We start from the raw sequence: 451,244 nt of genomic DNA, 5'->3' as shown, positions 1-451,244 counted from the left end.
TGAGGGGAAGCCGGGAATGGGGGAAGGTGACGGGAGCCCGGGGCCTCAAAGCGCGCCTGGAGCCGGGACAAAGCTCTCCCGAGATATTCCACCGGTTTTATTTGCTTTCAAGTCCAGTTTCACACGGGAATGTCCTTACGGGAATTGCGGAATCATGGAATTGTTGAGTTCTGCAAAGCCCTCAGAGATGCCCGAGTCCAAGACCAGCACTGCCCCGTGTCCCTGTGAAAAACGAGGTTCACATAATTTTTATAGGATTGAAAAGTTTAATAAAAAAGACAATTAGGAGATAAAAATGAAGTAAAATATACAGATACAGCCGGGTGTCTCTGCATTCACCTCACTAACAAAGGATTGTCCCTTAAAAACAGAACCCTGCTACATATCCATAAATTCTCACACATATCCATAAATTCTCATACATATCCATAAATTCTCATACATATTCATACACTCTCATACATATTCATACATTTTTCTTAGGCTCTTTGGTGTTCTTCTGTTTAGTTTTCTCTTCTCCCCTTCCCAATAAATCAATCTTCTTGGTGCCATCAAGATTTACATTCCCTGATACCAGAAATGCAATAAATTCCTCCCCCAGAGTTCTGGTCACTGCTGTCTTCATCTGGATAAGAGAGTTTACAAAAGGAAAAAGAAAGTGTCTCCAGCTCTTTTTCAGTCTTTGGGTTATACAAACAAAAGTAGTTTTTGTTTTAATGCTATGCCATAGCCTAACATATATGTATTATACCACTATTTCTCAGTTTCATCAATAACAGAAATAAAGAAAACTGTATTAATACAACAAAAAATTCCATTCTTATACACATAACATTCATTTTAATATTTACAAAAAGCCAACAATGTAATGTGTATCTATAACAGTCCCCAAGTGCCACATCCACAGGGCTTTGAATGGAGCAATGGGATCTCCACCCCTGCCCTGGGCAGCTGGGCCAGGCCTGGAGAGCCCTTTCCAGGGGGAATATTCCCAATATCCCACCCAAACCTCCCCTTGAGGCCCTTCCCTCTTGTCCTGTCAGCAGAGCCCGACCCCTCCTGGCTCCAACCTTCTTCCAGGGAATTGCAGGGAGCCAGGAGGTGCCCCCTGAGCCGCCTCTTCTCCAGGATGAGCCCCTCCAGCTCCCTCAAGATGGTTTGGGAAGCTGAAAACCCCAAAGTCAACGCCCTGTGCTGCAGCGTCCTGGGGAACCTCCTGCTGCCAAAAGCAGCACCAGCCATGGCGGGAGCAGCCCTTGTTACAGATATATTTTATAGTGTTGGCTTTTGCAAATATTAAAATGAATGTTATATGTGTAAGATTAGAAAATTTTGTTGTATTAATATAGTTTCCTTTATTTTTGTTATTGATAAAACTTAGAAATAGTGGTATACTGCATTTATGTTAGGCTATGGCATAGTATTAAAATAAAAACTGCTTTTGTTTGTATAACCCAAAGACTGAAAAAAAATATAGCTAAAGACCCCCTGCATTTATAAACTCTCTTATCCAGATGAAGACAGCAGTGACCAGAACTCTGGGGGAGGAATTTATTGCATTTCTGGTATCAGGGAATGTAAATCTCAATGGCACCAAGATTGATTTATTGGGAAGGGGGCAAGAGAAAACTAAACAGAAGAACCCCAAAGAGCCTAAGAAGAATGTCTGGATATGTATGAGAATTTATGGATATGTAGCAGGGTTCTGTTTTTAAGGGACAATCCTTTGTCAGTGAGGTGAATGCAGAGACACCCAGCTGTATCTGTATATTTTACCTTATTTTTATCTCCTAATTGTCTTTTTTATTAAACTTTTAAATCCTATAAAAATTATGTGAACCTCATTTTTCACAGCCCCCATTTGGGCATCCCAGATTTTCCATGTGCCGCCCCCATTTCCATGGAAAACTGGGAAAGGGAATGAATCCGCGGTGCTCGGTTTGCTGGAATTTGTTGGAGCTTCCCTCTGTTCCTATAACAGCACCTGCCCCCTGGATGGGCACTGGAGAACATCCCAGAAATCACCTTTTCCTTGTAATGATCCAATTCCAGAGGCTGAAAAAGCTGCTGGGAATTCAGGCCAGGCTGGATTTCCCAAGAAAACGCTTCCACAGGACTGGAACCGAACCTTTCTTTGTCCTTCCTTATACCCAGCCCTCCACCCAACCCTCCCATGGCACAACTTGAGGCTGTTCCCTCTCATCCCTGTTCCCTGGGAGTGTTGACAAATATACAAAATTTAAATTTTCTTTATTTCATTTCTCAAGTCGGGCTCAGTTTGTCCTTGCCTTGGGGAAGGGAATTAGTGGAGGTTTATTTTGAGGGTATTGTTCCACTCTGTGAGGCTTGATAACATCTTGACAGACTTGGGAATAGCCCAAAAAACACCAAAAAAATTAATGAGCGTCAACAAACATCAGCGAACATCTAACCCCAGAGATGCCCCCTGGTCTGGAAAAGGCTGATAAATTAATCAGTTAATGAGGAACTAATTAACATCAGAGACAAAGAAATCCCGGTCAGGTAAGAAACCAAATTCTGAGAACTCTGTAATTTGGGACCAACGAGCATTGAACCAATGGATTTTTATGGGTTTTGGACTGGATAATGTTTGGGGAAAATGGATTAAAACTCACCTGTCATGGAATGATTTTTGCTGCACCCCTGGGCCATGTGTAGGTGAAATAATTTCTGTTGCTCATCCCAGCCAGAAATAAAGAAATGCCTTGATTCTCTAACACTAAGAATGTTGTCCGAGGGTTTTTGGTTTTCCCGTAGTTGCGGTGACAGGAGCACAGCCTGGTCGGTTTTCAAACATGGATTTAACCCTTCCAGGGTTAATCCAAGCCATTCCAGGATTTCAGGATCCCATGCTCACTTTTCCTTCTTTCCTCCTTTGCGCCACACAGCTCCTCCCCTTTCCCACTGCTTTTCTCCAAAGCCTCTCAATCAATTCCAGCTCACAGCAGGTCCCACATTCCCAGTTTTACCTCCCCTGATCCACCTCTGCCACGTTTCTCCTCCTGATGCCCCCAGGACTGGGGGAGATTGAGTGTTGTGCCTCAGGGAATCCAATCCCAGTTTCCCCCCGGGAGTCAGGGCTTCCCCACCTCCCTCAAGTTATCGATCTGGATGACGATGGGCCAGATGCTCTTTTCTTGGGAGAACCCCTGGAGCTCAAACTTCTGGCACATGGAGTCCAATATGTACCTGACCGCCCCCAGCACATCCCGGAACACGCCCTGGAGCGACATCCCCCGGGATTTCCGGGGTTCCACGCGCCCTCCAAGCTCCCAGCTGGCACCAGGATCCTCCAGAGGCTTCGCTCCCTCCCTTGCCCCTGCAGCCAGGATTAGGGCAGGGGGTGAAGCCCCAGTTCCTGAAACCCCCATCGGGGCACACGGCGTGTCCGATGCCACCCCCTCGGCGTTCCTGGCGTTCTGGAGCTCGCGCGGTGCGGCTGCATCCGTCGGAGGATGAACCCCAGGGTTCCTCCCCTGCGCCGCGCCGCGGCAGCCGGAGCAGCCTCTCCTCCAGTAGGGCCGGTAGCCGCGCAGGATCTCCCTGGCTCTCCGGAGCGTCCTGCCGCAGCGGGATCGCCGCCGCGCCAGCCGACGACGCACGGCCCATGCGGTGCCGGCCCCGCGGCTCCTCCAGGTGCAGCGCTGCCAGCAGTAGTTGTGTTCCCGCAGGGAGCAGAGCTGGTGCACGTAGGCCATTCCCGGCTTGCTCCCAAGGGAGTAGCTGTGGTCCTTCGCCACCGCCGCTCTCAGGTCCTCCACCCTCAGCTCGCAGGTTCCCGGGAGAAGCGTCGCCTCTCCCAAGGTGTGTCCGTGGTTTTGGGCGTTTCTGTGATTCCCCTCCCCAGGGTCATCCCACAGCTGTTCCCAAAGATCCAGGCTCTGCTGTTCCGTCAGGGAATGAAGGAATGTTGCACTCTGGGTTAGGTCTTCCGTGGGTTCAGGTTCATCCTCCACCTCCTCCTTCACAAGCCATGCCTGGGTTTGACTCCCGACTCCACTGTCCGTTTCCGACGGGAATTCGCTCCTTCCCTCTTGACAGCCAAACTCCTTCTGGAATCCCCTGTCCTGGAGACACCACAGCGTGCTCCATCCTGCTGGGAGAGAGTGGGAAGCAGTTGGATCCTTCCTGGCTGGAGCAGGGCGAGGAACATCCCATCTTCCTGGTCTGGGACTGCCCGGGCTCCACATCCCAACCTCTGCCAGACACCAGGAGAACCAAGCAGTGGGAGAAGCCCTGGGAGTGGCCCAGGGATGGGGCTGGAGCAGGAGGGAGCAGGACTCACCTGGACACGAGGTTTCCAGCCCCTGGTATCCGCTGGCTCCGGGCCACCAGTCACAGGAAGGCTCCTCCAGCCAGCTCCCAGTGTGTCCTGCAGGGAAAACAGCAGATGTCACCAGCCAGGCCGGGAATTCTGACTCTCCACAGCCACGGGAATGAAGGAAGAACCCCGTCTTTGTCCCCACCAGGAATCCTGATTTCTCCACAGCCACGGGGACAGAGCAGGGAGCCCTGACCCCATCCTGGATGCAGATTCCATCCAGGGTCGGGATGTTGCTGCTCACCTGGGGGTGGGCAGATCCACGGCTCTTCCCCACGCTCCAGCCGGTGCAGGACGTCGGGTTTGGGGCCTGGATAACCTGGGAATGGGACAGAGGGCGTTAGACTGTCCCTGATCATGGGAAAACCAAGGACTGGGACACCCCAGCTGTGCCTCATCGTGCATGGAGACACCTCTGGGATGTGGGAAAAGTGAGGGAGAAACTGGAGCAGCTGCCAGAGAGGGATTTATTCCCGGGAATAAGTGTGGGAAGCAGCTCCCAGTTCCACTGACAGGTTTTCCCAGCGAGGGAACGTCTCTTGCTCATTCAGGGGTGGGACATCCCACCATGATCCCTGATTTTAGGGATTTCCAGGGGTGCTCAAACCCTGGAATCCTGATCAGCCCCTACAAGGGAAAACTCCTCACGGGAAGGGCTGTCCAGGCCTGGAGGGATTGGAAAGCCGTGTGGACGCGGCACTTGGAGACGTGGATTAGTGGTGGCCTTGGCAGCGCTGGGGAACACTTGGACTTGATGGTCTCCAAGGCTTTTCCAACCTCAGCCATTTTGGGATTGCGGCATTCAGTGCTCTGGAAGCCGCTGGGGTGGAATCTGAGGGAATCCCTGCCTGGAGCAATTCCCAGGATTACCCAGAGAGGTCAGGAGCTCGTAGGTGTCCGACACGACGTCCCGGTAGAGCTGCCGCCGCCGCTCCGGGAGCGCGTCCCACTCGGCCCGGCTCAGGAACACCATCACATCCTCAAAGGTCACCGGCTCCTGCCGCGGGATCAGGAATCACAGCTTCCCTCAAGGATCACACCCTCCCTCCCAACAGGAGCCTTTCCCAGCCCAGTGGAGCTCCCAGGATGCGAGGCCATGGATGGGACAGTCCCAGGAATGTTGTTCCCCACCGGGGATCTGCGAGAGGACTCCAGCGCCAAACACGGATGGGTTTTACCGGGAGCGCTCCGTGGTGGGACTGGGACAGTCCAGGACCCCAGGTCAGCTGGAGCTGGGCACATGGGAGATCCCAACAGCTCCCTGTGACCCCCAGGGCCCATCCCAGGAAATCCCTTGGGAGCGATCCCAGTGGGGATGGGGAAACAGGGAGGCAGAGAGAGGGAGGAGAGGAGCGTGAGGGGGAAATTTGGGGGGTTTGGGGGGATATTGGGGGGATGGAATGGGCATTTTTAGGGGCTGATGGGGATTTTGGGAGTGATGGGGATTTTGGGGGGTGATGGGGTGGGGTGGGGGGTGATAGGGGATCTTCAGGGGAGAATTTCATGGGAGTGGGGGGCAATGGATGGAGTGATGGGGTGGGGTCGGGGCTGTGACGGGGATGGTCTGGGGGTGATTTGGGTTGTCGGGGTGGGGCTGGGGGGGTGAGGGGGCGCTGCGGGATCCCCTCGGACCAGGGGGGCACCGGACATCGAGGGCCCGGGCGGCAGCGAGTGCGGCCCGGGGCTCTCCCCGCCAGCGCCCGCCTCCTACCTGCGCCTGCCCGGCCATGGCGGCCGCGGGGCCCCGGGGGTGTCAGGGGGATCCCGGGGGGGGGATCCCGAGGAGATCCCGGAGCGTCCCGCGGCCTCTCCCGCACGCGCTTCCGGTACAGGCCACGCCCACACCGGAAGCGCCGCCATGGCGGACCCGGAAGTGTCGCGCCGGAAGCTGCGCGGTGACCCCGGCACGTGCGGGCCCGGTTCCGGTTCCGGTGCCGGGGGTTCGGTTCCGGGGGGTTCGGGCCCGGCGGGAATGGGGGATGCGGAGCTGCCACGGGCGGCCGCGGCCCGGGGGGCAGCCCTTGCCAGCAGGGGAATCCCAGTGCCGGTGTCCCCGTGTCCCTGCGGCCGTTCCCTCCGGGCCTGTCCCGTCCCTGCCAGCACAGCCAGGCCCCGCTCCCGTCCCCTTTGACCTCCTGAGGCCTTGATTCTCCCCAAATCCCAAATTTAGCAGGAGAATCCGAAGGTTTTCCACCACAGATGAGCTCAGATCTAATCCCGACTCCCGGTTTTTCCGTGGCCTTTCCGAGGCCGGAGCTCCCGTTCCCCGCTGCGCTCCCTGCGGCTCCTGGATAATTCTCCTCTAGGTTTTCCTTCTTTTCCTGGATAAATTTCCCCACGATTCTGCATCTCCTGTGTGCAGCTTCTCCATGATTCCCTTCCCACCACCCCCGTGCAGGTGATCTCCCATCCATCCCCTGGAATTCCCTATGGAATTCCCTATGGAATTCCTCTGTCCTGCCCGGAGCCTTCACAGCTGCGCCACCAAAAACCAGAAATTTGGAATTAATCAAATTCCATCACATCCTAGGGATCCTCAGGAGTGGCCAGCACTAATTGCTCATCACTGCACGGACACAGCGACTCTGGTTTGGTTTCACAACAATCCCAGGACCTGGAATTGTGGAGGTTTTTGGAGCAGCAGAAGCAGGATCTGGAATTGTTGTTGATAGAACACCAGATCCTTTAATTCCCTCTGCTCCAGGATTCCGGGACTCCACGAGAGGGGTGCAGGAAGAGCCCCAAGCCAGAGTTTTGGGGTGAAGTTTCCTCCAGCTCATCCCTTATCCAGAACTGGCCCTTTCCTCCGCTGTCTCGTTAAGGACTTTTGGATTTGGGTTCTTTTTCCCTTTGAGCTGAAGATTGATGAGAGGGAGGCAGTTTTCTCTTGTTCGGTCTCAGTTGTTTATTCTTTTCTTATCAGCATTACAAGGTACAAGGAGCTGTGTGCACTATGATAGAAAAGAGGTAAAATGGCTCACAAAGATCCTCTTCAAGGTCTTTTTTATGTCCATTTACCCAATTAACAGATGCCAACTCAATTATTTCTCTTAGTGACCCAATGACCCAACACCTGTGTGCTGCACTGAGGCATTCTCTATCCAATCACCCACTACCACCCAAAAACCCCCAGGAGAGGAACATGAAGAAGAAAGAGAAAGGACAAGAGACAACACCCTAAATCCTCCATCTTGTCTTTTGCTCTCTAAACTACCTTAAACTCTAAACCTCAACCCATTCACCCAGTGACTCAAGGAACTTTCTAATTCACACATTTACATTTTCAATCTTTTCTACCTAACTCTAACCGTTGTCTCCGTGGTGCTGTGTGAAACTCGCTGCTTTCTTGGCTGTCAGAGTTAAGCATTACAGATAAAGGTATAGACCTTGCATCTCTGACCTCAACACTCCGCCCGTGTCCGGCACCTCCCGCCCTGCTGGCGGCTCCGGGGTCACGGCGGTGACCGCGGGGCCGAGGTCCAGGCAGGGCAGGGACAGCGCTGGGGACAGCGGTGGGGACAGCGGTGGGGACAGTGGTGGGGACAGCCGAGAGACAGCGCTGGGGACAGCGGTGGGGACAGCATGAGGCTCTGCCTGCTCTGTGTCCTCACCGCCGCCCTGGCCGTGGCCACAGCGGCCGGAGCCGGAGCTGACCGCGGCCACTCCGGGATGGCGGCACCGGGGAGAGAGGTGGGTGGCGGATGGAGAGGGGTAAAACCGGGAATAACGGGAATGTGGGGAATGACAGAGCTCGGTACAGCCCCAGCTCCTGCCCGAGAGTCCGCAATAAATCCCGGGACGCGGCTTTTCCAGTCTGCCCGTCCCTGCGGGAATGGGCTCGGCATTCCCGGGCCGCATTCCCAGCGCTCCGGGAGATCCCGATCCATCCCTTCCCCCCGCAGGGCCGGCGGCGGCCGCACAGACCCTGCTCCGGCTGCTTCTCCGTGCTGAGCGAGGTGAGCCGGGATGCGGGAATGCGGGAATTTGGGAATTCGGGAATGCGGGAATTCGGGAATGCGGGAATTCGGGGAAAGTGGCTCCCACAGCCGCGTCTGTCCCGCAGGAGTCGCAGTCGATGCCCTGGAATTCCCGTGAGGAGGATGCGGCTCAGCCGGGCAGGCGGGCACGGAACGGGAGGGGACTGGAGGTACCGGGGCGAGCCCTGGAGCTGCCCGGGAATGGGGATGGAGAGCGGGACGGGACGGGACGGGACGGGACGGGACGGGACGAGACGGGACGGGACGGGACGAGACGGGACGGGATGGGACGGGATGGGACGGGATGGGACGGGATGGGACGGGATGGGATGGGATGGGATGGGATATGGGATGGGATGGGATGGGATATGGGATGGGATGGGATATGGGATGGGATGGGATCTCTCTCTCCCGGGGCTCCGTGTGAGGCCGCGCTCGCTCCCGCAGGGCAGAGCCCGGAGGGAGAGCCCGGAGCCGGCCCAGCCCGCGGGACACCCCGGGCACATCCCGCTGCTGTGACAGGTGACAGCGGAGCCCCGGCAGGACCCCAGGCTCGGTGGGGACCCCCCGGCAGCCCCCGAGGAGCCTTGCAGGAGTCACCGAGGGGCCGAGAGCGCGGCGGGAGCGATGCCGGAGCCTGGGAACGCTGCTGGGCACGGGGAGCAGCCCCAAGCCGGGACAGAGCTCAGCCGGCCGCCCCCTGCTCTGAGCTGAGCCCCCCGCCCTTCCCACCCCCCAAAATCCTTCTGGGGCAGCTGCCCCCCCAAATAAAGCTGGCACACCAGAGGGAGCGGATGCGTTTGGGGACACACGCAGGGTGGGTGGGAGTGGGGGGACACCGGGGGTCTGAGCCAAGCCGTGGGGTGTCTGCACAGGGGAATTGCGGGGGGACCCCAGGGACCGTGGGGCTGGGGGACCCTCCAGGGCTGCTGATCCTGGAGGACCCTCAGGAATGTCAGTTCAGAGTATGGGAAGTCCCCCAGAATGCTGGAGCACTGGGAGACCCCCAGGAATGGGAGGTGGGGCTGGAGGACCCTCCCCAGCCATGCCGGTCCTGGGGAACCCTCAGGGCTCCCAGTTCAGGGGAATGGCGGATCCCCAGGAATGCGGGATCGCAGGGATGGGGAGATCCTGCAGGAATGCTGGCCCCAGGAGAGGTGGGGCTGGTCCTGGGGGTCCCGCAGGGCTCCCACTTCAGGGCCCGGGGTGTCCGGGGGTGTCCGGGGGGTGTCCGGGGGTGTCCAGGGGGTGTCCGGGGGTGTCCGGGGGGTGCCCTGGGGGTGTCCGGGGGTGTCCAGGGGGTGTCCAGGGGGTGTCCGGGCGGTGTCCGGGGGTCCAGCCGTGGTGCCCCCCGACATTTGGCCCCGCCCCTCAATGGTCCCGCCCCCGTTGTGGCCCCGCCCCTTACCGTGACCCCGCCTCCCCAGGCCCCGCCCCCCGCCCGCCGGCGCTTGGTCCTCCTGTCCGCCAGGGGGCGCCGCTTCCTGCGCGGTGCCGCTCTGGCAGACGGCGCCCCCTGTGGGCCCGGTGGCGGCGCGGGGCCCGGGGCGGCGGTGGCGGCCGCGGCCATGTCCCGCCGGGGGCCCGCGCAGGTCAGGGCCCGCCCGGGCACCGCGGCACGGGCCGGGATGCGGCACGGGACACGGGACGGGGCGGGAAACAGCGGTGCTGGGTCAGGGGCGTGCGGGGTCCCACGGGAGAAGCGGGACTGGGGGTCAGGGGGGTCCCTCAGGGTCCGGGGCATGTGGGGAGGGAGGTGGCGTGGGGTGGTCCCTGGGGGGTGACAGCTCGGGGGTGTCCGGGAGAGCTGGGTCTGGGGCACTGAGGGTGCCTCACCGGGGTGAGGGGCTGAGGGAACCGCCGGGGGTGCTGGTTCTGGGAGTCGGGGGTGTCCCTCTGGATCCTGGGAATGGATGACAGCTCAGGAGGACGGGGGATGCCCAGGAATGCCAGTTCGTAGGGATGAAGGGGTCTCCCAGGGATGCTGGTCCTGCCAGAGGTGGAACTGGGGAGCCCCTCGAAGGTGCTGTCCTGGGGATTCCCCCGGGGTCCCTGTTTAGGAGGTCTCCCTTTGGTCCTTGGGAAGGGATGGGGGACGCGGGTGTGGCAGCCAGGCTCTGGCAGATCCCTGCGGAATTGGGGTCTGGGGGAATCCCTCGGGGCTACCGGCGGTTCCTGAGCGGGTCCCCATTCCCAGAGCACCCTTTGGCCCAGCCCCTGAGCCTGGATCCCTGCAGGTGTCGGGCAGCCCCCGGCAGAAGGCTGTGCCGGGCACGGCCCCGTCGGAGCTGCAGGAGCTGCGGAGCCGCACGGAACGCGCGGAGCGGCGGCTCCTGGCCTGCGAGAACCTGGTCGGGGAGCTGGGCAGCGGCCTGGCCGCCCTGGGCACCCTCCTGCAGGGCTACGAGCAGCTGCAGCAGCGCCTGCTCAACCTGGAGAACCTCCTCAAGAACAGGAACTTCTGGATCCTGCGGCTGCCCCCCGCCACCGGAGGGGAGATCCCCAAGGTAGCGTTGGCCGTTTCCCAGGAATCCTGAGGGGCTGTGGAAGGGTTGGGGGCTGAGCTCCTGCGTGTCCCCAGGGTGGGGCTGGATGTCTCCGAGCCACATGTGGTTCCAGGGGAGTTCCCTGTGATTCCAGGTGCCGCTGACCTTCGATGATATCTCGGTGTATTTCAACGAGCTGGAGTGGGAGAGGCTGGAGCGCTGGCAGAAGGATCTGTACAGGGCCGTGATGAGGGGCAACTACGAGACCTTGGTGTCCCTGGGTAAGGCCTGGGGAGCTGTAGCTCGTGGAGTCATGGAGTAGCCTGGGTTTGGAAGGCTGTGAGGTGGTGAGGTCCTGGCACAGGTTGCCCACATCCCTGGAAGTGTCCAAGGCCAGCTTGGATGGGGCTTGGAGCAACCTGGGATAGTGGAACGTGTCCCTGACTTCCAGTAGAGGGAAATGTTCCAGCCACAGCATTTCCCTCATTTGGGATTTTAGTTCATGTTCTGCTGGTTAAGATCCTCTCTGCCTCAGGTGCATCTGTGCTTGGGGCTGGAAGTGTTTGGAGTAGGGATGAGGTGTTTGTGTCTCTGCCAGGACTGGGATAGGGGACAAGGGGACACTGTTGGGATGTGCCAGGCTAAAGACACAGCCAAATCCTAATCAAGCCCCCATCCTGTGCCCCACCACCAGACTACGCCGTGTCCAAGCCCGATATCCTGTCCCAGATGGAGAGGGATGAAGAGCTCAGTGACAAAGAGGGTCAGGAGCCACCATGGACACGGACTGGGGACAGTCAGGAGCCCCCGGGGGCAGCAGAGGCAGATGAGGCTCCAGGAGATGAAACCCCCATGGAAGCTGCCCCAGGTGGGTGCCAGGAGCAGGTGGCAGTTCCTGGAGATCTCCCCTTCGTTAGGAAGGAAGTGCTCAGTCCATGGATTAAAGCACCCCGGAGCACCGTGAATCTTCATTCCAAGAGGAATGGTTGTGCCTGGCTGGATAAATCCCATGGAGAAAAGCAGTTAAAGCCTGCAGGAGGGTGTGGAGCAGTGGGAAAGGCCTCCTGTAAGACTGGGGCTTCCAGAGACATTCCTGCCTGCTGTGGAGGTACAGGAAACACGCTGGGAAGTGAGGAACTAGGAGCTGAGGTGGGAGGAGGAGGCTGGAGCTGCTCTGCTCATCCTGAGGCATGGATTTTGAGTGGGAGGGCTGGGCAGGAAGGTGGGAGGTGTGGGAAAGGGACAGACAGACCCAAACAGAACTGGGAGCAGTGGAGATGTGGAAAGAGCCGTGGCCAAGGGCTCCTTCCTGCAGGATTGAGGAGCTGGGAAGGTTAAAGGCACCCCAGGAGAAGCTGGGCAGGTGCTGTCCTGTGGGAAAACTCACCTGGAGCCCAGGTGGGAGTTTGGGGCTTGGAGGAGAAGAAAAGGGACGCAGAGGGACATCTCCTTTGGGGTTCATGCTCTGTTACTCAGAGCTTCTCTCCTGGGTGGGTCCTGCCATGGGGCCAAGGAGGTGGCTCTGCCCTTGGGGTTGGAGGTGCTTTTGACTTTGCTGGGGCTGGGAGAGGGGACAAGGGCCACTTTGGGAATCTGGCAGGATAAAGGTGCAGCCAAATCCTAATAAAGCCCCTGTTCCCTGCCCCAGGAGCAGACGGTGCCAAGTCCAAGCCCAACAGCATCGAGAAGGATAAAGAACCCAGCAACAAAAAGGGTCTGGAGCCCTCATGGATGCAGAATGGGGACAGCCAGAAAACCCCACAGATACAGGCTGGGGACAGCCAGGAAATCCCAGAGATTTGGAACAGCCCAAAGTTCTCATGGACACGGAGTGGGAACAGCCACAAAACCCCACAGATACAGAATGGGGACAGCCAGGAAATCCCAGAGACACAGATTGGGAACAGCCCAAAATCCCCACGGACGCGGAGTGGGAACAGCCCAAAGTCCCCACAGACACAGACTGGGGACAATCAGAACTCCCCACAAACACAGACTGGGGACAGCCCAAAGTCCTCTTGGACACGGAGTGGGAACAGCCAGAAAACCCCACAGATACAGACTGGGGACAGCCCAAAGTCCCCATGGACACGGAGTGGGAACAGCCAGAAAACCCCACAGATACAGACTGGGGACAGCCAGAAAACCTCATGGACACGGAGTGGAAACAGCCAGAAAATCCCACAGACAGAGACTGGGGACAGCCAGAACTCCCCACAGACACAGACTGGGGACAGCCCAAAGTCCTCTTGGACACGGAGTGGGAACAGCCCAAAGTCCCCAAGGGCACAGATTGGGAACAGCCCGAAGTCCCCCCAGACACAGAGTGAGAACAGCCTGAAACCCCCCTGGACACAGATTGGGAACAGCCCAAAATCCCCCCAGACACAGAATGAGAACAGTCCAAAATCCCCCCAGACACAGAATGAGAACAGTCCAAAGTCCCCACGGACACAGATTGGGAACAGCCCAAAGTCCCCCCAAACAGAGAGTGAGAACAGCCCAAAGTCCCCATGGACACAGAGTGGGAACAGCCCAAAGTCCCCACAGGCACGCCCTGGGGACAGCCAGGCACTGCCTCAGACACCGACTGGGGACAGTCACAACCCCCTCCAGACAGATGTCCCCAACAATCAGAAGCCCCCACAGACTCCAGAAGAGATGGAGCAGCAGGAAGAGGCTTCGGGAGAGAATCCCATGCCCATGGAAGCTGGCCCAGGTGAGTTCCAGGGGTGCCAGGGGGGATGTGCTTCCCCTTCCCCAGCTCTCTGGGGCTCTGGCTGTGCTCAGGGCAGAGGGCATGGCCCTGGTGCTTGGAGAGGCATTGCCAGGGATCCTTGGGATGTTGTCACGGGAGAGTGGAAGAGAGAGGCTCTGGACATGTGGAGCCTGTGGAGATGGTGGGGTGGGGCTGCTCCGTGAGGTGATGGCAGGTGGCACCTTGGTGTCCTTCCTCCCTGCCCTCCCTCTGCTTTTGGCCCATGTGTGGCTTCAGTCCAGTTCTCCTGACACCTCCCAGCCTTTCCATACAATTGTTAGGGTTGGAAAAGCCCTCTGAGATTGTTGGGTCCAGCTGTCCCCCAGCACTGCCAAGGCCATGTCCCCAGGTGCCACATTCAGAGAGCTTTTAAATCCCTGCAGGAACAGGGACTGCACCACTGCCTGTTCCAGGGCTGGACAGCCTTTTCCAGAAAGAACTTTCCCGATGGCTGATCCACATCCTGGCTCTTGAGCCGCAGCTTTCTCCAGCTTGTCCACACTCTCCCAGCCCCCTTTGGTTCATAATGCTGGAGCGGGGACCTGGGAGGGCTCCATGGGTCTTTCAAATCCCTGTTCCCTGCAAACAGAACTCCCCATCCTGATGATGAACGTGATGTCCCTGGGGGAACATCAGCCAGAGGAGGACCCGGAGATGGAGGAGGACCCGGCAGAGCCTGACACTGGTGAGTCACCCAGTGCTGGGGACACAGGGCCTGGCAGGCAGTGGGAAGCAGCTTGATGGGCTTGAAAAAGGGAGGGAAAATGAAGTTTTAGGGGTTCCTTTTATTTTTTCCTGCAACATCTGGTGGGTTTAGAGGTGCCACTCGTGCCACTGGTCCCAATGGCACCCACAGAAGGTTCAGCCTGGGACCCCTCCAGGGATGGGCACTCCATCCCTGCCCTGCGCTGTGCCAGGGCTGGACAACCCTTTTGGGGAAGAAATTTTCCCAATATCCAACTTGAACATCCCCTGGCCCAGCCTGAGGCCATTCTCTCCTGTCCCTGTTCCCTGGGAGCAGAACCCGACCCCCCCCCAGCTGTCCCCTCCTGCCAGGGACTTGTGCAGAGCCAGAAATTCCCCCTGAGCCTCCTTTGCTCCAGGCTGAGCCCCTTTCCCAGCTCCCTCAGGAATTCTCCAGCCCATTCCCAGCTCTGTTCCCTTCCCCGGACACGCTCCAGCCCCTCAATGCCCTTCTTGTCGCGAGGGGCGCAGAGCTGCCCCCAGGATTGGAGGTGCCCCAGGAAGGGGCCCTGGCCCTGTGTCACACCAGTGCTGGCACCAACACGGTGTCTCTGTTCCAGAGGAAGCCTCATCCATGGAAGATGAAACACCGTGCGAAGAGGCTTCTCCCGAAGACATCAAGGTGAAGGAGGAGGAGCCTGAGCTGCTGGCAGAGGAATCCACCCTGTCTCCCGGCTCAGAGATCCACAAGTGTCCCAAAAACGAGCTGGTGAAATCCAAGAGCAAGAAGAAGCCGAACAGGTGCGAGGCCAGCAACCTCCTGATGGGCAACTGCCGGCGCGGGTACGTGCGGGAATGGTCCCATCCCTGCACGGAGTGCGGGAAGCGCTTCCGCCTCAAGATCAACCTCATCATCCACCAGCGCAGCCACGCCAAGGAGGGGCCCTACGAGTGCCCCGTGTGCGAGATCGGCTTCAGCAACAAACGGCACCTGGACCTTCACCGCAGCATCCACGTCAAGGACAGAGCCTTCGGGGCCAAGGTCTGGGGCAACGTGCACCCCGAGCTGCGCATCCGCCCGCGCAGGGACCCGTGCGGCGGCGCCCACGCTGTGGGAGCCTGGCTGGGCCAGCCCAAGGAGGAGCCGGACAGGGAGGGCCCGGCCGGCTCCGGGATGGCGCGGCCGCCCGATTCTAGGCTGAAGTGCCCCTACTGCAAGAAGTTCCTGTCGTGCTCCATGTCGCTGCGGCGGCACCTCCAGACGCACGCGCGGGAACGGCCCTACTGCTGCAGCTCCTGCAATAAGTGCTTCACCCGCAGCAATCACCTCCTGCGCCACAAGAAGATCCACGAGCGGGCTCTGGCTGCGCTCCAGGGGGAGGCCAACACCCAGCCCCCCGCTGCTGTCCCGGCATCCCCGCAGCACCGGGCTCCCGAGGAGAGGAGCCTTTCCCAAGGGAACGGGAGCCCTGAGGCTGCAAAAGCGAGCCTGCCCAACGTGCTGCTGTTGGGAGCGACACCGGGGCTCCCCGGGAAAGGCTCCCCGCTCCCTGACTGCCTCGGGAAAGCTGTGCAGCCCGTGGTCCAGCTGGGACTGAGGGCAGTGGCTTCAGGGATGACAGAGAAATGACCCCGGGACAGATCTGAACATTGCGTGTCCCTGGAGAGAAGCTGAGGGTTTGTTGGGTTTGTACCTGCTGGGACACCGGGAGTGGGAATCTGCTGCGTTTTAGGAGCTTCCTGGGTTGTAGAAAGAATGGGAAGCTTGGAGACCACAACAGAGAGAAAATTGCAGAAGCCTCCAGTGATCCATAATGCTTCACCATGCCACTGACTTGTTCCTGTTGGCCGATGCTTGGAATTTTCCCAAGCTGACCTTGCTGGGAGATGACCAGGTGAACCCTGGTCAAACAGGAGCAGAGTTTTCACATTCCTTGATGTTGGACCTGACCCTTTGTGTTTGGGAACACAGCTGAAGAGGGCAGGTAGAAGGGAATGGAGCTGGCAGCATTCCCGAGCAGCCCTTTGTTCCATGGACCAAATGTCCTGACTGAGGAGGGACTGGCCAGATGGAGAGTGACATCTGAGACCCCACCGTGTCCTGGCCACCCTTGCCACCCGCCACCCTGGGGAGGAGATCAGCCAACATCCCCTCCAGCAGGTTGGGAACGCTGGAGCTTTGCACTGGAAGATCCATAGGAAAAACCAAACCCTGGCATATTCCAGGGATCCCGGCAGGTCCATCAGGGAGGCCTCAGGCACCCTCAGGACCATCCTGCTTGTGATTTTAGGCATCCCTGAGGAGTCAGCCAGCCCCACGCAGCAGCAGCACCTCTGATCCTCATGGATCCACCTGCACAGAGCAGCCCCTCGGCTCTGGAGGAAACTCCCACTCTCCCAACCGCAGCTCGTCCCCTTTTGCCCAAAATCCCAACGAATCCTACAGGAAAACAGTTCTGCAGCTACCTCAGTCAGGGAGAGGGGGACCTGCCTGGAGGCAGCCAGTGGAAGCCAGGCCAGTGGAAGCCAGTGGAAGCCAGAGCAGTGGCCGTGGCCAGAGCCCCACGTGCATCCCGCCCGGAGACATCGCCACACCTGGAGCAGCTGCTGGGACTCTTGCATTTAGTTTTCAAATTTTTTTTGTTGTTTTCTTTTGAGTTGTTTGATGGAATTATTTGATATCCTGAGGTCTCTGTCCCTCTCTGAGCAGTGAGCACTGATAGGCTTTTCCCATCTTTTATTCTGAGGCGTGGTGGTGCTGCTGTGGGGAGCTTTGGGAGCTGAGGGAACACCTGTGCCACATCCAGCTGTGATCCTCAGCCACTTCATGGGACAGACAGCAGCATCCGAGCTGCTCCATGGGAATACACCACATCCCCCTGCTCCTCTGGGCTGGTGTCTCACAATTCCTGCCCCTGGGATTGCAGTGTGGAGCATTCCCAAACTGCAGCAGGAGCCGGGAGGGGTGGTTGATGCCTTGTGGAGCTGTGGCCATGGGTCTGGCAGTGAGCCAGTGGCTGGTTATCACTGCCCAGGCAGAGCTCCCAGCACTCCCCAGCTGATCCCAGGGGCACGGCTGAGCTGCTGTGCTGATGGGTGAACCCCCAGGCCAGCAGAAGGGCCAGCAGCCCCAACCTGGCATTTCTGAATCTGCTGTGACCGGGAGCAGCGTTTGCTACGACATTCCTGATCCCTTTCTCAGGCTGTGGAATCAATAAAGTATTTGTTTCTATGTCCAGCTGCTTTGGGGGCTGTGTGGGTGCCTGTGGGCACAGAACTGGCATCAGCCAGGACAGCTCTCAGCAGGAGGGTTTTGGGAGTCACTGCTGGCAGCTCCAGAGCCCTCAGGCCACTGAGAGAGTTGTGGAATCCCAGCCAGGAAGGATAAGTGGCCAAGGGGAGCAGGGAAGGACAGGGGATGGCATGGGTCACCATGGGTGGGGTGTGTCCCTCAGCACTGCCAGGGAGTCCCGATGTGCCCTAGGGAGAATCCTGTGGGGGATTCCTGCGGGACTGCTCCACATTCCCATCTCACACATTCCCAGCAGGTAGCACTGCATTCCTCCCCTGATGGCACCGTCCCTGTTGAGCCAGGGATGTCAACCCCCAGCCTGCCCCGGAGCACAACAGGAGAACAGTTCACTCAGTCTTTTATCTGATTCTCTTCCTGCCACCCAGCCCCACAGCCTTCCAGGGCTATCAATTGCCCCCAGGCCATGACCACTCCCAGGCCCCGTCCCTTCGTTGTAGTGGTCAAACAACCCGAGTTCCACCGAGTTCCACACAGCCGCTCCTCTGCTGAATCCACGGGGTGGCGGCTCCAGCTGCTCACCCTCCTCTGCTGCCTCGTGGTCAGTCCCATCCCACCCTGGGCCCTTCCCGGCTGAGCACAGCAGGCTCCCTCCTCCTCCTCCTCCTCCTCTCCTCCTCCTCAGACCCAGGTGCCACCACAAGTCCCACAGCATCGTGAACAAAGTCCTGGTGCTGCCACAAGTCCCAGCCGCCCGGTGTGTCCCACGCTGGAAGAACCACTGTCCCTTCTCCAGCCCTCCAGCTACCGATTATCCTGGCTCAGAGCCTCGCAGGGCTCCAGCTCCGGCTCGTGTCCCGGCAAGCTGCCGGCCGGAGAGGTGGCCACGGCGTGCACCTTCTGGTGGTGGTTCAGAGATTGCCGGTGCCGGAAGCTCTTGGTGCAGCCGTGGCACTGGAAGGGTCGCTGCTGGGTGTGCCGGCGCTGGTGCTCCTCCAGCGACGCTTTCTGGGGGAAGCTCTCGGCGCATTCAATGCAGCGGTAGAGCCGCTCCCCGGTGGCGCCGGCCCGCGCCGGCCGGCCCGGCCACGCGCTGCGGAGCTGCGGGCCGTGGATGCGCTGGTGCTTCTGCAGGTGGTGCTTCTGCACAAAGCCCTTGCCGCAGGCAGGACAGCGGTACGGCCGCTCCCCGGTGTGGATGCGGTAGTGCTTGTTGAGGTTGGACTTCTCGTTGAAGCTCTTGCCGCAGGCCGGGCACTGGAAGGGCCGCTCGCCCGTGTGCAGGCGCTGGTGCCGCAGCAGCGCGGCGTGGTGGGCCAGGCTCTTCCCGCAGGACGTGCAGATGAAGGAGCCGTTGCTCTTCCTCTCCCGGCTCTGCTGCCGCGCCAGGAGGTTCCGTGTCAGCCGGACGCTCTTCCAGCCCGGCGGCAGCGCCCGGGGATCGTCCTGGGGACTCTGCTGCTCCCAGCCGGGCTGCGGCGAGGCCACCTCGGCCGCGGGGTCTTCTCCCAGCGGCACTCCCTGGCCAAGGGCGAACGGCTGCTCCGTGCCTGCGCCCAGGGCGTGCTCCGTGGGGAAGGGCAGGCCCGGGGCTGGGTGAGCCTCCACCGGCACCACCACCGGCTTGAATTCCCCCAGGCAGAATTCCCCCAAACCCGCTCCGGCCGCCTTGGGCCCGGCCACGCCGTGGCTCTCCCAGGAAACCGGCTGCTCCTGGCTGAGAGGAACCTCCTCGTCCAGCCTGACCGCAGGCACCATCGGCAGTGCCAGCAGCTCAGCTCCGTCCTCCTGCGGCTGCTGCTCCTCTGTCTTGATGACGATCATCTCACCTGTGGAGACAACACAGTTCATTCCCAGGAAGGGAAGTTCTCCCGTGCCTGCAGCTCCAGAGTGGGAGGGGGAGCAGAGGTGGGAGGAAGGGGCAAAGAGCAAAAGGGAGCAGGAAAGGGTTCTCAGGAGGAGATGAGGTGAAGGGGGCAGCTTGTTGGACCTCAGGGGCATCATGGAATTAGTGAGGTTTGCAAAGCCCTCCAAGATCATTAGGTCCAATCATAAACCAAGCACTGCCAAGGCCACCACTGACCCGTGTCCCCAAGTGCCACATTCACACAGTTTTTAAATCATTCCAGGAATGGAGACTTCACCACTGCCCTGAGCATGCTGGGCTCAATGGACACTATGGACTGAGAATACAATCCTCACAAAAAAACCAAACCAGAGGAAATGTGAAGGCAACACTGAGGTGCAGAATCCTTCACCTTGGAAAGAATCCCACCAGGAATGGCAGAGTTTAAGTGGGTGAATCCAGGGAAAAGGATCAAAGCAAAGCCTCCCCGAAGCAAGAGGGAGCATCCACCCACAGGTACCCAGCTCCAGAGCCACCCTCACCAAGCCTTGCCCCAGGTTTTCCCATTTTCCATCCTTAAGAACTCTGCCCAGTCTGGGTGGGTTGTCAGTGCCCACCCTCAGCCCACTCACTGTCACCAAGCTGTCCTGGCACTGCTCCCTTCTCTGGCAGCCCGAGGCTCCCTGGATCCTCCCTGTCCTCGGCTGGTGGCAGCAGTGAAGGTTTGGAACCAGCATCCTCGGACCCTGGGAAGGAGGGAGCAATGGGATGAACTGCTGACAGTGGGGACCAGACAAAGCAGGGTCCTGGAATTCCAGGACATCTGATCACACTGGCATTGTGAACCAGGCACATGATTTTTTGCTTATCCCAAAAAGTGCCTGATGGACACTCAAACTCTAAAATTTCAGCCCAAAATTAATGAGTACTAAAATGTAGGACTGTCTGCAGCAAACCCCTGCAGGGTGATCCATGTACAGCCCATATCCCAGGAAAAAACAGTGCAGGAACACCAGCTGCAGGACATGTCACCTGGAATCCCCCCATGTTCCAGGTGGGGAGGGTTTGGAAGATGCATCAGCCTGGGGATGACGATACTTCTGACATGATCTGAGTGATCCTCACCGAGAGGGACCATGGCCTCGTAATTCCCCTTCCTGGCGATCCCACGGAGCTCCCGGCTGTCCAGACTCCCCAGCTCCTGCTCTGGCAGAGCGGCCGCCTCACCCTCACCCGCCGCCGGCACCTGGAAGTACAGGAGGCTCCACCTGGGGCTCCCCACTGAACTCCTCCCTGAGCCCCAGGAGATCCCTGGGGGTCTGGAGCTCCTTTGGACAGAGCCATGTCACAGGGGACATTCCCAGACATCCCAGTGAGGCTCAGCTGTTCCTCCCCAGCCCAGGGGCAGATTCCCAGATCCCAGCACCAGGTGAGCAGTGACCCCTCAGGTGGGAGCAGGACAGGTGGCACCATCCCACATCTCCCCAGCAGGGCCCAACATGGCTGAAACCCTTTGGGCGGGTGTTCTGCTGCCCCTCTTCCCTGGGGACAGGGACAAGCACCAGAGGAGCCGTGTCCATCTGTCTCCATGCAGCTCCTGAGAGCCAACAGCACATCCCACATGCTCATCTGGGGCACTTTCCCATTGCTTTGGGCACATCTCTGTCACATGTGGCCTGTCCCTATCACCCTGGGCACAGCCCTGTGAGCTGGGAGCACATCCCTGTCCATCTCTGGCACATTCCCATTAGCTGGGGCTTGTCCCCGTTTGTCACCGCTGCCATGTCCCTGTTACCTGGGACATACCCCATTACCTACACCCCATCCCTGTTCCCTGGGACCCATCCTCATCACCATGGGCTCATCCCCATCCCCGCTAGCCGGAGTTTGTCCCTGTCACCGCTGGCATGTCCCCGTCCCCATACCTCACAGCTTGTCCCTGCCACCGTGGGCTCAGCCCGATCCCCATTCCCTGGCGCTGCTTCCCGTTCCCCGGCTCGCATCCTCGTCCCCATCCGGTCACCGTGTGGGCCCTTCGCGGTTCCCTGGGCCCCGACCCCGTCGCGGTTACCTGTGTCCGCTCCCGGCCGGTGCCGGTGCCGGTGCCGGTGCCGGTGGAGGCGCGGGCGGCCCCGCAGCGGCAGCGGCGGAGCTGGCGCTGGATGCGGCGGAGGCGGCGGGAGTTGTCCCTGAGGAGCGCGGCCAGCCGGGCCCCGCCGGCCCTCACCGTGCGCTCCAGCCCCGCCACGCGCCGCTCCAGCCGCTCCAGCCGCCGCTCCGCCGCCTCCACGCTCCGCTCCAGCCGCCGCTCCGCCGCCGCCACCGCCGCCAGCGACAGCCCCGCCGCGGCCGCCCCGCCGGGGCCCGCTCCGGGATCGGGGCCCGCGCCCTGCCAGGCCTCGGAAGCCCACTCGGGGTCCTGCTGCGAGAGAAAGAGGGCGGTGAGAGGCGGCCGGGCCCGGGGCCCCGCCGGGGGTGCGGGAGGGCCGGTGCCGGGGGCCCCGCCGGTACCTGCGCGCGGCCCCACCGGGCCATGGCCGCCCCTCAGCGCCGCCGCCACAGCGCCCCCTGGCGGCCCGCGCCGCCCGCGCCGCCCCGCCCGCGCCGCCGCACCGAGACCCCGGGAACGGGAACGGGAACGGGAACAGCCTGGGAACAGCCCGGGAACGGGAACGGGAACAGCCCGGGAACGGGAACAGGAACAGCCTGGGAACGGGAACAGCCTGGGAACGGGAACGGGAACAGCCCGGGAACGGGAACGGGAACGGGAACAGCCCGGGAACGGGAACGGGAACAGCCCCGGCCCGGCACAGCCCGGGAACGGGAACAGCCCGGGAACAGCCCGGGAACGGGCACAGCCCGGGAACAGCCCGGGAACGGGAACGGGCACAGCCCGGGAATAGCCCGGGAACGGGAACAGCCCGGGAACAGCCCGGGAACGGGAACGGGAATGGGAACAGCCCGGGAACGGGAACGGGAACAGCCCCGGCCCGGCACAGCCCGGGAACGGGAACAGCCCGGGAACAGCCCGGGAACGGGCACAGCCCGGGAACGGGAACGGGCACAGCCCGGGAACAGCCCGGGAACGGGAACAGCCCCGGAACAGTCCGGGAACGGGAACGGGCACAGCCCGGGAACAGCCCGGGAACGGGAACAGCCCGGGAATGGGAACAGCCCGGGAATGGGAACAGCCCGGGAAAAGCCCCGGCCTGGCACAGCCCGGGAACAGCCCGGGAACGGGAACGGGAACAGCCCGGGAATGGGAACAGCCCGGGAATGGGAACAGCCCGGGAACAGCCCCAGCCCCGGCACAGCCCGGGAACAGCCCGGGAATGGGAACGGGAACAGCCCGGGAACGGGAACAACCCGGGAATGGGAACAGCCCGGGAAAAGCCCCGGCCTGGCACAGCCCGGGAACAGCCCGGGAATGGGAACAGCCCGGGAACAGCGCCGGAACAGCCCGGGAACGGGAACAGCCCGGGAACAGCCCCAGCCCCGGCACAGCCCGGGAACAGCCCCATCCCAGCCCCGGGAACAGCCCGGGAACAGCCCCATCCCAGCCCCGGGAACAGCCCCAGCCCCGGCACAGCCCGGGTGCAGCCCCATCCCAGCCTGGGCACAGCTCCAGCCCGAGCACAGCCCGGGAACAGCCCCAGCCCCACCCTGGGCACAGCCCCATCACAGCCCCAGCCCCATCCCATCCCAGAATGGATCAGGTTGGAAGGGACCACAGTGGCTTGTCTGGTCTCACCTCCCTGCTCTATCAGGGTTATCCCAGAGCACAGGGCACAGGATTGTGTCCAGACCATTCTGGAATATCTCCAGTGAGGGAGGCTCCACACCCTCTCTGGACAATTTGTTCCAGGGCTCAGTCACTGCACAAGGAAGAATTTCTTCTCCCTGTCCAGGTGGAGCTTCCTGGGCATGTTCCCGCCTGTTCCTCTTGTTCTGTTGCTGGGTCCCACAGCAAAGAGCCAGGCTCTATCAGTCCCATCCCATCCTATCTCCATCCCCGTCCCATTCTGTCACATCCCACCCCATCCCAATCCCATCCCTGTGTCCATCCCGGTCCCATCCACCCCCATCCCACCCACCCATATCCCCTCTCACCCCTATCCCACTCTACCCCTATTCCATCCCCATCCATCCCCACCCCTGCATGAGAACCACATCAAATCCCCAGTGCCCAGCATCCCCCAATGCCATTCCCAGAGACCCATCCAGACCCCCAATCCCACCCCATCCCCATCTCAGACTGGGACTGCAGCCCCCCAGCAGCAGGTGACTCTCCCCACCCAGCGTTCCGTTCTCTCTTCCATCACTCCAGCCCACGGATCCCATTCCTGGTGCCACCCACCCAGCCAGACCCAGCAGGACCTTCCCGGAGCCCCCTCAAGGAATCCACGTTCACCATCCTGGTTTCTACAGCATCTATTGGCACTCTCCAGAAAAGGGACCCACTCCCAGTGTCCCACCTGCCCCACCAGGGCTTGGGAACAAGGAACCCCCCTCACACAGGCCAGGAAGGTGCCCCCCATCCCCACGCCAGGGCAGAGGAGACAGAAAATGTTGTTGATGCTCCAGCCTTCATCTGGAGAGGGAGAGAGGGGAGAAGGTCTGACAGTGGCTTCCAGTCCCCAGCAAGTCACTTCAAGATCCAGTAGCAGCATTACATGCCTGGGAGTCACTTCAAGGTCCTGTAGCAGCATTTCGTTCCTGGGAGGTCAGCTCAAGGTTCAACAGCAGCAACTTATTCCTGAGAGGACACCTTAAAGTCCATCAGCAGCATCCCATTCTTCACTTCCAGATCAGACAGCAGCCTCCTGTCCTAGGGAGGTCAACTCATAGTCCACCAGCAGCACCCTGTGTCCAGGAGCTCACCTCAAAGTCCATCAGCAGCATCCTGGGTGGTCACCTCAAGTCTCTGGGAGGTCACCTCAAGTTTCAGCAGCACCATCCCATCCCTGGGAGTACACCCTGAGGTCCAACAGCTGCCTCCCGCTCCCAGGAGGACACCTCAAGGTCCGACAGCAGCGCCCCAGCCCTGGGGGGTCACGTCCTGGTTTCCCACCCCGTCTCCTGCTGCGGGTGCCGCCACCATGGGCACCGGGTCAGCACAGGTGAACTGTTCCTGCCGCCTGTGGATCCTCTGGTGAGCCTTGAGGTGGGAGAACCTCTTGAAGGTCTTCTGGCAGATGCCACACTGGTGGGGCCGGACACCCATGTGCGTCCAGTGCTGCCGGACAAAGTCCGAGACCCAGGTGAAGCTGCGGTTGCAGCAGGGACACAGGATGAGGTGGTGGCCGGAGTGCCGGCGCTGGTGCACCGTCAGGAAGACCTGGCTGGAGAAGGTTTCCAGGCACTCGTTGCATGTGTACATCATTTTTCCAGAGGACAGCGAGCACCTGGCAGGGCCAGGCTCCTGCCACACGGTGCCACAGTCCCTGCCCGGGGCTTGGGGCTGGGAGGACGGGCACAGGGTCTGGCTGGGACACTCCTCCGGCTTCGAGGCCTGGCAGGTGCCATTGGCTGCCCAGGTTTGGGGCAGGAATGCCGGGCACAGCCCTTGGTTCGGAAACGCCTTCGCATCCGAGGGCTGGCAGGTGCCATTGGGTGCCCAGGCTGGGGGCTGGGATGTTGGACACTGGGATGTTGGGCACGGCCCCTGGCTGGGACACACCTTCGCATCCGAGGGCTGGCAAGTCCCGTTGGCTGCCCAGGCTTGGGGTTGGGATGGCCCCTGGCTGGGACACACCTTTGTATTCGAGGGCTGGCAGGAGCCATTGGGTGCCCAGGCTTGGGGTTGGGATGTTGGGCACGGCGTCCCCTGGCTGGGACACGCCTTTGCATCCAAGGGCTGGCATGAGCCATTAGGTGCCCAGTTTTGGGGCTGGGATGTTGGGCACTGGGATGCTGGGCACGGCCCTTGGCTGGGACACACCTTTGCATCTGAGGGCTGGCAGGAGCCATTGGGTGCCCATTTTTGGGGCTGGGACGTTGGGCACGGCCCCTGGCTGGGGCACACCTTTGCATCTGAGGGCTGGCAGGTGCCATTGACTGCCCAGGCACGGAGGTGCCGCCTGATTTTCTTCTTGGACATGAACTTGCGGTCACAGTGGACGCAGACATAGGGCACCCAGTTGGTGTGGCCACGCTGGTGGATCAGGAGGTTGATCTTCAGCAGGAAGGTTTTCCTGCAGATGGGGCAGGAGTAAAACTCCCGGGCGGCATTTCGCTGACAGGCCGCCGGCCGGCCCACGCAGGAATCCTTCTTTGGCTCCCCAGGGCTGGGATCTGCCTGTTCTGTCGTTCTGTGGACATCTGGTGTCACCTTCTCTCCTGGTTCTTCAGGAATGTTGGCCACCAGATCTTGGCCGGTATTCCCTGAATCTTTCACAGTCTCCTTTTCTGGACCCTCATCCTCTTCAGGACCCTTAGAGGGTGTTTTGGGCATTGATGGCTTCTCTGCAGCAACCTTCTCCTGCGGCACCTCCATTGGGATCCCCGCCTCAGCATCTCCTGGGAATTTTTGACAATCCAAACATCACTTTTCCATGTGGTTTTAAGGCATGAACAGCAAAGGGCTTTGCTCCCACCCTCCCTCACTTTCCGCCCTGGTCCCAGCTAGCACAAATCCCAGCCCAGCTCTCCTCTCCCAGCTCAGTCTCTGGACTGTGTAAAAACCAGGAACAGCCACAACCTATCCCTGTAGACACCCCAAGAGCAGCCTGAGGTGGAAAACATCACCCAGGGGGACAGAGGACTCTGACAACCACTCTGGGGCTTGTCTGGGCAGATGTGCCAAGCCATGACTTATCCCAAACGGTTTCAGGGCTGGTAACAGGATTTGCTACCCTTTCCTGGAATCCCTGAGCCTGGAGAGACCCCCTCAAACTACTGGCCCCACCAAGGAGGGATAAAGGTTCTGTCCCAGTACCTGCTGCAGGGGGAGAACAGTTCTGACCCACGGCTTCCTGACAGGGCACGGAGAGAGGGCGGGGAGGGGACAGCTGGCTGAGATCCGCCAGGACAGCAGCGGCTTCCAGAGGGACGGGTGCTGTGAGGGCAAGAGCAGTGATGAAGGTGGGTGAGGAACAGCCAGGACCCCTCACAGCAGCAGCAGGATTTGCCAGGCACTCACGTTTGCCGCAGTTCTCTGTGACCACTGGGCTCCTGCTTTCCTCCATCAGCTTCCCGCTTTCCTCTGCCAGGTTCCCGCTTTCCTCTGCCAGGTTCCCGCTTTCCTCTGCCAGGTTCCCGCTTTCCTCTGCCAGGTTCCCGCTTTCCTCTGCCAGGTTCCCGCTTTCCTCTGCCAGGTTCCTGCTTTCCTTTGCCGGGCTCCTGTTTTCCTCTGCTGGCCTCCTGTTTTCCTCTGCTGGGTTCCTGTTTTCCTCTGCTGGGCTCCTGTTTTCCTCTGCCGGGCTCCTGTTTTCCTCTGCCGGGCTCCTGTTTTCCTCTGCCGGGCTCCTGTTTTCCTCTGCTGGGCTCCTGTTTTCCTCTGCTGGGCTCCTGTTTTCCTCTGCTGGGCTCCTGCTTTCCTCTGCTGGGCTCCTGCTTTCCTCCACCAGGTTCTTGCTTTCCTCTGCCACATTCCCACTTTCCTCTGGCTCCCTGCAGCCCCTCTGCATTGTCTCTGTCTCCAGCAGTGTGTCATCACTGGTGCAGTTCTGTCGGGTCGGCTCTGCAAAGGATGAGGAAATTTGGATTTTCTCCACCAGCCAGTGGAGAGCTCCAAGGAACCAGTGCAGGATCCCATTCCATAGGGTGTCAGGATCCCTCCCACCCAGCCCCCCGCTGGGGCAGGAGCTCCCACACATCCTAGCAGGTGTTCCCTCACAGCTGACACCTCCCAATCCCTGGAACTGTCCCAGCTTGGACAGGGCTTGGAGCAACCTGCGCTAGTGGAAGGTGTTGCTGCCCATGGCAGGGGCTTGGAAAGAGATGAGCTTTAAGACTCCTTCCAACCCAAACCCAAAATTCTGGGATTCATGGTCCCAGTGAGCAGCAAGAAGCTCCTGGCACAGAAGAAACCCAGTGTCACCCACCTACAGCCAGCTCTGGGGACACCTCTGCTGCCTCTGGCTCCGATTCTGGCGGCGTGCTCAGCTCTTCTCTTTCCAGCTGTAATAACAGCTCAGGCTTGGACAGGGCACAGTCTGGGCAAGAGCAAGACAGATGTCAGGGACATGATGGGACAGGGACTCTGCACCCACAGCTGGGCAACAGAGAGTCCCACCCCAGGAAACTTCATCTCCAACTGGCACCACGACGGAAGTTACGGAAACAGACAGGAAAACAGCAGACAGAGCTGACAGGGGAATATGGAAAGCAGCCTTTGATAGTCCCCTGAGAACAACAAAAAAATCCATCCTTGCTCTGCCCCTGCTACAGAATTCCCTGTTCTCCCAGAAATTCACCTTGCAGATAGGAAAATACCCTGAATGATGGGAAGGGAATTGTGAGGCTCCTGACTGTATGTTTGCCCAGAGCTTGAGGGCTGTGCTGAGGGACCACCTCGAATCCTGGGGGCAATTCCGGGCCCCTCATGCCAAGGAAGACATTGAGGGGCTGGAACATGTCCTGGAAAGTGAACAGACCTGAGGAACAGAGCACCAGGAGCTGGAGCAAAGGAGGCTCAGGGGGGACCTTCTGGCTCTGCACAGCTCCCTGACAGGAGGGTGTAGCCAGGAGGGAATCAGGATCTGCTTCCAGGGAAGAGGACAACAGGAAACAGCTTCAAGGGGAGGTTCAGACTGGACTTCAGGGAAAATTCTCATGGAAGGGGGTTTCCCAGGCAAAGAATTTTGGAGGTTACAACCCAGGAAGATGCATCACCAATAAGGTACCTGTTCTCCATGAGGAAAAAACACCAAGCACTTACTACCCTGTCCTGCATGTTCCTGCCACGCTCCAACTGCTGCCAGAGGGGACAGGGAGAGGAGAGGATTATTTCAGAGCTGGAGAGTCCAGTGAAAGGCAAAGAGGCAGAGAAATGACCCCAAGAGAGCTCCCTGGGGCTGCCAAACCGGCGCAAACGCAGCCTACACAGGGACACCAGCATCTCGTAGTTGCCTTCCATGACGCTCCGGTACATTTCCTTCTGTCCCTCGTCCAGGCTTGCCCACTCCTGCCGGCTGAACCGCACTGCCACATCCTCGAACAGCACCGGGTCCTGCAGCACCACCTGGCATGTGGGACAGGGCAGCTCCCACGAACAACTCCCAGACCCTCGGACCCACCCAGCCCTTCAATAGCTCCAAAAGGCCCCATACGGCGGCTTATTCCCAGCCTCCTAAACCAGCCTGCTCCCAGCAGCCCACTGCAGTCATCCCCAGTCTCCTGAAACCCACCGCAGCTCCCGGATCCCCAGGAGCCCAATGGATTCATCCCCACAGTTTCCTGAAACCCACTGCTGCCCCCTGAGGAGCCACTCGAACAGCTCCCGGCCAGCCGGGAACCCCCTGGATTCCCATCCCGTCTCCTGAAACCCACCGCAGCCCCCTAAGGAGCCCCCCAAAACCGCTCCCAGCCCTCGAGAGCCCCACGAGCGATCCCCAGGCTCCCTCCCAGACGCAAACCATCCTTCCAACAGCCCCATAAGCCACCCCCAGGCTCCCCCCTCAAGCCGCTAAGTGCTCCCCCAACCTCACTCCCAACCCCCAGCCCCGCAATGGCCCCATGAGCGACTCCCCCATCCCTCTCCCAGCCCTCCTCGCCGCCCATCAGTCACACCCGTCCGGGGTCCCCCCGCTTCGCCCATGGCGGTGCTCACCCCGTGGAGCCGCAGGGCCGCCAGGGGCCGGTCCCGGAGCGCCGCCTCCGCCCGCTCCATCCTCCGCTCCAGCGCCTCGAGGCGAGCCCGGAGCTCCGCCATGGCCCCGCAGCGCTGCGGCCGGGCCGGGCCCGCACGGAACACACCGCCGGAGGGGCGGCACCCAGCTCCCGGAGCGGGGCTTGGATGGACGGATGAATGGATGGAGGGGCGGGGGGATGGGCTGGGAGGGCTGTACCGAGCTCCCGGAGGGGCGGCTTGGATGGACGGATGGATGGAGGGGCGGTGGGATGGGTTGGGAGGGCGGTACCGAGCGCCCGGAGGGGCGGCTTGGATGGACAGATGGATGGATGGATCGGTGGGATGGGTTTGGAGGGCGGTACCGAGCGCCCGGAGGGGGGCTTGGATGGACGGATGGATGGAGCGGTGGGATAGGTTGGGAAGCGGCTGAGTGGCAGCTCCCGGAGGGTCGGGGTCAGTGGCACGGGGTGTGGCTGCAGGACCGGGCTCTGCTGGTATTGTTTGCCTGGTTAATCACTGGCCTGGCTGAGGGGGTCGATGCCTCCTCTGAGGGATCAAAGCTGGGGGGAGCGGCCGATCCCTCCGAGGGCTGTGTGGCCCTTCAGAGGGACCTCGGCAGGTTGGAGAGATGGGCAAAGAGGAAATTTCTGGAATTCAACAAGGGCAAGCCCAGGTGCTGCACCTGGGGAGGAATAACCCCAGGTATCTACACAGGCTGGGGGTGACCTGCTGGAGCAGCTCTGTCAGAAGGAACTGGGAGTCCTGGGTGACAATGAGCTGTCCCTGAGCCAGCAGAGTGTCCTGGGGACAAGAGGCCAGTGGGATCCTGGGGTGCATTGGGAAGAGCATTCCCAACAGGTCGGGGGGGGATCCTGCCCCTGTGCCCAGCCCTGGGAGGCTCTGGAGTGCTGTGTCCAGCCCTGGCTCCTCAGCACAGCAGGGACAGGAGCTCCTGGAGCTCAGGAAGGGTCTGGAGCACCTCCGTGCCCAGGAAAGGCTGAGGGAGCTGGGGCTGCTCAGCCTGGAGAGGAGACACAGCTGAGAGGGACCCACAGCCCTGGCTGTCCCAGGCTGTCCCTGGTTGTCCCTGGCTGTCCCTGAGTGTCCCTGGCTGTCCCAGGCTGTCCCTGGTTGTCCCTGGCTGTCCCTGAGTGTCCCTGGCTGTCCCAGGCTGTCCCTGGCTGTCCCTGGCTGTCCCTGGTTGTCCCTGGCTGTCCCTGAGTGTCCCAGGTTGTCCCTGGTTGTCCCTGGCTGTCCCTGAGTGTCCCTGGCTGTCCCTGGGTGCAGGGAGGATCAGAGCAGGGCCAGGTTCTGCTCCAGGCCCAGCAATGGCACCAGAGGAACGGGCAGGGACCGATCCCAGGAATTCCCCCGGCACAGGAGGCAGAACTTGTGCCCTGGGCAGTGCCCAGCCCTGAGCAGAGCCCAGAGAGGCTGTGGAGTCTCCCTGAGCGGGGATATTCCAGAATTATCGGGATGTCATCCTGAGCCCTGTGCTCTGGGATGGCCCTGCTGGAGCACGGAGGTGCCACCAGGTGCCCACTGTGCTCCCTTCCATTCTGGGATTCTGGGATTCTGTGTCCCGCGGGGAAGCGCCGCTGCGGTGGAACCCCTGGGTGGGTGGGTGGGGGGTGTTCAGCCCCTTTCCGGTGATTGACAGCTGTCAATCACTGCGGGGGCTGCCGGCCGGCGGGGGCCGCTGTGGCGGCGGCGGAAGAGGAGGAGGAAGAGGAAGCGGCGCTTCTTGGCGGCAAGGGGAGGCGGCGACCGGGCAGGGCAGGAGCGGCGGGGAGCGAGGGCCACTCCGAGCCGGGAGCTCCAGCTCTCCGCTGCGGGAGGCACGGGAAGGAGCGGGCCGGCCCCGGTGTGCGGCGGCCGGAGCGGGGCTGTGGTGTCCCGCTGTGTCCCTTGGGCAGCCCCGGTGCCTGTCCCGGCTCTCCCGGTGCGGGGATGGAGCTGGCGGGCGGCAGCACCATCTCGCTCTGGACCGTGGTGGCGGCCGTGCAGGCGCTGGAGCGCAGCGTGGCCGCACACGCGTCTCGCCTCTTCAGCCTGGAACACCGGGCCGGCAACAGCGAGAAGAAACACCTGGACTGCGAGAAAATGGTCGGGGAGTTCGGGAACCAGCTGGAGAGCAAGTGTGCGGCGCTGGGCACCCTCATCCAGGAGTACGGGCGGCTCCAGCGGCGCCTGGAGAACATGGAGAACCTCCTGAAGAACAGGAATCTCTGGATCCTGCGGCTGCCCCCCGGCGTGGAGGTCCCCAAGGTAATGGATGGGTCTTTAAGGGGTCTGGAGGGAAGGGGACAGTGCAAAGGCTCCTCTGCTCCTCGCCTTTCGCCATGGAAATCATTCCACGATCGCTGCCAAGATTTCTTCTGTCGCCTGTCGTGCGAAGGCACTAAGCAGGAAGTGATGGCTCCTGTGTATCGTTAATATTCAGCCGGTTTTCCCTACAAAAGGATGGGCTGTCACGTTTTTACCAACAGCGGGAAGTTCTTCCTCATTCTGAGGTCCCCAATGGGATCAGGCTCCAGGGAGAAGTAAGAATATTGAGAAATACACAATTCATCTCCCAAAGTTTAGCAAAGATCCAAACTTTATTCAGTGTCCAGAGAATGCCCCAAGGCAGGAATTTTCTTTCCCTGACGCCTGGTAGCAGGGATAAGTAGGGAGTAGGATTCTCTGTGTTCCAGGAGCCGTGCTGAGTGTCACTTTTGGGATTGCAGGCCCCGACTGTGGCGTTGGAAAACGATGCCAGTGGCTTTTCCTCTCAGGAGTGGGAGAACCTGGAGGAGTGGCAGAGGGAGCTGTATGGAAAGGTGCTGACAGGGAAAAGAGAAGCCCCGGTCCTGCTGGGTGAGTGTTGCTGTTGGGTCAGTTATCAGCACTTTCTGGTTAGGGAATCTTTCCCAGATGTGGGAAGCAGATTTGTGGGAACGCAGTGGGGCCGCTGCCTGTGTTTGAGGACTCTCTGTGCTGCCCAGCCACGTGTTGTAGCTGATGGAGCTGGTTTGGGGAGCGCAGCTGGGTGTGTTCCTCCCTGTGGATGCAGCACGGAGACATTCCTTCCTCTGTTCCTTGTCAGACGATGTCATCTCCGAACCTGCCCTCCTCTCCCGGCTCCAGGGAGGAGAAGCACCCTGCAGTGAGGAGGAGGCGGCTCCCAGAGAGATCCCAGCAGAACCAGGTGCTGGCAAGGGATGAATTAAAGCTTTTATCCTGGGGGTGAGGGTCGTGTGGTGCTGGCATCAGACAGAGGCTGGCACAAGGTGATGGTCCTGCTAAGAAGCGGAGCTTCTTAGATCTCAAAAGGAGAAGGTTCAGGGGGAGTAACAAAGATAAAAACAAAGTAACAAAGATAAACAAGGATAAAAAAATGTAGCAGGTTTGATTTTTAGGATTACAAGTCAGGAAGAAATTCTGGATGGTGAGGCCCTGGCACAGGTTGTCCTGTGGCTGCCCCTGGATCCATGGAAGTGTCCAAGACCAGGCTGGATGGGGCTTGGAGCAATCTGGGATAGTGGAAGGTGTCGCTGCCCATGGCAGAGGGTGGAACAAGATTAACCCAAACCCTGCTGGGGTTGTGTGATCTGATTCCCTGATTCCTGTCGTTGGCAGAGGCTCTGCTGTTTGAACTCAACGTGAGCAGCTGGGACAGCAGAGAAGCGCAGGAAAACCAGGAGGGAAGAGCAGGCCTGGCTGAACCTGGCCATGGTGAGTGTTGTGGAAGGACCTGGGCTTGAGGGTGTGGAGGACCCTCTGGAATTGGGGGGGACAGGGGGAATCACTTCCCTGCAGGCAGAGCAGAGCTCCCAGAAGCAGGAATGGGAGTATTGGAGAGGTTGTGTGTGGCAGCAGGGTGGGTGGGGGAGCACAAACTTCCTGGGGCAGCAAAGGAGGAGTCCAGTGGGACTGCCATAACCAGTAAAGGAGTTTCCTCTTTCCCAGTAAAGGAGTTGCCTCTTTTCCTCAGCAGACTGCAGCATTCCAGAGCCCAGCTTTGCTGTCACTGTGAAGCAGGAAGAGGAGGAAGAGCCGTATGCAAAGGAAAAGGCCACCATGGAGGGCGTGGAGTTTTCTGAGCTTGCTGTGGGTGAGTTCTGAGATATCCCAAGCGTTCTGTTCTGCTGGAAATGGGGAATCCCTGCCATTCCTGCTGTGGGACACTGCATGCTGAGGTGTGGGGGCTCAGGAGGGGCAGTGGGGACAGAGCAGGAGCCATGCTGAGCTGGGCAGGAAGCCTGGGGAGAGTTCTGTTGTTGGGAAGGTGAATGTGCTGGGAGGATGAGGCAGTGCAGGTGAGGAGACTGCCATACCTGGAATGAATCCCTTGGAATACTAAGCATCATTAAGCTGAGAACAATTCAGGACAGGGAACTTGTTTCTGTCTATTTGAAAAATGCTGATTAAATTTGCAGCAGTAAAGACTTGATTTTTAATAAAAATAACATTAAGCCTGTGAAGTTCTAAATGCTTTCTTTCAATCTTTCTTATTTTTCAAATCCTTTTACTTGCTGTAAATGGTAGTTTTTAGTATTGTACCTTATGGAAGGAGAGACAGAAGTTGACCTCAAATCAAAACAAAATACATGGGGTTCAATTGTTTTTAATTTTGTTTCAATACTGTGGTGGAACCTGAGCAGGAGGGTGATTCTCCTGTGTGCATCCAAGATCCAAACAGGCCTGAAGTGTAAAAATGTCTAAAATTACGGTGTAAGTAAGCTCACAATACAATTCTCACCCAGATCAGGTCAATCCTACAGCCAGCAAAACATTTTCAGTGTTGTGGTCATGATGTGTTGAGTCCAGGAAGAGAAAAAAGTGGTTAGTTTGTGGTTTGTTTTGAGGGTTTTTTTTATTTCACTTGTGTTTTGACAGCAGCTGTTTGTTCTGGAACACAAGTTCAGTGGGGTTGTTGCCCTCCAGGGTTCCCATCAGTGCTGTCACAAGAATGGTAAAATATTGCAATTTATAGAGAGATTGAGACCCAAATATAGAGGGTGGAGAGAATTTGAAAGTAAACAGAATTAACCAATCAAAACACCTAAATAATAATGACCTCATTATTATTTAGGTAACACAGAAATCGGCTTCCCATAGAAAAGTTTCTCCTTTCTGGTTTAGCATAAAATTTGGAGTTTCAGCCAGAATGCTCAGTTGTAAAGAGCATTTTTACCTTGTTCTTATCCAAGAATCCATGGGTTCTGTGGTCTGTCAGATGGTTTGAATGGAATTGTTCCCTCTCAAGGAAATCCATGAAATCAACAGTTCATCTCACATCAAAATTTCATGGAGACATCAAATCTCTTGACTCAATGGTGTCATGACAATGGAACTGTGGGGGTTCCTGCTGCATTTCATCTTCTCGTGAATTTAATCACTGGATACGGAAACCAGTCACAATCTGCTTGGTCAGATCTCACTCAGGAACAAATGAGTTTCAAATTCTCCCTAAAATTTCAGCTGATTTGCTGCTTTAGTACAGAAAGAGAGAAAATTACACTCTGTGTTTTGGTCCGGTTAGAACTTGGATCAAAACATTTTATAGCTTCAATTTTTTTTAATAGTCATAGAATAGTGGAAGTTGGCACTGCCCCTGTCAGGAGGTGGCACTGGATGAGCTTTAAGGTCCCACCCAAACCATTCCAGGATTCCATAAGAGCAGGATGTATTCTGGGATGAAGAAGCAGAGTTGTGGCCCCGTGAAGCAGTAGAGGTTTGCAATTCCCTTGTGACCAGAATGTCCTCAGTTCTATTTGGGGTCATCTCAGCAGCACTCCTGGATTATTCTACAAACAACCTGAGGTGCCCTTTCTGGGCTGTTTCTGTATTTTACATGTTCCATGTTTTATCACTTTTTGAAGCTGCTTTTGATATCAGAGATGACACAGTATTTTAGAGTCAGTCACAGTTTCTCTGTCCCAGCCCAGCTCTCCTAAATTTCAGAGACAAATACATGTATTTGTATCAAATCTCTGAGCTATTTTGGGATTTCTTTGTTGTTTGAATTGCAAAAATAGAACCCTGAATTTAAGACAAAATGTAAAGTGACACAGAAAGGCATTGCTAGTTCAGGACTGAGAGAAGGAATAGAGATTGTCTCTGTGCACAGGCAGAGTGATGCTTGCAGGAATCACATAATCATGGAATTCTTGAAGTTGAGAAAGGCCTCTGACTTTCAAGTCCAACCATTTCTCAGCACTGCTAAGGCACCACTAACCCATATCCCCAAGTACCTGGGGCTTTTCCCTAAGTGCCATGGCTTTTAAATCCCTTCAGGGATGGGGATTCCGCCACTGCCCAGGGCACCCTATGCTGGGGCTGGGCAGCCCTTTCCAGGAAGGAATTTTCCCAAATTCCCACCTAAATGGATAGGGATCACAATCCCTCACAGCTCTGAAAGAATCCACAAGAATCCACAGCTCTGAGAGGATCCCTCATCCTTCACTGCTTTGAGGGGCCCCAGTTTCCTCATGGCTCTGAGAGGATCCCCAATCCCTCATGGTTCTGAGAGGATTCCCAATGACTCACAGCCCTGAGAGGATCCCAAATCCCTCATGACTCTTGAGAGGATCCCCAATCTTTCATGGCTCTGAGAGGATCCCAAATCCCTCATGGTTCTGAGAGGATCCCAAATCCCCTCACAGCTCAGATGGGATCCTGATCCCTCACAGCTCTAAGAGGGCCCCTGACGTCTCATGGCTGTGAGAGGATCCCAAATCCCTCATGGCTCTAGCTTGAATCCACTCCCTCACTGCTTGGAGGGAATTAGTTCTCATGGCTCTGAGAGGACCCTGTTTCCCTCATGGTTCTGGGTGGACCCTGATCCCTCACAGCTCTGAGGGAATTGACCCTCATGGATCAGGGAGGACCCTGTTCCCCTGTTCCCTCATGGCTCCGAGGGGGACCCTGTTCCCTCATGGCTTTGAGGGGGATCCTGTTCCCTCATGGCTCTGGATGGACCCCGATCCCTCACAGCTCTGAGGGGATTTGCCCTCATGGATCAGAGAGGACCCCGATTCCTCACAGCTCTGAGGGATTTGGCCCTCATGGATTGGAGAGTACCCTGTTCCTCATGGCTCTGGGTGGACCTCGATCCCTCACAGCTCTGAGGATCCTGTTCCTCATGGCTCTGGGTGGACCCCGATCCCTCACAGCTCTGAGGACCCTGTTCCCTCATGGTTCTGGGTGGACCCTGATCCCTCATGGCTCCAAGGAGGATCCTGTTCCCTCATGGTTCTGGATGGACCCCGATTCCTCACAGCTCTGAAGGAATTTGCCCTCATGGATTGGAGAGGACCCTGATCCCTCACAGCTCTGAGGGAATTGACCCTCATGGATCAGGGAGGACCCTGTTCCCCTGTTCCCTCATGGCTCCGAGGGGGATCCTGTTCCTTCATGGACCTGGATGGACCCCGATCCCTCACAGCTCTGAAGGAATTTGCCCTCATGGATTGGAGAGGACCCTGATCCCTCACAGCTCTGAGGGAATTGACCCTCATGGATCAGGGAGGACCCTGTTCCCCTGTTCCCTCATGGCTCCGAGGGGGATCCTGTTCCCTCATGGACCTGGATGGACCCCGATTCCTCACAGCTCTGAGGGTTTTGGCCCTCATGGATTGGAGAGTACCCTGTTCCCTCATGGCTCTGGGTGGACCTTGATCCCTCACAGCTCTGAGGATCCTGTTCCCTCATGGCTCTGGGTGGACCCCGATCCCTCACAGCTCTGAAGATCCTGTTCCTCATGGCTCTGGGTGGACCCCGATCTCTCACAGCTCTGAGGATCCTGTTCCTCATGGCTCTGGGTGGACCCCGATCCCTCACAGCTCTGAAGATCCTGTTCCCTCATGGCTCTGGGTGGACCCTGATCCCTCACAGCTCTGATTTCATGGAGTGCTGTGGGTCAAGGTGCAGGTGCACATGAAGCCAGGATGCCTTAAGGGTGTCCGGGCAGTGAAGGAGCCCCATGGTGCCCCCCGGCCGCCCCTCAGCCGCCTCTCCCCACAGGGCCGGATGCCGCCGGACACAACACAGCCCCGGCAGAGGGCGGGAACCGGCTGAGTGCCCGGAGCTGCGAGGACCGGGATGTGAGAGGGAATCCCGAGGAGACCGGCACTGGTGAGTGGTGTCAGGGTAGGAGAGGGATGTGGGACAGCGAGCACCTGCCATGTTTTGGGGACATCTGGGGTGTGGAGAAAAGGAGGCTCAGGGGGACCTTCTGGCTCTGCACAACTCCCCGACAGGAGGGGACTGCTGAGGGGGTTGGGTTCTGCTCACAGGGAACAGGGACAGGAGGAGAGGGAACGGCCTCAGGCTGGGCCAGGGGAGGCTCAGTTGAAAATTGTGAATATTCCTTCCCCAAAAAGGCTGTCCAGCCTTGGCCCAGCTGCCCAGGGCAGGGGTAGAGTCCCCATTGCTGGAGGGGTTTAAAAGCCCTGTGGATGTGGCACCTGGAGACCCCCCAGTGCTGGGCAATGGCTGGACTCAATGACCTTAAAAAAGGTCAACAACCCCAACAATTCTATGACCAGCATCTCTCCAAGGCACTTATTGTGCTGAGTTTGATCTTCCTGCTGCTGCTGTCAGGCATTCCATCCCCACCAGCCTTTCCAGGACGCTCCATCACACCCTTCTTTTCCCTTGTCACAAAAACGAATCCAGAAACACCCAGAGATTTATGTCAAAAGAGGAGACAGAGGAGTCCTTTTACTCTATTAGAATAAAGGGAGAGGCCATGGGGCATTCCCCTGGGGTCTCTCAAATTTTTGGAGGGCGCAGCTTCATTTTAATCCTAATTTCCTGGCTGCATGTCCCTTCTCTCTTTCCCCATAGGCTGAGGTACTTGAGAGGTACAGATTTCCTGGAATTCCTGATACCCAAGATTCCCCCCTCATGTAAACCCCCCTCTTATGGTGTTTCCCCAGAGTCCCTTTCATCTTTCACTCAATCAGTGGAATCCATCCCATTGTTTCTGTTATCTCTCAGTGATAGATCTTTCATCTTATCAGCAGAACCACAGTTTGTTTGTAAAGACAAGCCCGTCATTCCTCTCACCCTCTCCTCAGAAATCCCCCAGTCCCTTTGGCCAGGTCTGCACTGTAAAGGTGCAAAACACTGGCCCATCTCCTTTGCTTTATTTATTCCACATTTCATGACTTACTCTCTAAAAATTCTCTTCTCAGAGAAGAGAAAATTCTCTTCATCAGAGTGTTTCTCTGATGGGTGAGAAGTGGTGTGTGACTGAGAAGGATTAAAAAAAAAACAGCAGAACTCCAGGGGCACCAAGATAGAAACAAAACTCAAGGACAAGAGTTCAAGTGGTTCTGGCCTCTCCATGGACAACGTGTTTTCACTTGCATGAAAGTTTGTGCATTTCTAAGACTCAAACATCTGCTGAGGGTTTTGTAACCAAGATTTCAGGTCTGTTAAAGAGGCCTTGGTCAGCAAGAACTAGAACTGGAGCGAGGTTCTCTCTGGAATGTGAGCTAGAACAGAGCAGATCTGCCTGGGCTGGGCTGACAGTTGGAATTAATTTTATATGCTGTTAAAATAAAACTGGTTCCTGTTAACAGAAGACAGCATAATCCAGATTAAGCAAGAGGAAGGGTTGTGCACTGCAGATCAGGAGGAGGAGGCTGCAGAAGTTCCAGGAGAGCCCTGCCCAGGTGAGTAACTACATACCTCAGAGGGAAAATGAAACAGAGGGATGAAATTCCAGGTTGTGTGAGGATTTTCCTCCCAACCTCTTTTCATGTATTCTAAATCTTGAAGAAGTTTTGAGCAGACTTGCCAGCAGACCTGACAGGCGAGGGCTGGTGTTGCCCCTTCCCCTTCCCACAGACATTTTGGTGTTTGTGGCTGCATGGCTGGTTTTTATCCAAGTGTGGATTAGGAGACATTTCATCCTCCTCTAAATTCCTTCAGGTTGCCTTTTCCCTCCTCCCTTCCCTTCCGGGCTTTTCCTGGGTAAGACTCCTCTGAAAGGCTGCAGAGCCCAGGGCTTCTTTGCCCTTTCATTTGGAACCTCTTTGTTTTACAAATCAGCTGCTCTGCTTTGCAGATTTTCCTCACTCTTTACAAAGGTAGTGGTGCTGTTTGGCTCCACTGGAACTGTACTTGGCTTCCCGTGTTTGTATGCAGCTGGCATTTTTAGACCTTTCCAACAGGTTTCCTTAAGAAACTGGGTTTAGGGGAGCTGGATTTGGGATAACAACCTCCAAACAAAGCCCAGACCAGAGCAGGTTTTCAGCCTTGTGAAATCCTGAGTTTAGGTAGGTATGATACACTTCTCCTGGACTTTCTCCCTTCACAGAGCGAGGATTTTATGAGCCTGAGGCATCCAGTCAGACCAGGAAAGGCAGCGAGGTGGATGCCAGGGAGCTGCCAGGCACTGAGGGTGAGGACCTCCCGAGAGATCCTGACACAGGTGAGGATCTGCCAACAACTCCACTGCAGGAATTACCCCTTAATGGCTCTTCCTGTTGTGTCTCCCCTGATGCTTTGTTACCGTTGTGCATTCCCAAATTATCCAGGCTTTGTGCCTTCCCCCGGTGTTTCTCAGTTGTGTAAATTTTTCCCAATGAACAGGATTTCAGACTTATGCAACGGATATTTCATCCTGGATTAAACAAGAGGAGGAGCCACCCTGCTCTGAGCAACAGCACTTGGAGAAAGAGGAAATCTCTGCAGATCCAAGTATAGGTCAGTAATGAATTTCAGCTGGGATTTTGGGGACAGTAAATCCAGTTTTGAGTATTTTTTAATACTGTATGAAACATCACAACCTTACGGTGTTAACCATGAGAGAACTGGGACAAACCTCAGTCTGCTGGTTAATATTTGGTCACAAAAGTTTTGGTTTCTGTCAGCTGAAGAGGCTCCTTCCCCCTTGAGCCAGCCAAAAGCTGTCAGAGGCACTGCCTTGGGCTTGTGTTGAGGCAAGCCCAGAGCTGTGCTCAGGCTTTGTGGATCGAGTTTGGGCTGCTTTTACCTGGATAAAAACCTGCCTGAGGGCTGGGCCCACACAGTGCTGGGCAAGGGAGTGGCATCAGCTGGTGGCCAGTCACCAGGGATGTCCCCAGAGCTCAGTACTGGGGCCATTCTGTTTGATGTGGATGAGGGGATGGAAGGCACCCTCAGTCCTTTTTACGGCCAGGATTCCCTGACCTGAAGACAAATTTCTCACTTCCCATGCAGTCAGTTCTTCCAGGCCTTTCTGGAAATGGTTTGGAAGTTTTGGGGATTTTTGATGGTCTTGATCCACTCTCTGTAATCCATTCCCATTTCTTGACCTCATTCCTGCCTTTGCTCTGTGTTGTGATTGTCTCCAGGAGCTACAAGAAGCACGTTTGTCCCAGAAATTGCTGCCATGGCCCCTCCTTCTCCAGCTAAATCTTGTTCTTTCTCATGGCTCCATGGCCATCCAGTTATCAGTTTGGGACACACATTCCTTTATTTTCTGTGAATTGGGAGCTCAGTGGGCTCAAAGTCCCAAGCACTTTGGAGCACAGTTTATAGGGTCACCAGAAAGTGGGCTTGAATCACAGTGATTTTCCATCCTGGCTGCGCTTCGAGTCAGTGACTTTCTTTGAAAGTTCCAGAACAAAAATATTATTCCACTTGGGTTCTTACTCAGGCAAGAAAAATAGGTTTCCGAGGCTGTTCATTAAAAACCAGGTGCTTGTTAAGCAGCACGAGTTCCTGGGAGCAGAGAGTGCTTCTGAAAAAGCTCAGGAGGGGAGGTTGAGGTTGGAAATCAGGGAAAGGTTCTTCCCCCAGAGGGTGGTTGGGCACCAAAGAGGCTCCCCGGGGAATGGGCACGGCCCAAGGCTGCCAGAGCTCAGGGAGGGTTTGGACAACGCTCTCAGGCACGGGGTGGGATTGTTGGGGTGTCCATGCAGGGTTGGGCTCCATCCTTGTGGGTGTCTCCCAGCTCAGGAGATCCCATAGCTCTGTGACTTGCTGAGCTGGCTGCAGGGCCCTGCTTGGCCTCTGCTCCTGGAGATGCTCAGGGGAGTGTCTGGAGAGCAGCTGGGAGCACTGAGGTGGGACAGTTATCTGAGTTATCTGATAGTTAACTGAGTTATCACTCTGTTATCTGAGTGAGAGGCTGAATCTGAGACCACAGCAGTGATTTTTTTTTTATGTAGATTTTAAAAAATGCAGTTGAAAAAAGTCCTTTTGTTTTCCTGGAAATTTTGTTTCAGTAGATGCTGGTACTTCATTTCCCCCTCAGTATTAAAGATGGGGCTTTGGGCTGGGAGGGACATTCCTAAGGGCACTTCTGAATTAAAAATCTCTGAAATCTCTGTTTCAGATGAAAATTTGAGGAGAGACCATCCAGCAGAATGTTTAGAGAGCAAGACCTGTGACTTGGAGGTACCAGGAAGGCCGGGAGAGGGGTTTCCCAGAGATCCCAGCCATGGAGTGACATGGGACAGCCAGTGGAATTCAGAAATTATGGGAGCAGCCACCACAGGGAATGGGAACAGCCTTGGAGGTGATGCTCAGTACGATTTCTTTCGTGCTCAGGGAAAGAGCCTGGAAAAGCAGCCATGTGTGTACAAGTGTGAGAGAAACTGCCCACAGCAGGAGCAGCCTCAGGCTCCACAGGGAGAAGGGGAGATGTTTCCAGGCCCCAGGTGTGAGAGGATGTTCCCTCTGCTGCACCCACACCCGGGAGAGACGGGGATGGGCCTGGGAGAGACGGGAATGGGCCTGGGAGCTGCTGCCACCTCCTTCGAGGGGCCAGGCTTTGAGTGTGGAGAGAATCCCTCGGGCACAGGCAGGCAGGACAGCCTGAGCACAGAGGAACCTGCTGAGAACGAGGAGAGCTTCCCCACGGACACATCAGGATCCAGCCCCTGCTGGGAGCCACCCCTGGCCCGGGGCAGCCCTGCCCAGCAGCAGAGCCAGGGCCGGGGTAAATCCTACATTTGCAGCGACTGTGGGAAAAACTTTGTTTGCCATTCATGGCTCGTTAGGCACCAGACAAGTCACACAGGAGAGAGACCCTACAAGTGCTCCAAGTGTGACAAAACCTACAGGAGGAAGGATTACCTCCTGAACCACCAGCGCAGGCACACGGGAGAGAGGCTTTTCCAGTGTTCTCTCTGCAGCAAAAGATTTGTGCTCAAGAGGAGCCTGCTGAAGCATCAGGAAGGGCACATGCAGGACACCCACATGTCGCTGGTCAGCTGGCCCTGCAGGAACATCAGGGACTCTGTGATGCATTCTGTATAGGACATCCCCCACAGCCCCCTCGGTGTCCCCTCGCTGGGCCAGGGTGGCACCCCCAGCTCTGTGCCAGACCCTGCTGGCAGGAGGAGGCTGTGGTGCAGCCATTCCAGGAAAAAGAAGGTGGCTGGGGGTTATTTTCCGTGTTAGACAGCATTCACCAGTGCCTGTGGATTTGGGGAGGTGAAGTCTGGAGGTGCTGCTGGCTGTGAGTCCATGTGGGAAGAGAAACCGCGTTGACATTGAACGATTTGTGGCGTGTGTGACAAAGAAGAGTTGTCTGAACAGAGAGAATTATCCAAAATGTTATCCCAGGAGTCTGGAGTCCTTGGACTGGGCTGGGAACAAGTGAATTAAAGGTATTAATTGTCCATTAAAGGAGTGAGAGGTGTCAGGAAGCACCCACTTGGGTGAGATGCTTTGGGAAAGGAAATGCTGTCCCCGTGGCTGGAGGAGGAAGCCTCTTTCTTCTGTGGCAAACAGAAAGAAAGCTGCAGAGCCTGGGAAGCAGCTTATTCCCACTGGTAAATCCTGGAGCTCCTCGCTGCTGAACCCCAAGGGAGAATTCCTGGAGGGTGAGATCTTTCCTGGGAGTTGTAAAATGGCCGGGTGAGCCTGGAATATGGTTTAAATTCTGCATAGCCTTAAAGCTGTGTTGCATTTCTTTTCCCACATTGTTCATGATCTTCTGTGTTTGTTCAATTTTCCAAATCCTGGGAAAGCAGAACATGGAGATGCTGCAGAAACCTGGCAAACACAGAGTTAATGAGCTGCTGAGTCCCAAACGCTGATAACAGGATCATGGAGAGGAGGCCATGTGGAGGTAGAGTAGCTCTGCTTCTCGAGCCTCCTCCCTCAGTTCTGTGTGTCCCACTCCCAAGGGGAAAGAAGGTTTGTAGATGCCCGTGGTCAAAATGGTGTCAGAAGAATCCGAAAAAGCTCACCAAGTTTTAATAGCAAATTCCACTCTCAGCATGGGAATTGGTATTTTTGCCCTTATCTTCTTGTAAAAGAAAAGAGGGAGAAGAGAGGGAGATCAGAGGGACAAAGGGGAGGACATCACCAGTCCTGACAGCATCCGGGATCCCAGAAGTGCCCCTGTGAGCCTTGGATCACCCTTTTACAGCCACGTTTTCCACACCCTGGAGCTACTTCTTTTCACTTTTGATGCAAAAAAGTCAGCAGACGCAGTCCATCCCTCTGGATCATTTTAGAAATGGATCAGGGGTTCTCTGGTGGTTTTGATTCCCCCAAGATTGATCACCTTTGTTGGACACTCCATGCTCTGTGCTGTGCATGCTGTGCTTACCCCAAGAGCCAGAGCCAAGGGTGTTTGTCCCAGAAAAGAGCTGTCCCAGTTTGGGACTCTATTTGCTTTAGCAGAATGCAGGGAAAGAGAATTATTTGAGATTTTAGACAGGAAAAAGCTTGGTAGAGATAAACAAGACCCCAAAGAGAAAATGAAAGGGAGGAAAAGAGGTGAATTACTGCTGTCAGTGACAACTGAGCAGCTGCAGCAAGAGTTAAGGAAGAAAAAGAGGAAGACAAGCCCAAAACTGGAAAAATCAAAGGGGCTGAAAATACCAGAGGGTCCCTCTCTGCAGCCTCAAGCCCCAAGCTTGTCCCTTGTCAGCCAGGTTTGGGACACAGCAGCACTTTAACTCCTTGATGCCCAGGCTGCTGCACCCACAGCTCTTACTGGGGCCAACTCAGCTGCAACTCCAGATGTTCCCTTTCCTGCCAGGAATTTGCCATTGTGGTGCTTTAATTTGAAATCAAGGAGTGCAGGTGCTGCGTGGAGTCTCCCTGCACTGTAGCCTTTGGAATTCTTTTGGGGTTAAGGTTGGCAGATTCCTGCTTCTCACCCAGGAGCCATAAATTAATCTGAGCAGTTTAGCACAGGAGCATTTGCTCCAGGGATTTTAACTCTTTGTCCTCCGGGTTCTACACCAGCATCCTGCTATGTTAATATTGGATATTGTGCTCCCGTGTCTATTAAAAATTTTTATTAATAAAGTTTATAAATTTATAATTTTTTTTATTAATTGACAAGATCCAACTGGAATGTAAATGTCCAGGCCATTATTCTGGCTGCATGGGTAAGATTCCATTTGCTGGATGTGTGGCTGTTAAGGAAATTTCCAGGATCCACTGTGGAATCAGAGCTGAGCATCACCTGAGCTGGGACCGGCTCCTGATCCCACAGTTTCACACTCACACAGGTTTCCTCACAAACTCCATCCCAGATTTCCCCCAGCAGAGCCTCGGGCAGCTGGATCCTTACAACAATTTCACCTTGATACAACGACAAGGGTAACAGCTCAAGGTGGTGCCTCCAGAGGGGGATCCCAAACAAAGGAATTCCACCCCCTCCCCCGACTTTTCTCCCCTCTCAGTCTTAGTGGGATGATCGGCTCCTGCTGTGTTCCTCACTGCGCCTTTTGTTATGGAAAATCGGGCAGTTCCCGGCCCCCGGCCTCGGGCTCCGGATTGTCCCCTGTCCCCAGGATGCTCCTGCAAATCCACCCGGCTCAGATGGAACGGGATCGTTTGCCATGGGCCATGATCCGCTCCACCCCCGAGCTCCAGGAGATTCTGCGGGTGTTGGAGGAGGTAAGGAATGACCTTTCCCTGCCTCTCACCATCACCCCGAGTTTCCATCCCGTTCTAATCTGTGCAGTTGTGGCAGCCAGGGCTCCGAGGAGTTATGGCGCTGCTGCGTCCCAAACACCGATAAGGAGCGGGATAGAACAGGATGTGGCTGGAGAAGGGGGGCACGGCAGATTCCAGCTCCTCCTAGGGACTCGGAGATACAGCAAACTCAGGAGAAGGACAGCGGGGAAATCTGCAGAGCATCGAGATCACCACAATCCCCTCAAAGCCCTCCGACCCAATTCCAGAAAGCTCCAGCAGCAGGATTGCGCACTCTCCATCATTTACATGGGAGGTGGGAAACCTGATCCCACCTGGGCGGGGAAAACTTTACCCATAAGAAGGTGCCCCCATCAGCATCCTCGGGACCCTGCACACCCTGGATACCCGGGATCGGCGCTGGAGCCAGGGCTGGTGATGTTCCCTGACTCTCCCCTCCTTTCTTTAACTCTTTAATCTATTGCTAGAAGATAAGGGGCTAAATCATCGCAATTTTCATGCCAAGCCTATCACTTACTAATCAAACTTCGTAGCTCTTTTGGGAGCCTCCGGCGTTTGTCGCTCTTTTTGGATCCCGGGCATCTCCACGCCTGAGGAACTTCTCTTTGGAGAGGAACACGGTTAAACATCCTCCTTCAGAGACCTTTTTGCTCGTGTTCAGGTTTTGTTAAACATCCTCCTTCGGAGACCTTTTTGCTCGTGTTCAGGTTCTGTTAAACATCTTCCTTCAGAGACCTTTTTGCTCGTGTTCAGGTTCTGTTAAACATCTTCCTTCAGAGACCTTTTTGCTCGTGTTCAGGTTCTGTTAAACATCTTCCTTCAGAGACCTTTTTGCTCGTGTTCAGGGTTTCTCACGGGACTGAGTCGGACGTGTCGTGGCCTTGTAAGGACACGATTTATTCCTTTTACTAATAAGAGTCTGGATTTGTCACCTGTCACTTTGTCGGGGGAAAAAATAATGAAACGGAGGTGTCTGAGTCAGGGAAGAGCCTTTTTGAGGTCAGAGCTTCTTTTCCTTAAAGGAAACTGCCTTAAGGGACCTTTTCTGCGTGCGTGTTTCTGCTTCAGTTTTGTCCGGATGTTTGATTCTTTGGCTGGGAATTTCAGGGGTTTTAATTAAAATTGTCAAATGCCACGGGTCGTTTTGCAGCGGGAGGGGAAGGAAGGAGCGAGGCTGAAGCCAGAGGGGAACTCAGCGGCTGCCACCCCCCAAATCCCAGGTTTCGAGGCATCTTTACATCGGGAAGAAACGGGCGGGGAGGCGGGGGCCGGTCCCGGGGTTCGGTGAGGGGATCCCAGGGCTCCGGTGCCGACCCACCGCCGGTGCTCGGTGAGGGGATCCCAGGGCTCCGGTCCCGACCTGCGGCCGGTGCTCGGTGAGGGGATCCCAGGGCTCCGGTCCCGACCTGCGGCCGGTGCTCGGTGAGGGAGTTTCGGGGCTCGGTGGAAGCTCCCGCGGTTTCCGCCCCGCCACCGTTGCCATGACAACGAGTGGACGCGGCTCCAAATCCCCGCCTCCCTTCCCGTCTCATCCAATCAGCGCCCTGATTTCCTCGCGCGCTGACCAATGGGGATGGGCGTCCCTCCCGCCCGCTCCTCGTGGAGGCCGCCGCGCGCCGGGGGGGGGGGTGGGCGGAGCCGGCGGGCCAATGGCGTGAGGGAAATGCCAAGGGCTGAGTTTTGGTTGGCTGCTGCTGCTCGGCGCCGTCTATGATTGGCTGCTACGGCTCGGCGCGGCCTGTGATTGGCTGGTGCGGCTCGGCGCGGCTGAGGGGGAGGAAGATGGCGGCGCGGCATGGCGAGGAGTGAGGGGCGCCGGGGGTCTCGTGGCGCTTTCTCGGCTGCAGAGCCGTGTCCGACCTCGCCCTGCGGCGGCTTCCCTAGGGCCCTGGCCCCCGGCACCAGTGGCTGGGCTGGCACGGTTTGTGTTGAAAGGGATGTGGAAGCTCATCCAGTGACACCACCTGCCGTGGAAGGGACACCTCCCACTGTCCCAGGGTGCTCCAAACCCCATCCAACCCGGCCTTGGACACTGCCAGGGATCCAGGCCACAGCTGCCCCGAGAATTCCATCCCAGGGAGGAATTTCTTCCCAAATTTCAGAGGAAGCTGGGACGATTTGAGCAGGTTCCTCTTATAATCTCCTCTGCTCATCCCGTGTCCATCACCGATGGATGGGGAGTGTGGAACTCCAGTCCCTTTGACCACTGCAAGGTCCTGGAATCATGGAATGCTTTGGGAAGGGGCCTTAAAGCCCATCCAGTGCCAGCCCTGCCATGGCAGGGACATTCCCACTGTCCCAGGCTGCTCCAAACCCCATCCAGCCTGGCCTTGGACACTGCCAGGGATCCAGGGGCAGCCACAGCTGCTCTGGGAATTCCATCCCAGCCAGGAACTCCTTCCCAATATCCCATCCAAGCAGTGGGAGCCATTCCCAGTGTCCTGTCCCTCCATCCCTTGTCCCCAGTCCCTCTCCAGCTCTCCTGGAGCCCCTTCAGGCCCTGCAAGGGGCTCTGAGCTCTCCCTGGAGCTTCTCCTCTCCAGGGGAACATTCCCAGCTCTCCCAGCCTGGCTCCAGAGGGGCTCCAGCCCTGGAGCAGCTCCGGGGCCTCCTCTGGACTCTTCCCTCCCTGTGCTGGGGACCTGGGCACACTTGGGCCCCAAGGATGTGTCCCAAACTCCCAGAACAAGCTCGTTCAAACAGGATGCGGTTGGAGAAAGGAGGAACATGAAGCTGGGGCAGCACCTCCTGGGGCTGCTTCCCTTCTGCTCCATGGAGATAAGGGCAGTAGGAAAAGGCAGGGCAGGAATGGAGTCAGGAAAGGGGCACAGAGTGTCAGCCAAAGATTGATCCAGGAGAGGTGGCTGAAGAGCCCCAAAACCCCTTTCCAGAAAGCTCTGGGAGAAGGGACTGTGCATCCTCACTCATTTACATGAAAAAGGAGAAACCTAATTCCAGGGGGAAAATGTGCCCTCAGGATGGGATCAGTGCTGGAGCCAGGTTTGGTGATCTCCTCCCCTCTCCCATCTGATCTCCCTCTCTCTCTTCCCTCTTTTCTTTAATTTTATTTCTCTTATTACCAGAAGATAAAGGGAAAAATACCGATTTCCATGCTGAGTGTTTAATTTAATAATCAAGCTCTGTGAGCTTTTTTTGGACCTTCTGATCCTTGGTCCTTTTTAACCACGGGCATCCTCAAAACTCGGGACCTCCTTCTTTTCGGAGCAGGATCCCTGGATGGTTTATTCCCTTTTTCAGTGTTCCTGTCCAAAGGAATTCAGTTCCTCTCTGAATGACACCCCTGAGACTCTCCTCTGATATAATGGGGGAGCCCTTGGCACATCCCAAACTTTCATTTTTTGGGAATTATTTGTCTCTCAGCCCTGTGCTGTGTGCTGGATAACCTTTGGAGCTCGGCATCCCTCGTGGACACACAAATGAAGCCCATGGCTGTGTGCATACCATAGGGGATAATTAAATGTAAATCTGCATATTCAGAGGGCATTAAGCTGATTTTAAGGCTTTTTTTCCCTTTCAGATCGTTGATTTGAGGCAGCTGGGACAGAACTGGCTCCTCTCTGTGGGAAATTCCGTCCCATGTTTCACTCAGCCACCTCAGCTCCTCCTCTTTGCCACAACCATGGGGGTTTTGGAGAAATTTAGACCTGTTTGGGACTGTGTTTGATTAGGAATTCCCTAAACTTTCTCCCTGGTGTGTTTTTTGGGGGTTTTTCCCCCGTTCCTGCTGCGTGACCATGGTTTGTTGCGCGGCCCTGAACTGCCGGAACGCCACGAGCGGGGCCTACAAGAACAGCTCGGTCAGTTTTTATCGATTCCCCCTCCAAAACAAACCCCTCCTGAGACAGTGGATCCAAAACATGGGCAGGGACATGGAGACCCCCTCCAAATACCAGTGCCTGTGCTCGGAGCATTTCCAGGAGAGCTCCTTCAAGACGGATCCTCTGAAAATCTGCAAGAAACGGCGCCTGCTGAAGGAAGCTGTTCCCAACAAATTCATCCTGGGGGAAGATGGGACCTGGCTCGTGGGGACCCCACAGGGTTTTGGTGACGCGATGACGAGCAGCAAAACCCGAAAACGGATCCGGAATTCCGAGCCCCGTAGGGTAATTGATGGGTTGGATAGTGGGAATAAATTAAATTAAAGGGAGATTTGCATGTAAAGCCTTGGAAGCAGCTTGGGAAAATATCCCTTAGAGGGTTTAATTAATAACAATAATATTGTTATTCCCTAATAATAAGGTTTCATTACCAGGGAGGAGCTTTCCCAGCCAGTGTGACAGATCATGGCACTGCCTCAGGGTTTATTTAAAACACTAAATTACTTTATTTTTCATTGAAGGAAGAACCACATTCCCTGAGGGGGCTGGGCATGGATGCTGACCACAGATATCTGGTTTTATGACTAATTTCTGACCCAGTTGTTGGAGCAAATCATTGTTCTGGCTGAGTCACATCGCTTTAAAGCCTTTTCTCTCGTTCTGGATTAACAGTAGAAGGTTCTTATGTAAAATCCTTCATTAATATGCTGCTAACACACAGCACAGACATGGCTGGGAGGTGCCCACGTGTTCAAACTGTTGGGATAAGAGGGTTTTCAGGGATCCACAGCTCCCCTGACTGTGGAACATTTTGCTTTTTAGGTCCCTGGGATGTTTCCTCAGTGGCCACGTCTGCAGGATTGGCAGAATGAATTTTATAAGCTGCTGCTGAAGGAGAAGTATGGATCTTTGATCACACTGGGAAAAGGTCAGTTTTCCCTCTCCCAAGGGACACACGCTGGGTCTGGCCAGGCTCTTGTCACTCCTCAAATCCTGGGATTTTTAGAGAATCCATCTTTAGGTGCTTGTGAATCTTTATGAGAGACAAGAAGCTCCATTATTTTCCTTTAAAATGTTGAAGGACAGTTTAGGATCCCAGGGAATGCAGCTGCCAACAAAAACAAAGAGCAAGGAGTGGAAAAAGTTTGGATACAGGAGCTGCAGTGACACACGGGCTCATTAATCCTGTACCCTCATTAATTACAGTGAAGTTGTGTTTTCCTCATCCCCAGACCCTGGTGTATGTCTGGGTTTGGGATTCACTGAAGAGAATTGAACTATTTTGATGCAGAAATAGTGAAATAACTTCAATGAGGCCCAGAAAATGAAGAAATCTCATTACTTAGCTTTAAATGCCCAACTATATGTTTGCTTGAAGTCACTGATATTTTAAATCTGAAGCTGTGAGTCCTCCCTGGCTCCTCAGCATTCAGGGGATTCCTTGGATTGGTTCCTAGAAGAACCTGCTGAAGTTGGGGGCATTGCACGAGGAGGAATTGGCTGGGAAAAGGACAGGACTGAACCATAAAAACCCAGCACCAGGCAGCTGAATTTGGGGTGAAGGCTCAAATCAGAGATTTTCCACTTTTCAACATTCAATCTTCAACCTTCTGGGTGTAATTTATGGAATAATCTATAAAAGTTGGAGCACAAATCCTGTTCACAAATCCCAGACACCCTTTTAGACACCAGGGCAGCTGCTGCTGCTCCCTCCTCACTGGATCTTTTCCTGGAATAACAGAGATGCTCTTCAGAGAGTGGATGATGCAGGGATTTGCTGGAAAATCATCAGGGGGAAATATCAATGGCCACCATTCCCATGTTCTTCCTGGTCCTTGTTCAGACTGTCCTGTTCCCAAAAGCCATATCCCAGCAGGAGGAGTGGCGTGGGTCAAGGATCTGCAGGATTTGGAGGGAAGGAAAACTCCTGCCAGCCTCAGCAGAGGTGTGTGGTGTTGTGAGGATTCACTGGCAGCACCTGAAATTGGTAGGATTGGAGGGATGGGGGATTCCACCTCATCCCTGCTGGTTTTTGGGGTTTTTTTTAACCAAAATTTAAGGGTTTTGTCCAGAAACAGTGAATGGGGAATTGTTCTTTGGAGATTTGTGTTCTGTCACATCAAATACAGGGAATATTTGGAATCTCCTCGTTCCAGGCCACGGTGATGCCACGATCCAGGCTGCAGGAGGCACACAACTGCACGGATCATCCTCGGGAGCATCCCGAGCCCTGCACCAGGCAGAAACATCGGGGAACCGCCACAATCCGGCCAGAAATCCCCTGGGAATGGGGAGTGGGAGCAGCATCGTGGCAGGGCAGGAGCTGGATGAGTTCAGGAGGTTCCTGCAGTACCACCAGGGCCAGCCCGAGGAGGCGGCGGTGCCGTGGTTTATCTGCGCCGAGTGCGGGAGGAGCTTTGCCCGCCACGGGTACCTGCTGCGCCACCAGCGCACCCACGCCCCTCCGAGGGGAAACCCACCCTCCACACCCACCTCGGGATGTGTTCCCACATCATCCACCTGCCACAAACCTGCCTGGGGGAAAGCTTTGCACTCAGCTGCCAAAAATCCTGCTCTGCTCACAGGAGGGGGTTTATAGTCCTGCGTGGATTTGGGTGGAGTTTGGAAATAAGGCGGTTTTTGTGATTCGATTCGCTGCTGGCCTAATGGTCATTGGTTAGGAGCTGGATCATCCCTGTTATTCTTACCATGCTCCTCCTTGGAGCAGGAGTTGGATAAGGCAGCGTTGGCTGTACCACAAAGGGAGTTAAAAAAACCTGGTGCACCAAGCAACACGTGCTGGAGAGCATCCAGAGTAGCACAGAGAAACACTGCAAGTTTTCAGGGATGAAAAATGAAGATTTGGGAACAGGATTGTAGGATGATGTTTGAGGTGACAGATTCTGGGCATTATTTCCCCACTTTTGCTGCTTTCCCTTTACTGTACCTGCAGAACTAACTCTATTTTTGGGTTCTGTTTTTTTATTGACCCCATGTTTTCCTGTGGGGTGAGGTGCTGCTTTGGTTTGTGAAATTCTGGGGGGAAAAACCCATGGATACATTCTCAATGTGTGTACAGTGTGTCAGTGATGTTTCTCTGGGAAGTGGAAATGCAGCAGGGAGAAGGGAGAGGAGAGGAGGGGTGGCCTGTGGAGGCAGCACATGCAGATTTTGTGTTTTCTCCCCACGTGCTGGTGGTTTTCAGCATTTTTGAATATTCCAGTTGAGTGCCAAGAGGGAAAATGTGTTGCCTCCAGTTGGAGGGGTGTCCTCAGTTACAGACTCCATCTGGAATGAAGTCTCTGGGCTCAGCAGCCCCTGAGGAGCAGCAGAGAACACGCAGCTGGTGCTGTGCTGGAGTGCCACAAATTCTGAGCAGGACTGGGAAAACACACGTGGCCCCAAAGCATCCTGCCCCACCCCAGGTACGGGAATAATGTCCCAAAAACATTTTGGCACTGGCTTCTCGTTGTTTCCTTCTCATAAGTGAAGTCCTGGGGTTGGCTTTGCTTTTATTCCTCATAGAATCCCAGATTGGATTGGAAGGGATGTTAAAGCTCATCCCATCCCACCCCTGCCATGGCAGGGACACCTCCCACTGTCCCAGAGTTATCCAAACCCCATCCAGCCTGGCCTTGGGCACTGCCAGGGATCCAGGGGCAGCCACAGCTGCTCTGGGAATTCCATCCCAGCCAGGAATTCCTTCCCAATATCCCATCCAAGCAGTGGGAGCCATTCCCTGTGTCCTGTCCCTCCATCCCTTGTCCCCAGTCCCTCTCCAGACTGGGATGTTCCAGTGTGGGATTTACAGCCTGGACATCCTGCACTGCTCCCAGCCCCTCACTCCTGAGGGGGCAGAGCTGCTGTGTCAGACCCAGATTTAACTCCCCAAGCAGGTGCCATCCTGGGGATCAAAGCGTCTCCCAGGAGGAACTGACATTCCCAGGGAAGTATCACCTGCGTGGTAAGAGATGTTTGGAAAATGTTGGGAATAAACCAAGCAAACCCTGTCTGTGGTGGCAGGAGGTGAATCCTGAGATGGAGAAACCTCAGAGGCTGAGGGAGCTGGGAAAGGGCTCAGCCTGGAGCAAAGGAGGCTCAGGGGGAATTTCTGGCTCTGCACAACTCCCTGCCAGGAGGGGACAGCCAGGGAGGGGCTCTGCTCCCAGGGAACAGGAAAATTCCAAATGGCCTCATATTTGGATTGGATATTGGCAAAAACGTCTTCATGAAAAAGGCTCAGCCCTGGGGCTGTGGGGCAGGGCTGGGGTGTCGCAGCTGGGGGACAAGGAGCGATGACAGGGAGGGAAATGCTCTGGGACCCGGGAACCCTTCTTGTCCCACTGCCCTCCCTTCCCCGGGGCCACTCCCTGTCCAGCCCAGGTGAGCCCCTGACGTGGCCCATCCATATGGATCCTGGAACACCGAGGCACTGGAGAGCTTTTCCCGGGATAATGCCAGGAAGGTGGGACTGTAACGCTTTTTCTCTGGCCTGGCAGCAGCCCCAGCCCCAGCACTGTTAAAAGGAAAGGTCCCAGGGTCAGGATGAGCACACGGGGTGGTTCCCAAACCCAGGATGTCCCCCAGACTCCGGCCAGCACGGGGGTCCTGCCGTGGGTGCTCACGTCCTCTCCCCGCACGGCTCCTGGCCCTCGGTGCCACCCAAATCGGTGTTCCCTGCACCCAAATCCATCACGGCGTCACCCGCGCTCGTGTCACCGCCTGATGCCGATGCAGAGACCGGTGCCGGTGGCAGAGGCGATGCCAATTCCCGCAGTGGTGCCGGTGGCAGTGCCGGTGCACCGGTGCCACTGAGGGTGCCGGTGCCAGTGCCCACGGCCGTGGAGGAGCCCCTGCCGGTGCCAGCGGGCTGTGGCGGTGCGGGCGGCAGAGCGGCCGGTGCCGGTGCGGGTGCTGGTGCCGGCCCGGTGGCGGTGGCGGGGCCGCGCCGGTGGCGGAGCCGCTGCCGGTGCCGGTAGGCGGCAGTGCTCGGCGCTCCGCGCTGCCGCCGCTCCCCGCCCGCTGCCGCCCAGCCCGGAGGAGGCGGATGCGATTCCCCGGCTGCCCGTGGCTGCTCGGCGGGGCGGCGGGGCCCGGCCCGTGCGCAGGCACCGACAGCGGCCCCGGCCCCGCTCCCGGCCCCGCTCCCGGCCCGGCCCCGCTCCGCGCTCGCCGCCGCCGCCGCCCGGCCCCAACCCCAGCCCCAGTCCCGGCCGCGGCCGCCGGGGCCCGGCCCAGCTCCGCGGGGCCATGGCCGAGTGGGCGCCCGCCCAGGTAAGCGCGGCCCGGGGCACCGGCACCGGACACCGGCCGCAGGCGGAGCCGCCCCGCCCGCCCCGCTCCCGCCGCCGCCCGGCCCGGCCCGCGCGCCCCGGCCGGGACCCTCCGGCACCGCCAGCCCGCGGGGCCCCGCCGCCCCCGGGCACCAGAGCCGCGCTGCCCCGGGGCTGTGGCTGAGCAGCCCTGCCCCGGGATGTCCCTGCGTCCCCGGGATGCGCCGGGCAGCGCCGAGCCGGGATGTCCACGTGCCCTCGGGATGCCCCGGGGTGCCCCGGGATGTCCCCAGAGACGCGACCCGCGATGGCCCCAGCGCTCCCGGGATGCCCCGCTGACCCGGGATGCCCGTGTGTTCCCAGCGTGTCCTCAGACACCTCTGCCCCGGGAGAGCTCCGTGCCCCCAGGATGCCCCAGGCTGCCCCGGGATGCTCCGAGCAGGCTTCAGCCCAGGGATGCCCCAGGCACCTCTGTCCTGGCATGTCCCTTTATGTCCCCAAGGTGTCCCTGGACACCTCTGGTCCACACTTGCCCTGGCTGCTCCCTGCCCACCCAGCCCCATCCTCCTCCTGGCCCGGGCAGAACCAGGAATGGCTCCCAAGGGATTGGGGTGACAAGTTGGGAGGGGTCACCATGGTGACCTGCCTAGTTCTGGCAGGCGTTCCCTGGGGACAGGGATGGGCACTGACCCCACGGCCACCCTGGACTGCCACTCCCTGTCCCCTCAGGCCGGTGGGCATCGCACACAGGGCTCCCCTGCAGTTCTGGGGCTGCTGGTGGCCAAAAGCCCTGGAAATGGGGAACAGAGGCTCCAGGGGGTGACCGTGGGCCTCCTCCCACGCGTGCCCTCACCGTGGCCCAGGTGCAGGAGTGGAACATGGAGGCCCCTCACCTGATGCCGCTGCAGCCGCCGCTGCTGCCGGAGCGGGCGCACGTGCGGGAGGCGCAGCTCCACTCCGCAGAGGCCTCGCTCTGGACCGTGGTGGCCACGGTGCAGGCCATGGAGAGGAAGATCGACCTCCTGGCCACCCGCCTGCTCAGCCTGGAGGGCCGCTCCGGCACCGCCGAGAAGAAGCTCCTGGACTGCGAGAAGACTGCCATGGAATTTGGGAACCAGCTGGAGAGCAAGTGGGCCGTGCTGGGCACCCTCATCCAGGAGTACGGGCTGCTCCAGAGGCGCCTGGAGAACGTGGAGAACCTCCTGAAGAACAGGAACTTCTGGGTGCTGCGGCTGCCCCCCGGCCCCCGGGGCGAGGTCCCCAAGGTAGAGTGTCCCAGGGGGCTGCAGGACAGTGGGGGGAGCCTCGGTTTCCCTGGGCAGCGGGCACGGCTGAGCCGCGGGGTCTTGTCCCCACAGGTACCAGTGACATTTGTTGACATCGCCGTCTACTTCTCAGCGGAGGAGTGGAAGAACCTGGAGGAGTGGCAGAAAGAGCTGTACAACAACCTGGTGAAGGAGAACTATGAGGCTTTGCTGTCCCTGGGTAAATGTCCCTTTTCCACCTCTCCTGGCAGCGTGGAGCGATGGCCGTGTCCCCTCAGTGGGACCCCAACGTGGGTCGGTGGTGGCACTCGCTGTGTTCTGGGACCACCCATGGCAGAAGGAACGCTCCATGGCTCATGCTGTGTGTGGGGACAGGGTGACACACCGTGCCGTGCCAGTGCTGCCCAGGGGACCGGAGAGGGTCCGTGTCCCCAGGACCTGAGTGTCCTCACTACCTCCAGCATGGAGGTGTCGTGGGATTCAGGCGTGTTCTCACGCCAGGTCCTGGCAGCCTGATGTGTCCCCAGAGTGACCCCTGAAGCCTGGGTGACAGGGAGGGGGTGACAGGGAGGGGTGACACAGGTCTGTCCCTGGCAGATGGGGCCCTCTCCAGAAGCGAGGCACAGCCCCGCAGCGAGCGCGGGGACGGACCCTGTGTCCCTGAGCAGCGGGAGCTGGAGCAGAGGGAGCTGCCACCGGACGCCTGCGCGGGTGAGGCACCACGGGAGGACCCGTCCCCACTGTCCCCAGTGTCTCCATCTCGCCTTCCCCCACCCTCCTCACCCCAGGGACGCCCCTTCCCCAACAGTCCCATCCCTGCTGGGCCCAGTTCTCCAGCTGTGACTGGGAACTGCCATGAGTGACCCCAGAAAATCCATGATTTGTGCTGGAGATCTCCATCACTGGGAGATCCGCGTGTCCCCTGCTGCCACCACGATGTGTCAGAGCCCACTGCCACAGTCACCCAGCCCCATCAGCCATGGCCCTGTTGTCACCTGTCCCCAATGGGCTCTGCCACAGTCATCTGTTCCCAGGTGCCTGTCCCCAAGGGCCATCTCAGGGTCACCCGTCCCCAAGGGCCATCTCAGGGTCACCCGTCCCCAAGGGCTGTCCCACAGCCACCTGTCCCCACAGCTCCCTGGGGGTGTTGGATGTCCATAACTGCTGTGGGATGGGGATGTCCCCTGAGGGAGTCCAGGGGTCACACCCTGCACGTTGTGCTGGCCGTGGGTCGCTCCGTGTGGCTCCATCCCGGCCCCGGCCAAGTCTCTCCTTGTGAACAGAGTCGCTGATCTCCACCTCCGACATCCTGTCCCGGATCAAGCAGGAGGTGGCGTTTGTGGGGGAGCAGCAGTTCCCGGAGGAGCGGGGGATGCCACCAGACCCCTGTGCAGGTGAGCCCGGGGCTGAGGCTGCACCCACCGGAGCCGTTCCCTCCCCGGCCTCCCGGGACCGGCCGTGGCTGAGTCCCCGTCCCGGTCCCTGTCCCTCCCTGCAGGCGCGGACGCCCTGATCACCGCGCACGACTTCTTGTCGTGGATCAAGCAGGAGGAAGAGCCCTGTGTCCGGGAGCCCTGGGAGCTGCCCGAGAGGGAGATGCTGCCCCCGGGCCCTGGTCCTGGTGAGCGATCCCCACCATGGGGCTGGGGTGGGGAGAGCCCCCTCCCAGGACGAGCTGTGACCTGGGGACATCCCCAGTGTCCCCGGTAGGACTGACCAGTCTCTCTGTCCCCCGCAGCCAGCGAGGGGCTGCTGGTGAAGACGGAGGAGCGGTGCCCCCACGCCGAGCCCCCCGAGGAGGTGGGCTTGCCGGGCAGCTCCGGGGAGCTGCTCTTCCCCGCCACGGGCTTCGGGACCCCCGAGGGACAGGCGGCGGTGCCAGCGGCGGTGCCTCTGCCGGCGCAGCACAGACTGGGCAAAGCTCCGGGCCCCGAGCCGGGCCCGGGGGCCGATACCGGGGCCGTCCCCGCGGCGCCGCCCGGCCCCGCCGAGGAGCGGCCGCACGGCTGCGCCGAGTGCGGGAAGAGCTTCAGCGGCAAGAAAAGCCTGCGGATCCACCAGCGCAGCCACGCGGCCGAGCGGCCCTACCCGTGCGCCGAGTGCGGCAAGAGCTTCAATTGCCACTCGGGGCTGGTGCGGCACCAGATGATCCATCGCGGCGAGCGGCCCTACAAGTGCTCCGAGTGCGGCAAGTGCTACAGCCGCAAGGAACACCTGCAGAACCACCAGCGGCTGCACACCGGGGAGCGCCCCTTCGCCTGCGCCCAGTGCGGCAAGAGCTTCATCCGCAAGCAGAACCTGCTCAAGCACCAGCGCATCCACACCGGGGAGCGCCCGTACCAGTGCCCCGCCTGCGGCCGCAGCTTCCGCTACAAGGAATCGCTCAAGGATCACCAGCGGGTGCACGGAGCCGAGGCGGGGCCGCCGCCGCTGCCCCCGCCCGGGATCCTCCCCCCCGGGGATTAGGGGCCGCCCCGCCGCGGACTGGCACCTCCCGGGACGGGGACAGCCACCGGCCACGCAGCTTCCGACCAAATCGAGGTGCCCGGCCGGGGCGGGGGGCACGCGGGGAGCCCCGGTTGGGGGACGAGCCCCCAGGTCCCCCGCCACGGACGGACGCTTCACCCCCCAGCGCTCCCCCCACGGACAATGTCGCCGCACGGGGTGGGGGGCAGCCCCCTCGCCGTGTCCCCCCGCGCCACCCCCCGCCTGCCGCTCTGTCCCCTCGCCCCCGCTGCTTATTTTTACTGCCCCCCTCCCCGCGCCGTCCCGCTGTACAGTGCTTGGGGTGTAGTTTTGTATGGACGAAGCGATACGGAATAAAGTCGTGCTGGGCTGCAGAGCCGTCAGCACCCCCGCCGTGGGTCCCCCGTGCTCTGTGGCCGCGCTCCCGCCCCCTCCCCGGGGCCCTGCGCTGCGGGAAGGCAGCGGCAGCAGCCTGGGAAAGTGGGAATGTCGTGGTGGGACACGGGGTAGCGCTGTGGCTCCGGGGGTGTGGGGGCTCAGGAGGTCCCTGTGTCACCGGCTGAGGTGGCCTCGTGCTGCTGGGGCTGTGTGGAGACCCCCACTCCTGTCACCGACCCATCCCTGGGTCCTTCCTGTCCCCTGTCCTTGACCCATCCCCGGCTCCCTCTGACCCCTGATTTGGGGATAGGAGTTATTTCACACCATTTTTTCCCACAGCCATGTGAACCCAGAGCCCTTCCTCAGGCACCCCAGGGTCCCCAAGCTGGCCGTCACCATCCTCCTGGGAGGCCACGACCAGAGCTGGGTGACCATACAAATGCCACAGCTCCTGCTGCCCCACTGTCCCCTCCCTGGGGGCTGCACCCTCCTGTCCCAGCCCACCGGGGGGGCAGGAGCTGCCACCGAGCAGGAGGTGGCTCTCAGGGAGCCCTGGATGCTGGACGAGGGGACAGGGGACACAGCACAGAGGGTTCAGCAGTGCTGTCACCCTGATGTGGGCTGGAGATGGACGGGGGAGACAGAAGGTGCAGTGCTGGGGTGCTCTGGGGACCCTGCACCATCCATGGGGACCTTGGACATTCCCTGGGGACCCTGCACCATCCATGGGGACCTTGGACATTCCCTGGGGACCCTGCACCATCCATGGGGACCTTGGACATTCCCTGGGGACCCTGCACCTTCCATAGGGACCCCAAGCACTGCTGGGGACATTGCACCTTGTCCGGGGACCCCAAATGCTGCTGGGACCTTGGACACCTCCTGGGAATCCTGCACACACCCTGGGGACACTGCACGATGTTTGGGGACCCTGCATGATGCCAGGGACCCTCCACACACCCTGGGGACACTGGACACTGCAGGGGACACTCCCTCGGGACACTCCTGGAACCTGTCAGGCTGCCTGAGCCCTGCACATTCCTGGGGATGCTCGAACTCGCTGGGGACACTGCACACTGCCTGGGGACCCCAAACACTTTTGGGTAGGAAACCAAAGATGTGCATGCCCTCACCCCTCTCCAGATCTGCCGGTTCCAAGCATGGACAGCACAGCTCCTGCTCCCCAGCCCTGATCCTGGGGTGCTGGGCGGCCCCAAAGGAATGGGGTGAAGCTCGTTTGTCCCATGGCCTTGTCCCCGTTCAGGGCTGCAGAGCCACGGGCCAAACGACCCCCTTGGCCCAGCTCCCGCCCCCACACAGAGATCACACACAAAACCGTAACTTCTGGGGTTTTTTGGAGGTGTTTTTTTTTTTTTAACAGAAGTTTTATGGTTATATGCAAATTAGATCATTAAATGATTTGCATAAAATGTTCGCACGTCAGCGACTAAGTGTTTCTAACTCCCACCCCCCGACAGGTAGTAAATCCTACTGGACTAGCGCCGTCACGCCGCGCCGTCACACGCGTCCCCCGCGGGCACGGCGGCGTCACCTCGGGGCTCTCCCGCGCTTCACATGCGCAGGGACACGCGGGGACACGCGGGGACACCTGCCCGGAGCGCTCCGAGCCCGCGGCAGGTGGGGCCAGCGCCGGCACCCGCATCCTCTGTCCCTTCCCGCGGGGATCCGTCGGGTGCCGCCCGCCTCACCGCACGCCGTCCCCCCGGGGCGGCCGCGGGCACTCCGTGTCCGTGGCGGAGCGGCTCCCGCCCGTCCCTAGCTGTTGGTGAGGAAGAGGCGTCTGTGTCGGGAAGCGGAGCCGCGCGGCCGCCCGCGGCGCCGGCCCCGGCCGCGGTTGCCGAAGGGGCTCCGGCTGGGCACGGCGGTGTCAGCCCAGCCGGCGCTCCCGGCCGGCGGCTCGGGGAAGCCGGGCTCGGCTTTGGGCTGCTCGAGGAGCGGGCTGGGGTCGCGGCGGGGCTCGGGGGGCGGCGGGGCCGGGCTCTGGCGGGCGCCGGCGCGCTCCTGGCGCAGGTAGCGCAGCTCGTCGCGGATGTCCGTGAGGACGCCGAGCAGGCGGAACTGCAGCTCCCGGTCGCGCGCCCGCTCCTCGCGCTGGGTGGCCCGTTCCTCCTGCCACATGGCCAGCTCCTGGTGGTACAGCTGGTCCCACTGCTCCTCCAGGTCGAGCAGGTGATGGATGCTAGTCCTCCAGCTCTCGCGGCGGTCCTCGCGCAGGCGGGAGCAGCCCAGCCCGCGGCCGGGGCCGGCGGAGGCCGGAGCGTCTCCCGGCGGGGAGGCCGAGGAGGGCAGCGATTCCTCGGTCAGGGCGCCGTGCAGCGGGGAGCGCGCCGGGGGCTCCTCCTCCGCTGGAGCCTTCTCCCAGGTGGGCCCCATCAGTACCCTGGGCAAGGCGCCCATCTCCGGGCCCGGGCCCCCCGCCTGCTCCTCGGGATGCGCCGAGTCGAGGCCGCGGCCCAGGGCGGGCAGGTCGGACACCCCCTCGTGCCCCCAGTCCGAGTGAGCGTCCGCGGGGTTCAGAGAGTCCTCGGGCAGGGAAGTGACGGAGCCCTGGGAGCTGCACCGGCGGATCAGCATGGCCTGGCGGGACAGCTTCATGTCCTCCTCCGCTGCCATGGGGGCCTCGGGCCCCGGCTGCATCCCCGCGGCCCCGCCGTGGCCCCTCTCCACCTCCCGGCCTTCCCGTTCCTCCTCCTCGGACATGGAGGCGTAGGAGACCAGGGACTCGTTTCGCAGGGATGGGGAGATGGCCGACGCGTCTGGAGTGCGCAGCTCCTGTCCCGACTCGGCTGGGAGAGAAGAGAAACCTTCGGTGAGCCACAGCACTGCCCTGGCCCCAGGCCCTCCCAGCACATGGATCCCAGTGGATCCCCATCCTGATCCAGCAGATCCCCATCCTGACCCAGCAGATCCCCATCCTGACCCAGCAGATCCCCATCCTGATCCAGCAGATCCCCATCCTGACCCAGCAGATTTCCATCCTGACCCAGCAGATCCCCATCCTGACCCAGCAGATTTCCATCCTGACCCAGCAGATCCCCATCCTGACCCAGCAGATCTCCATCCTGAGTCAGAGGATCTCCATCCTGACCCAGCAGATCCCCATCCTGACCCAGCAGATTTCCATCCTGACCCAGCAGATCCCCATCCTGACCCAGCAGATTTCCATCCTGACCCAGTGGATCCCCATCCTGACCCAGCAGATCTCCATCCTGAGTCAGAGGATCTCCATCCTGACCCAGAGGATCTCCATCCTGACCCAGCAGATCCCCATCCTGAGTCAGAGGATCTCCATCCTAACTCTACTCCCAGAAAATCCCCGTCCAGAACCCAACTGCCACCGGATCTTCAACCAAACCCTGCTGCCAGAGGACCTCCATCCAGACCCCACACTTCCCATCCTGACCCACTGGATCTCCATCCGAGCCCCGCTCCCAGTGGATCTCCATCCAGACCCAGTTCCCAGCCAGTCTCCCTCCCAGCCCATCTCCATCCCACTCCCAGCCCGTGCTGGTCCCGCCGTACCGGAGCCGCCCTGCCCCTCTCCTCGGCCGTACTCGCAGCCTCCGGCGGGGTCGGGGCTCTGTCCCGGCAGGCGCGGCACGGCCGAGCCCTCCACGTCGGGCAGGGCCGAGGGCTGCCCGTTGGTGTCGATGTAGATGCTGGGGTGGCTCACACCGGGCTGCAGGTGCATGAAGGGCTGCTTGGACGCTCCAGGGAAGAACAGATCTGTGGGACACGGAGGATGCGGCCTCAGCTGCCGGGGACACGGCGACCCCATCGCTCTGCCTCACCCACCCCAGCAGCACCCTGAGCCCCCGGGGGGCTGACACCTCCCAGTGCCAGGGAATCATGGGGATGGGGAATAACCTGAGCTGGGAGGGACCCACAGGGATCACTGATCCAGCTCCTGGCCCTGCACCCCAATAATCCCAGCCTGTGCATCCCTGAGGGATGTCCTGGAGCTCTGGCAGGGCTGGAGCTGTGCCCATTCCCTGGGGAGCCTGGGCAGTGCCTCAGCAGCCTCTGGGGAAGAACCTTTCCCTGATTTCCAGCCTGACCCTCCCCTGGCACAGCCTCATGCCATCACACAGGATTTGTTCCTTCAGCCTAGAGCCCCGTGCTTGGCACACGACCGGTGTCTGGATCACAGAGAGCCTACTCTGGGCCACTTGGACTGAGCCTATGATGCCCCCCCAGTGAAACCAGACAGGCCACTTTGGGATCAAACAGCATCAAATCAAAGAAAAGAGGAAAAAACAACAAAAAAGACCCACTCCTGCAAAGCTTGAGGTGTTCCTACCAATCCTGTTATCTGGCACAGTTTTCCCAGAGCAGCTGTGGCTGCCCCTGGATCCCTGGCAGTGCCCAAGGCCAGGCTGGATGGGGTTTGGAGCAGCTGGGACAGTGGGAGGTGTCCCTGCCATGGCAGAGGTGGAACAGGATAAGCTTTAAGATCCCTTCCAACTCAAACCGCTCTGGGCTTTCTACAACTCCCTGATCCCAGGTTATTCCCACGGAGGATTTCTAACCCCAGCACACGCAGTTCCCTACCCCAGAGGGTGGCACTTGGGCACAACGGGACCGCGGCTCTGGTGGACACCACAATCCCAACGCAAAGCCCAGAGTCTCATTCCGCAATCCACAACAGCCAGCTCAGAACGCCAGCGTGGCCGGACATCCCTCGGGGAGTGCTCCACCGCCACTGACCTGGGTCCAGGATGATTTCGGGCTCCGAGTCGTGGCTGGCCTGCAGGAAGGTGGAAGCCACCATCTTCTCCAGGGGCGTGAGGCGAGGCTTGTGGAGCGGCCCCCCGGCGCGGTTCATGGGCAGGTGCTTCTTGGAGGTGATTTTCTTCTTGACGTCCAGCCGCAGGTCGCGCCACTTGTGCTTGAGGTCGTCGATGGAGCGCTCGGTGTAGCCCAGGAAGTTGACGCGGCTTTGGATTTGGGTCCAGAGCTGCTTCCGCCGCACGGGGTGAGCCCGCAGGGCCTCGGACCCGTACAGGGCGCTGAAATGCCGGACCACATTCCAGACCAGCGTCTCGGTCTCGTCATTGGAGAAGTTGGCTTTCCTCTTCCGGCCAGACGCTGGCATCGCCTGCGAGGCTGCGGCAGAGGTGGAAGGGGCACAATTGAACCTCGGTCCCCACTCCTCTCTGTCAGCTCCTGGGGGGAACATGGGGCTGCGGGAGCCCGAGGGAGCCGCGGAGGAGGGAGCCGAAGCAAGAGCCCCGGAGGCATCCATGGCAGGGGAGGCTTGGGCCGGGGAGGATCTAAAGAGCCGCTTCGGCACAGCACGCGGCATGGGCGCACCGCATCGCCTCGCCCGGCTCGAGGGCACCTGGGAGGGGAGAAAAGGAAAGGGCAGCGGTGGCTGGTGGCAGCGCGGGGGGACGGCGAGGGCCCCCCGGCTCTCTCCAGCCAGAGGCACCCGGGAGCCCCCAGGCAGCGGCCACGGGAGGGGCTGTGGGGAGCGCCTCGGGAACGGCACCGCGGGGCCCCGGAGCTGCCTGAGGGTGCCGAGGAGCAACTCAGGGCCAGGCTGAGGGTGATGGGGCACCTCAAGGCCACGGCAAGGGGCTCACGGCAACGCTGGCCATGATGGGGAAAGTTTTGGGTGTGATGAGCACTTCAGGTTCCCAGCCAGGGCCTCGGGGCCACGGTGCTGACCATGACCCGAAGGACAGTTCCACGGCCCTTGGCCACGGTGAGCACCTCAAGGCCATGGCAAAGACCCTGGCCTAGAGGCAGGCCTTGGCAAGGGTCTTGGCTGTGGTGAGAACATCAAGAGCCCAGCGAGCGCCCTGAGCTCCCGCTGAGGATCTTGGGGTCATGGTGAAAGCCATGGCCACAGTGAGAGCCCCAAGGCCATGGCAAAGGCATCACAGCAGGCCTCAGCCATGGTGAGCAGCTCAAGATCGCAGCGACACCCTGGCACCAGGACAGTGACCAAGGCCATGGCACGTGCTGCAAGGCCATAATGAAGACCTTGGCGAAGGCCTTGGCCATGATGAGCACCTGAAGAGCCCAGAGAGGACCTCGACACCACAGAGAAGACCTTGACTACGGTGAGCAGCCCAAGCTCCCGGCGAGGACCTTGCGGATGCAGCAAAGACCTCGGCCACGGTGCACACCTGGGGCTCCCAGTGAGCACCCCGGGGCCACGGCAAAGACCTCGGCCATGCTAAACACCGTGACCACGGCGACCACCCCAAACTCCTCGTGAGGAACTTGGGACCACGTCAAAAACCCTGGCCGTAGCAAGAGCTCCGAGGCCACGGTGAAGCCCTCGGCCAGGGCGCACACCTGCACCAGGTGTGCACACCTCAAACTCCCACGAGGACCACGGGACCACAGTACAGACCACGGCGCCCACCCCAACCTCCCATCGCGCCCTCAGCCCCCAGCAAGCCCCGGGAGCAGCGCACCAGCCCCGCTGGGAGCCCGCAGCCCCGAGGTGTCTCTGCCGCCCCGAGCCTGCCCCGAGCCCCCTCCCCATCCCCGGGGCCCCCCGGCAGCGCCCACACCCGCGGCCTCGGGGCGCCGGCTGCGGGTCCCGGGGGGGCTGCGCGCTGCCCTCCCCCGGCTTTGTTCGCGCTCCTCTGACCGGGGACAAAGCGGCCGGGCCGGGGCCTGCCCCGCGGACCCCCCCCCATTCGGGATCCCGCTGCGGGCGGGTGCCCGGGGCAGGCACCGGGCGCGGCCCCGCGGCTCCCCCCGGCCCGCCGGCCCCTCCCGGCCCCGGGGCAGCGCTTACCTGCGCCGGGAGGGGCGTGCGGGGCGCGGGGGGCGCGGAGCGGGGCCCCGGCGGCGGCGGGAGGGGGGGCTCAGGTCCGGCGGCGGGTAATGGCTCCCGCCTCGGCGGAACTCGCCTTCATTTCCTCCGAGCGCCGGCGCGGGCCCTGCGCGACACCGCCCGCGGGCCCCCCCTGGCGGCACCGCCGCGAAACGGCGGGGGCGGCACCGCGCACCGCAACTGCCCTGCGGGACGGACAGCGGGACGGACAGCGGGACGGACAGCGGGAGGGACAGCGGGACGGACAGCGGGAGGGACAGCGGGAGGGACAGCGGGACGGACAGCGGGAGGGACAGCGGGAGGGACAGCGGGAGGGACAGCGGGACGGACAGCGGGACGGACAGCGGGAGGGACAGCGGGAGGGACAGCGGGACGGACAGCGGGACGGACAGCGGGACGGACAGCGGGAGGGACAGCGGGACGGACAGCGGGAGGGACAGCGGGACGGACAGCGGGACGGACAGCGGGAGGGACAGCGGGACGGACAGCGGGACGGACAGCGGGACGGACAGCGGGAGGGACAGCGGGAGGGACAGCGGGACGGACAGCGGGAGGGACAGCGGGAGGGACAGCGGGAGGGACAGCGGGACGGACAGCGGGAGGGACAGCGGGAGGGACAGCGGGACGGACAGCGGGAGGGACAGCGGGACGGACAGCGGGACGGACAGCGGGAGGGACAGCGAGAGGGACAGCGGGAGGGACAGCGAGAGGGACAGCGGGACGGACAGCGGGACGGACAGCGGGACGGACAGCGGGAGGGACAGCGGGACGGACAGCGGGACGGACAGCGGGACGGACAGCGGGAGGGACAGCGGGACGGACAGCGGGACGGACAGCGGGAGGGACAGCGGGACGGACAGCGGGACGGACAGCGGGAGGGACAGCGGGACGGACAGCGGGACGGACAGCGGGACGGACAGCGGGAGGGACAGCGGGACGGACAGCGGGACGGACAGCGGGAGGGACAGCGGGAGGGACAGCGGGACGGACAGCGGGAGGGACAGCGGGAGGGACAGCGGGACGGACAGCGGGACGGACAGCGGGAGGGACAGCGGGACGGACAGCGGGACGGACAGCGGGAGGGACAGCGGGACGGACAGCGGGACGGACAGCGGGAGGGACAGCGGGACGGACAGCGGGAGGGACAGCCCACCCCACCGCGACGGGACAGCCCACCGGGACGGGACAGCCCACCGGGACATCCTACCGGGATATTCTACCGGAACGGGACAGCCCACCAGGACAGCCCATCGGAACGGGACAGCCCACCGGGACAGCCCACCGGCACATCTCACTGGGACATCCCACCAGAACGGGACATCCCACCGGAACATCCCACCGGGGCAGAACCGCCCTGCATTCCGCCCCGAGGGGACGGCGGCTGTCGCTGTACACTGCAGCTGTATCCCCGTGGGGCTCCCCGGGGTTATAATCCCTGTATCCCACTCCCGAGGATGCTGCGGGTGCCCCCGTGGGGATCCCGTTATGCCCCCCATCTCTGCACCCCCGTGAAGGTGAATCCCACGGGGGTCCCACCCCGTGCTCACCACGTACCCCCGTGACGGTGTGTCCCCGTGGGGACCCCCCAGTGCCTCCCGGGTCCCTGCGTCCCCCCACTTCCCCAGCCGTGCTTGTGCATCCCTGTGGGGGTCCCGCCTGCTGAACCTCGTGCCTGCATCCCCTGCATTTCCCCTCCTCCCGTGGGTGCTTCGTGCCCACCCCTCACCATGTATCCACGCGGGGATCCCCCTGTGGCCTCCATCCCTGGAGCCCCGGGCCTGTGGGGACACCTCTGTCCCAGCCTGGTGGCCTCCAGCTGGCCCTGACTCTGTAGCCAGAGGGTCATCCCCATACCCCACCCCGCCTCAGGGACCCCGGTGTGGGGCACAGTGTACACGGGGGGCTGTGCAGGGGACCCCAGGGTGCCACCAAGGGTGGCACAGGCAGGACAGGGTGCTCAGCCAGGTCCTCACTGCCCGCAGGTGCTGCCATGGCCGTACCCGAGTGGGGATGGCACAGCTCGGGGTGGCTGTGGGAGCCACGGTGTTCCCAAAGATTGGGAGAGGGGATTTGGGGTGGCCCCACTGCTCCCAGCAACCCCGGAGAGCTCTGTCCCGCTCACAGCACAAATGACAGTAGAATAAAACCACCCGTGCTCCGCTTTGCTGAATTCCAGCTTTTTAATGCCTGTAACAATCCTCTGGGCACCACGTGGTGACAGCAGCCGGTGGCACCCGATTCCCCCATGGGGAGGAGCTGCTGTCCCCGGCACCACCCACATCCCCCCCGGCAGTCACAACCATCCCACTCAGGGCAAACCCCCACCGGCAGCAGCTCCACATCGATTCCTGCTGGCTGCAACAGCCACCCTCTGGGAGAAGGTTCTGGCAGCAGGTTTGTGTCCCCAGCACTGTCACCGCCCCGTGGGTGACACCCAGAGCGCGGCGGCTCCACGGCCCCCACGCACGGTGATCCCACGGGGCCATACAGACCCACGGCAAAGCCCACGGCACAAGCGCAGGGAAAAGCGGCCGGGCCGGGCCGGGGACGGCCCCAATGAGCACCGGCCCTTCGAGCGGCTCCGGGCCCGCACAGCCGCCCGGTCACTGCTTGGGAGGGGCGTCCCCGAGGGAGGCTCGCCCCGCGCTGGCCGACACCATGTGCACCGCGTCCTCCAGCTCGTAGAAAGCCTGGAAGAGGTCCGGAGAGGTGGCCTGGCACTCCAGGTACCGCCGCAGCGTAGCCAGGCTCCTCCAGACCTCCCGCTCCGAGGGGCAGGGCGGCACGGCCGCCAGCTCGCCCGCGTCCTCGCCCTCCGCCGTGCCCTCGTCCCCGTCCGCCTCCACCGGGTCCCCGTCGCGCTGCAGCTGCTGCCGGCCGAGCAGGCCGGGTGCCGAGGTGAGGGACACGGCCTCGGCGCTGGCGTCGGGGGTGAAGCCGGCGGCGCGGAAGCAGCTGGCGATGAGCCCCGGGTGAACGTCGCCCCAGGCTTGCGCCAGCATGTGCAGCACATCCAGCAGGCTGGGCTGCCCCGCGCCGCGCTCCGCCGGCAGCCACCGCAGCAACCGGCGCCGGTAATGACTCTTGAGGTCGCCGGCGATGCCGCGGTCCAGGGGCTGGGCCAGGGCGGTGGCCGGCGGGACGAAGACCATCCTGACGTTGGACAGCTGGAGGTAGGGGTGCGCCTCGTGCTTGGCCAGGAGGAGCAGGACGCTCTTGCCCTGCCGCCGCATCCCCTCGTTGAACTCCCGCAGCCACTCGGCGAAGAGCGGGGCGGTCAGGCCGGCCAGGCTGCCGGCGCGGTAGCTCCAGGGCATCTGCTCCAGGTTGACGCCCCGCAGGCAGCGTGGCCGGGGGCTGTCCCCCACCGCCCGCAGCGGCACCTTCTCCGAGCCGCTGGCGTTGGCGCAGAGCAGCAGCGTCAGCCGCTCGCCGGGGCTCTCGCCCTTGCCGGGGTCACCGGCCGGGAGCGGCACCGCGGTTTCCCCGCAGGCGAAGATCTCGGCGGGGGCGTAGCTGCGGAGGAGCCCGGGCAGCACCGCGCCGGCCCAGTGCTCCGCCGTGGGCTGCTCCGCGTCCCCTTTCTCTGCCGGTGGCTTCTTGCCGGCGAGGCCGTGGCGAGCGCCCAGGCGAGCCAGCCAGCCACCGCCGGGCTCGGGCTCGGGCCGGACCAGGTGCCTGGCCCTGAGCTGCAGCAGCGGGCGGCCCACGGGCAGATCGGCGGAGCGGGCACCCTCCACCCAGCGCAGCAGCGCGGCCTCCAGCGCCGCGTCCTTGCCCTCCCGCTTGCGCTTGCGCTCGGGGTCGCCGTTGCGGTGCCACTCGCTCAGGATGCGCTCCCTGTTCTTGATGATGCGGCAGATCTGGGGCTGCGACACCCCGAAGCGCTTGGCCAGCTCGCTCTGCGATACCTTGGGGCCCTCCAGCATCTCCAGCACGCGCACCTTCTCGGTCAGCGACAGCTCCTTCCGCTCCTTCCGCGGCGCTGCCGTCGCTCCCTCCACCGCGCCCGGGGAGCGCCCGGTGCAGGGGCCCGGCCGGTGGGGGCTGCCCGTGGCCCCCAGTCCCCCCGGTTCGGCCAGGCCTCTTCCGCAGCGGCCGCAGGCGTAGCCGAGCTCCGTGCCGTGCCCCAGCCGGTGCCGCACCAGGTCCGGCTTCTGCCCCATGCCTCGGCCGCACTCGGCACAATCCAGCGGCCGCTCCCCGGGCCGGCAGCGGCGGCTCTCGAAGGCGGGCGGTGCGGCGATGAGCCCCCCGTTACCGGCACCGGGATTCGGCTCCGGCTCGAGGACGCCGCAGTAGCTGCAGCCCCGTTCCCGCAGCGGGACGAGGAAGTCGGCGGGGCCGGTGTGGCGAGCCGGGGGGGAGCGGGCCGGTGGGGACACTCCATCCTCGGTCTTCACCTCCCTCACCTGCCAGTCCCCTGCGGAGACAGGAGAGCGTTGGGGAGTGGCCGCCTCACCGGGAATCCCCCGGGACCGAGTCCCCGGTTCGGCAGGATCCGACCCGTTGCCTGATTCCTGTTCCTGGTCCCGTCTGGCCACGATCCCGCCCGTGCCCGTGTCCCGCTCACCCTGGGAGGGGCCGGCGGGTGCCGCATGTGCCCGGGGGCTCTGGTGCTCCCCGTAAGGCCCCGCCGCCGCCCCCTCGTCCCCTCGCTCCACCTCGGCCAGGATGTCGGGTTTGGTGATGGCGTAACCTGTCACAGAGACAACAGGAGGGACGGCCGGTGATGCCACCGCCGATGCCAACGGAGATGCCACCAGTGATGGCATCGGTCACTACAGGCCGGTGTTGGCTGCCCGTGGTGATGGGTCCAGGCAGCCGCTGTGGTCCCGTGGTGACCCCAGAGCCACCCCGTGACCTCCCGCTGCCGGCACCAACCCGATGAGTGCCGGTCTCGCTCACGGCCAGGCCACGACCGGCAGTGCCAGGACCGGTTCCGGGATGGCCGCGGTACCTCACCCAGGTCGACGGGATGCTGGCGATCCTCCTTCATGGCACCGGCACCGTCCCGGTCCTCGGGAAACGCGGCGACAGCTGCTCCCGGTGCTGCTCCCGCCGAGGCCTCAGCAGCGCGACGGATGGCGCTGACCGAGCGATGCCGCGCGGGGATGACGGCGCGCGGCCGGGCGGCGGGACGCGGCGTCGGCGGTGCCCGTGGGGGCGGTGGCGGGGCCGCCGAGCCCCGGTGGGCCTCGGTGGCGATGCCGCACCTGTCCCCGTCCCCTCCCGCCCGCCCGTTCCCTCCCGCCCGGCGCCGCCGCCGCCCCCGCCTCGCGCGGCCCCGCCACCGGCGGCGGGAGCGCGCGCGATGCTGGCCCCGCCCCCTCAGCGCTCCGCCCCCTCATTGGCTGAGCCACCGCCCAATGGGCGCGCGGTCCGCCCCGCCGCCGGGGGGCGCTGTGGCTCCGGGCGCCGCCGCCGCCGCTCCCAGCGCGCCCCGCGCCCTCGGCATGGCCGCTCCGCCCCGCCGCTGCTGAGCCGCCGCCGCCGCCCGGCCCCGCCGCCGCCCGCCCGCGCCGCCGCCCCGCACCGCCCGCGCCGCCCCCCGCGCCATGGCCGACTGGGCCCCCGCTGAGGTAAGCGCCACCGCCGCCCCCCGCCTCCCCCGCCGGCCGCCGCCCCCCGGCCCGGCCCCGCGTCCCGCCCCCCCCCCCCCTCCGCTCTCTGCGGGCGCGCTCACCGCCGCGCGTTCTCCTCTCAGGAGCTGGAGTGCATGATGGAGCCCCAGGAGCTGGGCCTGGAACAGCCGCTGGCCGCCCCCGAGCAGGGCCCCGGCGGCGAGGCCGAGCTGCCGGCCGCCGAGATCTCCCTCACGCTGGTCACCGAGATCCAGGCCGTGGACAGGAAGGTGGACACCCAGGCAGCCCAGCTGATGAACCTGGAGGGCAGGATGAGGATGGCGGAGACGAAGCTGATCGGCTGCGAGAAGACGGCGGTGGAATTCGGGAACCAGCTGGAGAGCAAGTGGACGGCGCTGGGCACCCTCATCCAGGAGTACGGGCAGCTGCAGAAGCGCCTGGAGAACATGGAGAACCTCCTGAAGAACAGGAACTTCTGGATCCTGCGGCTGCCCCCGGGGGCAAAAGGGGAAGTCCCCAAGGTAATGGTTTGCTGCTCCCCGCTGCAAAATGGGGCTGTTCTGCACAAATGCTGGGCTCAGAACCCTGTGCCCTGTGCTCACAGCCCCATATCCTGTGCTCACAGCCACATATCATGAACTCACAGCCCCATGCCCTGTACAGCCCCATCTCCTGTGCACTGACAGCACTATCCCTGCTCTGACAGCCCCATATCCTGCTCTGGCAGCCCCATATCCTGCTCTGGCAGCCCCATATCCTGCTCTGGCAGCCCCATATCCTGCACTGGCAGCCCCATATCCTGCTCTGACTGTCATTTATCCTGCTCTGACTGTCCCTTATCCTGCTCTGACAATCCCATATCCTGCTCTGGCAGCCCCATCCCTGCACTGGCAGCCCCATATCCTGCTCTGGCAGCCCCATATCCTGCACTGGCAGCCCCATATCCTGCTCTGTCATTTATCCTGCTCTGACTGTCCCTTATCCTGCTCTGACAATCCCATATCCTGCTCTGGCAGCCCCATCTCCTGTGCACTCACTGCTGCATCTCCTGGGCAGCTACAGCCCCATCCCTGCACTGACAGCCTGATCCCTGCACTGACAGCCTGATCCCTGCACTGACAGCCTGATCCCTGCACTCACAGCCTGATCCCTGCACTCACAGCCTGATCCCTACACTCACAGCCCCATTTTGGGGCAGTACAGTGCTGAGAGCAGTTCATGGCTCCTCCCCATCACTGTCTTCCCTTCAGCACCCAGAAGCACCGGCACAGGTCTTGCTGTGTTGATTTCACTGCTCATGCACATGTGGTCTGGGAGGGATGTCACAAATTCCTGTGTTTGGATCATGTGGAATTTTGTGGCTCAGCCCCGTGTAACTGGGAAGGTTTAGGAACATCCCCAGTGGCTGTTCAGAGGTGATGAGCAGCAGAATTGTGTCAAAAAGGAGGTGAAAAGGAGTCTGTGCAGGGAGCATAGCCTTTGATAGGAGGAGGCTGAGCAGGGGGAGGTGACAGACGGGTGACAGGGGAAATCCCTGTCACGTCCCTTGAGGGATGAGACACATGGAAAGGGGCAGATGTTCCTGCCTGGGACTGTCCTGCATGACACTTGAGGAGTTTGAGCAAGAAAACAATGAGAAAAGATCCCCAGGTGTTTTCTTAAATGAGAAACAAACCTCATGGTGCTGCTCCTTGCAGGTCCCCGTGGCCTTCAACGACGCCTCGTTTAACTTCTCTGAGGAGGAGTGGAAGAGCCTCAACGAGTGGCAGAAGGAGCTCTACAGGCACATCATGAAGGGCAACTATGAGGCCGTCATCTCCATGGGTAACGATGGGCCAGGGGTTGCCCTCAGCCTCCTGGCACAGAGTTTTCCTGGGAACTGGTGGATGGAAGCAGCGCTGGGTCCTGCAGGATCAGGGAGGGGGTGGTGAGCTTTGGAGAGGTGTAACACAGCCCTGGCAGTGAGCTCAGCTCTCACAGCCACACTGAGGGTGGAAGGATGTCATGAGTGTCACCGCAGGGACGGTGGCTCCCTGATGCTCCCTGCAGCCTGACGAGTGCTGGGATTGTGAGGAGGAGGAGGAGGGGAAGTGAGAGGACCTTCAATCCAAGCAAAGCTGGGGAAGAGGGAAGCTCCTTTGTCACGCCAAGGTCCACAGATCCACTGCACTGGGTGCCTCAGCCCGCTGGCTGCTGAGAGCAGCACAGGGTGCCCTGTGCCCTGCCTCTGAGGTTCCTTCCAGCCCTTTCCATGGGGAGTTGTGCAGACTTCCCTTTCCTCTCCCATGAGGGAGAAGTGATGTTTGCCTGGATGCTCTGTCCAACCCCAGGGATCGAGTCTTGCTCGGGTGCTGCGGGATCTGCTGGGGCAGAGCTGGGGAGAAGCAGCAGCTGAGGGCCAGCTCTGCCTCCTGCTTTCCCCTCAGCAGCTCAGGGCAGTGCATTCCCAGCTAAAGGAACGCGTTCCGCTCGCTCCTGCCAGTCCTGGCCACGGGAATGCTCTCTGGGGAACACGTTGCCTTCACAACATGTTCCAGAAATGACCTTGCCTTGGCTGGACCGGGGGTGGGAGCGTAGACACCGTCCCTGGTAGCCAGACGCTTCCCTGTGCCGAGTCCAGGCTCATCTGCCTCCCTGCCATCCAGCTCTGCCCAATCCAAGCCTTTCCTGCTTTGTTTTTTCCCCATTTATTTCTTTGAACAGAGGTTTCCTGCGGTCCCTGTGTGTCAGGGAGAAAGGTGAAGGGTAACCATGGCCCCCATTCTCCTGTTTCCAAACCAATCCCCGCTCCTGAGGCGTGGGAACGCAGCTGTCCTGCTGCAGGGGATCTGGGGATCTCTGAGCCTGGGGCTTGGAGAAATGTATCTGTGCTTCATCCCAAGGTTTCCCTTCAGAAATGAGGTTTAGGGCTTGGCTCCTGTGTAAGACAAACGGATCCACCAGAGCAGAGGTGGAATTTAACCCCCAGGGCCTCCCACATGTCTGGGAAGTGAAGTTTTCTGCTCTCCACTCGAGGAGAGATGGTGATTGTCCCCTTTCCCCCACCAAAATCCACGAGCAGCCCGTGACACGGACGAGTAGGACGGAGCGGTCCTGGCTGGAGGGAACCGCACGGGGAGGGCAGTGCTGGCAGCTCTGGTGCTGCCCCCGAGCTGAAGTCCCCATTGTAATGGATCCGCGGACCTTAGCGGAGAGGAGAAGACAGGAGAGCCTGCAGGTAAGCCTGGGTGCCTTTTCTTACTGTGCTCCTCACGCTGCAGGCTGGGAGGTGCTCCTCACCTGAGCAGAGCGTGCTCCTGCATCCAGGGCCCACGCAAGGTGAGCGGGGCAGAGGGCTGAGAGCAGCTTCCTGAGCCTCTCTCGTTCATTTCCCAGCAAAGGAAGGTCGGTGGGCAAAGGCTGCAGAGTTGCTCTCCCTCCAGGGCAGGGGAAACATCCTCATCCTCTTTTTACATACAGACGCTGCCATTTCCAAGCCTGAGCTGCTGACACGGATTGAGCAGGGGGAGGATCCCAACGCTGAGGATCAGGAGGACTCCGAGGGAGGAGAGACACCCACGGACCCCAGCACTGGTGAGCCACAAGGTTCCTGGGACTGGGGGGGAGGCAGATGTGGGGCTGTTCTGTTTTCTCAGCTCTCTCCTCAGGTACAGGGAGACTTTGCTTTCCAGCTTGTCTCCCACCTGGTGTGTCCATCCCTCCTGGAATCCTCTAAAGCAGCTGGAAGGTTGGAGTGTAACTTCTGCTCTTTTCTCGTTCACAGAGTTTTTCTTCCCTGGGCCCGATGACAGCTCGTGGGGTAAATATGAAGAGACTCTGGCTGAAAGCCACGAAGGCTCTGAGGAAGAGGAGGGCATGGAGGTCCCTGGTACATGTGAGTGCACTGAGCTGCTTTGGGAAGTGTCCCTTGCCTAGATATGCTTTTGGCTTCCCAGCCTCATTCCCAGGAGCAGCTCAGCTTTTCTGGATGGTGCTTTTTCCAGAATTTCAGGAAGTTGCTTTGAGTCACAGTTTATACCATGGGACATCCTTCAGCCTCAGGCACTGTACAAGCCCATGAGGAAAAGAAGTTTTATTCCCTTTTCCTGTTTTTTTTTGACCTTTATCCTAAACCACAAGTTTTTAAAGAGCTGTCCTACTTCAGGAACCCTCTTTTTTCCTCTGGCTACCTATCTATAGCTAGATTTTATACATATAATATTACATTACAGTATAATTGAAGGCAGGAAGTTGCTGGAGTGTGTCCAGAGAAGGAAGTGGAGCTGGGGAAGGGTCTGGAACACGAGGATCAGCTGAGGGAGATGGGAAAGGGACTCAGCCTGCAGAAAAGGAGGCTCAGGGGGAATTTCTGGCTCTGCACAGCTCCCTGACAGGAGGGGACAGCCGGGGGGGTCGGGCTCTGCTCCCAGGGAACAGGGACAGGAGGAGAGGGGATGGATGCAGGTTGTGCCAGGGGTGGCTCAGGGTGAAAAATCAGGAAAATCTCTTCCCCAAAAGGGGCTGTTACACATTGGGACTGCCCAGGGCACTGGTGGAGTTCTCATCCCTGGAGGGATGTAACATCCATGTGGATGTGGCCCTTGGGGACATGGTCAGGGGTGACCTTGGCAGTGCTGGGGGATGGTTGGACTCAGTGATTACCGAGGCCTTTTCCAACCTCAACAATTCTGAGATTCCAAGTCAAATCCCTTTGGCCTCATCTGTATCCCAGGACAGAGTAGGTGCTCCCAGCTGGACTCGCAGCCCCGTCAGTGCCAGGCTCTGAGCTGGGTGTGCGCAGCAGAAACCACCCGGTGTCCCAAGGGACCTGTGTAAATAACAGCCCAGTCTTGCTTCCCCAAATGACACGAGTGTCTCTGCTCTGCCAGACGAACAGCCGTGTGATGAGGAGGGCTCCGAGAGCCTGGAGCTTTCCAGGTCCTTGACAGGAAAGTGGGAAGAGGTTTTCTCCAGCCCGGAGGAAGAGATGCAGTCAAGCAGCAAGAGCCAGAGCGGGCCGGCCCCGCCGCAGCGAACGGCCACGGGGAACGGGCTGAGGCGCTCGGTGCGCCGCGGGAGAGACTTGGCCAGGAAGGATCCCGAGGAGGCGGCGGCCGACAAGGGGCCCTACATCTGCTGCGAGTGTGGGGAGAGCTTCCTGGACAAGCAGCTCTTCGCCACCCACCAGAAGGCGCACGCCAGCGAGGAGGCCTGCACGTCCCTGGAGCGCGGCGAGAGCTTCCGGCAGAAATCCAAAGCCAAGGGCCAGGGTCCCTCCCGCTCCAAAGCGTCCAAGCGCCCCGACGGAGAGAAGAGCTCGGGATTCAAGTACGGCTTTGTCAGGCACCAGGTGAACAACATGGTGGAGAGGCCCTACACCTGCTCCCAGTGCAAGGAGAGCTTCAGCCTGGAAGTGAGTCTGATCCTGCACCAGAAGCTGCACACGGGGAAGGGCGACGGGCCGCTGACGTGCACCTACTGCGGGAAGGACTTCCGAGACCTCTCCAAAGCCATCCGCCACCAGCGCATCCACACCGGGGAGAGGCCCTACCAGTGCACCGAGTGCGGGAAGAGCTTCATCCGGCGGGACCACCTGCTCAAGCACTGGCGGGTGCACACCGGGGAGACCCCCTACCAGTGCCCCGTCTGCGGGAAGCATTTCCGCTACAAAGAGTCCCTGAATTGCCACCAGAAAATCCACTCCCGCAACCCGCGGCCCGGCGAGGATTCCCAGCACAACCTGGGCTCGGCGGGCACCCAAACCGACCATTTCTGCGTGAAAAAAGAGACTAAGCAGTAGCCGTGGTGGGGCCGGGGCAGGAGGGCTCGCGGTGACCGTGACGGTCTGGCAGGTGGACGTGCAGCATGATGGCAGGTGACTTGTATCGCAGCTAATCCATGTGGTCATGCTACGAAGCCCGCTTTGGTGAAGCATCCAAGGAATTCCTCTTAAAGACTCTGCTCGGCCGGCCCAGGCAGCTCTGGGACCCCGCGGGGTTCCGTGGCACTTCCACCGCGGCGCAGGCCCCGTGCTCGCTGTTCCCTACGCAGGGTTGGATTCTGCCCGTAGAGAATAATCCCGAGCCATTCTCTGGGGTCCGTATTTAGCAGGTGTTCCCCCACCTATCTTTGTGCATATTCAGGAGTGACAAGCTTTCGCTTTCTTTTTTCCACTCGTTTCACTGCAAGGCTGGAAGCGCGAGGAGGGAGGGAGGGAAGGAAGGCGCCGTTCCCAGCCGGCCGCCCGCTCCCGCTGCGTCGCCGTGTCCCGAAAAGGCTGCGAGGCCAGGACTGGGATGAAGACAAGAAAGGCGAGGCAGAGAGGTGGTCAGGGCACGACGCGGGATTTGTGGAAGGCGGAAAAGCGGAGAGGAGAGCGTGGCAAAGAGCGGGGTGAGATAAAGCAGGTGCAGGAGAAGGGGCTGAGGACATTGGAGCAGGAGGAGACGGGAAGGGCAGCGTTTGGAGGCGTGCTGGGGTCACTCACAGCAGGAGGACACGTCTCCGTTCTTTTGAAGGGTGTCACTGGCACCAGCCGGGCTCTGGTTCCCCTCTGGCCCGAGGGAACGGCGCCGCTGGGCCGACACACGGACTCCTGACAATGAAGGTGACTTTATTATTATTTTTTAACTGGTTTGGTCTCACTCAGGTAAGTCAGACGAGTGAAAGCAGCTTCTCCTAACCCCTGTAAAGAGCTGTTTGGTTTTTAGTTAACCTAGAAGTAGTCTGTTATTATTATTAATTATTATTATTATTATTATTAATTATGATGATGATAATACTACAAAGAAAGGTGTGACACTATATTTCACAGTTGCTCTAAAACACTTCCATGTATGCGATAACTGCCCGGAGTTTTCCAGCTGTTTGTGTAAATATTGGATGACTTCTGGAGCTGTTGGTGTTGTTCTGAGGTGGCTGTACGTGGTGTCTCTTCGCTCTGTATCGTCAGCTGCTGGTTCGTGACTGTGTTTTGTAATAACTTTTGTAAAGTCTGTCAATACAGTGTTTCCATTCTGAATTCTGTGTCAGCCCCTACCTGCAGCTCCCTCATCCTGCTCCTGGATGTTCCTCAGGAGCTTTTTCCAGGCAATTGTGGAACAGGTGAACAGCACAAGCTGAGCTGAGCTGGAGAGCCAGGCCTGTCAAACGAGGCTGCTTGGGGATGCTGCATCTGGGATTTGTGGTTTTAACTTTGCTGCTGCCATTTGTGCAGCCTGTGCCACACGCAGACGGGGCTGTGGACAGCCGAGGAATCCCTGGATCTGTGGTGGGATGGAGCTGGGACATCCCATGCTCGGGATGAGGGAGAGGGAGAAGCACTGATGGCTGTGGCCACCTTGGAGCTGGGATCATGGAATCAAAGAATGGCCTGGGTTGGAAGGAGCCTCACAGCTGGTGCCACACACTCGGTGTTTTTTCCTTCCAGGCTCCCTCAGCCCAACATTCCCCAGGCTTTTCCCTGCCAGAGCTCAGGACACGGAGACATTTCCCTCTCCCCACCAGAGACCCCCACCCCAAGCTCCAGTGAGGCCCAGGGGTTGTTCCAGCCTGGGACCTGGTGTATGAGGAGCAGCCCATGGTCAGAGCCACCATTGGGATGAGGCACTTGGGGTCCACAGGGACCGGGGGGTGCCAGAGTCTCTCAGCCACCCCAATCCTTGCTGGGAGCCTGGGGAGATGGAACGAGTGACCCCAGTGAATCCCCTGAGGTCTGAATGACCCCAGTGAATTCCCCAAGGTCTGAGTGACCCCAGTGAATCCCCCGAGGTCTGAATTACCCTGGTGAATCCCCCGAGGTCTGAATGACCCCAGTGAATCCCCCCCAGGCTCTGAGTGACCCTGGTGAATCCCCTCACATTCTGAGTGACCCTGGTGAATCCCCCAGGCTCTGAGTGACCTCAGTGAATCCCCCCCAAGGTCTGAGTGACCTTGGTGAATCCCCCAAGGTCTGAGTGACCCTGGTGAATCCCCTCACACTCTAGAGCCACTCCATGGAATGGGGCTGAGCCATGTGGGTATGGAGATGCTGGAGATGGTGGGGAGAAGAGGGAAAAGAGCTCAGGGAAGGAGCATCCTGTGGGATCCAGGCTGGGGAGAGCAGGTGCTCAGAAGGTGAGGCTGAACAGAGCTCTGAGCACACAGGGACACCGTGAGGACACAGGAGTGTCCATCTGTGGTCACACATGTGCTCTGTGTGTGTCCACATGGTCACAGGTCACAGACACTCCACGGACATGGCTCTATCCCAATCCTGCTCAGTCCACTCCTGGGAATAAATTCACCTGGTGATCCACAGCCATCTCCATAGGGACAGCGTGGGGTCTCCCACAGCCAGAGTCAGGTCTCCCTCTGCCAGGAGCTGCACTGGGATGTACAAACCCCAGGAGGGACCTCCCTCCATTCCAGAGCTGCTCCTGGTGTCCCCTCCCAATGGATCAGCTCTGGAGAGGGGCTGTGGATCCCTGGGACAGCCCAAGAGGGGCCTGGACAGGGGACACTTAATTGGAGGTCCCCACCTTCTGTCACATCCCTCTCCCCCCCAAGCCCAGGTGACCCATCCCACTTGTCCTCTCCCTTCTTCCACAAACCCACAACCTCCCTTTTCCCACAAACCAAAGGGTTTCCTGCCCTTCCCTGTGCTCCTGCTTTCCCCCCAAGGTGTGCGAGGGCTGTGCCTCCGCAGGGATGGGACTGGGGAGACAAGATGGGTTGGGATGGGATGGGATGAGCTGGAACAGGATGGGATGGGATAGGGTAGGACACAGTGGGACAGGATGGATGGGATGGGATGGGATGGGATGGGATGGGATGGGATGGGATGGGATGGGATGGGATGGGATGGGATGGGATGGGATGGGATGGGATGGGATGGGATGGGATGGGATGCGATGGGATGCGATGGGATGCGATGGGATGCGATGGGATGCGATGGGATGCGATGGGATGCGATGGGATGGGATGCGATGGGATGCGATGGGATGCGATGCTGGGGTCGGGTCCGGCGGGGAGGCCGTGGGAGGGGAGGGGTCGCTCCGTTTCCACGGCGCCGCCGCCCCCGGCCGCCATTTCCGAGCCCGCAGGGATGGGCGGGGGGACCCGACGGGCGGGGCCGGGGGAGCCGCCCCGGAGCCTCCACAGAAACCCCCCGGTCCCTCCCCTGCCCTCCCCATGTCGCACCGAGTCTCTCCCACTTGCCCCTCTCTCTCGCCCCAGCCAAACCAACACCTCCCGTCCCCCTGCACCGCACCCCGGGGCCTTCCCCGTTACTCCTCGGTCCCGCTAGCCCCCCCGTCTCTCCGCTGCCAGCCCAGCTCCTCGGGCAATGCCCCGAGTGCTCCCAGCCCCGTCAGTTCGCCGGTCTCTCGGTGCCCGCAGTCGGCGGCGGAGCGGGCACCGGGCGGTGCCGCGGGGGGGCCCCGACGGGGCGGGGCGGTGATGCCGTCGGCCCGCCAGGGGGCGCTGTTCGGCGCGCGCCCGCCCCGCTCCGCCCCGCTCGGCGCGCGGTCCGGCGGCGGCAGCGCCCCCTGGCGGCGCGGCGGGGCAGCGGCGCGGCCGGAGCGCCGGACCCGGACCCGGACCCGGAGCCGCGCTCGGTGTCGGAGCCGCCGCCGCCCCCGCCCCGCCGCCTCCGCCCGCTAGGCCCGCGCCGCCCCCGCCCCGCCCCCGCCGCGCCGCGCCGCCGCCCCGCCGCGCCGCCCCGCGCCCAGCCCGATGCCCGGCGGCGGGCGGAGGTGAAGCAGCGAGCGGGCGCTGGATCCTCCCGGCCGCGGCCCCCGGGGCCCCGGGCACGGAACAAAGGGCCATGGCCGAGGGGGCCCCCGCTCAGGTAAAGGGCGCCCGCCCGCCGCCGGGCCGAGCCCGGCGCGCACCGCCCGCCCGCGGCTCGCGGGCCGCACGTCGGGGCTGCCGGGCCGCGCCGTCGGGGCCGCGGCGGGCGGGGGGGGCGGCGGGCGGCGGGCGCTGTCAGCGCGGGGGCCGCGGCCGCCTCCCGGGGGAGCGGGCGGGGACGGGACGGGCGGCCCCGGGGGGGCGGCGGCGCCGCGCCGAGCCCGCCCGGGCCTCCGCGGCCGGCGGCGCCCGCGCTGCCGTCGGGGCCGGGCCTGCCCGGCCGCCGCGCCCCCCCCGCGCCGCCGCCGGGCCCTGCGGCCCCCCGGGACGGACCCGCCGCCGGCCCCCCCTTCCCGTGTCACCGCCCGGTCCCCATGGCGACGGGGCGCCCGCGGCCCCCCGGGTGTCCCCTCGCCGTGCCCATGGCAACGGGGCTCGGGCGGCCCGTGTCACCCCGCGCCCCCCCCCTCCCGTGTCACCTCCCGGCCCCGCGCTGTCACCTCCCCCCGCCCCCCCCGCCGCGGCGGGTCCTGCCCGTCCCGTGGGACCGGCACGGGGCCGGTATAAGCGGCTTAGCGGGGACACGGGGACGTCCCCGCCGCCCCGGGGAGCGCTGGGCCCTGCAGCGGCCCCCCCCGCGGGGTCCGCATGGCCCCGGGGATGTTCCCATCGCCCCGGGCGGTCCCTGTCACACCGGACGGGAGGGGCTCTATCACACCGGGAGGGTCCCTATTCCCCCCCGGGGGGGATCCCCCGCCCTGACCCCTCGCCCTTGTGTCCGCAGGCGCCGGAGCCGGTGCGGCCGCCGCGCTGCCCCTCGCCCCTCCGGCCAGCGGCCGGCCCCGAGCGCACCTCGGAGCGGGAGACGCAGACGGCAGAGCTGTCCCTGACCGTGGTGGCGGCCGTGCAGGCGGTGGAGCGGAAGGTGGATTCCCACTCCACCCGCCTGCTCGACCTGGAGGGTCGGACGGGGATGGCGGAGAAGAAGCTGATCGACTGTGAGAAGACGGCGGCGGAGCTGGGGAACCAGCTGGAGAGCAAGTGCGCGGCGCTGGGCACCCTCATCCAGGAGTACGGGCTGCTCCAGCGGCGCCTGGAGAACATGGAGAACCTCCTGAAGAACAGGAACTTCTGGATCCTACGGCTGCCCCCAGGCAGGAAGGGGGAAGTCCCCAAGGTAACGGTGTCCAGGGGTGCGGGAGCCGGGCACTGCACCCGAAATGCTCCCGGAGGGCAGGACTGGGGTGGGTGAGCAGGGACAGCCCCTGCACAGGTGAGTCTCTCCACTGCAGCTGCTCATTGCAGCTTCCCAGCTCATCCCCTGCTGGGACTAAAATATGGTAGGACAGAGGCCTGGGAGGACATCCTGGTACTCAGGCCAGAGGTTTCAGTTCTGCTCCACTGCGCTGCACAGCCCCGGGGGCGTTGACTCTTTTTTTGTTCGTTTTTTTTGCCACCATTTGAAAAAGCCCTGCAGATTTTGTGATTCTTTTGTTTTGACCACCTTGACGCTGCAGAGTCTCCCAGGCTGGGGAAGGAGCAAGTGGGAGCTGCTGCTGCAGGGAAGGGGAAGCTTTGGGATTCAGGAAGGCAGATGAGCTCCATAGGCTTAGCTGAGCTCTGGAAAGAGCCCACCATCAATATTCAGCTCCTACTTGAATTTCACAACCTTCCTGCTAAAAGAGTGTGTGCAAACGAGACTGTGTAAGACATGGGAAAGGGAGCATCTCTGGAGAGAGCAGAGAGGATCAGGAGAAGGTGGGTTCAGACCTGACACCCCATTAGTGTGGTTGGGGGACAGAACTGGAGTGCTGCGTTGCCTCTGAAGACCTCCGCTCCATCACGGCACAATTTGCACATCCTCAATTTATCCTTAGGAATTATTCCTTGGCTAACAAGCTGGGAAGCTGCAGATGGTGAGCACACAGTAACCAGGGATAATGGGGAGCCCTGTGGGCCTGGGTAGAGTTTTCCCTGGACTTCTGGGGTAATTGAATCCGGGAGTTACGTCAGCTCATCAATAGGGATGAGTCCAGCCCAGCTCCTGGGTTTTGTCTCCTTTATGGTCTCCCAAGCCTGATCACTCTGCAGAGAGCAGGGACTCAGAGGAGGAGCTTGGGGTCCTTTGGGGAAATCCCAGTCTGCATTCATCACTAAGAACCATCCATTTGGTTAAGTCCTTCATTCCCAAAGAAATACCTGCTCAGGAGATGTTTTAAATGTAAAAATGTAATGTTTTAAATGTAAAAAGCAGCTCATTGATGGCGTGGAAGGAGCTGAAGCCTGGCTGTGTGCAGGCTCCTGCTTGAACCCGCTGTTGGAATTGCAGGTGCCGGTGACCTTTGATGACGTGTCCGTCTATTTCAATGACAAGGAATGGGAGAAGCTGGAGGAGTGGCAGAAGGAGCTGTACAAGAATGTGATGAAGGGGAACTACGAGTCTCTGATCTCCCTGGGTAAATACGGGGGGTCCTCGCCCTGCTGAGGGACAGGAGGCTCCTTCTGGCTCCTCCTTGGAGATCCCCCTCTGATGAGACCCAAATGTCCCAAACACAGGAGGATGTTTTTAGTCTGGGTTTATTCCAGCTCATGCTGTGGTGGTGTTCTGCCTGGGTGAGGGATGCCCTGTGGGCAGGTGGGCTGGAGTCCTCCCAAACCTCTTCCAGCCATAGTTATGCCATCAAAAACCACCTCCTTCCCCATGGCTGTTGGGAGGGCTGCCCTGCATCTTCTGGGTCTGCAGTGGGTACCAGCCCACACACCCTTTTAGAGGATTTTGCACGTGTGGATGTTCCTGAGCGTCCTGGGAAGAGGTGGAAGGCAATGTTTGATTCCCAGTGCAGTAACCCCTCTCTCCCACCCCTCTGTCTCTCAACAGACTATGCAATTTCCAAACCTGGTGTTTTGTCTCAGATCGAGCAAGGGGAGGAATCACGGGGCAGGAATGAGCAGGACCTGGAGGAGAGTGAGATCATTACTGATGCCACGGCAGGTGAGGCGGCACCTTGGCACCAGGGCAGCCCTGGGTTGTGTTCCCAGGAGCTGCTCATCCCAAGGCTGAAGCAGATGTTGCTGGGAGCTGTGGCTGGTGTGGTTGATCATGTGAAGCCTTGCCTAGGATAAATTTGGCTGGTTGGAGGTTTGATGTCCAGGTACAGCTCAACATAGAAACCAGGACAAGCAGAGCCTGGAGAGTTGGGCACTGGGAACCCTTCCCAGCAAGGGAAGCATCTGCAACCAGACCAGGTCCTCAGGGAACCGGTGTGCCCAGCAAGGAAGGAGAATTGGGTCCCATTGGGAGAGCCCATCCACCCAGAAAATCCTCTCCACCCTCTTTTTGTGTGGATGGTGCCTGGGTTTGGAGCATCCTCCTGGGAAGGGAAGCCTGGTCCCATGCTGTGTGCTGAGGGGCAAGACTGGGCTGGAAATGGGGTACCAGTGACCCTGAGTCCCAGAGCAACTCCTGTGCTGTGATAAGAGGCTGATAAGGAGATAAGAAAGTGGCCTGAAAGAGATGGTGTCACCTCCACTCATCATTCCTGATTTCAGGCTGTGGATGTGGGGTCACACCAACACCCTACTTGTGCTTTCCATCACAAGGATCTTGAAATTAAATTGAGGCCCGTGGGAAGAGGAAAATCACGGGCCCACGTGGAGCTGCAGCTGGGGGACGTGGGGCGGCTGAGCAGTGCTCTGCTGTGGCACCCAAGCTGGGTGGAGCGAGTTCCCTGTGCCTGCAGAGCATCCTGGGCTGGAGCTGGGAGTGTGGCAGGGATGGGTGAAGGGCAGGGGCTGAAGGGAGAGCAGAAGAGGCCGAGCAGATGAAACGCTCAGCGGGATCAGAAGCTGGAGCCGGCAGGGATTGCTGGGAGCAGGTCCTTTGTCCTGGCTCCTGGGAGTGATGGTGAGTGGGAATCTCTCGTTGCTGCAGCTGGAATAAGGGTTGTGATCAAAACGGAGGAGCTCCTTCCTGAAGACAGCCCTGAGAACCCCGAGCTGCACGGGATGTCGGGGCAGTCCGAGGGCAGCTTCCAGAGCCCGGATGAGGAGGCAGCTTGTGAGAGCCCCTACGGCTCCGTGTCCCCACCCAGGGACCTCCCGGGCACCAGCCTGGGGGACTCATCTGAGTATGGAGCCGACTTCAACGAGATCCAGAGGGTCATCGTTCACCACGGGAGCTGCACAGGTGAGACGCTGGGGACACGGCTCTGCACACGTGACAGGAGGTCTGGGGGGCTGTGGTGGGTTAGGAAAAGGTGGGGAAGGGGTTGGAGGTAAATCCCCCCCAGAACCAGCACCAGAAGGAAAGTTTCTGGCTGCAGCAGCTTCCAAGAGTGGCTCTGGTCAGCCCTTGAGCTTGGAGGAGGAGGCAGCACATCCATGGTGGACACAGAACGTGGTCTCTGAAGGCTCCTGTCCAGCTAAGGAGCAGAGCGAGCACTGGGCCAGCCTGGGAAAAGCCGTGGAGAGCAAGGGAAGATGTGTCTCAGGCAGTGTTCTGTGAGAGCCCTGCTCCCAAAATCCAGCTGTGGCAGAGGGCAGGATGTTGGTGAGAGGTGTGGGGGAGTGGATGGTTACACACTGGACACTGCTGGGGCAATGTGGATGGTCCTACAGGTTGCCAAGCGTGGGAATTGCTTGGGGCAGCTCCACAGGATAGCGAAGAATGTGGCTGGAGCTCTGTGGTTTGCGAGCTGCCAGGAGGGAAGGGGAAGGATGAGGTGATTTGTGGAGAGATGAGATGATGGCACCAAGTGTTTCATGTGTAGGATTCTGCCAGTGGAGTGGCAGATACAGGCCAAGTCCTACAGATGTGCTGTCAGGGTGGGGATGGGAGAGCATGGAGAGGAGAGCTTGGGAACGATGGGTTCCGTCCTCCTGACGGCTTTGTGGTGGTGTTACACAAACCAAGGCACAGAGAGTTGGGCTCTTGAGGGCCTCAACTCCGTCTTGTGGGTCCTGTGGTCTGCTCAAGGCTTTGTGAGGGAAACCAGCCAAGCCACCAGTGGGGCTGGAGCTGATCCTTGTCCGAGAGCTGCTGCTTCTGCAGGGTGTGGGGCCTGGCTGGTGGGGCTGAGTGGGAGCTGTGGCCATGCTGGTCAGGATGGGGGCTGAGCTACAGGTCCATAGAGGGGGCAGGGAGAAGGAACTGGGTTTTCCCTTCCCTCGGAGGGAAGAGGGCCATGGCTTTGACACATCCACTCCCATCCATTTCCTTTTCTTGGGGATGCTCTTCCTGGGAGAGCATTTAGGCCTGGCCTGCAGTCCAGCATGGGGTGACATGAGGGATGCTCTGTGGGCCATTCCTGGGGCTGTGCTGGACACAGGTCCTGCCGTGTGTCCCTGGGATGGCTGCTCTCACCAAACAAAATCCCCAGCTCACTTTTGGCCTCGGTGACACGAAGAGGGGCCTGGCCTGCTGCCATCCATCCTGCTGCCATCCATCCTGCTGCCATTCCATCCCACTGCTGGGTGCTCTGGGAAGGAGAGGGGTGGGTCTCTCTCCACGCCACATCGCGGCGAGGCTGAGGGAAGGGCATGGTCCCCTGTGGGCTGTGCTGTCCCCGGAGCAGAGCCAGCAGCCCGGTGCCGTTTCTGCCGAGCGGTGCCGTAGCCCAGTGAAACGGCGGCACATGGAGCTGCTCTGAGATTACTCAGCCACCTGAGCCCTGGCGAACCCACGGCGCTTTTATCCCCCACATCCTGCAGCAGCACGAAGTTGGCAAACCTTTTGGCAGGCAGTCGGAGCGCACCCATCAGAGGAGCCTGATTGGGGGTGGTTTGTCTGAACTCCTTGTTCAGGGGGCACACGGCCCATCCCAGTGCTCTGGGCTGCAGCTGTCTCATGTCGGGGTGCTCGGGCAGAGCAGGCAGGCACAAACAGCTGTGGGAGCCCATGCAGATGTTTCTGTAGCAGCCAGGGGTGTAGGAGGCTGCCCCGTCCAAAACACTGACCCTAACGCTGTTCAATTTTCCCCCTCAGAGGATGGGATTGTGATCAAGACGGAGGAAGAGGAGGAGGAGGAGGATGACCCCGACACGCTGGAGCCGTGTGCCATGTTCTCGGGCCGGAGCGAGCCGCCGGCGTTCCCCAGCCACGAGGCCGGGCTGGGCTGCGAGGCGCAGTGCAGCTCCAAGGCGCAGCCCCGCAGCCTGGCCGCCCGCGTCAGGAAACCGTCGGCCTGCGAGAGGGACTCCGGGGACATGAAGCCGGCCAGCGGCCAGCAGCGGAACCGGACGCGGGAGAGACCCTACATCTGCCCCGAGTGCGGGAAGAGCTTCATGCTCAAGATCAACTTCATGATCCACCAGCGCAACCACCTCAAGGAAGGGCCCTACGAGTGCCACGAGTGCGACCTCAGCTTCCGCAACAAGCAGCAGTTCCTGCTGCACCAGCGCAGCCACACGCGCCGCGGCGTGGGGGTCCCGCGGCGCCCCGAGCACGGCCTCAAGCCCCCGGCGCGGCCCCCGCCCCCGGGGAAGCCCTACAAGTGCTCCGAGTGCGAGAGCAGCTTCAGCCACAAGTCGAGCCTCAGCAAGCACCAGATCACCCACGTCGGGGAGCGGCCCTTCACCTGCGGCGAGTGCCGGAGGAGCTTCCGCCTGCAGATCAGCCTGCTCATGCACCAGAGGATCCACGCCGGCAAGAACGAGATGGCCTTCCTGTGCCCCCAGTGCGGCAAGAACTTCACCCGGCCCTCCCACCTGCTGCGGCACCAGCGGACTCACACCGGCGAGCGGCCCTACCAGTGCAGCCAGTGCGAGAAGACCTTCAGCGAGAAGTCCAAGCTCACCAACCATTACCGCATCCACACGCGGGAGCGCCCGCACGCCTGCGCCGTCTGCGGGAAGGGTTTCATCCGCAAGCACCACCTCCTGGAGCACCAGCGCATCCACACGGGCGAACGGCCCTACCACTGCACCGAGTGCGGCAAGAACTTCACGCAGAAGCATCACCTCCTGGAGCACCAGCGGGCGCACACCGGCGAGCGGCCCTACCCCTGCACCGAGTGCACCAAGTGCTTCCGCTACAAGCAGTCGCTCAAGTACCACCTGAGGACGCACATGGGAGAGTGAGGGGCTGCCGAGGCTTCCTCTCCCTCCCTCCCTCCATCCCTCCCTTCCTACTCGTCCTCCTTCTCCTCCACTGATCTCTCCCACCCTCCCTCCATCCATCCCCCCCCACCCCGGCTCAGGGCATGGACATCAAGGAAGCTTTGTGTGGTAGCGCCGCTGGTCTGGTGGAGACTCGGCTGATTGGAAATAAATTAATGAATTAAAGCAAGCAACGCGCGGCAAAATTAAAAGATTATATATATATAAAATTAACAGAAGCAGCTGATTTAGGGGGAATCCTCACCAACAAGCAAACCACCGACAAAAGAAACCTGTACACAGGGTGTTTTGCCAGAGTAGGACTCGTAACTGCTTTTTAAATCTACTGTTTGGTTTTTTTTAATAAATGTGGAGGAACTTTTATTTGATAAGCAACCTTAGGATGGGCAAGATTTTATTTTTCGTTTTGGTTTTTTTGTTTGTTTGTTTCTTCTTGGTTGTTTTTTTTTTTTTTTGTTAACTGCTCTGTAGGCTGATTCTGGCACAGTCACTTTTTGTCCAGGAGCTCTGTGGAGGCGCTGCCCGTCCGGGCTGGATGCGACAGGAGGAGCTCCAGCCGGGGGGAGGTGAGTAATTAACAGATGCAGCTGATGAGGAAGTTCTGCGTGTGTCTAGATTGGAAACGCTGATAGGTGCCTGCCCGGCTCGCGGGGCTGTGATGCACTCCTGAATTATACAATAGAATAAAATTCTAGTTGCAGTAAAAGATCCTTTTTCTGGTAGGACCCCTCCGCAAGGCTCCTCCAAACACTCGTTCCTAGTTCAGTCCTGCCACCGGGGGCATTGGGGTGCTGTGGGTGTGCCCATGGGGTGCTGTGGGGTCTCCAGGAACAGAGCAAAGCCTTGTTGTGTTTACCTGCTCTGCTGTCCTTGAGCTGCTGCTGGTGGCATTGTTCACATGCTCCTCAATGGCAGGAGAGGCAGAATTCCTGCCCAGGCGAGGAGCAGCTCCAGGATGGCTCCAAGGAAAGACCTCCCCGTCCCTGGGCACCTCCTGCCAGGGTGGGTGGGACATGATCCATCTGTTGGTCTGAGCCCCTGTTTGTACCAGCTCGGTTCCTGGTGATCCGAGCTGTCACCTGGCTGGGTGAGATCCATCCAAAGGGCTGGGCTGGGGCTGGGGTGGTGGCACCAGCTGGGCTGGGGTGGTGGCACCAGCTGAGGCTCCAGTGGTGACACCAGCTGGGTTGGGGTGGTGGCATCAGCTCCTCAGAGCACACCAGGCTCCATCCCGGTGCTGTCAGATCTCGTGTTGGACAGTGGCATCAATAAAGAGCGATGATGGGAGAAGTTGTTGGGACCTGTTAATGGCTTTGCAGAACCAGTCCTCATCCAGGACTTTCCTGGTGTGTGAACCCCTCCTAAGTTGGGATTTATGGCCTCTTCTGTGCTAGGAAGTGCCAGAGGGCAGCGCAGCCACGTGGAGCTGCTGAGAGCCGTCAGCTGGTCACCGCTGTGGGTGGGAGCATTTTGGGGCTGCCAGGACAGGCTCCTGCCAAGGTTCCTGCCTTCCCACTGCTGGGGTTGTGCCTGCAACTCCCTGGAAGAAGTTTGAGGTTTCAGGTCAGGGTGTGATGTCTGACAGGAGTTGACACTTCCACCTCTGGAAGTTGGCCAGGTTGGACAAGGCTTTGAGCAACCTGAGATAGTGTTCCTGCCCTTCCAGGGAAGTGGAACAAGATGAGCTTTGAGGTCCCTTTCCACCCAAACCATTCTGGGATTCCATGAGAAGTGCTGTGGTGGGGCTGATGTCCTGGCAGGGAGGTGTGGGAGCAAGAGGGGAGGGCCTGGCTGCAGCCCTGTGTCCCTCAGCATCCCTGCATCCCCCTCACCAGGACTAAATACAATTATGGAGAAGAAGGAAATGAAAAGCAGAACTGATTCTGCTACTCAGCGGCTCATGTCCGTCACACTGGCAGCGACACAGACCTGGCAGAATCCTTTTTTCTTCCTAAAAATAGATGAATTCAGCTTTTTATTGGCAAAAAAGAAGCTGAGGTGCCTGGCTGTCCCCCGCAGTGCCAGGACCTCGGTGTGGCCAGGCTGGCAATGCCCGTGCTCTGCTCTGTGTCGCTGGGCCCCACACAGCAACTCCTGCCCCTTGTGCTGCTCCTCACCCAGCACACACGGATCTAACAGCCTCAGTCGCTGGACACTGCCAGGATTTAACAACATCCTGGTGACCTTGAGCAGCTCAAATGTCACCGATCCGTCTGCAGAGACAGCTCCCGTGCCAGTGGGACAACACGGCCATCGTAGCCCTGAGTGCAGGTGGCAGTGACTCTGAAAACCACAGTGGTGGCAATTAAGAGCATTGTCCCATGGTGGGACACTTAACTTGACAGCTCCTGTCCTGCAGCTTGGGCTGGTGACACCCAGCCTTCCCTGGCCTGGGGTGCTGGAAGAACTGGACACAGATGTACCCAGACAGCAGCTCCAGGAACAGGGGATGAGCAGGAGCCACTGCTGTCCCCACCTGGGTATGAATGAGCAGTGTACCCCCGGGCAGCACCCCACAGGCTCCAGATGAGTGGGGACATCAGGCTGTCACCCCGGGGTGCTGCAGGGACAGTGGGCAGGGGGCTGGAAGCACGACCTGGGAGCCACCGGGGCAGGGAAGCTGGCAGTGGGGTGGCAGGGATGCTCAGCAGGGCACGGCCATGGCAGTCACTGCCTGCAGAGGGATTCGTTCGACTGCTTTGTGGTGCCCCCGAAAACACTCCTTGGGCCCCGGCTGGCAGCACGTGAGGATGGAGGAGGAGCAGAACAGACGGCTGAATACGGGGACTTGGTTTTGGGCACCCAGCACCCTCCGGCACTGAGCCCACGGCAGCAGCACAGAAGGGACAATCTGGAGCCGCAGCAGGCAGAGAAACACGAGGCAGCTCGAGGGGCTCTGCTTCCTTAAGCGCTGCTGCTGCTGCTGCTGCTGCTGCTCTCCGGGTGTTTTGGAGCTGGGGTGAGAGTGAAGGAGACGCTGGGAGAGGCAGCCATGCGGTGCGGGGATGGAGGCTGGAGCCTTCCTGCCCGGGAGCAGCCGGGGCTTGGGGGGATTTCAGGCGAGCGGGCCGGGGCCGGCAGCGCAGGGCGGCAGCACGGGATTACCCTCGGCTCCCGCACGGCGCAGCTGCCGCCCCGACACAATCCCTTAAAACTGCATTAACCACTGCATTAACCCAGCCCGGGTGGCCGGGGAGCGGCTCCGGCGAGAGCCAGGCCCCGGGAAGGATCCCAGTGCAAGGCCTGGGGAAGGGATTCCCGACCCGCCGCCAGGGCCGAGCCAGGGCGAAGCTCCCGGACGCGTTCCAGGTTATTAATGACTGAATTAATTTAAGCCGAGCATCCGCGGGCGCTGGCAGCACCGTGCCCCGGGGGAAGGCTGGGATGAAGGCTCGCACCCTCTCCCCAGCCCTCCCCTGCTGCTGCATCGCCGCTCGCGTGGGCTGCCCACGGGCACGCCTGTGCAGCCACGGGCACACACAGCGAGCCCCGAGCCCCTGTCCCACCTCGGGGTTTTCCTTCTCCTTCCTCCCCTGCTTGCACACACGGACACGCGTGTGTGTGTTCTGAGATCCAGGCACAGGAATATGCACAGGGAGAGACGGGGTCGCTCCCACGCGTACACACACACCCCCAGAGGCACACACACACACGTGTGTGATGTGTGACACGGATGTACCCTGGCGCACACACACGTGTGTGTAATAACACGGATATGCACACTCACACTCTTACACACCCAGCAGCGCCGCCCCATCCCGTCTGTTGCCGTCTGTTACCATCCGGCGCTGCCACGGCTCAAGATGTGCTGGCTCCGGGCGAGCAGCCGGCTGCCGACACCACCTGCCCGTCGTGCCCGGGGCCGTGCGGGCACAGCCCGTGCTGGGGCCCCGCCGCCTGCCCGGGCCCGCCGGGGGTGGCGGAGCGGCCGCGGTGCCCCAGCACGGAGAGCTCCTGGTGCTGTTGGAGCCCTGCAGCGCCGAGCCCAGCACCGCCGGCACCGAGACCGCCCGGGAGCTCCGTGTATGGGGCGGCCGCAGGGCTGGGTGTCTTCGCTGCCCGGGGTGGGGTGGCCGAGGGGCACAGATCGGGCTCGGCCACGGGTTGGGATCGACTCCACGCACGGGCAGGGTCCCCTCTGGGTACAGGTTAGTGTCCTGTCTGGGCACACGTCTGGGGTCTGCTGTGGGCGTGAGCTGCTCTGGGTACGGGTCTGGGTCCCCACCATGCATGGGTGGGTCTCCTCTGAGCACGGTCTGGACTTCTCTCAGGGCACTGCTCTGGTTTCACTCCACACACAGGTTAGGGTGTGTCCCCTAGGATTTGGGCCACGGATTTGGGGCCTCACCCAGCTGCTACCCTGTCTGGAGTTTGGGGTCCCCATCTGTGGGCTGGGGTCCTGTATCCCACCCTGCTGGGGCTGCTGGTTCTCCCATCGCCTGGCCCAGCCCACCCAAGAGCCCAAGTGCCTCTCACTGCTCACCCCTCTGTGTCCCCTTGTGCCCCAGATGTCCCCAGCCAGGGTTTCTGCCCCGCAATGTGGGCTGGGGTCTCAGCTCACTGCAACACAGGAGATAACTCAGAGCATGAGGAGTTTTTTAATACTCCAGCAAATTTATGGAGCATGTCTGAGTAACTGCTACTGTCACTGCAAACCTCTTCCCAGAAATCCCACTTCCAATGTCGAAAGTTGTTTTTTCTTATTAAATAAAAATTTTAAAAAAACAAACCCAAACCGCAAACTCCAGGGATTCTACATGAAGTTATTCCAGAAATGTTTCTGGCCATAAGAGCTGTGGATGGGGCTCTCCCCAGCCTGACTAAAGTGAGTTTGGAGAGGTGTGTGCTGTCTCTGAGCTCAAAACCCACTCCCAGGCACTCAGGGGTCCCTCCTAGTGACTCCCCAGACTGGGATTGTCCCCACAGGAGTTGTTTGGTGACATCATCTCCCTCCTGTGAATGTCACTCCAAAATTACCAGAAATGCTTTTTTTTAATCCCTGCCCTAGGAGACACTCCAGAGCAACCTGCTTTTTCTACAAAAACAGAAGGAAAATTTGAAGCTCAAAGAAGACCCAAAAAGACCTGCTGGTGTGTGATCCTCTCCATGCCCCACACTGCTCACCCACCTGGCTCCCCAGGAATGTCCCATCTTTCCCTTTCCCCATATATACTTACCTCCTAATCCATGACAACGTTCTTTTCTCTCTCCCTCTCTATCCATCTCATATGGCCTCCTTGGGCTCAACAACATCCAGACTCTCTCTCTCCGTTCTTTCCACTTGTGCTGTACAAAACCTCTGCTCCCCTTGTGTGTGATCCTTGTCCCCTCTCTGCAGCAGCCGTGTCCCTGTGGAGGCAGCTGGAGGCTGGCTGGGCTCAGGGCCTCTGTGCGGTGCCTTGCAGGTGACGGTGATGTTGGAGTTGCAGCAGGTGCCCGAGACCTTTGAGGAGCTGCAGCAGTTCCTGAAGGAGCAGGAGAAGATCCTGCTGGCCCAGCTCAAGCAGGTGTCCCAGGAGCTTGTCAAGAAGAGGTACAAATACAACTCCAAGGTTTGGGAGAGGGAGTCACTGCTGGACACGGTGATTGTGTGGATTGAGGAGAAGCAGGACCAGCCGGTGGTCGAGTTCCTCATGGTGGGGCTGCATCCCCCACTGGGTGCTGTGACCCCTGGGGGGCTGGGACACCCACCTGGCACCCTCTGCAGCCCGAGGGCCACGCTGTGACACCGTGCTGTGCCCGCTGTGGGTCAGAGCCCTGAGGGAAGGGAGGGTTGGGGTGAGGTGTGGGGTGACCCCCAGCCCCCTTAACCTCCACTGTAGCTCCTTGCCCCTCAGCAGTGCCAGATCTCACCTGTGTTTTCTCTCTTCCAGATGCTGGCAAAATCCTGAGCAGGTATGAAACAGGCTTGGTGTCCCTCTCCTCCTGCACAGCTCCTTTGGGCAGAGGTGTGGGAGCGCTGCAGGAGCCAGGAGGGAGGCGGTTTGCCCTGCTGAGTATTTGGGATTTCATGTGATGTTCCCAGGAACCAGAGGCCACTGCACCCCTCCTAAAGATGGGGTTCCTGTGCTGATAGCTGGGACACAGCTGCTCTGGGTTCTGTGGCTGCAGAGATTTCCCTGTTTCCTTCCTGGGCCTGGCTGGTGGCTGGGCTCAGAGCTCCTCTCCCTTTTGTTCCCCTCAGCTGTGAGGCAGCCCCAATCCCAGAGCTGGTTTCCCTGGAGCTGCAGAGGAGCATTGAGAGTGTCTCTGAGATGAGCCAGCTGGTTGTGGACATGGTGGTCAAATTCAAAGGTAAAACTCTGCTGGCTCTGTGTTGTGCTTCCCCTGGGCTTGGCTGGCAGCAGGAAATCCTCACTGCTTGGTGCCTCTGCCTGGGGCTCTGGAGCAAAATGCCTGCTCCAGATGGGAACCATCCCCAAGGTGGGCTTTGCTGGAGCCTGGAGCTCCACATCTGGCTTGCTGTCCTGATGGGGAGCAGGAAAGGTGCCACAGGAGAGACACTCAGGCATCTTCCTTTCCTTCCAGTGAACCTGCAGAGCGAGATAGACAAGGAAAGGGTAAGTGTCTGGAGCTGATGAGCACGAGTGAGGGGGAAAACCTTTCCAGGATGAGTTTCCTCATATTCTTGGTGCAGAGATTGGCTCACACCACATGTAAACCCAGCATCTGTCTAGAACTGAGTCCTATTGTTTTCACTAGGCCTGCTATAAAAATCCAGGTCTGTCCTCGTGCCAGGCAGCACCAGGGACGCTGTCCTGCGACACCAGGCAAGGGCCAGGACAGCAGAAGGCTGTGTCAGGCTGTGCCCAGTTAAGCAGAGGGGCTGTACATGTTTTTAGCTGGCATTTAGGCATGATCAGAAGTATTTTTGCAGGTGCTTGGGGCCCACATGATGCAGCATCGCTAGGCTGAGGTCTGGCCGGCACCATTTGTGCTGAGGCTGCCTTCCATTCCCAGTTTTTGGGGTGACGCATCTGAGCACAGGACAGTCGTGCCTCAGTTTCCCTCCCGCAGTCCCGGAAGCAGTGGGTTTAGCAGAGGGTCTGGGATGGTGACACTGCACAGTGACACCTGTGTGGCCTTGTGGGATGGCCACGGGATGGCAGCAGAACATCCCTGACGGATGGGCAGCTCCGGCTCTGCAGTGAGCTTGCCTGCTTGCTCGGCAGAGCAGCGTCCCGAGCTGGGTGAGCACTTGTCACAGGAGCAGGGACTGGCCTGGCCCTCTCCTGCCCTGCAGCAGTGCCTCCTCACACCCACGGGATACACTGCTCCCACAGGCAGCAATAGCCAGCAGATCTGGGAGCAGATTTAGCAAAGCCCATCGTGTCTGTCCCCTGAATGTGAGGAAACTGCCTGGCTCAGTCCTGCCTCAGGGAGTATCTTTTCACCAACGTGGGGACAGTAAGGGTCCTGCATCCCATGCCCCCCCTGTGCTCCCAGGACACATCCCAGTCCCATGGTGCAGGGTGGAGAGGTGCTGGTTCTCAGCAGGCACAGACTGATGTTTCTGTCATCAATTAGAGAAGGTGACGCTGGACCCAGAGATGGGGGGCCCTCACCTGAGCCTCTCACAGGACCACAAAACATCCGGTTCAGAGGTGGAAAACAAAACCTCCCTGACATCTCCAAGAGCTTCATGGGCAGCCCCAGGGTCCTGGGCTCCCAGGGGTTCATGTCTGGGAGGCATTACTGGGAGGTGGAGGTTGGGAAACAGAATGTCTGGGCCCTGGGGGTGGCCCTGGAGTCCGTGCTGAGAAAGGAGTCGTACATCATGCCCAGATCTGAGAAGATCTGGGCCCTGAAACTGGACTGGGAGGGCCAGTACAAAATAAACTGCATGCCCCCTGACCTGCTCAGAGACTCAGGATCCACCTGCACTACAAAGCGGGCCGAGTGACCTTCTACAACACAGAAAACATGACGCAGATCTTGAAGTTTGAGGCCACCTTCACTGAGAAAGTCTTCCCATATTTTTGTCTCTATTCAGCAGAAACCCAGATCTGGCTGTGTGACTGATGGGGTCAGATGGCTGCTGGGCCCCTGCAGGGGAGCTGAGCAGGGAGGAGGTGTGGGAATGACATGGCATCACGCTGCACACTCACTGCAGCTCTGCCTGGGCTGGATCCCCTCTCCAGTTTCCTGCATCTCCTCCTGCTATGTCCTTTGGAGCATTAAAGAAGTGCTGTCCTGCCTGGGGGTGTCTACGTGCAGGTATCCTGGCTAGATCCCATGGTGATGGTGTCCTACCTCTCCCTGCGGGCACTGAGGCCATAGAATAACCAGGAGGGAGGGGGGAAGAGGCTCTGGTTTACCATGGCAGCCTTTGGCAGCAGTGCATGGCTTGTTGCAGCCGTGCTGGAGCTGGAGGATGCAGCCACCCAGCACACAGCCAGGCTGGAGCAACGAGCTGATAATAGTGGTGATAAATGCTCAATTGTAAAAAGGCAAATGTTCAGGGAGGGAGTGTGGGAGTGAGGGCATACCTGGAAGAGCAGCTGGAGCCGGGGGTGTGACGGGGATCGCTGAGATCCGGGATGCTCAGGGAAGGAACAAACACCTCGGTTCTTATCCAGGAACCGGGAGCATTGTGTGACTAGCGGGTGGCAGGGCCCAGGCAGAGGGACACGGGTTGTGGGTCGTGTCCTGGAGATCCTCTGGATCCAAAGTGATCAGCTGGAGACAGCAGCCTCCAGAACCACCGGAGAGACATGGCACAGCATCTGCCAGGGACCGGACACCAGATCTCTGCCAGCCCTGAGCTGAGGAGAAGCTGCGTGTCCTAAAGAGTTTATGTGGAGTACAAGTGGGGGACTGCCAAGTCTCTTTCTCCTGCTCGTCGCTCCATGAACCCCATCCTGGTGTCACAGGGACGTGCACTTCCTTATTTCCCCATCCGTTCACCGAACACCCCATAAAGTGGCATAAAAGAAATTATGTGGACAGGGCTCTTTATCACAGAGAGGCCGTGTTACCTGCTGAGTATTTTTCCTTCATCTTCCCCATTTTCTCCTCACGCCCAGGCTAAAGGGAGCCTGGAAACATGGCGGCAAAGCGGCGCAGCTGTGAGGCGGGAACTACATTCCCCAGCATGCAATGCAGGGAGCGATAACGCGGCGGGCCCGCTAGGAATGCTGGGAAATGTAGTCCCCCCCGCGCTGGCGCGCATTCCCTCCACCCCGGTTTTCTCGCATTCCTATTGGTCCAGAGAGACGTCAAACAACCGCAGTGGGCGGGGCCTGGCCGCAGCCCCGCCGTTCCTACTGGCCGGGGCGCGCGCGGTGGGAGGGGAGGTTTGAAAAAAAACAACCCGCCCCCCGCGGGACGCCGCGCGCTGATTGGCTGAGCCGCGGTTTGGCGCCAGCTTCGGAGCGGGCGACGGGCACCGGTTGGGGTCAAAACGCTGCGGCGGCCGCGCTGACGGCAGAAGACGGGACGGCTGTGCTGAGTTCCTATTCCTACTCCAATGGAGCCCACCCCGAGCGCTTCCCACCGCCGTCGCCTTCTGCTTCTCTCGCCGGCGTCCCCCGCCTCGCCTGCGGTGGTTAAGGCGCTCTTTCAGGATGAGCTCTCGCCTGTCTCCGATCTCCGCCTGACCATGGAGCAGCTGGGGCGCGGGTGAGTTGGGGCGCGGGGCCCTGCGAGCGCTGGGCCCGGGCACCCCCCTTTTTCTTGCCTCTGTCGTGACACCTCCTCCCCCCCCAAAAAAAGCGAGGTTTGGAGGGTTTATCCCCCGCTTCTAACTCCCTTACCACAGGAGCCCCTTCCTCCTCTCCCCCACCCCTACAAGCCCTCCCGGGCACTTTGTCCCTCTCCTGGGCGTTTTGCCCCTCTCCAGGACGTTTTCTTCCCCCTGCTGGACCCGAAGCGAGGCCTAGGGACGCTCTCCCATATATAAAAAACACCAAGGCCTCCACGAGTCATTTTCTTTTGCTTCCATCCACCCCCGTAATTCCCTCCCGCGCAGTGAAGCCTTATGGAATTCCCGCCTCCCCCCCCCCCAAATAAAAAAGCCCCCCAAGCCCCAGGGATGTCTTTTAACATCCCCCCCTTCCCCAGGCCCTCCGGAATGTCTTTACTCCCTCCTCGGCGCTGCAAGGTTTCAGGAGCTCATTTCCTTCCCTGTCGCCGCTCCTTGCACAAGTCAGGCCTCGGGGTGCTCATCTGCCCTCACCCCAAAAACAGTGAGGCCTCGTGGATCCCACCTTTTCCTTTCCCCCCACCCGCCAATGGAGGCTTTGGGGGTCTCTTCACCCTCTTTTCTCCCCAGGAATGGGGCACTGAGACTCATCCTTTCTCTCTCTCCCCACACCTCCAGCCGAGGCCTGCAGCCCCTCTTCTCCCAGCCCTTCCCCCAAAAACGAGGCCTCCCGGAGCTCTTTATTCTCCCCACACCCATCCGTGAGGCCTCGCTTTTATCCCTCCCACCCTGCAAACTTCCCGGACTCCCTTAGGGTCCCCCACCCCTTTGCTGATGCCTCCCCTCTGTTCTCTCCCCCATCCCACATGGATCCATGCTCTGGGACGCTTTCCCCTTCTCCTGGTTCTGCTCTGGGCATCCACCTCCCTCCTGAGCCCTTCCCTGCGATTCCTTTTCTCCTACAAATACCTTTGTGTCCCTTCCATGTCCTTCCTTCCTTCCCTGTTCCTGCACCCTCCTCCTCCTCCTCCTCTCTGTCTCCCAAGTGCCAGGTGCTGCAGGCTCTGGGCTCTCCTGTTCCAGCTGCTCCATTTTCCTGCTCTCTTAACTCCTCTAATCCCATTATTCCCACAGTTTCTCCCTTTTGTGGCTCCTGTTTTGTCCTGGCCCACTCAAGTCTCAATGACCCTCCTGGGTTTTGTTTGTTGATTTTTCTGTCATTCTCATTTTTGCAACCACCTGCTTTATGGTTTTTCCCTCCTTAAGATTCCTGGGATTCCTGCAAACCATTGGCAGTGCCCCCCTGGAAATTACTCAACCCTTTGATTTTGTTACCCTGGCTACATTTTTTTTTGTTTTTTTAATTAACCACGTTGATGAGCCTCACTCAAGTAGCTTTTCTCTTATATGTGTGGTGCTCCATATGATTTTCTTTTCTCTCAGCACTGAGGTTTAGCAGATAAAACAAACTTTTGGAAGTAACTATTTATCAAAATGGGTTTGAATTGAAAGTTTGGCAATTTTCTCTATGCAAAACTTGAATTAAAGGAGTGGCTGCCAAACAGAGGGTTGCAGTTCCAGAAAGGATAATTGGGCTCTGATAGAAATCCAGGTGATGCCCACCTGTGCTGTACCTACCTGCAGTGTTGTATTTCTTCCTTTTAAAGTAAATCCCAAATTTCCTTTCCAGGCAGCATGAAAACCTGGACCAAGACGTGGGAACCAGAAATGGATTACACAGATTGGCGTCTTCAGAGTCCACAGACTCAGGTAGGGATTCCCCAATTAATAAATAATGCTTAGGAGCTGGAAATGCACTTTTGGCATGGTCAAAAGTTTGGAGAGAGAACCATCCCTGCTTGCAGCTCTCTCTCATTCCTGTGCTCTTGGAAGGAAGGAAGGAGGTGGAAAATCCCTCAGGAAGCCTCTGCAGCTCATGGTTTGGGCTGTGCATGGGTTTTTCTTTTATTTTTTTGCTTTAATTGTCCTGGAGACTGTGAGCAGCAGGGAGGGAAAGCAAGTCCTCACTGTGTTTTCTCTCTTTAAACCCAACCTGTGCCAGTGAGTGGCTCTGTCCTGTGTTTTCCTCTTACCAGGGGCTGGTTGATGATCTGAAACCCCTCAGTTCTGGGAGGATTTTCTGTTTTTCACACGACATGTTTTATCAGTGAAGATGAAATAAGCTCTCACCCCATAACTTGTAGATTCACTCTGGATTTATGCCCCATTTTGAGGGCACTTTCAGTCTAAAAAAAGAACTTTATGAAGTGCTAAAGCACGAGTACAGCTCACAAACCACAGAGCAGGGCAGAGCAACCAGCCTTGCTAAATCCTCGCTTTCTGTGGCTCCTCAGGAATCCCTGTTGGAGTGACTTTGGATTTTGTGCTTCTGAAGTGCTTCCTGTTAATTCCAGGACATTCAGAAGGGCCTTTTGACTGCCTCTTTTTTGGAAAGAGCCCAAAATTTATTTGTAGGAAGAGGTGTAACTAAAACCATGGCTTTTTGGTTCTTTTTTTTAAAAAAACCCTAAAGGAATTGTTTATTAAAAAGTTGTTTATTAAAGTGTGTGTGGTGGATAAACAGAGTATTCCATGCTGAGTACCAACACTCTGTTCCATGTGACAGCCCAGGCAGGGCTTGGAGGGCCTTTTTTAATTATTCCTGAATTCCCCAAGCACTGACACTTGATCCACAGCCAAACCCCACGGTGGGGAGTGGCTCTAACTCTTATTTATTCTGCAGCGAGGTGAGGCTGCAGATGGGACTTTGCACATGAATTTCCTGTGTCTTTCTGTGGGAATCTGTAGCAGTGTGTGCTAATCCCTGGATATGAATCAGTGGGAAATCTCCTCTGCAGGTTTGGCTTTGGATTCTCCCAGCCCCACGTCCTCGCACGACACCATGGAGGACACGTGAGTACCCCTGTGTTAAACCTGCCTCGTTAACAAACCTGGGCTAATGAGGCCTGCTGAGGGTTTTCCTCTGCTGGTACATTCCAGCTGTGCCTCTCCATGTGCCCCACAGCTGGAATGCCAGGACTGGCCCTGTCCCTGCCCAGGGCTGGCTCTGAGCAGAGCCTTGTGCCAGCCACATGGCACTGGCACCTCCCTGCAGGCTGGGGCTGCACCAGGGTCTAGCTAACTTGCATTTTTTAATATTTGATTTAAGTCTGTGCCTTAAGAACCACAGAATCCTTGAATTTGGGAAAGACCTCTAAGACCTTCAACTCTGACCTTTGATCTTTTGATTTTAGGTTTGAGAAAGCGATCAAATCCAGCAGGCTGAAGTAAGTATAATTGTATTTTAAATTCTTCCTTGGTGTCTCTCGTAGATTATGGAATTGGGGGGTCATTTCTATTAATTTCTATTCATGTCACTGCCTTTTAAAGCAAAATGTTGAAATAAATTTTGGTTTTTTTTCATTGTAGCCTTCGAATACCTTTCAGAAGAATCCATTCCCTGCCAGTAAGTGAGAGTGGGACTGATGTTTTATACATGTTAAAGGATTTGGCATGGTTTTGGTTGAATACATTTAGTTGAACACTAGTTAATTTTTTTGGCTTCAAGACCAGCTGCTGGGGTGCTTAATGTCAAAATTGCAGTTTGTAAATTCCCAATCTCACTTAATTTAGTGTGAAATTTCCGTGATGTGGCTCCATCACTGGTGGATGCATTTTGGTCCCTGTACCAAGATGTGAGCAGAGGATTCCTGCACAGGGTGTACAAAAACTGTAGTCAGACACTTTCCAGTCTTTATTAACCCCTTCAGTGTTTGAAATGTGCTTGTGCAAGGACTGATGCACAGTCCTGAACTGTCTTCTCTGTGTTGTAGCAAAGCCTGCTGGGCTCCAGCCCTGCTCTGAAGAGAAACCACTCTGACTCTCTGGACACTGATGCTTTCCAGCCTTTGGAGCAGGATGAAAATAAGGAGAATGTAAGTGCCTGTGTTGATCCAGTGGGAGGGGAGGGACTGCTGGATTAGCACATCCCTGCACAAGGAATGTGATGGGAAGGGCTTCAATTACTCCCTGCCAGGCTGTTTTTCAGGCACAACCACCTTTAGCTCAGTTTTTCTGAAGGGAACTTGCAGCTCTGATTAGAGTGGCTGCAAGCTGTTGGGAGGTTAATAAAAATTGGGAAGACTCTGCCCAGTTCTGCCTTTGTGCCACTGACCCTGACTCCTTTCTGGCTGTGGCAAAGGAAAAATCTCTTCCTGCTGCCTGCTCTGGACAAAAGCTGCCTCCAGAAGGTGTTTGGGGGGGTCACCCCCTTGCTTCCCACTGCTGCCCTGGGGAGCCCTGGTTCCTCTTGGGTTCAGTGTCCTGGGTCTGCCCTGGCTGCTGGGAATCCTCTGGGGGATGAGGTGTCAGGACACAGCCTTGGCTGCCTCCAAGAGTGATTTATTCTGCTGAAAATTGACTCACTAGCCCTGAAGCCTGTAGGTGATGCCAAGAGCATAAATGCTGGATTATGTTAGATGAAACACTCCTGTAACATCTTTAATTTGAAAACATTCACCTTCAAACTATTCCTGTTGGCAGCAGGGAGCTTAAATCCAAAATGTCAGGCAGCTTAAAAAAATTGAAAAGATAAAAGGATCCAAGCAACTTAACACAGTTTGTAATTTTGGTAAAATGATCATTTTGCTTTTTTTTTTTTATTTCAGGAATCATTTGAGTTTAAGAAGCCAACCAAACCAGCTTCTCGTGGCTCCCGTGATGGAAGGGGTGTTCATGGAGCAAGGCAGAATTCATCTCCAGCTCAGGTAGTTTGTTCTTTTCAACTAATTCTCACCTAATTCTCTGGGATCAAAATAACTATATCAGGGTTCTGAAGTGGTGTTGTCAGCCAGCTGCCAAAAAGAAGGGCTTACTTATCTGCCAGATAAGAAAATTCTTCTCACCTTTGGCTCATGAGAAATTTGAAACATTGTTCTGGGTAAGATGGGCCAGCACAGAGCTGAGGTTCTGCTCAATCACTGAAAGGAGTGTGGACATTGATGTGGGATTGAAATGATCAGCAAAGCTGATACTTAATGTTCAGGCAGATGCACTTGGAACAACAAACCCAATTGTGTAAATGCAGCTCGATTTTGTGTCCAGATGTGACATCCTGGGAGGAAATTTACCTTATTCACAGCCCATTGTTTAGAAAAAGCAACTGAAAAATCATTGTACAGAAACAGAGCTGGGGGCCCAGGTCTTGTCTCTGCTCCCTGGCTCCAGCAGCCCTTCATCCTCCCCATTCCTGCCCGTGCTGCAGCTCAGGGTTGGGAATAACCACGGTGTTCCCTGTGGTGCAGAGAGCCAGGGCAGCCCCTCGGTGGCTACAGCACCCTGCAGGGAACAGAGGGAATGCTGTTAAAACTCCCTCTGTCTCCTCTCAGCTGCCCATGGGGGAAACAGCCTCGGGGGAGCAGGAGAACTCCAGGGCAGCCTTCCTGCAGCAGCATTCCCTGCCCTCCTCGGAGAGCGAGGATGATGATGGTTTCCTGGAGCTGCTGGATGACCAGGACTTGAAGGTGTGTGCAGAGGGAATGAGGTGGAGATTCCCAAATCAGCTCTGCCTGATGTGTCTGGTGTGCTCTGGCTGCTCAAACTGCATCACGCTGAGTTTTTGGGAATCACAGAATCCCAGACTGGCATTGGAAGTCTGGGTTGAAGGTGACCTTAAAGCCTGTCCAGTTCCAACCCCCTGCCTTGGGCAGGGACATCTCCCACAAGGGGATTGATTAGTTCTCATCATCTTTTTAAACACACTCTGGGGTGTGTTATAAGTGCTCCTTCCTAGTGCAGCTAGTGGGATTTGTTTGGGGTGTGAACAAGTGAATTATTTTTAGTTTAAGAACTGAGGGAATTATTTGAACAGCTGGCATCTTTAGAGACTTGCTAAAAAAGTCAGAGGTGATGATTGCTTTGAGCCACTTAACTACAGGATTGTTTCCAAGAGAATTTGAAGTGCCTAAAAGCTCTGGAAGCTCATCTTTGTTAATCAATCAATGAATTGATAAACTCACCTTCTCCAGCCTGGCTCAGCTCAGTTCCATTATTTCCTTAAGAACTGGACTGATAATGGAGATAATGGCCTGAAGCTGCTCCAGCAGCTGAATCCAGCTGGAGTCTTTGCCTCAGCCATGTAGTTGCAGTGTTTCCTGTGGTGAGATGGATGAGCATGAGCTTCCCTCTCTTCCCAGAACGACGAGGAGATGCCCTCGGACGTGTCCAGTCTCTGGACAGCACCGCTGGTCATGAGGAGAGCGGACAGTCGGGTGAGTGTCCCCACACAGGCACAGGGACTGCCAGGCAGCTGGGACAAGTGCCACCACTGTCTCCTGTGTCCCTGAGAACAGCAGAACAAGCCCTGCAGAATTCCTTTATCTCTGGAGCAGTTCACCTGGCAGATTTTGTCAGTGTGGAACAATTGGCGTTCATAGGCATAAAAATTCTTCTTGCATTTCATAAATATGAGAAGATCTTGACTTCCCTTATCAGAATCTTGGCATATCTGGAATTCACTGTGCACAGACTCACCTGGCGTGCTGTAACCTGATCCTCTGATAACAGACCCGGGAAGGAACTCCAGCAGAAAGCTCCTTAATCTTCTGATAAATTGGCTGCTAATTGGTGTGGAGCATTTTGCTGCCTCTTTATCTTGCTTCTGGTGCTCCAAGCTCCCCTAGTAACAAGTATTACTGGAAATGTAAAGCCTGGATAATTCAGATTAACAGCCCCCTGTTGCTGTGCAGTGGTGGTGCTTTAAATAGGGCCAAGTTTGGGATAATCTGCAAGCCTGAGTCGTGTTTATTTGTTGGACAACTCAACTCCTCCCTCGTAGGCCAAGCGGTGCCGGTTGTTCGGCTCTTCGTCCATGTCAAGCATTGCAGGAAGAACCACCCAGAAAAGGCAGGAGAGATCCCAGGAGGAGAATTCTCCAGGGAAAAGCAAGAAGAGGAAAAGCCTGCCTGAAACTTCCAAGGACTCGACGGTTGGTGGCTCAGCATCCAGATTGTGCCAGAGAATTGATGGGGGAGTTGAAATCTGGTTGGGATTGTTGGGGCAGCAGTTCCACAGTGCTGAGCCTGAGCTTTGCCCTGGGCAGGGAAGCTGAGGGGGCAATTCAGGGCTTGGGAGTGCACTGTCAGCTGTGGGAAACAGGGAATGGGATGTGTTCAGCACTCATGGATCTCTGTGTCCTGCAGAGTCTGAAGCTGGTGAGGACCCAGCCCTCCACAGCAGAGATCGAGAGCATTTTGGACAGTGACCAGAGAGACCTTATCGGGGACTTCTCCAAGGTAATTCCAGAGATTCCATGGCTGAGTGGTGGATCAAGTGTTTTAAGGGCCTCTCGTGGTGGGGATGTCTCAAACCTGCCCAGAAAAACACTTCCCTTTATAGAGGCTTTTCTGTTCCCTCATAAACCTGCCTTGCTTCTTTGGACTTGATCTTGGAGGTCTTTTCCAACCTGAACAATTCTTTGATATTCAAACAACCAGGAGAGGCTGTTGGTGAGAAGGGGGTGTCCCAGGTTGGACACAAAGTGATCCATTTGTGGTTGAAGCCCTATAAAATCCCTCTAGTGTAGGAGCCAAAAACTAAATTCTGTGCCTGATTTTAGCATTCTTAGGAGTTTTGACTCCTGCAGAGATTCTGGCCAGCAGAGTGTCTGTTAGAGAGTGAACTGCTGGATGCTGTGCTGTCACCCATGTGACTCACAGCTGGAATTTTCTCAATCCTGTCTCTTTCAGAGTTATTTATTTGCCACTGTCGATGGGAAACATCAAGATTTAAAATACATCGACTCAGAAATGGTGAGTGCTCCAAGGGAGCTAGAAAAATTCTTTAGTGGGGGTTGGGGAACAACACAAAAATGGCTTCAAACAACTGAACTCTGGTTTTCATGGTCTTTTTTTCTCAGATGGTGTCTGTGCTGACTGGGAAGTTTGAGAGCTTCATCAAGCAGTTTGTGATAATTGACTGTAGATACCCCTATGAGTACGAAGGGGGACACATCAAGGTATGTTGGCTCCATAAGAGCAGTGCAGGTGGTCTGGAGCTGCTGCAGCCTGGGGTCACTTGGATCCCTGGGGGGTTGATTTTTATCCAAGGCCCTGTGGATATGTTATTCCTGAGAGGCCCCTCTGGGATCCTGTCACGCTCACTCACTGCTGGGTTTGGACATGGAGCTCACGTGTGGGTCACGAGGTGACCACTGCCTCGAGAGAGGGGACATTCTGCTCTCTGTGGCCCTCAGGGTGACAGAGCTTCCAGAGGAAGATGGGACACTCATATCTCAGGAAGCTAAAATTGGAATGTTAAACTTCATTTCAATGTCAGACTTCAAAGAACAAATGGCTGTGTAAAACAACCAGGAACAGGTCACCCAGAAATGTTGTGGTGCTGGAGCTCCTCCTCCTAGGAGGGCCTGGAGGGGCTCCAGGAGAGCTGGAGAGGGACTGGGGACAAGGGATGGAGGGACAGGACACAGGGAATGGCTCCCACTGCTTGGATGGGATATTGGGAAGGAATTCCTGGCTGAGGAATCCCACAGAGCCAATTCCAGACTGACTGTGGTGTCCTGGTGGAGTTGTGAGAGGGTTCCAGAGCTCCTCCAGCAAACCCAGATGAGGAATTTACTCCCAAGGAAGTTGGATGAGTTTGTGGCTGTTCCACTCACTGCTCACACTCCACCCTTCCAGGGTGCCATAAACCTCCACATGGAAGAGGAGGTGGAAAATTTCCTGCTGAAGAAGCCGATCCAGCCGTCGGAGAACAAGCGGGTCATCGTGGTGTTCCACTGCGAGTTCTCCTCGGAGCGGGGCCCTCGCATGTGAGTTCCTCTCCTGGCTCAGGAATTCCTGCAGCACTGGGAGCAGAGGGGCTGGGGTGGCTCCAGCTGCTGTGCACATGGTGGTTGTCACCTCTGACAGGTTTTGGCACAGCCTGAGGTGTGAGAAGGTGTGCTGGACCTGGGCTGGAGCACTGAGATGTTCAGAGAGGAAAGGAAAAGCCTCTGAACTGTGAATGTGGGGCTCCTGAGCCTCTCCCTGACAGGCAGCTCAGCTCCACCATCGAGGCATGGGGGATTTGGGGTGCAGGTTGGGGAGTTACTGGTTGGATATGGGATCTAACATGGGATTTTCCCTGCTGCAGGTGCCGGTTTGTGAGGGAGCAGGACAGGCTGAGCAATGAGTACCCCAACCTGCACTACCCAGAGCTCTACGTGCTCAAGGGAGGCTACAAGGATTTCTTCTCGAGGTGCCAGGTGAGTAACGTGGATTCCTCATCCCTGGAAGTGCCCAAGGGCAGGTGGGATGGGGCTTGGAGCAGCCTGGGTTAGTGGAAGGTGTCTCTGCCCATGGTAGGGGGTGATACAAGATCCTTTAGGTCTCTCCAACCCAAGCCTTTCTGTGGTCTCTTTCACACTCAGAGGAGAAAGAACAGATGAATAATATTAATTTATTCTTACTCAAACTTCTCTTTGGGGCAGACTTTCTGGTTTGGCTGGGGGGCTTTTCCTCCTCTCTCTCTCTCAGTGGGCTGTTCCCAGAGCAGCTCAGCCTGTTCCATGTCTCAGAGCTGTCTTCCTGCCATAGCTGAAGGGCTTTTCCACTTGTCTCAAGAGGAAAACAGAAGTGGTTTCTGCCCCTTTAGAACAAGCTGTCACTCACAGAAGGGATTTCAGCCTGCTCAGAGCAGGGGAGAAGACAAGGCTTGACAGTAATTGCTGGATAATAAATGGAAACCTGAGCTCTTGTACAGTCCTAAACCAGCAAAATTGAAAACCTGAGCTTGGAGTTTGCAGCCTCTAATTGAGACAAGGAAACTAAAACAGCCCCCAGCTCTTCCCAGCATTTCAAGGGTGGGATTTTTCCTGTCACTTTCTCCTGCTCCTGCAGCATTTCCATGGTCCCAGCGCTCCTGGGATGTGTTCTGCTGCTCTGACACAAACCAGCCTCAGGCTCTCAGTCATCCCATGGGAGATGGGAGATACCTGGCCTGTCCCTGGCCAGCTGGATGGGGCTGTCAGCTCCTTCCCTGTGGGGTGTTGGCTCTCCCAGCCCTCGGGGTTTTGGCTCTCCCTTTGATCTGCTGGCTCCCCTGGGCTGAGGGACACCCGGGGTTTGGGCTGTCCCCATGGGTTTTGGGTTGTCCTGAGGACGGGCACCTCAAGGTGGCAGCACGGGACAGCCAAGGGCGGCTCCCTGGGAGCCGGAGCTGTCCCGAGGCACAAGGATCAGGGAATGCTGTGAGCAGGAGGGGACCCGCAGCAATCTTTGTTCCCTGTGATGGACCACGGCCTTGGCCTGATCAGCACCCTGAGCTGGAACATCCTTCCAGTCCTTCCAAGGTGAGCTCTAAACCAGCTCAGCCTGTGTGTTGTTGTCTGCCAGGAAATTTGGGATGAGAGCCCTGCACACAAAGCCCTTGTTTTGATGGCTGTAACCTGAATATCCCCGGGCTTTGTGTGTCTGCCACGGAGCTCCTGCCTGGAGCGGGGGTCTGGCCCTGTTTGTTCCAGTGGCTGCTGGTGCTGGGATCCCCACCCTGGTGACACTGAGGTGACCCCAGCTCCTGTTTCCCCAGAGCTTCTGTGAGCCCCAGAGCTACCGCCCCATGCACCACAAGGACTTCAAGGAGGACCTGAAGAGGTTCCGCACCAAGAGCCGGACCTGGGCCGGGGAGAAGAGCAAGAGGGAGATGTACAGTCGGCTCAAGAAGCTCTGAGGCCTGCAGGGACCTGCAAGGACTGCCCAGCCTGGGGGCTGCAGTGGGACAGCCACGTGTTCCTGTGCTCCCACTCCCCTGGGCCATCTCCTCCCTGGGATCACCTGGACCTTGGCCCCGTGAGCCGGACACCGGCTGGGAGCTGCCTTGGGATTCTTTTGGTTACGTTGCTTCGTGAAAATGTTGTGGCTTCTTGTGTTGTGTGACACCCCCAGAGCACCCAGGGAGGGTGGGGACAGCCCTGTGGGGCTGGGCTGGGTGGTGTCAGCACTGCCAGGGAATTGTAGTGCCTGTTAATTTTTAAATGCTTAATTTTATTTAAATACAGTCAAATGAAGCCAATACCGCTGCGGTTGGATCATCTGGATTGTACTTAAACCTTGTTTCTGCTGCAGGGTGACCTGCTGGGGGGGGATTGGGGGTGTCTTTGTTTTTCTCAGCTGCGGTTTTGGTTCTGTGTAGCATTGTGGGGAAGGAAAATGGGAAATATCCTGTGATGGCTCGGGATTCCCACCCGGGCAAGCACTCTGGGAAGCCTTGGGAGTCCATCCAAGGGGAACCTGCTTATTGTTCATAAACACCACGTTCACCTCGTTTACTTACTGCAGGGTATTTCATTTCTGTGTGTGTTGGTTCTGGAGGAGTTGGTGTTTCAGTGGAGGGAGAGTTTTTGGGAGCTGAGGGGGTTCAGCAATGGGGTGACCCCAGGATTCTCAGCGGTGTCGCTGCTGCCTCTGAGCCTGAGTTGTTCTCCTTATCCTGAAACGTTGCCAGGGCAGATCCTGGCTGTGAGGGATCCCAGAAGCTGCTCTGACACCGCTTCCCTGGGGGTGGCTGTGGCCAATTCTCCATCTGCCAGGGAAGGCAGGAGGTGGCATTAATCTGTGAGGGAAGCAGAACTTCCTCGGCTGTGTTGGACCCCCCAGCTGAGGAAGCTCTCAAGTCCCAAACTGCTTTGCTGCTGGTTTTGGCGTCACTTTAGCCCCAGCTCTTAAATCCATCTTCCTCACACCAACTTCCAGCTGAAAACTGGTGCTCCTGGGAAGCTCCACGTGCCTGGGAACTTCCTGGTTCACTCTGTTGTATCCATGTCAAAAAATACTGAAATGGAGGTGCCTTATGTGGAATTTTAACTTGCTTTTTTTTGGAAACCTATTTCTTAAAACCTGCTGTTAATCCTTTTGCTCCCAAGAGGATTAAACTTGGAATTCTTTCTTGTTTAAAAAAAAAAAAAAATCGGAATTTTGTTTTCCCTCAAAGATGAATCCCTTGACTGGGGAGATGATGAAATGTTAAATCAGAAGTGATGGTTATAAGTTTACCCCATTGCCTTGGGAGGGGTTGAGCTCTGGGAAGGGGATGTGGGGTGGAGAAAAGCCAGGGGCAGTGACCTGAGTGCCCCAAACTTGCCCTTTGGTGCAGCCCCAGGGGCCCAGCACCAGCTCAGCACCACAGGGGCCAGGCAGGAGCTCTCAGTCCCGCTCTGCCATCCACAGCCGCTCCATGGGAATGGTTTAACTCCTCCTCTGTGTCCAGAGAAAGCAGATGGAGACCGGCCTGGGTCAGGATGCTCCTTTCCAAGGTCACTCAGCTGGAGCAAAACCACTGCAGCGCTCCCTGGTTTACAGCTACACTTCCCCTAAAGCTGCTCTGTGTCCCACAGTCCCTGGGAGCTGGCTGTGGGGTGAGTGGCTGTGTCCCACACTCCATGGGAGCCGGCTGTGGGGTGAGTGGCTGTGTCCCAGTCCCTGGGAGCCGGCTGTGGGGTGAGTGGCTGTGTCCCCCAGTCCCTGGGAGCCGGCTGTGGGGTGAGTGGCTGTGTCCCAGAGTCCCTGGGAGCCGGCTGTGGGGTGAGTGGCTGTGTCCCACAATCCATGGGAGCCGGCTGTGGGGTGAGTGGCTGTGTCCCACAGTCCCTGGGAGCCGGCTGTGGGGTGAGTGGCTGTGTCCCACACTCCATGGGAGCTGGCTGTGGGGTGAGTGGCTGTGTCCCCCAGTCCATGGGAGCCGGCTGTGGGGTGAGTGGCTGTGTCCCAGTCCCTGGGAGCTGGCTGTGGGGTGAGTGGCTGTGTCCCAGTCCATGGGAGCCAGCTGTGGGGTGAGTGGCTGTGTCCCAGTCCCTGGGAGCCGGCTGTGGGGTGAGTGGCTGTGCCCCCCAGTCCCTGGGAGCCAGCTGTGGGGTGAGTGGCTATGTCCCAGCAGTGCTGGGGAGGAGCCCTGCTCAGGTATTGGGAATGGCTGAAACCCCAGAGGGTGCAAATGAGACCCCCCAGTCCCACCCACAGTTCCGTGTGATTACACCTCTACCATCTCAAAACAGAGAGATTGCTGTGGGCACAGGGAATAAAGTCCTAAAACTCCAAACTCTTGACCACCCCTCCTTGCAGCAGGACACGGATGAGCCGCTTGCTGTGGCAGAACCCCAGGCTTGTGCTTGCTGCTTCTAGGATAAACTTCCAGAGCAGCTGTGGCTGCCCCTGGAGCCCTGGAAGTGCCCAAGCCCAGGTTTGAGAGGGCTTGGAGCAGCCTGGGATCTGAGGAGGTGTCCCTGCCATGGGCAGGCACAGGGTGAGTGTTAAGGTCCCTTGAACCCAAACTATTCTGGGATTCCAGGATTGGGGCTGCAGCCACCTACCTGAGTGTCAGAGCTGTGTGTTCCCCTCACTCCATCCATGCTGTGCTTTGGGCTGAGGTTTCTGCTCTGTGCTGGAGTTTTTCCCAGGGGGGCACCTGAGGGGGGCTGTTGTGTCGAGGATGTGACCAGCAGGTGGCCAACAATGGGGTCAGATTTAAAAGCTTTAAAATACAGCACGATGCCTCCAAAGCCACGGGAGGCCCAAGCAGAGAACGGGGTGGGGTTTCTTTCCCCCTTCCCTCCATCTGTCACCCTGAAAACTGATACTGAAAGCAGCTTAAACCCTCATCAGCCTCACCACTCAGCTCCTGAGTGCTGCAGAGCTCGGTGTTTCCTCCCATACCGTGTTACCTCTGTGGCATAAAGGACTCTCCTGCTCTGTCTTTGGGGCTAATAAAGGCCAAACAGCTGCCCTGCTGTGCCAACAGCTCCTGGAGCCCTTGGATTCCCTTGGGAACAGGCAGTGGCTGTAGGACATCCCTCCAGTGCTGCCTCAGTGGCCTTCAGGCTCCCTTAAAAGGTGATTTTAGCCACCACCAGGCAATTCCCTGGTTTTAAATCCTTTTGCATCTTTAAAAAAAAAACCACTTTCTGTCTTTGTCTTTCTGCCTCTGTTTTCCTTGTGTAGCAGCTCTTCTGAGGCCTCTTGGAGCCTGTTCCCACATCCCTGCTCCTTTCCCATGTCCCTGCTCCTGTCCTGCACGTGCCCAGCCCCTGTGCATCCCAAACTTGGAATTTTCTGTAGTTATTTGGCCAGTGAGGCTGCCCCAGCTGGGGCTCTGCTGGGCCAGCAGGGATTAGCCCAGCTGGAGGCAGGAGCAGAGTGAGAACCAGGAGAGGGCAAAGCAGGATCTCTGCAGGGTCTGAGCGCTGCTGCTTTGGGCTGAAGCAGAGGTTCAAATCAGGTAAAATTCACTAAAATTCCCCAACAAGCCAAGCTCCTGCAGGATTGCAAGTGTACCAGGCAGGGGCTGGGAGAGCCCTCTCTCCCCGAGGCTGAGGGGTTTGGCAGGGAGAAGGCACAGAAGGAATTGCCTCGGATGAAATCTTGGCTGTACCTCGGTGAGTCGATTGTCTCCTGAGGGGGATTCACGTGGCTTTGCAAAGCAGAGCTTTGTTAAGAAAATCATCGGCTTCTTGTCCTGGCAGTGGCTTTTAGTGTGGCTAAGCTGGCCCCTGCAGAGCTGTTGCTGTGTGGGCAGCAGTGCTCCAAAATTCCTGGATGTGTTGGTACCAGGATGGGGCCAGGCTGCCAGCTGGGTTTGGGTGGGATTGGGGCTGTTTGGTGGCTCCCACAGGGCCACTCCCGGGACTCCATCACAGCCCAGAGCCCCTGCACTGGCTTCTCCCTCACGCTGTCACCGCGCAGGGCGAGGGGCCGGTCCCAGCTCCCTGCAGCTCCCCGGGGATCCTCGGGCAGTCGCTGCCGGGAGCAGAGAGCCGAGGCTGCCAGGAGGGTGGAAGGTCCTTGTTAGAGGGCACCAAATGCAGGCAAAGCTGGCAAGGAAGCTAATCTGCCGCTGTGGAGCCCAGCGCGGGCGGGCCGCGGGCCGGGGCCGGCCCTGTCCCGGTGCTGTGAGGGGAGGCCCGTGCTGGGCCCCGCCGTGCCCTGAGGGGCCGGGCAGCCGCGGCCTTGGGGATCTGCACCCCAAAGCCGGGATATGGGAGCGGCACCGGGCATTGCTCAGTGTAAAGGAATGATGGGTTCTCCTCAGGAAAACAGGCTTTGCTCAGCCCCTGCCTCCGGATCCACCGGTGCCACCAGCAACAGAGGGAGCGGCCCTGGCAGGGCTCCCCTCACCCAGCTGGGTGTGGGGGCCGCCACAGGTCCTATCCAGCCTTGTCACCTCCTGCCACGCACGGACCACTCTCCCCGGTGTTTGAAAGCCCTCAGGCATCCTTGGAGAGGGAATGGCGCTGAGATACCCGGGCAGCGAGGTACCTGAGATACCCTGGTTGTGGGGTTTATCTGCTTTGGGCTCGGGTAGCCCAGGGCTGTGTGTGCTGCTCTGCCCCGCCTCAGACACGGTTGTTGTGGTGGATGAGCTCTCCACCCTCACTGGGGCTCAAGGCTGGAGCGAGGAGCTGTGAAAAGGGAGAACATCAAAAGCAGAAAGTGGAAAGAAGCCAAGAGGAACGTGGCCAAGTGCCCTTTCCTTCTTTCTGTTTCGCTCCATGTGGAAAATCCCCCAGCCTGTGGCACATCCCTGTGCCAGACATGGCCACGGCTCTGCCACCACGGGAATGGGAACGGCCCCAAACGCGGCTCGGGCCCGGGGAACGCAGGGAGGCTGAGATGGGGACAGGGGAGAGGAGCTCCTGATGGAGCCAGCATGGAACTCCACTGTGGGATTGTCCACATGGGCTGGCTTCTGCCAGGTGAGACCCTGCTGGGGTGTGCTTGGTGGTGGAGGGGCTCTGGGAGTCTCCACTGAAGGAACGAAGCAGGGTGGGGAAGGAGATCAGTGGGTGCAAACACCCCACAGGCAACCCCTGCCAGGTGCCAGGGGAAGGCACATCCTCAGCTCTGTGGTGCCCATCCCTGGGACCTCCTCACCGGGATTCCTGCCCCAGGCAGCTCTGGAAACCTCACAAGGGAATCCCAGGGCTGGCAGCCAGGGTCACTTGGCAGCTGCCCCAGGGGTGACCCTGGGCTCTGTGACACCCAGTATGGATCAGCAGAGGCTCCCCAAGGAGCCTGTCTGGGCGCAGGCTCCCCGAGCCAGGAGGTGGCTGTGCCCTGGCCTGAGAGGGCAGAGGAGGTTTTGGGTTGTGCCCTGGGAAGAGCCCCAGGCAGGCCCAGTCCTGGCTGTGGGTGACACTGCCAATGCCATAATTAGCAGGTGCCAGTGCTGCTGGGGTTTGTCCCCGATTCAGCCCTGATTCCTCCTCCCACCATCCTCCTTCTCCCGGGGCTGGGCAGTCCCGGAGGCACAGCTGGGCCCACGCAGGTCCCCAGTTCTGCCACCACCTATTGCAGCCCTTGGCATGCAGGCTGAGGGGCAGAGCTGGGCTTTGGGAAGCAGAGCTGTGTTTTGGGAAGCAGAGGTGTTCTTTGGGAAGCAGAGGTGTCCTTTGGGAAGCTGAGCTGTGTTTTGGGAAGCAGAGCTGTTCTTTGGAAAGCAGAGGTGTCCTTTGGGAAGCAGAGGTGTTCTTTGGGAAGCTGAGTTGTGTTTTGGGAAGCAGAGCTGTGTTTTGGGAAGCAGAGGTGTTCTTTGGGAAGCAGAGCTCTGTTTTAGGAAGCAGAGCTGTGTTTTGGGAAGCAGAGGTGTTCTTTGAGAAGCAGAGCTGTGTTTTGGGAAGCAGAGGTGTTCTTTGGGAAGCAGAGCTGTGTTTTGGGAAGCAGAGGTTTTCTTTGGGAAGCAGAGCTGTTCTTTGGGAAGCAGGCTCAGGAGCAGAGCTGTGTTTTGGGAAGCAGAGCTGTTCTTTGGGAAGCAGGCTCAGGAGCAGAGCTGTATTTTGGGAAGCAGAGCTGTTCTTTGGGAAGCAGGCTCAGGAGCAGAGCTGTATTTTGGGAAGCAGAGCTGTTCTTTGGGAAGCAGAGCTGTGTTTTGGGAAGCAGGCTCAGGAGCAGAGCTGTTTTGGGAAGCAGAGCTGTGCTTTGGGAAGCAGGATGACAAAGGATTCAAACCCACTGAACCAGTTTGGCGAGTGCTGAGGTCCATGGGGGAATGTTGTGCTCACGGGAACTTTCCCAGCATCACCAGGGTCCCAGGAAATGTGGGGTCTGCCCCGGCAGAGCGAGCACAAGTGAATTTGGGGCTGTGTTCCCCTGGGTGCAGAGCCGGTGTTTTGTGTGTGGAGGGGATGAATTTGGTCCTGGACATTTTCCTGTCAGAGCAGGAGTGGTGCCACAACTCCACACTGGGAACAACTGGTCACATCACCAATCCTCAGCCCCTCGGCTGCCCCTCTCCCCTCCATCCAGTGTGGCTGGAATTGGGTAAGGAATTTGAGCATCCATCTCCTGGAGCGAGTCCAGAGGGGGCCACCAAGGTGATCGGAGGGACAAGGAAAGGGGGGGAGAATTGGGATTGCTCAGCCTGGAAAAGAGAGGCTTTGAGATGATTTCACTGAGACCTTCCAGTGCCTGAAGGAGCTACAAGAAAGAGGAGGAGGGACTTTGGGAGAGGGTCTGGAGTGGCAGGATAAGGGGGAATGGCGTTTTCCAGGCCAAACAGCCCTGTTCTCCCCTCCTGTCTCCAAAAGAGAGCTGCTCTCCTCGCCTCCAGCATGTCCCGCTGGGAAGCAGCAGGATCTGCTCTTCCCTGGGCAGGGGAGCAGAGCTCACCGGGCAGAGCCATCCCTTGGCATCCCTCTGCCTGGCACTGCCAGCGTGTCCCTGGGCAGCAGAGCGAGCCCCAGCCCGGCCGTGCCCCGGGGTACGTGCACACACACAGCCCCGCGCTGCAGCTGTGCACAGACGGCTCTGGATCCTGCCGAGGCTGTTTATTCCCATTCCCAGCTGCTCCCAGCTGACCCTGGGGCTGCCTGTGGTGCTGCTGGAGTTGTTCACAGTGTGGTTTTTGTCAGGAGCTGTGACCCAGGAGCGCTCTGCACCAGCGGCCGGAGCTTTGGGGTCCCTCTGCACTCCCTGCTGCTCTGCAGCCAGGGCCCGTTCCCCCCGTACCCCAAATTCCCATCGGGCAGGATCCGATCCATCGTTCCAAGGCAGCTCCCGTGCCGTGTGCGGGGCTGGGAGGCGAGCAGGGAAGCGGGATGGATATTCCCTGGAGCAGCAGCAGCTGTTTGCACAGAGAACGTGTGGCCGTGGCCTAGGAGACCGTGTCCTGCCTGGAGAGCTGACAGAGGGAATAAAGACGTGCGGATGCCGCGGACAAAGGAGCGATTGTTGGGCCGAGGCTCGGGAGGAGCGAGGCTGCTCGAAGCGTCTCTGGGCGCTGCCGAACAGCAGCTGGAGCCCGTGGAAAACAATTCCCGATGCCCCTCTGGGCACTGGGAGCCGCCGGGCAGCTGGGACCTGCTCGGGGCACGGAGCCCGCCTGGCACCGGGTACCGGCAGCTGCTGCCATGGGCCGAGGAGCAGCCTCGGGGAGCAGCCAGCAGCGCCCCGCAGGAAAACGCTCCGGGAATTTCCGCGTGGGTTTTGCTGGATGCCGGCAGCGCTGCTGGCTCCGGGAGATGGGGAGCAGCGCTCGTCCTGTCCCCGTCCTGTCCCGGGGTGGGCACCGCGGGAGGCTCGGGGCGATCCCCCCGGAGCCTGGGGGGCACAGGGGGCTGAGGGACAGGGTCCTTCCCCTGCAGGGCTGATGAGAGCGGCCGGGAGCTCCGCATCCCTCCGGAGCGCCGGCCCGGTACCGCCTGGTACCGCCCGGTACAGCTCGGTACTGCCCGGTACCGCCCGGTACAGCCCGGTACTGCCCGGTGCTGTCCGGTACATCCCGGTACCGCCTGGTACCGCCCGGTACAGCCCGGTACAGCCCGGTACAGCTCGGTACTGCCCGGTACAGCCCGGTACAGCCCGGTACTACCCGGTACAGCGCGGTAGTGCCCGGTACCGCCCGGTACCGCCCGGTACTGCTCGGTACTGCCCGGTACAGCCCGGTACTGCTCGGTACTGCCCGGTACAGCCCGGTACTGCTCGGTACTGCCCGGTACAGCCCGGTACAGCTCGGTACCGCCCGGTACTGCTCGGTACTGCCCGGTACTGCTCGGTACAGCCCGGTACAGCCCGGTACTGCCCGGTACTGCCCGGTACTGCCCGGTACAGCCCGGTACTGCTCGGTACAGCCCGGTACAGCCCGGTACTGCTCGGTACAGCCCGGTACCGCCCGGTAGTGCCCGGTACAGCCCGGTACAGCTCGGTACTGCCCGGTACAGTCCGGTACCGCCCGGTACTACCCGGTACTGCCCGGTACCGCCCGGTACAGTCCGGTACTGCCCGGTACTGCCCGGTACAGCTCGGTACTGCCCGGTACTGCTCGGTACCGCCCGGTACTGCTCGGTACCGCCCGGTACAGCCCGGTACAGCCCGGTACTGCCCGGTACAGCCCGGTACTGCCCGGTACTGTCCAGTACTGCCCGGTACTTCCCGGTACCGCCCGGTACCGCCCGGTACATCCCGGTACTGCTCGATATTGACCGGTATCGCCCGGTACTGCCCGGTACAGCCTGGTAGAGCCCGGTACTGCCCGGTACCGCCCCGTACAGCACGGTAGTGCCTGGTACAGCCCGGTACAGCCCGGTGCTGTCCGGTACTGTCCGGTACTGCCCGGTACCGCCCGGTACTGTCCGGTACTGCTCGGTACTGTCCTGTACTGCCCGGTACAGCCCGGTGCTGCCTGCTACCGCCCGGTAGAGCCCGGTACTGCCTGGTACCACCTGGTACTGCCCGGTACCGAGCGGTACAGCCCGGTAGTGCCCGGTACCGCCCGGGGACCTTGCGGCAGCAACACGGGGCTTGGCCGGGGCACGGAGCGTGTGAGCCTCCCCTGGAGCGACACTCACCGACACAGTGACACACAGTGACACACGGACACACTGCCACACACACTAATACACTCACTGACACCCTGACACACTCACTGACACACTGACACACTGACCGACACACTGACACACTCACTGATACACACACTGACACACTGACCGACACACTGACACACTGACACACTCACTGACACACTGACCGACACACTGACACACACACTGACACACACAGTGACACACTGACACACTCACTGACACACTGACACACACAGTGACACACTCACTGACACCCTGACACACTCACTGACACACTCACTGACACACTGACACACACTGACACACACAGTGACACACTGACACACTCACTGACACACTGACACACTGACCGACACACTGACACACTCACTGACACACTGACACACTGACCGACACACTGACACACTCACTGACACACTCACTGACACACTGACCGACACACTGACACACACACTGACACACACAGTGACACACTGACACACACAGTGACACACTGATACACTCACTGACACACTGACACACACAGTGACACACTGATACACTCACTGACACACTGACACACTCACTGACACACTGACACACTGACACACTGACCGACACACTGACACACACAGTGACACACACAGTGACACACTGACCGACACACTGACACACACACTGACACACTGATACACTCACTGACACACTGACACACACACTGACACACACAGTGACACACTGACACACACACTGACACACTGACACACACAGTGACACACTGACACACTCACTGACACACACAGTGACACACACAGTGACACACTGACACACTCACTGACACACCCACTGGCACAGTCACTCACACACTGACACACACAATGAGACACTGCGACACCCAGACACTCACTGACTCACTGGCACACACACACACACACACACACACACACACACACACATTCACACATTCACACACGCGCCCCCCCACACACACTCACACTGACAAACACACACTCACACACACTCACACTCTCACTCACACACACTCACACTCAGTCTCACTCTCACTCACAGTCACACTCACTCTCACTCTCTCACTCTCACTCTCTCACACACTCACTCATTCACTCTCCCACGCTCACTCACTCTCACATTCACTCTCACTCACACTCACTCTCTCACTCTCACTCACTCTCACTCTCACTCTCACTCACACACTCACTCTCACTCTCACACACTCTCACACACTCACACACTCACACTCTCACACTCACACTCTTACTCTCACTCTCACACTCACTCTCACTCTCACTCACTCACTCTCACTCTCACTCTCTCACTCTCACTCTCTCACTCTCTCACTCTCACTCTCACACTCTTACTCTCACTCTCACTCATTCACACTCTCACTCCCACTCTCAGCCCCGGCTCTGTCCCAGCCCATCTCCCGGAGCTCTGTCCGTGCTGCCGCGGCCCCGGAGCTGCCCCGAGCCTGGCGGAGCTCAGCCGGGACCCGCCGGTGTCCCGGGCATTTCCTGCCCCTGGAGCGGGGCTGGATGTGACTGCCCGGGGCTGCTGCTCACCTTCCCATCCCCCTGCCCCGGGGATTGCGGCAGGAGAGAGCCCGAGGAAAACGGGGGTTTGGTAACAGCCCTTGAGACAGCTCCGAACCGAGGAGGAGCTTCCCTGCCTTGCTGAGCACTGATGGCAAAACTGGGCTCGGGACGCTTTTCCTTCCTCCTGGAAGTGATGAGATCCCTGCCAGGCCCTTTCTCCTCCTTCACCACGGGACTGCCAGAATAGTCTCCTCTTGCTGCGGGATGATGTTGCCATTGACAGAAGTATGCAGACACCCACCCACTCATAAATAACTCGGTTATTGCCAAACCAGGATCTGTGGGGAGCGTTCTCCTCTCCCCAGCAGCCCAGGCCCTGCCTCTGCAGCAGATCCTGGGGCAGCCCAGCTCTCTGGGGCTGAATTTCAGCTCAGTCACAGGGTCAGGGTGCTGAGAGCAGCCAGTGAAAGACATTTTAATCGGCCCAGGAGGAGAAGCTGTTCCTGCAGAAAGGAACAGAACAGTTCAGCATTTCACAGGGCTGTTCAGTCTTGTAACACTTCAAACAGCCCAGGGGACACGAGGATTTCCCATCTTCTCCCCCCACCACAATCAGTGCCCTGAGGCACTTCCATGTTTCATCAGGCTTCCTGTGAGAAGAAATTCGATATTCAGATAACAGCAGGCAAGATTTGTAGCAGTGGGATTATTTCAGCACGTGATCCTGTGTGGGGTTTATATGCCAGCATGGACAAACTGGGCTGAAGGTGCTTTTTGGCAACCCCTGAGAGTTTCTCCCACAAGTAAATCATGGAATATCCTGAGTTGGAAAGGAGCACAAGGACCATGGAGTCCAGCTCCTGAATGAGGGATGCTCAAGGTGGGGACAGGAGGTGCAGGATGAAAGGCCTGGTGTTTTTAGAAGTCTGGGATTTGGCAGCATCCTAAATCCCTTCACCCCCAGCCCCAGAGCTCCTGTGGCACACAGCACTGCTCCAGCCAGGAGCTGCTACAGCCACCCACAGAGAGCAACATCACCTACACATCTCCACACCCTGGCAGGAGATAAGTTTTGAGATCCCTTCCAACCCACACCATCCTGGGATTCTGGGATTCTGTGAAGAAACAATAGCAGCAATCCCTCCTGCCCGTGGTTATAGAGATGTATATGCACAAAATGCGGATTTTACTGCTGTCTCTTTGTTTAGCAGCTTTAAGTGCTGCAGAATTAATGGTTTGGAAAGATTAGAACCAGAGGAACCGCTGTGGGGCTCAGCTGAAGCTGCTCCCCCCAGGGGCTGTGGTGAAGCTCTGCACAACATCATGGTGCCATCTCAGGACTTTGATTCCTTTTCCTCCACTGGCCTGGCAGAAAAGGAAATATTTTATTCTAATGAACATCAGTGTTTGAAAATATGCTGATTGTTTTCAGCTCGGTTTTCAGTGATGAATGAACAGCAGCAAACAGCCAAGCCCCCCATCCGTGCCTTTTTTGGGGTTGAGCAGTCGCTCGTGGATGCTCCAACCCTCCCTAAGAACAGCTTTCCTTTTCCTGAGCTGTTCTTGCAGTTTGGGCCCGATTTTCCTCTCTGAATAGAGCCTGTCTGTTGTCAGCTGCCAGAGAACAGATTATCTCCCTGCTCTCCGTGCTGGAGTGTCCTGGCTGGGAAACCCTGAGGGATTACCACGGGATAATTTGGTAATAAATAGCCATATTTGTAATATTTGGTTACAAATCACATCCTAATGCGATTTAATAATGGGGCGTGTTTACCACGCAGACAAAAAAATTCCTCTTTCTTCACAAACCCTCCAGGATTTCTTCTCTTTTAATCTAATCCTAGAGAAACCTTGGACACAATCCTTACCCCAATGATCTTTCAGCTGCCAAATTCTGCTGTTGGTTCTCTTCTCTCAGAGCAAAGCCCGACTTGGCAGCAGCTCACGGAGAGTTTGCTGCAGGACCTTGTCAGCAGAACCATCAGCAAAGGAAAAAGTTATTTATTTTGCCTGCAAGGCACCATCCCTGCAGTGAAAGGAGAGGATTGGGAAGCTGCAGGGGCTCCTGTGGTCCCAGTTCCTGGGATCTCCCCAGCTCCAGCCCTTCCTGTCAGCTCTGCTGCTCCACGGAGGATCTGGAGGGGTTATGCTGGAATTTCAGTTTCTAAACAAGTAAGGAAAGTTTCTTTCAGTGTTTCTTTGTTTTATCAGTCTCCCATTTCATGGCAAATGTTTAAAGGTGGTGAGGAAGAGCAAGGCCTTGCTCCTCTGGCCCAGCCAGAGGATGAAAAATAACCTCTGCTGAAACACCTGAGTGTGTTTGTGGAGGCAGCGAGTCTGGGCTTTAATTAACACAGGGCAGTGCAGCCATAATTACACTCACGGCTTTTTGCAGTGAAGAGGGAACTCAGGGGCGCTGCTGCCCTTCTGTCACCTCTCCCTTGAGCCCACGGCCTTGGTCACATCCCAGAGCTCCTGGAAGAGCCTGTCCAGCAGTTCTCCAGACAGGCCCTGCTTCAATTCCCCTTTTTCTCCCCTCCTGTGGGTGTGCAGCTCCTCTGGAGGAGACAGGGCTGTCAGGGGCTGTTGGAGCAGAGCAGGGCTCCAGGCTCACTGCTGGGATCAGCTGGGATCAGCCCTGGAGGTGCCACAGGGACACAGAGGGACACCGAGCCCACAGCCATGGGAATGGGGCAGCTCTGCCCTGGGGGACACACGGAGCAGGGAGGGGAGTCCTGGTGCTCCGTGGGTGATGCTGAGGGAGGGGATTCTGTCCCTTTGCCCCCAGGGCCAACAGCACAGAGACCTGGAGCTGCTGGAGAGCCCAGAGGAGGCCCCGGAGCTGCTCCAGGGCTGGAGCCAGGCTGGGAGAGCTGGGAATGTTCCCCTGGAGAGGAGAAGCTCCAGGGAGAGCTCAGAGCCCCTTGCAGGGCCTGAAGGGGCTCCAGGAGAGCTGGAGAGGGACTGGGGACAAGGGATGGAGGGACAGGACACAGGGAATGGCTCCCACTGCTTGGATGGGATATTGGGAAGGAATTCCTGGCTGGGATGGAATTCCCAGAGCAGCTGTGGCTGCCCCTGGATCCCTGGCAGTGCCCAAGGCCAGGCTGGATGGGGTTTGGAGCAGCCTGGGACAGTGGGAGGTGTCCCTGCCATGGCAGGGGTGGCACTGGATGATCCTGAAGGTCCCTTCAGCCCAAACCATTCTGGGGAGGAGAGGTTGGGAGCAGCAGTGCTGGGAGGCTGCAGAGCTCAGTCTCAAGCTCTGGTGGGACACACCAAGCACAGGCTCATTCCTCTGCTTTCCCCATCCCACTTTTGTCCCCATGTGAGAACCTTTGAGCTGCTCCCCTGATTTAACAAGCTCTGTTGCAAACCTGCACTCATCCATTAACGCTCAGGCTGTTCTTAGTCCATCCCCTCTTTAATAACTCTCTCACCAGTGCTTATTTGGGATGACTGTGGGAAGGTTTTGAAACCAGATACAGGCTTGGCAAACACTCATTATGGCTGTGGCTCATCTTCTTAACCCAGAAATTGCATCTTCCCCCAGTGCCCCAAATCTGCTTCCATTTGCTGAAGCAGCAATTTGACATTGAAGTAATTTGGGTTTTTTCAGCAGTTTCACATTTGACTTCTCAGGTTTCCTGAGGAATTTGTTACAGATTTAATGTTTAATCATGCTCTGGTAGGGTGACAGCTCGAGTTTAGCAAAAATGCTGCTAAATGTTCAGATCTGGAATAATTTAATTCCAAAGCAGATGCTTTCCCAAAGGAATGGATTTATTTAGATACTAATTTTAGGGAAATGCTTGGGCTGGTTACAACCAGCCCTACTCTGTCAGCATGTAAAGCTCTGTGCAGCACGTTCCTGACACTTGTGACAAACTGATTATCCCTAATTCTCCCTTCCAAAGACTCTGTGGCCAAGGAGAGGAGACAACAGCCATGGGAGCCTGTTCTCAGAGGAGGGAGAATTAATTCACTGACTTTGAAAACTGCTCTGAGGCCAACTCTGACAGAAGTCATCCATTAACAAAAAAAGGCAGCGATGTCCACATGGGATACAACTTCAAGCAGATTCCCTTTCCAGAACTCCCTCTGCACTGAGAGATTAAAAGGTTCTTTGCTCCCTGAAATCAAGAATTATGAAGGTTTCCAAGTGCTCTCCTGGCAGGATGTGGAGGCTGTCCCAGCCTCGTCTGGGTTCACGTGGGGTTTATAGAAGCCACGAGCGCAGTTTGCAGGGTTTTCAGCTCAGATTTTAGCTGACATTTTTTATCAGTGATTTACTAGTGGGCCTGGAAAGAACTGCACACAGCAAAGCTACTCCCACAGGGAGGAGAACTCCAGCAGCTCTTCCACGGGCTGTGGATGCTCCTCTTGGAAGGAATGGCCTGAAGGTCACCCTCAGGGATGTGCTGAGACACCTTAAATGCCTTGTCCCATCTGGCTGGGCACTAAATGACCCCACAGCTTCCCAAACTCCCTGTTGCCTCTACAGTTTCTCCTGTTACCTCAGTTTCAGGTTGAAGGTGCCCTCAGCGAGCCTGTGGCTCGTGGGTGTTGAGCAAGCCCAGGGCTTGGGCCAGTTGAGGAGCAGATTTGCTCAGAGACCTCACCGGGTGTTTCATTACGATGTGCAACGACCTTTGGGGATGGGCTTTCATTTGGGAAAGGATCTTGGAGTCATTCAGGCTCCCCAGCCATCATCTCCCCCACTTTCACGTGGCATCTTGATGTCCTGAGGGTTTGCTTGTCTGTCGCCAACGCCTTCATCTCTCCCTGCCATGAGTTAATTGCCACCGAGCTCTCTGATCTTCACGACTCTCTTGTCATCTTCCCCACTCCTTCTCCAGGAGCCTTTTCCCAAGCTTGCTCTGCCTGTGTGATTCCCTGTTCAATCACTGATGCTGGCACTGAACACCTCTATTTATAGCACTTATTTCTTTATCACTGCCTTTGTGTGGCATTTCGTGCCCTTCGTTTTCCCAGCTGCCACAAACCTTCTTCAAATCTCATAATTCAGGAGTAGTTTGGACAAGGGGGGGCTTTGATTCCTTCAGAGTTTGTTTTTTTCCACTTAAAATCAGTTTTTAATACAGACACCACTTCACAGCCGAGTGCTGCTATTAGGGATTCATTCAGTTTACCAAAAACTTGAAAATAACTGAATTGGGCTGTTTGGTTGCCTGGATCCTTGGCTGGTGAATGCTTCCAATTATAATCAATTCATAGAGGTGGGGGGGTGTCTACATTTCCCTTAATTCTTTCCTGTCTGCTGCCCTGCTGTTTTCTGTGATAAATCCTTGTGGCTGCAAAAATTAAAATGCCAAGATAATACTTAAGATCAGCTGCCAACAGCCTCCTTTGCTGGGCCCTAAGATCTTCCTGCTCTCCCCCAAAGCCTGTTTTATCTCTCCAAAGGCTGGAAAGAAGCTGTCTCTCAGTCTTTTTGCTTCTGCCATTGCTCAGACTTTCTAGTTTTCTGCCTTTTTTGAATTTCATAGCCTGCCAAGATTTTTTTTTTTTTCCCCTTTGGATTATCATTATTTTCCATGTTTTGTATGAAGGAGTTGTATTCCTATTCCGAGCATTCGCTTCCCCCTCCGCCCCCTTCCTTAAAGCCACTCCTTTTTGGGAGATGAATGAGAATTATAATGGGAATTCTCCCTCGTAGTACTGAGAGCTGCTGTCATTTTCCCCAGCTCTTGTGGCTTTTAATTCAAGAGCAGAAAGAGAAATCATGGCAGTTTGTGGCCTTTCAGCACAAGCTTTGGAAATTACTGGCGTTTTTTTTCTCCCTGCAACGATGGAATTTCACAATTCAGGTCTCCAGGTCTGTTGTGGAGTCCCAAGGGATGAAATTGCCCTCTAGAGCCTGTGTTTACATTGTCTCTTCCAGAAAGCTCGGCTTTAACAACATGGTGATTAAATTAGATGACAGATTGAGTTTCATCCTTCGGCATTTCCAGGGAACTTTTAATTCCACCATCAGCCACCCTGTGGTTCAGCTCTGCTGCAGCTTGTGCTGCACTTTCTCTGTGCTCCTTGGGACCAGTTTCTGCAGCCACAGCCTCATCCCTGCTGTCCCTTCCTTCTTGTCCTTTCTCCAGCTTTGGATGTGAGACAATTCCTCAGAGTTCCCCTCTCTGCCCCAGCCTCAGGGATGAGTCAATTCATTCTGCTCTGCTTTGGCAGCCAGGGCTTGGGAGAGAGGCAGGAAACTTTTCCAAGCCTGAAAAACCTTCCTGGTGAGGGGATTGGTGTGGAAGGTTCCCGTTCCAGGGCTGTGGAGCCGTGTGGGATTCGTTACCTGGTGCTGGGAGCTGCCAGCCCAGCCCAGCACGAGCAGCTGGGGCTGAGGGGCTGCCAGGGACAGGAACCAGCTCTGGCTCCTCAGGTGAGTCCAGAGGAGGCCACAGAGCTGCTCCGAGGGCTGGGTCCCTCTGCCCATGGCAGGGGTGGAACAGGATCATCCTCAAGGTCCCTTCCCAGCCAAACCAGGAATTCTCTACTCAAGCAGAGCTCTGCCCTTGCTGCTAAGGTGACACTGCCTTTAATCTACACAGAGACCTTGCTCCTAGCCTGAAAAGGTGTTTTTCATGCAATTTTCCTGTGCAGCTCATATTTAAAGCTGCAGCATCTGCATGAAAGCCACACACCCTTTATTTGCATGCCTGAAGTGCTGAGCGTGCAGGACGGGCCCGGCAGTGGCTGCACGGCTCAGGATGAGCAGCACACGTGTCCTTCCCAGCACACATGTCCTTCACAGGGTGCATGCAAATGGCCTGGCTGCCCAAACTGAAAATAAACATCAGAAAATGTCCTGGGAATTCTTCAGGCAGCCAAAGCCATCTTCATGGCAAGGGGAACTTCATGAGAGTCAGGTTTCTAAAGTGGCATTTCCAAAATCAGACTTGGGTACTACTGTGCATAGAGTGTCCTGACCTCTGGCCAGGCTGGCAGCAAGAGGAACAAGGTGTTAGAGATTTAAGGGAAGGGAGATGAAGAGTAATGGAAGTATTGGAACAGGGATGAGCAATGCAGGAAATGCATGGAGGTGGAACAGTCTTTCCAAAGACAATTCCCACAGCACACTGTGAGGAGATTCAGGAGAGTTCACCAAAAGCAGGAGGGCACCTGTGGAAGGGAGAAGAGCACGTGGTGAGACACTGAGACATCAGCCACCTCAGGAGAGGTCAGAAATGATGTGATGGAACCAGAGCAAATGCTGAATGGGAAGATTGGGAAGGGAAGATGCAGCAGAAAACCTCCATTCTTTTTTCTGTTGTAATGTGCAAACAGAGGAATTAGAAGGCAGGACCACTACCCTCTGTAAATTACAGCCACGAGAAAGTGCTGTCCCTGGCTTAGGAGGACTCAGGAAGGGAGTGGTCTCAGGATTGCTTAGAGTACTCCTAAAGAGTGGTGTGAAAAGTGTGTGCTCTGAAAAGTGCTGTCCCAGAGCTCCAAGCAGCACAGGAGGAGACTCAGCGTGAGGAGATCACCCCTGTTTGGTCTGTGCCTGGCACAGCACAGCTGGCACAGCTGGCTCCAGACACAAGGTCCCACACCAGCCTTTCACAATTCCCTTGTTTTAGCCCAGCAGGTCTCACAGCAGAGGCCTGGAAATCCTCTGGACCCCGTGTCCTTCACGTCAGCCCCCTCGGGCCTCTCCTCCCAGCCTGCAGGTGAGTGGTCAGAACTTTCCCCTTTGCTGCTCTCTGCACCTCATCTTGTACCTGCTCCCCCTAAGAAGAAATGAAACCAGCCCAGATCCCTGCCCCTGACACACTGTCCTTGTCAGTGAAGGGTATGACTTGCACAAAACTTCTTGCAGACCCTCAGGCCCGATGGAGAGGGCTCTTTGCAGATGCTTTTCCCCAGAACAGTCGTCTTCTGTCTCATCAGGCAGCTTTTGTCAGTCCTGGTTACACGCTCTGTCTAGTTTGGGCTGGGAGCTCCTCAGGGCCCAAAGACCTCTCACCCTCTCCTGTCCCCCAAGTGTCCTGTGCACCAGAAGCAGGACAGGAATAGCAAATCACCATCAAAGTGATCAGGAGTCATTTGGGAGCAGTGTGTTTCGCACAGCAAGGAAGGAAACATCCGTGGCTGCACCAGGGAGAGCGGCACCGAGTGGAGAATGTCACAATCCCCTCTGTCCCCACTTGGGAGTTTGAGGAGAATAATTTGATTGAAAGGCAAATCCTTTAATCTGCAGATATAAATCAGCAGAGTGGCAGAATTGCTTAGGATGGAACATATCATATAGGGCATGTCCTGTATGTCTTTTCCCTTTAAACAACCACGGGCCCTCCAGCTGTTAACCTATTTATAAAAGGTAACTTAAGGCTAAGCGCAAACTCCTGAGGACATTTCATTCTGTCATTACAGCACAGATTTTTCTGCCTCAGAATAATTGAGCTTGGTTTATGAAGGCCCAGGCTAGGGAAGAGATCAGCTCTGCTACTAAAAGCCCTCTCCAGAGGAGGAGGATGAAGCATTCCAGAAGGCCAGGCTGCTTCCAAGGACGAGGCTCTGCTTGGAGAAAGAACGATGCAAATGTCAGCTACTGCATCCTGACAAGCCCCTGCAGGTTCTCCTCTTCCCACATGTGAAATGCCAAGCTCCTGCTCCTGTGCTGTGTGTGGGAAGTGTCCCAGGTCACTCGCAGCAGGACCTGTGGTGCAGGACAGCAGCAGGAGCTGTGTTTTCTGGGAGCTCTTGGCAATGGAAATCCCTGCCCCAGCCTCAGTGCAGCCCCCAGCCACCTTCCTCCTCCTCCTCCTCCATGGCCCCACATGAGGTTACAGCTGACGGAGAGATCCCAGATCAGGAGATCACGGGGTGTGCCAGCTGCAAGGCAAATCCCATGACCAGTCAGAGAGCCTTGACAGGTCTCTGGGATGGCAGGGATCCCTGGCCGAAATTCCATGCCTTCCATTGTGCTGGTGACAGCTTTGATGAGCAGAACAGCCCTGTCTGGCTGGCAAATGTGACCCACAATGCTTTTGCTGTCTCCAGAGCAGCGTCCTGCCTCATTGAGGAGTTACCTTCCCCTTGCGTCCCTGATCCATGATAGGGGAATGATGAGACATTTGTTTTGTAAGAGTATTCAAATTCTCCAAGCTACTTACAGACATTCACTTTCAAAAGTGAATGAGGTGAAATTTCCTGAAAAGGAGAGTCTGTGGGTGCTGCTTCAAGTGTGGAGGCAATTCCCTGCTCCACTCAAACCCTTTCCAGATCTGCTTCATGAGTTTTTCTCCTTGACAAAGTTTGGGTTCATTACTTACTGACTGCACTGCTGGGCATTCATTTTTGGACATGACCCCTGCATGGGCTCTGCTGCCTGTCTGGAATGAGTGAGGGATGTGAGGAGTGACAGCTCAGCCCCTGGCAGCACCACTTTCCTGGAGCCCAGACAGACCCCAGAGCCAGGACAGACCCCGGAGCCTGGACAGACCCCGGAGCCTGGACAGACCCTGGAGCGTGGACAGACCCTGGACAGACCCCAGAGCCCAGACAGACCTCAAGAGCCTGGACAGACCCTGGAGCCTGGACAGACCCCGCAGTGCCCTCCTGGGCACCCACATCCCGTGCTTTGAGCATGGAATGATGAACTCCTGCCAAACAGGCAGGAAAGCTGCCCAGGTCGTTACTGCTTATCTCCACCGCTTGTGCTGTCAGTGCCCTGGGACGGGCCGTGTCACCCAGCGTCCTTCATTTGCAGCGCTCCCATCAAAGCGGTGACGAACGAGCGTTCCCCACACTGAGCTTTCCCTTTCCAGCTCTCCCGCAGGTGACTCACCCAGTGCAGGTCAGGCCCACGCTGAGAGCAGCCCCGCTGCTGCCTGCCCTGCCTGCCCTGCTGGGCTAATGGGACTGGCCACGAGTGACTCCTTAGGGAGATGAGCTGGGCCCTTTCCCTTTTCCACAGCCACTTTCCCTGTCTGGCTTGATGACAGGGCAGAGCCATTGCCTAAACACCTTCTCTCCTGCCACCAACCCCACCAAACAAAATTCCCCCCTCTGCAGGGACGAGGACAGACACACCTGTGGCGTCTCACAGATTTTGTCCGCCTTACACTGAGGACATTGGCTCATGCTGCCCTCCCTTCCAGGCCACATGGAGATGGAGAGGACTTGGAGTCTGGAAAAGCAAGTGGAGAAATAGGTTATTTTCTTTAGAGGGACAAACAAAGATAAAGGAGATGCTTTGAATTTTTGCAGAGGTGAAGTATGTGGGGAGGCAACAAACGGAGTGTGGCCTGAGGTTGCTCCCAGGAAGCAGAGAACAGACATCAGATTTTAAATCAAACCAAGGAAGTTTCATATTAAACAGTGCCCTTGGAAGCTGTGCTAAGCTTGGGTGGAATTCCTTCCTTCCTTCCTTCCTTCCTTCCTTCCTTCCTTCCTTCCTTCCTTCCTTCCTTCCTTCCTTCCTTCCTTCCTTCCTTCCTTCCTTCCTTCCTTCCTTCCTTCCTTCCTTCCTTCCTTCCTTCCTTCCTTCCTTCCTTCCTTCCTTCCTTCCTTCCTTCCTTCCTTCCTTCCTTCCTTCCTCCCTCCCTCCCTCCCTCCCTCCCTCCCTTCCTCCCCACAGTTGCCTGCTGCAGTTTATACCTTACAACAGGCACACCTGTGGCATTACAGGGCTCTACCTGCTCTGCTTTATGATTTCAGGTGTACCTGGCTGGGATTTGGGCGAGGTGTCAGAGCTGTCATGTGACAAGGAGAAGCCTGGGCACACCATCCTTAATCCACCAAAGGTTTGCTCCTGTGTGATCGCTGTGCAGCGAAGGGCTCTCAGGTTTTTCTTCTGGGGAATAAATTCTAGGCTGGGAATTTAGAAGGAATGATCAAGAAGCTCTTTTTGAAGCCAAAAGCAGTCAGCCCAGTGGTAAGACATGCACTGATGTAACCCATTGCTTTTTGTTGTATTACTGAGCCTGTTGCAGAGACACAAAAAGCACTGTCCTGCTCTAGGACCAGTGCACACCCTGTCTCGACACAACAGAAAGGCTCCAGAGGGGGAGAGAGGTGGTTTCCTAAGGAGAGAGAGGCATCTTTAAGTGTCTGATGATCAGGGTAGGCTGGGACAGTCCTGAAATTCAAACCGCTGCCCGACCCTCCCAAATAAAGCCATCAGGATGCTATTTTATCTTGGAGCTTAAAAATAGCCCACGGTACAAGCAGTTGTTATGGATCTGCCTTTCACCAGGACACGGGATTTCCCCTTAGCAGCTCTGGCCCTGGAAAGGTACCGAGGCTTGGGAGGCTGGGACAGGGGTGGGCAGAAGGTGCAGCTTAACCCTGCCTGGATGGGGTGTGCCCCCTCCCACACCTCATGCCAAGGGTGTTTCCTCCCTCCAGTGACCAGACACGAGACACACCTATTTTTGTTTTAATTTAGTCACCATGCTTTGATTTTCTTATCTGGCAGGCCAGCGTGTCCCATATTTTCATGATTTAGTAGCTCTGCAGCTCCCTCTGGGCAGATGGGTGACACAGAGCCCTTGGGGACATGCAGGAGCCTTGCTGTCAACAGACAGGGGATGATGTCCCTCCCTCCCTGCTCCCAAAATACTCTGTAATGGTTTGTCTGTGAGGAATGAGGCTGGATGTTCCTCCTGCGGGGCTGCTGTCACCTCACCAACCCAATGTCCCCTCACGCTCGTCTCAGGGAGTTTCAGCCACAGGAAATGGTTTCACTGAGGGCAAACTGAGGTTACAGTGATGGTGGATGAGGGAACAGTGACTGGTGTCACCCACCTGGACTTGTGCAAGATGTTCAGCTCAGGAGATCTTTGTCAGGGATGTTATGGATGGAGCTCTCGGTGGATAAGGAAGGGGCTGGACAGTCACACTCAGACTTGTGGTCACTGGCTCGGTGTCCAAGTGCTGAGCAGTGACGAGAGGGACGCTCAGGGGTCGGGGAGTTCCAGCACCTAAAGGGACTCCAGGAGAGCTGGAGAGGGACTTTGGACAAGGGATGGAGGGACAGGATACAGGGAATGTCTGTAAACTGAAGGAGGGTAGATTTAGAATGTTTGTTGGGGAGAAATTCTTGGCTGTGAGAGTGAGGAGGCCCTGGCACAGGTGCCCAGAGCGGCTATGGCTGCTCCTGGATCCCTGGCAGTGCCCAAGGCCAGGCTGGACAAAGCTTGGAGCACCTGGGGCAGCAGAACATGTCCTGTCCATGGCAGGGATGATCCTTAAGGTCCATTCCAACCCAAGCCAGTCTGTGATTCCACAGCTGTGCCTGCTGTAAAAACATGTCCTTTCATCCCTCACCGTCCTGCCATCTACACTTCATCCCTTTATCCTGTTTTCCTGCTCTCCTCCTGCCCTCCTGCCTGCACAGAGAGCTGCCTTTCTGGGCCAGAAGGGCCACGGAGGATTAAGAGCAGCAGCACGAGTGGTCCCTGCTGTTCGGCCACCTGGAGGGGTGGCTGGGCGCTCCATCTGTCCCTGGGCACTGCTTTATCACCAGACTCCTTCCAGCTCCTTCACAGCCACGAGTTCCGTGCCACACAGGCGTGCACACGCTCGCAGGGTTTCTCCCCCCCTTTAAATATCGCCCTTTTCTGCCTCACCTCAGCTTTCCCAAAGCATGGGATCTCCTTCATCCCCTAAGCCTCGTCCCTTCGGCCGCGTCTCCTCAACCCCTGTCTCCCCTCAGACCCGTTCCCTCAGCTCCTCTCTCCCCTCAACCTCCATCTCCCCTCAGCCCCATCCCCTCAGCTCCTTCCTCTCCTCAGCCCCTCTCCCCTCAGCCTCTGTCTCCCCTCAGCTCCTTTCTCCCCTCAACCTCCATCTCCCCTCAGCCCCATCCCCTCAGCTCCTTCCTCCCCTCAGCCCCTCTCTCCCCTCAGCCCCTCTCTGCCCTCTCCCCTCAGCTCCTTCCTCTCCTCAGACCCCCTCTCTCCTCAGACCCCCTCTCCCCTCAACCCCCGTCTCCCCTCAGCCCCCCTCTCCCCTCAACCTCCGTCTCCCCTCAGCCCCTTCCTCCCCTCAGCCCCCCTCTCCCCTCAGTCGTGTCCCCCCAGCCCAGCCCCCGCCCTCCATCGCCGCCCTTTGGCCCCGCCCCCGATCCCACCCCCTCCTCTGACCCCGCCCCCGTCCCCGCCCCGCGCCGCACCCAACCGCGCTGCCCGTTCACCGCAGCGCCTCCTCCGCCCCGCGCGGCCGCGCGCCGCCCGCGCTCGCTCTGATTGGTCGGTGCCGGGCGCGGCGCGGCGCTGATTGGGCCGGCCGGCGCTGGCCCCGCCCCCCGGCCAGCAGGATAGTGCGCTCGGCGCGCGGCCAGCGCGGCTCCCCTCCCCGCTCCTCCTCCCGCCGGGCCCGCAGGGGACAGCGACACTCGCCAGGCGCCTCCGTCCCGGCGCTGCCCCGCGCCCCCGCCGCTCGGTAAGGCCGCGGGGAGGGGGCTGCGCCCGGGGACGGGGAGCGGGGACACCGCGGTGCGGGCGCGGCGCCCTCCGACACGGCGGAGGGGGCGGCCCGGGCCGAGCGGGGGCTCCGGCCGAGCCGGTGTCCGGGGGGCCGGGGCCGGGCCGGGCCGGGAGGTGGCGGCGGCCGCGGGGCGCGGGAGCCGCGCAGGGAGCGGCCGCAGCATCCCCGAGCATCTCCCGGGGGAGCCGGCGGAGGCAGCGGGCGCTGCCGGGCGCGGCTTTGTTGCTCGGGGCAGGGGCTGGGTGGGTCCGCGGCTCTGAGGGGGCTCCCGGCGTTCCCCGGCCTTGCTCCCGCAGGGTCCCTTCGGGTCCGGCCTCCCCGGACACGGCCACCCGCGGCTTTCGCTCAAGGGCCGCGCAGCCTTTCCGCACTTCTCCTTGGGACGGCTCGAAACTTTTCGTGCCGCCTTTTCTTCCTTCCCCGCTCCGCTTCCTTCGGCTCCCTCGTATTCCCGGCTTTATAAGGACGGCAGCGGGCTCGCAGCGGGATGAGGATGAGCATGGGCAGAGCTCGGCTCGGAGCGCTGGGTGTGGCGAGCAGGGGATGCGCCAGGCTCCAGGCCTCTGCTCAGTCATCGCAGCACAGCCCAGCCACAAATGCGGGCCCGCTTTCGGGATGAGCAAACTCCTCTCGCACAGCACGGCCGGGCTGTAAGGTACAACAATTAAACAAGAGTTCGTCATGCAGGGTTGATGTTAAGTTTAAGCTCAAGGCGGTGAAGTTTTGGGTTCTGCAGATGCTGTTCTGCTGCCAAAAGCTGCTTCTAAGTGGATCGTGGTAGTATGAGTATTGTATGCTCTCCCTCTCTTAGGGGGGAGTGTTAAAAGCCTGGTCTGTGAACATACTGAACCTGAATTTCGATGTTTAGTTCTCTTTTCTTTACGTGGTTCTTGATCCCTCTTACTTGGTTGTTCCCTCGCTTATTTCCTTCCCCCGATTCCTATATGGGTTGAGCAGATTAACCCGTAGATTTTAGAGTTTTTAAAAAAGTTTTTTATTTACTTTTAAGGCTGGAATAATCTATTCAGTGAACCATGTTCTTCCCAGTTTACAATTCCAGCTGAAAGGCTTCTTGAATAATACAACAGCCATCCAAGTCCTGCTCAGCGTTTCAGTGTGGAGTAACAAGCCTTGCTCAGGGCCTCCTCCTGCTCTGCGTGTGATGCTGCTGCAGCTTCATTTTGTAAACTGAAGACAGGGCTGCACTGGAGTTTTACAACTCTAAAGCCTCTTTTCTCCTTGCCAGGGCCTGATGTCCCATCTGGTATTGTGTCTATAAGGTGCAGTTGCAGCTTGATGAACTCCTCCTTTATTTGAGGAAGAGAAATTGTAACTCAGAATTATTCAGGTTGACAATACAGTTATGATAAAGGTGACTGGACAGGCCATGGGTTTTTGTTTGTTTTTCTTTGTGAGAACCGATGACATTTCTGATTATCCTTCCAGATGCATTTTTGGAAGGAGGATTCATGGGCTCTTTTAAAGTTTTTAATTTTTTATTCTTTTGTGCCTTCTTGCATCAGAAGAGATGGGCTTTTTCAGTGTGAAAAAGAGCTTAACTTACTTGCTGTTGCAAGAGCAGCAATATCCTGTGTCTTTTGTTTTGTTTGGTAATAATTACATGTTAGTGACAAATAATAAGCTTGAAGGCAGAATAGCTGATCTGTTTGTGACTGTGATTGTTGACTCTGAAGCTGAAGGCCGTGGATATTATTAAATCTGTTTTTATGTGTCTCTACAGAAATGACATCAGAGAAAGATCAGATAATACAAAGAAGTGTCAGTGGTTTGAAGATGCCAGCCTGGGGAGTTCAGCTAGAGCCTGGTGTTGCCATGGGTACAGTTTGTGGGTCACCCCTGGTTCCCCCGAGCCCTCAGCTGATATTAGGAGAGGATTATGTCACTCCTGTCCTTAAAGAACAAACGGGGAGGCTGCTGGAGGGTGCTTATGGCAGCGGATCCTGACTTTAGCAGCTTGTTCCTCCAAAGCCAGGGCTGTGCCAGGCACTGTCCCCACCTGGCCACTGGTCCCAGGCGGGTTCCCAGCATGAGGGGACACCGTGGGGCACCAGGGCTGTGCTCTGCTGGCTGCAGCACCTCACCCTGGCACCAGATCTGCTGTAACAACTTGTCTAGTTTGTCTGTGGGGAGCTTTGAAGGTTGTGAGCGCTGGTAAATGATCAGTGCAGCTCTGTTTGGGTGAGCACTGGGGTGGATAATCACAGCACAGGCTCCCACACACTGCTGGAACCAACCTGGGCTTACTCTGGGAGCAGGGTGTGCTGGTAAATGTCATTTACAGGTGGAAGTACTAATTCTGAAGTACTGGGGTTCAGTGCTCTCGTTTGTTCCCTCCCAGGGACAGCAGGCAGTTTGAGTCAAGGTTTTAATTAGCAGAGGATTGCCTAAACTGTTCTGTGATGATATTAAACACCCCCTCACCTCCAACAGCGAGAACAGAAGCAAACTGGGGTTTTGGAGGGTCAGAAGGTGAGGCTGAGTGGAGGCTGGGGCAGGACTGGATTTCCAGCCTTAAGCTCGTTATGTGAAGTCTGATGAGTGCTCAGTTGAACCAAATGAATTACGTATTCCTGCTGGTAAAAGGGCTGACACAGCTGTAATTTCAGCGAATGGAGCTGTAATTATATTTGAGGTCCCAACCCCTGTAGTATTTTAGTGGTTGCCTCTCTTCCCTGGAAATAAATGAATCTGAGCCATTCAGTCAGAGCTCTGAGTTCTTGCAGAGTTCAGGTCTGGTTTGTTCCACTGCATGTTCTTGTTCTCATCTACCTCAGGCTTAAACTCACCTGCTGGTTGCTGAGCCAGTGATGTCTCCATCACTCAGTACTCAGAGTGTTTTTTGTCTCTCTGCTTCCAAATTCTGACCCACACCAAACTTATGACTCAGGGAACCACTGGTCAGACAGGGTTTAGGCCTGTCAGGGTGAATTCAAGCTAATTGCAATTCAAATGAAAGTGATGGTTACTTGAAAGCGAAATAATGTGTGACTATACCTTGATTTGGTCCAGAAAAACCCCAAATAATTTATTTTGCTAGGCCAGACATAGATAGGAAGATAAAATTCCAGTCTCCTCCGCTGAGAATGAAGAGTTCAGGGCGTGTTACTCATCGTGTTGTTGCGAGTCAGATTGCAGACTACAAAATTATAATTTGTGTAGGTACTTGTGGAGTTTCAAAGGCAAATTGGAGTTGCTGATAGTGCTCTGAAAGGCAGAGTTATTTCCTGGAACTTCAAGTTTGTGCTTCCTGTCCCAAATAAAAAGACAAATCTCTTGCTTAGTCAAATGTCTGTGTTCACAGCTTCCTCGTGCTGTAACATCAATTGAACAGATTATTTCTGTGCTGGCTTTTTTTCTCCTCCTTGAAGGCAAATGAAATTATAGTCAGCTGTAGATCAGAGAAACCAGGGGTCTGTTATTACAGCACATGGGAGGGTGGCAGAGAGCTCAGACCTTGAGCTGCCAGCTCTCCACAGAGTTCATCTCCAGAGGAAAGGGTGGATGTCCTTTGGAGCAGGTTCTTGGGAGATGGTGGAAAAGCTGGGCTGGGCAGAGCAGGTAGGACTCCTGCATCCCATGGGGGGATGTCTCCTCCTACAGCTCAGAAACCAATTCCATGGCTTAGTGTTCTGCACATGGGAAGGAATTTCTCGTGGGAAGAAAAGGTCAGTGAAATCAGTTGCTGTAGATGTTATGCAGATTTTAACTTGGTAATGAGAAGAATGAAATACTTGTGGCTCACACTGGTGCCCTGTGTTGCTCATGGGGAGGCTTCTTAATATTATGTTAGAAATGTTTAAATATTTAAATTTATTTAAAATTATTGGGAAATCTGACTCTGAAGGATTACGAACAGGCATCGGTGTGATGCTCTAGCACTCTTAAAAATGACATCAGGACTGTGTTGAGGATTTGTCCCAAGCAAGATCAGTCTGAGTTACTCATTTTTGTTTGTTGCTGCAAGAGCCCATATTTTGGAATGCTGGAGAAGCAAAACTTTTTGTAGTTGTTGCTGTAGAAAACACGGGAGACACTGAGTTAATGGGAAGTGTAGGTTACTCCCTGGATAAAAATGGCTGCACATGTAAATGATGGTGTATTCCAGCTCCATAATGCACTTTGTTCCCTGGAAATGTCTGCTGCAAGGTGGGAAAGTGCTGGGTTATTTATTCTGGAGACAGGAAGGGAAGGGGATGATTTCTTTCCTGGCTCTTAGAAAAGGCTGCTCCTTGCTGCTCTTTTAATCCTTCCCTTATTTCACTCCCAGCCTCTCGGAACTTTTCTCGGGTAGAGTGGCAACTGCTGAATTGGTAGTTCCTCCGGGGAGTAGCAAGATAGCAGCACTGAGATAAAGCTCTCAGTGTCCCTGTGATTTGAACAAAACTGGCAAACAAGAACAATAGTTGTAGTTGCATTATCGAGGGAGGTTTGTGTAACGCAGTAGGCCCTGGATTAACTTTCCTTTGCCAAGGTTGGATTTCCAGCCTCTTGGAGCTGTAACTCCCCTTATGAAGAGAGTTGAGCCCAGCCAAACACCGTGCTGGGGGCTGTCCCCTGCCCCAAATGAGTGTTGGAAGAGTGGCTGTGTGGGTGGGAGGAAGGTTGAAAGCACTAGGTGTATCCCTGAGGAGGTGACGTGACACTCGCGGTGTAACTGCGGATTAACGTGGGATGAGTTTGCCCCGGCTGCGTGCTGGCTATCAGGCTACTCCGAGGAGCTGCAGGAGGCTTCTGGGAGAAGTATGCAGTTAATCACATCCATTAGCATGATTAAAATCCTGATTAGCCTGTGTCACTCACTCCCATTTTCCTCCTACACCTCGCCCCTTTTTATCCGGGGCGTTTGCAAGTACGAGCAGCAGCGAGGCTGGGAATCGTAGATGGATCCCAGGATTCTGGGCTTTGTGCTGGAACAAAGCTCCTCAGAAAGCTCCCCAGCTGCTGGCTGAACAGAACATCTGGAAAATCAGCCCTTCACAGCTGGAGGAGCCTCAGCAGGACTGTGGAGAAGCCAGTTGAGAATGGAGCAGGCTCGTCTTGCTCGTGTCCCATATCTGGTGTGTCCTAAGGCTGGGATTTGAACATCTCCATCCCTGTGTGCTCAGGAGCCCCCTGTGCTGGTGACACCTTGGGGCAGGGCTCCTCTGGCCTCCAACAACCAGAGCTGCATGGGCTGGAGAACAAGTCCAGGGCTGGGATGATAGAGAAAGACAAGGCTGAAATTGAGGTTAGGGAAACTGCAGATCAGCTGCTTGGATTTTGACTAGAAGTAGGAAAAAAACAAACAAAAAAAATTAGATAATTATGTAAATTCCTGTGTGCAAAAACTCTCTTTTTTAAAAACTTCAGTGGCTGGGGAGATACTGCGATTCAGGCTGGACCTTTTTGGAAAAGCAAACGTCTCTGAGCATTAGGTCATACACTTCCAACACATTCCCGCCTGGGAGTGAGTCATTGTCTTTTGTAAAATTGTATTAGAGCTACATCATCCCCGAAAGCTGTTTTTCAGCTGAATTTAGGGTGTTGACACTTGCTCTAAACAAAGTAAAACTATGGGAGCATTTATCAGAGCAATTTCAAAGTGTGTTTACATATTCTGGAGTTGTGACTCCTGAAGTGCCAGAGCTCAGTTCATTCTTGTGAGTGGAAATCCTCAGCTCTCACACTGAGGATGGGGCAAATACCTCCAGGTAACTTAAATGATGTTTGTGAAGTGCTTAAAATCCTCTGGAAGGAGCAGAGAAACACCCAGGTGCTTTTACCTGCACTCATTTCTCCTGCCTCCCACTCGATTCTTGCAGGGACTGTGGTGTGTTGCCTCTTGGCTGGAGATACTCTGGCAGTTTGTCCTTCCAGGAGTTGATACTGAGGGTTTGTTTCCATATTATGACTTTATTTTCCCTAACAAAACTTGTTTGAGGTCCCAGCCCTCCTCCACTTCATGCTTTCTATCAGTTTGTTGTGGCAGAAGTTCAGTGCAGTGAAATGGGGCGGTGAGAAATGGGTCGGTGCTCAGGTGGGATTTCTACAATTAATTTTAGAAGCTGCATCAATTCTGTTAAAAGGGAAGTAGAAACAGCTGCTTGGAGCAGGGGATGCCCAGCACTCCTCACACTGCCTTTGCTGGGGAAACTGATGGGGAAATGCTCTCAGTGGGGTGAGGAAGAGCTTGGGGTGAGGAATCCTTGGCTGGCTCTCATTGGAAAGGCTCAGGCTGCCAGGCACAGCTGGATCCCAGAATGATTTGGGTTGGAAGGAGATCCCCCAGGGCAGGGTGAGCTGCAGCAGGTGACACAGGGATGTGTCCAGAGACTCCAGGTCCCCCTGGGCAGCTGTTCCAGGCTCTTCCTCCTGCCCAGCTCCAACTTGCTGCCTTCTGCTCTGTGACCTGGCTCTGGCACTGCTGTCAGCACTGGCTCATCTCCACAGAGCTCATCTCCAGAGGAAAGGGTGGGTGTCCTTTGGAGCAGGTTCTTGGGATGGTGGAAAAGCTGGGCAGGGCAGGAAGGACCCCTGCATCCCGTGGGGGGATTTCTCCCACAGTCTCCCCTCATGTGGGAGATGCTCCAGCCCCCAAATCCAAATTCAGTGTCGCTGTGTTTGCTGTTCACTCCATTTCAGCTCCTCAGAAAGGGAAGCTGAGTGCAGACAGCAGTGAGGAGAGGGCAGGAATTAAACCCTTTGAACTGCTGTGAGCAGGATGCAAATGGAAATCTGAACGTTGTGCTTCTCTGACAGTTTTCTGTAATCCCCTCTGGGAAGCCCTGGGCATTTTTAAGCACATGATTCTCAGAAGTTGAGCTGGGCCTGGGTTTCAGGCAGACTGAGAGGATGAGGTTGGCTCTGCTGGAAGGTGGTCCCTGGGTTAGGCTGAAGGCCCCATGGCCTGGGAGATGCTCCTGGTGGTGACATCTACCAGGGACAGCTTCCCCTGTGGCTGGGTGCAGCTTGGTCCACACTAGAGGAGAAAATCAGCAATGACGTGAAATCAGCAGCGATGTTGGATGTGAAATGCTGTTGGAAATACTGAGGAAAACCCAATTGTAAACAACAGATTAAAGGAAGTGTTTTTAAACGTGGTTGTTGGTGCTGATTGTAGCAATTCCAAGTGCTTGATTTCTGCCTGTACCCTCATTGCTCTCTGCACCCAGGTTCCCTTTCTGGTGCACTGAAATGGTGTTAACACAACAACACTGAATTTGGAATGTTAATTTTTCCTAGAATCCCAGAATGGTGTGGGTTGAAAGATCATCTCATTCCAGCCCTTGCCTTGGACAGGGACACCTTCACTATCCCAGGGTGCTCCAATCCCCATCCAGCCTGGCCTGGGACACTTCCAGGAATGGGGGATTTTGGTGTTGTTGAAGGGGTGGATTCCTCATGGTGGCTTTTTTGTGTTTAACCTCCAAATTTCAGCCACTGTTGCAGCTTTATTAAGTGCAGTGCCTTGTTAAAATTGCTCCTTTGCTTATCTGCACTGGTTTTAAGAAGGTTTTGTGCTGTCCATAGATACTTTCACTGCTGTTAATTAGGTAATGGGAAATTTCTAAACTGGGAGAGCAAAGACAAAAATCCCCAAGCAGCTCCAGCAGAGGCTCTGCAGACAGGGGAGTTGAAGAATGAGACAAAGAACTGAGTCACCCTCTCTTCCTTCCTTTGGGCTCTTGTGGTGGGAGTGAATCGTTTCTGTTTTAAGTCATAAATCGGAGCAATTAGCAAAAGGGTTCTGGATGTTCATGGGTGGATCATTCCAACTTCTCACTTAGCAGGAGCTGTGGATTTAAATAAGCAGCAGTAAATGCAATAGCTGGGGTGATGGCCTGCTGCTGGATTCCCAGTGGGATGTTTGGGATGCACAGCCTCAGAAGTGTTGGATCCAGAGCTCTGAGAGCAGCCCCAGCCCTGGATCCAGCACGGGAAGGAGCTGGAGCTGCTGGAGAGATCCAGAGGAGAACCAGGATGATCCCAGGGATGGAGCAGCTCAGCTGGGAGAGCTGGGAATGTTCAGCCTGGAGAGGAGAAGCTTTGGGGTGACCTCAGTGTGGCCTTGCAGGGCCTGAAGGGGCTCCAGGAGAGCTGGAGAGGGACTGGGGACAAGGGATGGAGGGACAGGACACAGGGAATGGCTCCCACTGGTTGGATGGGATATTGGGAAGGAATTCCTGGCTGGGATGGAATTCCCAGAGCAGCTGTGGCTGCCCCTGGATCCCTGGCAGTGCCCAAGGCCAGCCTGGACATTGGGGCTTGGATAACCCTGGGACATTGGGAGATGTCCCTGCCATGGCAGGGGTGGCACTTCCAGCCCAAACCATCCCAGAGCAGCTCTGGATTCTGGGAACATTTGCTCAGTTCAGCAGCTCTGGGTGATTTGAGTATCTGCTCCTGCCCAGGTCTGCAGGATGTGACTCCCAGAGTGGAAATTGGTTCCACCTCCATGGGCACAGCTGTGCAGGACAGTGGGACACTCCCTCAGCACATCCCTGAGGCTGAGCCCTGCATTAAATCCTTTTGGGTTTAAATCCCCACACAGTGTACATGTCCTGTAACACCACCCTGATGGGGGCTGTGGGTGCCTCAAGCCACGTTTGATAACACAAATTTGCATTTATATATGAAACTACAGTGTATGTATTCCACAGGGTTAATTTTTCCAGGATATCTTCATGCTTAAAGCATACATATTATTTTTCCTTAGGCTGTATTTTAACCTATTTAAGCATTTATGACATGAGAATTAAAGGATATTTCCATCTCGTGTTCTGAGGGCTGGATTTTCTTTAACTGTTGTGGTTTTTTTTAGGTAAAATGTACTTTTTCTTTTTTTTTTTGCATTGGGATTTGGACAGAGCATGTAGGGCAATAGGATCAAGTGTCACATTGGGATTACATATTTGTCCTGAAGTGACCCTCTTAGGAGCTTGCATGGGTGTAATTGGTGAATGACTGGATTTATAGGGATGTATATCTGCATTAGCACTGGTTTGATGTGACTCGAGCTGATCTGCTTTTGCTCCAAACTATTTTCAGCTTGGGCAATTCACTTTTAAGGAGAGATGCTATAATTTGCTTGTATTTTCCCTTAAAAGCAGTGGTGCTTTTACCAGGATTTAACAGCTCTAAATATGAATGTAGAGCAGTGTTGCATGGCATTATCTGGCTGAAACCCAAATTTATCCCAAAAGCTGCACATTTGAGACCTCTGGGTGTTAATGGTGTGGAAAAAACCTTTACCATTATCAACTTTCCAAAATTCTTTCACTGCATCAGTCATTGTCTGGTTCTTAAAACTGTAAAAACTCTTTCACTCGTGGGGTTCTGTATCATTTTGGTGTATTGTGTCCCTTAGCTGACAGCTTCTGTGGGATTTCCTTCTCCTGGAAAGAATTAAGGTGAATTTGGAGGTGTTGGGGAACATGAAGGAAAGTGCTGGCAGCTCCAAGCTGCAGGAAGTTTTGGAAGGTTCCAGGTGAGAACACCTTTCCTCGTGGGCTCTGCTGGGCAGGGACAGCCCTGCCCTGCTCTGGGGTCCCTTCAGGTTGTGAAAAATGAGGTTCACATATTTTTTAATAAAATTTAGAAGTTTAATAGACAATTAGGAGATAAAAATAAAATATACAGGTACAGCCAGGTGTCTCTGCATTCACCTTACTAACAAAGGATTGTCCCTTAAAAACAGAATCCTACTACATATCCATAAATTCTCATACATATTCAGACATTCTTAATTTTTTTTATGTTCCTTTGCTTAGTTTTTACCTTGCCTCCTTCCCAATGGATCAATCTTCTTGGTGTCACTGAGTTTTATATCCTCTGATAAATGCAATAAATCCTTCTCTTGGAGGTCTTCACTTATAACAAGGTGCTGCTGGATGAGTGCAAAGCCTTCAGCTCTAAAACATCCATTTTCACTTTTTCCTTCCTTGTCCTGAGCTGTGTTTGTGCCACAGCTTTCCCTGTGCTCCCCCTTTCCTGCTGCTCTGCCCTCTCTCCAAAACTCCCCCCTGCTTTTTTTCTCCTATATTTGTTTTCTCAGATCCTGTTTAAGGCCAGCTGAATTTGTTCAGTGTAGGGTGGGTTTCTTTTTTTGCTACAAAGACATTTTTAAAAGGCTGTTGGAGGGGTGATGGGAGCACAGAATTTAACACACTGCTCCCAGAAATCCTGACTCTGGCTGGCATCAGCTGATGGTGTCTTGTTTAAACATACCACAGACCTGATGTTTTTTCCCCTTGGGGTTTGACTTCCTGTGATAAAAGGAGATTCCCTTTTAAAGCAGAGCTCCGTGGTTATATAATGAGAGAAGGAAATACTCCAAAAGTGACACTGGGAGAATAGAGAAGTTATTTTAGTGACTGACTGTTAGACAGGAGAATAGAAAACTTGCTCAGGAGGGCAATGGTAACTCGAGTCTCCTTGGGAAGGTGAGAGGAACACATTTAAGGAATTAAGTGTGGGAGTGACCAGGGCAGAGCAGTGGAAGGAAGGTTCTGGTGAAGACAGAGCTGTCCAGTGCACGTCTAAGATTCCTCTTGGAGGATTTAACTCCTCCCAAACTGTTTTTTTCTCCTCCACAAGCTGCTCCCCAGCACCAGAAGTCTCCAAGTCTGAGCCTCCGAGGGCTGTGCTGGCTTTGGCTGTTGGATTTGAAGCCATGAGTAGAAGAAACATGAATTTGTGCATGTGGCTTTATCTCTGTGTGTCCCCAGCAATACCAGACCAGGGAATGAATTAATTCCCCCCTTTCCCCTTTCCCCTTTCCCCTTTCCCCTTTCCCCTTTCCCCTTTCCCCTTTCCCCTTTCCCCTTTCCCCTTTCCCCTTTCCCCTTTCCCCTTTCCCCTTTCCCCTTTCCCCTTTCCCCTTTCCCCTTTCCCCTTTCCCCTTTCCCCTTTCCCCTTTCCCCTTTCCCCTTTCCCCTTTCCCCTTTCCCCTTTCCCCTTTCCCCTTTCCCCTTTCCCCACTGTTGGTGGGGTAAAAAAGGAAGTTTCCAAAGCACTTTGCTGTTCCTCAGCTGGGGTTTTTGGGAGTCAGGGATACAAATTCCCAGGGAATCCAGCTACATTCTGGCAGGGAGTCACTGAACTCGCTGAGCTTTCCTAATTCCTGCCCTTGGAGTTCAAACCCAGCACTTCACAAACCCCACACTCCCTCCAGACACTGCTCCTGCAAGTCTGAGCTCCCTGTGGGTTTAAAATGGAATCTTGATTTCCCTGGGCTGGGATGTGCCTACAGAAACAGGGAAAATGCCCACGATTCATCAAAATTAATCTGTTTTTCTGGCTAGTCTGGGGTATGTTTATTTTTTCTAGTATGTAATTTATCTGTAGAATAATTTTTCAGCAGGCAGATATGCTGACTGTGCCTGTTAGGTTTCCCCAGTGAAATTCCCTGGCAAGCTTCACTTCTTCCAGGATCATTTTGAGGTGCTGATGTAATCAAAGGGTTGAATGTGAACTCAACGAGAAATTATGTAGTGCAAAGTTTGCTCTTAAAATCCAGGAAGAATTCAAGTGTGTTATTTTTGTGTATTTTTAGTGTAGCTATTTGTGCTATTCAGTAACTTTGCTGGTTGTTTAATTAAGAGATGTCAGTTTATTGCCTGAGGAGGGGGGGAAAGCAGGATGGACGGTTACAGATCCTTAACACCTCATCAAAATTTCAGTGGGAGTTATTTTTTCAGCTCTATTTGAATAATTAAACATTGTGCCGAACTAATTTTGCAAATGTGTGTGGGGGGGGAGCACAAGGAGTAATGAAAATAGTTAATCTAAATTGAAATGCATCAGAGCATCCTGGTTATACAAGTGTAACACCCTGCTTTATTCTAAATAGTTGTATTACTTAAAAAAGACTTCCTAACTTATAAACTGTGGTGTGAAATAGAAACATAGATTGGGAAATGATCCTCTGAAAGACAGAAGTGAAACAGGGGGGCTCTGGTGATGAATATCTTGTTTAACACAGATCACCTTGAGCAGTATAATTTTCCATACTGAATTTTTAACCCTTCCTTCAAAGCAAGGAAACTTCCAAACTGCCTCAGAGGACCTGCATTTTTGTCCTTAAATTAGTTTAGTTTTCAAATGAATGATTGTAGAATCTCATTATTTATGAAACAGAAGCTTTGGATTAAGCTCAGATGTTCCTTTATTAGAGAATTCCAACTACAAAGGGAGGCTGGGCATCCACCAGCTGCACTCACTGACTGATAACAGGCTTTTCAAAGTAGTTTTCTTTCAGCAATCCTGTTAATGCTTTCAATTCAAGCCTAAACTTTTTTTTTGTGGGATTAGGGGTAAGAAGGAAAAAAAAAAAGCTAAATCAGAGGAATAAATGGAAATAATTCAGCATGAAGAGCGGAGCAGGAGGGTGAGGTGAGTCAGTGATTGTGATGTGGAAGTCAGCAGGACACTGTTGCAATTTACAGCATATTAAATCAGAATGTGGGAACTGTGACAACAGATCAGGCAACAGGTTCATGGACGTGGGTTTGTGCAGGGCAGGTTTGGTTTCTGTTTTGTCCTTTTTTCATCCCTTTGGTTTTTAGCTCTTGGGTGGTGGGGAAGTGTGGGCAGTGTCCCCATGGCTCCTTGTTTGTGCTGCAGCCTCTGAGAGCTCTGTGTGGGCTTCAGATCACAGAATCCACATGGGCTGGGTGGTAAAGATGGTCCAGCTCCACCCCTGCCCTCTCCTGGAGCCCCTTCAGGCCCTGCAAGGGGCTCTGAGCTCTCCCTGGAGCTTCTCCTCTCCAGGGGAACATTCCCAGCTCTCCCAGCCTGGCTCCAGAGGGGCTCCAGCCCTGGAGCAGCTCCAGGGCCTCCTCTGGATCTCTCCAGGTCCCTCCTGAGCTGTTGGATCCAGGGCTGGAGCAGCTCCAGGACCTCTTCTGGATCTCTCAGGATCTCTCCAGGTCCCTCCTGAGCTGTTGGATCCAGGGCTGGAGCAACTCCAGGACCTCCTCTGGATCTCTCCAGGTCCCTCCTGAGCTGTTGGATCCAAGGCTGGAGCAACTCCAGGACCTCTTCTGGATCTCTCCAGGTTCCTCCTGAGCTGTTGGATCCAAGGCTGGGGCAGCTCTGCAGGTGTGGAATCACCTGAGGGTGCAGAGGGACAGAATTCCCCATTTCCTGGGCTGGGATTGGCACAGGGGGTCTGTGACCAGGCAATGTTGAGCTTCTCATCCCCCAGCACCCCTCAGCCCTTCCCCCAGAGCTGTTCTCCATCCCTTCATTCCCAGCCTGGATTTGTGCTGACGTTGTTCAGGTGCAGGACCTTGCCCTGCTGAGCTTGGCACAGCCCCACCTCTCCAGGCTGGCCAGGTCCCTGTGGGTGCCCCATCCCTTCCCTCCAGCTGGGACAGCACCCACAGCTCCGTGCCACCAGCAGGGTGCCCATGCTGCCCCAGTCCCAGCTGTTTCATTTGATTTTTTCAGAGTCTTTCCATCTTTGAAGCAGAAAATGCCTTTCCCTCCTCAAAGCCAAGCGCTCTGTGCTGAGGAAATAAAGCTAAAATCTCAATACTGACAAGTACAAAACATTATCTGTGCCTGGCACTGCCACCTTTGTCCTCTCAGCACAAGGTTTCACACCTGCAGCTCTCACTGAACACTCCTCCCCCTGCTTATCTCTTGTGAGGGTTTTGCTGTTGAGCTCTCAAACTGCAGGAGCTGAGATTTCTAGCTGAAATATTTTATATTGTGCTTTTCAGAAGCAGAATATCAAAAAAAGGGGTTGTATCATCTACTAAACAGGGATGTAAGCTGTGTTTTATTTATCAGTTATTTATTTATTAGTTTATTTATTAGTATTATTTATTTATTAGTATCAGTATTTATTTATTATCAGTTTTATGGAACTGAGATGTTAAGGTTTTTAATCTGGGAGTTGTACGTGGATTGTTGTCTCTCAGCAAGGTTTTACTAAATTCTGTTATTCTGTTAATTTATTTTTTAAACATTCTTTTGAAAAAAAATAAAAATAAATGAGTGTTTTAAGATGCTCACCGGGTTGACCAGATTCAAGGCTTTTACTCTCACATGTCCTTTGTGTAAATTCTGGGTTAATTAAGTGACTCATTTATTCAGTCTGGCTGAGGCTGCAGAGGCCAAGGAAGCAGCACATGATGGGGTGAAGGAAAAAACAAACCCAGCATAGGCTGAAACTCTTTGAGGCATCTGAGCTTCCTTCTGGAAAGTGAATAGGGAATAGGCAGCCTGGGAGATCTGCAGGATTGGGCATTTCACAGAACATAATCAGAGGTTTTTTTGATTGCTGAACACTGCAGGGTTTTTGGTTTGTGTCCCCTTCATTCCTGAGGCCTGGCTGTTAATGAATGTCCCTGTGCTGTGGCAAATCTGAATTCTGCATTTCAGCTGGCATAGGGAAGGGTTAGATGGGATATTGGGAAGGAATTCCTGGCTGGGATGGAATTCCCAGAGCAGCTGGGGCTGCCCCTGGATCCCTGGCAGTGCCCAAGGCTGGGCTGGATGGGGTTTGGATAACCCTGGGACAGTGGGAGGTGTGATTGGGATGATCCCTAATGTCCCTTCCAACCCAAAACAGTCTGGAATTAGTCTGAACAGTCTGAATTTTGTTTTATTCCAGAAAGTTTCTTTTATGAAACACAGAAGCAATTCCTGACACAGAAGTCAAAACCTGAAATGCCTGATTAGGAAGGGGATGGACAGACCTGAAAGTAGAACCTGAGGATATTTCTTCTTTCAAACACCAAAGAGAAAATAAAGAACCCAAAGTAAAAGCCCCTCCCCAACCCCTCCAGAATTCATCCCCTCATGATTCTAATAATTTGCCTAAAGAATTTAAAAATGTCTTATAAATATTCTAAATCTAAAGAGGTAGAAGTGTAAGAGAAAGAGAGGGGAAGTCCTGAACATTTTCTGAGTAATAAAGTGGATCTTTCTGTAAAACATCTTTACTAATTAATCCAAAAACGAAGCAAACTGAACTACAGCAACTTGAAACAAAAAGCTTTTTGATGGAGTTTGCTGCTGGGAATGAGCTCATCCTGGTGCCCAACTGGGCACTGTGCAGGGCTGGAGCTGTTTGCTGATCCCAGTGTGGGCTGTGGGGTCGTGCTGGGGGAACTGGGAGTGTTGGGCCATCCCACCCCCAGCTTCTCGTAAGATCAGCAAGAATTTGGACTGTGGGTTTGCTGTATTTATTTTTCTGGGAATTGAATTGATTTTAGGTCCATCAAGAGAGCTGGAGAGGGACTCTTGATGAAGGGCTTGGAGTGCCAGGACAAGGAGGAACAGCTTTAAACTGAAGGAGGGTAGATTTGAATTGTTTACTGGGAGAGATTCTTGGCTGGGAGGGTGGGCAGGTCCTGGCACAAGTGCCCAGAGCAGCTTTGGGTGTCCCTGGATCCCTGGAAGTGCCCAAGGCCAGGCTGGACAGGGCTGGGAGCACTTGGGACAGTGGGAGATGTCCCTGCCATGGCAGCAGGGGTGGATTGGGATGATCCTTAAGGTCCCTCCAAGCCAAACCTCTCCAGTGAAAAGTAACAGAAGAGTGAAGAAATGTGGTTCCAATCTTCATTGAGAAACATCTCTTAGGTCTTGAGGTGGAGCCAAGCCAGTTGGAAATGAAAAATCATGTAAAAATCAGGCTCTTGGCTTCATAATTTTAAGTTATTCCTTTTAAAACATAACATGGTGATTCAGTGTGCCTTCTGTGCTTTCTACCTGTTTCTAAAATGATGGAATTGTTGCTTTAAAAGAAGCAATTGATTGGGAAAACTACTTGTAGTAAGGGCAAACCCTGAATATTCAACTTGTGAAATGCTTGTGGGGGTTGACACTGGGATCTTGCTGAGTGGGAATTCAGTGATGTGCCAGAAACACGGAGTTTGCTTCATTCTAAGTCAGCTTGAAACACCAGAAGTTGTATTATTCATTGTTCTTTCAGTTTCTCACCCTGATAAGCTGCTTTTGTTGTCCTTGGAGGCACTGGGAGCCTCATGCTGGTTCCAGTTTAAATTGCAATGTCTGTGTGGAGGGGAGGCCGGAAGGTTTGGAGTCTGCTGGAACTCCAATACAAATCTTTTATTTCTGCCAACTAAAGAAATGCTGAGACCCGTGAAAATAACAGAACTGCACATGAGACAGTGTGTTAGACTCATCTCCCTTGGCTTTGGAATTTGTCTTTAAAATGATGGAGAATGGATTAGAGTTTGAGGTGTAACAGCTCCTACACGTGAGCACAGCAGGAGAGACTGAATCCATCGTGGTGGGGCTGACTCAGGAATCCCCAGTTCCTGGGAGCTCTGGAGCAGAGTTTGGCACAGTTTTTGTTTCCTCAGTGGCTGCCAGATGTGGTGTACAGGCAGTGTCACTGCATTCCCAGCTCCTGGGAGTATTCCCAGCTCCTTGGGAGTATTCCTTGAGTAGTGAATGAAGTGTTGGGACAGAGCAGCAGTGAGGGAGCTTTGCTGGATCTTGGAATCCCAGAGTGGTTTGGGCTGGAAGGGAATTTAGGGATCATCCAGTGCCATCCCTGCCATGGCAGGGACACTCCCACTGTCCCAGGCTGCTCCAGCCCGGCCTTGGGCACTGCCAGGGATCCAGGGGCAGCCCCAGCTGCTCTGGGAATTCCCTCCCAGGCAGGAATTCCTTCCCAATATCCCATCCAAGCACTGGGAGCCATTCCCTGTGTCCTGTCCCTCCATCCCTTGTCCCCAGTCCCTCTCCAGCTCTCCTGGAGCCCCTTCAGGCCCTGCAAGGGGCTCTGAGCTCTCCCTGGAGCTTCTCCTCTCCAGGGGAACATTCCCAGCTCTCCCAGCCTGGCTCCAGAGCAGAGGGGCTCCAGCCCTGGAGCAGCTCTGGGGTCTCCTCTGGATCTCTCCAGGTTCCTCCTGAGCTGTTGGATCCAGGGCTGGAGCAGCTCTGCAGGTGGATCTCAAACCTCTCCACATCCCATGGCCTCAGCACTCCTGGTTTCCTTTGGAGCTGGATGAATGTCTGGTGGCAGGAATGTGTCTGTGGCTCGGCCAGGAACAGGTGAAAGTGTTCATGGACATATGAACAGCTGGGCTTTGCTTTTTTTTTTCCCCCTTAATGAGTCTGAGCTGAACAGTTTTAAGTCCAGATTAAAAGCTGGATGGTATAATTATTTTTTAATTGGTCTTTGCAGTAAGAACCTGTGCATTAAACCACAGAACTTTCTGAATTCCAGTTGCTGTGAGAAATAGAAATTAGGTGGATTAAGTATAATGCTGGAAATTCATTTTACAGGTATCTCTGAAGGATTTTAATTCAGTCATAATTCAGTATTTATTAATGCAGCTTTTGATTTCTGAAGGCGTTATTTGAGGGTTTGGAGCGGCGAGTCTGCGCTGATTTATTTGGTTGTGGTGTGAAGTAACACACGTTGTACTGGTTCCAATCTTGATGAGGAAACTGCTGCTGGTCCTGCTGCATTTTCAGAGCAGGAATCACTTTCCTTGATAAGCACAGAACAAGGATCAGAGAAAAACACTTGCAGCAGCTCCCTGGGCTTAGGCTGTCACTGCTCTGATAACACAGGCAGGGTGAGAGCTGCTCCTCTGCTTTCCCAGGATAAGAAGGTTTGTGGGGATGGAATCTTTGAGGATGCTGAATCTTTCCTTTCTGTTTTTATTTTCCCTGTAGTTCTTATCCAGCTCATTGTTTGTTTACTGTGACTGAACCTTCAAAAATGCAGCAAAGTAGAAGTGCACAGCTCTCAGGGGGGACCTTCTCTCTTTACAGCTACTTGAGAACTTGAGAGGAGGTTGTAGTGAACAAGGGACAGGAGAGGGAATGGCCTCAGCCTGGGCCAGGGGGGGACAGCAGCAGGAATTTCCCCATGGAAAGGGGGCTCAGGCCTTGGAAGTGCCCAGGGAGGTTTGGAATGTCCATCCCTGGAAGTGTCCAGGGAATTCCTGGAGGAGGCACTCGGGGCTCTGGGCTGGGGACAAGGTGAGGATTGGGAACTGGGTGACCTTGGAGATCTTTCCCAATCTGAATTCTGGGATTCTCGTGCCCTCCTCTCCTGGGGCTGCTCCTGCCATGACTTTCACCAGAAATCCATTTAAAAAGCTGTGTGAAGTGCTGTTGAGCAGCTCCCTGCAGGTTTGGGGAGGGGGTGACAGTGGCAGCCCCTGGTGTGTTTGGGGTCTGGGTGTGCCCAGCTCCTCATTCCCCTTTGCTGTCTCAGATCTTGTAGTAATTTCCTCCTGGCTTCTGGTTTTACACAGCTGTCTGCACCTTGTTGTAACCTGTCAGCAGCTGATGGTGGCTACTCAGACTCCAGCCCAGTTTTTCACGCTGAATTGAACAAATCTGTTTTTTCAGGCAGTTGCATAAGGGGAAGTGACTGCTCATCTTCTGTTCCAGTTATTTTTTGTTGGCTTTAGAAACTTTTTTCTTTAGAAACCTTCATTCCTCTACTGCAGTTGTAAATAAACATCTGAAGGATCTATCAGGTGATTTTAGGGCTGGCCACTGTTGCCTTGAATTTGCTAAGAAGTGACACTGCTTAAAAATCCCTAAAAGCCACAGTTTTGATGCAGAATAAATGAATATGTTCCAGCTAAGTGCAAGAATTTATCCACAAGATGGCTTTGAGTCTTACTCTGACTGGTTGGTTTTCCAATAAAATTAACAAAGGGAAACTTACCCCTTATAAATGGACTTTTTTTTTTGCTGGTGGGTTTGTCTTTCAATCTGAGTCTGAAAAGCTTGGGTAAGGTGAGTGTCTTTATGCCTTGGAAATGTGATCAGTGAGCTAAGAAGCGAAGAACTAAATGTTAATGACCTTAACCCTATCTAGCTGCACTGCCCTGACCTTTATCTGCCATCTCCCCTTTCCCCAGGTACAGGTATCACTTTCTGCTTGCACCTCCCAGAACAAATCCGCTCTGATTTATCTGCAAATCTGAAATAACAGGAGAATGTTGGTTTTCTCTGGTTCTCCTGCACCCTGGTAGTGCCCAAATTCTTCTTTTCTGGGGTGGAGAGAGTTTGGTTGTGCTGAGGATCGCTCAGAGCTGACCTAACAAAGCTCTGCCTAAGCTGAGGTGCGAGTTCTGTCAGGTGTTGGGCACTGCTCACACACAGGGGAGGTCAAGTCATGCTTTGAGGCTTCTCCTGAATTTGCCAGGAGAATCTGGAATGTTCCATGAGTGACTTTGCCCAGCTGGAATCACAGTGGGGTCCTGATAAAGTCAGTGTGTAATCAGGAGTTTAATATTTTAGTAGTTTTGGTATCTCAGGACGCAGATATTGCTTCATTCTTGCAAATCTGGCCTTTTCCACATAAAACTTTCAGGTAACAAATCCTCTGAAAACTGGAATATGCTCATATTTTGAATGGATTTGGTTTGAATTGATTCTGACTCCATGTTGTCTGCAATGATTTTGAGTTCATTAACTTTTATAGCAGAGGATGCCCTCTAGTCTAGAACACAATATAAAAGATGTAGAAGGACTTCAGCTAGGAGCCTGGAAAGATGGGACATGGGGAAGTGGTTCAGAGTGAGAGAGAGTAGGTTTAAATTGGATTTTGGGAAGGAATTCCTGGCTGGGAGGATGGCACAGGGAGCCCAGAGCAGCTGTGGCTGTCCCTGGATCCCTGGCAGTGCCCAAGGCCAGGCTGGATGGAGCTGGGAGCAGCAGTGGGAAGTGTCCCTGGAATTCTGATTCTATGGTTTATGTATTTTGACACTAAACAAAGCATCTCCTCTCTGTGCTGCTGACCAGCCCTGGCTACTGGAAAAGCTTTTTAGTGGAAGAAGGAGGGGAAGGAAAACCCAACCCGAGCACACCCCAGTGCCAGGGTTGTCTCACAGTGCTCATTACCCTGCAGTGCAGGCTCAGGTTGTCCCCTGCTACAGCAGCACAGCCAGGAGCTGTAATTCCTCACTGTGCAGGCTCCAAATCAGCAAAATTGGAAATATTCAGCTGTCAGACAGTGGGTCACGTAAGGCCTGGCCAGTTTTGCCTCTGTCCTCAGCAGAGGAATCTGAGGATTTGGATGGATCCTGGCATGGGCAGGAGCTTGGGGAGGTTCTTGTGTGTAAAGAAAGGAGGAGAGTTGTTGTTTGGTGTAGCTCACAAATGTTTCAGATGTGCAAGGGGCAGCTGGTTCAGTAGCAGGAGGTTCCAGAAAACAAGCAGGGAAGCTCAGTGATTTCTAACCCTGCAGCAGCAGCAGCGGTCCTGTGTCTGCACAGGGTGTAAATGCCTTTTTTACCTTCCTCCTCCTGATCCACATCCATGGTTTTGCTCTTGTGAATTCACAGGGGAATCAGCTGATGGTTGAGACTTTAAACCTGCTGTATTTGTGCAGTGGAAAATATTGTTTGGTTTTTAATGTGTTCCTCAAACACTGCTTGTGTTGCTGTCTGGCATCAATGAAAAGACAAAAGTTGTAATCCTTTTGCTTAAAAAGAGCGAGGAAGCATCTGCTGTATCATCATTGTCCCAAAATTGATATGGAAAAGGCAACAGCAAAATCCTAGAATCCCAGATTGGAAAGGATTTATGTCTCATCCCATCTCCCTGTGCCATGGCAGGGGCACCTTCCACCATCCCAGGCGGCTCCAAACCCTGTCCAGCCTGGCCTTGGGCACTGCCAGGGATCCAGGGGCAGCCCCAGCTGCTCTGGGCACCTCTGCCAGGACCTTCCCAACCCTCCCAGCCAGGAATTCCTTCCCAATATCCCAAAATCCAATCCTACTCTCTGCGAGCTCATAAAAAAACCACCACTGAGCAGAGGAGATGTGAGTTTGCTGAGGGGTGGATTCATCTTACAGTGTTCATCACCTTTGGTGGGAAAGGTTGTTGGGGACATGAGGAATGCCTGGATTATGTTCCTGCACATCTGAAACACTTCCCCTGAAATACACATCTTATTAAAGCTATAACATATATTTTCAGAGCTTTTAATCCAGTGTCCTGCTCCTGCTGCCAGCCTGTATTCTGTTGAGCTTCAGTATTTTTTTTTCCTTCAAAGCATCCATGCAAAATCTACTGCAATAATAAGTTTCCAATCTGAAAAGCCAGGAATTAAATAAATCCAATTGTACTTTTAGTTCAAGACTGGGGCACTTGTGAGTTGGGGTGAAGCAGCACAGATCAGTGGGACACAGGGACATTGGAAAATGCTCTTCACAAGCACCAAGCAAAGCTCAACTCCAAGAGCACCCAGTGATCTCTGCATGGATCCTTTCCCATCAAATCCTTGTTAGGTGGTTTTTAGGTGCTCAGTGAGGTCCATGAGCTGTCCCTGAGACCTGCAGCTCCCTGCCCACCCACACATCCCCATGGGATAATCCCCTCCATCCTCCAGGACAGGGCCACAGGAGGAGGTTGTGACCTGGTGTAGGTGAGGAGATATTAATGGGCAGCTCGGGCACTTCAGTTATGAAACCTGGCAGGCATCAGCCTTGGAAACATAAGGAGATTTCAGTCTCATGAATTTTCGTGCTTTCTTACAATAAAATGTCAAGAGATGGATGGGAATTCTCCTGGAGCTGTTTGGCTTTGAAGCTGTGGCAGCCTGCCACTGCCACATCTTCCCAAGGAGATGGGAAATGCAAACTTCTCTCCTGTTTGCCCACAGTAGGGCCTGAGCTGGCACTGCAGACAGCATTCCTTAATCTGCTGTAATTTGGTAAAATCACTGCTGGTGCCTGCAGTTTCCTTCTTGGTTTTCCTTTTCCAAAGCTGAGGAGAGACAATGTTTTGTAGTTCCAGTAGGATTAGGGAGTTCTCCATTCTGGGTATGTTTGATACAGAATCATGGAATGGGTTGGGTTGGAAGGGATCATCCCATTCCAAACCCTCTGTCATGGCAGGGACACCTTCCACCATCCCAGGCTGTTCCAAGCCCCATCCAGCCTGCCCTGGGACACTTCCAGGGATCCAGGGACAGCCCCAGCTGCTCTGGGCACCTCTGCCAGGACCTGCCCAACCCTCCCAGCCAGGAATTCCTTCCCAATATCCCATAAAAATCTCTCCTCTTTCAGTTTAAAACCATCACCTCTTGTTCTATCTCCATCTTCTCCCTCTGCCTCACACCTAAGCCCCCTTTAGCTGCAGGCAGGACACAGCTCCATGTTCTGGTTTTGGATGTCTGTAGCACTGCTGACCATTCCATGGACCATTAGATCTGCACATGAAGGGTTTGTGATGGGTGAGAGTGGAATGAAACACGGGGGCTGTTCTGGAAGCATCTGCAGCCCTGGCAGAGGAGCCGTGTGCTGCTCCTGCTGCTCAGGGCATGGTGTGCAGCGAGGAACAGAAAAATCCTTCTTGTGGACATGTTGAACAACCTGTTACACCAAGCTGAGAAGCTTTCTAAGAGACTTTTGGAAAAAAAAACAGCAAAAAGGTTAATTTTTTTAAAAGACACTGAGAGATAATGCCTTGCAAATGTTTGTTCCAGTTGTGGGCTGGGGAGGTTTTGTGCTGCTTTGCTCTTGTGTAGTGGCAGGTGAATTTCTGGAGCTCCCAGGAAGCTGGGCTGATGGGAATATAAAAAAATGTTCAGTGAGAGCTGCTCACAGCTTGGTGTCTCTGGCCACCCTTGTGCTGCTGAGTTCTTTGATGTTTGGTGAATTCTGGTAGTGCTGGGATGTTTTATTTCAGGAGATTTCCTCTTGTAGCCTTTGATTCTGGGTAAAAGTCCTCTCCCACACACTGGTGGGTGCTGTCTGTTATAGATACATTTTATATTGTTGGCTTTTTGCAAATATTAAAATGAATGTTATGTGTATAAGAATGAGAAATTTTGTTGTATTAATATAGTTTTATTTATTTCTGTTATTGATGAAATTTAGAAATAGTAGTATAATACATATATGTTAGGCTATGGCATAGTATTAAAATTAAAAACTGCTTTTGTTTGTATAAGCCAAAGACTGAGAAGAAAAAAAAAATAACTAGAGAACTCCTGCATTTGTAAATTATCTTATCCTGATGAAGCCAGCAGTGACCAGAGCTCTGGGAGAGGAATTTATTGCATTTCTGGTATCAGAGAATGTAAATTTCGATGGTGCCAAGAAGATTGATCTATTGGGAAGGGGGCAAGAGAAAACTAAACAGAAGAACCCCAAAGATCCTAAACAGAATGTCTGAATATGTGTGAGAATTTATGGATATGTAGCAGGGTTCTGTTTTTAAGGGACAATCCTTTGTTAGTAAGGTGAATGCAGAGACACCCAGCCCTATCTGTATACTTTATTTTTTTCTCCTAATTGTTTTTCTATTAAACTTTTAAATTCTATAAAAATTATGTGAACCTTGTTTTTCACATGTCCCAGAGCTGCCACAGGCCAGGATCATTTTCAGATCTGTCTGCTCGTAGCAGCCCTGGTGTGGAGAGCAGGATTTTATACGTGAGAAGGTTCCTGGTCACTTTTAACTCAACTGTGATATTGAGGAGCTCCTTCCTGGTGCAGGAAAACATCTCAGGAAGGCCATCAGTCAGCTTAGAGCCTCTCATTAGTGGCCAAATGACATTTGGCTCATGAAAGCTGCTGCTTCTCCTTGTTGCCATCAAAGAGTTCATTAATGTTCCCCCAGCTAAGGCAGGGCGGGCACTGGAGGAGCTCCAGCCCTGAATGATGATTTCATAGTTCAAGGCTTGACTCTGTTCTTACTGTTCCTTGTATAACTGTATAGAACTGAGCCTTTCTGCATCTCAAATCAATAAAAATGCTGTTTCTGGCCTATAGGATCCCAAAAGATGCAGGCTGGGTAATGCTGGCAGAAGATGGGTGTGGGGATGTGCTTTGACAAATAGAGCAGATGACAGGAGTCACAGTGGATCTGTATTGATTAGACAGAATAGTAGGAAGAATTCCTGAATTCTTAAACCATCTATTTTTAGATGTAATTCGTCTGGGCTGAAGGCTTTCTGTTCCCTGAATTGTTCCAAAAATAAATATTTCAGGAGAGGATTAAACTTGAATGTGAAAGACAGTGTTTTTTATGCATCAGTGTTCATGGAAGGAGCCGGTCAGAAATCACTGTTCTCCTTAAATTTGCATGCTTTGAATCCAAATTAAAGCTGCTTTCACCAAAACTACTCATCCACGGGAGTCTCGAGGTGCTGGTGAGAATGCAACTGTGAGAGCTAATTTTAGCTAATTCAGTCCTGTGAGCAGCAGAGTCCTTCAGCTGTGAAAAGAGACACTTCACTCTTGCTTAAATCACTTTCTTTTTTTATTGAGCTGCTGCTGAACAGGGACAGGCTTTGCTGATTCTCACCAAGGACAATTTCTGCCTTGGGTTTTGGTGCCAGGTTTCTTTTTGGTGTGAATCTGGATGTTAAGGTTGTTTTGTTTTGACACTTGAGAAAAATCTTTGAATCTTTCTACGCATCTTTGGTGTCAAAGTCAGCCTTCCCTGGGTGTTTCCAGGCTCCTGTCACGTAAAGTTTGTGTAACATAGTCTCTCTTGGGAGGGCTCTGGCTTCTGGAACTTTCTATCCCAGGTGAGTGCAGCCCTTGTGCTCCCCAGCCTTCCAGAGCCTTTTGGGAAGGTCCTTGGCTGGTCCTTGACACCGACACTGTGGCAACCCATGAGTCACTCCTCCAACTTCCCAGAGTCATTGCACGTTGTTTCTTTCTTTCAAATTGTTCCTGACATCCCAAAATCCGTGGTGCTATAAAAACAACCCCGCTTGTGCAGCTGCTTATTTCCTGTCTGATCCTATGAACCTCACTGGGTTTTAACTTTGTCAACCTGAATCGCTGCCCAAGACTCTCGTTTTAAAGTCTGTCCCCTCTAATAAGGATGAAATGTGGATGCTGCCAAAGAGAGTCTGCTTGCTTTGCAGTGGAATTCCTTCATTCTTCATTCTTCTTGTGCTACCTGGGACCGGGGAGGTTCATCCCCTTCTCCAGGCTGGAGGATTTGCGTGACTGCCGTGGAATTCTGACTTGCTGTTCATGAATATTTCCCTAGAAAATGATTTCACTCTTCAAGTGCAGTGGAAGTACATCCTGTGTTTTGAAGACTCTTTAAATTATTAGTCTAACTTAACTTCTCTTGGGAGAAGCTCCACTCAAAAGCCTGGAATTAAAAGTAGAAGCAGTCTCTTTCAAATCCTACAATCATTTGTGTTGGAAAAGATCTCCAAGGCCATCGAGTCCAGTCATTCCTTGACCACCTCCAGCTCAGAGCCTCCTTGGGCAGCATCTTCCAAGGCCTGAGCATCCTTTCCATGGGGAAATTCCTCTTGGTGTCCACCCTGAGCCTCCCCTGGCGCAGCCTGAGGCCGTTCCCTCTTCTCCTGTCCCTGTTCCCTGGGAGCAGATCCCAAATCCCCCTGGCTGTCCCCTCCTGGCAGGGAATTCCAGAGAGGGAAAAGATCCCTTGGGATCCTCCTTTGCTCCAGCCTGAGCCCCTTCCCAGCTCCCTCAGGAATTCTCCAGCCCCTTCCCAGCTCCCTCAGGAATTCTCCAGCCCCTTCCCAGCTCCTCCAGGAATTCTCCAGCCCCTTCCCAGCTCCCTCAGGAATTCTCCAGCCCCTTCCCAGCTCCCTCAGGAATTCTCCAGCCCCTTCCCAGCTCCCTCAGGAATTCTCCAGCCCCTTTCCCAGCTCCCTCAGGAATTCTCCAGCCCCTTTCCCAGCTCCCTCATCCATTTCTCCTGGGATTTACTGTCAGCTTTATCCAGATGCCTTGTGCCAGTGTGAGAGCAGGACTTTGATGCTGAACAAAAGTTCATTGAGTGTTTGGCAGTGGTGCCCATGAAGGAAAAAAGTCCATCATACATTTATGGATAAACTCTTGATTTAGGATCTCAGTGAGTTCAGGAACAGGCAAGGAGACAACGTGTAGGGGGTTGTGGCCATAAAGGTAATTTTCCTTCCCATGGCAGGGGTTGAAATGAGATCCTGAAGGTCCCTTCCACCCCAAACCATTCTGCAATTCCTTGTCAGGTTGTTGTAGTTATTGCTCTGGGAAGAGGCAGGGATGGAAATCTGAGCTGCCCAATCTGGATTTCATGGCCACTGTGTATATTTAGCTCAGGGCTCACCAGCTTTTGCCTTTGGAGCTCGGCATCCGACACCCTGGGACCGCTTTATGTGCGGAATGTTGGAGCTGGGATGGGCAACGCCCCTCTTGGCTTCTCCTATCAAGTGATCTTCATGCCCTGTATGTGTTGGAGACACACTGGGAGTGTTGGGAGCTATTTAAAGGGAGCTGTTTATCCAGAGTTTTGGAAACCAAGCCTGAAGGGTGACAGAACAGGAAACTCAAAAGGTTGAGGGGCTTTTTCCTGCAAGGCACGGGAACCAATCCTGAATTTGGGATGGGAAACCAGAAAGTGCTGCTTGTTCAGGGAATTTAAGGGAGCTGATATGGGTTATTCTGATACAGGGAATGGCACATTCTTTCTTTCTGTTATAAACTCAGTGGCACTGAAGTGCATTCCACCAGGCTGGAGTCGCTGGGATAATCCAGAGCATTGCCCTCTCCTGGCATCGTGCTCAGGGACAACCTCTGGGCACACAGAAAATCCTGGGTGCTTGGAACTGGGGACTGGCAATGATGATAATTTGGTGAGGTGGATGTGGGCAGCCACTGGCTTACATCCATTTTTTGGGTGGGTTACCAAGATGAACTCAATGTTTTTCCTCAGGATTAAGCAGAGCTGGGAGTTCATCCTCCAAAAGGCTGCCTCTGGAAACTGCTTGAGATGAGTAGAGATGCTACTAAAAGTAGTAAAAACCTTCAAAATCACAAAAACCCGAAGGGAATTGGTAATGTGTTGCCCTAAAATATGGCTGTGATTTTGGAATTTCTCTGAATACCCATTGCATTACAGATGGGGGGTGTTTGGGTGAGACTGGGAGTAGTCAGTCCAGGGGATTGTGTTTCTGGGAGGGGAATCTCTGAAGCTGGAATGTTCTGTACTAAGGGGATGAGGAGCTGAGGTGTTAGAGACACAGAGTGTCTGGTACCTGGCTCTGACATCCAAGAAAACACTGAATTTCATATAACACCCTAAAAACAACTGTTAAATCAAAAAAACTAAGAGTGCAAGTGTGTAAATTAGAGAGTTTTCTCTAAGTCACTAGGTGAAAAAGTTCAAGTTTAGAGTTTAAACTAGTTTAGAGAGCAGAAGATGGAAGATTTAGGGTGTCTCTGTCTTTTTTCTTCATCTTCTTCTAGAGGTTTTTGAGTAATAGTAAGTGATTAAATAAAGAATGCCACAGTGCAGCACACAGGTGTAAGGTCATTAATACACTAAGAAAAAATAATTTATGTGTCTATTGTTAATTGAGTGAAAATAAGTATAAAAATAAAAGAATTGTGTATTTTGAGGCCATTTTGTACCATTTGAGCCATTTTAAGCCAGGCAATAGTGAATTGAACTTGAGCAGAAAGTCTAGGGAAGACCTGCCAATAATACATATTCATTATTCTTGATAATATAATTAATTCTGCTTGATAATATATTAATAAACATGAGAAACAAGAATCTAATGAACTTTTAGAATATCCTTCCTGACACAGAACTAAAATGAGCAAAACTCCCTGTGAGGGAATATCTCAGAAGAACTCAGCCCTGAAAAGACCTGCAAGGCTTCTGCAACTCAGAGTCTTCCTTGTTTGTCGAATTTATCTTGTGATAAATTATTCCTAATTTATTCCTATTCCTAATTTATTTTATGAGGAGACAGGGTGAAGTATCTCAGATTATTTTTAAACCCAATACATAAGAAATCTTTGCAGCAACACCGTAAATTTCAGCAGATCTGTTGGTGTGGGGTAAGAAGCACAAATATTTAACACTTGTGCTTGTCAGTGAGAACTCCCCTTAACTTAAAGAGCATCAATTTTACAATGGGGGCACAGTACAGGAATTCTGCCCTTCAGGGGTTATTTAGAGAGCAAGCAGAGGTGCAGCTTTACCAAGGAAAAAGTTGGTTTGCCCAGACCTAGAACCTGTGGTGGATTTTATCTTACAGTTCCCAGGCTGACCCAGCACCGCCCATTTGAACTGGAGCAGTGCTAAATCTTCTCATTTTCTTCAATTCTGCCCAAAAAGAGAGGTCTCTGGGTTGTTTCTCTTAACAAATAAGGTAAAGTTTTAGTGGTTTCTGTGCAAAGAGATTGGAATCTGATGTGTGAGAGTGGATCACAGCAAGAGCTGTGGGATGGACGCCAGGGGAGCAGCCGGTGGGGCTGTGATGCCTTGGGAAGTGATGTGGGTGTTCTCCAGTGGGAAGGAGCTGGAGAGGAGGACCCTGATGGCCCAGTTCATCCCAGTATGGCTCATCTGCGAGCAAAGATGTGGGGAAAGGAGGTGTGGGTGTGCTGGGTGTTAGCAGGGTCCCTCTGTGGGGAAGGGGAGCAGCAGTGGTACCACACAAGAGCTGCCACCGAGCACCTCGTGCAGCTGAATCCTGCTCCAGAGATTCCTCCAGTCCTTAATTCATGTGCTGCCTCCCTTTCCCAGCCCTTCTGAAGGGAGCAGGGCTCTTCTGGAAGGCTTTTCTCATTCCTGAGTGCTTCACTGCTTTGCTGAAGCTATGATGACACTTTTCACTGGGCTGATTCCTCATTTAGCTGAAAGCTCTGGCATTTTACTTCCCTGGAACACGAAATGTCCATCTGTGGGGAGAGGAACACAGATTAGTGTTGGTGTGTGACTGCTGAGCAGGTCCTGAGATGATATTTTCCTGTGAGATTGGCTTGATGACTTGCAGTGGTGGAGAACAAGTTGGACATTTATTTCTCAGCGTGGATTGAAATACTTGAAGTCCATGACTCCATTTATGTTCTCTTCTGCAAGGGGGCTATAAGGAGTAATTAATGGAATAGTATCTTTTTTTTTAAACAATTCACAATTAAGAAACATTATCAACAGAATGTAAAATAATGGGTAGAAGAATTTGGAATGGGACACCCAGGTGAGGAGGTGGTTCCCTGGTAAATCTGGTGGGAGAAGCTGCACTGGAATCAGGGAAAAGCAGGGAGAAGAGCTGGAGCAGATAAGGGTGGGCTCATGACTGGGCTGTGGCTGTCACAGGTGGCTGGGCAGGTGTGACAGGGACTGACAGGGGCCCTGTGAGCTCTTAAGCCATTCACTGAGCACCTGAAATGCTGCTTAGGGCAGGGATGTCCTGATCAGCCTGGATTAATTCAGCTGTAATGCTGTGTTTGGGAAAACCTATTAAAGTGTGTAAGGAGGGAAAAGTCACTCACAGTTTTCATGGAACAACCCAGACCAGCTGAGCAAGTGTGGGTGGGAAACAACAATCACAGGGTGGTTGGAACGTGGGGGGACCTCTGGAGATCCCCCAGGGCAGGGTGAGCTGCAGCAGGTGACACAGGGATGTGTCCACACAGGGACACTCCAGGCTCCCCTGGGCAGCTGTTCCAGGCTCTTCCTCCTGCTCAGCTGCAGCTGCTGCCTTCTGCTCTGTGGCCACTGCTCCTTGGCTCCTGGCTCTGGGCAGGGTGTGGCCCCTTCTCCTGGCCCAGCTGGAGAGATTTGTGTGGATGGATGGGATCCCCTCTGAGCCTTTCCCTTCTCCAGACTGGCCAGGCCCAGCTCCCGCAGTCTCTGCTCACCAGAGACGCTCCAGAGCCCTCAACATCTCTGTGGCCTCTGCTGGAGCCTCTCCTGCAGCTCCTGGTCCTGAGGAGCCCAGAGCTGGACACCAGATTCCAGCTGTGCCTCAGCAGAGCTGAGTAGAGGGGCAGGATCCCCTCCCTCAATCCTGATCCAGCAACAGTGACATCTTACTCCTGTTGAGGAGGCAATGCTAGGAAAAGCTGCCTGGATCACTGGAAAAGGACTGCAGCCAAATCTCCCAAGTTTTAGTTAATTCTGAGTAACACCACTCATGTCCCAGCATCCCTAATTTGCCATCCTGTAATCACAATTCCTTCTGTTTTGTGTCTTGCAGATAAGCAGTTTCTGAGGACTGAAGTACCTGCCCAGGGAACACCTGCTTGTGAGGTAGGAACTGATTTTCTAATGAGCCAGCAGTGGATGTTTAATTCAGCAGCAGAGGTTTGGTACAGCTGTGTGTGCACACCAGAACAGCTGGGCTGGGAGCTGCAGCCACCATGCAGAGACCTGAAATGAGACTTGTGCCACTGGGAACACGTCTGGAATGCACCCACCTTTCCATTCTGTTCTGTTCAGCCTTCCAAGTACTGCTCTTTTTACATCCTTCCAGTTCCAATCCTTCCAGGCAGAATCATGGGAAAGGTTGGGCTGAAGGGACCTTCAGGATCATCCCATTCCCATCCCTGCCATGGCAGGGACACCTCCCACCATCCGAGGCTGCTCCAAACCCCATCCAGCCTGGCCTTGGGCACTGCCAGGGATCCAGGGGCAGCCACAGCTGCTCTGGGAATTCCATCCCAGCCAGGAATTCCTTCCCAATATCCCATCCAAGCAGTGGGAGCCATTCCCTGTGTCCTGTCCCTCCATCCCTTGTCCCCAGTCCCTCTCCAGCTCTCCTGGAGCCCCTTCAGGCCCTGCAAGGGGCTCTGAGCTCTCCCTGGAGCTTCTCCTCTCCAGGGGAACATTCCCAGCTCTCCCAGCCTGGCTCCAGAGCAGAGGGGCTCCAGCCTTTCAGGTATTTATTAAAGTTTCAGACGTTCCTGGAGTTCTGTTTGGGATTAGAGGGTTGGTGTGGAATTCCAGGCTTTTCCTTTCTGTGCCCTCAGACCTTCTTTCTTTGCCTTTTCTGCTTTAAAGGGCTCACATCTCGTTTAACTTGGTCACTCAAATCTTCTTTTTATCAGAGTAAGAGGACTACAAAAGATTAAAATGGGTAAACTAGGCTAAGAAAAACAAGTCTGATTTGATTTGTTAGGAATTGGATCATCCAAGCAGCGGATCATCCAAGTTTTTTATCCTAGCTGTCCTTTGGGGAAGGCACAACAAAGCTCCAGTTCACTGGAATCTGCCATCAGGTCTGCAGTTGTGATGTTGGAGGTGCAGGTGCTCACCTAATGTGGTTTGGGGAAGGAATTACAGTTTATTCTTGATTTTTGTGTGGACTGAGAGACCCAGGTGTCTCCTGCAGAGCAGTTTGGAATTGTTCTTAAATGCTGGTTGTGTCTTGAAGTCCTGAGAGGAATATCTGCTGTTTTCTTTGCTGTTTGATGCATCCTTTTCCTGTAAAAGAGGCCTGAGCTGTCAGTGGCAGTGCTGGTGCCCCTTGGCTGGCAGGAGTGCAGAGGAGTCACACTGATGGAGCTCGTAACACCTTGATTTAACATCCCCATCTTTATCCACTGTGATCTCCTGGAACTGCCTGCAGGCATCAGGAGTCTCCTAAAACTCAGTTATGGGATAAAACTGTTCCTCAGGTGCCTTTTTTTTTTCCTCAGTGTCCTTAAACGGCAGACACAGAGAGAACACAGTAGGTGCAGAGTCCTTTATTTTCAGTGGGGCTGATGCTCCTGGTCACGGTGGGACTGGAAGGGGCTCCTGTGTCACTGTTCCTGGGGTGACTGGAAGCTGCTCCCTGTTCCTGAGGTGTCTGGAAGCTGCTCCCTGCTCCTTGGGGTGACTGGAAGCTGCTCCCTATTCCTGAGGTGTCTGGAAGCTGCTCCCCATTCCTGGGGTGACTGGAAGCTGCTCCCCATTCCTGGGGTGACTGGAAGCTGCTCCCCGTTCCTGAGGGGGCTGGAAGCTGCTCCCCATTCCTGGGGTGACTGGAAGCTGCTCCCCATTCCTGGGGTGACTGGAAGCTGCTCCCCATTCCTGGGGTGACTGGAAGCTGCTCCCCATTCCTGGGGTGACTGGAAGCTGCAGCCATGGCTGTGTCCAGGCTCCCTGGGGCACTCCCAGCTCCTCCTGAGGCTGTGGCCACCGGCCAAACCATCTTAAGTCGTTGTCTCAAAGGCACTTGAAGAGAAGCCAAGGAAGATGGCTTATCTCCCCTGGGTGGGATGGAGGGGGGCCATGCCCAGAGTGCCCCACGTGCTCGTCCCCGTGGCCCCAGAGGTCACAGGAGGTCGGATGTCACCTCCTCCTCAGGGAGAAGCCGGACAGGGAAGGTGACAGAGGAACGGGAGAGCTTTGAGTTTCCTTCCTGCATCTGCCAGTCTTGAGTGGATTTTATTTTTCCTCTTTTCTGCCTCTCTTGGCTTGGCCCAGGGTGGTCTGAAGGTCTCCCAGGCTTCTGGGATGTCTGGACTCGATTCAGGCTTCATGGAATATCTCCAGTTGGAAGAGACCCTTAGGGATCATCAAGTCCCAACTGCCTGCTCCTCATAGAACCACCTAAAACTAAAAATCCCATGACTGAGAATGTTCTCCAGGCACCCCCAAATCTCTGAGAAGTTGTGTTGTACCTCCCAGCTTGTCTAGGGAGGTGACTTTGCCGTTAGGATTTTCCTCCGTGCGTTTCTCCCTTGTACAAACCCAGGAGTTCCAGGCACTCATGTACCTCTCCACATTGGTTGTTCCACGGTTTCAGGACATGCAAACCAAGCAGGTGTTTCCCACAGACTGCATTGAGCAGCTAAAGTGCTTCCTGGAGTGATTTATCTGGGAATGTTTAATCCAGGCTCATTGAGGATGAATAAAGGCAGCTTCCTCCCCCACATCCTCTGGGCAGCTGGGAGAGGAGGAGGAAGGAGGAAGCCTCGCTGGGATTGGGGCACTGGCTGCTCCTGGTTGGTTTGAGCTGGCTGAGGAACATCTTGGGTTCTCTACAAACCTCAACCTGTTCTTTCAGACTGACCCTCAGTTCTTCCTGCTCATTCCATTCTGAGCTCTTCCAGCCAAGCCCAGGGGAATGTTTGCTCATTCCTCTTAAAATGCTGACACTGACCATGCTTGTGGCATCTTCCTTTGGCTCCATGTGTACAGGTGGGGAGAAAACACTTCTGAAAATGTTACCTGCTGGATAAATTTCTATTTTGCTGTGTAATGGCTCTAAGTGAGAAGAAACACCCACAAACTCACATCTTCAGGGTCACTTTTATTGGGGGTGAGGCCCTGGCACAGGTGCCCAGAGCAGCTGGGGCTGTCCCTGGATCCCTGGCAGTGCCCAAGGCCAGGCTGGACAGGTTTTGGAGCACCCTGGGACAGTGGAAGGTGTCCCTGTCATGGCAGAGGTGGCTCTGGATGGGCTTCAAAGTCCCTTCAACCCAAACCTTTCAGGGATTTGAGGATTCAGAGTCACTTTACCACTTAAGGTTATACTTTCTTAAAGTGATATGAGAAGCACCCTTAATTAAAATCAAAAAGTTTTGTTTGTTTTTCTACACTGAATAATTATTTATTTAGTCTCCTCTTTTTCCTCTTTTGGAATTGCTGTGTCCAAGGGCACCTCAGTGTGGCACTGGATGCTGCAGCTGTACCTGTGATAAGAAAGTGAATCATTCTCTAAGGAAACCACCTCACCGTGCCTGATAACGCTGCAGGGACACCTGGAATGTCTTTTATTGCTCCTTCTTTCATCAAATCTCAGCTTTTGTTTTTTAACCAAAGCCTTGTTTTCCAGGCACCCTTGAATGTGTTTGTTATCAGGAGCACGGAAATGTAAATACAATGGTGGTTGGGCTGCAGCAGCTCCTCCCTTCCTCCCCCTGCCTTCCTGCGTGCACTTGGGGAGGGGGAGCTGCTCTTCTGCACTAATTCATTTCAGAAAGGACTGTTCTTCCCCCTGCTGCCACCCCATCAGATTTCAGAGAGACACAATTCTCTCCTTGACACCAAGAACTAGCACAAGGCCTCGTGCTGTGGCTCCTCTTGGCATTTCCCCAAGCTCCTGCCTACCAGCACATCCCATTTTTTAACTAGATAAGCCACACAGGCACTGTTCTGCTTGAACTAAGGCTGCATTCTCCTGCTTGCAACATTTCAGCTCATTTCCTAGAAGAAAAACAAAAAATCAGAGCCTTCAGCAGCCTGAGTCTCCCAGCCTAGGGTTTGCAGCTGTTTTTGAGAGCTGCTGCCCAAGTGAGGTTGGCCACTGGGAGCTAATGTTGGTTGATCTCTCAGTCAGCAGGAATTTTGTCATTAAAACCAGGTCAGGATAACAGAAAGGCTCCAATGCAGAATTTGTTCTTTGGCCTCACTCAGGAGGAATTGGGTTCAGCTGTTGGATGTGAGCAGTCACTTGGCCTCACTCTGTGCCTGTCATCTGCTTTTTTTACTGAGTCTGCCATGAACTTTGTACGGCAGGAACAACTTTCTAAGGGCAGAGTTGTTTCTCTTCAGTTACCAGGCCTTTCTTGCCCCAGCAAATGTCCCTGATGTGTCTGTACCACACTCTGGCTGCTCCTGTCACTGCCCAGGAGTTCAGTGATGCTCTCCTGGCCCTGGGCCAGCTGTGGGGCTGAAGCAGCTCAAGAAAAATCCCCGGGATCCTCTCTAAGAATAAACATCACGTGAGAGCAGGAGGGTCCCCCTGCTTGGGGAGAATTAACATGTCCTCTTGGGAAGGAATAACAGCAGCAGCTTAAGGGCTGGGCTGGTTTCCCTCTGGCTGAAGGGATAAGCTGCAAGGCCACAGAGGGGCTGGCCTGGAGCTGCAGCTTTCCTTGCTGCAGAGTGTGACAGGGTGCTTTCAGAGCCTGCTGGCTTCATAAATCAAGTCCCCTTTTGAAGGAGGTGGAAATGCTGTGGTCTGGTGGAGCTCCCTCCAGCTGAAATCCTGCTGGCTGTGCCACTGACCACGTTTTCAGGCTCTTCCCTGGAGCTGTGTCTTGGCTGTCCCTCCCCTGGGAGGTGCAGGGCTGCTGTAGGAGGTGCTGGTGCTGCCTGGTGGCTCCTGGTCTGGCGCTGGCACCGAGGGATGCTGAGCTACTTCATCATCCCAGGAATTCCCTGGCCCAGGGGGAAGATCTCTGCACCAACACAGAGCTGGGAATTACTCCATGGTCCCTCAGAGCATCCCAGGTTCTCCCTGGGGAGGTTTGGGGTCACTCACTGGACCTTTCCCTGCCCCACACCTCATTCTGAAGCTCAGTTATCCATCCCCCTGTCCATGGGAGCTGTGCCATCACCACCAGGAGTGTCCCCTTGGATCACAGGCAGGCAGTTCTTGCTTCCAACAAATCCTTTCCTGAGCTGTTGTAGCCAAAGGGTTCAGCTCTGCTTGCAGAGGGGCCCAAGTGTGATCAGTGCTTTTAAAGCTAAAGGTTTCTACCTTGGTTTAAAAGGATTTCAGAGTTTTGCCTTTCTCACCTGTGTGTAGGCACAAATATCCCTACTTAGAAGTAATTCCTATTAACGTGGAGCATGTTTAATCTCTCTTACATCTATTGTGGAGTTGCCTCAAGACAAACAAAATCCACACGTGGAATTGCCAAAGGTGGTGCCAAAAAGGCCCTTTCTGAGCATCTTCTGCTGACACACAAATGTGTAAAGGCAGTCTGGGATGTCTCAGGGCAGGGGTAAGGAACAGGGATATCCCAGAGCAGTCAGGAACAGGCTCCACAACTTGGAGCCTTCCAGGTGTATTCTGCTCCCCCCCTAAATGTGAATTTCTGAGCACCTGAGTGACCTCCCCAGATAAAGAGGGGCTTTTGTTGCTGGCCTGGAAATGCTGTGGATGGAGCAGGGAGGTGCTCGTGTGTGTGCAAGGGCACATCCCTGGGGAGCAGCTCCCCAGCATTTGCTTTTCCTTGTTAAACATCTGCCTCCACGAGGCTTTGTTGTGGTTTCCAAAGTGTCTGTCCCATGTCCAGGTTCCTCTGGGGGCATTTTTAGGAGTTGGCAAAAGCCACGATCCTCAGAGGCAGCTGAAGAGTCCATAAAGTCCCTCACTTGCTGTAGCCACGATCTTGCAGAATTTACAAATAGCTAAAACTCACTTCTTGGTATAAAAATGCTTTGTTTCATTCTTCCAAAACTTTTTTGACTTTCCAGTAGTGTATGAAAGCTTTAAAATATTGTTTTTGTCTTGACAATTTCCCTTGGAAAAGCATTGCCAGGTTTGCTGTTCCACTCCTCTGGAACACCCAGCTGAGTTGCCATGAATGAAAACAATTCTCCACTCAACTTTCTCATGTGGAAGCTTCCAGTCCTGTGTCCTGATGGGCAGGTTCTGGTGCTCTGTAATTATCTTGTCAGGAGAAGGGCTTATTTTAATTAAAAGTGAAGCAGCTGCTCTGCTGCAGTCACTGACACAACTGGAATTATTCATGCAGGGAAAGGAGTGGAGCCTGTGTGGAAGTGGAGTGGCTGGAAGCAGAGATGGTGTCCAAGCTGTGCCTGATCTCCAGATTAATTTAAGAATTCATCCTCTCTGGCCTTGCTTTCCCTCCTACGCTCTCAGACGTGTATATACACATATTTATTTATTATTATATATACATGAGGCAAAACTGGGAGTTAATGAAGGTGCTGAGGGCCTGCACTGTGGTACTCAAAACTATAATTAGGCTGGACTAAACCTCTGAATTTTTTTTCTCACAGCATGACTTGAACTCATTCTCGTCCCTGGGTTTGTCCTTCCAGTGTTTGTGCTGTACAGTTTTCATCCTCTCTTAGAAATTAACACCCAGATTCTCATGTGAGAACAAAAACTGTTGTTCTGGGAGATACATTCATAAGAGAAACATGGAATAGGGGGAGTTCAGAGGAGCTGGCACGAGGGCTCGGGGTCTGAGGTGAGTTTTTGTAGTGAAATTTGTCCCTTTTTGTGCGCTCAGGCTGCGGCGGCGAGAGGAGGGAGGAGGTAAAGATGAGAATTGTTGGGTGATCCACCCTGTCAGTGATGTGCCACCCTTCCCTCTGTGCCAGGAGAAGGATCTCTCTGGGCAGAGCCTGGTGTTTTGGGCTGCTCTGGGCCGGAGCTGGGATCTGGTGCTATTAAAGGAAAGCAGCTGACGGGAGCAGCTGCTGGGGCTGGGGCTCAGCCCAGCATCCTCCAGAGAAAGTGCTTTGCAAACAGCCCTTTCCTCCCTGCCCCCCTTTTCCTTCCCTGTGCCAGGAGAGGAGAGGAGACTCTTCCCCCATGATTGATGAAATTCTCCTTTTTTGGTGCTGCCTCTCCCAGGACGCGGCACACGAAATCCCCATTGCTGCGTGCACCAAAAACCTGCTGGGCTCTGGGAGCTGCCTTTGCAGAGCTGCTCATTTTGGAGCTAAAACTCCCAGGTCTGGGCAGAAGGTGGGCAGACTCTCATTCTTCCTTAGATAAATATTTGTGGGGTTTGGAGCCCTTTTTAGGTCTCTCACTTCAGTGCTCATAGGCCTGTGCAGAGCTCGACACTTGAAAGTCCCTCACAGTTATTATCTATGAACTCATCTTCCATGTGGCTTTTTTGAAGGCCAGCCAAGAGCATTAATCCCCACCTTCTAGAGTCCCTAATCCCTGCTGGGGCTTAGAGGAAAGTTATTCTCGTCCTCCCAGTGAAGCTGCTCTGGCAGAGCATCTCTCTCTCTGTAACTTAAGGCAAGTTTATTAATGTGACTTTTTATCAGCTTGGAAAGGGTACAGCTCCGGATGGAGCAATCCAACTTGGACAGTCTTACCCCATCCTGCTGAGTGCTTAATGGCACTGAGAGATTGCCCAAAGGGAGGGAATCCTGCAGGAGGTTGGTGTGCTCTTATCTCAGCCATAATTACCAACAGTGAAACGCTCTTTGCGGGCACGAGTAGGTGCCACGGATCTTTTTTTGGGAATGGGTGCAGCTCCAATGGAATCAGGGCTGCTGGGATGATTTTTGCAGTTGTATCACTCTTCCTTTCCTCAGCCTGACATTCCTAAAGCCTCCCAGCTCTGGTTTTCATCCAGTTGTGGCTGTGCTGGCGTCCAGCCCTCTTCCCTCCGTGAGCCTCCCCCTTCCCACCGTCCCTCCTCGCTCCAGGTCTGCTCCAGTTCCAGGGACGCTTCTCTGAACGCTCCAGGCTGCCTCAGGTGGGCTTCCTTCCTTCTCTTGTCCTTCCAGGGATTAGGACAGGAGGGAACTCAGAACAATTTTGCCTTCAGCTCACGGCTGTCAGCTCTGATGATCAGCCTGGTGTCAGTGAAGGGTTTGGGGGGGGGCTCAGGGCCCTGTCCTGGAGCTGAGCAGTCCCCAGGGAAATTGCAAAACAGCCCTCAGGCTTTTGGACAAGTGCAGCCTAATTCCCAGGAATGTGGCAGGGCTGCTCTCTGGTGTGTCTGGAGTTTTGTGTCTCAGTTCTGGGGGCAGAGTGTGGCTCTCCAGAGCCTGAGAGCTGTGGAGTGCCCTGATAAAACAGGCTCGTGCTTCAATCTCCTCGCCCTGAGCAGAGAGTCCAGAAGGGAACTGCTGGAGAACCTGCAGGTGAGAGGCTGAAATGAGAATGTGCAGAGCTCTCAGTGCAGCTGAACACGGAGCTGAGATCATCCAGGGGATCTGTGCCGTGGAAATGCTGAGCTCCAGAGCCTGGCTGGGAGTGCTGGGGCTGCTCCTGCATCCCTGGCAGTGCCCAGGGCCAGGCTGGACAGGGCTTGGAGCAGCCTGGGATGGTGGAAGGTGTCCCTGCCATGGCAGGGGTGGCTCTGGAGGATCTTTAAGATCCCTCCAAGCCATGCTCTGATCCCATTCCATGGTAGCAGGTAGCTGCACACACGTGTGTGTGTGTACTTAGACATGCTCAAACAGGAATTCTCCCCGGTTCTCCTGCATTTGGATATTCCTTCTGCCTTGATCTTTGACACAGATCTGGCTCCAGCTAATTACTTTTATTTTACATAAGTGCAGAATGTAGATTTTATTTTTAAACTGCTTTTACTGAGTTGAAAATAATGTTAATCAAGGACATGTAATATTCATGTTACCCGCCACTGGAATTCCTCGAAGTCCTGAAGGACTGGTATTTATTTCTCTGTTCCCTTTCCTCTGCTAATACCAACCCTGGCCACAGTGATCCCTCTGTGTGGAGACCTGGAACCTTCTGTAATAGCTGGGAATGATGGAATCAGCCCTCTCCTCTGCAGGCAGCTGTGCTGGGAGAGAGGGAAACGTTCAGTGGGATGTGATGGGATGTGATGGGATGTGATGGGATGTGATGGCAGCAGGGCCAGTGCCAGCATCACCAGAGACCTCTCTCTGGTGAGATCCATTCCTGTGTGGAATTACAGCCAGGACAATCCCTGGAGTGCCCCAGGTCCTGTTAAACCATTCTGGCTGGGGCACAGGTTGTGTTTGGAGTGAGCAGTGCAGAGCCTTCAGCTCCTCTTGGAAATGCTCCTTGTGGGGCAGGTGTGTGGGGCTGCTCCAGCCTCGCTGGGAAAAGGCTGAATTCCTTGGAAAACTGGAGTCTTGCAGCTCCAGTGCAGTTTTTGTGGCTGTTGGGAGCTTTTCCTTGGTGCAGTGCATGGATTGTGTGACGTTCCTCGGATGCACTCTGCACTTTCAGAGTCTTTAAGGTTGAAAAAGACTCCCAGGATCATCGAATCCAACCTCTGACTGACACCCCCACATCAACCAAACCAGATTTAACTCAAGTGAGGCACCCTGGTTGCTGTTGCCTCCCCTGGATGCCCTTCTGGTCCTGCACTTTCCTTAAAGTTCCTTTATACTAAAGAAAAAATGTTCCTTTTTTTTTTTGTTGTTGAATCAAAAATAATTTTAATATTAATGAATATCCACATCTAAAAAGAGCAGGTGGAAATAGAGCTGGGAAATGCTGGCCTGGCAGCCTTCAGGCCACCTGCAGAATGGCTTTGGAGCTGACAGTGAGTAGGAGCTGCACACGTGGAGAGAGGAGCTTGTTTTACAAGTTGCCTTTGGCTAGTGTGGGATTTCTGCCTGCTTATCCTTGGAGATTTCATCATTCCATCAAGGGGAAACTCTCCAAGCCACGAGTGGCTGCGAGGCAGGAAGAAAACAAAAGTTTTATGGAATCTCCAGAAATGAAGGGAATCTTTTTAACATTCCCAACGAGGCAGGAATGCTGGGAGACTCATCTGCTCCTGGCTCTGTTAATTCATGTGGCATCTGAATAATTGACGATGGGGAAGGCACGGCTCGTTGGCTTTATCAGTGCTTTCCTAAGGGAAATGGAGCTGATGAAAATGTTTCTGATTATGGAGCAGAAATCATCATTAAGAACTCAACTGCAGCAAGTTGGGTTTATTTGCAGTACCAATAACAACAAAATCAATGCTTGAAACAGAGAAATGGCTCATTCCCCAAGGAATGAAACCCTACCATGGATGGACAGCCTTGAGGAGCCTCAGATCTCCCTGCTCATGGCAGCCCAGCAGTCAGAGGCTGAGGGAGAGGTTGTTCTGACCCCAGAAGTGGAAGGAGGGAGATGCCAGACATGGGAGAGGAAGTGGCTGGGGACAGACAGTGACAGGAGGAAGCTGAAGTTCTGCCTTGGCTTTGGGATCCTGTCAGAACTTCACTAAACCCATCTGAAGTGAGAGCTTCAAAGTTCCTGATTATTGTCTGCTGTGTGGGTGAAGGGGGTGTGGAAGTGACTGAGATCTGCATGAAGCCTTCAGAGCTATTTCATGGTTACAGTCCTGGAATCCCAGACTGGTTTGGGTTGGAAAGAACCTCAAACCTCACCCAGTGCCACCCCTGCCATGGCAGGGACACTCCCACTGTCCCAGCTCCATCCAGGCTGGCCTTGGGCACTGCCAGGGATCCAGGAACAGCCACAGCTGCTCTGGGAATTCCATCCCAGCCAGGAATTCCTTCCCAATATCCCATCCAAGCAGTGGGAGCCATTCCCTGTGTCCTGTCCCTCCATCCCTTGTCCCCAGTCCCTCTCCAGCTCTCCTGGAGCCCCTTCAGGCCCTGGAAAGGAGAATCTGGGATTCCTGAGTGGAAATACCCATGTTGTCCTTGTGTTCCCTTGTGGAGGCAATAGAAGCAATGTTTTCCCTTTACTTGTGCATTTCTGGTTTCTGGAGCAGCTTGGAGGTTCTGGGGCTGACTGAATTTATTCTGAGTAATTAAAGTGAACCAGAAGGCTCAGGGAGTTTGTGCTGAGAAGGGAAACAACTCTACAAATGCTTTGTCTGTTTTAGGAGCCCAAGATTAAAATCATCAAATGCCCCAAATCTGCCTCCTTTGCACCCAAAGCTGCTCTCTTTGTCCCCAGATCTGCTCCTCTGCACCCAAACCTGCTCTCTTGGTCCCCAAATCTGCTCCTCTGTACCCAAATCTGCTCTCTTTGTCCCCAAATCTGCTCCTCTGTACCCAAATCTGCTCTCTTTGTCCCCAAATCTGCTCCTCTGCACCCAAAGCTGCTCTCTTTGTCCCCAAATCTGCCTCCTCTGCTCCTGCCCTGTCTCTTGTCCCTCACACAATCATTTAAGCCCTATAAATAATAGCTGGAAAATCTCTTGCTGTGTTTATGGATTGTCAAAAGGAGAATGTGACTCTCCCTGAAACCCTCATTTGCTGGAAGCCCAAATGTGCACTAGAAATCAGGAATATTCGCTGTGCTGCCTCCCTGTCTGCTCTCCCAGGAGCTCTGAGGAAGCTGCCAGCTCACTCTGGTCTCAACAACACCTCCAAGCTGAAATTTGGTTTGATTTTGCTGTGGAAATATCTGGAATCTCCTAATTAATCCAGGTTTGATGATGCCATTGGGTGCTCGGGCTGGTCCAGCAGGTCTGGAGCATCCCAAAGATCTGGACACACCTTTCCTCTGCCAGGGGGTGGTACCTGCACATCAGGGAGTCCTTGGGGAGCTGATTCCTGAATTCCAGAATTCCATTCTGCAATCCAGGTCACCCTTTCTGAGGCTGCTTTCTCCAGCAGTTGAGCCAAGTGTGATTTTAGGGGATTTTGGAAGGATTTTATTAAAGATCTCTCAGTTTCCATCTCTAAGAAGCTCCTGGTGATCTGTGGGATTTTCCTGTGGCTCCAGAAACAGCCCTAAAGCAGAGCTCTTGCTGTTTTTAACTTTAAAACAATAAAGAAGTGAATCCCATCGGTTTAGATTGTGCCAAAAAAAAAAAAAAAAAATTCTAAAAAATTCAGTTGGGTCACAGATTTTTGTGCCCAGCCATGGAATGTAAGGAATGTCAGCGCTCCTTTGGGAAGCATGGATGCAGAAATCTTTCCATGGATTCCAGGGCTCTGGGAAGGAGGATGACTTAGCAGATCTCTGCTCTCCTGTTTCCTCACGCCTCAGCAGCCACGGCTGAAGGCTCCCAACAGCTCCAGCTAAGAAAAGCAACCTGACTTAGCCAGGAGAAATGGGAATTATGACCGAGCTGTCCCTGTTTCTCCCAGCCAGGCATTTCATTTGGGATGGAGTTAGGAGCTAATTTTAAAGGAGCAAGTGGATCTGATGGGATAATGGATGTGCTTCTCATAAATCTGGGCATCAGAGTCTCCTTTAAGCCAGGAAAAGTGAGGAAGTGTAACTTGGCTGTTCCTCCTGGATGGGAGTGGGTTTCTCCTCCCTCCCTGGCAGGATGGAGCTGGCAGAGCTGCTCTGGGACTCTGGGGCACTGTCCCTGCAGGGCTGGGAGTGTCTGTGTGTCCTTCCCTGGCACAAGCAGCATTCCCAGAAATGCAAAAGCAGCATTCCCTCAGCCAGAAATGCCAGGTGGGCAAGGCAGGGTCCTGCACTGAGGGTGGTTCTGTTGGGACAATGTCCAGCTTTCATCCCTGTGACCTCTCTCCTCTTCCTCTGTCTTCAGACAAGACTCCAGATCTGGGTCAGACCGATCATAACCTGAAACTCCTGGAGGCAGGAACACAGCAGAGCAGTCAGGGAAGCTGCAAAATGGAAGCACAAAGTTCAGGAAATAAATTCCACTCTTCCCTGGATGGGAAACTGGAGGCTGTGGCTCGTGCAGGTTTTGATTTGCCTCCTTTTCCAGAGGGTGGTGGGTGGGATGGTGGCTCTGGGAAGTTGTTCCAGGGGTCACTTGAAGTAAAACCTGGGTGAGGAAATTGCTGAAGAGAAGTTCTCGACACCTTGGGAAGTTGGTGATGCCCCTGGATCCCTGGCAGTGCCCAGGGCCAGGGCTGGGAGCACCTTGGGACAGTGGGAGGTGTCCCTGCCATGGCAGGGGTGGCACTGGGTGGGCTTTGAGTCCTTTCCACCCAAACTCTTCTGGGACATTTCCAGGGATGGGGCAGCTGGGGCTAAAAAAATCCAGTGAATAGTTGGAACTCTTTGGAATAACCAGGATGGAGGGTCTGTGATGTGGGTGAGGGATGAAAATAACCCTGCTGCATCTTTCAGATTAGCTGAGGAGAGATGGATTTTATTGATCCCAACAAACAGGTTACTCACTGAGTACACAGAGATTCTGAGCCTGGAGAGGAACAGATGGAGCAAACCCTGAGTGTAACAGATCAGCTGTGCCTGGAACAGGAGAGATCTAAACAATCCTCCTGAGTAAAAATAATGTGTGACTTAAAGGAACATGATTGATGTGCTTTGGGGGAATTTGAAGATTTCCTGGAATGTGTCACTACAGGAAAGCCCTTGTCCTTGGCTGCAGTGCAGCTGTGGCACTGCTCCCTGCTCCTTCCACACCTTTCCTTGGAGCAAACTCCTCCCTTTGGTGTTGCCAGGGAGGGCTGGGCTGTCCTTGGAGGCTGTTCTGGACTCAAACCCAGAGTTGGTGTCACCCCAGGGCTGCTCCACTCTCTGCCAAATTTAACAAACACCAGGACCTTGACAGCTGTTCCACTGCTGAAGAATTCCTGAGAATCCCTGAATCCCTCAGGCTGGAAAAGCCCACTGAGCCCCACCTTGTCCCCAGCCCCAAGCACTGAGTGCCATGGCCAGGAATTCCTTGGACACCTCCAGGGATGGGGACTCCAAACCTCCCTGGGCAATTCCAGTGCCTTTCCAGGAAGGAATTTCAGTGCATTTTTAAACCTCTGCCTTCAGAAATCTCTGTCACTCCTCAGTTTCTCCCTTTCATCCCAAGGTGAATGTCAGAATTCATCTTCCCTGTGCTCTGTTGAGCTCTGATCTCAGAGCTGTGGAGGCAGGGGATTAAGGTACATCTTGCTGAGGATTCTTTTTGCTTCCCAGCCAGCTCTGTTCTGTATGAATGGAAATGGGGTAGGAAGCATTTGTCTCTCTGAGCTGCTCAGCACATGAAAATGCTCCAGGATTTGCTCTTTACCCTTGGGCACAATCCCTGCACTATCCTCATTTTCCTCTTGCCTTTGTTAGCAGACAAGCCCTGGCAACCTGGGAATTGGTGTCCTTTAACAGCAGAGAGGGAAAAGGAGGAATTCCCAGGGGTGTTGTGGCTGTCCTTGGAGCCCACCTGGGCTGAGGAGGGATCCCTGCAGTTTGTGCCGGGTGCTCCTGCGTGTCTGAGGCACCAGTGCTGTATTTAAAATGCCTTTTCTTAGTTACACTGGTTTATTTTTGCACATTGTTTCTACATTCCCTATTTAGCTAAATATGGACAAGGAAATATCCTGCTGATAAGGCTGCATAGCCTCATTATTATTTTTCCCCAGAAAGTAGATCACTCCAGTGTCCTAATTCCTGTGTAGGCCTGAAATAGCAGCACTGGCAGTGCCACAAAGCCCCCAAATGCCATTTATTTTATATTTTATATTTTATATTTTATGGCAGCTATTCCATGGAGTGCAGCCACTCCATGTCAGAATCTGCTCCCAGGGAACAGGGACAAGAGGAAACAGCTCCAGCTGGCCCAGGGGAGGTTCAGGTGGAAATTTGGAATATTCCTTCCCCAAAAAGCCTCTCCAGGCCTGGCCCAGCTGCCCAGGGCAGGGGTTCAGTCCCCATTGGTGAAGGAATTTAAAATCCCTGAGGATGTGGCACTTGGGGACACGGTCAGGGGTGGCCTTGGCAGTGCTCAGGGATGGCTGGACTGGATGGACTCAGAGGATTTTTCCAGCCTCAGTCACTCTGTGCTCACGATGCAGCTTGTTGAGAAACTAAATATTGTTTTTCTTTCTGATGCTAAATGACATTTTCAGAAGAAGATGATTAAGTGTTCATCACTGCACATTGAGACTCACTGACCTAAAGCCATCGGTTCACTTGGGAGTTGATGGAGGATGTGCCTGAAAAATTGGCTCTTTCTGAGCCCCATTTGTTCCTTGAAGGAAACTGCTCAGTGCAGGGATTAAACTTTTGGAAATGCCTTCCCTGGCTGGTGCTCCCTGCAGGGTGATGCAGCCAGTTGTGTGCACATCTGGATGATGGTTTGTCTTCAAATAATCAGAAACCTCATTGATAAGACTCTTTCATTTAAATACAAAATGTTTTTGTTTTTTTTTACTGACCATAATTCATTCAATTGTGACCCTGCACTGGGGGTGAAGAGCTCCAAACTTTTCACCTCTGGATTTCCAAGCTGCCATTCAGGGTTTTTATCTAAAGCACCAAAAACTGCAGTTGCTGCCTGAAGTGTGGTCTGCCTGCAAGCCTGACCTTTTATTGTTCAAAGAATCAAAAAAGAAGAGCTTGAAGTGAATTATTTTCCATAACAGAGTTGCCTGGAAGGACAGAAACAGCACAAGCAGTGGGACACCATTGTTCCTGAGGAATGTGAGGCTGGAGCCTGTAGGTATGTGGTGACCCTGCAGTGCTGACACAGAATTTCCTGGAGTTCAAGGAGTAGGAGCCTTTGTTTTTTTGGGAACAAGAGGATCTGTGTTCTGGCACTTGGGTCACACACAAGTGTCCCTTGTGTCCCTCGGGCTGCAGCTCTGTGGCAGCAGCTCCTGCTTTTCCTTGGGAGCCAGGCTGGGAGAGCTGGGAATGTTCACCTGCAGCAGGGAAAATCCAGGGAGAGCTCAGAGCCCCTTCCAGGATCTCGAGGGGCTCCAGGAGAGCTGGACAGGGACGGTTTTTATTGGCTCCTGTTCCCAAGAATAACTTCCAAAGGTTTTGAGGTGAAAAACTGAAGAATTGGTGATGGCCTGAAGGTTGGAGATGAGTCAGTTCAGGTGCATTTTTTTCAGCTTGGTGCCAGGAATTAAATTAAACACAGAGATGCAAATCAGGGAGGGATAACTGGTGATTACTCCTCTGTTTCCAGTTCATACCTACGTGGGCACTTTGCTGTATTTTTTTTTTTTCATGTAAACATTATTAAAACGTCACTTTCCCTCCCAAATCCCAGGGCTGGAGGGGGTTTGCTGGGATTAGCAAGGTTTGCTGAGGACATGAGCACGCTGCAGGACCCTCTGGGAGGGATCAGGAGCAGCACTGAAGTATACATCAGAGATTATGTAAAATCCTAATCTCCATAGGGGAGCCTGGGTGGAGTCAAGCCCAGCACTAAATTCTCTTGCGTCATTTATCTGAGGGGTGTAATTAACTCCAGATCTGGGGCAGGGCAGGAGTCAATGGCACACCATGGCCATCCTGGCCAGCTACTGGGCCTTTACTTTTCACATTTTTTTTTTTATTTAAGGTTCTGCTAAAAGACCCCGTGAGATGGAACATTCAGCTAAACCCGCTTTAGCTGATCCCGGTTTATTTCTGTTTAGAAACATCTGGGAATTACTGAGCACCCAAGGTTTCCCGTGGTGTAAAGGCTCAGCCCCAAAGTGAAGTGTTATAAATGTATATCATATTATTGGCCTTTCACAAATATTATAATAAATATATATAAGATTAGAAAATTTTGTTGTGTTTCCTTTATTTCTGTTATTGCTGAAACTTAGAAATAGTGGTGTAATACATATATGTTAGGCTGTAACATGATATTAAACTCCTTTTTGTTTATATAACCCAGAGACTAAAAAAGAAAATAGTCAGAGACCCCCCTGCATCCTAAGATTATCTTGTCCAGATGAAGACAAGCAATCCTCCAAGCCCTCCAAAGGAAAAATTTATAGCTCCTGTTACTGGAGGACAAAAGACCCAGTGACACCAAGAAGATTGATCTGTTGGGAAGGGGGGAAAGGAAAAACTAAACAGAAGAACACCAAAAACCCTAAATAGAATGTCTGAATATGTATGAGAATTTATGGATATGTGTGAGAATTTATGGATATGTATGAGAATTTATGGATATGTAGCAGGGTTCTGTTTTTAAGGGACAATCCTTTGTTAGTAAGGTGAATGCAGAGACACCCAGCTGTATCTGTATACTTTATTTTTATCTCCTAATTATCTTTTTATTAAACTCCTAAATTCCATAAAAAATACACAAACCTCGTTTTTCACAGAAGGAAATGGAGAGATCTCTGCTGAAATGTCTCCTTGTCTCCCTGGTGCTCAGGCATGGCTGACCTGGACCACAACCTGAGCCTGGCCGACGCGCTGACGGAGCCGCCCCACGACGTCGAGGACGAGGTCAAACGGGATTTCATCGCCACCCTGGAGGCCGAGAAATTCGATGACGTGGTTGGAGAGACGGTGGATAAGACAGACTATGTGCCACTGCTGGATGATGAGGATGATGCAAAGCCTGGGAGCCAGGAACCCAAAAGCAAAAGCCACGTGGATGGAATTCCCGTGGAACGTAAGTGTCCCAAAAACTCAGATATCAGGGAATGCCTGCACTCACCGTGATGCTGCTGAGACAGGAATTCCTCTGGTGCTTTGTTTCAAACAAAGATCAAACCCTCTTTGTTGTTTTACATTAATGTTTGAGGCTGGGGGCTTTTGGGGCTCTCAGAGAAAGGAGCAAATTTTGTGGTTGCCATGCTCCACAAGCAGTGTCCCAAAATAGCAGAGCTGTGCAAGGTGCCACCACTCCAGGGATGGCAAATCCAAGGAAGAAAGGTGGATGGTGAGGTCAGCAGAAGGGAATCTTCATCATCTGTCTGGGAGCCTCACTCCAAATGTTTAACAGCTAAATCCCATGGTTCTGATCCAAGGTTTTATTTATTTGTGTTTCTTTTGGATGTGCATGGTACCAAAACGTGCTGTTGAACACTTTTCCAGCCCAGCTGATATTTAGAATCATGGAATCATTAAGGTTGGAAAAGATCTTTGAGATCATCAAACCCAGCAGCTCCCCCAGCACTGCCAAGGCCACCCCTGACCATGTCCCCAAGTGCCACATCCACAGGGATTTAAATCCCTCCAACAACTCCACCCCTGCCCTGAGCAGCTGGGCCAGGCCTGGAGGGGCTTTTTGGGGAAGGAATTTTCCCAATTTCCAATTGAAACTGCCCTGGCCCAGCCTGAGGCTGTTCCTTCTCCTGCTGTCGCTGTTCCCCGGCTGTCCCCTCCTGGCAGGGAGTTGTGCAGAGCCAGAAATTCCCCCTGAGCCTCCTTTCCTCCAGGCTGAGCCCCTTCCCAGCTCCCTCAGGAATTCTCCAGCCCCTTCCCATCTCCCTCAGGAATTCTCCAGCCCCTTCCCAGCTCCCTCAGGAATTCTCCAGCCCCTTCCCAGCTCCCTCAGGAATTCTCCAGCCCCTTTCCCAGCTCCCTCAGGAATTCTCCAGCCCCTTCCCAGCTCCCTCAGGAATTCTCCAGCCCCTTCCCAGCTCCCTCAGCAATTCTCCAGCCCTTCCCCAAGTCCCTCAGGAATTCTCCAGTCCCTTCCCCAAGTCCCTCAGGAATTCTCCAGTCCCTTTCCCACCTCCCTCAGCTGCCTCAGACCCTTCCCCAGGTTCCCTTTCCCCTCAGGGTCTTTCCTGGACCTGGGAACACCAGAACTGCCCCAGGAGTTTGAGGTGGAACATCACCAATTTATTTGTGTTAAAAGTGTTATCAAAAATTCTTTAGGAAAAGGAGAGTTTTAAACAGATGCTTTCCTGTATGAAAGGGAAAAGAGTAAAGTTTGGGGGTCATCCATTGAGATTTTTTCCCAGGGAGGAATTGAAATTATTGCTCCCTTTGCTTGTGTGCTGTTCCCTCCCTGCCCAAGTGGGAATTGTTACCTGGGAGCAGCAGTGCCTTGATGATTTTATTTGTTTTGTGGCCTTGATCTGTGCTGTGTAGAAGAGGAAACCCTTGGTAACCTGATGACTTCCTTCAGAAGAAGTTTTTGCCTTAATCCTGCTGCTCATCAGTGTTGAGGAAGGTGAGGTGTGATTCCTCAGAATAAACAGAACCTCCAGGAGCACAGCATGGGGAATTCTGCTCTGTTTCAGGCATTTATTTGCTTTGTTTAGAAGTGCATGGGGCGCCTTGTGAAACAGGAGATGCAACTTGGACTTTTCCATGCTGACACAGTTATTAAATGGCACCAAACGAGCAGGAAGGATGGGAATGGACAAAGAGATTATTATAAAACTTGGAGCTTTGGCCAGTTCAGATGTGCATTATTTATTTCATTTCCATTTTAGCACTGCAGAAGCAGAGAAAAACAAGGACTTGTTAACACCTTGTATATGATTTGAGGATATTTTAAAGCAATCCTTTGTTGTGGGAGCTGCAGATCCTAAACCCTCTCAGCACCAGGATTTCTCAGTGCTAAAATCATTACACAATATTGGTTTAAAATACAAATCCCTTAAGTGTGTCCTCCCAGCCATGTATCCTTGGACACTGCTATCCCAACTCATTATTTCACATCACTCCAGGATCCTGGGCTGGGGGTAATGAGGCCTCGTGGGTTTGCTCAGTTATTAAAACTCTCTGTGAGAGAAAGGCTGGCTCCTGTGGGCAGAGCTCAGGCAGAAATTCTGGGGGGGAAAAAGCAGAATTCCAGGAGGAATTCCTTCATGGAAAGGATTGTTAAACTCTGGCAGGGGCTGCCCAGGGAGGTTTGGAGTGTCCATCCCTGGAGGTGCCCAAGGAATTCCTGGAGGTGGCACTCAGAGCTCTGGGCTGGGGACAAGGTGGGAGCTGGGAATCCATGGGCTGGGAGGGATTTTCCAGCCCCAGGAATTCAGGGATTCTGGGATCTCCTGGCTTTTCCAGCCCCAGGAATTCAGGGATTGTGGAATCTCCTGGCTTTTCCAGCCCCAGGAATTCAGGGATTCTGGGATCTCCTGGCTTTTCCAGCCCCAGGAATTCAGGGATTGTGGGATCTCCTGGCTTTTCCAGCCCCAGGGATTCTGGGATCTCCTGGCTTTTCCAGCCCCAGGAATTCAGGGATTCTGGGATCTCCTGGCTTTTCCAGCCCCAGGAATTCAGGGATTCTGGGATCTCCTGGCTTTTCCAGCCCCCTCCTCTCCCCTCTCTGCACATCCCATCATGGGGCTGCTCGAGCAGAGCTCATTTCCCTCCTATGTGGCAAGGGGGAGATGCAGTTCCTTATTCTTGCTTTGGAGATTGGTTTTCCCCTTTTTTGGGAGATCTGGAGAGCAGTCAGGAGCATTATCTGAATCTTTGGCAAGATACAAATGAGATCCTACGTGAGGAGATGGAGAAGTTGCCCTGAGTGGAGTTGTTCAGCTTTCCCACCTTGTCCCTACAGGAAAGCACTGAAGCCTAAAACAGGCCAGGATTAGGATTTGGTCCTGGAATGTTTCATTTCTCTAACTTGTTTTTTCTATTTTTTCCACGGAATTTATTTAATATTTATCACTGTTTAAAAAGATAGTAAAGCTGAATGAGCTTCATTTATTGAGGTTCCAGAATAAATGAGGGCTGGGTGAGATTTCCAGGGTCCTGAGGGGGTCTTGGTGGTGTTGTTCCATGTTTGAGTGTAACATCGAGTTTTTGGGGAACAGCAGCAAGAGTTCCACACTCCTGGATCCAAACAGCCTGGCTTTCCTGAGGGAGAGGAGCAGCCTGCAGAGCTCAGGCTTTTCAGCCTCCACTTGTTCATTTATTTATGTTAAAAGGCACAAATGTGTTCTGACATCTCGGTCTGTGCTCCTGAGATTGTCTTTCCCCGGTCAGAGGAGGCTTAATCCTCCATCCTGTCAGGCTTTAGCTGCTCCAGCTCTGCTCCAGGGTTTTCCTTCAGGTTTTTTTCCTAAACCCAGGAGCCAGATTAGGCGAGTTTAAAGTGGAGCTGGGCTCCAGCATGGGGCTGGGTGGGTGCAGAGGGGTGGAGAGCAGGGATGTGTGATGAGCAGTCTTTTGCTCACCTACAAATCTGTCCTAGAATAAAGCTTTAATAATGGTTAACTTACAAAATATCAGGGAGAAATGGCTTTACTGTTCCTCACACCTGGCTGGACATGGTAAATTGGCAAATTCTGGGATAATCCTCTGATGGCTTTGTGGGCCTTCCATGACAGCAAGGGATGGCAGCAGCAGTTCCCTTCAGCTGCTCGTGATGGGGTGAAGGTGAAGAGGAAAGGATTTTAGGTGGGAGCACATTCCAGAGGAAAGGAAAACATTGGGGGTTAATCAGTTGCAGCAGAGCTCGTGGGGAATGTTTTAGTTGAAGTCAGGACAAGGAATTGTGATCCTGGTGAGGAATTGTGTGAGCTGGTGAGGAATTGTGTGAGCTGGTGAGGAATTGTGTTCCTGGTGAGGAATTGTGTGAGCTGGTGAGGAATTGTGATCCTGGTGAGGAATTGTGTGAGCTGGTGAGGAATTGTGAGGAATTGTGATCCTGGTGGGAATTGTGTTCCTGGTGGGAATTGTGCTCCAGGTGAGGAATTGTGTTCCTGGTGAGGAGTTGTGATCCTGGTGGGAATTGTGTTCCTGGTGGGAATTGTGTTCCTGGTGGGAATTGTGCTTCAGGTGAGGAATTGTGTTCCTGATAGGGAATTGTGATCCTGGTGGGAATTGTGTCCCTGGTGAGGAATTGTGATCCTGGTGAGGATTTGTGATCCTGATGGGGAATTGTGTCCCTGGTGAGGAATTGTATGATCTGGTGAGGAATTGTGTGTTCTGGTGAGGAATTGTGTTCCTGATTAGGAATTGTGTTCCTGGTGGGAATTGTGTTCCTGATAGGGATTTGTGTTCCTGGTGAGGAATTGTGTTCCTGGTGGGAATTGTGATCCTGGTGAGGAATTGTGTCCCTGGTGAGGAATTGTGTTCCTGGTGAGGAGTTGTGATCCTGGTGAGGAATTGTGATCCTGGTGGGAATTGTGTTCTGATAGGGAATTGTGTTCCTGGTGGGGATTTGTGTCCCTGGTGGGAATTGTGTTCCTGGTGGGAATTGTGATCCTGGTGGGGAATGTGAACACAGACCAAAGGGCAGGTCTGTGTTGATGGAACGTGGTGGCCTTGTGCTCAGTCCCTGTGTTTTGCCTTCTTGCACTGCTCACAAACTCCTTGGTGAGTTTAACCTTGAATCCAGGTTTTTTGGGGGGGATTGTCCTGATCCAGGCTGGGATGGAGTCAGTTTTCTCCATGGTGCCTGTGTTTGGAGCTGGGTGTGAGAATGGGAGCACAGTTTGGTTGTTCCTGAGCCCTGCCCACTCTGGATCCAGGAGTTTTTGCTTTCCCAGCTCAGGCAGGGAGCAGCTGTTGGGGGGTGTGGGGCATGGCCAGGAGAGCTGATCCCACCTGGCCCGAGGGACATCCCCCAGTACAGAACATCCTGCCCAGTACAAACTGGGGCAGCTGGCTGGGAGCTGCTGGGCACGGGTCAGTGCCTGCTACCCAGGGCTTTGGGCATCACAGCTTCCTCTTGGGTTTTATTCATAGAATCAGGGAATTGCTGAGGTTGGAAAAGCCCTCAGAGCCCATCGAGCCCACCTGTCCCCAGCACTGAGCGTGTCCCCAAGTGCCACATCCACAGGGATTTGAAATCCCTCCAGCAATGGGGACTGAATCCCTGTCCTGGGCAGCTGGGCCAGGCCTGGAGAGGCTTTTTGGGGAAGGAATATTCCCAATTTCCAACTGAGCCTCCCCTGGCCCAGCCTGAGGCCGTTCCCTCTCCTCCTGTCCCTGTTCCCTGTGAGCAGAACCCGACCCCCCAGGTGTCCCCTCCTGTCAGGGACTTGTGCAGAGCCAGAAATTCCCCTTGAACCTCCTTTTCTCCAGGCTGAGCAATCCCCCTCTCTCTTTTCATTATTCTGTAATTCTATTTCATTTCATTTCATTCATTTTATTCCCCTGCATTCCGCTCCACACAGGGCTGGGGCAGGCTTGGGTGGCTCCCAGGGCCCCATTCCCATGGGATCAGGGAATGATCCCATTCCCTGCAGGACTCCAGCCCGAGGGATGAGGTTGCTTTAATTGAATCATTCTCTCCAGTGGCTCTGGGGCTGCAGGTGACACCACGAGATGGCTCTGCCTGGACACTGCTGTGCTCCCTCCCCGCAGCTCCAGAGCTGAAACCCGAGCCCAAACCACTTCTCCCTTTGCTCTTCCCTCCCTTCCCAACACGAGGAATAAATGCCTTTCTTGGAGCAGGATTTGCTTTAGCCAAAGGGAATTCAGACACTTGGTTAGGCATGAAAGTGGAGATGGAGAATGTTCCACACACCTCAGAGTTTGAGAGGGATTGAAGATTAATCAACAGGTGATGATATTTGTGTTTTTGTCTCAGATGAGATGTTAAACCTTTTCCCCCTCAGAGTCTGTCCAGCCCCATTCCTGCCCCACATTTGTTACATCACAGAATCCCAGACTGGTTTGGGCTGGAAGGGACCTGAAATCTCATCCTGTTCCACCCCTGCCATGGCAGGGACACCTCCCACCATCCCAGGCTGCTCCAAACCCCATCCAGCCTGGCCTTGGGCACTGCCAGGGATCCAGGGGCAGCCCCAGCTGCTCTGGGAATTCCATCCCAGCCAGGAATTCCTTCCCAATATCCCATCCAAGCAGTGGGAGCCATTCCCTGTGTCCTGTCCCTCCATCCCTTGTCCCCAGTCCCTCTCCAGCTCTCCTGGAGCCCCTTCAGGCCCTGCAAGGGGCTCTGAGCTCTCCCTGGAGCTTCTCCTCTCCAGGGGAACATTCCCAGCTCTCCCAGCCTGGCTCCAGCCCTGGAGCAGCTTTGGGGACTCCTCTGGATCTCTCCAGCAGCTCCAGGTCCCTGTGCTGTTGGCCCTGGGGCAGCTCTGCAGGTGATTTTGAGGCAGAATATTCAATTGAATGAGTGGAAGGAGATGAACCCCCTTGTTTAAGAGTCATCAGCTGCTTCAAACTCTGTCCAGCAGCACTTCTGCTCACGTTTCCCCCTCGAATAGCAGCGTGTGATGAAACCCACCAGAGGACTCCTGACCCCCAGCAGCCACCCCAGGAGCTGCCCAGAGCCCTCTGTACCCTCAGCTGGGCCATCCCTGCTCAGAGCAGGCTCAGGTGCCGTGCTGGGGACGTGCTGGCCGTGGTGGTGTCCCCTGTGTGTTCCCTCTGGGATTAGGGGGGGTTACGTTGGCACTGCCCATTTGCTCCAGATTATCGGTTTAGCGAGCGCTGCCTTAAATTTGTTTATATAAAAACAATCCTTTGATCCACGAGCCAGATGCAAATACTATCTTGTGATTCTGATGAGGATTAGGTAGTTACAACATCTTGACATGGTTTTGGGTTTATGCAATTTAGAATATGAGGGGAGGAGCCCTGGCCCTGGGCAGGTTGCTGGGTGCTTTCACACTGGGGCTTCAGCAAACCCAACTCAGATTGATTTGCTCCAAAGGCACTGACCTTCAGAGACTTAAAAATAACAACCACTCGTGCTGGCTGGAGTTGGTGTGATTTGACCTGATTTTTCTGGAAGCTTGTCTTGCCAAAAATCTAAAATTGTAAAGGGAACCATTTTACTTGCTCTGCATCCTTCCCAAGGAGAGCCGTGGCATTTCTGATCCTTCTGCTCCTTTGGGAACCCACTTTGGAGGGGTTCAGCCACATTTGTGGTCTAGTCCTAGTTTAATGCATCAATAATGGTGGTGGCATCAGAGTCAGAGAGTCACTGAGGCTGGAAAAGCCCTCCAGGATCCTCCAGGATCATCAAATCCACCCTGTGTCTAATCCCCACCTTGTCCCAGCCCAGAGCCCTGAGTGCCTCCTTCAGGTGTTCCTGGGACACCTCCAGGGATGGGCACTCCAAACCTCCCTGGACAGCCCCTGCCAAGGCCTGAGCCCCCTTTCCATGGGGAAATTCCTGCTGCTGTCCAGAACATCAGGAGCAGACTGAAACATCCCAGCAGCTCAAGGTGTAATCCCAGCCTGTGCAAGCTGTAAGGAGCAGCTCTGAGAGAAATGAAAGCAGGATGTGATCCTGGAGGGAATCTTGGGGCTGTCTTCTGCAGGGCCAGGAGCTGGACTTGGATAATCCTCGTGGGTTCCTTCCCACTCAGGAGATTCCGTGGTTCTACAGGACTTAAGGAATTGTGTGGCTCCTGCCCCTGGGGGTTCAGCAGGAGCTGTGCAGCTCCTCAGGGATGTCACTGCAGGAGCCTGGTACTCCCTGTGTGCTTTGAGCTGTGACTCAGGGCTGTACAAACCACACTGACCCCGATTTCAGGGCATCCAGGGACTGCCAGGACCTCCCCCAGTTACTGCTCCACACACCAGCCCATGTCCAGCCCTGCAGCTGGAGCTGGGTGTGGAACTGCTGAGGAGCAGCTCCAGGGATCCCTGTGCTATTCCCAGCTCCTCCAGGAGGATGTAGGGGTGTGTTTTGCTATAAACTACCAAGTTGATGGGGAATTTTTGTAAAACACCAAGATGAACCATTGATGTGGCTGGAAAGACTTTTCCTTTTGCTGAGGGCTGGATTCAGCCCTGAGGGACCCTGGTTACGTGACTCTGTTATAAAACTGAGGCTCAGGGAGGGCCAGCAGCAGCTCCAGGTGACTGAGTGTGTGTCTCTTCAGGAGAAACCTTTATTATTTATAAAATGAACATTTCCCCACTGTCAGCAGAGCTGAGGGCCCAGGGAGGAGCTGCTGTCGGGGCTGGTGCTGCTTGTTCTGCTTCACCAGAACTGCTCAGGGTCATAAAGTCACAGAGTCCAGACTGGTTTGGGGTGGAGGGAACCTTAAGGATCATCCAGAGCCATCCCTGCCATGGCAGGGACACTTTCCACCGGCCCAGGCTGCTCCAAACCAAATCCAGCCTGGCCTTGGGCACTGCCAGGGGGCAGCCACAGCTGCTCTGGGCACCTGAGCAACAACCTCATTGTATCAAACTTCTTTTATCTAATCTTAAATGAAACCTCCAACAGCTTCAAGCTGTTCCCCCTTGTCCACTGCTGCAAATTTCAGTGTGTAAATCCTGGTGCTGGTTATAATTTTAGCTGGCAATGTCAGAGCAAGATGGACTCGATGTCACAGTGATCAGGATTTTCTGTGCTGGTTTTTGGAGTTGATTTCCCACCCTGACCACCCTCCTCTCAGTCTCCCCTGATGCCTGCTTTAACAATTTGTGATGTTTCAGCAGGAATTTCCCCATGGAAAAGGGGCTCAGGCCTTGGCAGGGGCTGCCCAGGGAGGTTTGGAGTGCCCATCCCATCCCTGGAGGTGTCCCAGGAACACCTGGAGAAGGAGGCACTCAGAGCTCTGGGCTGGGACAAGGTGGGCATTGGGCACAGGGTGGATTTGATGATCCCAGAGGGCTTTTCCAACCTCAGTGATCCTGGGATTCTGTGAGTGTTCTCTCAAGGCTGGAATTGATCATTCCTTTTGTTAGTTTTAGGATCACCTGGGTGGCAAGGTGGGGATCAATCAAAGCTGGGGCTCCATCTTGGAGCTCTTTCCCCAACCTCAATAATTCTGTTGTTTCACAGTGTTGTTTTCAAGCTCTGGATTAAGATTCCTTCCATCCATGTTAACCCTTCCTTTGATTTCTTGCAGATTCTTCAGCCTCTGGGCCGATGGTGGTGGAGAACGGCGACCACGGGCTGCAGGGTCACGGCACAGGTACGTCCTGTTTGTCCCTCAGCACCGGGGCCACATCCCTCTGCTCTGGAGTCCCCAATCCTCCCAGGGGGCTGGGGTGGCTTTAATGGGCTGTCAAAGAATTTCCAACAAAATAAGAGCTTCACTTTCTTGGGAGTTTAAAGAGCTTCTTTGGATAAAAGCTCGATCTGAGGATGTGCTGTTCTTTATCCATGGTCAGTGCCGGGAAGGCAGCTGATCAAAATGGGTTTGTAGAGAGCCCATAACATCCAGAGGTGAGCTGTCCCCTGTCCTGTGACTCCCCCTGAGACCCACTGTGGTGTTTTCCCACGTCCCCCATCCTTTGGAACAGTTTTTATTCACTGCCATGACCCAGCTGTGTCCTTCCACCCCAACCTCCCCTTCCGTGGACACGTCCCCACACCTGCCCCAGCAGTGGCACCGAGCCTTTGGAACCTTTTCCCAGTGCATCAGGGTAGTTTTGACTGCCAGAAGTTTGTGATGGAACTGGATCAATATTTCAGACTTGTGCAGAACCTGGAAAAGAATTGACCTTTTTCCAGTCAGGCTGAAGTGCTGAGGCTGCTCCTCTCTGAGGCACAGTTCATAGTGAACACTGAGCCTTTCTGACTGGGAATTGGGGTTCCTACCAAATTCCAGCCCATCTGATCCCTTCTGCCATCTGATCCCTTTGCCTGTGGCACCTCTCTTCTCTTGGGGAGGGAATATTCCAGGGTTAGTTGTCACCCTGGCCTGGGTAAGGTCTTCATTTGGTGTCCCTTGTGATGATCTCCAGGTCATGGCTGAGTTTGGGTGCTCCCAGGGTTATCCCTCCTAATCCACAGGTGCAGCCCAAGTTAAAAACCAGTTCAGGAAAACATTTGGGAGATGGGGATGAATTAAAACACCTCTTTGCTATAATTCTCTTTAGAATTTTAGAGTTTGGTTTAGTTTTATGTCCTTAGTGAGGATGGGAATAGAAAAATTGATCTTCGTGCTTCATTTGCCGTTGGAAATCCGGTCAAAAGGAAGTTGTGCATCTTTTATAATTCAGTATAAACTGAAATTAAGAACACTTCTGAACCTTCCTAAGGATATTTCCTCCTTCTTCTTTAATACTTATAGCTAAAAGAGCTAGAAATGCAATCTAGCAATCTGCAATGGTCTGAATAATTAAAGGCATCAGGAATTCTGTATTGAACTTCTGGCTTGTATTTAAAAAATTCTTTGTTATTTGCCTCACTCTTGCTTTGTGGAGGTTTAACTCTTCACACTAAATGTTAACAACTTTGATCAAAGATACTTTTATGTGTCTGGAGCTTTTTAATTTATTAATAAATTCCCTCTTTGTGGGGTAGAGTTGATTTTATTTTTTTCCTCTTGTTCAAGTCTGTCTAAAAGTGACATCAAAGTGGCAGAGCAGCGTGTCAGGATGAGGAGCCGTGGCCATCAAGTTAATGAGGTTTGCCAGAGTTAACAGAAGATTTACATGACACAATTCCTTCATTTCTCTTTCTCTACCCCTTTCCTTGTGGAATTCTTGCAATATCCGTGGTTCTCCACGGGAGAGAAGGGAGAAAAGCTGGATTTCCATCCAACTGATGCTCTCTGGGAGCACCTGCACCAGGGGATGGCCTTGAGCAGTGCCACGTTCAGGAGGTGCTGCTGCCTAAATCCCACACCCCTGGCCCTAAAGCACCTCCAGTTTGGGGGTTTTGTTTCCAGCAGGATCCATTCCCTGAAATGGATCCATTTCCCATTTGAAAGCTGAGATGATTCTTAGGGATGTGGAATGTGAACCCAGTGCAGAGAAATGGAGCAGCCAGGAGAGGACTGAGGAAGGTGATGCTCAGACAAACCAGCTTTTTGCTACAAAAACCAGTGTTAAAAGCTACAGAGAGAGCTTTAAAAAGCAGAAGTGGGTTTAAGTTGATTCTGAAACAGACTCCAAGGAACAGGGGTGGTTGAGCTATTTGCAAATCCACACGTGGATCTCTCCGGGCTGGAGCTCAGGAAGCACTGCTGGATGGTTTTCTTCACTCATCAGATGAAACAAGGTGATGATTGACCTTGTTTTATTACGTGCAGCATTGTCTGCAGCCACGTGGGCTTGGGATGGGTCAGGACCGAGCTCCTGGCACTCCTTGGCAGCGGTGCCCGCTCCCAGACACCCTGAGCGCGGCAGATGGCAGCGACCCAAACCTCTGCAGCTCGGGGCCAAACCCTCCATCAAGTGCTGAATTCTTTTCATCTGGCAGTGCTGTGTTCAAAGCACTGCTGCAGGGCTGTGTTTGGGCCAGGATTTCAGACAGGGAGACCCTGGCAGCTCCTGCGAGTCCTTGGCAGCGCTGAGCCCGACGTGAGCGTCGCTGTCTGGCCCTCTGGGGTTTGTTGTTGGGAATTGGAGAGCTGCAGAGGGGAGATCTGGCTTTGGGTGCTGGGCACATCCCATGGAAGGCTCGCTGTTAATCCTGTTCTTCCTTAAAAGGATAAATGGAGAGGCTGGAGCAGCGTTCCAGGGGAATTCGGTGCTGGTTTGCAATCCCTGCTGGGAGGAGGTGCTCACCTCCACGAGGCAAAGGTTAGGGATTGCTTAGTCAAACCAAGGTTTAGAACCAAAAATTAACGTGTAATTTGCAATTTGCAACTCTTTTATTTAGGCAGGATATTTGCCTAGAGTTCAAAGGAAATATAAATTTTAAAATAAAACCCAATGAAATTTCTGGAAAGCAATCCATCCAGGACGATCTCGTGGTTGATCTGGATGCCTCTTGCCCAAGATGCTGGCAGGTGAGAAGTTCCCTAGGGAAATATCCCTGCTGGATGCTCACACTTCCCCTGGCTGGGGGACTTCTGTCACCCAGGACTGGCAGGGATATTTTGTTTTCAGTGTAAATTATGGGTGCTGAGGTGCTGCTCTCTGTGCCTGTCCCTGGTGGTGACAGCCCAGTGTGGGATGTGGCTCCTGTGGTGGCTGCTGGCAGGTCCCCAGCCAGCCCTGAGAGCAGAACTGGTGTGTGTGTGTGTGTGTGTGTCTAACCTGGCTTCTGGCAAATCTCCTGGCTGCACTAATGAAGTGTTTGGTGTTGTGCAGTGCTGCCTCCATGGTGATGTTTACTAATGACTTGCGCTTTCTTGCCCCCTTCCCCATCCCCTTTCCCTCTCCTTCTTCTTCTCCTCTCTTCTATTTTCTCCTCCTAGAAGCCTAGACTGTCTCCTAACACTGGGGCTGCCACTGACGCGAGACCAGTGTCCTTTTCTACCTGCCATTACACTTCTAAAACCTGCAGCATTTTACAGAGCTCTTGCTTTACCTCCTTGGACTTGGCTGTAGAAGAAGCCAAAGGTGGCTCCATCCTGCTCCTCCTCCCTGTGCTCTGCAGTGCTTGTTGAAACCTTCCTCTCTCTGTGTAAGCACCAAAGTGCGCCCTCCTTTTTCAACTGCACTATGCCAATGGGTTTGAAATCACCACCTCAGCTCCATTTTTAGTTTGATCACCTTTAAATTTGATTTCTCTCCGTTTTCATGGTGCTCCATAAGAGAAGGTTTGAAATTTCCATAAGTGGATGGGGTCCACCGTGACTGCAGCTCCCTTCCCCTTCTCCCCACGCTCAGCACAGCCTTTTGGAGAAGCTGCCTTCATCCTTGCTGCTTTCAAACCCTCTCACAGGAGGTTCTGATCTGTAACAATGTTGTTTTCTTCCAAACCCCTGGGCTCAGATCATTTTAGCACTTTGCAGACTCCAGAAGCAGATTAGGGAAAACCAAATTTCCTGAGGTATGGGTGGATCAGCTCTGGTGTCTGAGGGGTGGATTTTGGGGTCCAAGCTCTTGCCATAACTGGGAGTGTGAAAGAAAACAGCCAGCCCCAAATTCCTGCCTTAGGGGGTGGCTTTGCTGTCATACTCCTTCCCAAAAACCTTAGAAGTAAGAAGGAAAATTGCCTTTTTTTTTTTTTAACTTCACACTTCTGGCTTCCTGTGGGGAATGACAGCCTTGGCTGGAATTTTACCTGCCATGAGAAATAATCTGTCCCTGCTAAAACTGAGGGAAACAAAAGGACTGAGTTGTGAAATTGTACTGAAATAATCCTGACAATTTCCAGCAGCACCAGAAGGAGCCAGGCCTGTACAGGAGTCCAGAGGGATTCCCATGGCTCCACAGAGGTACAGAGCTTCCCAAAGACAAAAGTGCTCATTTTCCCATCAACAGATGAAACAAAACATGAAAGGAGGAGATGATTAGAGAGACAATGCTGTATTTTACCTGGGACAGGCTCAGCTTTGGGAGGTGAGGGGCTGTTTTGGGCGAGGAGAATCGTGCTCTGGAGCTCAGGGTACTCGGATGGAAACACCTGATGGAAAGGATTTAGCTGAACCCAAACGTAATCTGAGGCTGAACTACCCAAAATGAGCCTGCTGAGAGCTTCACTTGCCTAAAAATGGGATTTTCCTGCTGTGGGGGGAGTGCCTGGCACCCACTGCAGCGCTCGGCGTTCTCGGGATATCGTGCCCGTGCTGTGCCAGGGCCAGCAGGGCTGTGCCAGGGCCACACCAGGGCTGTGCCAGGGCCACCAGGGCTGTGCCAGGGCCACACCAGGGCTGTGCCAGGGCCACCAGGGCTGTGCCAGGGCCACACCAGGGCTGTGCCAGGGCCACCAGGGCTGTGCCAGGGCCACACCAGGGCTGTGCCAGGGCCACCAGGGCCACCAGGGCCACACCAGGGCTGTGCCAGGGCCACAAGGGCCACACCAGGGCTGTGCCAGGGCCACAAGGGCCACACCAGGGCTGCTTTGGGCACGTCCCCAGCAGCTCCAGCCCTGCCTGCTTTTGTTGTTTGTTCCTGTGAGAGCTCCCTGCTCCAGGCCAGTCCTGGACCTGGCCCTTCTCTCCCCAGTTTGGTGCCCATTTAACCCCTTGTGCCCCGCTCGAGGCTTCCTTAGGAGCTGGTGTCCCTGTGGTGCCGCTTCCAAAGCCTGGTGGCTTCTCAACACGTCCACAGTTGTTGTTTCTGGGAAAACTTCACGTCCTGGAGGCTCCCAGCTCCCCAAACTGGGCTCTTTCTTCCCAACCCCATCAACTCACAGCATCCTTCAGGCTGGGGAAGGCATCTGAGATCAAGTCCAACCTGAGTCCACCTCTCCTTTGGGGTTTTGGTGTCTGTGGCCATAAAAGGAGATTCTTGCATTCTTGGCTTTCTTTTCAAAGACCTTTTCATAGCTATTTTTTTTTTTTTAATGTGATTTTGAAGTGAGGCAGCATCACTTTAACTTGGCTCCTCAGTTATTCTTTCTCACCCTTTGCCTTAAGTGGGCTTAACTCTTGTGCCCTAGAAATAGAGAATAAATAATATAAGACTGAGAGGTATTTTCAGATTGAATTGTGGGAAGTTTCAGGTTACCTGAATATGAAAGTTTGCCAAGGCAACAATGCTTTAAAGCCTTGGTTAGAGTAGCCAAAGTGAGGTGGGCAGAGGAGTTTGGGGACAGCTGCCCGTGCTGGGACCCCCAGGGCTGCAAACATGGATCATCCATCCCATGGCACCCCCACATCTCACCCCATGTGTGCACCCCTGCTGATCTGAGCTGGAGCTGAGCTGGGTGTTCCCAGGGGAGCTCCCAGCTCTGGATGTGCCGGGCTGGGAGGAGGATCCAGAGGGGATTTAGGGGATGGGGGTCAGTGCAGAGTGCAGGATCCTTTGTTCCTCCTGGAGAACACTCAGATATCCCCCTGTGTGTGTCCTGCTGCAGCCCCACGAGCAGGGAGGCCCCAGGAGTGTTCCCTGCTCAGGTTTCCTGCTCTCCTCCTGCCCTTGGAGGTGATGCTGTGCCTTTCCTGTGCTCTAACATCCCTGTGCTTCCACCACTCCTGTCTGCTGTCACTCCTGATGCTCAGTTATCAATTCCAATGCTCTGTATGATGTGAAGCTGTAACTGCTCTGGAATAAATCTCCCTAATAAACGTCTCAAACTAACCCCTCCCGAGTTGTTCTGTGGTGAGAATCTCCGGGCTGATTCCTGCAGGGAATGTGCTGGATCAGCTGCTCTGCTGGTGCCACTGGCAGGGGGAAATGGCTGGAACCCACATCCAGAGGGCAGAGGTGGGAAAAGCTGTCCCTGAAGGAGCAGGATGTGCAGAGTGGGGGACTCCATCCCCCCACAGCATCCTTGGAGGGACAGGGATGTCCAGGATGGAGCACTCGGTGCCTGAGGTCACACTTGGCTCTGTGTCCGAGCACAGCAGTGACCAGTGGCTGCTCAGGGGTGGGACCAGCCCTGTCCAGCCCCTCTGGGGACTTTGCTGGTGGCACCGAGCTCTGGGTGCTGTCCCAGAAGGGATGGGGCACCCACAGGGACCTGGCTGATGCCTAAAGAGGCTCCTGGAGCAGAGTTAAAGGAATAATAAATCAGGGATTTATTAAAAAACCCTTCACAGGATGCACCTTGGGCAGTGCAAGAGCCCAGCCCTGGCTCCACCCAAGAGTCCACCTGGCTCAGGAGGTTTCACACTTTTAAAAGTTTTGGCCCATTTCCATTTTGGGGTGAATTGTGCAATTCCAGCCTCAGGTGATGCAGTCCCATCCTCCCAGATTGCTCCATCAATTCACTGCTTTTTGGGTTGTGCTTTTTGGGGCCTGGAGCTGCAGCTGTGTCCTTGGTTCTGGGGCTGGGAAAGGATTGTTGTGTGTGCCTGAGCAGTGGGAGAACTTTTTAACACTTTATGTGAAATTCAGAGTTAGGTACCAATGCAGTACAGAATCTGGAAAATGTAAAAGTGAAAACTTAAGGCATCAGGCCAGGCTGGAGAGGAGGAGGGATTGTGCCAGCCTCAGCAGGGCAAGGTCCTGCACCTGGGCTGGGACAATCCCAAGCACAAATCCAGGCTGGGAATGAAGGGATGGAGAGCCCTGAGTGGGAGAAAAACATCAAAAAGCCCCAACAAAACCATCCCCAAATCAGTTTATTCTCTGTAGCATTTTGTAAATAGGACACCTACAGTGTGCTCTTCTAATTAGAGCTTTTCTACTGTGCCTTTCCTCTTTTACCTGTGTATTTCCCTCTTGGTGCAAGTTTTTATTTACAGAGGTTTTTGTCCTTGCTGGGCTTGAGGCTCCTCAGAGGGGGCTGCATCCAGCCGTGCTCACTGCCGGGGAGTTCACGCTTCCCGTGGCTCCAGTCTAAAAACAGCAGCCAAGTGAATAATTCAGCAGCTTTGCTGAGTTCCCTCCGTGCCTCAGAGGGTTTGTGTGAGTCTCCCTGAGCTTTGGGGTGGTTGTTTTTATGGGGAAGGTGATGTGACAGCTGGGGGGGCTCTGTTCCTGGCTCTGCTGAGGAACCTGGGGGCACAGAGGTCCTTCCAGGGAATGTGGAGCTTCCCCAGCTCCTGGGGGATGAGAGGATTTTCCTGCAGGTCCTGGTGCTCTTTCAGATGAGGAATTTTTGGCTTCCTACAGCTCAGGAGCTGAGCAGCTGCACAATCTCAGCTCCTGAGCTACTCCTGAGCAGTTCAAAGAGCTTAAAGACATTTCCCAGGTGTTGAAGTGCTGATAAACCCTGGGAATAACAGGCAGGGAGCCCAGAGCAGCTGGGGCTGCCCCTGGATCGCTGGAAATGCCCAAGGCCGGGTTGGACATTGGGGCTTGGAGGACCTGGGACAGTGGGAGGTGTCCCTGCCATGGCAGGGGTGGGATGGGATGAGCTCAAGATCCTTTCCAGCCCAAACCATCCTGGAGCTGTGTGACCCTGTGGATGTGGAGGAGCAGAGCTGTGGGATGAGGGATGGAGAAGTTGGGGTGTTGGGATGCAGGTTTTCCAGCATTTCCAGCCCTGGGAATGCACTGGGAGCTCCTCTGGTGGCTGCCAGGAAAAAGAGGGAACTTTTCTGACTACAAAATGCTGTTTTCATGCTGGGTCTCTCTCAGATGCTGCTTCCCCACCAACCTGCTGCTTGGCTTTGTTTTTTTTTTGTTTCAGACTTTGTTTCAGAGGTGGGATGTCCCTGACTTGGCTCACTGAATAGGAAATTAAAAGGATTATAATGAAGTCATACATATGTTGAGAAGTCTATTAAAAGCTTAACAGGGAGGCTTAGTGAGGTTTAAAAACTGGGAATACAAACCCTTTCTGTTTTGCAGCGTGCTCAGGAGTTGTTCTAGCAAGGATCTGACAGCTGGGTGAATTAATGGGGTCCTCCAAGGCTTGAATTTCCTGAGCAAGTAGCTGGGACTTAAAATATTCAAGCCATGAACTCTGGAGCTTGGATTTAATGTGCTATTAGTGCACTTAAAGCACTTTGTGTGGGGAGGTGCTGCAGATCTGCAGGCTGGGACCTCCTGGAAACCGTGAACCCTTTTCTCTGCCCATCCTTTCAGCTCATCAGCCTTTCCAAAAAAACAATTTGTCCTTTCTCAGAACCGTGTTTCTGTGGAACTGGGAGTTTCTGGGCACATAATGAGACAGCCTTTTTAAACTCTTGATGTTTTCAGGAGATTTTGAGGCAGGTAAGAGAGAGCCAGAGGCTCAGTGCTGCAGGCAAGGAGCTGACTCTCGCTGCTCCTCTTCCAGAGAGCTGCTGTTACCCAATTTACCTTTAATTTGTCTCTCTGGAACTTAACTACAGCTTTAAAAGATACTTTTTCCCCCTTCTTTGCTTAAAACAACATCATGTTTATTCCTTTGCTTATGGGGAGTTTTTGCAGGGATCCTTCAGCTGAAATATAGAGAATTTCTGTGAGAGCCTTGTCAAAGGAAAATAAACAGCAGCACTGTAAAAGACACAAAAAATTAAGCTTAATCTAAACAATTTGTCATCACCTTTTTTTGCTAGGTGGGTTTCATTGTTTGGCTTCACAATAGGAGTTAATCTCTGCCACTCCATCACTTGGGTAAATATTTGTCTTGGAGCTGTAGCCTCACCCTGGGATGGGCAGGGAATGGGCAGGGAATGAACTCCTGGTGCTCCAGTTGTGTCCCATCCACAGGGCTGCAGGAGCTGCTGGGTCCCATTTGTGAAAAACGAGGTTCACATCATTTTTATAGAATTTAAAAGTTTAATAAAAAGACAATTAGGAGATAAAAAAGTAAAGTAAAATATACAGATACAGCCGGGTGTCTCTGCATTCACCTTACTGACAAAGGATTGTCCCTTAAAAACAGAACCCTGCTACATATCCATAAATTCTCACACATATTCAGACATTCTTCTTAGGATCTTTGGTGTTCTTCTGTTTAGTTTTCTCTTGCTCCCTTCCCAATAAATCAATCTTCTTGGTGCCATCGAGTTTTACATTCCCTGATACCAGAAATGCAATAAATTCCACCCCCAGAGTTCTGGTCACTGCTGTCTTCATCTGGATAAGAGAGTTTACAAATGCAGGGGTTTCTCTAGTTATTTTTATTTTTGTTTTTCAGTCTTTGGGTTATACAAACAAAAGCAGTTTTTATTTTAATACTATGCCATAGATTAACATATATGCATTATACCACTATTTCTAAGTTTTATCAATAACAGAAATAAAGAAAACTCTATTAATACAACAAAATTTTCCAATCTTATACACGTAAAATTCATTTTAATATTTTCAAAAAGCCAACAATGTAATGTATCTATAACACATTCCCAGCCTCAGCACCCTGGCAAGGTGAGGCTGTGCCTGGGGTGCTGCTCCAACCTGGGCTCCCCTCCCCACCAGGCTCTCCCTTTTTCAACTTCCCCACCTTTTATTCCTCCTCTAAACCTGGGGTTCTGCTGGAAGGGAGGGATTTCCTGGGGCTTTATCCTGCTTACAAAACCTTGGGGAAGCGTGCTGGGATGGCAGAGTGGCTTTGAGAGGTCGTGTGACACGGGCTAAATCTGAACCTGGGGATAGGAAACTTCCCTAATCCTGCCTCTGCTTGTGGCTCCCTCCGAGGCCTGAGCTCTTTAATCTTCTTCCAGTTCAGTCCCATCACTGCAAATAGGGTAAGGCTGATTATATTGTGCATTTTATCTTTTCTAGCTGCACCCCAGCTGTTGTTATCGAGCGTTCTCGTTTCGGGGTGGGTTGGCTCCGGGGTAATCTTGGATTAGTGGGACCTTTTTCCTGGAAAAAAGGAAATTTTATAGTTAAGGAACGTACTGGATGCTGTGAAACTGCTCAGGAGCTCTTTGGTGGTTGGGGCTGAGAGCAAATCTACACCTTGGAGCAGCTTTGGAGTAGCTGAGCCGAGGGAAACTCTGCAGTGCTGAGCAGGGCTGTGGTTCCTCCCCTTTAAACTCCCTCCCTGGAGAGAGGTTTGAACAAATCCAGCTCTCTCAGTCCTGCATGAGTCCCTGAAATATAAATTACATTTATCCTCAGCAGCAATCTCCCCTTTTTGCTGCTGTTCTGCTGCAATTTCTGCAGCTGGTTTCTATCTCTGACCCGTGAAACACCAAATTGGTGTGTCTGAAACGCTCTGGTTTTTGGCAAGTGGCAAAACCTTCCTGAATTCCTGCTGAGGAGCAGAACAGGAAAGCTTTGCTGCTTTCTTGAGCTATAAAACTGCAATAATGTGTGAGAGATGCTCAGGATCCTCTCCTGGCCCAGGGAAGCTGTGCCTGGTCCCTTTGGAACAGTCTCCTCTCCCGTGGGATAATGCTGCAAGCCAGGCTCACCCTGCCCTTGGAAACGCTGGAAAATGCTGTGTTGGGTGTTTTTTCTAAGTATTGGCTCCAGTTTTTGTGTTTGGTGTGGGTTTGGCAGAGCTGCTCCCTCCTCAGCTGGAGCTGCCGAGGTGGGGTTGGGGTTTCTGTGTGCTGGAGGATGAGGCTTTCCCATAAACCTGTCCCTTCATTTGGGCAGCAGTGGAAGGACAGAGAAGCTCTTTCCTGCAGGTGACCAGGCAGGATCCCTGTTTCTCTTGGCATTAATCAATGCCTGCTAAATAGTGCAGGATTAACAACTCCCTTGGGAACAGTTCTGGAACTGTTTCTGTGGACAATTGATGCTGGAGGCACCTCTGGAATTAGAAGTGACTTGGCAAGGCACAAAAATGACAGGAGACTGCAGGACATGAACAAAACACAGTTCACCACCCCCCAAAAAATATCTGGGAGGGATGTTTGATTTTGTTCTGTCACGTAACTTAGGATGCTCTTTAACCTCCTTCCTTTCAGTGAGAGCTCACAGCATTGACTGAATCAGGGAATTGTGGAGGTTGGAAAAGAGCTCCAAGGTCACAGAGTCCCAGCTGGGCCTGATGCCCAAATTGTCCCCAGCTCAGAGCCCTGAGTGTCACCTCCAGGTGTTCCGTGGGCACTTCCAGGGATGGGCACTGCAAACCTCCCTGGGCACTTCCAAGGCCTGGCCACCCTTTCCATGGGGAAATTCCTGCTGCTGTCCCCCCTGAGCCTCCCCTGGGGCCGTTCCCTCTCCTCCTGTCCCTGTTCCTGGCAGCAGAACCCAACCCCACCTGGTGTCCCCTCCTGCCAGGGAGCTGTGGAGCTGCAGAGGTTTGACCTGTCTCCTCTCAAAGAGAATTTCCTGTGCTTCTCTGTGACAAGTTCAATCTGTGCAGGACCAGGAGTTGGCCTTTGATGACCCTCATGGGTCCCTTCCAGCTCAGGATATTCTGGACTCTGTGAAATTGTGTTTTCCATCCCCTCCTGAAAAACCAGACTGGCCAAACTCCCTGTCTGTCCCTGTTCTTCCTGAGCTCCTGGGGATTCAGCAGTGATTTGGATTTCAGAGGGTTGGGAGCTCCCTCACACACGACTGAAAGGCTGAAAAGCGACATTTCATCCTTCTGGAGTCCTTTTTTAGCTGTGCAGATGAAAGTTTGCCACGTTGGATGGTTATTTCCCAGCTCCAGGAGGAAAACTGGCACTTCCCAGTGCTCATGGTGAGGAGAGCTCAGGTTTCCTGAGCCAAAATTCCAATTGTTGCTTCCCAAGCTGGCAGGGGGAGCAGCAGGAGGAGGCTGTGGCAGAGTTTGGTGCAGAACACTCCTGGCTCAGGCTGCAGGGGCACTGTGACATTCCCTGTTAATGGGATTTGGCACAGGAGATGGGATGGAGGGGGCTGGATGCCACCAGCTCTGCCTTAATTGGAGCCCAGCTTCTTGTGCTTCCAAAACTCCCATCCCAGGGCTGGGGAATGGGATCTGCCAAGAGAAATGATAAAATGGGAATATCCTGGATCCTGGAAACCCAGGGATCACCAGACTCCAGGCTGGTTCTGGTCACTGGGCAGCGTCATCTGTTCCTCCAGCACAGGTAACAGAAATTGGGCTGCTCTGTTGAGTCCTGAGATGTGCAGGAAGAATATTTTATATTTCCTATTTTTCAAAAAATACTTTCTCTTTTAACTTCATCAGAACTTTTTGATTTCTAGGATTAAAAGTGAAAACATTAAGCAAAGGTTATTTTTGGATCCTTCACACTCTAATAACTGGTTATGTTCCTCCAGGAAGAGAATTCCCCTTTTGACATTGCCTTGCCACTTGTCACTTAGCCAAGTCTTTATTTACCTTTGTGTCATTTCCTTGTGTCTCCACTTTCCCTAACATTTCCTCTGGCTACAGATAAAAATAATTTGCTTTCAGCTTTGTCAAGCCTTCCATGTTCCATCTCCTACATTAACACTCTCCTGTTTCCCAGTAGTGCAAACAACTCTTTCAAAATGTCACTTATGGGTAGTTTTGTAATATTTTAAGGGTTCTATGTCTCAATCTTACAACCAAAATTACTGATTCTGCTTAAAAGAAGAAAAGAAAAAAAGATCTTCAGTTTTGTGTGTATCACTGACAGTTTCAGGAAGTTTTCTGCAGCTCTTTATTCTACTAAAGACAATCTCAGATTCAATAGGAATGGAAACCTGATAATCATAGAAAGATCCAAATTAGAGTTGCCCCATTTTGTAGGTGAGAGTTGAGGAAGATGAGATTTACCTGGCCAGACTTTCAGCTAAAAACACATAAATATTTGTATAAATGAGTTGATGAGTGCTTTCAACTGGCAGTTGTGCTTTTTGTGGTGATTTTAGAATTGCTGCTCACAGGGGTCACATCAGATTTTTACCTTCTGAGTCTTGTGCTGCTTTTCTGTCTCAGAGGTGTCTCCAGTCCTGCTAAAATCAGGTTCCAGCATTAAACCTCGGTGAATTGAAGACAACCAGAGCAAGAGCAGATTCAGCAGGGCCTGAAGGGGCTCCAGGAGAGCTGGAGAGGGACTGGGGACAAGGGATGGAGGAACAGGACACAGGGAATGGTTGGATGGGATATTGGGAAGGAATTCCTGGCTGGGATGGAATTCCCAGAGCAGCTGTGGCTGCCCCTGGATCCCTGGCAGTGCCCAAGGCCAGGCTGGATGGGTTTGGAGCATCCTTGGGATGGTGGAGGTGTGATCCTGAAGGTCCCTCCATCCCCAAACCTCTCAGGGTTCCTCTTCTCAATGCTCCTCTCCTTGGTGGCCAATTCCAATCTCAAGCCTCACCCTGGAGAACCTGGAGGTTGGGAATGGAGGATTTCATCCCTTTTGGAGTCACCCACAGCTTTCCTGTGCCCAGAGCCTTCCTGCAGCCTCCTGGGACCCTTGGTGTGCCCTGCTGTGCTGTCCCCAAGCCCTGGGAGCTGTCTGGGCTGGCAGGGCAGAGCCGATCCCTGCAGGGCCGGGAGCAGCTCCAGAGCCGGAGCCTGGAAACGTCGTCCCTCGTCACCGTCAGCCCGCGGCCCGGCCCGGCTGTCAGCTCCATCTGGGTGAGACAGCTCAGTGCTCAGCACCATCTCACCAACAATCCCAGCCTTCTCCTTCCATCCCTGGCCTCTTCATCCCATTCCAGGTGAGCTGCTCCCTCAGCTGCCGGGTGCAGCCTCTCAGGGCTCCTCCGCAGCTTTATTTCTGAGGTTTTGCAGAGGAAAATGAAAATTGGTGGGGTTTATTTCATAACATCAGTAACTCCTCAGTGAGGAATTAAAGAATTCCTAGAAAACTGGCTGCCTCTCTGCAGGGCTGTAAATTAGAATGATTTCAAAAGAGCACAGACAGCGTGTCATCTTCCTCATTCTCAAGCAGAAGCTGCCTGAATAAACATTAATAGAATTGTAGATTCTTCTGGTATTATGTAAATGGCTTCATGCTTTGATGTCCCTCGTGTCATTAGTTTGACACTAGCTGGAATTAATGGCCATAAAACTCTATTACAAACGTGGCAGAGAGATTTCTCCTGACTGCTTCTGATTCCTCCCGTGAGCTCGCTGCCTCTGCCACGGGATTGGGGAAGCTGAAAGTAGGTCAGGGAGATGTGTGTGAACAGGGGCTGCTGGAATCACAGCCACAAACAAACAGCACTCGAGTGCTGAAGGGAAATTTGCTATTTTAAGCCCTTATTTCCATTATCACCATCTCATTCTGCACAACAAGCATGTGGGGGGGAGCTTCGGGGCCGTGCACCCACAGATGGGATCCGGGAAGGAGGAGAAAAAATACACAAGAGTATATAGAGATACATGGATGTGTGTATTTATATGTTTAAAGGGTGACAGTAAATACTGTCACTTCTGAATGGCTCCTCTCCATCTCATGTGAGGCAGAGGGAAAGTGCCAAAAGATTGTAGGTCAAAAGAAATGAAACATTTCACATCCAAGCAGCAACCAGATGTTGGAATTGCAGGCTGGAATTGCTGGTACTGTGTGGTGGAACGTGGGGCAGGATTACAGGGATGTTTTCCAGAGTTCCCACACTCCTTACATATTTATAATCCAGTCCTCATCCTCACAGGGGCTTCCTCACTGGCAGCTCTTGGGGACGAGTGTTGGCTCCCAACCTGATCTAAAGAGTTGGGATGTTTTGGACCTGGAGAAGGGTTAATCATGGAGCTGCTGCATGGTTCCCCTTAGGACAGCTGGATGAGAAAAGGTGGGAAACAAGGAATATGATGGAATTGGCTATTTTTAGGCAGCAAAAACGTGAGCAGGAAGGAGAAAAAGGCAATAAACATAATCTCATCTTGGCAGTCAGGGGTGGCAGGAGTTAAACCTGTAGGGAAGGTAAAGTGCTGAAAAACGAATGGAGGGAAGTGGTTTGTATGGATAGGAAGGGCATTCACAGACCATTTCCAAGGAGGTTGTGCCAAATGCTTTTAAGAGTCTGGGAAAAAAGGAGGAAATTAATAAAAAATGGAGGTGAGGACTTAGAGCTGGAGAGATTTAAGAAGTCCCCAGATTATGGTGCACAGTGATTTACAAGCACTGAAGTGCAGGAGTCCAGAGAAGAGGATTTCCATTTTATCACAGATAAGGATGGAAGAAAACTGTTAAATGGAGATGGAGATGGAAAGTGGTGCACAAGAGGCTGCAGGGTTCAGCCCTTTGCCTGCTTCAGTTTTGGTTTTTATCATTTGATAAGGGTGAGAGCACAGGCTCCCTCCAGGCCAGGGACCAGGACCCTGAGGAGCTCCAGAATGGGGATGAGCATTCCCAGGTGATGGAGAGGGCACCACCCTGGGCTAGGGGTGTGAAGCATTATTAACTTTCATTTTCATTAAAAGATACCAGAACAAGTGATGACACAAGCAGAAAGAAGCAGCTGGAGTGATAAAAGTGTGAGGAGGCAGCAGACGAGGTGTAACTACAACATGGTGCAGCGAGGATGTTTTCTTCATGTGTTTTATTTGCTGTAAGTTTTGAGAAAAGTCAGAGTTTTGTGCCCTCCTCACCTTGAGAAGTGTTTTAGTGGATCAGGTGAGCTGGTGTGTGGACCTTGTTCTTCTTCATGGTTCTGTAAATATTGACTCTCAAAGGAACACACTTGGAGCTCGTGATCCCCAGCAGAGACTGGAAGTGCTGCTTTTATTTAGTTTTGTGTTCTTCTCTGGGCCTGATTGCATTGAAAAAAAAATAAAAAGGGAAGGTTTGAGGTACCAGATCATCATCATCAGTGGGAAGCAGGGGAATTTTGGGAATTTTGCTGACTTTTTATTCCTCAGGTATTTTTTTTTTTAATCCACTCTGTGGCTTTTGGATTTCCTGGGAGCAGGAGGCACTTTGCAAGTCCCAGTCCAGCGTGCAGATGCAGCAGATGCTGCTTTGGCTGCTTTTCTGTGTTTGTGGTGTCCTGAACCCTCTGTAGGTGTTGGCATCGGCCCAGGCTGCAGCTCAGGGCTCCCTGAACCGTGTCTGGTACCAACCCAAGATCTTGGCTGGCCTGGAGGGTATTCCTGGGCTTTGTGCTGAGCAAGAGGAGAGTGACAGAACCATGGAATGGTGTGGGTGGGAAGGGACCATGGGACACCCTCCCCTAGCCCAGGTTGCTCCAAGCCCTGTCCATCCTGGCCATGGCCACTTGCAGGGAGTGGAATCCAGAGCCTGTGGCATCCTGTGCTGCTGAGCCCCAGGAGTCCCCACACACCTGGAGGTACCAGAGCACATTCTGCAGCTCCCAGCTCCATTACAGGAGGTACCTGAGCACATTCTGCAGCTCCCAGCTCCATTACAGGAGGTACCAGAGCACATTCTGCAGCTCCCAGCTCCATTACAGGAGGTACCAGAGCACATTCTGCAGCTCCCAGCTCCATTACAGGAGGTACCAGAGCACATTCTGCAGCTCCCAGCTCCATTACAGGAGGTAGCAGAGCACATTCTGCAGCTCCCAGCTCCATTACAGCTGTTCCTGCTCTCCTCCCAAGCTCTCAGGTTCCTTGTCTGGGTCTGGTGTGTCTCTGCTCATCCCTCCCCCCTTCTCCAGAGGCACAGATCTGTGTCCCTGACCTAGAGACTGCTTCACTTTTCCTGGGGGAACTTCCAGACCCCTCCAGGGTGCAATTCCTGTGTCCCTGTGAGAGGTTTGAGCACCAGGCTCAGCAGTGACCTTTGAATCCTCCTGCTGATCCCTTCGTGCTGCCCCACGGAGCTGCTCAGAACAGAGCTTTGAACCTCAGCATTCCCTGAATCAGGATAAAGCTGTTTAAATTTGGTAACAGTCCTTTCAGGGGAAATAGCATTTCCCTGCTGGGAAGGAGGGCTGACAGCACTGCAGGTCATGGCTCCTCTGCAGACTGCACTGTCACTGCTGGCAGGGGACACAGGGGACACGCCGTCCCTGGCTGGGCTGGCACCCCCCCAAAAACGCCTTGGAGCTCCTTCCAGGCTGCTCTGGAAGTCAGGAGCCTCCTGTAGTGCATCAAAGAAACACAGCTGGCTGGGAGATTCCATGGAAGTGCAGGTGATCCTTGTTTTTCCCTCAGGATCTTTGTCCCTGTGTGTCCATGGCTGTGACATCTCCGTGCTCGGGAGCTGTGGCTGGGGCAGGCAGGAGGAGGCTGCAGCTGCTGCTCACAGCTCAGCCTGGAGAAAAGGAGCCTCAGGAGGGACTTTCTGGTTCTCCAAAACTCCCTGGCAGGAGGGGACAGCCATGGGGTCAGGCTCTGCTGCCAGGAACAGGGACAGGAGGAGAGGGAACGGCCTCAGGGGGGACATCAGCAGGAATTTCCCCATGGAAAGGGAGCTCAGGCCTTGGAAGTGCCCAGGGAGGTTTGGAGTGCCCATCCCTGGAGGTGTCCCAGGAACACCTGGAGGTGACACTCAGGGCTCTGGGCTGGGGACAAGGTGGGGATTGGGCACAGCTGGGACTCTGGCCTTGGAGCTCTTTTCCAGCCTGGATGATTCCAAGATTCTGGGATCTCTGGGGCTCTCCCCGTGCCAGCACAGCAGGGTTTGGACAGGCCTCCTGTGCCCACATTATGATTCTTTTGCCTCAGAGTTGATGTTATTTCAGCTTCAGGCATGTCAGGCAGGGTGCCCAGAGACCTTCCCATGGACTCTCCTCAGTTCTGAGGAGGATTCAGGGCCAGGGAAGGGGGCAGGGATTGAGCTGGCCCAGCCCTGCCCAGGGTTTGTGTTCTCTGTGTCACCTGCACCTCACCTGGGGCCTGCTCAGAGCCTTTGGGGGGATTTTACCTGGCTGTGGATTGAAACATTCCCTGCCAGGGATGTGTACAGGGCTCATGGCTTTAGGAAGAAACCCAAGTGAAACAGGAGAAGTGTCTAAGTTGTACCACTTGGCTGAGAAAAAAACAAAAAGTCCAAGCAGGGACACCTCCCACCGTCCCAGGCTGCTCCAAACCCTTCCAGGCTGGCCTTGGGCACTGCCAGGGATCCAGGGGCAGCCCCAGCTGCTCTGGGAATTCCATCCCAGCCAGGAATTCCTTCCCAATATCCCATCCAAGCAGTGGCAGCCATTCCCTGTGTCCTGTCCCTCCATCCCTTGTCCCCAGTCCCTCCCCAGCTCTCAACACCTGGTTTTATTTCCAATACCATTGGAATAAGCCTTTAGTGAGTGTTTTGTTTAAGAGCAGAGCTCCAGGTGCCCTTGTTAATAAAAGATGGGTCTGTTGAGGCTGGTTCTGGGTGAGAAGTCTGCAGAGGTGGGAGCTGTGCTGTCCCCTGGAGCTGTGCTGAGGATTCCTCACTCCCTGGGCACTGACATTCCCAGGGGGAAGAGAGGTGGGAGACAGGAGCTCTGTGCACCTCCATGGTTCCACCTCCCAGGAAAATCCCCTCTGGGAAGGAGAAATAAGGAAGGGAAAACAGCTGGACAGGAAACTGTAGCAACTGCATTTATTTTTTTTTTTTTCCCTTGCAGATTTTTTTTACAAGGCAGAACATGAACCTTGTGTTGAACTTTGAAGTTACTGACTTGGCATCTCTGAAGTTTGGAGATACCAGTTGTGACAGACTCTTAGCATTCAGGATTATGTAACCTCATGGAATTTCAGAGGGAAAGCAGTAAAACCCTTCTGGAACTGTCAGCACCCTCTGAAATGCCCTGCAGTTTATTGAGGGACTTTAATAGATTCCTGATCTTCCCATCCAGCTCAGTGGTGGAATTTAATTTGCTTCTCATTGCAGGGACTCGAGAGTGCCAGGGCAAGGGGGAATGGCTCCCAGTGCCAGAGGGCAGGGATGGGTGGGATACTGGGAGGGAATTCCTGGCTGGGACAGAATTCCCAGAGCAGCTGGGGCTGCCCCTGGATCCCTGGAAGTGTCCCAGGCCCAGGAGCAGCCTGGGACAGTGGGAGGTTGGAATGAGATGAGCTTTAAGGTCCCATCCAGCCCAAATCATTCTGATCTTCTGTGAAATTATTTTGTGTCATCTCAGCCAGATCTGGGCTCAGCACTGGCTCCTGGGAGTTAAACTTCTCTCTTCTGCAAGGACAGAAATGTCTTTTCTCCAAAAGGCTGGATCTGTGGAGCCTCTGCCACCTTGAGCTCATCTCAGCTGGGCTTGGGCTTAGGCAGGGCTGGATCCTGCAGAGCCTCTCTGGCCCAGCTGCCCAGTGTGCAGCCCCCTCAGATTTTAGCTCTCAGTAAAATGGAATTGCTGCATTTCACTGACAAGAGGAAAGGGAGGAGAAACCAGCTTTGACAGCTCTGCTCTGGGTGAATTTGTCCTCCATCAAGGCTTTAGATATTCATTAAATGCAAAAACTTCTTGGGATCTTGAGCTCTCATCCCCTTGGATAAAAATGTACAACCTTCCTTTGGGTGGCTGGGTGACATCTTTTTCCATGTAGTTCTGTCTGTGCTTATCCCTTAGATTCTGGGGATTAGTGAAGCTTGACTGCAAAACTCACTCATGGGGATTCTCAGACCCTTCACTCTGAGCTGAACTAGACAATATTTTATTTTACAAAATTATCAGACTGATAATAAAGCATTGAGGAGATTTTCCTGCAGGATGCTCCATGTTTGCTCCAAAGCCAACAGGCACAAAGAGAGCCTGAGCATCTTTTCAGGTGAAACTTTTGCCTCCCTTACCCAAAATAATGTCTGGAAATAACGTCCTGAGCAAAGGAAGGAGATCCTGGAATGTCTTGGCTGCCTGTGGGGATTTTTAGCTGATGTTCCAGGTAGATCCCATCCTGTACAGCAGCAGATGGAAGGGCTGTGTGCCTGGAAATGAGACAGGACATGCAGGTAAATTCCCTCAGATGGGAATCAGAAATTGCTCCTTAATAAATGTCCTGAGCATGGGCAGGTCCTCACACAGGCACCAGGTGCTCCCAGACCAGACTGAACCTCCTGGGGAATCCTTAAAACATCCAGTCTGGGAAGGAAAGGCTCCAGGGAGACCTTGGGCTCTCCAGGAGAGCTGGAGAGGGACTGGGGACAAGGGATGGAGGGACAGGACACAGGGAATGGCTCCCAGTGCTTGGATGGGATATTGGGAAGGAATTCCTGGCTGGGATGGAATTCCCAGAGCAGCTGTGGCTGCCCCTGGATCCCTGGCAGTGCCCAAGGCCAGGCTGGATGGGTTTGGATCCACCTGGGACAGTGGGAGGTGTCCCTGCCATGGCAGGGGTGGCTCTGGGTGGCTTCAGGGTCCTTTCCAACCCAAACCATTCCATGACTCTGATTCTGAAGCTCCTTTTTAAGGCTGTGGATCCCACACCCTGCAGAGGGGGATGTGTGTTCACATCCCTGGGAATCTTTTGGCATGGCTGATCAAACTGCTGCTCTCTCTGGGGATTCCAGCAAGGCCAACTCTGCCTCTGTGTGAGGAGACCAAATTCCCTTTGGGATGCAGGAATGAAGCTCCCAAGCTTTCCCTTTCCCAGTTTTCCCTGCTGGGTGCTGGCAGGGCCCTCTCCTGGCTGCTCACTCACTCATTTTGAAGATCTTTAACCCTGAGCTGGAGCTCTGGCCGGTGACCTCTCAAGATTAGCATCTCCTGCCTCACAAAGGCTTGAGCTCATAATCCTCTCCTCAGAGAGCTTCCCATTCCCCTGGGATGTGCCAGCAGCTCCAGGAGCTGCTCCTGTCCCCCACCAGTGCCTCCAGGAGCATTTTGGCTGCTTTAACTGGGAACTGGTTGATGTGACCGTGCTGAGCTTTGCAGAGAGATGATCAAACAAACAATGGGACTCTGTCAGCAGCTCTGCTAAATGTTCCACCCTCATCCCACCCTGGATCACTGCAGGGAAGGTGCCACTTGCATGGGATCCTTGTTTTTACTGTCAGGAGCCAGTTTGGTTTGTAAGTACGTTGTTATTGGTGGTTTTTTTCCCTTTGAGCAAGACTTTGTGAGCTCTAATCCTACGTTGGTTTATATTATCAGGGCTCCTAACCGGATTTTCAGCTATCAGCCAGCTTTAATACTTGCTAAAATTGCTTTGCAGGTTTGGGATCTGTCAGATTTGTGTTTTGTGTGCAGTGCTTTATCTGCTGCCGATGCACAATTCCCAGGCACTGCCAGCACTGGGCCTTGGATGAGTTTGGATTCTCCTTTTTGTGGTCCTGGGTGGGTTTTGTTGGTAGGTCAGAGGCAGAACGTGAGCTTTGGGTTTGGAACTGAAAAATCCTCTTTTGCCAGTCCTCAGGAAATCTGAGATCACATTTTATATTCCAGGTTTGATAAGGGGAAACTGAATATTGGGATGGGCTGGGGGTGACAAATAAGCTGGAAGTGGAAATTTATGGCAAAGAGCTCGGAAAACATTTTGGGAATGATGGAGGGGTTTTGCTGGTGGTGGTTTGATCCAGAAATCTTTGTTGTCCTGGCTTGGCCCTGCTCCTGCATCCCTCCTTGCTCTGGATTCCTGCCTTCTCTGACTTCTTCATTTGCATCTGTTGTGAAAATATTGTGTGAAGAACATTCCAGTCTTGGGTTTCCATTGGGAAGGATTTGGCAGAGGCAGCTCCCAACTGCTGCTGCTGCAGGATCTGGGGCTTTGCTGCAGCTCAGGGCTTCCAAACACCCACAGAATTTTGCTCAACTCTGTTTCATCTGATGTCAAATGGAAATATTTCCCATCACAATTCCTTTTTTCCTTTTGTCTCTCTCTGCTCCCTCCTTCCCCAGCCCCAGTTGTGGTTCCCTGCTCAATTCAGAGGCATGAACACAACCTGGCTCCTAAAAAAAACCCAAAAAATGGAGTTTTTTTCCCCAGATTTACCTTTTTGACCCTAATTTTATGTTCTTCCCTGTGAAATCTTGCATAGTGGCAATATGCCAGTGTATTTTTAGTGCTAACAAATAGATTTGTTTGAAATATTTAGAGTTCAAGCTCTCCATCAGCCTCAGCATGGTCCAACCATCATTCTGTTAATGTCATAATACCATAAAATCATCTTTCAAGAAGTTCTTGAATGTTTTTAACTGCTCCCAGGCTCTTCCTCACACTGTCAAGGACTTTCAGTGTCTTCTAATTTTATTTTTTTTTTGCTTTAAATAGTTTTATAGACACGCAAATGACAGGCTCCTGTCTAGAGGAATTTACAGTGGAATCTAATTAAATCCCTGGCTGTTCTGTACCACAAATAATGGTAAATAAAAATAATGTCCCTTGACACATCTCAGTGGCACTTTATCTCCAAAGCACTTGGCAAAGCTAAATAAAACATTACCAAAAATGCACTACAGGATCAAATAAAACAATAATAAAATCTTTTCTGGTGAAGTGCTCAGGTTTTTAGCTGCTCCAGGCTCAGAAGTTTTGGGGGATTGGTGACTCCCCTGTCCCCCTGTCCTTGAGAAACCCTCCTGAAGTCAGCAATGGCAAAGGCAGCCATTTAAAATAAAATAAATAAGAATAAAATCTGAAATAATATAAAATAAGTAGGAATAAAAGCCGAAATAAGATAAAATAAATAAGAATAAATAAGAATAAAAGCTGAAATAAGATAAAAAAAATAAGAATAAAAGCTGAAATAAGATAAAATAAATATAAATAAATAAGAATAAAAGCTGAAATAAAATAAATAAGAATAAATAAGAATAAAAGCTGAAAGGCACTGGCAGAAAAGCAGAATCCCCACTGCTCTGGAAGTAAAATTGATATTATTTGTATTAATCATTGCATATACTCATTTATATGTGTGTGTGTGTGTATAGAAATAAAAGTATGTATAGAATAATGTACAATATATAATTTACATATATTTATAAATGTATAAAATTATTGTGTATAATATTAAACACATGAAAAAATATAATATAATATAATATAATATAATATAATATAATATAATATAATATAATATAATATAATATAATATAATATAATATAATATAATATAATATAATATAATATAATATAATATAATATAATATAATATAATATAATATAATATAATATAATATATAATAATATAAATGAAAACATAAAATATTCTATAAAGTATATATAATGTATATATGATATATATAATAATTATAATGTATCTGCTATATAATATATATGCTATATATTTATATCTTACATTTATTTATAGCATATATAACATAAGTTATCCAATATGTTCTATAGTTATAGAATGTATTATTTAAATTGTTGTTTAAAATATTATTAAATATTTATATGATTAATTTTATTATTATTAATTAGAAGTAATAATTAATATTTACCCCTAATCAGAGGTTTGGACATGTTTCAAACTCCAAGGAATCCCCTCCTGCTCCTCTGAACCCAAATTCTGAGCAAATTGTTGAACCCACTGATGATTTGTACCGGTGACCTTTCCTTGTTTTAAGGTGTAAAACAAACTCCAAGCCCCACAAAATCTATTATTACTATTATTATTATTATTATTATTATTATTATTATTATTATTATTATTATTATTATTATTATTATTATTATTACTATTACTATTATATTTATATCTCTGCCCACCTTGCTGTGAGCTCTCAGCCCACCTGACACCTCCAGATTGTTGATTTTACAGACCAGGGTTGTGTTTTTAGTGAATTCTTTCCTTCTGTGCCTTAACATTGGGGTTGTTTTTATTAACTGCAGTTTTGCACTGTATTAAGGGTTACATCCAGGCATATTTTGTGATGAATTTCATCTCCTGAGCTCCAGGCTTGCAGGTATTGTCAGCCCAAGTGAAGGTAAAAATACTAAAATAAAGAGATTGGCAGAGAGCAGAGAATTGGGGATGAGAGGAGGAGTCACTGTAAATATTTCTGTTTTTTTCCAGAAGAAACTGGAACCACTTTAAAACTCTAATGTTGTCCTCAGAAAAGTTGGCAAATTCAGGCCTCCTTAAAACTGAAATAAAGCTAGAAGTGGTTTTAATTTTGAACCTTCCCACTGAGTTTGTCCTGTTTAAAGCCTCAGGACTCAGGGTTTTGTTCCTTTTGTACAACTGGAGGCTTTGGACCAGGACAGCACTGCCATGTGAGCCTGTTCTTGATTTTCCATGTGCATCAGGACACAGAAATCCCAATTATTGTGTGTCTTGTATTTGGAGAGCTGGGTCAAGCCAGTAAAAAATGAAGAAAAAATGAAGAAAAAATGAAGAAAAATGAAGAAAAAATGAATAAAAAATGAATAAAAAATGAATAAAAAATGAATATTGTGGTCTCTGGTTTAGCTGCCAGTCCCTGTTACCTGGGGATGTCACATCCCAATGTACAACCATCCACTGGAAATATTTCAGTGTTTGACTGGGTTGTTTTCCTCTCCCATGTCAGTGTTCCCAGGAGAAATCATGGATGAGAAGATGTCCTACAAAGAGTTCCTGGACCGCAACGACTCGTGGTCAGCAGAGGAGAGGGAGCTGTGCTTCAAACCCATGGACATGGCTGGTAGGATGGCTCAGGAGCCTGGAGCATCCCTGATTTTGGGATGCACCTCTTGGAATTCCTGGCTCCATTCCTGGCTCCATCCCTGCAGGGAATTCTGCTCTCCTGCCCTGGACAGCCTCTGGATTCCTGGAGCTCGGGGCTGGGAGCAGCTCAGGGGGAATTTCTGGCTCTGATCCCAGGGAACAGGGACAGGAGGAGAGGGAACAGCCTCAGGCTGGGCCAGGGGAGGCTCAGGGTGGAAATTGGGAAAATTCCTTCATTACAGAGTGGTTGAGTGCTGCCCCAGGGCAGTGCTGGAATCCCCATCCCTGGGAGTGTCCCAAACCCAAGCAGACACAACATTTTGTGATGAGTTTTGGGGGTATTTGGTCAAAGCTTGGAGTCAATGATCTTGGAGGACTTTTCCAAGCCTTACAATTCTGGGATTCGATGGCCAGAGCGGTTTCTGGGGGACTCCCAGAGCTGAAGTGCTGGGAGCACTGTGGTTTCAGAACAAACCTGGCCAGGTCTGTCCCCAGGCAGTGCTGTCCCTCTGTCCCATCCTGGCACTGCTGACACTCCTGAGAATGAGCTGCACCCTGTGTAACCCAGCCCTGCAGGCAGCTTCACCTTCACCCAACAGCCTCCCTTCCATTTCCTCTTCTTTCCTCTTATTTCCTCCAAAATTTCAAAAAATTTCATTTTTTGAAATTCCATTGCTTGCTGGCCCTCAGAAATGTGTGTCCTGCCCAGATTATCCCAGGCAATCAACCTCAAAAGATACAGGATGGAATTTCTATTTTTAATATGTTTTTGAGTACTGCAGGCCTGCTTTGTGTGTGATTTTCTTACTGCCTGAATCTCTCTCTGTAAGGGATTCTGTGAAGAGCTGATGGGTTTTTACAAGGATGAGAAATGGTTCATGGAAGAGCTGCAGGTTCCTTGGGTTTTCCCTCCTGTTGCTGTGTGGGTGCAGGAATGGGACATTGATATAATTCTGTTCAAGAGCCACGTGTCAAATGTGTTAATTAGGAACAATTTAAATACCTGGCCCATCACCCAGTGTTCTTTTGGCCTGAATAATAGGAATATTTGAGTTTATTTGTTGCATGAAACCACATTTCTTTAGGTTTTATGTCTCTGGAGTGTCTTGCACACCTGTACAGGCACCACATAAAATTCAGGATCCCCTGTGTTGCTCTTCCAGTTGGATATAAATGAGATTCTGCTTAGAATTCCCATAATGGAGCAGAGGGATCAGAAGGCACAGAGCAGCTTTAAGGACTTGTCAACAGGAGAAAAATGGGGACATCAGACTCAGAGAAATCTGTGGGTTTATTCAATATTTGTATATCAAATATTTCAATATTCCACTTTCCAAAAAGTGGGAGGACGATTTCCCTCCCAAGGAGAAGATTCTGTGGCCAGTGGTGTAAAGGATCTCCTGATCACCATTCCTGTAATTCCTTGGGGAAATTTCAGCTCTCCCACTTCTCCCCTTTTCCCTCCAGTGCAGAAATCTGAGTTTCCCATTTTTTCCAGATCATCCAACTGCTGAGCAAAGAGGGAACATCAGCAGGATCTCTTTTAGTTTTAAATTGGTTTCAGTCATGATCTTTTTTTTTTTTGTTTGTTTGTTTTTCCTTGTTTTTTGGGGGTTGGTTTTTAATTGGAAAGGAGGCAGTTGTTCAGGCTTGGCAATCCTGTTCTAAACAGCTTGAAATCAAAATACTCTGCACGTTGCTCCAAGGCAAAATGTTGTCTTGGCATCTCAAATAATCTGACAGGTTTATAAAGGAATTGACTCAGCTCACCTGATCTTGACATCCCAGCACAGTGTGGGCATGGGAACAGCTCAGGCTGGGCTGTCAGGGATGAAAATGAGCCACAGCCCTCAACCAAATCCCTCTGCACTGGGTTTAACCGGAGGAAATCCGAGTGTCTGGAAGTAGGGTGTTCCTCTGGAGAGGAGAAGCTCCAGGGAGAGCTCAGAGCCCCTTGCAGGGCCTGAGGGGGCTCCAGGAGAGCTGGAGAGGGACTGGGGACAAGGGATGGAGGGACAGGACACAGGGAATGGCTCCCAGGGCCAGAGGAATGGGGTGACAGGGACCTTAAAGCCCACCCAGTGCCACCCCTGAATGGCAGGGACACCCCCCAGGTTGCTCCAAACCCTGTCCAGCCTGGCCTTGGGCACTTCCAGGGATGGGACAGTCTGCCTGGGATACTGGGAGATGTTTCCATTCCCCAGTAACTTGGTTAAAATACCAGTTCATCAGCCCAGTTCATACTGGGACGCAGTTCCTGGCTGGGAGAGCTCAGAGCTCGCACACCTTTCCCTGCTCTGGGCTGAGCTGAGCCCTGCTCCTGACACAGATCCATGGGATGTGTCCATCAGGGCAGAAGGACACAGTTCCTGCAGGAACAGCCATGCTCCACTTTCCCCAAAAATCACCCTGAGCAGCTGAGGGTTACTGCTGGCTGTAAATTCTGATCCCAAGGGGTTTGCTCCTGGGGAAGAATCCCAAAAGCAGCTTTTCCTTGCAAGTGCAGCGTTGGGATTTGGTGAATCTTGTTGCAATCCTTGTCCCCTGGGTGTGACCCTGCCTGGTTGTGTCTCTGGCAGAGCCTTTCAGCCTCCACAGAGGGGAGAACCTTCCAGACTTGTCCTTCCCCACGGACATGAGGAACGTGCCGCTGTTCCCAGGCCACGCCGATGCTGCCAGGGACATCCTTGGTGAGCTCCTCCTGCTCCTCCCCACCTCTCTGGTGTGGAGTTTTCTCTCTTGCTTTCCATCTACTGAAAATTAAGGTTGGAAATTCACTTTTTTTCCCCTGTTGTTGTTTTAATGGCTAAACCCCAGATACTCGGGAGCTTTTTCTGCAAAGTGTAGGATTTCAGCTCCTGGATTATTATATTAATATTGGATTATTAAGGGATTACCAGCAGGAATTCATGGGAACAGAAGCAGAAAGCCAAAGGAAATAATTTGCCTGTGTTTGCTCTCTTACACCTTGTCCAAAAGTTCTATTAAACACAGAATTTCTGGTTTGTGAAGCAGAACTAACATTTGATGCAGATTTATCTCAACTGCTGCTGAGCAGAACAGTCCAAGTGTGGCAGGACTTGAAATTTAGGAGAGGAATCATCAGGGCTGGTGATTAACTGAAGTTTTTTTATTTCCTTAGCTCCACATGGATCCATGATGGGACCTGAACAACCTTTCCTGGGGTCCCTGTATTCCCCTGCAGAGGCTCTGGACCCATCAGCCTTCATCGGCCTCGAGTCAGGCACAGAATTCCTGCCAGGAAAAGCAGGTGAGAAGCAAATGTTTTCTCTTACTGGCTGGGTTTGGAGGGTTTGCAGCTGGAGAATCCCACTTTACAGGTCCTAAAGAGTCTTGGTGGGGAATTGATTCATAAAATGAGCCAAGACTGGAAAGTTTTCTCTTGGCATGGACAGCTGCTGGTTCAGGGGGAATGTTGTGGGGTGAGGCTTTGGCACAAGTGCCCAGAGCAGCTGGGGCTGCCCCTGGATCCCTGGCAGTGCCCAGTGCCAGGCTGGACACTGGGGCTGGAGCTCCTGGGGCAGGGGAAGGTGTCCCTGCCATGGCATGGGGGCACTGGGTGGGTTTAAGGTCCCTTCCAGCCCAAACCATCCTGGGATTCTGCGTTAGGGGATCACAGGATTGTTCACAGGTTGGAACTTTTCCAACCCCCTGCTTAGGCAGGGCTACCCAGAGCCACTTGCCCAGAGGAACTGAGGAAAGAAACTCCTCTTTTGGCTCCTGGGGTCAGTGCTGGGTGTAACTCAGCATTTCACTCCCAATAATTGTGGAAGAGCAGCATGTTCTGGTACCTCTCATAGAGGGAATGTAAAACTTCCCTGAGGATGAACTCCCAAAACAGCAGAGTCAAGATCTTCCACTGGGAAAGGCCCTGTGGGATCAGGGCTGGGCTCAGAGTGTTTGTTCCCCACAGCACCTGAAGAATACTGGATGGGAGCTCAGCAGGACATGAAGGGACCAGATACCTCTTTCTTTGTTGAGCCACCAGGTAAAAAAGTTTTGAGCTGATCTGCAGGAAGAGTTGGTAGAGAGCTCCTGAGCAGCAGAACCAGCTCCTCTCCTTGTCTGGCTCCTCAAGGGACACTTGACCTGACCGAGGGGAGCGCTGCTTGTGCTGCTCACAGCAGTGCAGAATGGAAATGCATCTTTGAGGAGTGGGAATGGCTTTAAACTGAAAGAGAGCAGGGATGGATGGGATATTGGGCAGGAATTGTTCCCTGGGAGGGTGGGGAGACCCTGGCACAGGTGCCCAGAGCAGCTGGGGCTGCCCCTGGATCCCTGGCAGTGCCCAAAGCCAGGCTGGATGAGGCTTGGATCACCCTGGGATGGTGGAAGTTGTCCCATGGCAGGAGGGGGATTGAGTGATCCTTAAAATCCCTTCCTACCCAAACCTTTCTGGGATTTTACAATTACCTTTAAATTCTGGGCACAGTTAAATCTTTGAAGCTCCACTGGGACGTGATCCCATTGGGAATTTGTGTGTATTACAAAACTTGATCCATAATGGGATCTTTATTTCCACGAGGAAGCTGAGAACAGTTTCACCCTGCTCATGGGTAGGAAGCGTTTCTGGAGCTGGGGGTGGCACTGGGGGATGTTTGTAACACAACATTCCCCAACTCTGCCACTTCTCCTGGGATTCCAGAGTTTTCCTGGGATTCCAGAGTTTTCCTGGGCGCTGCACAAACGATTTTCCAGAGAGTGGGCAATAAAAGCTGATTTTCTCAGGGATGCTGAGGGGGAGCTCCCAGGCACCACCCCATGGGTGTCCCCCACATCCCAGCCTCTCCAGATGTTCATTCCAGCTGTTCCTGTTGCAGTGCCCCCCTCAGCCACAGAGGCCATCAGGACGAGCCTGCCCGAGAGCCCCACGGCAGCAGCAGCCCCTGGGAATGTTCCTGCTGCAGCCTCAGCATTCCCAGGAGAGGCTGCAGCCACCGATGGACCAAAGGGCTCCACGCCAGGTAAATCAATCCCTGCATCCCTGGAAAACCTGGGATTGCCTCTCCTGGGGAAGGGGGTGAACAGATCCTGCAGCTGTGGGGACACCCCAGGGGGAAGCAGCAAATCTGCTCACTTGTGTCCCAGCCCATGGTTCCCAGCCACCTCCAAATTTTATCTGCAGGACAATCCTGAGGACGTGGTTGTGGCACAGTGAGGGAATGGTTCAGGTTGGAAAAGCCCTCTGAGGTCACCAGATCACTTCCCCAGCACAGATCTATTCACAAATACCTTTAAACCTCTCCTTTTAAAAGATTTTCTTGGAAAAACACCATTTTAACATATTTATACTCCCAGTATAAATATATATATATATATGTAACATATTTATACTATAATATATATATAAAACATATTTATACTACAATATATATATATAACATATTTATACTATAATATATATAACAAATTTATACTATAATATATATATAAAACATATTTATACTATTATATATATATATTTTTATATATATATATATATGTAACATATTTATACTCCCAGTGCCAGTTGTTGTCCAGTTTCCCAATTCTTTATCCCACTCATTTCCATCATTATCCAGGGAACATCCATACTGTTTTTAATATCTATTTATTTACAGTCTTATTCGTGTGCAAAATCAAAATCTTTGCATTTTCTTTTAGAGAAAATCATGATATCACTTAAAAACCCCACAACAAAGTCAAACCCAAGTGAGGGTTGGTGCATGATGGATCCTTTTGGTTTGGTTCACTAAAATATTTGTTATATCTAAATGGATCCTTAATGTACCATTTTAAAAGGGACTTTTTCCATTTTTCTGTTTCTTTCTGACTTCAGTTTAAGTATCTAATTTAGATTTCATACATTTTCCATTGGTTGGGGAGGATATTTTTAGATGTGACTCAAAAAATCAGTAGAAATGTTATTTTTTTGGTGATCAGCAATAGATGGGAGATGTTGAGGGCACTGAGCTGCAGGACACAGAGGGTGGGCAGAGCTTGGGGCTGTCGAGATGAGCTGCAGAAGAAAGATCCAGTGCTTCTGGCACTGATCATTTGGAAAAGCTTCCCTCTGGACAGCTGAAACATTAAACAAAAGCTGACTGAAAAACCTCCTTTGAGGGGATTTTAGGCAAAGAGGAGCTTAAATGCAGAGGTTTGATTGTGCTCTGAAGTGACAAATGTTGGTTTGGAGCTACCAGCTCAGTGTTAGGAGATACTGTGTGAAAAATGAACGAGGCCAGTTTGAGGGAATAGAGGGAATGTGGGATTTGTGGCAGGATTTTGTGTCAGGAGCACAAACCAAACCCCCAGCAGGAGCACAAATCGTGTTTAGGATGAAGTGTGTAGCTTTGGAGTGTGTCAGGACTTCCTGCTCTTGGAAAAGCCGCTGGGCTCTCACAGGTGATTCCACATTCTGTGTGTCCTGCAGCAGAGGGAAAAGCAGGGAAGCTTTCCCAGGGAAGCTGCCCCATCCCTTGGAAGTGTCCCAGGCCAGGTTGGAGCAGCCTGGAATAGTGGGAGATGTCCCTGCCCAGGAGAAGGGAGTGGAACTGGAGCTGGGACATCTTTAAGGAGCCCCCCAGCTCAAACCATCCCAGCACTCTGCACAATCCTCTCGCTGTGGCTCCTGTCTGGGCCCTGCTGGAATGTGCTCCTGGCAGAGGATCCAGCAGCTCTGGCCCTGTGCCAGCTGTGTGGCATCAGGGAGGTTGGGAGCAGAATCCATCCATCCATCCATCCATCCATCCATCCATCCATCCATCCATCCATCCATCCATCCATCCATCATCCATCATCCATCCATCATCCATCATCCATCATCCATCATCCATCATCCATCCATCCATCCATCATCCATCCATCATCCATCCATCCATCCATCCATCCATCCATCCATCCATCCATCATCCATCCATCATCCATCATCCATCCATCCATCATCCATCCATCATCCATCCATCCATCCATCCATCCATCATCCATCCATCCATCATCCATCATCCATCATCCATCATCCATCCATCCATCCATCCATCATCCATCCATCATCCATCCATCATCCATCATCCATCCATCATCCATCCATCATCCATCATCCATCCATCCATCCATCATCCATCCATCATCCATCATCCATCCGTCCATCATCCATCCATCATCCATCCATCCATCCATCATCCATCCATCCATCCATCCATCCATCATCCATCATCCATCCATCATCCATCATCCATCCATCCATCCATCCATCATCCATCCATCATCCATCATCCATCCATCATCCATCCATCCATCATCCATCCATCCATCATCCATCCATCATCCATCCATCATCCATCCATCCATCCATCCATCCATCCATCATCCATCCATCATCCATCCATCATCCATCATCCATCCATCATCCATCCATCCATCATCCATCCATCCATCATCCATCCATCATCCATCCATCCATCCATCCATCCATCCATCATCCATCCATCATCCATCCATCCATCCATCATCCATCATCCATCCATCCATCATCCATCCATCCATCCATCCATCCATCATCCATCCATCCATCCATCCATCATCCATCCATCCATCATCCATCCATCCATCCATCCATCCATCCATCCATCATCCATCCATCATCCATCATCCATCCATCATCCATCCATCATCCATCCATCCATCCATCCATCATCCATCCATCCATCATCCATCCATCCATCATCCATCCATCCATCCATCATCCATCCATCCATCCATCCATCCATCCATCCATCCATCCATCATCCATCCATCCATCCATCATCCATCCATCCATCCATCATCCATCCATCATCCATCATCCATCCATCATCCATCCATCATCCATCCATCCATCCATCCATCCATCCATCCATCCATCCATCATCCATCCATCATCCATCCATCCATCCATCATCCATCCATCCATCATCCATCATCCATCCATCCATCATCCATCCATCATCCATCCATCATCCATCCATCATCCATCCATCCATCATCCATCCATCATCCATCCATCCATCCATCATCCATCCATCCATCCATCCATCCATCCATCCACCATCATCCATCATCCATCATCCATCCATCATCCATCCATCATCCATCCATCCATCCATCCATCATCCATCCATCCATCCATCCATCCATCCATCCATCCATCCATCCATCATCCATCCATCATCCATCATCCATCCATCATCCATCATCCATCCATCATCCATCCATCCATCATCCATCCATCCATCCATCCATCATCCATCCATCCATCCATCCATCATCCATCCATCCATCCATCCATCATCCAACCATCATCCATCCATCCATCATCCATCATCCATCCATCCATCATCCATCCATCATCCATCCATCCATCATCCATCATCCATCCATCCATCCATCATCCATCCATCATCCATCCATCCATCATCCATCCATCCATCCATCATCCATCCATCCATCCATCCATCATCCATCCATCATCCATCCATCATCCATCCATCATCCATCCATCCATCCATCCATCCATCCATCATCCATCATCCATCCATCATCCATCCATCCATCCATCCATCATCCATCCATCCATCCATCCATCCATCATCCATCCATCATCCATCCATCCATCATCCATCCATCATCCATCCATCCATCATCCATCCATCATCCATCCATCCATCCATCCATCCATCCATCCATCCATCCATCATCCATCATCCATCCATCATCCATCCATCATCCATCCATCATCCATCCATCCATCCATCCATCCATCCATCCATCCATCATCCATCCATCATCCATCATCCATCCATCCATCCATCCATCCATCATCCATCATCCATCATCCATCCATCCATCCATCCATCCATCCATCCATCCATCATCCATCCATCATCCATCCATCATCCATCATCCATCATCCATCCATCATCCATCATCCATCCATCATCCATCCATCCATCCATCCATCATCCATCCATCCATCCATCCATCATCCATCATCCATCCATCATCCATCCATCCATCCATCCATCCATCCATCATCCATCCATCATCCATCCATCCATCCATCCATCCATCATCCATCATCCATCCATCATCCATCATCCATCCATCCATCATCCATCCATCATCCATCATCCATCCATCCATCATCCATCCATCCATCCATCCATCCATCCATCCATCCATCATCCATCATCCATCCATCCATCATCCATCCATCCATCCATCCATCATCCATCCATCCATCATCCATCCATCCATCATCCATCCATCATCCATCATCCATCATCCATCCATCATCCATCCATCATCCATCATCCATCATCCATCATCCGTCATCCATCCATCATCCATCCATCCATCCATCCATCCATCCATCCTTGGCTGCAGATGGGAGCCCCACTGCAGTTGGGATGTGCAGGGAATGTGGGGCTGTGGCAGGAAAAGCTCTTGGATGCGTCCAGGAGCGGATAAAGACCGGGGTGCAATGCTGGCAGGGGGAGGAAGAGGTGCTGGAAGCCAAGAGGGAGCGAGGCCTGTGTGTTCCCCAGGCATAAAGCAGCAGGTCAGGGGTTTCCATGGTGCTTTTCCCTGATCCCTGGTGTTCCCGGGCAGGTGCAGCCTCTGTTCCTGCCGCCGACGCCGCGTCGCTCCCCGCAGAGAAAGCTGGAGCTGTCCCTGCTGCAGACACCAAACCTCCCCCAGCTCCAGGGGCTGCAGCTCCTGCAGCAGCTGCCAACCCTTTCCAGGCCACGGATTTGGGCTTTTCTCCTGCACCTGAAGCCAACCCTCCCAAAGGCGTCAATGACATCTCCACCCCGGCAGCAGATGCTGGATCCCACCATGGCCTGGAACTGGGGTTTGCCCCAGCAGCAGGTGTGGAGTCCCACCATGCCATGGACTTGGGATTTGCTCCAGCAGCAGGTATGGAACCTCACCAAGCCACAGATTTGGGATTTGCTCCAGCAGCAGGTGTGGAGTCCCATCAGACCATGGATTTGGGATTTGCTCCAGCAGCAGGTGTAGAACCTCACCACGCCATGGATTTGGGATTTGCTCCAGCAGCAGATGTGGAACCTCACCACGCCATGGATTTGGGATTTGCTCCATCAGCAGATGTGGAACCTCACCATGACATGGATTTGGGATTTGCCCCAGCAGCAGATGTGGAACCTCACCATGCCATGGATTTTGCCCCAGCAGCAGATGTGGAACCTCACCATGCCATGGATTTTGCTCCAGCAGCAGATATCAAAGCTCAGCACACCGTGGGCCCTGAGCTTGGCCTGGCAGCAGATGCAGAGTTTGCCCCAGCAGCAGAAGCCAACCATCAGCACAGCCTGGATTCTGGGTTTGCTCCTGCAGCTCCAGCCAAGCCTGTCCCTGCTGTGGACACTGAGAATGTGTCAGTGGAGGCTCAGCCTGGCCCTGCAGGGGCTGCTGAGGCTGCCCTTCAGCAGGACAAGTCTCCTGCAGGTGAGTGAGTGTTCCCAAATCCCACAATCCCAGTTGGAAAAGGCCCCTGGGGTCATGGAGCCCAGCGTTGATTTGGCTCCTTGAGGAGAGCTCAGCTCTGCTCTGAGGATGCACAGAAAACCCTTCATGGGGATTCCTCACTTGTAAAACATAAAACTAAAGGTTTTTAATGATGTTTTGATTTTCATTGGCCATTCTTAGCGGTGCTGAGTGCTCCAAGGACAGCCACAGAGAGGTGTTGGCTCGTCCCTGCTGGTGCTTGGCTTTGTGTCACCACCACCCTCAGCTCTCACCAAAATCTCCCAAATCCTGCAGGACACAGAGCTGACAAACAGAGCTGCTTGAAAACAATTTCTGAAAAGGCTAAAAGGCTTAGTTGATAATTTTAGGACCTTTCTTTGGGATGGCTGTAGGTGTTGAAGTGCTGGGAAGGGCGTGTTTGGTTTTCCATGTGCAAGGTTTGCTGTGCTACGTGGATTTCTCCAGGGTCACCACCCCTCTGGAGAGAAAAACTGCTCTCCAAAATGATATTTATATTTATATTATTATTTATATTTATATTATTTATATTTATATTCATATTCATATTCATATTCATATTCGTATTTATTCTATATCTATATCTCTATATCTCTATATCTATATCTATATTTTATATTATTTTATATTATTATTAATAATATTTATATTTATTTTATATTTATATTTATATTTATATTTATATTTATATTTATATTTATATTATATTTATATTTATATTTATATTTATTTTATATTTATATTACTAAAACACAGCAAATAGTCCTGGGCAGAGGCAGCAGATTGGTTGTGGATGGGGTTGGAGTGAGATTTTTTTTCTTATCTTCTAACACTCTTTAGTTTAACAACGAGGATAAATTTCAGGAGAGAAGTTTCAACAAAAAAACCTCACTAGAATGTAATGACTGAGAGATCCAGGTGGGTGAATGAAAGAGGAAGTGCAGGACAATGCAGGAAGGTAGAAAGATCCTAAAAATCAGGTTTTGAAAGTGAGGAAACCCTTGCAGAAAATAAAAAATTAAGTGAGGGAGTAATTTTTATCTTATTTAATCTGATCCGAATTTTAAAAATTTTTGCTCTTTACCTTTCATTTGCAGAAGCACCAGCAAAGGTGGAAGCAGAACCCAAAGTCCCAGAAGTTTGTGTGGATCAGTCAGAGAAGATGAAGGACAGAAAACCCCCTCCAAGCCCTCTGGACGAGCACCTTCCCGGGAAAAGCAGCCACCAGCCGGAGGCAGCAGGTGGGAAAAGGAGCCAGAGCAGAGCTCTGCCCCACACAGACAGAGCACAGACACCAAACTCAGTCTCCAGCAGGATTTTAGTGTGTTTGCCATTCACACAACTTGTCCTTTTCTTCCTCGTGCACAGTTGTTGGACCAATGTCTGTCGTCGTTTTGCTTTCCATTTAAAATTGAAATAAAATTAATTACGGGGAGAACTGCTCTCCCATGTAATTATGGCTCACAAATTAAAGCTGGCTCTAATTATGCAGTGAGGAATGTTGTGGTGGCTGTGTGGATGTATTGTAAGGTACAGATGAATACAAGATGATCAGGATTAGCCAGGGACTCCAGGCTGATAATGGAGCTCGTTCTGGATTTGAATTCCCAGCAGGAAGCTGGGATCGTCTGAATTGGGTTGATTACAAAGAGGAAAAAACCCAAACAAACCCTCACCCTGTGCTTAAGCCCTGAAACAGCCCCTGCTTGGTGTTCTACCCCCATCTTAGCATGTGCAGAATAGAAAATTGCTGCTGGAATGGGATTGTGAGGAGATGAGCCAGCCTTGCCTCATAAACTCCATTCCTGTTGAGCACAGAATTGACCCCTCTGCAAGGGCTGGGGTTCAGCTACAGGCTGCCTGTACTCCTGAGACCTGAAGCTTTCTGTTCCTGTCTTTCATGTTCCAGCTGAAGCAAAAGGAGCATTAGAAAATAAAGACCTTCCAGAAAAATCTGCTCCTGCTGAGGATGGTGAGGCACGAAAGGAGGAGGCTGAGCACAACCACGTCCAACACGCAGAACCTCAGGAAGGGAAAACCCTGCAGGAGCCCACAGGTAGGATATAAATGATAATACAAAAAAAAATCACTCCATTTCCTCATGGAAAGCTCCTCTGGGAACTCTTCACCCTCTGCTCCTGGCTCTGGGGCCACCTGGGCAAGCAGGAATGTCTTGGTGTGGCTCTCAGCGTTCCTGGTGCTGGGCTCACCCTTCCCTCGCATCCCTGCCCTCTCCAAGGCTCTTTTCCCTCCATATTCCAACTAAAAGCCCAAATCTGTGTGCTCTGAGTGCTTTTTCACTGGGGCTGGCTCACAGCTGTGCTGGGGGATTGCAGAGCTCCTCATTCTCTGCCATCAGCACCAACTTTGATTTTGGTATGGAAAAGGATCGCTAATTCTCAGGAGGATATTCCCAGTGAGGATCTCCTTCCCAGTCTGTGTAATTGCCAGAGGAAGATGGGATTTTCTGCTGCTCCACTGAGCCAGCCTCCAGAGGAGCTGGTGCTGCTCACCCTTGGTGTGGAGGAGGATTTGTGGGCCAGGGCTAAGTGACAAACGAGTGCTCCTGTGCTCAAGCTCAGCTGAGGGATCCCCAGGGACACACAGCAGGTGACCTTGGGCCAGAGGCTCTGCCTCCCACTGCTTCCTCCCTGCTGCTGGGGAATCTTGGCTCTCCTGCCCCCATCTCTCTTCCCATCTTCCCACTAAACTTCTGTTTTCCCACTCTGGAAGGATGCCAGCCAGAGATATAAAAAGGCTCTCTCTGATCTTGTCTTGCTGAGACAAAATGGATCCTTAATGCATTTTTAAAAAGCAGTGGCATGGTGTTTTTTGGTGGGGTAAGAGCCTGTGTCAGACTCGTGTTTAAGGAGCACTGGTGTGTGGATTTGGGGTGGATTGCACAGGTGTTGGGGTAAATACCTGCCCTGGGCCTCTCAGGGTGGCTCTGGTGTGATTCCAGTGCTGGGAAATCTGCACATCTGCCTGTATGGCCTGTTTGAGAGGGCTGCAGTCCCACCCAGAATATATTTATTATTTCTTTTATCCAGCAAATAGCGGCCTTGATGTTTGAGCAGGCTTCCTGTATTCCAGGTCTTCCCACTGCACAAGTCAGGCAAGCTCCCAAATCCAGGGACCGCGGGTTTGGCAGAGCAAAACCTGCCCCAGTGCCTCTCACAGATGTGCCAGAGGAGCATCCTGTAGGTCTCCCACAGCAGAAGAGTCCTGAGCCCAGAGCAGATCCCTGTTCCACAGTGGAGCTTGGCTGTGGTGCTGGAACATCCCCTCGCTTTAGGGTTCCTCACAAAAAGGCCACCAGTGTCCCCAAGGAGCCTGTGGAGAGCTGCAGAGATCCCTCCCAGGAAAGCTGGGATTTGGAAGGTGCCGTGGTGAAGAAAAAGAAAAAGAAACCCAAACAAAGGAGAAACCAGCTGCCAAGAGGGATGGAGTTGTGGGAAGAGAATGGAGCAGGATCCAGAGCTGCCAGGAATGCTCCCTTTGGGCTGGAATGGCAGAATCCAGAGCCTGAGGGAACATCCTCAGGGAGCAGAGCTCTGGATGTGCCAAAAGATGCTAAAATAACAACTGGGAGTCATATCCTGGATGAGCAAAACGCCTTCCCAGTGCCAGCCCCGGGACAGCAGCCCCCAAAATCCGCTCTGCTGGATGCCAGAGCCCGGCAGGAAGCGAAAACAGAGGGAAGGAGAGGTGACAGCTGGATCCTGGAGTGTAAAGGCAAGAGCAGAGAGGTTCCCTCGGAGCAGAGGGGCAAGACTGAGGTGGAGGAATCTGCTCCAGTTTCAGGACCCAGCGAGCCCACGGAGAGAGATTTCCCCGGTAAAAGTGAAAGGAGGGAGCACAAGGAGTCAAGAGGAGCTGACTTGACAGTACATGAGAGCAAAGCAGGAACTCCCTTACAGACCAAACCTTTGGAATTGCCCCTTTCCCATAAAAATAAAGAGCCTAAAACCTCATCTCCAGGGCAGGAAGCACCCAGTGGCTCTGTGCATCAGCTTTCCCTGGAAACAGCAGCCAAGAAAAACAGGGAAAAAAGCAACGGGGTTGGAAAGGAACACCTCAAACAGCCTCACCTGGAGGACAAGCTCCCTGCAGAGCCAAAGGCAGCTGGAGGAAGTGAAACAGGGTCAGAGGGAGGGCTGAAGACCCCAAGAGATGCTCCTGGAGCTCCTGTTCCAGCTTCGCTTTCAGCAAAGCTTGGGGAGGTTCCAGCTGTGCAGGGCAGAAGGGCTGAGGGTGTCCCTGATGCTCCCAAACATCCCTCCCCTGGTGGGGCAGGGGGCTGGGGTGGGGCAGATTCCCCAGATCCAAACCCAGGGAAAGGATCCCCTGCTCCAGAGCAGAGGGCTGGGAAAGATCCCAGCTCCACACACGGGGTGGACAGGCCTAAAAAAAAGCGCAGCGAAGGGAAAGGCAAAAGAATAAAAAGCTTCTCGGAGCAGATGGTGCTGGCAGAGGATGGAGGCAAATTCACTGAGGGAGGGAGGACAGGTGAGGATGGGAAGGAAGCAGTTTATCCTGAAAATGGTCAGGGGGTTCCTGCCAGAGGACACCCAGCAGCCAGCGCTACAGACAAGCCCAAAAAAAGAGGCAGCGATGGAAGGAGCAAAAAAGGGGAAAGGAGCTTTTTCCAGCAGCCTTTCCTTGAGAGTAAAATGGATGCAGGGAGTTTTCCTGAGGTGGCTGGTAAGGTGAGGGAGGGCAGTGATGAGGGCAGAGCAGGGGGCTCTGTCCCTGCTGGGGGCTTGCAGGAAAACGCAGCTAAAACACAAAGATCAATTGAGCTGAGACCGGAGAAACCGAAAGAAAATGTTGGGAAACCTGGAACAGCTGATTTGAGAGCTTTAGACCAAACTTTGCTGCTGGAGAAGAGCAAAGAGGAAGCCAAAATTCCTGCTCTGGCTGCCACCACGAGCCTGACAGAAGAGGTGGATTTGGTTGGGAAAGGCAGAGAGGCCGGAGGTGGCGCAGGGCTGGCAGAGAAAGGCAGGAAAAGGAGCAGTGATGGGAGGAGGAAGGAGGCTGAGCACAGCCCCTGGGGGCAGGCAGCTGTCCCCGGTGCTGGGGGGGACAGCAGCCAGCAGCAGGAGCCTGGGAACAGGAAGGAAACGAGCCTGGAGAAGGAGAAGGGATCTGGTTTGCAAAGAGAGAGGTTGGCGGAGGAGCTGGGGAAGCCCAAAATCCAGAGTGGCAGTGGGAGCTTCTCTGAGCTGCCAAATCTTTCAGGCCAGAAACCAGAGATTTCAGAGGCAGAAATTGGCAGTGTTAAAGAAACTTGGCCCATGAATAGAGGGAAGGAAGCAGAGAAATCCCATCCTCTCCCAGAACACAGGGCAGGGATGCACAGTCCCAGCAGGGAACTGGGGATGGACAAGGCCAAGAGTAAAAGCAGAGATGGGAAAGGCAAAAAGGCTGAGCACAGACCTGAGCTGCAGCCAGGCAATGTCCCTGCAGTGGGACACAGCCAGCAAACTCAGGCTGAGAAAGGCAAAGAGAATTCCAGGACTCCAGCAGGTCACCTGCCTGATCCTGCCAAGGTAGAGACTCCTGCTTTGCCCCTGGAGCCAGGGAAATCACACCCAGGTGATGAGGAGGAACACAGAAAGGGGGAGCCTGAGCCACAGCAGCCTTTTCTGCTGGAGCATAAAGCAGGAGCAGGGATGTTCCCTCCTCCTGGCCTGGAGATCAGGGACAAACCTGAGGCAGGAGGTGCCAGTCCTTGCAGCAGGAATAAAAATTCTGTCCCAGAGCATCCAGCAGTGTCAGATCCCAGCCTGGCCCCAGTCACTGAGAGATCTAAAAAGAGGGGTTATGATGGAAGCAGTAAAAAGGCTAAAAATGCTTCCAGGCATGTTCCTCTAGAGGCAAATCCAGAGAGGAGTGAAGCACAGCCTCCCCTGGGATCTGGGCTGGGATGTGGGATGGAAGACACAGATTTTGTAGATGAAAACAGAAACATTAAAAACTTTCCCACTGGCCCTCAAAGACTCTGGAATAATAAAAGAAGTGACTTGAAATCCGTGGCTCAGAGCACAGCAAGTGGTGCTGGGGGTGATGCTCCCTGTGACCTCCCAAAGCAGAGGGAAGGGGCTGCAGGGGCTGGGGGCCTTCCTCCTCCTCCTCCTCTTCCTCTGGAAGCAGAGAACAGCAGCAAGGAGCCTGGAGCTGGTGCTGAGAAGGAGATGCAGAGGTGCCATGAGCAGCCCCTCAGCCTGGGACACAAAGAACCTGCCCAAGACGTGTCACAGAGAGGTGGCAAAAGCAGAGAGGCTGAGGTGTCACACAGAGGCCAGCCCAAGGACAAAAGTGACCTTTCCCCCGAGGCAAAGGTGGATGATAAAGAAACAAAACCTTCTGATGAGAAGCCCAGCAGTGCCAGGGCTCCCTCGGAGGAAGGAGCAGCCGTGGGGGGCACAGGGGGAGCAGAGACCCCCAGAGCAGAGAGGGGCACTGGGAGCCTTCCCCCAGCCCCTGCAGGGACCCCTCCCAGCACTGGGATCAGTTCCCCATCTGCAGAGACCCCTCCCAGCACTGGGATCATTTCCCCAGCCCCTGCAGAGACCCCTCCCAGCACTGGGATCATTTCCCCACCTGCAGAGACCCCTCCCAGCACTGGGATCATTTCCCCATCTGCAGAGACCCCTCCCAGCACTGGGATCATTTCCCCATCTCCTCCAGCCATGTCCCAGGCTGTGCCAGGAGCTGGGATGGACAGGAAAGCTGGAGGGGACACAAGGAGCGAGCAGAGCTCACCCCAACACCGGGGCACTGAGCCTCAGGGTGCTGGCCCTCGTGGGACATCTGCCCAAACCACCCAGAAACAGCCCAAAGAGAGCAGAAAAGGGCCCTGGCAGCCTGCAGAGGAGGGCCCTGCTCCTGCTGCTGAGGCTCTCATGAAGGATGCTCCTCGTGGAGGAGAGCTTCTCCTGAAGGACACTCTGGTGCCAGAGTCTGAGCTGGAGAAACCTCAAGACAAAACCAAAGAAAAGGATTCTCGAGACACAAATAAAGAAACTCAAGATACAGCTAAAGAAAAGGAGTCTCAGGACACAACTAAAGAAAAGAAACCTCAAGAATTAACTAAAGAGAAAAAATCTCAAGACATAACCAAAGAGAAGGAACCTCAAGAAGTAACTAAAGAAAAGGAATCTCAGGACACAACTAGAGAAAAGAAACCTCAAGAATTAACTAAAGAAAAGGAATCTCAAGAAATAACTAAAGAAAAGGAATCTCAAGGAATAACTAAAGAAAAGGAATCTCAAGGAATAACTAAAGAGAAGGAATCTCAAGGAATAACTAAAGAAAAGGAACCTCAAGACATAACCAAAGAGAAGGAATCTCAAGGAATAACTAAAGAGAAGGAGTGTCAGGACATAACTAAAGAAAAGGAACCTCAAGATATAACCAAAGAGAAGGAACCTCAAGACATAACCAAAGAGAAGGAACCTCAAGAAATAACTAAAGAGAAGGAATCTCAAGGAATAACTAAAGAGAAGGAACCTCAAGACATAACCAAAGAGAAGGAATCTCAAGGAATAACTAAAGAGAAGGAATCTCAAGCCCCAAGTAAAGAAACAGAAGAATGTGAACAGAAAGCAGTGAAAGAGGCAAAGAAAGAGAGATTGAAGGCAGCAGAGCAGCTCAAGGGCTACATGAGACCCACCAAGGCCCGGGGGGTGCCAGCCCTGGTGGCCAGGCCAGCGCTGGCCAGAGCTGGTCCCCGGCAGGCGCGGCAGGACAGAGGTGTGTGAGTGGCCAGGGACAGAACTGTGTCCCTGCCTGGCCTTGAGCCTCATCCTGCTGTGGCATGAGGGGTGTGTGCTGCTCTCAGGGGCTCTGGGGATGCTTGCCTGGCTGATGGTGCTGGTTCCAGAGCTCCACGTTGGGGTTTGGTTTGTTCGGAGCGAGTTCTGCAAATCCTGGGCAGTGTTTGGGGGAATTTGCAGTCCTGGAGGTGGAGCTGCCTTGGATTCTGCCTCCTGAGGCTGCTCAGGGATGCAGGATGCCAGGGCAGGGAATGTTGTGTCCCTGTTTTGGCAGGCTCTGGCTTTATCCCACCTCAACTGCATCCCCTTCTCCTCCTGCAGCTGCTTTGGCTTGAGCCTCCTTGAGCCACTTCATCCACAAAATGTGTTTCTTTCTAGAATCAGAACCTTTTCCAAAGCAGCTCTAACAAAACAATGGTGGGGCTGATGTAAATTTTGGGACTTTATCCCTGTCAGGAGACTTTGGATGGGCTGGTCAGCATCCAGGGCTGGGCACCCTGGCTCTTCTCCAGGGAACAAGGTCCCTGTGCTCATAGGAAATGAGCTGGAATTCATCCCATAGAACTGAACCCAGTTCTTAGAAATTTTAAACTACGGCTAGAGATGAAATTACAAATATTCTTGTACTTGTGCTCATTCTGAAGCTTCCCCAGAAAGAGTTGGCATCTCTGTGAACCCCACTCTGCCGAGATGGGCCGGGAAGTTTTTCCCTGCCCTCAGGTGCTCTCCATTTTTGCCTTGTCATCAGCCATGAAAGTTTGTTGCTGTTCCTGCAGAGTTTCTTGCTGCCAGTTTGCATGATGCAGCCACTAACTCACCAGACCCCGAGCTCCAGAGTGCCTTAACATGCTGCTGGGGTTTTTGAGAGGTTTTGTAATTTTAATGAGTGTTGCATAACCTGGTGTAGTTCTATTTTAGTGGAAATGGTGTTCTCTGCATGAACCTGTGCCTGCAGAAGTGATGCTCTTTGCTGCATGATGCAACAAAACAAAGGGAAAGCTGAAGGCAGCATCTTTTACAAAACCAACATTTCTTCAAAGCCTTTCCATTGTCTGCCAGGAGTTTTGGAAAGAAAAGCTCCTCCTGAACATCTTGCACGGATTGGAGGAGCTCTGGCTCAGAGTAGCACTGCAGCCTGGAGTAAATTGGCACAAACTTTGCACCTGGAAGTTGTCCTGGTGTGAGTTTACTCAGGGCTTTGGTAACCTTCCACTGCTTTCCTCCTTTCAGCACTTTGTAGAGTCAGCACTTTGAAGAGTTTGCTTTGTTGAGGTTTCTCAGAGGGGCTCAGAAGGTCCAGCTCTGAATTCCCCCAGAGGGTGTGAGGCACTGCCCAGCTCCAGCCCTGCCAGAGCTCCAGGACATCCCTCAGGGATGCCCTGGGATTGTTGGGGTGCAGGGCCAGGAGCTGGATCAGTGATCCCTGTGGGTCACTCCCAGCTCAGGAGCTGCCACAGTTCCATGGCTGAGTTGTTTTGGAGCTCTTGGTGCCGTGTTCCCACAGATCCAGAATCCCAGGATCATTAGGGTTGGAATTCTGTGCCCAATCCCCACCAGAGCCCTGAGTGCCACATCCAGCCCTTCCTTGGGCCCCTCCAGGGCTGGACTCTCCAAGCCTCCCTGAGCAGCCCATTCCCAGAGATGCAGATCCATGAGTGAGGCTGTTGTCTCCATTTTCCCCATGCCTGGCCCTGCATGGAACATCTGCTCCACGAGCTGCAAACCCCCACGAGGCCTGGCTGCATCCCTCAGCTGGCACCAGTGGTGTGGAAGTGCCCAGAGCTCCGTGAAGGGAAAGGTGCTGAGATCCCTGACTGTGCTCACAGAATCAGGGAATTGTTCAGCTTGGAAAAGTCCAGCCTTTAACCCCAGCACTGCCCAGGCCACCACGTTCCCCAGTGCCACCTCCACACGTTTTCTGACTGTTTCCAGGGCTGGTGGTTGCAGGGATCTGGGAGCTGGCTGTGGAAGTCCAGCTGTCACAGGGTCTGGGTGGCATCTTTCATTTCATCCATGTCATTTTTCATTTCATTGATGTTGCTGGGTGACATTTCTTTCATCCCCTCCATGTGCCTGTTTGTGCTCCTGTCGTGTGGCAGTGGCACGCTCAGGGCTTTGGAACCTTTAGCCCTTGCCACACCTTGGCCAACACCTCACCTGTGACTGTCAGGCAGGACTGGGAGGTTCCCACTCCACACCTGGTACCCTCACAGGATCCTGGAATGGGTTGGGTTGGGTTAGGAGGGACCTTCAGGATCATCCAGAGCCACCCCAGCCATGGCAGGGACACCTCCCACCATCCCAGGCTGCTCCAAACCCCATCCAGCCTGGCCTTGGGCACTGCCAGGGATCCAGGGGCAGCCCCAGCTGCTCTGGGAATTCCATCCCAGCCAGGAATTCCTTCCCAATATCCCATCCAAGCACTGGGAGCCATTCCCTGTGTCCTGTCCCTCCATCCCTTGTCCCTTTCCATCTTTGTTTCTTTCCCCTGGTGGGCAGGCTGTGATTTACTCCCAACTGAGGCATTTTGGAGGATCTCCTGTTAAAGTTCAGTGGTGAAATCTCTTTAGGCAGGCTCCCATGTCCTACACTGTGTGTTCCAGGATAACAGGATGCTTCCCTAAAAACATCAGCTCCTGTCTGTGCTGCTAAAATAGGTCCCAGTGTTGTGATCCAGCTCCCTCGGGAGTCATGGCAACTGTGATGCTTCAGATTCCTCTCTCTGACGGAAGCTGGATCCATCTCCTGGAAATTAGGCCTTGCACACTTCTGTAATTTTATTTTTTTTTTTCTATTTTTGACTGTGCAGCTTAAGGAACATTGGCTATAAGGCTGATCATGCAATTCTTGAATTTAATTCCCTTATCCCTCTTTTGGGTTTATTTGAGGTTCTCATTGTTGTCGTTGCCATTGGAAGAACTGCCCCAGAGCCTCCTGGAAAATTATTTTATACTTTTTAATGTCAGGAGGCAGCTGAGCTGATAACAGAAACACGACAGGCATTATCAGCCTTTACAATGGGACCAAACCTTTGTGTGAATTAAAACTCAGTTTGGGAATTAGAGATGACAGTGTGGGTCCTAAATCCTCTATTTCCAAGGAGGTGCCTTGGCTGGGTGCTGGGGATGGTTGAGGGGGAAATGATGGGAAATGAAATTGGGCTGTTGGATTCTGATCTGCTGCTGACATCCCCCTCCACTCCTCAAGCTCTATTTCCGAGGGAAACTTGCAAAAGATATATTTTTTCTTCAATCTGTCCTTGAAGAATAGTGGATTTAAAAAAAAAAAAGAAATTAATTTGTTTCAGTGTTTGGGGGCTGTATCCTCTTATGGATTTTGATTTGCATAAGCTGTTCAGCCCAGGATCCCAGTGCTCATTGCACAACTCAGTCTGCTCCTGAATTACTGCCCCAAATGGGGGCTGGGGGGGTCTCTTGGAGCGCTCATCTCATTCCTGGATCCCTCTTTCCTTCCATCCATCCCCATCCCTGTGGCTGCCTCCTGTCCCCAGCCCGTGCCAGCCTGCCACAGTCAGATTTCTCAACACTTTGTGTGCAAATCAAATACATTTAAAGGCAAGAAATGCCCATCCCTGTCTAATGAGAGGATTTGCTTTGCTTTTGCAGCCACAGTGAAGCTCTTGCTGTAAATATTTTCTTTTCCTGCCCGGTTACCATTATTTGAAGTGGGTCTAGCTTTTGCACAGTAAAATAATATCAGGTTTGTAGTTCTCCTGTGGGACCCCAGACTGTAATTGGGTTTGTCTGACAGGAATTCATCAGCTAATTAACGTTGTGTTAATCGGGCCAGGGGCTGGAGGATGTGTAGGTGCAGCCAGTCATCCTGAGATCATCAGCACAAATCGTGGTGCAGGAGCTGGTAATGACAGAGCAGCTTTGGAAACGCTCAGTGACGTCATATTGCAGCCTGTTCATTAATTAAAGACCTGCTAATTGTCCCAGAGGGGTGTGTGGGGGAGCTGAGCCCCTCAGGTCTGTGAGTGTTCCAGGGCTTTGTGAGGAGCCCTTGGTCCCAGCCCTGGAGCCAGCCTGGTACAGCTTGAGCAGGAGCTTTAGTGCAGGTGCTGCTTCTGGCCCTGCCTGGAGGCTGAGCTGAGCTCACAGGATGTTTTTCCAGAGGTGCAGCTCTGCAGTGTTGGGTGCTCAGGGGACTCTGGTGCAACAGGAACGCAGAATCCCAAATGGTTTGTGTTGGAAAGAACCTCAAACCTCACCCAGAGCCACCCCAGCCATGGCAGGGACACCTCCCACCATCCCAGGCTGCTCCAAACCCGTCCAGCCTGGCCTTGGGCACTGCCAGGGATCCAGGGGCAGCCCCAGCTGCTCTGGGAATTCCATCCCAGCCAGGAATTCCTTCCCAATATCCCATCTAAAGCCACCCTCCTGTCCTGTCCCACCCACAGCTCTCTGTTCTTCCCAGGTTGCCCAGACCAGCTGGATCCCAGAGCAGATCCCTGCTTTTTCCCAGCTGCTTTCCTGCCCTGTTTCCTACCCAGTTCCTGGTTTCTCTCCAGCTGGATGCAGCCCTGCCCAGCTCTCCCTTGGCCAGGCTTCCTGTGCTTGATTTCCTTCCTTTATTTTATATTCCTGCTCATCCTTGATTTTCAAGAAAAGCTGGGAGTGAAACAAATCCACTTCTGGCTGCAGATTGTGCCAGGCTGAGGCTGCTGACCACATTTGGACAGTGATGCTGTTTAACTTTCTGGGGAAATCTGAATTCCAGGCATCTTTTCCTGGCTGATGTCTGTGGCTTGTGCATCATTTGGTGAATTTTGTGTTGCCTCTTCTCGGTTTCCACTATCAAATACCCCCACAATGAGCAAATATTGAGTTGGAAGCACTCTGAGCGTGTTTGATTTCTGGTTTTGGCTGATCTCTGGTTTTTGATGTAAATTCCAAAGCAGGATTTGATCTGTAAATGACCCGTCCTATAAAACACGAGGCTGTGTTTAAGGTTTGGACAGCTCCACACTTTTGCAATGCTCAGCTTAGGTTCTGGTGGTCAGAATCCTAAATATCCCAGTTTTATCCTTGAGCCTGGATTCTTGCAGCCTGTGGGAAGAAGTGAAGTGAGTTGAGCAGGGGTGTCAGGCTGCTTCCACAGCCCATCTGTGTGTGTGTGAGCACAGGGGGCAGGGGCTGTGGAAATCCCAATTTCCTGGACACCCAGAGCTTGCCTCGTGCCTCTGATTGCTGTTCTTGGTAATAACTCTTAATTAGAGACCACACCAACGAGGCTGGCACGGAGGAGCTCATCATCCTGGGAAGTGATGTTGCCTTAGAAACCAGCACAAGAGGCTGCACAGAAACGATTCTGTTAGATTAAAGCAAAGGAAAAAAAAAAACCCAGAGCATTAGCAGGGATAAGTAATAGCTTCGGGAGTGAGGCAAAAATAGAAGCACTAGGCTGATTCATCTGCTGAGGCTGGGAGGCTGCAGATTGGGTAGCAGAGCTGACGTGGGATGTAGCGATCTCCGCCCGCTGCGGGGACTGGCACAGCCCAGTTCCACCTGGAGCAGCCCAGGGAGGGCACAGGCATCCCTTGGGAATGGCTGTCCTTGGAAAAGGATCAGCCAGAGCATCCCAGGAGATGGGAGTGGCTGCAGGGGTGCTGGGTGATGGAGCTGGGACCGTGCTGGGTGTGTCAGCAGCACGGACAGGCTGATCTCTGCCTGCAGGGAAGGACAGGAGTTCATGGGGATGTAGGGATGTGAACAGGCAGGATAAACCCTTTCCTCCTGGAGACCAGGCTGCTCTCACCTCGGGGAGTTCATGGGGATGTAGGGATGTGAACAGGCAGGATAAACCCTTTCCTCTGGAGACCAGGCTGCTCTCACCTCGGGGAATTCCTGAGGATGTAGGGATGTGAACAGGCAGGATAAACCCTTTCCTCTGGAGACCAGGCTGCTCTCACCTCGGGGAGTTCATGGGGATGTAGGGATGTGAACAGGCAGGATAAACCCTTTCTCCTGGAGACCAGGCTGCTCTCACCTCGGGGAGTTCATGGGGATGGAAGGATGTGAACAGGCAGGATAAACCCTTTCCTCTGGAGACCAGGCTGCTCTCACCTCGGGGAGGGAGTGGGGATGTAAGGATGTGAACAGGCAGGATATAAACCCTTTCTCCTGGAGACCAGGCTGCTCTCACCTCGGGGAGGGAGTGGGGAGCTGCAGGCAGTGGGGGGAGCTGGACCAAGGCCTGATTTACAGGATCTTGTAGTGATGTCTGCTCCTGCCTGCCCTGAAAGGTGCTGGAGAGCCCAGAGGAGGGGAAAACTCCAGATCTGGTACCTGAAGAGTAGAACATCTTCCTCCACGTTGAACTGAGGGTAAAAGCAGTGATTGGGCTCCTTTGAGGGTATCTGACTCCCCCTTCCAGCCCAGCTCTGCTCCAGTGAGACCCTCCCTTACCTGAGCCACCTCTCAAAACCTGCCCAGCTCTGTGTTCAGAACATCCTTCCAGCCTTTCTGCCTCATTGTCCAGTTTGCATTTTAATTCTTCAGAATTGATTTATTTATTTTAGCTATTTTAAAGGTTTTTAAGAATTTAAGGTTTATGAGAATCTAAAGGACCAACAGGGAGCAAAGCCCTGGTGGGAGAGCTGCTGGTCACAGCTTGCTGGAAGAACATTGATAAATGGAAATGAAATGAAATTGGCTGGGTAAAAGATCTTTATCCAGGGCACTGGAGCTGGGATGGGGTCTGGGAGCAGCATGCAGTGGGCAGGAGGAAGCTGTTGGAAAGCTCTCAGTGGATGAACTCTGCATTACCTCCATTAATGTCCTGAGAGATTAAATACTGGGTGACTGTGGAGATTTTTCATAGCTAAGCATTCTCCTGCTTCCGAGCATCCCAGGTATTGACTGTGGTTCATTTCCTGCATTAGAAAATATTATTTAATAAAGCAGCAGCAGAGGCTGGGACTGGCTGTACACTGACCTGGAATCAGCCTTTTCTTCCCTGTGATGTAAATCCCTTCCATCACCCTGGGCTCTGAAGTACCAGCCCCAAAATCAAAGAGGGTTTTCTCCTCTGTTAAAAAATGGTAGGTGTTTGCTTTCTTTTTTAAAAAAAAGAGATAAAAATCAAATATTAATCTTCTAGGTGGTTTCAGAGAGATTTAGAGGGCTGCCCTCGCTCCTGGGGAGCTTTAAGGGATCTGTGATGGATTGAGATTTCCTGTAACAAAAATCCTCAGGTTGGATTGAGTGAGCAATGGAGGAATAAGAGGAATTCCATGGGGTTAGAGGAACTCAGGGCCTGCCAGACTGGGGAGCAGAGTCAGTACTTTCAGAGTGAGCAAGTGCTTGCAAACATTAGTCCCACATCAGGGAGGAGGGAGAGCACGAGCCGTGAGCTGAGAGCCCATTTCCCACAGCAAGACACCTCAGAATATTTTAAAGCAGAAAAAAAATCATTGAGGCTCTTTGAGAAGTGAAGGTTGTGGGTGGAACTATTCTGGTTAATTAGAGGATGTCAGGAAAGATTCATATAACTTACAGTTCCTTAGTCATTGTTTTTAAATATAGCAGTGCCTTAAATCCCAAGCTTAAATACAAGCAGATAAATGTGTGGATTGTAGCATTTCTCACAGCAGGTTCAATTCAGGGGGCGTAGTGGAACTTGCAAGCTCTGGGTATAAAAATACATTTCTCTCAGTTCAACTTGAGCAGGGGAGGCCTTTTCCATGAGCTCTGAGGACATTTTCTCCAGGGTGGTTGGTGTGTTGTGACCCTGCTTCAGAGAGCAGAATCTGCCTCAGTCAAGGATTAAGCTGCACCAGACACTTAAGAATAAAAGCTGAATCTGCAGTTTGGTGTTAATGCAGCCTCTGAGCAACCTCCAGCCCAGTTTAAGCAGGGGAATGGTGTCCAAATCCAGGCTCCCAGCTGGAAAAGGTGGTTGAGGAGGGCACATCAGAGGTGGTTGAGGAGGGTTGGGATGGATCAACACAAAGTATGAGTGAAGTGTGACAGAAAAATCCACCTGCAACCAGGACAGCAAGCAATGAAAGTTTATATTTTTGTCAGCTGGGGCACAGGTTTGGCTTGTCTGGGAGATTCTGTGGACCCCAAGAGGCAGCTGTGTCAAAACACAGATATGTGGCACCTTTAAAACAGCTAATAATACTGTAAGATGTGTTCATGTTGAAAGAAAAAATATAATTGAAATGAATTTTGCTGTATTTGAGGCTCCAGGAGCTTTCCAAACATATCCCATCCCATCCTTTTCAGCTTTGTCCTCTTGCTTACGGGAATTGTGAAATCCTCATTACAGCAGGACTTGTGATCACTGTTGACTCCAAAAGAATATATTAAAATTCAGAGAAAACAAAGCCCTTGTGCTGAAAGAGCTCATTCTGCACTGTGCTTTTGGGGGGAGGGTGCCGTGCTTGGGTTTTGTTTGCGGGGGGAATCGCTGAGCTCGGCTCCTGCCCGTTCCTGGAACGCCTCATCAGCAGGAATTGATCCCAATAAAGGCATCGATCACAGCAGAGCAGAAAGGAGAGGCTGAAATCCCCCCCAGACCTGTCGGGACCCCCCCCAAAATCCGCTCACAGCAAAACCCTGAGCCGACCAAAGCCAAGGAGCCTCAACCCGGAGCCGTGCGCTCGCCTTCCCCGCGCGAATTCCTGAGGATTCTCCACAAAAGGATGCGAGCTGCCGCTTTCTTTTGAACTAGCGGCTGGCTGCAGCAAGAGGAGGCGACGGCGCAGGGGGTGGGGAGGACGAGGTTTTGTCACGGAACCGGGGGCACGCCGTGGCGTCACGGCAGCGAGCCCGGGCTGCGGAGCCAGCGGAGCCAGCGCGATGTCCCTGTCCGAGCAGCAGCACGACTACAGCCCGCTGGGCAAGGGGAAGAGCCCCGAGAGCTTCCCCACAGCCTTCCATCGCATGGAGTCCACCAAAGACTTGGGGAAAAGCGAATTCGAGTGGCAGAGGACGGAGGGGAAGCTGAACGAGATCGGCTTGAGCGTGAACACGGGGGGAACGATTAAGGATGGGCTGGTTAAGAACGTCGGTTTCACGGATGAGGACAAGCTGTGCTTCTTCGAGGGAAAATTAGACAAAGAGCTAAAAATAGCTCAGAAAGACAAAAGAGAAATTGAGGTGCCGGGGAAGAAATACCAGGCGGCTGCAGGTCACCTTGAGAGCTGGTCCTTGATTTCGGAGACGTTTCCTTCTGCAGAAGGGAGCTTCGGGAACCCCAAAGCCACCGATTTCCGCGTGGGACAGGCGGGAGCCGAGAAAACCGGTCCGGGGCTGGGTAAAAATGAAGCCATCACCGACCAAGAGAAAGCCGTGGGCAAGGCTGGCATGGAGAGCAAATGCCAGCCGGAGCCGAAGCTGCCCCATCTATCCGTGTCGGAGAGCGATGGCAGCAAATACATGAAGGAGCAGGAGATCAGTGTCTGGAACCCCAATTTCCACCCTGTCCTGCCCAACGACTCGGGGTCCAAAGAATCGGCCGTGAAGAAAGATGGAGCCCCCGGTTATTGCGTCCTCGGGGTGGTCAATGACAGCTACGGGCAGAGCGGGCTCTCTGCCCCCAGCGCCGCCGCCAAGGCGACCCCTCCGACCACCACGGTGGAGCTGGCCCAGGACGAGTCGAAAAGCAGCGAGCTGAGCGAGAGCCCCGAGCTGGAGGAGGAGATGGAGGAGCAGCTGGGCTCTGAGGGCAGTTTGCTGGCCAGGGCTGCCCACCAGAGGAAGGCGATGAGGCGTGCGATGTCAGAGTGCTCTCACTTGTCGGTGCCCCTAACCCTTAACCTGGCCGATAAATACCCTGAGCCGGTGCTTAGAGAAGACGTCGCCACTGGGCTGCTCTCTCCTAATAGCAGCCTGACCCAGAGCCGCAGCCCCACGGCCGGCAAGCCCAGCGCCCCGATGAAGAGGTCGCTGACGGAGGAAGCGGCGGCCGCCGCCGGCCCCGCAGCCCCGGGCAGCCCCGGCCCCTCGGCGCAGCCCCCGGCCCCGCCGCCCGAGGAACCGGCGGCCAAGAAACGCGAGGAGTGCAACGGCAGCAACTCGCTGAAAAAAGAGCTGGGCAGCCCCAACGTGTTCCACAGCAAGCTGGAGCAGATCCCTGAGCTCGGCAGCCAGGACAAAGAGCGGCAGCAGGACAAGAGGGACAAGAGGGACGGCGGCGATGGAGCGCCGGGGCTCGATGCTCCCAAAAGCAAAGGCGCCGAGCCGGAGCCCGGCAAAGCGGCTCCTCTGGAAAGAAAAGAAATGGAGGTCAGCAATGTGCAGAGCTCTCCCTCTCCAAAGCAAGGAGATTTAGCACGTGATGGTATGTTAATAATTTCTACCTCGCCGGGCAGGGAGCGGACAGGAGCTGGGAAGTGCCCGGTGACTTCGGAGCCCGGGAGCGCCGGGAGGGCGCAGGGGGCACCGGAGACACCGGCAGGCAGAGCAAAGGAGGGGTTTTCACACAGATAAAAATAGAGGGGAAAGGGGGAAAATGAATTATCCAGCGTCAGCTGTCAGTGGCTCGTTGGGATGCTAAACTTGAGCGATGGATTTTCCAACCCGTGGCATCCCCAGCGGTCCCCGGCCGTGCCCTCCTGCCACCCCTCCCCAGAGCTGAGCTACCCCCTGGTCATGAGCTGCATTGTGAGAGCAAAAGTTAAAACCTTTCAGCCCCTGCCAAAAAAAAATCTGTGGATTGTGCTTTTCCCGTAAGCTTCTGGCACCTTTTGCTGTTTCTGTTTGAGGGGAGCACAAGAGTGATGATGGGTGGAATGATTTATGGAGTTAAGCTCTTCCCGGTGCTGAAATTCAAAGTGGAATTTCCCTGTCGCTTTCTGGAAGCTCTTTCCCAAAACCCCTCGTTTGAATGGAGCCGTTCCCATTCCAAGGGTCAATAGCAGCTTGTTGTATTCTGTGGGGTTTGTTGTTTCAATAGTGCTGTGGTGTATGAGGTCACTCTTCCCGGATTTAAAATCTGTGAGAAGAGTAGTTAATCTTTGTTCTCCCGCCTGGAACAACATCCCTGTGTCCCCCTTGCCAGCCCCAGCCAGCAATAAACCTGCTTTTTTCCCAGATTTTGGATGGCACCACGGTGTTTGTGCTTTGTCTGTGGCCCCCATTAACGAGAGGAGAGGAAAATGTGTCAGGGGATAAAGACAAAAGATTTGCAAGGGAATTTTTTGCATCCTTTCGTTTGCCCCTCGGAGGAGCGATGTGAAATGGAAACCGTCCCGTGGTCAGGGAGGGTAAAACAGGGCTGTGCAGAGGGGTGAGCTCCTCAGCTGAACCCCAAAACACTCGGGGCAGGCAGGGCAGTCCTGTGGGGGCTGTGCTCACACAGCCCTGGATTTCTTCTCCTCTGCCTTTGTGGTGTGTGAGTGACACCCCATGGTCACTCAGGCGGCTCTCGCTGGCTCCGGCCATCGCCCTGCAACCAGCGCTCACTCACCACTGCCGGGTGTAATTAGCGTTCTCTAATCATCAGGTTTCTCTAATTATTTCTCTAAGATGCTTCAGTTTCCAGTCTCCTGTTTGGGAAGCTGTGGAACAAGGTTTGGGCAGTACAGACTCCCCTCTGTGATGTTCCTCACGTGTCTCACCTTTTCATGAAGCGCAGAATCCCAGCGTGGGCTGCGCTGGAGGGACCTCAAAACCCACCCAGAGCCACCCCTGCCATGGCAGGGACACTTTCCACCATCCCAGGCTGCTCCAAACCCCATCCAGCCTGGCTTTGGACACTTCCAGGGATCCAGGGGTGTTGAGGATGGGGAGATTCTTCCCTTTCCATCCTCTCTGTTGTTCCCTGGTTCCTCAGGCTTGGCTCAGGGGACAGATTTGAAGCTCTGGGGTGGTGGCAGCAGCTCAGGAGCGCAGCCCTGGTTCCTTGGAGGCTGAGCAGAGCTCCTGGCAGGCAGGTGGGAACCACTGGCTGCCCTGAGGGGGTCACAGGGAGGTCCTGGCTCCAGCCAAGGTCGGACAGGACACCCAGGGATGTTCCCTGAGGCTCCCTCGTGGTCACCTGGGCTTGATTTTGTACCTGAACCTTGGAGGGTCATCAGTTACCTTGGGAACTGAAACATGTAAAGAGAGTAAAGAGATGTTGGCAGCAAATGTGAAGCAGAAAAAAACCCCAAAATTACATATTTGTGCACACCTTTCATGTCACAGAGTTCTCAGGGTGAGGGGGTTTGCCCCTCACAGAGTTTCGGGGCATTGCTGACATCTTTTGTGTCCCAGGTTTTTTGGGGTTTGATGGCACCTTTCATGCCACACTTTGAGGGGTTTGCTGATACTTTTGCTGTCCCAGGTTTTTTGGGGTTTGCTGATACTTTTGCTGTCCCAGGTTTTTTGGGGTGGTGGTGTTTGCTGACACTTCCCACATCCCAGTTTTTGGGAATTGCTGACGCCTGCCCTGACACCAAGGTTTAACTACAAGACAAATCAGCAACAAAGTTCATATTTTGGGTAACTGGGAACCCAAATTTGGCTTGGCTGTCTGAAAGCACAGCTCTGTGGGATCTTTAAATCAGACAAACATTTAAAACCTCATCTGAAGTGGATTGACATGTTTTCCCCAGAGGGGCTGAGCATCAGTGATGGAAAGGTCACTGAGATGGGAGCGCTCCGAGTGTTCTGGCTGAGTTGTGTTTTGCAGATGGTTTATTCAGATTGCCAAGGGTTTTTGTTGGTTTTTTTTAGCATTTGGTTTAAAATTTTGCTCTCACAATCTTTATTATAAAAGCTTGTTTGTTGTCCTTACAACCACAGGTCTGGGTGAGCTGATAAAGAGATAACTGAGCTGGCAGAGCTCTCACAGGCATGAATATCATAGAATTTAAAAACATATTTTCTACTCTTTGTAATTTTTAGTCTTTTAATCTCTGGATTTATCCTCTCCTGGAAGCAAACAAAGCAACAAAATGTTTTCTGTATGTGCAGTTTAGAGGATTTTTCAGAATGCAAGAGAAGCCAAAGAGAAATTGCTCAGATGTTCCTGAAAAGCTTTCAGACTTTCTGTGCTGAGGATTTTTCCCTCTCCCCTGTTAATCAATCATTTATAGTAAAAATAACTCTCCCAGCAGGCAGTGCTGGCTGGAAGGTGGAGCTGATGTTAAATCTAAATCTGAATACTGTAAAGAATTGTTCAACCTCATCCAAATAATTTATATGGTATCTCCACTTAAAGCAGATTTCCTTGGTTCTGCCCACCCAGGATTGTGGGATTTTTTGCTAAAGATCTGCTCCTCTTGTGTTCTTTTAATAGAAAAGAATTTGTAGAATTGTACATAAAACTTCTCTTGCTTGCAGACAGGTGGGTGTTGGTGTGATCACAGAATCCCAGGATGGTTTGACTGGAAGGGACCTTAAGGCCCATCTGGTGATGGCACATTTAGTTTCATTTTAGTTTCATTTTAGTTTCATTTTAGTTTCATTTTAGTTTCATTTTAGTTTCATTTCCTTTTAGAAACTGCCCTGAAGGCGCTCCAGGTCAAACCCTGGCGTGCCCAGGGCGGGTATTTTCATCCAGGAGATGCTGGCTGCAGATTAGTCCTGATCAGAGCTGAGCCCCAGGACCTGCTCAGCTCCCTCAGTTCCTCAGGAACCAAATCTTCCCTGGAAAAGTGGCTGTGCTGTTCCCAGCACTAAGGACAGGTTTGCCAGTTCACAGTTGAGTGATTTATTGGCATTTATTTGTACCCAAATAAATCAGCTCCAGCGGTGTCACTGCCATGGGTGATGTTTTTCACCACTGCCTTCACCTTCTGCCTTCTCTTGGCATCTCCCTGAGCTGTTTCCTGCTCTGAAACACCAGGAATTGGGTCTGTCACACCCAACACCAGCTCAGTGTCTGCTTCAGGAAACCATCCTGGCTTTCCAAAGCTGGGGTTTCTTTATAATCCATGAAGTCCAGCATAACTTCCAGTCTCCTGATGGATTTTTCCCAGCAGAACGCTGTGGTTTAGATGAGCACAGAATCCAAGACTCCCAGCAGGATTGGGGGGTGTGAGAGCCCTGGCCTGAGGTTTGCCCAGGTGGAGGCAGCGCTGCAGAGCTGCTGCTGGGGGCTGGAGGGTTCCTGACCAGGGAAAATGTTATTTATAACAGGGGAGAAAGGACAGAAATGACTGCAGCTGCTCTGGGCCTGCTTGGAATTGGGGGATACTGAGGAACCTCGCTGGAATTTGTTGGATCATTGGTGACACCTTTGTGTTTGAGTGTTCCAGGACAGGATTGTTGTGATTTTGCATTTTGAATGGTGGGGAGCAGCAGTTTTCTGCCTTCAGACACTGAAAAGCTGGAGGGGGACTTTGGGCAAAGCCTGGAGGGACAGGACACAGGGAATGGCTCCCACTGCTTGGATGGGATATTGGGAAGGAATTCCTGGCTGGGATGGAATTCCCAGAGCAGCTGTGGCTGCCCCTGGATCCCTGGAGTGCCCAAGGCCAGGCTGGGACAGTGGAGATGTTCCTGCCATGGCTGGGGTGGCTCTGGATGAGCTCCAAGGTCCCTCCCAACCCAAACCAGTCTGGGAATCTCTGAATTCCCTGTAAATACCCTGGGTGTCCCCTGGCCCTGGCACTGCCCAAGCTCAGGTGGCCACCTGGAGATTCTCTGGGGTTTCACCAACATTCAGAGCAGCTTCAGGGCCAGCCTGAATGAGGAATTTGGGTCCTGTTTGTTCCCTGCTGGCCCCTGGCTCTCCTGCCCAGGGCAGCTGCAGCTCTGGGGTGGTTTTGCTGTGCTCACTGCTGGGGAGGTGTTGCAGCAGCTCCTCAGCCCCACTTCATGCCCTGTTGGGAAAGCCACTTCAGGATATTCTGATTGAGGATTTCCCTTGCTGGGGTAAAAATAGAGTCTTAACGATCCTGGAGCCTTACAAGTGCAGGTGAAGAGGACATCTGGTTTATTCTCTTGATAACGAGGGAAAGTGTAGACATTGACTGATTGCATTTGTTGCCAAATAAAATGCTGAGCCCTCTGCATTTGGGTCAAGCAGGAGATGTTGATTTAACCTTTTCTGGAGAGGAGGAAGCAGCTCAGGGTTGTATTCCTGCCCAAACAAAGCTTCGTTGTAGTTGTAGATACTTTTCTGTAAGACCCTTGGACAAAAAGGCTTGGTTTGAAGGTGGTTTTTGGGATGCAGCTGCTGCTGATGGATGAGGAAGGAGCTGCTGCCTCTCCATGCAGGTTTTGTTCCAGGGGTTGTTTACGTTCAAGAGGGAGAGTAAAGACAAGGCTGGTCATTGCCTTATTGCTTAATCTATTTCTCTTAATGGATTTTCAGCTGATGACTCTAATCCCAATGAGAATTATGGAGCTGTTTCATTGAATGATGTTTTAGTTCAGCTTAGCCTGCTAAATATCCCTGGTTGGGGATCTGGGGATGAAGCCTGGCCTGGTTCACGTTGGCTGCAGCTGTGGCAGGGCAGGTGACACAGGGAGCAGAGGGACAGCTGGCAGGGACAGCTTTCAGGGCATCCAGCCTCACAGAGCCTGGAGATGCTCCTTTATTAGAGGGGAAAAGGAATGGTGGGAAAATGTGGAATATCCTGAGACCCTCAGGGGTCATTGACCCAACCCCTGGCCCTGCACAATCCCCCCTGAGCATCCCTGGGAGCTCTGGCAGGGTTGGGAACGTTCCCTTTCCCTGGACAGAGCCTCAGAATGGGATTCAGATCCAGCCTTTGCCCACCTTGGTGCCAGAAAACAGAAACCCTTCTGGCTTTTTGAGAGGAGCCCAAGATGGGATCTACCAGGATCCTCTGGACATGGAGGATGGATTTTTGGAGTGCTTGCTCTTGCCTAAGCTGCTGGTTCGTGGTTGAGGAATAGCTGGACACAATTCTGTCATTTCTAAAACAGTGCAGGAACACGGCTTTACTTTCAAAAGATCCTCCTGGGTACATTTCTCTAAGTGCTCTTGCCTCATTTTACTTCTGCAGGGAACAGAAACAGCAAAGCTTTTCAGATTTCGTGCCTGTTGGGGTTTTTTCACGCACAGTTGCAGCTTTCCTGAGAGCTGTTACTCAAAACTGAAGGTGAAGGGCTCTGGGAGGCCGAAGGTTTGTGTTTGCTCCCTTCTGGCTTCAGCTCAGCATCACCTCAGAACTCTGGATTTGTAGGGTGGAGGTGGCATTAGGAGGATTTGTGTGGCTTTTCCCCAGCAAGGGGAGTTGTAGGAATACAGAAAGAGAGAACAAAAAAAAAACCCCAAACCTCTGTCAATTCATAAATCCTAATGTTTGAAAGAGGGAAAAGCCAGGTGAAGATACATGGAAAAAAATTCCTGGTGAAGGTGGGCAGGCCCTGGGGAGGGTGGGGAGGGACTGGGATGGAATTCCCAGAGCAGCTGGGGCTGTCCTGGATCCCTGGCAGTGCCCAAGGCCAGGCTGGAAGGGCTTGGAGAACCCTGGGATGGTGGGAGATGTCCCTGCCATGGCAGGGCTGGGATGATCTTTAGGATCTCTCCATCCCAACCCATTCTGGGATTCCATGATTCCATGATTCCATGATTCCATGATTCCATGATTCCAGTGCTTGCCTTTGAGTACAATCCCAATCAGAGGCTCTGCAGACTGAGAGATGTGATAAATCAAACATACAAGTGGAGGAGCTCACACAGGCAGGGGCCAAACCAGACAAGCCAGGCTGGAAGAGGGAACATGGAGAAGGGAGGTGGTTGTGGTTGATGTCTGAAAAGTCATCAATGACAGGGAAGTTGTGAACAGGAGGAGACAGTTCTGTTTTTCCAGGATGAGAATATGGGTCAGCAAACAAAAATAGCAGCAGCAGCAGCTGAAAGCAAACGGTGCTGGGTGACTTGGGAGAGGTTTCTGCAAAGCTGTAAAACAGCTTCTGCCAGCAGTTTGGGAACTGGGGGATTGGAGCTTTGATTTATTTTACCAGGAGCTTGATCAGATATTGGAGGAGAAGCCCCCAGATGTGGAATCTCCATGGCTGGAGATGCTCAGAGTAAGACTGAGCACACCCTGAGCAGTCTGGTGTAGCTGGAGTGGGGGATTGGGGTAAATGACCTCCCCTCATTTGGGGGAGTGGGTGGGATGGGTTTTTTCTCCTGGTTAGGAATTCTATTTACTTTTATTTATTTTTACTTATTTATTCTATTTACTTTTTTATTTATTTTTATATTTAATATATTTATATATTAAATATATATATTTATATATATTCAATATATTTCTATATTAAATATATATTTATATATATTCAATATATTTCTATATTAAATATTTATTTATATATATTTAATATATTTATATATTAAATACATATATTTATATATTAAATATATTTAATATGTTTATTTCTATATTAAATCTATTTCTATACTAATTATTAAATTTATAATTGAAATTTAAATTTATAAAATTAAATATTTCTATATTAAATATATTGAATATATTTCTATTTTATATATTTATGTACCCCTAATCAGGGATTGGTTTCAGGAAGCCATGGGAGGAGCTGTGGGCACCCCTGTCTGCAGAGGGTGCTGCAGGTGTTTCCCTCCCAGGTGTGGATGGATCCATGGCTGGAGGCTCCCTTTGGGCTCCCTCCAGCCTGTGACAGCTCGGTGTCCCCTGAGGGGTGGCCCTGCAGCCCAGGTCACACAGATCCAGAATGGATTGGCTTGGGAGGGACCTTAAAACTCATTAAATTCCCACCCCAGCCATGGCAGGGACACCTCCATCCCACCATCCCACCATCCCTCCTCCATCCCTCCATCCCACCTCCATCCCTCCATCCCACCTCCATCCCTCCATCCCTCCATCCCACCTCCATCCCACCATCCCACCTCCATCCCACCATCCCTCCTCCATCCCTCCATCCCACCTCCATCCCACCATCCCACCTCCATCCCACCTCCATCCCACCATCCCTCCTCCATCCCACCATCCCTCCTCCATCCCACCTCCATCCCACCATCCCTCCTCCATCCCACCATCCCTCCTCCATCCCACCTCCATCCCACCATCCCACCTCCATCCCACCATCCCACCATCCCTCCTCCATCCCACCTCCATCCCTCCTCCATCCCACCATCCCACCATCCCTCCTCCATCCCACCTCCATCCCACCATCCCACCTCCATCCCACCTCCATCCCACCATCCCACCTCCATCCCACCATCCCACCATCCCACCATCCCACCTCCATCCCACCATCCCACCTCCATCCCACCTCCATCCCACCATCCCACCTCCATCCCACCATCCCACCTCCATCCCACCATCCCACCATCCCACCATCCCACCTCCATCCCACCATCCCACCTCCATCCCACCTCCATCCCACCATCCCACCTCCATCCCACCATCCCACCTCCATCCCACCATCCCTCCTCCATCCCACCATCCCACCTCCATCCCACCTCCATCCCACCATCCCACCATCCCACCATCCCACCATCCCACCATCCCACCTCCATCCCACCATCCCACCTCCATCCCACCATCCCACCTCCATCCCACCATCCCACCATCCCACCATCCCACCATCCCACCTCCATCCCACCTCCATCCCACCATCCCACCTCCATCCCACCATCCCACCATCCCACCATCCCACCTCCATCCCACCATCCCACCTCCATCCCACCTCCATCCCACCATCCCACCTCCATCCCACCATCCCACCATCCCACCATCCCACCTCCATCCCACCATCCCTCCTCCATCCCACCATCCCACCTCCATCCCACCTCCATCCCACCATCCCACCATCCCTCCTCCATCCCACCATCCCACCTCCATCCCACCATCCCACCTCCATCCCACCTCCATCCCACCTCCATCCCACCTCCATCCCACCTCCATCCCACCATCCCACCTCCATCCCACCATCCCACCTCCATCCCACCATCCCTCCATCCCACCATCCCTCCTCCATCCCACCTCCATCCCACCTCCATCCCACCATCCCACCTCCATCCCACCACCATCCCACCATCCCAGGCTGCTCCAAACCCCATCCAGGCTGGCCTTGGGCACTGCCAGGGATCCAGGGGCAGCCACAGCTGCTCTGGGAATTCCATCCCAGCCAGGAATTCCTTCCCAATATCCCATCCAAGCACTGGGAGCCATTCCCTGTGTCCTGTCCCTCCATCCCTTGTCCCCAGTCCCTCTCCAGCTCTCCTGGAGCCCCTTCAGGCCCTGCAAGGGGCTCTGAGCTCTCCCTGGAGCTTCTCCTCTCCAGGGGAACATTCCCAGCTCTCCCAGCCTGGCTCCAGGGGCAGCCCCAGCTGCTGTGGGCACCTGTGCCAGGGCCTCACCAGGGACAGGAATCATTTCTTGCAGTGCAGAAATCATTGGGACATCCCAAAAAAGTGATTTTCACCGTCAGAAATAGGCACGGTGAGGAGAGGAGATGAGCACAGACGCGCCAAGCAGCGCAGAGAGGAGCAGGCAGAGAAAATCCCTGATGGCAGAGCTGTGCCTTGGAGGGATGAGTGGAGGATGGCAGATGGAAATGTCCTTCCCTGTCTCCTTGAATCCCCTTTCCCTGGGGAGCGATTCCGTGTTGGTGCTGACTCAGCTGGGCCGGAGGAGCCGGCTCGGGGCACAGCAGCTCTAACAAAATGCCTTTCAAAGATCTTTCAGAGCCTTCTTGCTGTGCTTGGGGGAGCAGGCAAACTGAAAAGTCTCTTAAATAATTCCTGCAGCCTAATGAACAAATTTGATTAAGGTTTGGCAGCTTTTCCTAATATTCCCTGTAACTAGGAAATGTTCCCAGTTCTCTGCTCTGAGAACAGCCTCGTAATTAAACCATGAATGAGAGCAAATGTCCTGATGAGCACAGGACAAATGAGGATTAAACCCCAAACCTGTCCTTCTGTAATCCCTGGGGGATGGTGCAGGGTTGTGTGTTCTGGAATGTCAGAGACAGAGCTTGAATCATGGCCCCTCAAGAAGGGAAGTTCTCACCCCAGCTGCCCTGAATAAATATTTAAAAATAATTAAAAATTAAAATTAAAATTAAAAAAAAAAAATAATAATAATAGTAATAATATCATGGAATGGAATGGAATGGAATGGAATGGAATGGAATGGAATGGAATGGAATGGAATGGAATGGAATGGTTTGGGGGGGTTGGAGGGACCTTAAACCACCCCTGCCATGGCAGGGACACCTCCCACCATCCCAGGCTGCTCCAAATCCCATCCAGCCTGGCCTTGGGCTCTTCCAGGGATCCAGGGGCAGCCCCAGCTGCTCTGGGAATTCCATCCCAGCCAGGAATTCCTTCCCAATGTCCCATCCATCCCTGCCCTGTGGCAGTGGGAGCCATTTCCTGGGTTCTGTCCTGGTTTTTATTCACCTTCTATTAAGCAACATGAAATAACATGAAATTCATGTTGTCGTTGGTTCAGAAACATGGAAACTGCTGGAGTTCAAATCCTGAACCTTTGGATGTTGTGGGATTTGAGGAGCACTCCCTGATCCTGGGAATTCATGGCAGAGGTTTAACGTTGGTGCTGAATTAGCTGAAATAATTAATGACAATTAATGACAGCAGCTGGGAAGCCACCTTGATGCTGGGGATATTTGTGACTGGTAGGATTCCAAATGAAGCCGTTCCCTGGAGCAGGGAATGGGCAGGAGGGTGTTTGTCAGGAGAGGGAACTGCTGGCAGGGCTGTGGGTGGAACTGACAGGTGAGATGAAGATTCAGGTTTATTGAAATGCAGGGGAGGAATCAGGTAGAGAGGAGCCAGTACAGATCAGCTGCAATAAAAACGGGTTTTCCAGGTGAACAGACACAAATCCCAAGAGTTTTACATTAAAACAGGTGCTCAACCTCTACATTTTGCTGGTTTTCCTCCTTTGTGTGCCCAGGATGCTCAGCCCAACGCTGCAAAGCTGGAAAGCCAGATGGGCTGGAAGGGGTTAAACCAATTCAGGGGGGAAAAAATGTTTCTCCTGAACTTAGCCTGGAGTCAGAACATAAAAACAACAACCCAAAACTCCGGTGGGAGGGAGGCACAGGGTGATTTTATTTTCCCGAGCCATCCTCTGAGACGCTGCTGTCAAGTCTGACAAGCAGGAAAAGGAGGAATAGGAGCAGTGATTTCCAAAAGATGTGAGAACAGGCTGTTTACTGCTGGAATTGTTACCCTGGGCTTGTCACAATCTGTTGCAGGGTTATAAAAAGCAAGGTCCAACACGGATCAGGCTGGATTTGAATCCCCAGATGACAGGGGAGATGCAGGAATTGGTGCTGGGCTGTTGGCACAGGATCCTGCCTGAAATTCCAGCGCTCCAGGAGCTGCAGGGAAGGGAGCTCAGGGCAGTGTGTGCAGCTCCACCGTGGCCAAGGAGGGGCTGGCAGAGGTTTCTGGGGAAGCTGCTTCTTGTTTGTTCCCTGCTGCTGCGGGACTTTGGGGATTTGGGGAGAAAACTGCTCCTAAGGGAAGGTTTTGTTGGGCTGGAGGGCGGTGCTGGTGCTGCTGTGGTTGGACACTGCTTTGGTTCTGTATTTTCAGAGGACACAAGGAGGAGATGCTGCTCTCCTGGCCCTGGGGACAGCCTGGCTGTGTTCACTGTCCCCACCCGGTGTCACAGCTCAGGTGACAATGGCCAGGATGGGAAATCACTGGGAAATCACTGGGAAATCACTGGGAAATCACAGGGAAAACTGGCACTTCCTGCAGCTGAACCTGAGCTTGGTGCTGTAACACAGTGTGATGGGATCTCCATGATCCTGCTCTCCTGGGAATCTTGGAATAGTTTGGATGGAAAGAGGCATTAAGGACCATCCCATCCCAGCCCTGCCATGGCAGGGACACCTCCACTGTCCCAGCTCCATCCAGCCTGGCCTTGGGCAATTCCAGGGATCCAGGGGCAGCCACAGCTGCTCTGGGAATTCCATCCCAGCCAGGAATTCCTTCCCAATATCCCATCCAAGCAGTGGGAGCCATTCCCTGTGTCCTGTCCCTCCATCCCTTGTCCCCAGTCCCTCTCCAGCTCTCCTGGAGCCCCTTCAGGCCCTGCAAGGGGCTCTGAGCTCTCCCTGGAGCTTCTCCGCTCCAGGTCCCTCCTGAGCTGTTGGATCCAGGGCTGGGAGCTGGGACCTTTCCTTCAGCTGCTGGGAATCCTCCCTGCTCCCTGAGGCTCCAGCTGTGGATGTGGGCAGGAGAAAGGTTGAGCAGGAGCAGCTGTAACAACAGGGATAGTTGGGAACAGAACCCACTCCAGGAAAAGTGTCAAACCTGGAAGAGGTCAGAACTTCACCATTAGCATTCCAACAATTTATTGTAACAACTTGAAAGATGAGAAGGTTTGCTATGTAAATTAAACCATGGGTTTTCTTCACCTGCTGGCTGGCTTTTCCCACTGGGATAACAGGAGAAATTGGAATCTAACAGCATCTGGATGGACCTGTCCTGTTGCAGGGAAAATCTTTCTTCCTGCAGGTATTCTGAGGTTTAGGAAATTTTCCACTAACACCAACCTGTGCTGGTCTGTCTCCTGCTGCTGCTGTGTTGAATAACAAGAAACTAAAAAAATACATCTTTAAAAACAAATAAAAAATCATAAACTTACAAATCTCCCTTGGTTCCCCCAGCCAAACCAGAGGAGCCCAAAGCAGCCGAGGCCGTGAGTGGGAACGACATCACAGCTCCTCCCAACAAGGAGCTCCCTCCCAGCCCCGAGAAGAAGACCAAGGTAGGAGCTGTTCCCTGTTGGAACATCATCTCCATGGGTTCCACCTGCCTCCTCTTCTGCTTCCTCAGCTGTGCCAGCCCCAGTTCTGTTCTCTGAGCTGCCCTTCCCCTGCAGCAAACCCATCCTAAGCCATCCACCAACAGAGCCCGTGCCAAACTCGGACACAAGTGTTGAAGTGACTTCCCTGGCTGCTGCTGCTGATTGCAGCGGTAGTAAACACGTAGTAAAGGTGTAGTAACACCTGTGCTCTGTGAGCTGTTCCCTGTGCTTGCAGGGTCCTGCCCAGGCCCCTCTGGCTTGGCAGCTCTGCTCTCAGGAGCTTGCAGCACTCAGCAGAGTCCCCCTGAGTGTCCCCAGTGCTGCTGGGGGGGCTCTCTGCCCTCTGCCCATGGAGCTGATCCGCTGAGGATTGGGAGCGCAATCCCCACGGGCCCCGAATTGGAAATCCACAGCCTGGGGATTGCACAGAGCTCTGCATGTCAGGAGCACCCAATTGCTAATCCAGCTTTACCAGCCATTCCTTCTGGTGCTTTCCATGCTGCTGAAATAATCCTGTTGGTTTGGAATTGAATGGCAGAACCCCCCCAGCACTGGGGGCTGCTGCTTTTTGGTCTTTGTTGCACTCAGAAAACAGAAAGCTGCTTTTTTTAATTATTATTATTATTATTTATTATTATTTATTATTATTGCTATTATTGCTATTACTGCTATTATTATTATTATTATTATTATTATTATTAATTGCTATTCTTATGATTTGTTTCCTTTAAAAATATCACTTTTCTGTTGTTGCAGCTCAATGTTTTGGTTTACAATGCGCTATTTTTTGTTGTATTTCTTTGGTTTTATCCTGGATTTTGCTTTTTGGCCCAACCCTAAAGCCTGCTGCATCCAGCTCCGCTCCAAAGCCGGCAGCAGCGAAGGCCAAGCCCTCGGCCACCACCAGCCCCAAGCGGCCGAGCTCGGCCACCCCGGGCACAAACAAAAAGCCCACGAGCCCAACTGCAGGTCCTACTCCAGGCAGCAGTTCCAAACGCCCCGGCACCAGCAGCACCCGTCCCTCCACCTTAACTCCAAAAGAGACTAAACCAAAGGTAAGGAGTGCCTGGCTCTGGGGAGCAGCCAGGGCTCGCTGGCAGGGACATTCCTGTGCTCCTGTGCTCCTGTGCTCTGATCAAAAATGGGATTTGGTGTGTTGGGAGCAGCTTCCCGGGGATGGCATCGTGTCCCTGGCACTGAATTGTGTCACCACAGGGGAGAATGGAAGCTGAGTGTGGTGCTGAGATTGTCCTGCTGAGCTGCTGTGAGTCAGGGATCCCAGGCTGGGTTGGGCTGGAATGGAACTTCAATCCCATCTCATTCCAGCCCTGCCATGGCCAGGGACACCTCCCACTGTCCCAGCCTGGCCTGGGACACTGCCAGGGATCCATGATTTCATGGGAATTCCATCCCAGACCCTCCCCACCCTCCCATCCAGGAATTCCTTCTGTATACAGCTCCTAAATCCAGACAAGAACATGGGAATCCTGATTGGAGACCTTTGATATGAACAGTGAAGAAAAACAAATCCATGTGAGCGCTCCACATTTCCCACCTCTGGTCATTTTATGATGTCTGGTCACTGCAGAACTGCACAGAGAGGACTGACAACACTCAGAAAACGTTGGGGATTTGGAATTCCCCAAAAGAGAGGGTTCATGGACGGTGTTGCACGTCCAGACAAGCGGGGAATCCCCGTGTGTTAGGAATGGGAGGTGTCCCTTGAATGTGCCCTGTGTTGTCATCTTACAGAGCAGAGGACTTCAACTTTAAAAGGGAACATCAAAACCTATTTCAGAAGCTTTCACTGGTGGCTGAGCACCACCACTGCTGCTGAATTAAGCTCAAATTACTGCATTTGAGTGTCTTTTAGACCTAACTAAAAATAACAGAAGGCAAAATGAAAGCCCCAGTGTAAATGTGCACTTTTCTCTGAGCTGCTGACTTTGGTTTGGTTCAAGTTTTTGTATCATTCCGAATCCCTTTTTGATAAAATAATATTTATTCCCTTGCATTAATTCAGTATTTTCATACTTCAGGCAGTTGACAAACAAGTGCCTGACCAGGGCCAGCAGGAAAGAGTTTTCCAAGTGAGGGATGAGCCACAGCCACCCAATTTTCCTGTCCCCAGTGTTTTAACAAATTCCAGCTTAGGGAGCCTTCCTGCTCCTGGGGGATGGGAATCTTGCTCAGGAGCATTGCTGGTGTTCTGATGGTTCCATTTTATCCAGAAATCAAAACCTCCTTCCCAGCTCCACACATCAAAGCTGAGCCAGCCCTGGGTGGGACCTGCTCCTCGGCGGGGTCTGTGCTCCGTGTCCTCCTCCACACCATCACTCACTTCTGCACGTCTTCATTATATTTTAATTGCATTATAATTTCAGCAGTGCCAGGCTTAATTAAGTGTTTAAGAATTCCAGCAGCGATTTCTGTTCATTTCAGCCTGTTTTGGCCCCTCCCGTTCCCGCTGAGCGCGGCGCTTCACTGGTGACATCCCGGCCGTTCTGACGCCTCCTGCTCCGTTTCAGGTCGCGGATGCGAAGCCCGCAGAGAAGAGAACTTCCCTCTCCAAGCCTCCATCCTCCACCACTCCTAAAACTCCTTCCAGGAGCTCCTCTGCTGCTCCCCGGACCACGGCACCGTCGCCGGTGACGGCAGCGGCCGCTGCCAAAACCACGGCGGCGACTCCTCCCAAGAGGCCGACGTGTGAGTGCTCCCTCCTTTTCCCTCCTTTTCCCTCCTTTTCCCTCCTTTTCCCTCCTTCTCCCTCCTTTTCCCTCCTTTTCCCTCCTTTTCCCTCCTTTTCCCTCCTTTTCCCTCCTTTTCCCCTGGGAATTTGTCCTTCAGCAGCTCCAGGTGCTCTCCACAGCTCCCTGGCAGGAGGGATATTCCAGATTTCTTCATGGAAAAGGCTGCCCAGGGCAGTGTGCTCAAAAGCTGCTCCATCGTTGTCTGGATTCTGACAGTAGCTCAAACGTTTTTCTCTCCAGGGCTTCCTCTTCCAAACTCCCTTCAGGGCCAACCTGGATCAGCTCTGTGTGATCCAGGGTTAATTCAATTATTGGACACACTTGATTTAAGAGTGGGCATTCTATCCCCTCTGTATTTTGCCATAGGAACAGAATAAATATTAAATAAAAGCTTAGGAAAGCAAATCTTGGGAGGAGGACTTGAAATGCCTGGTGTGTGAAATCCAAAAAGAGTTGAGCAGAAGTGGAGGGTTTGTAGAGCAGGAAGAATTTGGAGCTGAAATCGCATCAGCTTCATCCAAAAACTGTCCCTTGCTGCTAAAGAGGGAAGTTCCCATGAGTTAAACAGGAAAGCTGAGCAGTGTTTTAGATAAACTCAGACTGCTCTCACTCCTTTTAATGGAGCTCAAGAGATTTAACATCAGATAAAATTATAGTTACTTCTTCTCAAGTCATTTCAAATGACTGGGCCTCAGTGACAAAAGTCATCAATAAATGTGTAAAATGACACAGAGTGCTTTGAATCCCAGAGCATGGATTCACATCCCAGCTTTCCCAAAAGAATTGTCATATTTTGGCTGTGTTGGGATGGATTCAGCCCCATGGACATCCCAGACTTTATGCTCTGGGGTAAAATCTAATTAATCAAGTGTAGAGAAGGTGTTGCACATTCCAAGTGCCACGTATCCTGTCTGATCCCGTGGCCATCCTGCTAAAACTCATTTTGTGTGGTCTTGGAGGCAAACTGGAGCAGGATCTGTTCTAATGAGCTGGGCTCGTTCCTCCTGCCCAAACGGAGCCACGAACAAAGGAGCGTTTGCTGCTGAAAAGAGACGGAGGCAGCGATGCAGAGCTCAGGGAGGTTGTTCCAAGAGGCAGGATGTGCAGAGGAGGAGCCTCGTGGGACCCTGGCAGGGCCCAGGGGGTGAGGGAGGATGAGGTCAGCTGGAGGGACTCCATGGGGAGGCTGAGCCGCCCTGGCTGGGTCTGGAAATGCACAGGGGCAGGAATGGGAAGGGCAGGGGGTCTTGTTCTGGGTGAGGTGGAAGCTGGGGTGGGACAGAGGGCAGATGGTGCCCTGGGGCCTCAAGGGAACCACAGTGAGCCAAATGCTTAGGGTTTGGTTTGGCTTAGTTTGGTTTGGTTTGACTTGACTTGGTTTGGCTTAGTTTGGTTTGGTTGGGTTTGGTTTGGTTGAGTTGGGTTTGGTTTGGTTTAGTTGGGTTTGGTTTAGTTGGGTTTGGTTTGGTTTGGTTTGGTTTGGTTGGGTTTGGTTTGGTTTGGTTGGGTTTGGTTGGGTTTGGTTTGGTTTGGTTTGGTTGGGTTGGGTTTGGTTTGATTTGGTTGGGTTGGGTTTGGTTTGATTTGGTTTGGTTTGGTTTGGTTTGGTTTGGTTTGGTTTGGTTTGGTTTGGTTGGGTTTGGTTTGGTTTGGTTTGGTTTGGTTTGGTTTGGTTGGGTTTGGTTTGGTTTGGTTGGGTTGGGTTGGGTTGGGTTTGGTTGGGTTGGTTTTGGTTTGGTTTGGTTTGGTTTGGTTTGGTTTGGTTTAGTTGGGTTTGGTTTGGTTTGGTTGGGTTTGGTTTGGTTTGGTTTGGTTTGGTTTGGTTTGGTTTAGTTGGGTTTGGTTTGGTTTGGTTGGGTTTGGTTTGGTTTGGTTTGGTTTGGTTTGGTTGGGTTTGGTTTGGTTTGGTTTGGTTTGGTTGGGTTTGGTTTGGTTTGGTTTGGTTTGGTTTGGTTTGGTTGGGTTTGGTTTGGTTTGGTTTGGTTGGGTTTGGGTTGGGTTTGGGTGAGATGTGTGTGGGGACACCTGGAGCTCTTGGGGTCACAGCTCTGATCAGCTCCTTTAGAGGAGGGGACAGCCTTGGGGTCGGGCTCTGCTCCCAGGAACAGGGACAGGAGGAGAGGGAACGGCCTCAGGCTGGGCCAGGGAGGCTCAGGGTGGAAATTGGGGAAATTCCTCATGGGAAGGGTGATGAGGCCATGGAATGGCTGTGCAGGGCTCAGGTGAATATTCCTCATGGGAATTCCTTCAGGGGAAATTCCTCATGGGAAGGGTGATGAGGCCTTGGAATGGCTGTGCAGGGCAGTGCTGGAGCCCCATCCCCAGAGAGATTTCGGAGCCGTGTGGATGTGGCACCTGGGGACAGGGTCAGTGCTGGGGAGCAGCTGCACTGGATGTGGGACTTTTCCAAGCACAGTGATTCCATGGATTTAGTTTCTCATGACAGTGTTGAGCCAGAGAATAAATTTGGGGTGGTGTCTGTGGCTGAAGATGCTCTTTCAGGACAGCTGCTGGTGCTGTGCCTTGAGCTGCCACCAAGCTTCAGTCATTGTCTCACATGAAATGTGTGTGTAAAGGCCAGGTTTGACACTCACAGTTTCAATTCCTCACGTATTTTCAGGTCAGTCATTTTCTCTGCTAAAGGAGAGCCGTGGGTTATGTGGGGCTTGATATTTTGATTTTTGATTCTATTTTTTCATTAGTTTTTGTGTCCCTCTCCCTGTGGAAATTACTTTAATGTTTGTACAAGACCACGCTCAGCCCTTCAGATCAGGCACAGATCAAAGCCTGTCACCACAGAACATTGTCCCAGGGGTTTTGTCTGGGTTTTCAGCACCTCAAGTTCATACAGACACAAGTGTTCAGGATTTGGCTCCCCACTGGCACCAGCAGACATAACATCTCTCTGTATATTAATGTAACATAATATTCCTTTGCCTTTTACACAACCCTAAGTCTGTTCTGTCCCTGCAGCTTCCCCAATTAAAGCTGTGGTCTCAAGGAATGAAATTAGGTTGGTTTGCCAGCCCCTTGTTTGAAGTGTTTGCTATTAATTATGTATCCATCCTTTAGGCCTTATTAAATTATCCAAATGGGTTTCACCTCATTAGCTGGAATCTTATCTGGGGTGTTTAATTGAATGCTTTTAGCAAAGTCAGGGTGGAATGATCCAAACTTGGCCTGTAGTTATCTGCCTCTTCCCCTTGGTCTTTTTGGTATTGATATTCTATAAAGGACCCTGACAGCTGCTGGAGTAAAAAAATCTGAAACTTAATGGAAATTAAATACTGAAAAATGAGGGTTTTCATCATTTCTAACTTGTGTCTTTTCCATTTATTATTTCTTTTCAACGTTGCCTTCCTTTGGCTGTTGAAACGAAGCAGATTTTACCCAAATTTGCCCATCACTGATAATAAAACCCCTACAATTTCATGATCAAAGATAGTTGATAAATAAATAGAGTTCCATTTCTGTTTTTCAGTCCGTGGTTTTTACCTTGATCAATTTGGTGTTTGGTTTTCTCCTGCTTGGAGAAGCGTGGCTGCATCATCCCTGGTTCAGAGTGTCCTCTGTGCAGTGTAATCAGGTCATGATCGTTGGGCTTTGCCCAAAGGCAGCTCAGTTTAGGGATTGATTTTTGGGTTTATACAATTAAAATAGGAGCCAAAATATGTGCAATAACTCCTGTGCAAGAAAATTGGCACAGGGTAGGACTGGTCTGGCAATGAGAGCAAGGTTGGGCAAGGACAAACGTGGGGTTGATTTTGTTACTTTTTAAAGAAAGGAAATGTTTTGGGGTTTGGTTTTTTGTGCTCAGTTGGGTTTATTTTTTTAAGAAATGAAGGTGAGGCAGGATTAAAACACTCCCAGTGAGTGCTGTCAGAGTCAGGAAGTTAATGTGAGGAGAAACAAAATGCAAGCCATCCCCAGGTGTGCGCTGTCACCGAACGAGGATCCTTTGACATGAATTGGTGCTTTGGCTGCAAAATAGGAGAGGGTTTTGGTGCCAGCAGGAGCTCCCCAGGCAGGTGCTCACACAGAGCAGTTAATCCCTGGGCTGATTCCAGGCCTGGAATGCTGCAGGGATCCTCCTCTGACCGCTGTGTTTGTGTTGGCAGCGATCAAGACGGACGCGAAGCCGGCAGATGCCAAGAAAACGCCAGCGAAGTCTCCCTCAGGTAACTGCTCACTTTCCATCTCACCGTGGAAATCCTTCCTGGGAAAACCCTGGAAAACCAACCCCCAGCACTGCTGAGGCCACCCCTGACCGTGTCCCCAAGTGCCACATCCACAGGGATTTAAATCCTTCCAGCAGTGGGGACTGAACCCTGTCCTTGCAGCTGGGCCAGGCCTGGAGAGGCTTTTTGGGGAAGGAATATTCCCAATTTCCAGCTGAGCCTCCCCTGGCCCAGCCTGAGGCCGTTCCCTCAGTCTGAATCCAACCCCCATTGTTTGGGGCTGGGGTCACTCAGGGGGTCCCTGTACATCTCCAGGAGTGTCCCAGTGGAAGGTGTGGCTGCCATGGCAGGGCTGGGATGGGGCAGGGTGTGTCTGAGGCAGTTCGTGTCCCAGGCCCTGATCCCCGTTTCCCCCCTTTCCTCCCTCATTCCCTGATCCCCCAGCAGATTCCAGCCGCCCCAAGAGCGCTCCCGGCAGCGCCGGTGCCACCAAGAGCAGCGCCACCACTCCTTCCACCACGGCCTCCAGCGCTCCCGGCGCTGCCAGCGGGCGCCCCAAGCCCAAAAGCGCCGCCCCCAAAGCCGCCGCGGCCTCCACGGTGTCGGCGGACGCCAAGAAAACCACGGCCAAGGCCTCGGTCAAGGTCAGCGCCCCCAAAGCGGCTCGGCCGGCCAGCAGCGCCTCAGCCCCCGATCTGAAGAACGTCCGCTCCAAGATCGGCTCCACGGACAACATCAAACACCAGCCCGGGGGAGGGAAGGTGAGCCCCGGCCTGCGCCGCGCTGGGCTCCGCTGGGCCGGGCCCTCACTGCTCACTCCACACAGCTCCTCGCTGGGTTCCTGCTTGGGATCCCCTGCTCCTGGAACTCCTGCAGGGATCCAGAGCTCCTCGCTGGGTTCCTGCTTGGGATCCCCTGCTCATGGAATTCCTGCAGGGATCCAGAGCTCCTCACTGGGTTCCTGCTTGGGATCCCCTGCTCATGGAATTCCTGCAGGGATCCAGAGCTCCTCACTGGGTTCCTGCTTGGGATCCCCTGCTCATGGAATTCCTGCAGGGATCCAGAGCTCCTCACTGGGTTCCTGCTTGGGATTCCTAGCTCCTGGAATTCCTGCAGAAATCCAGAGCTGCTCGCTGGGTTCCTGCTTGGGATTCCCAGCTCCTGGAATTCCTGCAGAAATCCAGAGCCCTCACCCAGTTCCTGCTTGGGATTCCCAGCTCCTGGAATTCCTGCAGGGATCCAGAACCCTCACCCAGTTCCTGCTTGGGATCCCCCTGAGTTACCCCCAGCTCCTGGAATTCCTGCAGAAATCCAGAGCCCTCACCCAGTTCCTGCTTGGGATTCCCAGCTCCTGGAACTCCTGCAGGGATCCAGAGCCCTCACCCAGTTCCTGCTTGGGATCCCCTGCTCCTGGAACTCCTGCAGGGATCCAGAGCCCTCACCCAGTTCCTGCTTGGGATTCCCAGCTCCTGGAATTCCTGCAGGGATCCAGAGCTCCTCACTGGGTTCCTGCTTGGGATTCCCAGCTCCTGGAATTCCTGCAGAAATCCAGAGCCCTCACCCAGTTCCTGCTTGGGATCCCCCTGAGCCAGCCCCTGCTCCTGGAACTCCTGCAGGGATCCAGAGCTCTGCTGCTGCTCTCCTGTCCCTGGGCCTGCCTCAGAAACACCTTGTCAGTGTTCCAACCCCTGCCTTTGAGTCGAGCTGAGGCTGCTGAGTGGGACAGAAGGTGGAATAGTGTGCTAGGCTGAGGGAAATCCTGATTTGGGAGCAAGGACCACAGCACCTTTCCCATACCCAGGTCATCAGGCCCGAAGCTGACACAGAATGAGTCCCTTGGGAGCGCCCGTGGTGGGCACAGGGAGAGGGTAGTGCTACAAAACCATCACCAGAGATAAAACCTGGGGCTTTCACTGCCTGCTGATGCTCTTGGATGGCACTTCCACCCTCAGCACATCCCTCCCACGGGAAGGAGAAGGGTGTCAGGGTGTCAGGACAAGCCTGCAGCCCCTGCTGAGCGCTGAGCAGCCAGAGCTTGTGGTTCCCTCAACTCTTCCCTCTTCTCTCTGCTGCATAACCCAGGCCAGAGCTCTTAACCTGCTGCCAAAGGAGCACATTCCATGCTGGGAGCCTTAATCTGCTCTCAGGCACATGAAAGTCAAGGGCACTCCTGGCTGGCTGCTGTGTGTCCCAGACAGCATCGATACAGCATGGATTTATCCTCAGAGTCAGCAGCACAGCCCTCCTCCTGTCAGCTCAAGGGACTTCAGTTTGCATTGAATTGCACTGCCCTTCATTTGCTAAATATTCTCATCGAGTTACTAAATCCTAACAATTGCCTTGTTAAGCAAATTGTGCTTTTTGTAGTCTAATTAACATGGAGCTTGTTTTTTTAGAGTCTGAGAATGTTGTAGTGTTGGGGTTTTTTTTGTTCACTGGTCTGTAGATTAGTGAAATACAAGATTTATGCCGAGTTCCCCCCCCAAAAAAATGCAGGTTCTGCTGCACTTCTGCATCTAAACTGTGAAAACAATGGATATTATCAACTCTGGTTGCTGAATTTTTATAAAACCTGTAAATTTTCCTTCAATTTTCTGCTCAGCTGGACTCTCTAGGTGCACCTGCCTTTTGGTAGGTAAAAATGAAATGTGCTGTTGAGCTCAGGGGCTGAGTGCAGCGTGGCTGGGTGGGAATGTGAGCTGGGAGCACGGGGCGTGTGTCCAGCAGAGCTCCCAGAGCAGCCCTGGGTGTCTCTGCCTCCCCAATCTGCACCAGGTCCTCCACGTGAAGGAGGTGCTGTTGGGCTCCCCAAGGATTTGGTTGGATTTTTTTGGCAGGATCAGTGTCCTGGGGTCACGTGGATCCCGAGGAAGAGCACCAGGAGCTTTTAGAGAACTGAATCCTTGCTGTGTGGCCCCAGGGCTGGGCGATGCTGTGCCCTTGGTGTCACCGGTCCTGGGCGTGGGATTATCCTTGGCCTGGGAATTAGAGCATGCAAGGAGTTCTCCTGGGTCACCTGCTGCAGCAGGTTTATCCCTGTTCCAGTGCCCACACTTCTGCTTTTGCTGGTTGAAACCATCCCTTTGTCTCCATCCAGGGGAAAATAGAGAAAAGGCCAGAGCCAGCCGCCGCCGCGCCCAGGTCTGAGCCCAGCACGGGCACTAAAGTGGCTCCTAAAGCAGCCTCAGCAAAAGAGGGGGTCCCCAAACAGCCCAATGGGAAAGTGAGTTCCTTTCAGACTTTTCTCTGGGGGAGATGAAGGAAAACGTTTCCATTTTGAGTCACTGTCCCTCCTCTCCAGCTGTCCTCCTCTCTCCTGTCAGTGGCACTGTTCCTTGCACAGACACTTCCCGTTCTCTCTCGGGCACCCTGAGATGTTCCCAGGGAAACTCCTCCAGGGAGGGAGGGACCTTCTCCCCCCCTGCTGGAAAGGTCTCCAGAGCAGAGTCCTCCTGTTTCACTTCCAGGTTTTTACAGCCTTAACTCTGAGCCTGAGGGTTTCCCTCAAAGCCAGTTCTTCACACACACAGCCAGTTTGTAACGAGGCAGAGAGGCTGAGCTCACAGCTGCTTCTTTTAGGATTGCAGAATACAAAGGAATTCACATATTTCCTGCAATATTCCCAACCTAGTTGTACCAAAACTCTGGAACTCCAAGCCTTAGGCCATCACCATTTGGTTACTCCAAAGTACAAGTGGATGGCGTGAGGTGGGAGTGCCAGAGTTTAATTCCAGTAGGATCAGGCAGGAATGGTCAGGAATGAAGAGGATTTGGAGCTCTAGGGAGTCAGTGAACCACCCCACCCTCCATGGCACAGTTGTGTTCCCACAGCTGCTGCTCCCTGAATCCTGAATCCAGCCCTTCTGACCTGGCTGAGGAGCTCTGGGGAGCTGCCCAAGTATTGGGTGATCCCTGTTGTGCTCCAGGTTTGGAACCTCCTCTTGCAGAAGTCAGGATGCAGCTGGGGCCGCTCGTGCTGGGGTGAATAACTGCAGGCTAAGCCGTGTTGTTACTAACCTGTGTAAACCCTGTGTAAACACTGCTGTCTAACCCAGCTACTGCTGGGAGTAGAGCTCACCTCAGCCACTCCTCCTGTATTTAAAAACCACAGAATCATTGAGGCTGGAGAAGCCCTTGGAGATCATGAAGTCCAGCACTGCTGAGCCACCGCCAGCCACGTTCTCACACCTTAAATCTGAGTCAGTGGGAAGGAGAAACAATTCCATTAACCTAAAACTCACCTGACATTGTTCCTCTGAAGGGGTCCCACCTTCAATAGAGAGGTGGGACACCTTCAGGGGTGGGACAGGCCCCACCTTCAACAGAAGGATGTTTCTCAGACCCAGCTTTGCTGCCCAGGAGTTTGGAGGGACGTTGTCCAGGGCTGGAGCCAGTCCAGGTGTGGGCACGGAGCAGCTCCCAGCATGCTGGCAATGGTGGCTCCGAGGGCTGGCTCTCCCTGCTCTGGGGCAGCTGTCACTGGAGACCTCCCAGGAGGCTTCCTGGGGCATGGAGAGTGCCATGCCATCCCCTGGGCTGCCTCTCCCTGCTCCAGGGAGCTCTCCAGGGCGGTCCCATCCCGCTCCCCGTGGTGCTCCCAGCCTGGCACTAACACTGTCTGTGCAGCTCCTGTCCTCCACTTCTCTCTCTGTCCCTCTCTCGGTGGCTTCCCCCGGCACTGGGCGAGTCCCACACGCTCCCTGCTGCTCCAGCACCCCTCAGCCTCCTGCTGAATGACAACTCTAACCAGTCCTCTTCCCTTGTGTTGTTTTCCGTTCTGTAACGTTCCAGGTCCAGATAGTCTCCAAAAAAGCGAACTACAGCCATGTTCAGTCCAAGTGTGGTTCCAAGGACAATATTAAGCATGTCCCTGGAGGTGGGAATGTAAGTATGGGTCTGGGCAAGCTGTCTGTCTGCTAACTCCTTCTCTGCTGCTGTGTTGGGTGTGCCAGCCTCAGGAGCTGGAGGCAGAGGCTGTGGCAGATCCCCAGGGCTCCTGGAGACAGCTCAGCCTGGAGGATTATTGCATTTTCTCTCGGGCTGCCAGGCTGAACTGTGTGTTTTGTTTCAGTGCACAGCTACACCTGGGCTGTTCCTGCTTTCTGGGCTGGCCATGGCCAAACTCAGACGTGGCTGAGCCTGGGCTGGGAGTTCCCTCAGCACCTCCTCAACTCCCTGAGCTCCCCTGGAACCTGGATCTCCCACAGCAGATGAATTATGGCCTGGCAGGGTCTGTTACTCTCCCCTGGCTCACAGGGCCAGCTGGAGCCACACTCATTCACTTCTTGTTTCATAAAAGGGACTTTGGAGCAAGCAAAGGCTCGGGGATTTAACCTTTGAGCTGCGATTAATTTCTAAATTTAAAGGCTGCTGGTATCTCTGGCAGCAGGGCTGAGCTCATTAAAATAGAATGTTAATCTGGTGGTGTTTGCAGCTTGGTTTGGGGTGTTGGATGCTCCAAGTGCCTGCCAGGCAGCCCAGGTTAACCATGCAGGCCCTGACAAACCTGGGCTGCTGGCACAGGACGGGCTCAGGAATGCAAACTTTGGGTGGTTTCAAAGACACTGGAGGACTTGAACCCAAGGAAGTTTTTTGCAGAGGTGTCTAAATGTCCTGGGTTCCTGAGGAGTGATGTCCAGCTGTCACATCTGAGGTGCCCAGGGTGTCTGGTCAGAGTCTGGTGCAGTGACACAAACCCTGCTCAGGACCTGCCTGTGGAGCCAGCTTGGGGCCACTTTTCCTGGGAAAAGCTGGCTGAACCTCTTCATGACTGATCTTTCCACAAATCCTCACAAGTGGCAACCAAATGTGGGTCCTTAACAATGAATTCCCTCCAGGCTGCTTGCCAAGGTGGCCACAGACAGATGCTGAAGTCACTGATCCCAGGCTGCCTTCCCACATCCCTGCTGGGGGTTTGGGATTTGTGCTTCTCACCTGTTGTTTCCATGATTTACACCGTGTCTACAGGAGTGTTTCCATGGAAATGCTCACACAGGATATCTGGGAATGCTGCTGTCGAGTCCTGCTGTCCGTGGGGAGCCCTCAGGGTGTTTTTGAGCCCAGTTTCTATTCCTGCTGCCTGTTCCACCTGCTCCTGTCCCCCAGCCGGTGGCAGAAGTGTCTTTGGCCACCCTGGTGACAGTTTCTGGAGCATTTCCCTGTCCATGCACTCCAAGGAGCTGTATTTTATAAACCACTTCAATTTTGCCATCTTTACATTGTTCAGCCTTTCAGGAGCCTCACAGGTGCCTTTCCTGTTCTTTCAGGCTACCAGAAATGGGGCTGGAATGTGGGGGAATCTTTCCTTGCCTAATTAACTGTGTCAGTGAAGTGTCCTTCTGCTCATGAATCACCATCCTGTCCTTCCCTCTGCAGTGCCAGGCACTTCCAGCCCTGGGGACAGCTGTGTCCCTGCTTTCTTCTTCTCTTCTCCTCTCCCACACTCCCCTCTCACCACTGCAGTTTTGCTCCTTGCTCAACTACTTAAGCAGCTCTTTATTCTGCATTTTCCAAGCCAAAAGCTCGTTTCCAGGTTCCAAATGCTCCCAGAGCAGCTCCAGGCAAGCATTCCCAGCCCTCCAGCACAGGCAGTGTGGATGTGACTGCTCAGTCTGTCTTCCCAAAAAAAATCATTTTCTTTAATTCATTTTTGTGTCTTCCCCACTCCCTTTGGAGCACTGTGATTTTAGCGACCTCCTCCAAGGTGTTTTCTTGTTCAAGTAGTTGTGATGATTCCTTCTGGTAGAATTCCCAGTGTTTGATCCCAGCTGGAGCTGTCTGGAAGGTCTCCTCTGGTCTGTGCCTTCAGCTTTTAGGGATCCTAAAGGAGTGTTGTGGTTTGGGAAAGATTCCTGGTGGAGCTGTAGGGCTGCTGTGGTGGAAGTGATGGACATGGGATGGTTTGGGTTGGAAAGGAGCTTAAAGATCATTGAGTGCCACTGTCCCTGGCTGCTCCAAGGGCTGCCCAGCCTGGCCTGGGACACTCCCAGGGCTGGGCATTGTCCTGCCACCCCACCCAAGTGGCTCCAGGCTGGCTCTCTGGTCAGGTGCCCACTGTGCCCTCTATCCAAGGAGATCATTTCTTCTCCATGCCAGGATTCCCCCAGAAGCAGGAGCTGTGGTTCCTGCTCACGTTACACTCACCAGAAAGACACAAACAGCGTTCAGTTTCCTGGGGAAAACGTTTTGATGGGGTTTTGTTTAGCATTTCCCACTCTCAGAACCACTGAGGTTGGAAAAGATCTCCAAGACCATCGAGTCCAACCTTTGACCGAGCTTTCTGTTCAGAGGAAGCAGCACAGAGGTGGAATTTACAAAGTGCAGTGTTGTGTTGGTGAAGGTCTGAAGGGAATTTGGAGTATCCACATGTTTCCCTGTCCTGTGGCTTGGCTGGATTGGGAAGTGCTCAGGGACAGAAAAACCAGCAAGAGTTGAGGCTCACAGTCCCCAGCTGAGCCTCTGCCAAACTCCCAAAGTTTATTTCTGGCACACAGTTTGTGTTTGGCTCTCCAGCTCCTGCTTGGAGTCCTACACAGACCCTTCCATGCAGGGGGACAGTCAGGATCTCAGGGCAGGAGTCACAGCTCTAACAAACAGCAGCACTTCAAAGTGCATCCTGTGAAATAAACTGAATCTCAGGTCTGAGCAAGCAAGGATTGGTGATTAAAGCTGTAGGAACTTTACTCACAACCCCTGAGAAAATCCAGTCAGGGTCTGTGATTGACCTTTTGAGGATGTCACAGGGCTGGGGATGTAACAGGAGCTGTGCTGTCCTGAGACTCCTCCCTGTGCACACAGAGCAGGAGGATGGATCCTCACTTCCCTTGGAAGAGTTTTGCCAAATTATCCTGAGAACTCTCAGGAAGCTCCCAGAGTAGCTGGTGGGTCAAGGAATTCTTGTCATATCCAGAAGGAAATCCTTGGGTTTCCTCCGTGAGCTGACCTGGAGCAGAACTTCTGAGCCTGCAGGTTCCAGCTGGTGGCTGCTCTCAGCACTGTCCTGGAGAGGGATGGATTCCTGGAGCAGTGCATTCCATCTGGGCACCATCATCCCTCAGAGAATTCCAGACTGGTTTGGGTGGAGGGATCTCAAGGATCATCCAGTGCCACCCCCTGCCATGGCAGGGACACTCCCACTGTCCCAGGCTGCTCCAAACCCCATCCAGCCTGGCCTTGGGCACTGCCAGGGATCCAGGGGCAGCCCCAGCTGCTCTGGGAATTCCATCCCAGCCAGGAATTCCTTCCCAATATCCCATCCAAGCAGTGGGAGCCATTCCCTGTGTCCTGTCCCTCCATCCCTTGTCCCCAGTCCCTCTCCAGCTCTCCTGGAGCCCCTTCAGGCCCTGCAAGGGGCTCTGAGGTGTCCCTGGAGCTTCTCCAGGCTGTCCATGGTGGTGGGGAGCAGAGGCTGGGGCTGCTGGGGGGCTCTGGGAGGTGTCCCCAGGCTGGCCAGGAGCCGTGTGGGGTCCATGGCTCCAGGTGAGGTTGGTTTTTATTGTTGCTGTTCCCAGAGCTGCTGGATCCTGAGCTGGGCCCTGAGCTTGGCCTCTTGCTGCTTCTGTCCCTCTGTCCTGGGCTCTGTCCCTCACTGCCCCTGGCTCACAGCTGGGAGCACTCCAGAAGGATTCCTGGGGATCTGCAGGAGGAATAAGGAGGGAGAGGAGGGCACAGGCTCACCCAGCACAGCGTGGTTGGTGCCTGAGCTGCCCTTGGGCCTCCAGAGCCTGCAGAGCTCCCTCTGTGCTCAGCTGCTGCTTTTTGTCTCTCCAGGTGCAGATCCAGAACAAGAAAGTCGACCTTTCCAAAGTGTCCTCCAAGTGTGGATCTAAAGCAAATATCAAGCATAAGCCAGGTAGGAATTTTGCCATTTCCTCATTTGTCTGTAGGTTTTGTCCCTGAAACACAGTCCTGGATTGGGACTGGAATAGTTTAAGGGGCTTGTTGCTCTCAAGGGGTGTCCCCAGTGCTTCTGGGCATTCCTGAAAATGCTTCTTCCACAGTTCCTGGTGTTCTCATGAGCAGGGATTAGGAAATGTGGGATGTCCTCTTGCCTGTGAAGATTACCTCCAGCTTTAACCCATTTCTGCTTTTCCTGCTCATTGAGAAGGAAAATGTGGCTGCTTCCCATGATCATTCCAGGAAGCTTCATCCATGCTCACAGAGGGCTTTGGGGCACTCAGAGCATCCCAGGCTGTTCATGGAACATGGAAGGATAAAGGAAATTCCCTCCAGTTCTTCAGAGCTCATACAAAGCTCCTTTTAGCTTTGAGTCCAGCTCCTGCCTCCCATGAAACCCTTCTGGCCCTTGGGTGAATTTTCTGCTTTGAGTGGGAATTAGCTGCTCCCTGCTGAGAATTCTGCCTGAATTCCTGGGGATCTCAGGTTCCTCCCCAGGCTGTGCCCAGCCCGAGGTGCTGGAGGCCCCTGGCTCAGCCCGAAGGAGTTCAGCACTCAGGTCAGTGCCCTCAGCTGGCCCTCGGTGCCTGGGGACGCTTTTCCACCCATGAACGTGCAGAGTTCACTGCCCAGGGCTGGGAACCAGCGGCACAGGCTGCTCTTTGTCCCCTCTGGGAGTCCCCTGCAGCCTCCCCAGCCCCAGGCTGGAGCAGGTCCCTCCTGCAGGAGCCCCTCGCTGCGGTGGCGCGTTGGGAACGCGGTGCCACGGCCGCGACCTCCGCCAGTAACGAGCTGGGAGCGACAATCGCTGCCCTTGTCCGGGCCTGATGAAAGCACAGCCAGCAGCTCCCACAGGGATGAGCTGCTTTTGTTGGACCAAACCCCTCGTTTTCCACCCTCAGCCGTGCCAGGCTCGCAGAGGGGGGCTCAGGGTTTAACGATGTCGCTGGGAGGCAAAGCTGTGCTTAGCAAGATTTCAGCTGTTGGAGAAGCTGCTGGGATATGGACTGACTGCAGCCAGGGAAAGGTGGCCCTGTCCATGCAGGAATCATCCTTAGGGATCCCAGTCTGGGGGAACAATTCCCCCATGAGGAAAGGCTGAGAGAGCTGGGATTGTTCACCTGGAGAAGGTTTTGGGGTGACCTCAGTGTGGCCTTGCAGGACCTGAAGGGAGCCATGAAAGATGGGAGCGATGATTTCCAAAGGCCTGGAGTGCCAGGACACAGGGAATGGCTTCCCACTGCCAGAGGGCAGGGCTGGATGGGATTTTGGGCAGGAATTGCTCCCTGGCAGGGTGGGCAGGCCCTGGCACAGGTGCCCAGAGCAGCTGGGGCTGCCCCTGGATCCCTGGCAGTGCCCAGGGCCAGGCTGGACATTGGGGCTGGAGCACCTGGGGCAGAGGGAAATGTCCCTGCCATGGCTGGGGTGGCACTGGATGATCCTTAAGGTCCCTCCCAACCTATTCCAGGATTCTGGATTCTGTGATTAATAGGAACTGCAGCATTCTGGAATCTTTCCCATTCTGGAAAATTCTTGCTAAAATTTCTGCAGCTCTTTTTCTGACCTCCAGCTCCTCCTGAGGCTGCAGTGCCAGGGAGGAGCTGTCCAGGCAGGCAGGGGAGCCTGGGGTGCCAGGCTGGAGCAGGGGAAGGGATAAGGAGGGCAGGAAGGCAGTGAGACAGGAGCAGGAGCTGTCCTGGCACTGCTGCATGCACAGATGGCTGAGCTGGAGAGGCCTGGGCAGGGACAGGGACACGGGGACAGCAGCAGTGGGACTCAGCCTTGGAATGGCACCAGTGAGGGGTGTGGGGTGGCATTTCACACCTCTGCTGGGGGAGGCAGCCTCAGGAGCAGATCAGGGGGATCTGTTCAGCCTGTCTGCATGGGCAGCATTCCCCAGGGCCCTGTTTGCTGGCACAGCTGGAAATCACCAACTTCAGTCTTCCAGTTTGAAACCAAACTTGTCCTGGGGAGAGGCTGAGCCAGTGACCGTGGAACTTGTCCTGTCCCTCCTCCAGAGGGTCCCCAGCAGCTCGGGGGCAGGGCTGGGAACACCTGGGTGGGACTGCTGGCCCCAAACTCAGCCCTTTCCATGTTCCTGCAGGGGGAGGAGACGTCAAAATCGAGAACCAGAAGCTGAACTTCAAGGAGAAGGCCCAGGCCAAAGTGGGATCTCTGGACAACGTGGGACACTCGCCGGCCGGAGGAGCCCTCAAGGTGAGAGCAGGGATCTGGCACATCCAGGGAATGGCTTTGATCCAGTTCTCCTTCTCCTGCTGCTCCTCAAGTGCAGCTCCTCCACCACAGCCTCTAACAGCCTCCTTGCTTCTGGGGGCTCTGCTGTGCACCCCAGGGTGAGGATGGAGCCCAGTGTGAGGATGGAGCCCAGAGTGAGGATGGAATCCAGAGTGAGGATGGCTGGAAAGGAGAGAGCTGGACCCTCCTCAGGGTGTGTGACCCTGCTGGGCATTCTTGAGGGCTGGCACTGCCCATGTCCATCCTTCCTCTTGGAACCTGAGAGCAGGGATCACTCCTGTTTGTGTGAGGATGAGAGCAGAGCACAGCTCTCCTGGTTCTGACCCGTCCCCTCTCCCAAGGGAACACAAACTGTCCCAGGTCTGCCTGCAGCAGTGGCACATCTGTGCTCAGGGAGGGGAAATTCCTTCCCTGAGGAACCTGTGGGCACAGCACGACCCCAGGGAGCTGGGAGGGTCCTTAAGAGTCATCTCATCCCACCCCTGCCATGGCAGGGACACCTCCCACCATCCCAGCTGCTCCCAGCCCCAGTGTCCAGCCTGGCCTTGGGCCCTGCCAGGGATCCAGGGACAGCCAGGGCTGCTCTGGGTGTCCCCAGCTCAGGATCCAGTGTCACAGCAGTGACCCCACACCAGCCCTCGGTCAGAACAGCGGGATTTGTCCTTGCCATTCCCTGTGCAGCTGTTCCAGCTGTGGTTGGGAGCGGGGCTGAGCTCAGGGCTGTGTCAGACCCCGCAGGATTTGCAGGATCCCATGGTCCCGCTTGTCCCCGCAGGTGGAGGGCGGCGCGGAGCCGAACGGAGCGGGGCCGGGCCCGGGTGTGCTGCCCCAGAACGGAGTGGGGCCGGGCCCCAGCGACCAAAGGGAACCTCAGAGCCTCGACAGCCGCATCCAAGAAACAAGTGAGTGCCGGGGGGAGGGAGCCCGGCAGCCACCGCAGCCCCCGACCGCCGCTAGCGGCGGCTGCAGGGCTGTCGTGCCTTTCTTTTAATTCAGAAAATTGCCTTTTATCTTCCAGGCATCTAATGATGACATTATGGTATCGTCTTCCATTCCCCTCCTGCCCCTTGTCTCCTCCTCTCCCCGCGCCCCTGTCCCCTGCCCCTGTGTCGCTGCAGATTGAGTCTCACGAGCTGATGTTCCGTGCGAAGGCCGAGGCTCGAACGGACCACGGAGCTGAAATCGTCGTCTCCAAACCCCCCACCCCTTCCAGCAGCACCTGCCCCCGGCGTAGCACCAGCTCCAGCCTGGGCTCCGTGGCCTCCCCGGCACCGCCAGCAAGGCTTGTGACCCCCGCGCCCCCGGGGACCCAGCTTGGCTCTCTTAACCCGGCTCTGCCTTTAGGTGGGAAGGGGACGGTGTGGGATGTTCGGGCCGGGGGTCCCGGGGGCTCCCCTCCCTCTCTCGGTGCCCCCGGGCAGGGCAGAGCCCCGCGGGTGAGGCTGAGGCCGGGCCGAGTTAACAGGGATAAGCTGTGATCTTTCTTTCTGGCTCTTTTTTTAACCCCTTCCCTCCTCGCCGCTTCAGTTTCTGCCGCCTGTGGGATGCTGATGAATCCCCTCCACACTCGTTAGGCTGTTTTAACTGTTGACTTGAACCTTTTATTCTTTGTGACGAAGTGTTGATGATGATTTATCGTGTTCGAACCCGTGCTAAGTTTCCTTTTCTCTTTCCTTCTTTTCCGACCCGTAGGAGAGTAGGGACATTTAACCGCTGCTGCCGTGCTGGCTTCTGACTGACATATCCAGCCCTTGTCACTTCTTTGTTGTTGTTTGGGGTTTTGTTTCTGGTTTTTTTTTAACGTTTTAAAACGATGGAGCGAGTTCATGGGATTAAGCCATGTCTGGAACGAAAGGCACAGGAATGTGTAAAGGGCAAGCTTGCTGTGAGAGCTCAGGTGGAGCCTGTGTTGACCTCGAGATGTGGTAATTGATGCTCGAGATGAGTTAATTGATGCTCGAGATGAGTTAATTGATGCTCGAGATGTGTTAATTGATGCTCGGGAGCCGTCCCCGGGGTGCCTTCTGCAAAGGTGGTTTATTTATTAAGGGCAGGGCCGGGCTCTGGGATCTCTCCGGTTTTCGCAGGGTTTTTCCAGGGTCTGGAAAGGGAGCAGGAGGCTCAGGCCGGGAGTTCCGAGGCTGCAGCAGGTCCGTGGGGATGTGTGGGGTGTGTGGGGTTTGTGCTGCTGGGGGTGAGAGCCGGGATGAGCAGGGCAGGAGGCAGCGGGAGCTCATCCCAGAGGGACCCCGGAGCCCTCGGAGGGGCAGCAGGGCAGGCTCGGTGCCAGGGAGGTGCAACTCTGACGAGGAAGGAGATTTAACCTCTCTTGGAGCTCCTCGTTTCAAATGACACTAAAGAAAACGAAGTGTAAATAAATTAAAGGAAAACAAAACAAAAGTGTTCTCGGGTGGTCAAAGTAATTTAAAGCAAAATAAAAAAAAAGCAAACAGAATAAGAAAACACTGGGATCAAAGAGAACTGAACCAGGCGTGTGCTAAGGGGGGCTGCTCCAGGAGGGGACAGAGGGAAGCCTGCAGCTTCTCGTGCTTGTGGGAGTATTTCTTTGGGAAGCCGACAATGACACGATAACCCGGAATCTGTATTTACACACAAAGATTCTTATTGCACTTGTATTTTTTATATTAAAGTTTGCATGGTTTCTAATAAAATGGCATTAAAATGTACTAGTTTGAATCAAAGTCGTCTGGTAGTTTCATAAGTGCTTTTTCATCCGAATACAAATTTAAACAAGCGATGCAGATTTGCACCTGAAAGGGGCGGTTATATATACCCAGAGACCTCCTGATGCTTCCCTTCCTCTTCCTCCTCCTCCTCCTCTTCCTCCTCTTCCTCTCCCCTCCTCTCCACATCCCTGTGATCCCAAGCCGGGGATCCGTGTCCCCCGTGTGTGTCCCCGTGTGTCCCCCGGAGCTGCCGCCGGCGCTGGAGCTCCGGTTGGTTCCCGGTGTCCCGGTATATATCACTGCCCTCCCGTGACGCTTCCTTCTTTCTCTACTGCTAAATTCTACACGCCAGCTTCAGCTCGGCAGCCTTGGCTTTGCTTTGGGTGATTTTTTTTTTTTGTTTTTTCCAATGTTTGAATTGAGGGAATAATTGAAGGAGAGGAGAGGAGCAGGGTGAGCCCCTGGGCAGGACGGTGAGCCCTGGTTCCCGGCTGTGAGCAGCCAGGGTGGCCTTGGCACGGGCTGGAGCCCAGCTCCAGGCTCTGAGGCCGGGCAGGGAGCAGAGCTTGTGCCCATGGGCAGAGCCAGAGATGGGCAGGGGCAACCAAAGAGGAGGTGGAGGCTGAGATGTCACATTCCTCTTGCTGCTCCTCCTGGGGCACCCCGGACCTGTGGTGGCCTGGGATGCGCCAGGATGAGATTCCCAGGGATGAGATTCCCTGGGATGAGATTCCCTGGGATGAGATTCCCTGGGATGAGATTCCCTGGGATGAGATTCCCTGGGATGAGATTCCCGGGGTGCCCAGGTGAGGCCCAGGGTGAAGGGACGCAGCCTGGTCCCTGTCAGGGACTGCAGGAGGAAGGCAAATGGCAACACTGCACTTTATCTTCTGAGACTGCAAAAATCAAACACGCCCTGCCCCGCTGCAGAGGGACAGCGACATCACCTTCCCCCTGCGTTGTTTTTCTCCCATTCCCCGATTTCCCGAGCCCCGGCCGGGCGCTGTGGCTGTGCCCAGGCTGTCCCTGCCCAAACCCCGGCCCAGCTGAGCCCCCGGCCTGTGCTTCTGTGCCACTTCTCTAACACTTGTTGTGCCTGTGTGTAGCTGATGAACTAAATCCAGATACACTAGTTCGCCGTGGTGTTTCTAGGACAGCTTCAGTTTTAATACGGATTTCTTTTTTAATTTTATTTTGAGGGCGGCTGTACATATTGCTAGGCTGGGAAGGAGCCGTGTGCGGTGGGAATGATTTCGTTTCCCGGCTGGAGAGGAGAGATGAGCTGGGTAGAGCCGAGACCTCAAACGCTGCTGGGGGAAGGGGCTGGAGGCAGCAAATCCTGGGGGAAAGGGGAGTTGTGCTCGGAATGAGGTGCGAGTTGAATGTACGCGCTCCTGTCCCGAGCCTGGGGTCACTCTGGGCCGGGCCGGGCTGTGCTGGTGGCTCCGCGGAGGGGCTGAGCTTCCTCCGGCCTCCCGGTGTATCAGTGGCATTTACAGATCCTTTGGGCTTTTTCTACTGTTAAACAAGAACATTGGAGTACCCGAGTTTGCGGGCCCAGAGCCCCAGAGCGGCTCCCGGCTCCAAAGTGAATGTAGTTTTCTACGCTGCCCCTCGCTTGTCCCCGCGTGTCGCTGTGAGAGGGGCCCGGGACCCTCGCGTGGGCTCCGTGTTCAGGCAGAATCTGGAGTTTCCTTGGAGCTTGGTATCGGTGGCGTCCTTGGGGTGATGGGGCAGGGCCGAGTCCCCTCAGAGCCGCGGGCCCGGCAGCTCCGGGTTCGGGGAAGGATCCCCTCAAATCCGAGTGGCCCTGGCTGGGCCCGGCAGCTCCGGGTTTGGGGAAGGATCCCCTCAAATCCGAGTGGCCCTGGCTGGGCCCGGCAGCTCCGGGTTCGGGGAAGGATCCCCTCAAATCCGAGCGGCCCTGGCTGGGCCCAGCAGCTCCGGGTTTGGGGAAGGATCCCCTCAAGGCCGCGGGTGGGGCGGAAGAGGCTCCGGGCAGCAGCAGCAGCAGCAGCAGCATGGAAAGGGCTCTGAGGGGCTCTGAGGGGCTCTGAGGGGCTCTGAGGGGCTCCGGCTCTCCCTCCTCCCTGCCCGCCTGAGCTCCAGCCCAGGCACCGCTCGCCTTCCGCCCCCCCGGCACCCCCCAGGCTCCAGCGGCCCCGCCGTGCCCGTCCCGGCCGCGTTCGGCGGCTCCCGCAGCCCCGGAGGCAGAACCGAGCCGGGAGCGAGCCCTGACCGGGGCTCCGGGGGCTCGGGGCTCTGCACCCCGCAGGGTGAGCCCGGCTCTCGGCTCCCTCCGAGCTCTCGGGAAGCCACTCAACCTCTCTGCCTCAGTTTCCCCATCCGCAAAGGTGGGGGGGATTCAATTTTACCTCACCGGGCTGTTGTGAGGCGTGAGCAGCGCGTGACGTGTTCTCTAAATGTGATGTGTTCTTCTTCTTTTGTGTCATAGGATTATTCTGCAGGGGTGCCCGAGGAGGGGGAGACTCCGCCGTCCCTGGGCCGTGCTGGGGGAGGCCAGGGCTGGGAGGGGAGGTCAGTGCTTGGCGTGAGACAACAGCTCTGGGGCCCGGGGGGTCCCATCGGTTCGTTCTGCCTTTGTGTCTCCCCTCCCCGGGGGCTGTAAGAGCGTCGTCTCCTTAGCAACATTTCCTGACTTGATGTTGTGATTCTTACTATTGTAAAGGGTTGAAATAAAGCTTCTAGATGTTCCTCCTCAGGCTGGTGTGGCTCTGTGGGGCTGCAGAGAGCAAGGAAGGGGCTGAGGGAATTCGGGTGTCTCTGACTTCAGCCACGAGAGAATTCCCATCCCTGGCTTTGCTCCTCAAGCCTGGGCTCAGAGGGGAGGGGGCTTTGGGCTGACACGGCCCCCGTGGGAGCCTCGGTGCCCACGGCACATCTGGAACAGCTGGCACATCTGGCACAGCTGGCACAGCTGGCACAGCCAGAGGGTACCAGCACCTCCCAGGAGGTGCCCCAGCCTCTCACCCAGGTAAAGGAAATGTTCCCACCCTGGCTTGGACCTGAGCTGAGACCCCAGACAGGACGGGGAGCCAAGTTCCAGCTCCTCTGCCCCTCCTTGAGCTCTGCTGTGGAAACAGCTCCAGACACCCTCAGTGCCCCCAGCCACAGCAGCATGGGCAGCACTGGGACACGCTGGGCTGGTCCTTCCAGGCACTGGGACACACTGGGACACACTGGGACACACTGGGCTGGTGTCTCTGGGCACTGGGACACACTGGGACACGCTGGGCTGGTGTCTCCGGGCACTGGGACATGCTGGGAAACACTGGGACACACTGGGCTGGTCCCTCCGGGTACTGAGACACACTGGGATGGTGTCTCCGGGCACTGGGACACGCTGGGACACACTGGGACACACTGGGATGGCCCCTCCAGGCACTGGGACACGCTGGGACACACTGGGACACACTGGGCCGGTGTCTCTGGGCACTGGGACACGCTGGGACACGCTGGGACGGTCCCTCCAGGCACTGGGACACACTGGGACAGACTGGGACACACTGGGCCGGTGTCTCTGGGCACTGGGACACGCTGGGACACGCTGGGACACACTGGGACACACTGGGCTGGTGTCTCTGGGCACTGGGACACGCTGGGACACGCTGGGACACACTGGGCTGGTCCCTCCAGGCACTGGGACACACTGGGACACACTGGGACACACTGGGATAGACTGGGACACACTGGGCTGGTCCCTCCAGGCACTGGGACACACTGGGACACACTGGGACACACTGGGATGGTGTCTCCGGGCACTGGGACACACTGGGACAGACTGGGCTGGTCCCTCCAGGCACTGATCTCTCTGCTGAGCAGTGACAGGACACGAGGGAAGGGCCTGAAGCTGTCAGGGGAGGTTTAGGTGGGATATCCAGAAAAGGTAAAGGTTTTGGTGGTGGCTCACTGGGACAGGCTCCCCAGGGGAGGGGTCACAACACCGAGCCTGGTGGAATTCAGGAAGGGTTTGGACAATGCTCTCATGCACCTGGTGTGACTCGTGGGGATGGTGCTGTGCAGAGCCAGGGCTTGGACTCTGATCCAACTTCTGGGTCCCTTCCAGCTCAGGAGATTCTGTGCTTGTGTCTCTCCAGGCAGCAGGACCCTGCAGCCCCTCACTCCCCCACAGCCCCAGGGCAGCTCTGCACCTCTCCCAGCACAGAAGAGCCTGTTGCTGCTCTTCCCAACCCAGGGAAAGGCACAAAATTCCAAACTTTGCAGAAGAAAAAAAAAGTATAGTACAAAAGAATGAAGAGGACAGAGGCAGTTCCTACTCTATCCCTTTTTATTGTCTTTAATCTATGTTGTAAAAAGATCCAGTATCACATAACAGCCACGGAAGTATCCCAATATCACACTAGTTCGGAACCATTTAGACAATAGCTTAGTCTTTTTTTTTTTTTTTTTTGTCTTTTTTTGTCTTTTTTTTTTTAAACCTGCTGGAAGGGAAAACCATACTGCCCATTATACAGGCCAAAAGAAACAAACACTGGTCAAATAATAGTGACAACCTCAAGCAAGTGAAATGAAGATGAGCGGATTGGAGCGAGCCCAGGCCACAGGACTCCAAGGGCCTTGTGCTGGCACAGCCAGGGCTCCTGAAAGCCCATGAGCAGGAACTGAAATGGGACAACTGGGAGAACCAAAGGGTGGCCCCGGGGCCATGGAAACGGCCTCGCTCCCATTCCCGGCTGCAGGTACAAAGAGCGTAAGAAATGGGAATAAAAAGAAAGGAGCCCAGGCCCCGGGGGGCACAGCCCTGGGCCCGAGGCTCCCGTTACAAACCCCGACCCTCACAACAGCCCTGTGAGGTAGGTCACTGTCTTCTTCGGACAGAGAATCCAAGGCAAAGCTGAGATTAAACTCCAGATTCCTCAGTGAGTGCTGTGCCTGTCACAATCCTCCTTCCACAGAAATATGGTCCCTGTTCATAGAAAACAAAGGATTTTGTGCCTCTGCTCCCGGCTTCCCGCAGGAGCGGCGCTCGCAGGCAGCCCGGCAGCTACAATCACGTCCTGTGGTGCACAAGGGACAGGGATCCGGCCTCCTCCACGTGGGGAGAACAGGAATTTAAAAAAAATCAGGAACAACGCAAGAGGACGAGAAGTACAGGCAGGGTGGGAAGGACGAGTCACATCTCACACTCAGACGCCACGACTGTGCTGGGGCTGGCAGGGCCCCTCGGATCCCGCGTGGAATTCCTCCCCATCCGCCGCTTTCGGGGCTTCCTCCGCGTGGAGAGACGAGGATCAGCCGTCCCCTGGCTGCCGGAGCTGCTGGATCCACGATCCTGGCACAGCCGGGACATCCGTCCTCCTGGAGCCCGGAGCAGCCGCGGCCCCGAGCGGTTCCGGCCCCGTGGGGAGGGGGCAGAGGGGGGCCCGCAGCGGCCGTGTCCTTGTTCCCAGGCAGGGGCTGGCGCTGGGACGAGCGGAGGAGGCGGGCGGGCGTCCACGGAGCTCGGGGTCCGTCGGCACTCCCAGTCCGTTCCCGGCGGGACTGCGCTGCTCTTCCCACACGGTGACCATGCACGGAGCCGACAGCAGGAGATTCAGACAACATTAATCTTCTAGGATGGAGAGAGATGACTTCACAAGGGATAAATAGAACTTTATTTAAATAAACATTTGTGAACATCTTTATACAAATTACAAGTCCCCACACGAGGCTGCAGCTCCGCCTACGAGCCGAAGCTGCCGGGAGGGCCCTTGAGCAGATCCACCAGGATGTCGAGCAGTTGGCTGTGCTGGTGGTGCAGGTCCCCGGGGATCGCGGCCATCTCGTAGCACAGGCACGTCTCCACCATCTTGGAGAGGGACACGCGGAAGTCGCGCAGCAGGCGGATGGTGTACGAGTCCCCCTCCAGCACCAGCAGGTCGCTGTCCGTCAGGGACACGGTCGCTCGCCAGCCGTCGTCTTGAGGGGAGGGAGAGCGTGTGAGCGGAACGGGGCTGCTGGGGCTCCTCCCCACGCTCCTTCCAGCCCGCTCTGGGGACTCAGCGGGGCCCACAGCCCCCACAGAACCAGGCAGCTCTCATCTGGGGACACAACAGGGCCCACAGCCCCCACAGAACCAGGCAGCTCTGATCTGGGATCCTCGGGTTTCCCACGGGTGACCGATGGCTCGGCCCTGCTGAGCTCAGGACGCATCCCCAGGGATGAGGAGTGGGATGCTGCCAGCTCAGCTCCTGCCCCCAGGGTGGTCAGGCACAGCCCTACGGCTCAGCCTGCAGAGCAGCAGCCAGGGCAGGCCGGGCACCCCGCAGCGCTCACCTCGCACGTGGATGTCGGTGTCGGTCATGAGCAGCACGGCCAGCGGGTGCACCTGGGACGAGTCGCGCACGAAGACGCCGCCGTTGGACTTGACGGCCATGAAGTAGGTGAGCCAGCGGCTGTAGAGCTTGGACGCCTCCCTGCAGGAGCAGCCCCGTCAGCCCGGCCCAGCCGCGGCCCCGCGGGACCCCCGTCCCCGATCACCCACCTGTTGATGGTGGACTTGTGCAGCAGCACGGTGCCGGCCTTGGTCCGGTACGCGTAGCTGTTGGGCTTGAACTTGCCCTGGCGCGTCACCTTGCCTTGTCGCACCTGCCACGGGAGGGGAACGTCACACACCCGGCCCAGAGCAGCCCCGACAGCCACAGCCACCCCTCTGACGGGGGTCCCTCCACTCCCAGGAGCTCAGGGCTCAGGGGAGCGCCTTCCTGGGGTGACCGCACCTGGCAGTCACCCAGTGCCACCTCAGGCAGCAAACAGGAGAAAAATGTCACTTCAATGGCTCCCAAAGCAAGTGATGAGAACCCAAGCACTGACCCACACAAGTTGGGGTGGCCACTCCTCACGAGTGGTGATCAGGGACAGCACTGGAGCACAGGCCAGAGCCCAGGGCAGGACACTCACTCCCAAGAGAGCAGAAGCTTCTCTGGCACCTCAGCACTTCCCGGTGCCACCTGCTGTGACAGCCATCCCCAGAGAGCCATGGCACTGCCAGTACCTGGATGAGGTTGGGGTAGAGCCCAGCCATGAGGACGCCCTTCACCAGTTCCTCCTCCTCGCTGTACTGGTTACACACGGACGAGGGCATGGTACAGTCGGACGGGGATGACACCAGGAAGGCTTCGTAGAGGTTCTCAGAGAACTGCTTCACAAGGCCTGGAGGGAGGAGACAGCCCCAGGGGTGAGATCCACCCTCTCCTTCCCCCCATGGAATGAGTCACCTCAGCAGGGCAGCGCCAGCCTGGGCCGGGACAGGAGCCCTGCCCGGTCCCGCAGTCCTGACCCAGCACAGCTGGGTCTGTGGCCCGTGTTTCTCCCTGTGCAGCCTGGGGCCAGGGGAGGGGCAGGGTGGCCAGAACTCACCGTTGATGAAGCGCAGGCTGGGCCCGTACAGGTAGTAGTCCTGCAGGTAGTTGTCCCTGGCACGGCTGTCCCTGCGCCGCAGCACCTCCTCCCAGCCCGCCACCGCCCGCACGAAGGCCAGGTGGTCACTGCCGCTCTCCCGGCTCAGCACGGCCTTGGCCTGGCACAGGGACACGGGTGAGCCACGGGCAGCCCCCAGCCCTGTCCCCAGCCGTGCCGGGGGCTCCTCACCTTGTCCACCTCGGCGCGGTTCTGCAGGCTGCTGCTGAAGGGGTCCCGCGTCAGGCACGAGACGATGACCAGCAGCGGGTGCAGGCAGCGGTAGATGGAGGCCAGGACGATGGCCTTGGCCAGCCGAGGGTCCGTGGAGATCTGGGCCAGGCGCTTGCCCAGGGTGGTCAGGGCTTCCCGCTGGTCCAGCACTCCTGCAGGAGAGCCACCCACGTGGCACATCTGTCAGCCCCCAGCGCCGCCAAAACGGGAACTGCCGGGGCTGGGAACGTTTGGGGTGACCTCCAGCAGAGGCACACGGACAGGGGCCTGCAATGAGCACCCAGAACCCCCAGCTCTAACTGAGCCTAGGACAGAGAAACGGCTGTCACAGCCACAGGACCATCAGCAGGGCCCAGCCCTGAACTCCAGATCACCTCTTCCTTCTGTCCCTCACTTCTGAACTCCAGATAACCCCTTCCTTCCTTCTGTCCCTCACCTCTGAGCTCTAGATCACCCCTTCCTTCTGTCCCTCACCTCTGAACTCCAGATCACCTCTTCTTTCTGTCCCCCACTTCTGAACTCCAGATAACCCCTTCCTTCCTTTTGTCCCTCACCTCTGAACTCCAGATCATCCCTTCCTTCCTTTTGTCCCTCACCTCTGAACTCCACATCACCTTTCTGTCCCCCACTTCTGAACTCCACATCACCCCTTCCTTCCTTCTGTCCCTCACATCTGAACTCTAATCCACTTCCCTTCTTTCTGTTGTTTCCCCTTTATTTTTTTAACCTTGGAAAGTTTTCCCCAATTTTTAAGCAAAGCAGTGTGGGAAATAAACCAGCACAGGGCACATGGTTTGGGAAGGTCACTATGCAGTGCTATCCCCATCCAGGGACAGTCCTGCCCAGCCTGCCCAAGGCAGCCTGTGCCAGTCCCACTTCCATGCAAACGTTTCCAGGAGTCAGAATTGACTCACCAATCTCCTGCAGCAAGATCACGGCTTCATCCACAGCTTTGATGTCAGGGCTGTCCAGAGCCTTGGAGAGAAACTCAACTGCCTGCAACACAGCAGGGGAAGGGCAAAGGGACAAAGTGAGCCTGTTTCCCATACAGGTGTGAGAGCCCTTGGGAAGCCAGACTGCAGCACAATTCCCTCTTTGTCCAGGGATATGAGCTCAGCCCTCTCCATCCCTTCAAGCTTCCAGTCTCACTCTGTAATCTCAGGGATCTCCATTTGCTGGTCTGAACTTCCCTGGACAGCCCCACATTTAGCAAAGCAAGACCTCAAGCAATCAGCACTCTGGGTTCTCCCTCCTGCTCGGTCCCTGCAGTGCCCTGCTCACCGTTTTCTCTGGCATGTGGATCTTGGCCTGCACCACCAGGTTCTCCAGGGGCGTGCGCAGGATCTCGGGCACCTGGTATGTGGGCATCTTGTCCAGGCGGCTGCGCGGGAACAGGTGGTACGCAAAGCCCGACTGGCAGCGCCCGGCGCGCCCGCGCCGCTGCACCACGTTGGACTTGGACACCCACACGGTCTCCAGGCAGGACACCTGTGGGGACAGCAGCAGGGTGAGCTCCCACAGCTCACCCCTGTTCCAGCCATGGAATCCAGACTGGTTTGGACTGGAAGAGACCTTAAAGCCCATCCCATTCCACGCCTGCCATGGCAGGGACACCTTCCGCTGTCCCAGGTTACTCAGAGCCCCGTCCAGCCTGGCCTTGGGCACTTCCAGGGATCCAGGGGCAGCCACAGCTGCTCTGGAAAGTCCATTCCAGCCACTCCCCACCCTCACAGCCAAGAATTCCTTCCCAGTATCCCATCTAACCCTGCCCTGTGGCAGTGGGAAGCCATTACCTGTGTCCTGTCATTCCAGACCCATATCCAAAAGCCTTCCCTTTATCACCTTTCCACCCAGACAAAAGAACTCAGACCCTCAGGACTGATGAATGGTCCCAAAGGGCCAGGGAAGCCTTTCCCACTCTCCTGCCTCTTGCAGTGCCGGTCTGTGTCCAGCAGCAGCTCCGGGGCTGTGTGGATGGGACCCAGATGCCACCTGCTGGACACAGGCCCCATCCCAGGGCTCCCCATCCCAGGGCTCCCCATCCCAGCCCTGGGTCTGAATTCTGAGCTGCCATAAAACTGGGAAACACCAAAGGGCTGGGCTTAAACCAGAACTGCTGCAAGGTGTCAATGGCCCCCTGGCCCTGGGAGATGATGTTCTAGAGCAGGGGCAGAGGGATGCTGCCACAATTCCTTTTCCCAACACCACAGCTGCCTTCACGTTGTGGCAGAGGTTGTTGTTCCCAGGCTCAGGGCCCAGCACTGCCAGGAACGGGCCCAGGGGCAGCAGATCCCCCTTGGAAAGCTGAGGAACAGGGATTGGCCAGGAGAGCTGCAAACAAGAGCAGGATCTAACAGGGCTGCCCTGCGAGGGCCAGCAAGAGGTTTTTGATGAAATCATAGAAAAAGGCTGAAAGCAAACAGAAAAGCTACTGGTGTTCTGTGGTGAAATAGAGTTGGGAAGGGAGTAGGATTTGCCTTAAATTTGTTTGAAAAAAACTCAGAATTTGATGGGGAGCCTGGCCCAGAGCTCGGACACAGCAAACACTGATGAGGAGTCAAACACTCTCCCCAAACAACACGTCTGTGCCCCAGGGGCCAAACAGGAAGCAGCTCCATCATCCCATTAACGGCACCTGAAACGTTCCTCTGAGCACAGCCCTGTGCTCCAGAGTGTCCCAAGTGAGTCAGAGGCAGCAAGGCAGCAGTACCTTGGTCTTGAGGTCGTAGCGCTCCTCCTTGTGCGTGCCACTGTCCACCACGTGCACGATGTCGTTGATGGTGATGGAGGTCTCCGCGATGTTGGTGGCCAGGACGATCTTCCTGACGCCCGGTGGAGGCCTCTGGAAGATGTTCTGCTGGTCCATCATGGGGATGTTGGAGTGCACTGGGAAATTAAACCAGAGTCAGACCTGCCCAGCTGAGCTTCCTGTACCGTCACCTCCCGCTTCTGGAAACGGGGGGCAGGAATGGGGACACCAGTGGTCACAGCCAGCAGCTTCCTGCCAGCCACACCCCAGGAAAAATCTTCCACAAGTCATTTGGGAGGGCCTCACTTCGGCTGCTTCAGCCTGTGGCTCAGCAGCAGCAGGGGCTCTGCTCACCTCCAGTCCCAGAGCCTGGTGGCACCCCAGAATATCCCTGGCACAAATCCCACACCCTCCCACAGTCCAGCTCTGGAGCTGCTCCTCCTCACAGGGGCAGGGGAAAGGGAATTCTCACTGCCACACGGGCCCACTCTGCTCCCAGTGAGGGCCTGTGGCTGTCCTGTACCCCAGCTCTGCCCTGCCACAGCTCAGTGCTGCACAGAACTCCCAGCAGAGGACAGCAGGCACTTTCCACCAAACCACCCCTGCACTTCTTAACAGCCCAGCTGCTCAAAGCTCTGCTCCTGCCTGGCCTCCTTTGACACTCAATAGGCAGAGCTGCTAAAAAACAAACCAAAAAATGCCAAAACCCTTAAGAGCTTTGCAGAGCAAAGCTGGCTTTTGTTGTAATTTTCCTCCTGGGGCAAGGAATGTTAAATTCACTGATCAAAGCTGAGCTCCAGAGTCCACCTGCATCCCACGGAACAGGTCCTGAGATCTTTTCTGTGCAGGCTCAGCGTGCAGCTCCAGCAGTGCAGAACTGAGCTGCCTTCCCCTTGCCTAATTCCAAACTGCTGGAGGCAAATGGGAAGCCACTCTCTTTGATCACACACAGCTTACTCAGCCTCTGCTAGGAGGAGTTACTTACACTTACCACACACCATTACACAGCTGGGACATCAAAGCTCACCAGCTCTGTACCAGAGCAAAGCTGAAGGGGCACATCAAGCCAATTGTCCCAGATTCTCCTGAATCCTGGGAAGAAGGGGCTGGCCCTGCCCTCTCACCTGGCAAGACGAGGTAGCGGCTGTTCTGTGAGCCCAGCATCTCCAGCAGCCGCTGCTGCACCCCTTTGATCTCCTGCCAGCCAGGGAGGAAGCACAGGATCCCACCTGGAACACACTGGGAGTTAGGAACACACAGCCTCCAGATCCACGTGCTCTTCCCCAGCTGGAGACACACACTTCCAGGGCAGAAATCAACCAGGCTACCTGGAGTTTGACAGTCAATACCCAAGCTCTGAAACACTTAAATCTCCTGGAAGTCACCTGAGAGTCCTGCCTTCTTCCCAAGCACTTCCCCTTCCAGGCAAGGGTATTTGACAGGGATGGGGCTCCAATACAAAAGGTAATTGTGCAGCACGAGGCTGCCAGTGCTGGAGCACAGACAAGTCCTGGAGCAGCTGCCCAGGACACTGAGGAGTCCAACCCTGTCTTAGCTGAAGACTCAGAGTTTGCTCGTGCCACATGGCTCAAGACCACTTGGATGAGTAGGAATTCAAGGAGCATGAGAGGCTCAGCACCGTGGTGTCTCTGCAAAGGCTCTGGAAGGGTTCCCTTTCTCTCCCCCCAGCAGCAGGAAGAGCTCAGGGTGAGGCAGGACCCACCTGGCTCTCCGTGGGCATCGATCTGCAGCACGAGGTCGGTGATCAGGTCAAGGTCAAGGACGCACTCATCGTCGGATTGCTGGGTAGAACAGGACAGGCAGGTCAGGGGGGTCAGCACTGCACAGGCCACTCCAAAGCACCTTCTGCAGACAGCAAACACCTGCCCTTGGCCAGCCTGCCCAGGACTTGGAGCCAGGAGCCCGCTCTGGGCTCCATCTGCAACCTGCTCTGGTCACAGGTGCTGTGCAGAGAGAATGCACAGCCCCTTCCCACTGTGTGCACCTCTGCTGAACAGCACCTCACAAGGAACACAATTCCCAGATTTCTGTGGACAACACTGCCACATGCACCTGGGAGTTCAAATCCATCAGGCTCCGAGCAGCAGCTTCTGGAGCTCTCAGGAATTTGGAACAGACCATTAAAGCTCAGATAAAATCCCTGCCACAACAGCAATGGGAAGAATGCCCTGGAGGCAATGGGATACCCCAAGTGAGTTTGCTGATGATCCAGGACTGGGAGAAGTGGCTGATACTCCAGACTCTTGCTCAGCCACAGGGAGGGATCTCTCCAGGCTGGAAAAATGGGCTGACAGACTCCAGACCAGCTGGTTGGACCAGAAAATGTCTGGAGATGCCAGCCAACCTCTGTGACTGTGTGACTCCATGACCCACCAGTGGTGTAGCATTACCCAGAGCACAGCACACGTCTGGAAGGCATTTTCCACATGGTCAGACCAGTTGCAGAAAGCAGCAATCAGAGAATTCAGTCATGCAGGATGGTGAGCAATGAGGTAACACTGCTGGAAGCCACAACCATCCCAGTCCTGGGACAGGCTTGCCCAGGGTGTGCAAACATTCACCTCTGTGTCTGCGTACACACAACAACGAGCTCTCAGCCTACTCAAACATCAAACTTCCCATTAAAGGGAGACAAAAGCAACTTGACCCCAATGCAAAGTCATCTTTATGCATAATTTAATCAGAATACTCTGGGGTTCTACTAAGCTGACTTCACCTCCTGAGAACTGGCATGGAATTAAAGCTGAGCAAACTGTCCAACAACCAAGCAGGAGCAGTCCCAGGCTCGAGCTCTCCCCCTGCTGACAGGCCAGAAGCCAGTGTCCCGTCCGAGGGGGACAGCTTCCCTTCCTGCTGCACACCCACCTTGATCTCGTAGTGCCGGTGCCGGTGCCGGCCCAGCTTGGCCAGGATCTCCTCCAGGTAATATTCCTTCACCGGGTACATGAAGCCCGGCACCTTGACCACGGGGCAATCCCCAAAGTAGTGGGAGAAGCGCTGGTTGTCCCCCGTGGCGCTCATGAGAACCAGGCGCAGGTCAGGGTTCAGCTTCTGGATGCCTTTGAGCAGGATGAGCAGGAAATCCGTGTTCACGTCCCGCTCGTGCACCTCGTCCACCACGACGTGGCTGACGCCCTCCAAGCTGGGGTTGCCCTGCAGCTTCCTGAGCAGGATGCCCACGGTGCAGAAGAGCAGGGCCCCTCCCCGGGCTGGGGGTTTGCTCTCCAGCCGCACCTGGTAGCCCACGTTCTTCCTCATGTTGGGCCCCAGCTCCTGCGCCACGCGCTGGGCCACCGAGATGGCGCTGATGCGGCGGGGCTGGGTGATGACCACGTTGCAGCGCGCGCCGCGCCCCTCCAGGATGTAGTGTTCCAGCAGCAGCTGCGGGATCCGCGTGGTCTTCCCGCAGCCCGTGTCTCCTGCTATCACCACCACGGGGTTCTGCTCGATGGCTGACAGGATGGTGTCCTTGTGAGGGTCTACTGGCAGCGGGTGGCTCTCCTGCCAGGAGGCTCCTCTCCTTTTCCAGAGGGCCAGCAGGTTCTGGCTAAGGCGCACTTCCTCTGCTTCCAGCATGGGGATGTAAGTCTTCCCCGTGATGGCATCGCTGATGGCACCGGATTCCTTGGTCAGGTTCATCATGTCGTCAGCAATCCGGGGCCTGGACTCCCTGATGTCCACGGGATACTGGGAGAGGAAGTTGGCAAGGACAGCAAGGTTAGTACCGGCCCTGAGAAGGACAGCAAGAAACAAGTGCCTGGAACACACTCAGCCAGTCTGGCTTGGCTCTGCTTAGGCCTCCTCAGATGCTAGGTAACTCAGTCATGTTCTGAACTGAGGTTATTTCAAGTGAGAACTAATTTGGGCAGCCCCTGAGTTCCTTGCTGCATTCCTTACTTCAGGAGGGGTGTTAGTGCTGCTGCTGCCTGAACTGACAGGCACAGACCAGTAACTTCAGCTGCAACAGCCCCTCAAAGACAACTTTTGGAAACTATCAAGTTACACCACCACCCAGACACATAACTTATGCAAAACACAAGCTTTTGGCTAAGCCAGAAATATTCTGTCTTGGCAAAAGAAAAAACAGAAGTCCCACATCCCACAGGAAGAAGTACAAGGAGCAACAGGTCAGGAATTGTCTAGAACACAAATCAAAGCATTGGCCCAGATGTTCACGGGATTAAAAGCTGCTGAACTTTTAATCAATCACAATTTCTGGATTCAACCTTAAGAATCCCAGGGTCTTCCAAAAGAAGACTGGGCCACTGCCCAGAAAGTCTCCCTTCCCAAAAGGGCAGCAGAGACCGATCGGGTTTTGTGGCAACAATCAAACCATGAATTCCCACAACGTTTTGGCAGGAAGCTTTCAAACACATCCAGTTCCTGAAGTGAAATGGGATGAGGCAAAGGGGATCTCAGGGGGCTGAGCCTTACGTGGTTCAGGTAGTTCTCAATCTTGCGCAGGGTGGCCTCAGGGACTTTGATGTGGCAGGGCTTCCTCTGGTTCTCGCCCAGCTCCCGCAGGGAAGTCATGTTGTACATGGCATGGCTCAGGGGGTTGTTGTTCTTGTCCACCAGGCCAAGGCTCTGCAGGGAACAGCCAAACACCATCAGCTCTGAGGCTGCTCACACCAAGGGCTGCGATACTGAGCACTCCGCTCCCATGTTCAGATATCCCAAAACCATTAATTCCTGCTTTGTTTGCCACAGCAAGAAACCAGACATGATCCCACTCTAACTCAGGAGAGCCACACACACCAGGACCAACCACATGCCCTGACTCAAACAGAACCAGCAGAGGAACAGCAGCCACAACTGCAAAACCCTCTTGGTGAGTCCCTTGCTGTGGTTCTGGCATGCTGGGAATCCCAAGGTTGGAAATAAATGTTTATTAAGCATTAGCTCACTATGCAAGTGAAAGCTCAGGAAGTTTCCAGCATCCTGTCAGGCTCACACCCCCTGAGGCAGGAGCCTGTACCCACAGGGACATCCCCAGGGGAAGCAGGAGCCAGGGGCACTCACCTTCAGCTTCTGACAGGCCAGCGCTGCTGCCTTGTTCTCAGCCTCCACCTTGCGCCGGCCCTTGGCAGCGAAGGTCATGGGGCAGGGCCAGCGCAGTGTGAGCTTGCAGATCTTGGTCTTGGTGCCCACGGTGCGGAACTGCATGTACTCCTGCAAGGAACAACAGCACCAGGCTCCGTGAGACAGCCTGGGCCCACAGGGAGCACCCAGCCCCTCCCCTGACCCCCCAACAATCCCCCCTGGGCATCTCTGGAGTGCTGTCCAAGCACTCCTGGAGCTCTGGCAGCCTTGGGGCTGGGACCGTTCCCTGGGGAGCCTGGGCAGAGCCAACACCCTCTGGGAAAGAACCTCTCCCTGATATCCACCCTAACCCTGCCCTGACACAGCTCCAGCTGTCCTGGGTCTCCAGGCTCCTGTCCCTGTCCCAGGGAGCAGAGATTGGAGCTGCAGCCCCTGCTGAGCTCTGCCCTCAGTCTGCTCTACTCCAGCTGAACCAGCCCAGTGACCTCAGCCACCCCTCGTGTGGCCCCTCTGGACCTTTCACCATGGGTTTTTTGGCTGGGTTTGTTGGATTCTGTTGGATTTTTTTCTAACGGAGCACTAGAATAATGTTACTGCACTGAACTCCACCCCCCAGCTCACAAGGCGCTCTCTAGGCCAAAGTGAGAGCAGACAACTGTGGGAACATCCTGAGAGCCTCAGGGTGGAGCTCAGCTCCTTTCTGCTGAGCACAGGAGCTCTGGGAGGTGGGTGACACATCCCTGGAAGGAGGATCACTGCAGTTGTGGAAAGATTCTATCAGCACAGAAGTTACACATCGCTCCCGGCAACACAACCTTGTGCTTGTGGCAGATATATGGGGAAAGGAAACCTTAGAAAATACCTCCTTCATTCAGATAGAGCTCCTCCTCTGCCCTGGCCTCAGGAGCAACAGTCCTCATGGTTCTATAAAGACATTCCTTCAGTCCTCACCACAAAGCCTTCTCTTTGCTGTTCACACTGATTTCTCTAGGCCTAGTTTTAACTTCCCTCCTTGCCCCAGTTCTGCTGCCCAAAGAAAGCATCCAAAGTGATTCCAGCTGGAGCCCCTGAGCTCCCTCCCAGCAGGGCTCAGGCAGCACCTTACCTTGACTGTGGAGGAAGAGGTTGCAATCTGAATCACTTGGGCCAGGAGGTTTTTGGGAAGCGGGAACTGTGTCAGGGCACGGATGGCGGTGTTGTCGTCTGTCATTTCAATGGAACTGCCTCCTCGGCTGCATGGGACATGAGGAGAGCTGGATGTACAAATGCCCACTTGTGTTCACACCTACCTCACTCCAGGAGTGCTACAGAGCTCTGAAACCACTCAGTTAAAGCCCAGGTAATTCTGGTCATGGGCAGAATGCAGCTGTCCCTTGCTACTAAAACCTGTCAGTCACAACCACACAGCCCAGCAAAGATCACTCTGCTACAGAGTGATCAAACCTTTACACCAAGGCTACAAAGCAGATGGCATCAACAGATCAAAACAGATTTAATTAATAAATCATTCTGAATTTAAAAAACACATCACAGAAGTAGCCACCTACATCTCTTACAGCTCTTGCTCCTGATGCCTATTAAAAAATCCAAGATTTGTCTCATAAAGTCAAGCAGGCAGCTATGGGGATGGAAGGGAGCAGATTTAACACTGCCCTCAAAACCAGGGTGGTTGAAGTGCTGGTGTAAGTGCACATGCACCACGTCTGGGGATGGAAATGTCTTTAGGCACAGGAGAATCAGGCAGGTAACAAGACTGGCAGCAGCCTCTCCAGAAGGCAGAGCTGCAGGGAAGAAGTCTATACATTCCCTGGATGGCAGCCATGTACAAGACCAGGCTGCCCCACTGCTCCTCTGGCCCATCTCCAGGATCTCCATCTCTGCCCCCCAGCTACAGCAGAACCCTCCCTCCCCTCTCAGCTCAGCACTCCCAGCCAGACCCACCTGGCGTCTCTGCCCGGGGTCCGGGCGTCCTGGTGTGCCATGGGCAGGTAATCCGAAACATCGATGGCCTCTTCCTCCAGCTCCCCCTCCTCCAGCTCCCCCTCCTCCAGCTCCCCTTCCTCCAGCTCCTCCCTCCTCATGGCTTTGGGCATCCTGCCCTGCTCCATGGGCTGGATGGCATCGTCGGGCTCCATGCGGCGCCAGCAGGTGGACAGGTCGGCGAGGGAGGGCCCGGACTTGGAGCGCCACTTGCCCTCGGAGCACCAGCGCTCGTCGGGACAGCCCAGCTGGTCGGCCAGCAGCCGGTACTTGGCCGCATCGAAGAGCTCGTTCCGGGGGCCCAGCAAGCCCCAGCCCTGTGGGAGAGACAGCTCTGGGAACCCCCCTGCAGCTCGGGGAACCCTCACCCTGCTGGGGATGGCGGGGCAGGAGCAGACACAGCGAGGAAAGGCACTCTCGGGAGCTCTGAGCTTTCCCCCACCGCTGCTCTGTCCCAACAGGAACCTGGTCCCTGCCCTCCCTGCCCTGGGTAGGGCTCTCAGCCCCACACAGCTCCTTGGAATGGGTCAGGATTTATTGGGGTTTTACAAACTCTTGGCTATATTTAGCACCCTCAAGTTTTGAAACCACCCTTGGAGCAGGAAATGCATCTTTTTGGGAAGGCTAGTCTGAACTAGCATAATCTGGGTTAATAGAGGGTGAGAATTCAGGGAATGGTTCATCTCCTTCCATTTCCCAGGAACAGTTATTTGGACAAGCAGCAGGAAAATGCCCCTAACCTGTCAGGTTCTGAAGCAAGCCTGCAGTAATTAAAAACTCTCCTACCATCACCATTTAGGACTGAACCTTGCAGGAAGCTCCAGACATATCCAGAGTGCAGCACAAACCATTTTGAAACCACCAGACTCCTGCACTAAGTTCTAGTTTTAATTTTAGTAAATTAAAAGTTACAGCTTTAGGCCATTTAATGGCCTTAATGGCCCTGTATTAGAAAAAGCTGCATTTATATAAAAAGCTGTGGGAGGGCCTAAGACACCAAAGTTCACCTGGCTCACTGCTCTACTCAAACCTCCAGTATTCACTCCTGAACTAATTAGACACTATTAATTTTCTTGAATTGATGACTTTTTAAGGCAGCATTTATAGCTCTTTCTATAGCTGTGATCACACAAGGCCTCCCACCACAAGGGTCTTCTGCCAGGTCCCAGTTTAGCTGGCAAAGAAAACTTTGCATGCTCAGTCTGTGGTTTCAAGGGGTTGGGTTTTGGTTTAAGTTCTAAAGTACACTTCATCCATTTCCAAAATTCAGGGAAAATGTATCAGTAGGGTATTTTTCTTCCTTTGAAAACTTCCAGGCTCTCAAGGAAAGCAGGGAACTGGACTAGAGAGGATAAAACCAGGATGTATTCCCAGTGAAAGCTGACTGAGTGAGGTGGAATGAAATCAGTGAGTGAAACAAGTTTTGCTGATCACAGGTTGAGAGGACCAGCTTAAGCAGCTGAAAAAGCTTGAGTTTTCACACTGCCCTCCTGAATTTCTGAAGGCTGGCTATTTCCTCACACAGAATTCTGATCTACAAGTAAATCAAAAGCTGTCTCACTGCCAGAGCACACCCAGCATCTTCTGGGCACAGAGATATCCCTGTTCCCACTGCACAGATCAACAGGAAACTCCAAAATCAGCCTCACTCGCTCAAGGTAAGACAGAACAGCCAGGGGCAGAGCTGGAGATAAAACTGCATCTTCTCAGCTATAAAACACCTTCAAGAGTGACCTTTATAGTTTTAGTGTGCCTGCTTGATACTGGCTGCACACACCCACTTCCAGCCATAAATAAGTGCCAAACAAAGAGTAACTGTGGAGTAAGAGTAAATTACAACATGTAATTGCCACGCTGGCTTTGATGAAGAGGAAACAAGAGGCTTTGAAGGTCCTACAACTGCAAACACAGCCAGCTGAGCTGTCAGAAGTGGGAGTTAGTGACCAGCAAACCCACCTGAGGGAAACTCTACTTGCTGTAGATGCTGGGATTAAGGAGCTGATTAAGGTCTGGGACAAAAGGAACAAAGATCAGAATTACCTGAAGCAAGTGGGATTTTAAGCTCAAATGAATTCAGACTCAAGAATTCACCCTCTACCCCTGACTAAGAGGGGCCAGCCAAGGGAGGTCACAGGCAAGGAGACAGAGCTGCCATCACCAGGCCAGGCACAGTGCAGGGTGAGCAGAAGCAGAGCTCACCTTGAAGAGCTGACACGCTGCAGCTGCCGCCTGCCGTTCTGCATCGATCTTCTTGGTCCCATAGCCCTCCACTTCCACATTCTTTGGCCACTTTATATGGAGAGTGACTTTCTGAAAGGCAGGAGAAGCACAGGGTGAGCCAGGACAAACTTTCCCCTCCACCAGAGCACACCCACTCCAACCATCTGTGCCCTCCAGGCAAGGAGATACAGAAGAAAACTGAACAAAGCGCTGTCTTGGTGCCCTGAGGGAAAGCTCCATTCCAGGAGCACTGCAGGAAAGGCTGAGCAGGGCCCAGAGGTGCCACAGCCCCACAGGAGCTGCAGGGCTCAGGTCCAGCACGGGCTGTGCAAGGGACAAATGCCAGGAGGTCATTAAAGGAACAATCCCACCCCAGGGCTGTCCCTTTGCACGATCCTGGGGGCTTCTCCACACCCTGAGGATGGGCTCAGCAGCCCAAACTTGTCCCAGTATCCCGTGGGTTTGCTCTTGTAGCTACAACTGTCTTGTTTTGGTTTTGTTTATTTTTTGCAGATATTCCTTCGAAAAAAGTGGAATTTTCCCGGTTGTTAGCCTTTGGATTAAGAAAGCTTGGCCAGAAGAGCAATAAAACTGCAGGGGACCTGAGCAGGCAGTGGTTACACGGAGCTGTGTTGTTCTGAAAGCAAAGCAGCAGATTTGTTCTGGGCTTTTCCCGGTGAAGGGAAGCTGCAGAGCGTGCCCTGGAGCAGATCCTCTCTCCAACACCAAAGAAATCTTCCCAACTGCTTCCTCAGTGCCATGGGAGCAGCCCAGGACTGCCCCAGCTGCCAGGCACCCACTGGGCACAGAGCAGCCAGCTCCAGCCCAACACAAGCACTGGCAGAACCACAGCCCCAGCAAGGGAGCAATAAAAACCTGCACAGGCAAGGAATGCTGAAAGCTCCAAGAGGGAAATGCCTAGGGAATTCTCTCCAGCTTCTGCAGCCCAGATGAAAGGCAGCACTGGATCTGCTGGGAAAGCCCCAAGGCTGGAGCTCCTGGCTCTCCAGCACCTGGCTGGGTGCCCTGCTGCCCCTGAACCTGGCTCTGCCAGGGAGCTGCCAGGGATTTTGCCTCGGGGTTCTGCTTGGAAAGCACAGACCTGCTGAGAAAAAAGGTGTCTCAGGAAGGCCAAGTGCCTTCCCTCATTCAGTGCTCAACAAACCCTCATTCATGTTCTACAAGAGCTCTCCAGGCTCTCACCTGTCCTCAAGTCCACATTTGCTGGGTTGTTCTTTCTTTGTGAGCCAACCCTCATTTTTTTTCCCAGGGCTCTTTATCTCCTTTATTGTTTTCCTGGTTTAGTTTTTTGTTTTGATCTGAAGTTACTCTCCACATTAATCTGTTTAAGTGCTGGCAAGAATAGGAACCAATTATGCCAACTAAAGCGATGAGGCACTGCCTGGGGTATTCCAAATTTTAGGGATGAGGCACTGGCTATGCTATTCCAAAATTTAAGTTGGGTAACTGCACTACTGCTTAAAAAAGAGCAAGAAAAACAAACACAACTAATGAAGAACTCTAAAGTAACATTACTAATGTATCCCCTAAAATCCAGGGATGTTTAAAAAGGATGTGGCAATAAAAACTGTCTGGGAAATTTTAGACAGAATGTTTTTGGAAAATGTTAATCCATCAGAACTGAATCTTTTCCTGGAATGTAGGTTACAGTTAAACTTCAGCTGGAAAGGGCTTTCAGCTCTGGAATGAGAGGTGCTGAGACAGGAGGCGGCAAAGCCTTGACCATGGAGCACCATTAGGTAAGAATTCCTGCTCAGTTCACAGCCCAGACCCAGATTTGCGCCTCGGGCATCCCAGTGACAGCTCAAACTACCTGGAAAACTGCTTGGAATTCCTCTGCTTCGTTTAACAAAGAGGCTGCATTTCATTCTGCTCCTAAGTACTATTAAAAGCCTCCCTCCATTGCAAAGAAATTCCTCTTTTCTGGTCACAATTGGACATTTTAGGCTTCAGAATTCGTTCTACTGGAATCTACAATCAAATCTAGGCTTCCTAAGGGCTAAAATACAGCTTTTAAATCTTAATTTTCTAAGGTAGTAGGACACCTTTAAGTACATTTAAGCACAGACTCTGTGTCTTCCTGCTGAAAGTCCAGATACAGCAAGTTACTTAAAAATATCGACACAAAAAGAGGAACAGCACCTGCATTTACACACCTTGAAAGCACACAAAGACCAGAAATCATAGGAAGAAGTGAGAATATTTCTTGTTTGAAAAATTATCACACAACTTTTAAGTGGAATTAAACCTCTTCTATGATTTTCTCTAGGAAGTTATTTCCAGGATTAGCAGCTCCATGGCTCCCTTCCCACTCTTTCTGCACCACAGGATTACCTTTTTCCTTGGCCCGTTAGTGTGGATGTACACCAGCTTGTCTCTTGCATGGGAAATGCCCAGGGCTCGGCCAATCACGCTGTTGAGCAAGTTTTTAGGTTGTGGAAATTCCTTTAGTAAGTCTCTGGAATCTGGAGAAAAAAAACCAAAGAGGAAGGAAATGTTTCCCAATTCCTGTGCAGTCTGGTTCAGAGGTGTTCCAGCACCGGCTCCCTGCGGCCCCACAGAGGGGAGGAGAGAGGTCCAGGGCTCACCTCCAGCATCTCCAGGGATCACTGAGGTTGGGAAAGCCCTCTGGGATCATTGGATCCACCCTGTGTCTAATCCCCACCTTGTCCCCAGCCCAGAGCCCTGAGTGCCATGGCCAGGTGTTCCTTGGGCACCTCCAGGGATGGGCACTCCAAACCTCCCTGGGCAGCCCCTCCAAGGCCTGAGCCCCCTTTCCATGGGGAAATTCCTGCTGATGTCCACCCTGAGCCTGCCTGGCCCAGCCTGAGGCCGTTCCCTCTTGTCCTGTCCCTGTTCCCTGGGAGCAGAGCCCGACCCCCCTGGCTGTCCCCTCCTGCCAGGGACTTGTGCAGAGCCAGAAATTCCCCCTGAGCCTCCTTTGCTCCAGGCTGAGCCCCTTCCCCAGCTCCCTCAGCCCCTCCTGGGGCTCCAGATCCTTCCCTGGACACACCCCAGCCCCTCCTGGGCTCTCCAGGATTCCAGGGGGTCCCTCAGCAGGGCCAGCACAGGGGACAATCCCTGCCCTGGGGGACAATCCCTGCTCTGGGGGACAATCCCTGCCCTGGGGCTGTGCCCACACTGGGGCTGGCACAGCCCAGGGGCCATCGGCCTCCTGCCCCCCTGGGCATCCCTGGGACCCCTGGGCTCATGTCCAGCCCAGTGCCACTTCCCACCAGCTCTGTTTGTCACTCCTCAATATCAAAACCCAACTGAGCAGTAACAGCTCTGAACAATTTGAGTGTTTGCAACGTTCCCCCCAAGGCACAGGTTAAATCCAGGGTCTCAGAAGGCACACATTAGATCCAGACAGTGGTAGGAACACAAAAAAATGCCTGAGGACTTCTTCCTGAAATGCCTGAGACAGCTGGATCAGAGCCTGGGAATGTGGTTTAGTACTGAATTGCCCAGAGAACCTCTGGAAAGAAGTTTTTGGAGACACAGCAGTCCCAGAGGCAGCAGGACTGAGGGCAGGTGGGACTGGCCCTTGTCCCCACAGGGAAATGCTGCTCAGGGTACAGCAGGGAGGGGATGCTCACGGTCAGATCAAATCACTCATTTAAAAATATTAAAAAAAATTAAAATAAATCCCACTGTCCCAGACAGAGCCCTGTCACACCCACCTCCCATCCCAGCCTCCTCCCTGGCCAAGTCCAGAGTTTGGGCAGCGAGGGAGCTGCTCCAGCTCCTCTCACCTGCATCACTGCCATGGCCAGCACTGGCAAGGGCCTTCTTTTCCAGCAGCAGGTCCAGCGAGATGAGATCAGTGTGATAACAATTCCGGATGTGATAACAACTCCCTCCCAAACAGGGAGGTAGAGAGGGACAGCTGCCCCTTCTCCAGGCTCCAACACTCCCACTAAGCAGATGTGCAGGGACACAATCTGCAGCCCTAAGCCCATGGGAAGCCAAGGCAGGAAAAGGAAACACACGTTTTTGCTGGGCTCACAAGTCAATCAGCCAGCACAGTCCTGCAGGTACCAAAAGCACCAGCAGGATGGGATCTCCTCCCTGCAGCAGCAAGCACAGCTCATCCCACGTTCAGCCTCATCCCACACACGCTCCCCGGGCAGTCAGGGCTTGGGGAACCTCCCTGCACACCACCCTGGGGGTGAGCATTCCCTTTGAGAGCGTTTCTGAATCCCCTGCAGGAATGCAGGGTAAGTTTCAGCAAGGAATCAGAAGCCAGCACAGAGATCACTGGTACCACCAAAAACTGGAATTTCCAACTGAGCACCAAATCCAAGGAGAAACAGGGAGTCAGGAGTTATCACCAAGATGTGTCAGCATGTTCTCCTGGAAACTGATTCTGGACTACTGACATGAAACACAGGAAAACTGCAGGTGATCCCAGCACGGTTTGGGTTGAAAAAATCCTTGAAGATCCTCCATTAATGTATCTAACAAATGGACAGAGGCACCTTCCACTATCCCAGGTTGCTCCAAGCCCGTCCAAACTGGCCTCGGACACTTCTCGAGATGTTCAAGGCAAGAAGAACTTAGGAGAGGCTCTGTCCCACAGGGCCATGGAAGAGATGCTCTCTGAGAAGCTGCTCATTATGATGATGTCCTGGGAGAGCACAGCTGGAAGTGAGCAACTGGGAAACCATGGGAGATTCAGGGAAAGCAGAGTCCTGCCACTGCCAGCCTTGGACATTTGGCTAAGGAGAACACAAAGCCATCACTGATCCCATCACCCTCTCCAGCAAAACCCAGCAGCCTGGTCCACAGCTCAGCTTCATCACAGAAGATTCACTGGTGACACTCAGCTTTCAAACTGCTTCTTGCAAACCACAGAAGAACCACCTGGATCTTGAGAAATGCTTTCAGCAGCCTTGGATAACTCCAGGGGAATTGCAGGAATTAGTCTGATTTATGAACATGATTTGTCCATGAATTGCCTTCTTATATATTGGCCAAGGGAGAAGGAAAATGGTCTCAGCCTTACAAAAAACCATGAGCCAATTTTCTATAACTATACAGCAAATGAGCTATTTCTATCTCCTCAAGCAAGTTCCTCTATATTCAGACTTTGGCCTGCTCAGGAAAACTGGAAAAGTGTCCAAGATTTTGGCACTCTGCAGTTCTATTCCATTCCACATTTGTGGGATTAACTGGGGGAAGAGCAGTAACACAACTCCCAAATGCACCATTCAATTCTCTTAATTAAAAAGAAAAGCAGAAAGCAAATCTCCAGCAGCAGCCTGGTTATTTGGCTTCCAGTTGTTTCCTCTTTCACAAACAATAACCTGGGAAATTCTGTGATAAGAGGAGCAAGAAGCACATTTTCTTAATGCCCCCCCCAAGTGCAATTACCTATGACAGAGGCAGTTTCTCACATTCTGAGGTGACTCCTCGGTGAAGAGTCAATATTTAATCTGCTCTAGAGGGGAAAATTGGATCTCTGACTGAAAAAGCCCAGTTCTGGTGACAGCTCAGGCCTGGAATTCCTGACAAGGTGCAGTGTTTTCTCCCCAGCTGACAATGCCACACTCAGCAGCACATTCTGACTGTGCCAAGGGCTGCTGGATCACCTTCAGCCCATTCCTGCCCCAGTTCCAGAGCTGAAAGGATCTTATCCTGCAGGAAGCCATCCCTCCCTCGGAGCTTTTACAGAAACAACCCTGAACTGCACAACTGGATCTGCAGAATGTTCTCTTCCCTGCCAAATGGGATTTCTCAGCCTCTTGCTCCAAGGAGTGTCTGCCATAGCTGAGAGTGGATGTTTGGGTGGGAATTGTGTCAGTGGGAGCACAAGGAGAACAACCCAATACTCCCCAAACTGAGCCACACATGACACCCAAACCACAGCTCTGACATCACCAAGGAATATTAAAAGCCTGTCTTGGAGAGCAGACAAGTCAGGGTGGGGCTATCAAAGAAGCCAATTAACTAATTAAAGTTCCTCAAAGCAAGTGAGTCCTTCAGCTTAATTTGATTGTGAAAGTCCAGGATAATTCCAAGCTACACTGAAAAATACAAAAACCAGACCCCAAAACCAACAAACCACCCAGCTGGAGTGGCCTAGCCTCCTCCAAACCCCAACAAATCTGAGGAGTGAAAACACTCAGGTACCAGAGCACAAACAAAACAGCCCCAAGTCCTGTTCAAGGAGGACAGAGGAGATCCATCAGTTTCTCTCTTCTCTCCAATTCTGCTCCCTGGAAAAGCAAGAAATGAGCACCAAGGACAAACTATCAAAGACAAATTTCCTCAAGATATGAGAAATTCAAGTAATAAATCCAAAAGTGTTTCCAAGACATCAAAAATCCCCAAGGAAGAAAAAATGCCCTGTGGCTCCACAATATCCATTTCACAAGGAATTAGCCCAGACATGTTCCACGGCAGAGATGGAGGGAGACACAGAAGGTTCCACCTGGCAGCTTAGCCTGGGATGCACCAAGCCATGGTTTTGGGGAATTTGAGGCTTTTAAACCATCCCCAGCACATCCCTGACCACAGCTCCTTCTAACACACACAGAATAAAATCCACATGCAGCTCCTGGCTGAACGAGAGCTGAAAACGAGGAACACCGAGCAGGCTCCTCCAAAGGCAAGTGGGACCAGCTGAGGAGAAGGCCAAGTGGCCAAGCTCCCCCTCAAAAGCACCAGGGCTGGTCAGGAACCAACCCTGCTCCAGGAAGGGATCCAGAGCTCCAGCCCAAATTCTGCTGTGGTTCTACAGGATAAATCTAATTAGTGACAGAGGAGGGCTCCTGGAGCAAACCCAAGGGCACGTCAGCCTCAGGAACGAGGGGGAAGTGACTGAGCTCCCCAAACCCCCCTGGCTGAGCCAAAAAACTGGAGCCTCAGATAAGAACATGGATCTAACAGTGACTTCTTCAAGCTGGCCTGGGTCTGAGTGGATTTTTCCATATTTGCATCCAAGGCTCATAACAAAGCAGCAAAACGAGGACAGCTAATGAGACATCAGCTCACAAGCTGAGGGCTCAGAACCAAGCTCAGAAAGAGGTTTTTCAAATGATATTTATGATCTCCACGTGTTCAAGCAGCAGCTGGACAGGTAGGGCAGGTTCATGAGACCCTGAGGGCTTTTATTTGTTCATCCAAGACAAATCCATTGCTACAAACAATTCCAGTATCACCATACTTCCATCTCAAGAGCTTTCCATGGTCAATCCACCGCACAAATTGGGAGGATGAGTGAACTGAAGACCAAAAATTAAAGTACTCAGGGACTGCCTGAAAACACATTAGGAAAAAAGCGATGAGGGATGAAGCACAAAAGAGGAAAGAAAAAAAAAAAATCCTGGTTTATTCCTTTTCTCAGGCAACACCTGAAGCAGCTCATTAAACAATAATTTGGGGTGGTTCAGCACTCGCTTTAGCAAGGAATTAATTTGCTCTGTTGAACAGCTTGAATGTAACAATTAAAAGACTATCCCACTCTGAACTCCAAGACAGAACTCAGCAGCTTCTGCAAGGCAAATGGAACCAAGACCCAAAGAATCCCAAAACGACTGAGAAAATAATAACTTTAATAGTGCTGGAGGGTGGGAAAAAGCATCAAACACAGAAGCATGCGGGCTGAGGAAAAAAGAAAGTTCTAATATAATAATACCCCAAATTACCAAAATGCAGCCCACGAAAGAAAACTGAAACCAAACCAGCGATTTTCACAGGGAAAATTGTTCAAGTCACAACCTCTGGCACAAAACCATTCGCATCTCTCTAAACTCCAAGCGCTCTCCACGCTCCATAATCCATCAAACAGCGATTGAAAACACGCCATCCAAGCCGAGTTTTAAAGGTCCTTTTCCAGCAGTGACAATCCCGAAGGCGTTCACCGAGTGAAGGGGGAATGTCGGGGGTTGTGGCCGGAGCCGGGGGCCCGGCGGGCCCGGTACCGGAGCTGTCCGCGGCTCCCCCGGTGCTCCCCGGGCTCCGCAGGTGGATCCGCCGGGATCCCGCACACGGAGAGCTGGGAAGGGCCCTAACGGCCCGCCCGGTGCTTCCCTCCCCCTGCCGCATCTCCACGGGGCATCCTCCTCCCGCGCCGGCCACGGCAGCCGGGACTTTCTCCCAGGCCCGGCTCGGCGACCTTGAGGGGAATCACCGGGGAAAGGCAACTCCGGCCAACAAAGGGCTGCCGGGGCGGCCACGGAGCGGCTCCGGGCGCCCCCCGCTACCTGCGCAGCTCGGCGGCTCCTCTCCCTGGCCGCGCATCCCGGTCCCGGCGGAGCCGCGGGAAGGAAGGGCGGGAGGGATGGACGAGGGAGGGAGGGAGGGATGCGGCGGCTCCCCCGCCCCGCCGCGGGCCCGGCCTCGCCCCTCCCTTCCGCTGCGCGAGCGGCCCCGAGCGCCGGCCGGCTCCGCTGCTCACCCTGCGCCGCCTCGGACTCCTCCTCGTCCTCCTCGTCCCGGCGCGGCTCGGCGGGCCCGCGGGGAGCCGAGCAGAGCCCGCGGGGAGCCGCGCAGGGCCCGCGGGGGCCGCGGCAGAGGCGCAGCGGCCCCGCCGCCTGCAGCAGCAGCCCCAGCGCCGCCATCTTGGGCCGTCCTGGAGCCGCGGGCAGCGCTGGGGCCGCGAGCGGCGGCGCCCCCTGGCGGGCGGGAGGACCCGGAGAGGCGGGACCGGGATCCCGCCGGGAACGGAGCGGGAAACGGAGAGGGGAGAGGGGAAAGAGAGGGGAAAGTGGGAAAAGGAGGGGAAAAGGAGGGGAAAGGAGAGGGGAAAGGAGAGGGGAAAGTGGGAAAAGGAGAGCAAAGGAGAAGGGAAAGGAGAGGGGAAAGAAGAGGGGAAAGTGGGAAAAGGAGGGGAAAGGAGAGGGGAAAGAGAGGGGAAAGTGGGAAAAGGAGAGCAAAGGAGAAGGGAAAGGAGAGGGGAAAGGAGAGGGGAAAGTGGGAAAAGGAGGGAAAAGGAGAGGGGAAAGGAGAGGGGAAAGGAGAGGGGAAAGTGGGAAAAGGAGGGAAAAGGAGAAGGGAAAGGAGAGGGGAAAGTGGGAAAAGGAGAGGGGAAAGTGGGAAAAGGAGAGGGGAAAGTGGGAAAAGGAGAGGGGAAAGTGGGAAAAGGAGAGCAAAGGAGAAGGGAAAGGAGAGGGGAAAGGAAAGGGGAAAGGAGAGGGAAAAGGAGAGCAAAGGAGAGGGGAAAGGAGAGGGAAAAGTGGGAAAAGGAGGGGAAAGGAGAGGGGAAAGGAGAGCAAAGGAGAGGGGAAAAGGTGACGGGAAAGGGAGGACATGGAGAGGGAGAAGGAGCTGCCGTCCTGGCCGTGGCCGCAGCATTCCCGAGGCCCCGGGGCCGTGGCGCAGCGGGAATGCCGGCCGAGGAATAGTGGGAATTCCAGCCCAGGAATAGTGGGAATGCCGGCCCGGGAACAGCGGGAATTCCAGCCCGGGAATAGCGGGAATTTCAACCGGGAACAGCAGGAATTCCAGCCGGGAATAGCGGGAATTTCAGCTGGGAAACATTGAGAATTTCAACCGGGAACAGCGGGAATTCCAGCGGGGAATAGTGGGAATTCCAGCGGGAATTCCAGCCGGGAAACATTGGGAATTCCAGCCGGGAATAGCGGGAATTCCAACACACGGAGCCACCATCCCACTCCCACGGTCAGGTCCATATTCCTAAAAGCCAACTCCTCCTGCAGCCCGTTATTTCCTAATATTTGAGATACAAAAAAACCCTTAAAATCTTTCTAAGCTTTAAAATAAGTATTTTAAAGATTTTTAAAATCTTAACTCTTTATCAAATCTTAAATCTATCAAATCTAAAATTAAAATATTTGATAAAGATCTTAAAATCATCATAAAACAACTCAGCTCTTCCCAACTTCTCTCAGCTCCGAGTCCTCCTGTCAGTTTTACCTCAATTATTTCATATCCAGGTTTTAGAGCTGGTGGAAATTCTGACTCTGCAGGATTATTTATTTGTTTATTTAAATCTGATTTTTTTTTTTTTTAAAGCAATTAATCTGTTATTAGCCCTGGCTGTACTGGGACTATCGTTAAATTTTGTATTTCTTTAAAGCAGTGTCTCATTTTTATGTCATTTTTGTGTGTAATAAAGTGAAAATTAAGAAAATTAACATGAATGGCTGGTTAAGCATCATGGTGCAAAAGGAGTTTTTAAAAGCTTTTAAGTGGGTTTTGTTTAAATCAGAAAGAGAAATCTTCAATAAGATAAAAAATATTGACTGATACAATGGCACAGTTGAGTTTTACAAAGCCTGGGCTCCATGAGAAGAGGTTCAAGAAGAATAAAGTTATCAAATAAAACCCTTTAGGAAAAAAAATATAAAAGAGAAAAATAAAAACACCACAAAACCACCAACTCTGGAAGAGTTGAACATTCAAAAAAAGTCTTATTATACCAAGTTTATAGCTTTTTAGAACCTCTGAATTAGCTGCTGATTTGTCTTTGGAGGTTCTTTTACTTTAAAAAAAAACAAACCAAATGGAAATGGAAACAAACACAAACCCAGATCTTGAATCAGCACCAGATGACAAAAAAAAAATCCACTTTTTTTGGAAAGACATGAAGTTATTCTGACACTTAGATTACAAACTTTAAGTGATTGGCTCACTAAAATGGGAAAAATTAATTATTTTTACTATTTCTTCAGGAATAAACTGAGGTGGTTTGGAAACAAAAGATTCAAGGAGGACTGGAAGGAAAGGGAGGCTGGAAAGAGCAACATCCCCACATCCTGCTGGGAAATCTGAGAAACTGCTCCATGTGATGGAGCCGCTGCTTTTTGGCATTTCCAGATCCAGCACAGGCAAGGAACCATCCAGCAAAAAAGGAAACAAATTCCAAGCACGGCCACGGAGCTGTTCCAAGTCCTGGACATCCAGAATGGAATCCAGGAGGAAACAGGAGCTCAGGGAAATGGGAAACGGGGCTGGAGACCAAGGGGGCAAAGCAGAGCCAGAACAGGAGGGGGAAATCCTTGGAAACACATGGACAGGGGATGGAAAAGCTGGGGAATCCTTGGAAACACATGGACAGGGGCTGGAAAAGCTGGGGAATCCTTGGAAACACAAGGACAGGGGCTGGAAAAGCTGGGACAGCCTTGGAAACACATGGACAGGGGATGGAAAAGCTGGGGAATCCTTGGAAACACAAGGACAGGGGATGGAAAAGCTGGGGAATCCTTGGAAACACATGGACAGGGGATGGAAAAGATGGGACAGCCTTGGAAACACATGGACAGGGGATGGAAAAGATGGGGAATCCTTGGAAACACAAGGACAGGGGCTGGAAAAGCTGGGAGAGCCTTGGAAACACATGGACAGGGGCTGGAAAAGATGGGGGAAGAGGCTAACAGGGAGTCCCAGCGTTCAGGGACAGTCAAGGGTGAGGAGGGCTGGTGGTTTGTCACCAAAAATGATATAAAAATTATCTTGTGGGCACAGAAACAGCAGTGAAGACTCAATTTATTCCAGAATTCCTGAAGTCGCCGATTCCAAGGATCTTTATTTTGCAGAGAGCAGCGTTAACCAGCACAGGCAGGATCTCCAGAGCCATCTCCCAGCTTTGGCAGCTCCTGGGATGAGCTGGGCTGGACCAGCCCCTCCAGCCAAGCCTGTGCAGAGGCAGCAGCTCCTTAACGAGCCAAGGTTCATTAAGGAATTCCTTTATCCCCAGGGCTGGAGCAGCCCGAGTCCCAAACCCAGCCTGGCCATGACAAACCACCAGCCCTCACCAGGAAAGTTCCTCCTCTCCACCCAGACTCCAACCCCACTCTCAGGATTTGATGGAGGAGAGGGGCTTTGTTCCCAGCTAAAGGGACCTCGTACACAATTCCTGCCTTGGACTGGGAAGAAACCCGGGATTTTTCGTTTAAATCCAGCACCCCCAGTGCTGGTAACTCAGAGCAAGGCAGTGACAGCAGTGGTGGGGTCACTACTGGGTTTCCTGAGTGCCAAGGGAAAGGATGGATTCCCTGGGATGGAGGGAAAGGTCTCTCTGCTTCAGCTAGAGCTGGAATATTTTAATCCATTCTATCCACTTTCTCTAAGACCAAGTAACAGAGCTCAGGAAAAGCAGAAAACGGTGACTGGAGGGATTTCTGAGGACAAAATATGATTGAAAGGAAGGTTGGCAAAGCAATGACAGGGAAAAGAGCCACAGTGACAGGTATTAAAGGATCAAATCCCAAGGACAAAGAGCTCATGGAGCTGGTACCGAGGGATACAGGAATATTTAGGAGGACAAAATTAAAAGGGAAAAAGGCTGTAGTTGATGCTAAACAGCAAACAAGTGTCCAGTGTCTCTGGAAAACACTGCAGGGCTCCTCCCCAGCCCAATCCCACTGTTTCCCTGAAATCCTGTCCTGTCCCAGCTTTCCTGCCACATTCCCTCCATGCTGCACCAGCCAGGACACAACTGAGCTCCCTCCTCACACACAGGAACTCCTCAGCCACCTGCTCCAGCTTCAGGAAAACCCCCAGTGGAACTCCAGGCTGTGCCAGCTCTTACCTTTGAGGGAATTCAGCGAGAACATCTCCATCCCAGCGGAAAGGGTGGGTTCCTGGGACAGCAGGAGGGAGCACAAAGAAACTGCAAGTTAGAATTGATATTTCCTTTCAAATGTTTCAGCTGCTTCTGCTTTGTCTCTGTGGTGAAAATGAGGTTTTTTTTTAAAGAAACTTTTTAGGCCAGGATGAAGTGGATTGTTGTCATTATTCCCTTTAAAGGAAAAAAAAAGCCAGGAGAAGAAAGTGAACTGTAGTTTTGCTAACATTCTTTAGTGAGACTGTGTTAAACTTCCTATTTAATTTCTTACTAATATAACTTTCACTCAAATAAGACAAAACCAATTTTGTTTTGGGGTGTTTTATCTGTCATGCCCAGTATTAAATACACTGTAAGGATCCTTAGAAACACGGATTTTCTTGGATCAGATGGGTGAGGATTGAAGGCCATCATTTACACACAAAGTTAGTTTGGAGCTGGACTTCCATCATCCTGGTGGATCCCTTCCAAGTCAGGATATTCTGGGATTCTATGGACATTAACTTTCCCTATCAATGACTTCCTGTGCCTGCAATTATCATTCCAATTAATCACTTGTGCTTTCAATAAGATAAAATTACTTCAGCAGCAGGAAAAAATAAAAAAGGCTTCAAATAAACCCACCCCATGGACACACAGACACCAACCTGCCATGGCTGCCAGGCTACCTGACCTTTGCCAAGGATGAAAATCAATAAAAACAGAGTAAATTCACTTTGCAAAAATTAAACCCCACATGTGCTGTGGTGAATCTCGGAGGGAAATGTCCCTGGTGGGACTAAATCACTGCAAGGAACAAAGTCAGGGAATTCTTTCATGGTCCTTGGAGATTGCCAAGGCTGGAGCGTTTGGCACACAGCAGCCTGTGCCAATTCCACAGGGATCATCCCAGCCTGGGTCAAACTGCCCTAAAGCCAAGGGATTTCTGATGAATTGGGGAGTCCAATATTGCTCTGACAGGAAAGAGTCAATCCTTGAACCCCGGAGAGAGGAAAGCAGGAGTGTGAAACCAGGGAATGCTGCAGGGAATCCAAGCCCAGGGGGATTGGCCACATCCCCCTCCTGAATTCTGAAGTGTGGCCAAAGAGGGGGAGCTGTTTGTGTGCAGGGAGAGCAGGTGTATCCCAGGGAATCCAGGGAATCCTCCCTCAGCCTCCTGGGACAAGGCAGATAAACTGCAACATTCCCTAGGGGGAATTCAGGAACAAGGAATGTCTCACCCATGCTGGGACCGGAAAAAGGGCTCATCCAAAAATGGCTTTGAGCTGAAAGAGGGCAAGGATAGGTGGGATATTGGGGAGGAATTCCTGGTTCTGAGGGTGGGGAGGGACTGGGATGGAATTCCCAGAGCAGCTGGGGCTGCCCCTGGATCCCTGGAAGTGCCCAAGGCCAGGCTGGATGGAGCCTGGAGCAGCCTGGGATGGTGGAAGGTGTCCCTGCCATGGCACGGGTGACACTGGACAATCCTTACACTCCCTTCCAACCCAAATCATTCCATGATTCAATGGATAAATGCAATATAAAGTTGATGGAAACGGTCATTTCTGCTCAAGAACAAAAAAAAAAAAAAAAAAAAAAATTTGAAACCCTTCCAGGGATGAGGTTCCAAGATGAACAACTGAGATCCCCTTGGATAAGCAAGATTCCAACCCAGCTGTTTGTATGATCCTGTCTGCAGATCCCAGCTGAGCTGGGACCCTTACTGGGAACCAGTCAGAGTCAGACTGGGTGGGAGAGGGGCAGGACAGGGAGGAGCATAAAGGATCTGTGGAATCTGGACACCAAGATCCAGACCTGGGAATGACTTTTAGCATATCCAGAAGCCTGAGGGAAATCCCAGGGTTTGCTCCTGCAGATCCTGATCCCAAATAAAAAGAAGTGTCCAACCATGGCAGCTGCTCCAGGGAAACACAGGGATGCAGGACCAGCATGGATGGAAAGAACCAGCAAGACTGAAAAAAGACTTTGTCTGGTGACAGGAGAGTTGTGGGAGCTCCGAGGATGCTGGATTTGGGAAGAAATGGACCATGATGACACAGGACAGGCACAGCTGGAATGGGAATCCATGGTGGAGCCTCACACCCAGCAAACTCCAGAGTCCCAGGTGGGAAGAGAGACACCAAAAGTTAGGAACAGACTCAATGCTCCTGCTGCAAAGGCAAAGAGTGAAACCAGGCAACGCAGCACAAAAACTTGGTAGATAAAATCCCAAAGGATGGGAAGGAATCGGGCCTTTGTTGGGGTTCCTTGATCCACTGGAAAACAACTACAGGAGGGAAAGCCACATCCCCGAGAGAAACGCAGGAAAAATCACAGCAATTCTGATTATCGGCTGCTGGGATATTCCAGCAGTGTTGGAAGGGGCAGAGCCCCGAATGCTTTGTGAAGAGAACAAAGGAGAAATCCTGCTGTCTCCCACATCCAGCCCCAAGGATTCCCTGCCCCGGGCTCCGGGCAGAGCCAACAGCCCGCTTGCAGTAGCGATTATTTTTATTATCTGTGGTGATTTGGGCTGAAGGAGCGGCGGATCCGTGCAGGAAGGCGCTCCCTCCGGAGACAGCGGGATCCTGGCCGCTGTGAGGGGGGACAATGAAGGGCTGCAGGTGGGAACCGGAGCCCGGCTGCTCCCGGCCAGCCCCGAGCACCGCGGCCCAAAGGGGGAACCGGAGCGACAATTCCCGCGGCCACCGGGAAAACGGGGCCGGCCGTGACAGCGGGGAGAGCCCCGGGAGGGACGGAGAGGCAGGAGTGGGAAAAGGCAGCGGGAGAGCGGCTCTGTGAGGGAGCGGAGCCTGCCCAGGGCAAGGATGGGAACTCCAGGGAGAGCCGCGCTCCCGGGGCCGCTTCCCGGGGCTCTCCCCGGCGGCCTCTCGTCCAGAGCCCGCGGGGAGCGGTGCCCCGGAGCCTCCCCGAGCATCCTCGGGGCCACCCGAGCATCCCCGGCCCCGCCGGTCCCGCTGAGCATCCCCGGTGCTGCCGAGCATCCCCGCCCGCGCCGCCCCGCCCGCACAGGCCGCGGCCCCGCACGGCCCTCCCCGCCTCACCCCGCTCTGCTCGGCGCCATCCCCCGCTCCTCCCCCTCCTCCCGCCGCCGTCCCGCCCCCGCGGCCCCCCCGGTTCTCCCCAGGGGTCGCGGCCCGACCCTCGCCCGCCCCGCACCGACCTCCGCACCGCGACTGCCGCCGCCGGGCCGCCCCTCGGGACTACAGCTCCCGGCAGCCCCCGCGCGCGCTTCCGGCGCGGCGCGCGCTTCACTTCCGGCCCTGCCCCGGAAGTGCGACGGCCCGCGCGTTCCCTCCGGCCAGCGGCGCCACAGCGCGAAGCCGCGCGTGGGCGGGGGGCGGGGTCTGTCCCCATGGCAACAGGTGAGCCAATGGGAGACCATGGCTGTCTCCATGGCAACGGCAGAGCCAATGGGCGGCGCGGTCTGTGGGGGCGCTCTAAGCCTCGGCCCTGCCGTGGGACCCGCTCGGGCCCCGGTCCCGATCCCGGTTCTGGTCCCGGTCCCGGGGTACGACCCGGCCAGGCCCGAGGAGCTGCCCCTGGATCCCTGGTGGATCCCTGGCAGTGCCCAAGGCCAGGCTGGACACTGGGGCTGAGAGCAGCTGGGACAGCGGAAGGTGTCCCTGCCATGGCTGGGGTGGCACCGGGTGAGATTTTAAGGCCCTTCCAACCCAAACCCTTCTGGAGTTCTTGACTCTTCTCACTTTGCTGCCTTTTCACAACGGCAGTTCTGAAATTCTCAAGTTCACATTTCTGGATGCTTGGTGGGTTTATTATTCCATTTATCTCCAGAGGTTTCCTTCCCTGCAGGTGTTTATTTCTGCTTTGGAATGTTCAGGGATGAGGGAGTATTTACAAACCACAGTAATGCAAGGGACGGTTTTATTTTGAGGATTGTGATTTTAATGGAGGACTCTTTGACACTCTATTTCATAATGTTTGAACTAAAATATGCTGTATTTTTTAATTATATACATATTTTTGCCTTTTTTAATTTCTCTCTTTTGTTCGATTCACAAATAAAGCATGAATAGAGACTCGAAATTAAGTGTTTTTTATAAAGGAAATTTGTGGGGAAATTGCTTCATAATGACCATGGGCATAGACGTGGTTATAAAATGTACCCAGCAGTGAAGACTTGGTGCATAATTACCTATCGGTAATTATGTCAGCACCCAATTAACTCCCTAATTGCACCTCAGGGTCTCCACAGCGGCCGGAGCAGCTCGGAGCGCTCCCCGGGCGGTACCGAGGGCACGGCCGGGCCGTTCGGGGTCCGGGCGGTACCGAGGGCCCGTTCGGGGTTCGGGCGGTACCGAGGGCACGGCCGGGCCGTTCGGGGTTCGGGCGGTACCGAGGGCCCGTTCGGGGTCCGGGCGGTACCGAGGGCACGGCCGGGCCGTTCGGGGTCCGGGGTCCCTCAGCGGGAGCGGCTCGGGCGGGGCGGGGCCGGGGGCGGGGCCGGGAGGGGCGGGGCTGCACAGGAGCGGCGCGCGCGTTCCCGTTGGCCCTCCCGGTCCCATCCCCAAGCGCGTTCACGTTCCCGTTCATATTCCCGTTCGTGCTCCCGTTCGCATTCCCGAGCGCGTTCCTGTTCGCGTTCCCGTTCGCATTCCCGAGCGCGTTCCTGTTCGCGTTCCCATTCGCATTCCCGAGCGCGTTCCCGTTCGTGTTCGCGTTCCCGTTCGCATTCCCGTTCGCATTCCCGTTCGCATTCCCGAGCGCGTTCACGTTCCTGTTCGCCTTCCCGTTCGCATTCCCGAGCGCGTTCCCGTTCGTGCTCCTGTTCGCATTCCCGAGCGCGTTCCCGTTCGTGCTCCTGTTCGCATTCCCGAGCGCGTTCCCGTTCGCATTCCCGAGCGCGTTCCTGTTCGCGTTCCCGTTCGCATTCCCGAGCGCGTTCCCGTTCGCATTCCCGAGCGCGTTCCCGTTCGCATTCCCGAGCGCGTTCCCGTTCGCATTCCCGAGCGCGTTCCCGTTCGCATTCCCGAGTGCGTTCCCGTTCGTGTTCCCGTTCGCGTTCCCGTTCGCATTCCCGTTCGCATTCCCGAGCGCGTTCACGTTCCTGTTCGCCTTCCCGTTCGCATTCCCGAGCGCGTTCCCGTTCGTGCTCCTGTTCGCATTCCCGAGCGCGTTCCCGTTCGTGCTCCTGTTCGCGTTCCCGTTCGCATTCCCGAGCGCGTTCACGTTCCTGTTCGCGTTCCCGTTCGCATTCCCGAGCGCGCTCCCGTTCGTGCTCCTGTTCGCGTTCCCGAGCGCGTTCCCGTTCCGGTCCCGTTCGCGTTCCCGTTGCGGTCCCGGGCGCGCTCCCGGGGTGGGCGGGGCGCGTGCCGGGGCGCGGCGCATGCGCGGCGCGGGGCGCGCGGGGACAATGGCGGCGGCGGCGCTGGCGGCGGGCGGAGGCCCCGGGAGCGGCCCCGCGGCGGCCCCGGCGGGCGGGCCCGGCCCCGCGCTGGCCGCGGCGCGCCGCAAGGACGGCGGCCCCGCCGGCAAGTTCTGGGAGAGCCCCGACACCGTGTCCCAGCTCGACTCGGTCCGCGTGTGGCTGGGGAAGCACTACAAGAAGGTGCGGCCCGGCGGGGGCGGCGGGCACCGGGCGGGCGGGCGGGGGATGGCCGGGGGTGGGACGGGGGGGCCCGAGGTCTCGGCCGCTCTTTGTGAGGCGCGGGGTCGGGTCGCGGGCAGTCCCGGGGCCATTTCCGCTCCCTCAGAGCCGGCCGGTGCCCGGGGCCGCGTTCGGGGCCGGTGCCCGGGGCCGCGTTCGGGGCCGGTGCCCGGGGCCGCGTTCGGGGCCGGTGCCCGGGGCCGCGTTCGGGGCCGGTGCCCGCCCGCCCCAGGCAGCGACTTTCCTGTGCGGGCAGGTCCCGGCCCGGCTGGGTTTCGCTTCAGCCGCGCCCCGGCGGTGTCGGGAGCGCTGGGAAAAGAAGGAAAATCCAGCAGAATGTCTTGGGAGCTGTTGGGAGCCCCGCGTGTCGCTCCGGGTTCACTCGGTCCGCTGCCCTTGGGCTCCTCTTCCTCCCCGCACGCTTCGCTCGGCTCGGCTGCTCCGCTTGCTCCAAGTGGTTTTTTCCCCCTTGTGCTGATTTTATAACTCGGTTTCGATGCCCGAGCCGTGGAAAGGCGGCCGGTGGAACTTTGCAGCGTGTCCCCACCGCGCTGTGGCGATGCTGGAAGGGATTTAGTTGGATCGGAGCGATGCCCGGGGGATGCTGAGCAGCCCCAGGGTGCCTTCATCTCCGGATTTTCCCAATTTTGGGGCCGTCCCGCCGCTCCTTGGCGTCCATCAGCCGTGGATGAGCACAAGCTGTTGGTTGGGTTCTTTGTGTGGCGGAGAATCTGAGAACGGGAATCTGAGCTGGATCGGTGTGGTGTGAAACCAGCTCGGGCTCGGCTGTGTTTTTCCAGTCCTTCCAGCCGGGCTCGGGGTGTGGGGTGCGATTTGAAGCAGCAGCTCGAGCTCTTTGTGTCGACAGGGAAATGTAACAGAATCTTTCTGCACTTTGGTTCACTCCGGCTGGGGTTCTGTGCTTTTCCCTTTCCCTCTCCTCGTCCCAGCAAATCCCTGGAAGGGTCCAGGTGCTCTGTTGAGCACAGAAATGTGTTTGCTGTCACTCTAAACCCCCCAGGCTGGGCAGGTTGTCTGTGGTGCAGGAATGGGAGCCAAGGGAAAACCCCTCCCTTCAAATTGGTTATAAAAATCAGATATTTATTTCTCATGGCTCTGGAAGGTAATTAGAGTTGGCCTAAGGAGACTTTACGGGGCGAGTGAGTTTTGGAATGTTGCTGTGAAAATAGTTTTAAAAAAATGAAAAATAATTTTGATTTGGGGAAAACAAGAAAGCTGCTACCAGTGCTTAAAGATAGAGCCTTAACTCTCCAGAGGGAAGGGCTGATTCCCTTTTGGATGTGCTGTAAATGGACTCTGGTTCATCTTGTGCCTGTTCTCATCCTGCTGTAGGTGCGTGGCTCCTTCCAGAGAGCCACGGTGGTGTTTTTAACTGGCTTTTGTCCAGTTCTACTCTTAAAAATAGATGTTTGTACATCCCAGTGGAGCTGTCAGCAGCAGTCGGTGTGTCCAGCTCCAGGAGCTCCAGGGACACTGGGGACCAGCTGGAGAGGATCCAAGAGCAGCACCAAGCTTGGTCAAGGATCCGGAGGGGCAGGGAGAGCTGCAGAACTGCATTTACAGAGCTGCTCATTTTGTCTCTAGATTAGACAGGACTTTAATGTTGAAGGGTTTTCTGTGTCTCCAGAGTACAACAGCTGTTGGGGAGCTCTCTGTGTCTCTAGAAAATAACAGCTGTTAGGGAGTTCTCTGTGTCTCCAGAGGACAATTAAGAATGAAAGAGGTTTCAGTAGCAGTGTGGAAGACTCACACTGGATCTTGAAAAACTCATTGACAGGCACCAAACATAATGACAGAAAAGGAAATTATTAATGTTATACTGAAATGATTTATTCCAGGCTCCCTCCCGCTCCCTGTTTGTGTGTTGGATGTCAGTTTGTGTTGTTTCTGTGTGTCAGGAGATGCAGGAGGTGCCCAGCTCCTTCCCAGGCAGTGTGGATGCAGTGGGGATGTTGGAGTCTTGATTCCCTGGGAGCTGGGAATGGGTTCATGCCGTGGGTTTGGAGTCCTGGAGCATCTGACAGACCTTAATAGAATAGATGGGTCCTTAAAACCCATCCCATTCCACCCCTGCCATGGCAGGGACACCTCCCACCATCCCAGACTGCTCCAAACCCTGTCCAGCCCGGCCTTGGGCACTGCCAGGGATCCAGGGGCAGCCACAGCTGCTCTGGGCACTTGTGCCAGGGTCTCCCTCCTGGGGAACAACTCCTGCCCAACATCCCATCCATCCCTGCCCTCTTCCTCAGGGAAGATATTCCCTGTGTCCTTTCCCTCCATCCCTTGTTCAAAGCAATTTGGGTAGGCTGTAATGGACCACTTGATGTCATGTAGTCACTTAAAAATTCACAGTTCAGAAGTAAACCAGGAAATTCTCTTTTTATTATATTAATGCTCATTTATCTCTAGCACTGTTCATTGCTTAGGGAGCTCCTTTCTCAGTAAGCCACATCCCTCATATTAAAATGGGGTGTCCCAAAGCAGTTATTTTTTGTGTATAAAACCTCTTTCTGAGGTAGTTTGGGGTTAGCTGCCTGATGAAGGATGCAGCCCCTGACCTTGGCCTTACAGCTGTGTTCCCAAGGACCCATCCCAGTGTGTGCTTCATATCCAGGGCAATAAATTGACCCATGAGAGCTCTGGTGGCTCTGCCAGCTCTGAGATAGAAGCTGATTTTTGGGAGGCAGGGAGGAGAGTGGTGGGGTTTTTGAGGAGCAGGTGGGATGTTGGCTTAGAGGGGATCGGGGCAGGGCAGCAGCTGGGACCCCCTTACCCCATGGAGAGGGGTCTGTCCACACCCCTGGGGCTGGGGCTGCTCCCAGGCCTGGAGTGATGCCCAGGGAGTGTCTGGAGGGTGAGAGCTGCAGGCAGAGCAGGGATCCCGTGCTCCCTGCCATGAATATCCTGGAGCAGGGACACTTCTGGCAGCTGTTCCCTCAGGCGTGTCTGGCTGGGAGCACCTGCTGTCCCTGCAGCCAGCGCTGCCCTTGGGCCCCTGGGACGGGCTGGGTTCCAGACAGGGAGGGTGGGAGCCCCCCAGGACGGGCTGGATCCATCCAGAGAAGTGAGAGCCCCCCAGGACGGGCTGGATCCATCCAGGGAGGTGAGAGCCCCCCAGGACGGGCTGGATCCATCCAGGGAGGTGAGAACCCCCCAAGAAGGGCTGGGTTCCAGACAGGGAGGGTGGGAGCCCCCCAGGATGGGCTGGGTTCCAGACAGGGAGGGTGGGAGCCCCACAGGATGGGCTGGATCCATCCAGGGAGATGAGAGCCCCCCCAGGATGAGCTGGGTTCCATCCAGGGAGGGTAAGAGTCCCCCAGGATGGGCTGGGTTCCATCCAGGGAGGTGAGAGAACCCTGGGATGGGCTGGATTCCATCCAGGGAGGGTGGGAGCCCCCCAGGATGGGCTGGATCCATCCAGGGAGGTGAGAACCCCCCAAGATGGGCTGGATCCATCCAGGGAGGTGAGAACCCCCCAAGATGGGCTGGATCCATCCAGGGAGGGTGGGAGCCCCCCAGGATGGGCTGGGTTCCATCCAGGGAGGGTGGGAGCCCCCCAGGATGGGCTGGATCCATCCAGGGAGGTTTCTCTCTGCCGCTCTTCTGTGTTCTCACCTTGGAACAAGACCAAGGGCTGTAACCCAAATGAAAGCCTTTTAGTGTGGGCTTTCCCTTGGCTCTGATGGGGTGAAGGGAGCTGAAGTGGCCTTTGCTTTGGGGAGGGTGTGTGCAGCAGGGACAGCAGAGCTGCTCTGGCTGTTTGAGGTCAGTGCCCACATCAGAGCTGGCCGTGGATCTGTCCCCCTCGGTGACAAAGAATTCAGGGCAGCTGCAGTGCAGCTCTGGCTGCAGAGTGATTCCCTCTGCTGCTGCTCACACTCTGCTTTCTGACCACACGTGCTTAAAGATGCAGAGCTGGTTTTACCTTTCTAATTATTGTGGAAATGTTGGAAAACTCTGCTGTGCCAGTGGAGCTTTGGCATTTCAGCACAAGACAAAATCCTCTTATGGAACAGGGCATCGTTCTGTCCTCTGGAATTCACTGCTTAAAAACCTTTATTTGCTGCAGGATTATTTTGTGGACATGAGGGGAAAACCTGGAGGTCTGTTGGACTTGATGGCTCTGTGGTCCATCAAACCCACTGTGAATTGATTGGGAAATTGCTGTGTTTTGCTGCTTAAAGATCCATTTGTGCTGCTCGTTAGGGTGCAGAAATGATGGAGGGGAGTCTTGGGCTTCTCTTTGAAGGGTTTTTCCCCTTATTGTTGAGGGAACCTCAGGCAAGGTAATGGGCTTCTCATTAGAAGGATCTGCAGGATAGTGGCAGTGCAAAGCAGGATGAGAAGGTGTTGTCTTCCTTTATAGCTTCCAGCTGTCAGTGCCTCCTGCAAGAGGTAAAAAATGGGAGCTGCAGGAAAAGGAATGATTGCCTGAAAAAGTTCACATGGCTAAGAATAGGCTTTGCAAGGTGTATTCTCATGTAATTTTCCTTTTTCTCTGAAAGAAAATATCTGAAAAAAAAAGTAGAGTAAGTCAGTGCAAGGATGCCACCTCTTCTGGATTTGTTTTTTCTTAAGGAGGTTCGTAAAATCCCAGACTGGTTTGGGTTGGAGGGACCTCAAGGACCATCCAGCCCCACCCCTGCCATGGCAGGGACACCTCCCACCATCCCAGGCTGCTCCAAACCCCATCCAGCCTGGCCTTGGGCACTGCCAGGGATCCAGGGGCAGCCACAGCTGCTCTGGGAATTCCATCCCAGCCAGGAATTCCTTCCCAATATCCCATCCATCCCTGCCCTCTGGCACTGGGAATCTGTTCCCCTTTGTCCAGTCACTCCAGCCCTTTGTCCAAAGTCCTGTGCAGAGCCAGGAGTTGGACTCAGTGATCTTTATGGATCTCTTCCAACTCAGGATATTCTGTGATTTTGCTATAATTAAAACATTAATTCCTGGGGGAGGGAAGAGGGCTGATTGAAATGCAGCTTTGAAATTTTAGCCTTCAGTTCTTTCCAGGCTCGTGTTTCTAGTTCAGGATTTATACACAGGACAGGACACCCAGGAGCCTCGTGGGAATTTGTGTCCTTTGAGTTGGGAAGATATAATTTCTCAGATATGTGTCTGCTCCTGAGGAACTCACATCTTGGGGTGGTCACACTCTGAAATGATAATTGTTTCCTTTCACTCAATGTCTTTGTGGTGGCTTTGGCTTTGGAGCTGATGCTTTGCAAAACTCAGGTTTGACTGGTATTTGGCACCACACCTTTAAAACTTTGAGGGTTTTGGGTCTCAAAATTTGGTTTTTTAAGAATCTGATTTGAGGGAAGAGCAAAGGCTGAGAGTTACTCAGGTGAGAGACTGGAGTAGCTCAAATTGCTCCATGCTCTACCTGGAAAAGTGATGTTTGTTCTCCTCTTGGAAGCCGTCTGGCACGGCAAGGAGGTGACACCCAGTGAGTGAACACTGAATAGTAGAGGTGAAAAAACCCAGCACAGTGGGAGGGGTTTAATATTCCATGCTGTGATTTTACATTCACAATGTAAATGTCATTTTATTGCAAGCAGAACTTTGGGAGCTGCTCAGATTGTCCCTTTGTGTGGCTCAGCTTTTCCCTCTGTGCAGGACATCCTATTTATACCAGAGGGGTGCTTTGAGGATTAATTAGGAGTTGATTACGGCAGGAGGCTGTGAAGTTACTGCTCTGTGTGTGTGGGCAGCATGGGCCTGTTCCTTTATTAGGAACTGAGATCAGCTTGAGTGGTTAATCCGTGTCTGTAACCCTGAGGAGCTGAGCATGAGCCACAGGTGAGTGCTGGATTTTTAGCCTAAAGCTTGGGAAATATTTGTGTTCTTTGCAAACCCCTTTCCACCCCTTCCCAGCCATGCAGAGGTCCCAAAATCCTAAAACTCAGCTCTCCAAGTTCAGGAGGGAGCTGGGGTGTGACCAATCACCCTCTCCTCAATAAACATCTGCTTTTTGTCTTGCAGTACGTTCAAGCAGATGCTCCTACCAATAAAACATTGGCTGGGCTGGTGGTGCAGCTGCTGCAATTCCAGGAAGATGCCTTTGGAAAACACGTCACCAATCCTGCCTTCACAAAGCTTCCTGTGAGTATTGGGGTTCTCACTCTGCTGCTGGAAGGTGTCCAGGGCATTGGGACATCCCTGCTCCAGCCCAGGCTCTTCCTGATGCACCCTCTGCAAGAGCTGGAATAGCACACGTCTCCTTAGTGCAGATTTTCAGTGTAATACTTATTGGCTGTATATTTGAAATGATTTCTGGAATGCTGTGGGAAGATTTGAATTTCTACTGAAGCTCAGTGTAATTCATCAGTTTTTAGTCAAATCTGGACCGATGCATCCTAAACTGAGTGAATAAAATGCACTTTCTGAGGGAAACAATCTCCCATTAGGTGCTTTGGTTGATTAAACTCCACAAATTAGTGAAGTTGCCCAGGCTGAGAAATGACTTTGCCACGTTCAGCAGCAGCATGTGGTTACCTGCTTGCCCTGGGACAGCTCTCCAGTCCCTTGGCATGCAGGTAACCAGAAACAATGTCAGCATTGTGAGGGCTGCTGCTGACAAATGCCTGGAAGCCTCCCAGCACCCAAAGGATCTTGTCCCAGGGAATGTGAGGTGCAGAGAGCTGGGGGAGGGCAGGGGATGCAGCACAGGGAAGGACAGAGGGGTCTGGGAGGAGGGCAGGGATGCCAGCCTGATGCCAAGGCCCAGCTGGGTGATTTAGGGGAGGTCTGTGGACCAGGACAATTGTCCTAAACCTGGAATTGTGGCATCAGCAGGGGGGTGTGAGCTCATCTTGGCCACAGGATGTGTGCTGGCACTGGGGGCCGTGCCTCTGGGGTTCACACACAAAGCTGCAATCATTTACAGCCAATTAAGATGTTGGAGCCAATTGAACCTGAAGTTGGCCTGAAAACTGGACAGAACTGCTGTGGCTGTGGGTCCATGTGACAGGACAATGCCTTTTTTTGTTCTCTGCTGGTTTCCCCCAGGTGTTTTGCCCCTGTAACCTCTCCATGAGGGTGGGATGTGCACACTTCTTCACTGGAAGGTTTCTCAGACTCATGGGGTGAATCTCAGAGCAATTCCCAGATGAATTTTAGAAGGAATCTTTCCCTGTGAGAGTGGGCAGGCCCTGGCACAGGTGCCCAGAGCAGCTGGGGCTGCCCCTGGATCCCTGGCAGTGCCCAAGACCAGGCTGGACAGGGTTTGGAGCAGCCTGGGACAGTGGAAGGTGGCTCTGGATGATCCTCAAAGTGCCTCCAAGCCAAACCATTCTGGGATTCTGTGAATTTCCTGGTGCTTTGGAGTGCACCCAGGAGCACCCCAAGGTGCCATTAAGATCTCACCACCTCTCCTGATCCCTCAGTGATAAAGGGAAGCTTTAGGGACAGAGAGAACTTGGCAGAGCTTTATTTGGATGTGGCAGCACAAACCATAAACCTGCCCACACTCCACAAGTGCAGAAACCATTGGAGCGCTCCTGAGCCTTAAATCAACTTGTCTTATCTTAAAAATGGGCAATAAACATTGCAGTGGCATCATAAAGATGATGTTCCTGTGCTTGTTCTCGCTGCTTCAAAGGTCTAATCTGGTCAGGTTTGCTCAGATTAATTTACAGCACTTGGATCTCAGTTACTTCCAGCAGGAGTCAGCTCCTCAGTGCATCTTCAGGAATGCAGCTGTTTGTGGAGGGTCTCTCTGGTGGTAACCAGAGCTCCCCAAATTCTCCAAACAAACTCACCAAATTCTGCTTTCTGCCATGTACAAGTTTTTTATATTTTTTTTAATATTTACTGAGAAACACAAAATAATCCTGGCATTGCCTCTCCCTGTCCTCATGTGCCTGTCTCCATTTCCAGGATGGATCTGACAGCAGCTGGCTTTTCCCAAGCACAGCCATCCTGAGCAGAGAGATCAGGAAAGATGCAAATGCAATCCCAGACTAAAATGTATCAGAAAAATTGAGCTTTTTGTGCAGAAAACAGGGTGTTTTTTTTCAATAACCTTTCAATAACCTTTTTTTCAATAACCTTTTGTCAATAACTCCTGAAGCTTTCAGCCTCCTCGTGCTCCTTGTTTGAGTGTTGTGGAATTCCTGCTTTGGGAATGGGTGACCCTGGTAAAACTGAGAGGGAAGAAATGAGCTGGGGTTGGTGTTTCAGGTGTTTCAGGGCAGTTCTGCTGTGCAGCTCTGCCTGGGGAGGGATGTGAGTGTGGAATATCTGAGTTCAGGTGCTCATTTCTGATGATCTGGTGTGATGTTCTCATACAGATGAAGAGCTGCTTCCCTGACAGCTATGATTTGAGGTTTAATTTACTATGAAATGGGTGTTCAAAGAGTACTTTGGATTTTTACAGCTCTACAAGGAAGGACTTGGGGCTTTCAGATACATCAATTTCTTGCAAACACAAAGAATTCTGCTTAATCCAAATGCATTTAATCTTCAGGGAACATTCTGGAAGGAGAATCTCAAACTCCAAAAGTGTTTAATCTGAAAATTAACATTTCATTTGCTATGTTCTATGTCTAAAACTTTGCTAACCAATATGTATATGTTTTAAATAATTGCATAAAAGTCAATGTCACTGTTTCTCCTTGTTTTTTGGGTGCAGGCAAAGTGCTTCATGGATTTCAAAGCTGGAGGTACATTATGTCACATTCTTGGTGCTGCTTACAAATATAAGAATGAACAGGGCTGGTAAGTTTTTATTTGTGGTTTATACACCTTTTGCATGAAACCGAGCACACAAATTGCTTATGCAAACTACCTGAAGTTTAATCCTTCCTGGAGAATCAGGCAGGCAAGGCAGTGGAGAAGGGAAGAGGGAGTTTTTTTCCTGTTTGGCTGATGGTAGCTTTTTTAAGACACGCCCCCACACTTCTAAATTTAAAGATAAGTTGGCCAAGTTTAAGGTTTTGGGCCTGTAGTTGGAGTTAAATACAAGTTTGAGGCTCTTTTTTTATTTCCTTGCTGTCTGACTGAGAAAATGAACCATAATTGGAGTCTCACATCTGTGAGACCTAAATCTTTGTTGCTGTATTGATTATTTTACTGAGTTGTAATTGGGAAAGCATGAAGCACTGCAGATCCTAATAATTCCCAGATTTCCATTGCTCCAAAAATGGGGAGTGTAAGCACTTAGAAACTCTGCTTCTGGAGCTGTTGATACTGGGATGAAAAATATCCCTGAGACATCCCAGCAGTGGTTTAAAGCTGGGTGTTTTTAAGTTGTAATCCTCTTCCCAAGGGAACAGCAGCATAGGATCATAAAATCCTGGAATGGTTTGGGCTGGAAGGGCCCCTAAAGCCCATCCAGAGCCACCCCTGCCATGGCAGGGACACCTCCCAATGTCCCAGGCTGCTCCAGCCCTGGCCTTGAAATTACTATTTTTGAGAACATTGGGCAAAAAAAATGAGGATGAAAAGTCAATTAATGTAAGCAATCAATGAAATTAAGCAGAGATTGCTCCCATCCACAAATTTAAATACTTTGGTTGTGATGTTTCTAATCTGTAACAGCATTCCTGGAATTGAGTGAGTTGTTTTTACACACAAGAGCCATTTAAAAGGCAAAACAAAGTTGTTTGAGAATGGTTGGTTGTTTTTTAGGATTTATATTCATATCTGCTCTGTCTGAGGTGGATATATCAGGAATAAACCACTCTCAGGGGTTTTCCTATTCCAATCTTGCCAACACCTGGGACAGGCACCTCTTTGCAGTGTGGTTTATCAGGACTGTCTTGCTACCTCTTTGCAGGAATTAAATGGTTCCAGCTTCAGGAAGATTGGAATATTTCAATTTTTTTACCTAGAAAATGTGGTTTGCAGTCAGCTGTCCAGCCCAGCTGAGCTCTGGAGCTGCCTCCTCCCCTGTCCCTCCCTTGCTGCTGCCTCAGGATTAGCGTGGGTAGTGCCTGGTGTCTGTGCATGTGGGCTGTAGCGGGCAGTAATCCTGCAACTTAACTCCAAGGATCAGCCCTAGAGCCTGGAATGTGTCCCCCACTGACTCTACCAAATAATCCGTGCTGTTTGCCTGCCCTGTGATTGATTTGATTTTTACATGGTCTGCATTGTCGCTCCTGCTTAACCTGTTTGTGACTGATCTGTCTTATAGGAGAAGTCCCTTTCCTCGCCTCAATAGGTATGTCTGAGAGCTGGACATAGCTGTCCCAGCCTGGCACAGGGAGCCTCTTAAGCTGAGGACAGGAGGAATTAGTGCCATTTTATCCAAATGGGCAGCTAAAACAGTGCTGTTATTAATGTCTCCGTGTCCTTCTCCGGGTTTCTGAAGCAGGCAGGGAGCTGGGGGCACGCAGAACTCCATGGATGTGCAGTGCAGGGTTTGAGCAAAAAATGTCAACATTCTGGTCATGCCCTGAGTGTCTTTGTCTCACAGGTACCAAGAGGTCTGTAGGTGTTTATTTACAGAGCCATTCTGGGTGTTTTGGATACAAACCATGGCTGAATACTGGAGAAGGGGCTCGATCTTGACCCAAAAATCCTCTATTATTATAGGTGTAAAATATAATATCACTTATTAACAGTGACCTGACAGCCTCCATGTGTGGCCCTGCTTCTGCAAATCAGGGTGAACTTTCCAAAGCACACAACAAGGTCATAAATTCCTCTTTAAAAGGCTGATTCCAATAAATGTGTCAGGATGTTTGATTTGTTTGCCGTGTCCCCAGTGTGAAGGGCAGTCCTAATGTACTTGAGGATAGAAACCATCCCCATGACAGAGGATGTTGGTACCTCAGAGTGTTCCCACAGAACCTCCTGCCTGGCCACCTTCTCCCTGGAAATCCCAGGAAGGAGAGGAACGTGGTGCTCCCAGCTGGGGTGTCACGTTTGATTCAGTGGGGTCCCCTCCTGGTGTGGTCACAGGGCTTGGAGCTAAAAGTCTTGGGGCTAAGCTTTGCTTTCCTTCACCTTCTCTGGACATTTATGGACTGGGAAAAGGGATGTGTTGCTGGAAACAGGGATGTGTTTATAGGAAGCTGTCCCTGGCTGTGGAGTGACTGGTTGGAGCTGGGTGGTGGCTGCAGCCCTCAGGCTCACGGGGAGGGTGTGCAGGGTGTTGGATTCGCACCTTCCAGCGCCTCCCAGCCCAGGCAGCGGCGTGTTCCCAGTCCTGGAGGGACAGGCACTGCCCCTGAGAGGCACAGCTGAGCCTTCAGCACCTCCTGCTGCTTTGGGGCAGGATCCTGAGGGCTCAGCCCCACCCAGAGCAGTCCCTGCTGCTGCTGGGCCCTCCTCAGCCTCTGGGGTCACCATCAAATCCCTCTTTGGGCTGGCCCAGCTGTGGTTCCAGATGTGTTCAGGGCTCAGCACAGGGAATCTGGGGGCTCTCATGCTGCTTCCCAGGAGGATTTCTCAGGTTTTGTGTCCTCCCCCGTGTCTGATGGACAGTTCTCCATCGGCATTGCAATAATTGTCATGATTTGTCCGCGAAATAACAGAATTAAAACACTAGTAAAGGCAGGGATAAAATGCTGCCATGGATTATCAGCTGCCTGTGTTCCCAGGGTTGGTTTGATCTCACATCAGGCAGAGGAATTGCTGGTTCTCTGCGTTCCCAGGGCTGCTGGATGGGTACAGCAAGAAGTAAGAGAGCCGTGAGAGCTCCTCCATGAATTTTCTCATCTGACTGTTGGAATCCATGCTGGTTGTGTGTTTAATTACCCCCTGTGACTGTGGTGGAATGCACGACCCTGCTGCAGGGTTTGGTGGGGATTGTCAACCTTCCTTTTTCTCCCTAAACATCTGACAAATCAGCTGCATTTGTTGAGTTGGTTCATTGTGGTTTTCTTGCTCGTGAGAGGGTGCCAAGTGCAGCAGAAATAGTTGTGACTGTTCTGGAAGTGTCCTGCCACCACTGCCATGATCCTGTGTTTGTGTGGAGCGGGGAAGGTTCTGGACTGCTGGCAGGGGGGGATGCTGGAGTTAATATTTCTGAATCCTTTCCCCCAACAGGAGGAGGTTTGACCTGCAGAATCCCTCCCGCATGGATCGCAACGTGGAGATGTTCATGAACATTGAGAAAACACTGGTGCAGGCAAGGACAAACAGCCCTGCCCAGGGCAGCGGCTCCCCCTTCATCCTGGCCTTCTGCAGGAGTGTGGGACCCTCCCCTCCCTCTCCCTCCCAGCTCAGCCACAATTTTCACTTGAAAAAAGCAGAATATTTCCATTGACCCTCTGTGGATATGCAGAGGATGAGGAAAAGCTGTTGTAAGGAAAGAGAAAACATCCCAAATGTCCCCATGTCCCTGGAAGGGGCACCTTTGGGACTGAGTAACTGGTCCTGTACACACGCACTCCAGGGCTGACTTTGATCTAAACTGGCCTTTTCCAGGTTAGGATACATTTTATCAAACAAGTTATCATCTGTACCCATTAAACACCTCTGCTGAGTCTAATTTGAGGTTTAATTTTTGTAACTGCTGCATGGGAATAATGTATGATTCTTTTCAAACTGTGGAGCCAAGTTCAGTCTATAATGGAGTATAAACACGACTTTCAGGTGTCTGTTAGGAGTGGAAATGGGAAGAGGAGCAAAAAGCAGCCATAATCTTATTGCAAAAAAGCCTTGCCCATGTACAGTGGTTTCATAAATAAAATAAATAATAAATTTATTTTATAAATAATGAAAACCTGGGCAGGGCTTTGCTGGGGGGGTGTGTGGAGGGAATGTCCCTGTCCCAGGGCTCTTGGAGCTGGGATCACTGACCTGTGTCACACCCTGCTCTGGGTTCCATTGCAGCACTGGGGATTTTAATAGGAATATTCTGATTTTTGCCACAGATCACCTCCTAATTCCTTGTTCAACTTGCTGTTCTCTCACAGAACAACTGTCTGAGCAGACCAACCATCTACCTCATTCCTGACATGGAGCTGAAGCTGGCCAACAAGCTGAAGGACATTGTCAAGCGTCACCAGGTGAGTGTCACGCAGCACAGTTGTACCCAGGGCTGGTCAGCTCTGGGGGAGACCCCTGGCCTAGCCCTGGGGTGTCTGAGGATGCCTCTGGAATTGTTTTTATCCTCCCATGGGGGCTGAATCCTGGCTGTGCTCTCAAAGCAAACCTGGACCTGCTGCCAGAGGGCTCAGTGTGAGCTGGGGGCAGGCCCAGCTGATTTATTGCTTGGTACAGGTTTGTCCAAACCTGAGACTGAAGCAAAGAGTGAGGCAGCTGTTCCAGATGTGTGGGACAGCAGAAGGAAGCCTGACTCTTGAAATGGTCGCTGGATTTTTGCTTTATTTCACACTTTGATTGCTGGTGCTGAGCAGAGCCCAGGCAGCCTCAGAGATCCAGCACCTTCCTCTCGTAATTCCAGGTGCTAAAGGATGGCTGGAGCAGCATGATGGCTTCATCTCTTAGAAACATAAACAGTCTTCTCACTTGTCTGGAGAGAAATAGCCTGGAATGTGACCTCTGGATGGTCTGATGGCTTTTGTGTCAGGACAATTTACAGGCTGTAGCCAAATAGTTTCTTTTCCAGATTTAATGTATTTCCTGTGTTGTGATTATGAACCATTGTCTCAGCCTCAGTTGGGCAGATTTTCACAAGTTGCTCTTAATTATTTGGCTGACTCAGGATGGGTGTTATTGCTTAAATTACAGTGAATGAGTCAATTTTCTTTTCATAAAGGAAGTCTGTAGTGAGATCCACGCTGTATCCATGAGTGATTTAAGGGATTTTTAAAGCAGTTTTGTCTCTACGGGGATGTGAAGAGATGAAAACAGAAATTGTCCCTAATTCTTCTTTTGGGCTTTCCTTTGCTCTGCCACTGAATTCTCATCATGTCACTAACTTTGCTTCCTCACTGTCTTGGTTATTCTCATTTTTTAACCCCTTGCTGTCAGCTTGCCACTGCCCCAGCCCCGTGCCTGTGGCTCCCTGGTATCCCAAGTCCTTTTTGCTCCAATTTCTGTTATTTTCCAGCTCCCTCCTTTGCTGTTGCTCAGAGTTGCCCCTACCTCTTTTCTGAGCTGTGGGAGCTCCTGGAGTGGGAATTCTTGCCCTTCAGCCCCTGCTCCCAGAGTATTTCCACATCCCAGTCCCACTGTGCCATTCTAATTCCTCCTGCTGCTGCTGCCAGCCAAGGATGGGGTTCGCAGCTTGTTGTGCTGTTCAGTCTCTTACGCTTATGGGATGTAAGTTTTGAACACCAGCTGAGTTTTGGGGTGATGTGTTGAGGGTTTCTCATGAGTTTCTCCTCTTCTTCCATGTTTCCCACAGGGAACAGTCACTGAAGAGAAATCCAAGGCCACCCACCATGTGTATCCAAGTCCTACCTCAATGGATGATGGTAATGTTCTGGGACAGTTCTGAAGTGGGAATAGTCTTGTAATTAATGCCATGAGGAGTTATGGAAGTGTTCACCAGAGCTGTTCCCAGCCTGCTCCTGAGGAGCCCTGCTGCATTATGGATAATGTGCATGGGGAGGTTTAGGATTTGGGAAAATTCCTCCTGCCCAGGGTGGAGTCCCAATCCCTGGAGGGATTTCAGAGCTGTGTGGATGTGGCTCTTGGGGACATGGGCCAGTGCTGGGGAGTGGCTGCACTCTGTGATCTGGGAAGATTTTCCATCCTCAGCGATTCCCTGATTCTGAGTGGCTGGCTGTGCAGGAATTCTGGAGGGAATGCTGGTACAGTCCTTGTGTGTGGGTGCCAAGGAGAGCTCCTCCATGAGGCTTGGCTGTGTTAAAGTTTACTCTGCCTGCATGAAGTGCAAGGGCCAACAAAAGCAATTTCACAGCTGCCTCTTTCAGCAACTAGAAAAAATATTTCTTGTTTTTTTCATCTTAAATGCATTTAATTACCTGGTGGGTCACTGTCCTCAAGGCCAAGTTGCACAGGCATAAATAAATTCCCTTTCCCACATTCCCTGGCCTGTGCTGGCCACTAGATGGAAGTGGTCCCTGCAGTTTGCAGGGATCAGGAATGGTTTGTGCTCAGTCCCTCTGGCAGCACCGTGCCCAGGCTCAGCCCTGTGTCTGTCTCAGGCTCTCAGCAGGGTGGGACAGAGCTCTGAGCCCTGGGTTACACTCTGGGGAACAGCCCAAAATTCCAGCAGGGATTACAGCTACGTGTTCACATCCTCAGGATTTCTCCTGCAATGCTTCTCTGGGCTCTGTTCTCAGGATTTGGTTTGCAGGGCTCGGTACTTGAGAGCTGCAGGGATGGGTGGGATTTTGGGCAGGAATTCCTGGCTGGGAGGGTTGGGCAGGCCCTGGCACAGGTGTCCAGAGCAGGATGGAATTCCCAGAGCAGCTGGGGCTGCCCCTGGATCCCTGGCAGTGCCCAGGGCCAGGCTGGATGGGGTTTGGAGCAGCCTGGGACAGAGGGAGGTGTCCCTGCCATGGCAGGGGTGGGATTGGAATGAACTTTAAGGTCCCTTCCCAGCTCAGGCCCTTTAGCAGAGGGGTTTGCAATAACTTCCCTCTGACTCACTGTGGAAAAGTGAATTATTGTGCTTTTCCCTCCACATCTGACCTGGATCTCGTTCCCTTTGCAGATGAGTGGTTGAGACCTGTGATGAAAAAGGACAAGCAGGTGCTGGTACATTGGGGCTTTTTTCCAGACAGGTAAAGAAAGCTGGGGGAAAAAACAAACCCCAAGTTTTAACTATTGTTGATGGAAAGGTCTTGATCCCAATGTGCCAAGCTTGAAAAGAATTAACCATTGATTTAAAGCTTGAAAAGAATTAACTATTGATTTAAAACTGCAATATCCACATCCAGTTGTGGCACTGGCACGTGGGTGAGGCTGGAAAATGAATTCTGCAGAGCCACAAGGAACTGGTTGGAGATTGAATCAGATTTTAAAGCTGGAATGAGCCTTTCCTTAAACTTTAAAGGGAGAACTTCCAGTCTCTGGCTGAACTTTGACAAAAAGGTTTCACTCCAAGGGTTGTCTACAGTCAGGTGCCAGTGACTGTTGAAGCATCCCTTTGAGAACCCCACCCTGTGCTGTTGGAACATGTTAAAATTCAGTGTATGTGCTGTTAGGAACTTCAGTGTATTTGCAGTAACTGGTTTCTGAGCCCAGCCTATGGAAGATCAATCAAAACATTGATAACCCAGTATTGACTTCTGTTTAATTAACTTTTTCAGGCCACTAAAATCCGTTCACACCCCAAATTCCTAGGAACTCTATCTCATCTGGGGCTTTCAGTGGAGGAGAGCAAACAGTAATCACACTGTTTTATTCCTACAGATGAAAAGCCTTTAAATATTTTCATATTTCTATCAGTAGTCAAGTTTGTATTGGAGTTTTTAAACCAGGTACACATAAAACCAGGAATGCTGTGTGCACATCTTTCCTTGCCCCTGGCTTCTCCCTGTTCCTCAGCACCTGGTGTTGGATACAGAGTACTTTGGCTTTTGCTGTTGCTCAGTGCAGTTTGTTAACAAATAGAATTTTGGGAATCACGTGGAAGAGTGAATATAAATAATGAACTGTTTCTAGGACAGGGTGCAGCTTCCTCCCTTCCAGGAACCCAGTAACTCTTGCTTTGAAGTCAGAGAACAGAAAGAAGTGAATTAAGTTAATGGCAGGGCTTGGTTGGGTGACTCAGAGCTGCCTTTACCCCCTGAATCTCTCCAGATTTGCACTTGAGGCTGGAGCTGGTTCAGCGGGAGGGTTTTTAAATTCTAACGTGCATTTGACACCCCGGGGCCCTCCCGTTGCCGAGGCACAGCAGGATTATTCCCCCTGGGAAGGAAGCCCTGCAGTCCCAGCAGTGGGATCTGCTGGGAATCCATTGCTGGTGGCTGAGCTGCTGTCTGCTGACCCCTCTCTAGCTACGACACCTGGGTCCACGCCAACGAGCTCGACGCGGAAATCGAGGATCCCCCGATTCCCGAGAAGCCCTGGAAGGTAAGGCTGGCTCTGTCCTGCAGCTCCTGTGCTGGGACAGCAGCTGGGTGTTGGCACTGCTTTGGTTGTTCCTGCACTGTCTGTCACCCCTGGCTGTGCTCTGTGTGTGCTGCTGGGCTCCAGAGTCACGGCAGCCCAGGCTGAACGGACCTTGGAGTCTGTTCAAGCACCTGGAACCACTGGAAAACAGGATTTTGGAGTATAAACCTTACTAGGAATAGTCAGAATCGTATGAAGTATTAATAATAAATCAGTAATAAATTGTATAAATGGCTCTAAAGCACCAGGAGTTTTTTCAGCTGTGTAAACCAAACCAAGGTGGATGTTATAATCCTGGCAGTCTCTCCAGGGAACGGCCAACTCTTCCTCATTTTTTGGTGTTTGTGGCACATCTGCCAAGGGGATCTGTATATTTAGGGGGTTTTGATGGTAATTTTCAGCATCCAAAGAACACAGGTAACCCAGAGCTGCTGTCCCAGCTCTCAGAACTGACCTCACATTTCAGGAGGCCTGAAAATGCTTCAAGAGCAGAGGTTGAATTCTGCCAACTGAGCCCTGCTCATCCTTTGTGGTCTTGCCTCGTGACACTGCCAGGAGTGTGTGTGAAACCAGTGGCAGAGATTGGGGCATTCAGACCTGAAAAAGCTCTGGGAATGTCCGTAATCCTGGGAGGTCTCTCATGGAGTCATTTCTTCCCAAAGCATCAGGCTCTCAATGTCTCCTGTTCTGCAGGTTCACGCCAAGTGGATTTTGGACACTGATGTGTTCAATGAGTGGATGAATGAGGAGGATTATGAGGTGGATGAGAACAGGAAATCCGTGAGTTTTCGCCAGAGGATCTCCATGAAGAATGAAGAGGTGAGTGGTTCTCTGCTGAGGGACAGCAATGTCCTTTGTCTCTGGAATAGGGAGGGATCCAGGGACACCTCAGAGCCCCTCAGGGGCTCCAGGAGAGCTGGAGAGGGACTGGGGACAAGGGATGGAGGGACAGGACACAGGGAATGGCTCCCACTGCTTGGATGGGATATTGGGAAGGAATTCCTGGCTGGGAGGGTGGGGAGGAGCTGGCACAGGGTGCCCAGAGAAGCTGTGGCATCCTGTTTTGGGGTGGCTTAAGGAGATGCAGCCTCCAGCTCTGCAGCCAGAGAATTTGGGAATAACTCAAAGCTCTGCTCCCTCCCAGCCCGTGCGGAGCCCTGAGAGGAGGGACAGGAAAGCAGCAGCCAGTACAAGGAAAAGGAAACATTCCCCTTCTCCACCCCCCACTCCTGTGGAGTCCAGGAAAAAGACAGGGAAGAAAGGGTGAGTGTCTGGAAGTTTCCAGAGGCCTGGAATTTGAGGTGAAAAAAAATGAGGAAAAGAAGAAGTTCAAGAAGTGTTTATGGGAAAACTCTGTGACCTGGGGTTCCATAATTATTTCTGGATAGGCTTGAGGGATTATTCCTGAGCAGTTGTGCAATTCCTTACTCTACCAGTATTTTACCCAAATAAAAACTTTAGTTATGGGGTATTATGTGTGGGTATGGAGGGGAGCACTTAAGAGTTAAATTCAGGTTAAAATTAATTTAATTTAAAAATAAATTAAATTAGGTTTATGGACCTGTTGGGCTCTAAGGAGACCAAACTGGAAACTTTATCAAGAATGAGTTGATAATGTGAATTCCTCCTTGCAAGTAAAGCCTGAGCTGGGGTCTGTGAGGGGGCATGGGGCTGGTTCTCTGTTCCCAGGGTGGTCTCAGGAAGGTTTGACCCTCCTGTCCTGGCAGCTGAGCAATGTTCAGAGAGCATCTCTGTCTGCTCTGTTCCAGCCAAGCATCTCTCTATGGGAAGAGGAGGGGGCAGAAGGAAGAGGATGAGCAGGAGGATCTCACCAAGGACATGGAGGACCCCACCCCAGTGCCCAACATAGAAGAAGTGGTACTTCCCAAAAATGGTAAAATACCGGAACAGTTTGGGCTCTTTGAATGTGAAAAATTGAACTGCATTAAAATTGTGTAAATATTCTGTCAAATCTTTGAAATCATGGTCATCTCTGCCCATAAATTTATCTAGTCAGGGGATGTAACAGCTGAAAAGGGCAGCAGAGTCACCTCCTTCTGGCCTTTTAAAATACAAAACTACATTTATAAAAGACACTTTTAAAAATAGATTTGCAACGATCTACTTGAATGTTTTATTTCACCTGTTCACGTTGGGGTGAATGGAGTTCTCTGGAGCAAAATATTTCCCTGCCAAGTCTCCAAAAGAAGGATGTTAAATGAGTGGAAAATGTGCTACATGCTTTTAGTCCTTTTCAGGGAGGTGGGCAACAATAATTCTGGGAAAAAGAATTCCTTCTGCATCCTTGAGAGCAGATTATTGTGGGAATCTCTGCACTGGGGTGTTGGGTTTGCACTGAAGCCTCGTTGTGTACTGGGCAGGTTGGGAGGTGCAGATCCTGCTCCGTGTGGAGCTGGGAATGCTGCAGGGAGATGGGATAAAGCTGTGCTCCTGTGTGAGAGCACAGGCTGGAGGATTCCCTGTGTGCTGCTGTCTCATCACTGGCTGTTGTTGCAGTGAACCCAAAGAAGGACAGTGAGAACACGCCCGTGAAAGGAGGAACCGTGGCAGACCTGGGTAAAGCCCCTGCACCCCTGCCCCAAGCCTCGCCCTCCAGTCCTGCCTGCAGTCAATATTCTAAAATATATTTTAAATATTTCTCAATCTCTCCATTTGAAAAGCAGTCTCTAGTTCTGCTAGTCTGTTGAATTGATTCGTGTTTCAGACCTATTCAAGTTCCAATGTACCAACTTTTCTCTTCCCTCATAGGCTGTTGGTATTTTTATTTTTTTAACACAGCATACAAGCTCTTTTCTAGGAGATTTTTGTTTTTCCCTGGAAATCAGGGTAAATCACAGGTTCCCTGAGCTTTGCTGAGCCTTGACATGAGATACAAACTCATATCCCATATCCTATTATACAAGAGTCACCTAGGACACTGGGAAAGGAAGTAATTAATTATGAATTCTGAAGTGTTGAGAAATTCTAATTCTCCTTCCTCTGTGTTCTCACCTGTTCCCTGGTCTGGGATAGGTAAAGGTGTAATTGCTTTAGTGATGTGGGATCCACTTTGTTTCCCTCCTCCCTTCCTTTACAAAAGAAATTAAACATTCTTTCCAGTGAAACAGTTGTGTTGCTGGAAGGCTTGTGAGCGTTTAAATGAGTTTTTTGGTGTAATTCTCAGTGGTTTTACCTTGCAGATGAGCAGGATGAGGACACAGTGGCGACTGGAGGGAAGGTAACAGCACCTGCTTCTTCCTAAATTTGGTAACAAGGGGGATTGTGGAATCCCAGGTGGTTTGGGCTGGAAGGGACCTTGGGGGCCACCCAGTGCCAGCCCTGCCTTGGGGACACCTCCCACTGTCCCAGGTGCTCCAGCCCCATCCAGCCCAGCCTTGGGCACTGCCAGGGATCTGCTCTGGGAATTCCATCCCAGCCCCTCACCAGAATTCCTCCCCAGCATCCCATCCAACCCTGCCCTCTTTCTCTTCAAAGTGTGTTTCCTGTGTCCTGTCAGGATCTTAATCTCACCTTCAGTAGCTTCACCTGTACTCATTTTTAAGTGATCTATAAGATTAAATCAGTTACTGACAGGTTTGAGGGCTTGTTACTAGAAAACTCTCCAGATTCTGTGGGATTATTTGATATTTTTAAATCTAGTGTATTAAAAAGGAGAATGAGGAGATAGATGCCAAGTACTTTCCAAGAAGCATTTTTCAGATGAGAGGCTTTGCCCTTTTTTTTAGCTTTTAGGACTAAATCTAAACCCTGCTTTGATTTCCTGATCATTTCAACAGAGCTGCAGGGATAGTTTCTGTATTGAATTGCATTTGTGGCATGCCAGGCACTATTTTTATCAGTTGTCAGATGACTGAAGGTGTTCAGAGTGATACCTTGTTGTCTTTGGGGGAGCTCAGTCCCAGATAAAGCTCCATTATTGATACCAGGGACTCCTTAGGGTCTGGCTGTGGCACTTGGCTATTTTTAACGTGGCTCAAACAATGCCTGAGTTGTTTTGTGCAGTTCTTGTCACGTCCTGACCCTGTTTTGCTGCCTCCTCATGAGTATTTGGGGTCAGGAGTTGACATTTGCTGGGACTTGAGTTGCAGGACGAGTTCCTCACAGGAGGCTTCTGTGAGCAGCAGAGAGGGACCAAAGCTGTCACAGAATCTGGGTGGGCTGGGGGAGCTCCTGTCCTGGCCTCTGTGTGCTGTGTGTCCCCTCTGTGTGTGCTGTGTGTCCCCTCTGTGTGCTGTGTGTCCCCTCTGTGTGTGCTGTGTCCCCTCTCTCTCTGTGCCGTGTCCCCTCTCTCTCTGTGCCGTGTCCCCTCTCTCTGTGCCGTGTCCCCTCTCTCTGTGCCGTGTCCCCTCTCTCTGTGCCGTGTCCCCTCTCTCTCTGTGCCGTGTCCCCTCTCTCTGTGCCGTGTCCCCTCTCTCTGTGCCGTGTCCCCTCTCTCTGTGCCGTGTCCCCTCTCTCTGTGCCGTGTCCCCTCTCTCTGTGCCGTGTCCCCTCTCTCTCTCTGTGCCGTGTCCCCTCTCTCTCTGTGCCGTGTCCCCTCTCTCTCTGTGCCGTGTCCCCTCTCTCTGTGCCATGTCCCCTCTCTCTCTGTGCCGTGTCCCCCCTCTCTCTCTGTGCCGTGTCCCCTCTCTCTCTGTGCCGTGTCCCCTCTCTCTGTGCCGTGTCCCCTCTCTCTGTGCCGTGTCCCCTCTCTCTGTGCCGTGTCCCCTCTCTCTGTGCCGTGTCCCCTCTCTCTGTGCCGTGTCCCCTCTCTCTCTCTCTGTGCCGTGTCCCCTCTCTCTGTGCCGTGTCCCCTCTCTCTGTGCCGTGTCCCCTCTCTCTCTCTCTGTGCCGTGTCCCCTCTCTCTGTGCCGTGTCCCCTCTCTCTGTGCCGTGTCCCCTCTGTCTTTGCCGTGTCCCCTCTCTCTCTCTGTGCCATGTCCTCTCTCTCTGTGCCGTGTCCCCTCTCTCTGTGCTGTGTCCCCTCTCTCTGTGCCGTGTCCCCTCTCTCTGTGCTGTGTCCCCTCTCTCTGTGCCGTGTCCCCTCTCTCTGTGCCGTGTCCCCTCTCTCTCTGCCATGTCCCCTCACTCTTTGCTGTGTCCCCTCACTGTGCCATGTCCCCTCTGTCCCCCAGGAGGACGAGGACCCCAACAAGGGTGACCAGAGCCGCTCCATTGACCCTGGGGAGGACAATGTCACCGAGCAGACCAACCACATCATCATCCCCAGCTACGCCTCCTGGTTCGACTACAACTGGTGAGGGGCTCTGGGGGAGCCTCCCCCCTTCTGTTTCCTCAGCTGCTGAAGGAGCTCACTCCTCTGGAGGTCTGGTTCCTGTGCTTTGTGCTGAGATCTTCCTGGCTGTTCTCAGGGATTGGGAATGAGGAAGAGAATTTCAAACAGCAGAGGTCTTTGCTCTGCCTCCTCAGCAGTTTCTGCTTGCATCGATTTCCCTCTGATTCCCACCTTAGTTCCTTTACTTCTCTAGTCGTTGTGTGACCATTCTGTGTTTATCTCTACTGCTGAAACCCTTTTTATTTTGCTTCAGAACTTGACTTGTAGGAGAAGTCACTGATTCTAGAGGGAGGATATTTGTTGTATAAATAATCCATGGAATCGGGGCTGTTCCAGGGTCTGACACCTGAACTGGTTTTGTTGCAGCATCCACGTGATCGAGCGTCGCGCGCTTCCGGAATTCTTCAATGGGAAAAACAAGTCCAAGACTCCAGAAATGTGAGTAAAACCTGGGAATGTGGGCAGTGGCAGTGTGGCAGGATAAAGGAGCTTCCCATTCCATGAATCCTGTGGGCACAGCTGGGTGTGTGTGAGGCTGATACTTCCTGTAGAGAGGGACAGAGCCCCTGACAATGTTTGAACATTGTTGTGGTAGAGATTAAAGTTTAAACATCAAAGTGGTATTTACCAGTGGTTATCTGAGCTCTCCCTGGAGCCTTCTCCTCTCCAGGTAACCATTCCCATCTCTGCCAGCCTGGAGAGGAGAATTCCTCCAGAGATTGTCCTCGTGCTGGAATCTCCCACCTCAGGGGTGGCTGTTGGGCTGTGATGCTTCAGGTTTGATAAACAAACAGAAATTATTGAAGTTCTTTTTCCAGGGGCCTGGTGGTGTTTGTCCCCTGCCCCAGGAGGCCCCTGGGGCTGAGTCTGGGACAGGGCAGGAACAGGTCAGGCTGAAACAGCAGCTTCTGGCTCGAGAAAAGGGGAGTTTGGAACTCTGAAGATGAGGCATTGGGATGGGGCCTTGGGAAATTGGGATTGCTCCTCCTTGGAGTCTTTCAGGCCTTCCTGGACAAAGCCCTAAGAAACCTGGTGAAACATGATGGCTTGAGCAGGAGCTTGGCTCAGACACCCCTGAGACCCCCAAGGATTTCCAGCCTGTGCTCTGTCCTCACAGCTTGTGTGCACTCTGTGTGAGTGCAGAGTGACCACAGCTGGATCCCAGAGCCCAGCATGGCTTGGGCAAGGCTCTGCAGACATCCCCTTGTTCCTCCCCCTGCCATTCCCCAGTGCCTTTGTTCCAAATCCACCCAACACTGGCTGTTCCAGCACTTCAGCTGCCCAGGAAGGTTGGGGGTTTCTCAGAGCGAGAGGCAGCAGACAGCTGGAGTGTGGAAGGAGTGTTTCTGTCCTGGATGTCAGCCTGTGATTGTCACTGCAGGCCCAGGCACCCTTCTCCAGCCTGGCATCACAGCATCAGCTCCTGCTGCTCCTCCCTGGGCTGCCACCGGCTGTTGCTGCCAGAGGAGCAGCCTGGGGACTCCTCCCATGCCTCATGGCATCCTGGAGATCTGCTTCTGGTGCCATTTGGGGATTGCAGGAGCAGCACGTGGTCCTGGCGTTGTGTTTTGTTGTGAAATAAAAGAGGAGCATCCCTCTGAATGGAGATGAGGCGCCTCCAGCTGAATGTTGAGGCCAAAACACCGTGCTTGGGGAGCTCACACAGGTTCATCCTTGTGACAGCAGAGCCTGGGGGTGGGCCCTGGCTGGAAAGGGATTGAGCTAAATCCTGCTTGACTTCTCTTCTCACTGCTGACAGGGTTTAGCTGATGGGTCCTGTCATGGCTCACAACAATCTCCCTTCAGAATAAACCAGGGGATGTTTCTGTCTTGGGCTTCTCTCTCCACCTCATGATGTGACCTTTGCTAATAAATGCTAATTTCTGCAGCCAAGACCTGTTCCTGATCAGGTTCTTCCCCTCCTCCCCTGCAGCATTCAGAAATGTTCCTCAGTATTCCTCTGTGGAAGAAACTCCTTTTTGTTTCTTGTCTCCCAAACATCCCACATGGAGCCAAACACCTACTCCAGCAATTTTCTTCCAGCCAGTTGCACATATGATTTGGTCAGGAGGAGGATGTGGGATTTTGGCAGGGACACGTGCTTGCAGCATCTGCCTGCTCAGACCTTGCCTGGATGATTTATATTTTTGGTTCCCAGCTGCTTCATGCACTGCATGTGAAACATTCCCCCCTGGAATTTTCCAAAGGCAGAAATCTGCTTTAAAAACCACTGTTTTACACACAGCTTTGCATTGGATACTCACTGGATTGAATCCTGGAATAGTTTGGGTACAAAAGGACCTTAAAGCCCTTCTCATTCACCCACCTGCCATGGGCAGGGACACCTTCCATAGTCCAGGGTCTCCAAGCCCCATTCAGCCTGGATGATGCCAGGCTTTGGTAGGGCTATCAATAATCTTATGGCAGGTTATTTTCTTTGGGATAATTTGTATCAGGAAGCATCAGCACATTCCAGAAACTTACTGAAACGGGGCAATCTCTCAGGGATTGTTTCTGCTCCAGCTGTTCCCAGCTGTGCTGGCTCTGGGCTCTTATCCTCTGCTTTTCAAAGATCTTTTCCTCTCCATGTTGCTGTTCTGCCTCATCCCTTCATCCATTAAAAACTCCACATGCAGCCACAGCAGTGTTCCATCCACTTCTGCTCTTCTGTGCAGCTTTTTTCCTTCATGCAGGGATGCACAAGGATTATTTATCCTGTTCCCATGTGGAGACCAGACCCCGTTATTTTCATCCTGCAGCTTCTGTTCTATTGTGGGAATATGTGGTCAGCGACCAAGTTCCAGCAGTTAATTGTGTGATTTACAATTTAAACACGTTTCCATGTGCTGCTGATCCAAACACAGGGGGAAATTCAGAGTGAAGCAGTCTGCAGGAGAGGGAATTCCACTTTGCCTGTGGGTTTTGGTGGCGGTTCTGAGATTTGACCAGTGCAGTGTTGGTGTTTCCCCGTCGGTGCAGGGTGTTTGGGGGTGGATGTTGAGGTGCTGAGCTGGCTGGGAGGGCAGGGGGTGACGTGGTTGGGGCTGTGTTGCAGATACCTGGCCTACAGGAACTTCATGATCGACACGTACCGCCTGAACCCGCAGGAGTACCTGACCAGCACTGCCTGCAGGAGGAACCTCACCGGTGACGTCTGCGCCGTCATGAGGTGACAGCTGCCTCTGGGCTGGGCTTCTGCAAGTTCCCAGGCATCAACAATGTCATGGAATAACTGAGGGTGGAAAAGCTCTGCAAAGAGTCCAGGCTGTGCCCCATCCCCACCAGAGCACTGAGTGCCACATCCAGGCCTTCCTTGGACAGCTCTAGGTCACCTCCCTGGGCAGCCCCTGCCAAGGCCTGACCACCTTTTCCATGGGGAAATTCCTCTTGGTGTCCACCCTGAGCCTGCCTGGCCCAGCCTGAGGCCGTTCCCTCTCCTCCTGTCCCTGTTCCCTGGCAGCAGAGCTCGACCCCCCTGGCTGTCCCCTCCTGTCAGGGACTTGTGCAGAGCCAGAAATTCCCCCTGAGCCTCCTTTGCTCCAGGCTGAGCCCCTTCCCCAGCTCCCTCAGGAATTCTCCATCCCATTCCCAGCTCCCTCAGGAATTCTCCAGCCCATTCCCAGCTCCCTCAGGAATTCTCCAGCCCATTCCCAGCTCCATTCCCTGGACACTCTCCAGCCCCTCAGGGTCTCTCTTTGGGGCCCAGAGCTGGACACAGCTTTGGTTTATACAGCACACTGCAGTGTCCTCAGGTGTGCACAGAGCTCCTGCTCTGGGATTTGTTTTGCTCTTTGGGATTAATGAAGGACTAGAGGAGCTCCTGGGTGTGGATTTGATCCTGAAACATCAGCTTTGTTCCTCGTCACCTCCCACACGAAGCGCGAGCGAAGCTGCGGTGCCGAAGGTGGGATTTGTCCTGTTTTTCCCAGGGTCCACGCCTTCCTGGAGCAGTGGGGGCTCATCAACTACCAGGTGGATCCCGAGAGCCGCCCCATGGCCATGGGGCCCCCCCCGACCCCCCACTTCAACGTGCTGGCCGACACCCCCTCGGGGCTGATGCCCCTGCACATCCGCACCCCGCAGGTGAGCGGGGCTGCCCTGCCGGGCTCTGCCCACTGGGGAACATCCTCATCCTCAGCAGCTGGCCCACAGCCACCCACACACTGCTCACACACTGCCTCTGATGGCTTGTGTTCAGCTTCTCTGGCCAGTCCCTGTTCTGGTGAGTGTTGGTGTGAAAACCCTGGGTAACTTCCAATTCCTGCTCCTCTCCCCTGTGATGTTTGTTCCCAGGTTCCAGCTGCCCAGCAAATGCTGAGCTTTCCTGAGAAGAACAAGGAGAAGCCAACTGACCTGCAGAACTTTGGCCTTCGCACAGACATCTACTCCAAAAAGACTTTGGCCAAGGCAAGTGTCCTGGGGCTCTGCCTGCAGCTCCCAGCCAGCTTTGTTATTCCTCAGGTGCCCCCAGTTTGTGTCACTGAGGTGACTTGTGTTGCTTCTCCACTCCTGGGTTAGATGTTTCCCATCCCTGTGCAGGACACTAGGGTGGGAGGTTGTGCTGGAATTCTGATTTTCTGGGAATAAAGACATGGACAACTTCCCAGACCAGTCCATGCTGTCAGTCCTCAGATGCCAAACTCGTTGTGTTCCTGCATGTCCTGCTGGAACGGTTCAGCATCAGCAAACCATCCAATGATTTTCCATCCACCAGAGAGCTTCCAGCAGGATCTGTGCCTCTCCTGTTCTCCAGGCTCTGGTGTGGGTGTCCAGGGGAGGTTTGGGCACTGTCACTGCAGAGTGTGACACAGGATAATTCAGCCTGGGAGGCACCATTACAGTGATGTGTTGATTCCACAAGCTCCTGCCTTTCCCTGTGTGTCCCTGGAGGTGCTGAGGGAATGGCACAGTGGCTCAGCACAGCCTCCAGTGGGAATTGGGAATCTCCAGAGCTGGATTGTGCCTCCCGTGGGTGGCATCAGGCTAATTCCATGTCATCAGTTCATTATCCTCAGAGGTCACTGTTTAAACCTAAAAAAGAACTATTTAAACGCTATTTACCACTTGGGAACATCCTTTAGAAACCCCACAAACCCAAACCAGTTCTAGAGTTATTTTTCATAAGCCTGGTTCCATCTCACATTTCATGGATTGACTTTCTCACTCGTAAGGGGAGGTATAAATATTCTCCAAATTGATAAATCTGTTGCTGGTTCTGGGCTCTGGCTCTGTTTACAGGAGCTGTGAACTGGAGCAGGTTTGTTGGCAGATTTCCCTGTTTGGTTTCTGTCTGCTGGGGGTTTTGGCTATGGAGAGCAGCAGTTGTGTGACTCACATTGATTCATGTTCTCTGTGGGTTAATGAGCTGCTTGAGATGCATCTGGAGAGAACATTTATTATCCTAAACAGCCTCTTCCTTTCAGTCCAGCAGTGGTGCGGGTCCTGAGCTGCTTTTGTGCTGGGTCAGGGTGTCAGCAGGAGGAGTTTCACCCTGCATTTGGAATTTTTATCCAATCTGAGCCTCGAGGTGTAGATTTGGGAGCAGCAATATCCCTTGGAGCAGGTGATAGCTGGAAGTGCAGATGATCCCGCTGGGATTACTCTGCCTTCTCACACAGCTCATCCCCCTGTAAAGAGTTGTTACTCCTCTCCTGAGATAGTGATGAACTTGGAGATAAATTAACTTATTTTGGACCAGCCCATCTGCCTCCAGCACCCAGAGGGGTTTGTTTTTCAGGGAGATCCTCTCTGCTGTGTGTGCAGGCAGAGATCAGAGGGAGAGGAGGATGTCACATCCCTTTGCTCCAGCATGGTGGGAAGCTGGGATGTGTAACCCCAGCTGTGCCTTCACTGAGGGGTGAATCCCACAGACCCCTGCCTGGGGCTCAGCTGGAAGGAGGAGGTTTCAGTGGATCAAATCACAAAAATCTTCCCCTTTCCTCCTCAGGGTTTTATTCTACAAGGTTTTGTGTAAGAAGTCCTGTTTCACCTTTATTTATTTTTCCCTCCTGTCTTTTGTAGAGTAAAGGGGCGAGTGCTGGCAGAGAGTGGACAGAGCAGGAGACACTGCTGCTGTTAGAGGTGAGTTCATGAGGCCAAAGGAAAGGTAGCAAACCAAACCACAAGGGGTGCTTCAGGCTTTAAAAACCCACATGTGCATTTTTTGGGGTTAGATGACAGCTGCCATCATGGCTACAAGAGTGATGCTACCAAAAAGAGATGGCAGGAGCATCTCTGTGAGAGGGCTGCCTGTGTCTAAGGCTTGGTTCTAACTTGGGCCTGCAAGCCAGAAATGAAGCATTTAAGAACTTTGTATAAGTCAGGAGCGGGTTTTGCAGTGCAGAGAAGTGTTTTCATTCAGCTGGACTCACTGACAGCATGAAATAATGTCAGTAATTCACATAGTGGTAAATAATTCTGGTAAATTACTCAGATAAATACACTCAGATAAAAACACTCAGATAAATATCTGGAAATTTTGATTTCCAAGCCATGCCATAGCTCAGGGAAACAGCTCATTTAGGAAGTTGAAGTGGTTGAAAACCAGTTGAGGCCATGGAGAATGGAAGTTCTTTGGTAGCTCCTTCATCCCACATCTCCTCCTTGTTTTCACTTGGGGTGTTCTTGGAGCTTTTTCTGGAAATCTACCAAAAAAACCCCTGAGATGGTTCCATGAGGTTCCTTCCAATGAGCTCCAGGAGCTGCTGCAGGTTGGTGTCCCCAGGTGGCTTCAGGTGAAGCAATTTAAAGTTCTGCCAATTCCTCCAAAGAAAAGATCTTCTCCCCAGCTTTGCTTTCACAGGAACTGATGTAGAGGCTGCATGGCTGATGTTTTCTTTTAAAGTGATTCAGAGTTCTGAGAATTCCAGTTTGGGGCTCTGTTTTTGTTGAGTTTTATTTGCAGAGCTCAGAGCAAACTGCAATTGCCTGGTTGTTTCAGCTTTTTTGTCTTGCCATGTGTCAATAAACCCATTGAAAAGTTAATTTCTTGGGGAAAAGCCTGGAGGATGGACCTGTGTCAGTGCCAAATCAGCAGCTGTGATTTAGTCTTCATACATATGGAGTGTGGTCATCAAACAGCCAAAATCTCCCTTTATTTCCTATTTATTTTAGGTTGATATTCAGTGTTTAGCCAATACTTTTCTATTGGCACATGGGAAAATTTTGTTTATGGGGTGTAAACAGCTGTTTTCCATGGCATTCATGGGAGGAGAAACAAGGCTAATGGCTTGATATACTGACTTCTTTCCTTTTTTATTTATTTAAATGTATTATTTAAATATTTAATATTAATAGTGCTGTTATTTAAAATTCATTGGTTTGTATGTTTTTAGCTCATGATCACACACGAAATAATCCAGTGATATATCCTGTGCTTACAAAAAATAATCCAAAAGCCCCCTAAATCTTGAGATTGCAATTCTATTTAATGAGTTTAAATTAATAATGTTTTTGTTCCTCCTTTTTCACGGACTTGCTCTATGAATAAATCAGTAAAGAGTATATCAGTTCAAGCATAAGTAATTCAGCTGTAACAAGCCAGCTCAGTCCAATTAAATCCTCAGGGTAGCTTTGGGCATATAGATAGGCAGTGAAGTTCCAAATAATAAATCGTATCTGAAATAATTCTTGGCCTTCTGCCTGTTGAGTGAATAATTTGGGGGAGGAAATAGAGTTTTCCTCCTCCCTGCACAGCCCCCTCGGTGTCTCCACGGCTCAGGCAGAGTTAAATGCATTTTCAGCTATTTTTAGGAAGGACATTTATTGCGAGCGAGGGTTTGTCTGGCAGGAAAACAACAGATGGGGAAGGAAAGGAGCAGGAAACAGAAATTTGGGGACTGAGAAGCAGAGCTGGTCTCAAGTGCCAGAGGGGTTAAAAATGGAGACAGGGACTGAGAGCCCAGAGATGAAATTAGGGAAAGGGAAATAAAGGCTGAGCAGAGAATAAAAACCTCCCTTGAGAGTGACCTGCTGGGCTGAGCAGGCTCTGATGCACTTGGAATCCTTGGGAGATCCCAGGGGCTGGGAGAAGGGCTCAGCAGGGTTTGGGAATGTGGATTCCCATGGTGAGGAGCAGGCTGTGGGGTTCAGGGTCATTCCTGATCCCAGGGGCTGGGAGAAGGGCTCAGCAGGGTTTGGGAATGTGGATTCCCATGGTGAGGAGCAGGCTGTGGGGTTCAGGGTCATTCCCCATCCCAGGGGCTGGGAGAAGGGCTCAGCAGGGTTTGGGAATGTGGATTCCCGTGGTGAGGAGCAGGCTGTGGGGTTCAGGGTCATTCCTGATCCCAGGGGCTGGGAGAAGGGCTCAGCAGGGTTTGGGAATGTGGATTCCCGTGGTGAGGAGCAGGCTGTGGGGTTCAGGGTCATTCCTGATCCCAGGGGCTGGGAGAAGGGCTCAGCAGGGTTTGGGAATGTGGATTCCCGTGGTGAGGAGCAGGCTGTGGGGTTCAGGGTCATTCCCAAGCCGAGGGCTCCTCCTGTGGAGCTCTCCCAGCCCTGCCTGGCTGTGCTCCCCAGCCTGCTGCTCCCACTGCTGGGATCCAGCAGGAGCCACCTGCAGAGCCACCAGGGCTGTCCCAGCCCCTGTCCCAGCCCCTGTCCCAGCCCCAGCAGTGACACCTGCCTGGAGAGAGCAGCTCCAGCCAGCTCTGGGCTCAGGAAGGCACTGCCCACTCAGGCAGTTCTTCTCCACTTTGAGCCGTGGTGGATCTCTGATGCTTTTGGGTTGAATTATCTGTCCTTGGGGCCAGTTTGTTTCTGTATCTTTGCAACCAGCAGCATTTTCATGACCTCAGCTGCCCCTCTGCAGCCACAAAGTGCCCGAGGGCCCCGTTCAGGTCAATATTTTGTCCTTGAGGAATTCTCAGAGCTTCTGTTTTAACTGAACAAATACTGAAACACTTTTCCTGCAGAGCTGCTCTGAAGACAGCAGTGTGTTTGGAGGGGACTTTAGAGCTCATCCCACCCCACCCCTGCCGTGGGCAGGGACACTTCCCACTGTCCCAGGCAGCTCCAAGCCCCATCCAGCCTGGTTTTGGTGTTCCATAGAGGCTGTTCCATACTCTGGGCCCTTCCCAGACTCTGAGCACCAGGCTGGTGGCTCAGTCTGGATCTTCCACGTGTCCCTGGGAAGCGTTGTGTCCCTGTGTGCTCTGCTCTCCCACCTTGGGCGTGTTCTCAGGAGCTCAGGCACATCCAGCCCAGCTCCCAGCTCCCCCTCCCTGCTCTCAGAGTTAAGTCAGGCTTTGCAAGGTTGAGATTTCTCAGAGTTCTCAGCCTTGTGGGAGAGACTTACTTGGGAAAACTCATTTTCACACATTGAGCATCTTTTGCCAGAAACTCAAATGTCTTTTTTTGCCTTCTCTGGGTGACTGCACCGTGAATCCTCTCAGAAATGTAAAAGCTAATGGTTCAGGATATGTCAGGATATTTATTTTATCTGTCCAGATACTTCACTAAAACAATTATCAGGGGAAAAAATGGCTTGTTAAGGAGTAATAATTTCTTAGGCTGTGACTTGGAGGGTTTTACAGGATTAATGTGTTGGTTTTTCAGGAGCCAGTGCAGGGCCTTCAGTAGCTCATTGCTGTTAAATTGTTTTAAGACTTTTCTTGAGGAAGTTTAAAAACTTAAAAGTTTAAAAATTCAGAGTTATGTTTTTGATATGATCTGGAAGTTCTCACTTTATCAGGTGCCTTATCTAGCCAGTAACGATTTGTTAGCCCCAGTGTTAAGAGAAGTCACACTGGTGCACAGCTCCTGCAGAACTGGTCTCTCCTGGCTTCAGGATGTGGAATAGATTTCCCTCTTTTCCCCTGGTGGATTGGTTTGATGCTTTTCCACTTCCATAACATCTGTTGAGTCTAAAGACTGGATTTCACATCTCAGCCAGCCCACATCTGAAAAACAGATCCTGTTCCTGCCCCAGCGAGCTTTCTGTGTTCAGGGAGGGAAGGCAGGAGCCCCTGTGGGGGGAGTGGTGGGAATTGAAGAATTGTGAGATTTGGTAGGACAGGCAGATTTAGTTCTCTGTGAGGCAACACCTGCTGTGCAAATAGCAGTAAACCCCAAATCTTCTGGCAATTCTTTCTGATACAGTCACAGCATCCACTCCTGTGACGATCCCTGCGGTTTCAATGTCACTCACACCCCAGGGAAATCCTCATATTTCTTACTATTTCCTCACATAATGTCCCCTGCAGATAATCTTGATAGCAGCACCAACACCTTTAGCAGTTGTCCGACCCCCATTTATTGCTCCATCACCACAGCAAGCAGTACAGAAACCCTTTTTGGCCGTGGATTTCCCCGAGCAGGCCGTGCCCAGCCGCCCCTCTTGCCTTTTGCAGGCTCTGGAGATGTACAAGGACGACTGGAACAAGGTGTCGGAGCACGTGGGCAGCCGCACGCAGGACGAGTGCATCCTGCACTTCCTGCGCCTGCCCATCGAGGATCCGTACCTGGAGAACTCGGACGCCTCGCTGGGACCCCTGGCGTACCAGCCCGTGCCCTTCAGCCAGTCTGGCAACCCCGTCATGAGCACCGTGGCCTTCCTGGCCTCCGTGGTGGATCCTCGTGTGGCCTCGGCTGCAGCCAAGGCTGCCCTCGGTACGGGACAGCCCTGTGTCCCTCCCTGCCCTTGTGTGTCCCTCCCTGCCCCTGTGTGTGTCCCCATCCCTGTGTCCCTCTCCATCCCTGTGTGTGTCCCCATCCCTGCATCCCTCTCCATCCTCGTGTGTGTCCCCATCCCTGCATCCCTCTCCATCTTCGTGTGTGTCCCCATCCCTGCATCCCTCTCCATCCCTGTGTGTGTCCCCATCCCTGCATCCCTCTCCATCCCCGTGTGTGTCCCCATCCCTGCATCCCTCTCCATCCTCGTGTCCCTCCCTGCCCCCATGTGTGTCCCTCTCCATCCCCATGTGTGTCCCTCCCTGCCCTTGTGTCCCTCTCCATCCCCCTGTCCCTCTCCCCTCGTGTCCCTCTCCATCCCCGTGTGTGTCCCTCCCTGCCCCTGTGTGTGTCCCCATCCCTGCATCCCTCTCCATCCCTGTGTGTGTCCCCATCCCTGTGTGTGTCCCCATCCCTGTGTGTGTCCCCATCCCTGCATCCCTCTCCATCCCCGTGTGTGTCCCCATCCCTGCATCCTTCTCCATCCCCATGTGTGTCCCCATCCCTGCATCCCTCTCCATCCTCGTGTCCCTCCCTGCCCTTGTGTCCCTCTCCATCCCCCGTCCCTCTCCATCCCTGTCCCTCTCCCCTCGTGTCTCTCTCCATCCCCATGTCTCTCCATCCCCCGTGTCCCTCTCCCCTCATGTCCCTCACCCTCGTGTCCCTCTCCCCCTCGTGTCCCTCTCCCCCTCATGTTCCTCTCCCCATCATGTCTCTTCCACCCCCCTGTCCCTCTACACCCCCGTGTCCCTCTCCCCCCGTGTCCCTCTCCCCCCATGTCCCCTCCAGCCCCGGGGCTGCAGAGTTCTCAGTGACGGGTGAAACAGGCGAGTTGGGGTCCAGGTTATGTAGGAAAGGCTCTGCTGCTCTTCCCAGTGTTCCACTTCCCTGGAATCCCGTTTGCAGCCAGCTCTGCTGAGGCACAGCTGGAATCTGGTGTCCAGCTCTGGGCTCCTCAGGACCAGGAGCTGCAGGAGAGGCTCCAGCAGAGGCCACAGAGATGTTGAGGGCTCTGGAGCGTCTCTGGTGAGCAGAGACTGCGGGAGCTGGGCCTGGCCAGTCTGGAGAAGGGAAAGGCTCAGAGGGGATCCCATCCATCCACACAAATCTCTCCAGCTGGGCCAGGAGAAGGGGCCACACCCTGCCCAGAGCCAGGAGCCAAGGAGCAGTGGCCACAGAGCAGAAGGCAGCAGCTGCAGCTGAGCAGGAGGAAGAGCCTGGAACAGCTGCCCAGGGGGGCCTGGAGTGTCCCTGTGTGGACACATCCCTGTGTCACCTGCTGCAGCTCACCCTGCCCTGGGGGATCTCCAGAGCCTCCCAGCCCAGGCACTCGGTGTCCAGGTGGCTCCAAAAGGCCACTGAGTGCCCCAGAATGGCTGCTGGTGCCTTCTGCCCTCACTGATGTGTTTGCAGCTGGTGGTTGGTGTTTCTCTGGCCACTGTCACCAGTGCAGCTCTGGGGAAATTCAGTGTGAATCTCGCAGTTTCCTGTTTTACCTGTGTGAAATAAATTGCCAGAGATTCTGGAATTCCCAGGCTGGACTGAGCTGGAAGGGGCCTTAAAGGGACCTCCCGTTCCACCTCCTGCAGTGGGGCAGGGACATCTGGCCCTAGAAGGTTCAAGTCTTGAGTGGACATTTGATGTATCCACTTGATAGAATAGTTCCTCTCAATTTTTTCCTTGTTTTTCCACATAAAACACCATTTTATGTAATTGGGAAGAGACTATTTCCTATCACATCTGAAAGACAAGATCAGCCACCTTGTGTGACAGGAGGGAACTCTCAGATGTTTGAGAATTCCCTTTGTCCCAGGGTTTACCTGCACACCAGTGAGAGAAAATGTGACTTAATCTGCTGCAAAATCCCCAGAATGTCTCATTTTCGTGTCCCACAGAGGAGTTTTCCCGGGTCAGAGAGGAGGTGCCCCTGGAGCTGGTGGAAGCCCACGTGAAGAAGGTGCAGGAGGCAGCTCGAGCCTCGGGGAAGGTGGATCCAACCTACGGCTTGGAGAGCAGCTGCATCGCGGGCACCGGCCCCGACGAGCCCGAGAGGATGGGTGAGTGCTGCATCCCACGGAATGCTGCAGCTGGGGCAACCTGGGGGCATTTTCTCCTGAGTCTGATGAACCCAAAATTCACCTCCAGCAGGAGATGGACCCTGTGGGTAGGGAGAAGGGGGTGGGTCGTTCTGCTCACTGCAGGATTGACTTGGACTCTGAACAAAGGAATTCAGGATATATATTCAGGATATAAAACCCAAATACCTTGGGTTGTAGGAGTTTGTTTTCCTGCTCTCACTATGTGGAAATGCTGTTGCTTGGGATGCACAGAGCGGACTGACTGAAAATAGCAGAGCAGGAATTTCTGTTAGTTGGGGTGTGGGAGGATGCTGCCTTGGTGGTGTTAGAGCAGACTGAGGGGTTTGGGCAGTGTTTTAAGGTGAACCTGGTACTCTGGGTGTGTTGCTCACTGTGGAGGCAGCAGGAGAGGAATTTCTGATGAAGAGCTGGCACATGGTAATGCAGTCCTGCCTCTGCTTGGGCTGGAATTCTGCTGGGCATTACCTGTGTGAGCTAACAAGCTCTGGTTTAATTTCTGTTGTGTTCAGCAAATATTCTGCTATTAAGTCTCTCTTCTCTGAAACCCTGGCTGGTGGAAATTGGTTCCTCCTTGCTCTGGAGTGTCAAAGCAGCTCCCAGGGAAGTGAAGCCCTGAGGTCCCCTCAGTGTTGGCCCCTGGTGGCTCTCCCCAGCAGGAGGAGCAGACACAGTTCACTCCATCCCCACGGCTTTCTCAGGCTTTGCTCTCCTCATTTGGTTACAGGTCTGCTGCCTTGTCACTGTTATTTTCCTCTCAGCCCTGCTGGCTCCTGCTTTGTTCAGCTTATCACAAATGATTTCAGTGAATTTACTGACTGGAGGTGGAAAGGCACGTCTGGCTTTGGGAAAAGCTGGGCAGGATGTGATGGAGCTTGACTGGGAGGCTGGGTTTGGGATGTGCTCCTGCATGGCACAGCTGACCTGCTGTCACCCCATCCAGGGACACCAGCAAGGTGCCAGACTGTGGGGTGGCATCACAAGGGACTGGGCTTGGTGCTCCTCACTTATCAACTGCTACCCATGGAGGGCTGCTGTTTGTAGCACTTCATGTCCACTGCAAAACTACCCAGTACATCAGATTGCAAAATGCCATTTAAATCACCAAGATGGTTTTTAATTCGAAGAGAAGCAAACAAACCCTTCTGTCACATATCTCAGTTGTGCACTCAGTGGGACAGACTTGCCACGAGGCAGCTCACTGCTGTGGGCTGGTGTGCAGTGTGTGCTGGAAAGGGAAGAGAAACATCTGGAATGTCTGCTGCTCCCTGTTCCTCAGAGCTGCCAGCAGGCATTGGAGTTCTGCTGGAAGGACAAGGCTTTGGGGTTTATTTACAAGTCAGCTATAAGCCAAATCTGCATCATTCTGTCTGGGGCTGAGTTTAATTTCATAGTGGTTTTAAAATAAGGTCAGCTTAAGTTAAATTTTTTTTCCAGTCTTTGTTCCCCTTTCCCACATTCTCCCAGTACAGGTGTAAGGACTTCACAGGATCATTTCAGCTGGACTCCCAACCTCCCTGGGCAGCCCCTTCCAGTATTTAATAACCCTTTCCATGAAGGAATTCCTCCTGATGCCCACCCTGAGCCTCCCCTGGAACGTTCTGAGGCCATTTCCTCTTGTCCTGGAACACATTTGCCACTTTGAGTTTTCCCCATTGCCAGGTTGCAGGTTGGCCCTCTTTGATGCTTTCTCTGTGAGAATTTGGGCCCAGGCTGGAAGTGGGGGCTCTGTGGGGTCTCAGGGCAGATCCCACCCCACAGTTATTTGGGAGTGAGCAGCATGGGGAGCTCGGCCCAGCCCTGCCCCGGCGGCGTTAATGCGATTTGTACTGGGCTGTGACTAATGGAGTAAATTAGGACAGGAGCAGATGGTTCTCCCTGGGGGAGCTGCTCAGCCTGAGTGAACTGGGTCACTCAGAAACGTGTGGTGCCTCCCACCCCCCAGAGCTGGGCATGGAACCCCCAGTGTGGCACAGATTGTCCCATGGGGTGCTCGGACACCAGGGCTGGTCCTCAGCACGCTGTGCAGGGCTGGAAACATCTGCCTGGGCTTCCAGATGGGAATGAGAGCTCACTGCCTGCTGTGGTGTCACACAGTCAAGGGATGCTGGGGTGGAGGGGACCTCAGGGATCATCCAGTGCCACCCCTGCCATGGCAGGGTCACCTCCCACTGTCCCAGCTGAGCTCATCCAGCCTGGCCTTGGACACTGCTGGGGATCCAGGGGCAGCCCCAGCTGCTCTGGGAAATCCATTCCAGTTCCTCCCCACCCTCCCAGGGAACAATTCCTTCCCAATATCCAATCTAACCCTGGCCTCTTTCTCTTGAAAGCCACTCTGTGTCCTGTCCCTCCATCCATTCTGTAATGGAATCACAGAACGCTGGCTTTATATTTAAATGCAACTATGGAGAAATAAAAGTATCTGCTTAAGGTTCCATACTAGAATTAAAGTTCATTAGTTGTTATATTTCAAAAATAAAATTCTATCAGAGCTCTGTAATAATTTTAAAACTATTTAATATCAGTGAATTATAGTCAATATGGATGTGAAAAGGGAAAATGACTGGAACAGATTGGAGGAGCTTAAGTTAATACCCAAGAATCTCCTAAGTCTTCATTGTTAGGTTTTCTGAAAGCTGGTGATAATTCCTTTTAAGTTGATAAAGTGAGGCTTCAGTGGAGTTCTGAGGAGACTGGAGTGGTTCAGATGCTGTGGTGAGTGTGGTGGACTCTCCTGCTTTCATAGACTCTTGGAAAGGTTTGGGTGGGAAGGACCCTAAAGCCCATCCAGAGCCACCCTGCCATGGCAGGGACACCTCCCACCATCCCAGCATTCCAGGGATCCAGGGACAGCCACAGCTGCTCTGGCCACTCTGCTCTAAGGTTTTAAAACAGTTCCCCACAATAAATATTGAGACCTTCCTGCCCCAGTGCAGGCTGTGGAACAGAATCACTGGAGTCACTGAGAATGGCCCCAGGGAAGCAAAGATCCAGCTCTTCTGCCTGGGATTAAGCTCAGAGAAGGGGAAAATCCAGCACACCTGTGGTGGTTAATAATTTCTAGCAGGTCTTTGTTAATGTCTTTCCAGAGTGTTCAACAACACTGATTTCTCAGAAGGGCTGTGTTGGAGTTATTTGAGCGTTTCAGGTCTTACTCCAACAAGTATTTCCACTGACAGCTGTCCTGGGCAGGCTGGAGCTGCTCTGGGCCAGTGAGAGAATGGTGATTTGATTCCCTGCATCCCTCCACCTGTAAATGGCTCCAGTGGAGGGTTAAATTCACCATTTCATGGCTGGGTTTGATTCATTCCCAAGCACTCACACTAGAAAACCACACACACAGCTGTGTTAGTCACGTGTGGCAGCGGGGTTTCTGTCCTGCTGTCCCGGGTGAGAGCTCTGAGGTGATGGAAACATCCCTAAACCCATGGATTCCTGAGTGCTCCTTAGCTTGGGCTGTGTCCCAGGGGAGGGGGTTGAGCCCATCAGTCCTCTCCTGGTGAATTCCTGTGGCTCCCACAGAAGCTGCTGCAGCTTTCCCAGCTCCCCAAGCTGAGTGAGGCAGGGGAAGAGGCAGCTCTGGTGGCTGTGTGGTGATTTATTGTGGGAAATGTAAATGATGGTTTGGATAACAGCATCATTATCATATCCAGAGCCGGGATATTTCCACAGCTATCGTGCATTTCCTCTCAGTTAAATATTAATACTCCAGCCTGGCTGTGACAGGTTGTGTGTTGCCTCAGTGAAAACAAAGGAGTCTGAGATGTCTGGAGGACATCTTCAAACTGTTTGTTGAGCTGAAGCTCAGGCAGGTGATTCTGCTTTTGTTTGCAGAGCTTTGTTTGTTCCTCTCACCACAGCAGAGGTTCTGCATCTCTTTGGTAACGCAGGGAATTTTTAGCAGGGAGATGTTTCACAGGTTTCCTTGTTGACCCAAAGTCCATTTAAATTCTCTGTGAAGTCAGTGGGCTCGGGCAGAACTCGGCTCCAAGTTCATGTGTTAGAAAAAAGGGCCCAGTGTTCTTGGAGATAATGTGCAAAACAGAACTAAATTACACAGAAATGGAATACCTGCTGATTCAGGTGGAAAGGGAGGCTTGGAGTGGTGATGATTCCTCATCTCCCAGTGGTTTTTCCCTCTTGAGAAATGTCCTGTGGTGGCTCACAGCCACCTGCCTCTTCCTGACCTAAGAAATGTCCTTTCATTCAGGGAACAAGGGACAGGAGGAGAGGAAATGGCCTCAGGGTGGACAGCAGCAGGAATTTCCCCATGGGAAAGGGGCTCAGGCTTTGGCAGGGGCTGCCCAGGGAGCTTTGGGGTCCCCATGCCTGGAGGTGTCCCAGGAATGCCTGGCCATGGCTCTCAGGTGGACTCCATGGTCTCAGAGGAGGATTCCAGCTTTAATAATTCTGGAATTCTGTGCTCCTTGATTCCCACATCCTGCAAGGTGCAACACCAAACCTGCTGAGGAGAGTTCAGGAGCATCTTCGGTGCAGGGGAAGGGATTTCAGGGACTCTCTCCTTAAAGTCAAGGCTTCCCCCTATGTCCCAGGGACACAGATCTCCAAGTGATCAATTCCTCTGGGATGTATTTTCATTAAGCTCATTAGATCACACAGGAAAATCAGTACAGTTATGTTTGTGTCTGTGCCAGAGGCAATTCTGTCCTGGCTGTGCAGAAGGTCAGGCACGTTTTGGGCTTTGTGTCATCCTTTCAGTTTGGAATTAGGGATTGAGTTTTACCAGACTCTACTGTTTTGAGACACTTCCTGAAGAATTCTTCATGGAAAGGGTGTTAGGTATGAGAAGGGGCTGCCCAGGGAGGTGCTGGAGTCCAGAGGTGTCCCAGGAAGAGCCAGAGCTCTAGGCTGGGGACAGGCACAGCTTGAACTCAATGGTCCTGAGGATCTTTTCCAACCTTAATGACTTTGGGATCCTTTGAGCAGCCTGTGATTTCAAACCCAAAACCTGCTATCCACCCAGGCAAACTCATTTCCCCCCCAAAACTAACTAAGACAATTAACTCTGCTGTCCCTTGCACGTCTGTTGTCCCACCTGGTGGCCCTGGCAGCTGCAGCCACCGCGCTGTCGCTGCGCGTCAGGGCTCTGCAGCTGATGCAGGAAAACACTTTTCAAAACCCATTCACCACAGCCTGTCTGAAGTTGTCAGCCTAATTTTAACCAAACATTTGTTTCTGCAGCCAGAACCAGAGAAGAGAGGTTAAATCAGGATGTTTGCAATAATCTTGGTGTCACACGTCCCTCCCTTCCGAGGGTGTCCCTGGGGACGGGAAGGAGCACTTGGGTTTGGGTGGTGTCCATCCAAGTGAGGATCTGAGGGCACTTTGAGGTGCTCTGTGTGCTTTTCCTTGAGAAAATCCTCTCTGGAGAGTGGATGGGAAGCAATTTGTCTTTCTGGGATGTCCTGTTTGTTTGGAGCTCCCTGGCAGGAGGGGGCTCTGCTCCCAGGGAGGCTCAGGGTGGGCAGCAGCAGGAATTTCCCCATGGAAAGGGGGCTCAGGTCTCTTAGCAGGGGGTGCCCAGGGAGCTTTGGGGATCCCTGGAGGTGCCCAAGGCCAGGCTGGATGGGGCTTGGAGCACCCTGGGATAGGGGAGGGTGTCCCTGCCCGTGCAGGGGTGGGAATGGGATGATCTTGATGATCCTCCCCGCCCAGGAGTGTAAATTTAAATATTTCTGCGCAGTATTTATTTGGTTTGAGTTCCACCAACCTGGGCACACTCAGGAGTGTTCTGCACTTTGTCTCTCCTTCTTTTTCTGAAAGGATTGAATCCAGCTTTCTTTGTAAATCCTTCCCTTTCCTGGGAAGGAGCCCAGTTTGGAACTCTGCTTCTAGGCTTGAAAGAGCTGTCTGACAAAATCTAATCGAGATTTTCCCTGTGACATTATTGGGTCACTAAATCCTAACTCTTGAGATAAAACCTGTGAGGAAGAACGTCCCCAGTCTCCCTAAATTGAATTATGGTGGCAGATAGTTCAGATAAGTGGGTTTATCATCTTAAAATAGGCCATGAGGAAAACTATCACCCTTCAGTCAGACATTTCAGTTGGTTTTTTTTACATATGGAAGGGACTTGTGTAAAGGTTTCTCCACAGAACTGTTGCTGTTCAAGGAGAACACTCCATACCTTGTTTTTCCTCAGTGTAGCACACAGGAATTAGCAGGAAAATGAGGATTACTGAAAATGAACCCTCAGCACCAGCTGATGTCTTCAGAAGCTTAGAGATGGATCAGGGCTTGTCACCAGCAGTTCTGCTTCACCCCAGTCCAGGATCTAAATAAGCTCCTTTAATGCCTCTCTACATTAAATTATGAAATCCCGGGCCAGGACCACGAGGTTGTGTTTCCTCCTGTCCCTCCTTGCAGAACTGTGGATAAATTTGGATTTCTTGAACTTCTAAACAGTCCCAAAGAATACCAGGGGTAGTAGGGTGTTATCCAGACATCTCCATGGTGTTTCCATGGCTGGTTGTTGTCCCATGATCTCCAGAACCAGCTGTCCTTACCAGAACATTTTAAATCAGTGCTTTATAAAGCAATAAATGAATTGCCAAGGGCTGTGTGCAGAGCACAGGGATGCACTCCCAGCTCTTGCACCCATCCAGCAGCTGGAACAGTGACCCTTGATCATTATCTTTATTAATTATTCTGCTGTCCTCCTGCTGGTCTCACTCTAACAGCAGCTGGGGCTGCTTTGGGGCTGGAGGGAGATGGAAGTGCCCCGGGCCAGGCTGGGCAGGGCTCTGAGCAGCTCAGGGCTGGCACTTTGTGCCACTGGGAGATGACAGCAGCAGGCTGTGGTGAAGCCCAGAATAAAGGGGGAGTGTGGGGAGTGGCTGTGGGGCAATCCTGAAAGCTTCCCTTTGTGTCCCAGATGGAGCTGAGGAGGAGAAGATGGAAACGGAGGCAGAGGGACAGGCGGCGGAGAAGGTGAGTTTGGGGATGGTGGCACACGGGGGATGGTGGAACACAGGGGGTGGCACACGGGGATGGCACACGGGGGATGGTGGCACACAGGGGATGGCACACAGGGGATGGCACATGGGGTGGCACACATGGGATGGCACAAAGGGATGGTGGCACACGGGGGATGGTGGCACACAGGGGATGGCACACAGGGGATGGTGGCACACGGGGGATGGTGGCACACGGGGGATGGCACACAGGGATGGCACACGGGGGATGGTGGCACACAGGGGATGGTGGCACACGGGGGATGGCACACAGGGGATGGCACACAAGGGGTGGCACACGGGGGATGGCACACGGGGTGGCACACGGGGGATGGCACACGGGGGATGGTGGCACACGGGATGGTGGCACACGGGGTGGCACACATGGGATGGCACAAAGGGATGGTGGCACACGGGGGGTGGCACATGGGGGGTGGCACACAGGGGGTGGTACACAGGGGGTGGCACACAGGGGATGGCACACGGGATGGCACACGGGATGGCACATGGGGGGTGGCACACAGGGGGTGGCACACAAGGGATGGCACACAGGAGGTGACACAAAGGGGGTGCCTGTGAGGCAGGTGGCAGCTCAGGGACAGTCTCAGCCTCCCCAGAGCTCCTGGGTGCTGGAGCTTGAGATCCCAGCAGGGAGATCCCAGCAGGGAGAATCCAGCAGTGACAGTGAGATCCCAGCAGGGAGATCCCAGCAGTGATCACTGCTCAGCAGGGAGATCCCAGCAGGGAGATCTCAGCAGGGAGATCCCAGCAGTGACAGTGAGATCCCAGCAGGGAGATCCCAGCAGTGATCACTGCTCAGCAGGGAGATCTCAGCAGGGAGATCTCAGCAGTGACAGTGAGATCCCAGCAGGGAGATCCCAGCAGTGACAGTGAGATCCCAGCAGGGAGATCCCAGCAGTGACAGTGAGATCCCAGCAGGGAGATCCCAGCAGGGAGAATCCAGCAGTGATCACTGCTCAGCAGGGAGATCTCAGCAGTGACAGGAAGATCCCAGCAGGGAGAATCCAGCAGGGAGATCCCAGCAGTGACAGTGAGATCTCAGCAGGGAGATCCCAGCAGTGATCACTGCTCAGCAGGGAGATCTCAGCAGGGAGATCCCAGCAGGGAGATCCCAGCAGGGAGATCCCAGCAGTGACAGTGAGATCCCAGCAGGGAGATCCCAGCAGGGAGATCCCAGCAGTGACAGTGAGATCCCAGCAGGGAGATCCCAGCAGTGATCACTTCCCACCAGGGGCTCTTTCCCGTGCTGAGGACCGGGGCTGTGGGGGCTGGAGCTGGGCCTGGGGGATCCTGGCTCTGCTGCCCTGGGGTGTCACCTGCAGGGATTGGCCTGGGACAGGGCTTGGCCTGGGACAGCGTTTATCCTGGGACAGGGCTGGTCCTAGGCCAGGGTTTATCCTGGGCCAGGGCTGGTCCTAGGACAGGGTTTATCCTGGGACAGGGCTTGTATTAAGACAGGGTTTATCCTAGGCCAGGGTTTATCCTAGGCCAGGGTTTATCCTGGGACAGGGCTTGTATTAAGACAGGGTTTATCCTGGGCCAGGGCTTTGGGCAGCTGTGCCAGCAGGGCTCTCAGGACACAGCTTTGGAGCTCCAGGTGTTTCTCAGCCATTTCAGCTCCAGCTGAGCTGCTCAGGGGTGTTTGTGTCCTGCTGCTGCTGGGGGTGAGCTGCCCTGCCCCTAAAGATCCCGGATTTATTAATTACCCTTCAACCTTTTGATAATGACCACAAGAACACATTTGTGGCTTTTTCATGACCTGTGTCCACACACAGGTACCTCCAACTGCAGTGGGTGTTTCAGATATGAACTGGGATTAAACTGGTATCCTGGAATCCCAGGATAGCACTTTAATTACTGCTAAATTATTCTGATATTTAAATTATTAGTACTTTATTTGTTTATATAATAATATAATGTTGTTTAATATGGATTTTAATAAAATCGGTATTTTAATTATATATGTAAATTTAATTTTTAACATCATGATTTATTTATTATTTCATTCCTGCTAAATAAATAAATATATTTTAAAAAATAAATAAATTTCCTGATAAATAAGTGGGGGTGGCTTGTTCTGGAGTCTGCAGCAACAGGAGATATTTCTTGTTGCCTCCTTCACCAGATGAGGAGTTCAGACTAAGCTGGGGTTGATCAGTGCAGCCTTGGGGTTATTTCCCACTTGGTTTTCAGGCAGTTCTTCTGCCTCCCTGATAAACAGGGACATTTGGGAAGAGATAAGTGGGAAAGACTCACTCAGGGCTTGGAAATTTGCATATTCCCAGACATTCCATGGTTCTGTGATCTTGCTTCAGGAGTTTTTTTGTACCCACAGAGTCCTGGCTTGGCCTGGGTCACTGGACTTGGTCCAGTTTAGCATTTACTTTTATTCACATTTTGGGTTTGTCAAATCTGGCTTAAGCAGCAGCCCCCCTTTACAATGTAATCTCTTCCACTGTGGTGATGGATTCATTTGAAGGCCATGAACAAAGTCAGCAGTGAATATCTTCTCTCCCTGCCACTGTCCAACCAATCCCATCCCCTTTAGGTGGAGAACAAAGCCGAGAGTGAATCTGAGGAAGGAGAGAAGGTCCCGGAAGGGGAAAACGAGCGGAGCGTGGAGAAGGAGCCAGAGAGCGAAGGGGCTGCAGAGCCCAAGCCAGGTAACTCCAGAGAGCTTGGGACAGCCCCAAAGCCAGCTGGGAATGTTCCCCTGGCACCTCAGGCTGCTCCCTGCTCAGAGCAGGCTCCACCTCAACCTCCCTCGGGCACCAAATCCCTCCCTGAGCTCCCCAGCCCTGGGCACGGGGGAAGGAATTGCAGCACCAAAGTGCCTGTGGGGCATGGAAACGGCAGGGGCTTGTCCATATCCACAACATTCCATCATTTGGGATGAAGAGAAGTGGAACTGCTGCAGGTGTTTAGGGCTGGACAGGCCTGGAGCAGCCTGGGACAGTGGAAGGTGTCCCTGCCATGGCAAGGTGGCACTGGATGGGCTTTAAGGTCCCTCCAGCCCAAACCAGTCTGGGATCCTCTGCTCACTTCTCCTCTTGGAAGTTAATATTTCACCTCAGTTTCCCTGGGAAGTGATGCCAGGCCTGGATTTTGACAGGCTGAGGAGTGACAACATCTACATAAAACCTTATTCTTTTTGACATTTCCCCTGTGCCTCATAAAATCCTGGAATGGTTTGGGTTGGAAAGGAATGTAAGGATCATCCAGAGCCACCCCCTGCCATGGCAGGGACACCTCCCACTGTCCCAGGCTGCTCCAAACCCCATCCAGCCTGGCCTTGGGCACTGCCAGGCACAGGAATGGATAAATTGCTTTTTTCCTGCAATTTAGATTCATGTTTTTAGCACCATGTAAAATAAGGAGCATTTGGGTTTGATGGAGTTGATTTGGAAATGATGAGGGAAGCTGCTGGCAGGTGCTGAATTGAGAGGATGGGAATGAAAACCATTTAAAGTTGCCCCATTTGTTGGGCCTGAGCCTCTCAAACTGGGGTTCCTCCATCAGTATTTGGATGGGGAGCAGTGCTGGAACTGAGGATGAGTTAATTAATGCCTGACTAATTAGAGTGGTGCCCCGGGAAGGCGTGTAACAGGCTGGGCTGGGAATGTCTTGCAGAGGAAAAGGAGGCAGAGGAGAACAAGGAGAACGTTGATGGCAGCAAAGACAAAGAGGCCGAGGCTGGGAAGAAGAAAGTGGAGCACGAGATCTCGGAAGGAAACGTGGCCACAGCTGCAGCTGCTGCCTTGGCCTCTGCTGCCACCAAAGCCAAGGTTGGTGCTGTCCCAACACCCTGGGCTTGGCTCCCAGGGCCAGCAGAGCCTGGAGAGCTCCTCTCCTTGGTGCCAGAGCTGAGCAGTTCACCCTCTGAGCCCTGACACCTCACAGCAGCACAAGTGCTGCCTTAATTTCTCCTGCCTGAGCCCCCCCGAGGGAGATAACGACCAGTGTTAATTAAACAGCTCCCTGGTGATGATGAACTGGAGGAACACCCCTAAGGAACAGCCCCAAAATGTGTGTGACTTGTTGGCAAGGCTTTTGGCCGTGGTGCTGAGGGGCACAGAGCCTTTGCTGGCCTCTTGTGCTGCCCCAGGGCTCCACACAAACCCCTGGGCTCTGTGTGGAGCAAGCACAGAGGGCTGTTCACTCCTGGCACTGCAGCTTTCACAGACACCTCAATGATTTTGTGTTTTGTTGATTCTGTGTTCTGTTAAAAGCACGTTGGTGTCTCCCCTTAAGCTCCTGTTTGTGTGTGGTCTCTAATGAGCTGTGTTGAATCAGCTTTTCTTTACCCTGTAATTACTAATTGCACGTTGTCTCGCCTTTCCTCCTTGCAGGAGCCACGCTGCTTTCACTGCTTTTAGAGTATCTTTTTCAAATCTGTTTTCTCTTTACTAATTCCTTTGGATTCAAGTTTTAATTTGAGTTTTTTAATCGCTCTTGGATTCAGTGCCACATTGCACGTCCACCTGCTTTATAGAAACCAAGAGCAAGGCATGGATGGTGTTTATTCCTGCTGGGTTTCCATGGATAGAATGAGGTGCTGTGTGTTCTGTTAACTTTTCCACTCTGATCTTTGACTCTTGAACTTTAGACTTTTTCCCCAGGGTGAGGATGGTGGGTGATGTCCTGTGCAGTCCCTCCTTTTGAACCCAAAAGATGGAGGATATTTTAAAATATATTAAACCCAGAGATGGAGGATATTTGAGTTCTTACCTTTCAAATCAGGCTATAAAACCCTACATGGCAGACAAGTCCACATTAAAATCCCAAACTGCAGGCAAAGCTGAGGTTCAGTATTTTGGTGAAGTGCAGGGGCCAGAGCAGCTCCCTTTTGCATCCCTTGGATCCTGAGGGTGACTCTCAGTTCATCAGACTCACAGATATCCTCAGCCAAGTTGGAAAAACCTGTATCTGTGTGAGGAGACATGAAATTTAGTCTGTGTTTTATGGAAGGCCACTTGCTCCAAATGAAGATGAGCTGCTGCTGTCGTTCCTCTGGAGATAATGAGTTGGAGGGAGCAGGGACCTGGCTTGTGGCACTTTTCATTATGGCAGTAATAATGTTCTGGAAGAGCTTCAGCTTTCCATTACAGGGAATAATGTATTGTAATTAGGAGGTTGACACTTCAGAGTAGAATTCAGGTTCAACAGGGATTTCTCTTCCCACTCACATAAAAATCCAGACAATATTAGAGCTTTGGGTGGTCTGTGTCTTGTCTGAGGGAGTAATTAAACTCTTCATCATAAACTCTAGGCCTGCTCATGTGAAAAGCTGTTTTCCTTAGGATTTTATATCAGAATATTGCAGGTGGATTCTGAGTGAAGGCAGGGGTTAAATACAAGTGATTGAAATGGGGGTTTCGTTTGTTTGGGGTTTTTTTCCTTTGATATTTTTTCTTTTGGGATCAGTGGCTCCCAGAAGTTGAGTTGTGCTGTTTGAGAAATGGTGAACATGAATGTTCAGGGTGAGACTCTGTATTTCATACACACCAACAATTTCAATGTGTTTTTACAGGTTCTAGTTTCTGAACAAACAGTGTTAGAATTTAAATTCCTTCTGCTCATTTTCCTCTCAGTGGACACCCAGTGTGAGCTGCTTTTCCCTTTCTGTGCAAAGGGATCCCTGATGGATCCTGGCCTGTGCTGCTCCTTCTCTGCTCCAGCTGGGACTGAGCTGCAAACTTCTGCTCTTGATCCATCACTTCCCCTTCCCAGAGGAGCTGTTGTGCTCCCAGTTTGACCTCCTGCCAGCCACTGATCTCCCCAAATTCCTGCTGGAGGTGGCTGGGACTGAGGAGATCATTCCTGGAAGCTGCTGATCCCAGCGATGCAGGAGAGCTGGAGAGGGGCTTGGGATGTGGGATGGAGGGACAGGACACAGGGAATGGCTTCCACTGCCAGAGGTGAAGATTGGGATGGAATTCCTGGTTCTGAGGGTGGAGAGCCCTGGAACAGATTCCCAGAGAATCTGTGGCTGCCCCTGGATCCCTGGAAGTGTCCCAAAGCCGGGCTGGATGGGGTTTGGAGCACCTGGGACAGTGGGAGGTGTCCCTGCCATGCCAGGGGTGGCTCTGGATGGGCTTTAAAGTCCTTCCAACCCAAACCATTCATACATTCCATGACTCTTTTTTATAGCATCACTTAGGCTGGAAAAGCCCTTTAGGATCACTTGCTCATTTATGACTCTGGGCTGCTGCAGTGATGGGTTTATCAGGCATTTCAAATTACCACTGAATTTGTGTTCCTGACTTTCTGGAGGGATTTGTCCTCTGCCCACAGAAAGCCCTGGGTAATGCCAGGCTGAGGAGCAGCCTCTTTGAGTCTCTCTAGGAAAAACTTCAGGGATCATTTCCTTTCCAAGGTGTATTTTGAGACTTGTCCTCTACCTAATCATGTGCTTTCATTAGACCTTCATCCCATTTCATTATTAAAATTACACATGTGAAACAGAGTGAAAGGTTTGGTAGAAGACTCTGTAGCACCAGCTGATTTCCTCACTCTGGATTTCATACAGATGAGTTTATTTTACTAAACAGTGTTACATGGAATGAAATTTCCTGTTCTATCAGCTTTGTTTCATTATTTTGTGTGCAGCACTTTGGTCACTTTTGGAACAGCTGCTGGAATTTCCCAGGGATGTGGTGTTGGATGAGCTCGGGGTCACTCTGCTTCTCTCAGACCTGATTTGAAATTCACTTTAGAGACTCAGGAGTGCATTTACCCACATTTACTGAGCCCTCCTGCACAGCTGGTGGCTCAGGGAGGTGAACGCTGTCAAATGGCACAGGTTTGAGAAATTCTGATTATATTCAGAGTTCTAGGGAGGTTTTTAGTGCTGCTTTCCTCCAGCTCAGTGTTTGTCCCAGTTCTGAGCCAGTCTGGGGCCCAGCTCCCTCTGTAGGAGTCTGTTTGCAGCTGGGGTTGGATGAGCTCCAGCTTTTCCTTTTTTTCCTTTTTTCCTTCCTCCCCTCAGCCCTCACCTTTCCCTTCTGGCAGCCCAGGATGTGTCAGGATGCAGAGCCCCCCAGGCAGGGCATGGCTGGGTGCATTCTCAGGGTGCTCTCATTCTGAGCTGCAAGCTTTTAACAAAAATGAGGAAAGGCATCATGACTTGTCACACTCTGGGGGTGTGAAACCCTTCCATGGCTGTATCCAGTATCTATACACAGCTCTCTGGTGTTGTTTATGTGTGGATATAAATGGGATGAAGTTAATCCTTATAAAGAATCAATTCGCCTTCTACTTGAGAAAAATCTATTTTCACAGCGAAGAGGTGGCAGTGCCATCTCCCTGCTTTGGGGTTGTTCTGGGTCACATTCTCCTGTGTGTGTCCTGCTGGCAGCTTTTTGGGTGACCCCCAGCCTCCTCCTTCATCTTCATTCCCACTGGAAGGCTCCGAGGCAGAGCTCTGAGCATCCTCCACACCTCCTGTATGAAACCTTCACACCTATTTATTTGATTAAAACCTTAATAATCTCCCAAGGGCCTCTGGTTCCCAGCACAAGATTTATAATTCCCTGGTTTCTGTCCAGAAGTGGGACAGGATGGCTGAAGCTGGCTGGTTCCTTCCCTCCAAGGCCCTGTTGTTCCCAGTGTCACAGAACAACCCCTGTGTTTCCTCCTCAGCACCTGGCAGCTGTGGAGGAGAGGAAAATCAAGTCCCTGGTGGCTCTTCTGGTGGAGACTCAGATGAAGAAGCTGGAGATAAAACTTCGCCATTTTGAGGAGCTGGAAACCATCATGGACCGGGAGAAAGAGGCAGTAAGTGGGAATTTGGGATTAAATCTCTCACTGCAAAGATCTGTGTGCCAACATCTGCAAAACCAGCAGCTCCCTTCCTCTCCTTTCCTCTCCTTTGTGTCCTTCTCCTTCAGCTGGAATCCATCATTCCTTCCCACAGGGGCATGGGAGCCCTTTCCTCCTCCGTGCAGTGTTTCCTCTATTCCATAAGCAGCACACTGGGGGGATCCTGGCTTTGCTCCCTCATCATTCCCACATGGATTGTATCTGACCTGGGAACAGCTTTTCCCTGGAAAGGGTGGAAGGGGTGGAAGCTTTCCTTCCCTAGGGGAGGGAGCCAGCCCTGCCTGCCCTCCCCCTGACCCCGGTGAGGAGTGGGGTCCAAGGAGATGGCTCAGGTTTTTGGGAGCATTCTGAGGGAATGGGGGAGCCCTGGAAGGGGGATGCTCAGGAGAGGCAGCCTGGCTTTGTGGTGATGATGATGGGTTTGCCTGAGCTGGGAAGGCAGCAGCAGCTCCAGGAGAGGGGAGGAGTGAGGTCAGGACATGGAGAGGAGCTGTCTGGGCCTGGATTACTCAGGAATTACGAGCAGTTGTATCACGTGTAGGGCCAGAGGCTTTGGGGAAGTGCTTCATCTCTGGCTGAAAGATGACTCAAAATCTCATCTTTGCCAGAATTGCCACTTTTTAATTTCCTTTTTTCTGTTTTTTTGCTGCCTCATTGTTGAGAGCAGACAGTTGCTATGGATGGGTTGAAGATTCAACCTGGATTTTGTTGATTGATAATTCCAGGGACTTCCACATTTGCCCTTCTGTGTGAATTTAATGGAATTACACCCCCATTTGGCATTAATGGAATCCTGTCTCAGGCTGGAAGGGGCATGAGGTCCAGCTCCTGCTCCTCCCAGCAGCTGAAACTAAACAATGAGCATCATGCAGGCATTCCCTGGGCTCTGGTGCCATGGCCACATCCCTGGGGAGCCAGGCCACCCTCTCCATGGAAAACCTCCTTTGCAATCCAGAGCTCCCCCTGATCACACTGATGGAGTTTGACAAGATGGGGACTTCTCTTGGAGCAGGATGTCAGCAGGAATTTCTGGATTGCTCCACATCCTCCACCATCTCAGTTTGTGTTTGATTGGCAGCTCAGGAAATGGACCCATCTCTTTTGGAAAGGTTCCCTGCAGATTCTTTCTTTGGGGGATATATTCCATTAGTGACAGGGAAGTTGGTTTTTTTCCTCCCTTTTGAGGCATATGACATTTCCCTTTTTAAAAATGTGCATACCGATTTTCCCCTTGGCTTCCTGGTGGTTAAATTCGGTCTTTTCACCTGTCATTGTGGATATTTAGTGGAATAATTAAAGCAGAAAAACCTCCTTGCTGCCACTGCACACTGTGCCTGGCTTTCCCTTGCAGGGAAGGAGCAGGGATATGGTGAGTGTTGACAGGAATCAGTGCTGCAGACTGGAGGGTGTTACATTTCAGGCAAAACACATTTATTTGTGTTTGAGCTGAGCAGTGCTGAGTGTGGGAAACCTGGGCCTGTTGGTGGAGCTTTGCCTACCCAGAATTTCTAATGGCGCTTGAAGCTTTGCTGCTTCTGTTCAGGGAGGAATCCCTGAATCCCTGAGGTTGGAAAAGCCCTCTCAGCACATGGAGTCCAATGTCCAAATCCCCACCTTGTCCCCAGCCCAGGTCACTGAGGGTGGACACCTCCAGGGATGGGCACTCCAGACCTTCCTGGGCACTCCAAACCTTTCCTGGGCTCTCCAAACCTTCCTGGGCACTCCAAACCTTTCCTGGGCACTCCAAACCTTCCTGGACACTCCAAACCTTCCTGGGCACTCCAAACCTTCCTGGACACTCCAAACCTTCCTGGGCACTCCAGACCTTTCCTGGGCACTCCAAACCTTTCCTGGGTACTCCAAGCCTTTCCTGGACACTCCAAACCTTCCTGGGCACTCCAAACCTTCCTGGACACTCCAAACCTTCCTGGACACTCCAGACCTTTCCTGGGCACTCCAAGCCTTTCCTGGACACTCCAAACCTTCCTGGACACTCCAAACCTTCCTGGGCACTCCAAACCTTTCCTGGGTACTCCAAGCCTTTCCTGGGTACTCCAAGCCTTTCCTGGGCTCTCCAAACATTTCCTGGACACTCCAAACCTTTCCTGGGCTCTCCAAACCTTTCCTGGGCTCTCCAAACCTTCCTGGGCACTCCAAACCTTTCCTGGGCACTCCAAACCTTCCTGGGCACTCCAAACCTTCCTGGGCACTCCAGACCTTTCCTGGGCACTCCAAACCTTCCTGGGCACTCCAGACCTTTCCTGGACACTCCAGACCTTCCTGGGCACTCCAAACCTTCCTGGGCACTCCAGACCTTTCCTGGGCACTCCAAACCTTTCCTGGGTACTCCAAGCCTTTCCTGGGTACTCCAAGCCTTTCCTGGGCTCTCCAAACATTTCCTGGACACTCCAAACCTTTCCTGGGCTCTCCAAACCTTTCCTGGGCTCTCCAAACCTTCCTGGGCACTCCAAACCTTTCCTGGGCACTCCAAACCTTCCTGGGCACTCCAAACCTTCCTGGGCACTCCAGACCTTTCCTGGGCACTCCAAACCTTCCTGGGCACTCCAGACCTTTCCTGGACACTCCAGACCTTCCTGGGCACTCCAAACCTTCCTGGGCACTCCAGACCTTTCCTGGGCACTCCAAACCTTTCCTGGGCACTCCAAACCTTCCTGGGCACTCCAGACCTTTCCTGGACACTCCAAACCTTTCCTGGGTACTCCAAGCCTTTCCTGGGTACTCCAAGCCTTTCCTGGGCTCTCCAAACATTTCCTGGACACTCCAAACCTTTCCTGGGCTCTCCAAACCTTTCCTGGGCTCTCCAAACCTTCCTGGGCACTCCAAACCTTTCCTGGGCACTCCAAACCTTTCCTGGGCACTCCAAACCTTCCTGGGCACTCCAAACCTTCCTGGGCACTCCAGACCTTTCCTGGACACTCCAAACCTTTCTGGGCAGCCCCTGCCAAGGCCTGAGCCCCCTTTCCATGGGGAAATTCCTGCTGAAAGGAAGTTCTGTGCTGGAGATGCAGCTGTAGCACACTGAGGTGTGTATGAGGGACCATCAGGTGCTTGTGCAGCACCTTGGCAGCAGCACAGGAACAGGTGCTGGATATTGGGGATTGTCACAGCCAGAAGCACCTCCCTGGATTCCAGCTGATCTCCTGAGCAGGGACACTGCAGGAGAGGCTCCAGCAGAGGCCACAGAGATGTTGAGGGCTCTGGAGCGTCTCTGGTGAGCAGAGACTGCGGGAGCTGGGCCTGGCCAGTCTGGAGAAGGGAAAGGCTCAGAGGGGATCCCATCCATCCACACAAATCTCTCCAGCTGGGCCAGGAGAAGGGGCCACACCCTGCCCAGAGCCAGGAGCCAAGGAGCAGTGGCCACAGAGCAGAAGGCAGCAGCTGCAGCTGAGCAGGAGGAAGAGCCTGGAACAGCTGCCCAGGGGAGCCTGGAGTGTCCCTGTGTGGACACATCCCTGTGTCACCTGCTGCAGCTCACCCTGCCCTGGGGGATCTCCAGAGCCTCCCAGCCCAGGCACTCGGGGCTTCTGGGGCAGCTGAAGGTTCTCAGCCTCACTCCTCATTCCAGCTGCAGGAACAACTCAGACTGGAGTGCAGCTGGAGGTTTCTGATGGAGTTCCCACTGGAAAATGTGTTACTGGAAAAGGTTGTTTTTATCCCAGTCTGGGATTGTGTGTGAGATGGTGACAGAGCCTGCTACTGAACCAGGGCTTTGGGCTCTGTACTAGAGCCCAGGCTTGAACTTGGCTCAGCTTTAACACCAACTCATGTTAGAACTTTTATTTTTGTGCCGTTTTTTCCTCTGTCCAGCTGTCTTTCCTCATCCCAAGCACGGGGATTGTGCAGAAGGGAAGTTCTCCCTGGTTTTCCTTACTCAAATGTGAATTTTCAGGCACTGGCTGCTGTTTGGGCATCCTTGTAAAGACTCTTTTAAACTGTAGCAGGATTGGGTGCCACGAAGAGAGCAAAGCAGGGCCACAAAAGGGTCTCAAAGGAATAAAAAAGTGTTGCCTGAGCTTTTGTTTGGGGTCATTTGCAGGAATTCCTCTCCCAGCTGTCTGCCACCTCGGGAATGTTTCCCCACACGCCCCATTTCCCCGTGGGGTGGATGGATGGGGCACTTCCCTCAGCGTATCAGAGTGTCCAGGGGAGAAAGGAGCCAGGGCAGCGTGAATGATGTGAGTGATGTGAATGATGTGAATGATGTGAATGATGTGAATGATGTGAATGATGCCATTGTGGGCCCGCAGCAGCCACCCCACCCCAGCCAGGAGAATCTTTAATTCATGAGCTCAGCCCATCTGGGGCTGCTGAATGGCGCCTCTGTGGAGCTCCCTTCCTGCTCCCCAGCCCTGCCAGCCTGCCAGCACCGACTACTGAGGGAGCTTTGGGATTTTTGGAGAACTCGTGCTAGGTGAGAGTCTCCTTGGCAACCTGCTTTTCAGCTGGATTACAGAGTCTACCTTAAAACACTCGTTAAATATTTGTAAACGAGTCACGCGAGCCCCGCTCCGGTTGGCCAAGAGGAATAATGTGGGAATATTCCTTAAATAAGTCAAATATCACTTCCTTCACCAGAACACCCATCCATCATGCAAATACCCAATGGCAGGAAATGCTTTCTGTAGCTTTTTTTTTGGTCTTTTCATGGAATCTCAGACTGGTTTGGGTTGGAAGGATCTTCTGGATCATCCAGTTCCACCCAAGGCAGGGGCACCTTCCCTAGAGCAGGTTGCTCAGGTCTCACTCCCTACATGACTTCATAATTAATCAAAGTATTTGATGTATTTGATGTTAATTGGCCTAAATGACATGAGGTTTTTTTTACATAAGCTCTTAATATCACGATCACTGGTGTCTGGCTGCTGTGACATCCAGTTCCTGCACTCAGAGGCTGGAGAAGGATCCTGCCTGTGATCCCTGAGCTCCTGGAGCCACACACACGTTCTGCTTCGGGCTCACCCAGAAATTCCCCTGAGATTCCTGTTCTCCCTCATTCCATCATGCAGAAAAGATGGAGAGAAAAACCCCAGTTTCTGCCAGAGCTGTGTTAGGGCTGAGCTCTGGGTGCAGAGCTCAGTGAGTGCTGCTGAGAGGTTTTAGGACAGAACAAGGTGAGTTCATGTAGAAAAAGCTGCAGAGCCTTTCCCAGAACCTGCTGCAAACAGGCACAGGACAGCAGTTTGGTTTGGGTTTGGTGGGGTGGGGATGAGAGGCTTCTTCCAAGGCAAGGCAGGGATTGTCAGGAGCCTGTTTGAAATGCACCATCCCTAACCCAGCTCTGCCTTTTGTCCCGTTCCTGGCACAGCTGGAGCAGCAGAGGCAGCAGCTGCTGACGGAGCGCCAGAACTTCCACATGGAGCAGCTCAAGTACGCCGAGCTAAGGGCTCGCCAGCAAATGGAGCAGCAGCACAGCCAGAACCCCCAGCAGCCCCACCAGCACCCCAGCGGGCCTGGCATGGCCCCTCTGGGGACACCAGCCCACCCTGGGCTGCTGCCCCACCAGCAGCCCCCGCCCTACCCCATGATGCACCACCAGATGCCACCTCCTCACCCACCTCAGCCAGGTGAGAGCCAGCAGAGGGGAATTCCTGCCCTGAATCCCTGAGGGGCTGCCCGAGGGGCTGTGGGTGGTGTGGGTTACTGGTTTATAATGGTTTATAATGGTTTATAATGGTGCTGCTGTCAGACACGGCTGGCTGGAAAGATGAGCTTTGCTTGTTGTGCAGTTTCATTACAGAGCTTTCATCCCCATTCCAGATGTGTGGGGAGGAGGGTGGGAACCCCAAAAGTCAGGAATGAGGGAGGGCCAGGCTCCCCCAGCAGCACCAGGGTGGGAGGCAGTGGGCACAAAGAGGAGAAATTCCTTCCAGCCCCAGGAAAATGCTTCTTTCCCTGGAGGCTCATCAGGAGCAGGTCATCCAGCAGGGCTGGGAGTCCCTGCCTGGGACAGCCAAGCTCTAAAGTGAAATGTGAAACTGCCCCAAGCACTTCCAGATGTTTTTAGGTTATTTGTATTTCCTTGGGCTTGTTTTATACTTGGTGATCTGAGCAGATGCTCCTTTAAAACCAATCCCCCCTCAAGTTCTCCAGTTCCTGGCTCACCAAACCATGTTCAGAAATGAAGGGAAAGGACTGGGACAAGCAGCAGAGGCAGGGAGCTCCTGAAGGAACTTCCTTTGGCAGGAGGCCTGACTGTGAGAGGTTCCTGTGTCCTGCCTGGATGTGTTTGATGCCAGGGGAGGGTCACAGGACCGTGTTGGTCAGAGGGGTCACCTGGAGGTCTCTGGTCCAGCCTCTTCTGCTGAGGGTTGGGTGTCTCCAGGGCCAGGGTGATCAGGTGATGCTGGGAACTGGCAGCTTTTACCTGCTAAAGGTTGTTGAAATGGTAATTTAAAACCAATTAACGGTGTCTGGCACGTGGGAAGCTGGCTGTGGGACAGGATATAGCCAAGGATGAGCTTGACCAAAACCTGCTCCAGAAGAACACCTGATCAGTTATTAGCCAAAAATATTTGGGAAGATTTTTCATGGGCAGCTGCTGAAGAATCTGGAAAGTTTGGGTGTCATAATCCAGATCAAACATGGCAACAGGAAGCTGCAGGAACTTGAGTTTTCCTCTTGAGACAAAAAGTGTTTGGTTTGGGAAGGAGCAGAAGGACACAGGAAAACATCAGGATTTGCAGGTGAGCAGGAGAATGGGAAGTGTCTAATCCAACTGGATCTGCAGAGTAATCAAAGACTGTCAGCAGGTGCAGAGAACTGGAGACTGGGCAGGAGGGGAAGAGTTGTCTGGTGAGGCTCAGGGAGTTCCTGGGTTTACTGTGGACAGAAATCCCTGGGACTGTTTGGGAGCTGGTTTGTTTTTTGCTGGAATTGGATTGGGAGTGTGATAAAACATGGTCTAGTTTTAGACTCAGATTTAACATCCTGGCTCTGGGGGTTTGTTGTGGGGTGAGGACAGCTCGGGGCTGCTCACGTGGCCATGAGGGAATAACCTGGAAAGGGAAAAGTGGGAAATGAGGAGAGAGGGAAGGAGGGAATCCTGGCACATCCATACCCAGCTCTCCCTTCCACGCTGCAGTGGAGACTGGGAGTGGGACAAGATGAAAGCAGTGTTGCATTTATTCACTGACAGCTCCTTCCAGCTCTGCATTCCCAGCTCCCCTCCCAGAGCAGGGACAGGGAATGGGCTCTGGTAATTAGCCAGAACATCTCTCTTTCAGGTTTGATTAAAGCAATCTATAGATTGACTTTTCCAGCAGCACCTCCCCTGGCTCCAGCATCCAGAGCTGTCTCATTCCACACGCCCCCAGCACCAGGACCTGCCCTCACCTCCTGGCAGTTCTCTGGTTCGATGCTTTTGTAAAGAGAAGAATTTGAGGCTGCTCAAAGTTTGGAGCAAACCCCTCTGTGTCCCCAGCCACGGCTGGTATTGCCTGGAAGGCAGAGGAGGTTTATTTCCCTGAGTTCTCCAGAGATTTGTTAGGAATGCCTGGGAAGCCCACGGGTCCCAAAAGTTCTTTGGCTGCACAGTGGAGTTTTTCTGATTTGGAGAGAAAATGGCAAACTGGTGAACTTCAGCTTGCTGACCCCACACCCAGGAGTTCCCTCAGTGGATCTGCCCCCGAGTCTCCTGCAGCCTTGGTGCAGATCCCAAAATCTGGTGAGTGTGAGGAGATTGTGGAGTCCTGGAATGGTTTGGGTTGGACCTTGAAAATCACCCAGAGCCAGCCCTGCCACGGGCAGGGACACCTTCACTGCCCCAGGCTGCTCCAAACCTGTCCAGCCTGGCCAGAGGAATCCCCCAAAGCCCTGAGAGTGTTCCAGAAGCAGCAGGGGGCAGCTGGGCTGGCAGTTCCTGCTCAGCTGCTCTCAGCTGGCCAGCTTTCCCTGCAGCCCTGCCTCGGAGCTCACTGCTGGTGTCACACAGGCTCTGACCTCAGCAGCAGCTCAAGGGGCCACCATGGGCCCAGCAGAGCGAGCCTGGGAGGGACTGATGAGAGCTGAAGGGATGGGGGAGCAAAGGCAGGAAAGGATCTGAGATGGCATCTGGAGAGGGAAGAGAGGAGGATGAGTTCCTGCTCACAGCTTGCCTGGCCTCGGGGGCAGAAGCAGTAAAGTCGAGCTCTTACCTAAAAGTTAAAAGTGAGGCTTTTCCCAAAAACAGGGTTTTTAGCTCAGATGTCAGTCTGGACCTGGTGGTGGGGAACATCTCCAGCCAAGGGTCACCCACTTCTCCTTGGCATGGCCATGTCTGGCTCTGCTGGACCATAGAATTCATTTACCCTGAGCTTATTTTGCCCTGGAATGAAAACTTTTAAAATAGGAAAACAAAGTTGGATTTTGGATTCCAATTTCACTGTGAAAAGCTGCACCTTGTCATTGTAATGGGAAATAAAATTCCCTGTTTCTTCCCATGGTACCACTTTTGGCACTTCATTGATTTCTCTTCAAGCTCTGGGCTGGTGATCAGTGGGATGAGAACTCCTGGTGTGGAATACAAGAAACTTCTGGAAATTCTTGGAGGAAGAGAGATAGCTGGGAATTAGTAGCTGTCATTATTAACTCTTCCTTCAGGTGGGATTTTCACCTGGTAAATAATTTCTGACCTAAGGCAGAAATGGAGTGAGGAGGGCAGGATACACTTCCCACCACAGCTGGATGAGCAGCTTTAATAACCTTTCCCCTGATATATTTTACCTCATTTTCTGTCAATGGTTGAAATACTCAAAAAAAAGTCTTTGTCAGGAATTTTGGGCTTGGGGTTTTTCAGCTGCTGAGCATTTCAGTTTTTGTGAGTTTAAATTAAGTTGCTGGATGTTATTTGCTTCCTTATCGTGCTGTTGATGATTCCAGGGGGCTTTTTGGGTACAGAGAGGATTTTGAGTTGCCTTCCTTTAGGTAAATATTCCCCAACAGCTGCCAGTGCTTCCTATTTCTCCATCAGATGTGCAGAGCTTGCTGGGGACGTGCAGGGAGCAGTGGGATGAGAGGAAATCCAAGCCAGGGGGTGGTGAACGGGGCTGGAGCTGATCCATGGCTGTAATTGGGGATTGGAGGTGTCAGGGTGACACAGGAGCATCCACACCACGTTTGGCTCTCTCTGCTGCAGTTTGGCTGTTTGAAACCCTGCCCCAAGGAAGAGGTGTTGAGGCTGGAACATGAATAGGAGGAGGAAATGTTTGCTGTGGTACAGAATTCCTGGAATCCAGCAGTGAATCACAGCGACACCAGGACAGCGGCGCCTCCGGCGTGACCGATGCTGTGCTGGCCTCCCCTCCAGAGGCCTGAGCCTCTCCCTGGGATCCTCTGGTCCTCTGGGATGTTTGGTGGAGGATCCTTCCCTCTGGGAGGGCAGCAGCAGCAGGGAAATATTCCCAGTGTGTCCTACGTGCTTCCCAGGAGGCAGGGAATGGTGATCCTGGAGCGGGGCTCCGGAGGTGTCCGGCCCTCGGAGGGAGGGGCAGAAATGCTGGATGCCAGTGAAGTGGAAATTCTGCCTCTCCTTCCCCGAGACACGAGGCTAAATGAGTTCTTGTGGTTAATTATTCACAGTGCTGGGCTGGGGGGGCAGCAGGAGGGAGGGAAGGATGGATTTGCTGTTGGAATATCCCTGCCCACGGCAGGGGTGGAATGAGATGAGCTTTAGGGTCCCTTCCAACCCAAACCACTCCAGGACTCCCAAAGCCTGTGAAAGCCATTCCCAGTGGGAAGGAGCACACCTTGGAATACCAGCTGGCATTCCCTGGAGCTGTTCTCCTGCAGCAGCAGGGTGGCAGCCAGGCTCATCCCACAGCGCTGCCCTCCAAGGGTCCCTCCTGCACAGAGCCCTGCCTGTGTCCATGGGGTTCCTGTGTCCATGGATTTCCTGTGTCCATGGGGTTCCTGTGTCCATGGGGTCCCTGTGTCCATGGGGTTCCTGTGTCCATGGGTTTCCTGTGTCCATGGGTTTCCTGTGTCCATGGGTTTCCTGTGTCCATGGGTTTCCTGTGTCCATGGGTTTGCCTGCTCAGAGCATTCCCTGTGTCCATGGGTTTTCCCTCCATGGACCACTCAATGCCTGTCTCCATGGATTTTCCCTGCACAGAGCACTCACTGCCTGTGTCCCTGGGTTTTCCCTGCTCAGAGCATTTCCTGTGTCCATGGGTTTTCTGTGTCCAGGGGTTTTCCCTGCACTCACTCCCTGTGTCTGTGGGTTTTCTGTGTCCATGGTTTCCCCTGCACTAATTCCCTGTGTCCATGGGTTTCCCTACACTCCCTCCCTGTGTCCCCAGGTTTTCCCTGCACTCATTCCCTGTGTCCATGGGTTTCCTGTGTCCATGGGTTTTCCCTCTGTGTCCATGGGTTTTCCCTCTGTGTCCATGGGTTTTCTGTGTCCATGGTTTCCCCTGCACTCATTCCCTGTCTCCATGGGTTTTCCCTGCACTCATTCCCTGTGTCCATGGGTTTCCTGTGTCCATGGGTTTTCCCTCTGTGTCCATGGGTTTTCCCTGTTCAGGCCAGGCAGGGAGAGGTGCTGGAGGATTTGGATCAGCTCCAATCCTCGTGCATCACAACAAAACCCCTCTGGCTGCTTATCAGCCCAGTGCTCCTCAAGTGCTGATTTAATAGAGGGAGAGGCTTTTTAATGGAGATAAATACCTTGGAGAGCCTCTAAAGGCAATTCCTCCCCCGTTTCCTGGGAATGTGAGGCTGCATTGGCAGCAGGGGAAGGTGAACCTGCCCAGCCCCTCCATCTGAGGGGTTTTCAGTCAGTTAAATCTCGTTGTGTTGAACCTTTGGGCTGCATCTCCTCCCACAGCTGCTGTTCCTAAGCTCTCCCCCCTATGTAGGTCACACTTCCACATTTTCTGCTTGAGCCGCTTGTCTTGGAGCGCTTTCTCTTGGAAACAAAACGTGTCTGTAGAGGCAGGGCTCTGCTGCTGCCGTGGTGGCAGCGGTGATTTCCCCGTGGTTAATCCCACCCAGGATGAGCTCCGTGCTTGGGTACTCTCAGCTCGGGGCTTTTGGAGCTGGGATGGGATGGGTTTGTTCCTCTGCCAGCTCCCTAAGCTAATTTTGAGATAAAAATGTCACATCCCGTGTCAGGGAGGGAAAACACGGGCGGCCAAAGCCTCACAAAGAGGAGCTGCTCAGCTCAGGGACAGCTTCAGCAGACCAGCAGCACTGCTTGGTGTTAAACCTCTGAGGTTTAACAGGAAAAACAGGGACACTCCATGGTGTGGGAAGGAGGGAGCTTCCCAGTGAGCATTGCTGGGAGATCTGGAGTTAATTTGGGTTGGAAGAGACCTTCAGGATCACCCAGAGCCACCCCAGCCATGGCAGGGACACCTCCCACTGTCCCAGGCTGCTCCAAACTCCATCCAGCCTGGCCTTGGGCACTGCCAGGGATCCAGGGGCACACTTTGCATTTATGACATTTTACAAAGTAGATTCAGTTTCTGTTCAGTGGTGATTTTGGCTCAGCTGGGGTTGATTTGCATATAAAACATCCTCGAATCTTCACGTCCCTGCAGGTTTGTCAGCCTTTCCCTGAAGGAATTCTTGCCCAGTGCTGGAGTTTCACGTGAAGCCACTCATGGTGTAGTAAAGTCTGATTCAGCTTCAGGTGCTTCAGAAGAGGGATTTTAACATTAATCACTTCATTAGTGAGAGAGAATCTCGTAGGCCCATGGTGTTCAGGGATGGCCAAATCATTGAGGCTCCTGTCAGGTGGCAGCTCCCAGGCTGGGAATTCCTTGGTTCCCACCTTTCCTGGGCAAACACATCTGTATTGTTCCAGTTTTTATGTTTTTATTCCCTGATCAACCTTAACTTTGCCAGTGGATGACTCCCCTTGTAGAATATCTATATATCTATATATCTAATATCCTCTTCTGCCACAAAGCCTCTGAGTCTTTGGGAGGTTGGAACTGGATGATGTTCCCCAGTATCCCATTCCTCTGGCACTGGGAGCCATTCCCTGTGTCCTGTCCCTCCATCCCTTGTCCCCAGTCCCTCTCCAGCTCTCCTGGAGCCCCTTTAGGTCCTTCCCCCCTTGCCTGGGGTTAGGTGTCCATCCCTGTCTCATTAAAATACTGTCCCTCCATGGAAGTGTGTGGAAGGAAATGGAACTGGATTATGCCAAACCATCCCTCAAATGAGTTTTTAAAGCATCAACCCCAGCTGGAGGTGCCTGAGGCCGGGTGTTGTAGCTGGAACACGGAGCTGGTTTGTGAGGAAGAGCACTGGAATCCTCCCTCCAGGGAATCACAGTAGGAATTCCTGGGCAGCCAAGTTCCAGCTGCGTGATTTCAGTTCTCCCACACAACTTATCCGTGAGGTTTCATGGGATGCCCTTTCCAGTGTGGTTTCGGTGCCAGCTTTGGGTTTGCCTGTGTTGTCTCCCACTTTTCCCTTGTGATTCCAAGTGCCCCTGGCCCTTCCTGAGGGGTTGAAAAGGCGTTTCCTGGGATTGTGGAGCACGGGAGGAGCCGCCCGTGAGGCTCTGCAGGGAGCACAGCCCCCATCCTTCCCCCTGCGGCTCTCCAAGGCTCACCCCGCTGTCTGTCCCTCCTCTGCAGGTCAGATGCTCCCTGGACAGCCCATGGCAGGCAGGATGATGTCCTCCAGCATCCACCCCAGCCCTGGGGCTGCCCCACCTGGCAGCACCCCACCACTGGGGCACCCCATGGCCGGGAACCTCATCGGGCCCCGCGTGCCGCTGGCAGCTCCCAACGGAATGTGTAAGTGCCCTGGGGTGATCCTGGGGGGTTCCTCTGCTCCTGGAAACTCCCTGGGGTGATCCTGGGGGGTTCCTCTGCTGCTGGAAACTCCCTGGGGTGATCCTGGGGGGTTCCTCTGCTGCTGGAAACTCCCTGGGGTGATCCTGGGGGGTTCCTCTGCTGCTGGAAACTCCCTGGGGTGATCCTGGGGTTCCTCTGCTGCTGGAAACTCCCTGGGGTGATCCTGGGGGGTTCCTCTGCTGCTGGAAACTCCCTGGGGTGATCCTGGGCTTCCTCTGCTGCTGGAGACTCCCTGGGGTGATCCTGGGCTTCCTCTGCTCCTGGAAACTCCCTGGGGTGATCCTGGGCTTCCTCTGCTGCTGGAAACTCCCTGGGGTGATCCTGGGGGGTTCCTCTGCTCCTGGAGACTCCCTGGGGTGATCCTGGGGTTCCTCCACTCCTGGAAACTCCCTGGGGTGATCCTGGGGGGTTCCTCTGCTCCTGGAAACTCCCTGGGGTGATCCTGGGGGGTTCCTCTGCTCCTGGAAACTCCCTGGGGTGATCCTGGGGGTTCCTCTGCTCCTGGAAACTCCCTGGGGTGATCCTGGGGGGTTCCTCTGCTGCTGGAAACTCCCTGGGGTGATCCTGGGGTTCTTCTGCTCTTGGAAACTCCCTGGGGTGATCCTGGGGGGTTCCTCTGCTGCTGGAAACTCCCTGGGGTGATCCTGGGGGGTTCCTCTGCTGCTGGAGACTCCCTGGGGTGATCCTGGGGTTCCTCTGCTCTTGGAAACTCCCTGGGGTGATCCTGGGGTCTTCCTCTGCTGCTGGAAACTCCCTGGGGTGATCCTGGGGTTCCTCCACTCCTGGAAACTCCCTGGGGTGATCCTGGGGGGTTCCTCTGCTCCTGGAAACTCCCTGGGGTGATCCTGGGGTTCCTCTGCTGCTGGAAACTCCCTCCAGGGTCTGTGTGCACTGCCAGGGCTGTGCTGGAAGCTCTAAGTGCTCCTCAGCCCTCTGGGCATCCCAGCGCATTCCAGCGTCCTTTATTTTATTTATAACATCCCTTCTTTTATTTATAATGCTACACAGGCTCGGTGGTGATGATCAAAAGCCTCTCTTGACTTAGTGGAGGGTCAGGAATTAACTGTAATTCCTAAATTAGTGGAGGTCAGAGTAGGATCCAGTTCAGTAATTCCTCACTGGAAACTTGGCACCCTGGAATTGGAGCAAGGAAAGTCCTGGTTAGGAGGAAGGAGAAGATAAACCATGTAAAGAACATTCCCAGTATAAAATCTGCACCCCTAAAAATGAAGTTGATTTATGGCAGCCAAAAAAGCAGCTGGATCAGGAGCCATGGTGTGGGAGTTGCTTGGATGAGTGTGAGAGTGTGGCCAAGCCCAGAAGGCAGAAGACAGGCTGGCACAGGGAGGAATGACTGAGGAATTCTCCATCAGGAATTCCTCAATAAATTTCCCATTATTAATTGCAGCCTGACCCAGCTGCTGCTCAGGAACCTTCACCCCCAAAACTCCCAGTGTGGTTCTCACTGGAGGAGCAGGAATTGTCATCACTCCTAGTACCTCTCCCAAAAAATAATTGGGAAAAGCCCTTTTGATTTTGGCTTCAGCAGCAGGAGCTGCTGCGAGCTCTGACTCACGGGCGTTCCCAGCCCCAGCGGGAAAACTCTGCCTGTGCTATTTCTGTTTGGCCGTGGCTCCTGCTCCTCTGCTCCCCCATTCTCCCTCCTTCCTCCCGAGCCTTTACCACTGGGAATGTCTTGTGTCAGCCTGGATTGCTGTTTGCTCTCTTCCCTTTCTGAATTTCTCCTTTTTTCCTCCCCTGCTAAACAAGTCAGTCATGTTCCATTAGCATCTCCTCTCTGGGCAGAGGCTGCCCCTTTGTATCCCTCCTTTCTTCTGCACCCGTGGATTCCTCTGCTTTAACCTCCATCCATCCTTCCCAGGGAGGAGCAGCCTCTGTTTAAATCAAACCTATTGTTCCATCTGTTTTAAACAGAGAAGAGCTGTAATTTGGAGCTGGGAGGTGAGAGGTGCCAGTTCCAGCTCTGCAAGTTGCTTGGCACGGGTTTGCCAGCTGCTGAGCTGCATCCCCGGCATCTTGTCCCTAAAAATACGGGAATTTTTCCTCTTTCACGGGGTGGTGATGGAAAAGCAAACTGAAGGTGCAGCAGAGCTTCAGGAGCTGCCGTGGTGCCGTTCCTGGGTTCTGGCTGCAGGGTTCCCCTCGGACCCTCCCGTGGCCTGGGGACACTCAGGCACTTGTGTCCCTTCTCTGTGTCCAGCCCCTCCTGCTGTCCCCCCCTGTCCCTCACTGTCCCCGTTGTGTCCCGCAGATCCCGGTCCAGCCCAGCCAGCCCCCGCGGAAGGAGTGACCCCACCGCCGGCCGGAGCCCCGCCAGCCTCAGCCGCTCCCTAAAGCAGCCAAGGAAGGAGGAAGGAACTTCCACAGCAACATGGTGGTGACCAAAAGAGAATTCCTCAGTTCCCTTCTGTCCCTGGGGAGGTGTCCCCTCCTGTCCCAGCCGCGTGTGGCACACGGAGCCCGGCACAGCCCGGCGTTCCCTGGGGATGCCGGGAGCGCCCCGTGTTGCTGCTGGGAAATCCTTCACCCCTTGGCCTGCTTGCCTTGCACAGCTCCACGCTGGTTTCCTTCCTCTTGGTGCTTTGAGCTCGGGTTTCTCCAGGGAAGGGTGAAATGATCCAGGTTTTAGGGCGGTTCTGGGGTCTCTGGCAGAGCGAAGCACCGAGGGGAGAGCCCAAACCAGAGCTTGGAGCAGGGCAGGAGAAGCAGAGTGTGCTGGAGCACGGAGCCTCAGGGCTGGCAGCCTCTAACTTATTACAGGAAATAATTGATCCATGGCAATGAATCCAGGAGTGAATCAATCAGAATAAAACCACTCAATGGGAGGAGTTTTCTCGCTCCAGTTTTCACCTTCCCTTTGCCTTTGGAGGTGGTAGTTGGACCTTCCCTGAGTAGTTTGGTGCAGTAGCCAACTGAGGAATAACCCCCTGTTTTTAGTCCCTCTTTTTGGAGCATATACTTTGTACTTTTTAAAATGAAGAAAACAAACAAAAAAAAAAAAAAAAAAAAAAAGATAAAGTAGGTAGCGAAGAAGTGCTAGAATTTGGGATTGGGTTGGGATGGCTGGGATGGGAATGGCAGAACTACCTCTGGACAGCCGGGGCGGCTGGGACAGCTCCTGTCACCCCCCTGCGGCTGGAGGGGCGGGGAAGGGAGCAGCTGCAGCAGGCAGAGCTGGGAGCACTCCAGAGCTGCTGCTGGGAAACCTCCAGGCTGCCAAAACTGGGGGGAAAATCCTGCAAAAAATCCTTTTCTGCCCGTGGTTGGGGTTCTCTGCCCTCGTCCTGGCCCAGGAGCGTTTGGGATTTCCCTGCCCGGGCTCTGGATGCTGCTCCTTGATTTCAGGGGTGCCTTTTGTCCGGGTGGGGGTTGAGCTTGGGCTGGAGAGAGGCTCCCAAAAACTCTGGAACCTCCAGAACCACTTCCACCGTTTCAAAATCAAGGATTTGCCAGGTCTTCCAGCACAACTCCACGCTCCACAGAGAGCGGCCGGGGCCTTCCCATTCCCCTTCCCAAGGCTTCCTTCCCCTCCAGGGTCTTTGGGGTGAGCGTGGGGTTTCTGGTGCAGCCCTTAGTCCAGTTTAGAGTAACCTCAGGTTGTTTTTAGCGTGAGCTATTCCCAGGATCCAGGTGGAGACTATTTTTTACTGTCCTAGTGCTGATCCTGCCGAGGACCTGGATCCTGGACTCTGTTTTGTTTCTGTATAAATAATCCCTGTGCCCACTTTTTCACCTGATCTCTGTATAGGGCCGGTTTGATTCCTGCAGCAGCCACCCAATTTTGTGAAATAAAAGCAAAAAACAGCGGTTTTTGTACAAAGCCTGTGCAGTTTGTGAAGTCTCCTTTGTCTGTGTGTGCTGGGAATTGTCGCTGTGATCCGGGGCTGAACTCCAGAGGAGCAAACACAAAACCTGAGCTCAGGGGAGACCCAGGAGCCATGTGGGGAGCTCAGACCCTGCCCAGCCTCGGGATGTGCTGCTGGGCCAGGCCCTGGCGGGGTTCCAGAGCTCAGGAGCAGCTGTGGAGCAGCAGCATCGCTGGATGGGCTGGGGGAGGCCTGTCCCACTGCTCTCCCACCCTCCTGCTCTGGCTTCCAGTCTGGATTTATTCCAACCATTCCCACTGCTTTGCCTCAGGAGTGGCTCCTCTTGCTGGGCATCCTGTACTGCCTTAATTCCCCAGGGAGGAAATCCCAGGGATGGAGCTGTGTCCCCATGGACACGCCATGAAAGCCACATTCCCAACTGGGAATTCTCCTTGGATAGGCTGGGATCTCCAGGGCTGGGGATCTCCAAGGCTGGGGTCTCCAGGGCTGGGATCTCCAGGGCTGGGGATCTCCAGGGCTGGGATCTCCAGGGCTGGGATCTCCAGGGCTGGGATCTCCTGCTGAACAGCCTCTGTGGGCTCCCTGGAGCTGCTCCCACACGGGGCAGGAAGAAAAGGGAAGGAGTTCTTGGATCTTTGCATTCCAGCAGGGAATCCCATGGCACAACAGCTCCTCACCTGCAGCACGGCCAGCAAGGGTCACTGATCATCCTCCAGAGCATCCAGAGCATCCTCCAGAGCATCCAGAGCATCCTCCAGAGCATCCGGAGCATCCTCCAGGGCATCCAGAGCATCCTCCAGAGCATCCAGAGCATCCAGAGCATCCTCCAGAGCATCCAGAGCATCCTCCAGAGCATCCAGAGCATCCTCCAGAGCATCCAGAGCATCCAGAGCATCCTCCAGAGCATCCAGAGCATCCTCCAGAGCATCCAGAGCATCCAGAGCATCATCATTCCTGGGGGATGCACACAAAGTGCTAAATGATAAATGCAATGTTTGGAAGTTTTCTATTTACAGACTCCAAATCTTCGTGGTCGCTGAGGCCGGGCTGGGCAGAGCTGGAGTGAGGGAGAGAAGAATGGATGGACTTTGGGATCCCAGTTTGGGAATGAAGTGAGGGAATGGCCAGAGACCCCCCCCTGTGCCCTGTGCTGATCCCTCTGCCCCCACCTGCAGAGCTGCCCCAGCCTGGGATCCAACAGCTCAGGAGGGACCTGGAGAGATCCAGAGGAGGTCCTGGAGCTGCTCCAGGGCTGGAGCCAGGCTGGGAGAGCTGGGAATGTTCACCTGGAGAGGAGAAGCTCCAGGGAGAGCTCAGAGCCCCTTGCAGGGCCTGAAGGGGCTCCAGGAGAGCTGGAGAGGGACTGGGGACAAGGGATGGAGGGACAGGACACAGGGAATGGCTCCCACTGCTTGGATGGGATATTGGGAAGGAATTCCTGGCTGGGATGGAATTCCCAGAGCAGCTGTGGCTGTCCCTGGATCCCTGGCAGTGCCCAAGGCCAGGCTGGATGGGGTTTGGAGCAGCCTGGGATGGTGGAAGGTGTCCCTGCCATGGCAGGGGTGGCTCTGGGTGGGCTCTGAGGTCCCTCCAACCCAAACCACCCCAAACCATCCCAGGGGTTTGGCTCTGCTGTGGGTGTTCAGGTCCCCAGAGCTGGGCTGGGGCTGGAGCAGGGAGCAGGATTAGGGAGGGAATTTATTGTTCTGTTCCTGGCACGGGTTCAGCCGGCTGGACACGGGGTCAGGCCCGGGCTCTGAACTGACCCTGTCACTCCAGTGTCCTGCTGGGGTCACTCCAGTGTCCTGCTGGGGTCACTCCAGCCCGAGATGTCCCCCGGTATGGATAAAGGGAATTCCCTGCACAGGAAATTCCCTGTCCCTCCTGCCTGTTCCGCTGGGAGGGGTTTGCATCTTCATCCAAGGGATCGGATCCTGCTGGAGACGGGAGAGGCGATCCCTGGGATCCTTTATCCATCCCAAAGCCATCCCGAACCTGCCGTGTCCTGCCTCGGGTACCAGCTCCACCCGAGTTTCATTCTTGTCCTTTGGTGGCCGATTTAAAGCCCAAAATGCAGCTTGGGGCTCTCGGGGGGCTGGAGGTGTCCGGGTGTGCCCGTTCCCGTTCCTGCTGCTGCTGAGCCTGGAGCTCCTTTTCCTCCTCAGCTTTTACAGGAACCTGGAAAATCCCCCCTGTCCCGGGGGGGAGCCCCGGGCGAGGCTGGCAGCGGCTCGGGGTGCCCTGCCCAGGGCTGGGCTGTGCCAGGGCTGGGCTGTGCCAGGGCTGTGCCAGGGCTGTGCCAGGGCTGGGCTGTGCCAGGGCTGTGCCAGGGCTGTGCCAGGAGTGTGCCAGGGCTATGCCAGGGCTGTGCCAGGAGTGTGCCAGGGCTGTGCCAGGGCTGTGTCACACTGTGCCAGGGCTGTGCCAGAGCTGTGCCGGGGCTGTGCCAGGGCTGGGCTGTGCCAGGAGTGTGCCAGGGCTGTGCCAGGGCTGTGCCAGAGCTGTGCCAGGGCTGTGCCAGGGCTGGGCTGTGCCAGGGCTGTGCCAGGGCTGTGCCAGAGCTGGGCTGTGGCAGACTGCCAAGGCTGTGCCAGAGCTGTGCCAGGATCTGTGCCAGGAGCTGTGCCAGAGCTGTGTCACACTGTGCCAGGGCTGTGCCAGGGCTGTGCCAGAGCTGTGCCAGGGCTGTGCCAGAGCTGTGTCACACTGTGCCAGAGCTGTGCCAGGGCCATGCACAGGATCAGCAGGACCTGAGGTTCATCTCCTGTCCGAGCTCCAGAGCTCCAGAGGAGCCTCCAGCCCCCCCCTGGCTCCGTTCCGTGCCGTTCCCCTGCTCCTGCTCGGTGCCAGCCGGGGGATTTTGGGCTCCCAGCGGTCCCGGGGTGCCCCGGGTGGGTTTCGGAGCTGCAGCTCCGGTTCTCTCTGCGGCTCCAGGTCTGGGCTCCCTCCTGCTGGCTCCTCTCCCCAAAGCTCGGCCTCACTTCACTCAGGGTTCCCCCAGCTCAGAGCTGTGCCCGGGGATTATTAAACCTCTCCCACCTGGGCAGCCTCGGGGAATGTGGCTCGGGAACGGCGGCGAGGGCAGGGGCAGGGGCAGGGACAGGAGCAGGGACAGGAGCAGGGACAGGAGCAGGGACAGGAGCAGGGACAGGAGCAGGGACAGGAGCAGGGACAGGAGCAGGAGCAGGGACAGGAGCAGGAGCAGGGACAGGAGCAGGGACAGGAGCAGGAGCAGGGACAGGAGCAGGGACAGGAGCAGGAGCAGGGACAGGAGCAGGAGCAGGGACAGGAACAGGGACAGGAGCAGGGGACAGAAGCAGGGACAGGAGCAGGGACAGGAGCAGGGACAGGAGCAGGGACAGGAGCAGGAGCAGGAGCAGGGACAGGAGCAGGGACAGGAGCAGGGACAGGAGCAGGGACAGGAGCAGGGACAGGAATGGGACAGGAGCAGGGACAGGAGCAGGGACAGGAGCAGGGACAGGAGCAGGAGCAGGGACAGGAGCAGGAGCAGGAGCAGGGGCAGGAGCAGGAGCAGGGACAGGAGCAGGAGCAGGAGCAGGGACAGGAGCAGGGACAGGAGCAGGAGCAGGAGCAGGAGCAGGAGCAGGGACAGGAGCAGGGGACAGGAGCAGGGACAGGAGCAGGGACAGGAGCAGGGACAGGAGCAGGGACAGGAGCAGGAACAGGAGCAGGAGCAGGAGCAGGGACAGGAGCAGGGACAGGAGCAGGAACAGGAGCAGGGACAGGAGCAGGGACAGGAGCAGGGACAGGAACAGGAGCAGGGACAGGAGCAGGGACAGGAGCAGGGACAGGAACAGGAGCAGGGACAGGAACAGGAGCAGGAACAGGAGCAGGGACAGGAACAGGAGCAGGGACAGGAGCAGGGACAGGAGCCAGGGGCTCTTCCCCTCCGGCAGGTTCAGCAGAGCCGGAGGCCGCTCGGACACCGGGACTCTGCCCCTGCCTGGGCCGGCTCTGCCTCTGCAGACCCGAATTCAGCAGCCCACGGGCAGGTCAGGAAGGGATTTTTTGGGAGGATCCCGGCTCCAGCAGCACAGGACACGCAGATCCTGTGAATCTGTGTATTTTTTGTGTATTTTTTGTGCCTCCAGCATCCTTCCCCAAACTGCTCGTGCGATCCCAAACGCGGCTCCTGCTCCGAGGGTTTGAATGCCGGGGATTTGTGGATGAGCCGGGTGTCGGGAGCAGCTCGGAGCGTGTGAGAGCCGGGGAGGGGCGAGCTGCTCCCTGCAGAAAGGGGCTGGATGCTGGGGCTGGCTCCTCCAGGGATCGGTGTCGCATCGGGACTCGTCACCTCGGAGCCAGCCCGGGTGCTGCCAGCCCCAATCAAGGACAAAGCCGTTCCTAAAATCCCGCCTGGCTGAGCTGGGCTCAGCTCTGGGCTCAGGCTTAGCGCCCGGGATGCTGTGGGACAGGGAAGGGTTCCAGGGGAGGAAACACCGACCTCAGCCCTGGCTCTTTGTTCCAATTCTTCATTTTCTGCGCACTTTCCCGATGTTAATGAAAGAAACGCGGGTAAAATGCATTTGAGTCTCTCCAGTCGCTGGCTGAGGGGGGAGGAACAGAACTGGGGGGAAGGGCTGGGCCCCCACCCTGCCCCTGCCATCGGTCCCCCCTGTCCCAGGGGTCCGGATGTCCCTGGGGTCAGCACTGGCCACAGGAACCAGGAGATTCCTGTGCTCGGCTGGGAGCTGGGGATCCAAGCCCAGCCTGTGTCCGTCTGTCCATCCCACGGGGTCCTGGACCACAGCCCAGCCTGGCACCACAGCCAGCTGCAGGAAGGTGTTGGTGGCACCGCAGGGACACCGCGAGCTGCCAGCCGGGATGAGCCGGGAGCTCTGCCGGGAGCCTGGAGCACGACTGGGGGAGAAGAGCCCCTCCCTCGGGATTTTGGGGATCCCAGGGATCCATGGACAAACAGCAGTGCTGACCTGGGCAGGGAAGGGGTTTGGGATGAGACCCCTCCCCAGATCACGGCGCTGATGGGCAGGGCTCAGGATTCGCTCTGGAAAGGCCCCAAATGGTGGCTGCAATTCCCAGCCTTTGAAATCATCTTTAATATCCTCAGTGATTCCCCCAGGAAAACCCAGACTTGGCGACAGCAGCCGGTTCTTCCCAAGTGAGGGAGTTGGAGCCGGATTTCCCCTTTGAGACCGAAGAGCCATCGCTGTCTGTCTGTCTGTCTGTCTGTCCATCCTGTGTGTCCGTCTGTCCTGCCATCCCTCACCCAACCCTCTGCTGCTGCTGGAGCCCAGTCCAGGGCCGGTTTGTGGGGATGTGCTGGGATCTGACCCCGCTGGGCTCGGCTGCTCCTGGGTTTGGTGTTGGAAGCGGCGCTCGAGGGCTCGGCCCCGCTTTGTCCCGGGGTTCTGGAATTTTCCCAGCTGGATTTTCCTGCAGCCGCTGCCCCCCGTGAGCTCCGCCCCAGGAGGGGAGACCCTCGCTCCTCCCTGCCCACCCAGGCTGGGGTCCCTGGACTGGAGCCACGGGAGCAGGGAGGGGTGTGGGGGGGATATGGGGGGGATGTGGTGGGGATGTGGGGGATGTGGGGGCTCCCCCCGTGCCTGTCCTGGCCCTGTCCCCTGGGCAGTGTGGGGACACCAACCCCTCCTGTCCCCACGGGGCTCTGAAGCCGGGGGGTGGCGCTGGCAGGAGCCCCGGGGTGTCGATCCCCCGAGGGGACACCGGTGAGGGTGGGAGGGGATGAGGGGATCCCCCGAGGGGACACCGGTGAGGGTGGGGGGGATCCCTCCGGGGGGACACCCCTGAGGAGGTGCCCCAGGGCTGTCAGGGGACGCTGCCACAGGGGACCCTCTGGAGAGAGGAGCTCCGGACAGGGAGGGTCCGAGATGTGACCCTGGGTGGCTCCAGGCCCGGGACAGGTCCCTGCCAGCCCCACCAGCTCCCTGCCCCCAGCAGTTCCAGTGGGTGCTGGAAGCTTCCATGGGCTGCTGCCCTGCCCTGCCTCCATCCCAGCACCGTCCCCATTCCCAGATCCCACCTGTCCCCATCAATCCCAGATCCCACACACCTCCATCCCAGCACCGTTCCCAATCCCAGATCCCACCTGCCCCCATCCCCATTCCAAATCCCAGATCCCACCTGCCCCCATCCCCATTCCCAATCCCAAATCCCACCTGCCCCCATCCCATCACCGTTCCCAGATCCCACCTGCCTCCATCCCCATTCCCAATCCCAGATCCCACCCTTCCCTCGGCCTCCTGCTGCCCTGCAGGGCTCTGCCACCGGGACCCCTCATCCCGTGGGATCCCGATGTCCCTTCCCGACCCTTTTCCCGCTGTCAGGGCCGTGTCCCCCCGTCCATCCTGGCGGCCCCTCGGGCCGGTCCCCTTGGAAACGCATCCAGGGCCGGAAGCCTGGGGAATACTAAACAGGTGCAGCCCCTTCAATCCCCCTGGGAGAGGGACAGAGAGGGGCTTGTTCCCAGCGCGGAGCCCGGCCAGGACAGGGGACAGGGGACAGGGGGATGGGGGACAGGGGGACAGGGGGACAGGGGGACAGGGGACCCCCATTCCCGGCGTTCCCCCCTCACACACGGCCCGTGGAAGTGGGGGGACACCAGGGGGGGATGGGGGGCACTGAAGGGGGTCCCCAGGGACCCCCTGGCTCTGCCCCGAGCTGTCCTGAGCTGGAGTGGGGTGAGGGGTACGGGATGTCTGATGTGGGACACCCGCCGTGGGATGGGGGATTTGGGATATGGGATGGGAAATTTGGGGTGCAGGATTTGGGATGTGGGATGCAGGATTTGGGATGTGGGATGGGAGATTTGGGATGCAGGATTTGGGATGTGGGATGGGAGATTTGGGATGCAGGATCTGGGATGCAGGATCTGGGATGTGGGATGGGAGATTTGGGATGCAGGATTTGGGATGCAGGATTTGGGATGCAGGATTTGAGATATGGGGTGGAAGATTTGGGATATGGGATGGGAGATTTGGGATGCAGGATTTGGGATGTGGGATGCAGGATTTGGGATGTGGGATGGGAGATTTGGGATGCAGGATTTGGGATGCAGGATTTGGGATATGGGGTGGAAGATTTGGGATGCAGGATTTGGGATGTGGGATGCAGGATTTGGGATGCAGGATTTGGGATGTGGGATGGGAGATTTGGGATGCAGGATTTGGGATGCAGGATTTGGGGTGCAGGATTTGGCTGTGGGATGCCCGGTGTGGGATGTGGAGCAGGATGACGGACACGTTCCTGCGCTGCAGGTGGAGGTGTCCAAGGACACGCAGTGACCTTGGCAAGGCTCGGCCGGGCGGGAGCCGCAGGGGGATGAGGTGTCCATGGAGCCGGCGGTGCGGGGACAGCGAGCGGCTCCGGGATGAGTGTCGGGGTGTCCCGGGGTGTCCCGGGGTGTCCCGGGATGTCCCCCGGGCGCTGCCCCTGCCCCATCCCTGCCCCACTGCTGTCCTGCTGCTGTCCTGCTGCCCCACTGCTGCCCCACTGCTGCCCCATCCCTGCCCCATCCCTGCCCCACTGCTGTCCTGCTGCCCCACTGCTGCCCCACTGCTGCCCCACTGCTGCCCCACTGCTGCCCCACTGCTGCCCCATCCCTGCCCCACTGCTGCCCCATCCCTGCCCCATCCCTGCCCCATCCCTGCCCCACTGCTGTCCTGCTGCTGTCCTGCTGCCCCACTGCTGCCCCACTGCTGCCCCATCCCTGCCCCATCCCTGCCCCACTGCTGCCCCATCCCTGCCCCATCCCTGCCCCATCCCTGCCCCATCCCTGCCCCACAGCTGCCCCATCCCTGCCCCACTGCTGCCCCATCCCTGCCCCATCCCTGCCCCATCCCTGCCCCATCCCTGCCCCATCCCTGCCCATCGTTTTCAGCCAGCCCGTGCTCCCCGGGGGCACAGAGGCCGTGGCAGCAGCCGCGCCGCTCTGGCACAGTGGGGGACAAGGGGGGCCCAGCCCGACACGGGGGTCTCTGCCGGGGGGGCCGAGCGGTCACAGCCCCGCCCTGGGCCGGTGGCCCCGGAGTGGGGAGTGGGTGCGGGGTGGGGTCCCCCCGCAGCAGCGGAGGATGCGGGAGGGGATCCGGGCGCTGGTGCAGGGAAGGGTCCCCGCCCCATGCAGGAGCGGTTTGGGGGCTCAGGGAGGGACCCGGCTGCGGGAACCGCGCCCCCCGCTGCCGGGGGGTGCCGGGATGTGTCCCCCAGTGTCCCCCCAGGGACAGCGGTGCCAGGATGTGCCCTCCGTGTCCCCTGCCCCAGGGATGCCGGTGCCGGGATGTGTCCCCCGGTGTCCCTCGGCGAGGACGCTGGGGGCTTCCGGGGGGCGTCCCCCCGATGCTGGGAGTGCCGAAATGTGTCCCCCCAGAGGATTCCCGTGCTGGGGCTGTGTGTCCCTCGCTGCTGGGGGGTGTCGGGATGTGTCCCCCTCCGGGGATGCCGGTGCCGGGGGGTACCGGGGTGTGTCCCCCCCCATGCCGAGGGTCTCGGCGTGCGCCCCCCGGCGCTGCCCGCGGGGTGCCGGGGGGGTGCCGTGCCCGTGCCCGGAGCCGCCGCCGCGTCCGCGGTCCCGCCCCCGCCGCCCGGCCCGGCCCCCCGGCTCGGCGCGGCTCCGCTCGGCTCGGCGCGGCTCGCTCGGAGCGGGGCGGGCGGAGCCGCTGCCGGTGCCGGCCCCGTGGCGGAGCCGGGGTCCCTCCATGCCGCCATGGCCCCCCGCGCCCCCCGCGCCCCCCGCGCCCTGGCCCTGCTGCTGGCGATCGGCGCCCTCGGTGCGTACCGGGACCGGGGACACTCGGGATGGGCACGGGGGGGGCGGATCCCGGGGCGGGGGGGGATCCCCGGGAGGGGAGCGGGGGGGGCTGCGGGCCGGGCGGGGGCTGCGGGCCGGGGGGGATCCCCTTACCGGGGCTGGGTCCCCTTACCGGGGCTGGGTCCCCCTTACCGGGGCTGGGTCCCATTACCGGGGCTGGGTCCCCATTACCGGGGCTGGGTCCCGTTGCCGGGGGCTGCAGCCCCGGGGGAAGGTGGATCCCCCGGGCGGGGGGGTGATGGCATTGATCCTGTTGCCGGGGGCTGGATCCCCTTTTTACGGGGGGGCATCTGCAGGAGCCGGGGAAGGGCTGGATCTCCTTGCAGGGCGGGCGGGATCCCCTTGCCGGGGCCGGAGCCCTTGCGTGGGGCTGGATCCCCTTGGAGGAAGGGCTGGATCCCCTTGCCGGGGCCGGATCTCTTGCGGGGGGCTGGATCCCCTCGCAGGGCGGGCGGGATCCCCTTGCCGGGGCCGGAGCCCTTGCGGCAGGGGCTGGATCCCCGCGTGTGTAGGGGGAGCATCTGCAGGAGCCAGGGGAGGGCTGGAGCCCCTTGCAGGAGGGACCGGATTCCCTTGCAGGGGCTGGATCCTCCTGGGATTACGGGGTGCACTTGCGGGAACCGGAGAGGGTTGGATTCCGTGGCAGGGGGAGTTGGATACCCTTGGAAAGGGGCTGGATACCCTTGCAGGGAGCTGGATCCTGTTGCAGGGGCTGGATCCCCTTGCAGGGGCGGGATCCGGTTCTGTGTCCGGGCTGCTCGAAGCGGAGGAGGGCCGGAGCCGCTCGCAGGGGGCCGGATCCCGGTGTGGGGAGGGCTGGATCCCGGTGTGTGTCTGGATGGGGATGCGGGAGGCACAGAGGGCTGATCCCCTCGGAAGGGGCTGGATTCCATTGCGGAGGGGGCTGATCCCGCCGCAGGGGCTGGATCTCCTTGTGTGTAGTGGCTGAATCCGCAGCGCTCACAGGGGGCTGGATCCCCTCGCAGACCGAGACGGATCCATGGGGCGGGGAGCGGGGGCTGGATCCCATTCCAGGGAGCTGGATCCCATCCCAGGGAGCTGGATCCCGGTGTGTGTGCAGAATCACAAGAGCCACAGAAGGGCTGGGTCTATTTGGGGGGGGTCTATTTACGGGGAGCTGATTTCTTTGGGGGAGGGCCGGCTCCCCTTGCAGTGGGGGCTGGACCCATTTTGGATAGGACGGGACCCCTTTGCAGGGGGATGGATCCCCTTGAAGGGCAGCCGAGGGGGCAGGGCCGGGGGCAGCTTGGGCTGAGAGGGGGGCGTCACAGAGTCGGGTGTGGGGGCACCCGCAGGGCTGGGGGATTCTGTGGGGTTCACCCCATCAGTCCCCGGGAGAGGCTCAAGCATGCGGGGTGCAGCCCCCCCCTGCCCCCCCAGTTCCCTTTGGTGGTGCTGGCGGGGACCTGTTGGACCCCCCCAGGCTGCCAGGTCCTCCCAGGGGTGCGGGGGCACCTCTGACACCTCTTTCTCTCCTTGCCCCCCACCCCAGCATCCGCCTGGCCCCCCCAAAACTCCAGCGTTGGCGAGGGCAGAGCCTGGGAGGGCTCGTTGGAGAGCAGCCCCCCGAAATGGGACCTGGCGAGTGGAGACCCCCCGGGGGGACCCAGCAACAGCACAAGCGCCGGGGGGGCCGCGGCAGGAGCGCAGCTGGAGCCCCCCGGGGGCGGCACGGCCACCACGGAGCCATCGGCCGTGCCCGAGGGGTGCCCGGGCTGCGCCGGGGAGGGCGAGGCCAGCGCCGTGCCCCCCCGAGCCGTGACCTGGCCCGGGGACGGGGGCACGGTGCCGGTGGCCCTGGGCAGCCCCGAGGAGCCGGGGAGCGGTGACCGGCCCACTCCGGCCTCCCCGCCCGTCCCGGGGGGCTTCGGGGGGCTGCCGGCCGCCCTGCCGAGCCCCCCCGGGCCCCAGCTCGCCACGGGCTCGGCCGAATCCGACCTGCTGCTGGCGGCCGGGGGCTCGGCCGCGCCGCGGACCCCCGTGCTGGGCCAGCCCGGCCCCGTGGCCGCCGCCGGGGGGGACTCGGGGGGTCCCCCCGAGCTGTGGGCGGCCGCCTCCAGCCCGGCCCCGGCGCAGGGGGCCCGCGGCTGGACCGACCTGACGTGGCTGCAGGAGCCCATCACCGCCGCCACCGAGCCCCCGGCAGAGCGGACGGGCTCCGAGATCATCGACGTCGATTACTACGACCTGTTCGAGGGGGGCGAGGGACCGGGGGGCTTTCCCGGGGGCGGCCGGGGGGCGGCCGGCCCGGCCCGCCGGAGGGAGCCCGAGGGGGCGGCCACGCCCTGGGCCCTCCACGAGCTCTACGACGACTTCACGCCCTTCGACGACGCCGATTTCTACCCCACCACCTCCTTCTACGCCGACGGCGACGACGAGGACGAGCTGGAGGACGAGGAGGAAGAGGAGGAGGAGGAAGACGGGGGGCTGGAGGACGAGAACGGCTATCGGCCGCCCGCCTCGGCCGTGCCCGGCCCGCAGGAGCCCCGGCCCACCGGGCACCGCCCCGCGGCCCCGCCGCCGCCGCCCGGGCTGGCCGGGGTGTCCGGGGGCAGCCCCACGGCCTGGCCGCGGCCCGGGGAGCGGAGCCCGGCCGAGAACGGCTCCGAGTGCCGGAGCGGCTACGTGCGGCACAACAGCTCCTGCCGCTCCCTCTGCGACCTCGTGCCCAGCTACTGCCACAACGGCGGCCAGTGCTACCTGGTGGAGAGCCACGGGGCCTTCTGCCGGTAAGGCCCGGGCCCCGGTGGGCTGCGGATGTGGGGGCTCGACTGCGCAGGGGTCACCATCCCCTGTACCCCATCCTGGGGCTTTCCATCCCCTGTACCCCATCCCCTGTACCACATCCTGGGGCTTTCCATCCCCTGTACCCCATCCTGGGGCTCTCCATCCCCTGTACCCCATCCTGGGGCTCTCCATCCCCTGTACCCCATCCTGGGGCTTTCCATCCCCTGTACCCCATCCTGGGGCTCTCCATCTCCTGTACCCCATCCCCAGTACCCCATCCCGGGGCTTTCCATCCCCTGCACCCCATCCCAGGCTCTCCATCCCCTGTACCCCATCCTGGGGCTCTCCATCCCCTGCACCCCATCCTGGGGCTCTCCATCCCCTGTACCCCATCCCCTGCACCCCATCCTGGGGCTTTCCATCCCCCGTACCACATCCTGGGGCTTTCCATCCCCTGTACCCCATCCTGGGGCTCTCCATCCCCTGTACCCCATCCTGGGGCTCTCCATCCCCTGTACCCCATCCCCTGCACCCCATCCTGGGGTTCTCCATCCCCTGTACCCCATCCTGGGGTTCTCCATTCCCTGTACCCCATCCCGGGGTTCTCCATCCCCTGCACCCCATCCCAGGCTCTCCATTCCCAGTCCTTCCATCCCCTGTATCCCCACTCCCAGTCTCTCCATATTCCATGCATCCCTTCCTTGGGCTCTCCATCCCCCCTGTACCCCATCCCAGGGCTCTGCACCACCCATGCACCCCATTCCCAGTGTTTCCATCTCCCTGCAACCCATTGCTGCCATCTCCATCCCTTTCACTCCGTTCCTAGCCTGTCCAAGCCCAGGTACCTCATTCCATGGCTCTCCATTCCCTCCACCTCACCCTTGGGCTCGCCATGCTCCTGGCCTGGCATTGTCTTTCCATCCATTGTGTGCCCCACTCCCCATCCCCATCATCCTTGGGCTCTCCATCCTCCATGAACCTCATTCCCCCACTCTCCATTCTCTCTACTCCACCCCTGGCTGACACCCCGTTCCCAGCCTTTCCATCCTCTGTACGTTCCGTTCCGAGCCTTTCCGTGCCCTGGGCACTCCATTCCCGGGCTGTCCGTGCCCTCCAGCCCCACGGGGCCGGGATGCGGAGGGGTTTTCCCTTTCCCTGCCCCCCGAGCGGCGGCTGCCCGGGAATTAGGTCAGGGCAGCGCAGCCGAGGCTGCGGGGCGGCCGCGCTAATCGGCCCCGGCAGATTGAGCCCGGGAGGCGATGCCGGCTGTGCCGCACGCACCGGGATGTGCCCTGCGGCTGGCACCGAGCCCTCTGCTCCCCCGGTGTCCCCATCCCATCGGTGTCACCCCCCTCAAACACCCGGAATCCCCCCAGGGGTAAACACCGCGTCCCCCGAGGATGCTGCGCGGGGCTGGGGACAAGTTTTGGGGCTGGGGGGACGCGTTTTTGGGGCTGGGGGATCCCTCTGAGCGCGTGTCCCGACAGGTGCAACACGCAGGACTACACGTGGCACAAGGGTACGCGCTGCGAGTCCATCGTCACCGATTTCCAGGTGATGTGCGTGGCCGTGGGCTCGGCCGCGCTCGTGGTGCTGCTGCTCTTCATGCTCACCGTGTTCTTCGCCAAGAAGCTCTACCTGCTCAAGACGGAGAACAGCAAACTGCGCAAGACCAAGTGAGTGACCGGGACAGCCCGAACGGCCCTGCCCTCGCCGGTGCCAGCCCGACCTTTCGGCGTCACCGGGACCCCCGGTGCCGCTGCTGGGAAAAGCTGCCGGGGGCGGGAGACGTGGATGTGGCTCCACGGTTAATCCCTTAAAGCTGCTCCTGACTGGCACCAGTTAATCTGCTCCGCTGGGAGCTGGGGACACCGGCTGGGCCGCCATCGGGGCTGGGGACAGGGCTGGGGGGTGACAGGGAAGGGTTTGGGGTCAGGCCCCAGCCCCAGCCACGGCTGCCCAGCTTCTGGCGCAGGGAGGAGGGAGCCTTCCCAGCCCGGTCCCTAATGAGCTGTTAATTAGTGTTTGGAAATGCCAAGTGTAATTAGCAGGGAAGCTCCGTGCCAGCTCCCTGGTCTCTCTCTCCAGCCCTGCTCCGGGCTGCCCTTCCCAGAGCCCAGCTCCCCTCAAAACCCCAGAGCTGGGGGCAGCGAGCCCCCCAAAATGTCACACTGGGCTCGTTCAGCCCCAGCTCAATCCCTGGGGACATTTCCTCCCCAAACCTCCCGAGTTCAGGACATTTAAGCCCCTAGACCTCCATCCCTGGGTATATTAAGCCCCCAATCCGCCCAGACTCGGAGGCATTAGCTCCCCAGATCCTCGGAGCTGGGGGTATAAAACCCCAATCCCCCAGAGCAGGGAAGATTTATCCCTCCAAAGCCCTTCGATCTGGGGGGTGTTTAGCCCAGACTTCCCTCCCTGAGGACATTTACCCCCCCAGACCTCCAGCTCTAGGACCAGTTACCCCTCCCAAAGCAGGGTCACCCCGAAACGTGGGCGGGGGCTGCGTGGGGGGGTCCTGCCCTCAGCGCTGCTCTCCTGACCCCTGCAGATACCGCACCCCGTCCGAGCTGCACAACGACAACTTCTCCCTCTCCACCATCGCCGAGGGCTCCCACCCAAACGTAAGGAGCTGTGTGGCACCATCCCCTCCGTCCTGCTCTCTGTCCCATCCTTGTCCCTCTGTCCCCTCCATGACCCCAGCGCTGCCCTCCTGTCCCCATCCTGCCGTGGTCACACCTCTGTCCCCTCGCTGCTGGGTCCGCAGTGACCTAAACTGGCCCTAGGCCAGGCAGAGGCTCAGTGTCACCCCTGTGTCCCTTCCCTGTCCCCTCCTGTCTGTGTGGCTCCCCGGGGAACCACCAGCCCGAGTTCCCTTTGGCTCCGTGTGCGGGTGGCTGGGCTGGGGTGGCCGTGCCGGGATTTTCAGGGAGGGGACGGCCGATGCTCCCTGGCTGTGGCATGGCCGGGCAGGAGCAGCGGGTGACACCGGGGGTGACACGCTCCGGGATGCTGCCGCGCTTGGGATGCGCCCACCGGCATCCCCCGGGCTGCCCTTCCAACCTCCTGTCTTTGGCCTCGGAACAGAGAGAAGCGAAGGGCTTTGCGGAGCCGGAGGAGGAGCGTAGGTCCCTTTAGCCTTTCCCTATCCATGGCCGCTGTTTTCCGTCTTCCGACCGCCTTTAGCAGCCGTAGCCGCCCGGGCAGGAGGCTCCGGGGCCGGCTCCCTCCCCGCTGCCGAGAGGACGAAGCTCGGGATGAGCTCGGTGCCGCTCCCCGGGCTCTGACACATCCCTCGTCCCCTCCGGATGGGGAGGGTTGGGCACGCGGTGCCTGGGACGCAGCGCTCCGAGGATGAGGAGGGGTCAGCAGGGTCAAACACCCCTGGAAAGGGGTTTTTGGGGGATCCCGCAGCGGTGGAGCCAATAGCACCAGCTCCGGACCGGCCGGACGTCACCGCCCGGGAGGTGGAGAATCCTGTCCCCGTGTGACTCCGGCCCTCGGGTGTCCCCGTCCCGCTCTCCGTGCGGCACCGGGAGCACCGGGAGCAGCCGGGCCCGGAGGCTGCGGGACAGAGCCGGGAGGATGCTCCAGCGGGGGGAAGGTCGGGAAGAGGCGTGCCCGGCTTTGCCAGCAGCGGCGCGGGGGCACCGGCTGTACGCTGAGGAACCGCAATAAAGCCAACCCCTCTGGCCTCCTGCCAACGCCGCCGGGAGTGCCTGATTGCCGCGGGGAGCAGGAGATGCCGGGAGGGGAGAGAAAGCGGGCGGGATGGCCGGGGGGCTGTGCCTGAGGATGGCACGGCTCAGAGGATGGCACGGGTTAGAGGATGGCACGGGTTAGAGGCTGGCACGGCTCGGGAGGCTGGCACGGCTGGCACGGCTCGGGTGGCTGGCACGGGTTAGAGGCTGGCACGGGTTAGAGGCTGGCACTGCTTGGGAGGCTGGCACGGCTCGGGAGGATGGCACGGGTTAGAGGTTGGCACAGTTTGGGAGGCCGGCACAATTCGGGAGGATGGCACGGCTCGGGTGACTGGCACGGGTTACAGGCTGGCACCATTCGGGAGGATGGAACGGGTTAGAGGCCGGCACGGTTCTGGAGGCTGGCACGGTTCGGGAGGATGGCACGGCTGGCACGGTTCTGGAGGCTGGCACGGTTCGGGAGGATGGCACGGCTGGCACGGTTCTGGAGGCCGGCACGGCTCGGGAGGCTGGCATGGATGGCACGGTTCTGGAGGCTGGCACGGCCGGCACGGCTCGGGAGGCTGGCAGGGCTCGGGAAGCGGCACTTTGGGAGCCGCAGCACCCCGAGGTGGGGAGGCTGTGCTGGGGGACAGCGTCACCTCCATGGGGTCGGACCCTGTCCCGGCACCGCCGTCCCCCCGTGCCGCCATCCGCCCTGGGGGGGGACATTTGTCCCCTCCAGTGGCTCTTGCAAGGGGTCGGTGGCACATCCGTGCCCTCCCTGGGTTCAACAATCCCCGTTGTGGCCCTGCCCTGACCCCGCTGTCTCCCGCAGGACGATCCCAGCGCTCCCCACAAGCTGCAGGACTCGCTGAAATCCTGCCTGAAGGACGAGGAGCCGTTCAGCATCCACAACTCCACGTCGCCCAAGCACGACGGGGGCAAAGGGGAGCAGCAGGAGCCGGGGGAGCTCAACTGCCTCCAGAACAACCTGACGTGAGCGGCGGGGCCGGGGGCGCCGGGGCCGGGAGCCCCCCGCCCCACAGCCGCCTCCTCCCCCGCCGTGTCCCTTCCCGCTCCGTGGCATGCTTTGGTGTGTTTTGTACAGAGGAAAACAAAAATTCCAGTCATAATTCGGCCGTGTCGTGGGGGTGTTTGGTTCGTGCTCCGTGTTTCTCGCTTGGGTTCGTTCCGCGCTGTGATTTCTAAACCTTTGCCGTTCCGCAACTGACTTTTTTTGTACTTTTGCCCCACTTTTTTTGAAATACAGGTAAAAACAACAAAAAAGGAGGGAAAAAAATTAATAAGATCTTGAAATAAATAAACTTTTTTTTTTTTTTTTTAAAGTTAAGCCTCTTGCCGGTGCCTGCGGTCTCCTGACACGGACATTCATGTCTCCCTGCGGGGATTCAGTCCCTGCTTCCACAGGGTCCCACCTGAGCATCATCTGGGGGTGGTGGGTGCTCCTTTGTCACCTTCTCCAGGCACCTTCCTGCCAGGCCAGGGGTGCAGCACACCCTGGGCACGCTGGGGAGCAGATGGGACACCCGGGGATGGCTGGTGGAGGTGCCTGGGCTGCCCCAGGGTTTGCTCCATCCCCACCCCTGTCCCCACCATGTGTCCTCCCGAACAGCGAGGTGACATCTCACAGCCACCCGTGCTCCGACAGTCTCCTGCGAGGGAGCTGCCCGGGATGGCATTTGGGGTGAAACGCCCCCGGGGTGTCACCCCCAGCCCCCAGTTTCCCTCTGAGTGGAGGAGAAGCGGTGCCACTGTGGCAGAGGCTTTGGCAAGGCCAGGCTGGCGCTGTCGCCATCCCCCGGGACTGAGCACGGGGCAGGGATCTCCCCCCAGGGACCCCCAGCACTCCCCTCCCCTCCGGCCGCGGCTCCGTCTCGCTTCCAGCAGGAACCGATTTCTTCTGGAGATGGATTCATCCACGAACCGACACTCCGGGTTCCTTGGGAGAGAGGAACATTAATCAGCACTCGGTATTGAGTGTGCGGCACCTCGGGGATGCAGCCGGAGCTCTCCCGGGACAGGTGGGAGCCAAAGCCGCGTGGATCGGATGTTCCCGGTGCGTCCTGTGAGCCGCTGAATAATTCATTCGTTCTCGGGGAGATTAAAAACCGAGGAGTGGTGGTGAGGGCCAGGCGGAGCGAGAGGCTCAGCGGCACCCGCGGGGTTTGGTGTTCGCCATCCCCTTCCAGCACGGAGCTCCAGGACAGGTAACACCGGGATAAAGCAGCGGGAAGGTGAGCACAGCAACAACGAGGGTGGGACGGGGGCAGAGGGATGTGCTGGTGGAGCAGAGAGGAGATGCTGATGGAAAGGGAGATGTGCTGGCATGGGCAGAGGCTGGACACGAGCTCCCGTGGGACGGGGAGGGAGGAAAAGGGAGCTGGAGTGGGACGAGCATCGCTGTGACCGGAGACGATCCGTGCTCGTGTGTGAGGAGCAGGAATGGCTGTGGAAGGACAGGGGTGCTAGAGGGGATTGGGAATTTGGGAATCCCAGAACGATGCGGCAGGGCAGAGGACAGAAGGGATGGAAGGGAAGGAAGGGATGGAAGGGAAGGAAGGGATGGAAGGGATGGAAGGGATGGAAGGGAAGGAAGGGATGGAAGGGATGCAGGGTGGGGTGGGGCAGCCAAGGAGTGAGTCCAGCCAGGGCTGAGTGGTGGGATCTGGAAACCGTCTGCTCCTCACCGGGATCCTCCCTCACGGTGCCTGTGGGTCTGTCCAGCCAGACACTGCCCGGGACAGACAGAGAGACATCGGCCATGGTGGCACCGTGGGGTGAGGCTGGCACATCGTGCACAGTGACACCAGGGAGGTGAGGGTGACACGGCACAGCTGCTCCATCCCAGCACAGCCCATCCCCTGTGCAGTGTCACTGTGCAGGTGAGGCTGGCACAGCCCATCCCCTGTGCAGTGTCACCAGGCAGGTGAGGCTGGCACAGCCCATCCCCTGTGCAGTGTCACTGTGCAGGTGAGGCTGGCACAGCCCATCCCCTGTGCAGTGTCACCGTGCAGGTGAGGGTGGCACAGCCCATCCCCTGTGCAGTGTCACCAGGCAGGTGAGGCTGGCACAGCCCATCCCCTGTGCAGTGTCACTGTGCAGGTGAGGCTGGCACAGCCCATCCCCTGTGGATGGTGTCACTGTGCAGGTGAGGCTGGCACAGCCCATCCCCTGTGCAGTGTCACCGTGCAGGTGAGGCTGGCACAGCCCATCCCCTGTGGATGGTGTCACTGTGCAGGTGAGGCTGGCACAGCCCATCCCCTGTGGATGGTGTCACTGTGCAGGTGAGGCTGGCACAGCCCATCCCCTGTGCAGTGTCACCGTGCAGGTGAGGCTGGCACAGCCCATCCCCTGTGGATGGTGTCACTGTGCAGGTGAGGCTGGCACAGCCCATCCCCTGTGCAGTGTCACCGTGCAGGTGAGGGTGGCACAGCCCATCCCCTGTGCAGTGTCACTGTGCAGGTGAGGCTGGCACAGCCCATCCCCTGTGCAGTGTCACTGTGCAGGTGAGGCTGGCACAGCCCATCCCCTGTGCAGTGTCACCAGGCAGGTGAGGGTGGCACAGCCCATCCCCTGTGCAGTGTCACCGTGCAGGTGAGGGTGGCACAGCCCATCCCCTGTGCAGTGTCACCAGGCAGGTGAGGGTGGCACAGCCCATCCCCTGTGCAGTGTCACTGTGCAGGTGAGGGTGGCACAGCCCATCCCCTGTGCAGTGTCACTGTGCAGGTGAGGCTGGCACAGCCCATCCCCTGTGGATGGTGTCACTGTGCAGGTGAGGCTGGCACAGCCCATCCCCTGTGCAGTGTCACTGTGCAGGTGAGGGTGGCACAGCCCATCCCCTGTGCAGTGTCACTGTGCAGGTGAGGCTGGCACAGCCCATCGTGCAGTGTCACCATGGAGCTGAAGGTGACACGGCACAGCCCCTCAGCCCTGGCACAGCCCCTCAGCCCTGGCACAGCCCCTCATCCTGGACATGCCGTGGCTCCACACAGAGCTGCTCACCTTGCAGTGGTGCCCACATTCCCTCAGCACCCATTTTCATCCCTTCCAAGAAGCCCAGCATGGCTGGGATGGGCAGTGTGGGACCGTCCCCTCTCCACAGCGGCTCCTGGGTGCAGGCCCTGTCTCGAAGCTGTGGGGGATGAGTCCTGAGCCACAGAGGAGCCCTGGATTCGGGAGCCACCCTCGGCTGCAGCCGCTCAGCCCCAAGGGCTGTAGGGACTCACCTAGGGACTCACTCACAAGGATTTAAGCAGGTTTTGGGATGCTCCTGCTCAGGCACAGGGTGGGAGGCTGGGGGATTTGTCCCCCTGCTCTGGGGTGTTGCTGTGACCCCATCACTCCCCCGGCTGTTCCCTCTCCATCATTCCCCACTCACCTTCCCGGTGTGCTCCTGTTCCCCACGGGAAGGCCCAGCCTCCGCTCCCGCTGCCATCAGCCCCTCCGGCTCTGGGGTCCCTCTGCTTCCCCAGGGGGATCCCATCCCCTGGGCCCCCCCAGAGGAGGGAGGAGCGTGGTTTGCAGGGATGGACGGGGTTATCCGAGGGCTCCATCAGCGCCTGCTCGGACGCAGGAGAGGAGCCGGCGCCGCGCTCTGAGCCTATTTCACGGGCCCTGAGGAGGAATTTGCCTCCCAGCCAGCAAAGCAACACACGGGCTTTATTCCCAGGCCTAATCAGTGGGATGCAGAGAGGCCAGAGAGCTATTAAATTTCAATGCTTGGTTGGTTTGCTGCGAGGGGAGGTGGCCCATTGTGGCCAGCGAGGGCTGGCACGGGATGCGGGAAGGGAACTGGCATCGGCAGTGGGCCTGTCCTCCTCTCTCTGCCACCCTCTTTTCTCTCACAGACACATAACAGGATTAGAGCCACGACCCCGAGACAAGGAGCTTTTCTTCCCTTGACAAGCTCCGGCTGCCTGAAACAAAATATCCGGAGTTGGGATTCATTGGGTGAGTCCTGAAAACGAGGCCCAATTCACCAGCCCAGGGTCCCCATGCACCGAGCAAGAGCCCACCTTCATCAGCCAGGAGCCCACCTTCATCAGCCAGGAGCCCACCTTCATCAGCCAGGAGCCCACGTTCATCAGCCAGGAGCTCACCTTCATCAGCCAGGAGCCCACATTCATGCTCTGAGCCCACATTCATGCTCTGAGTCCAGATTCAGCAGCTGAGGGTCCTGATCAGTGCCTGAGTCCTGATTCCACAGCCAAAAATCCCAACTCACCAACCAAACCTTGATTCACCGGCCCAGTGCCGCGATCCAGCGGCCGAGCGCTGCTCAGGAGCAGGAAGGGCTGGAGAAGGAGGTGGCAGCAGCTCAGGGGTTCCTGTCAGCCCCCACACACCCCAAACTCTGCTCAAAACCTTCGCTGCTGCTCCTTTGGGATTCCAGGTTGGTTTGTCCCTCCCTGAGTGCCAGGAGCTGGCAGTGCCATGTCTGTCCCTTGTCCCCTTCTGGACACCTCTGAGGACACTTCCCTGCCTGAGGGCTGGCCCCACAGCCTTTCCCTCAGAGGAATATTTGGAGGATGAGGCAGGCTGTGTCCCTTCCCTTGCTTGGTGCTTCTGTCCCATCTTCCACCACAGCACAGCCTGGCTCCGTTCATCCACTGCTCCATCCTGGATGGATCCCACCCCTGCTGTCCCACCTCCAGCTCCCAGGGCAAGGAGGCTCAGGCTTGAGGAACCATTCCCAAATCCTGGGCCATCCCTGGGAGCAGCCCTGCCCCAGGGACCATCCCTGGGAGTGCTGTGTGGTGAATGCTGGATGCTTCCCAGCGCGGTTTGGGAGGGGACGTGTCCTGCAGGTCACTGTGGGAGCTCCTGGGAGCACCTCTGGTGACATCCCGGTGTTCCCACCAGCACTGGGCTTTCTCCTGGCCGGGAGGAGCCCCAAACTGGTATTTGTGGAGCCAGCAGGATCCCAGTGGTTAGTGCTGGGAAATACCAATTACCCCATTACCCCCAGCCTGCCTGGAACAGGGAGCGATTCCAGCATTAAACTGACTCGGCGTTGGATTGAAAGAGAGGAGAAAAGCAAAATCCTCTTAACTTTGTGGACTGGAAAATGCCCAGTGTGGGAACGAGGAGCTGACGCCAGCGAGGGCCAGGACGGCTCCTCCTCGTCACTGCTGCCACTGGGCAAACTGGTGCCACTGGGACAGGGACAGAGCCAGCAGCAGAGACTGGTTTGGAACAGAAAAGCGGGAGGAAAACTGGCCAAGGCTGAGCGTGGAGCGGCCAAGCTCACACCCCTCATGCAGGGATGTGGGAGAAAAGGGAAAAATAAAGACGAGGGACGCCGAGACGTTTGGAGAAGTGAGAAGCAGGATCTGGTGGGAGGAAGGTTTAAAAGTGAAAGGAGTTAAGGAAACTGGCGGGACTTCAAAGGAACGCTGCAAGCAGCACACACAGGAGCCATCCCAATAGGAAATGTAGCAGGAACCAGGCTGGCTGCATCACAAGCTCCTCACTGACCTCAGGCGCGAGAAAAAAGGTTTATGGGAAGTGGGAACTAGGACAAATTACTAAGGACAGTTACGAGGGGAGCATAAGCATGTGGGGAGACATCAGAAAGGCCAAATTGAGATGGAAATAGGGGGGAATCATTAAGGAGAAGAAGAAAAGGCTCCATCAGCAGGAGGAGAATGAGCAAGGGAGCGTTGGTCTGGACCCAGGGGAGGAGGAAGGCAGCTGGCAAAGGAGGCTGGGAATTCAACGGGATCACTGGCTTGTTTTTAAACCTTTTAAAACCCCCAGCCTTCAGAGGGGCCAAGTGCCAGCAGATGCCCACCACAATAATGAGGTGCTGTGCTGCCACCGAGAGAGAGAGCAGCGACTGCAGAAATGGGAACATTAAACAGCACACCCAGACTGCTTCCAACTCTCAGAACCTCATCCTGGGCTGCTCAGAAAACCAGTGAAAGGCACCTGAGAGATGTTTGTAAAAACCAGTGAAACGCACCTGAGAGATGTTTGTAAAAACCAGTGAAAAGCACCTGAGAGATGTTTGGTAGAATCAGTGAAAAGCACCTGAGAGATGTTTGGTAAAAACCTGAGAGATGTTTGGTAAAAACCAGTGAAAGGCATCTGAGAAATGTTTGGTAGAAACCTGAGAGGTGTTTGGTATAATCAGTGAAAGGCACCTGGGAGATGTTTGTAAAAACCAGTGAAAGGCACCTGAGGAATGTTTGGTAAAAACCTGAGAGATGTTTGGTAGAAACCTGAGAGATGTTTGGTAGAAACCAGTGAAAAGCACCTGAGAGATGTTTGGTAAAAACCTGAGAGATGTTTGGTAGAATCAGTGAAAGGCACCTGGGAGATGTTTGTAAAAACCTGAGAGATGTTTGGTAGAATCAGTGAAAAGCACCTGAGAGATGTTTGGTAAAAACCTGAGAGATGTTTGGTAGAAAGCAGTGAAAGGCACCTGAGAGATGTTTGGTAAAAACCTGAGAGATGTTTGGTAGAACCAGTGAAAAGCACCTGGGAGATGTTTGGTAGAAACCAGTGAAAGGCACCTGAGAGATGTTTGGTAAAAACCTGAGAGATGTTTGGTAGAATCAGTGAAAAGCACCTGGGAGATGTTTGGTAGCACAAGGGCTGGCTGAGCATTTACAGGAGCTGGTTCAGTTTGGGGCACATCATGCAAGGAAAGATGGAAGCCCCAGGAGAAGCAAGAAGAGAGATCCAGGAAGGAGTGGTGGGGAGAACTGGAGACCCAGGGAGACACAAGAACCCCACAGCTCCCTACCAGGAGGAGCAGCCAGGAAGGGTCGGGCTCTGCTCCCAGGGAACAGGGACAGCACAAGGGAGAACAGCCTCAGCTTGGTTCAGGGTGGATATTGGGAAAATCCCACCACGGAAGGGCTGCCCAGCCCTGGCACAGCTGCTCAGAGAAGGATCCCTGGAAGTGCCCAAGGACAGCTCGGATGGGGCTTGGAGCGCCCTGGGATAATGGAAGGTGTCCCTGGAATGGGGTGAACTTTAAGGTCCCTTCCCACCCAACCCACTCCAGAACTCAGCGATTCAATCTGTGAATGCAACGTGCATGAAAGGAATCTGGAGCCATCCTGCAGGAGCACCCAGGAGTCTCCATCACCTTTTGCTGGGAGCTACAAAAATGCGGCGTGAAAACGCAGCTCTGGTGTCAGAGCTGAGAATTTCACATGGAGGCAAGAGACGGCAGATGGGACAATCTGCTGGGCTGAGGAGCACGGAGAAGCAGTGAGACAACACTGGCTGCCATGGCAGACAAGACCAGTCAAACTCGCTGGGCTTCTGTGGGAAAAGAGGAGATTTCAGGAAGGATTTGGGAGGAAATGCAGAGATTCTCTTTGTAGCTTCCGAACTGCAGCTGTGTGTGGTGATCCAGGGCTGGGATCCAGGGGTGGGGGAGAAGGGGATCTCTGGAGGAGTCTCTTGTCCTCAGGATGCTGAATGCTGCACCTGGGATGGGTGGGAGGAGGAGAGGGAAGGGAAAAAGGAGCTGTGGGGGAGCTCTGTGAGCAAGAGCTGGGAGGGGGAGATGGAAGGGCTGCAAAGCCTGGCCAGAGGGGAGAGGGGAAAAGCAGGATGGGGCAAAATGAGGAGAAGAAACGGCCGAAGGGAGTGAGGAGAGTGAGGGGTGAGGAGGCACAGAGGATCTGGCAGAGGGCAGTGGCTTTAGGGAGCCCAACACCTGGATCTGGGAGGGATCTGGGAGGGATCTGGAGGGATCTGGGAGGGATCTGGGAGAGGGGACAGTGCTTTCCCTGCTGGCTTCGATCCCACTTGGATCTCAGCCATCCTCAGGACCTCACTGGTTCCTTGCCAAGACAACTTACTGCCAGATTCCTGCTGGATTCAGCACCTTCCCCAGGGATTCTCACGGGGATCCAGTGGTGTTTTGCTTCGAAATGACGAAGTGAATTTTAAAGGTGAGCTGAAAACTGAATCCAATCTGGTTTGTTTTCCTCCCTGCTTTAGGAAGGCAGCGAGTTGCTCTCCACAGCCACGAGCAATGACGGATAAAGGCAGCCAGGGATGCCTGGGTGACACGGGGATATGGAGGGGGATAAAGGGGGGCTGGCAAGAAATGCTGGCCGAGCCTTTCTGGGAACAGGTTGGACAAACATCTGCCAGGGAAGGTTGAAGCTGAGCGGATTTTGCTGGCGGCAGGTGTTGCTTCATCTGAGCGACCTCTCCGGCTCCCTCCGGCCTCATGCTCGGTGATCCCGCTCTCCTTCCATCAGAAATGTCAGCCCAGCTCTTCCCTCCCTCTGCCAGAGCAGCTTTAGCAGCTCAGTCCTCATTTATCAGCTCAGTCCTCGTCATCTTTTCCAACATTTTCACCAGAGATACATTTGTTTATATGGATATGAGCAAGCAAAGATTAAGATTTAAAATGGGGGGAAATAAACATCAGTTTCCTCTATTTTTCTTGTGTTTTCCAGTTGTATCAGTCTCCCATGAAATCTTCCAGCACAAGGAATACCCCGAGGTGAGAATAACTCTGTCCTGAAGATTTGGCCTCAGGCAAAGAGGAGAAGGAGAAGGTAGAGGAGGGAGACAGGAGCAGATGCTGTTCTGTGGTTTTGGAGTCTTTTAAAGGCAGCTCAGGTGTCCTGGCCATTTCACCACGCCCTCAGGATCTAAATCCACGTTTATTTTCCTTGTCCCATCCTTTGTGCTTTGTCCCTGCAGCCCAACCCAAATTATTCCACGATCTGCAGCCTCGGAACCGCAGACCGGAATGTTTGGAAATACCTGGAGGATTTGGTTGGGAGGATTTTCCCAACCCTGCCAAGCTAAAGGAGAGGGGAAGGTGCAAAAGAGACTGCTTTACCCTGGGTTTTCCTAGAGAAAAGGGTTCTGGGAAGGGATGAGGGCTGGAGACAGCGGGAACATCCCTGCCTGTCCCACCGGATCCGGCTCACGGGCAGGGACCTCTCGCCTCAGCAATTCTTTTCAAACTCTGGCTCTTGCATTTCTTCAGAGAAATTCAGCACCTGGTTCATCCATTATTCCTTCCAGCTGCTCTTTGCTGTCAGGGCGGGCATTGAGGAGGTGGAATTTATCCCGGAACGTGTCCCATTCTTTTCTTCCCTGGCCATTGACTCGGCCAACATCTGCTCCCGTTAACCCTCGCTGGCCCCACAGCTCTGGGGATCCTTTATGACTCCAGAGCTCTTGGCATTGTGTCAGCAACAGCCGAGGTGTCCTGAGAGGAGAAAATCCTCCTTCTGCTGGGCTGGAATGGGATTTGTGCTCTAAAACCCACCCTGGATAGCTCAGCAATAAGCAACGATCACAGGAGGTTAATCAAAGTGTTTTCTCCCTAAAAATCATTTCCCATACACTCACATGATGAAACCTGGTGGGTTCAGCTCCCCTTCCCTGCCAGGCTCTTGGGAATCACCCCAAACACTGCAAGATTAATTGCTTTTATTTGTTCTGCTGTGTTGTTTTCCTACTTTTGGGCACAAATTGCTTTTCACCCGCTGCTCTGCCATAGGGGCTTCATTGGAAGCAGCGTGGATACCTATGGATCCCATATGGCTCCTCTGGGAAACAGCTCCACGATAAAGACTGGAAATAGGCACGGAGCAGATGGGAGGGAAGGGGCACCGCTTTTAACAGCAAAATCCTCACTGCCTTCGCACGGTAACAAGTCCTGGGATGTGGGAAGGAATATATTAGGAAGGACAAGAGGTGTTTTGAGATGCAGCTGCACTTTGCATGCGGTTCTGGTCCCCTTCCCACTGCGGGGAGAGAAAGAGAGGCTTTTCCCTTTCATTTACGAGGATTTGGGGCTCTGGGGCTCCCGAAGGAGCCGGGAGGGAAGCGCCACAGGGAGGGAACGGTGACACTGCAGACAGAAGGTGTCAGAACGGCAGCTCCACTCACACACAGGTGGGAACACCCCCAAACCTCCTCCAGGAGCCCCCCGGGCTTGGGGAGACCCCTGCCCGCAGTGGGCTCTGCAGCCAAGCCCTGCAGAGGGGCCAGGACGGAGCGAGGACGGAGCCAGGACGGAGCCAGGACGGGGCCAGGACGGAGCCAGGACGGAGCCAGGATGGAGCCAGGACAGAGCCAGGACGGAGCCAGGATGGAACCAGGACAGAGCCAGGACGGAGCAAGGACGGAGCCAGGACGGAGCCAGGATGGGGCCAGGATGAGGCCAGGACAGAGCCAGGACGGAGCCAGGACGGAGCGAGGACGGAGCGAGGATGGAGCCAGGACGGGGCCAGGATGGAGCCAGGACGGAGCCAGGACAGAGCCAGGATGGAGCGAGGACAGAGCGAGGACGGAGCGAGGACAGAGCGAGGACAGAGCGAGGACGGAGCGAGGACAGAGCGAGGACGGAGCCAGGATGGAGCCAGGACGGAGCCAGGATGGAACCAGGACAGAGCCAGGACGGAGCCAGGACGGAGCCAGGACGGAGCGAGGATGGAGCCAGGACAGAGCCAGGATGGAGCCAGGATGGAGCCAGGACGGAGCCAGGACAGAGCCAGGACGGAGCCAGGATGGAGCCAGGACGGAGCCAGGATGGAACCAGGATGGAGCCAGGATGGAGCCAGGATGGAACGAGGGTGGAGCCAGGATGGAACCAGGATGGAGCCAGGATGGAGCCAGGATGGAACGAGGGTGGAGCCAGGACGGAGCCAGGACGGAGCCAGGATGGGGCCAGGACGGAGCCAGGATGGAACCAGGACGGAGCCAGGATGGAACCAGGACGGGGCCAGGATGGAACCAGGACGGAGCCAGGATGGAGCCAGGATGGAAGCAGGATGGAAGCAGGATGGAAGCAGGATGGAAGCAGGACGGAGCCAGGACAGAGCCAGGACGGAGCCAGGATGGAGCCAGGACGGAGCCAGGATGGAGCCAGGACGGAGCCAGGATGGAAGCAGGATGGAAGCAGGATGGAGCCAGGACGGAGCCAGGACGGAGCCAGGATGGAAGCAGGACGGAGCCAGGATGGAAGCAGGATGGAACCAGGCTCTCTCCAGGGCTGCTGCAGGAATTCTGGAGCAGCAAAGCAGGGCCTGGTTCCTGCACTCCCCAGCACCAGAGCCAGGCTCCCAGCTCCCTGAAACGGCGACAACAAAAGCAAAACCGTTTGGTTTTTAAAGAAATGTTCATCTCCAGCTTTCCCAGCACTGAAGGCATCAAAGGCAGAGAAGAGAGGCAGCTCCTTTCAGCGGAGAAGGGCCGGCACGAGCGGCTCCTGGGAACTTTGGGGCTCCTGGTGGGTCCTGAGCAGGGCTGGAGAGCAGGATGGGGGATTTTAAAGGTAAAACACACACAAACATGGGGAGTAAGGGCAGAAGAACGGCCACAGTGCCTCAGCCAAATCCTCACACAGCACATCTTTCCTACAAGAATCATCCTGTGGGAAGGCAAGGCAGCTCTAAAGCAAACACCTCTCGTGTTCCCACAGCCCTTTTCCCAGGAATCTGCGGCTCAGGGGCTTCCCCAGATGGAGACAGCCCTGCTTTCCACAGGCTTCTCCCATCGAGTCCTGCTCCCAAACCCACACAGTCCCTCAGCACGGATGATCTCTGCTTCTGAGGAGCTGAACCCTGCCAATGCCTCTGTCCCTCGTTCCGTGCTTTTATCACATCGTGGGATGCCCCCTAATGCTCACAGTGCAGCATCCCTGCCTCCAGAACCGGCTCTCCATCTCCCCTGGCACATCCCTGCCTCCAGAACCGGCTCTCCATCTCCCCTGGCACATCCCTGCCTCCAGAACCGGCTCTCCATCTCCCCTGGCACATCCCTGCCTCCAGAACCTTCTCTCCATCTCCCCTGGCACATCCCTGCCTCCAGAACCTTCTCCCCATCTCCCCTGGCACATCCCTGCCTCCAGAACCGGCTCTCCATTCCCCCTGGCACATCCCTGCCTCCAGAACCTTCTCCCCATCTCCCCTGGCACATCCCTGCCTCCAGAACCTTCTCTCCATCTCCCCTGGCACATCCCTGCCTCCAGAACCTTCTCTCCATTCCCCCTGGCACATCCCTGCCTCCAGAACCTTCTCCCCATCTCCCCTGGCACATCCCTGCCTCCAGAACCTTCTCTCCATCTCCCCTGGCACATCCCTGCCTCCAGAACCTTCTCCCCATCTCCCCTGGCACATCCCTGCCTCCAGAACCGGCTCTCCATCTCCCCTGGCACATCCCTGCCTCCAGAACCTTCTCCCCATCTCCCCTGGCACATCCCTGCCTCCAGAACCTTCTCTCCATTCCCCCTGGCACATCCCTGCCTCCAGAACCTTCTCTCCAGCTCCAGCATATTTCCCCTCAGCAGGGCAATCCCTGCTTCCATGATGAAATTCAAACTGTTACAAAAGGTTTGCTGGAGCAAAGGGAAAGGTGAATTAAGTGTCAAAAAACTCAAATTCAGGCTCGAGGCAAAAAGTGACACCAAGGAATGTGGGTTTTGGTGGTTATGGGCTGTAAATTTGCTGTCACTGCAGATCATTTTTAGGTGCCCAATGGATGTTCAGCACTTCCCAAACTGATAATGAACCAGGAAACAGTGAGAGAGTAACAGAATAACCCCTCTCAAATATCCCCGTGTCCCAAAGTGTCCCAGATCCTTCCCAGATGTGTGAAATCTGCCACAGAAGCGCAGGGGTTTGCAAAAGGGCAGGTGGCACCCTGGGACCAGGGCTCAGCGGGACCGGTGGCACCAGGATCCAGCCTGCCTGCACCTTTATGGACAACCTTTATGGTGAGGAGCCAGCCCCGTGAACTGTGATGGGATGGGGATCCAGACCCGTGAACTGTGATGGGATGGGGATCCAGCCCCGTGAACTGTGATGGGATGTGGAGACAGCTCCATGAACTGTGATGGGATGGGGATCCAGACCTGTGAACTGTGATGGGATGGGGACACAGCTCCATGAACTGTGATGGGATGTGGAGACACAGCCCTGTGAACTGTGATGGGATGGGGATCACAGCTCCATGAACTGTGATGGGATGGGGATCCAGCTCTGTGAACTGTGATGGGATGGGGATCCAGCCCCATGAACTGTGATGGGATGGGGATCCAGCCCCATGAACTGTGATGGGATGTGGATCCAGCCCCATGAACTGTGATGGGATGGGGATCCAGCCCCATGAACTGTGATGGGATGTGGAGACAGCTCCATGAACTGTGATGGGATGTGGAGACAGCTCCATGAACTGTGATGGGATGTGGATCCAGACCTGTGAACTGTGATGGGATGTGGATCCAGACCTGTGAACTGTGATGGGATGGGGATCCAGCCCCATGAACTGTGATGGGATGGGGATCCAGACCTGTGAACTGTGATGGGATGTGGATCCAGACCTGTGAACTGTGATGGGATGGGGACACAGCCCCATGAACTGTGATGGGATGGGGATCCAGCCCCATGAACTGTGATGGGATGGGGATCCAGCCCCGTGAACTGTGATGGGATGGGGATCACAGCCCCATGAACTGTGATGGGATGGGGACACAGCCCTGTGAACTGTGATGGGATGGGGACACAGCTCCATGAACTGTGATGGGATGGGGAGACAGCCCCATGAACTGTGATGGGATGGGGACACAGCCCTGTGAACTGTGATGGGATGGGGACACAGCTCCATGAACTGTGATGGGATGGGGATCCAGCCCCATGAACTGTGATGGGATGGGGATCCAGACCTGTGAACTGTGATGGGATGTGGAGCCAGCCCCATGAACTGTGATGGGATGGGGATCACAGCCCCATGAACTGTGATGGGATGGGGATCCAGCCCCGTGAACTGTGATGGGATGGGGACACAGCCCTGTGAACTGTGATGGGATGTGGAGACAGTCCCGTGAACTGTGATGGGATGGGGATCCAGCTCCATGAACTGTGATGGGATGGGGACACAGCCCCGTGAACTGTGATGGGATGGAAACACAGCTCCATTAACTGTGATGGGATGGGGATCCAGCCCCGTGAACTGTGATGGGATGGAGACACAGCTCTGTGAACTGTGATGGGATGGGGACACAGCCCCATGAACTGTGATGGGATGGGGAGACAGCCCCATGAACTGTGATGGGATGGGGACACAGCTCCATGAACTGTGATGGGATGGGGATCCAGCCCCATGAACTGTGATGGGATGGGGATCCAGCCCTGTGAACTGTGATGGGATGGGGACACAGCTCTGTGAACTGTGATGGGATGGGGATCCAGCCCCGTGAACTGTGATGGGATGGGGATCCAGCCCTGTGAACTGTGATGGGATGGGGACACAGCTCCATGAACTGTGATGGGATGGGGAGACAGCCCCATGAACTGTGATGGGATGGGGACACAGCTCCATGAACTGTGATGGGATGGGGATCCAGCCCCATGAACTGTGATGGGATGGGGATCCAGCCCTGTGAACTGTGATGGGATGGGGACACAGCTCCATGAACTGTGATGGGATGGGGAGACAGCCCCATGAACTGTGATGGGATGGGGACACAGCTCCATGAACTGTGATGGGATGGGGACACAGCTCCATGAACTGTGATGGGATGTGGATCCAGACCTGTGAACTGTGATGGGATGGGGATCCAGACCCATGAACTGTGATGGGATGGGGACACAGCTCCATGAACTGTGATGGGATGGGGACACAGCCCCGTGAACTGTGATGGGATGGAAACACAGCTCCATTAACTGTGATGGGATGGGGATCCAGCCCCATGAACTGTGATGGGATGGGGACACAGCTCCATGAACTGTGATGGGATGGGGACACAGCACCATGAACTGTGATGGGATGGGGAGACAGCCCCATTAATTATGATGGGATGTGGATCCAGTTCCATTAATTACCATGGGATGTGGATCCAGTTCCATTAATTACGATGGGATGTGGATCCAGCCCTGTGAATTAATGATGGGACATGGATCCAGCTCCCTTAATTATGATGGGACGTGGATCCAATCCCATTTAACACCTGAATTAACCACACGGGTGAGGATCCAGCCGCTTTAGCTGACAGTGGCGTGCGGATCCAGTGCCGTTAACTGGTGCTCCAGCCCCCTTAATGAGCGATCCAGCCCCCTAATTTGTGATCTAACCCTATTAATGAGTGACCCAGCCCCGCTAATTGCCGATCCAGCCCCGCTAATTGGCTCTCCAGCCTCGTTAATTGCCGATCCGGCCCCGCTAATTGCGGCTCCCCTCACGCGGCAATGGCGGCTCCAGCACCACCCGGCCCCACCAGCAGGCGGCGCCACCCGCCCGGCGCATGCGCGGCCCAGCGGCGCTTCCCGCCCTGCGCGGCCCCTCAGCGCCGCCCGCCATGTTCGCGGAGCTGAACGAGCTGCTCGGGGCCTCCCCGGAGCGCCCGGACGCGGTGAGAGGGCGCTGAGAGGGCGCTGAGAGGGCGGGAGGGACGGGCCGGGGCCGCCGGGAGCGGCGGGGCACTCTGGGAGGGGCACGGCCTCCGCAGGCGGAGGTGGCGATGGCCGGTCCCGGAGCCGAGCCGCCTTCCGCCCTTCCCTCGCCCGTTCCCGGCTCCCCGCCGTCCCTCACGGCTCTGGCTTCGGTATCCGCCGCTGAGAAGCGGCCGAGCTCCGTTCCCGCGGTGTGTCCGTGCGTGCGTGCTGCCCTGCGGGGAATGAACACAGAACTGGGTGTTAAACCCCCTGGAGGACACTGCTCCGGGCCGGGGAGATGTTCTAGAGATACTTTTTATTTAAGGCACTAAATTAATTAATGCAGTTTTTCCAGGGAGGTTTTGTGTTAAGGAGGTCACGCTTCACTAAACAATCTCGCTCTCTGTGAGAGCTGTGCAGGTAAAATGTCACTCATGGAATCCCAGAGTGGTTTGGGCTGAAAGGATCCTTGAAGCTTATCCTGTCCGGGGCAGGGACACCTTCCACCTTCCCGGAGTGTTCCCAGCCCCAGTGTCCTGCCAGGGATCCAGGGGCAGCCACAGCTGCTCTGGGCACCTGTGCCAGGGCCTGCCCACCCTCACAGGGAACAATTCCTGCCCAAAATCCCATCCAGCCCTGCTCTCTGGCACTGGGAGCCATTCCCTGTGTCCTGTCCCTCCATCCCTTGTCCCCAGTCCCTCTCCAGCTCTCCTGGAGCCCCTTCAGGCCCTGCAAGGGGCTCTGAGCTCTCCCTGGAGCTTCTCCTCTCCAGGGGAACATTCCCAGCTCTCCCAGCCTGGCTCCAGAGCAGAGGGGCTCCAGTGCTGGAGCAGCTTGGCTGTTATCCATCCCTCCATCCCTCCATCCCCCAGCCTTTGCTGCTTCTGGGGATTGTCCTGACATGGGTGCAGCACCTTGCACTTGGCATTGTTGAACCTCATGAGGTTCCCGTGGACCCACTTGATCAACTTCTCCAGGTCCCTCTGGATGCCTCTTCCTTTCTCTCTGGCCACACTACCAACTCGGTGTCATCAGTAATTATTATTATTATCTGTGTGCTGCATGTTACTCCATGTTTTTCCTGAGAGTTACAAGCTTAGATAATAAAAGCAAGTTTGGGGTGATAATTTGTTTTATAAGTCTGAGTTTCTCCCCATGCCCTAATACAAGCTTGTCATGGGAATAGGGGAGGTTTCTCCTTGATCTGGAAGATATTTCTGAGGTCATTCCTTGTCAGGCAGGCTGGAGTGGGGCAGTTGTGGTCTGATGGGGAAACAATACTGAGGAGAATTTGGGATGATGCCCCTGAGGCTCAAAGCAGTCCTGGGAGAGGTGTTGGCTGAGGCTGAGGTGGTAGTAAGGGATAGTCTGAGTGTGCAAAGTCCCAAAGCCCTGTGGTTCCTGTGGGTTGATGTTGGGTTTTTGATGCACGTGAAACGCTAAGTGAGAAATGCTTGGTGGAGTTTGTCAGCCTGTTCTTAGCTCTAAGGTGTGTTTGGTGGTGAAGCTGTGGGATGAGTGGGAATGTGCTCATCCATGAGCTTGGTTCTGAGGCAAGGAGCTCACCTTGATGCGAACAGGAAATTCCACAGAGCAAAACCAAAAGATTTGGCCTCAAGATCCTGGGTTTGGACTTGGCAGCCAGAGCAGGAGCCGACCGAGGCCTCCTCTGTGTGGTGAATTCCCTTGGATTGAGTGGGCTCTTCCCATCCCAGCGCACGCTGCAGGTTCCCTTGTCCTGGTGTCACTGTGGTGTGGCTGGCTGCACAGCGAGCTCCTGATGCTGCAGCGGGGGAACTGCAGACCCTGCAGTACTCGGGGTGTGAAATGTGCTTTAGCTGTAATAAATGACGAGTATGTGTGTGTGCAGCCCATCCCTGTGTGCAGCCCATCCCTGTGCACAGCCAGTCCCTGGAATGTGCTGGATTCCCCAGGCTTGGTGTCCCGCTGTGTGACAGCATCAGCACTTTGCAGCCCTCTCCTTCCCTGGCCGGGCCCTGCACTTTCCCAGCACTGCTGGGGGGAAGGAGCTGCTGCCAGTGTCACCCTGGGGTGTCACACCCACTGCTGCCCCGCAGAGGGACTTTGGGTGTTCCTAACACACAGCTGCAGCTTCTGCCTCGTGGCCTGCAGGTACTGAGAGTGTGAGGGCAGAGCATGGGCAGAGCAGGCTGGGATTTGTGGAGAAGGTTCTGCAGGAAGGCTTTGCCTTTGGGACGGCAAGGTGCCGTGTGCTCGGAGTGACAATCCCACCGTGCCAGCACAGCCTGTGGGAGCCAGCCAGCAGGGAGGGCACACGGGCAGTGCTTGGCCTGCTCTTCTCAGGCCTCTCCTGGGGAAGAGGGGAGCTGAAGGAGATGGAGTGGCAGAAGATAAACCCCTGAATGTCTGGGTTTGTGCTGTTTGAGCACAAGTCTCCTCCAGGCTCATCCATGGAGGACATGTCTTGGGGCAGTGTCCCTGTCACTGCAGTGGCCATTGAGGCATAACCCTTCTTTGGGGGCAAGAGCTCCCACTCTGGCTGGGGGAGAGCAGCTTCCCTGCCCTGGTCTCTGCTTTGCATTCCCTGCAGTCATGTTCAATATTTGCCATTCCATTCACTCTGCTTTAGGCTGTGGACACTGGGGAGGTTGTTCTGATGGATGGCTTGGGAATTGCCTGTGCGGAGATGGCTTGTTGCTGCAAAAGGTTTTTCTGTTCTTAGGAGTAGAAAAACTCCCACTTTGATAAGTTCTTTGTGTTTCCAAGCAGCTCATCTATGATGTGTATTGATTAAAGAAACATCCTGACTAAGATTTTAATGGAAACAAACACATTGATGAGGCTGGGGCTAATAATGAGTGTGCACTGATGAACGGAATTGCTTTCCTGCCTGATCAAAACAAGGTTTATACCTTGTGCTGAGAGCTCTGCTGCACTACAGCATTTTGGTGATAAGGTTTTCTACCCCAAAGGTGGCATGTTGGAAGTAAACCCAGAAGGGAGGACAGGGAGGGCTGTTTGGGCACAGGAGGAACAGCAGCTCTAGCAGTGCTGACATTTTAAACACACAGCAATGCTGGCTGTGGCAGGGGGAGAATGGGCTGGGAATGGAGTAGTGGCTCTTGTTCCCTTGCTGCTTGGAGAAGAAAGATCCCTGTGAATTGGAGGAGAGGGGCACAGAGCTGAGAGGTGGAAACTGCCCAGAACCCCCCTGACTGACGGAGTCCAGCACCAGAGGCTCCGGATGTGGCGGCACTGGAACCGTGCTGCACGTCTGTTCTTGCCAGGGGAGGGGGTGGCACTGGGTGGGCACAGACGTGGGGGTCCAGCTGGGCTCTCAGTTGAGTACAAGGGTTTTTAGCTGGTGGGCATGTGGGGACAGGGTTCAGTGGTGAGCTTGGCAGTGCTGGGTTAGTGGTTGAACTGGTTTAAAGGTTGGATTTGATGGGCTCAGAGGGCTTTTCCAACCTTAGCGATGCTGTGGTTCGGATGCCTCCCCGTGGGCTGTGTCTGGAGGACGTGTTGGCTTCCCTTTGTAGACAGGCAGCTGGAACTCTGCTTGTCCACTTCTTCCTCTGAGCAGGACCTGCAGAATTCCTGTAGCTTGAGCCAACATCTTGTCTACCGAGAGCAGTTTGTGCCCTCGCCTTATTCTGTTATTTTGCTGCTTCTTTTCCAGGGTAAATTCACACTGCTGCGAGACACCCGGACAGATGGCAGCTTCCTGGTGCACCACTTCCTCTCCTTCTACCTCAGAGGTGGGTCAGCAGCAGCACTCTCGGAGGCAGGGACATCTCAGAGGCTCCCTCAGGGTTGCTCCATAAGCAGAGGGAGGTTCTGCAGAGTGTGAGGTAACCTCGGATAAACCCAAAGCTTTGGGGTTAGGATTTATGGCTCCCAGTCCTGACTTGTTCGTGGGACTCCTCTGTATTCTTGGATACCTCCCATAATTCTGCACCTTGTTTCATCATGGATTGTGGTTATGGTTGTAAATCACACGGGCTCTGACAGGGAGGTGTTCACTGCAGTTCCCTCCCTGCGTCCATTTTTATGATGTAATTACACATATCAGGATCAATTAGCAACAGATAAGCTCAGAGTGAGTCAAGAAGCAAACAGAGCCTGGCAAGGTGTATAATTACTTCTCTGGGAACAGTTTCCCTGTGAGTAACCTCCTGGCCCCTGTGGAGCAGGTGCTGGGCTCAGGGGCTCCTCCAGCTTTCTGCGGGCACAGCCCAGTAACTCTGGTACTGTCAGGCCTGAAAGGGAGCTCAGGGTGCTGGGCAGGGCACGGGATGAGGACATTCTGCCCCCAGAGCTGCCACTGCCTCAACTGGGGCTTTACCCTGCTTGGAAATGTGTCACTTAATGGAGCAGAGGGAAATGCCATGGGAAGTGGGCTGGTAACGGTGTGAATGGTTCAGAGAGACCTGCCAGGCACTGCCTCGGGCTCTGCTGATGTCCTGTGCTGCAGCAGTGCCCTGGGAGTCACTGTCCAGAGCTGCCTGTGTGCCTGGGAAAAGCCTTCCCTGCCATCTGTGGGATATTGGTGTGTCTCAGGACAGGTGTGCTGACTGTCACCTGCCCCTCCAGCCCAGGACCTGGCTGCAGTTATTCCCTGTTTGCACATTGTCCACTTGCTGCCCGAAACCTCTGGGACATCTGAAGGTTCATCTGGGGGCACTGACTTGTTCTACTTGAAATCCACGTCCAACAAACACTGATAATGTTCATACCCAAACTGTGTTCCAAAATCACATTTTATTTAGGTGTCTGACACAATTCCCTGTTCTGTGTGTTTTTCCAGTCAAGGTCACTTGCCCTGGGAGAGCCAAAATGGGAATTTTTAGCATGTCTGTGGTTTCAGTAGTTCAGTGTCATGGCCGGCCCTTGGCCTCTGTACTGTAACACCAGCAAACACGGCCAGGAGGTCCCAGGCTGGCCTGGCATGAGGCAGAAAAGGGGCCTTACACTTTTTAAAGTCATCTTTTTCCTTCTTTCCCTCTCTGTTTAAACTAACATTTTCCCTAATGCAGATATCCTTTAGAAAGGTGAAAACTGAAAGCACAGGAGGATCTGTCTAGACCTGCATCACGTCAAGGTCCTTCCAGACAGACCTGTGGCCTGGCTGCTGTGATTTATGAGCTTTGATAATGTCAGCTGCAGAGTGGAACTGCTAATGTGTGCTTTTGTCCCTCCCCAGCTGGCTGCAAGGTTTGCTTTGTGGCCCTGCTCCAGTCCTTCAGCCACTACAACATCGTGGCACAGAAACTGGTGAGTCTCTTGGCCTAGGTTCATTATTACAGGTCCAGGTTAACCCCACTTCTGCTGGGTGGGAAGGAATGGAAATGGGGAGCAGGAACTGTGTGTGAGGAAATGTTTCCAGGTCCTGATGGGGACAGTCAGGACTGCTGCTCCTTTGATGGGGGTTAAAGAGCACTTTTGGGCAAAAACCTGGCTAGGAGGTGCCCCACAGGCTCTGCCCTGCCAAGAGCTGGACAGCTGCTTGCTTTGTGCTTAGAAATGTTTTCTGGGGATCAGCGTTCCCCAGACAGGCCCAGACTGGTAGATGGAGGTTCCTTAATCTCCTGGAGAGGAAAATGCTGTGCTGTCAGTGTTCCCAGGACCCCTGCACACCTGCAGGAGCTGCCGAGGTGACTTTGTCCCCTGTCCTCTGGTTCCTGTGGGGATGGAGGGCTGAGTCACAAGGACACCTGTGTGCCTCGTTTGGCCTCTGGGCTGAGCCATCCCTTTGAGCTCTGTGAGCAGCCACAGGTAAATTCCTAGGGATTTCCTTCCCGTGGTGAGCTGGGCAAGGATTATGTGTACTGTGAAATGAGGAAACAGAGAGACAAAGCAGGCAGAGCAATTCTGCATGTCAGCAAATTGTCTGAGCTCCGAACTGCTTCGCTCAGCTCTCTGCACAACACGCCAAGGTGAAATGCTCCAGGTGGGAAGTGCAGGTGACCTTCCAGGGCTGAAGGGATGAGGACTTGCACTGTTCCTCCCTCCTCTGGTTCTGCCGTGAATCCCAGCAGCACTGCTGCTCATAAAGACTCCCCAGTGCTGAGGAACCGGGTATTGTATTCCCCACTCTAAACACGGTGCTGCTAAACAGCTGTATTTTATTTACTGCTCAGTTTCTACCTTTCGAAAGGAGATCAGTGGCCCGGGCTACATGCAGTGGGCTGAGCAAACACAGTGTTCCCCCACAGAGCTGTAACTCACAGGTGGGCACTCCAGGTGTGATTCCCCTGCTGAGCGAACCACCCTCCACGAGCACAGAGCTGTCCTGGCCTCTGTGGTGCAGAGAGGAGGAAATCATGCAGGGAACTTGCTGAGTGGGGCAGGAAATGGGGCACAGCAACCGGTGTGGGGAGGAAATGCAGCTGTTAAACACAGGATCCTTGCCTGCTCCTGAAGTCAGCGTGTTTCCCAATGCAGAGGTTTCCCGGTGTAATGGGAGCTGCTGACATCTCCCTGGCTGGGAGGCTGAGGAGGGAGAGAACATGAGGATTAGCTGCAGCGCACGTGCGATGCAAATGGGGGCGATTTGCTGTCTGATACTTGAACAAAAGGTGGCTGCCACAAAGGAGGTGATAAGCGTAGCTCAGAGAAGCGCTGAGCTGCTTTCAGCTCTGAGTCACTCTTGCATTGCAACTTCATAGGTGTCCCTGTGGTAGTTGCTGTGAATTCCTCCCAGGCTCTGAGGAGCTGGAGGTCGCAACATCAGTTATTTATATCCGAGTTTCCATCACATCTTCTCTTTGCTTTAATCCTTCTTTGCACAGATGAACACGTCAGATTCAGAAGAGGTGGCTCTTGGCAGGGTGGTTTCACTCTTAAATTTGCTTAAGAGTTTGTTACTGTAGATCTTTCCTGGAGACGAGGAATGGTGTGGCCACAGGCCCGGGACAGTGCCCATCCCCTGTGCTGGCACTGCTGAGGCACCTCCAGTCCTGGGGGCAGTTTAGCATTCCCCAGGTAGAGGACAGAGTGTGTCCAGGGAATGGAGCTGGGAAGGGGCTGGAGCAGCTGAGGTGGAGCTGGGAAAGGGGCTCAGCCTGCAGAAAATGAGGCTGAGGGGGAATTTCTGGCTCTGCACAACTCCCTGACAGGAGGGGACAGCCAGGGGGGTTGGGATCTGCTCCCAGGGAACAGGGACAGGACAAGAGGAGGTGATCTCAAGGGTTCACAGGCTGGATATTGGGAAAATTCCTTCACCAGAAAGCCTCTCCAGCCCTGGCCCAGCTGCCCAGGGTCGTGGTGGAGTCCCTGTTGCTGGAGGGATTTAAAAACACTATGGTGGTGGCACTTGGGGACATGGTCAGTGGTGGCCTTGGCAGTGCTGGGGGAATGGCTGGACTGGATGGACTCAGAGAACCTTTCCAGCCTCTGATTCTGTGACTCTGATCATGCCCTTAGGAAAGCCTGCACTTGGAAGAGCTTCAGAACTGAGCAATGCCCCAGTTTCTGTCGGGAGCAGGGTAGTCCCAGGCCCAGGAGGAGGCTCCTGGGGCAGGGTGGATTGTACAGTGACACTTGTAGCACTGGTGTGTGGTGATAAAGTGAATATTTATACACAGCAAAGTGATGCTTCCAGGGACTTGCTGCTTTCCCAGTGTGCCAGGTGTTACAAGTCCCAAACCACTTCCTTATGTGTTAGCTAAGTGCAGGGATGTATCTTTACTTGCAGGAAAAAACTTCCCTGGCTTTTTGTGCCTGTGTCCTCTTTCCCTGAGGACCCACACTTCATTTTAAGGCACCCTCAATGTTCCTGGCTCTGACCTTGTAGAGAACATGCAGGGCTGTATCAGGACAAACAGCACCAGGGCACCCTGCCAGGCTGGTGTTCCCTCCCTCACTTGTACAAAGTTTTTGTTTTACAGGGAAACCAGATTTGTCCCCATTTGATGCCCATCTCCTGTCCCCTGCTCTGAGCTCACAGCCTGGTGGATGTGGCCTGGCCTGATTACTGATGGCCACACTTTGTCCCACAGCTGTGTTTGCTGATGGAGCTCATTCCCCCTGCTTTGCACACTCCATTCCTTCTTCTGTCCCTCAAATATTTTGCTTTCCTGTATGGAATGGCCAGCAGTGAGCAGCAGCTCTGCTTTGAGGGGCTGTCAGTGCTGGCAGGGCGGGGAGCACCATGCTCCAGCAGCTCCCCAGAGGGACAGGAGCAGCTGAGCTGCTGCTGCAGGAGCATTCCTGGGCTGGGTCGATGGCTGACAGCGTGCCAGAGATAATGTCCCTGTGCTCCAGGGTAATGGAGCGGGATGCTGGCACAGGCTGAAAGCTTTCAGGCTGTTTGGGTGCTGGGCAATGCCGAGGCTCTGCTGTGGGGATGTCAGTCCTGCAGGGACATCAGCCCTGTCTGTGCACTCAGCAAAGTGCCACTGGCCATGTTGAGCACTTCTTCCACTTTTCCAAGCTGTCTGATGCTTCCAGAGGTCACGCTGGGTGGGCTGCCAGCAGGGAGACAGGCAGAGGTTTGCTGTGGCAGGTGACTGCAGTGGCTGAGTTCAGGTCTCTGGGACGTGTTCCCTTGTTGGAAAACGAGGCTGGACTTGCTGGCTCCATGTCACGGCACTGAGGGGCTGAATTCCTGGTCTGACACACAGGCCACCCTGTCCCTGGCTGCTGTGACCCTTCCCTGTCACCCAGGCAGGCCCTGGTGTCACAGCACTGAGTTCCCTTCTAAAGGGGGAACACTTTTCTGAGGTACAGAGTTTGTGTATGCAGGAAGAAATGGCTGAAGCAAAGGTAAAATCAGTTGCTGAATTACTGATATTAATAGTGAACTTAGTCACAGCATTTCAGCAGGTTCCCAGTCCCGTGGACTGCAGAAATCCCTGAGGGAATGAGGTTTGTGAGGCTGCTGTGCAGCCCAGCCCTTCTTTATAGCATGGCAGGTATTTATTTGCTGGCTGTTCCCTGCTCCTCACCTGCCACATGAAGGTGGTGCTGTCCTTGGCTAGGATGTTTTCCATTGTGTGTGCTTGGAATTGCCCAATAATGCTGCTATTTCTGAAGCTGTTACTGAGGGATAGTGCCCAAAAAAAATCTATTGCTTTATAGGGGGAGTTGGAAGAGGGAATAAGCATTCAGGCATATGTTCCTTCCCAGCTGAGTAGAAGGAGAATAGAGGAAGCATTCTTCTCAGGTAGCAGGATTCACAGGGTTGGGAGTCCAAGCAGCTTCCATTTAAAGCAGGGAACAGATGCCAGCAGATGGGAGTTCAGTCAGGCCTCAGATTATTCTTAATATCCACGTTACAAAGTGATAGTGCTGCAAAATTGACCCTGGGAAGATAATCATGGAACAGTTTGGGTTGGAAGACACCTGAAAAGGTCACCTAGTCCAATCCCCCAGGAAACAATTGTACTGCACGTGATCATGGAATTATTGAGGTTGGAAAAGCCCTCAAGGATCATTGAGTCCACCTGTCCCCCAGCATTGCCAAGGCCACCAGCAGCTCTGTGCCAAATCCACAAAGCTTTTAAATCCCCCCGGGGATGGTGACTCCGCTGTTGCCCTGGGCAGCCCCTTGCAGTGCCTGACCACCCTTTTCGAGAATAAACTGGAGAGTGAGAAGGATCCCTCTGAGCCTCCTCTTGTCCAGGCTGAGCCCCCCAGCTCCTTCAGCCCTTGACAGGGCTTGGGACAGCCTAGTCCAGTGGAAGGTGTCCCTGTGGAGGGATGGAACTGGATGATCTTTAAACATCCCTCCATCCCAAACCTTTCTAGAATTCCGTGATCTCCAGCTGGAGCTGTCTACTGCAGCTGTGGGATGTCTCTGTTGGAGCTGGACATTGCCAGCACGTGGCTCAAGAGTGGCCTCACCACCAGGCAGGGCCGATCCAGCTGAGTTTGAGTCGCAGCCCCAGGCGTTTGTCGTGGTTGTTCCTCCTCCTCCTCCAAGTGGAGTCAGGGCTGCTTCCCGTGGGAGCCCTGGCTGCTCTCTCCCAGCTGTTGTGCAAGCGTTGGGATGCGCAGCCACGGCGCTCTCCGCATCCCGGCCCTGCCGTGCCAGCCTCAGCTGCGTGGGCTGTGCCAGGAGCCCTCATTGCCACAGCAATGATGTGGAGATAATGAGAAACAAAAGCTTTCACCACCCAGGCTGGGAGGTGAAGGAATTGCTCACAGCAGGCCCTTGGAGAAGCCCGTGCCCTTCTCTCCCTGCATCTGCACACCAAGCTGGCTTCGCAGAAGGAATTCCAGGATGTTTAAGCCCTCAAGTCACAGTGTGGTTTTGTTACCTCCTGGCAAAGTACAGAAGAGCGAATGTGCCACCAGTGACTGTGACAGAAGTGCCCATTTAATCCCTGAAGCACTGACTTTATCAGCACATTTAGATAAGATCTGATCTGAATAAGAATGAAAATTTGGCTGTCGACCCACGTGGTTCTGTGTGCACCATTTTCCATAAGTGTTCACTCTGAAACCTAATGTTTTCCTCTCTCCAGGGTGTCAGTCTGGCAACTGCCAAGGAGCGGGGACAGCTTGTCTTCCTGGAGGGCCTCAAGTCCTGCCTTGACCTCCTGTTTGGGGAGGAGGAGCAGCCAGGGCAGCCCAGTCCTCTGCAGTTTCTGAGGTGAGCCTGAGCATGGAGTGTTTCCCCCTCACATCTGCTGCCACCAAGAGCACCACCCAAGGTCCAGGACTGGCTCCTGCTGCCCTTTGTGCTCCCCTCCAAGGCCCAAGGACTCAGCTGCACATCATTGTGCACATCCCCCTGGGTGTCCTGGCCTGTCCCTCACTGCTGCTCATGGAGGGATCCTGTCCCCCTTTCCAGAACTGTAGGGGAATTTCCACTCCCATCCTCATTGCCAAGCATGTCACAGGTCTAGAAAAACATTTATTTCAGCACTCCACAGGTATGTGTCAAACAAAATCCCGGCCAAGTGGTTTATTCCTTTCTTTCATTATTTTGAGTTTTATTCTTATCCAAGAGAACAGTGCTGCTTTATCCATGCTGGCTTTTGGGTTTATTCTCAGTCATTTTCTCCATGTCGCCTGGGAAGCTCAGCAAAGGCCAAACATTTCCCCAGCAGTGCCCAGGACCAGGTTGGACGGGGCTTGGAGCATCCTGGGATAGTGGAAGGTGCCCCTGCCATGGCAGAGGGTGGGACTGGATAGGCTTCGAGTTTCCTTCCCACCCAAAGCATTCTGTGATCCCTGGAGCAGGGCAGGAGGCTTTCAGCACACACAGGTGTAAAGGGCAGCGAGGAGGTGACTGTCACAGCAGTGGGGACAGCAGGGAGGGGACAGGCTGGTGACCCCCACTCTGGGTCAGTGGGTGAGGAGGGGGACACACGGTGCCAAGCCCCTGACACCTCCTTCATGTCCTGCAGCGGGAGCACCTCTGACCTCCGAGCCTTGTTTGACTTTGTGCGGGTGTCCCTGGCCCCCAGTGCCGGTGATTCCTGGAAAGGCCCCGTGCTGCTGGTGGATGACCTCAGTGTCCTGCTGAGCCTGGGGGCTGCACCGGTGGCCGTGCTGGACTTCATCCACTACTGCCGCATGTCCGTGTGCTGCCAGCTGAAGGTACTGCTCTCCCGGGGCTCTGCCTGTGCACAGAGCCTCCAGAGCAAAGCCTGCCTTTATTTACTCTTTCCTTCTGACCATGATGAGCTTTTGGAAAGGCTGTGGTTGTCCAAGGAGTTCAGGTCATTGCCCTGGGGCCACTCTTGGGACTTGTGTGGGTCCCTGAGAGCAGGCTCCTGTTCAGCTGGATTCCTGGGAGATGCTGCCCAGAGTCTCTGATGTGTCTCTGATGTATGAACAGGGATTTGAGGTATAAAATAGTGTTTTTTGGAGCTCCTGGCTCTCCAGAGATCCTGATTCACACCTCTGAGTGGGAGGGCAGGGGTGGAAATGGGTCATATGAGGGGCTGGTGAGTCTCACAGGGGACAGAAATGAAGGGTCCTTAGGGGGGCACCCCAGTCCAGCTGCCACCACTCTCCAGCGGGTGGTCCCCAAGGTGGGGGTGATGGTCTGCAGTGATCTCCCAGTGATGTGGGGACTCCTGAGAGCACCACAGCCAGAAGTGCTGACAGTCACATCCAAACTCTGCCATCACAGGTTGTGTCCCCTCCCTGGGCACTTCCCTGCAGGAGCGAGGAATGAGCTGATGCTGTTGGGTGTTGTCACCCTGCACTTCACATGGCATGGAGTGTTGGGCTGTATGCGCTGACAGGGGATGATCTGCTTGCAGAGAATATTTACCTCCAAAGAGCTAAAAAAGATGGCAAACCACACTAACACTTTGCTATTTCTGTCTGAGGTGTTCTGATGCTTTAAAGTACATTTTAATTGATTGAGAATTTGTGTTATTTTAAGTCACTGGTGACTTGTATGGGCTGAGGCAGAGTCTCTTGAGGTGGATGTTAATAGAGTCAGTGAGTCGGGGAGGTGTTTGCTCCCTGTCAGAGGTGTGAGGGTGTGAGCATTGCTGCAGCCCTTTGGCCACTTCTTTATTTACCTGCTCTGAATTCAGTCAGTGCCATCTGCCCAGCCTGACAGACTGGTTCAGCCACTGTCTCCTTACAAAGGCTGGAGGTATTTTTAGACTGCACATTTCATATATGTGTGTGTGTGTACACAATGTGCAGTGAGCTCTTCAGTGTTTATGTATCATGGAATGGCCTGTGTTGGAAGGCACCCTAAAGATCACGTCTGCTGTGGGCAGGGACACCTCTGATTTGGGCCCCAGAGCTGGAGGCAGCTCTGGAGGGTGGTCTCACCTGAGTGGGGCAGAGGGGCAGAATCCCCCCCCTCCCCTGCTGCCCATGCTGGGGATCAGCCAGAGGATGGGGGGATTCTGGCTGGGGCATGTCCAGCCTCTCCATGGGTTATTTTCCCAGTGGAATTCAGACCAAGCTGGAGCTTAGATGGGATGTTTGTGAAAGCTCACCACCCCCCTTCTCCTTCCCCTAAGGGATTAGGCCCAGCCAGGGGCTCATCCCTGCCTGCTGCTCCCTTTCCAGGGGAACATCGTGGTGCTGGTTCACAGCAACGAGGATTCGGAAGACGAGGAGAATGAACTGCTTGTGAACGCCCTGTGTCATCACAGCGACCTCATCCTGTGGGCAGAGGGGCTGGCCACCGGCTTCTGCAAGGATGTTCACGGGCAGGTGAGGCGCAGCAGAGCGTGGACAGGTGGCACGTGTCCCTGTCACCTGCACCACTCCCCGGGGCTGTGGGAAACAGCCCAGGCTGCAGTGTGGTTAAGGAGTAATCCCGTGGGCACCAGGATCTGCTGGAGCACCCAGCTGTCACTCACCCTCTGCGGGGATATTCAGAGCATGTCCTGCCATCTGGGACTCCAGGGTTTATACAGCAGCTGCAGTGCAGGCTTCTCCCACCCCAGGCTGAGGGAGAACTTTCCTGGGAAGTTTCCCCAAACAGTGGATCTGAGCCTGGCCTGTGGTGATCTCTGCAGGGCTGGGAGGCTGCTGGCACTTGTGTGATCCCTCATCAGGGGCTGCCACCAAAGGCACAGGGACAGGCAGCTGCTGATGCATTATTTATGAGTGACCCCCCCTTCCCTGCAGGCCAGCCAGAGGCTTGTGGGGCAGCCAGAGGAACAGTGTTCCTATTCCTTTTCCTTTACAGATTAAGATAATCAAGAGATTGTCCTTGCGGCAGGCGGGGGAGCAGGATCTGGTCCAGATCTACCAGTACAAGATCCAGGACAGGAACGTCACCTTTTTCGCACGGGGGCTGTCGGCTGCGGTCCTGTGACAATGCCATCCTGTGACACTGCAGTCCTGTGACAATGCCATCCTGTGGCACTGTGGTCCTGTGGCACTGCCATCCTGTGTCACTGTGGTCCTGTGGCACTGCCATCCTGTGACACTGTGGTCCTGTGACAATGCCATCCTGTGGCACTGTGGTCCTGTGGCAATGCCATCCTGTGTCACTGTGGTCCTGTGGCACTGCCATCCTGTGTCACTGTGGTCCTGTGGCACTGCCATCCTGTGACACTGTGGTCCTGTGACAATGCCATCCTGTGACAGTGCCATCCTGTGGCACTGCCGTCCTGTGACAATGCCATCCTGTGACACTGTGGCAGCTCAGAGCCCGGGAATGGCAGTCCCTGCCTCTGCAGAGCAGCAGCAGCACCTCTCAGCAGCAGCACAGCAAACTGACCCGGCTGGGAAGCTCACACTCACCTGGAAGCGGTGCCAAGGTGGGATCAGCCTGCCTGGAGCCTGCTGCATCCCTTTGTCCTCCCACCCTGTTCCCAACACACTCAGGCCAAGAAAGGGAGCAAGAACTTGCAGGAATGGCCCTTAGATCGTGTAAATACAGGCAGGAGGTGCCCCGCGGGCTGGGTGTGCCCGGCCTCACCTTTTCCGCTGTGTTGGGCACGGCAGTGCCAGGCGCTGCACGAAGAGCACGGGGACGGGGGAGATGACACACAGCGGGTGGAGCAGGGAGCCTGGCGCAATCCTCTCCCTGCTCCCAGCTCTGGCTGGCAGAGATTGGCCAGCTCCCAGCTCCCAGCAGTTGGTAAATGCATGGCTCCATGTACAGCCCCTTGCCTGGCTGTGCTGAGACCTGGGCGCTGCCCTGGTTTATCCCCTGAGGCTGCCCGAGCTCATCCTGGGCTTTGTGCTTGGGTAAACCCCTCTGGGAGCCTGTCTCAGCCACTGCTTCCTCACCCCAAACCCTGACTAGCAGCTACATGACCTGCCTGTGCTGAAGCATTTTTGTAAAATAATAATCTGTAATTTTTGTGAGATAAGGGTACTGTGATTAAGTAACTGCAGATCTCTGGGTGGGAACTGCTCCCTGCCTGCTCCTTGGCAGGGATCAGGAATGGGCATCTCCCAAGCCTGGATGTGGAGAGCCCTTCCTCGTGGCTGTAAGGGCAATCCTGAGAGCAGGGATTTCCAGGTCTCCTGGTCCACGCTCCTGCTGGGATATCCCATTTATCCTGGGAGATAAAAACATCCCATGCGCTTGTGAGAGTCCAGAGCAACCTGCCAGGTCCTTGCAGCTCCGGAGCTGGGATAGCAGCCTTGGCAGCAGCACACATTCCTGATGCTCTGTGTAGGCTCAGTGACCGTCCCGTGCTGGTTTGGGAACGTTCCTTTGAGTCAGAGTTTTGGGAGCCCTGGCATGCTCAGGGCTGTGGCTGCTGATCAGTGGCAGCCCAGGGCTCCAGGGATTGTGGAGGGAGTCAGGCCATGGGTGTGCTACAGGACCACTCGTCCCTGGTGTCCCCTGGGTGGAAGTGGCAGTGCCCAGTGCTGCTGTCCTGGGGTGGTGGCAGTGCCCAGGGGTCAATGCACTGTCACAGAGTGCAAAGGGAGGATGAGAGGACTGGGAGCTGCTGGCACTGCAGCTGTGACGGGCACAGAGTGGTGTATAATTGGAGTGATATCTGTGTGATTGTCCTTGGAGACATCCCGAAGCCTGCCTCCCAGGCTCTGCCTCCGTCTCTGGGGATGGGCGGGGTCACTGTGTGACACCATGGCTGTGTGACATCACTGTGTGACACCATCATTGTGTGACAGTATCGCTGTGTTACACCATGGCTGTGTGACAGTATCACTGTGTGACATCACTGTGTGACACCATCATTGTGTGACAGTATCACTGTGTTACACCATGGCTGTGTGACACCATGGCTGTGTGACATCACTGTGTGACACCATCATTGTGTGACAGTATCACTGTGTTACACCATGGCTGTGTGACAGTATCAATGTGTGACATTACTGTGTGACACCATCATTGTGTGACAGTATCACTGTGTTACACCATGGCTGTGTGACAGTATCAATGTGTGACATTACTGTGTGACACCATCATTGTGTGACAGTATCACTGTGTTACACCATGGCTGTGTGACAGTATCAATGTGTGACACCATGGCTGTGTGACACCATCGTTGTGTGACAGTATCACTGTGTGACACCATGGCTGTGTGACAGTATCAATGTGTGACACCATGGCTGTGTGACACCATCGTTGTGTGACAGTATCACTGTGTTACACCATGGCTGTGTGACAGTATCAGTGTGTGACACCATGGCTGTGTGACAGTATCAATGTGTGACACCATGGCTGTGTGACACCATCCCTGTGTGACACCATCCCTGTGTGACACCATCCCTGTGTGACTCCATCAGTGTGTGACACCATGGCTGTGTGACACCATCGCTGTGTGACTCCATCAATGTGTGACACCATGGCTGTGTGACACCATGGCTGTGTGACACCATCCCTGTGTGACACCATCGCTGTGTGACACTATCGCTGTGTGACACTATTGCTGTGTGACACCATCCCTGTGTGACACCATCAATGTGTGACACCATCAATGTGTGACACCATGGCTGTGTGACACCATCAGTATGTGACACCATCCCTGTGTGACACCATGGCTGTGTGACAGTATCAATGTGTGACACCGTGGCTGTGTGACACCATGGCTGTGTGACACCATGGCTGTGTGACACCATCGCTGTGTGACAGTATCAATGTGTGACACCATGGCTGTGTGACACCATGGCTGTGTGACACCATCGTTGTGTGACAGTATCACTGTGTTACACCATGGCTGTGTGACACCATCCCTGTGTGACACCACTGCTGTGTGACACCATCGCTGTGTGACATCACTGCTGCTTTTTGCCCGGTTCTTTCTGCCCTTCAGCGGTGCTTGGGTCCGAGATCGGGGCTGAGCAGCCTGGGCTGTGCCCCCATGTCCCCCTGCAGGGGCTGTTCCGTGGGGTCCCAGCCCTTGGAACGAGCCACTCTGCCTGTACTGCCCAGCGGAGTGAGCCTGGACAGGGACAGGAAACCCGTGGGGGCTGCTGAGTCACAGAGAGAAGCAAACCCACCTTCCCAATGTCCAGCTGTGGCCTTGGCCAGCAGGACACCATGGGGCAGCTGTGCTGAGCCAAGGCCACCGGCACGGCCGCGATGGAGGATCGCGCTGACGCTGCGAGAGGGCAGCCGGAGAGTGGATGTCGGGAATGGTGCCATCGGTGGCAGCACAGGGTGGCCTTGCCTGGGGTCAGCCACCAGCTGCGTGCTCAGGGCCGCTGCCACCGGCAGTGTTTGTGTGCTTGGGCAACGCCGAGAAATCGGCTGGACTTGGCCTGGGGGCTCAGCTCTCCGTTCCTGTGGGCTCAGAGGGAGCTGCAGGCAGGGGAGATCCCACCTGAGGGCTCAGCTCTCCGTTCCTGTGGGCTCAGAGGGAGCTGCAGGCAGGGGAAATCCCACCTGAGGGCTCAGCTCTCCGTTCCTGTGGGCTCAGAGGGAGCTGCAGGCAGGGGAGATCCCACCTGAGGGCTCAGCTCTGCATTGCTGTGGGCTCAGAGGGAGCTGCAGGCAGGGGAGATCCCACCTGGGGGCTCAGCTCTCCGTTCCTGTGGGCTCAGAGGGAGCTGCAGGCAGAGGAGATCCCACCTGAGGGCTCAGCTCTCCGTTCCTGTGGGCTCAGAGGGAGCTGCAGGCAGGGGAGATCCCACCTGAGGGCTCAGCTCTCCGTTCCTGTGGGCTCGGGGGGAGCTGCAGGCAGGGGAGATCCCACCTGAGGGCTCAGCTCTCCATTGCTGTGGGCTCAGAGGGAGCTGCAGGCAGGGGAGATCCCACCTGAGGGCTCAGCTCTCCATTGCTGTGGGCTCAGAGGGAGCTGCAGGCAGGGGAGATCCCACCTGAGGGCTCAGCTCTCTGTTCCTGTGGGCTCAGAGGGAGCTGCAGGCAGGGGGGATCCCACCTGAGGGCTCAGCTCTCTGTTCCTGTGGGCTCAGAGGGAGCTGCAGGCAGGGGAGATCCCACCTGAGGGCTCAGCTCTCCATTGCTGTGGGCTCAGAGGGAGCTGCAGGCAGGGGAGGTCCCACCCAGGCTGGGGTGGTGGGATAGGGGTGCAGGTCCCTGGGAGAAGGGGATGTGTTTTACTGGGGAAAGCTGCAGGCAGCAGGGACTGTTTGTAAACCTCAGAGTCGGACAGCATGAAGAAGGGCCCTGGAAAGGCTCTTTTGGGGTGCTCAGCCCCTCGAGATGGAGGAGCAGGGAATGTGTTTCCTAGGATCCACCCCGTGCCAGCGCCGTGCTGGCAGGAGAGCAGGGGCATTGCCGGGGGAAAAGGAAAGGTCCCTTGGCCTTTGGGTACCGCTTGTCCCTTGCCATGTGCCCAGTGCTCTCAGTGCCTGGCCCACTCCTGTTCCCGGGAATCAGTCAGCCCTGTCCCCTGCACCGAGCAGGGGCTCCCGCAAGGAGCCATCCCTCCCGATGTGCTCTGCTCCGGGATGTTCCAGGGCTCCTCATGCCCAATCCCCGCCACCAACTCCCCCTGTCGCTCCCGGGATACTCGGGACTTCCACCGCACGTTGCCGCCATGCCCGGAGCAGGGGCCGGCTGCGCTGTGCCCCCGATCCCCGGTGCTCTTTCCGCGGCCGCCCTTTCCCCGCTCCACGTGCTCCCCGCCACTTCCGGGGGCGCGGCCCGGGACCGGGGGCGTGGTCAGACCGGCAGGGGCGTGGTTATGCAAATAAACCCGCGGCGCGCGCGGTGTGGGCGTGGCCATTCAAATAAAGCCCATAGTGGGGACTGACTGCTCTCTTTGGGGCATGGCCTGAGCGCTGTGGGCGTGGTCACGCTGACGGCGGGGGGTGTGGCCGACGTGCGGCGCTGCGCGCGCGCGGTCGGGGCCCGGCGGCGGCGGCAGCGGGGGGAGGGCGGGAGGGGGTGGGAGAAACCGGGCCGGGAACGGGCGGAAAAAACCCGGGATTAACGCGGGTTTAGGCTAATAAACCCCACTACATCCTACATTAAAAAAAAAAAAACCAAAAAAAAAAGGCCCGAAGCCCCAACCTCTCAACGACGAAGCACGAGAGCCGCGGCTGCCGGGAGGTCAAAGGGCGGAGGTGAGGAAGGAGCCGCTTCCCGGTGAGGTGAGAAGGGAGCGGGCCGGGCGGGAGCAGCGCGATCCGGTACGGAAATAACCCCTCAGCACCCCTGCCCTGCCTCAGTTTCCCCTCAGTCCCCCTCACGGTGGGGCCCGGAGCGCTCGCCTTCCCCTCAGGGACCCCCCCCCGCCACCCCCACATCCCCCCTCTCTGTTCTGGGTAGAATCGGTAGGGAATAACTAAAGGGAACGATGGAATGTGCAGTGTTTTATTCGCTGGGGTTTGTGGGTGCCGTGGTTCTCTGGGGTCTGCACGATTATCCCTGGGGATAATCACCTGCCTGTGGAATCTGCTCCATATTCGGGAATCCACAGCCATGGAGAAAGTTTGGGGGCATCAAAGGTGCAAAGGGAACAGGAGAGAAGGGGTTGATCACGTCTGCTGCAGGATCAGGGGAAAATGTTTTACGGGAAAGGATTAAATGGATGAAATATGTCAAGGGAAGGATGGGTCAGGGGATGAAATACTCAGGGAGGTTTGGTACAGGTCACGGAGCACTTCAGAACCACACACGGATTCGCTGCTCTGCTTCTCTGGGCACCTGCCTGTGTGCTCTCAGCACTTATCTTGCCCCCTGAATCAAGCTAAACTTCGGGATTTGGTCAAAATCTGAGAGTCGACTTCCTCATGCGAGTCAGAATGAACATCTTTACATTATCTTTAATATAATGAGCGAGGAGCTTTTGGAATGCTGAGGCAGTTCTGGCGCTGTGTTTGGGAGAACCCCGAGGAAAGGACTCCGGAAAGATTTTGGCCTTAGTGCCAGAATTTCCTGAATGCAGCATCCACGTGTTTTTCCGGGTTGTTGAAAGGCAAACCAAGTTTCTTTTCATTCAAGGGGCAGAGATGAGGCGTGAGCTCCCTCTCTGTGAAACCAGAGCTGTGAGGGCAGGACTAGGGTGGTAAATTTGGGATTACACGAGCTGTTGTGTAATGCAGAAAGGAGATTAGCTGGCTGGGATTGGGAAGAGGGGAAAACACCTCGGGATGAACGTGTGACACAGCTCCTTGTTTCCAGGTACAACTTGGCATGGTTTATTTTTCCAATCATGACTGAAATACAACATCCCAGAAGAGCCAAGAACAATCAGGGTTTGTCTCAGGAGCATTAAAATAGTATTTTAAGTGTCAGAATCCTATGATGAATGAATTAGTCAGGCTCTCACTGAGTTACTCAACACTATTTTCAGTCAGGGGGTTGCTGGGCCTGTCTGGCGTCAGTTTGGATCATTTATGAACCAAAAACTCCTATTTTTTTCCCCTCTCTGATGAGAATTTAAAAAGTAGAACAGGTACAGCTCGAGGAACAAAAATAGCTTTACCTGCCTGTAGTAGGTGAGGAGCAGCAGCACAGCACTTCCAGCAGATCCTGAGTCCTGGGAATCCTTTCCAGGCCAGGCAGCTGCTGCAGGCACCTTCTCCCCTCTCACAAGAGACCTGTAGGGAGCTCTGGATGGGGATGGGACACAGTCCCCTGTGCTGCCGGGGGCACTCGGCACAAGGAGCTTGGGAGGTGGAGGAGCAGCTCTCCAGGCATTCCCTGGCTCTAATATCTGTGATTGTAATTCCTTTGAATCCCTTTCTCCCCCTTGTGCAGTGCATTAAAGGTGAGAAAGAAAGGCTTAAGGAGCACTGAGCAGCTCCGTGGTGGTGCAGCTGCTGTCTGTGTGTCTGGGACTGTTACTGCTCGCATCCAAGATACCCAGAACAGGGAATTGAGGGTGGCTGTCGTGGAGGGAATCTTTTCATTCATGTCCTCGGGTGAAGACCCAGCCCCAGTGGCTCAGAACAGCCATTTGGCATAACTGGGAAAAAGTAAAGTTCTCCTCCCAGGAAAAGAGTGATTTCAGCTGGAGTGAGAGCGTGGTGGGCAGTGGGGAGGGAAGCAGGGTTGCAGTTCTTAAATCTGAATTAATCTTGTATGGAGCATTGTGATAAAGGAATAATAGTTGGTTTGTTTACCAAAGACAATGTCTGAGTCAGACTTGCTGCCTCACAGAGGAATTTTGGGGTCGTTTCTCCATCTGGAAGAAAGAGTGCAGTGATTTCCTGAGCCTGGCTTCCGAATTGGTGATGATTAGAAAGGCAAATGTTTAGTTCTGTGTGCTGCTGGAGATGGCCAAGGCTCCTGCTTGGGGCTGGGAGCCCTGGCAGTGGGTGTGTTCAGCCTTTCCCAGTGTTCTGCTGTGACCCAGGACCTGGGGAAAACCAATCCCAGGCAGGTGCATCACCTTACGGGTGCTGTGTCCCTCGGGGCCCTTCACTTGCCCCAAAGATCTGGGAGTGCAGACTGGTGAAGCCTGGGAACTGTCCTGATCAAAGCTTTGGGGCTGGTTCCTGAGGGAGCTGTGCAGGGGAACACTTGCTGAGGGTTATGTCTAAAGGTTTGCTTTTGATTTCATGGATAAATGATCAGAATTCTGGGCTTTGTCTCCCTGTTGCCATCCTTCACATGCTGCCTGTGAGGGGATCCCTGGTAATGCCTGACAGCCAGAGCTTCCAGAATTCCAGAGTGGAAACACCGCTGGATCTCTGGCTGGAAAAGGGAACGTGTTCCCCAGAGAGCCAAGGGCACACTTCTGGTTTCCTGCCAAATCCACAAGTTTTGGAAAGCCTTCATTAAAATAGGAACCTGACTGCTGCAGCACCCCCAGCCCTCCCTCTGAAATGGGAAGACTCCTGGTTTATGTTTCCACAACGTATTTTTCAGGGAAATGATAGTGCCTAACGGATAAACTTCGTTTGACCGAGCTCTAATTACAGTAAGTCAGGAAACTGCTGCCAGTGATAGCTGGGCTTTGCTGCAGGGGTGTTTAATGGTACTCAAAAGATATTTCTGAGGGGGTTTTTGGAGGGATTTTCTTCTAGGAGGGAAATGAGCCCCATATGGACTATGGGTTTGGAAAATGCAGAATTGTGCTCAGAGGGTTTTTGTGGATGTGTTTTACTGGGGAAGGGTTTTGGGAAGCTGCTGTCTGTTCCTGGGGCCAGCAAAATGATGCTGATTTCCCTGTGCTGTGGCTGTCCGTGTCTCCACAGTGACACTGGTGCTTCAGGAGCCACGTGAATGCCATCCCTCAGCTGCCTCCTGCCAGCACTCCAGCCCCATTGCTGGGTGCCCTGGGCAGAGTCACTGCAGCATGCTTATAATATCTAAAATACCTAAATAATCTTAATTAACCTGTTTGCTGAATTCTGCACAAATTCAGAAGTGGTTTTCGTTAAGTTGCTGTGATGAAGTTTAGCAGAGGATCCCTGAAAAAACTTTCACCCAGCACTTGTGCTGTTAAGTGTGATTTTATAAGCCAGGGCTGGAGTGGGCTGGGAGAGGAGCTGCAATTCCTTCCACAGACCATGTTTGCCAATCCTGGGCACTCCTCAAGGTGTTTCTGTCCTCTTTACCTGTCCCTGCTCTGTCAAACCCTGGAGTGAAGCATGGAAGCATCTGTCGTGGCACATCCTTTAAAAAAAGAGTTTCAGAGAAGGTGCAGTTCAGGTATTCAGACACGAATTTGAATTTTGAATTTGTCTATTTCAGAAATAAACACCAAACCACACAGACAGAATGTGTTTGCCTGCATTAAACTGGTTGGTTTGGGTTTTGTTTCCTAATATTGATCACTAACCATCGATGCTGATTCCTGTTGTGAAGGAGAGTCTCGAGCCAGAAAATGTGTCCTCTGCAGGAGGGGAGCTCCAGCCCTAGAGAAAGAAGCAGGGAAGGAGTTGTGCTCAGCTCAGATCCTGGTTTGCTGAGCTGAAAGGTAACTGAGGAAGAGGGTGAATCTCCACTGGCTGTGTTGGGATGGTGAATGGCTCCTGGTGCTTCCCAGGTGAACTTTGCCTGACAAAAGCAGAGCTGGAGCTGGGCAGAAATCACTGAAGTGCTGATTTATCGTTGCTTTCAGCACTCCTGCAGTGAGGGTTATTCAAAGCCAGAGGTGTTTCCGTTCCTCATTTGAAGAGCAGCAAGGCCACAAAGGGAGGATTAAAATAAAAGTCAAACCTGACTGTCAGAGGACATTGAGGGACTTGCAGTTATTCTGGGAATGCCCTCATGGTGAGAAGGTAAAGGAAAGAACTGAGAGGAAAGCTTAATGTCTGGCATCCCCAAAACTGGAGTGTTCAGCACCTTTTGACTCTTGGTGAGCAACTGGTGGCAGTGCCAGGCTACAAAAAGGAAGAGCAGCTTTGCAAGCTGTCATTTCAGGGAGGTATTTCTGTCTGTGTGCTCAAAGCACGGACTAAAAAAGACCTGAAAAGCTTTAGGAGGCGTCTTTTGAGCCGTGGAAAGTCGGTGATGTTTTTAAAGCCCAGAGGAGAGCGAGCAGTTGGTGTGGGTGAAAGAGTGGGACAAGGAGAATGGGGAGTAGTAGTCATCCCAAAATCCTGCAGCAAGTGGGAAATGGCTGAAAAGCACCTGGCAGGGTACAGGAGTGCAGAATAGCTGGTGCTGCTTTGCCACAGGTACTCCTTGGCAAATTGAGTTTGCTCTTCCTAGGATAAGATAACCAGGGCTGTTTCTGGCTGCAGAAAAGCAGCTGTGGTCATGAATCCTCTAAGGTTTGATTTTTATCCAAGTAAGAATCTTGAGTAGGTGCAATTAAAACAAACCCAAAGCCTGAGGAGGTGCTAGTCCCTGATGGATAAAATCATGGTTAAATAATAAATGTATTCAGAGCAGCAGTGACACCCTTGTGAGTGGGCCTGGCTGTACTGAGAGGGGCACTGGGGTCTCACTCATCACTGAGGTGGCAGAACAGACTGTGCATAAAGCAGGAGCAAGAAAAGGGTTTGAGCAATTCAGCATGGCTCAGAATGGGCTGGTGATGAGGCAGGACAGTGGTGAGGCTGGGATTCAAGTGAAAATAGCCAGCTGCAGGCATGAGGATAACTGCTGAGCTGTAATCCCTAATTAAGGGAACCAGGTGAGCTCCTGTGTACGTGGGAAGGGGGAGGTGAAAATCTGAGTGTGAAGATTGGTGGTGGTGGCCTTGGCAGCGCTGTGGGAGCCGTTGGACTCCCTGGACTCTGCAGGCTTTTCCAGCCTCAGCAATTCCATGGTTCCAAATCCCACTGCTGGGGCTGTCTGTGCCCACGGGGAGCAGAAGGGGTTAAATAGCAGGGAAAACATTACCAAGCCCTGTCTGACACCTGGGACCTGCAGACATTTCTCAGACTGCTTGAGAGCAAATTGGATAAACATCTGTTGGGAAGCATTTGAGCAAAGCTCGTTAGGCTCTGAGCGAGCAGCATGAGGCAGAGCCCCCAGAGTCCAGCGCTGTGTCCTGGCTGTCACTCTGACCTGTCCCTGCTGCCGAGCTGTTGCTGAGCTCTGGGTCCCTTTTCCTGGGCTGAAGCAGTGGAGGAGGGAGGATGAGGAGTGTCCTTCAGGGCAGGCAGGGCTGCCCTTGGTGCTCTGAGCTCTCATGGGTGTGCCCAGGGCTTCAGCTGCAGCCTGGCTCACTCACGGGCTGTGGTGGGCAGTGAGGGTGGCCTGGGCTCTTCGTTGCTTGTTCAGAGTATGAGCAGTGCTGGAAACCTCGGAAATGGCACAGATCAGACCAAGCTGCTGTTTCAGGAATGATACAGAACCAGAGAGTCATGGTTTGGGTTGGATGGGACCATAAAGCCCATCTTGTTCCATTCCCTGCCATGGGCAGGGACACCTCCCACTAGCCCAGCTCTGAGCCACGTCCAGCCTGGCCTTGGGCACTTCCAAGGATTGAGCAGCCACAGCTTCTTCCCTTCCAGGGCCTCTCCACCCTCACAGGGAACAATTCCTGCCCAATATCCCATCCATCCCTGCCCTCTGGCACTGGGAGCCATTCCCTGTGTCCTGTCCCTCCATCCCTTGTCCCCAGTCCCTCTCCAGCTCTCCTGGAGCCCCTTCAGGCCCTGCAAGGGGCTCTGAGCTCTCCCTGGAGCTTCTCCTCTCCAGGGGAACATTCCCAGCTCTCCCAGCTGGGATCCAGGGCAGAGGGGCTCCATCCCTCTCTTCTGGACTCACTCCAGCAGCTCCATGTCCTGCTGCTGTTGGACCCCAAGACTTTGCACAAGCCCCGGCAGATAATCCAAAAGCATTTTGCCTATTTTATACTCCAAACAAGAGGCTTGGGCTGAGATGTTGACCCTGGTCTGGTAGAGAGGATTAAAAAAGGGCATGAGTAGAAATACTACCTGTAGTAGAAAGGGAAGAGCTGTTTTCACAATGCCCCAGCCCAGAGTGAAGGATCAGTGGAGTCCCTGGTGTGTGTGCCTGGCACTGGCCAGGAGAGGGGCACGCTGCCATTGCACCTCTGGGCTTTGTGGGGATGCTCTCAGATGTAACTGCACCACGGTGTTGCATCAGGCTCTGGTATTTTTAGGAGAAAGTGATTCCCCAGCCACTTGTGGAGCGGCTGCATCGATAAACAGAACGGAGGAGATGATTCCAAAGGGATCACGTGGGATGCATTGCATAAGGACATTTGCCAGGGCTGGCTCCCTGGCTGGTCCCTGAGTGTGCCCAGGAGCCACAGCAGCCTGGTGGGCACTGCAGCCAGCACCGCTGGGCTCCTGGAGCACTGGGGAAAATCCCAGCTCCTGGAGCCACAGGGATCCTGCCTTTGCTCAGCCTCATGGCTCGCTCTTCCCGAGATTTATCCGCTGGCTGTGTGACCCATGTGACAGGGACAGCATCCTGGGGAGATTGCCCTGGATTAGCTCTGGTTATTTTCAGCTGCCACTCTGGAGCTGGTTTGATGCTGAGTTATCCCGGGATAAAAGAGACAGCCCTTTCCTGCCTTCCTAGGGCTGCCCGTGTGCACTGACTGATAAAATCTGCTCCAGCTGGAAAAGCCTTCCCAAGCTGCTCTGCCTTTGGACATCCTCGAGCTTCTCAGAACCTTTCCCAGCTCTCCTGGGGTCCCCTGTGGGGTGAGGAGGAAGAGCAGGAATGTGCTGTGTGTAGCACTTAGCACGTGTGAGGATGGATTTACATCCTGGTTCCACTCTGTTCTTCATTCCTAACACACAATTTCCCTTTTTACACCACATCATGTCCCATCTTAAGGTCTGGCATCCCAGGACATTATTTTCCCTCTGTGCATCACATCCCATTTGCTGGAATTGGGTGATCCTTAAGATTCCTTCCCACCCAGACCATCCTGGGATTCTGTGCCTGTGGAGGTGGATCATTCCCAGCCATACAGGCTTGGGCAGGAACTCTGTGGAGGAGAAGAAGGGCTTGGGAAACATTTCCTTGTGTTTGGAATCTCTGTTCTTCATGGGCAAGGGAGCTTCCCTTGGCTGCATTCAGCAAGAGGAGTGAACTTTGAAACCATGCTTTTTCTAAATCTGGATATTTTCTCTTTTTGTCACAAATCCCAGATTTCTGTGTTTCATGGCTCTGCATGTGGAACATCCTATCCTGTCTCATCATCCACAGCAATAAATCGGTGTCTGGTGCTGGTGGGAGTATTTTGGGAAGGAAGAAAGGATAGAAACCTTCAGTGAATGACTTCCAAAGCAGGAGTGTAACTGAGGTTCTTCTCTTGTGGCAGAAAAGTTTAAAAATGTCCTGAAAACCGTTTTGAAAACTGATTTTGAATGTCAGCCCCTGTTTTGGGAGCAGATAACTTTATCTGGCACACAGAGATTACTGAAGCGTTCTCTGAATCTTCGTCGTCGTTGCTACTCAACTCAATTTTCAAGAGATGTTAATAATATGTAACGTGAGTGAAATGGGGTCTGTTCCAGACAACCTCTGAATTTTTAAATGAAATTTTTATAAATGAATGTTGTACAGGGAGGAAAACAGGCAAAAAGAAGCAGGGCAAAACCGGTAAAGTGAGGCAGAACAGATAACACGAAGTAAGTTTGCACATTTTGGGGATGGAAATCTGGCTGAAAACTCGTGTCAGACTTTGAGCACTCTTGTAGCCACAGAGCTGGAGTGGAGGGAGTGGACTCAGCAATGTCATTTTCTACCTTTTGAATATGGAAAGGTCCCCTTCTGTGAAGGACAATCCATTTAGGACTTAGAGGCTGTTCCGGAGCCTTGTTCCTGACAGCAGTGGTGGGATTAACCCCTTGCAGGCAGCGGCCTCCCGGGGCTGCTGCATGGCTGGGATTTTCCCATAGGAAGTGTTGTGTTCCTCGTGACCTCCGTGTCCTCTGGCAGCACAAAGCCCGTTATTCTTCCCATGGGAATGCGAGGGGAGAGCAGGACCTTGGTGTTAGAGCCCATTGTGCAGCACTGCTGTGAAGGAGCCTTGTCTGGAGCGGGGCTCTTGTTTTCCCACCTCTCAAGTCCTGAGGAATGTTCCCTGGCCCTGGCTGGGGGACAGTCCATGCCTGCTGAGAGGGAACTCGGGTTCTGAGATGTGTGCCTCTCTCCCTCCCCTCCTCCCTTTGTGGATGCTGAGCTTTGGAGCTCCCGTGGCAGTGGGACCAGCGAGTGAGCGCTCCCAGCATCCTGAGCCGCCTCCAGGGCCCAGCAGAGGGCAGGAAAATCCAGGTGCTTTTCTGGGCTGGGAGTGATCCAGCATTGTTTCAGGGAAGCTGAGGTTTCCCTTTGGGGTGTCTGTGGTGCTGAGTTTGAGGGCTGGCAGCTGTTTGCAGCTGGAGGGGAGGCAGTGCATCAGCTGGGTTTGGTGATGGCTCTTGTGCTGTGAGTGTGCTGTGAGCAGCCCAGGGGTGCAGGGAACACCTCCAAACCTGTGTGAGCAGGCTGTGGGACGAGGGGCACATGGATACCAAGGAGGCCTCTTTGGACCATCCGTTCCTGGCTCACAATCCCAGCTGGAGCCCAGGTGAAATGTGTCGGTTACAGCAGGAATTTGGGGTATCCAGCAGCATCAGTCCTGCTGCTTCCATGTGTTCTGGGGCTGCTCTGAAGGCAGGAGGTTTCTCTGATCCCCATTGATGGATTTAGGGGTTTGGTGGGATTGATGGATTTGTGGATCCGAGGCAGTGCTTGCAGCACCAGGAGGGGGAATTACTGCTGGGGACCCCTCCCTTCCTGCTGTCCATCCCACCTGGCCCTCAGCTGTGTGAGCATCACATTGAGCTGCTCCCTGGGCAGCAGCACAGACCAACCCAGTCACCTTTATAAATCCCCATTTTCAGTAAATTCTTCCTTTTTTCCCATTCATTCCTCCCCTGTCCTCCCCTGAACACATTCTAGGCAGGAAAACTCCTCAAATCCCACCTGTGCCCTGGGGCTGCTGCAGGGCTGAGGTTCCATCTGCAGAACAGGTGACCAAGGTGACTTGGACCATGTTGGGTCTGTTCGTGCTTTGCCAAGCTTGGGGTTGTAAATGGAAAATGCTGGGCTCAAATTCCCATTGGAGGTTCAGATACAGGCAACCTGGTAAAGCAAATTATGGGATGTATTGAAGTGCAAGGAAAACACTGTGGAACGGGGATTTATTTTGGATTTTTCCTTATATTTTCCCTCCTCCAGACTCCACTGGCTCAGCTGTGTGTTTATTACACCTAATGCTGAGGCCTGGCTCCAGACCATTTTCTGGAAAGCTGAGGAGTTGAGTACCCCTAAAACCCCAGGTGGCTGTATTATAAAGTTTTCTACCTTTGTTGCTTTATTCTCTTAAGCTCACAGTGGGCTCTGCTGTGTTTGCCTGCCCTCAGTGTCCAGGGAGGTTCCTGGGAAGGCTGTAGAGCCTGTCAGACAGAAATGTAGAGAATTTGGAACATGTAACTATTGTTGAGCGAGATAAAAACTTTTGTCTGGGGAAAAGTAGCAAGTTTGAGTTGATTTTTCCTGCAAAATGAATTTCTACATTTCTTCCTTCTGCTGGTCAGCCTTGTTTTTGTCAGAGGGCAGGACATTGGAGCCAGGTGGGGTCGGGCTCTGCTGCCAGGAACAGGGACAGGAGGAGAGGGAATGGGCTCAGGGGAGCTCAGGGTGGGCAGCAGCAGGAATTTCCCCATGGAAAGGTGTTGCAGCGGCCTCAGGGAGGCAAAGAGTTAACATTGTTCCACCCCAAACCCCTTGTGAAGGGCGGCCCAGGAGTTCTGATTGGGTTTGAGTCCCTGGGGGGTTCTCCCTTGCTGTGTTTCTAATGGTCCCTGACCCTGAACTCCACCCTCAAAGGTGTAAACCCTCGGGGGTTCTGTCCCTCAAAAACCCCTGCTGTGCCTCTGTTCGGGGCTCTCTGTTCTGGATCTGACTTTGTTCCCATGCTGAATAAATGGTTTCATGAACGGGAGCCCGTCTCGTTGGTGTTTCATGCTGGTCCCCAGAACCCTGCTGCTTCCCTGGACAAGATCCTGAGGTTGCAGGCTGCAACAAATGGTGAGAGAATGCGTGGCATCCAGGAGAACAGCAGGAGCGGCTCCATGGACACCTCGTAAGTCCCCGGCTGATGGCTTGAGAGCCGGCGAGACCCCCGCCTTGGAAAGGAGGACTCGAGAGTACCTGGCAGGGAGACTGGGTTGGGAGTGCCTCGGGCATGGGGGAAGTAAAGGGATTACGGAGGTGTGGGAGCCGAGACCAGACGCTGAGACAAACACCTTACATCACCCAACGAGACGTATTATGGACGATATCAACATTATGGACGATTCTATTAACACTATGGACGATTATGGACGATTATATCAACATTATGGACGATTATGGACGGTATGGATCTTCCGGTGGGCTGTTTTTGTCTTCTGTGGAGTTCCTTTTTTGGTGTATACCTTCCTGTACCTTCCCCTTTCCTCTGTTCCTAAGGGCAGGACAAAGGGTGAAAAAAGCTAAGATGGCTCGGGGTTGCTGCCGTCTGCCCGCCGTTCCGTGTCCTCCTTCACCCCCTGTCTCTCCATATTCCCCGTTCCCTGTCCGGGAAAGTCCGTCCTGGCCTCCCCCCCCCATCCCAAGATGGCGCCGGCCACGCGGTCTGGGATCCCTGGTTTCCCGCCTTGCTCCTTCTTTTCCGGTCCCAAACCTTCCCTTCCCGAACCTCCCAGTAACTCCTGCTTGGCCCCATCCCTTTGTTCAGTGCTCCACCCCTGGGGGCTGTGCTTTGCCATCGTGGGCAACACCTCCTCCGGGGAAATCGAAACTGTAACCGAGCTCCGAAAGCCAGTGTTTCACCCAGATCATCTAAAGAGGCGACGCCCACATGGGAGCCGGAGCCGAAGCTGGAGATCGAAGAATTCTGCCCCTCGTGAGAGGAGATCTAAGAGCTGCGCCCTTCCAAAGAGAGAATCCTGAAGTGGAAGAGACTGAACTAAAAAACATTATGTTTACATTAAGTACCATCACCGTTTAATTTGCCCGGCGTAGTCCGAGATTTAAGTGTTTGTTTTCAATTTTGTTTTTTCTGTTTGCTTAATGTGTTTTGTTATTGAGCTATTGGTGTACCACAAAGCAAAGTGGGTGCTCTGTGGAAGAGGTGAGATTTTAAGGTGTATGTTTGGAAACATTTTAAGCTCCTAATTAAAATTTGAAAAAAAAAAAAAAAAAAAAAAAAAAATAAAAAAGGAGCAGATGTTGCAGCGGCCTCAGGGAGGCAAAGAGTTAACATTGTTCCACCCCAAACCCCTTGTGAAGGGCGGCCCAGGAGTTCTGATTGGGTTTGAGTCCCTGGGGGGTTCTCCCTTGCTGTGTTTCTAATGGTCCCTGACCCTGAACTCCACCCTCAAAGGTGTAAACCCTCGGGGGTTCTGTCCCTCAAAAACCCCTGCTGTGCCTCTGTTCGGGGCTCTCTGTTCTGGATCTGACTTTGTTCCCATGCTGAATAAATGGTTTCATGAACGGGAGCCCGTCTCGTTGGTGTTTCATGCTGGTCCCCAGAACCCTGCTGCTTCCCTGGACAAGATCCTGAGGTTGCAGGCTGCAACAGAAAGGGGGCTCAGGGTGGAGTCCTCATCCCTGGAGGTGTCCCAGGGATGTGGCACTGGGCTGGGGACAAGGTGGACATGGGGCAGAGGGTGGACTCAGTGACTTGGAGGGCTTTTCCAAGCTCAGTGATCCTGGGATTCTGTGAAGTGTGTCCATCTCTTGTACCTGAAATGAACCAGAAATGTCCCTTGTGGTGCTGCAAGGTGGGAACATCCCGATGCCCTCGTGCTGCCAGGCAAACTTTGTCTTGGATTTGCAGTCTTGCAAAAGGCAAGAAATTCTCCTTTAACATTTGTCCTACAATCAGCAGGTTTATTTTGGCTTAGATAATTTATGTTTGCAGAAATGACTTTGAGCGGGAACAGTTCCTGCTGTTCACTCTTATGAGCTCTGTCAGAGCATAAAGCAAATAAAGATGGCAGATTTTAATATTCCACCCCCCTAAGTGATAAAGAGATCCTGGCTTTGCACTGCTCTGTGCTTTCTTAGGGAATGCTGCTGTTGGACAGCACGTGGAGAGAGTAAATACAAAGTTCTCCTCCTTGAAATAACTAGAAATTGTTGCTCCTCCAGAGCAGCTTTTGGCAGCTCAGGCTGGCCAGAGAGCCACATTTGATGTATTTTTTGCCACAGGAGCAGCATGTCCATGATGTTCCTGAGTTCCTCATAGAACAGGGATGGTCCAGGCCTGACAGTGAGATTGAGATCTGCTCAGTCATTTCACAGAACCAAGAAATCCCAGGGTGGTTTGTGCTGCAGAGGACCTTGAGGATCATCCAGTGCCACCCCTGCCATGACAGGGACACCTTCCACCATCCCAGGCTGTGGGATCCCAGTGTCCAGCCTGGCCTTGGGCACTGCCAGGGATCCAGGGGCAGCCCCAGCTGCTCTGGGCTCCTGTGCCAGGGCCTGCCCACCCTCCCAGGGAATAATTTCTTCCTGAACGACGGCAATCTTTCTAAAACAAGCTGATAATGTTTATCTCTCTTTTCTTTATCTATTTTTCTCCCTTTGCACTCCCTAGCTGGAGCCAGTGCCTTCCCTGCAGGGCTGTCCATGCTGGAATTGCCAGAGCCCCTGCTGTACCCCGGGATGGCCTCGAGGTGAGGGCGGCCGAGGATGACCCTGACTGAAAGGCTGCGCGAGAGGATTTCGCGGGCGTTCTACAACCACGGGCTGCTCTGTGCTTCCTACCCCATCCCCATCATCCTCTTCACAGCTCTCTGCATCCTGGCCTGCTGGTGAGTCCTGCCCCCATTTGTGTCACATGGGGCTGGGGAGGGGGTTCTTGGCCACATTCTCTCTTCTGGGCCCACCCACAAGCTCTTTCTTTATTTAGACTTTACAGGTTTTGTCATCTCCTTTTGTGGGATAAAAGAAACAACAGAGATTAAGTGTCTTCATCTGGTTTAATAAGTAAGAACTAATTGAATAAGTGAAGTGAAGCAATAAATGAGATGAAAGTAACCTTCAAGCACCTGGTAGTGGACTCCAAACCCATGAATTAAAAATGGAGAAAAGGAAAGCTGATCTTTCTTTGCACACCTGCCTGTCCTGTTCTCCCTTCTCGCTCTTCTGTTTCATCCTTGGCACACCCATGTAGTAGGTAGTAAATTCCCCACTCTCCTTATGGACTCTCATTTGGATCCCCAGTTTGCAGGTGGAGATAATTTTACTCCCAGGAATGTCACACGAGCTCGGAATCATTTCCAGCAGGGCCCTGTGGGGCTGAGCAAACCTTTGTGCCCAGCCCATGCACACATGTGTATGGTCAGATTCTGTCTTGAAGGGTTTAATTCTTTTAAATTTTAAATTAAAAATAAACCCTTTAAATAAAGGGTTGTCTGTTTTGGGCAAAGTGAAGCCAATGTGATGATTTGCTCCCCCTAGAAAAGCTGCTCACATGTTGCCACGGACACAGGTTTTCCTTTGAGCTGTGGTGGTGACAGGGGCTGCTTGCACACCTCAGTTAAAACATTGGCAAAGGCGGGATTTTCACACATGAAAAACCTGAGGTGGCTTCTCCTGGCTGGAGCCCTGTGTGGTTGTGAGCAGCAGTGGGGGTGTTGCTTCCTGGATTTTCACTGCTCCACATAAATCCTTGTGACTTTCAGGGACACTTTTATTCTCAGGTCTCTTGTCCTGTACAACACGAAGCTTGTACAAGGCCAAGTGGTTCCTACATTTCTGTGTCTTTGATATGATTGCAAGGGCTCCAGCTTTGCCAGGTGCAGCTTTCCAGTGGCATTTCTTCACCTGAAAGCTGCACCCAGCAAAGCCAAACCAGAGTCCCACGTGTGTCACCTCATTCCTGCTTGGGAACGGTTTCCCATGGGCTCAGGCTCCTCATTCCAGCTCTCCCAGGCAGCAAATGCGGTGTGATGTGTTCACCCACAGTCTTGTGTTTTGGGAGGGATCAAAACATTCTTACTCCCTTCTGGAATTCAGGATTTCCTGGAGAGGAGGAAATCTGATCGGGGTCACCAGCAGCTCTCCTCGTGCTTGGGAGCCTCAGCCCACTGGGTCAGGACTTCTGTCACTGTTCAGAGCTGAGGCTCCAGACCAGGTGTCTTTGGTAACTGTGGATTTGTGGAAGTGTCTGCATTCCTGAGTGCCAATATTTGAGGCTTCTGCAGTGCCTGTTTCCTCTGGGTACAGAAATCCATCCAAGACACCATCAGGTGTGAGGAGTCTGTTCTCTTCAGCGAGTTCCAGAAGCTCCTTAGCAAAGCAGGTCCTGGCTGTGGGAGAGACAGGTGGCAAAAACATGGTGACACCCCTGGAGAGCAGGAGAATCTTGGCAAAAAACTGGGGTGAGGCTGAAGGTCCCTGTTCAGAATCCTTCTTTGGGGGTGTTTCAGTTCCTGTTCTGAGCTGCTCTGCGTTAATTGATGATAACGAGGTGTTAGCTGTGGCTTGGGAAGTGGCTTTGCTAATTGGCTCAGAACTATTCCAGAGCAGGGTCCTACACCTGGAGAGGGGATTGCTTCCTGGGAATGAATGAATTTTGCAGTGTGCTGAGGGCTCAGGGATGCTCTTTGGCTCCGTTTCCTGCGGGAATGGAGCTATTGGTGCTCTTTGGAAGCACTCCTCTCTCCTGGGCGGATTTCACTGGCAGATCCCTCTGCAAAAACAAGTGAGAAGGTGGTGGGGAGAAATCAGTGGCCAGCATTGAGGCAGAAGCTCATTCAGGAAACATTTCTGTGCAGCAGGGCTGGGCAGGGACCCTGAGCACTGTGCAGAGCTGGGCTGGGACCAGCACAGAGCAGGGAATCCTGGAATTGTTCAGCTTGGAAAAGGTCTTGAAGATCACGGAGTGCAGCCATTCCCCAGCACTGCTGAGGCCACCACTGACCAGTTCCATGTTCCTCAGCCTGAAACATGGTTAATAAAGACATTCCAGCACACAAGAGTGATCTCCTATCATGAGCTCTTCAGAGGGAGGGAGGTGGATCAGTCCTGTCTCCTGTACCTGGAATCAAGGAGAGCTTGTGGAGTTCTGCTGCAGAGAAAATGATCTCAGTCCTTGTGGTTTTCCTCTCCCTCACATCAATCAAACCCCACCATTTTTGTCTGTAGACAGTTTGTGAAAGCTGAAATAAAGCACAAGGTCCACAATGAGGGGTTCTGGCCTCAGGCAGGTGAGGGCAGTGACCATGCAGGGAATAAGGTCACCACAGAGTCTGGTCTGGGTGTTTTGGGTGTCTTTACTCTTGGAAGGGTTTGTACAGACACTGCCTTTAATGTCACTGACAGACAAGACAGCATCTCTGGGTTTGATGATAAATTAATACCCAAAGCAAAAAACCCTGTGACTCACTCTGTAGTGCTAAAGTCTGAAAATCCAAGTTAATTTCCACATTTTCCTCATCCCACTTGAATGGATCTGTGTTGGGATCTGCATTTCTCCCCGGAGTGAGGGTGTCACCAACCCTGTGTGACACAAGCCCAGAGAGGAACAGGTGACACCTGGAACTGTGGCCATTGGGGTAAATGTGAAATGCCAGTGTCACTCTGAAGAACAGCTTTTAGTTCCAGGATTGCAGGTGACCCAGGGGACTCTGCAGCAGGTTTAGGGCAATTAAACAGGTGTTTGTTATTTAACTGGAGCACAGGTTCTGCTCCTGAAGAATGGCAGAAGTGGCTGGAACCACCCTGGGGAGGTGTGTGTGTGTGTGTGTACATATTTATTTATTTGTTTATAATTATTTCTATGAGAATGTATCACTCCTGCACAGATTTGTAGTATTTGTGTGGTAACCAGAGGACCTGAGTCAGACTCTTCACGTTCCAGATGCCCAGAGAACATTCTCCCCTGGGATTTCACCATGACACTGGGAGCAGGCTGTGCTGCACAGGAAAGGGGAATCTCCTTTCTGGTGCAGAATTTTCTGTCAGGGAGAAGCAGGGCAAAGCCCAAAGCCACCATCATTTACTCAGAAACAGGTTGTTGATGGACGTGCCAAGGCTAAAGAGGCGCTGTTGCTGCCAGATATTGGCCTTGCCAACCCTCTGGCAAGACCCTGTCACCAGATTGCCTCTCTCCTCAGCAGTGGGATTGCAGGCTGCTCTGTCTTGGCTGCACACCGGCCAAAAGCTCGTCCTGCAGCGAGCCAGTGGAGCTGGGAGCTATTTTAATTCCATGGATCAGCTCCTTTCCTGTTAGCTGAGACCTGGCAGCTCCCTGCTTCCCTCCACCCTCGGCTGCTGGAGCTCTTGGTGGCTCTGGGAAGGGGGAATGTGCAGGGAGGGATTTGCCTGGAGCTCTCCTGGCCCCCTGAGCCCTCTTTAAAATACGTGGAGTACTTGATGAGCATTTCTGCCTGCACCTCCCTCGTGCTGCTGGCTGAAATGCAGCTCCTGCTGCACTTCACCACTTCAGCTGGTTACAGGATCTGTGTTTCCTTTATTCTGGGGTTTCAGAGGGTTTTCAGGGTGCACAGTGAGCATCTAAAAAGAGCCTTTCCCAAAAGCAGAACAAGTTGAGCTTTCCTGTCATTGTTAGATCCCAGGGTCACAGGATGGGTGGGGCTGGGAGGCTCTGGAGATCCCCCAGGGCAGGGTGAGCTGCAGCAGGTGACACAGGGATGTGTCCACACAGGGACACTCCAGGCTCCCCTGGGCAGCTGTTCCAGGCTCTTCCTCCTGCTCAGCTGCAGCTGCTGCCTTCTGCTCTGTGGCCATTTCAGGTCCTGCTGTTCTTCCCTCCTCTGTCTGTGCATTCCATTCCCATGTTCTCCTCTTTCCCTGATGCTCAAAAAAATCCCTAACAAAGAGAAATGTGAGGAGAGCCCATTTCAAGTGCTGGAAATGCCTTTCCTGGAGCTGAGGCTGTTCCCTCTGGGCACCCATGCACTGTCAGTGCCCCAGACCTGTCACAGTACACAGCACCCAGAGCAGCTGGGGCTGTCCCTGGCTCCCTGGCAGTGCCCAAGGCCAGGCTGGGTGGGGCTGCGAGCAGCCTGGGATGGTGGGAGGTGTCCCTGCCATGGCAGGGGATGATCCTCATGGTCCCTTCCATGCCAGAGCTCTCCAGCAGTCTGTGTTTCCAACACCTGCTGGGTCCCCATGATCACACAGAGCCCCTCTGCCCTCCATGCTGGGCTGAGCACCAGGACTGGGACTGGAGACAGAACCCCATCCTGCTCTGCTCTCACAGCAGAGCTGCTCATCCCACCTGCAGCCATCCCCTTCTGCTGGCCCTGGGGGAGAGCTGAGCCCTCCTGCCCTGCAGAGGCGTCTGCTGCCCTGGGGATCCTGCTGGGAATGGCAGATCCGCTTGGAGAGACTGGAACAGCACCAGCCCTGCCAGGCAGAGGCACCACACACCCACAGAGAGGGGGAAACACTCCAAAATCAGATTAAACCCCAACAGTCTTGAGTGTGAATTACTCAAATTCTACAAAAAACGCTCGTTGTGACTCCTCCCAGCCCACAGGTGACTCACAGGGAATACCCCTCTGCAGAAGCACCTTCCTGACTCTCCAGTGTTCTCCCTCCATTTCTGGACACACCAGCACTGAAATCATTTAGGAAAAAACAATGCCTCCTCCATCATCTATTGAACCCACTCTGCTTTGTTTATCACTTATGCTTCATTTTATTATTCCTTTTTCTCTTCCGTGCTGATGGAGTAAATAGTAAATGCTAATAATTAGATGTATTTCTGTCAGGCCAATAAAAAGCAAATCTGACAAGCTTGGCTTCTGATTTCCTTGTTCCTTTTCAGCTGTTTGCTGTTCACTCTGAAGCCTCATGTTCAGATGCTGCTTGTTCCTCCATGGCCTTTGATGATCCAGGCTAATCCCTAATGCAGTGGGCAGAGCCTTGCAGGAAAACAATTCCAAGGCCTTTCTATTTATTCTGTTAATACTGCCACAAAATTCATGCTCAAAAAGGAAAATATATCAGGAATGGTAAGGCCACAAAAAGACTGAAGTTCTGTTCTCCAGTTCAGTTGGTGCTGACAATTCCGGATTCTCAATGGATCTCTCTGTGTCAGCAGCCTTGCTTTTCCCACCAGTTCAATCCTGATTTGCTTTTAACCACTTTTGAGAGCATTTGGAGTTAAAAATCCCATTCTGAGCTCTCTGTAACCTCAGTTTCTCAATTTGTGAATAGTTCAAAGTCTCTGTTGTGGGACAGGAGCTACGATCAACAGAGATTGTGGTGGCAAAGCAGCAAGAAAATCAAGATTTCATGGTTTTGGTGTCTCACTGCTGCTCTTAAAAGTGCTTTGAGAACCAGTGGAGTTAAGTTTTGGAAATAGTTTGAATCTAAATGAGGAAAAGCAGAGGACTGTAAAGGATTTGGGGCAGGGAAGCAGCCATTGGAGTATACAGAGTGTGTGGGGTTTGTGTGGGATACACAGCTCCTGAGCCATGGCCTCACTGAGTGTTTTTGCCACAGCTAACTGGGATGGAGGAGTTCAGGAGAGGCCCTGCAAGGTCTTATTTTCTTTCTCTCCCTGGACTTTGAGTTATCCCTTTCCAAGGAGGAAAGGCTCTTGGATACCAGGGAAAGCCAAAGCCCTCTCGCTGGGTCTCCTGTCCTGCACAGCTTGGCTTTGCTGAAGTGGCCCCGGTCACTTTTCTATCACTTCTGTCTAAAAAAGTCCATTAAGCTCCAAAATGAGAGAGTTCTCTGGTTGTGTCCCCCCAGCTACCCCCTGCTGAAGCTGCCTCTGCCGGGGACGGGCCCCGTGGAGTTCAGCACCCCACTGAAGGACTACGCTCCCCCTGGGCCGGGCACGGGGCCACAGCACGGGGAGCCCGGCGAGCGCCCCGACTGGGTGAGTCCTGCTGGGTGCCAGGGAGGGGACACGGCCCTGCTGAGCTCCCTCAGCACTGCTGGGTCACAGGGAGGGGACACGGCCCTGCTCAGCTCCCTCAGCACTGCTGGGTCACAGGGAGGGGACACGGCCCTGCTCAGCTCCCTCAGCACTGCTGGGTCACAGCAAGGGGACACGGCCCTGCTGAGCTCCCTCAGCACCTGCTGGGGGTCACAGGGTGGGGACACGGCCCTGCTGAGCTCCCTCAGCACTGCTGGGTCACAGGGAGGGGACACGGCCCTGCTGAGCTCCCTCAGCTCCTGCTGGGGGTCACAGGGTGGGGACACGGCCCTGCTGAGCTCCCTCAGCACTGCTGGGGGTCACAGGGTGGGGACACGGCCCTGCTGAGCTCCCTCAGCACTGCTGGGGGTCCCAGGGAGGGGACACGGCCCTGCTGGCCCTCAGCACTGCTGGGTCACAGCGAGGGGACACGGCCCTGCTGAGCTCCCTCAGCTCCTGCTGGGGGTCCCAGGGAGGGGACACGGCCCTGCTGGCCCTCAGCTCCTGCTGGGTCACAGGGAGGGGACACGGCCCTGCTGAGCTCCCTCAGCTCCTGCTGGGGGTCACAGGGAGGGGACATGGCCCTGCTGAGCTCCCTCAGCCCCTGCTGGCCCACAGCAGCTGTGGCTGCCCCTGGATCCCTGGCAGTGCCCACAGCCAGGCTGGACAGGGTTTGGAGCAGCCTGGGATAGGGAACGGTGTCCCTGCCACGGCAGGGGTGCCAATGGGTGAGCTTTAAGGTTCCTACAAGGGAAATAGAGAATCAGACTCCTTTGGTTCTTCACGTTCCACCTCTGATTTGGGAAGGGAAGACACATTCTGGCAGAGCTGCTCCTGCTCTGATGCTGCTGGGAGCTCCCTGGAGGCCGGAGCCTGACGCTGCCGTGCTTTCCCCGCAGTACGTCGGTGCTCCTGTGGCCTACATCCAGCAGATCTTGGTGAAAGCCACCGTGTCCCCGTGGCAGAAGAACTTCCTGGCTGTGGATGTGTTCAGGTCACCGCTGTCCCGAGTCTTCCAGCTGGTGGAGGAGATCAGGAACCACGCCCTGAGGGACAGGTAAGGCACAGGGGGCTGCCCCAGGGCTGGGCAGGAGCCTTGAGCTGGTGATGTCCTAAACCAAGTGAGAGATCAGCTGAGGGAGGTGGGATCCATCCTGCATATGGAGCAGGTCATGTTTGTGCAGGACAACTCCCCTGTGCTCCAAGTAAGGCACTGAAAATGCTCAGGAGTGTTCTGGTCTGAGTCCAGAAGGGGCCTGCAAGGTGATACAGGTGCAGTGTCTCAGAATCCCTGCAGCACCACACCAGCTCCATAGGGAGTTCCTGGGCCTCTGCTGGAATTCCCTGCTTAGCAACCTTCTCCTGACTTTCTTTGGCTGTTTCTAGGATAGTTTGTACCTGTTTGGTTTTATCCTGTTGTAGCCTTCCTCAGCTTCCAGGTATCTGCAGGGGGAGCTCCCAGCCCCCTGTTTGTTAAAAGCCAGACTCAGGGCTCAGGGGGGAGAGGCTCAGCATTCCATGTGCCATCCTGGTCCTCCTCCTGGCACTGTTGCCAGTGATTCCTGAAAGTGGGAGAGCAGAACCATGCACAGGTTGTCAGAGGAGTCTCACTTGTGAGGTGTTTAACACGGAAAGGCTTTTCCTGAAACGCCTCTGAGATCACAAGTCCATTTCTCATGGCCACTCACATCAGTTTTGCACATTAAGAGGTGATTAGTAATGTGATTATTAATAATTAATCACATAATGTGATTATTAATGTCCCCATGTCCCTCTGTCCTTTCCAGCTGACAAGCTCCCACCTCAAAGCAGAAACTCTTTTTACCCCCAAGTGGGATCTTGATCTTTGTGCTGTTAACAGAGAGGGCATTAAATTTATCATTTTTGAGTGTCCACCCTGCTCCTCACTGCTGATTTGTCCTTTCGGGGACCCATCCTTTACTCCCAGCCACTGCTCTTGGGGATCATGTTTTAGAAATTCCATTTTTGCTCTTCATTACAGATTTCCTCAGTTTTTTCCTCTCCCTGCCAGCTCCCCCAGCCTTGGCACTGACCTTCTGTCCGTGTGCTCAGTCCCTCTCCTCCCTTATCCTGTGGGATAATCATCTGTTGCCAATTAGTCAGAAACAACGTGCTCCCAGGCCTGTGTTGTGTTCTCATTATCTCCCTTGTCTTCTCATTGTATTCTCATTATCTCCCCTTGGCACTGCCCTTGATGAGCAGTGATGCAACACAGAAACAAAATTATTACTTTTATTATTGTTC

The 451,244-nt window shown here is 54.2% G+C and overlaps 19 protein-coding genes and 1 long non-coding RNA gene across 44 annotated transcripts in view; 12 read left to right on the top strand and 8 right to left on the bottom strand.

Annotated features, from left to right (window-relative positions):
- Positions 1-2,200: 2,200 nt before the first annotated feature.
- On the bottom strand, positions 2,201-6,177 carry LOC131575699 (uncharacterized). 2 transcript variants are annotated; one of them, XM_058831523.1, is made up of 5 exons: positions 6,054-6,177; positions 5,213-5,339; positions 4,587-4,661; positions 4,307-4,393; positions 2,201-4,117 (listed from the first exon to the last, which is right to left on the bottom strand). In XM_058831523.1, exons 1-5 carry the CDS (start codon positions 6,069-6,071, stop codon positions 3,096-3,098), a joined length of 1,329 nt encoding a protein of 442 aa, XP_058687506.1. In that variant the 5' UTR covers positions 6,072-6,177; the 3' UTR covers positions 2,201-3,095. The 2 variants fall into 2 exon arrangements, with proteins under 2 accessions (XP_058687506.1, XP_058687507.1); XM_058831524.1 differs by having other exon boundaries at positions 2,201-4,114.
- Positions 6,178-9,831: 3,654 nt separating this feature from the next.
- LOC131575683 (ras-responsive element-binding protein 1-like) lies at positions 9,832-15,882 on the top strand. Its single transcript, XM_058831484.1, has 7 exons — positions 9,832-9,911; positions 10,557-10,826; positions 10,960-11,086; positions 11,500-11,913; positions 12,454-13,524; positions 14,153-14,248; positions 14,868-15,882. Exons 1-7 carry the CDS (start codon positions 9,888-9,890, stop codon positions 15,875-15,877), a joined length of 3,012 nt encoding a protein of 1,003 aa, XP_058687467.1. The 5' UTR covers positions 9,832-9,887; the 3' UTR covers positions 15,878-15,882.
- A 2,399-nt stretch (positions 15,883-18,281) lies between these two features.
- Positions 18,282-21,972, bottom strand: LOC131575692 (zinc finger protein 263-like). 3 transcript variants are annotated; one of them, XM_058831506.1, is made up of 5 exons: positions 21,855-21,972; positions 21,415-21,765; positions 20,376-20,589; positions 19,976-20,089; positions 18,282-19,326 (listed from the first exon to the last, which is right to left on the bottom strand). In XM_058831506.1, the coding sequence occupies exons 1-5, from the start codon at positions 21,876-21,878 to the stop codon at positions 18,302-18,304; spliced, it is 1,728 nt and encodes a 575-aa protein (XP_058687489.1). In that variant the 5' UTR covers positions 21,879-21,972; the 3' UTR covers positions 18,282-18,301. The 3 variants fall into 3 exon arrangements, with proteins under 3 accessions (XP_058687489.1, XP_058687491.1, XP_058687490.1); XM_058831508.1 differs by having other exon boundaries at positions 20,469-20,589; XM_058831507.1 differs by having other exon boundaries at positions 21,415-21,762; positions 21,855-21,913.
- Positions 21,973-23,782: 1,810 nt separating this feature from the next.
- On the bottom strand, positions 23,783-29,239 carry LOC131575685 (zinc finger protein 775-like). The gene is made up of 6 exons (XM_058831487.1): positions 29,116-29,239; positions 28,389-28,527; positions 27,389-27,499; positions 26,485-27,024; positions 26,281-26,400; positions 23,783-25,862 (listed from the first exon to the last, which is right to left on the bottom strand). Exons 1-6 carry the CDS (start codon positions 29,215-29,217, stop codon positions 24,361-24,363), a joined length of 2,514 nt encoding a protein of 837 aa, XP_058687470.1. The 5' UTR covers positions 29,218-29,239; the 3' UTR covers positions 23,783-24,360.
- A 1,603-nt stretch (positions 29,240-30,842) lies between these two features.
- On the top strand, positions 30,843-43,046 carry LOC131575687 (zinc finger protein 282-like). 2 transcript variants are annotated; one of them, XM_058831498.1, is made up of 10 exons: positions 30,843-31,404; positions 31,866-31,995; positions 32,225-32,326; positions 32,758-32,853; positions 33,116-33,232; positions 37,147-37,257; positions 38,712-38,804; positions 39,452-39,565; positions 39,727-39,840; positions 41,456-43,046. In XM_058831498.1, exons 1-10 carry the CDS (start codon positions 31,087-31,089, stop codon positions 42,379-42,381), a joined length of 2,121 nt encoding a protein of 706 aa, XP_058687481.1. In that variant the 5' UTR covers positions 30,843-31,086; the 3' UTR covers positions 42,382-43,046. The 2 variants fall into 2 exon arrangements, with proteins under 2 accessions (XP_058687481.1, XP_058687480.1); XM_058831497.1 differs by having other exon boundaries at positions 30,859-31,404; positions 33,113-33,232.
- A 10,850-nt stretch (positions 43,047-53,896) lies between these two features.
- Positions 53,897-58,253, top strand: LOC131575694 (zinc finger protein 282-like). The gene is made up of 7 exons (XM_058831510.1): positions 53,897-54,140; positions 55,003-55,404; positions 55,498-55,624; positions 56,002-56,115; positions 56,688-56,798; positions 56,903-57,025; positions 57,143-58,253. The coding sequence occupies exons 1-7, from the start codon at positions 54,117-54,119 to the stop codon at positions 57,868-57,870; spliced, it is 1,629 nt and encodes a 542-aa protein (XP_058687493.1). The 5' UTR covers positions 53,897-54,116; the 3' UTR covers positions 57,871-58,253.
- Positions 58,254-59,598: 1,345 nt separating this feature from the next.
- LOC131575691 (uncharacterized) lies at positions 59,599-65,225 on the bottom strand. 2 transcript variants are annotated; one of them, XM_058831504.1, is made up of 4 exons: positions 65,027-65,225; positions 62,977-63,610; positions 61,792-61,995; positions 59,599-61,055 (listed from the first exon to the last, which is right to left on the bottom strand). In XM_058831504.1, exons 2-4 carry the CDS (start codon positions 63,572-63,574, stop codon positions 60,025-60,027), a joined length of 1,833 nt encoding a protein of 610 aa, XP_058687487.1. In that variant the 5' UTR covers positions 63,575-63,610; positions 65,027-65,225; the 3' UTR covers positions 59,599-60,024. The 2 variants fall into 2 exon arrangements, with proteins under 2 accessions (XP_058687487.1, XP_058687488.1); XM_058831505.1 differs by having other exon boundaries at positions 62,977-63,375; positions 65,027-65,221.
- Positions 65,226-67,532: 2,307 nt separating this feature from the next.
- On the bottom strand, positions 67,533-70,289 carry LOC131575688 (tigger transposable element-derived protein 3-like). 2 transcript variants are annotated; one of them, XM_058831500.1, is made up of 3 exons: positions 70,031-70,289; positions 69,639-69,764; positions 67,533-69,488 (listed from the first exon to the last, which is right to left on the bottom strand). In XM_058831500.1, the coding sequence occupies exons 1-3, from the start codon at positions 70,062-70,064 to the stop codon at positions 67,669-67,671; spliced, it is 1,980 nt and encodes a 659-aa protein (XP_058687483.1). In that variant the 5' UTR covers positions 70,065-70,289; the 3' UTR covers positions 67,533-67,668. The 2 variants fall into 2 exon arrangements, with proteins under 2 accessions (XP_058687483.1, XP_058687482.1); XM_058831499.1 differs by lacking the exon at positions 70,031-70,289 and having other exon boundaries at positions 69,639-70,017.
- Positions 70,290-70,500: 211 nt separating this feature from the next.
- On the top strand, positions 70,501-77,650 carry LOC131575693 (zinc finger protein 777-like). The gene is made up of 6 exons (XM_058831509.1): positions 70,501-70,647; positions 70,773-71,171; positions 72,348-72,474; positions 74,110-74,223; positions 74,414-74,524; positions 75,519-77,650. Exons 1-6 carry the CDS (start codon positions 70,624-70,626, stop codon positions 76,427-76,429), a joined length of 1,686 nt encoding a protein of 561 aa, XP_058687492.1. The 5' UTR covers positions 70,501-70,623; the 3' UTR covers positions 76,430-77,650.
- Positions 77,651-80,302: 2,652 nt separating this feature from the next.
- Positions 80,303-91,326, top strand: LOC131575689 (zinc finger protein 777-like). The gene is made up of 6 exons (XM_058831501.1): positions 80,303-80,458; positions 81,245-81,637; positions 82,790-82,916; positions 83,339-83,452; positions 84,392-84,646; positions 86,444-91,326. The coding sequence occupies exons 1-6, from the start codon at positions 80,435-80,437 to the stop codon at positions 87,535-87,537; spliced, it is 2,007 nt and encodes a 668-aa protein (XP_058687484.1). The 5' UTR covers positions 80,303-80,434; the 3' UTR covers positions 87,538-91,326.
- A 1,432-nt stretch (positions 91,327-92,758) lies between these two features.
- Positions 92,759-95,598, top strand: LOC131576756 (E3 ubiquitin-protein ligase TRIM7-like). Its single transcript, XM_058833766.1, is given in 6 exon segments — positions 92,759-93,298; positions 93,632-94,136; positions 95,023-95,041; positions 95,104-95,166; positions 95,169-95,426; positions 95,429-95,598. Coding segments are annotated over 6 exon segments (1,323 nt in total). The 5' UTR covers positions 92,759-92,990.
- Positions 95,599-96,433: 835 nt separating this feature from the next.
- CDC25A (cell division cycle 25A) lies at positions 96,434-109,160 on the top strand. 2 transcript variants are annotated; one of them, XM_058831512.1, is made up of 16 exons: positions 96,440-97,197; positions 98,910-98,989; positions 100,078-100,132; positions 100,474-100,506; positions 100,649-100,685; positions 101,053-101,154; positions 101,887-101,985; positions 102,607-102,741; positions 103,414-103,488; positions 104,055-104,204; positions 104,419-104,511; positions 104,965-105,027; positions 105,135-105,233; positions 105,916-106,046; positions 106,370-106,481; positions 107,804-109,159. In XM_058831512.1, the coding sequence occupies exons 1-16, from the start codon at positions 97,046-97,048 to the stop codon at positions 107,942-107,944; spliced, it is 1,557 nt and encodes a 518-aa protein (XP_058687495.1). In that variant the 5' UTR covers positions 96,440-97,045; the 3' UTR covers positions 107,945-109,159. The 2 variants fall into 2 exon arrangements, with proteins under 2 accessions (XP_058687496.1, XP_058687495.1); XM_058831513.1 differs by lacking the exon at positions 102,607-102,741 and having other exon boundaries at positions 96,434-97,197; positions 107,804-109,160.
- A 16,315-nt stretch (positions 109,161-125,475) lies between these two features.
- On the bottom strand, positions 125,476-129,600 carry LOC131575704 (uncharacterized). Its single transcript, XR_009276838.1, has 3 exons — positions 129,290-129,600; positions 128,657-128,753; positions 125,476-125,740 (listed from the first exon to the last, which is right to left on the bottom strand). It is a non-coding gene; the product is annotated as an uncharacterized LOC131575704 (long non-coding RNA).
- A 2,272-nt stretch (positions 129,601-131,872) lies between these two features.
- On the top strand, positions 131,873-277,657 carry MAP4 (microtubule associated protein 4). 8 transcript variants are annotated; one of them, XM_058831469.1, is made up of 24 exons: positions 131,873-132,010; positions 161,991-162,043; positions 179,188-179,430; positions 188,513-188,578; positions 212,991-213,104; positions 215,707-215,817; positions 216,270-216,398; positions 217,062-217,136; positions 217,969-218,112; positions 222,776-223,636; positions 224,773-224,916; positions 225,585-225,731; positions 226,769-231,436; positions 254,037-254,137; positions 255,019-255,231; positions 256,705-256,882; positions 261,045-261,104; positions 261,552-261,865; positions 264,202-264,327; positions 265,896-265,988; positions 269,874-269,955; positions 272,104-272,216; positions 273,031-273,157; positions 273,274-277,657. In XM_058831469.1, exons 3-24 carry the CDS (start codon positions 179,190-179,192, stop codon positions 273,279-273,281), a joined length of 8,115 nt encoding a protein of 2,704 aa, XP_058687452.1. In that variant the 5' UTR covers positions 131,873-132,010; positions 161,991-162,043; positions 179,188-179,189; the 3' UTR covers positions 273,282-277,657. The 8 variants fall into 8 exon arrangements, with proteins under 8 accessions (XP_058687452.1, XP_058687454.1, XP_058687450.1 ...); XM_058831471.1 differs by having other exon boundaries at positions 261,549-261,865; positions 273,374-277,657; XM_058831467.1 differs by having other exon boundaries at positions 261,549-261,865.
- Positions 277,658-279,233: 1,576 nt separating this feature from the next.
- DHX30 (DExH-box helicase 30) lies at positions 279,234-310,420 on the bottom strand. Of its 3 annotated transcripts, XM_058831483.1 has the most exons (20): positions 310,328-310,420; positions 307,129-307,180; positions 296,964-297,094; positions 294,588-294,698; positions 292,350-292,705; positions 291,514-291,640; positions 290,388-290,537; positions 289,800-289,952; positions 288,231-289,052; positions 287,068-287,146; positions 286,469-286,573; positions 285,306-285,481; positions 283,877-284,083; positions 283,510-283,591; positions 282,554-282,747; positions 282,323-282,482; positions 281,958-282,115; positions 281,448-281,551; positions 281,240-281,379; positions 279,234-280,882 (listed from the first exon to the last, which is right to left on the bottom strand). In XM_058831483.1, the coding sequence occupies exons 2-20, from the start codon at positions 307,157-307,159 to the stop codon at positions 280,647-280,649; spliced, it is 3,522 nt and encodes a 1,173-aa protein (XP_058687466.1). In that variant the 5' UTR covers positions 307,160-307,180; positions 310,328-310,420; the 3' UTR covers positions 279,234-280,646. The 3 variants fall into 3 exon arrangements, with proteins under 3 accessions (XP_058687466.1, XP_058687464.1, XP_058687465.1); XM_058831481.1 differs by lacking the exons at positions 307,129-307,180; positions 310,328-310,420 and adding an exon at positions 303,034-303,231; XM_058831482.1 differs by lacking the exons at positions 307,129-307,180; positions 310,328-310,420 and adding an exon at positions 302,840-302,967.
- Positions 310,421-312,484: 2,064 nt separating this feature from the next.
- On the top strand, positions 312,485-379,260 carry SMARCC1 (SWI/SNF related, matrix associated, actin dependent regulator of chromatin subfamily c member 1). The gene is made up of 28 exons (XM_058831486.1): positions 312,485-312,733; positions 318,779-318,898; positions 321,429-321,514; positions 324,791-324,872; positions 325,663-325,755; positions 327,060-327,129; positions 328,338-328,407; positions 329,626-329,701; positions 330,434-330,559; positions 330,885-331,003; positions 331,510-331,634; positions 332,258-332,317; positions 332,941-332,978; positions 334,873-334,994; positions 335,400-335,471; positions 338,089-338,202; positions 338,963-339,116; positions 339,327-339,440; positions 341,055-341,114; positions 345,383-345,641; positions 347,597-347,758; positions 354,693-354,748; positions 357,341-357,455; positions 358,423-358,577; positions 362,434-362,568; positions 367,940-368,198; positions 375,198-375,359; positions 377,692-379,260. The coding sequence occupies exons 1-28, from the start codon at positions 312,512-312,514 to the stop codon at positions 377,772-377,774; spliced, it is 3,309 nt and encodes a 1,102-aa protein (XP_058687469.1). The 5' UTR covers positions 312,485-312,511; the 3' UTR covers positions 377,775-379,260.
- Positions 362,592-367,927, bottom strand: LOC131575696 (foot protein 1 variant 2-like). 7 transcript variants are annotated; one of them, XM_058831514.1, is made up of 7 exons: positions 365,460-367,927; positions 365,401-365,420; positions 365,242-365,281; positions 364,773-365,203; positions 364,556-364,595; positions 364,420-364,458; positions 362,592-364,362 (listed from the first exon to the last, which is right to left on the bottom strand). In XM_058831514.1, the coding sequence occupies exons 1-7, from the start codon at positions 366,082-366,084 to the stop codon at positions 364,109-364,111; spliced, it is 1,449 nt and encodes a 482-aa protein (XP_058687497.1). In that variant the 5' UTR covers positions 366,085-367,927; the 3' UTR covers positions 362,592-364,108. The 7 variants fall into 7 exon arrangements, with proteins under 7 accessions (XP_058687497.1, XP_058687499.1, XP_058687501.1 ...); XM_058831516.1 differs by lacking the exons at positions 364,420-364,458; positions 364,556-364,595 and adding exons at positions 364,615-364,633; positions 364,714-364,772 and having other exon boundaries at positions 362,592-364,342; positions 364,890-365,203; XM_058831518.1 differs by lacking the exon at positions 365,401-365,420 and adding an exon at positions 365,421-365,459 and having other exon boundaries at positions 365,242-365,300; positions 365,500-367,927.
- Positions 379,261-387,971: 8,711 nt separating the features above from the next.
- On the top strand, positions 387,972-395,798 carry CSPG5 (chondroitin sulfate proteoglycan 5). The gene is made up of 6 exons (XM_058833747.1): positions 387,972-388,035; positions 389,478-389,540; positions 389,590-390,826; positions 392,312-392,500; positions 393,376-393,448; positions 395,343-395,798. The coding sequence occupies exons 1-6, from the start codon at positions 387,972-387,974 to the stop codon at positions 395,505-395,507; spliced, it is 1,791 nt and encodes a 596-aa protein (XP_058689730.1). The 3' UTR covers positions 395,508-395,798.
- Positions 395,799-410,779: 14,981 nt separating this feature from the next.
- Positions 410,780-425,933, top strand: ELP6 (elongator acetyltransferase complex subunit 6). The gene is made up of 7 exons (XM_058831527.1): positions 410,780-410,873; positions 414,557-414,635; positions 416,081-416,151; positions 421,347-421,474; positions 422,235-422,427; positions 423,871-424,017; positions 424,499-425,933. Exons 1-7 carry the CDS (start codon positions 410,820-410,822, stop codon positions 424,625-424,627), a joined length of 801 nt encoding a protein of 266 aa, XP_058687510.1. The 5' UTR covers positions 410,780-410,819; the 3' UTR covers positions 424,628-425,933.
- Positions 425,934-429,604: 3,671 nt separating this feature from the next.
- The window catches only part of SCAP (SREBF chaperone), a 50,704-nt gene continuing 29,064 nt past the window's right edge, over positions 429,605-451,244 (top strand). For 2 of the 3 annotated variants that reach the window (XM_058831480.1, XM_058831478.1), the window contains exons 1-4: positions 429,605-429,798; positions 442,674-442,890; positions 448,811-448,940; positions 449,879-450,036. In XM_058831480.1, coding sequence (XP_058687463.1) covers positions 442,769-442,890; positions 448,811-448,940; positions 449,879-450,036 — 410 coding nt within the window. In that variant the 5' untranslated portion in view covers positions 429,605-429,798; positions 442,674-442,768. The remainder of the gene's footprint in view (positions 429,799-442,673; positions 442,891-448,810; positions 448,941-449,878; positions 450,037-451,244) is intronic. The other variant, XM_058831479.1, reaches the window with a different exon arrangement.

This window comes from Poecile atricapillus, chromosome 2 (assembly GCF_030490865.1).
Source record: "Poecile atricapillus isolate bPoeAtr1 chromosome 2, bPoeAtr1.hap1, whole genome shotgun sequence".
Taxonomy (NCBI): Eukaryota; Metazoa; Chordata; class Aves; order Passeriformes; family Paridae; genus Poecile; species Poecile atricapillus.
This window is presented reverse-complemented; position numbering and strand designations above follow the sequence as displayed.

Bases quoted from the DNA above. Each gene is read 5' to 3' on its own strand.
- LOC131575691 (XM_058831504.1), bottom strand. From the start codon at position 63,574: ATGCCGCGTGCTGTGCCGAAGCGGCTCTTTAGATCCTCCCCGGCCCAA. The intron at 61,996-62,976 runs GTCAGTGGCGGT...CGTGTCCCACAG, and splicing joins CGAAATCATCCTGGACCCAG to ATCTGTTCTTCCCTGGAGCG. The intron at 61,056-61,791 runs GTACGGCGGGAC...CTTCTCTCCCAG, and splicing joins AGAGGGGCAGGGCGGCTCCG to CCGAGTCGGGACAGGAGCTG.
- LOC131575699 (XM_058831523.1), bottom strand. The intron at 4,394-4,586 runs GTGAGCAGCAAC...TTTTCCCTGCAG, and splicing joins GTGGATCTGCCCACCCCCAG to GACACACTGGGAGCTGGCTG. The intron at 4,118-4,306 runs GTGAGTCCTGCT...ACTCTCTCCCAG, and splicing joins GCTGGAAACCTCGTGTCCAG to CAGGATGGAGCACGCTGTGG.
- LOC131575688 (XM_058831499.1), bottom strand. From the start codon at position 69,840: ATGCCATCACTGGTGGCATCTCCGTTGGCATCGGCGGTGGCATCACCG. The intron at 69,489-69,638 runs GTGAGCGGGACA...CTGTCTCCGCAG, and splicing joins ACCCGCCGGCCCCTCCCAGG to GGGACTGGCAGGTGAGGGAG.
- CDC25A (XM_058831512.1), top strand. From the start codon at position 97,046: ATGGAGCCCACCCCGAGCGCTTCCCACCGCCGTCGCCTTCTGCTTCTC. The intron at 100,507-100,648 runs GTAAGTATAATT...TTTTCATTGTAG, and splicing joins ATCAAATCCAGCAGGCTGAA to CCTTCGAATACCTTTCAGAA. The intron at 106,482-107,803 runs GTGAGTAACGTG...CTGTTTCCCCAG, and splicing joins ATTTCTTCTCGAGGTGCCAG to AGCTTCTGTGAGCCCCAGAG.
- LOC131575685 (XM_058831487.1), bottom strand. From the start codon at position 29,217: ATGGCGGAGCTCCGGGCTCGCCTCGAGGCGCTGGAGCGGAGGATGGAG. The intron at 28,528-29,115 runs GTGAGCACCGCC...CCCACATGCCAG, and splicing joins CGGCCCTGCGGCTCCACGGG to GTGGTGCTGCAGGACCCGGT. The intron at 27,025-27,388 runs GTGGGTGACACT...CATCCTTTGCAG, and splicing joins GTCCCCAGAGCTGGCTGTAG to AGCCGACCCGACAGAACTGC.
- LOC131575683 (XM_058831484.1), top strand. From the start codon at position 9,888: ATGTCCCGCCGGGGGCCCGCGCAG. The intron at 11,087-11,499 runs GTAAGGCCTGGG...CCCCACCACCAG, and splicing joins CGAGACCTTGGTGTCCCTGG to ACTACGCCGTGTCCAAGCCC. The intron at 11,914-12,453 runs GTACAGGAAACA...TCCCTGCCCCAG, and splicing joins CATTCCTGCCTGCTGTGGAG to GAGCAGACGGTGCCAAGTCC.
- LOC131575694 (XM_058831510.1), top strand. From the start codon at position 54,117: ATGGCCGAGTGGGCGCCCGCCCAG. The intron at 55,405-55,497 runs GTAGAGTGTCCC...TTGTCCCCACAG, and splicing joins CCCGGGGCGAGGTCCCCAAG to GTACCAGTGACATTTGTTGA. The intron at 55,625-56,001 runs GTAAATGTCCCT...TGTCCCTGGCAG, and splicing joins TGAGGCTTTGCTGTCCCTGG to ATGGGGCCCTCTCCAGAAGC.
- LOC131575693 (XM_058831509.1), top strand. From the start codon at position 70,624: ATGGCCGACTGGGCCCCCGCTGAG. The intron at 70,648-70,772 runs GTAAGCGCCACC...TTCTCCTCTCAG, and splicing joins CCGACTGGGCCCCCGCTGAG to GAGCTGGAGTGCATGATGGA. The intron at 74,525-75,518 runs GTGAGTGCACTG...CTGCTCTGCCAG, and splicing joins CATGGAGGTCCCTGGTACAT to ACGAACAGCCGTGTGATGAG.
- LOC131575692 (XM_058831506.1), bottom strand. From the start codon at position 21,878: ATGGCCCGGTGGGGCCGCGCGCAG. The intron at 21,766-21,854 runs GTACCGGCGGGG...TTTCTCTCGCAG, and splicing joins CCCGGTGGGGCCGCGCGCAG to CAGGACCCCGAGTGGGCTTC. The intron at 19,327-19,975 runs GTGAGTGGGCTG...TTGTCTCCACAG, and splicing joins GCCAGGACAGCTTGGTGACA to GTGAGATGATCGTCATCAAG.
- LOC131575687 (XM_058831497.1), top strand. From the start codon at position 31,087: ATGGAGCTGGCGGGCGGCAGCACCATCTCGCTCTGGACCGTGGTGGCG. The intron at 31,405-31,865 runs GTAATGGATGGG...TTGGGATTGCAG, and splicing joins CCGGCGTGGAGGTCCCCAAG to GCCCCGACTGTGGCGTTGGA. The intron at 37,258-38,711 runs GTGAGTGGTGTC...TCCTGTTAACAG, and splicing joins TCCCGAGGAGACCGGCACTG to AAGACAGCATAATCCAGATT.
- LOC131575696 (XM_058831514.1), bottom strand. From the start codon at position 366,084: ATGTGTCCACACAGGGACACTCCAGGCTCCCCTGGGCAGCTGTTCCAG. The intron at 364,596-364,772 runs GTTTGGAGTGCC...GTGTCCAGGAAG, and splicing joins GTTTGGAGTGCCCAGGAAAG to GTTTGGAGTGTCCAGGAAAG. The intron at 364,363-364,419 runs GTTTGGAGTGTC...GTGTCCAGGAAG, and splicing joins GGTCTGGAGTGCCCAGGAAG to GTTTGGAGTGCCCAGGAAAG.
- MAP4 (XM_058831467.1), top strand. From the start codon at position 179,190: ATGGCTGACCTGGACCACAACCTGAGCCTGGCCGACGCGCTGACGGAG. The intron at 264,328-265,895 runs GTGAGTTCCTTT...GTAACGTTCCAG, and splicing joins CCAAACAGCCCAATGGGAAA to GTCCAGATAGTCTCCAAAAA. The intron at 269,956-272,103 runs GTAGGAATTTTG...ATGTTCCTGCAG, and splicing joins AAATATCAAGCATAAGCCAG to GGGGAGGAGACGTCAAAATC.
- DHX30 (XM_058831481.1), bottom strand. From the start codon at position 303,196: ATGGCGGCGCTGGGGCTGCTGCTGCAGGCGGCGGGGCCGCTGCGCCTC. The intron at 289,053-289,799 runs GTAAGGCTCAGC...TTCCTCTCCCAG, and splicing joins TTGAGAACTACCTGAACCAC to TATCCCGTGGACATCAGGGA. The intron at 283,592-283,876 runs GTGAGCAGGGCA...GCTGTGTTGCAG, and splicing joins TCCACATGCCAGAGAAAACG to GCAGTTGAGTTTCTCTCCAA.
- SMARCC1 (XM_058831486.1), top strand. From the start codon at position 312,512: ATGCGCGGCGCGGGGCGCGCGGGGACAATGGCGGCGGCGGCGCTGGCG. The intron at 341,115-345,382 runs GTGAGTTCATGA...TGCCTTTTGCAG, and splicing joins AGACACTGCTGCTGTTAGAG to GCTCTGGAGATGTACAAGGA. The intron at 347,759-354,692 runs GTGAGTGCTGCA...TTTGTGTCCCAG, and splicing joins CGACGAGCCCGAGAGGATGG to ATGGAGCTGAGGAGGAGAAG.
- CSPG5 (XM_058833747.1), top strand. From the start codon at position 387,972: ATGGCCCCCCGCGCCCCCCGCGCCCCCCGCGCCCTGGCCCTGCTGCTG. The intron at 389,541-389,589 runs GTGCGGGGGCAC...CCCCCACCCCAG, and splicing joins GCTGCCAGGTCCTCCCAGGG to CATCCGCCTGGCCCCCCCAA. The intron at 392,501-393,375 runs GTGAGTGACCGG...TGACCCCTGCAG, and splicing joins AGCAAACTGCGCAAGACCAA to ATACCGCACCCCGTCCGAGC.
- ELP6 (XM_058831527.1), top strand. From the start codon at position 410,820: ATGTTCGCGGAGCTGAACGAGCTGCTCGGGGCCTCCCCGGAGCGCCCG. The intron at 414,636-416,080 runs GTGGGTCAGCAG...GTCCCTCCCCAG, and splicing joins CCTCTCCTTCTACCTCAGAG to CTGGCTGCAAGGTTTGCTTT. The intron at 424,018-424,498 runs GTGAGGCGCAGC...TTTCCTTTACAG, and splicing joins GCAAGGATGTTCACGGGCAG to ATTAAGATAATCAAGAGATT.
- LOC131575689 (XM_058831501.1), top strand. From the start codon at position 80,435: ATGGCCGAGGGGGCCCCCGCTCAG. The intron at 82,917-83,338 runs GTAAATACGGGG...GTCTCTCAACAG, and splicing joins CGAGTCTCTGATCTCCCTGG to ACTATGCAATTTCCAAACCT. The intron at 83,453-84,391 runs GTGAGGCGGCAC...TCGTTGCTGCAG, and splicing joins CATTACTGATGCCACGGCAG to CTGGAATAAGGGTTGTGATC.